At 38.7% G+C, this 576716-nt stretch overlaps 1 protein-coding gene and 2 long non-coding RNA genes across 4 annotated transcripts; 1 reads left to right on the top strand and 2 right to left on the bottom strand.

Annotated features, from left to right (window-relative positions):
- Positions 1 to 47511: 47511 nt before the first annotated feature.
- On the bottom strand, positions 47512 to 59328 carry LOC147994748 (uncharacterized). The gene is made up of 2 exons (XR_015685946.1): positions 59155 to 59328; positions 47512 to 48524 (listed from the first exon to the last, which is right to left on the bottom strand). It is a non-coding gene; the product is annotated as an uncharacterized LOC147994748 (long non-coding RNA).
- A 55227-nt stretch (positions 59329 to 114555) lies between these two features.
- On the bottom strand, positions 114556 to 427371 carry Nxph1 (neurexophilin 1). Of its 2 annotated transcripts, XM_087656137.1 has the most exons (4): positions 426999 to 427371; positions 426021 to 426184; positions 115859 to 116510; positions 115509 to 115749 (listed from the first exon to the last, which is right to left on the bottom strand). In XM_087656137.1, exons 2-4 carry the CDS (start codon positions 426072 to 426074, stop codon positions 115592 to 115594), a joined length of 864 nt encoding a protein of 287 aa, XP_087512263.1. In that variant the 5' UTR covers positions 426075 to 426184; positions 426999 to 427371; the 3' UTR covers positions 115509 to 115591. The 2 variants fall into 2 exon arrangements, with proteins under 2 accessions (NP_037126.1, XP_087512263.1); NM_012994.2 differs by having other exon boundaries at positions 114556 to 116510; positions 426999 to 427334.
- Positions 427372 to 566263: 138892 nt separating this feature from the next.
- On the top strand, positions 566264 to 568185 carry LOC147994747 (uncharacterized). The gene is made up of 3 exons (XR_015687201.1): positions 566264 to 566394; positions 567359 to 567460; positions 568006 to 568185. It is a non-coding gene; the product is annotated as an uncharacterized LOC147994747 (long non-coding RNA).
- Positions 568186 to 576716: the final 8531 nt, after the last annotated feature.

Below are 576716 nucleotides of genomic sequence, written 5' to 3'. Positions count from 1 at the left end.
CACACACACACAGAGAGACAGAGAGAGAGAGAGAGAGAGAGAGAGACGTATACATATAAACCCAAACAAATACATGCATGATTGAGAACAATAAACATTATGTTCTTGGAAAGTATTCCTAAGAAAAAATTCTATGGAATTACAAATGTGTCTGATACAAATATGCCCTCAGGTATTTATATTAAACATGACAGGTCAAGGTATTATACTTAGTATGGTGTCTGAGTAAGGTTTGCTCAGAACCAAAATAAAGACATTATAGAAACTTTATCTAGATATTACTAAACATCCAGAAATGAAATATTTTAAGAAATACAAGACTCCCTTATTTTATAATAGATAATCAGTAATATATTGACAGTGTTTCCAAACCTTAATTTGTAAAGGAAACCATAAGATCTCATTCTCAGAGCTTAGTTTACTCAATTAATTCTCCAATAAAAGATAGGATTAACTGAACACCAAAAATATTGAAAAGAATATGGGCATTAATTTATATAGCATAAGGCAATTCAAAGTTCCTAAGATATGTAAAAGAGTAAATTTTTTCTGAATCTCGGATAGTCTTCAAGTAAGATTTTGTGAAATGTTGATATAACTCATGAATCTATCCATATATTTAAATATCAACTGAAACGTAAAACTCTAATTCTATAAGAAAAATAAAATTTTAAATTTAATTTCAACAGTATATGATTTTTATATAGGAAAAGTAGGTGTTTATATCTGGCTAAATTAGCATTCTTACTCCTACATCAAAGATCTATTTCATATATGCTTCTTTAAAAGACTGAATTTATGCAAAAGTAATCTCTATAATTATATGGAATCACTATTCTTAGAATAACTTATCCCTGGAGTTGACTTAGCATGGAGTTAGTTTAGGAGTAAGAAAGTAATAAAATAATCTGAAGCCTGTCTACTGTTTTCTATAACTTACATATATCTGGAAGAGACTGGTAAATATTGGCTATTTCCTAAGTATGATTTTATTCAAAGTAATCCATCATAAAAACAAAGAGAAAAAAACAAAGAGATTATTTTACGATATGATTTTACTGGTTTGACAGTGAGACAAACATTATAAATCATTTACCCTGGGTGTAGGTCATTAAAAGAACAAAATCATTGAACTATTGTTGCTTGAGATAACACTACTTGAGATTAAAGGCTAGCTCATTCTTTCACTCTTGTCATTTTCAGAGAGCAATGCCATTTGAACAACAAAAACCCCTACACATATTCTGTAATGTTTTTCATGCTGGAAAAAAAACTAGCATAACCTTTGAATTGTTGTTCGCCATTCTTCTAGGTACAGAAGCCCTATACCAAAGGCTGTCTCCCTAGGAAAGGTAAACCAGCCTTTTCTGCTGCAACATTGTAGCTGATTTATTTCCTCATGAGTTTTAATCAAAGTTTCTCCCTAGTAGCTTCATTTTTAAAACCAAATTGCTTCTCAGTAATGGTTTGTTCTATAACACAAGCAATCAGTTAGTGTAACATCCATTGCTTGATGAAGAAAAGGATGCTAGTTAGAAAGTAAGGGCACAGGTCTTTGCTACACCTATTTGGCAGATAGGGCTGACCAGAACCATCCACTTCTGAAGCCTTTTGCTCATTTACCAATCGGCTAGCTGTGCAGCACAAAGGTGGGTTAAGAGAACAATACATAGAGTTAAGAGAACAATACATATTTGTCATGGAGGAGCCTGTTCAAAGAGTTGCTTGTTTCTCTGTTCTCCTGGAGAGCTGGGCAAACAGTACAAAGTAATAGAAGCAGGGCCAAGCTCTTGGCTAAGAATCTTGTGATCTGAAATTAGATATGTTATTACTATATAATCAAGATTATATTGGTGATAAATATTCAGTGAACTAAACTAAAGTTCAGCCACAGTCCTGAGGATGAAGAAATATGAAGCCAAGATGGATAAATACAAAACCAGTTGTTTCCTAAAGATTTAAATCTCTAACTCTAGAAAATCACTTAATTTGGTCAAGTCCTCCGTAATGTAACTTTATAATTCCTAATCGAATAGCCTATTAAATTCGATTCTTGAAAGAGGACCTGGATGCAGTCATGAAAGTTAAGAGTTCCTGAATGATACTTAGTTGGGATGCCCAGAACAACACAGCCCTCAACGAGATAAGTCTGAATCTTTAGCAAGACTGTTCATCAGCCACATATGTATTAAATCCATATGTGACAAGTTTTGTGTATGTGTGAAATTTTGTTATTCCCAGTGTTTCTGATAAAGTATTTGCACTTTAGCTGATGCATAAACTTGGAACTTAACATCTTCCTAAGATTAATAGCAATGTTCTTTGAGAACAAGAAGCTGTACATAGGTTTTATAGTCCCCTGATAGCCACATCTTGAGCCTGCCTCTGCTTTCATTTGCCTACTACCCCTACCCTAAGTCAGTATTTTTAAGTCAACAGTATCAAAGATTCTCAGTATTTTCTAATTGATCCTTTTCCAAGTCATCCAGAGCAACAAAGTCATTCTTAGCCACCTACAACAAAAACTGAAACACAATTGCCATCAACACAAAGAGCTGGCGATCAGATCGCAACATAGGCAAACATTATAAAAAACAGTTCTTTATAAAAGAAACATGAAGATTTAGGCCATGAAATTATCACCACCAACATAAAACTAGACAGTTGCTAAGATAGGTGTGCAGGATGTGAGATCTCTTATCAAGGTAGGAATGACAACTTAAACAACTTTAGGGTTTCAGAAACATATATATTAGGTTCTCCTTCTCAGAATTAAATGTTACTGTCATAGTTACATGTCAACTGAACAAAGCCACTGATGTCCTGCTATGAGATCAAATAATACTCCTGAGTGTGTCTGTGAAAGTACCTCCATGAGAGATTAGCATTCAAATGGATGGACTCAAGAAAGCAGATGGCCTTCCCTAGTGTGGGCGAGCATCTTGTAACTCTCTGAGGACCTGAATGAAAAAGATACAGAAGGAGGCTGGAGTGGCTTTCCCCCACCTGGCTGTGTTGGATAACATTCCCTCTCCCCCTGCATTTGGCATTCCTGTAATTGGGCTTTGAGACAAGGGAATCAATACCATCTGCTCTCCAACTCTCTGAGCTACACTCATGCACTACTATATTTTTTGAGTCTCAAGCTTTCTGGTTGTTTTATGTTGTTGTTTGGTTTTTGTTTGTGTTTTGCTTTGTTTTGTTTTGTTTTTGGCCTCGATAATGATGTAGACCAGCATCTTATGTGGTTTGGGTTGGACAGAACTTATTTAATACACCTTGTAAAAAGGGTTTCACTTAGTACCTATATTCTTAGGCAAAACGGCAACATCTATTCTGCCTACATCAGCAGGGTCATTGTCATCATCACACTCAGCCTTTCAATTAATAAAAAATGGACTCAATGCAGAGGAGAAATCACCCAATGTGCTCATTTGCTGCCATATTTTTTCTTTTAAATTATATTGGATTTTTGAAATCAGGACAATTGTTAAATTATCTCTCATGAAACTATTTCTTTTAACCTTTCACCTTCTACTAAGTTTTATCACATCTGAATGCACAGGTTCATAAATAACTGTCAATCCCAACATAATGAAGAACAGCACTTATAGACCCAAATTAAGCATACACAGAGAAGACGTGTGCAGTGAAATTTACCAAGTTTGCACTGGCATTTTAGGAAGAGGAGAAATTAGACTTTTTAAAGCACAGTGGTGGAAATTAATAAATGATATGAATGTAGCTCTGCCTCCTTACACTCAAACTGTCTTCCCAGTTATTTTAAGAAAACTGCTTTGTACCCTTTTGCCAGGCTCACTGGAGGTAGGCTAATGCTGCCCTGCTATTTCAATGCAGCATAGCAGATATTCGATCTCTTCTCACATGTGCAAACATCTACTTGAGCCACATGGGATTCATTTCTGTTTCCTCCACAAAGTGGTTCTGAATTTAGACAACAAGGAACACATAATAGTTCATGCTTGATCATCTTATTAATGGAGGGAAGAAAGGATACTATTAAATTATTTGAATTATGATATAGCATTCGTTAATATCAATGCAATATAGGACTGATTTATGAGGCACTTTAATAATTACAGTCAAATAAATAAAAACAACAGTAGGTGGTTTGTGCATTTTCTTTTGTACTGAGTTCAGAATAATCCTGTTGTGCAGGGCATAGCCCTAAGCACTCTTTGTGCATGTTCTTTGAAAACTTAGCTTCTTTCCAACTGAGGGTCTGGGAGCATGTTTTTCCAGTTATTTTTATTTCCTCAAGTTTTATCTATTAATCCCTTCTCCACTTTCAAAGAGCAAACTAAACAGCCCTTCTTTCACATTCTTTGTAGAGCTGTTAGTATTCTCCAGAGACGGAGGCAAAGCATATGTCTTCATAGAAAGGAAGTGCTTATTTAAAGAATTGGATCATAAGATTATGTAAGCCGTGAAGCCTGAAATTTGCAAGGCAAGTTTGCAGTATACAGAATCAGAAAGGAATTAATATTGTTGCTGTGAGTCCAAACACAGTCTGGGCTTAGGGGGTGTCCTTCCTGACTCACTGAGTTTAGTTATGGTTGCTGTTTGCTATCTTGTATATTAGGACATTTAGCTGGGTTAGCCTATGCATGGGAAACAATCTAGTTAATGTTTGTTTATTAAATGCAAACCTTGTAGAAATAAATACCTTTACTGTAACATGTAGACTAGTGTTTAGACAGAGAGATATGGTTTACTAAATATGATTAAGTATCACTGATTAACACTTTTCCAATCAGAAGGATGTCCAAGGCTGTATGCTGAATGATTTTATCCCTACTATCACTTTTGCTTTATATAATTTTAAGTCGACAATATATATTTATAATTTCTCATTAATGTCTTCTAGATTTTACCAAAAATCAAACTAAAAATGCTTACTTGTAGTTGAATCCTCGGAAACATTTATTAATTTGTTAAATAAATTTTTCTATCATCCCCTTATAGTAAAATACTTTAGAGATCATCATTTTTAAAAAGACAGTCACAGTTTGCTGCATCCAAATGCCGTGGGGAAGAGAGTGGACTACCCAGGAGTGCAGACATCCTGAGACCGCAGGACAGACTGCCACCTCTGCACACCTCTGCCCACATCCCTGGTCCAAGGAGAAACTGCACAGTGCCTCTGAACACAAGGATATAAAAACAGACAGCTGTCAATACCCACGGTTCTGGTCTGTGCCCACGACAGAACTGAACCAGCCAAACAGCTCCCTGCACCCAAATCCTGTGGAGGGGGGGAAGCTGGACCCTCAGAAGTGTGGATACTCCTGAGAAGTCAGAGGAGACTACCCTCTGTCCACAGTCCAGACCCAAGAGGGTATCACATAGTGCCAACTGTGCCTGCTGAGTGCAAGCACCTACAAGAAATCAGGGGCAGGACCCTTTGATTCCTGCACATGCCTAGAGCTGGAAGACAGTCTCCAGGAGTGCTGCCACACCTGAGAGCAGAGGTAAGACCCAATTTTCTGCTACCAAGTGACCTGCCAGGTGGATACAGGATACACAGAGGCAGAAGTCCTCTGGGTCATGGCACTTCCTGTTTCTGGCTATGCCCAGAAATGAACTGATATCATCCCACAGTTCCCTGCACACAAATACCGTGCGGAAGAGAGCTGACCACCAGGAATTCAGACATCCTGAGAATGCAAGAGAGACTGCCACCTCTGCACACCTCTGCCCACATCCCTGGTCCAAGGAGAAACTGCACAGTGCCTCTGAATACAGGGATAAAGGAATAGACAGCTGCTGGTACCCAGGGTACTAATCTGCATCCAGAACTGAACTGAACTGGCCAAACAGCTCCTTGCACCCAAATCCTGTGATGGTGGTGGGGGGAGCTGGACTCTCAGAAGTGTGGATACTCCTGAGAAGTCAGAGGAAACTACCCTCTGCCCACAGTCCAGACCCAAGAGAGAATCACGTAGTGCCAACTGTGCCCACTAGGTGGAAGGACCTAAAGGAGCAATCAAGGACAGGAAGGACCCTTTGACACCTGCCCATGCCTAGAGCTGGAAGACAGTCTCCAGGAGCTCCAATACACCTGAAATCAGAGGAGCTGATCTAAGGAAAGGCTGAAAGAAAACAGGAAAACAGTTTTAAAAGGGTGCTGACCCAGAGGCCTACAGCAGGGTCAAGTCACTCTCAGAAACAGCAAGACAAGCAAACACCAGAGACAACCCAATAGCTAGAGGCAAGCAAAGGAACCTAAGCTACAGAAACCAAGACTACTTGGCATCATCAGAGCCCAGTTCTCCCACCAAAGAAAATACTGGATATCCAAACACACCAGAAAAAGCAAGATTTAGATTTAAAATCACATTTTTTGATAATGATGGAGGACTTTAAGACAGACATAAAGAACTCCCTTAAAGAAATGCAGGAAAACACACGTAAACAAGTAGAAGCCCTTAGAGAGGAAACACAAAAATACCTGAAAGAATTACAGGAAAACACAAGCAAACGGGTGAACGAACTGAAAATGGAAATAGAAACAATAAAGAAAGCACAAAGGGAGACAACCCTGGACATAGAAAACCTAAGGAAGAGACAAGTAGCCGTAGATACAAGTAGCACCAACAGAATACACGAGATAGAAGAGAGAATCTCAGGGGCAGAAGATACCATAGAAAACAAAGACACAACAGTCAAAGATAATGTAAACTTCAAAAAGCTCCTAGCCCAAAACATACAGGAAATCCAGGACACAATGAGAAGATCAAACCTAAGGATAATAGTTATAGAAGAAAGTAAAGACTCACAACTTAAAGGTCCAGTAAATATCTTCAACAAAATTATAGAAGAAAACTTCCCTAACCTAAAGAAAGAGATGCCTCTAAATATACAAGAAGCCTACAGAACTCCAAATAGATTGGGTCAGAAGAGAAATTCCTTCCATCACATAATAGTTAAAACACCAAATGCACAAAACAAATAAAGAATATTAAAAGCAGTAAGGAAAAAAGGTCAAGTGACATATAAAGGAAGACCTATCAGAATTACACCAGACTTCTCACCAGAGACTATGAAAGGCAGAAGATACTGGAAAGATGTCATACAGACCCTAAGAGAACACAAATGCCAGTCCAAGTTACTGTATCCAGCAAAACTCTCTATTAACATAGATGGGAAATATTTTGTTCCAAGACAAAACAAAATTAACACAATATCTTTCTAGAAATTCATCCCCCAAATGATGATAGATGGAAAACTCCAACACAAGGAAAGAAACTACAGTGTACAGAAAGCAAGAATAAAATTTCCTTGCAAAACCAAAAGAGAAACAAACAAGCATAATTCCACCTCTAAGAGAGAAAATAACGGGAAGCGACAATCACTATTCCTTAATATCTCTCAATATCAATGGACACAATTCCCCAATAAAAAGACATAGACTAACAGACTGGATAATTAAAGAGGACCCAGCATTTTGCTGCATGCAGGAAACATACCTCAGAGACAAAGACAGACACCATCTCAGAGTAAATGGCTGGAAAAAACTTTCCAAGCAAATGGCCCAAAGAAACAAGCTGGAGTTGCCATTTAATATCAAATAAAATTGACTTTCAACAAAAAGTCATTACAAAAGATAAGGACATGTACTTGGAAGCTGAACAATGCTCAATTCAATGACAACTTGGTCAAGGAAGAAATAAAGAAATTAAAGATTTCATAGAATTTAATGAAAATTAAGATACAACATTCCCAGACTTGAGGCATTGAAATGCAATGAAAGCATTACTAAGAGGAAAACTCATAGCTCTGAGTGCCTGCAAAAAGAAACAGGAGAGAGCATATGTCTGCAGGTTGACAGCACACCTAAAAGCTCTAGAACAAAAAGAAATAAATATACCAAAAAGGAGTTGAAGGCAGGAAATAATCAAACTTGGAGCTGAAATCAACCAAGTAAAAACAAAAAGGACTATACAAAGAATCAACAAAAGCAGGAGCTGGTTCTTTGAGAAAATCAACAAGTTAGATAAACCCTTAGCCAGACTAACCAGAGGTCACAGAGAATGTATCCAAATTAACAAAATCAGAAATGAAAAGGGAGACATAACAACAGACTCTAAGAAATTCAAAAAATCATCAGATCCTACTACAAAAGCCTATGTAAACTTGAAAATTTGCAGGAAATGGACAATTTTCTAGACAGATACCAGGTACCAAAGTTAAACCAGGAACAAATAAACCATCTAAACAATGCTATAACTCCTAAAGAATTAGAAGCTTTTATTAAAAGTCTCCCAACCAAAAAGAACCCAGGTCCAGATGGGTTCAGTGCAGAATTCTATCAGACCTTACAGAAGACCTCATGCCAATACTATCCAAATGATTCCACAAAATTGAAACAGACAGAGCATTACCAAATTCCTTCTATGAAGACACGATTACTCTTATACGAAACCACACAAAGACCCAACAAAGAAAGAGAACTTCAGAGCAATTTCCCTTGTGGATATTGATGTAGAAATACTAAATAAAAGTCTTGCAAACTGAATCCAAGAACACATCAAAACGATCATCCATCATGATCAAGTAGGCTTCATCCTAGGGATGCAGGGATGGTTTAATATATGAAACTCCATCAATGTAATCCACTATAATGTATCCAATCAAAGGTAAGAACCACATGAACATTTTATTAGATGCTGAGAAAGCATTTGACAAAATTCAACACCCCTTCATGATAAAAGTGCTGGAAAGATCAGGAATTCAAGGCCCATATCTAAAAAAGTAAAAGCAATACACAGCAAACGAGTAGCAAACATCAAGCTAAATGGAGATAAATGTGAAGCAATCACAATAAAATCAGGGACTAGACAAGGCTGCCCACTGTCTCCCTACTTATTCGATATAGTACTCAAAGTCCTAGTTAGAACAATCAGACAGCAAAAGAAGGTCAAAGGAATACAAATTGGAAGGGAAGAAATCAAAATATCACTATTTGCAGATGATATTACAGTGTACATAAGTGACCCCAAAAGTTCTACCAGAGAACTATGTAACCTGATAGACAACTTCAGCAAATTGTTGCGGTATAAAATTAACTCAAACAAATCAGTAGTCTTCCTCTACTCAAAGGATAAACAGGCTGAGAAAGAAATTAGGGAAATAACACCCTTCACAATAGTCCCAAATAATATAAAATATCTTGGTGTGACTTTAATCAAGCAAGTGAAAGATCTGTATGACAAGAACTTCAAGTCTCTGAAGAAAGAAATTGAAGAAGATCTCAGAAAATGGAAAGATCTTCCATGCTCATGAATTGGTAGGATTAATATAGTAAAGCTGGCCATTTTGCCAAAAGCAATCTACAATTTCACTACAATCCCCATTAAAATGCCTACTCAATTTCTTTATAGAGATAGGAAGAACAATTTGCAAATTCATTTGGAATAACAAAAACCCAAAATAGGGAAAACTATAGTCAACAATAAAAGAACTTCTGGGGAATCGACATCCCTGACTTCAATCAGTATTACAGAGCAATAGTCAAAAGACTGGATGGTATTGGTACAGAGACAGGCAGATAGACCAGTGGAATAGAATTTAAGACCCAGAAATGAACCCACATACCTATAGTCACTTGATCTTTGACAAAGGAGCTAAAACCATCCAATGGAAGAAAGATAGCATTTTCAACAAATGGTGCTGGTTCAACTGGAGGTCAGCATGTAGAAGAATGCAGATCGATCCACTCTTACCACCTTGTACAAAGCTTAAATCCAAGTGGATCAAGGACCTCCACATCAAACCAGAAACACTCAAATTAATAGAAGAAAAAGTGGGAAGCATCTCGAACATATGGGCACTGGAGAAAATTTCCTGAACTAAACACCAATGGTTTTTGCTCTAAGATTAAGAATTGACAAATGGGATCTCACAAAGCTTCTGTAACGCAAAGGACACTGTTGTTAGGACAAAACAACAACCAACAGATTGGTAAAATATCTTTACCAATCCTACAACTGATAGAGGGCTCATATCTAAAATTTACAAAGAATTCAAGAAGTTAGACTGCAAGGAAACAAATAACCCTTTTAAAAAATGGGGTTCAGACCTAAAAAAAAGAATTCTCGGCTGAGGAATGCTGAATGGCTGAGAAGCACCTAAAGAAATGTTCAACATCTTTAGTCATAAGGGAAATGCAAATCACAACAACCCTGAGATTCCACCTCACAACAGTCAGAATGGCTAAGATTAAAAAACTCTGATGAAAGCAGATGGTGGCAAGGATGTGGGGCAAGAGGAACACTCCTCTATTGTTGGTGGGATTGCAGACCGGTACAACCATTCTGGAAATCAGTCTGGAGGTTCCTCAGAAAATTAGACATTGAAATACCTGAGGACCCAGCTATACCACTCTTGGGCATATACCCAAAAGATGCCCCAACATATAAAAAAGACACATGCACCACTATGTTCATTGCAGCCTTATTTATAATAGCCAGAAGCTGGAAAGAACCCAGATGCCCTTCAACAGAGGAATGGATACAGAAAATGTGGTACATCTACACAATGGAATACTACTCAGCTATCAAAAACAATGTCTTTATGAAATTCATAGGCAAATGGATGGAACTAGAAAATATTATCCTGAGTGAGGTAACCCAATTACAGAAAAACACACATGGTATGCACTCATTGATAAGTGGATATTGGCCCAAATGTTCGAATTACCCTTAATGCACAGAACATATGAAACTCAAGAAGGATGACCAAAATGCGAATGCTTCACTCCTTCTTTAAAAAGGAAAGAATAATACCCTTGGGAGGGGATAGGAAGGCAAAGTGTAGAGCAGAGACTGAAGGAACACCCATTCAGAGCCTGCCCCACATGTGGCACATACATATACAGCCACCAAACTAGATAAGATGGATGAAGCAAAGAAGTGCAGGCCAACAGGAACCGGATGTAGATCTCTCCTGAGAGACACAGCCAGAATACAGCAAATACATAGGCAAATGCCAGTAGCAAACCACTGAACTGAGAACGGGACCTCCATTGAAGGAATCAGAGAAAGTATTGAAAGAGCTGAAGGGGCTTGAAACCCCATATAAACAACAATGCCAACCAACCAGGGCTTCCAGGGACTAAGCCACTACCCAAAGATTACACACGGGCTGACTCTGGGCTCTGCATAGGTAGCAATGAATAGCCTAGTAAGGGCACCAGTAGAAGGGAAGTCCTTGGTCCTGCCAAGACAGAACCCCCAGTGAATGGTATTGTTGGGGGGAGGGCAGTTACGGGGGGGAAGTAGGGGGAGGGAAACACGCATATAGAATGGGAGGGGGAAGGGTCAAGGGGATGTTGGCCTGGGAACAGGGAAAGGGAATATCAATTGTAATGTAAATAAGAAATACCCAATTCAATAAAGATGGAGAAAAAGTTAACAATACATTGGGTTTGAGACTTTATATCTCTCCCAATGTATAATGAACAGAAGTGAATTTCTCAATAATAAATTTATTATTTTCCGCAAAAAAAAAGTACTACAAAGCTTCTGTAAGGCAAAAGACACTGTCATTAGGGCAAAACAGCAATCAACAGATTGGGAAAAGATCTTTACCAATCCTATACCTGATAGAGGGCTAATATTCAAAATATACAAAGAACTCAAGAAGTTAAAAGAGCCAAATATCCCTATTTAAAAATGGGGTTCAGAGCTAAAAAAACATTCTCAGCTGAGGATTATCCAATGGCCAAAAATCACCTAAACAAATGTTCAACATCCTTAGTCAGCAGGGAAATGCAAATCAAAATAACCCTGAGATTTCACCTCACACCAGTGAGAATGGCTAAGATAAAAAACTCAGGTGACAGCAGATGCTGGTGAGGATTTGGAGAAAGAGCAACACTCCTCCATTGTTGGTGGGATTGAAGACAGGTACAACCATTCTGGAAATCAGTCTGGAGTTTGTTCAGAAAATTGCATATTGCACTACCTGAGGACCCAGCTATCTCTTCCTAGGCATATACCCAAAAGATGCTCCAACATACAACAAAGACACATGCTCCACTATGTTCATAGCAGCCTTATTTCTATTAACCAGAAGCTGGAAAGAACCCAGATGCCCTTCAACAGAGGAATGAATTCAAAAAAATGTAGTACATCTACAGAATGGAGTACTACTCAGCTATCAAAAACAATGACTTTATGAAATTCATAGGCAAATTGAATGAACTTGAAAATATCATCCTGAGTGAGGTAACTCAGTCACAGCAAAACACACTTGGTATGCACTCATTGATAAGTGGATATTAGTCAAAATGCTCGAAATACACACAGACCAAAGGAAGCTCAAGAAGAAGGATGACCAACATACAGATGCTCCCACTCCTTCTTAAAAGGGAAAAATATTCATAGGAGGGGATATCAAAGCAAAGTTTACAGCAGCAACTAAATAATGGCCATTCAGAGTCTGCCCGACATGTGGCCCATATGTCCACAGCCACCAAAACTAGATAAGATTGATGAGGTTAAAAAATGCATGCTGAAAGTTACTGGATATAGATCTCTCCTGAGAGATATAGTTGTTTCCTGAGAGACTCTGCCAGAGCATGGCAAATACAGAGGCAAATGTTAGCAGCCAACCATTGAACTGATAACAGGGTCCCCATTGTAGGAATTAGAGGAAGGATTCTGAAGGAGCTGAAGGGTCTTGCAGTCCCATAAGCATAACAACACCAACCAAACAGAGCTCCCAGGTACTAATCCACCACCCAAAGAGTACACATGGACAGACCCATAGTGAGAATAGCCTTGTTGGGCATCAAAAAGAGGTGAAGCCTCTGGTCCTGCCAAGGCTCGATCCCTCAGTGTAGGAGAATGTCAGGGTAGAGAGGCGGGAAAAGGTGGGTGGTTAGTTGGGTGAAAGGGCATAATAGTTGAAATGCAAAAAAAATCCAATAAAAATATGAAGAAAATATCCAATATAAATTGTAACAAAGCCAAATAGGTAAGTAACGAGTTTAAATACACTCTGATAAGTGACTTGTGGGTTCTATGACAGAAAACATAGAAAAGGAATCTCATCTGCAGGTTTTAGGAGACCTTCTTGGAGAACTGGTAGCTGTTTGAGACACGAAAGGAGAGTAGAAGTTAACAAGCAAAGTTGCATGCCAAGGAAATAAAATATAGTTTACAGGTGAAAAAATACCTTTCATGTTCATGACATGACTATATAGTTCACATGACTATATAGAAAGTACATATTAGCCATAGATAGGGCTACAGAGCTACCTAAAATTAATACAAATAAAAAGAAACAGATTAAATAAAGTCACTAAATTCTATTAAATATCAACTAAGTGATAAGTTTATTTTACAAACTTTACTACCTATTCTTTAGTGGGATTCTTAAATATTACCAATGTTTTAGTGATAAAACAAAAATGGTTGCACTTTCACAAACCATCGCATGTTTGAAATCAAATTACACATATCAGAGATCATATCTTCATTACTGAAATTCCTTGTCATTGTCTAGGTTATCTTGTGTCTTCATTCTAATACTTTGTCACAGTCCCATCTATTATTTTATCAGGCCATACCTAGTTTAAGATTTCAAATGAGACAAAAGCTTCTCTATTTTGGTAATAATTTAACACTTTGCATTGATGACATTTTTTAAGCTGCTAAAGAACTGTGATGTCATTAACTAGCATTACTAAATTCATGGTAGATAATTCAAAGCATAGTGCCCAAAGGGATTTGAATCAACATGTGTGGTGTTGTTTCTAGGAATGAGGACCATAGTTAGTGACTCAAAGAGGTTAGGCAAGTTTTCTTCTACTGAGCTACATCCTTAGTCCTAGAGACACATTTATACACTTTCAACAATATTGTCCAAATGCAGCCTCCTCAGGGGCTGTTCCCATGCAAGGTTAGTATAGTGCCCTTCTGGTTAGTTAGAAGTCCTGCTGCAAAATTGTTAAAGTAATATTTTTGTGGTTTGTCTACATTATGCTTTTCATAGTCTAGAAATTTTGCATTCTCAATAATCATAGTTGTAAATAGTCATATAGTCAGTAAAACAGAACTTTAATCTTCCTCTAAATCATTCTCAGTGTATTCATTATAAAAGATGACATAAAAAATGCTTACATAAATATATAATTTTAGTTCTTAACAATATTCTTATTTTAAAAATCAAAAAATATTTACATATTTTATTTAAAATATCTGTTTAGTTTTTCAAGAAGTCGTTTAATTGACAAAGTAATTTATTTAAAAGTCCATATCAGACCTAGGGCTAGGTAATTAAGATACAAAGACTAAAGAAACATAATTGAATTCAAGGAAATCGGGTACACTAAATACATTAATTCATTTCTATCTATTTGTATTGCATAGCCCCTAGTAAAATCAGTTATTTCATGTTAGAAACAGTAAAAGCCTAATGTACTGACAAGGCTTAAAATTGAAAATGAAATGTTCATTTGAAAATCAATACAAGGATCTATAGAAACTCCGCATGTCCCTTTTGCTTATAAAAACCCAAAACTAATGCCTTAATGTAAAATTCAGACAAGAATGAGAAGAGAACATGTTAGTCTCATGAATATTGATAAAATAAATCCTCAACAATAATCCTAGTAATCAGGGTAGAATAAAACAAAATCAGTAATCACAGTAGCTGAAGTAATTCTCAATAGAGACGTAGTTTATGTTTGGAAAACTGTGCATTATAACTCCCCCAAACTGATGTTTACATTCCACACCAAAGTCTTGATTTGGGAGAAGACGATGAAATCTAATGTTACAAACAGGCTAAACCTATCGATATTTCTTTGCATTCTCTTAATAAGAAAGTTGCAAAAATAAAGCAATTAGATAGTAAAATCCAACATGAGACTGTTGAGATCATGCTGTAATGATAATATACAGGTCAAAGAAATACAAGAACATCAAGGGAGGGTTGGGGATTTAGCACAGTGGTAGAGTGCTTGCCTAGCAAGCACAAGGTCCTGGGTTCGGTCCCCAGCTCCGAAAAAAAGACAAAAAAAAAAAAAAAAAAAAAAACAAGAACATCAAGGACTCTTTTACTCAGACAAAAACATGTAACTATGTTCAAAGCTGAACTGTAGAATAGCAGAAAAGTGTGGCTCTCAATGAATGTGTTAAGTCAAATACAAACCCATATGATAGAAAAATAATGACACTAGGTTTCTACTGCACCTTACATAAAAACAAACTTCAGATATATCATCGTTCTTAACAGAAAATGTTTTTAAAAAAAAGTAAATAGATGTCGTGATAAACATCCTCATTAGTTTGGGATCATCCATGTACATTAAATTTAAAGGGTTGATTAAACTGGACCACACTAAAATTAAGACTATTTAGGCAAATTTCAATGTCAGGGTAAAGCAAACAGTGTGAGAAATGATAACTGTCATGCATTTAGAGGATTAAAAAAAAATCCAGAGTATGTAAAACTATGATATGTCAATATGAAAAAGACAGATGGTCCAGCAGTACATGGGAAGAGAATTGCAACAAGCAAATTGCTCCTACAGTCATTCCTCCCTGTTCCTCAAGATCTCCAAGTTCTACCTAATGTTTGTAGTGCTTGAACTAGACACCAGTCTATGAGTGTAAGAGGAGTATGAATATAAGAGGAATCTGTGAGTATAAGATTCATTAGGAATCTTGTATGGTTTTGTGTGTTTGCTTGCTTGCTTGTTTGTTTTAGCTTGCATGGGTATTTCTTTTTTTGTGTGTATATTTTGTGTGGGTTTCTTTGTATATGTGTTTGTGTGGGGGGATGTGCATATGTGTGCGTGGGGGATATACATGTGTGTTCAGGAGTGCACTTAATGTATGCATGTGTATGTGGAGTCCAGAAGACAATTTTTGGTGTCATTACTCAGTCACTGTTCTCTTGGTTTTTTTTTTCTTACATTTTATTATTTTTTTTATTAACTTGAGTATTTCTTATATACATTTTGAGTGTTATTCCCTTTCCCGGTATCCGGGCAAACATCCCCCTCCCCCCTCCCCTTCCTTATGGGTGTTTCCCCTCCCAAACCTCCCCCCATTGCCACCCTCCCCCCACCAGTTTACTTCACTGGGGTTTCAGTCTTAGCAGGACCCAGGGCTTCCCCTTCCACTGGTGCTCTTACTAGGATATTCATTGCTACCTATGAGGTCAGAGTCCAGGGTCAGTCCATGTATAGTCTTTAGGTAGTGGCTTAGTCCCTGGAAGCTCTGGTTGCTTGAATTGTTATACGTATGGGGTCTCGAGCCCCTTCAAGCTCTTCCACTTCTTTCTCTGATTCCTTCAACAGGGGTCCTATACTCAATTCAGTGGTTTGCTGCTGGCATTCGCCTCTGTATTTGCTGTGTTCTGGCTGTGTCTCTCAGGAGCGATCTACATCCGGCTCCTGACGGCCTGCACTTCTTGCTTCATCCATCTTGTCTAATTGGATGGCTGTATATGTATGGGCCACATGTGGGGCAGGCTCTGAATGGGTGTTCCTTGAGTCTCTGTTTTAATCTTTGCCTCTCTATTCCCTGCCAAGGGTATTCTTGTTCCCCCTTTAAAGAAGGAGTGAAGCATTCACATTTTGATCATCCGTCTTGAGTTTCATTTGTTCTAGGCATCTAGGGTAATTCAAGCATTTGGGCTAAAAGCCACTTATCAATGAGTGCATACCATGTATGTCTTTCTGTGATTGGGTTAGCTCACTCAGGATGATATTTTCCAGTTCCAACCATTTGCCTACGAATTTCATAAGGTCGTTGTTTTTGATAGCTGAGTAATATTCCATTGTGTAGATGGACCACATTTTCTGTATCCATTCCTCTGTTGAAGGGCATCTGGGTTCTTTCCAGCTTCTGGCTATTATAAATAAGGCTGCAATGAACATAGTGGAGCACATGTCTTTTTTTTATATGTTGGGGCATCTTTTGGGTATATGCCCAAGAGAGGTATACCTGGATCCTCAGGCAGTTCAATGTCCAATTTTCTGAGGATCCTCCAGACTGATTTCCAGAATGGTTGTACCAGTATGCAATCCCACCAACAATGGAGGAGTGTTCCTCTTTCTCCACATCCTCGCCAGCATCTTTTGTCCCCTGAGTTTTTGATCATAGCCATTCTCACTGGTGTGAGGTGAAATCTCAGGGTTGTTATGATTTGCATTTCCCTTATGACTAAAGATGTTGAACATTTCTTTAGGTGTTTCTCAGCCATTTGGCATTCCTCAGCTGTGAATTCTTTGTTTAGCTCTGAACCCCATTTTTAATAGGGGTATTTGTTTCCCTGCGGCCTAACTTCTTGAGTTCTTTGTATATTTTGGATATAAGGCCTCTATCTGTTGTAGGATTGGTAAAGATCTTTTCCCAATCTGTTGGTTGCCGTTTTGTCCTAACCACAGTGTCCTTTGCCTTACAGAAGCTTTGCAGTTTTATGAGATCCCATTTGTCGATTCTTGATCTTAGAGCATAAGCCATTGGTGTTTTGTTCAGGAAATTTTTTCCAGTGCCCCTGTGTTCCAGATGCTTCCCTAGTTTTTCTTCTATTAGTTTGAGTGTGTCTGGTTTGATGTGGAGGTCCTTGATCCACTTGGACTTAAGCTTTGTACAGGGTGATAAGCATGGATAGATCTGCATTCTTCTACATGTTGACCTCCAGTTGAACCAGCACCATTTGCTGAAAATGCTATCTTTTTTCCATTGGATGGTTTTGGCTCCTTTGTCAAAAATCAAGTGACCATAGGTGTGTGGGTTCATTTCTGGGTCTTCAATTCTATTTCATTGGTCTATCTGTCTGTCTCTGTACCAATACCATGCAGTTTTTAATCACTGTATATCCTTGTGCTTTAGATTAGAATGTTCTATAAATATCCGTTAAGTCCATTTGGCTCATGACTTCTCTTAGTCTGTCTACATCTCTGTTTAATTTCTGTTTCCATGATCTGTCCATTGATGAGAGTGGGGTGTTGAAATCTCCCACTATTATTGTGTGAGGTGCAATGTGTGTTTTGAGCTTTAGTAAGGTTTTTTTTACATATGTAGGTGCCCTTGTATTTGGGGCATAGATATTTAGGATTGAGAGTTCATCTTGGTGGATTTTTCCTTTGATGAATATGAAGTGTCCTTCCTTATCTTTTTTGATGACTTTTAGTTGAAATTGATTTTATTTGATATTAGAATGGCTACTCCAGCTTGCTTCTTCTGACCATTTGCTTGGAAAATTGTTTTCCAGCCTTTCACTCTGAGGTAATGTCTGTCTTTGTCTCTGAGGTGTGTTTCCTGTAGGCAGCAGAATGCAGGGTCCTCGTTGCATATCCAGTTTGTTAATCTATGTCTTTTTATTGGGGAGCTGAGGCCATTGATGTTGAGAGATATTAAGGAATAGTGATTATTGCTTCCTGTTATATTCATATTTGGATGTGAGGTTATGTTTGTGTGCTTTCATTCTCTTTGTTTTGTTGCCAAGACGATTAGTTTCTTGCTTCTTCTAGGGTATAGCTTGCCTCCTTATGTTGGGCTTTACCATTTATTATCCTTTGTAGTGCTGGATTTGTAGAAAGATATTGTGTAAATTTGGTTTTCTCATGGAATATCTTGGTTTCTCCATCTATGTTAATTGAGAGTTTTGCAGGATACAGTAACCTGGGCTGGCAATTGTGTTCTCTTAGGGTCTGTATGACATCAGTCCAGGATCTTCGGGCCTTCATAGTTTCTGGCGAGAAGTCTGGTGTGCTTCTGATAGGTCTGCCTTTTTATGTTACTTGACCTTTTTCCCTTACTGCATTTAATATTCTTTATTTTGTGCGTTTGGTGTTTTGACAATTATGTGACCGGAGGTGTTTCTTTTCTGGTCCAATCTATTTGGAGTTCTGTAGGCTTCTTGTATGCCTATGGGTATCTCTTTTTTTAGGTTAGGGAAGTTTTCTTCTATGATTTTGTTGAAGATATTTACTGGTCCTTTGAGCTGGGAGTCTTCACTCTCTTCTATACCTTTTATCCTTAGGTTTGATCTTCTCATTGAGTCCTGGATTTCCTGTATGTTTTGGGCCAGTAGCTTTTTCCGCTTTACATTATCTTTGACAGTTGAGTCAATGATTTCTACTCCTGAGATTCTCTCTTCCATCTCTTGTATACTGTTGGTGAAGCTTGTATCTACAGCTCCTTGACTCTTCTTTTGGTTTTCTATATCCAGGGTTGTTTCCATGTGTTCTTTCTTGATTGCTTCTATTTCCATTTTTAATTCCTTCAACTGTTTGATTGTGTTTTCCTGGAATTCTTTCAGGGATTTTTGTGACTCCTCTCTATGGGCTTCTACTTGTTTATTTATGATTTCCTGATATTCTTTCAGGGATTTTTATGTCTCCTCTCTATGGGCTTCTACTTGTTTATTTATGTTTTCCTGGAATTCTTTCAGACATTTTTGCAATTCCTCTCTGTAGGCTTCTACTTGTTTATTAATGTTTTCCTGTGTTTCTCTAAGGGAGTTCTTCACGTCTTTCTTGAAGTCCTCCAGCATCATGATCAAATATGATTTTAAAACTAGATCTTGCTTTTCTGGTGTGTTTGGACACTCCATGTTTGTTTTGGTGGGAGAATTGGGCTCCGATGATGCCATGTAGTCTTGGTTTCTGTTGCTTGGGTTCCTGCGCTTGCCTCTCGCCATCAGATTATCTCTAGTGTTACTTTGTTCTGCTATTTCTGACAGTGGCTAGACTGTCCTATAAGCCTGTGTGTCAGGAGTGCTGTAAACCTGTTTTACTGTTTTCTTTCAGCCAGTTATGGGGACAGAGTGTTCTGCTTTCGTGCGTGTAGTTTTTCCTCTGTACAGGTCTTCAGTTGTTCCTGTGGGCCTGTGTCTTGAGTTCACCAGGCAGGTCACTTGCAGCATACAAGTTGGTCTTACCTGTGGTCCCGAGGCCCAAGTTCGCTCGCCGGGTGCTGCCCACGGGCTCTTTGGAGCGGCAGCAACCAGGAAGACCTGTGCCGCCCCTTCTGGGAGCTTCAGTGCACCAGGGTTCCAGATGGCCTTTGGTGTTTTCCTCTGGCGTCTGAGATGTGTGTGCAGAGAGCAGTCTCTTCTGGTTTCCCAGGCTTGTCTGCCTCTCTGAAGGTTTAGCTCTCCCTCCCACGGGATTTGGGTGCAGAGAACTGTTTATTCGGTCTGTTTCCTTCAGGTTCCTGCGGTTTCTCAGGCAGGGGTCCTGCCGCTTCTGGGCCCTCTCCCACGGGAGCCCAGAGGCCTTATACAGTTTCCTCTTGGGCCAGGAATGTGGGCAGGGGTGGGCAGTGTTGGTGGTCTCTTCCGCTCTGCAGCCTCAGGAGTGCCCACCTGACCAAGTGGTGAGGTCTCTTTCCTACGGGGTCTGGGAGCAGAGAGCTGCTGTGGGCCGGGATCCGCGGGTGTGGGACTTCTGGTAAACACAGGACGTGCCCGGTCCTAGAGGAATTCTGCCTCTGTGTGTCCCGATTTCACCAGGCAGCTTTCTTGCAACAGACAAGTTGGTCTTACCTGTGGTCCCGAAGCTCAAGTTTGCTCGCGGGGTGCTGTCCACGGGCTCTCTGCAGCGGCAGCAACCAGGAAGACCTGTGCCGCCCCTTCCGGGAGCTTCAGTGCACCAGGGTTCCAGATGGCCTTTGGTGTTTTCCTCTGGCGTCCGAGATGTATGTACAGAGAGCAGTCTCTTCTGGTTTCCCAGGCTTGTCTGCCTCTCTGAAGGTTTAGCTCTCCCTCCAACGGGATTTGGGTGCAGAGAACTGTTTATCCAGTCTGTTTCCTTCAGGTTCCAGCGGTGTGTCAGGCAGGGGTCCTGCCGCTCCTGGGCCCTCCTCCACGGGAGCCCAGAGGCCTTATACAGTTTCCTCTTGTGCCAGGGTTGCATGGGTATTTCTAGTACCTCTGCACATGTCACAGTTGTGTAGCTTGGTCTTCCTGTGGTACTTCTGAGGCAGGAGTTGTCCCTGAATTTGGGACTTGTTCCTCTTACTGGGAGGCCTCATCTATCCTTAATAGCATAGGAAGTGCCTAGAATTAAAACAAATTGAGATGCTCTGGCTGGGTGATATCATGACAGGCCTGTCTTTTATGAAGAGAACTAAAGGAGTAGATGGGGGAAATATAAAGAGGGGCAGTGAAGAGGAGAGTCTCGCAGGATAGAAGGGAAAGAAAAACTACAGAGGGAATGTAAAATAAATAAATGAATGAATAAATAAATAATTTTTAAAGCAAATCGTTGTATCAAAAAGAATACTCAAGTGGCCAACTCATGTATGAACTGATTTTCAACCTCATCATTCTGGAAATGCAAATTAGCACCTTATGAAAGAGCACCACACACTTACAGATAATATTAAAATATAAAGACATGTGAATGGGACACTTTTCAACTACTGCCAGAATCTGGAATTCCTGGACACTGTGGTTGGAGTGAAATTCTAGATAGCCATTTTGGAATAATTCTTTGGCAGTTTCTACAAAATAATAATACATACATTTAAACCAGAAGTTCCAATCTTATATATATTCTCTTCATATGTATTTCTTTATACATAAGTGCACTTGTAGGAAAAGTACATAAACAAAAATTCATGTATGTATATAACATAGTTTGTTTATATCTAACCCTGTTACTTAATTCCCCATCCCTGTCATATCCTTAAAAATAATAATAGTCCCTCTGTTATTTTTCTTCCTTTCCCTTTTTCTTAACTGCACATGTAAATGAAACCATGTGACATTTTTCTGAGTCTGGTTTCTGTCTAAAAATGCTAATTGCCTGTCTTACCCATTTTCTTAAAAATATCATACTTTCATATTGGTTTTGGCTCTAATACACCTTCATGGTGAATGTATATCACATTTTGTTTTGTGCTACTTCATTTTGATTTTGGTAGGTGCTTCCATTTGTAAGCAAGTTCCTGTATGTAGTCCAGGCTCATCTTCAACACAAGATGATTATCCTACCTCATCCTTTCCAGTACTTGGGTTGCTGGTATGTGCTATTATGATTTACTTAGATCAAGATTTTAAAAACTCATAAGAGGCCATGTCTCCTGTCTCGAGAAATTAAAAGAAAGCTTGGACCAAGTACCATGTGGTAAGTGCATGCTAATGCAATGAACTACCTGAGCAAACATCATAGGAAGCAGGAATACGATTGAGAAGTTCCAGAATGTTCTCTCTTGAGGGAAATACTACTAGACACAAAGAGACTATAGTTAAAAGATGGATGAACCTCCAAAGGCATCTATTTGAGAAACATTGGGGGTATACTTAAATTTGTGTAACATAAGTCATAATTTTAATGAAAACCTTGGTAAAAAACCAGTGACATATAAACAAGCAGAGAAAAGCTACCAAAAATTAAATTATCAATTACATGTAAAAACAACATAAAAATACATCCTATAATACATTAATATTGAGACAGGGAACAAAACTTCTACACTCATAACAGTATTAAAGAATAAATTAGTATTCTCTAATTTAATTATTTTGAAAAATTCATGTGTGTGTGTGTGTGTGTGTGTGTGTGTGTGTGTGTGTGTATTCTTTGACTATATTCTCCCTCGTTTTCCTCCATCACCCCTTTCCCTTTAAGTGAACATCTTCTTCTTCCCCAAAAGTTCCACTTTCACTTTCATATTTTCTTTTGTGTATGTGCTAGCATGAGCATGGATAAGAGTTATATACTTAACAAAGTAAATATTGTACATTGGTTTAAATAACTAGAAAAATAGAAGAGTAGAAGCCAGGGTATCCTTAGCTTCAATATTAGAAAGTCAACTTAATTTAACATTAAACTTTGACAAGTAAGTAGTATGAAGAATTCATCCATTTCATGTTACAAGAGGAAAGGCTTTTGATTTCCTTTCTTACAAGTTTATTGACCCGTTCCTCTTACTTGTTCAGTCTGCTGTCTTTTAGAACCCATAACCATCAATCCTGGTATGGTACTCCCCACATTGAGCTAGGCCCTCCTACATCAAAATCAAGAAAATGCATCCCAGGAACAATCAAGTGGGAACATGTTTTTAAACTGAGGTTTGCTCTTCAACAATGACTTCAATGTGTTTCAAGTTGACATTAAATTAGCCAGAACATAATAATGTTTTTGTATTATTGAAACCTTGATCTCCACAGCAATTGAAATGTTATATGTGATAAATAATATTTAAAAGTAACATTTCATAGATATGCATGTATTTATTCAATAAGCTAGAAGATGACTGATCCATTGTCTAAAATGGTACATGTGCAATTTAGAGCAACTACCTCCAAATGTGTCAATGTCTTGTGTTTTGTGGTCCACACATAGCAAAGTAAACACAACACCTTTCCCCTTACATAAAATCATTAACTATTCATTTAAATGACTACTGAGTTTAGATATCCTGTTAATATAGAAGAGCTAGGATTTAGTCAGCATCAAAAAGCCGGTTTGAGGAAGAGTCCCTAACAAGTTCCCTCCCCACACTTTCAGTTCTTGTCCTATCTCCATTTTTCCTCCCTCCATTTATTCTACACATTGAATCCAAAGATATCACAACATCAATATCACAAGTATTTACAATTACAAACATTGGTTTCACTTCTTGCCCCCCCCCAACTCATAATGTCACCTGGAGATTTGACCGAAGTGAAAATTCGCAACCTAGTTGTTGACATTTGCAGATATTAGAATGATACAGATGCAGATTGCATTTATGTATTTCTGAAATAAGTACAGACTTACATTTCAATTTTAAATTCTCTCTATTTTCATTTTCTACATTTGTAATAACTGCCTTCTTCCTATTGTCATTGCCTAGTGAATTAGAGGACAAAATAGTAAATAAAGATGTCCTTTACAATTATTTGCAATTATTATATTTGTGAGATACTGCAGTTGCTGAGCTAAAGATAATATTTACTAAATTTATATAATACAGCAAAGTCAACTAACAACTTTTCCAGTTGTTTTGTTTTCATTGCAAATAGATATTTTTTATACAGTATAATTTGCTTGTGGCTTCCCCTTCCGCAATTGCTCCAAGATCCTGTCCACTTCCCCACCTACCCAAATCTACACCCTTTCTTTCTCTCCCTCATTAAAATACAAACAGAAATCTGAATAATAAAATAAAATGAAACGAACTAAAACCTAACCAGAATAGGACAAAACAAACCAGAGAGGGAGAAAGCAAGAGAGAGAGAGAGAGAGAAAGAGAGAGAGAGAGAGAGAGAAAGAGAGAGAGAGAGAGAGAGAGAGAACAAGAAATAAAGACCAATACTGAGGTACACACACAGAGAAATCCCATAAAAACAAAATCAGAATCTATGATATAAAAAAGAGATTGGTATGGTAAAAAAATGCCTAGACAACAACACATTATAAGACAGAAAAAAACCCTTCAAAACTATTATTGAGTTCCTTTTATGCTAACCAACTACTGCTAGACTTGGAATCTGTTCTTAAATGTGCTTTATATATCTAGTAAGACTCCATTTTGAGGAAAATAACTTTTCATTTGCTGTAAGTTATCAACAGAAATAGCTTCTGGGTTTGAGATGGGGGCTTATGTCTATTTCCCCTCTCATCACTGGTATCCATTTGACTTAAATCTGGAGGCCTTGTGCATGCTGCTAGCCTCTATGAGGTCATATGTGGGTCAGTTCTGTTGCTCATAGCATGCCTTATTCTTGGTGTCCATCCCCTGTGTCTCTTGTATTCTTCCTGCCTCCTCTTCTTCAAAGTATTCTGAGCCCTAAGGGGAGGGATTTGATAGACACATCCCATTTACGACTAAGAATTTCAAGATCTCTCATGCTCTGCACATTGTCTGGCTGTGGATCTCTGTATTTGTTCCCATCTACTTCTGAGGTACCTGTAGGGGCCTACTTTCCCTCTCTGCCTCTATTCTCTGGGTACTCCATAGACCTTTGCATGACCCAGCCTTCCCCCTCACCGCAACATTGGGGGTCACTCTCTACTTGGAAACCTGGTAGCCAAGCTAACCTGAGTAATCTTCACATTTCTTTTTTTCTGTCATTGCAAACACCCTAGACTCATGCTCAGCCCTTTAGCAGACCACCATGGTCCTGCTTTCCCCATCTGCCTCCATTCCCTGGGAATTCCACAGACTTCAGTGGGACCCGCACTTCACTAGTGTTCTACTGTTTAGAAAACTAACATTTAAATGTTTTGCTGCTGTAGACAAGACCTTAAAATATATTTTAAGGGATGTTTTTACAATGGTTTCCTTTTGAAGTCTAATGTTTCTATGCAAACTCTATTTATAAATATTTCAATTAAACATCAAAGTTGCAAACTTTGTGAAAAGACTGTATCTTTTGCTTCCTTGAACATGTGTTTAGCTGCTGTTTGGAAATAAGGAACACTTTGAAGTTGGAAAAGAGACAGCTATAGGAGCTTCCAAGTACCAATTAAAGATGTCACCATCGGCTCACCAGTCAAAGGACACTGAACAATACACTGGCTTCTGGAAAATCTGTAAAGTATAACAGTTAATTATTGATGTTCCTCAAATTATTGGACTTCATTTAAAAAAACGTGTGATTTTTCATTTGATTCAATGTTTTCAGGCTGCTACTTAGCTCCAGAGGTTTCCTAGTTTCTGCCTATAGGAATTCAAAGGCTTAACCGAGATAGTTGTATCAAGAGTCTGGAATACGAGCTAATCCAGGTCTGTTGTTTGTGCTGGATAAACCATGCCTACAGAAAGCACACTGAGAATGTGTGAAAGGAGAGCATAAGTTCACACTAATTCTCAGTCCACAAGCATGTGGGACAGTCATACAGAAGGACACAAATTATAAAGACTCACTTCCATGACAAGGAAAAACCTTTAGGGACATGGAACTATATAGTCCACACAGTGACAATTAGATCTCTTCCTTGTTCACTCAAGTTTTATCCATCTCCCTTTTTGCTAGATAGTGTGGATAGGTGGAAAATACTTTTCACCAGAGACAAGATTACTAGATCTTACCTTGGAGACTATGCATTTATTTTCTTAATTTTATCATAATAATGACATAAATGTACCACTTACTTAAGCCTCTAACGCATGTTTGAAAGACATATAATCAAAAGCAACAGGGGTCTTAAAAGAGGAAGTAGTCCATAATTTTTAGTCAACAGGAGAAGGCAAATGCTCAAGTGCCTTGCTCAAATGCATATATTTGAGTCACTGTTATTCCCAATTAAGTCCAAAATTTCTTACCTATCATTCCAAGATTTTCTAATTTTATAAAATATGTTTCTGTAACTTTCTATAAGTTGTCTGTCTCATTACCTTGTGAGCATAAACCAGGAGTGAAAGAGATCAGGTAAGAATAAGACAGCTGTATCTTGACAGGACACTAAAACACAGGAGGTAAAAGAAACTTTGATAAAATCTAAAAATTTCATTTATGTAACTACATCTGGGCCAAAGGACAGCCTTGACTTTGCAACTCTTAATAGTTTTCTCCAAGTAACAGAATTCCCATAATTAAAGAAAAATAAGTGCTTGATTTTCCACTTTCACTGTCTAGAGAAAGCATTGGCAAACTTCTCCTGTGAAGACTCAAAATATATAGTTTAGACTTCCCAAGCCATAGAGTTTTTGTTATAGCTATAAAAAAAATCATTGTACCCTGAAGACAACCATAGAGTTAAGTAAGATGCCCACACAGGTATGCCTGAGTTCATGAACATCTATTGTCATTTTATTTTAGCATTTTCAAGGGCACTCCTTAATAAGATCTCATCTCAGTTATTAAATAAATATGATGAAAAACATCTCCAAGTTACCTCTTTTGTTTATATAATGATCTATTTTGTCTCTGCTGTGGAGACGTCTTACTGTTTTGCAAGAACTGCTTAAGTAATTTAGGTAAATGATATTTTCTTGTGTGGTATGTCATAACTATTACTTATTTGTGTGAGGTTTTTTAAATTTGATTAACATGTTTTATTTTTGTTGAAGTAATTCCACACATTAAAATTGAAGATTCATGCTTAAAAATATTTAAAGTTTATATAATGTTCATTTCTCATAAAAGGGTGTTCTTTAGATGATTGTCAACTACTTAAAATGTAAAAATATCCATAGCTCTTGCAAGACCTATGCATGAGAACAAAGAGCCAATCTTAGTAGATTAACCCCTGCTCTAAATAAACATATCTGAAAACAAACCAGAATGAAATTGAAGTACAAATGAGCTTAGAAGAATAATCATCTATTTTATTTGACTTAAGTGTTACAATGTCCACGTAGACAAGTCTTTAATAAAACTGATAAATTCTGAGTGACACATTTCTTAAATTCATTTTGAGAAAAAAAATCTCCAATTGTTATGTGTCTCTAATAACGTTAGTGCACCTGACCTCTAAGCTTTCAATTACATTGAGAGTTAGAAGTTCCTCGGACACTGTCTTTGCTATTGAGCACATCAGGGGCACTTTCTACAGTCAGTAGTCCTGCCTAAATTGCACCTTATTAACCAATGAAAAGTGTAACAGAAAGTTTCAGTTCCTTCCAAATCTAAAAGAATGATCGGTGGCAAATGTGAAATGCCCTTACAAAGCCAAGCAAAGTAATTTGAAAAAAAACATGTAATGAGTTTCAGGTTCATGAAATGTGATATTGACAACAGCAGAAATAAATTGCTCCTATTTAACTGCCATCCAGCTCAGAAGAGATGAGCGTCAGCTATGCTCCAACAATGCAGTGGATGCCGGACCCTGAGAGACACACTCTATTAAGACCAAAGTGCTATTAAGGAGACAGACTTATACCGTAAAGTTGGAACCAGTGGAGAAGAGAAAGAATGCCTCAATCTATCCATCTCAGGGACTTGACAGCACTCGCTTTCTTATAAATCTGTCTAAGTAAAGTTATTAAGTGCCTGAGAAATGCACCATTGGCAGCCAACCTGGGACAACAAAGGAAAATGGATAGCCAATAGACAAGACAGACAAGTAAAAGGACCAGGAAAGATGCTTGCTCACAGATTCTGAGAGGTAATAAAACTGGAAATGGGATTTACACTGCATCTTTCCACACCAAGAAATAGCAAATTCTGAACAGAAACCAAATAGCTGCGTTATTTCCTGCTACTTCCCAAAAGTGATCTGGGTTCTACTGAAAAGGGTCTAGAATTCAGCAGTTACTATAAATGTGCTAACAAACTCCAAATAAATACAAGGAGATTAAAGAAAATTGACTTTTCATGAATTTCAAGACACAATTGAAACCAATTCAAAACAGTACATCCGTTAATTACCAAATCCTGAGACTTTGTTCAATTCTGTGGGAAAAAACTCACCTACATGATGAATACTTGGAAAAGTAATAACTTTTTATTACAGAATAAAGCAATTACTTGCCAATTTCACATCTGCTGTCACGTCATCTAAGCTGTACTGAAATGTAAGAGATTGCCTTTAACCTGTCACAATCTAGAGTTTCATGATTCTGCTATTGAACAGAGACAAAGCTTTTGGAAACTCTTGTTATCTTCTTTTTTAGTTAGTACAACTAGAGTCATTCCTTGTGCTACGGATATGTTTTCATTGCACTAAACTGCACATCTTGAATTCTATTTATTAATTCCCAATTCTTAAATGCATGTAGACATCATTTACAAAAGATCAGATCAGAAGCTCTGGTATTTCTTCTCACATAGCAACAGTAGGGTTCAAAATGGCTCTTCTTCTGTGATAGGAAATACAGCTCCCCATTTTTCAGCATCCTCACTGCTCTCTGCTGTCTCCAGATACTGAAGTGCTTTGTCAGCTGCCATTCATCATTCCACTTGGCCTGTCAGTTTTCTTAAAGGAGAGTTAAGAGGAAAATGAAAGATTTGTAGAGCCTGTGTTCCTATCAAATTTTAAAGGAAAATAAAACTCTACCAAGGGACCCACAGTTTTTAGATAAACTAAAACACAAAGGCTTCCTAAGATGTTGACCAACATTATTAATAAAACTTATATCTTGATTTCCTGAAATGAAGGAGAGAGAAATTGACAAACCATTGAAACTGCCATTCTATACAAATCTCCACCTATTTCATTCACACAATCAGTTCTTTTCTGTAATTAGTTTGATAAGACTGAAGAAAGAGGCTTTGATGAAGAAAACTCAATAGAGAAGAAATCATTGAAATGTTGTCTCTTTAACTCACAAACCTCAAATATACCTTATTTTGCAGCATTTTGTATAAATTGTTGATTTTTAAGTAATAGATAAACAACCCCACCACCCTTTGCTTCTGAGAGGGTGCCTCCAGATAAGCCCTCACCCTGGGACATTATATTTCTTCAGGATTTGGAGCACCCTCTCCCACTGAAGCCAGACAAGGCAGCACTCTCTTAAAAATGTGTCAGAGCAGATGCTGGCGAGGATGTGGAGAAAGAGGAACACTCCTCCATTGTTGGTGGGATTGCAGACTGGTAAAACCATTCTGGAAATCAGTCTGGAGGTTCCTCAGAAAATTGGACATTGAACTGCCTGAGGATCCAGCTATACCTCTCTTGGGCATATACCCAAAAGATGCCTCAACATATAAAAGAGACACGTGCTCCACTATGTTCATCGCAGCCTTATTTATAATAGCCAGAAAATGGAAAGAACCCAGATGCCCTTCAACAGAGGAATGGATACAGAAAATGTGGTACATCTACACAATGGAATATTACTCAGCTATCAAAAACAACGGCTTTATGAAATTCGTAGGCAAATGGTTGGAACTGGAAAATATCATCCTGAGTGAGCTAACCCAATCACAGAAAGACATACATGGTATGCACTCATTGATAAGTGGCTATTAGCCCAAATGCTTGAATTACCCTAGATCCCTAGAACAAACGAAACTCAAGACGGATGATCAAAATGTGAATGCTTCATTCCTTCTTTAAATGAGGAAAAAGAATACCCTTGGCAGGGAAGGGAGAGGCAAAGATTAAAACAGAGACTGAAGGAACACCCATTCAGAGCCTGCCCCACATGTGGCCCATACATATACAGCCACCCAATTAGACAAGATGGATGAAGCAAAGAAGTGCAGACCGACAGGAGCCGGATATAGATCGCTCCTGAGAGACACAGCCAGAATACAGCAAATATAGAGGCGAATGCCAGCAGCAAACCACTGAACTGAGAATAGGTCCCCTATTGAAGGAATCAGAGAAAGAACTGGAAGAGCTTGAAGGGACTCGAGACCCCAAAAGTACAACAATGCCAAGCAACCAGAGCTTCCACGGACTAAGCCACTACCTAAAGACTATACATGGACTGACCCTGGACTCTGACCCCATAGGTAGCAATGAATATCCTAGTAAGAGCACCAGTGGAAGGGGAAGCCCTGGGTCCTGCTAAGACTGAACCCCCAGTGAACTAGTCTATGGGGGGAGGGCGGCAATGGGGGGAGGGTTGGGAGGGGAACACCCATAAGGAAGGGGAGGGGGGAGGGGGATGTTTGCCCGGAAACCGGGAAAGGGAATAACACTCGAAATGTATATAAGAAATACTCAAGTTAATAAAAAAAAATGTTAAAAAAAAATGTGTCAGGGACCTTGGGTCAGACTGTGTATGCTCATTGGTTTGGCTCCCAGGGGTCCAGAATCCTCGATATGTTGGTCTTCCTACAGGTTCGCCATCCCCTCAGTTCCTTCAATCCTTCCATAGTGGTCCCCGACCTCAGTCCAATGCTTAATTGTGAATATCTGCATCTTTCTCAGTCAGATGCTGTTAGAGCCTCTCAGAAAGCAGCCATGCTAGGCTCCTGTCTACAAGCAAAGCATAGCATCAGTAATAGTTCAGGTATTGGTTTCAATCGATGAAATAGACCCATCAATGTTTAGCCATTCATTCAGTCCTTGTTCCTTTTTGTCCCTGCATTTCTTTTAGACAAGAGCAATTTTGGGTCGAAAATTTTGTAGGTGGATTGGCTTCTGCGTCCCTCCATTGAGGACCCTGTCTGACTACAGGATTCTTAAATATGAGGAAGCCTAGGCTAAAATGACTTCCAGATTAAGGTCTTAGAAAAGTAAACAGCAAGGAGGAACTGTTTTGCATAAATGCAACAAAGTCACATTTCTAAAATAAATCAAGCTCATGAGTAGTTGTCAGGTTAGTTTCAGCACTGTCAATGCTCACTATATTTATATAGTTAATCTACTGCCAACTATATTTAGGAAACTTGACATATGATGATGTTTTATTTGTGTATTAAAAGCTCCCCAAGTGATTTTGTACATCATCTAGTTTTAGTAACTACTACCCCAATTTATATTATAGGGATTTTCATGAATGGGTTTATAGATGTACTCAGATTTATTTATTAGCATTCTCAGCAGATATTTAGATTTATTACCATTTTAAAAGAATTTTATTAAGCCTACCCTTCAACAGCACTAAGAAAGAGAATATTCCACCTACAGCTGAACAATTATTTGCAATTCATCTTTAAGCTATGTTTACAAGGAAGTTGCATTCTATAGAATGCTATTTTTATTTCTGGTAAACGCCTGAGTCTTTACCACAGTAAATTATTTCAATAATGATCCACAGCATACTAGCAGTAAAGATAGCTAAACATAACATGGAAATAAGTATCAAAACACTGAATGGTCTAAATGCCTAGGCATGGTATATACTTCTATCTTATATTAATCAATTAATTTTCAAGAAGACTGACATTATTTCCCATTTATAGAAATAAACAAAGAGAGATTTAAAAACTTAAATGACCCTGCTTATCAGTAGGAAAGGAGGAATTAAAGGTGGTGAGGTGATGAATGTGTCCAGAATATTTCATATTCATATCTTTGTCAAATGATAAAAGAAAAAGGGTACATAAAAATTAAAATCTGACAGGAGCCCGGTATAGCTGTCCCCTGAGAGGCTCTGCCAGAGCCAGACAGACCAATACAGATTCAGATGTACACAGCCAAACATCTGATTGAGCCAGGGTACCTCACCTGAGAAGTTAGGGCAAGGAGTGTAGGAGCTGAAGGGGTTTGCAATCCCATAGGAAGAACAACAATATCAACCAAGCAGAACCCCCCAAAGCTCCCAGGGACTAAACCACCAACCAAAGAGTACACGGGGAGGAACGGAACCCATGACTTCACCTGGATATGTAGCATAGGATTGCCTTATCTGGAATCACTGAGAGGGGCCCCTTGGTCGTGTGGAAACTTGATAATCCAGGGTTAAGGGAATGCTAAGGCACTGAGGCAGGAGTGGGTGGGAGGTTGTTGCAGTACCCTCATAGAGGCAGGGGGAGGGAGAGGGGATAGGGGCTTTGTGAAGGGGAAACTGGGAAGGGAGATAACATTTGAAATGTGAATAAACAAAATAGCCAATAAAAAATGAAATAAAATGTGCTATCATATGCCATGTAAAAAACTTAAAATCATCAACAGTCACCAAAAATAATGTATATATTAGGTGACAGAAAATGGATGGGAGTTCGTTCCTGGGAATCTCAGTCCTGTGCTCTCACTTCCTCTCCAGAGCATTTCTAATAAATGCACACATACGAAGCTCTACTCAGGAAAGGGGACTGAGGCTACTGCCTTAGTACACAACATTGGGACATTGGTGCTTATTAATTTTTATCACCTTCCTTCCCTCACTCACATCATTAGCCCTTTTTCCATGGTGCTTGATTGAATGGTTTCTGTAAGCTCTGGAACCAGACAGTAGCATGCAGTGTGCCATAGAACCTTCATCACTGTGTGAACAAAAATTAACTAAAGTTGAAAAAGTAGTCCATGAACACCTAGCAGAATAAAAGAACTAAATGTCTGGGCTGCTAGGTTGTTTTGCTTCCTCACATCCTCTCAGGAGTCATTGTATACCGTAACTTCTTCTACAACTTACACTCTCACATTTTATACTAGATCTATTGAAGCTAACCAGAAAAAAGCCTTGCTTATGTTCTGGTGGCCAATTTTAAATATGTCTTCCTGATGAGTCTCTGTATTTATCAATAGGCCATTTGATTGTTTCTGATCTCAATAGTCCGTTGGTGAGAGGAAAAATACTTTCATTTTTCCTTTACAATGGGAGAGTTTCAAGTGTTTCAAATTAAGGAGATGATGCTTAAGTTCCATATGGAGTTTTATCTATTAGTTTTCTATCTCACAAAATAGCTAGTAGGACTTTGGTCTACATATTATCTATCATGCAAACTCAAGAAATAATCAGATATAAAAATAGTCACAAGGAAACGTGAGTCATTACCTAGAATTCTCATCTCACTGAACACAAATTTTATATTAATGAAAAGAAAAATTAACAAATAGATTTAGATGACTTAAGTATCAAAAACTTAAGTATGCATTTGAGTGGGTAAGTGGAGAAGCTTGTAAAGGGAAAACTATTATCAGAATATACTGTATGAAAATATTTTTTTCAATGTTAAAAGCTATCACTTTGCAAGCACATCTCAAAAATAAAAACAATAGCCACTCTCACCATTGAAATTCTGGGAATATCTGATGCATGCATCCTGGTGACTCATTCATGACTTTTTACTTTTTGGTGAATTAAAAGATCAAGGTGAAGAAATAAGGAATGATTGAGAGTGATTTAAAACTATACTTGGAAATGTTCCTTGTACATCTGTAAGCACCCCAATACATGATAATATTTGTGCAAATAAACATACATTCTATAGTGTTATTTTATAATTTATTATAAAGTTCTTAAGCTATGTACACTTCTTGATACATAATTCTCTACTTAGGAGTTTCTTCTATGGAAATTTTAGGCTTCCATAAACATAAAACTCAAATATGTATGTTTGACCACAATACATGTGTTATTAAGAAATAGAAATAATGTTAAATAAAACATGATATATCCATAACATGACAACTATTTTGTATACTGTCCTAGTTACTTTCTGTTACTTCCACGTTTAAAAGCTGTTCTTTCTGTTGTCATATGGCTTGTAATCTGCAGCATGACACCCAATGAAAGTGCTGTGCTCTCAGAACAGTCCGAAATGAGGGCTTCTGATATCCACAAGTGTTTGCTTTATACCATCCAGGGTAACCTCAAGCCATACCCCTCCATATTTCCAGGTACCCTGTCAAAACCTCTAGGCAAATACTCTAAAATTAGTCTTACTTCTTTTCACTCAACTTGGGAAACTCATTGGGTTAGCTATGAGCTCAGACCAAACTATACAGTTCTTGTGTTCAGTGTTAGCTTGTGAACTATGCTGTTTCTGGGGGTTTAATTTAGTACTTGAGTTTAGCTGTTTTTGTTTCATTCGCTTCGGATTTGTTTTGTTTTGTAGAATCAGAATCTCCAAAATCTCCCTGTCATTAATACTTCCTTTTCAGCAGAACTCACTGGTATGGGTAGGTAAGATAGCTGAGTCAACCCTAAGTAGGGAGGAGCAGGTCCAGAGACATACTTGGGTCAGGAGCTTTACCACCACTAAACAGCTACCTTGCAGAATGGTGCTCAGGCTGCTTCTCAAGAGATAGCTAAATAATGTACCTTCTCTTACAGAAACTTATTTCTCCCTTATTGGTATTTGCTGCATTTCCCAAATGAACCTTGAGCACTCAAAACTTTTTCTCTGTATCCACTTCTGGCATTAACCTAAACTAACACAATTTTCTTCTTCACTTTAGCTCTGAGCACTTCATGCTCTTAGACTCAGAGCAAGCCTCTGAATTGAGGAAAACAAAGCAAATTCACTTTGTGACCACAAACCTTCAAAATCTCTAAATATTTCAGAACAGGCAGAGCCAAGACTTGGGAAATAGAACGCTCACACTTTATTGGGACAGCAAAGAAAACACAATCCTCTCTACTTAGTTTCCTGGATTTCTATACTCATACAGTGGACAAAGAAAAATAAATCATGCCCAATGTGAAAATTTTCATTTTATATGACTAGCTTTATATGGGAAAGGAAATGTACATGGCCTTTAGAAATATCATATTATATTACTTTAGATCCCATTTTATTTTTCACTACATTAAAAATTATATTCAGAGTATGGACAATCTTGAGACCTCAGGACAGATGGCCACTCCTGCCTACCTCTGCTCACTTCTGCCCACATCCCGGGCCCAAGAAGGAACTGCATAGTGCCTCTAGATACAGGAATATAGAAATAGTCAGTGGCAGGAACCAGAACTCATTTCTGCATGTGCTCAAAACTGAACTGAATTGGCAACAGAGCTCCCTACACCCAATTCCTGTGGGGGAGAACTGGACCCTTAGAAGTGTGGACACTCCTGAGAACTCAGAGGAGATGAATATTTTCTGCCAACACAGTGCCATCTGTGCCCTCTGGGCACAGGGACCTAGGAGCAGTCACAGGCAGGACACATTGGCTTTCCGACTACACCAAAAGTTAAAAGTCAGTCACCTGAGACCTACACACTTAAGAGCAGAGCTCTCTGTTCCCAGATCTGGCTGAGAGAAAACAGGTCTACAGGAGTGCTGACACACAGGCCTATAGGAGGGCTAAGCTACTTCCAGAGACACCAAGACAAGCTAACACTAGAGACAACCTGATGGCAAGAGGAAAGCGCAGGAACCTAAGCAACAGAAGCCAAGACTACTTGGCATCATCAGAGGCCAGTTATCCTACCAGGCAAATACTGTATATTCAAACACACTGGAAAAGCAAGATTTGAATTTAAAATCACATTTATGTGATGATGGAGGACTTTAGGAAGGACATAAATAACTCTCTTAAAGAAATACAGGGCAACACAAGTAAACAAATAGAAGCTCTCAAAGAGGAAACACAAAAATCCCTTAAAGAAACCTTTAAGAATTATAGGAAGACACAACCAAACAGGTGAAGGCAATGGGTAAAACCATCCAGGATTTAAAAATGGAAATAGAAACAATCCAGAAAGCACAAAAGGAGAGAACCCTGGAGATAGAAAATTTAGGGAAGAGATCAGGAGTCATAGATGCAAGCATCACCAACAGAATACAAAAGATAGAAGAGGGAATCTCAGAGACAAAAGATACCATAAAAAATATAGACAAAAAAATTAAAGATAATGCGAAAGGCAAAAAGTTCCTACACAAACATCCAGGAAATCCAGAACACAATGAGAAGATCAAACCTAAGGATAAAGGGCCAGTAAATATCTTCAACAATATTATAGAAGAAAACTTCCCTAACCTAAAGAAAGAAATATCCATAAACATAAAAGAAGCCTACAGAACTCCAAATAAATTGGACCAGAAAAGAAATTCCTCCAGTCACATAATAGTCAAAACATCAAATGCATAAAACAAAGAAAGAATTTTAAAAGCAATAAGGGAAAAAGGTCAAGTAAAATAAAGGCAGACATATCAGAATTAAACCAGACTTCTTACCAAAGACTATGAAAGCCAAAAGATCCTGGACAGATGTCATACAGACCCTAAGAGAACACAAATGCCAGTCCAAGTTACTGTATCCAGCAAAACTCTCAATTAATATTGTGGGAGAAACCAAAATATTCCATGACGAAATCAAATTTACACAATATCTTTCTACAAATCCAGCCCATCAAAGGATAATAAATGGCAAAGCCCAACACAAGGAGGTAAACTAGACTCTAGAAAATGCAAGAAAGTTATCTCCTTGCAACAAAACAAAAAGAAGGGAAGCACACAAACATAATTCCACCTCAACAACAACAGGAAGCAACAATCACTACATCTTAATATCTCTTAACATCAAATGACCCAATTCAACAATAAAAAGACATAGACTAACAGACTGGACATCTAAAGAGGACCCAGCATTTTGCTGCATACAGGAAACACGTCTTAGAGACAAAGACACACACTACCTCAGAGCAAAAGCCTGGAAAACAATTTTCCAAGCAAATGGTCCAAAGAAACAAGCAGGAGTAGCCATTCTAATATTGAATAAAATCAACATTCAACCATTATTTATCAAAAAAGAAAAGAATGGAAACTTCATATTTGTCAAAGGAAAAATCCACCAAGTTGAACCTAAATAACTATGAACCAAACACTAGAGCTCCTATATCATAAAAGCAACATTACCAAAGCTCAAAGCACACACTGCACCACATAAAATAATAGAAGGAGATTTCAGCACCTCACTCTCATCAATGGACAGATCAGGGAAGCAGAAATTAAACAGAGACATAGAGAAACTAACAGATGCCATGAATCAAAAGGACTTAACAGATATTTATAGAACATTTCATCTGAAAACAAAAGAATACCTTCTCAGCACTTCAGGGACCTTCTCCAAAATTGACTACATAATCTGTCACAAAACAGGCCTCAACAGATATAAGAATATTGAAATAATCCCATATATCTCGTCAAATCACCATGGACTGAGGCTGGCCTTCAATAACAAAAAAAAAAAAAAAAAACCAACAGAAAGTCCACATATACATGGAAGTTGATAACTTGGTCAAGGAAGAAATAAAGAAAGAAATTAAAGATTTTTTAAAATTTAATGAAAATGAAGACACAACATACTCAAACTTATGGGACACAATCAAAGCAAGGCTAAGAAGAAAACTCATATATCTGAGTACAGCCAAAAATAAAAAAACTACAAATATAAAAAGCAGGAGATAGCATACATTAATAGCTTAACCTAAGAGCTCTAGAACAAAAGGAAGCAAAAACACCCAAGAGGAGTATAACTCAGGAAATAATCAAACTCCGGGATGACATCAACCAAGTAGAAGGACTATACAAAGAATCAACAAAACCAGGAACTAGTTCTCTGAGAAAATCAACAAGATAGAGAAACCCTTAGCCAGACTAACCAGAGGCCACAGAGACAGTATACAAATTAACAAAATCAGAAATGAAAAGGGAGAAATAACAACAGAATCTGAGGAAATTCAAAAAATCATCAGATCCTACTACAAAAGCCTATATTCAACAAAACTGGAAAATCTTGAGGAAATGGATAATTCTCTAGAAAAATACCAGGTACCAAACTTAAATCAGTATCAAATAAATCATCTAAAAAAACCAAAACTCCTAATGAAATAGAAGCAGTTATTAAAAGTCCCCCAGCCAAAAATAGCCCAGGAAAAGATGGGTTTAGTGCAAAATTCAATCAGACCTTTATAGAAGACATCATAACTTCCAAACTATTCCACAAAATAAAAACAGACAAAGTACTACCGAATTCCTTCTATGAAGCAAAATTCCTTATACCGAAACCACACAAAATCCCAACAAAGAAAGACAACTTCAGACTAATTTCCCTTATGACACAAGAAGACTCAATAAAATTCTTGCAAACTGAATCCAAGAACACATCAAAATGATCATCCATCATGATCAAGTAGTGTTCATCCTAGGGATGCAGGGATGGTTTAATATATGGAAATCGATCAACATTATCCACTATATAAACAAACTCAAAGATAAGAACCACATGATCATTTCATTAGATACTGAGAAAACATTTGACAAAATTCAACACCCCTTCATGATAAAAGTCCTGGTAAGATCAGGAATTCAAAGCCCATACCTAAACATAGTAAAAGCCATATACAGCAAACCAGTAGCTAACATCAAACTAAATGGAGAGAAACTTGAAGCAATCCCACTAAACTCAGAGACGAGACAAGGCTGCCCACTCTCTCCCTACTTATTCAATATAGTACTCTAAGTCCTAGTCAGAGCAATCAGACAATGAAAGGAGGTCAAAGGGATACAAATTGGAAGGGAAGAAGTCAAAATATCACTATTTGCAAATGATATGATAGTAAACTTAAGTGACTCCAAAAGTTCTACCAGAGAACTACTTAACCTCATAAACAACTTCAACAAAATTAACTCAAACAAATAAGTAGCCTTCCTCTACTCAAAGGATAAACAAGCTGAGAAAGAAATTAGGGAAATGACACTATTCACAATAGTCCCAAATATAAAATATCTTGGTGTGACTTCAACAAAGCAAGTGAAAGATCTGTATGACAAGAATTTCAAGGGCTGGAGAGATGGCTCAGCAGTTAAGAGCACCCGACTGCTCTTCCAGAGGTCATGAGTTCAATTCCCAGCAACCACATGGTGGCTCACAACCATCTGTAAAGAGATCCGATGCCCTCTTCTGGTGTATCTGAAGACAGCTACAGTGTACTTATATATAATAAATAAATAAATAAATCTTTAAAAAAAAAAGAATTTCAAGCCTCTGAAGAAAGAAATTGAAGAAGATCTCAGATGAAACAATCTCCCATGCTCATGGACTGGCAGAGTTGATTTTGTAAAACTGACCATTTTGCCAAAAGCAATCTACAGATTCAATGCAATCCCCATCAAAATTCCTATGGAATTTTTCATAGACACAGAAAAATCAATTTGCAAATTCATTTGAAATAACTAAAAACCCAGAATAGCGTAAGCTATACTGAACAATAAAAGAACCTCTTTGGGAATCACCGTCCCTGACCTCAAGCAGTATTACAGAGCAATAGTCATAAAAACTCTAGGGTATTGGTATAGAGACAGGCAGATAGATCAGTGGAACAGAATTGAAGACTCAGAAATGAACCCACACAACTATGGTCACTTGATCTTTGACAAAGGAGCTAAAACCATCCAATGGAAGAAAGAAAGCATTTTCAACAAATGGTGCTGGTTCAACTGGAGGTCAGCATGTACAAAAATGCAAATTGATGCATTCTTATCTTCCTGTACACAGATTAAGTCCAAGTTGATCAAGGACCTCCATATCAAACCAGATACATTCAAACTAATAGAAAGAAAGAGTCTCGACACATGGGCACTGGGGAAAATTTCCTGGACAAAACACTGGCTTATGCTCTAAGATCAAGAATTGACAAATGGGACCTCATAAAATTGCAAAGCTTCTGTAAGAAAACTGTCATTAGGACAAAATAGCAATCAATCAATTGGGAAAAGATCTTTATCAATCCTACATCTGATAGAGGACTAATATCCAAAATATACAAAGAACTCAAAAAGTTTGACTCCAGAGAGCCAAATAACCCTTTTAAAAAATGGGGTACAGAGCTAAACAAAACATTCTCAGCTGAGGAATATCAAATGACTGAAAAGCACCTGAAGAAATGTTCAACATCCTTAGTCATCAGGGAAATGCAAATCAAAACAACCCTTAGATTCTACCTCACACCAGTCAGAATGGCTAAGATCAAAATTCAGGAGACAACAGATGCTGGGGAGGATGTGGAGAAAGAGGAATACTCCTCCATTGTCGGTGGGATTGCAGACTGGTACAACCATTCTGGAAATCAGTCTGGAGGTTCCTCAGAAAATTGGACATTCTACTACCTGAGGACCATGCTATACATTCCTAGGCATACATCCGAAAGATGCTCCAACATACAATAAAGATACATGCTCCACTATGTTCATAGCAGCTTTATTTATAATAACCAGAAGCTGGAAAGAACCCACGTGCCCTTCAACAGAGGAATGGGTTAAAAATATGTGGTACAACTACACAATGGAGTACTACTCAGCTATCAAAAACAATGACTTCACGAAATTAATAGGCAAATGGATTGAACTAGAAAATATCATCCTGAGTGAGGTAACCCAATCACAGAAAACCATACTTGGTATGCACTCATTGATAAGTAGATATTAACCCATAAACTTGAAATACACAATCCATAGACCACAGGAAGTTCAAGAAGAAGAATGACCAAAATGTGGATGCTCCTACTCCTTCTTAAAATGGGGAACAAAAATATTCATAGGAGAGGATATGGAGGCAAAGCTTACAGCAGAGACTGATGAAACAGACATTCAGAGCCTTCCACACCTGTGGCCCATATATATATATACAGCCTCCAAAACTAGATAAGATTGTTGAAGCTAAAAAGTGCATGCTGAAAGGGACAGGATATAGATCTCTCATAAGAGACACATCCAGAGTGTGTGAAAGACAGAGGTGAATGCTAGCAGCAAACCACTGAACTGAGAATAGGACCCACTTGGGGGTGATTAAAGGAAGGATCAAAAAAGCTGAAGAGGTTTGCAAACCCATAAGAACAGCAATGCCGGGCTGGAGAGATGGCTCAGCGGTTAAGAGCACTGACTGCTCTTCCAGAGGTCCTGAGTTCAATTCCCAGTAACCACATGGTGGCTCACAACCATCTGTAACAGGGATCCGATGCCCTCTTCTGGTGTGTCTGAAGACAGCTACAGTGTATTCATATACATAAAATAAACAAAAATCTTTTAAAAAAAAAGAAAAAAGTAGAATCTTAAAAAAAAAAAAAAAAGAACAGCAATGCCAAACAACCAGAGCTTCCAGGGACTAAACTAATACCAAAAGACTATACGTGGACTGACCCAGGGCTCCAATTGCATATGTAGCAGAGAATAGCCTTGTTGGACAACCAGTTGAAGGAGAAGCCCTTTGTCCTGCCATGGTTAGATCCCCAGTTCAGGGGAATATCGGGGGGCATAAAGGGGTTGATGGTATGAACAGCCATATGGGAGAGGGGCAAGGATTGGGGGCATATGGACAGCAAACCGGGAAAGGGAAATAACATTTGAAATGTAAATAAAACTATAAATCTAATAAAAAAAGAAAGAAAAAGGAAAGGAAGAAGTCAAAATATCACTGTTTGCAGATGATATGTTAGTATACTTAAGTGACCCCAAACATTCCATCAGAGAACTACTACACCTGATAAAGAACTTGAGCAAAGTGTCGGGGTGTAAAATTAACTCAAACAAATCAGAAACCTTTCTCTTCTCAAAGGATAAACAGGCTGAGAAAGAAATTAGGGAAATGACACCCTTCATAATAGTCCCAAAATATATAAAATATCTTGGTGTGACTCTAACCAAGCAAGTGAAAGATCTGTATGAAAAGAACATCAAGTCTCTGAAGAAAGAAACTGAAGATCTCAGAAGATGGAAACATTTCCCATGCTCATAATTAATATAGCAAAAAATGGTGATTTTGCCAAAAGCAATCTATAGATTCAATACAATCCCCATCAAAATTCCAATTCAATTATTCATATAGTTAGAAAGAGCAATATGCAAATTCATTTGGAATAACAAAAAATCAAGGAGAGTGAAAACTATCTTCGACAATAATAGAAGTTCTGGCAGAATCACCATCCCTCATGTCAAGCTGTATTATAGAGCAATAGTTATAAAAAAAATTCATGGTATTCATACAGTAACAGGCAGGTCGATCAATAGATTAGAATTGAAGACCCATAAATTAACCCACATACCTATGGTCACTTGATATTTGACAAAGGAGCTAAAACCATACAGTGGAAAAAAGATGCATTTTCAGCAAATGGTGCTGGTTCAACTGGAGGTCAGCATGTAGCGGAATATACATCGATCCATACTTATCTCCTTGTACAATGCTCAAGTGCAAGTGGATCAAGGACCTCCACATAAAACCAGATACTCTGAATCTAATAGAAGAGAAAGTGGGGAAGAACCTCAGAAACACCTGCACAGGGGAAAATTTCCTGAACAGAACACCGACGGCACATACTCTAAGATCGACAATTCACAATTGGAACCTCATAAAATGGCAAAACTTCTGAAAGGCAAAGAACAGTCAATGGACAAAATGGCAGCCAATAGAGTGAGAAAAGATCTTTACCAATCCTACACCTGATAGAGGGCTAATTTCTAATATGTACAAAGAACTAAAGAAGTTAGACGCCAGAGAACCAAATAAACCTATTAAAAATTGAGGTACAGGACTAAACAATGATTTCTTGACTGAAGAACATCAAATGGTTGAGAAGCACCTAAAGAAATGTTCAACATCCTTATTCATCATGGAAATGCAAATCAAACCAACCCTGAGATTACACCTCACAACAGTCTGAATGCTAAGATCAAAAACTCAGGTGGCTGCAAATGCTGCAAAGATGTGGAGATGAGGAACACACCTCCATTGCTAGTGGGATTGCAAACTTGTAAAACCACTCTGGAAGTCTGTCTGGCAGTGCCTCAGAAAATCGAACATATTACTACCTGAGGATCCAACATAAATATTCTTGGGCATGTACCCAAAAGATGTTCCAACATATAACAAAGACACGTGCTCCACTATGTTCATAGCAGCCTTATTTATAATCACCAGAAGCTGGAAAGAACCCACATTTCCTTAAACAGAGGAATGGATACAGAAAATGTGGTACATTTACACAATGGAGTACTACTCAGCAATTAAGAACAATGAGTTCATGAAATTATTAGGCAAATGGATTGAACTAGAAAATATCATACTGAGTGAGTAAGAACATGGATGGTATGCTCTCATTGATAAGTGGATATTAGCCCCAAAGTGTGGAATACCCAATATACAGTTCACAGACCATATGAATCTCAAGAAGGAAGACCAAAATGTGAATGCTTCAATCCTTCTTAGAAGGGGGAACAAAATATCATGGAAGGTAGAGAGTGGGAGGGACTTGGGTGGAAGATAGGAGGGGGACAGAGAAGGGGGGAGCAGGATTAGGTATAGGAGGAGATGGGATGATATACAGAGGGTTAGGATTTGAATAGAGGTGTGTAACAATGGAGGATGGAGAACTGGAGGTAGCCACCAGCAGGTTTCCTATGCTAGGTAAGCAAGAGGCTCCCTGGACTCAACAGGGATGAATTTAGCTGAAATGCCCAACTAAGTGGAGGGAGAACCTGTAGAGATCATATCCAGAGGGTAAGTGCTGGGGACAGCATACAATGACAGGGACCACCAGCAGTAGGCCGGGATAGAGACATCTCAGTAGCCCGCAGCAGCTCTTTGTAAAAACTGGTTGTTCCCATTTCTCCTAACCTTAGCCCTGGACAACAGCTGTATAAATTTCATTTGTGCATGACTGCCTTTCAGTTGGCCTTGGTGTACATAATTATTCTATTATATCTGAATTTCCTACTTCTTTCTCCTTCTGCTCTGGTGAATTCTGTGAAACCAGATGTTCCTTAATGTTATTAAGGCATAGGGGCACTGAACAGCACAGCCCTAATGGTCCAGGTTCAAACAATATAGTAACTGCACAATAGTAGTTCCAGATTAATGCTTGACTCACAAAGAAACTTTAAAGAAATTATTAGAAAATGAACTAGACCCAACATTGGGACCGTAAGAAAGGAAAAAGTTATTGAAGTTAGGAATTAAGTTTTATATAACATTTGAGAGTGGTTCCTGGATAAGGAAGTATAGAATATATAAAATTATATACTAGTAAACTAAGTCAAAATACTGGGACTCTTACGAGAGTCATTGTGTGCAAAGAACAGAAAGCTTGCGGAACCACTGAGTTAAGGGTTAACTTGATTCTTTCTGGCCACTGCCTGGCAGCTTTTCCCATGTCATTTATCACTAGAGCTTCACAGGACAATGCAAGTAGCTGACCTCGGAGCTTTGAGCTCTTTAGTATAATACATTAAAAGTTAAAGTTTAAATAATAATAAGTTTAAAATTATTATTATTTTGGTCACAGGCCTAGGAATAGGGGAAGCTTGAAATTTGGGGGAATAATTATAATTCTTAGTTCTTTGTGGGATGTAGTTATTCTTTTGGATTTGATTTGGCTTTTTTCTACCTATTTTTGGATTATCAATAAAAGACTGGGGCAAGGGAAAGGCCGGACAGAATGAAGAGAACACGTGAAGAGTGAATGTGAGAGCAAATGAGGGAGCGAGTGAGAGAGCATGGGAAGAGCATGGGAAGAGTGAGTGAAGAGAACATAGGAAGAGTGAAGGAGAGAGACTATGTGAAGAGAGAAGGAGAGAGAGAGTGTAAAGAGTGAATGAAGAGAGAATGTGAGGTGTGTATGAAGATTGTGTGTGTGAGTGAAAGAAGAGTGTATGTGGTGTGTGTGAAATATATGTGTGAGGTTTGTATGAAGAAAACTGCAATAAAAAAAGCAGAGTGTGCAAGAGAATGCAGAGTGTGTGCAGCCTCAAGCTGAGAGATAGAGAGAGAGAGAGAGAGAGAGAGAGAGAGAGAAACTTTAAGCCTTGAAATTGCCTGTCAGTTTGTACCAAAAGAGTAGTCTGTGTATATTTATTATGTGCCTTCGAGATATCCCTGCTTCCAGTTGAGAACTCCGATCCTGTGTCGAGGCTGGACCCCGGCAGTTACGCAAGTCTCCTGTTTGGGGAATGAGACCATCCACCCATCTCCAAATTCTTAACTCAGAATTGCTCCTATCTAAAAGAAATATGTGGACAAAGTGTGGAGTAGAGACTGAAGGAAAGGGCATCCAGAGACTGGGGATCAATTCCATATACAAACACCAAACCCAGACACCATTGAGAATGCCAAGAAATGCTTGCTGAAAGGAACCTGTTATAGCTGTCTCCTGAGAGATTCTGGCAGAGCCTGTCAAATACAGATATTAATGCTAGCAGTCAAACACTGGACTGGGCACAAGGACCCCAATGGAGAAGTTAGAGAGAAGAGTGAAAGAGCCGAAGGGGTTTGCAACCCCATAGAAGAACAACAATATCAATCAACCAGACACACCAGAGCTCTCAGGGACTAAACCACCAACCAAAGTGTATATATGGGGATGACCATTGCTCCAGCTGCATATGTAGCCTAGGATGGCATTGCCTGGCATCAATAGGAGGAGAAACCCTTGGTCCTATGAAGGTTTGCTATCCCCGGTGTATGGTAATTCCAGTGCAATGAAGTGGGAGTGGGTGGATGAGAGGGGGAGCACGCTCACAGAAGGAGGGGAAGAGGGCATGAGAAAGGGGGGATTTCTGGAGCAGAAATCATGGAAGGGGATAACATAGAAGAATTCAAAAAATTTGGGTTTATTAATTTCCACATTTTAAAAAATCAATATGGTGCATTATACAATGTTTTAATATTAGTATACATTGTAAAACACTGTAAAACTATTTTACTACCATTTAAGTTTCATGTTGAGGTTTATTTATTTATTTATTTTGGTAAGGAGACTCTTTTCTCACAAGGTACATCCTGATCACAGGTTCCCATCTTTCCACTCCTCCCAGCTTCCCAATCTCTACTCTTCTGTCCACTGTATCTACTCCCTGTGTCTCCTTTCAGAAAGGAATAGATAATAATACAAGATAAAAGCCCTCATACCAAGGCTGTACAAGGCAACCCAATAGGAGGAAAACAATGTCAAGAGCAGGCAGAAGGGTCAGAGACACACCCACTCCACTGTCAGGAGCCTCACAAAACCACCAAGATAGCAGCCATAACTTATGCAGTGAACCTTTTGCAGATCCCTGCAGGCCCTGTGCTTGCTACTTCAGTCTGTGAGCACACAGGTGCCCTGCTTAGTTGATTCATGGGACCATGCCCTTCTGGTGTCCTCCATCCCCTAGGACTCATACAAACATTTCTCCCTCTCTTCCATGGAGTTCTTCCAAGCTCTGGGGGAAGGAACCTGAGAAAAATTTTAAGTTCTACTGTCTGGGCTAAATTTATAGCCATGAAATATTAATATTTTATTTAGAGCCCCTACAATGGGTCTGTAGCTCCCATTTTTGTGGGTAACAGCGACTTCAGCCTTTTGGAACTTACAGGCTTCCTTCTCTGGATTTCAAGCTCATACATGTCACTCATTTTCTTAAGTCCTGTCCTAAGGAGTAAAAGAATGCTATTCACTCTGGTCCTCATGCATCGCAAATTCCCTTTTCTAGCCTCTGGCTCCTCTCTTAAATTTGTTTGTGCCTTTTATTTTTGGCTTGAATATAAATTGTTCCATTTGCAGTAAAACAAATTATCAATGTTCTCTGTATTTTATTTACTGAATTTAGATAATCTCTGTGTCTGGAATTTGTGTCATACCTTTATCAAATGTACTAAAAGTTGTTTCGATGGTGTAGGAAAGAATAATGTAACTATTTTCCTCAGGATTTTTATAACCAAGGACATACATGTATCAACCTTATTTATACTCCTTTGTGGTATATAATCAGGATTAACTCTTTCTCTGGAAAAGGGAAGCCTTAGTAATGAACCAACTTTCACATGGGTGTTGCTTCATATTCTTGTAATATACTCTTTCCAAGAGTTCAGCCTAGTGGCGGGCCAATTTCTAGTAGTCAGAATCAATTAAAAAACAAGTTTCAATAAAGGATGTCCAGTTTCTCACTTAATAACTGTTTAATTATAAAATGATAATGATCAGAACTCCTTGCCAAGACCTGGCTAATCACCTAGGGTAGCAGTTGAGTGAGCTCAGCCATTGAAAAGAGCATACTTAGGATAACTTCAGAAGAGGACTAGGGGAACATTTTTTAGAGTAGCCAAAATGTAAGATACTGGGGAGATACCTACGTGATTAACAGATAGTTCTGATCTTCCAGGACCAAACTTTGGTTCCTAAAATACATATCATATGACTCACATTTGCCTGCACAACTAGCACCTCTGACTTCTGTAGTCATATGCATGTACATGTATGTGCTCTTATACCTGCATAAAAATACACATAATTTAAAATAATAAAAGTTTTTAAAAGAATTAACAAAATGTAAATCAATGAAAAATATTTTTACTCTTATAAATACAAATTACATGAATGCTTCAATGGGCTAAAATCTGAGTGAGATTAATAAAAGTGTAACACATTACAAATTTGCACACAATTTTGTTTTTACTATAAGATGTTCCAAGCAGACAATGTATATAATGATATCATAAAGAGTCTAGCACATGACATGTAACTATCAAGTGATCCTGTGCACTGATATCTGAGTTGTGATGATAGTATGTGCATATTTAACCTTGATTCTGGGCTATGATGACTTAACTGAATATCAATTCAGTTCTTTTGGCCTCTATGATATAAGGAGTCAGGTTTGTATGATTTTTCTGGAATACATACATATATGTGAAAAAAATTTACAAATTCACAGAAAGTTTTGAAACACAGATCTTAAGCAAAACTCTAAGCTTGTGTGTGTGTGTGTGTGTGTGTGTGTGTGTGTGTGTGTGTGTGATGATTATAGGCTTTGTTTCTCATGATATGGGAAGATAGCATCTAAAATTAGAAAGGATACAATGAAAATGCTACCTTTTCCCGTTATATCAACTATAATTTGACTATTTGTTAAAGTTCCTTTTACATGCTCAACCTTGTTTGTATCAACATAGGTTTTCAAAGCCTATTACATTGTTCAAAATAAACCAAAAATATCTCATGTAGTACATAATTTAGGAAGATTGTTTTATGAGGAAGGTATGGTGGATTGAATATGCTTAGCTCAGGAAGTTGCACGTTCAGGATGTGTAGCCTTGTTGGAGTAGGTGGGGCCTTGGAGAAAGTGTGTCACTTTGTGGGTGGACCTTGAGACCCCCCTCCTAGCTGCCTAAAAGACAGTAGTGATTTGTTTGTCCCCAGAAAAAGATAATGAACAACTCTCAGTTCCTCCAGCACCGTGCCTTCCTGGATGCTGCCATGTTTCTCACCACGATGACAACCCCAATTACATGTCCATTATAAGATTGGTCTTGGTCATGTTGTCTCTTCACAGCAATAGAAACCCTAAGGAAGACAGAAGTAAAATAATAAAATGGGTGATTATTGATCAAATATATCATGAAAATTGATAAATTCTCTTATATAGCATTGCAAATATTCTAAACTCCAAGCCTAAACATGTAAATTGCCTTAAGTAATTATTACCTTAAATAATTATTGGATGCTTTGATATGAAATGCAACATTTTTTTCAAAGGTGGTCCATATCGAGATATTATTAAAACGAAGACAGTTTGTTATCAGTATCAATTTAAGTAATAGAAAATTCTATGAAAAGATAACTTACAATGTTGACATGAATCCATGTATCCAAAAACAAGTGAAATAAAGTGATTAATCTGTACCACTGAAAACAATTTTTACAGAACATTTAATTAAATAGAAAATTTTCACAAATATATTTAATGAGAGAAGTTTACAAAAATTGGCCTAGTTTGGTAGTTCTGCATCTGTGGGGCATTACACTTTTGGGAGTTGAGTGAACTTTTCACAGGGGTGGCATAACAGATATCTTGTACATCAGAAATTCACATTACTATTTGTAATAGAAGGAAAATTACAGTTATGAAGTAGCAACAAAAATAATTTTATGGTTTAGGGTCACCATAACATGAGGAACTGTATTAAAAGGCTACAACATAAGGAAAGTTGACAGCCACTAGCACCATGTTAACTTATATGCACATAAGCACAAAAAGTTATGTAAAAAAACATGGCAGGTTTTAAATAGTATGTCTTTGGGAGGAATTAAGAATACATACCTTCATTTTAATTTCTTTACAACATCTTAATAAATTGCATCATGAAATAAATGGCAGATACTAACAGCCAAACAAAACTCAAAATTTAGACAAAGTCTAAAACACTATTATGGGAGAATTAGAAGAATCCATAGTGCTTCCAGTCTCCATCTGTGCCCAGAGCTAAAGCTGTCTCACAGCCCTCCGAACATAAATCCTGCCTGGAGAGAGGTGGTCACCCAGGGGTGCTCTCAGTCCTAATCTTAGAGGTAAGATCCCACTTTCACTCTAATAACTGTCCAAAGAGAGACCCACCAAAAGCAGACAGGACACAGGAATGGCAGAACAGCAAGAGACAGGATTCTTCCTGTTTAAATCTGCATCCAGAACCAAAGCTGTCTATAGGATGATGTTGTACTGGTGAAGGCAGGTATTAGATAGAATGAGGCCTGTCATTGGACGAGAAGGAAGGATAGGTGGGAGAAAAGTTTTAGAGAAAGGAGGAGACTGGGGTAAGAGGGAGAAAAGCAGCCTGGAGAACATGGAGACAGATGTTAAGATTCATCTCTGTAACTTTACAGGTTGTTATGAATATTCTTAAGGGACGGGTGTGTACAGGGTTTTGTGTGTCTAAATGAGCAAATTATGTATTATCAATTGGATCAGAGGTTATTGTGTTGTGTGTCCTTTCATGTATCGATATAAGTTCAAGAGAGTATGTGGTGGCTGAAGACACTAGGCCACCACGGAATTAGGATGTATATTTCTGGTATGATGGCAACCTGCCTTGGGAAGTAGATGGGTAGAGAGGTTGTTGCCGGGCTTAGAGAGAAGCCATCAGCAGTGTGATATGGGATAGAACAAAACCGGTGAGAGGCTTTGCTGACTGAGATGAAGATATCTAGCAGATATCTTGGGGGCACTGCAGTCCCAGACCTAGTGCGGGGTAAAAGACAGCATCATTTTTTTATAATTTTATAGCAACAGCTTTTCCATAGCCCTCCATACTCAAATCTCACCTAGAGAGAGCTGATCTCCCAGAAGAGCTCTCATTCCTAAGACCAGAGGCTCACAGGCCCACAGAAGGGACAACCACCAGTCAGAGACAGCACGACCAGCTAACAGCAGCGATAATGAAATACTGAGAGGCAAGTTCAAGAACCTAAGCAACAAAAACCAAGGCTCCTTTGCATCATCACAAAATAGTTCTCTTACCAAAGCAAGTCCTACATACCCCAACATACCTGAAAAGCAAGATTTTGATTTAAAATCACATCTCATGATGGTGATAGAGAACTTTAAGAAGGACATAAATAACTCCTTCAAAGAAATGCAGGAGAGCACAGGTAAACAAATAGAAGCCCGCCAAAAGGAAACACACATAAACACACACACACACACATACACCATAAAGAGTTAAAGAATTACAGGAAAACACAACCAAACAGGTAAAGGAATTGAATAAAACCGTTCAGGATCTAAAAATAGAATAGAAACAATAAAGAAATCACAAAGGGTAACAAGCCTGGAGGTAGAAAACATAGGAAAAAGATTAGAAGACATAGATACAAGCCTCACAAAAAGAATAGAAGAGATCAAAGAGAGAATACCAGGGGCAGAAGATGCCATAGAAAACATTGACACAACAGAAAAAGAAAATGAAAATGCATAAAGCTCCTAACCCAAAACATACAGAAAATCCAGGACACAATGAGAAGATCAAATCCAAGAATAATAGTTATAGAAGAGAGTGACGACTCCCAACTTAAAGGACCAGGAAATATATTCAACAAAATTATAGAAGAAAACTTCCCTAGCCTAAAGAAAGAGATGCCCATAAACATAAAAGAAACCTACAGAACTCTAAATAGATTGGATCAGAAAAGAAATGCCTCCCATCACATAATAGTTAAAACACCAAATGCACAAAACAAAGAAAGAATATTAAAAGCAGTAAGCGAAAAAGGTCACATAACATATAAGGGCAGACCCATCAGATTTACACAGTATTTCTTAAAAGAGACTGTGAAAGCCTTGGGCAGAAAGCTCTTGGGCAGATGTCATACAGACCCTAAGAGAACACAAATGCCAGCCCAGGCTATTATATCCAGCAAAACTCTGAATTAACATAGAAACCAAGATATTCCATGACAAAACCAAATTTACACAATATCTTTCTGCAAATCCAGCCCTACAAAGGCTAATAGATGGAAAACTCCAACACAAGGAGGGAAACTACACCTTAGAAAAAGTAAGAAAGTAATCTCCTTGTAATGAAACCAAAAGAAGAGAGACACACAAACATAATTCCATCTCTCACAACAAAAATAACAAGAAACAACAAATACTATTCCTTAATGTCTCTTAACATCCATGGACACGGTTTCCCAATAAAAAAGGCATAGATTAATATACTAGATATGTTAAGAGGACACAGCATTTTCCTGCATACAGGAAATGCACTGCACTGACAAAGACACTACCTGAGAGTAAAAGGCTAGAAAGCAATTTTCCAAGCAAATGGTCCCAAGAAAAAAACTGGAGTAGCCATTCTCATATCAAATAAAATTGACTTTTTATTTAAGGGATATGCAAATCAAAATAACCGTGAGATTCCACCTCACACCAGTCAGATGGTTAAGACCAAAAACTCGGGTGATGGCAGGTGCTGGAAAGAGGAACACTCCCCCATTGTTGGTGGGATTGCAACCTCTGTGGAAATCAGTTTGGCAGTTCCTCAGAAACTTACACATTGCACTACCTGAGGACCCAGCTATATCATTCCTGGGCATATACCCAAAAGATGCTCCAATATACAACAAAGACACATGCTCCACTATGTTCATAGCAGCCTTATTTATAATAGCCAAAAGTTGGAAAAAACCCAGATGTCCTTCAACAGAAGAATGGACACAGAAATTGTGGTACATTTACATAGTGGACTACTACTCGGCTATTAAAAACAATGACTTCATCAAATTCTTAGACAAATGAATGGAACTAGAAAATAGCACCCAGTCACAAAAGAAAAAAAATCCAATAAAACACACACACACACACACACACACACACACACACACACACACACATGCACTCACTGATAAATGGATATTAGCCCAAAAGTTCAGAATATCCAAGACACAATTCACAGATCATATGAAGCTCAAGAAGCAGGAAGACTAAAATGTGGATACTTCAGTCCTTCTTAGAAAGAGGAACAAAATACTCACAAGAGGTAGAGCACGGGAGGGACTTGGAAGGAAAGAGGACTGGGAGGTGGGAAAGGGGTGCAGGATCAGGTATGGGAGGAGAGGGAATGATATACAGAGGATTACAAATTTGAATAGAGGTGTGTAACAATGGTGCATGGGGAACTGTGGGTAGTGACCCACATGTCCCACGTGCCAGGAAAGCAAGAGGGTCCCAGGACCCAACAGGGATGAGATTAGCTGAAATGTCCTACAAAGGAATGGAAGAACCTGTGAGACCATATCCAGAGGTTAGGCAAGGCCTCCATGCTTTTCAATATTTTAACCCAGAATTGCTCCTGTCTAAAGAAAATACAGAGACAAAGAGTGGAGCAGAGGCAGAAGGAAAGGTCAGTTAGAGACTGCCCCACCTGGGGATTTATTCCACATGCAGCCACAAAACCCAGCAAGAAGTGCTGACATGAGGCTGATTGAATATCCTGAGAGGCTTTGCCAGAGCCTGACAAATACAGAGGAGGATGCTTGCAGTTAACTATAGGTCTAAGCACTGGAGGAGTTAGAGAAAGGAGTGAAAGGGCTGAAGATGTTTGTAACCCCATAGAAAGAACATTAATATCAACAAACCAGACACCTCAGAGCTCCCAGGAACTAAACCACCAACCAACGAGTATACATGGAGAAACTCATGGTTCCAACTGCATATATAGCAGAAGATGGCATTGTCAGTCATCAATAGGAAGAGAAGCCATTGGTCCTGTGAAGGCTCATTTGCCTCAGAGTAGGGGAATGCCAGTGGTGCAGTGAGAGTTGGTGGGTGGGAAGGGCATCATCTTCATAGAAGCAAGGAAAGAGGGATAGAGAGGAGGGAACAGAAAAAGGGAATAACATTTGACATGTAAATACATAAAATATCCAACTGAAAAAAAGAGAGAAGTATGCATAGAAATGTCATGGAACAAATAAAGTCTTAATATTGCTAAATAATAGCTCGGATACAGAGCCAAGCAGCCAGAGAGCAGCTGTGCTACATCTTTCTATAACTGGTTCAGGGGTGACACCTGGAATTTTCTGGGGTTGTTGTTTCAGTATTGTTTTGCTGTTCTTATTGTTTATGATATTGTATGCTGCTGGTGCTCACTAAAAGGCAAGAAAAATGAGATACAGTTATGATGGCACTTTGTCTTTTACATTAAACATTCTTTAAATGTTCTTTGGGGTCTCTTTGTAAACATGAAATATAAAAATGATAAATTGATTTACGGTGGATGAATTTTAAAATATAGATCATTGTATAGTATTCTTAGATGAAAATTATGCAGATTTGACACTTTTGGCATGGGGAAGGTAAAGCTGAGAAATAGCCAGAACACATCCCAATAATGTAATTATTATAACTTTCCTGATGCAGATTTAGTAGGAAACTTGAAGTTTAGAAAGGAAAAAAGCAGACATGGGTTTTCAATATAATGGTTTATATAGACAATGATAAAAAAGAGGATATATTCAATTGTTTGGAGAGACATTTGGCAGGGAGAAAAATAAAAAAAAAATAAAATAAATTGGAGAAAATGAAACTCAATAAATATTTGCTTTCACATTCTGGGAGAGTAAAAAGCAAATGCCATTAGTGGTCAGAGATGTTTTATGTTCTTTATTAAACTTAATTGAAGCGTATAATGTAATTAGAAAATTGAAGGAGGGTGGGGTTACAGAAATTAAATATTCATTAAGAATCAGTTCCCATCAACCATTTGCTCATGTTTAGATCAACCAGATCTAATAATTTCTTGATAAATTCATCACTTTTCATTAGAAGAAAAATTGTAGTTGGTGAAAGGTAGTGGTTACAGTGTGTTACACAATTAATACAGTGTGAAATGAACTAAAACATGCTCTCAATAGATTTTTTCTGGGTAGAGTAGATATTAGATTTAGAATGCTTAAATATAAAGCTTTTTCTCAATTATTTATCATTTTCTTAAGCCAGCTAAAAATACTTATTTAAACATTATGTATCATATTCCAAAAGATGCTTTAGGCATGAGGAAGAAAATCTGATAGTTTGATATTTATTATCACTATTTTATTAATGTTATTATACCATATATTCATACTACATATAAATATGTGATACATATGAATATATAATATGTAAAGAAAGAATATTATCTGAGAGTTTCATAGTCTCATTTTGAAAGTTTCCTTGGTTTTAAACATGACATCTTAATATAAAAAGGAAAACAACAGTATGTACTCCTTTTGAAAACCATGATTGAGAGCTCAAACTCTAAACTCCATATTTCATCTCTGAATTTCAAATTTTTATTTTCTATTTTATTAAATTTTTATTTCATATAGCCAATATGAGTTCTCTTGAAAAATTAGGGAAATAAAACATAATGTAAGAAAGTAGAGAATAAATTATTCATTCATCTTCGATCAGGTGCCTAAACCTTTCATGAGACTTTTGATATTTATGTGGATCTTTTTTCTTTTTATTAGTTTTCTCTTTTTAATCAGTTCTTTGTGCTCATTTTAATCAGTTCTAAGAAATTACTTAGAATTTTCTGTGTGTACAACTGCCATAAAAATTTTACTTGATTTTTGTTTGTCCACTTACAAGTTTAAGCTCTACTCTTCATTCCTCCTGTCTTGTTCAGCATTTATATAAACTGCTCAAGTATCCTGGGGTCTCTCTTCCTGGGCAAGTACATTAGGATCACTCTCTACATGAGGAACAAGAGAAACAGCCTTACTCACCATGAAAATAACCTATTTTTCTTTTCTCTCCTTCTCCTCCTCCTCCTTCTCCTCTTCCTCCCTCTCTTTCTCCCTCTCCCTCTCCCCTTCCCTCTCCCTCTCCTCCTCCCCCTCCCCCCTCTTTCTCTCTGTGTGTCTGTGTGTGTCTGGGTCTGGGTCTATCTCTGTCTCTCTCCCTCCCTCTCTGTTTGTCTGTGTCTCTCTCCTTCTGTCTGTCTTTTCCTCTGTCTCTCTCAATCCCTCCCTCCATCTTTATCCCTGTTTTATTTTTAAGTACACTTATGTGTGTGAGGTGTATATACATTCATGAGTGAGTGTCTCTGCTGAGGAAAGGAAAAAGCCATCAGCTCTTTTGGAGCTGGACTTATAGGTCATAAGGCATAGGTACAAAGTATAAACTCTGTCCTCTGGTGTCGCGCCCAACCTTGACCAGCAAGGAAGACACAACCAGTGAAGATCTTCTTCAAGCAGTTTTACTCAGGAACCTTGATACAATCTTCTGACCCCGGGGAATCCCCGCACTTAAATAGCTAGTGCTGGCCAATCCTAGCAAGCTACGTGGGGATAGCAACTAGGTTGTATCTATGCAGAAGCGACAGGCCAAGCAGGAACAGCCAAATAAGGACTTGTTTTTCTCAAGGAGCAGAAGGTGGAAACTGGACTTGTTTTTCACAAGGAGCAGAAACCGGCGCCATCCCTGGGGTGCGGGACCTCGCAGCTCCCTACAGTTCCCCCTTTTTTTTATTGGCACCCAGACGACATTGGCATATACTGAGCGCGGCGACCCCCCTGTCTTAGGATCGTCCCTTCGTGTACCTGTCGTAGGATTACCTTGTCGTCCTCAAGGCTCCATGTCTTAGATGAGAAGGGAAGTTGCCTGTCACTGAGTAGGGTTACTCGATATGCTCAGGGACGATGAAATATGCCAGGGGAAACAGGGTCCAGTAGAGTAAGGGTGGCTATATATCCTATATGACTGTTAGCCACGCCTGGGGGGGACTGTCCTGCCTCAATGACTGCAAATGCCTGCACGACCATGGCCGCATACCGCCTCTGTACAAACCTCATCCTGCACAAACACCACAGGCTCACTAGGGAGACCAGCAGCAATAGTCCAGCTAGGGCTCCCATACCCGCCCACTCCCTCAGATGATTCATAGCAGCAACAATCCAAGATGACAATCCCATAGCCAGTCCAGCATCCGCACGGAGTTCACGGTCACAATGGCTACACGTAGTTGATCCATCAAGAAATCGGATTCTCCAGTCCAATTACCCAGAAGATAACTTAACAACTGTTTAGACAAATTAAAGGAGTGGGCTTAATGGTCATGACGTATCGGCATGGGTCTCAAGAACACCGATAGTATCCCCCACCGGGGCTCCGTTTGGACCAGCACTTGGGTCACACTGAGAAGTGTCAGCAACAGCAGGATCTTCATTCTTGTTTCACCTCCTGGTCAATCTTTCAGGAACCCACAACAGATCTTCCGGTCCTGAGGAAGCACACAAACAGACCCTCTTGCCCACGCCAACACAGGATCTGGCCCATGCCATAAGCTAGTGATCACATCTTTCCATTTCATATAACCTTTCAACGTGCCCGCCCGACATTGATGTTGGTCAGCAGCAGAAAGGTCATCATCATCCATTTGTAAATCTTGTAACACTCTTCAACTGTTTAAATTTTTTTTAATTACAAATATGTGCGAGTTAGAATCTTGAGCCTGTCTGTGATCAAACTGTAAACTGTAGCCAGTGTAACACTGGCAATCTTTAACCACAATCTTTAAGCTTCCCTTTAACACCAGAGCACAACCATAACTTTGGAAAACAAAACTCATCCTCCAACAAACCATCTGTTCTCCAAAATCCAGTCTCTCTAAAACACCAAGTCCATTCCTCATGCTTTAAAGTTTGACTGCCAATTCTTGCGTATGAATGGACGATGGTGTAGGCTCTAATTCCTCAACAAAGAGACATTGCCCTAAATTTTTATGTCTGGTTTCTAGGATAAGAATTATATTAAAATATTATTCCAATTTAGACCTGTTTCCTTGGGTTGGCTCATGCCATGTGTTGTCTAAAATTACTCTATCTATTATGAGGTTTAAGCCAACTTTATGTTACCAATGTTATAAACTTTTAACTATACCCAATAACTTAAAAGCCAATAACCTTTAACCAAGACATGTAGAGCATATTATACATTTAAAACCAATCAGAAACAAAAATGAAGTAGCTACACATCTCTTCAATATTTAAATCAATCACTATTTTTACTTTTTCTAGCTGTAGTTTTAAGAGAAACACCTTGTCACCTGTTGAGTCCAATAATCACAGTCAAAGATTTTTCTAAGAGAAAAATTCAGTACCATTACCATAGAAACTGTGAAGCTCCTGGTGCCTTTAGGATCCGCTAGTGTAAACATTTAGCCAGCCCCCTGGGGAATTTGCTCAGTGGACTTAGGCTTCTAGCTACAGATGCAGGCTCCAAAAGCCAATTGAAACTTTTTGTATATTTGTTCCTTTCTTGAAAGGAGTTAAAGCTACATCAATGGGTGAATCAACCAGCATTTAAAGTTTTAACCATTTTTTTCTTTTAAACATGAAACACAAAACATTCAAGCAAGGAGAAGCAAAACCCAGACATAAATTGACATACATGGACAGCTTGGTGCACCAAGGACAGACAATAGACATAGAGGAAAAGAACAAGATGGTGTTCAACCAAAGGGACCCAGACATCCTACCTAAAGAACCCAGAACCAGAAATAAGCACTTTTCCAATAGGAGCCAGCAAGGAGGCAAGACGTCTCTCACCTCCTTCTATTCCCAGGAGAGCTCCAAAAAGGCTTAAGCTCATTTTCTCCTTTTGCCAAAGCATCTGTGGAGAGTCCAGGAGGACTGTTTTTCTCAACCCCATTCTCTCTCTTGTCTAGGGTGTAAACTGTCTCTAGTCAGGTTCCAAAGACTAAAAGCATCTATGAGAATTGACTTTGCTTCTTTAGATTTTAACATAACTCTAAAAGGACACATATACATATACAAAAATTTTACCATTATTACCTTGTCCCCTTTTGACAAGGTTTACTCACCACTACCCCAAATCTTTATCTTTGCACATGCTTTCAATTTCTGCGATCCTTCTGAATTCTGCTTACTGGGGCCTACCTGGCCTATTTTTTCCAAATTTCTCAATCTCCCTTTCCAATCCAGAATATTCAAACAGCCACTAGCTATAAACCAAGGACTGACTTGTTCTATTAATTCCTGTAACTCATCCTCAGTATCCATCCCCTCCATCTCTCTGTCTGTATCTGATCTTTCCGTATCTGTTTCTTTCGTACCTCCTTGCTTTTCTGATCTTTCTTCCTGGAGCATTTCAAGGGTCACAAGTCCCTTTTCTAACACTTCCTGACAACACCTCTGATCCTCCAGGCAACTATGCACTAGATGCCAAACTGGGCGAACTCCTGGTTTTAAGGTTCCTTGGGACCATGCAAAGTCTAAGTCTTCGCCTAGCTTGTCCCAGCAAGCAACAGAATGATTACCCGAGACTGTGAACCAGGGTGCAAGGGCATTGCATTCACTCAGAAACCTCTCTATGGTGCTCCTTTTCATCTTCAACTTTCTTGATTCAGACAGCTCCTGAAGAGCCAGAAAAATTGGATGTGATTGTGAATTCCCCATGATATTGTGTAGCTCACCGTTACTGTACACAATCCTCACAGCAATAGGCAAAAATAATTCCCAAAAGAAAGAGGAGGTTTACAAGCAGCCACAAAATAAGGAGGATGAAAAGACCATCGACTACAAGGCTGTCTGTTTTTACTTTCGGTTCGCTACTATGCCAACTTTCTTGCTCACTACCCTGAAACTTTATACCCGCTAATTTCCCGCGGTCCTTATAGTCCCACCTTACCTTGAGAACTTTCCAGCGCTGCCCTGACTGTGAGAAGTTCTGATCTCCGGGTCCCCATACGGGCCACCACTTATCGCACCCAACCTCGACCAGCAAGACCAGCAAGGAAGACACGACCAGCGAAGATCTTCTTCAAGCAGTTTTACTCAGGAACCTTAATACAATCTTCCGACCCTGGGGAATCCCCGCACCACACTTAAATAGCTAGGGCTGGCCAATCCTAGCAAGCCATGTGGGGATAGCAGATAGGTTGTAGCTATGCGGAAGCGACCAGGCCAAGCAAGAACAGCCAAATAAGGACTTGTGTTTCTCAAGGAGCGGAAGGTGGAAATCAGACTTGTTTTTCACAAGGAGCGGAAACTGGTGCCATCCACGGGGCGCGGGACCTCACAGCTCCCTACACTCTGGGAAATCAGCTAGTTCTCTTAAGCACTGAGCCATCTCCACAGACCCTATTTCTTTTGTGTCTCATCATTTCTATCAGTTGAAAAGACTACTTCATACATGAAACCTGACTATGTGAGCAATAAGCTTTCAAACCCCATAATATATGTGTGTTGTCATTTGTCTTGACAGTCAACAAAACACCAAATTTTGAATGAATATCTCATCCTACATCTTGAAGTAAAGGCTACAATAAAACAGAAACAAATAAAACATTGTGCCTCTTGATAAAGATAATAATAAAAAATAATTTCAAAAAATATTCTTTTTGATCATAACCTTTGTATCTGGCTTTATGATACCAATGCAGTTAACAGAATATTAGGTGTTATGGTGTAATGAAGTATGTATACTGTTTGGTCTAAAAAAAAATACCCAATTTCCCAAACTACAATAGGCAATCCAATAAGCTAAACCTGGCCTATAGGACAATTTCTAATAGGTAAAAGTCAGCATTTTTCATGAACTTTTAACACTGGCTCCTATCTACCAAAAGAAATCACTACACTTATCTCTGACTAAAGGGACATATGGCTACATGTGGTGCTACTAGCATGTCAAAGTTCATGTTGGCCTCCAGGCTTTCTCAGTAACTGCATCACATTTCAGAATATCCATGCCAACATCCCAGCCCTTCTCACCTCCTCCTCTACCCTAAATCCCTCCAGCTCACAGCCTTCCCTCCGGTCTTCCATTCCTTTTCCTTATAGTCCTGATACTCTTAATATGCTCTCTCTCCCTGTTATCTCTATCTCCCCTCCTCATCTCTCCCTGTTATTTCTCTCTCCCTCCCTCGCCCCCCTCCCCGTGTGTGCATGTGCGTGTGTGTGTGTGTGTGTCTGTGTGTGTGTGTGTGTGTGTGTGCGCGCGCGCGTGCTCAGCCTTGCTCTGCTTCATTCTACTCCTGCTTCACTCACTATGCTTTCTCTAATCTCAAAACCCTGCTATTCTCCCATCCCTGGTAGATATTCCATTCTGCTGGACATGTTCAGTCTACTTCTTTCTCTCTATGTTCTTGACTTTCTCTCATGCCACTCTCCCTGCTTCCCATATTTTATCTTCCTCCCACTAAAACCTATCATGGAATAACCATGTCATCAGTTTACACAATTGACATCTTTGTCATGTGTCTCAATTTGGAAGAGAAAGAAGACATATTTAGCCTCTTAGCTGAAACTAACACAACTGTTAGGTTGATGATAAATTTATTCAGGGATCAGTATTTTATTAAGGTTGAGGGAAAAAGTATGTATTGCACAAGTATGAGGAACCATACTTGGATCTCCAGCACCCACACAGATGTCAAGCCCCAGTGGTGGTCTTCTGGTAATCACATTAGAGATAGTAAATTGAGGAGATGTAGGCATGAAGTATAATGACTAAATAGACTAACCAAATCAGCAGGCTTTGAATTCCTTTTGTACAATGGTCCCATGTACATGAAAATGGTGTTTGTGGTGGGTCACACTATTTGTGTATATTTGACACATGCTCAGAACATGTCCTCCTGGCAAATTTCATTGAAACATACACTTAATTGAGCCATCATCATACTTTCATATTATTTGCTGATATTTTGCCATCAACATGCTAATTCAGGGAAAGGGGGTTCAATTATAATCTTACTCTCCATATTTACATAATTAGAACATGGTATTTTAAGAGCTGTAATAGTATTTAAAGATATTTAGAGATTTACATCCTGAGTTTTAGTTGATATGAAACCTAAAACCTACCTGTTGAAGTATTTGCTTTGAGAGCAAAATGATGGCACCTTCTATTGATCCTATTGGGAGCATACATCTGAGGTAAAAATGATAGATTTTAATATCTAAAAAACAGCCATAAACGCTTATTTATACTGACTAGTTAATTGAAAAATGTTTCCTTAAATTATGAAATTTTGCATATGATATAATAAATTATAAGTGATTTAAGTGTATATAAATAAGTATTTCTCCATTATGAAGTCAAAATCTGTTTGCAATTGCAATGTCAAAGTTAACCTATGACACCTCTGTGATTCACCTCTCTGATATTGACACAGCTTACTTTTCTGTGCTCATTTCCTAATATCTCCTTCCCTCAAACTCCTGTCAGTACTGTGGTTGAGTCTATTGGTGTTGTGTCTTCATCAAGTGCTGTATCTTTCACCTTCTTGGACGGATGAATGAATGAATGAATGAATGAATAAATGAATGAATGAATATAGAAGTAAACCACATTTTGGAAATGACCTCTTATACTAAATACTAAAGCATCTCTTCAGTCCCAATAACTTGGAATTTTAAGAGTTACTTTAATATTGAAAACCATTCTCAAACCATATAGGAAACTTCCCCATTGCTAGCTAGCTTTAATGGTGCTAGGAGGTATTTTGAAGATCACTGGGGAAGAAAAAAAATCAATGCTAATATGCAGAGCTGGACTCTTCATGCTATTATAATGACCTATAAGGCAAGATATGTCTGCTGGTGAAATAGTGCCAAAGGTATTAAAGACATATATTTTCTGTCTGTTTATGAAGAAATTGCTTGTGGCTAAATGAAAAGTAATGAACATGTTTGTTTGGTAGAGAAAATTTTAAGACAACATAACATTGAATCTGTGAAACGGTTATTACTGATTACTCTTAAGAGGTTTACAATGAAAACAGTGCAAGTAGAACCAAACCAAAACAAAACAAAACAAACTGCACAGATTGGGGTGGGGAGAGCACTAGGGAGCTAGATGTTATAGCTAAGACCTGTGGTAACTGGAAGGCTGTAATTGTTAAGGAGATGTCTGCATTGAACTGTGAAGAAAAGAGAGGTACCTTAAGATCAAATTCTCACCTACCTAAGCTTCCAACTTTTAAAAATATCCTAAGGGGTTTACTGCTTCTCGAAAGCATAAGAAAATCTCTGCCAATGTGGCCCATCCCAAGCAGGGTGGCAATGCATTCCACAAAGTACTCAATGTGGAAGAATGAATGGTGCAAGAATGAAGGGGTCCTGGAGTCTCCATGGTTTCAGAGAACCATTGGAGCTAGGCAACTTGAGGAAGGGCAAGAGTCCCAGTTAGAAGGTTTTGACATGGTATCGAATGAAGCTATGGAAATTTAATGCAATGGAGACCCAGAAATGTTGAGGATTCCAAAGATGTGAAACATCTACCAAAGAAAGTGGCATATGAGGAATGGTACCAGTCCAAAAGAGAGATGTATGCATGAAGCAAACCTGGAAAGGTAGTGTCACCTAAATACTTTAAAATAAAAGCACTAGAGAGCAGACATAAATTTACAGGTTTTAAAATTCTCCCTGCTGGCTTTCAATTTTACTTTGGCCTCTTTTCTTGTTTTGCTCCCATTTCTTTCTATTAGGATGGGAATGATTATTTTGTATCATTGTATAATAGAAATATGAAATGTGTTGTTTTATTCTATAGAGAGTCACAGTCTCTTGTGTTTTAGGAGAGATTTTGGTTTTTGAGCAATGTTGAGACTGTTAAAACTATAGGGACTTTTGAGGTTACATTATGTAAGTTTTTCTTTATGATACAGCCACACACCTATGAAAGGCAATGGTAGAATGTGATTTGAATGAGAAATGTCACCAATAGGCTCATGTTGATGGCATTGTTTGAGCAGGTGGTAGACATGGAATCCACCTGGAGGATGGATGTTTCTGGGGTTAGGGTTTAATACTCTATAGCCATGCTTCATTTCCTATTCTCTTTTTTCTGGGAATTGTTGAAAAGTCTTAACTCCTGAATCCTGCTTTCATAATTTTTATCTCCATTGTCATAAGCTAGGCTTCTGGAACCACAGGCCAAAGTAAATTTTTCCCTTAAGTTACTATTGGTTACAGCATTTTAACACAGTAGCAGAAAGTAATGAATACATGTGATAACCAATTGGATCTGAAGCCTGCTCTGTATAAGGGAATTCAAACCTCATATTGTAAGCCTGGTTATTGTAAGCCTGGTTTAAAGCCAATAGATGGGGAAGTCATAGGTCCTTGGTCGTAGGATCTATTGCTGTTGATTTGGCCAATGAGCATTGCATCAAGCTGCCTTCTAAATATTTATGTTTATACCCTTAGACCCATGCTGCTATCAATGTTGGTCAGAGAAGCTTGTTTTTGAAATAGACTGTAGTCAATGGAGAGATGAATGACAGCTCAAATGTTCTGAGAATCAATGACTGTAGTTCTCAGCTCTAAGTGGGACATCTTTATCAACTCTTCTGCCAATACTAATCATGGAAGAGGAGGCAGAAATAATGTAAAGCCGAAAGATGAGAAGGGATGGTGAGAGATGCTGTCTTCTGGACGTCACTTGGCTATTGCACTCTTGAACCCATGGCAGCTACTGTTACCTGTTTAAAACCAGGACAAGATAAAACCAGAAAATTGCATCTCGGTTTTGTTTAATGTGACCATCATTTGTTTTAAGATCATCAGCTTTTGTTAAGACTATTTTAATTTAAAACTATTATTGAAGGGACTCTATTGAACTTCTCCTTCCCAAGACGATTCATGCATCATCCTAGATCTCTTCATCTAGCTTCTCTGGGTCTGTGGATTATAGCATAATTATCATTTACTTAACAGTTAATATCCACTTATAAGTGAGTATATATTATGTCTTCATTTCTTTATTGGGGTTGCCTTATTCAGGACAATTTGAGCTGAGGGAAGGACAGATGGATCGAGAGAGATTAATGGAATAGATGAGCATTTGCAGGTTAGTTGTATGAAAACCTAGTACAGTGAAAATATTTTAGAACCTATGAGGGTGACTGTATTGAGGTCTCCTAGAAATAGAGGATACAGAGCCTAAATTGGCCATCTTCTGTAATCAAACTTGGTTCCCCATGGTGGGAATAAGACACCAACTCAGCCGCAAAACCTTCCTGTCTGCAAGATGTACTGGGGCATTGGTGGACCAGACCTTGTGGGATTAGTCAACCAATGTCTTCTTTAACTTGAGGCCCAATCCAAGAGAAGGAACTCACGCTGCACACTGCCTAGATGTCCCATATCCTGAAGCTGCATTGCTCAAAGACATAGGCTACCAAACACAACTAACCAAAAAACATTTGAAGGTCCCCAAAGATCAGTGCCTTGCCCACTTGTTATTAGCGGAGCTTCTTCCAACAGTTAATAGAAGCGAATGCACAGACACACACGCAAACATTAGGTGGAGCTCAGGTTAACCTGAAATAAAACAGGGAGCTAAGATTGTAGGAGCCATATGAGTTGAGGACAACAGGAGAACATGTCCCACAGAATCAATTAAGAATTGCTCGTAGGGGCTCACAGATACTGAAGTCCTGACAATCAAGGACCCTGCATGGGTTTGCATCAGACCCTCTTCATTCGTGCTGTGGTTGTCTAGCTTGGAGTTTTTGTTGGACACGTAACAGTGGGAGTGTCTACGACTTTTTTGAATTCTCTTAGAACCCTCTTCCTTCAGCTAGGTTGCTTTGTCCAGCCTTGAAATGGGGAAATATGTCTAGTTTTATTGAATTTGTTTTGCCAAGTTCAGTAAATGCCCTAGGGGACCTGCTCTTTTCTTAAGCGAAAATAGAGATGCAGTGGATATGGAGAAAAGGGGATGTGGGAACATAGACTTGGAGGAGGAAAGGGAGAGAAGGCTGTATTTGGGGTATATTATATAAGAGAAGAATAAAGAAAACAAAAAATACAAAAAATAATAAATCTATCTCTCTCTCTCTCTGTGTGTGTGTGTGTGTGTGTGTGTGTGTGTGTGTGTGTGTGTGTGTTGGAATATATGGGTGGTACATAAAAGTCGACAGAACTATAAGGAGAAAATATATCTTTTAAGAGATGGTGGAATTCATGTGACATTAAAGCAGAAAAGAGGAATATTTTGATGGAGGAAGGAAGAAAGCAAGAACAGTATGAGAAAAGTGGTTTGGAGATGTAGAAGAGGAAGGTGAATAAGAGCAAGTTTAGTGACAGGTGTGTGAGGAGGCCATATGTTCATCACTGTACAGTACTTTAAAACTAACTTTGAAATGAGGTGAAGAGGAAAATATCATTATACCTTGATACCACTATTTATTCTTTATCAGTATTTTATTGCTTAGACAACTATTTTAGACAAAAAGATGAAATTTAATCCTTTGTTCATCTATATTTAAAATATTCATATATAAAAGCTGTACTCATGATCTAAATCCATTAATCAATGTTATACAACCATATAATACTATATATATATATATATCTCAATCCCATATAGTAGTGCAAATTTATGCAGAGTAGTGCATTATTTAGCATTTTATTATAACTCATATTTGTCCCACATATACCTATAATTTAATGAGCATATTCTACTTATTAATAAACATAAGTATTTGTAAATATAATCAATAAGATATGTTTGTATTTCCAATTAAACTTCTATATTACCTCTTTTATTTAATTCTATTTTTCTTGGATATTTAAGTATTAACATTTCACCTATATTACTTCTTTTAGGCTTGCCACCTGTCCTGGTTTACTAAATCCATCATTAAATTTTATCAGAATCCATTCTTTGTTAAAATTTTTTACATCTATGATCAGATGAGATGACTTAGTGGGAAAGATGCTTACTGTTCCAACATGAGAACCTAAGTTTGAGTCCCTGCCTCCTTGTTAAAAGCTCTGAATGGCAGGACACACCCGTATTCACAAATTGGAAGACAGAAAGAGGAGGATCACAGAGGCATTCCGTCATGCCAGTCAGCCCATTCAGCCTCAAAGGGAGATCATATCTCAAAAAATAATGTGCCCAGAAATAGAAGAAAACACCACACCTCTAACTTTATCCTGGATTTGCACCCATAGCAATTTTTAAAAAACCTCTTCATGTCAGGGAACACCTACACAAACACACACACAAATACAAACATAGAAACACACACACACACACACACATACACACACACATGCACATGTGCACATACACATGCATACACACAAACACACACATGTGCACACATACACAATCACACATACACATATATATATTTTAGTGATTTCTTATATTTTAGGGGTACTGTTTTTATTATCCTTTTAATTTCTTTTTATTTTTTATTGAATATTTTTCATTTACATTTCAAATGTTATTCTGTTTCCCAGTTTCAGGCCCATAAATCCCCTATCCCATCCTCCTCCCCTTCTTCTATGAAGATGTTCCCCTTCCCAAACCACCTCCCTTCTAAAGTCCCTCTTAAATTCACCTTAAATGGGGATTCCACTCTTGGCAGGACCAAGGGTTTCTCTTTCCATTGGTGTCTAATAAGGCCATCCTCTGCTACATATGCAGCTGGGGCCATGGATCTGTCCATGTGTAGTCACTGGGTAGTGGTTTAGTCCCTGGGAGCTCTGGTTGGTTGATATTGTTGTTCTTATGGAGTCAAAGCCACTTCAGCTCCTTCAGTCTTTCTCTAATTCCTCCACCTGGGAACCCTTTCTCAGTTGAATGGTTTGCTATAAGCATTCACATCTGTATTTGACATGATCTGGCTGAGCATCTCAGGAGACAGCTATATCAGGATCCTGTCAGCATGAATTTCTTGGCTCCATTAATATTATCTAGTTTGGGAAGCTGTACATAAATGGGCTGTATACCCATGTGGGGCAGAGTATGAATTGCCATTCTTTCAGTCTGTGCTCTAAACTTTGACTCCATATCCCCTCCTATGAATATTTTTGTTCCCCCTTTTAAGAAGGAGTGAAGCATCCACACTTTGGTGATTCTTCTTGAGTTTCATGTAGTCTGTGGTAATTCAAGCATTTGGGCTAATATCTACTTATCAATGAGTGCATACCATGTGTGTTTTTCTGTGATTGGATTACCTCACTCAGGATGATATTTTCCAGTTCCATCCATTTGCCTATGAATTTCATAAAGTCATTGTTTTTGATAGCTGAGTAATATTCCATTGTGTAGATGTACCACGTTTTCTGTATCCATCCCTCTGTTGGAGAGCATGTCGGGTCTTTCCACTTTTTGACAATTATTAATAAGGCTGCAATGAACATAGTGGAGCATGTATCCTTTTTTTATGTTTGAGCATCATTTGGGTTTGTGCCCAGGAGAGGTATTGCTGGGTCCTCAGGTAGAGCAATGCTGATTTTTCTGAAGAACCTCCAGACTGATTTCCAGAGTGGTTGTACAGTCTGCAATCCCACCAACAATGGAGGAGTGTTCCTCTTTCTCCACATCCTCGCTAGCATCTGCTGTCCCTGGAGTTTTTGCTCTTAACCATTCTGACTGGTATGAGGTGGAATCTCAGGGTTGTTTTGATTTACATTTCCCTTATGACTAAAGATGTTGAACATTTCTTTAGGTGTTTCTCAGCCATTCGGCATTCCTCAGCTGTGAATTCTTTGTTTAGCTCTGAATCCCGTTTTTAATAGGGTTATTTGGCTCTCAGTAGTCTAACTTCTTGCATAATTTGTATATTTTGGATATTAGTCCTCTATCAGATGTAGGACTAATAAAGATCTTTTCCCAACCTATTAGTTGCCCTTTTGTCCTAGTAACAATGCCCTTTGACTTACAGGAGCTTAGCAGTTTTATGAGATCCCATTTGTCAATTCTTGATCTTAGAGCATAAGCTGTTGGAATTTTGGTCAGGAAATTTTCCCCAATGCCCATGTGTTTGAAGCACTTCTGCAATTTTAGTTGAGTGTATCTGGTTTGATGTTGAGCTCCTTGATCCACTTGGACTTAAGCTTTGTACAGGTTGATAAGAATGGATCAATTTGCATTCATCTACATGCTGACTCGCAGTTGAACCAGAACCATTTGTTGAAAATGCTATCTTTTTTCAACTGGATGGTTTTAGCTTCTCTGACAAAGTGACCATAGGTCTGTGGGTTCATTTCTGGGTCTTCAGTTCTATTCCACTGATCTACCTGCCTGTCTCTGTACCAATACCATACAGTTTTTAATCACTATTGCTCTGTAATACTGCTTGAGGTCAGGGATGGTGATTTTCCCCCAGAAGTTCTTTTATCATTGAGGATAGTTTTCGCTATCCTGGGTTCTTTGGTACTCCAAATGAATCTGCACATTGTTCTTTCTATATTTATGAAGAATTGAGTTGGAATTTGTATATTGCTTTTAGCAAAATGGCCATTTTTGCTATATTAATATTGCCAATCCTTGAGCATAGGAGCTGTTTCCATCTTCTGAGATCTTCTTCAGTTTCTTTCTTCAGAGACTTGATGTTCTTATCATACAGATCTTTCACTTGCTTGGTTCAAATCACAGAGAGGTATTTTATGTTATTTGGGATTATTGTGAAGGGTATCATTTACCTAATTTCTTTCTCAGCCTGTTTATCCTTGAAGTAGAGGAAGGCTACTGATTTGCTTGAGTTAATTTTATACCCAGTCAGTTTGATGAAGTTATTTATCAGACTTAGTAGTTCTCCAGTGGAACTTTTTGGGTCACTTAAGTAACTATCGTATCTTCTGAAAATAGTGATATTTTGACTTCTTCCTTTCCAATTTGTATCCCTATGACCGCCTTTTGTCATCCGATTACTCTGGCTAAACTTTGATTACTATATTGAATAAGTAGAGAGAGACTGGGCAGACTTGTCTAGTCCTTGATTTTTGTGGGATTGCTTCAAGTTTCTTTCCATTTATTCTAGTGTTGGCTACTGGTTTTCGGTATATTGCTTTTATTCTGTTTAGGTATCGACCTTGTATTCCTGATCTTTCCAGGAGTTTTATCATGAAGGTGTGTTGAATTTTCTCAAACGCTTTCTTAGCATCTAAGGAAATGATCATGTGGTTTTTTTCTTTGAGTTTGTTTACATACTGGTTGACCTTGATGGATTTCCATATACTGAATCATCCCTGCATCTCTGAGATAAAGCCTACTTGATCATGATGGATGACTGTTTTGATGTGTTTTTGGATTCAGTTTGCTATAATTTTCTTGAGTGCATTTGCTTTGATATTCATAAGGGAAATTTGCCTGAAGTTCTCTTTTTTTGTTGAGTCTTTGTATGGTTTAGGTATAAGTGTAATTGTGGCCTCAAAGAAGGAATTCAGCAGTGCCAATCTTTTTCTATTTAGTGGAATAGTTTGGCCAGTATTGGTATGAGGTCTTCTATGAAGGTCTGATAGAATTCTGCACTAAAAAACCCATCTGGTCCTGGGCTATTTTTGGTTGGGAGATTTTAAATAACTGCTTCCATTTCTTTAGTAGTTATTAAAAGTTGTGTAGATGGTTTATTTGCCCCTGATTTAATTTTGGTACCTGGTATTAGTCTAGAAAATTGTCCATTTCCTCAAGATTTTCAAGTTTTGTTGAATACAGGATTTTGTAGTAGGATCTGATGATATTTTGAATTTCCTCAGATTCTGTGGTTATGTCTCCTTTTCATTTCTAAGTTTGTTAATTTGGATACTGTCTCTGTGCCCTCTGGTTAGTCTGGCTTAGGGTTTATCTATCTTGTTGATTTTCTCAAATAATAAGTTTGGTTGTTTCTTTGTATAGTCCTTTTTGTTTCTACTTGGTTGATGTCAGCCTTGAGTTTGATTATTTCCTGCCTTCTACTCCTCTTGAGTTTATTTGCTTCTTATTTTTTCTAGACCATTAAGGTGTGCTGTTAAGCTGCTAATGTATGCTCTCTACAGTTTTTTTGGAGGCACTCAGAGCTATGGATTTTCCTCTTTGTACTGTTTTCATTGTGTCCCATAAGTTTGGATGTTATGCCTTCATTTTCATTAAATTCTAAAAAGCCTTTAATTTCTTTCTTTATTTCCTCCTTGACCAAGTTATCACTGAGTAGAGCATTATTCAACTTCCATGTATATGGGCTTTCTGTTGTTATTGTTGTTAGTGAAGACCAGCCTTAATCCATGGTGATCTGATAGGATGCATGGGATTAGTTCAATTTCCTTGTATCTATTAAGGCCTGTTTTGTGACCAAGTATATGGTCAATTTTTGAGAAGGTACCATGAGTTGCTGAGAAGAAGGTTTCTTTTGTTTTAGCATAAATTGTCCTAAAAATATCTGTTAAATCCATTTGGTTCATAACTTCTGTTAGTCTCACTGTGTGTGTTAATTTTCTGTTTCCATGATCTGCCCATTGATCTGAGTTGGGTGTTGAAATCTCCTACTATTATTGTGTGAGGTACCTTGCAGGTTTGAGCTTTAGTAAGGTTTCTTTTATGAATGTAGGTGCCTTTGCATTTGGAACATAGATATTCAGGATTAAGAATTCATTTTGGTGAATTTTTCCTTTGATGAAAATGAAGTGTCCTTCCTTATCTTTTTTTGATAACTTTTGGTTGCACGTCAATTTTATTCAAGATTAGAATGGCTACTGAAGTTTATTTCTTTGGACCATTTGCTTGGAAAGTTTTTGTCAAGCCTTTTACTCTGAGGTCGCATCTGTCTTTGTTTCTGAGGTATGTTTCCATTATGCAGCAAAATGCTGGGTCTCTTCATCTATCTATTCTGTTAGTCTATGTCTTTTTATTGGGGAATTGAGTCCATTGACTTTAAGAGATATTAAGGAATAGTGATTGTTGTTTCCTCTTAGTTTCATTGTTAGAGGTGGAATTATGTGTTTGTGTCTTTCTTCTTTTGGTTTTGTTGCAAAGAGATTACTTTCTTGCCTTTTCTAGGGTGTAGTTTCCTTCCTTTTATTGGAGTTTTCCATCTATTATCCTTTGAAGAGCTGGATTTGTAGAAAGATATGGTGTAAATTTGATTTTATCATGGAATATCTTGGTTTCTCCATCTATGTAAATTGAGAGTTTTGCTGGATATAGTACCCTGGGCTGGCATTTGTGTTCTGTAGTATCTGTATGACATTTGCCCAGGATCTTCTGGATTTCATAGTCTCTGTTGAGAAGTCTGGTGTAATTCTTATAGGTTTGCCTTTATTTGTCACTTGACCTTTTCCCCTTACTACTTTTAATATTCTTTGTTTTGTGCATTTGGTCTTTGGACTATTATGTGACAGGAGGAATTTCTTTTCTGGTCCAATTTGTTTACAGTTCTATAGGCTTCTTGTATGTTTATGAGCATCTCTTTCTTTAGGTTAGGGAAGTTTTCTTCAATAATTTTGTTGAAAATATTTACTGGCCCTTTAGTTTGGGAGTCTTCACTCTCTTCTATACCTATTATCCTTAGGTTTGATCTTCCCATTGTGTCCTGGATCCTGGATGTTTTGGGTTAGGAGCTTTTTGCATTTTACATTTTTCTTCGATGGATGTGTACATGTTTTCTATGGTATCTTCTGGCCCTGAGATTCTCTCTTCTATCTTTTGTATTCTGTTAGTGATGCTTGCACTTGTGACTCCTGATCTCTTTCCTAGGTTTTCTATTTCCAGGATTGTCTCCCTTTGTGCTGTCTTTATTGTTTCTATTTCCATTTTTAAATCCTGGATCATTTTGTTCAAATCCTTAACATGTTTGGTTGTTTTCCTATAATTCTTTAAGGGGTTTTTGTGTTTCCTCTTTAAGGGCTTCTACTTGTTTACCTGTGTTGTCCTGTATTTCTTTAAGGGAGTTATTTATGTCCTTCTTAAAGCCCTCTATCACCATCATGAATGTGATTTTAAATCCAAATCTTGCTTTTCCAGTATGTTTGGATATCCAGTGTTTGCTTTGGTGGTAGAACTAGGGTCTAATGATGACTAGTCTTGGTTTCTGTTGCTTAGGTTCCTGTGCTTGCCTCTTGCCATCAAGTTGTCTCTGGTGGTAGTTTGTTTTACTGTCTCTGACAGTGGCTTGACCCTCTTGTAGACCTGTGAGTCAGCACTCCTGCAAACCTGTTTTCTTTTAACTGGATCTGAGAGCAGAGAGCTTCTCCTGGGTTTGTGTGACTTGAAACCTCCAGGTGGGTAGCTTGGAGCAGAAAGTTTGGTCTTACCTCTGCTGTCGGACACGTAGGTGCCCCTGGCACATGCAGAAACCTGAAAGGTCCTGCCCCTGACTGCTCCTAGGTCCCTGTGCCCAGAGGGCACAGAGGGCACTAGGCGGGCTCCTCTTGAGTCAGGAATGTGTCCAGAAGTGGAGGTCTCTCCTGAGCTCTCATTATTGTCCGAACTTCTAAGGGTCCAGCTCTCTTACCCAAGGCATTTGGGTGCAGAGAGCTGTGGGACTGGTTCAGTTCAGTTCCTGGCACAGGCAGAAACCAGCAGGTTCCTGCCGGTAACTGTTTCTATCTTCCTATATCCAGAGGCCACTAGACAGGTTCCTCTTGGGTGAGTAATGTGAGCGAAAATGGAGGTCTCCCCTGAGGTCTCAGGATTTTCCGCGCTTCTGAGTGTCCAGCTCTCTCCCCTCTCTTTAAAATTTTTAATTGATAGTATGGGGGTTTAGGTTTTGTTTTTTCTTTTAATTTTTTAATTTATATTATGGGGTTATTAATTTATCTGCTTATGAACAAAGTGAGAAACATCATTAAAACACTTCCACGGGAAGGAGGAGAGGGAGGACAGCCTGGATATAGTTATACATAGCATCTGATACAAGCCATGGATCTCCAAGTGTCTTTGTTGAGCATGTCCCCATCTAACACCAGATGGATGGGACTGGACAGCACAGCAGATGAAGGGGGCATTCCCTAGTGAAAAGCCTGTCCCCTCTCACACTGCCAGGTGTACAGAGGACAGATGAGATCAGAACATATTAATAGGATAAACAAAAAAAATTTAAGAATTTTCAAACTGAACAGGTGACAATGTAACTGAAGATAATTGAAAGTTAATTATTATCAGCCAGCAATTGGCAACCAGGTGTGCCAAGTAACCTAAAAGGCAAGTCAGGGAGGATTGTGAAGATATTTACTTTTGACCCAAATAAAATAAAAAATGTTTCCTGACAGAAAGTTCAGCATAGAAAAATTAAACTTGCCTGCACTGTGTTTTGGCCAGTCTGGGATCTAACCAGGATGCAGAGTATGGTAAAAGCAAAGTGATTATGGATTTTGTGTCATTGACAGTTTGTACTTTTCTAAGTTGGATTTTTCCAAGTAAGTAAAAGCAGAAATGCAGTAACCACAAAAGCCACATCTTTTGGCTGAAGGCCGTTCTGGGAGCATGCCGCCTCCACTCTTTAAGCAGCTCTGAGCACCAAATTCACAAGCATAAAGGAAAGGATACTTTTTGTCTAATGATGCATATTATATATTCCTGTAGTGGCATTTCCTTTACAAGCAAATATTTAAATAAACCATGCGATAAAGTCAAGGTCATAAAGTTAGTAAGCAGTTGACTTAACATAGAAACACAAAAATACCTTTTCTTTCGTGCAATTTTATTGTTGTTTGCTGCTTTTTGATAAAAATGTTTCATGCTTGAAAGAATAACAGGTTCCTTCTCTTTTTTTTTCCTCCTACAAATTTTTCCATGACTCTACTAATTCTAAGATTTAAAATTTTAACAAAGGCTTATTGTATTCAAGTTCATTTGTATAGGAAAGAAATGACAAGTGCTCTGTTCAATGAGTTACCATGGTAAATGCACTTATCTAGGAGAGAACGAGAGGATTACCAATAATCCTGATAGCCAGAGCCTCCCTTTGATTGCTTCTGCCCCAACTCTTCAGCAAGCTTTATCCTACCATTAGTAGAATTTTATACAAATAAAGGAGAGTTTGTGCATTTTCATGGTTTTTTTTATCTTAAAAACTAACTTATTTTTTGCTGATGGCAAGCAATTGACATTCATTCTGATTACTCTCACTTCCCAGACCCCTTATCTGTCTCTTATCAATCTTCTCCCCACAAATCCCTTTCTCACATCATTCCTCTCCCTCTCCTTCCTCCCCTTCTCTCTCTCTCTCTCTCTCTCTCTCTCTCTCTCTCTCTCTCTCTCTCTCTCTCTCTCTCTCTCTGAATTTAATCAAGGCCATCTCCTTGACTATGGTTATTATACATTTGAACGTGGTAGAATCATCAGTAGGTACACTATGAAAGGCACTTCTTTTTCTCTTGTATCCATCAGTAGTCTGTAGTTCACTAGGAGGACATAGCCATGTGCACCCCTCCTCACCCAGGACTGACTGTTACCAGATTATTTTGGTGAGGGTTTCATTTGTTACGATGAAACAGCATAACCAAGTGCAACTTGGGTTGGGAGAAGGTTTACTTTAGATTACATTCTACATCCCAATCCATCATCAAAGGAAGTCAAGGCAGGAACTAATGCAGGATTATGGAGGTGTGGGACTGAAATAGAAGCAGTGGGGGACACTGGTAACCAGTTTGCTCCTCATGGTTTGCTAAGTCTGCTTTCTTATATGATCAAGGACCATGCACCCATAACAATCATTAATCAAAACAATATCCTACAAGTGTGCCTAGAAGCTGATCTTATGAAGGTATTTTTTTTATTTTAGATTCCCTTTCCCAGATATATCTAGGTTTTTATCACATTGACAAAACCAACCAGAGCATGTGTCCAGTTTTGTAACTGAATCTGCTGTGAGTTCATGATTGCAATAACTGTGTTATATCCTAAAGACAGTTTTTCATCCTTTCTCCCTACCTTCAGCTCATTACATTCTTCTCTTCCTCTTCTGATATTCCCTAAGCATTCAAGATGGCAGTTCAAATGTCCTATTTAGTAAAAATCATTGAACCATCACTATTCTTAGCTCCGTATACAGCCACAAGTCTCTGAATTCAGTGGTATTCACTGCCAAGAAGTGTTTCCCTCATCAAATCTGACTGGTGTTTGTTTCCATGTGCCTAAGTGTAGAACAATGTATTAGAGAATGGGGAGCTTCTTACAGACCACATCACTGATGAAAAATGACTCTCCATCTCCCAGCATCCATTATTTGCCAATATCTCCTCCGGTAGGAATGGCATTTCCTGTTGGCTTGGTATTATACATACATAATTGTACATAAAATCACATCTCATATGAACTCATGTGGGTAATGGGCCTGTCACGTCTGGCAAATACTGCTTCATTACAGACATCTAATACCTGTTTCTTGTCATCTATTTGACCACTCTTCTCTTCTAAGGTGACCTCTAAGCCTTCAGGAAAAAGAGTGTGAAATAACTTCTCCACTGAGGTCTGCACACTTCGCCATCTCTTATTCTCTGTAGGGTAACTAGAGGTAGGTCTCTGTATCTGTCACTATCTTCTGCAAAAACAAGATTCTTTGTCGATGGTTGAGATGTTCATTAATCTCTAGGTATGAAAGAAAAAATGGGGTTAATTTATTGCTCTATTTATTTAGCATAAGATTAATAATCATTTCTCTAATATGACCTATGTCCTAGCCAGTGCTACCAGGCATGAGTTCTACCTTATGGAGTAGTCTTTAACTCCAATCAGATAGTGGTTGATGGCTCCAGTAACATTCATGCCACTATTGTACCAGTGAGCATACCTCGAGAGGCCTTTGTTGAGAGTTAAGGGCTCACAATTGAACAGGACTGTTGAATGAATATTTTCTCATCAGCTTCATTTCCAATGTTATGTTAAAGGCTGTTTGCTTATTTATTCAAGAAGAATCTTTGTAATATTGCAATGAAATGATATCAACAAAGAATATTTGCTAGTTTGTCAGTGCTTCATTTTTTTTTCTTTTCTCTTTTTTTTTTTTTTTTTTTTTTTTTGGAGCTGGGGACCGAACGCAGGGCCTTGCGCTAGTTCTTCATTTTCTAATTTTCTCCTCCTCCTCCTCCTCCTCTTCCTCCTCTCCTCCTCCTCCTCCTTCTTCTTCTTTTTCTTCTTCTTCTTTTTCTTCCTTCTCTCTCATTCTTATTTATGTTAATAGGTGTGTATTAGTTCGATCAATCTTTTTTAAGATCTATTTATTGGCTTTATTAGTTATTTACACTGTGTTTTTTTCTTACAAATTGTGATCTATCTTTTGTCATTTTATTCATTCTAGTTTGTCTAGTTACATTTTGATGTTCTTTGTCTGACTTACAGATATATATATATAGAGAGAGATGATATAGATAGATATCTTTAATCTTATTTCATATACATATATGAGGTTATAAACTTTTTCTCTAAGCATTGATTTGTTGCATTCTACATGTTCTAAAATGTTATTTTTTATTATTTTTTCTTCAAACATTTTATAATGTGTTTTATACCTTTAATCAATAAATATTAATTCTTAATTTCATATTTAATTTTATATTTTATTATTACTTTCAAATTTAATTCAACTGTCAAAGATCATTTTATATACTATTTCAATTCTGATATATTTGTTAAAGTTATTTGCAGGTATTATATAATCAATTTTCCAAATGTTCCATATTCATTAGAAAAGATGAGATCTTGAACTCTTTGGCATATGTATGTGTGTGTATCCTATAGCTGCAGATCACATGTTTCTACATGTGTTTATTGTATACATTTACAATTTATTATACCCTTCAAATCATTTGCTTATGTATTTCTGGTCTGCTTATGATATCAGAGCATTAACATATGTAATATGATAGTATATTTAGCTAAGTTTTCTGTTAGATCTCCATACTCCCTGTGTTGCTTCATATTCTTTGAGGCTGTGCTACTATATTTGATATATATCAAAGCACAATGGACTGTACATAAAATCATGTCTTCTTGGGCACTAATCTTTTTGCTGTAAATTACAACATTTTATCTCTAAAATATCTCAACCTTAAATGTTCTGTTTTATGATTTTTATGTATTCTTTTCTGCATTTTATTTTTAACTTTTCAATGGCTTTAAACTTGAGAAGAATAAAATTTATTTTAATCTTTCTGGTAATATTTTTCTTTTGAATATTCTATTTTTACTGCAGTAATTTATAATTTGAAATGTATTTTCATTATATTTTGGTCATTTAAAAACAATTTTACCTTTAAATATATTTTGATCATATTCTTTCCCTCACCCAAGTTAAAATTATATCTATATTTATATATTTACATGCATACATATATAATTGCATTACATTTTTATTTTCTAGTATTCACTTTACTTTATCCAAGTATCTAACCTCTCACATCATCCAACCAAATGGACTGATGTCAGAGGCCCCCGTGGTCCAATTAAGGAAAGGTGGAAGAAGCTGAGGAGGAGGGTGATCTCATAGGAAGACCACCATCTCAACTAACTTGGTTCCCTGAGATGTCTAAGACACTGAACCACCAATCATGCAGCAGACACTAGCTGGCACGAGGCCCCCCAACACATATATAGCAGAGGACTGCCTGGTCTGGCCTCAGTGAGAGAAGAGGGCCTAATTCTGGAGAGACCTGGGGCCCTAGGGTGTGGGGTGGCCTGGCCCTGGTGGGGTGAAGGGGAGCATCATCTCGGAGACAGCAGGAGGAGGAGTGGGATGAGAAACTGTGGGAGGGTAAACCAGGACTTGGGTAATTCCAGGACTGTAAATAGATAAAAGTAAATAATAAAAAAGAGTTATATAAGGAACTTCACAGATCTAAAGGGACAGAGGCAGCTGCATTCTGAGTCAGTTTGTCAGAAAGATACTAAGGAAGGAAATAAAGAGATTTAGGGAGTGGTGTTTGCAGGGCAAGGTCCTGTTCAGCTAAGTTTTCTTTTATATAAGCTTTACACTTACTTACAAAGGCAGGTAGATTCCTGAATTCAAGGTCAGCCTGGAATGAAGGTTGAGTGGGAAGATGGGTTTTAAAGACCAGGCAGAATGGCAAACTGAAATATCAAAGTGAAAATTTGGAACTTGATCCCAAGAAACATATCAAGGTTGCTAAACAATACCTAGAGTTGATCAAAGGTGAAAAGTCATGAAATTACAGAATTACAGAATTTACTGAAAACTATTATAATATTCTCTCTTGAACATGTTGTTACCTGAACATGGGTATAGATAAATTAGATTGTGGATTCTGCCACAGAAATGTGGCAAAAGGAAAGAGTAAAAAGAAAAAGTATAATGGCAAGGAACTATTAATGTGATAAACCTTTAATCTTAAATGAAACATGACAGTGATAAAGAAAAGAACCACCAAATACTGGAAAGTGATTGACATGTGAGACGAGCTGATCTCAAAACTCACATCAGGAAAGTTTCTGGATAAGAAAAAAGGGTAAAGGTGTCTTAGGGTAACTCCTGCCAAAAGCAACTTGGAGAGGAAAGGGTTAAATTTTAGCTTACAGTTCCACATCTTAGTTCATCACTGAAGGACCTGTGGTAGAAACTCAAGGAGAAACTGGAAAGTAGGAACTGAAGCAGAAGCCATGGAGAGATTAATGCTGCTTATTGACTCGCTACACTGTAGGTATTACGAGGACCCAGGCCATTGTAAATGGTGTCACCTCCAAGGTTGGTACTGGATAGCATAAAAAAGCAGGCTAAGAAAGGCATGAAGAGGAAGCAAGTTAGCAGCCTTCCTCTGGCTTGTGCTTCAGTTCTTCCCTCTGTATTTATGACCTACTTGAGTTCCTATTCTGACTTCCCTTGGTAATGGACTGTTACCTGAAAATGTGAGATGAAATAAACCTTTTTCTCCTATTTCTTTTTATCAGAGAGTTTTACCTTAGCAATAGAAGCCTAAGACAGGACTCAAAACTTTCAGATTTCTATTACAACTAGAAAGCTGAGTATTTTAAAGGATATACTCTAACTATGTATAGGTAGTTGAGGGGAAGAAAATAATCACAACCAAGTTCAATGAGATGAAAATTAAAGTAGTCTTCCATGATGATTACAGAATGTCCACCACTAAGGTCCTGCAGTTTGGAGGGCTTGAGATGTTCACCATTGTTCTGGTGCTCCCGGTGCTCCCCACACACTTCTGTGGAAGCACTAAGAGTTTAATACGCCATTATCATTCAGTTAGACATTAAATGGTACATTTTAAACTGGATTACTTTTATTTTTCTGCTTCCATCAAACCTAATGAGCCAGAAGGCATTGGGTCTGCAGATGGCTTCCAGTTTAGCATTTCTATGGGTTTTCTGAGGATGAGAATGAGTGGGTCTGTTTCTGGGGCCTTCTCTTGAGACTTTTTCCCTTTCTGTTTGTTTATTTTTGTTCAATTCTGATATGTTAGTTTTTGTTTTGTCTTATTTTGCTTTACGATTTGCTTTTATTTAATTATTATCCCATAAAGACCTGTTTGTTTCCTAATGAGAGATGAGAGAGGAGATGTGGGAAGGAACTGCAAGGAGCAGAGAGAGAGAAAAAAAACTGTATTAACAATATATTATGTGAGGGAAACTCTCTGTTCAATAGAAGTATAAATTATATATTTATGTATATAAATATATAATATACAAATATATAAATATATATTATATATATTTATTAATTATAAAAAGACTAATAGGCTAGGTGAGTGTGTTTATGGATGTACAGCAGAGTGTCTAAGAGAAGAAAGTGGAGAGGTGCTCTGTGGAAGCGATGTGGGGGCAGAAGGACACAACTTCCACCTCTGAAGAAACAGGTGGGCCATTTTCTTGAACTTGCTGCTGCTTTTCTTCCTTTTTTTCCGCCCTCAGAATCTAAGTCCCTACTCTTTAATTTGGATGCTAATGAGCAGTGAAATGACTAAACCATGGGCAGAAATAAGGGGAAGATAGACAACAGAGGTCTTAAGGGGAAGCTCATGAAGAAGATAATAAACCCTTGAGGAATCCAGCATCACCTGCACACTCTGACCTATCATATTCAGGGCAGAAAGACACACTCCTCTTTCTGAACCAGGGGTCTGCTGACAGGGACCTGAACTTCTCGCTGCTAGAGTGGTGCAAGCTGAATTAGTTCTATGAATCTCTCCTGGAAATTGCCTGGTACTTAGCCTCCCCTGACCTTCTGCTGGCTACGCAGACGTGGACATTTGTCTTCTTCTTATTGGTGCTGTTTATTCCTCGTTTCCACATCCTGTACTAGATTTCCTTGATTCCCTACTAATAAGAAGGTAAATGTCTCTAGAGGCATATCATGCAAATTTTAACCCACCCTGACTTTTCATGTAGCAAACACTTTTCATCCCAAAGTTTCTTCCTCTCCTGTGTTCTGTAAGCGAGGGTAAGGACTGGAAGGTAAAGGTGCAGTCTTTGAGGTGGGTGGTCAGGATTCTAACAGAGAGGAAGATCATGGGCTACCTATTCGATATCTTTGGCCTTAGCTGATATGCAGGCAAGAATGATCAGTGTTTATACTAAAGTCACCTCTCAGCACTGGACATAGCCAACTAGTTTTCAATGGATGAACATAATTAAGTTTGACATGTGACTGTATTTATGAGGCTCCCTTTCTTCAAAAAGAACCTTCCTCTTTAAAGAATTGATTTTTCTGGAGTCCTCCATCACTTCTCGCTCTCATATTTTTACTATAGGGTTCCCTGGCCTCTGAAGAGAGAGATTTGAAGAAGAATTCCCATTCAGAGCTGAGTGTTCCAAGGCCTCTAACTCATTCCACAATGTCTGGCTGTGGGTCTCTATATTCACTCCCATCTGCTGCAGAATAATGCTTATGTGAGGATGTATGGACAAGACATCACAGCAGAATGTCATTTTATTGCTATGTTTTTGGGGTTTTGTTTTGTTTTTTTTTGTAGAGTATTATTTTGAGGGTTAATCTGGTTTTCGATTGTTTGTCTTATTTTGCCTTTTTTAGAAGAATAGTATTTGGGTTTACCCTAGCCCCTCTGGGTATTTAATCTCAATGTTTTGATCAGCCAAGTAATATCAGGATTGGGTTCCATATTATGGAGTTAGACTTCAGTAAAATCAGATATTGCTTGGTTATTCCCACAAACATGTACCATCCTTTCCTTAGCATACCTTGAATCTGCGACCTCCTAAAATGAATTGGACAACATGCTGCTGTTTCTACTTTGTGAAATAACTTAAAGTGTATTGATGTTAACTCCTCTTTGAAAGTCTGGTAGAATCTGTGCTAAAGTCACTTAACACTGGGATTTTTTTTTTTTAATTTGAATGGTAGACTTTTAATGACAGCTTCTACTTCACTAGAGGTTACAGGTCTGTTCAAATTGCTTACCTGATCTTGATTTAACTTTAACAACTGGTATATATGGAGAAAATTATTCATTTACTTTTAGATTTCCATTCAGTAGGATACAGGCTTTTAATGTATATCCTGATGATTATCTGGATTTCCTTGATGTCTATTTTTATGCCCATATGTTTAACTATGTTAATTTGGATCTTCTCTATTCACCCATTAGTTAATTTGGATAAAAGTCTGTTGATATTCTCAATTTTATCAAAGAACTAACTCATAGCTTTCTTGATTCTTCACTTTGTTTCATTGCTACTTTTGTTGTTTGTTTCTTTCAATTTTATTTATTTCAAACCTGAGTTTGACTATTCCTTTTGGGTGTGATTTCTTCTTTTTGTTCTAGAGCTTTCAGGACTGCTGTTATATTACTGCTATGTAGTTTATCCAATGCTTTTATGTATTCACTTAATGAATTTCCTCTATCCACTTGCCTCTTAGAACCACCTTCTCCATATCCAATAAGTTTGGGTGTGTTATATATATTCATTTTTCATTCATTGCTACAATGTCTTTAAATTTCTTTTTTTTTAAGATTTTATTTTATTGTATGTGTACACTGTAGCTGCCTTCAGACACACCAGAAGAGGGCATCAGATCTCATTACAGATGGCTGTGAGCTACCATGTGGTTGCTGGGATTTGAACTCAGGACCTCAGGAAGAGCAGTCGGTGCTCTTAACCACTGAGCCATCTCTCCAGCCCCCGTCTTTAAATTTCTTAATTTTCCTCTTGACCCATTTGACTTTCAGTAGTGAGTTTTTCGGTTTCCATGCATTTGTAATCTTTCTCGTGCTTCTGTTCTTATTTATACCCTTAATCTGTGGTGGTCATTATGTGGTTAATTGGGAAAGAGCTCCATAAAATGCTAAGAAAGTATATTATTTTTGTATGGTCGAAATGTTTTATAAGTATTTGTAAGGTCCAATTGGTTTTTAATGTCTGTTTGTTCCAGAATTTCTCTGTTTCTTGTTCAGTCATCATCATCTGTCTATTGGATGAGAACGGGTTACTGATGTCTTCCTCTCTAAGTGTGGAAGAGTCAATATGTGATTTATTATGCTATAAGGATGTGTTACAAACTTGAGTGCCCTTGTGTTCGGCATTGATATTAAGGTTTTAGTATCCTCTTGGTAAAATTTTCCTTGGGTATGTAGTGTGGTGTTCTTCTCTGTCTCTTTTGATTAGTTTTGTCTTGAAGTCAATTTTGTCAGATATTCAAATGGCCATACCAGCTTGTTTTTAGGTTTTTTGCTTTGAGTAAATATCCTTTTACCCTAATGTGATGTCTATTCTTGATATTAAGATATGTTTCTTGAATATAGCAGATGATGGATCCTGCCTTCGGTTCCATTTTCTAAATATGTGTGTCTTTTATCAAGGAATCAAGACTATTAATATTGAGAGATATTATCCCTGAGCAGTGTTTATTTCTGTGATGTGGTTGTTGTTGTTGTTGCTGCTGCTGCTGCTGTTGTTCTGTAGGGTGAAGGTGAAGGTGACGGTGGTGGTGGTGGTGGTGGTGGTGGTGGTGGTAGTGGTGGTGGTGGTAATGGTTTGTATGTGTGTATCTATATGTGTGTTTTTTATTCCTTGTGTTTTACTCAGTGTATTTAACTTCTATAGTTTCAATTTTTCCTTCAAGTGCTTTATTTAGAGCTGGATTTTTAGGGAACTATTGCTTAAATTTACTTTTATCATAAAATGTCTTGTTTTCTCCATTTACTATGATTGAAAGTTTTGCTGTATTTAGAAGCTGGATGGTGTCTTTGGTCTCTTTGAGTTTGTAGAACATTTTTCCAAGCCCTTTTAGCTTTCAGAATCTCCATTGACAAGTCAGGTGCTATTCTGATAGGTGTCCCTTTATCTTTTTTCCTTGCAACTTATAATTTTCTTTCTTTGTTTTTCATTATTATGTACTGAGAAAAATTCTTTTTTTTGGTATAATCTATTTGGTTTATGTATCCATCTATTTGGTTTTCTGTATTCTTTTTGTACTTTGAGAGGAAGCTTCTTTAAGTTAGAAAAATTTTATTCTATGATTTTGTTGAAAAGGCTTTCAGTGTCTTTGATCTTGGTTTCTTCTTCTATTCCCGTTATTCCTAGAATTGGTCTTTCATAGTGCCCCACATTTTCTGCATGTGTTATGTCAGGAACTTTTAAATTTAACATTTTCTTTGACTAATATATCTATTTCTTCTGTTGTATCTTCAATGCTTGAGATTTCTCTTCCATCTCTTGTATTCTATTGTTGAGGCTTGTATCAGAATGTCCTGTTTGAGTTCCTAAACTTTTTCATTTCTAGATCTCCATCAGCTTGGGGTTTTCTAATTTCTTATATTTCAATTTTCAAACCATTTTATTTATTTTCTTCTACTGTTTGTATTTTCATCTATTTTTAAGGGATCTGTTCATTTCAATTTTAAGATTCTCTATGATATTCATAAGGGGTATTTTAAATTCTGTCTTGTGCTTCAGCTTTCTTGTAACACTCTCGGTGTACTAAATAAGTTGCTGAACTGTCCTGGGGACTTATTGTCCTGGCCTAAATTTTTTTTCATACTGGTGTCCAGGAATCAAAGTTTGGAAAGATGATACTTGTAGGTGATGATATCTGGTCTTGTCTTTGTCCAGTGGTTGTTTGTTCCTTGGTTCCTTTTGCCCTTTCTGCTTCTTAGAATAGTGTGGTGGCTTCGTTTTGCCTAGGAAGATATTATTCTGAGATCCTGATAGGTATGGCCATACAGGTTTGCAATAAAATGTTTTCCTAGGTATTCAGAGTTGACACTTAAAAAATTGATGGGCTAGAAGAGTAGCTTAGGCAGTCAGTAAGAGGGAGGAAAGCTGGGTATTCCATCAGCATCTTCATAGTCCCTGGCAATGAGGTTATAGCATGAAAGACCACAATTAGTCTGTTACAAAGCTGGAGATGAGGATGCAGAGTTGAATATGGAGGGGCAGAGGGAGAGTGAAGATCTGAAGCTAGCCTACATGCCTGGTCGGCCTTCTTGCTTCTCTGTCGGGCTTGACTGCAGGGTTCCCAGAGAAAGCATCTTAAAATCGGGAGCTGGGAAAACAGGATGAGTAGAGAGAAAATTTGAAGAAGAAATGCATGATGCATTAGAGATTAATACAGAGAAGAAGATGAAGTCACAGTAGGTTGTCTGCTACAGGGATGGGAATGAAAGTGGAGGATTAGATTTGGAGGACTGGAAGCAGAATTATAGTTCCATCCTTAGGCTGCCAGCTTCCCTCTCCAAAGTGAGCCTGTAAATTACCAAGGAATCCCTGATGGAGTTGAGGGCTTATACAAAGTAATTAACTGGGTGAGCAAAGGCTCTAGAGGAAGATCTGTGGGTTCCTTTGGAGATGGAGCCCAGGGAAGAGGTGAGGTATTCTGCTACAGAGCTGAGGATGAAACTGGGGGACTAGATTGGAGGAAGAAGAGAGAAATAAAGATCTCCAGTTGTCCTACCTGCCTCTCTTGACTGAATTACTAATGAAACTTTGTATGCAAACAGTATCAATAACTTGAAATCAAACTATCCCAAACTAGAATAGTGATAATACATATATTCAGTGAAAAATTAACATGTATGTACATGGAAGGTAGAATAAATTGTTTAAATGGGGAAGGCTCTGACAGCTCCATGAAACAGGCATTGAAGGAAAGTGACTGAGCATTCAGTTAGCAGGGTTTAATAGTCTCAGGATGCTATAGCTTTAAGGTGTTTAAAAAAATATTTGAATTACATTTTGCTTGTGTGTTTCTATGCCTTTCTTTGTATCTCTGCCTCTCTGTGTTTGTGTCTCACTTTTATGTCTCTCTGTGTTTCTATGTCTCTGTATTTCTGTGTTTGTGTCTCTCTGACTTGATCTCTGTCTCTTTGTCTCTCTCTCTCTCTCTGTCTCTCTCGGTCTCTGTCTCTCTGTCTGTCTGTCTCTCTCTCTCTCTCTGTGTGTGTGTGTATGTGTGTGTGTGTGTGTGTGTGTGTGTGTGCGCGCGCATGTGTGTGTGTGCGCACGCGTCTGTGTGTGTTTGTGTGTATGTTTGTGTGTGTGTGTGTGTGTGTGTGTACCCACACACATAATTTGTAGGTCATTTTTTTTCTTTTTTCCATTTGGATTCCAGGAATAAAACCCACTTCTTTAGACTTAACTATATTACACTGGATGACAAGAATTCAAGAATCTTTACCCACCAAATCATCTTGCCAGCCCAGGTTTTAATTTCATAATTAGAAGGGGGTTTTTCACTGGAAAAAATGAATTGTATTATATAATTAATAAATATCTTAAGATATCAAAACCGATATCTATCAAGGAAATGAAGTGACATGAACCTACAGGGAAGGACTCCAGAAAGATCAGTCATTTTTCATTATAACAAGAATAACCGCTTTTTTCTTTTTTGGAAAAGAAAGCAGGTTAAAACTGATTTTTGGCTCCAAATAGTGAATAATTTCAGAAAATAAAAAGAAATATTACTTTATTCTAATACCAGTGTTTTATATCCTTACATGCTAATTAACATACACTATACAACACCACCAAAGCAAGTCTCAACTAAGCTCCACAAGGTCCTTCAGCTTCTTGTCTTTTTCTTCTTTCTCTGTCACTCTCTGCCTCTCTACCCATCTCCCTTTCTTTTTCTCACCAAATTATGAATGCCATTTACTTAAATCATAATTTTATGCCTGATGGAAGTCAACTATGATATTGCTTAAATAAAACACCTCTGCTTCTCATTGCTGCATTATGCCTTAACCACATAGCAAGGCATATCAGGAACTTCTACCTAGTTCCCCAGCCTTATCACATTCCATTCATATATACATATATTAATCTAACTTGTCAGAAACAGCAAATACTCCGCCTATATCTTCTGCCTTCAGCTTACTCAGTCTATGGGACATGAATCAGCTCAGTTTTCCTACCTACTGCATTCACAATTGCTAATCCCTGACCACTCCATAAGTCTGAGTAAGTTTCATTGTTCATATCCTGGAATTTCTTTTTGACTGAGTAAACCTCATTCAGGAATGCTACTGTGGCTTTGCTGTCTATCTTCTTAAGGCCTGCCATGTTTCTAGTACACAAGAGAAGATTGCTGCTACATGTCAGTTTGTTAGCCATTATTTAATTTCTGTTTTGTATTCTTTAGTTAGTAGTAGTTATTAATGTTATTTATTATTATCTTTAAATTTGTTCAAATTTTATTTTGTTCATATCTGTTCCTCTCTCTCAAAAGTGCACAGAATAAAACATGGTATTGGTCAACTACCCTTGAGCCTGAGGCCCATCTTGTTGGAATGTAACTGATACACCAGTGCCATTCCATTGGAGAAAACTTCCCCCAGCAGCTGTCAATTGAAAATAGTTTCTTTGTTAAGACTGGCACTTCTAATTTCTATGCTGGGATTTTGGATCACTTAAATTTGTTCAGGTTTTATTTATGCTGCTATAACTCTCTGTGTGTCCATATGTGCATCAGTCCTATTATTTCTAAAAGACACTCTCTCCTTGGACATACACCCCTCTGTCTCTAACAGTCTTTCTTTCTTTCCTTCTCCACAGATTTCTTAGCTTGGAAGAGAGGGGCTTGCTATAAAAACTGAATTTTGGTTAGAGTGCTTCACAAAGTCTTGCACTCTTTGCACATTGTTCAGCTGTATGGGTCTGTGTATTACTACTATGTCAAAAAATATTTCAGAGGTAATGGATACAGAAAATGTGGTACATTTACACAATGGAGTACTACTCAACTGTTAAAAAAAGGACATCATGAATTCTTAGGTAAATGTATGGAACTAGAAAATATCATCCTGAGTGAGGTAACCCAGTCACAAAAGAACATAAATGTTATGCACTCACAGATAAGTGGATATTAGTCCAAAATCTTGGAATACCCAGGATACAATTCACAGACCATATGAAGCTCAAGGGGAAGACCATAATGTGGATGCATCAGCCCTTCTTAGAAGGGAGAACAAAATATTTATGGGAGGAAATACAGGGACAATGAATAGAGCAGAGACTGAAGAAAAGGCCACCTAGAGACTGCCCCACCTAGAGATCCATTCCATATGCAGCCATCAAACCCGGCCACTATTGCTGATGCCAAGAAGTACTTTCTGACAGGGACCTGGTATTGATGTCTCCTGAAAGGTTCTGCCAGAGCCTTACTGATACAGATTAAGATTCTTGCAGCTATAAACAGACTGGGCACAAGGACCCCAATGGAGTAGTGAAAGAAAGAACTGAAGGAGCTGAAGGGGTTTGCAAGCCCATAAGAAAAACAATAATATCAACCAACCTGATCCCCCAGAGCTCCCAGGGACTAAACCACCAACCAAAGAGTACACAAGGGGGTGCCCACTACACCAGTCACATATGTAGCAGAGGATGGCATTGTCTGGCATCAATAGGAGGAGAAGCCCTTGGTTTTTTGCAGACTCTTTTCTCTGGTGTAGGAAATGCCAGGGTGTTGAGGTGGGAGTGGGTGGGGGGAGGGCGAGCATCCTCATAGAAGAAGGTGGAAGGGAGACGGGAAGGGAGACCTGGAAAAGGGGATAACATTTGAAATGTAAATATATAAACTATCCAATAAAAAATTCTTGGATGTGGGTTGAGTGAGACATTAATCTATGGCTATAGCAATGTGTCATTAGGAGTAATTTCAGTACTATGTCCATTTAGCAGATTAATAGTAGTAGGTTTACCACTAGGTCCATTATCTATGTAGTTTCAAGCTTGGAATCTCATTCTCAGTGCTAGATCCATACTTACTGAATGGCCTTCATAGAGAATCACAAAGTATTGAAATATCAGTGTCATTTCTTCCACTATTGTATCATTCTAGTATGTCTATCTCCCAGGAAGGTCACTATTTATGTCACAGGGTTTGTAGCTGGGTGATGTTAATAAATACAATACTCTCTGTTTGATGTTATAAATAAGCGATGTCTTCTGTAACAGGGACTCACCCTCATGTTGTAAAGGGCAGCCAATAAATTTTGAAAAAGTGTGTGATATTTGGGAAGTTTGAAAAACCTCTTTGGCCAGTGTCTCAGCATGATGTGACCCATTTCCAGTACTGTATTTTGCATCCTGTGATAGAATATCTAATTTGGGCATTTCAATTATATGGTAACTACATTTAAATTCATATATATATATATACATATATATATATGGAAGCCTATAGATCCTACCAGAAGCTTGTAGATTTTCATATTGCTATTCTAAAGATATTTATTGAGCTTTATTCTGCTATGAAGAAGGATTATAATTTAGCTAAAAAACTGACTAGATTTTACTTTGAAGATGATTTCTTTTCATAAGATTATTTTATATAAATACAATATATTATTAATAGCAATTTCCTTGATATTCTACCAATTTACCTGAATTTTAGACAGCAAATTGTTTCCCTTCAGAAGAAAATATAGTTTTACTGTCGGTAATCGTTTAATACTAAAAGATACCAATCGCACCCATAACAACAACAAACTTTCTATTTATAAGCATAATAAATTTAATTAATAGCAAAAGAAAAAATACATTGTATGATTTTACTTTGCCGAAAGGTTGCAGTGACTGCTAGGGAGTTGTTGTTTGTTGTATTAACATAACCTGTAAAGTCTGAAACTCAAGCCACTGTAAAGTTTTCTTAACCTCAGGAAATGCTGCTGCTCAAATTTAATATGAAATCCTCTCCCAGGGAAAAAAGACTCCCAGCTGGGGAGACCCACCATTAGAAGCACAGCGTTAGAACTCTGTTCAAAATGGCCTTGCCATGAAACTCATTCCTGGATTTTAGCACCCATGAAATTAGAGGAATGAGCATACCTTGAAGTGGTTTTATTTTCTTTTAGCAAGCAGGACAGCACTTCCTTGCTTTGCTGCCTCTTGAAGGTTTCTGGATCTCCAAATGGCATTAAAAGCTAGAGAATGGAAAACAAAACCTACGAGCAATTGCCCAGCTAATGTTTGTCTGGAATGCAAAGTCGGGGAAAAGTAGAACATCTTCAAAGAATGTAATCAGCTTGAAATGAGTGGTAAAAATTCGATATGTACCAGTGCAAAATTGTGCAACAAATTGCCATCAGCCATGTGTGGCCTGGGGACATATTTGCTATTTTCATATCATTTTGACTTTCAGTGGGGACAAAAAAAAGTAATCGCAAAGACCTCAAAAATATTTTTTCTGGTTGTCACTACCTATAAAAAATGACTATATGTGCCATTCAGGAAAACTCAATTAATTTTCTTCAAAACTTTTTACTGAAATATTTAAACCACTTTAGAGAAACCCTTTAAAAGTGCATTTGTATGGTTATAATTGATGTTTCTAGAAACAAGAAAACATCATAAGAGATGACTTATCGTGATCAAACCCTTCAGAAACACTGAAACCAGACGGAGCCAAATCGATTCCTGGGACTTGTTCCACAGACTGGCAGTGTCAGGTTTGTTTTTGTTTAGTTGTTTCTGATGGTGCTAATGTTTGAACCCAGGGCCTTGCATGCACTAGGTTTTGAAGCAGTGAGCTGCACTGTCTGGCCACCAGTGGGGTTTTTATCTTAAAATAAGTGAGAGGCTACATTAAGCAAACATGCACTGTGAACATGCCTGAAGGAACTGTTTTTCAAACTCATGTGTTTACAGGAAATAACTATGCTACAAGACATTGCCAGTAAGGCCATATTTAAGTATTGATGAACAGGTATGAAAAACAAACTATTACCATGGCAGTTAGTTACAATTTATAAACGTGGGCTTTATCGTTTCTACTGTTTTTGTTTTGAGTCAGTTGTTTTAAAAGCACTCATGGGGATTCAAGGAGAGTCAAGCCCATGTTTGATGTGAAGAATGCCTAACCATACAGTTTCTTAGGAATGAATAAAATCAGTAACTTTAGGGGAAATTCCAAATTCCACTAGGTTTGTTGTAGTTAGAAATTTTACTGTGCGCTAGTTCATTATGGTTGATATAACAAAAATACTCTGGGTAGTTAATAAACAACAGAAATGTATTTCTCACTGTTAGCCTGGGAAATCCAAGGTCAAGGTGCAACAGGTTTGGTATTTCCATTTCTTTCTTACATGAGATTTTATTTCTGTCCTTTCAGGAGGAGGAGTGAGAAGACTCGGGGATTTTATTTTTACAGGAACATTAATTCATTAATGAGCATTTTGTACTTAAAACCAAATCACCTTTCAAAGGCCCATCTTCTATTAGCATCATCTTGGGAATAAGGGGATGAGTTTTGCAGAGGACACAAAGTGCTCTGTTTACCTCCGTAGCTCTTCTTTCCCACATCCACTTTCTCCATTTTTCAGAGACTAAAGCGGACTCTTTAAAGGTAGTTATTCCATCATTATCAGGACTACAAGAATTTGTAGGACTCTATCTTGGCACTACATCTATACAGCTCCAAGATTTGCTCCCTATTAGCAAGTAGTCATACTAGTTTGAGGATGTGCTATCATCGGTCAGACCTCATAAAAACACCTCTAATATGAAGTATACAGTTCATAGCACTCTGCAATAGAATTTCATGAACATTTAAGTGTAGAAACCTTGTCTGTTTGAATTTCAGTCAATGTAGCTGGTAATTTTCTCCAAAATTATGATGTAAAAGTAGATACAAGTCTCATGAGGACAGAACTTTACATGTGCTATTCTTGTTTTAACACTAGTACCTATAGTAAGACACACTATAAAGTACAACATTATCAACTGAATAACAAGAGCAAAATATAAATTCCCTTATTCCCTTATTTGCTGCAAGTAAGAGCAAACATGGTGAAGGCAGAAGAAACACTCTTTTTGATCTTATGGAATACAAAGCAGATCTTGAGTAATTCTCCAGGTTCATATAATAAATTCTGCCCTTTACATACATACATACATATGTAAATCATTGCCAGCTAGTATCACACAGCTGCTCGAAATATAAGTAAAAGTAATTTCTTTATTCACATATAAAGAAGCTCTTTCTTTTATCCTAGTCTCATTTGCCTTTATTTAGAAACAGTCACTTCTAAGCAGAAAAGACTTAAGTATAGCCAACATTTATTGAAGATTCAACTCAATAGGTGGGGTTAAAATTTCAACATGAATGTTTTAGCTCTTAACATTCCTTTGGCAATCCCACCATGAACAGACTGAGATTGGGCATACACATCATAGATTTCTGAACTACCCTCAGGTCACTCTTATTTTTAATTTACAACTTAAATCTAATGCATATATTTAGATTGAAGGATGAGAGTGATTTTCCCTTATCTGTCTATGAGATAGAAAAAAAAATTTTTAAAGTTCAACCAAGCTTATTTTCTTCCATATTTTTTAATTGTTGAATACTTTCTGACCCACTCTTCCATACACTATTTCCTATACCTCTATACATAAGGAAAATCCCAGGCTCTGAGGTAATGTTGAGGTTTGGGCTTCTGTGAGAGTAGGGTTTCTGAAAGGCAGACTCTTAAAAGGTGGGACTGATCAACAGATGGTCAGTATAAGAATGGAGTCATAGTCAAGTTTGCCATGAAATATGTGCAGGCATTCTTCAGTGTCCCATTTTTATAAGAATATTATTTACTAATGAGTCTTTTAAATACTATATTTTGTTTTTTATCTCACAAAGTAACGCTCAAAACAAAAATTTAGGAAAGGAAGAAAAATCATATCATTGGCTACCAACAAAAACAACTGTACAAAATATACCTCATTACTTTCTCACTTTTCTTTTTGAGGTTCCTTTAGGCAAAATTACTAACATCATTTAGGCAGATTCATTGATACATTCTGGTGTTTTTCCTATTTTTGTTTAATTACCACATCTAAAGTATTTTCAAAATGTTGTTCTTAATTTCTGCATGTTAGTCCTTCAAGTAAATATTCTGTGATTAACTTAATGGTTCTCTTAGTAGATATTTAAATTCTATTTAATACTTGACCATTTAAAATAGCACTTCACTGAGCACACTTGAACATAAAAACTGTATAGTATTTTAAGTAGTTTTCTTGAAATTCTTGGAATTTATCTTTAGAATAGAAATTAATTACTCCAAAATATGACCATTTTTAAGACTCATGGTATTTACCACAAATTTCTTCCCAAAATGTTACCATTTTCAAATTGTAATGTTTGAATTTTTACAGCATTGCTTTTGTATTCTTTGATCTGAGTTGAACATTTCTTTCTAGGAAGCTGCTGAATTTGAGAATAGCAGAGTTGACATGAAGCCTTTGAGTTTGGCACAAGGTCAGTGGAAGCTTCTGAATACCTTTTGGCCTCCTGTGTTTGACTGGAATGATCTGGTCTCTCAGCTACAGAGCAGATCTCTCTCAGGCTGTGTTTCTCTAGCTACCAACAAAAATGCTTTGAAGCGATAAGCTTTGAGACCCATGGTTACTGTACTGAGCTGGGACAGAGACTGGCTCTTCCTTTCTCTCACCTTCCTGAGGGGAAACTATATAATCCTTGTAAGCAAAATGAATACACAAAATAATGAAGAGGAAATCTTTCTTATATAATTTTATAAATTAAAATATATTGCATTACCTTCTTCCTGCCCTATGTTGTGAAATTCTTAACAATTTGCAATGCCATTAGTCTAGCAATTTATATATATATATTTATATATTTGTATATATACTTACAATATTTATATATTTATATATACATACAATATCATACTTACTATCTTGTCATCATCAAACCAAAATATACGTAACTATAATTAAACTAAAACCCTAAGATCCTGAGATTTTTCAGAGAGTGTGATAAGTCACTCTTATTCCACAAAGTATCCATTGATAGATCTCTGTTAATAAAGCATATTTCAGAGACTGAAGAGGATTTTCTGTGCTGAAGAGTGCTTACTGCTCTTGCAAGGCTCAGTCAACTATGTCCACAACTAGTTTTACTTCCATTTCAGGGATCTAATGGCCTTCTCTGGCTTCTCCAGGCATTTGTATGCATGGATGCAATACAAGGAGATTTATGTAGGTACACACACATATCCATCATAATAATACATAAATCTTCAAAGAAAAGAAAGAGTATGTTTTGAACAATGTGAGTAGGATACATTATACTCGATAGATCTGTTATCAGACATTCAGTATTTTCTTTAATTTTTTTTGATATCTTCATCTATGAAATCAAATAATTTGATTGTTTATGGATGCATTTGTGAGTACTCAGAATGAAATCTTGGATAGATTTCTGAGCTAGAATTTGAAGGCATCGCTTTTCTTGTTCTATTATAAAAGAAACAATAGATGGCAAATATATAAGATAAAATCTGTGATAATTTCACAATTCCAGGTAGTCTGCTATGATTTTGGGGGATATAAGTGAATTAGATCTCGAAATGAGCAGAACTTAAGACTACTTAGATTCTGATTAATATTTATATATTGCTTATGAAATGAATTTTAAACAGCAATTTATTCAGTTTTTTAAAAATTAGAACAAAAGCACACTTTTGTTCTGTCTTGAAATTTATTGATAGAAGGCAGAAGCAGTTTATGCTACATATATTCCACTTTAAAAATATTTATAAAATATTTATACACAAATAAAAATTGATTTAATAAATTTAAAGTATCCTGACTTTCTTAGATAAAATTATATAAGTTATTACTATATATGAATGTGTATACAATATATGTGTATACAATGTGAATACACATACAATTTTACCTATATAATCATATATAAATATGTACTTTTCAATAAGAAAGCAATCTTAGTTTCTATATACAGTTAGAGCAAAAATTTAGGTATAACCAACATATCTTCAAGGTATAGATCCCACAACCCTAATGAATGCTTATAACTACATATAGCAAAAGCCTTATACTTTGTTATACTATATTTCTTCTATTCTCTATATGCATTTTTATGATAAAATTACCTTATAATCTAGGCATGTAGTAGACTGACAAAAATGACATCAACAATAAACTGTAATAAAACATCTGTCCTTTTTATGCCTCTCTCCTTACTGTACTGTACTTTAAACAGCTCATGATATTGTAAAAATAATATTTAGATGAGCAATTTTCAACCAGTGGGTGGCAACTGCTTTTGAGGGTATGGCCCTTTCACAGGGGTCACAGAAGACCATTGAGAAATACATATATTTATTTTATGGTTAATAGCAATAGCAAATAAAGTTATGATTTTATGGTGGGAGTCCCCACAACAAGAAGAACTGCACTAAAAGGTCACTGCATTAGGAAGTTAGAGAACCAGTGGTCTTGAGAGGGAACCCATGACTGTTTTTTTGACATAGCCGAACTGCAAACATGATTTATTCTGTGCTTCTGTGATATTATTCAGAAAATAATAAAGGTTACTTGGGCTAAAGAGGGACACTGAAAGAGTTAATTTGATAATTAAGATGTCGCAAAGTGACAAATAGGCAGATAGGGATGATGTTCTGGTAAAGGATGATTTATATCCAGAGAAGAATGAAGCAGGGTGGTTCAGGGTTTTATCATGCTAAGCAGGACACCAAGCAATTGAAAAATTATAAATTATTTATATCAGAAATTTTCCATTTAATATTTTCAAACCACACTTTACAATGACCTTCTGAGTCTACAGAGAGTGAAACCAGAGATAGTCACGAGTAGGATTCTAGAGTATGTACCTTGAGAAATATCAAATGGTACAATTTGATTCAGTCACAGATTTACTGAATCTGTGTTAGATTCAGTGTGTAATCACTCGGTGTTAGAGTGAATTGTTCAGTGTTAGTAAAGTATAAGAAAACTATGCTATCAAGACAGGAAGCTACATGAATGAAAAGTATTCAGTAGTACATAACTGTAGGTCAAAAGAAATGGATTGCTTAGATGTAAAGAGAGAACCAAGTGATTTTCATATTCTTTAGGTTAAGCTAGAAAATCCAGCAGCTAAGAATATTTTCATACAGTTCTTTATAATGCTTGAATACTTTTAATTTGTACATTTATATTTTTCAAAAAAATCAATCTATGTTTTTTCTATAATGAAGATAGGTCATTTCCTCAGTCAATAATACCTACATTTCATTCTGAACCGAATAATTACTGTTTGATACCATCAAAACTAATAGTAATAGGTAATTTGCTTAGTCACTTCATAGAGAATTGCTATTGTAGTATTTATTTGCCATTTTTGAGGCCAATTTACAGATTTGGGGATACCAAAGGTTAGGGTAATGTTTGCTGAGTATAATATTGTGGATTTTAAAAACAAACAGCTGACATTATCTACAGATGTCACCTACAAGTGTTGATGCATACATTTACCATTACAAATATATACACATGTAGAAAAATGTGTCTACTGAGTTGGCCATTTAGAATTGGATAAGCACTTGGTGTTCTTCCCCCTAGGGGAGACTCCTTCTCCTGCCCTCAGCATTTCTGTATTAAACAGTGTAGAACTGAAGCCTCATGGGCTTCTTCAGTCTACTTTCTCATTCCAACTGTTGTCATCCTTGCTCAGCTAACATTTGGGTGGTCACATTGGTGAGACTTTAGGAGTTTAGCTTCTGAAGTTACTTGAAGACACAATCTCACAGAAACTCCCACATCTTTGTTTCTGTGCCATCTTCTTCAGTGTTCCATAAATTTAATATGTGGCACTGTTTTGTAGATGTATCCATTGGGACAGGACTCTTCGACTCTCCATTTTGATTGGTTGTAGTTTTCTATAATGGTCTCTAGCTGCTGCAAAGAGAAGTTTCCTTGATGACTTATCTCTGGGTAGAAAGGTAAATGTTTAGATTGTGTTTTGGGAGTATGCTGGTTGAGTAAAGTGGTGGTTTTAGGTTAATCCTGAAAATTTATATGAAACATGAAATATTTATACCTGTTGATCAGGTTATATTTAGTTTTATATACATATGTATGTACATTTGACAATAATTAAAATAAAAGAGTCTATGAATATGTAGGAGAAAAAATAGAGGTGTATGGGAGTGTTTCAAATAAGTAGGGACATGGGAATTTTAATTGTAAAATTATACAATTCTATTATAATCTCAAAAATAAATGAAACAAAAATTTCAAAGTTGATTACATATGTAAAAGTTGATACATACTTATATATTAAAGAATTAAAGTATAGATAGATGATAGATAGATAGATAGATAGATAGATAGATAGATAGATAGATAGATAGATAGATAGACAGATGGAGGGAGAAAGAGAAAGAAGAGAAAATTATCTCTTTCTAGTCATCTAGAATCTACCAGCTTATTACAAAATAACAATCCTGAAAACCCCAAGGTAGTATATAACTTACTATCCTTGTGGAAATCACTGCATTTCCAGTTTTGAAACTTTCAGGTGGGCAGAAAGATTGGGAATACCCCAGCCTCTTCTTTTCCTCACTATGTTTAAGTCAGCCAAATCTCATTGAGCCTTAGACAAACTTAGCCTCGACACCATCTTCTGGGAGCATCCTTATTTAAGGTTTAGCTGCAATCCCTTTAGAAAGTAATATTAAAATGAAGAACTTATCAGTAGCCAACAATCCATCATTATCTATTCAATTCTCTAACTGAAAATTCTGGGTTGTTCATCTGTTTGTTTGTGTACCATAGCAGCCTACTGCATGGCATGGCAATGATGGCTTCATTACACATTTCTAGTCTCACCTATAGTCTTAGGCATAAAAAGGTTTAGTGAGTCTCTTTAAGCATTACAGCACAAGATGTCACTAATATCCTTAACCTAAATTAATTCTCCTTATGGCACACAATTTAAAAAGTAATATATCAGTCGTAGGGCAAGATGATGGAAGACCAAACTTTCATATTAATGAACACACATCACTAGATATTTTTCAAGAACAGCAGATCACAGGCTACCTTTAAGAATTGAATTGGGGCAACACAGAGAGAAAGCCTAAACCTATATTTGTTGAGGTTTGGTCTGTTGGTATGTATTGTAATGCTAAGTAGTGACCCTGGTTACCTCAGAGAGGAGATTCTCACATATACCAAGTGATGTTATGTAATCTTGCCCTCTAAATTATCTGTGGTGAATTAAAATGCCGAAAGCCTGTAGCTGGACAGATGAGATACAAGCGGTGTTTCAGTTTCTGGACCTGAAGTCTGAGACGTAGACCACTAGGGGAAGAGGAAGAAGGTAGAGAAAGGAGAAGAAAAGAAGAAATTATGGGGTAAGGGATTGTGAGAACTGGCCTTGAGGGCTGGCCAGTCAGAGTGAAAGTGGGCCAGGTAGATTATGGTAAGTCATATCTTGAGGGGTTTTGCAGAGAAGTGCACATAGTATCATAGAGAGTAGATATATGCTCAGCTTTAGTGCTGATTAAGGCTTAGTATAAATATAAAAGTTTTGTGTCTTTTTTCTGGGAACTGAATGTTGAAAGGTAGGGTAAAAGCACCCCCCAATTGAGATTAAATATTTATCACAACATCTATCTTTCAAATATATCTAATCCCTCAGGATCTCAGTGGGAGTAGTAAAAAAGGATTAGTTTATACTGAAGGTTTATTTGTCTACATAAATACAGATAGTAAAGGAACACAGTCGTTTATAAATAACTGTCTCAAGAGCTTTCACAAGCCTATTGTTTGCATCTGTAGTCCTTTTAAAATGAGCAATATCATTGTCACTCCTTTTTAACATCCTATTCTACTTCTCAGCTTAACACAGAATCTCTACGGAAATAAGCATAATATTGTATTGGTGTTATTGCCTTTAACATTCTACTTGAATTCTCAGGTTAGAATACATTTCTTACAAAAAAATCAATAACACAGCATTCATCAAGTATAAAGCATCAAGTTGAGTTGTATTGTAAACTTTATGTTACTAAATCCTGACAATCTTTGGAGGTAAATGTTATTACATCTATTTTACAAATTTAGAACCTGAGACTCAACAGAAGCAAAGAGATCTTTGTCAGGTGCACCAAAACAGCTTATCCCATGTATAAATTTTGCCAATCTTTTTCCAAATCCAATCTCTCAAATGAACCAATCTGGTTCCCTGTCTGCCTTGCTTTAAATTCAAGACACCATTTTTCCGAGGTTAGGGACCAGCCTTCTCTACTAGTTGATATAAATAATTAGACGCTAATACAGTGGTCTGTATTTTGCCTTCATAAAAGTTTCAATAATGGGAAGTAAACCATGAAAAATAGAATCAAAATGTGCAGTAACACTTTCTTTTCCTCCTAGAGAACTTGGATCCAGAATGAGATGCTTCTTCCCTGCAAAAGAGCAGTAGCAGAGACATTGAATCCATAAATATGCCTTGGGATGACAGCTTGCTGGATTTAGTGAACATAAATCATCCCCAAAAGCCCTAAATATCATGCACTGCCATACAGTATTTTAGCAGAATTACAAAGTCACTTGCACAGTGGTGAAATTATCAACTTACTTTCCTCCTGGTTTTAAAAGAAATATATTTCAGGTCAGAGTCAGGTTGGTGTTTAGTTTGCTTGCAATCTCACATCGTAGTTTTAATAGTATATATTGTACACAGTCCCCAAAAGAGTATATGTAAGGTCGCCAGGCTGAGACACTTTAGGAAGGAGATGGAATGTTTATAATGTAGACTGTTGAAGAAGCAAACCACACAGTTGGTTGCATGCTTTGAAAGTAATCTTGAGACTTGGATCTCTTCCTCTCTCTTTTTGTTTCCCAACTTCGAGGAAGTGAACATGTTTGTTTCACCACATACTCCCTATCATGAAGTTCTACGACCACTCAAGAAAGTAAGAACCAATGTAAGCATGGACTGAAGCCAATGATTGTGAACCAAAAATAAACCATTTCTCCATTTAAGTTGTTACTCTCAGGTATTACACAGCAATAGATTGCTGACAGAATAGATTTCATATAAAGGCTGGTGAGAAATATATCAAGAAGTTCTTTATCTTGATGATAAGGTAGATGAAGTTTTCTAATACTTGTGTGATATTCTACTCATATGGATTTTTATAGAAAATTGAAAATTGGCATCTCATTTCTAATGCAAATAACTAGATTAAAATCAAGAACATAATTTGGTGCAAAATATAGGATAATTATAATGCTTTCTGCATGCCTATAAACTATCTTACCCCTCATTACAAAAACACATCTATTTTTCTGATAATATTGTAATAAGATTCTTCAGTTAATTTTAGATTTTGCTTGTCTTTTCACTTTTTTAATTGGTCGTAATTCTCCATCTGCATAGGTCTTACATCAATTGTAAGAAAAAATTAGGTCACTTAGGAATGTCTGGCAAAGCAGGGATCATGAATTTACTCCTCTATGACCTGAACCAGCGATGTAGCCAAATACTTCATTTCCTCATCTCTTTAATACTGTTTTTCCACCAATCCGAAAAGATAGATATAAGAAAGTAAAACGACATAATAATAGAATTTTTAAAATAAAAATCTGTATATTAAAAACATAATCCAAAGGAAATTGATTGTATAAAATAAGCTTTTCATAGATTTATGAAAAAGCAATAGATAACTTTTAAAAATTCTATAAAAATTACAATTCATATTCAAATGTTGAATAATTTCAGAAGCTCTACAGACATAAGAAAAATGCTTAGGGCATTATTAGGTCATTAAATCCCTCAGTTAGCTTTTATTTAATTAAAAGAAAAGTTTATTTTGGCTTATGGTTTCAGAAGAGTAAGAACCCATTATACTAGAGTGGCATGGCAGTTTACAAAGCTTAAGTCCAAGTGGATCAAGGACCTCCACATCAAACCAGACACACTCAAACTAATAGAAGAAAAACTAGGGAAGCATCTGGAACACATAGGCACTGGAAAAAATTTCCTGAACAAAACACCAATGGCTTATGCTCTAAGATCAAGAATCGACAAATGGGATCTCATAAAACTGCAAAGCTTCTGTAAGGCAAAGGACACTGTGGTTAGGACAAAACAGCAACCAACAGATTGGGAAAAGATCTTTACCAATCCTACAACAGATAGAGGCCTTATATCCAAAATATACAAAGAACTCAAGAAGTTAGACCGCAGGGAAACAAATAACCCTATTAAAAAATGGGGTTCAGAGCTAAACAAAGAATTCACACCTGAGGAATGCCGAATGGCTGAGAAACACCTAAAGAAATGTTCAACATCTTTAGCCATAAGGGAAATGCAAATCAAAACAACCCTGAGATTTCACCTCACACCAGTGAGAATGGCTAAGATCAAAAACTCAGGTGACAGCAGATGCTGGCGAGGATGCGGAGAAAGAGGAACACTCCTCCATTGTTGGTGGGATTACAGACTGGTACAACCATTTTGGAAATCAGTCTGGAGGTTCCTCAGAAAACTGGACATTGAACTGCCTGATGATCCAGCTATACCTCTCTTGGACATATACCCAAAAGATGCCCCAACATATAAAAAAGACACGTGCTCCACTATGTTCATCGCAGCCTTATTTATAATAGCCAGAAGCTGGAAAGAACCCAGATGCCCTTCAACAGAGGAATGGATACAGAAAATGTGGTACATCTACACAATGGAATATTACTCAGCTATCAAAAACAACGGCTTTATGAAATTCGTAGGCAAATGGTTGGAACTGGAAAATATCATCCTGAGTGAGCTAACCCAATCACAGAAAGACATACATGGTATGCACTCACTGATAAGTGGCTATTAGCCCAAATGCTTGAATTACCCTAGATGCCTAGAACAAATGAAACTCAAGACGGATGATCAAAATGTGAATGCTTCACTCCTTCTTTAAAAGGGGAACAAGAATACTCTTGGCAGGGAAGAGAGAGGCAAAGATTAAAACAGAGACTGAAGGAACACCCATTCAGAGCCTGCCCCACATGTGGCCCATACATATACAGCCACCCAATTAGACAAGATGGATGAAGCAAAGAAGTGCAGACCGACAGGAACCGGATGTAGATCGCTCCTGAGAGACACAGCCAGAATACAGCAAATACAGAGGCGAATGCCAGCAGCAAACCACTGAACTGAGAATAGGACCCCCGTTGAAGGAATCAGAGAAAGAACTGGAAGAGCTTGAAGGGGCTCGAGACCCCATTTGTACAACAATGCCAAGCAACCAGAGCTTCCAGTGACTAAGCCAATACCTAAAGACTATACATGGACTGACCCTGGACTCTGACCTCATAGATAGCAATTAATATCCTAGTAAGAGCACCAGTGAAAGGGGAAGCCCTGGGTCCTGCTAAGACTGAACCCCCAGTGAACTAGACTTTTGGGGGGAGGGCGGCAATGGGGGGAGGGTCGGGAGGGGAACACCCATAAGGAAGGGGAGGGGGGAGCGGGATGTTTGCCCGGAAACCGGGAAAGGGAATAAAAAAAAAAAAAAAAGAAGCTGAGAGATCACATCCTCAACCACAAACATGAAGCTGAGAGCAAACTGGAAGTAGTCTTAACATTAGATTTTGGTTTTTGGTTTTTGTTTTTTTAATGTAAGCATCCCATTGACTAGACAGGCAACTTTCGAAAATGGAATAGAGTATATTCAAGTCTCTAGAACAACTCAGACTGAGGGTATGGTCCAGTGGTAGAGTACTTTCCAAATATATACAAGACCCAACTTTTGGTCCAAAGTAGGTTATAGTTTGGGTTGACTTTTAAAACAATTAAATTTGATTGTTTGCTGTTTAAATATTTGTTGACTAAGAACTATTACCACAGAGGATGATAATATTTCAAAATAAAAAAAAACATGATTTGTCAAGAAGATATAATGTGCTACCTCCATGGGCACTGAATAATATATTATCAAAAACACATACAGCAAAAATGGAGACCTGCAGCTGGAGAGGTGTTTCAAACAATAAGAACATTCACTTTTATGAAAGGACCCTGGATTCAGTTCCTACAGACTACGGCAGCTAGTTTACATGTGGTGGACATGAACTAAGTATACACACAGACTCAAAAAATAAATGATAGAGAAATAAAGAATAGAGCAATAGAGAGACAAATAGATGAAATTACATCTACTTTCAATTGACGTAAATGAAAGAATAGATGAAAGTAATATTAATAGTTTCGAATTTTAATATACTTATTAATGGAAAAATCAGATATACACAAACTCTGAAAGGATATTGAATATCTAAATCTTTTACTACCAACCTGATACATTAAACAACCTTACAACAAAACCAGTAAAACCTTTCCTAGGTTTTTATGAATAAACCTTAATAGCATATATGCTTACCTACAAAATAACTCTCAATAAATCTAGAGATTACACTCATATAGGCTATTGCCTTGGGCAAAAGAGAAGATAAAATAAGTAGCCAAAAGATGTCTGAAAATTCTTAAATATTTGGAAATTAAACACCATTTATCTAACTATACCATGAGCAAAAGACAAGAATAGTTTGAAAACACATAGTAATACCAATAAAATCAGCATATATCAAAATGCATAGACACAGAGGTCAAAGTGACAGAAATATGTTGAAAAGTAGACCATGTACATATGTTCAACCACTGAATTTTACAAAGTTTTGATAATTTTACAGGGAGCACAGTTTTGTCAACAAAGATAGTGGAAGAAAGCTATTCTCCTTTGAAACCACTGTACCAACTTTTCCACAGAACACAAAAGCTAAATGTAAATATATCATATACCTAAATAAAAATAATCATACTAGAAAATTCTGAAATAAAATATATTGAGACAAGAATGTATTAAGATAACAATAATGAATCAACTAGCTAAATGACATGTTGAAATTCTTTTATCTTAAAACCTCATTAATAAAACTAGTCAATAAGCTAAGAGTGGACAAAATTGCTTATCTTATGAGGTTTAGTATCCACAGTATATACTTTAAAAATAATGAATATAAACTCTATGATTCAAACTCAAAATAAAAAAATATTTCAAGAGACTATTAAAAAATAATATATTTATCATTGTTAATAAGCATCTAAGACAGTACCCTGAATCACATATCATGAAGAAAATACAAAGTTAAACTACTAGCAGATAGTTTTACATATTATTTATAGTAAATAAGACTCACAATACCCAGTGTAAGAAGTCCACAAGAGAACTATAACTCTAAACCATCCATAGGAATGTAAAATGAATAAAACAATTTCATAAAATAGTTGCTCTAATTTGAAAATTGCACTCTTATGATCACAAAATCCATATATCTAGTCATAATCATTTACCCTAAAGGAATGAGACTCAACTTCACCCAGAATATACATTCACAAATATTCAATCAACTGTCTTCATAATAGCTAACATCCAAGTGATTCATGGAATATAAACTGAATGACTCTCAAAAACAGTATAGAATCTGGGAAGCTATTCAAAAAGAATGTACATTTCACCATGAAAACCTAGAAGGTTGATCTTCGTTGAAAGATGGCATATCAATTGTGGTGTTACACTGACCACGAAAAGACATAGGGGAATATTTTAGGGTGATGCAGATGTTCTGCGTTAAGGTTGCAATGCAGAGTACAGGTAAACACAAGTCCATTAAACTATACTTGTAAACTGATTACATGTTATTATGTAAGTTTTACCTCAGTAAATATGCCTTCTAAATATACTTCATTTACAAAGTATCATTTTGCAGTCATGACTGAGAATGAACATGCGATCAAATATAAATTTGTAGTTTTGGTTTGATATAGATTTCCTGAAAGCATTTTCCTATCTCAATATTAATGACTGTAGCTTACCATGGGGACAACTGTAAACAGAATTCAGTAGTGGAATCAAGAACTGAGCATGGGGGAAGCATAGCAAAGACGAGGAGAAAGACAGGGAGAAATGTCCACCCTGGAAGCTGAGTATGGGCCATGAGAGCCAATATAATGCATACAACTTGTCTGCTTATGAGCTCTGAATGAAGACAGCCTTAATTATCATAGAAAACATGAACCTAGGCAGAATGTTATTATCTTGTCCCTTCTACCCTGCTGTATAGGAAGCAAAGCACATTTTATTGGACAGAGACAACTTTCAGAAAAGCGATGGTTAAAAAAATGTGTACTGAGGTGATGAGGGGAGCAGTGATCTAACGGGGAGATCTGTTGGTGCATTTCTGGGAGGTCACACACAACATTTAGAACACATTGTTGGGGTTGGGGATTTAGCCCAGTGGTAGAGCGCTTGCCTAGCAAGCGCAAGTCCCTGGGTTCGGTCCCCAGCTCCGAAAAATAGAAAAGAAAAGAAAGAACACATTGCTATTTCATAAAGTGTTGGGCATTGGCATATATGAGTCAAGGAAAACATTGGCTCCTACATATGCCAATTCTACACATTTCAAGGTAAATATGTCTTTTGTAATTATAATTGAGGGAGCCAAAAGGGCTGAACCAAGCTTTTGAAATCTGCTTACACTGAAAAGTGTAAATGTATCAGGTTCTACCGTCACATTCAATATGCATTCACACATAGAAGAAAAATTATTCAGCACTCCTGAGTGTGGAACTAGGCTTCTTTCAGTGGTCTTTACCCACCACTTTCCCCAGATAACTCGTTGCCAGCAATGTATTTAGAAAGCTGTAATAGTTAAGATGCTTTGCCAATAAAACTATTATTCTGGAATGTAAGATCCTAAACTATTTTCACAAAGAACAAGGGTAGATAATATGAAATAAATCTCACATGTGAAATGAATCAGTTCTACCTAATTGTGTGCATTTTACAGATTATATAAGTCACCAAGAACCTACGCTGTAACTATTTGGGTAGCAAACATATTTACATTTTTAAATAAATAATAGATTCCATATGTTTAATCTGCAGCAGAATACTTTGGAATCAATTGTTGCACAACAGCATATTAATCTGGATTGAATGAATCACCCCCAAAGGCACAATGACATACACAATTCCATGAACAGAACATTTTTTCTAGTCACATTAATTATCATAACATTTGCATTTTACAGCTCCAAGCTTCTTTCCTGTGTTGTAACTTTCTAGTTGCACAATTCAGAGGAAACTGAGACGATCTCTCATGTCAGTGACTACAGATTTGGAAAAGGTTTGCCTGCAAGATTGGGTCATTCCTTATTGTTAAGTATATGGTAACATACACTTTAAAAAGTAGTCTTAAATTTTTAAAGTTTTTTCCAATAATTCAGGTAATAATACGATTTCCTTTACTCATTCAATTTCACTGTTATTAAAAGTGTTGCATTTAAAAACCCTTTTATATGTAATGGAAACTAAATTTTCTTTTCCAATAAGAAAGCTGTATGTACACTTTGGGAAATTTCATAGCATTAAATCCTGTTTTGAAATCATCACCCTATTTGTAGATAATATGAAAATGTATTAGATATCAGTTATAATTGGACAATATTAAAGATAGAGTATATGATAAAATTATATGATATGCATATATGAAAATGACATGATGAAACCTATTATTATATTTAATTATTAAACCTTAATAAGAAACAAAAAATCTTCAGAATTCACTGTCCACTCAGTTGCTCTTTCCAATTTACATAAAAATTTTGCTCTTGATTTCCCACAGTGAACTAACATAACATAAATCCTACCCAATATGACATAAAGTGTTCCTCAATTATTTTTGAAAAGTTACGATTCAGGAAATTCACTACACAAAATAACATAATGCACCAAAATGTTATAAATTCCCTAAGAAACTATATAGACTTTTCAAAATGTAAGTTCCTTTCCGTTTCAAGGATTCTGAAGAGATGGGCCAAAGGTACAAACTAACAGCAGTCAAGTAGTCCGTGAACATAAGTAACTGCCAGCTTATTCCAAAAGGTGCCTTAAAACTTCTGTTTGCTTAAAGATTTTATTTATTTTCATGTATGTGTATGTATGTTTGGCTTGCATAACGTGTGCATACCTTAGGCCCTAGTAGACCATAAAATGGCATTGAAACTCTTAGAAGTAGAGTTACTGATGATTGTGAGCAATGATTATGGAACATAGCTGATGTCCTCTGCAAGAACAGCTACTACTCTTAACTCCTGAGCCATCTCTGAGTTAAATGATGCATTTTAAAATAAATGTCTACCTCTATATATAATCCAAATCTAAACCATAACTTCACCATCAGTGGCTCCAGTTTCTTTCATGTCTCAACATCAACTAATGAATCCAGGGCTGTACCTTTGCAATATATACACAATTTACTGATTTCTTGCTGCCTACACTTCCACCACCTTTATCTGAATCTGACACAGCTCATCGCTTACCTGCATCATTACAGCAGTTTCCCACCTGGTCTTCCTGCACTCACACTTCCCTTTTATATAATTTAGTTCCACTATGTAATTTATCTGCTCAAAATCCTCTGGCCAGTCCTATTGCAGTCAAAACAGTGCTTCCTTTTAGCTTAGTTTATCTTTCTCTTCAGGCTTCTATCTTCTCTAGCCCCTCTAGCCTACAGTTACCTAGCCAAATCTACAGCAGCCATTTACAATGCTATGCTTGCCCATGCGCTGATGTATATTATCCCTAAGTGGCTAGCTCCTTCCTTCTAATGTCATTGTAGAAGTGGTTACTTACCAATGGTGAATATGAACAATAAACTAATAAACTTCCGTATCCTTCACAGTACTTACTACCACAGAGCATACAAAGTACTTATTTAGTGTCTTTTCCCATGATATTTTAAGATTCACAAAGTTGGGTGCAGTGTCTAGCTCTTTTTTTATGGCTGTATCTTTAGAATCTACACAGTGCAGAGTACATAAAAAGCATGCAATAAATATGTTCAATGGATAAATTTATACCCAGGGGTAAAGGTGAACTGTCAGACTCACTCTCCAGCCTCCATAATTCCCTGCTCATAGGCTCTGGACGAATTTCTGTTGAAGTTTACTGATATCTGAAACACAGAAACTGTGGGCCTGACATAGAAATGCAGTATTCAAATATATAAGGCAATTAAGGGACTATAGACTAGATTTGTGATGTAATACAAATGAAAGCATTACACTGATACCATTTAGAAAGACTGAATAATATTTGTATTTGAGTATATTACCTAAAGAAATGATCCATGAGATTTCCTTAAAAACTCTGTTCTTTTCTGTGTGTCAGTTTGTAAAATTTACTACATTATTTGGAAACTATAAAAATGTGACCAGAAAAATAAATGGGAGAATTGAGGTTTAAATTGCAAACATTATGTATCCTCTACTAACTCCTCCCTACTTCTGAAAGTATTATGTGATGGTTTGCATATGCTTGGCCCAGGGAGTGGTACTATTAGAAGGTGTGGCCTTATTGGAGGAAGTGTGTCATTATGGAGGTGGGCTTGGAGACCCTCCTCTTAGCTGCCTGGGGATGCTCAAACTGTCCCTGGCTTCCTTTGGGTAAAAAATGTAGAACTCAGCTCCTCCTGCACTATGCCTGCTGGATGCTGCCATGTTCCTGCCTTGATGATAATGGACTGAACCTCTGAACCTGTAAGGCAGCCCCAGTTAAATGTTGTCCTTTATAAAACTTACATTGGTCATGGTGTCTGTTCACAGCACTAAGACCCTAACTAAGATAGAAGTTGGTACCAGGCATTGGGGTATCGCTGTGATAGGCCTGACCATTCTTTTGTTTGGAAGAATACGGATTTTGGGATTTTGGATTTGGAAAGCAGTGGGATGCTTTAAATGGGACTTAATGGTCTATCTTAGTAGGAATGCAGAAGTCTTTGTTACTGAGAGTGATTTGAATTGGGCAGGGCAGGCCCAAGAGGTTTCAAAGGTGAAGAATTTCAGTATGTGCTGTAAAGACTGCTTTTGTGGTATTTTGGTGAAGAATGTGGCTACTTTTTGCCCTTGTCTGAAGAGTCAGCCTGAGGGAGGATAAGGTGGAAAGACTCAGATTAACTAAATTGACAAAGGAAGTCTCAGAAACGTCCATCATAGATTTTGTACTCTGGTTAAGTCTCACGAAGAACATTTTAATGAAAAAAGGGAAGTTGAAAAAGGAAAGATACAAAATATATGGTTTGAGTATTAAAGGGACACCTGGAAGTGAAAAGGAGTTGAATCCTGTGTTCAAGGATATTACATTAAATTAAGAAAGTAATAACCTTGGGGCAAGTTCCCATCCAGCTAAATTAGCTCCAGGCAACTTAGTACAAACCTTTAATCCCAGGATACAGGCATACAGGTCTCTAAATTCAAGGTCAATCTACAGAGTAAGAACCTGGATAGCCAAGTTTATGCAAACCATCACATATACCTTTAATGCAAAAGTATTATTGTGATTGTTATGTAAGCAAACATAAAATTGTGAAGTTATACTGGACATAAAGTAACAAAAAGGTCTTCGCATGTTAATAGGTGGCTATGTCCTTCAATAGACTTTATACCATGTTGAACCTGATTCATGTGTACTACTACTGCCACTTCTATAAAAGCACATACGCAAACTCCATTGAGTGATTGAAGTTATACCCACCACATATTAATTTCATACTATATAGTTAATTGTAGAAAAATCTAATATTCTCTAAGTTTACTCTGGAACCCAGCAAACACTAGTAGTACCTCAGGCAACTTAGGTTTGTTGAGGGTGTCCTCATACTGTTCCAAAGGTTGCATAAGACTTCCCCAAGTCACATATAGTGCTCTAGTTTTATTTGGAAATGGTACTTGATTTTCATTCACCATTATCCTACTGTGCCATCTCCAAAGACCCACATTCTATCTGGTCAGCCACAGTCAACACTGTCGAACAGTTTTTGTATGCTTGCATCCCAATCTTGTGGATACATCAACCTCTCCACTCAACATGCTACCTTCATTCCCCGAGTCCTATATTCCCCCTATTAAAAGCCTTGCACATTTCAAAATGTTTACATATAAGCAAGGGTCTAATGTTCAAAGAACTCCCAAGAACTGTTCCCCAAACACATGCTATTATTAATCAGTACATTTCTAGCAAAACAAAACAACACAACTCCTGTGTGATGTAAATAAGAGGCACACATTTTGGATTGCATGGTGGGACTATTACTATTTATTCTTAACCTGACCAACTGACATGGTAGATGTGATGAGCAATGTGTGCCCTAGGGCTTCGAGACTTCTGTTTTAGTACAAAATTTTCAAGCTTTAAGGAAACAAGACGAGCTTCTCCTTGGGGTGGGGTGGAGGGACCTGGCGAACTATGAAAAAAAAAAAGAAAGAAAGGAAGGAAGGAAGGAAGGAAGGAAGGAAGGAAGGAAGGATGGAAGGAAGGAAGAAAAGAAAAGAAAGAATTTTAAACTCAACTAGTGAGGAGAGAAAGGGCGACAAAACAGGATAATAAGAGGTATGCTCAAAAGACATTACATGCATGTGTAAGGTGGTCACAAAATAAATCACAATGTATTTTAAAGGAATGAACTAGTATAGGAACCACCACAGTGTCCAAAATGCATACCAGTGAGTACCTAGGGGTATATGGTGTGGAGGAGTTGCCAGGGATGTAAAGAGGGCACAGGGAATTTGTGGGAGGAGGATAAATACATTTCTTCTCATTATACACTACAATGGTGGTATGGGTACACCCACAAATATGCAGTACTAGGTACTGTATGCTTCTGCAATTTATTGTATATCAAGTGTACATCAATAAGCACACCCATTATCTTATGGCTTATATCAAATGGAATATTGTACTTTTGGCAACATAAAGTATGCTACTCATAAGGTACATGACATTTTGCTGATAAGTTCTAGTTCCTTAACACTTGGAGAAAGTGAAGTGGATGAAGAAGTTCAGCTAATGATAGAGTTCTCAGACTACACTGGAAAAAAAAAGTAGTTTTAGTAAAAAGAAAATGGTAGAAAGTGATCTTTTTCACATCATGGTTCTTTTAATTAATTATTGTTTTGAACATTAGTAGGATATGTTCAAGTAAATTTAAAAATTTGAATGAGTAGACATTTACTTGGTTGTTACCAGGAAACATTAGTGAAACACGCAAAGCAGCCCCAAACCTGCTTTAATGTAGAAACTTCAGAACGCACAAAAATAAAGTTTTTGCTGTATTTGTTCGCATAATAAAATAGTGAAAGAAATAAAATTAAAACATAAGGTTAAACAATCTTTCCAAATTTACCCATGCACTCAACTTCGTGCAGAAAATACCCTTGTTTTATATGTGTGAAGTTACATCTGCGAGGAAACTCAATTCATAACCTAATACCATAAGAAGATTCTAACTGAACACATACAATAATTACTTGAGTCATTTTTAGAGAAAAATAGAGTTACAGTGTTGAATGTTTCCTAAGCACGCAGCAGCAGATAGTTCCCTGAAGTGAGACTCCAGCAGGAACCTGAAGTAACTCAGAATTACATTACCGCTCTCCATATTGCTGATCTGCAAGTCTCATATTTATCAAGCTCGAAGACATCTCTCTGTCTCCAATCCCAAAATGATTTAGCAAATAGTAGGTTGGGGAAATGACCTTGACTGCTACACTGGTGTACTGGCAATGACAATCAGACCTGACTTCTGCCTAAGCTGGGGCCAGGGTTGAAATATGTACAGTAACTTTGTCCGAGGAATCCTGAACATGAAATCACTGAACAGATTGTGATATGCATTCCCCTGAAACACTGTTATAAATGCAAAAAATAAGTACATAAAATAAACTTAACATGAAAATTAGGTTTCAGAAAGGTTAAAGATTAAATTTTAACAATGACGTGTGTGTGTGTGTGTGTGTGTGTGTGTGTGTGTGTGTGTGTGTGTGTGTAATATAGTTATTTAGAAGTTGCTGCATGCTACCAAAGTTCTTGCTGTATTTCTTCAACAGTCACAACTGCAAGGATCAAGTCCAAACCCTAGGTTGGTTAGACCAGATGGTAGGAGACTAAGGATGCTAGAGCTGTTATGTGAGGCCCTAACCCAGAATTTTTAATAATAAAACAGTGCCAGCCAGGTGGGAATAGAAAAGGCTGTGGGGGCTGAGGTGGTGGTAGTCACACCTTTAATCCCAGCACCGGAAGGCAGGTTCAGGTGGATCTATTAATTCAAGTCTAACCTGAGCTATAGAGCAAATAAGTCCAGGACACCAGAGCTACACAAAGAAGAATGGATGTGACTGTCTAATCCAGGTTAAAACCTAGAATAGATCTAGACCTCTGCAGCCACCAAGGAAAAGCAACTCAGCTCACACTCCTAGTAGGTTCACCACCTCCCTGTAACTCACCAATGGATGTGATGGGTGTCCCTGAAAGGCAGAAATACAAGCACTGAAGTTCATTTGGTCCAAGTTAAGACGTCTTTTCAGATGCATGGCACTCATTTTAGAATGTTTCTCTCGACATTGCTCAGAGAAAAATCAAAGCTAGAATTCTTTATTTGTAAGACTTACATATTTCCACCCTAGTAGAAAGGAGCATAATTATATATTTTACTTTATTTTTTATTGGGTATCAAATTTGGAGAGCAAATCCTAAATCTTTCAGTGTTTCATGGCAATCATTCTCTGATACACGTGTGTCTGAAACCTCTTCAAAATGCTGACCCAGTCATCAGGTTTTAAGGATCCTGCTCAGGCTACACAGATGAATTCATGTTTTTGACACTTATAAACTAAGTAAATAGTGATCATGTTTAGGCAAATCAACTTCCTTTTTTTTAAATCTTCAAAGGTGTCTACTGACTTCTATTTGACTTGAATAAAAATAAAACTAAATAAAATAAATAGGCAGTTAATAAAGTGACTGCAGCTGATGTGTCAGCTAAGTCTTTGGAAGCATATAAACATCCATTTGCGTTTGTTTCTGGCTAAAATTTGGCATGCGCAGTTGGTGGGGAAGATGCACACTGTTCTTCCAAGGGGCTGTTTATATTGGCTAAGCAGCTTTTCCATGCAAAGCAGTGGGAAAACAGAAAGATAACAGTTTCGCAGGCTTCTCGGGATTTGTTTAAATCTATTGGGTTAGAAAATATGGCTTACAATCCCTTGTTGAAGTGAAGATACAGCAACACTTTTATATTTAACAGGCTTCTCCAGTCCTTGCAGAATAGCACTAGCGTCTGCATTATTACTACTATGTCCCCTTCTGCTCAAACACAAAAGCTCCACTGATGGCCATGGAACCAAAAGCTAAAACTATATTATGTCGACTTTTTAATTTTTGATCACAAATGGATAAACTGAGAATACTGTTTTTCTTCATAGAAGCAAGAAACTATAATAATATCTTTTTCTTAATTTCATATCTGTTGATTTTTTTTAAGGAAACTACATGATTGACAACCCTTGCTTCTTTCAAATGCACTGTATTCCTGGAAGTTCTCTTCTGTATCTTCTCAAAAGTGTAAGACAATTTTTAAATATCTGAGATGCGTTCCTTTATCACTACATAAAGTTCATTTTTTCAGAGGACCATTACATTTTTAGACATAATTAAAACTTAGTTGACTAGTTCACTGAAGTGTCAAGTTGCTCTAATAGAATTTTAGTATGCGTATCTGAAGTCTCCACACTGATGATCTTCCTCTACCTAGTTCCTGGCAACCAAATCAAGAGTACATTGGATACAGATAAATTGCTAAACTTCTGTGGCACCATGAGTTCTTGGTATAATACATGGTCAGTGTTGAAAATGTTGTCGTTTGGAAAGATATTTAAAGGCCCAAAATGAGTCTAAAGGTTTAGATTTTTGAGTTATTGAAATCAAAATTTGCCTATGTGCTTTCATTTTGTTTCTCTAAAGAAATCTCTAGAATGGCAGATAAATGAATCACTCTGTCAGGAATATTCTTTATGTTTGTATAGATATATGACCAGTATTTTGTTGGGTGACAGCATGGCAGAACAGAAGAGAAAGGTAGAGACTGAAGCAGGTTTTTATCTCATTTTGAATTATGGATTGGAAAAAAAAAAGACACTTCAGACCACATAAATGAGAGCCACAGTTCAATCAACAAATAACTCTAAAGTAAACAAATGCTTTCTCCCTTTATATCTTTTGTTTGCTGAGAAACAAGTCTGAAGTGGTCATGATTTATAGGCACCAGAAAAGGCTTATTTGGGACTAGCATATCAAACAGCTGGAATGCATGAAGCTCTTACTGCCCGTGCTGCCACAGTTCTAAGTTTCACGGACAGTTCATGCACATACTGATACAAATGTCTACCTACGCAGGGCAGATGTTCTAAGGACAGGTAGCAGGGTAACCATTTGATTAACAAATGAAGACTTCTTCAGGAGAGTGCTGATTGAGCTCTCACTTTAGAACTGTGTAGCTTTGTTTCACTGCCATCTTCCTGTTGTTTTCCTCTGAGAAAGACACCCAGCTCCTAATTTGACTTTTAGGCTAGCTTTTGGGATGCTTTGTATTTCAACATCCAACCCTGTGCTTTAAAAAGGAGTGATCTTGTACATTTCTTCAGCTGTTTATTTTTCTAGGATTGTGTACAGCAACTGTAAAAATAAATCTTAGTGTCCGTATACATCGCTACAGCCGTAGTTTGGTCTCCTCTGGTATAAGGAATTTGAGACTTGGAGCTTTCCACTGCTGTCCCAATTTCTTCAGTAGAACAGTGTCATCACAACCACTCAGGCAAATTCACATCTTCAAGACAGCTCGGTTTTCTTTTATAGAGAAAACATGGCCTTTGCTTCAATGCTCCAATTAAATAAAGACTGTACAAGGGAGAAGGTCTACTCATTATAATTAACTTAGGCAACAACAATATTCTCCTTATGTTCGCTGATGATTTTTTTCTTTCCTTCTTGGTACACTTAAATAGCTAACATTACAGTAAACCAAAAATGCATGCAATGTTGTATGCCACAATTATTTCCCAAGCTAGAGACTGAGACTCTTAGGTTGTTTTGACTAGGCAGCTAATAGCAATTTAGATAATTCTGCTCAAATTCAAAGACATGTGATGCAAACCCATGGTTGTATTCCAGCACATTCTTCTTGTCAGAACCATTTAAATCACCATGTTACACACGTACGTATTGAAACTCAACTTTAACGGTTTTATTTTTATGTACATTTTTTCCAGAAATAAAATATCTAAATACAGACAGTGTAATGTTGTATATGTATAGCTTTCAACAATACTTGAGCTGAATAGATGCTTTGTATATTAAATTTGTCTTTTTTTAATGGAGTTCACAGCTACATTGATAAAATTGATTCCTTAGATCCTTTTTTCTTTTTAACCAATAACAAGCAGAGAGACAAGTACAATTTAATATTAATAAGCAGCTCAAATAACACTTGGTTAAACTATATACAGTACAAACCATTCATACAAATGAAGACTAGGATATTGAGTTTGTTACAATATGTGTAGTAAAGATAAGACAGACACTTATAACTTACATGGTGTCTGCCCGGCATTTTCCTTCTTATATAATGATCAGAACTTGTGTTAAGCAGCCTTAGTTGGTCTCAACATTGCAAAGGTCCGGTGATAGGCAAGAAAAGCTGTAATTCCCAGTGTCTGCCCACATGTAAATTCCAAATGTTTGCTCATCTTTACTCAGAACAAGCTCCTCCCTCCACAGAAAGAAAAGCCATCCTGTATCACCTTGAATGTGCCTACTGTATGCTGGGAAAAAGCTACTACACTGTGTTGTGTTCATAAAATAAAGAATACTGAGCTCTAAAGACACATTTTTTTCCATTTAACAAGCATATAACTCCTACAGTAGTATTCACCAGCACAGCTACTCCAAGCAGTAGGAATGCATGAGTGGGGACTATTGATTAGCATGGACTCAAGACCTTAAAAGAGATTTCCATAACGGCATGTTAGATACATCCTCTGTCTAGTTAATTCTTTGTGTTTGATCATAGTTTATCCTGAACCATCATGAGTCAAGACAATGAAAGCCCTCTCAAAGGGTACCATGATAGATGTGAGCTGAAATGTGCAGGAGTGGGTGCTCATGTGTCTCTACAGTGACAGCATGTCTTCAGATGAGACTCTGAGAGCTATGGTGATTTACAACTATGCTGAGAGATGAAGCTGACTGTGCAGAAATTACATCAATTGTTTTCCACTAGCATGTTCGCACCAGTCAACAAGAGCAGCAGTGTAGACACATTCCAGGCAACAGATGTGACCTTCTTCCTTAAGGTAACAGCCCTGTCCTATGACCTGTAATTCCTCAGGCTTCAGTCTCATGCCCTGTTCGTCTTCATCCGGAGGGGAAGTAAGGTGTGTCACTGTGGTAGTTGTAGTCAGGGCATACTTTCTGTACTAGTTTATAGTCTGTACTATAAAAGGAAATGTAAATACAGATCACCTTGAAGGGCTTAGAGCAGAGCCAGGACACGTGACTTTGGGTCTGCTCCTGGTAACAGGTTTTTGAAGGGTCGTAGTTGCAGAGTGTGTTCTTGGTGGCCTTGTCAACCTTCTCATATTCAATACGACAGTTGAAGGACTTGGAATCTTTGGCATCAATCACGGTTTGTTGTGCCAAATCGAATTCCACAATTTTTGTTGGGGGCACCAGGCTGACAGATACATTCCCTTGACCAGTGGAATTATGCCTGAAATACACACTAAACGTTCCATTGCCATGATCTACAATTTTCCCAGTTATCAACAGGTTTAGCTTCACTGTTTTGATGTTGGAATGAAAATCACCCCATCCGAACATTTTCTTAAACTTGCCGGTTTTAACAATGGGCCGTCTTTTGGCCCTGGGCCGAGGCTCCTGAAGATCTGTGGAGTTCCTCAACCAGTCCCAGAGGTCTTGCTCGGAATAAGGTTCTGGGGTGTCATAGCGCAGGTCCAAATCTGTGCCATTTTCTTTACCACGGAAAGTCTGTGAGAGGAGCCGACTGATAGACAAGTCTTTGCTGCTTTCTGTCCATATGTGTTTTAGTGTAGACTTGCTGTTTCCTGACTTCAGAAGTTCCGACTTTCCACCATTTGTTAGATTGGCACACGTGACCTGAGAAAAGAAGTTAAAAGGTGAGTGTTTATTTACATCTCCACATCTAAGAATAGGCAACGCATGCATTCCACACCTTGCTGGGAGGCTTATAATTAAATGATGACTTTTTGTTGTTGTTGTTATTGTTCTTAAAAGCACCTCCAGTATCCGGCCACTGTTTATTAAGTGGTATAAAATACCGCTTCTATTTTTATTCAACAGTGCAAAAGAGGTGGTGTGGGTGGCTGAAAACCATCAGGCCTGACCTGAAGATCCATATAAAACATTGACTAACAGAGAAAAAAGGCTGAGGAAGCCAAATTGAATTCAAATATAAACTAAATTAAAGTAAATAATCTCTCAGCATCAAAACCCATCTTTGAAGTAAATATTTATAATCATTATGTTATTTTTTTCTGCTCCAGAATCAAACTCTAAAACTATATACTCCTTATAAATGTGGTAGCTGATAACTTATCTACTTTTAAATGTTTGATTGCTTATTATACTAGAAACTGCAGTTTTACCAAGAGAATTTTAACTTGTCCACACACACACACACACACACACGCACACACACACACACAATCACACGTACTTATCATAAGCACCAGACACAACACATGTCATTGTTTTTATTTCAGGGTTTAAAATGGTGTTTAAGAAATGAGATGTAAGGTAATATTCACCACCAGGTAGACATTTGACAATCTGAAAAGCAACATAAAGCTGGGAGATCACTTCAAGTGAGGTTGTGAGAGTCACATTTGAAAGATGTTCTCCAAGATTCTATCTTGCCTCTGTGAAACAGTCCCTCAGAGGACCCAGGAGTTCAAAGTAACCAGTACCCTAATGGCCTCAAAGCAACAATTGCTCATTCTGACATGGGACACTGGGGACACACAATTTGTAAACACAACCCAGAACCCACAGGAAGCAATAGCCCATGAAGGCAAACCATTGGCCACATGGATTGACTCATTTGGCTGAGGTTGATGATGGAATGTCCACTAGGTACATCATAAAGCTAAGTTTCCCAATAAAGCCCCTCCCTTCTCAAACATGAGTCTGAGACTCCCCCTAAGTGAGGTGCATTAGGATCACATCAGCCTCTTAGAACTCTATTTTCACTTTCATCCAAAAAGTTCTGAGAGTAAAAGATCATTGATAAAAAGCTCTCCTAAATGAGGTAGGTGCATTAGGAATTAGAACTGTCTTCTAGACCATGCCCACTGGTACCTGTAGACTTATCCATGTTTGTCTCTTGACACAGATCTCTACCAAAAACATCCTTCATCAGATACTTATGATGGAAAAAAAGTCTACAACACCTCCTGGAGTCCATAAGCTTAGGAGCCAGGATTTGTTCCCCATTCTGTCACTTCCTTGCGAAAACATTATTGGTGTGGGACCATTCCCACAAATAGCACTCAAAGTTGTCTTATTTGGAAAACTGCTGAGCTTAAGAAATGCTGCACCAATTTCCATGTAAACTTATTGCATCTAAGATAAAATATGTTTTCTCCTGTGTTTATATGTCATGACTTCACCTTACAAAACCAAGGCTGAGACACTGGAGAAGCTAACACAAAAACTAAAATACAAACAAATAAACAACAAGCAAAAACCTTTCAAGTTTAGACTCCATATCCTATTGCATGTTCTTGACATCTCCAAGGGAAATCTATACAACCTATGCCAACCTGGACACACACAACAGATCAAAGTAGATTTTACAAGCAGACAGACAAATACAGAGAGTCATATTCTAGGAACAGGATGTGCTTATTATGGTTTGAATATGCTTGATCCAGGGAGTGGAGAAGATGTGGCCTTGTTGGAGTAGGTGTGTCACTGTGACTGTAGGCTTAAGACCCTCATGCTAGCTGCCTGGAAGTGAGTTTCCCACTAACAGCCTTCAGATGAAGATGTTGAACTCTCAGCTCTGCCTGCACCATGCCTGCCTGGATACTGCCATGCGCCCATCTTGATGATAATGGACTGAACCTCTGAACCTGTAAGCCAGCCCCAATTAAATGTTGTGCTTTATAAGAGTTGCCTTGGTCATGGTGTTTGTTCACAGCAGTAAAACCCTAACAAAGACAGTGTTGCAGAAAGAATAGACGGGTAACACAATGGACATGTTCACACTTAAAGGAAGTTAAGGCCAGGCTTTTGTTCACTGTCACTGTCATTCTTCAGACATTTAGTTTATCACCTTTCATACAAATCAAGTCACTAGTATCATCAGAGATGGCCTACATAGAGCATCTTAAAATAATGCAGGAAATAAGGAGAAGGGTATCTTTGCTACCAATTTTCTTTTAGAAGAAACACTAAGTATTCTTTCTTCTGTCCATTCTGTTCTGCCTTTACATTGATTTTTTTTCTATTCTCCTTCTACTAAAACTGTGTCCTATGTTTTCTCCTCATATTTCAAGAATGGATCATATCCAAGAAACATCCATGACTATAACAGCAAAATTCTAACATAGACTGAATACTGTGACCTAAAATAGAATGGGAAATATTATTTAATGGAAGGGAATTAGACATAGGAGTCTGTATAGAATAAGTATAAAATTAATTTGCCAGCTATCTCTTTGCTTAATTATGTCAATCTGTTATGGGCTAATATTAGTATCTCATATAAAAAGAAAACCATGATAGTTTCAGAGTTAACATTATCCATCACAATAACAAAATAATAGAAGCAGCTAAATTTATTTTTATAATTCCCTACATGAAATGCACTTCAAAGTATTCCATTTTAGGATGAGGTAATATACACAAATTCTGAGCACTTGCCAGCAGGTGTCCTGGATTCAGTACCCAGCAGTGGAAGAAAAGAGGTAAATAAAGGCAGAAAAAAACTTTAAAATGGTATGGCATCTATTTTAAACTATAATATATGTAATTGGTAAGACTAGTACTGATCCTTTAGTTTTAGAATGTTTCTTATGAGTATTTGCCTTTAATATTTCTTTAACACCTATTTTGTGGTAAAACATTCAAATGTATACTCGCCTAACTATACAAGTATCATCTTCCTACAATCCTCATATTTATACTTTAGAATAAATGGCATAAAACATATGCTTTTCTCTGATTCTTTTCCTCAGTGTTAGATGTGTCCCCATTGTTTGGCTAGCAAAGATAAATTCAAGCATTCACAGAGTGGCTTTCAGGCACTTTATCTCAGAATCAACAAAGGACTGTAATGTGATATTTCTCCCGTGCACTTGTTAACAAAGCTGTAGTGAAATTGTCCCAAGACAGAAGAGGAAAAAAAAAACACTTACAGTGCAATTTATCAACAACAGGTAGGAAATAAAAGGGGAAAATTGTGTAGAGGTGGGGCACATGATTTAAAGAAGAACCACTGTATCCAGGATATGCTATGATTCTAAGGAATGAACAAACCTCTGATTTTTTGGCAGAATACCTATTGTTCAGCTCTAAATTATAATCTCCACAACCATAGGGATTGTATGTTTGGACTTCTGAGTAGACTATCTGAATCCCACACTTGGCTCTGATCCTTGACAACTGGGTTATGTGTGAATCTTATATAGAAATCATGTTTTTCCAATCTAGAAACTAGAAGAGACTGCCCATACCTCTCACAGGGATGGTGCAAGGATTACATAGAACACCTCCTTCAAAGCACCAAAGAAAGTCGCAGGCATGTGCTGAGTATTCACCGTCAGTGTCAATATTCATAATCATCACAATTTCCCATGTGACTTGTGGTCATGAACACCTATGGGTAACGGGGTAGTATTTGCAAGTAGCCAAACTTTTTAAGAAAATCTGTCTTTAGCAGAACTGTAAATGCAAACAATTTTTTAAAAAAATCATACTAAGAGTGAGAGACAATGGGCGAGATGCATGCCCAAAGCTTCATGTAAGAAAGAATGAAATAAATACTAGAATCCTGCTCGGCAGAATCATAACTCTAGGCAGCAAACGGTGTTAAATACTCCCAAATTGGTTCAAAGGGCATCCCTAATGGGAAACATGTTAACCAAAATAAAGCGTAAAATATATCTTAGCAAACCTGAGAGGATATATTGGATCTAAAAATTAAATGTGCTGAAATGTTTTTAAAAAAGGAGGTGCACATTGTTTTCAAGTGCTGAGGTTACAATCTGAGAAACATGGCTGGTTAAATAAGCAATAAAAATCCAGGTAACAAAGGATGAGGATGAGTTCATCTATTAAATAGCTCAAGCACCAAAAGCAGTCAATGTCTCTGCCTTAGGTAGTCAGATGCAAAGCCTTGAGCAGTGCAATCAAGAAAATCCGGAGTGTGTGCCTGGTATTGGTACAGAGACAGACAGATAGACCAATGGAATAGAATTGAAGACCCAGAAATGAACCCACACACCTATGGTCACTTGATTTTTGACAAAGGAGTCAAAACCATCCAATGGAAAAAAGATAGCATTTTCAGCAAATGGTGCTGGTTCAACTGGAGGTCAATATGTAGAAGAATGCAGATCGATCCATGCTTATCACCCTGTACAAAGCTTAAGTCCAGGTGGATCAAGGACCTCCACATCAAACCAGACACACTCAAACTAATAGAAGAAAAACTAGGGAAGCATCTGGAACACATGGGCACTGGAAAAAATTTCCTGAACAAAACACCAATGGCTTATGCTCTAAGATCAAGAATCGACAAATGGGATCTCATAAAACTGCAAAGCTTCTGTAAGGCAAAGGACACTGTGGTTAGGACAAAACGGCAACCAACAGATTGGGAAAAGATCTTTACCAATCCTACAACAGATAGAGGCCTTATATCCAAAATATACAAAGAACTTAAGAAGTTAGACCGCAGGGAGACAAATAACCCTATTAAAAATGGGGTTCAGAGCTAAACAAACAATTCACAGCTGAGGAATGCCGAATGGCTGAGAAACACCTAAAGAAATGTTCAACATCTTTAGTCATAAGGGAAATGCAAATCAAAACAACCCTGAGATTTCACCTCACACCAGTGAGAATGGCTAAGATCAAAAACTCAGGTGACAGCAAATGCTGGCGAGAATTGAGAATAGGACCCCCATTGAAGGAATCAGAGAAAGAACTGGAAGAGCTTGAAGGGGCTCGAGACCCCATATGTACAACAATGCCAAGCAACCAGAGCTTCCAGGGACTAAGCCACTACCTAAAGACTATACATGGACTGACCCTGGACTCTGACCTCATAGGTAGCAATGAATATCCTAGTAAGAGCACCAGTGGAAGGGGAAGCCCTGGGTCCTGCTAAGACTGAACCCCCAGTGAACTAGACTGTTGGGGGGAGGGCAGCAATGGGGAGAGGATTGGGAGGGGAACACCCATAAGGAAGGGGAGGGGGGAGGGGGATGTTTGCCCAGAAACCGGGAAAGGGAATAACACTAGAAATGTATATAAGAAATACTCAAGTTAATAAAAAAAAAAATAAGTGGAAAAAAAAAAAGAAAATCCGGAGTGTGGCTTCCAAATCAAAACATCTTCCAGTGGTAACTGTCAGCTACAACTTTATGTACTACACGCTCTTGCTTTTCCTCCCCCTTAGTTGAAGAGAATAGGACAATATCTATGGGAGAATATCAGTAATGAGATACCAAATGAAAAAAGCCTTAACAATAGGTCTCTTCATGTCTTCAATAATAACTACTGTGATTTCTTTTGTTTTATGAATTGAATAGCTATGGAATGAGACTCTGTTAATAAGATTTTCAATAGAGAAAAGCAAAGATAGGTGGTGTATGCTTGGTTCTTGATCACGAGGATTTTACAGACGAATCTGTGGTGCCACCAGTGGCATGTGTAATGTTCGGAAAGTTGCGAAGTTTAAAAGCAGCATAGATATAACACAGTAGATGATCCCAAGATCTAGATTGCATTGTCTTGATATGTACATAGTAGGTAATGAGCTAGAGGAATTCTCCCAAACATGTGGAACACAATGTGGAAAAATAACAAAGTCCAGAAGGAATCATGACAATGACGACATGGAAAATAGTTGCCTACCACGCCATCGTGACTTCGTTTCCTGTGGTAAGTATCTCCTCTCTCTTCTATCCCCGAACTCTCCAGCAACTGCCATCTATTCCCTTCCTGAGTTCAAACTTTTATGTTCCACTCACAATGAAATCAAGCCAAGTAAGATCCCCATAAAAACCAGAAATGAATGTGTAAGGTGCTACATGTAGTCATTCCATGATGCATGTGCATATGTGCATGCGTGTAGATGTATCAATACGCCTACACTATACTGTGGCACACCACAGGAGATTCAGTTTTTAATTTGTCTACAGGAAGGAATTGAGGACGAGAGAGAAGACAGAAGGATAAATTCTGTCTCTGGGCTCCAGGAACTTTGTCAGATACATGGGTAGAACATACAGGAGACCACCTCCAAATTCTGAATGTTCAACTATTAAATTTAATTTTCATCTTAGGTAATAGAGAATTACTGAGATTGGATTTTGCTTTGTTTTTAGGTAGGTGATCCTAGCTCTAGAAAAGTCGTCCACTAGGCATCAAAGGCAGACTGGTAGAGGAAGATCTTGAGAGTCGAGAGGCTAGTTAAATGGTTAAGTTGTAAGACATGCTGCGAAAATCAGTGCTAAGTAATGAAAGAAAAAAGAGGATGTGAAATATGTATTTAATCAATATTTCACAGATAGAAATAAATCAATTTCGTTAATTGTTTTTTAATATTTTTTGTTTTGAGAAAGAGTCTTACTACATAGCTCAAGCTGCTCTTGAACTCGTGATCAGGATCCTGTTTCTACATGTGTAGTGTTGAAATTACTGTGCGCCACTAAGTCTGATTGAATTTGATGATGTACTGACTAAAGGGAAACACAAAAAGGCTAAAAATTAATGAATTTTCTTCTACTATAATTCTTGCCATCCAATTGGAATGTGAAGGTATAACAACTTGTCATGTTACAAAAATCAAAGTACTCTGAATTTTTTTTAAATATAGAAAAAGTTGAAAGGTTTGCTGATTATTCTCTTCCGAATGATAATGATGTCCAGAAGGTATGTTTACCTGTGTGCCGTCCATTTAGATGTTTTCAAATGTGTGCATTTTTAAGATGATGCATCTTGACAACATAAGCATGAAGCACAGAGACAGAGTGTGCTCCTAAAATGAAACATTTATATCTGAGGCAGGAGCTTTGAATGGAAATACAGAGGAAACAATGACCAATGCAGGTGAAGTGTGTTCATCGAAGTCTTGCTCTGCCTTGACGGGTCCATTTTTATATGTTGTATGGCCAAACGTTCAAAATTTTCTCATCATTGATTTTATATCGTGCCAAAGTGATATTGAAGACTCACTGAAAAACAATACTGTTATGAAATATACCATCCTTCAACTTCCCTCCCACCTGAACTACATTTCTGGCCTTCTGAAAAAGAGATGCCCACAAACACTCACTTTTCCATGCTTATAAAAATGCAATGAGATGCCTCTTAATTTCCACCAATGCCATCACTGTGCTGTTGATCTATTACTACTGGATATACATATAAGTAATCCTACATCTACCTTGGAATTTTATTATTTACTGTATCAAGTGCATGAATGCTTGAATCCAAAAAGGAAAAAACTGAGACAGCTTGAAACTTAAGCAATATTTCTGATGAGCGAGAAACTAATCACCAAATAAACTGCTTTATGATGGCAAATTCACTTTGTCATTTTATGATTAATGTGCTCAATATCTGCTTCAGAACATCAGGTGACTCTAGTTAAATGAACACTTTATCTAGCATCTTATACATAGTGCTGCATTTTATTTAAGTGATATGCACACATACACAAAAACTAGAGTATACAAATGGGGTTTTAAAGTTTATAAGATAAAAACAACTACTTAGTTATCCCATAAGGTAAAATAATTTTTTAAACATCATGACATCCCAGTTCCTTCTCTGACATGAAAATTTAAATTGTCTGCGTGTATAGGCTGTGTGAGTTTTACAGAAAAAGTTTAAGATAAATTACAAGTTTACCTATGCCTAAAAGTGTTTTCATTGCCACTGACTCACCCTTGATATACATTCTTTTCTTTTCTTTTTTTTTTGTCACTTGCCCTAAGTTTTATTTTTTTTCTCCACCTTTATTAAATTGGATATTTCTTATTTACATTTTAATTGTTATTCCCTTTCCTGGTTTCCGGGCCAACATCCCCTTAACCCCACCCCCTCCCCTTCTATATGGGTGTTTCCCTCCCTATTCTCCCCCCATTACCGCCCTCCCACCACAATCCTGCTCACTGGGGATTCAGTCTTGGCAGGACCAAGGGCTTCCCTTCCACTGGTGCTCTTACTAGGATATGCATTGCTACCTATGAGGTCAGAGTCCAGGGTCAGTCCATGTATAGTCATGGGTAGTGGCTTAGTCCCTAGAAGCTCTGGTTGGTTGGCATTGTTGTTCATATGGGGTCTCAAACCCCTTCAAGCTCTTTCAGTGCTTTCTCTGATTCCTTCAACAGGGGTTCTGTTCTTAGTTAAGTGGTTTGCCACTGGCATTCACCATATTCTGGTTGTGTCTCTCAGGAGAGATCTACATCCGGTTCCTGTCAGCCTGCACTTCTTTGCTTCATCCATCTTATCTAGTTTGGTGGCTGTATAAGTATGGGCCACATGTGGGGCAGGCTCTGAATGGGTGTTCCTTCAGCCTCTGTTCTAAACTTTGCCTCCCTATTCCCTCCCAAGGCTATTCTTGTTCCCCTTTTAAAGAAGGAGTGAAGCCTTCGCATTTTGGTCATCCTTTCTTAACTTGGTTGTTTAACTTCATTTTGATCTATTCATAAATTGAAGACATTTATCTTAGTCATTTTTAACTCTCACAAGCTGGGTTACATTAGCAAGGCTTTTGTTAACCTTTTTACAACTACTTTATCAAAAAAAAAAAAGATGGATATCCTTATAGAACATACTTTCTCCATTGCACTCATGTCTTCTAGAGGTGAGGATGCTTGTGACACAAAAACCACTCACTCATTGCACGGTTTATGTTCATACATGTGTAGTTGCTATAATAAAAGATCATTTTCAGTTACATGATCAAGATATGGGGGACACATAGCCCTCGAAGACCTTCTTTTATAACTTCAGGTGCTCCATTGTTAATATCTAGAACACCTGCATTATGCCTGATAAACTAGTGGAAATTGATTAGTGTCATAATGCATTAAAATATATCTTTTTCTCTGTGTCAAAACTCGCAATGCAATATTACCTCACACTTGTTAAGGTACTTCACAGGAAGATTGTGAAAGAAAATAATTGTTAGTCAGTTTGTGAAGGAAAATAACCATCATGGAAAGTAGAGATTTGTTTAAAGACAACAAATAAAACTACAATTTAATCCAGCAATCACATTTGTTAGTATGCATTTATTTAAAAGACATGAGGTGAGTATCTCAAAGAGAGATCTGAATTCTCATGTTCAACCCATTACTGATACTTAACACACAGCTGCATATTTATTTATGACTGAGAAGATAAAAAACACAGAAAGAACACACATACACACACGTGACAAAAGTACACACAGAAGACATTGTATGAAGTAAAACAATGCACACAATACAATCACAACATAACCTCACTTGTAAGCTTACCGTGCAGAAGCCCCAAAGTCGACAAAAAAAGAAAAAAAAAAGAATTGAATGGTAGTTACCAGAGGATAGGATCAGAAAATGAGAGGCCATTGGTCAACAGGTCCCAAGTTATAAAATTCTAATAAACATCAAAGTGATTAATGTTTATAAAAATGCAAATTTTAAACAAAGAGAATACTGTTTAGTGTTCTCACCAAAAGGGTTTGACTATGTGAGGTCGTGCTGTATTAAATTACTCACAGTGATCTCTTTATAATGCAAGCATCTGATCTAACATCCTATTTTATACCTTGAGTGTAGACAATTTTTGTCATTCTGATCAATTATCTTTCAATAAAACTTGTCAATTATCCTTCGATAAAACTAAAATCAAATACTTGTTAAAACTAAAAGTGAAACAAGCAAAAGTTTGAGGAAGAAAAATAACAGAAGTTGTGAATTTCCTGGAGTCTGCAGCAGGCTCCAGTAGTAAACTTGTCCTACTGGCAGCAGAACTACCACTGGAGTGGAGAGAGTTTCCTTTAACCCTGTAAGTGCTGGGAGGCTGTGTGGCAAAGGAATCAAGAAAGCGGATGTGCTGACCAATCTTTATTGGGATTGATAGAGGCCTAAGTCATTAGGAAAGCATACTCCCTACGTTTGTCTGTGTGGACACTTCCAGAGTAAAGCAGAAGAAAGGGATGCCCGGACACCAGCCAGCAAAGGCTTATTTTACTCTCTCTGCTTCCTGGAGGCGGCGCTCAGCTTCCTCAGTCACTTCTATTACTGATGCTGTTATGTTCTTACAGACAGAAGCCGAGTAAGGCTGCCCTCCAAGAGGCCCAACCAGCAGCTAAAAGAGTTAGAGGTGGATACTTACACCCAACCAATGGACTGAAGCCCAGGATCCCTGCGGTCAAATTAGGGAAAAGTTGGAATAAGCTGAGGACGAGGGTAACCCCATAGGAATAACAGCGGTCTCAACTAACCTGGACTCTTGAGATCTCTCAGACGCTGAGCCACCAACTAGGCAGCATACACCAGCTGATACGAGGCCTTCACATATACAGCAGAGGACTACCTGGTGTGGCCTCAGTGAGAGAAGAAGCACCTAACCCTCAAGAAACTTGAGGCCCCAGGGAGTCCCAGGGAGTGTGGAGATCTGGGTGGAGTGGGGATAAAGGGGTGGAGACATCCTCTTGGAGACTGGGGAGGAGGTATGGGTTGAGGAACAGCCAAAGGGCAGACTGGGGCGGGGGGGGGGGGGGGATAGCAACTGGACTATTAAAAAAGACTAAAGAATAATAATAATTAAGAAAAGAATAGCCATCCTCACCAGAGAATCAACAGATCGGCCAGATGTGAGCTGACAACTCTTAGACTATGAATTAAAAACCAACAAACAAAACTAAACATACAAACAAAACCTTTTTTTCCCTCACTTTTGTAACAGAGACAGAAAACTGACTAATACAATAGACTTTGAATGAAGTATCATAGCTTAAATATGAATTCTTACATTTCATTATTAATATTATTTTAGGGGTGCTTTTTTCCAGTCACCAAATGCAAAGGACACTTCTAGTACCCACTGAGTTCTTATAAAGAACAAAAGATTTACATGACAAATTTATAGGATCAAGTGCAAGCGTATATATATATTCGGGGTTATATTTGTCTCATTACAAAAACTTGTAAAAACTGGATAATTCTGGTAAAAACCAAAACAATATTTCCTATGTAACAAACACAAATACATAATCTATATATCAAATGAATAAACCCAGGGCCCTACACAGCAGGAATACATGCGAGAGCAACTGTACTGTTCGGTTATTAGAGCCTGGAGAAAATGAGAAAGTTTCAAACTGCACACTGCTACACTTGTCCTATCCTTTGAATAAGGATACTATGTCTGCTTAGACAGTCTAAACAAACTGAAATGGATATTTGCATAGTTTGAACAATTCTCAGAGAAAGAGCAATTGGGTAAAGGGAGACCTTTCTGATAATGTTACAGTGTAAGCAGAACAAAAGACTAACTTGTCCACCAGTATATTCAATGTTGTCTTCAAGCCATTCATTCTCATCAGTCCAAAATTTTCTCAATGACTGCGAAACCCATCACATTCATCCTGTGGAATGTCACTCACTTCTAACACACTACACCACTGTCCCATGTGTTTCTGCACTTCTTTAATTCTGTTTTTTACCAAAAATCGTAAGAATTATCTTTAAAATGTTCTGAGTGGTTTAACGAGGGCATGATTTATGGACATCAGTGAAATGTTGCTGTGAAGTTGGCCTTTTCATCCTTTGAAAATGTTACCTTTTCCATCACACTTATTGTATACACATACACACAAATTTTTACATATACTCATTAATATTGATGAGAAATTGATAATATTCATCTACATGACCTGATTAGCTATTCTTTTGAAATATAATTACAGATTATTCAGGTTTGTATTGCCTATGTTCCATTCTTGTTATTATATGTATGAAAATTCAGTGACAAAAAACCTCAGAAAGATATGGTTAACTTCTTCTATAACTTCATTGTGGACTATGTACAGAGCGTCTTATGTGAGGCATCCTTGGTACATAGTTATAACGATGAACAAACTGCTCTAAGTTTGGTATAATGGAGGTGTATTTCTTCATTGATTCAAAGTTGCTACTCATCATGCTTCATTATTCATAAAATGGTTAGAATGTGCCAGGAAATCTAGGTTCCCCTGACAGAGGAGAAAAGTACTCTGTGTATGGATAATTTCTTTCTATCTGAATCAGAGGTCAGAATGACTGACTACATGGCAAGACCTGCTGTGTAGATGCAAACAGATAAGTTTACAGATGCTTAAAGTAAAGCAAGACACAAGTATGTTTACCACAGACCACAGCAGGAAGTACTAATTCACAGTCTAGTAGCATCTGTACATATTATGATACTCGTATGTTCATGGGCCGGAAATGTTTTCTCCAGCATATCCAGAGATGGTTGAATCGTAAGCCTAGCAAGAGGTAATTATGTCATAGAGACTCTACACTCGGAAGCAAGAAATATACTTCTTAAAGAGAGTAAGCAAGCTCTCACAGACTGGCTTAATTATGGGAGTACATACTGAAATGAAACGAACCACTTCAGGTCAGCTGCCTACCCTATTATCATTCATGCACTTCTGCCATTTAATTCTGTCCACCCTGACCCAGAATGAAATCCTCATAAAGGGACCCAAGTTTGGACTTTTTAAGCTCCTTAATCATAAGTCAAATTAAACCTCTTTCCCTTATAAAACATAGTCTCAGGTATTTTGCTATAGCAACACAAAACAGACCAAGTTGGATTCAACCCTTTTTAATGTGTACATGCACATGTCCAGGTGTATATGAGGACACATCTCTGTAAAATATATCAGTTATATTTCACTCTTTTATGGCTAATGGTTGGTACTACTTACCAGAAAATGAGTTGTAATGAAATGAATACATGCCAAGCATTTGACCTTTTCTACATGGTACATGAGAACATACTAAGTAGAAATAATCACTCGATTTATCAAAGATGGCTTGGAATCCATGAGCAAATAGTGATATTGATAATGTATATAATATGCCTGTGGAATACCCTGTGATGTTGAGAGATTGATTTGAAAATCTTTCCTTAAACAAAGGAAGAAGACCTGCAAACAAATTGACTGATACCAGATGCAAAGGAATTGCCAGACCTGTGGTGTTAAAATCCTGTATTACCTCAGAAGAAGTCATTCATGGTCTCGTTCTTATCACATTCTAATGTACATACACTGCTGAGAGCATTCTTGGGGCATAGCGAGCAAATCAGCCAATCCAGAAAAACAAAATGGAGAAAATATCCTGGGAGTGAAGACCCTCCAAATCCTGTAAACATTTCAGGAGCCCAGGGTTTCCCTGAAGCTGGAGAAAGCCAAGATGTGCCATTTGCATTTTCCAAGAAAAATAAAGCTCAACAGAAAGATGCTTTCTCCTTATCCTCTCCTTGTAACAAGAGCTGGAAATCTGTGGTTTGCATTGTGTCAAACTTTTGATATTACATAAATGAATATCTTTGGATCATGTTTCATTAGAGAAAGAGTGATTTTTTTTTACAAAGTCTATTCACCCAACAGGAACAGAGCCCAATTAACTATTAAACATATTTCTCAGAAGACATGTGTATGAGAACAGTCACACATCTATGACTACACGTGTGCTACACACATGACTACATATGCATGTATGAACACATACAACCTGTTTCTCTGGAAAACTCTGAGATATATTTCTAAAAAAGAGTCTTAGCAATATTCATATATAAGTACTATAACCATGGCCTGATCCTCCAAAAATAGCCTCTGAAACAGGAATACATATGAATCTGATCTCACTCTTTTCCATTAGTCTGAGCTAGACTCAACTTGTTCAGCTCCTCTCTCGCTTGCATCTTGCTGATACCATGCCATTTGAGGTAACATAATTAAGGACCAGTTGGTAAAGAGGATGATATTTATGAAGAGATATCCTAAACAAACAAAAAGATAATGTCTATATTTCAAATCTTGCTTTAAGGAAAACTAATCAGAAAGCAAAAGAACTGATGTTTATAGTAAAACAAAAGAACAGAAAGTAGCACTTTATTTAAGAGGAACTTGAATATAACATTTGCACTAAGTCAAAGTGTATTTCAAGAATATATGAAAGGGTGAAACAGATCATCAACCGAATGGCATGAGCAGAAGAACCCAGTGACAGTGAAAACTGTAGGAGAGGCTGAAACAAAGAGATCAGATAAATATTAGTTTGTGGTAAGAGCGCAACAAATCTCTAGCCATATCTTTAATGCACCCTAAAAAAGGAGGAATACGAAAGACAAGATGTCGGGGTTGGGGATTTAGCTCAGTGGTAGAGCGCTTGCCTAGCAAACGCAAGGCCCTGGGTTCAGTCCCCAACTCCGAAAAAAAAAAAGAAAAGAGAAAAAAAAAAGAAAGACAAGATGTCAAGAGACATTCCTCCTCTTTATGACCCCCACTTAGCTTCCTCATTCTGTAGGTCATTAAGTTCCCTCTCTTTAACGAGCTGGATAAAGGTCCACTAGAGGGAGCAGCTGGGACACGTGACAACTGTCTCTGTTTATGGTGCTGGAAGTCAGACAATTGAGTCACCAATGGTCAGAGTTGATGGAACAAAAATATACCAGGAATCGTTATTCTTACTACTGGATAATACCATCTCAGAAAGCTTCATCTTCCATGAGCTGCAGAAAACAGTAAGCAAATGTGTTGCTCAAAGAATTAGTAGAAGCCATAAGTCACCTGAAAAAGCCATTGTGAGTTTGTATAGCTTCTAAAGCATTGTTTAAGGACAAAATATTTCTGTTTGTTTATATACTGTGAAGTCCTATAGGTCAATCGAACATATATCAACATTTAACACCATCTTCATCTCATGGTTCTGGTCATATCAGTCATTTTTCATATGCTCTATTTCTTCAGGGCTTATGCAATGGTCCTGTGGCTTGAAGAAATTTTACATTCTCTAGATCAACTTAGGCCTCTAAATGAATCCAAAGGTCCTCCCATAACATTTTATACTATCCCTTTGTACATATAATACATATATGAAGGAGAAAATATACATACACATATACATATATACATAATACATGCATACACAAATAATACATATATATATATATATATATATACTTTCTATAGACTATCATCATCATTTGAGAGTCATCCCATGGGTTTTTAATGTTTTTCTATTATACACTATTGAATCCACATACCAAACAGATACTCTACAAATATTCACTAGATGAACAAATGTATGTTTGGGCAAAATGCCTATTCACATACAACCATACCACTCTGCAGATGATATTTTCCCATAAGCAAATAACAAGTTCACTTTCTGGGTTAGATAGATACATATGTGATGCAGTCTTTCATGTAAGTTTTATCCAATTTTATAAACATGTAAAGTGATGCGATGGAAAGGTTAACCAAAACAACCAGTCAAAATTGTTATTTTAAAATTTGTGAATAAGTAAATTTTTAATTTTTTTACTGTTTGAGATATAATTACAGTATTTATTTCTTCCCTTCCCCATTAGCCCTCTTATATATGTCTCCTTTCTCTCAATTTCATATCATCTTTTTTCTCCAGCTGTTTCCTCTCTCCCTCTCATACACAAACCCATTCCTAAATGCATAATCATATTTTACTTTATGTAGAGAGATGAGTAAAAAAAAAGTGAACATGCCTCAACCAACACAAAACAGCACTGTGAAAACTGTGTGAGGAAAAAAAAAAAACAGTGTAACAATCTGTTGGCCAACAAAAAAATTTGGCACCATGCTCTGTGTTTTCATCTTGGAATTTCTAGAAATTTGATCCAAAAAATGGTAATTAAAGAAATGCAAATAAGAGTCAAACAGAACAGATTCCTTCAACATGAGTCTGTAACACTTCCTGGAGGTATTTTGTTTCTCAAATGGACGTTTCTACGAGGAAATAATAATTTCCTTAAAGCAGGCAGTCAGGCACATGTTAGTTTATTTTCTTACACAAATGCTCATTTGCTTGGGAAATGCAATCAGACTTTGAAATGTGAAGGAAAAAAATTAAATTATGAGTATGTTTCCAAATGCTTTAAATGATGCTCTAAAGTACCCATTAGCAGCGTGGATTAAAATCACATTAAAATGTGAGTTGTGAAGGCTTCTTTGACTTTATTCTATAAGCACAACAAATTGTAAATAAAAGAAGTTTGGTTGTGGTGTTTTTGCTCTTTAGCCACATAGTGAAAAGTCTGTAAGTGTTAGAATAACAAAATATTTGAATCTTAAAAAGACTTTTGAAAGTATTTTATAACTTGAAAAGCTAATCATAATAGTTTTGAGCTTGTATGAGATACCACAATGATTTAGGACAGATCAATTTGTGGTAATGTTCTCTTAGCCTCCACCCCATTATTCATGATGCAGAGGCCCCCTTATTGAAAGTCAGAGTTTATAGTCTCCTTCAGAATTTAAATCAGCATGTCACATTAAGATAAGAAACTGGCTCCTGTTCAAGGAGTCTCTTGATCTTGTGGAAGAAGAGAATGTTAGAAATTCAGAATCATTAGTCAACTGTGATACAATAGGATGATAACTTAAGGATTTGCAACATCACAAGGTTCTCTAGGCTTGGTTATGAAAACGTGAGCATTCTCAGACCTAGGTCTAAACTCTAAACTGTGACCTTTGACCACTATGAGAAAAAGAAATCAAACAAGGTCTTTAATTAAATAAAAGATAAAACAGAGCAATTATTCTTCACAATGTGATAGGAAGGCTATCCCTATCAATATCTCTTGTGCAAATACTATGTCCATTTTCAGAACATTTATTTTTGAATAGAGAAAGTCAAAATAAAAAGCATGTTGTGTTTTTTCTTCCTCTCCACCAAAACATAAATTTTAAAAATCTACTAAGGATGTTGAATTGTTCAAAAAGCACTTCCATTAAATTGTTTTAATATCAAAATTTTCTGTAACTCGTCACTCCATGTGTGGATGAAAGACTTTGTTTTTAATTATAATTACAGGTGTGAGCATTTTGCCTCTCTCTCTCTCTCTCTCTCTCTCTCTCTCTCTCTCTCTCTCTCTCTGTATGTGTGTGTGTGTGTGTGTGTGTGTGTGTGTGTTTGTGTATGTGTCTTTGGGGGGTGTGGGTGGCAGAGTGTGTGGGTGGGTGGGTATGGGTGGGTAGGTGTGGGTGTTTGTATGTGTCTGTGTATTATATGTGCTTCTTGCTGACGAGATCAGGCAATGGCATCAGACAAGTCATGTCTGTAGCTACATGGTTTTGAGCCATCACATGGGTTCTGGAAATCAAGCCACAGTCTTCAAGATGAACAACAAATGTTCTCACCAATTGGTCCATCTTTTTAGCCACAGAGGTCCAACAGACTTCCCCAAGTATCACAGGCTATTAATAGTCAATGCTATTAGTTACCCTCCAAATAATAAGACACTATGGATAAAGACACTACATACTCAGGCCATTATCAGTTTCCACCAGTGGAGAAAAGTAAACACCAGTCAGTCTCACCCAGCTATCATCCCTGTAAGGTACATTATTAATGCACTGATAAATATATCCATTATGCCATTATGCAATAGTGGCACAAATATTATAGGAGCAACCAATCATATTTTGATTGGATTTAAGGCTCACCCCATCATATAGAGTTCATATCTGACACCATTAATGAGGCAAGAACTTGAGACTAGATAAATAGCACATGGGCCCTGAAAGTCTATTGCAATTATTCTGCTAAATGAACATGGCAATAAAATAATCTCCAATGACATATTGCAACACTCGCATTAAGTTCTCCTGGATAAAATATCAATAATGATAGAACATTGTACATCTTCCTTTCTGCTAAAAGCCTCAAATTCACTGATTCTCATCAAGAAGTAAATCCAGAAGTTTCATGAGTTGAGATATATTATAAAGATCATGTGTGAATCAGCAGTAGGGCTGACAAAATATGTGTAATGTTGAGTGACATGCCTCAAATATACTACTACTCTGTTTTTAGAAAAATTACGCATGTCATGATATCTTATAAAGTTATAATGGAGTAAGATGACCGTGCTTTTTTCTCATGTTGAAATCTTGTTTTACTTTGCTAGACAGGAAATGGATTTTTATATGAAGCCATCTTTCTCTATGTAAATTTAGTTCTTTAAAGAGACAGAAAGTAATTTGTCTTCACTGAAATCTTTGTATTAAATAGTATTTGTGTCTAAGTGCTTGTAATGTTTTATTTTAATATAATTTTTCAGCTACAAGTAATTTCACATACCCTTTATGTGAATTAATCAATTACACTTACTCACATAATATGTTGTTGGCCTTCTATTCTCTTACATGTATTCAGATATTCATGTATGTGTTTATTTTTGAGCCATTTCAAGAGTAAATCAAACACATCAGGTTCATTTATCCCTATATATGTCTTGAAGGGATTCTTAAAGAAAAAAAATGCATGTTCATATGTAACCACATCGTACTTAGCAAAATCAAGACACTTAACTTTAGTACATTGTTGTGATTTAATACAAACACAGTGAAAAAATGACATCTGCCAGACTAGTGACCATCCTTTGGTGATTATCATGATTTAGGTTTCAATAAGGGTCATGCAGTTTCTGTCTCTGCATACCATGGTACTTTGGGTGCCTTTTGTCTGTTCTTTTTCCTTACAATTGTTAGGCAATTTTGAAAATGCTCCTCAGTTTGGGTTGCACCAATGTGCATTGACAGTCACTTTAAATAAAACAATATAAAAAGTCTAGAACTTTAGATTATCAACAATGCTATCAAGGAAAATGTATCCCTTGATCTGAGATGTTAGGAAACAATGTTGTCAGTAAGTATAGAAAGAATAATTTTGTACTGTGTTAAATCATAGACTTGCAAGTCATTTAGAATACTTAATATAATTTTACAGGCAATTAATCTACATTATATACAATTGTTTTAGTATTAGTGATAATAAACTCATTAAAACTTGTCATTTTGTGGTTCTCTTCTCTTCTCGTTTTAGTTAAATGAGGCTAATGCTTAAAATTTTTTACTTGCTGGATTCATTGAACTGATCTACCAATCCGATGCTGATACTAGATTCATGCATCACTTAATGACAGATAGTCTGATGATAAGGTGTTTTCCTCATTGAGCAAATATAATGCAAGCCTATATAAAGTCTACTGTCTTGATATATATGGTTTCAGACTTGAACTGACTTCAGTGATCAATGAATGAAGAAAAGAGACACATAGTCAAATATCTGGTAAACCATGTGCTCTTTTGGAGATAAATCAACAGCCTGGAAGCCCAAAGTATTTATTATATATCCCTGAGTGAGGAGATGGGTTTAGAGTACACAGATGACTGAGGAGGGAGAAAAAGAGGAGGAAAAGATGGAGGGGGGAAGGAAGATGTGGAAGTAGGTTAGTTAGCTTGGTAGGAGCTCCCTGTTTCAGGTTGCAATAATTGATGAGGAAAAGGCTGTGGCTAATTTTATCATGCACTGATTTTATCTAACTGAAGCTCAATGTTTACAACATTTATACTAGGACCAGAAGTCTTTGCTATTCTTTTGAGCCTAACATAGGGAAGGTCTTGTCATTCTCATGAGCCTGAGGAATCAGGGTCCCTGGCATGATTATTCCCATGTCAACAAAACTCAGGACTCCATCCACCATCTACTATTCTTTAGTGCTTCAACATGGACTTTTGAATTTGGCAATGGTAAGATTTATGAGGATGCTACAAAAATAACATGGGAGATTCTTTTAGGCCAAACATTTTCATAAGTAGAAGTAATGTACTCTAAATAACAACTAAATCATAGTCCAAGTGTTATAGTTAATCTTGACTGTTAACTTAATTGGATTTCAACTAACAAGGAGGTGTGCCTCTGGGTAGCTCTATGAAGGAATTTCTTGGAAGGATTAAGTGAATGAAGAAGACCTTCCTTCAGATCAGGCAGCTTGTTCAAACGGTGGCCCAGAAATAAATGTCTAAGGAAACCAAGAGTTGCTTTTGCCTGCCCTCAACCATCTGTGGTTATTAGCACATCCACCCTGTTACTGCCTCCACATTGTTGTCAATGAAATCCAGACTGTTTACACATGAAGACCAGGCACTCTTCAGGAATTCTTTAAGCCTTCCGCACCAGATTGAGGATGCTAACACTAGCCAGGCTTGTCACCTATGGCAGATACCAGATTCTCAGTCTCTACAATATATACATAAGCAGCATTGGACAGTACAGCCTACACTGTGTAAGACACTCCAATAAACCTCTTTTGTAATTCATACTCATTCTATCCATTCCATTCCTCAGGAGAAGTCTGGATAATAGAAGTACATGGTTAACCAGTAAAATAACCAGTCGCTCAGGAAAAATTCAAGTAACACATATCATATGCAGCTGCATATACTACGCTTTTTCTGTGTCCAAGGTTAAACTCAGGGAAGCAGTGAATAATAACAAAGAGAAGAAAAGAGACCTAGAGCCTAAGACGCAACTCAATTTTTGACCTGGTCCTTCTAAGCTAAAATCAGAAGATATCTCTGCTACCAGAAAAATCAAGAAAACTAAGAAGGAAGTAAAGGAGAAGTTTAATGTACTTCTCTTGATGCTACCATTTAACAAGTATGTGCATGAAGTGATTCCCTCATAAATGGACATGTTCATAAAATCTACATTTCACCAAGGAAAGATGTCATCATCCTTTCACGGAAATGGAATTCTGAGTTTAAGCATGATCTTAACCACGATCCCCAAAGGCACTAACAAGTAAAGTACATCATTCCTGTCACCCCAGGTTCTCACACTTATAGACAACTACCTAGCCAGCAAGGACTACACAATCAGATGACAAAGAATTCCAATGTCATGACCACTGAGACCGAGATCATTTCATTCTAAATAAAAACATCAACACCCTCACAGCAGCAGGACCTGAAGAATTAAGGATAATGAGTATTAACTGATAGAAGGTAATGATTTAACTTTCATTTTTTAAGATGGCCAAAGGGCCACACCTCTTGCCTGGGCAGCCTGACACAGCTGGCCCTGGTAGCATGGGTGCATGAGAACTAGCCTTGGTGACATGTACATGGGAAAGTTGGCAGGCTAACCAACTCACCTACCACCCAGTCCTAGATCCAAGGCTTTGAACTGGCTCACCCCAATATGTACCTCAACTATGAGATGCTGGATCACATAAATGGACCAGTCCTGCAGAACGAAAACTGCAGGACCTCAATGACTCAGGGCCACAACAGGATATCAGAAAGGAGTCTCAGAGAGGAACCAGTACTGATGATGTAGTCGAAGCCAGAGGTCTCAAAGGAGACCAGTGACTTACTGCAGTGAACATTGTAACCAAAGCTGTTTGGACAAAAGGATTTACTATAGGAAACACGATGAAACACCACAGCTTTCACAGCAAGGTGTTTTGTTCTTGTTGTTTCTTTGTTTGCTTTTTACTTTTTATTTTCTTTAGTGGGAGAAGCTACAAAGGAGGAATGTAGATATGGGTAGACTTGGCAATGGGTGAAATAGGGTCCATGATATGAAATTCACTAAGAGTCAATACAAGTTACTTTTTCAAAGGTGGCCATATGGCTGTATATAGATAATTCTCTATGTTAAAGTTTAAGATCCATACTTCAAATTCGGTTAGCAAATATTGACCATTATCAGATAGTCTGGCACCATTGTTGAATGCTGACCTTGGTTCCAGACTGCAGCCTTGCATTTCAGCCCTGAAAACAGATGCTCTTGTCCATGGTAATTGCTTAAAGTGAGTCCCCAAGTCATTCTGGTAGGCCAAAATGCAGTTATCTTTTTTAAGTGGTTATCTTCCAAAAAACTTATTAATAACCCTAGTTTTAGAATGTTAAGTTATAACAATTATAACCACCCATAAAGAATTGTGGCTGTTTATCCTTTTTGAATAACTCCAGAATAAAAAACACCACTTGATATCCCTAAGAAATTGTACTAGCAGAGTCATGGCATGTTTGATCTATGCCTTACAGACCTTCCCATTAGTGTTTCAGAGAAATCTGTACCTTCTATTATGGTAACACCTTTGTTGGCCTGCAGCCATCACCAGCTTGGAGGAATGGAACCTTGAAGCTATAACTCTGTAACTAGGCCAAATAGGCCATGACCTGTCAGGGTATAAGCGGTCATTGTCTCCTATTAAATCTGAAATCCACACTTTGCCTATTCTAAAACCAGTATCCAGTTACCCTATATGGTAGAGCTGCCAAATGAATAATTAGAGTTTTAAGAGACTATAAAGTATACCAAAATGGTTTTCACTGTGCCAAAAACAAAGGCAATTTGGATTTTATTTCCTCTCCTCCCATGTTTTTATCCTCATTCTTTGGCACTCAGACCAAAAATATTTCAACAACAAATAAATATACTTCTCTTATACAATAAACAGTAGAAACCAAGACTGGGTGGAGATGATGTGGGAGACAACACCCTCTATACTGTGAAGGCAGGCTGTTGCCTAAATGACTTGGTAGAAAGTTGTATATGGTTGGTACCTAATATTGCTTTGATTGGTGAATGTGATTACAAAAAGACTTTTATAGAATCCAAAATTGACTGAATGAACACTTTAATGTCAAAGCTCAAAAGAGAGATTCTTTTCTATTTAGAGATTTAAGTGCCCTCCCCCCCCCAACAGCTAGTGTTCCCTGGAGATGTCTAAGTGGCTCAACTCACAAAGCTTTAATGGAAGAGACACAAGTGGCTTTAGAAAGATCTGGGAAGGGATTGAAACGTAGCTGTATAAAATATCCTATTAACTCTTGCCCCCCGTTTTACATTTTGAGAAAGATTTTTAACTAAACTCTCAAAGCTCAATACCTATGATGTCATTAAACATTTTTCACTTCAGTGAATTGTAACTCAGGGACATTTGCAACTACTCTTTTCAGCAGGGGATTAAACTTTCCGGGAATAAATTAAATTGGGTTAAAATGTCTAACACAGTTTTCAGGTGAGTGCTTTATTCGAGTAGCACAGAGACATGTTAACTTTGAAATGAAACTCTAGTTAGGTAAACAACGTTTGTCAAGAACCAATTGCTCAGGTGCTATGCTGCTCTAAGCCTCCTTTATTAATACTGGGCTGTGATCTTCAATGCAGGTGCAGGAAAGAATTTTAAATGCAATTAAAACTGAGCTGGAAGGCCACACAACTATATTTTAATCAGAAGCTGACTTCAAGTCTGCTTTACATATAATATGTGCAAAGAAAGATATTTTTTTCACATTCAGCGTGGCAGTGTAAATACTCAATTTTGAAAGACAGCAAATTTATTTCAAGGAGAGAAGGAAAGCAAAGGCTGTGTCTCACCATGAGGGATGCTACGAGCACTTGAAGACAGCTATTCTCAGGAATATATGAATACATTATTACATATTCATAGTTAGGATTTTAATACCTTGGCCTATCAAGTCAAAATTAAAATATAGAGGTGCAGACCTGTGAATTTGAACATATGCATTCAATTTCCACATGTGTGTGCAAACAGATGTGTAAACGTAAACATATGATCCACTTTTGAAATTTCATGGCCTAATATTTATTAGAAAAATTATAACCCGTGACTGTCAAAGTCATTTTAAATTAAACATGGAAGCCAGAACCACAAGAAGTTTGTCATTGTTTCATTACTAAACCTTATTCACAGAGGGTAGCAAAACAAGTTCATTACACTCTGTGAACCAGGAAGAAGCAAGCGTTCCCCAGGAGTAACATCAAGGAACATTGCAGTGGGTGATAGCTTGGGCAAACACTTTCATAGTTCTTTTGGCTCAGAAAATAAGAACCTTTCAGTGTGGACATTTTTGTTAAAAATATAATTAATTATGCAACATCAAGTGGTCAACCCTCAAAGGATATGCATGCAAGCAACAGTAAATAGAGTCACCAGGTTGTATTTATAACACTTATGTGTAAGATACATATGCTTCATTATATATTTTTGAAACAATAATAGTTAACAAAACAGAAACCATGAACTTAAGACAGATCAAGGAAAGGATATAAGAGGACTAGAGGGGGAGGAAGGAGAAGGAAAAGGATATAATTACGTTTTAATTTAAAAATTGCAGATAAAAAATAAAAGTTTAAAAAGGAGGCTTTGATAGAAGTCCCTAGCTAGTGTTCAAAATTCTCATTAAACTAATGATTGAGTTTTAGGAGCCTCATCAAAAGTTGGTGAGATAGCTCAGCAGGTAAAGGTCCTTGCTTTCAAGCCTGGTGACCTGAGTTCCGTCTCCTGGCCCCATGTGGGAGACAGAAAACCAGCTTCTGCAAGTTGTCCTCTGACTTTCACAATAGTAAACAGAAACGTAATACAAACTTGAAAGAGTCAAATGTATAAACTATGAAAAATACATATATTTTCATCTACATCATAGGAACAGTTTATAATTCATGTATGATCAGTTAGCTTTTCTGCGTCAGTGTGAGAGCTATCATAAGGTGGAGACTGCACATAATAAAATCTCCACTTTTTAAGCCCTGATACATATACAACGGAAAACTAACAAAAACTATTACCTTTAATAACTTTTTTTCCTAAAATAAGGTCTAGGAAATGGAATTAGTATGACCAGAAACAACCTTCATTCAAGAAAAAGATACAGCACTTCCTAGCCCCATGTTCACACATCCCTGCCAACCTACAGAGCAGAGAAGGGCAGATAAAGCACCAGGGCCATTTGAGAAAGAAGAAATGGCTGCATTTGAAATTCCAAATTTCATTAAAGATTACTTTGCATGTTCATTCTTAAGACACAGTTCAAAATGGTTAACCGATCAAGGGAGGATCCTAAAGCATCCAATGGTAGCCTGGAACCTTCTGCGTAGGGGCTGAAGCATAGCGGGAAAGGAAAGGATCCTCGAGTAAGACCCAGAGTCAAAGGCCCAACAGAGGCAAGAGATGGATATAAAAGTGACTCGGGAGAGTCACTGACACAGAAGTCCAGTGCTTTCACAGTGGTGCACACCACCTGAGCATCCATTACATACTATTTATTATTATTCGCCATTCATCAGCTAAGAACACAGACCTACAAACGTGTTTATTTGATCCCTAAACCCAGGAAGTTCAAGAACAACAGGGCTATGAAAAATATAGAAATACAAGCTTTATATTGATGAATTTCAAAAATCACTCATATCGTGAAAAACTACAAAATCAAGTCACACACACACACACACACACACACACACACACACACACCAATGTTTTAAATAAGCTTAGCTTACAGGTCTTTGCTGGGCAGAATTTGCAGCTATCTTTGGACATTTGAAGCCTATTGATTCTTAATTACACAAGTCTGCATGATTAAAGGTATATCCGTAGTTATTTTATAAATAAAATTAAGAGTATGATGAGGGGGTGTGTGTAATGTGGGAAACACCCTGAGGAGGAATTTTAATATGTGAGACTTAGCTGATACCTATACTACTTTATGTCTTTAATTTTTTGTTTGTTTTATTGTTGTTTCCTTAACTTTTGTTTCATTTTGTTTTATTACTTTGGCCATCTCTATGGTTTAGGGTTTTTACCATTAGAGTTAAAAGTACTGTATCAAAATCCCTCCTCTCTCTCTCTCTCTCTCTCTCTCTCTCTCTCTCTCTCTCTCTCTTTCTCTCTCTCTCTCTTGTCTTTGCCATCCATGGTCTCTGTCCACAGCACCATCATGCCAGTGGCAATATATAAAGGCTCTCTGGTTTCATATTCAGCACTAACCTTTCTCATCAGGATTTTAAGCACTAGTGCGACTCCAATTTACAAAGCCTCTCCCTTCATTGCTCAGCTCACTGCGAAAGCACACCTGCAGCCTTATGCATTATAAATATGAGACTATCACTTCCCTTGCTCAGTGAGCCTTCAGCTGAATACTCTTAGTGAACCGCTGTTTCCTTTACACAACTCTAGTTGTCCCTAAATCATAACTCACTATAATCGTCAAAATTTACTTTATTTGGGGTTAAAAAAATAAGCATGTTTGGTCTATTTATAACAGATTACAGTAGCCCCAAAAGGAATCTGGCTTAAAATTATGGAGTCAGGAGTTCAGATGTGGGCTCTGATTTGAGTGTTGCTACATAAGTGAAATAGCTAATTTCTCAAAGTCTGACTCCCTGACTGCAAAATCAAGGATGTTAGGGATGTTTCCCATAGAGTCTACTGGAGAAGTAAATGAGATAATGTCTGAAAATCTGGCACAGAGCAATCATTTGACTGGGTGGCTTTATTAGTTTGGAGCTTTTATTAGGATGCCACTTAATATGATTTTCTTTTTTCTCTTATACTGTTGCAGTCTAGACATGGTGGGGGGGGAGCCTGGCTTTGTGCTTCTTTCTGTCTTTCTAAGGCATATTCTATGAAGAAAGAATCCTTTTCAATGGATATTCCACCAATATTGACTGCCTTTTTGAAGGAGTTTGAGCTGCCTGTTCATTTGTCAGGGAAGTTGATTTACTTCACTGTTGTACACCATCAGAAAAACGCAGAAAAATTAAATGTAAGAATCTGATAGTTGCTGACATCAAGATTTATTATCTAGGTGAAGTATTTAACATATATTAAATTCAATAACACAGACCTGTAAAATATCATGTTTCTTGTTTAAAAAAAATAAGAAGTAATCTGATCATAAAATTAAGCACATTGAATCCAACTTGTTTTAGAGATGCCTAGTGAATCATGTCATCATGGTCTGTCTGTTTTGGCCGCAGACTATCTTCCACACTGCAACCACAAAATTATCCCCAAAGTTTACTTTCCACAATAGCCACATAAGTTCTATGGGATATGATCAATCACAGCACCCAATATCTTCTAGCACAAGCCTCTCCTTAACGAACACTAGCTCCTCTCTCTCTCATCAAACATAACCTCAGTTCTTCTCAGACCATCCTAAGTTCCATTATGAATTTAAGTCACTGTATATTTTACAGCAAGCTTATTTCCCACTGTATACACATACACAAACACACACACACACACTCACACACGCGCGCGCGTGCACGCACACACACATATCACATTGGGCTCTTTTCCAACAAAACAAACATTCTTCTCAGTCTCTGCACCTGTCTTAGTTCAATTACCAAGTGTGCCATACACCTTTGTTGACACCCTTATTCTAAAAATACACAACCTTATACTGTTACAGTATGAATTAACTGTATTTATAGATATACCCTATGTTCCAAGTCAGGCCATAAGCTTATAACGGGGAAAGTGTCAACTTTTATTCAAGATTTTATGGCCCATAGAGAAGAATACAGTCATCCTCTCATGAGAAAACTCTATTATCTTTCTTATATTATTGGTAAACATATCTGAATCACTGCTGCAGTTGCCATGCAATACTGTCTGAATGATTGCAAAGTAGAAACAGGAAAAGACAAAGAGAACCAAATACAAAAAGATCTTACAGGCCACTGGAGTCCATGAAAAGATATGTCAATAACATATTTTCCTAAAAGTATTGAGTATCTAGGACACTCATTATTTGGAAATGACCCATCTTTTCATTTTCTTTTTACTAGAAAAAATCGTCCTAGGAAATGACTTGAAAGTTACTCTGCTTTACATGAAATTGCTAAAGCTAGAAGTACTTGTTAGAAACATGAACTACTTCTCTTGAAATATGGTATTTTGCATTATCATAAAACCACAACATTTGACATGATTTTGTTCAATGAAATACATAGGCAAACCTGGGATGATTTATGTGTTTGGCAGTTGGTTACACTTGGCCTTCAATGCTATTTGATTAACAGGTTTCTCCTTGAACTTGTTTTGCTGAAAAGAAACTAAAGGATTAGTTCAGCAATCCTAGGAAAATGTGGTTCTTTATAATGTGAATTTTAGAAGTCAGAGAAATTTGCCTCACACCTAAGCACACTGCTGTCCCCCCTCGTCCTCAGAAGGGAACTTGATTAGAAGGCGAAAATCCACCTCAAGATTTCCAGATAGGCAAGGAAGCCCATTGTTCCCAGCAGCCTGCAGCCATTTTAGCAGCAGGCATTTGAGCATTTAATGAAAATCAGGTTGAACAGTGTGGTATCAGGGAGCTGCCCAGCCTATCTGTCTGCCAGAAAAAAAAACTGTTCAACTTGCTGCAGCCCTCCTGTTCTAATCAAAAGCTCAAACACCCCCATAACGTCTCAAAATTATTCCTCAAGCCAAGGCTGGTGCTGAAGGAAAAGGTTTTAAAACTATCAATATGGCTACTGCTAATTATACAGTTCTACTCATAGGGCAAAGGAGATTCTTTTCTGACCCCTGCAGTGATTAATTTATGCCCCGAAGCATAAGATTTGATTACCCCTCTCTTAGCATGTGTAACTTGTGAGCCTTATTACTGGTCATAAAATTATTCAGCCACCATAGTTGGTTCAATGGCCTCCTGAGGCAGTCCGTTCAGCTATTTGGCTTCCTGCTGGTAGAGATATACAGCCTGACATTGGCTCAGGATTTACCTGCTACTGGTTCCATCAGTACATATTTGATGTGAATAATCTCTAAGTGCTTCCTTTTAAAAGAACTAGGCAAATTGTCTATAAAGGACCAATAATCAGCAGAATACTCATTTTAAAAAAAACGATATATTTTAATTGAAGCGAATGTTCCAATTAATCAGAAAGCTTCTGCATTTGTGCATTCTTGTTTAAAATCCTTATAAAACACATGAGTGCATGTTTTTGGCTCAGTAAGTACAGTATTGTGTGCTGAGGATACTTAATGCTTCCCTGATATCTATAACTCCCAAACTGCCTCATGATCTCTATCCTGAAAATGTGTTGTGGTGCTACAGAAAAGTGGGTAGAAAAGAGCAGGAGCAACCAAGGCCTTTGATGCTCAGATCTTTCTGAAAACCCTGGAAATATTTAGCCTGTGCAATTTGCTTTTGTTCCTTTATTCTTTGCCTAGTCATACAGAAGATATAAGACCCCAAAACACCTTAGGGTAATTAAAACTTATTAAGAACCAGGGCAAAGGAAGCATATGGAGATTTGCAAACACAATAAAGGATGAAAGGGAAACATTTAGAAACCCCCAGCAGACAGTGCTTGAAAGTATGTGTCTTTGAGGTGGCCAGAGGAGGGGGAGAGGATATGACACAAAGTCTAGTCTTGAAAAGATTAAAACTGAGAACATGAAATTTATCTTTGGAGAAATACAGTTTTATTCCTATGTGTGCTATTGTGATATTTTTGTAACTATTTTATTACAAATCTCACCAACAGACACTGCTAGGGCATGATACCCACAACTTTTCACAATGTATGTGGAGATCATCTATGGAGGAATAGTTAAAGAAGGGTTCTGGCTGGAATATAGTTGATAAACCTAGCGACACTCCATTGGAGAAAACTGATTACCCCTTCCTGGCAGATAGCAATTGTAAATGTCCTATTGGTTAGGGTTGAGAAACTATGTGCACTGCCCTTCTCTTTGCTTGAATTTTGCCTGGTTTGACCTTACCCAGGTCTTGTGCTGTTGTTTTATTCATTTTAACACACACACACACACACACACACACACACACACACACACACACACACACAGAGAGAGAGAGAGAGAGAGAGAGAGAGAGAGAGAGAGAGAGAGAGAGAGAGATGAACCCATAAAGTTGGGAGAGTCTAGGAGAAGATGAGGGAGGGAAAAGAATGTGATCAATATAAGTAAAAAAAATAATGAAAAAAGTTGAGTTTTGATTCCAAAGATCTCTGGATACAGCTTGTAATTCTGAATTTTTCACAGCTCAGATAATATGAGAGATGTTAGTGAATAACATTTGGAGCAGTCAGCAAGACATGGATACTAGTGAGAATGATCCTAGCTAGAAATCCACTAATAATAAATTTCATCAGTTTCTTAAAACATTCTTCATATCATACTACTGACACTCATCAATTCTATAATTATGGTTCTCCAGGAGTCTTTCTAAGGTAGGAATAGGAAGACATTTATTTGGGCATGCATTTTTCCTAATGTCTGCTTTGTCTTGAACTTAAAATTTAAAACACTTAAATCAAAAAAAGGCTAACAACACATCTCCCTTCATGTAAGTCAGATGAATTAATTAAAAGACATCAATTTTTACATCTGATCTTTTTTCTGATAAGAAAAGAATTAAGAGTACTTTATAGTCTGCAATTTGGTTCTTTGTCACTATAGTGATTCTAAATGTAGGACAAAGCCTTTATAATAGGATATTATAAATATTTTCAGTTTCATATTAATCTAATTTAAAATTTGCATATTCATGTATATGAGTGTATATTAAATTATTTAAAGATTTATGTTTTCTATCCCAGCAAAGTTTCAGGCATTGATCATTTTCAACAGAAAAGAGGAAAGCTTTTATCTACACTATTTAAGCAATTATTCTAAACTATGTGAAAATGAAGACTAAGGAAAAGAAATTTTTATAGTTAATTGTTTCTATAATAACAATTTCTTTTTGTGAAGTCATGAAACAGTGAATTACAAAGTTAAAAGAGGCTTCCTTTTACAAAGTAGAAACAAAGCTAGGGGAGATTAAAGGACACCCTCAAGGTCACACTAATTTTGACTAGTATACTCACAGTCACATCCCCTATGCCACATTTTGCTCAATCTCTATTGAATTTGAACTGCAGATTTCAGAATCATTTCCATTTGCTATAAGAGACAGAACCTGCTTCACTAACTAACCAAGTACATATGGAGAACAAATGACATAATTGTCACTGCCTATTATGTATCACTATGCATATATGTGACATATATGCAGAATGCAATCATAGACAGCATTAGTAGTTCCTCCTAGGACACATGTGAAATATATTCATGGACAATAATTTACAATGCATCCAGAATACTCTGAGTAGAGTTATGTAACATGTACATATGAAATCGTATCAGAAACTAAAGGAAGTAAAGTTTATGATGGGTCTTTAGAATTAGACCTGTTTTGGTGAGAAATAACAGAAAAACTTGTCTTCGAGAATCTAGAAAAAACACACATACATTCCTCGTGACTATAAGAGTACAGAGCAGGAGAAAAGTGGAGAGTTTGGAAGAGAAAAATCAAAGATACATTTTGACTTCCACCTTAACCACAAGATTGAAAATAATATAGTCAGGTGTCATTACAACATACTAAACATCTTCATAGATACTAATATGTAGTATTATATAGTCAACCATTCTCAGGTAAGTTTCTTTCTTTCTCTTCAACCAAGTACAAGTATGGTGCCATAGTCACAGAAGACATTTGTGGCTATCAAATTAGTCATTCAGGACAGTCAGTAATTAATTCAGTATTGATAAGAAAATGTTCACATTTAGAGCAATGGAGATAAACTTTATTTCTACTTCCATATACACTGTGCACATGGGCCCACTGGGTAGAATAATGATGGCTGCATGAAAAAAGGAAAAGCCTGACAATAAGAGGATAAGGTTAACTGGCTTACATGACTGTTCTGAGCTGTTCTCCTGAAGATTATCTTCAGTAATACACATATGAAACCAAAATGGCTTTACACACTGACATAATGTGTAAATTCTTAATGATTAGGTATACATCAAAAACAGGTTTTCATGCTCAGTACACACAATACCTAATAAGAAATTCAAGGAGTGCTGGGAATGAATGAAGTCAGCACACACACACACACACACACACACACACACACACACACACACACACACACACACGAATAAAAGAAATTACCCCCGCCATGAGAACTTAGACATTTGAAAGTAGAGAGGTTATATAAGAGAATGGATAGTAATAGTCTCACACATGTATTCTGATGTCTTAAAACTGCTTCAACCTAATTGAAATTTCTCCCATTAATGATTGACTGCTATTGAACACACCCAAAACAGATACTCAGTTTAGGAGGGCAGCTAACAGTTCACGTTAACTTGATGGCCTATTGTTGGGGTATTCTAACTTCTTCAAGGACTGATAGCTTTCCAGGGACCATTTCACAAAAAGTTAAAGATTATCGATTGGCAGAAATTGACCTAGTTTTGCTCTATGCCCTAGAGGTCTTAACTGTGATTCTTTTCCTTTAGGAATTTGTCAGAAGTTACACAAGTTTATTTATTTCCAGATATATCAAATATTATTGGACCCTCTGGATCATTAGTCACAAATAGAACAATGGTTTTCACTACTATCTGACTAGCCCTTTGTTCTCATAAGAAGCCTTTTGAGTTACTCAGTAAAAACAGGGAGAAGCAAACTCAAGAACTCAAGAATGGTATGTGATGTTTCCCCAATGCAAATGAGTATTAGGTCACCATGGTCTTTGAAAATATTGACGGAAGAAATTCTAATAAAAAGTATAAAAGTTCATTCGCAGATTCTACCATGGAATTCTAATTTTAATTTTTTATTTAAATAAAACCATTTTTCTGATCAATTGCTGTGCATCAGGTCCAAGGGGCTTGATTAATCTGCCTCAGCAGAGAAGACACATCTGGAACGACAGCTGCAATTGGAATCAATGCCTGATTGCATTTAAGATAATCCACAGCAGTTCTGTAAGAAACATCCATCTTCTTCAAAATCCGAGAGAGTTAAATGAGAACATAACAGAAATCACTACACTTGCATATTTCAAGTTTTGATGACTCCGTTGCTCTGCAGTTTGTCTGGGGCTGCCGTCACTGTCATTATCCTGGCAGGGATGAAAAGTTCTAAGACTTTTCTAATCTCGTGCTGTGATAGGTCTCTCCATATTAGTTGGGGGTCACTATAAAAAAAACCCAGCCATTGACCTATAGCCATCTTCTAACTGTATGGAAAGATAGCAAAAGTAATCACATTGTGGAGCATCTTTTGGGTATATGCCCAGGAGTGATACAGCTAATAATATGTCCAATTTTCTGAGGAACCTCCAGCCTGATGTCCAGAGTGGTTGTACCAGCTTGCAACCCCGCCCAACAATGGAGGAATGTTCCTCTTTCTCCAGATCCTTGCCAACATCTCTTGACACCTGAGTATTTGATCTTAGCCATTCTGACTGGGGTGAGGTGGAATCTCAGGGTTTTGATTTGCATTTCCCTAATGACTAAGGATGTTGAACATTTCTTTAGGTGTTTCTCAGCCATTCGATAATCCTCAGTTGAGAATTATTTGCTTAGCTCTGTAGCCCATTTTTTAAATAGGGCTATCTGACTCTCTGGAGTCTAACTTCTTGAGTTTGTTGTATATATTGGATATTAGAACTCTATTGGATGTAGAATTGGTAAAGGCCGTTTCCTAATCTGTTGGCTGCCGTTTTGTCCTATTGACAGTCTTCTTTGCCTTATAAAAGCTTTGCAACTTTATGAAGTCCCATTTGTCAATTCTTGATCTTAAAGTATAAGCCATTGGTGTTTGGTTCAGGAAATTTTCCCCAGTGACAATGTGTTCAAGGCTCATCCCCACTTTTTCTTCTATTAGTTTGAGTGTATCTAGTTTTATGTGGAAGTCCTTGACCCACTTGGACTTGAGCTTTGTACAGGGCAATAAAAATGGATTGATTTGCATTCTTCTACATGCTGACCTCCAGTTGAACCAACACCGTTTGTTGAAAATGCTATATTTTTTCCACTGTATGGTCTTAGCTCCTTTGTCAAAGATCAAGTGACCATATGTGTGTGGGTTCATTTCTGGGTCTTCAATTCTGTTCCATTGGTCTATCTGTCTGTCTCTGTACCAATACCATGCAGTTTTTATCACTATTGCTCTGTAATACTGCTTGAGGTCAGGGATGGTGATTCCCCCAGAAGTTCTTTTATTGTTGAGGATAGTTTTCACTATCTTAGGTTTTTTGTTATTCCAAATGAATTTGAAAATTGCTTTCTAATTCAAAGACACATGCTCCACTATGTTCATAACAACCTTATTTATAATAGCCAGAAGCTGTAAAGAATCCAGATGTCCGTCAACAGAGGAATGGATATAGAAAATGTGATATGTTTACACAATGGAGTACTACTCAGCTATTAAAAAGAATGTGTTCATGGAATTAATAGACAAATGAATGGAACTAGAAAATATCATCCTTAGTGAGGTAACTCAATCACAAAAAAACACACATGGTATGCACTCAATGATAAGTGGATATTAGCCCAAAAGCTCGGATTAACCAATGATGCAATCCAGAGACCACATGAAGCTCAAGAAGAAGAACGGCCGAAGTGCAGGTGCTTCTGTCCTTCTTAGAAGGGGAAACAAAAATATTAATAAGAGGAAATACGGAGACAAACTTTGGAGCAGAGACTGAAGGAAAGCCATCCAGAGACTGCCCAACCTAGGGATCCAGTCCATACACATACAGTCACCAAACCCAAACAATATTGCTGATGCCAAGAAGTGTATTCTGATAAGAACTGGATATAGCTGTCTCCTGAGTTGCTCTGCCAGAGCATGACAAATACAGAGGTGAATGCTCACAGCCAACCAGTGAACTGAGAATGGGGTCCCTATTGAAGGAGTTAGAGAAAGGATTGAAGGAGCTGAAAGGGTTTGCAACCCTATAAGAACAACAATAACAACCAACCAGAGCTCCCAGGTACTAAACCACCATCCAAAGAGTACACATGGACAGACCCATGGCTCCAGCTGCATATGTAGTAGAGGATGGTCTTGTTGGGCACCAATGGGAGGAGAAGCCCTTGGTCCTGCCAAGTCTCCACCTCCCAGTGTACGGAAACGTTAGGATAGAGAGGTGGGAAGGAGTGGGTGGATGGGTGGGGGAACACCCTCATAGAAGAAGGAGGAGGGGATAGATTAGGGGATTTATGGACAGGAAATGGGGAAAGAGGATAACATTTGAAATGTAAATAAAAATATCCAATAAAAAAATCACATTATGGATCAATTGACCTAGTATGAACATAAACTTTTCTCCAAACCACATACGCACATTCAGGTTTGAGATCTTAGCCAGTGCTTGTATAAATATGTGAGCTTCTTCAAAAGCTGTGTGTCCTAAGTTCATTTCATCCTTGTCTTGGCCTTAGTTACTTGAAATCCATATCCCCATATTGCCTAGTAATTGTGATATTATTTTGGGTTCTCAAAAATTGAAATAAATTTACAGTTTTGGTTGGTTGGTTGGTTGTCCAGTAACACCTACATATACTTGACAGTTTCATCCTCAAAGTATATAATTTTCCAATGCAGCATTTTCTGATCCCTTTGAGGAAGCAGAATGGTTACCTACCTAGTGGCTGCAGACTAATTTGTGGGATGTGGGAAAGAAGAGTAAGTAAGTACTAAGGTAGTGTCAGAGTTCACCTTGTGAAGACTTGACCTTCAATTTTGTAAGTTCAAATAATATTCCATGAATGATATATTCCTCCATTAGATGCAGGTTTTTATCTTTTTTAATGAATAAAACAATACATTATAAAGAAAATCCATATTTTAGGTTGCTATGAAAACCACAGAAACTATATACCAAAAAGTCTATACAGCTAATAAATTCTGAGTTCCTATTTGCCACTACTACTTTATACTGATGCTCTGTCCTTTGAACTCTACCTGTTAGACACTGACATTAAGTCTTTTCTATTCCAAAACTGTAATATTACCCATATCCAGAGAGGCTATCTCAATGCAAAATCTCTAATCACCACTGGTCCATAGAAAATAACATCTGAGTGACTCTTGAAGACAACGTATCTTTCCTATTCTAGCCTAAAAGACTATCTTGGGGGCTTGTAGGGTGTGCTATGGCTGTGGCTGTGGTAGCACTGAGGGAAAGAATTGATTGTGCTGGTCACAAAAATTCAATTTACCTCAGTATCTGCCTACACATGCTTTGGAATTTTTCCCCCAATATAATAGCTCAGCAGTACTAGAAATTGAACGTCTGTAGATGCAGATCATGATTCGGTGAAGAGTTTTGTTAACGAACTAGCTTTCTGAATCACTTCCAGCTGCGCAAGCTGCAACACCAAGTCCCAACTTCCATATCAACGAGTTCAGCTTTATTCAGTCATAAGTTGCTCTTTCGCCTAAAATTCCCAGAAATTTAAATACAAATAACAACAATCACTGTAATTCCACAGTATAACACATCATTTTGAGTCATGTTTCAGACTTGTCTATAGTATTTTGATATCTGATTGTAGTTATGGGTCTATAAACAATAAATGGTGTTTGAATGAACCTTGGGAAGAATTCCATTTCTTTGAAGAGCAAATATCCCAAGTAACTAAAGACACATTAAGCAAGCTGTGCATAATACAATTTTTCTTTGCTATTTAGGGCTGCTATGAAAGCTGTTCTCAAATAATGATTTGGAACACAGGCTTTAAAATCATGAGTTTGTTCTTACTTTTTCTTTTATTGAAAATACATTTTTCTATACAATATATCCTGATTGCAGTTTCCCCTCTCTCTATTCTTCATTGTCCCTCCTCACTTTCCCTCCCATCTGGATCCACCTGCATTCCATCTCACATTAGAAAGCAAACAGGCTTCTAAAGGATAAGAATAAAATAAAACAAAAACTAATGCAAATGAGTAGAAGAAAACAAACAAAAAGAAAAGATAAATAACCCAAGAAAAGAACAGGAAACAGATATAGACACATAAACTTACTCCTTTGCATACTCAGAAATTCTATAAAAATATAAAACTGAAAGTCATATAATATATAAGCAAAGGAATGGTAGGGTAAAAAAAGTAAGCAAGTAAATTTTATAAATATACATATATGCAATAAATATAAGAAAAAAGTTTTTTTTAACTGACACCGTATTATACAAGGAATCTCTAAATGTGCTATTGAGTTCGTTTTGTACTGGCCATACATTGCTGAGTATGCAACTTTAAGACTAGCTTGTTTCCCCAGTGAGGCTTCTTTGGAGAAAACTAAATTTTCAATTGCATTTGGTTATCAATTCGAGGTAGCTTTCAGTTTTCTGGTGAAAGCACAGATTCTTTCTCTTTCAGCTCTAAGGTCTCACCTGATGCAAACTCATGGCCTATGTATGTTGCCCATATCTCTGTGAGTTTACTGTGCATCAATCCTGTTGATTTAGAGAGCCATGTTTCCTGGTGTCTATCTGACACTGCCTAGGTGGCAAAGAACCTGAGACTAGGTAGCCCAGCGACCTCAGGAAAAACAGAATACTACTGCTCTAGTAATACTCTGCAGCAGTAAAACGATGGCATTTCCTGATGGCATTTTGCATTAAATATAGATTGGTGCTTTATTCAGCCATCATCAGAGTAGTTTCTACCTGCAGTGGAGAGGAACACAGAGAATCATAGCAAACATTAGGCATGCAGTGAGAAACCTTGAAACAGTCCTAACCAGAATGCTTCAATCGATCCTCTCCTCAGGGCTTAGGGAACCCCGTACAAGTGGAGACAGGAATTTGTCCATTATTAAAACATTCAAAATTGTCTTTTCACCTGATATGTGAAAATGCAGAAATTATACATATTTACAGGGCATCAGGTTTTAGTGTATATATATATATATATATATATATATATATATATATATATATATCCATTTAGTAACACTTATTTTATTTACACTAACAATACCCAGTACCATTTCATTTTAGTAATGGAGTGGTGGCTAATACAAATATTTTCACAAATATCCTCTCCAACAATGCAGTTTGAGTTTAAATCAGGTTAAATACATCCATATACTTTAGCAATCATTATCTCTTTATGATGAAATTTTCAAAATAATTTCTTCTGACTTTTTCAAGTATATGGTACCTATTATTATCAATAGCCACCCCAGCATGCACTAGCAAATTGAAAAAGAGAAAATATGAACTTCTTAAGGCCTATCAAACTATAATTGGTACTGTGCATGCATGGTCTCTTCTCTGTATCTTCTGTTGCTCTTACTTTGAACCTCTTGCAGCCAACAATTCTACTTTCCCACCCAAAGAGTTTGCTGTAATCGTCACTACACTAACAGCCCAGATCCAACACCCATTTAATCACTCCAATATTCTGCTTCAGCAAACACTTCATTTAAATCCACCAGAGGCAATGATTTAATTATGTGCCACTACGTACTACAAGCAAAGGGGTCAGCACCACTTGCAAGAAAATACCTAAACAAACCAATCTCACAGTTTTAACCAAAACCAGAGTCTATTTCCTAGGGACACTCATAGTACTAGCCATAATGTTACGTGGAGTTTTGCAAGGAAAACTAAAACGAAATCTAGTGTTTCAACCAAGAGTATATAACGCGGAGAATTGTTTTCACAGATGTTAAAAATCTAAAGGAGAATGCATACTACAGAGCATAGCAAAGATAACAATCGTGAAAGGAATACGGGAGACACATAGAAGGGAGCTTTGGTGCTACATGGGTGCTAGAAGCTCAAAGGGGTGGGAGTCAGAACTCTGGAGACAACTCTGAGAAGTTATGATGAAACTGTTTGGTGAAACCTGGAGGTTCAAGTCAATTTACATTGCTAATAATATGTTGACAGTAACAAGCACATGGTTGTTAAGTCTATTCTCTCCTACTTAAATCCCTAACCCTTTTCAGGTGCCCCCTACTGGAGGACTCTAGCATGAGGTTTGCTTAAAAAGAATTAGACTCTGGTGTCTTATCTCCATGGAAGGATAGCTATAGAGTCAAATGATAATAGCTTGATAACCAGGACACATGCTGTAAGAACAAGATAGAAAAAAAAGTTGCAGAAAAATATTATACAGGCTTAGGAACTTGGTTTTAGTCTAAACTATATGTCTAACAAGTGTAAGAATTTTAGCAGGCAATTTCATATTTCTGAACATTAGTTTCACATGAAAAATTCCCCTAGCAATACTATGCCTGCCTTCTTCACAAGAGGCATAATGGCGGTCAAGTCTTTTGAATAAGTATAGACTGCTAGAGTGTCCCTCACTGTTATTGTCTGTACTAAAGGAAGACAGGAAAATAATAGATGAATGAAATTCAGATAATCTTAAAAATCTCCTTTTAGACGGTTTTATATTCATTTTTATCCAGGCAGTCTAAGGCATTTGCAAGGCAGTTACCTGCAATCCACACCTAGCTTCCTGCAGAGTTGCAAACAAGCAATATGTCCATACTAGGAGAGTGGCAGTGTAGGGCTGGGATACCAGGGTACCTAGCTAATTCCTGTGTGGACAGAAGCATGCATTGTCAAAACACAACCATGTAATGGTTGCACATGAGCCTCAACAGGTACAATAGTCTTTTGAGAGGTCCCAAAAGCCCCAAAGAAAATACAATTATTATCTATAAGGATGATCAATGCTTTAATTATGAGAGTGAACAATATAAAGCACATAACAAGACTGGAATGCAGATAGGTTTTTAACTTTTGAAAAGGAAATAGTTAAAAGATAAACTTGTACATTTTAGATAATAAACTTTCCATTTAAGAACCCCAAAACAAACAAGAGAGAAAGAGAGTGAGAGACAGAGACAATGAGAGAGAGAGAGAGAGAGAGAGAGAGAGAGAGAGAGAGAGAGAGAGAGAGAGAGAGGAGAGAGACTACCAGTACTTAGCTCTCAGAGTCTGGCTCATTCTAAATTGGGAAGGATTATAGACCTCATCTTTATTTTCAGAACTTTAGCTCTAGTGAATTAAACTGAAGGACATCTTTCAAAGTAAATGAGTACTTGTTCAGCCAACAAATACTTACTATCTAATTTGTGACAGTATCTACATTCTGAGACTTACGAAAATGAGAAATGGATCTAATATCTACATAGATGATAACAACTGGAGTGGGTGCATAAAATGCAGTGGGCAAGGAATTATTCCTATTCCCAAGTTCTAGGAAATGATTCTCAAAAGTGACCTTTAAGACAAGCCTAACAATCCAAAATCAAGCTTGCTATTTAGAAAGTAATGAAAGGGCCATAAAGATAAGACAGCTGCATGGCTAAGGCAGACTCATGAAAGACAGCAAGATACTAGGGAACAATCGGTAGCACTGTGCCCACAGACTTTAAGATGCAAGGAGGGAAGCAGAGACAGTACAGACAGGAGGCTGAAGCTGGAGAAGGAACCAGGCCCAGTGAATAAAGGGATTTGTTCAAATGCTGCAATCTTGCACTTGGTTCTGTGGTTTACATGATATTAGCAGCATGCTTAATAAGAGAGAGGAAGTCTCTAGGTTATTAATGTTCTCATGATAGCACTGATGATGATAGGTAAAGACAAAATAAACTATAAAAACAGAAGTTGAAAGAAGGATTGAAAAGGATCTCATCAGGATGACCTAAGAGTCTGAAAAAATGTTTAAAGGAGGGGTCCATCTTATCACTTCAATGGGCAACACTAACTAATTAAATGTGGGTGCATTCCAAGGAAGTGTTATTTATTTAGAGTGAAATATTTACTTCAATTGATTTTCACAGGGCAGAAAAATAGCTTTTTCTCTCAACCATTTACAATTGCAACAGCTATTCTCATGCCCCAGGATAATGCAAAACTAGACAATCAGCTGAACCAGGCCCATACCCTACTTGGCCCATGATTAAAGTAGAGAAAACAGAGGAAAGGGCAAACTGAGTACTGTTTATGTGTAGGATATTGTGGCTATGGAGCTCAGTGAAGAGACTTCTCAAGTGCTGTGCAAGCATTGTTCTTGACCGTAAAGAATCAAAAGCATGAGAAGAGACAAATCCAATAGGGATGGGATCGACCATATTGTACTCTAATGCTGCTTTGGGCGTACTTTTTAATTGAAGGTAAAACAACATTTGAGGTTTTATATTATCAGACCCAGGTACTTGTCGTCTCAGCAGGCAGTTAAAAGGCCAAAGAGGGAGAGCATCTGTGACAGAACATACGAAAGTAATGAACGATGATGGAGTATAAGAATGCTCAAGAAGCAAGTAACATTTCATCCTTTATGGGCAATGGGCATAAATGGAGCCCGACTTAATTTTAGAGAAGGAATTTCACTTGTCATCCGTCAAGCACTAATGCAAAAGAGAAGTGGGACCAATAGAAAGAAACTTTCTTCACAAAAACATGGAGTCACAACCAACCACATCATACTTCACTTTAAGGAACGTGAAGAACACTCCATCTGTTCCAAGTGGAATGAGCTTACGGTTTAATATGGTGCATAAAGGATGGCAGCCTCTCAGGTGCCTCTGTGGAAAGCTTTCAGACATGTGTAGCCTGCCTTTTGCAGACAGTGTAATGGAAAGTAAATTTATCTTCACGTTTCCCCATTTGCTTGGCTGAGGTGCGGTATCTCTGGTCCACACTGTTTTTTTTTTTTTAACAGATGAAATATTTCCTAAACCAAGTAATTTGATTCTGTGCAGATAGTAACCACAGGCAGTGTAATTAATTTCTTTTATATCTTCAACAAAGTAAGTGAGTAGCTCTTCTCTTTCTAACCATAAGACAAAGCTAGACACAAATCATCATGAGAGGCAAGGTGCAATATGAAGATTAGTGAAATGCTAAAAATCAATCTTTAATACCATGTCCATTTCCAATGCGGAGTGGCCCGAACAGACGGAGACAGATTATGTTAACTTGTAATTTTTCCATCATCAGAACGCTGTCAAAAATTTTGATATAGCACAGAGCATGTTGATATATTTATTCTCTGGTAACGATTTTTCTTAAATGTTGCAAAGTTTTTCAGTGTCGAAATTAAAATGCTTCGGTGAGAGTGCCTGGAACTATGGCTCACAAAACTGTCAAATCCCTTCAAAATTACATTTTTTGTGAGAATTACTGCCAAGTTAATTCTTCTCAGCTATTCTTCTGCAGAATAATAATATTGTTGGTACCTGATAAGATAAAACACTGACACTAAAGAGAACATTTCTCTGTGTGAATGTCTACAAAGAAGAAGGCAGACATAAAACCAGTTTCCCTTATGAACAACTGCTAGTTTTAAGATCTGAAACTAAATTCTATAGGTTTTCTGCTTGTAACACCCATGAATCAAGTATGATGAGACAGACCAGTGATATGAAGAGATAATTCAAAATACATATAAACATGCTTCCAAGTTGAACTAAAAATCATGACAGAAGATGGTCTTTTATTATGCCTCCCAATAGTTGGGTTGAAATGAAAACAAAAGGATGCAATTATGATGTTTTTTTTTTAAATTTCATGTCATTTTAAAATTAGCAAAACCACTCTTCCCTCCAAACTTACTTTTCTAATAACATGACTCAGTTGATAAGTTTATTTCATTACTAGGGGATGCACAACTTAAAATTGAAGCATTTAGTTCAAGAATATTATCAGGGTATTATACTACAATGAGCAAACTTCTGAAAAGCAATCTGTGTCGGCATGACTGAAATAGGCAATGAACGTGGTCTTTGGAGTTATTTGATTAAAACACAGTACCTGTAACAGATGAGCTGTGTGTCTTGGTAAAGTTCATCTAAGACACTGATAATTTAGTTTTTTTCTGAATGAATCAGTCAAATACAGCAATTCAGAAACCAAAGATGGTCTACACCACCAATACCTAGAAGCAGTTTTCAACTTAGCAGACTAATATTCACTCATGTAGAAAAATATATTTTTGCTCAGAAATAAAGTGCATAGTTATAACTTACACAAACTACAAAATCTACATGCAGTGCCCCCACAAGTTGAATTTAGTATGCAGATACAGATAAGGTATGCTGAGTCCAGAGTCTCAGTCTTATAGAGAATGCCATCAATAAGATGCCGTGAATCAACTAGCTAAACACCACTCATGTCATTGCTGTCAATGGCTTGACTTTTCCCAAACAATAAACAAAGATTAGTAGTATGGCTCTGAACAAGATGGTTACAAAGTTCCTTAAATATGCATAATAATTACTTTTTAGAAAATGTAGTATATGGTAAAATTATGGAAATATGAATATATGATACATATTTGTAAATATGCTTCTGCTGGCATGAATCTCCAGTGAAAAGAATGAATATTGAGTGCAAGTTTTTTATTATTTAAAAGTCACCTACACACTGTAAAGATAACTGGCATTTCTTACTGTAGTAGCCTTATAATGTGTTCCTCATCTCCACCTCTGGCTATCACACCTCCTCCAAATCAATTATTCATGTAATAGCCAGAGAAATGCTTTGAAAGCATTGCTAACCATGTCGTGTTACTTAGGTAAGCCACCAATGATTTATTATCCTATTTGGAAAATAATCCATCTTTACATGACATTTAGACCTTGAATGAGCCTATTGTAACCACCTTTACCATCTAGTACCCACCATGACTCTCGCTCCCTTACTGGTCCTAAAATCCCCAAACCCTATATCAACTGAATGTTTTATGTGTACAGTTCCTACATAAACTAGGCTTGCCTAAATCCTCTTCCTGTGTCATGATTTCAAATCAAATTCCTTCATTATCTCCCAAACTACACTCGCTCATTCACTTCTTAAATGATTCCCCTATAGTTTATTCAACAGGATGTATCCGGCTAGTGGCATGGGCTGAAATCTCTGATAATCCTCTTCTTTGCAAAGCACCTTGGCCATATGATGCATCAGGGAGCTGTGCAGACTATCTCACTCTCAGTCAGCCTTATGTGTTATCCCTCTCATACCATTTCACACATCCTCGACTCCATACTGCCTCTGCTTGTATCTGTTTTCCACACTGGGTGACATTTTTAAAAGAAATGTCATATTGTGTGGCTTTCAATTTCTCCATTACTATCATTCACTTTTATACCTTGATCCAAATTCTTAGCCTCATCTCTGCAAGAACGTCCACTATCTAGTTCCTTGACCTCGCTGGTTACTTTTATTATGCTCATCCTCTACACAAATGACTTTCTTTCTTGTAAAGAAAGTCAGGCTCAGTCCCTCTGAAGACTTCCGCTCTCTCCTAGATTTGAGTGTCTGCCAGATATCAACATATTCATGTAACTGACTTCATTGAATCAGACGTTATTCTTAAAATGTCATGACCCCTGAAAAATGTTTCCCATTCAATTGAGTCTGATGAAGCCTCACCCGAATTCTTATTAAATTATAAATTCTTTTTAAATCATACTAGTTTTGCATCACAGAATTGATTGTTCGGTGGCATTTTTTTTGTTCACTTTAATCTTTATTAAGTTCCTTCCCCTGAAAATAAGAATCTTATTCAAATTAACCACTAGGATGTAACCTCTTACCTGTATAGTCATCCCTCAGTGTATCAGTTGAGTGAATAAATGAATGAGAGGCTCAGTATTTTAGTGGGGTCCTGGATATGCTCTTTAGCATCATGATTTCCAAACTTATGGGAATAACCCTAAAGATGAGCAGTAATTAGCAAAACTATGCACCAACATACAGATGAAGCCATAAGAAAATGCGATATATTTTACTAATACATTTTCACACAATGGCATTTAGGCCAATATATTTATATAATTGATAAGAATAAAATATAAATTAGACTATATAACTTATATATGATCTTATGAAATAAATCATACTTTCTGCAAAATTTCAAATATTTAGCAACTGCTTGAAATAAAATTTATTCAAAATCTTCAGATATATGGCACAATCATCTTTAGTTTTAGGTATAATTACATTGAAAGAAGAAAAAACTAAAGAAAAGGAGTTGTTTCATGAATATGTCCTGGGTGATGGATTGGGAAACAGCAGCAGTTTAACTGCTCCATTAGAAACGTCACCAGAAATGATAAGCAAGTCCTCACGTGGGAGTAATTGAGTCGTGGGACTTTGTTCTTTATTAGAAAGCTTTAAATGTTATTTCCTGCCACTGGTAGTCAGGTTTAAATGTGGTATAAAATACTTAGTATATTAAGATCAAACTGAAAGTCCAGGACCAAGTGGCAGCCAGATTCCTTAAGAAGAAAGGTCAAGGAGCTATCAAAGATGCTCAACAATGGAAGAGGTAAAGAGGCATGTAACTAGTGTGCACTTGAGTCTTAAGATGACGATGCTGTCAGTAAGGGAATGTGGAGATAGTCAGCAAATATTTAGGTCAAGAGGAAGTTATGACTAATGTTACATAGTCTGGAAGTAAAGCATGATACAAATGCCAGACAGAGTACACTTCAAAGAGTATCTCCCAGCAAGCTCTCAATTATAGCTATTATATCCATAACATAGTGCAACTTTCTTCACAGAGACTAAAACTATCTTATTCTAATTTCAGATTTAACATAGAAGAAAGTTTTATTCAGTATTACCAAAGAATATTTAATTTTTCCAAAAGAAATGTTTTAATAAAAGTGGATTTCCTACTTCTGTCAGAAATCGAAAATTTTGTCCAGTGCATTTAAATGTCTAAACTCTCTAATACTTGGTTTTAAAGTAATAATGCATTCAGAGATTTTCTTTCCTAGGCAGTCTGAATTATCACTGGAACTCCAAATCCTGCCCTGAAGTATTCATTTTAAACTTAATTTCGCACTTATTTTCCTCAACTTTTTTCAATGTGTTACACTTCTGGGAAGTTGGTGAGCTACCTGAAGGGAAGTTATTTCATGTAACCTTGTAATCATATTACAGAATGGGAGATTGAAAAATAGGAATGAGAAACTTTGTAGGTGATTGTCATTTATTCATTAATTGCTTGCTAGAATTTAAGAAGGAATAAAATATCCAGCGTATTTAAAGCATGTCACTCCATCCCCATTTGACACACTATTGGGGCAATGTACAAACTAAAGCGCTTTGGAGACATTTCTTCTATTAAATGGAAAAGACAAGAAATTAAACCATCATCTCCAAGTTCCAGAACAATGTGTTCAAACTTTCTGATGGGACTTAGAAAGCTAACCTCCACTCCAAAAAATCAGTGATGCTATGACAGGCTTTGGAGATAGCAAAGGAAAATTCATTCCTTCCAATGACACATGCAGGAAATTGAATCACAGAGATCACTTTGAATCTGCACTGAGAAGGTTAAATCACTGGAGCAATGAAAACATCCCAATGCCAAGGGATTTTTATTACATACAGTTTGAGAAAATGGCCCACACAAATGTGCCTGTTCAATCACCATTGTTCCAGTAGTGACAGGCCATCAAAACTGTCCCCATCATTTAGGGGAGGGTAGTGATCTTTTTTACACATTTGGCAAATGTGAAACTTCTTTTTAAACCAGAAAGTCATTTTTACAAATGTAACTCTTGAATCGTCCCTTACAGAGCCTTAAACCTTCAAAGATATTTTCAGTCGGTTCTTGGATAGTCGCATGAATAATATGTACTTTAGGTAAGTTGGTCATGTAACATGTCTAAAGTTGAACTTTTCATGGAAATATTAAAACACATTATTAACAAATACATTGTACCAAAGGGGTAAAATTATTTATTGGATCTTAAGAGAAACATATTTCAAAACAGGTATACAATTACTTAAGAAAGCATGTGGAAATATAAGATAAATATTGTGGGGAGAAGTTTATCCACAAATGGAAAAGAACAATAATTAAGAAGCAAGAAATTGAGATAATAAATGATGATTACTGATTATCTTATTTAGGTTAAGCAAAACTCCAACAATAAGATATCGAGTGATGTCAAAGTATTAGATAGCCATCTTGGAGTATATGCATAGTTACATTTTAGAGCTAGGAAATAAAGTTTGGAGTAACTAAGCCTCCTGTAAGAGACAGATCACAAATGATGGAAATTTAATAAGAGTACTGCTCATTCCATTTTTCCCAAGATCATATAGTTTAGACATTGTATTTCCTCTTGGTATGTGAGAATGTAAAAATAAGGGGCTGTTCTCTGTTCCAGTTACAATGTTTAATATGCAATACAAGCTCAAACTCTGATCTGCTTGACTCTAAAGTCTATGTTCTTTCTCCCAAATATGGACTGAATTTTGTTTGTAGAATAAGATTTTCTTACTTATTTACATTTGCTTATATTTTCAGTGGAAAATTCCTCCCTCTGTGCTTTGACTCTGGCTAAGCTCCATGCCTACTCTCTATTTTCTCCTCCCTGCATCTCGATTTTCTTTGTCTTTCCCTTAGAGAGCCTCCTAAGTGTTTAATCAAGATGTTAGACTAGGGCTTGTCAGAAGTCATAGCTGTACCTATAAGGGGCTTCTGTAACTCACCTCCTTGTACCTAGTACAGGTTGTGTTTTGTCTACGGCTGATTTGTTCAAACCCCCTTTTCCATGTCAAAAGTATTCAGTGTGGGTCATGTTCTCCTCTGCAGCAACAACACTCCTTTCTCCTACATATGTACCTCTTTTACTTTCAGTTCTGTAGTAACCCTTACCTTTTCCTGAAACGACCAAAAATCTATAAATCGTGTTGGGTCCACAAAAGATAAAATGAACTGAGCTAACACCAAGCCTTCAGGCACATGATCAGAGTGGGAGGAAACAGTGGGAAACCTGTTCCACAGTATTCCGTGAGAAAATTCAGGTATCACCATTTTAGATGAGATAGTCTAAGAAAATTAACCAGAAAAAAGATAGTAACCAAACCAGGTATAAATCTCTCTTTGGACCTTATTTGGGATATCATATAGTCTTCTGATTCTACTTACCTAATATTATAATCATATAGTATTTTTTTATTTTCTGCATTGTGTGTGAGCATACGCACATGCACATGCATGTTCCTGGGAGTGCATGTATAAACATGTATAAACACATGGGTGTGAGGTTAGAGACTGCCATTTTGACAAAATGATCCAGGGATCTGGCCAGAACGATCTAGGGATCCTCCAGGTTCCCTCTACTCTCAACAAAGGCATTATATGTTTTCCAATACGTTTTTTATTTATAATTTGTTCTTTGTAATTTTTTTGATATTATAAGTACATCATGTTCCCTCCACTAGTGGTTTTTAGTCTTTCAGTCTTGTCTGATTATGGTTAATTCTCCTTTTAGGTGCCAGAGTGATTTTGAAAATATTTTTACCAGGTCATTTCATTTCACTGTCTCAACAAAATGTACCCCAATTATATCCCAGAGTACCTAGAATAAAATCTGGTTTTCCTGTAAGGTTTGTGAAGCCTATCACTCTTTATATGCCCTTCCTACTATCTAGTACTTCTTCCTTATGTAGTCCCACCTCGTTAGGTAATCACATGGCTCCTGGTCCCTGGCGTTTTGTGCTATATCCTCCTGCTGACTAAAAAGAAATCTCTCCGGACCATTGTCTAGCCAGCATCTCTTGCCACTCAAACTTCCATTGGAAGCCATCCAAATAAGCATCCATAACTTCCAATGCTTTATCTGAGCTCTAGGTATTCAAAGCCAGGGCCTCATTCATTTGCAGTTGTGCTTAACACACAGAGCCATCTACCTAGTCATATAAAAGTACTTCCCATAATCAGACAAGCCTATGTGTAACATGCTTGGCAACGTTACATAACATAAATTCCTCAATTTCTTTTTGTGGACATAACCTCAGAAAAGAAAGAACTCCCTGGAAGGTTATAAAGAAATTTTCCCAAGGGATTGTACTTTATCTTCCAGGGAGCTTTGAAAACACATCAGATCTGAGTGAGCCATAAGTCACTTCAACCAATCAGAGTCAAATAGACTTTCCCAATTGTTGGCCAAAAGGAAATCTTTATGTGAAAGAACGAAAGAATTCTTCAAGGAGTCTCTACTTAAATCTGGATGTCAGAAGAACCAGTGTAAGAGCCTATCAACAAACTGACCCATTAAAACCAGACAAAGGAAATGTTTTGAAGAAAGTAAATAACTTCGAAAAGCAAAGTGTCTGTTACCGAAGTTGGTATGTCTGTAACAAGAAAGGCAGCACAAATGCCCATGTGAAAGTACTTGTCCATATTAGCAACCAAAAACAACAAGATTATTTATCTCTCAACTGTAATGGTTAAAAGTACTAACCAACACACCTATACGTGTAAACTTACAAGTGTTAAATCACAATTTTCACAATTAAGAGTTTCCTGTGCGATGCAGCCCTTCACATTTGATTATATCTCCATTGCTTAATTTAAGTGGTTATTTCTGTCTTTGAGTTCATATGTGCCTCTCAAGATATTACACAATGTTCAATGATTTCGTTGTATCTGTATCCATTGATTTTCTCTGTACTGTTCAGTGTGTATCTAATGGCCTGTAAATGACTACCCCTGCCTCCCCCCCAAAAAAATTCAGGTATCTTGCAAAGCAGAGCAGTCAGCCAGTGTGTGAATTAATTAGTTATGAGATGTAAATAAGGCTCAAAGACCATGTCTACAGGGATATAGGCAGCTTACCGTATTCCTTCAAACAAAGTCTGTGCACCCCACTTACTCACTCACGATACTCCTTTCCTCTTCTGCTCCTAGGGTCCACAAGAGGTTTCTAAGCAGAGGAGACTACTAACCTAAATAACCAGGATGTAGGTTCAAAGGAAGACTTAAACTCGTCTCATGCCTCTGGCAGATTTTATCAAGGGATTCAATCATAATTACCAAGTTTAGTAAGCCTGCCACAGATGGATGAGTCCAGATTGCTTCATTAAGATAATCCAATTTTTCTTTCTCAAAATGCCCATATTACTCTGTCACAACAGGAAAGAACTTGAAAGGGTGATAGAGAAGGGGAAGTACATTCCACTCACTCAGCCTTATCCTTGTCTACTAAGGGGAAACTGAGTTCAGGTTTTCCTGTCATCCTTTTGTTCTGTGGCTCAAGTCTTTTTATAATCGGGAATAATTATCTTCCTTTTCAATCTCAAAAAAGATCGAAATTTAGACATTCATATAAAGCACCTATCACTTTGTTCACGGTAGATTCATAAGCAGAAAGGTAAATGAATACATTTATTTTGTTTTCCCTTCACTTCGCTCTGTTTCTCCAAAGCTGACCTATGTGAATTCTTTTACTAGCTTCCCATCTAAGTGAATGTTGTCAATCAGAAACTGGGCCAGTTTCAGTAATGTTGAGCCAGATTATTTATGTGCTGTTCTGCTGCGTATCTGGCTAAGGTCTATTTGCACCCCTCTATTCCAAAAGTGAGGTTTCAACAGCTCTCTAATATGCCCCAGCATAAGTTCTGGCTTGTAAAGTCAACACATTCCCATGTTATTTTAGAGAAAGGTATATAAATGGTTCTCCACTGTTACTTGCCCAGGATGTTCATATTACCTTGTAAATTTCTTTAATCATGCCTACATTTTTAATAAAATAATTTCACCCCCAATTGCATACAACATGTGTATCTCTTGCTGAGAAGCTGGGTGATAGAATGTGTTCTCCTTTTTTTTCTTTCAATTTATCCTTAGTGAATGTAGAAGGCCTACCTAATTTGCTTATGAAAAAGTTTAAGCTCAAGGAAGAACGAGATTCAATTTTAGGTGCCCCTGACTCTGAAAACTTCATGCTGTCATTCTGTATCAAGTTAGTCAACTTATCAACTGCTTCCAATATTAGAAAATGAAGGAAAGAAACTGTTCTTGTAAATTTTTCAATCACAAGAGCACATGAATAGAGAGATGGATATCGTGCTGTCCAGGAGTAATTGGAGTGGGAGTAAGATGGTAGGTATTATATATGTGTGTAAACCAACTAAAAAACAAAAGGGAAATATTTCAATTGCATATGCATATATTTTCATTTAGAAATACTTTTGTATACGCTATTGGAAATCATCTTAAACTATATATTCCTATTGTGGCTTCTGCTTCATTCCCTCTCAGATCCTTTTCATTTCCCCATCTATTCAACTCCATGCCTCCCCTCTTGAACAAGTAAGTTCCTATGTATTGAGCACTGAACTAGTTAGAAAAATCAGTAGATGTAAACAAAATAAACTGCACATAAAACAAAGGTACCTGGAGAGCCTAACAGGTGTCAACTTTAAAATGTAATCATATAGGATATTAGAGCATCATTAGACTAGCCCTAAAGGCCATAAGCCATTGCTTTGACAATTATCAAGTGCTTTCTGGTAAATTGAAATCTGGATCATTTGCTATGTCTGTAATCTCTAGGTAGGATTCTGAATAAAGCTGAGGTGATAGGTTAGATAAGAACAAAATACATAGGGTTGGGTATTTAGCTCAGTGGTAGAGCACTTGCCTAACAAGCGCAAGGCCCTGGGTTCAGTCCCCAGCTCTGAAAAAAAGAAGAAAAAAAAGAACAAAATACATTATTTATTTTCCTTTCTAGCTACATGCTTCCTCTTTATGAGTGCTGTACTGGCTGTTTTGTGTGTCAACTTGACACAAGATGGTGTTGTCACAGAGAAAGTAGCCTCCCTTGAGGAAATGCCTTCATGAGATTCAACTGTAAGACATTTTCTCAATTAGTGAACAAGGTGTGAGGGCCCCCTGCGAGTCGGACCATCCCTGGGCTGGTAGTCTTGGTTCTATAAGAAAGCAAGCTGAGCAAGCCAGGAGAAGCAAGCCAGTAAGTAATATCCATCCATGGACTCTGCATCAGCTCCTGCTTCCTGACCTGCTTGAGTCCCAGTCCTGACTTCCTTTGGTGATAAACAGCAACTTGGAAGTGTAAGCTGAATAAATCCTTTCCTCCCCAATCTACTTCTTGGTTAGTTTGTGCAGGAATAGAAACCCTGACCCGGCCCGCAGCAGCTCTCTGCTCCCAGACACCTTGGAAAAGAGACCCGAGCGCCTGGTCAGGTGGGCATTCCTGAGGCTGCAGAGTGTAAGAGACCACCAACACTACCCACCCCTGCCCACATCCCTGGCCCAAGAGGAAACTGTATAAGGCCTCTGGGCTCCCGTGGGGGAGGGCCCAGGAGCGGCAGGACCCCTGCCTGAGACACCACCTGAACCTGAAGGAAACAGACCGGATAAACAGTTCTCTGCACCCAAATCCCAGGGGAGGGAGAGCTAAACCCTCAGAGAGGCAGACACACCTGGGAAACCAGAAGAGACTGCACTCTGCATACACATCTCGGACCCCAGAGGAAAACACCAAACGGCATCTGGAACCCTGGTGCACTGAAGCTCCTGGAAACGGCGGCACAGATCTTCCTGGTTGCTGCTGCTGCTGCGGAGAGCTCTTGGGCAGCACCCCGCGAGCAAACTGGAGCCTCAGGACCACAGGTAAGACCAACTTTTCTGCTGCAAGTGACCTGTCTGGTGAACTCAAGACACAGGCCCACAGGAACAGTTGAAGACATGTAGAGAGGGAAAACTACACGCCCGAAAGCAGAACACTCTGTCGCCATAACAGGCTGAAAGAAAACAGGAAAACAGGTCTACAGCACTCCTGACACACAGGCTTATAGGGCAGTCTAGCCACTGTCAGAAATAGCAGAACAAAGTAACACTAGAGATAATCTGATGGCGAGAGGCAAGCACAAGAACCCAAGCAACAGAAACCAAGACTACATGGCATCATCGGAGCCCAATTCTCCCACCAAAACAAACATAGAATATCCAAACACACCAGAAAAGCAAGATCTAGTTTCAAAATCATATTTGATAATGATGCTGGAGAAGCAATCAAGAAAGAACACATGGAAACAACCCTGGATATAGAAAATCAAAAGAAGAGACAAGGAGCTGTAGATACAAGCTTCACCAACAGAATACAGAAGATGGAAGAGAGAATCTCAGGAGCAGAAGATTCCATAGAAATCATTGACTCAACTGTCAAAGATAATGTAAAGTGGAAAAAGCTACTGGTCCAAAACATACAGGAAATCCAGGACTCAATGAGAAGATCAAACCTAAGGATAATAGGTATAGAAGAGAGTGAAGACTCCCAGCTCAAAGGACCAGTAAATATCTTCAACAAAATCATAGAAGAAAACTTCCCTAACCTAAAAAAAGAGATACCCATAGGCATACAAGAAGCCTACAGAACTCCAAATAGATTGGACCAGAAAAGAAACACCTCCCGTCACATAATAGTCAAAACACCAAACGAACAAAATAAAGAAAGAATATTAAAAGAAGTAAGGGAAAAAGGTCAAATAACATATAAAGGCAGACCTATCGGAATCACACCAGACTTTTTGCCAGAAACTATGAAGGCCAGAAGATCCTGGACAGATGTCATACAGACCCTAAAAGAACACAAATGCCAGCCCAGTTTACTGTATCCAGCAAAACTCTCAATTAACATAGATGGAGAAACCAAGATATTCCATGACAAAAACAAATTTACACAATATCTTCCTACAAATCCAGCACTACAAAGGATAATAAATGGTAAGGCCAACATAAGGAGGCAAGCTATACCCTAGAAGAATCAAGAAACTAATCGTCTTGGCAACAAAACAAAGAGAAGAAAAGCACACAAACATAACCTCACATCCAAATATGAATATAACAGGAAGCAATAATCACTATTCCTTAATATCTCTCAACATCAATGGCCTCAACTCCCCAATAAAGAGACATAGATTAACAAAATGGATACGCAACGAGGACCCTGCATTCTGCTGCCTACAGGAAACACACCTCAGAGACAAAGACAGACACTACCTCAGAGTGAAAGGCTGGAAAACAACTTTCCAAGCAAATGGTCAGAAGAAGCAAGCTGGAGTTGCCATTCTAATATCAGATAAAATCAATTTTCAACTAAAAGTCATCAAAAAAGATAAGGAAGGACACTTCATATTCATCAAAGGAAAAATCCACCAAGATGAACTCTCAATCCTAAATATCTATGCCCCAAATACAAGGGCACCTACATACGTAAAAGAAACCTTACTAAAGCTCAAAACACACATTGCACCTCATATAATAATAGTGGGAGATTTCAAAACCCCACTCTCATCAATGGACAGATCATGGAAACAGAAATTAAACAGAGACGTAGACAGACTAAGAGAAGTCATGAGCCAAATGGACTTAACGGATATTTATAGAACATTCTATCCTAAAGCAAAAGGATATACCTTCTTCTCAGCTCCTCATGGTACTTTCTCCAAAATTGACCATATAATTGGTCAAAAAACGGTCCTCAACAGGTACAGAAAGATAGAAATAATCCCATGTGTGCTATCGGACCACCATGGCCTAAAACTGGTCTTCAAAAACAATAAAGGAAGAATGCCCACATATACGTGGAAATTGAACAATGCTCTACTCAATGATAACCTGGTCAAGGAAGAAATAAAGAAAGAAATTAAAGACTTTTTAGAATTTAATGAAAATGAAGGTACAACATACCCAAACTTATGGGACACAATGAAAGCTGTGCTAAGAGGAAAATTCATAGCGCTGAGTGCCTGCAGAAAGAAACAGGAAAGAGCATATGTCAGCAGCTTGACAGCACACCTAAAAGCTCTAGAACAAAAAGAAGCAAATACACCCAGGAGGAGTAGAAGGCAGGAAATAATCAAACTCAGAGCTGAAATCAACCAAGTAGAAACAAAAAGGACCATAGAAAGAATCAACAGAACCAAAAGTTGGTTCTTTGAGAAAATCAACAAGATAGATAAACCCTTAGCCAGACTAACGAGAGGACACAGAGAGTGCGTCCAAATTAACAAAATCAGAAATGAAAAGGGAGACATAACAACAGATTCAGAGGAAATTCAAAAAATCATCAGATCTTACTATAAAAGCCTATATTCAACAAAACTTGAAAATCTGCAGGAAATGGACAATTTCCTAGACAGATACCAGTTACCGAAGTTAAATCAGGAACAGATAAACCAGTTAAACAACCCCATAACTCCTAAGGAAATAGAAGCAGTCATTAAAGGTCTTCCAACCAAAAAGAGCCCAGGTCCAGACGGCTTTAGTGCAGAATTCTATCAGACCTTCATAGAAGACCTCATACCAATATTATCCAAAATATTCCACAAAATTGAAACAGATGGAGCACTACCGAATTCCTTCTATGAAGCCACAATTACTCTTAGACCTAAACCACACAAGACCCAACAAAGGAAGAGAACTTCAGACCAATTTCCCTTATAAATATCGACGCAAAAATACTCAATAAAATTCTGGCAAACAGAATCCAAGAGCACATCAAAACAATCATCCACCATGATCAAGTAGGCTTCATCCCAGGCATGCAGGGATGGTTTAACATACGGAAAACCATTGACGTGATCCATTATATAAACAAACTGAAAGAACAAAACCACATGACCATTTCATTAGATGCTGAGAAAGCATTTGACAAAATTCAACACCCCTTCATGATAAAAGTCCTGGAAAGAATAGGAATTCAAGGCCCATACCCGAACATAGTAAAAGCCATATACAGCAAACCAGTTGCTAACATTAAACTAAATGGAGAGAAACTTGAAGCAATCCCACTAAAATCAGGGACTAGACAAGGCTGCCCACTCTCTCCCTACTTATTCAATATAGTTCTTGAAGTTCTAGCCAGAGCAATCAGACAACAAAAGTAGGTCAAGGGGATACAGATCGGAAAAGAAGAAGTCAAAATATCACTATTTGCAGATGATATGATAGTATATTTAAGTGATCCCAAAAGTTCCACCAGAGAACTACTAAAGCTGATAAACAACTTCAGCAAAGTGGCTGGGTATAAAATTAACTCAAATAAATCAGTAGCCTTCCTCTACACAAAAGAGAAACAAGCCGAGAAAGAAATTAGGGAAACGACACCCTTCATAATAGACCCAAATAATATAAAGTACCTCAGTGTGACTTTAACCAAGCAAGTAAAAGATCTGTACAATAAGAACTTCAAGACACTGAAGAAAGAAATTGAAGAAGACCTTAGAAGATGGAAAGATCTCCCATGCTCATGGATTGGCAGGATCAATATAGTAAAAATGGCCATTTACCAAAAGCGATCTACAGATTCAATGCAATCCCCATCAAAATACCAATCCAATTCTTCAAAGAGTTAGACAGAACAATTTGCAAATTCATCTGGAATAACAAAAAACCCAGGATAGCTAAAACTATCCTCAACAATAAAAGGACTTCAGGGGGAATCACTATCCCTGAACTCAAGCAGTATTACAGAGCTATAGTGATAAAAACTGCATGGTATTGGTACAGAGACAGACAGATAGACAAATGGAATAGAATTGAAGACCCAGAAATGAACCCACACACCTATGGTCACTTGATTTTTGACAAAGGAGCCAAAACCATCCAATGGAAAAAAGATAGCATTTTCAGCAAATGGTGCTGGTTCAACTGGAGGTCAACATGTAGAAGAATGCAGATCGATCCATGCTTATCACCCTGTACAAAGCTTAAGTCCAAGTGGATCAAGGACCTCCATATCAAACCAGACACACTCAAACTAATAGAAGAAAAACTAGGGAAGCATCTGGAACACATGGGCACTGGAAAAAATTTCCTGAACAAAACACCAATGGCTTATGCTCTAAGATCAAGAATCGACAAATGGGATCTCATAAAACTGCAAAGCTTCCGTAAGGCAAAGGACACTGTGGTTAGGACAAAACGGCAACCAACAGATTGGGAAAAGATCTTTCCCAATCCTACAACAGATAGAGGCCTTATATCCAAAATATACAAAGAACTCAAGAAGTTAGACCGCACGGAGACAAATAACCCTATTACAAAATGGGGTTCAGAGCTAAACAAACAATTCACAGCTGAGGAATGCTGAATGGCTGAGAAACACCTAAAGAAATGTTCAACATCTTTAGTCATAAGGGAAATGCAAATCAAAACAACCCTGAGATTTCACCTCACACCAGTGCGAATGGCTAAGATCAAAAACTCAGGTGACAGCAGATGCTGGCGAGGATGCGGAGAAAGAGGAAGACTCCTCCATTGTTGGTGGGATTGCAGACTGGTAAAACCATTCTGGAAATCAGTCTGGAGGTTCCTCAGAAAATTGGACATTGAACTGCCTGAGGATCCAGCTATACCTCTCTTGGGCATATACCCAAAAGATGCCCCAACATATAAAAAAGACACGTGCTCCACTATGTTCATTGCAGCCTTATTTATAATAGCCAGAAGCTGGAAACAACCCATATGCCCTTCAACAGAGGAATGGATACAGAAAATGTGGTACATCTACACAATGGAATATTACTCAGCTATCAAAAACAACGGCTTTATGAAATTCGTAGGCAAATGGTTGGAACTGGAAAATATCATTCTGATTGAGCTAACCCAATCACAGAAAGACATACATGGTATGCATTCATTGATAAGTGGCTATTAGCCCAAATGCTTGAATTACCCTAGATGCCTAGAACAAATGAAACTCAAGACGGATGATCAAAATGTGAATGTTTCACGCCTTCTTTAAAAGTGGAACAAGAATACCCTTGGCAGGTAAAAGAGAGGCAAAGATTAAAACAGAGACTGAAGTAACACCCATTCAGAGCCTGCCCCACATGTGGCCCATATATATACAGCCACCCAATTAGACAAGATGGATGAAGCAAAGAAGTGTAGACCAACAGGAGCTGGGTGTAGATCGCTCCTGAGAGACACAGCCAGAATACAGCGAATACAGAGGCGAATGCCAGCAGCAAACCACTGAACTGAGAATAGAACCCCCGTTGAAGGAATCAGAGAAAGAACTGGAAGAGCTTGAAGGGGCTTGAGACCCCATATGTACAACAATGCCAAGCAACCAGAGCTTCCAGGGACTAAGCCACTACCTAAAGACTATACATGGACTGACCCTGGACTCTGACCACATAGGTAGCAATGAACATCTTAGTAAGAGCACCAGTGGAAGGGGAAGCCCTGGGTCCTGCTAAGACCGAACCCCCAGTGAACTAGACTGTTGGGGGGAGGGCAGCAATGGGGGGAGGGTTGGGAGGGGAATACCTATAAGGAAGGGGAGGGGGGAGGGGGATTTTTGCCCAGAAACCGGGAAAGGGCATAACACTCGAAATGTATATAAGAAATACTCAAGTTAATAAAAAAAAAAAGAAACCCTGACTAAGACAAGTGCCAAAGACATTATAGAAGATAAATTTATTTTTCTAATTTGAGTAGATGGTGTCACAGATCAATGACTAGTACCCTTTGCTTGTAAAATTAACAAACTCCAAGTGTAAGAAATCTACATCTTTTGTCTAAGATGAGTAGAACATGCAAAATAATGCAGAGGCATCATTAAAATATTGCATTCAGTGGGAAGGTGAAAAACACATTGACCAATAATGATTTTAATGTGAAATATTCACCACAAACTCATATGTTTGAGTTCTTGGTCCTTAGATGCTGTAGGTGTTTGGGAGGTTGTGGATCCTGGATGGCATAGTGCAGGTCTCTGGGGATGAACTTCTTCAGGTAGAGTTTAGGCCTGCTTTCCATCTATATCTCTCTGTTGGATGATAGTGTTACCAAGTGTGAAGAAGCAGGTGCATGGTCCTGCTGCTGTGCCTTCATAGTGAAATGAAATGCAAGAGCCCAACGCAAGTCAATCTGATCAATTGCCTGGCCAAGCATTTTGTCACAATGACAAGAAAGTCAATTAATACACTAAGATCCAAACTATACAACATTAATTATGGGCATGAACAGACTTAAGGAGTTAATTCTACAGACATATGTACAAAGAAACGCACATATGATACAACATATAATGCATATACCCCATGACTTACATTAACGTTGCATCATTTTTTTACATTTTTCTTGCCTACATTGAGAAATAAGATTCCAGAGTAATGGCTCAGTCAGTCTGTTCTGCATTTTGAAGATGCTTTCATTTAGAAGGGTCATCTAGAGTGAATAAAGGCTCCTCTAGGACAACAGGAAAGCACATGTTGTAGATACACTCATAATGTCTAACATTACAGAATTGCCAGTATCAGTCTCAAACACGGACTCTATATTTCATGACACTAAAAGTCTAGATTCATGCTCTCTCATTTATTTTATGTCAAGTTAAATTACTTAAAATACTTGAAAACTTGCAATACTTACCATACTTACACATAATTACATATTTAAAATAATTAAAATAAAAAGCAACAGAACCTGATAGTTTTGTCTTGGAACCCATAAACTACTACAATCCCATTTAAATATGTGATATCTGATCTTAAAACTGTTTAGCAAATAGAAAACCTTTTCCAAACATATAAAGAGAGAAACAATTGTATAAGTAACAAAGACGGCAGCTTGTACTGATATCATGCCATTTGACAGTATCATGCACTGGGCACTTAGATAACACACATGTGTCATCTCTGTTCACTCTAGAGTCTCATCAGGTTAATACTGGACCTTCACTAATAGAAAACGAGTGAACTGTGTAGTTGCATGTTGGGGTTTGTGATGGGTTGTATTTCTTGGGCTATGTTGGCCCAAGGAGTGGTACTATTCAGAGGTGTGACCTTGTTGGTGTAGATGTGTCGCTGTGGGTGTAGGTTTTAATACCCTCGACCTAGCTACCTTCAGATAAAAATGTGAAACGCTCAGCTCCTTCTGCACCATGCCTGCCTGGATGCTGCCATGTTCCTGCCTTGATGATAATGGACTGAAGCTCTGAACCTGTAAGCCAGCCCCAATTAAATGCTGTCCTTAAAAGAGTCGCCTTGGTTATGGTCTCTGTCTACAGCAATATAACTCTAACTAAGGTAGGGTTGGTCTTGTGCACTGTGTATTTAGATGCTGTGTTCTGTACCCAACTTCAAATTGCAGTATGGACACGGGCATTGTATTGATCAATGTGCTATAAAGAATGTTCCCCGATGATCTCTGATTGCTAAAAAAAGGATAGAGCCTGTAACTGGGCAGGGGTGAGAGGAAGACAAAACTTAGGGTCAAGTGAAAGGATCCCAGGTAGAGACCACTAGGAGGGGGAAGCTGCAAAGGAAGGAAAACAAGGAGATTTCCAGGCAGTAGGATGAACCATGAGGATGAACCAGGAGCATGTGGCCAAGAAAAGGTAGCTCTGAGGACACCCATGGAACAGAACAAGATGCACTTGGCAATTAACAGGGAATTTATCTGGTTATTAAGGCATATATCTGGGTTAGAATGGTTTAAAATCTGCCTAGTTCATGCTTGCAGCTAGTTAATAAAAATACCAGGCTCGTTTGCCTTTTATTTGGGAGTTGTACGGAATAAAGCGGGCATGGAAATGTCATACAGATATCTGAGAGCAAAAGTGGGCACAGCAAACCCTCCATGAAATTACTACTACAGTTGATACTTTCCTGAGTTTCTCTTTGCTCCTCAATGGCAATACCATTACTTAAACCCATTTGTTTCTGATTCTGGACCCAAGTACTCTGAGAGACAGAAGGCTCCAAAGACTCAGACCGAACAAAAACCAAAAATAAAAACTGAAAGCTGCTTCAGTAAGAAAAGAAAAGGTAAAACATGTTTCGAATTAGTATTATCCTACATGAACCTCTGAGCGTTCACACTTCACAAACTAAGTGTCAACTGAGAGCATCAAGAAACAATTCACCTAAACTTAATTACACTCTTAAGATTTGATTAAATCTGAATGGTTTTCTCTGCATTTAGTATCCTCATCCTTTCCTGACTTCCTTCTTGCCACACAAATGCCTCACTACTTCCGTTGGTTTTCCCACGCAAAGTGATCTTCCAAAAAGCAAACCCAGCCTTACGATTTGCCCTTCTGCCATAGTTTACCTGCATATAGCTTGAGGTTCTAAGCACAGTCATTCCATGTACTAAGGCTGTGGGTTATCATTTACACATAACATGATTTTTTATAACACGGAGCTTGTTCTGAGCCTGGAGCCTTTGAGTAGCACTTTCCAAACTACATCATATTAATAACAATTTACTTTATTGCCAAAACAATTTACCTATATTGCCAAAAAGTAAAACTTCCTGCCTTTCTTTTCTTTGAAATAACTTATAGACGATGGAATTATCCTAATCTAAACATAATAATGTGTAAATCAGAATATAGTGCAGATTTCTTAGGCAGAAATCCTATCTGATGTTAATGGCAATAGTTTCAGTTTGTCATAAACTGAGCTTGTCTGGGGAAAAACAAAACAAGAAATGAGTTGCAAATTCATTGTGGACACGTTCTTTTTAAATGTTACTATAGTCCTTTTAGCAGACCTGCTACTAAGAGCTGGTGAAATTATACCACTTGTCTCTTTGGCTTTAGCGTATTTGTGGAGTTAACCTCCCTTGTTATTTCCCCTTGCTTATCAGAGCGGGAATATAATTCTGATATGAGCAATTACATAAGAAACTATAGTTTATCTGTGTACAGGTGACCTTCTATCCAGCCAGACTGCTCTACTCTTCCCCCAAGACAGTCAGGCACGCTATTATTTCTTCAAAGGTCATATTCAAGTGGAACAAATACACCTGATATTTTCAACATTATTTGCATGTAATTTGCTTATGCCCAAACAGGCTGATTTTGAGGAGTACAAATCTAATTTAAATTTTCCTGAACTACCACAGTGAAATGATAACTGTGCCTTCTGAATTTTGACAGCAGTACAGAATTTTCATTAGATGTTAGAAGAAAACATCAAACACTTGAGGAATGGAACGTATTCTAAATGCAAAGCAGAAGCAGGAACCTTGTAGATATAAAACACCAGGCACATTGCTCAAGTTAAGGTCATACGTAGCAAGGAGCTTCAGAAATACCCCATCGAACACTTAATTTAAAGTGGCTTTTTTGTTCCTGGGGTAGGAGGGGGTAAAGGTTATGTTATTTATTTTAATGTGCTAGAATATCTCTCTCTACAACATATACCCAATTAGAACATAATTCCCTTAGTTTGGAGCATTGAAAGCAATTTTAAAAAGCAGATAGCATAAATAAGGGACAATTTGCAGCTATCAGTTCTTAAAGCCTAGTGTGAATGAATTTGAAGCAGCATCGCTCAAGAGCAGATGCTTGTGGGAGCTGTCAGAAGCTGTCCCTGGGAGAGGAGACAATGGATGGGCAAAGAACAGAAGAGAAGGCTGAGGACCCAGAATGAAGGTCCCCAGCTTCCAGTGCTGCCTGTCTAGCTCAAGATACACTTGGCAGACTTCCACCTTTCAAAACTCTACTTTCTGGACTGGTTGTACTGGGGGGGAGAGGAGAGCAGAACCATTGTTTTTTGATGAAAGATAATGGTTATATCAAATACAAGTTATGAAAGATCTGCATCAATTGTAGAAAAAATTAATCAATTGAAAAATAGTAAACAAGGGCTGCCACTGGAACTTATGGTTATACCTGACAAACCAAGTTCAGCCCCAGGACCTTTGCATTATAAGGAGAGAACTGACTCCCTCAAATTGTCTCTGACTTTTATGTGCAGAGTGTGAAATCCATGTACACACATAGACTAAACACACGTGCACACACACAAACACATTAATAAATAAAGATTTTAAACAATAAAATGATGGGAAAAATGACTGACAGGAATATGGTGAAAATAGCAGGAGCAATGGCTTGCAACTTCATTGTCCTTATGAAAAATGTTGGTTTCAGAATATATTTCACATTACAGTAAAACCTACTCAAACACACTGAACCTTTCATTGCACTTGCTGTTCTCTACTGATGTTGGGTTGCTAAGGAAGAAGTCAAGAAGCCTTGGATGCCCAAATTTTTCTCCATATAAGGAGGTTTGTATTTTCTATTAATCACTAGACTCTCCTTCCAACATTTGTGCCATCTCAAACCACCCTATAATGAAGAAACTAAGAATTAATAAAATCAATCAGATGTTAGCCTGGAAGGAAAGTCAAAATAGTAGGAAGACAAAAATGTAACCTTTCTTATCAACTATGACATATCAAAGACCAAGTTTCAAGGCCAGTATAGCAGTCACCTCTCTCCTGAAAATGAACCCTAGTATGACTACTACTTCTAACATTACTGATGTAACCTAAGTTCTTTCTGCAACAGATATTTCTATTTGATAGGAAAACTCATTTAAATCACTTGCTCAGGCCGCTGGTTGGAGGATGGGGCCACCCACCCTTCTCAAAATTTTAAACCAGAATTGCTCCTGTCTAAAGGAAATACAGGGACAAAGAGTGGAGCAGAGATGAAAGGAAAGGCCATCAAGAGACTGCCCCACTTGGGGAACCATCCCATATGCAGCCATCAAATCCAGACACTTGCTGATGCCAAGAAGTGCTTGCTGATGGGAGCCTGATATGGATGTCTCCTGAGAGGCTCTGCTAAAGCCTTACTGATACAGATGAGGATGGTTGCAGCTAACCATCGTTCTGAGCATGGGGAATCCAATGGAGGAGTTAGAGAAAGGCCTGAAGGAGGCTCTGCTAAAGCCTTACTGATACAGATGAGGATGGTTGCAGCTAACCATCGTTCTGAGCATAGGGAATCCAATGGAGGAGTTAGAGAAAGGACTGAAGGAGCTGAAGGGGTTTGCAACCCCATAAGAAGAACAACAATATCAACCAACCAGACACCCCAGAGCTCTCAGGGACCAAACCACTAATCAAAGAATACACATGGAGGGACCCTTGACTCCAGCCACATATGTAACAGAGGATGGCATTGTCTGGCAGCAATAGGAAAAGAAGCCCGTGGTCTTGTGAAGGCTCTTTTCCCCAGTGTAGGGGAATGCCAGGATGTTGAGGTGAAAGTGGGTGGGTGTGAGAGGGAGAATCCACATAGAAGAATGGGTAGGGGAGATGGGAGAGGAGGTAACCTGGAAAGTGGATAACGGGAAAGTGAGTAACATTTGAAATGTAAATACTTAAAATATCCAATAAAAATATCTAAAAAATTAAAAAGAAAAGAACACAAGTAATAGCAAATACCTGTCAGGCAGAAATAGAAAGTTAACAAACTTAGAAGGCCAGGTTTGCAGAAAACTTCTTCATGACAAATCAAACCATGAAGCCTTGATAGTGTCACTACACCATTTCTCACTGAACCCACTTACTGCTCCTTTCCCCGTGCCCTATGCTTCTCTCAAAACACACTCTAGCCCTTCAATTCTCTATGCTTTCCAAATCCTACCTGCATATAGACACAAGTCAGATTCCTCCTCTAGTACATAAATCTAACTCACACATAGATAAGCTCCCCCATTACTCATTACTTTATAACCTACTGTTTCTACCGTGTTGGTACAGTATATTTCTCATCACACATAAGCACAAAAACACATACACACACACACACGCACACACACACACACACACACACACACACACACACAAACAAACACACGTTTGTTTGTAAAAAAAAGTTCTTGGGAAATGACTCAATTCATAAATGCTTGCCACACAAGCATGAGGAAAAGAATCTAAACCCATAGAACACATGTAAAGAGACAGATATCATAATGTACATCTCAAATCCCATTGTGCAGACAAAGACTGTGGGAACCTGATGCTTGCTAGCCAACTATTTTAGTCTGATTGACTACCATCAGGTTTAGCAAAATACCTCAAAAATAAAGGAAGTGTGGTCTGGAAAAATGGCTCAGTGGTTAAGAGCACTTGTTGCCCTTGCAAAGTACCCAGGTTTAATTCTCAGTATCCATAGAGTAGCTTACAACTGGCTGTAACTCCAACTCAAGGGGAGCTGATGCTCTCTTCTGGATCCACATGGGCACCAGGCTCATACATGGAACATGGGCATAAATGTAGGCCAAACACCTATACATACACAATATAACAACAGCAGCTACAATAACGATAATCATAATCATCATACTAATAACAGTACATTCTTAATAAATTGCAGACGGAGAGATGGCTCAGTGATTAGGAGCACTTGTTGCCTTGCAAGGACGGGTGTGATTTTAAGCACCTATGTCGTAGCTGACAATTGTTTGTAACTCTGGCTCCATGAGATTCAACCCACTCTTCACATCTCTGTGATCATCACACACACATACATATTATTTAAAACACAGTGAATCTTTTAAAATTTTTAAAATAAGGTAGACAACAGTTCACAAAGACAATCAATGCTGACTTCTGGTCTCCACAGGATGTTCACAAACACACACACACACACACACACACACACCACAAACACAAACGCACACATGCCCCTATACATAAAGAGATACAGATATCTACAAACTTAAACACATTCATGAACACAAAACATGTGTTAAATGTCTAAATAAATATTATGAAGAAATGAAGGGGAAAGACATTGAGCTAGAGACTGCAGTTGACAGTGTCTTTACAACTAAGAGATCTAGAGCATGCGAGGTGACTCAGTGGGTGAAAATACTGGCTCAACAAGCCTACTGAGCCAAATCCAGACCTCTGGAAACCATATGAAAAGCCAAATGTCATCATATGCATCTGTATCTCCAGAGCTAAGATAAGAGGTAGCCACAGGAGAATTGCCTATAGGTCAGTGGCAGGAACAGAGCAAACTGTTTTGAAACGAGGTGAGTGTCATCTCCTAACACTTGCACACACAGAGAGACACAAAGAGGGGAGGAGGCAGAGCCATAGAGAGAAGAAAGAGACCAAGAAACAAAGAGGGAAAAGAGGGAAACAGAAAGAGGGAGAAAAATATAAAGACGATGAATTCATATTGATTAATTATCTTGTAAGTTTAACGTCTTGTGGAACGACATAAACTGTAATACATACATACATACATACATACATACATACACACACACACACACACAAACACATACACACACACACACACACACACACACACACACACACACATGCCCTTACTGTAGCATTGTAGCAGTGTGATGAACTGGCCCATGCTTACACGTTCTGAATCATCATGACAAATAACATATAATGTTAGTCACATATCCATGGAGATATGGGCTCTCCTTTTCAAGAACATGAAAGAGAACATGCAATGTACTCAGCTAGTAATAAGTTAAGTACGGCCCAGAACCCAGATTGTGAGAGCAGAACGTAAGGACCCTGTTTGCTCACACAAGCTGTCTAATGAAAAATAAAATATGTTCTCTCTGCTCTCTGAAGAGATTCCACATTACATTTTAATGACTTGAACTACAAAAAGGTTAACAATGTGTTCATTCTTTTAAACAGAGTGTTTTGTGTTACATTTTAGAAAAAGCATCAATCCTTTTTAATAAAATGCTAAAATGATTTCTTTTGACTGATGGTCAATAATTCCATTTATGCATGTCCAAACTAGTCAGTGGGTATTCTCTTCCAGTAAGCATTAGAGGCATGACATAGTATTTTAGCTTAGTGCCTGTATGTTGATTGCCCCCTCTTATTTAAATGACCTTCATATGAACCCAAAAGAAATGTGATAGAAATGGAGATGTTAAAAGCGTTTTAGAACTGTATTAAACTTTAAAGTATGGTTTTTGCTCATCATATTCATCACTACATTTCAGAGTAATGTAGCCCCGAACCAGATGTGAACCAGAGTGATATAGGGTTGTACATCAGATGTACAAATTAAAATGACCTCTCACCATGGGGGATCTGATCAGAGTTTCTAAAGCATCTTATATTTCAATGTTAACTAGTACAAATGGCAAGCAATTTTTAAAGACTTGTAGGTGTGCTACCTCCCCATGCAGATCCACTCAGATTTTGGTCCTGGTGAGATAACTACTCTGGGTAGAAGCCCTTAACATCTAGTGCCTAATTTCTTCTGAAGATCTCCCAGGGTTTTGTTATTGTGGTAGGGGTGGTTGTTATTATTATTATTGTTGTTTGTTTGTTTTTCATATCTCAGCATTTAGCCTTGTGCTTGAACATTGACTTCTGTGTTCTGTCCCCATGAGACCAACCCTGTAAAGTCATCCTCACTCCATGTTCTGCCCATGAGTAGCCTTTTCAGTGAGACAAACATGCTGAGGATGACCCACCACTCCTTCGCCATGACATCTTCACAGGCCTGCCCACCTGTCACTTCTCTTCTTCCTACCTTGCTGTCATAGTTCCTGAAGTTGATAGCTAAAATGACTCCTGTCTTTCAGTCTCAACTTTCAGGTTTCTAAAACAGAAACAATGTCTTTGCCATTTTCTTCAATGAACATTACACCTATGAGCTGGATAAGTTTCAACAAAGGGATGTGGAAGCTAAACTGGCCTATGTTTCCAAAGTGTCTATGATGACCCATGATCCACCTGATGTGACATGGGTGTTTCTCAAAGCAAGCAACTTCCATGCAGCAACAGTCATAAGCATCTTAATTCATAATACTTAAGAGATCGTTGGCCAATATATCTTATGAAACCAAAGTCCTTGTGCAGACTTGTTAAGCTGAAGAAATTCCTCCCTTTTATCAATGTCCTCCATGAAGCCTCTTCAAAGTCACATGACATTACTTTCAAGTTAAGGACATGTCTACTATTGCAGCAGAGGTCAGGATATTGGCCTTATGCTAATTAATGAGGGTTCTTAGCTTAGAGGAGTTTTATTAAATTTTGTATTTCAATACATGCTTATACACATGATCCCTTTGGTCTTGAGAAATTAAAGAAAACTACATTACTGGTAAGATTGTCCTGCAAGATCAAATAACCTTCAGAAAAAGGAACATAGATCAAATCCATGTGATATGAATTTGGGACTTCTGTATGTCACATTGTAAGAAAGTACTTATGTGTATTATGATAGAAAGATCTCAAATCTAAAAATAAAAGAATTGGATAGTTATAATAGTATGTAATATTATTACTATTATTCTATCTCTGAATATATATATAAATAATTAGATAGATAGATAGATAGATAGATAAGATAGATAGATAGATAGATAAGATAGATAGATAGATAGATAGATAGATAGATAGATAGATAGATAGATAGATAGATAGATAGATAATTTGTACATGGCTAGATAACCATCTAGTATACCAGAATAGGTTTTTCTTTTACCTGTATGAGGAGCACACTACACTTGGCCCCTAGTCAGCCTGTGATGCTGAACAATGAAGTGTACCTGTGTGAGCCTGTTTTCATATGTGTGAAATGAGAGACATTCTCCTAAGGGTGACCTAGTTGAAGCATTTGAGTCTCTGTAAGCCTCAGATCATGACGATCCTTTGCCAGTGACAACAGTCTGTTAATAGAAATTTCCCCATGGGTTGCGTGAGAGCTGGTTTAGCACTTTTGAGCTAGGAGATGCTGATGGCAGGTATTTTCAGCTGAAGCTATCTCATTAGTGATGCCAGCTCCCTGATCTGACTTCATATGAATAACTCCTATGGTGACCCTTGTATTTTATGTATTCTTTCCTTTGATCATCTTGATTCTATGGTTTCCTCAGTTACTCCTAAATCCCATCACAAAACACTTAACTTATTCAGACAACCTACACTTGCTGCCCATTTAAACACATTTCGAGATTGTTTTTAAATGCATATGTATTTCTTCTACATGTACCATCTGTGTACCACATTCATGCAGGCTCCTATCTCCTAGGTAGACCAGAAGAGGCTACTAGATCCCCGGGCACAGAAGTTACAGTTATCTACCATGTAGGTGCTAAGAATTCAATCCTGATCCTCTGATGCTCTTAATCACTGAGAAATCTCTCCAGACCCTATCTTACATGAATTTGAAGCACAGATTCTATGTCTTTTTAACTTCTGCTACAGGCAATCATTCTAGATACATTATGTTATGTGAGCAGGTTTTTCCTGCCACTTGAAAGAAAATAACTTTTTTTTCCTCCTCCTTAAAACCAGGACACAAAGTAATTCCTTAATTTGCTTCTATACATCTCTACATATCGAATGTTTCACAGGTGCTAGAGAACTGATGAACATACATTTTCCCTCTTTTGTACAATTTTCAGGATAGGCAACCTTCCAGGACTGAATGAAAAGGTTCCCAATGATGAGAGTTAATCATACCATGAACAAATGTCATTCTGTCTCTACAAAGTCGTTGGACTAGGTACCTAGTGGTTGAGTTATGAAACCTATTATAAACTCACTTCCAGCATTGTCATCTATAGTGCTAAGAAACTTGGTTGATCAAGTGTTGTAGTGAGTACTTGAAATAGAAACATATTCTTCCCCCATCCAACAAGTTATCTTGAAAATAATTCTCATCTCCCTCATCCTTAAAGATATCTTCTCTATAAGTTGCTATTTACATCATACCCACATAAAATAAGATGCTGGTATTTTCTGATGTTAAGAATTACCTTTTAACCTATTATAATCTATAAACATCTTGCATTAATTCTTTGAGTAACTATTTGGAGTATAATAATAACCATTTTAATGATAATGAGTTGAAGATATTTTACTGATTTCTTGTATAAGCTTTAAATAAACTTTAATTATTTTATAGTTTTAAATCCTAACTCTAGAAGGGAAGAAAAAGAAAACTATCCTGTAGGTCAATCAAAGTGGCTAGCACCCGTAATCTGAAACAGGTTTAAGATCAGAAGTTCAAAGTCATCCTTGACTAGGTAATTAATTCAAGGCTAGCCTGAGCTACATAAAATGCTCTCTCAAAACAAAAAAGAGATGTGTGGGGACAGACAGGAGATAGGGCCAGAGGGCTAGGAGAATGAATGGCAATCTGCAGGTGGCATGACTGGGGCAGGGGAGGGGCTGGGGGGAATCTCTAGGTAGGCGAGATAGTCCTAACCAGGATTCAATGTGTGTGATCTTTGCTGAGATGCATAGCAGTGGGGATATGGAACTTGAAGAGGCCACTTCCTGTACCCAGGTTGGACCCCAGTGGAGGGATAGGGACATGAACCCACCCCAAAAAATTTCAACCCAAAATTTGTCCTGTCTAAGAGAAATGCAATGACAAAGAGAAGAGACAGAGGGAATGGCCAACCAACAACAAGTCCAACTTGAGACCCATCCCAAGGACAAGCACCAATCCCTGACACTATTAATGATAATTAATGATACACTGTTAGGTTTACAGTCAGGAGCCTAGCATGGCTCTCCTCTGAGAGGCTCCACATAGCAGCTAACTGAAACAGATACAGATACCCAAACACTGGGCAGAGCTTGGGAACTCTTATGGAAGAGTTGGAGGAAGGATTAAAAGCCCTGAAAGGGATAGGAACTCCACAGGAAGACCAACAGTGTCAACTATCCTGGACCTTTGCATGTTCTCAGAGACTGAGCCACCAACCAAGAGCATACCTGGACTGTACTGAGGACCCTGGTAGCATAGCAGAGAGGAAGATCAGTCTACAGGTAGGCTCCCCTACAAATAGAGCAGAACGGCTGCCCCTAAAGCTGTTGCCTGTCTGTGATCTGTTCCACAACTGGGCTGCCTTGTCTGGCCTCAGTGAGAGAGGATGGGCCTAACCCAGCAGAGACTTGATGCACCAGGGTGGGTGGATTACCCAGAAGAGACCCACCCTCTCCGAGGAAAGGGAAAGGAAGATTGAGAGAGGGAGTCTGTGAGGGGGTACTGGGGTTGGGGGAATCGATTCAGGATGTAAAATGAGTAAATACAAAGAGAAGAAAAAAATAAAAAGAGATAATTCTGTTATAGCTGTTTTTGTTTTGTTTTGTTTTCTTTGCAGGCTGTTAATTAAATGTGTCAGAATTCAGAAAGGGTTCCTTTCTCTAGAACGCAAAGACAGAGAATGTTTATCTCTTCTTCTGTTTATTGTCTTGGAATGGGTTCCATCTGGCCCAGAGCTTTTATAAGGCTACACATTCCAATACCTAAAGTATCTGATTTTATACAACCTTCACTCCTCCTTTGATATCTGAAGGATATCATGACTGCTTCTGGAAATGTGAAATTCTCTAGCTTTTCTTGGCAACGTCTTAGCAAATAAATCATCTAAAGCCAACTGTTTGCATTATGACACTAATGCTTCCCTTATGTCATTGCTTCAATGTACTTCTTAAAACCTCTCCATTAAAATGTAATAACCTCTATAATGCCTAATTCCTAATAATAATACTGTGTAGCAAATAAGTTACCTCCCTACCAACCCAACCTTATCTTCTGTGTATATGTCTCTCTGTCTCTGTCACTGTCTCTGTTTACCTCTCTTCCTCTTCTTTCTCACCTTCAAAAGGAATCACGGAAACACAGAAATGAAAGGCAAAACAAAAATAACTAACAAAGATACATAAATAATGAGTTAGATAAATAATGAGTTTTGAAATATAAACAAATGTATAAAGCTGTATGTTTCAGCCAATCCATTTTTCTAGCCAGAATGCCCTAGAACATAAAGTGTCAGCTGTAGATTATTATTTTGCCTAATTAAGTAATTAATTACTGTGTTTAAAACCACTAGCAACTACCCAGAGGAAGCAAAGTTCTATATAAAAATTAAATACTCAATTGACATCTTAAGTCACTAGACACCACTTCATTTCTAGTAATATAATGCATATATTGAAAATATGCTTACATTTCTATACATTTTCCTGTGTACAGACTTTAATAGGCTATAGATAATTTATACATTTTATACATATATGTATTTTTCCAGCAATGCATAAAGAAAAGGATGTTTTCCCCAAAAGGTCTTTTCTATCTATTTTTTCTAGCTAAAATAAAAGTCACAGATATATTTCTCTAGGGATGATATGAGGCTCTCCGGTGCAGTATGCAAGTGAGTTAGTTCCCTGCTGTTCACATTAGTTCACAGGGTCACCTAGGCCGGACACAGCTTCAGAATTCTGTTTCCCTCTGGTACTTTGAACAAAATGTAAGTCTGTGTTAAGCACACTGTTTCAACACACGTAATAGATGCTTAGAATCACATAGCTCTAGAAAGGGGGACACTGTCACCTGTTTGGTTGTTCAGCCTATAACGCGGCTAAGCAGCATCTTCCTTTACGTGTTCAAAAGTAACATAATCGGACATCTTAATAACAGCTCATTCTCAGCACTGAGTATGATCATATTGTTTAGAAGAAATATTTGATACAATATCCACAATTCTTAAACCTGTCCCAAGAGCTGTGTTTATACAGCCAAAAAATAGAACATGCATGATAATTAAATAGAGGCAAAGCCCAGGCTGGAAGGCAATGTTTGGGGAGAAATAGTAAGTGCTTATCTTATTATTCAATGCCTAATTGAATTCGAGGTTGGAAATCTTTCAAATGTTTTAATGGGCTGAATCTAGTAGCAATGACATGAAATTTATATTTATGTGACTTGAGGCAGTAAGATTGCAAGTTCAAAACCAATCTATAAAATTAGTAAGATACTGTCTCAAAAATAATTCTTAAAGGGGGCTGAGAGTAGAAATCAGTGGGCAAGCATTTGCTGAGCATATGTGAAGACTGAGAGTCAATTCCAGATGTTATGGGTGGGGCAGACACAAAGAAACAGATATAGAGGACAAAAGGAAGAGAGAAGGAAGGAGCGAAGGAAAGGGGGAGGGAGAGATGGAGAACAAAAAGAAAGAAGGAAGGGAGGGAGGAAGAAAAGAGAAGAAAAAGAAGAAAGAGAAGAAAGAAGGGACTTTTAGAAGACTCAAAAGCAAATTTTGTTTAGCAAACAAGGCTTCCCTATCTTCATTTACATTATCTCCTAAGAAAAACATTGTTATATTCAACCTCTTTGGCCCAGGTGTTCCATATATTAAACGCACTGCAGATATAGCCATCTCTAACTCTGTTCTAGATACTTCCCTAGCATCTGGTGCTCATTGCTTTGTGTAAGCTATTTCCTTTATCTCTAAGTGATGAATTTCTATAATGTCGGTCCCTGGCACATCTTCCATCATACATTGATATGTCAATTGGTGATTGTCATGTCCAATGACAAATCATAAACTTCATCAGGAACTGAAGGAGTTATGATTAATAAGGTGTTTCTAGAACACTGTCTTCCAGTTCTTATCTCTAAATAAGAAGATGAACATCACTGATATTTACTGAAGAAATATTATGTGACAAAATGTATGTGTTTTATCTTAAGCATTTTAGACAGATATTCTCAGTCTCATTTTAGGTATTAAAATACTAGGGTCTGAGAAAGTAAGTTACTTATGGAACATCATAAGAACTATCTGGAAAAGCTGACAGTTCAATCTCTCTGACTCCAGAGTGCTCCTATACTTTCTCCTAAACACAAGACCAGGAAGACTTAGCCTAACCATCCTTTGTTCTATTTTAGAAAATAACAATACACATTCAGTCCAAAAAAAAAAACTGGTAGGACAAAGTCACAGCAACACTGTCACTAAATTGGTTTAGAAAAAAATTAATTTTTCAACTGTACCTGCCTTCACCAGTAGGTGCTAGACTACAAGAACACCCCCCTTGAAATCTGTCTCTGTTTCTAGGTCAACTGTTCCTGATGAGCCTTCATATCTCATCTGAGTGATGTATAGATTCTCGTTAGCTGCATCCCTTCTGTGATAGGCCTCCAGAGAGCATGATTTATGCTTTGGTGCATGCTGCTGGCTGTCAGCTTGATTCACCCCAACTTGACAAGAGCCTGCTTCATTAGCACTGGTTCCATCCAGGCCTTCTGCCATCGGGTTTGTACTGTCCCACGTTTTCTACTCATTGGTATCTCCCACTTTTGTCTCTGTTCTGTCAGTGTCTGGAACTTGCATTCGCTCACAGGTAGACTGTTTCCTTTCTGCCTCTGACTACCAGCCAGTCTCTATCTGAATGCATGAATATGTCTCTGAACACAGTAATTTCAAAAAGAAAACAAAAAATATGACAAAGTCTACTGAGAGATAAAACTCATTGAAGATCATAATACAATTACATTTCCCTTTTCTTCCTTCAAACTCTACCATATTCTGTCTTGCTCACTTTCAAATTCATGACATCTTTACATATTAATTGTTATTATATGCACTTAAATCAGGAAGACACAAGGTCTAAGTAATTCACTTTTCTGGTGTTTGGGGTTATTCGATGCTTAAAATTCATGAATTCTGACAAAATTGCCAAATAGTTGTTTCTTTGTGGCACTATGGCATTGTACACCACTTTGCTACTAATGGTGGTAAAAACAGATCCTAATACAGATTGAAAGCCAGGCAAGAACTGTTTCAGTTTTTATTAATTTGGTTCAGTTACCTTTTGTCCATATATACAAATAAACATGAACTATACTGAACAATATTATCAAACTTCTATATGAAAGCATCAAGCACAAGCAGATAGGTAGTGAGTTCAAAGTGAGATAACTACTTATTAACTGAAGAATAGTAATAGAGCCTAGAGCCTATCACACTCATAACCAAGGTTCACATCCTTCACCCTCATGCACTCAATCTTCCCAACTTGGGAACCAGCGCATGCTCACAAACAAATTAATTTGCCTTTTAAACTATTATTTCTCTGTTGGGGACTCTAATTTACAAATACTAGCAGTGGCACCATTCTGTAACTATATCTGCAAATTTAATGTTGTTCTCAGTATTTATTATAGTTAACAGTAAATATCTCAATTAGAACCATCTACATGAGAGTGTGTTTATTTTTCTTCTAGATCTCCCAAATATCTTTAGTTTTTCTTTATAAGATTTTTCCTTTTCAGAAAGCAAATTTTCATTCTTTTGCTAAACTTACAGTAATTTCATATAAATTGGGGAGTTTTTCTTGATAAAGAACAGAGTATGTGTCCACAACTGTGCTGTTTCCTAGTTGTCATTTTTATGTCATTTTGTAAAAGCAGGATGTGTTTCAGTGTTTTCAGATGAGTATGTCTACTATGATTAAGGCAGAATACTATAAGATTCAAACACTCATCTGTCTACCTGCGCCTAACTTTAACAGCACAGAGAAGAACAGAGGATAAGGTTCTGAAAAGTAGGTAAAGAAGCAAGAGAAGGGGCAGTGGAAGAAATGTTGGAAGAAGGGAAATCTTTATAGTCAGAAAGAAGACTGGACATTGATGGTGACCCTCATTCATTTGTAGTTCATGTCAGTATGAATTGAAACCACTGGCAGAAACTCCCTGAAACAGTGCCCATCCCTAATTTCATCCTCACATTTCATTTCTTCAAAACAGATTCCTTTCCTCCCAGGGTCTTGATTAATTCACTTTGGCTACAGAAAGTTTCCCAAGGAAATAGGGAAGCAATCACACAGAACCATTCCAGATTTATCGTTCAAGTTCTTTTCCTAAAGAGGAAATAGAGTGCTTCCGTTTTATTTAGCATACTTTTGAACATATTTTTTCAGAAATGATGAAAGAATTAGTATTTGCATAATAACTTCAATGGAACCAGTGTCAAGCTCATTTTTTCTGATCATCAGTGTTTTCCTGAACCAACCTTACCTAAGCCATTAAAACTATTCAAAACAAGACCTAAAATGACCTCGGCACCATGATGGCATCACCCACCCACTGAAGAAAGGGCTTCATTAAGACAACTCCAGGGGTATAAATAGCCAATCCGTTTTTAAAGCCCTTAATGGGAGGTAATTATACGACCTTCTGCATGAGCTCATTTCAGGACTCTAAAATGCTTTTCACACTGAAACTCAGGGAAAACATCAGGATTTTCCTTTTTTCTAGAAAATATTTTAAAGGAAGAATATCTTCGGTACCAAACCTCTTAGTACTAATCAAACAAGTTGTTTTTAGAGTGTTCAAAGCTTTCATGACTAAAAGCAACTAGGTGCTTAATAGGATAACATTGTTAGTCAAATGCAAAATTCTTGAAATGCTAAATTTTATATAATGACTACCCTGACCTTTCTCTCCTCTACAAAGAAATAAGAAATATTCATGTCAGCATCACCAACATGAACATATATGTCCCTTATTTGCTTAACACATGATGTAGAAACAGTGTTATCATTATGTGTAATTAGTAAAGTGTTCAAATTTATTTAATCAAATGGCATGAATGTTCTTTTGGCCAGAGAACATGTTAAGGGCAATGCTTTAGGAGACTTATTGGTGATTAAGAGATCTTATTGGTGATTCAGAGAGATGGAAACATCTTAGCTAAATCAGACTATCACGTGTGCACACGTGGTGCACGCACGTGCGCGTGTGCGCGCGCGCACACACACACACACACACACACACACACACACACACCCCTATTGATTAGGAAGCCAGCCTGTGTTCCAAATAAGATAATAAATATAGACTAATCTAAAGAAATGGAAAGGAAGATTCCCCAAGAGAGTATGTAATAATAATAATATTATTATTAATAATAATAGTAATAATAATAGTAATAATAATAATAGTAATAATAATAATCCAGAAATTTGTGGATAAACAGAGATACATGATCTGACTGTTAAAAATAGAGGACAGAAGGAAGGAAGAAGGGAAAGAAGGAAGGAAGGAAGGAAGAAAAGAGAGAGAGAGAGAGAGAGAGAGAGAGAGAGAGAGAGAGAGAGAGAGAGCAACCCATTCAGGTACTTTAGATGTTTAAAAGTTGAGGTGTTTAATGTTTATGTAGTCAAGTGTGATATGTCAGGCTTGGTTTTATCACTAACTTCTATGTCAATGGGTATTCAGTTTTACATAAAAGAGGACATGGGGAGGCTGGACCAAAGGTAATAATGTTAATGGCAGTTAAAATTTATTTAAACAATGGAAAATACATTTCAATGAGATCAAATAAAAGGGATGGGGGCATTTCTGGATATGTTGGCACAAAAAATGGAAGTATACTGCAGGTGTTTCCCTTTGGCTAAGAGATTGAGACAGTAGTTGGCATCACTAAAGGGAATCTGGGGTCACAAATCATGAGTTTATAGTGGTTAAATTTGGTTCTATGTGAATTTGGATAAGGCTAGTTTCATTATTTATTTCTTCATTCATTTGTTTTACAAAATATAGCAAGATAAAACAAAAACTGTCACATTGATGATGAACAAGACAAACCAACAAAATGAAAAGATCCTAAGAGAAGACACAAGAACCAGATGAAGCAGAGAACCCCTTGTTTGCACATTCAGGAATCCCATAAAAATGCTGAACTGGAAGCTATAGTACAAATGCAGAAGATCTGGTGTAGATGGGTGTAGGCCCTGTGCTTACTGCCTCAATCTCTGTGCCTTCATATGTGCCTGGCTCATGTTGATTTAGAGGACTTTAATAACCTGGTGCCTTCATCCCCTTTGTCTCCTACACTCTTCCCACCTCCTCTACCATGGGGTTCCCTGAGCTCTGAGGGGAAGAATTTGATGAAGATACACATTTAGAGGTGAATGTTCCAAGGTCTCTAACTGTATAAAGTCTGGCTTTGGTTTTCTATATTTGTTTCTATCCTCTACTGGATTTATCTCCTCTGCTGATAGCTGAACAAGGCACTGACCTATGAGTAAAACAATTTCCTCACAATTTACTTTTTAAGACATTTTTTTCTTTTATTAGAGCAGTATTATTTGGTTTTATCCTACATTCCTAAGTTTATCTAGCCTCAGGTTCTTGATCATCCAAGTAGTGTCAGAAATGGATTTGAGCAGATCTTCCTGTAAAAAAAAAAGAAAGAAAGAAAGAGAAAGAAAGAGAGAGAGAGAAAGAAAGAAAGAAAGAAAGAAAGAAGGAAAGAGGGAGGGAGAGAGAGAAAGAGAGAGAGAGAGAAAGAGAGAAGAAGAAGAAGAAGAAGAAGAAGAAGAAGAAGAAGAAGAAGAAGAAGAAGAAGAAGAAGAAGAAGAAGAAGAAGAAGAAGAAGAAGAAATGGGGGAATGCTACAATAGGCAACAACTTGACATCACCATCTTCAATGACTTATGTAGATGTTGTCTTCAACAGTGGGGCCTACTTCCAATTTATGGAGTTACAACCTATCATCTTTCCAACAGCTAGGATTGTTTGGGGTTCCTATGGGCCCATTTGACAAACAAAAACAAAAAAACAAAAAAAAAAAAAAACAAAAAAAACAACAAAAAAAAAACCCAAAAATAAAACTCTCCTCTTTCAGGTATTACCCAATTCCCATCGACAAGAGATGACCAGATCAGACACTGTTTCCCCCATTGTTTGGCGATTTAATATAGACTGACTTCACATATGTATGTAATTTAGGAAATCTACTGAGTTAGATTTCTGTATTAACCCCCATATGCCCTGTAACTTTAGCTGTCTCTTCCTGTATACCTTCAATAGCCCCCTTTAACCTCTCCCTTCCCATTTGATCCTCTCATTCCAGCCCTCACTACCCATTCGTAACTATCTATATCATTTTCCTTTCCTAATAAAGTCTATCTGTTCCTTTAGTCTTTATACCTACCCTCTGTGGTACTGTGGATAATGGCTTGGTTATCATTTACTTCAGAATATCCACATATAAGTTAATCTATACCACATTTGTCTTTCTGATTCTGTAATACCTGACTTGAAATATTTTCTTCTAGTACCATCAATTTGTCTGTAAATTTTATAATGTAATTTTTAACAGCGGAGTAACACTTTATTTATGTAAATGTACCACATTTCCTTTATCCATTCTTTTGTTAAGGGAAATCTAAGTTATTTGCAATTCCTTGCCACTATAAATAGAGCAGCAATGAAGCTGGTTGAGCAATTGCCTTTATGATAGGATAAAGCATCTTTTGAGTATACACTCAAGAATGATATAGCTGGATCTTGATGGGAATCAATTCCCATCTTCTTGAAGAATCACCACACTGATTTCCATAGTGGCTGTATGAGTTTTCACTCCCACTTGCAATGAATGTATAAGTGTTTCTCATAATCCATATCCTTAAAGGAAGACATATCATTTCTTTTGTTCATCTTAGACATTCTAACAGGTGTAAGATGAAATTCCAAAGTAGTTTTGAATCATATTTTACTGAGGGCTAATGATACTAAACATTTTTAGGTGTTTCTCGGCCATTTGCGCTTCCTCGATTAAGAATTCTCTGTTTAGATTTGTGTCTCAACTTTTAATTGTATGATCTATTTGCTTGACATACAGTTTCATGACTTCTTTATATATTTTGCATATTATTCCTCTATCAAATGTGGGGTTGGTAACTCTTTTCCTGCTTTGTAGGCTACCACATTTATCCAAATTATGGTGTCCTTTTCCATGCAGAAATTTCTTAATTTCATGATATCCCATTTATGAACTGTTGATCTTAGTATCTGTGTTACCTCTGTCCTCCTTTCCATAAATCCCATTATCAGACCCACAAAGGAGAACTCGAATGGAGTCTTGAGAAGATAATTTCTAAGTACCAGGTTCACCAATCCACTGACTTATGAAGAACAGTCTGCATGAACATTCTAGCAAGCCCACCTGTGGCTCAAATCCAATGGCCTGATTGGAATACCTTGATATATGGGATAGGGAAGGCATTTCTAAATAAAGACATTCTATAGATACTGTAATAATTATTTGTACTTTCAAAACTATAAACATAAAGGAAAAATAAGAAACAACAACAAAAAAAGAAATAGAACATGATAACAAATTCTCAGAAGCTGAAGCTGATCTCAAAGGAGCAGAGGTACACAAACTACTTGACAATTCAAAACAATTTTAAGAAACCACAGAACTTCAAAAATATACAGAAGTTGTTTAAAATAATTATAAAATATTGATCAACAAAATTAGGAGTTTGAAACTATAGATTTACTTAAAAGATGAATTATAAAAAATAATGAATGAATTGAAATTCTATAAGAATTAATATTAAAGTTGATCAAAAAGAAGGAAGAATTAATGAAACCAAAGAAGAATTACTGAATATGTATAATATAGACTGAAGAATAAAAGGTGAAAGGTCAAATAAACCTCAAAAGAGGTATGGTATATAGACAAAAGACAGTAGGACTTCAAGACAGAAAATAAAGAAATGAAGGATACAGAGCTTATTTAAAGAACTAATAGTGAAGTCTATGGGTGTAATTCATTGGCAAAACATGAGCTTCCACTAAGCATGGAGGATACTCAGTGTTCAATACAAAGAGTAATTACTTCCTTACAAGAAAAAGAAATAACAGTAAACTTTCTAAATATTGGTATACTTCCACCTAGGAGCAATTCAAAAGAAGGATATATTTGAGCTCATAGTTCCTTAGGCATTGGTCCATGCTTTATTAGCCCTGCTGTCATGTGCCTGTGGCGAGAAGAGGACCATGGTAAAACAAGTGAAGTGGACCAGAATGCTACAACTCATGTTGGACCAAGAATAAAGTGAGAAAGAATGAGAAGGGCAATTCAGCACAAAAGATTTTGAGATTTTTATTGTGGGAACAAGGTTATTAGTTTTTAAAAACATTTTAAAATGTTAAATTATTAAATATTAAATTAATGTTAAAAGCATTAGACTACATTTTAGGTAAGATTCATCATAACCATAGAGAAAAAGAAAAAGAAACCCTGTAGAGCACTGGTTCTTATCTTGCAGTTAGCAGCCCTTTGAGAACTTAGAATCTCTGTCATAGTATTCACCTAAACTACCAGAAAATGTAGATGTTTACATTAATACCCATAATTGTAATAAAATTACATTATGAAGTGGAAACAAAAGTAATTTTGTGTTTGGGAGTCAACACAACAATAAAGAACCCCATTCAAGGGTCCCGCAGGATTAGGAAGGTTGAGAACCACTGCTCTAGAAGCTAAACAAAGCAAAAGGAATCAAGTCTCACTAGAGAAAAAGATCTAATCACATTAGAACACATCCAGAGAAGAATAAAAAAAAACAGATTTACTAAGAACCCAGGAAACATTAACAAACTAGCCATCCTAATCTCTTACCTATTAGCAATTACCTTGAAAATAAGTTGATTAAATTATCCAATTGCAAGACTTAGAGTGCTTCAATGGATTTCAATAAAGAAGATCCAACTATATATTGCCTTTAAGAGACTCAATTAACTTTTATAGACATTCATAGGCTAGCAGTGAATGGAAGGAGTTGGAAAAAAAATAATCTGGGCAAATGAAAATTAAAAGGGAGTAACTCTATTTATATGTATAATGATCAAATAAACAGGAAGTCAAAAGGGTCTGAAAAATGAAGACAACTCTTACATAGTGATAAAGAGTTCATTCAGCAAGCGGCTATGACAATAGTGTAGACATCTACATGCAATACCACAGCACCTACATTCAATAATAAAGAAATTATTAGTGTAAAATAAGATAGTGATGGGCTATGGTATGATAGGAGTAGAGACTTCAGTCAGTATGACAATTTCTAGAATCATCAAATGATCCATACAGAAAATATAAGATATATAAGAAAACAAGTATCAGGCTTAAGCTGCAATTTATATCAATGAAACCATCATACAAAGAGAGCCTTCAACCAGCTGTAATAGAATACACCTTCTTGTGAAAGGTTCAAGTAGAATTTAAGCTACAAAGTGAATCTTAAACTTAAAAAGGATTCAGCCGCATTGAATATTTTTCTGAGCGTGCAGTATGAGAACAGACATCAACAAAAGGACAAATGATGGTAAGTTTATAAATATTGGAAACTAAACAAGATACTTATAAATAACCAGTATAAAAATTTAGAAGTGCAATTAAAATTATCTTGATCCAAATGAAAATGGATACTAAACTTTGCTCAAGTTTACAAAATAGTTTTATGAAAAATCTGAAATTGAAAATAAATCTTAGCTCAGTGCGAGCAGAGCGGGCTACGATGAAACAGATTAGAGACAAAAGGAGCAGATTGTGAAAACCAAGTGTTGATATTGACAAACTTAAATAAAATGTTGAAACAGAGTACTGAATTAAAATCAGAAACGAAACAATGGCATTACTAGTAATGCACTATTTTTACAAAGGACCCTAAGATACTACAATTTAAAGATTTTAAATTGCGCAATGCATAAATACTGGACACATAAAACCCTTCATGATTGAAGCACAAATAAATGGGAAAGGTCTGAATGGATGACGTGAAAGATTAGGTTGCTCCTATATGGACCAACCAAGGATATGGAGGCTTCACAGTTGAATTCTGACATCCTTTGCCAGGGTTAGGAGGGAGACTTTCAAATTAAGGAGGAGAAAAAAATCCAAATATATTTTATGAAACTAGAAACTATGGAACAATACCTTTGAGGGAGGTGGAAGTAAAAATAATACAAAAGAAAGTAGCAAATCATTTTATTAAATTTATTATATTTTATTATATTAAATGATTCTGTATTACCATCAAATGGAATTTATCTCAGAGATGCAATAATGACTCAAGCTGTACAAACCTGTAAATTTGTGTTAAAAAACAAAAGACAAAAACTCTGTTCATTTCAGTAGAAAATAAATTAAAAAATCATTAATATCCTCAATGCTAAACATTCACAGAAAATATATGCCAAAAGAATATACAACACACAAAGACATATATGACAAGCCCATAACTAACATCATCCTAGAGATAAAACAGGGAAAGCTTTATCTAAGACTTTATAGTATACTATTCCCATATCCCTTCCATGAGTCACTGCAAGTCTTGGCTGAACAATAAGTAAGAGAAAGTAAGAGAAAGAACTTCTGAATAAGAATGAAAAAGAAGTGAAATTGAAGTAAGTTCAAGAACTGGCCTTATTCAAATACATTCAGTGCTACTCAAAGTAATATGCCCATTCAGTTCAGTCCTAGTCTATGACATTCTTCACAGAAATGAAAAAAAAAATAATTCTTTTTATTCTTTTTATCAAACATTTTCATATATTATATTCTGATCCATCCAACTCCATCTCTCTCTGTTTCTCTGTCTCTATTTGTCTGTCTGTCTATCTGTCTATCTGTCTATCTATCTATCTATCCATCTATCTACCCATCTACCTATCTTTCTAACTCACAAACAAGAAGGCAAACAGCAAGAAAACCAAAATGAATTGGTGATTTTTAGTTTCTTAACTAATGACTGTGACGGCCTTGGTTCTTGATTGGACTTTGCTCGTTTATATGACTGGCAGGTAATTGACATCATGCAGATTAGTTAGATGCACATACACTGTGGTGGGAATCAAACTTGAAAGCTAAGACAAGGAGATGGGACATTTTCTCTTAAGGCAGTGGTTCTCAATCTCCTAATGCTGGGGCCCTTTAATACCTCACATAGTGGTAATGTCCCTCAACCATACAACTATTTTCATTGCTATTTTATAACTTTAATTTTGCTACAGTTGAGAATCATAATATTAGCATTGTGTTTTACAATGATCTTAGTCAACTCCTATGAAAGGGACAGTCAACTGCCTATGAGGCTGTGACACAAAAGTTGAGAACCACTGTCTTTGTGTGTGTGTGTGTGTGTGTGTGTGTGTGTGTGTGTGTGTGTTTTATTCATAAGCCATATCAACATGCATGAAATTACTATTCAAAGAGGGCGAGAACAGGCATTGGACACTTAGGAAGCTATTTCAAGATCTAGGAAACTCCCTGAAAAGTCTTATTTTATTTGCTTAATGTATTATATTCATTTCATGGCTTTAAGCTAATTATTTGCTCCTTGTTGTGTTTGTGTAAGTGTATGTGCCCTGGAGTTTTCTTGATGTTCAGATGTGTAGTTCCATGTGCCATCCATCCTTGGTGGGGCATTATTTAGAAATATAAGAGATGATTGTTTTAGTGCAATCAAGAACTGAGGCTTGTCACCAGTTAGGAAACTAAAAATTGATGATAATTTTATATTGAAAGAACTTTTGCCTCAACCTGGATACTTCTATATATTTTGAATACTTAGAATAAATTGAACCAAGGCCATCAATTATAATTTCACTCACTTTTTCCCCTATTTTGCATTGCCTTTTTAAAATACCTTATTTATTTATTAATTATTGCTTGAAGCAATTGTTACATCCAATTAAATTAAATACTCATAATTCTAGATATGATGAGACAGACTGTTGTTCAAGATGTATAGATAAGAGGTGAGAACTTTAATATTGACCTCACTGGGGAGGAAGTTACTTGGTCTGTAGCTCAATATCAACCGATCTTCTCCATCAAATTTGTTGTATGTGCCACAACCTTAGAGTGACTCAGAGTTTCAAATATTTGAAGGAATAAGCAATAGACAAAAATCTCAGAGGTTTGAAAATGAAGCTACCTCAACTTTCTATTTCTTCTGTGACTGCTTATTATCCCTGCATGACTTTCAGAGGATGCAATCATGTGCCTGCCCCTCTTTATGCCAGTGAACATTTCTCAATCAATAGAGATTACCAAGGAAAAGATCATTCCATCCCAGGATATGTATAATGGGAGTCAGCCACGTTTATTATTAAATGTGCGAACCAAATATAAATTAAGTCCTTTGTTTTTTTCAAGTAATGTCTCCATTTCTCATTATAAAATTAACTACTTTTACTCTGAAAAGTTTAGATAAGCACAAGACAATTTAGGAAAGCTAAAAGTTAAATGTTTAATCTTCCATGCTAACCTTCAAATTGGTGTCTATTATGCATTTAATATATAGTATAATATATTATAATAAATATATATTTAAATTTATATATTTAAATATATAATTTTAAATATATAATTTGTCCACTTCTAAACGTACTACTTGAAGAATAATGTGAACCATTCACTTTGTATAGGGCTGGAACAATCAAACATAAATATTGTACAATCATTCTGATGTTGAAAATAAATCCCTCGGTTGTTTTTGTTCCCATGAATGGCTTCATAGCTGTCCAATTGAATTCAAATTTACATTTCATTTTCTTCAGATAACCACACACACACACACACACAGACACACACACACACACACACACACACACACACAAATGACATGCATTTTACATTCAAGTCTTACAGAATCATAAAATCTCAGTGCATTAAGCACTGCCATTTTTAAGATGAGTAGCCATTTTAAAGTAAGTAAATATGGGAAAGTCTGTCTCTGATTTCTTCGCAGTAGTTGTGCTAATTGCAAACACTCCATAGTGATACCTAGTGTGTCTGCTCTGTGGTTTCATACACAGGTTTACATTCAAGCAGATTTTGAATTCCACTACTACCTTTGACTAATTCTAAATTGCTCAGTCTGTTAGCTGAATTTCTACAGCTCACTTTATCTGCAAAATTGTAACAGTAATAACAAAAGGGTAGGATAATTTTCTTGATTTTTAAAAATGGGATAATGGATATAAAACATTTTCACAGTGTGAGTATATAGATTCTTAATATATGTTTTGCAATTATCTTATTAGCAAATTAAGTAAACAAGTTCATATGGAAGAACAAAGAATGTTAGCTAAAGTAATTTTATGCAGGATTATTTTATTCCTATGTTTCCCAAATGTCCCATGCATACCCTGTGTCATCATTTCTGTACTCATTGTACAATGCCTCAAAAGTATATCTACATAATCCCTGATGCACCCTGCCACCCACCATATGTTAGTTGAGAGCTGACTTGACTGTGCTGCCGTCTCCAGCTGTATTGCAACAATAAATGCTGGGCTGACAAGATAACTCATTATATTTCTGAGGTTGCATTCATGCATTCCTTTTAACGGCTATCTCCTTCTGGTAGCACATAATGGGCAATCAAAAATAATCCTGTGGGCTGTAGTCATTTAAAGTTTTCAAAATAAAATGTTTCTTGGGCCTAGTAAACCTGTTTAAAGTATTTTGTCTCCACTTAGTTCTGATCAGGTAAACTCTCTTTTCAACTATACTAATTAGTTTTTAATACTTCTGTTGTTCTCCTAAAGCCCTCCAAGGGAGCAAACTCTACACGTGCAAGGAAGTACCTGCAATTTACCTGCGACTCATGGAACAACTCAATTTGCTGGTGTAGCAAACTTCTAATTTCATAACTTAACCAAAGGGAATTTTTTTTCTTCTGTCAGGTCCCGTTATTAGTCTCCTGCAAGTCATAGCACATGAGTATTAAGAATATAAAACATACAAATACATATACATATTATAAGAATTATAAAACACACAAGCACACATACATATATGTGTATGTATGCATGTGTGTTTTATAATTTAAGGTAAATATAAAATATTACCCTCAAGTCTTTATTAACAAGTTTCATGTTACTTATCTTTGCATACCTCCTTCTCATTCTATATTGACTTCCTTCCTTCTTCTCAGATCAGCATACCCTTCCTGTCATTCTACTTTCTACTTCATATTACCTGTATCACCTATTCACCTCCCTAGATACACACACAAACACACACACACACAGAGAGAGAGAGAGACAGAGACAGAGACAGAGACAGAGACAGAGAGACAGAGAGACAGAGAGAGACAGAGGCAGAGACAGAGAGTCCTTACTAATACTTTCCTTGCTTCTGTGGAGACCCTATGCTGTAAGCTCACATCTGAGAATTTACATGCACTATCTCTATTTCTAAGCCGGTGTTACCTATAATCTTTTCTAGGAATAGTAAGCTGGGTTACAAGGTAGATTTATTTTTAGTTATTTGAAGATTCTCCAAATTGATTTTCAGAGTGGCTGTTCAACAAAAATAAATGAGAGATCCTCTTTCTTTACAACCTTTCCAGGATGTAGTACATGCGTGCATACATATGTGTGTGTGTGTGTGTGTGTGTGTGTGTGTGTGTTTGTGTATGACACTAAACTACTCAGGTTGACAATGTTCCACACAAGAACCATAGACTTAAAAAAATCTAATTTCAGCCAAGAGAAACCTTTCTTTTTAATGGTTGATCATGATAGGTCAAGTGACCCCCAAAACAATATAGTTCACACGTGTATTTCTTTAGTTGTCCCTCATGGCTTGATGATGGGCCCCTATTGTTGAAGGCACTGCACAGGTAGGACACAGAAATCCAATGATTTGAGTTGGATCTGACATGAAAGCTTCTTTTCTGTAATCTAACATGCATGGATCCAAAAGGTGCTGTGTAAGCTGCTAAAAGAAGAAGGTGATTGAACAGGCCTACCCAGCTGCAACACCTATGGACCATGGCGAGGACCACATGACAAGATGCACATAAAGGTGCAGCAAGTGGCACTCAAATGTCAGTGGCAAGCAGCAGCTGTCTAACTGTAATTAAGATCCACCCAATATAAGGGAAAGCATGTCCAGTACTAGAAATCTTGACAGTGTATAAAGATTAGTAAGGTCAAGGGACCTTTGAAAAGACTCTATTACACTCACTTTGTTGGATCAACATAATTCCTTAGGATATTCTAAATCGTATCTTTATACCCACATGTTTACCATCCCTAGTCAAACAAGCTTATCTTTATAGCAAATTGAGACCATACTGAACCCCATACCTGGACAGAATATAGACATCAACAGCTCAGGAGAAGCCCAGGTGCATTAAATACATCTATCCCACAACCCCTATATCTATGACTCAGCGAAGACAATGGAAGAGGAACCCAAGAATTAAGAACCAGAATTCCAGGAATCCTTCTGTAAAACAGTCTTTCCTAGAAATGACTGCATAACAAGTCCAAAATAATCATAATATCCATTCACATGTTTACATAAAAGAGTTGTATTCTCACATGGTTCTACCCCTAGGTAAAGAGTTACAGAAAACTAATGAATCCTAGAAAACATAAAAATTACTCTTTCCCAAGGGTGAACCCCCTTATTTACTGTCCGGTGTGGACTGGTTGGTCCTGAAAGCACATATAACACAAAAATCAAAATGTACTCAGTAAGTGATATGTGCATGTGATTATCATTGCTATATATTTAATAGTGATAAAAATTTTAAATATTATCATGAGGCAGGGTTCCAGGATAGTTAGCTGGGAAGGGCTAGAGAGACGAAAGGGAGGAAGGAAAATAACACGGTTGTATTCAGTTAAAGACATGTAATAATAAAGAGTATGAATCCAACAGTTCCTGCTACAATTCACTGTGGCTTTCTGGATGATTCAAACCAGCCTAGTTTCTTCCAAGATACTCTCCTGCAATCTGAACTCTTCTCCATCACGCTGGTTTTATATTATTAATCTGTATTAGTGTGTTTTTACACTGGTGATCTAAACTATTTCTAAGAGAGCATAGACACATGGGAACACATAGAAAATACATGTAGAAAATATTGTGTAATGTAATGGAAATTTAGTGAGGGCAACAGATAGTTATTAATAAACAGGAAAGTGCGACTAAGACCTTTAATGACTTTAAATCTCATTTGATTTTATAAAGTAAAATTAAGTGACAAATTTATATAAAAGGATTTGCTTTAAAATATTTGAATGTAGCCATGATTAATTTATATCTCTTTTCAGCAAATCTGTGAGTTTATTGACATGACTTATGAAGGTAATCTATTATGTCTTAGATCTGTTTGTCACTAGATATCAGCTTATCTCGGTGTCTCATAGTATGTATCAGATATGTTTAACTGTAGTTACAATATGTTCTAAAATAATAAATCAATTTAAACTCAAGAAAGTCTTTCTTAAATACTATTGTGTAGTTAATGAAAAGTCATTCTCTAATTAAATAAAGTGCACTTGATATCAATTAGGCACTGTGGGAAAGACTGAAATAAAAGAATGAATAAAACATAGCAGTAGAAACTCATTCAGACCTATGTAAATGCCTATCATATAGGCATTACAACTGATTTTCTGCACATATGGTCATGTCTACTAGAAATAACTGCATTTACACAGTCATCAAATACTAGTTTTAAACACCACAAGTAGAAAGCGTAAAATTAACTTTGAATTATTGCATTTCACTTAATTTGTTTTTTACACTATTCTCATTACTGTTATTCAAACAAAGGAACTTTTGCAATTTGTGATCACAGAGATATCCTTTATCAGCCTTGCTACTTCAGTACAGATTATCATTGATCCTCCTCTGTCAATTTTCATTTCAGTGGGCATGACTTCATCTCGATGTCCCACCCATTTTTCCCTTAATGTATCTTTTATACTTCCACAACCTTACAATCTTATTAATAGTTTTCTTTCTATTTTTGACTTTGGATTTCTGTTTAATTTCAAGATTATAAATGAATTATTTTATTGTTTCATAAACTAATTGTTTTATCACGAGGACACTATGGGTGCAATAAGTAAAACAGCTTTTGCCCTTAAATAGCTAAGCCTCTATATTTTGAAGCAGCTGGGAAAGCAAAGCATAGTGAACAGTTGTTGAATCAAAAACAAGCCATGATGGGAAAGCAAACCTTACCCTACCACACGTGACTGGAATCTAGAACTAGATCTGTGGGCAACAGAGAAAGCAGTGATGAGCAATAGGAGGAAGCATGGATTGGTTCGAGCAGTAGCTCCGTTGCTTAGTTAATTTGATAACCTACTAATATCTGAGTCTCTTTCCTCATTTTCAGTGGGATGATGATGCCTCACTCGTAGAGCAACTGAAGTACAATGAAATAAGTTAATGTTTATTCAATGTCCAGCATATGTCAATATTCAAATGAACATATTTAATAGAGATTACCAAAATATTCTAAAGAGATCACTGAAGACCTGCTTTTGCCATTGTAACACAAACATAATAAATACATATTACTAATTATTAGTCAACCCTATTTCTTCTATTATCAGAAGTAAACTGAAAGAGTCTGCCTTGCCTACATTTCTGCATGGACATTCACTTAATATAAAAAAAAACCTGTGGTGTGAATCTAAACTAAAGAAAATGGTATACATCATTTAAGTCAAGATTATTCATTCCATTTGTCTTAGTTTGTGGCAGCAAATTGCTAATCACCAGAGACACTGAATAAAGGAACCTGATAACTTTACATCATTGAAAACATCCATGAAGAAAAACACCTGCAAAACAAAACATTGTTTAGAATCTAGCGTGCAAACAATGTCTGCAATCCTCATAGGATCTAGAAATGATATCATAGAAACAAAGATATGAAAGGAACAAAAAATACACATTTGCAGGGCTTGGAGAGATGGCTAGCTGTGGTTGATGTCTATATGCAGGTGAGGGCAGGCACAAGATAAGGCAAGGCCTGTGATTGGTCAGTGAAAAAGAGAGGTGGGCACACAGTTATTAAGAGAGGAGAGATAGGAGAAGAAGAGAGAAGAACCAAGATAAAGGAGGAGAGGGACAACCCAAATCTATGTGGGTTTAAATAACCACAGGTAGCTATGAATATCTATAAGAAATGAATCATTACAGGAAAATTTGTCTCATCTGGGTGGGCAGTTGATATCAATATCAATTGGCTCTGAGTTTATTGTGTGGACGTTTGGTGGGGTGAGAATTCACTGATATAACTCTGATTGATAAATTATAAGCATCTAGAGATTTGATTTTATGGAGTTACTGGGAATTGTGAGTATAACCACAGAGGGCGAATGGCTGAATGGGGCTGGCATGACAGCCCCCCATCAAGGGTATAGACATTTCAGGATCCCTGAGCCAGAGAGACTGCCGAGATGACCCCGCTGGTGCCGTGTGGCCTAATGGTGCTGGCGCTAGTGTGAGTGGGCGCTCTTTTTATTTACTATTTACTGCTACAGTTGACTGCTTAAGAGCACATGGTACTCTTGTGCAAAACCTAAAGTCAGCTCCTAATGGCCACCTGTACCACAAAGCACAGGACATCTAAAACACTCTTCTGAGGCATCTACACTTACAGGCCCACATAGAAACACACATGCATACACATGATTAAAAACAAAAACGAATCTCTTTTAAAATTTCACATGCAATGTGGTGAAACCCTGCAAGGAGAAAACCCTGTAAGCAGAGTAAGAGTGAGCAAGAATTTTCTCTGAATAACTTGTCTCTGAGCTTCTTTTTAGCTACTTGCTCTCTCTGCTCAGGGGTAGTTCAATAAAAAGATGGTGATATATGAAAAAAGTCCCCCTCATTATCACAGTTCAGGTAGCACTACTCTCTTCCTATGTTTAGAAATATTTCATATTCTTGTGAAAGAAGACATAGTGAGGAATCTTGACATCCCGAAAAGCTGAATCTATGTAATTCTATGATAACTATCTGAATAGTAATGGTTCCTTAACCTATACTTGTAAACAGCTGCCTTTGCATTCATTTCTTGGATTGCTTGGTCCTCTCATCCTTCTAACACACACACACACACACACACACACACACACACACACACACACTCATGCACACACAAAATCATCCCAAACATCCAGGAAGGAGATGTGGTGGTTTGAATATGCTTAACCCAGGGAGTGGCGCTACACTATTAGGAGGTATACATCCTTGATGGAGGCATGTATGTCACTGAGGGAATGGGCAATGAATAAGACCCTCCTCCTAGCTGCCTAGAGGACAGTTTTCTCCTGGTGGCCTTTACAACAAGATGTAGAAATTTCAGCTTCTTCTCTAGCACTATGTCTGCCTGGACACTGCCAGGCTTCCTGCCTTGATGATACTGAACCGAACCTCTTAACCTGTAAGCCAACCCCAAAACTGTTGCCTTGGTCATGGTGTTTCTTTACAGCAATGGGAACCTTAACTAAGACAGAAGGTATACTTAGAAGTACCACATAGCAATGCTAAAATAATTATTATATTCCAGTCTTTTTACAAAGTAAATCAGTGTTTAATTTCTTATTACTTCTCTTACTTTTGAGATTATAATACAATTACATCATTTCCCCTTCCTGTTCTGCCCTCCAAACTCTCTCGTATGCTTTTTTTGTTCTCTTTCATGTTCATGGCTTTTGCATTACTTTTGTTATATGTAATATATGATATATATACATATATATATATATATCCCTATATACCACTTGTAATGTGACTTGTATGTAAGTTTTCAGGGCTGACCATTGGCTAGTCAATTTAGGAGTTCTTCTCTAGGAAAGACTATTTCTCTTAAACTCTGATGAGATTTTTATCTTAATCCTAAAACTTAGATATTTTACAAAACCAATGCATCAGGTTTATAAAAGTATTCTTCTTGAAATATATCAAAAATCACATGCACATATTCTAAACAAAATAAGTACAGTCGTTAGGAAGAAATGAAACTGTGACCAAATGTGGAATACAGAACATGTTGGAAGAGAAAAATGGAATGGGACCAAACTTGTAGAAACAATAGAGGAGAAATAGAGGCCCAAAGTAGGCCTGAGAAATAGTTACTTCCAAGGTGAAGACCTTTTCTCCCACAGGAGCTTCAGAGAAACCCAAGCTCAGAGTCAGCAAATTCAAAGGGCAAACATTCATGGGTACAATTAATTAAAAGACCATCAGTCAGAAAGCAAGCACAGTGCCAGGATTGGCCTTCCTGCCTCTAATAGAAGAAGAATGCAGTTGCAAGAACTGGCATCTGCTGCCCAGGGTAACACCTTCAGAATTATTTGCAAGAAAGGAGAATCTTAGCTGAGAGCGTTCTTAGACTAAGTATCCAGGTCAGAATTTAAAACATAGGAAACTTCCACAGTGTTGAGTGATAAAATAAATCAATGCCATGTAAGTTGGTATGACCCAAGTTTGGAACACACCAAACTTATCTCAGTGAGGAATTGCATGATATTTTTGGTGCAAAAAAAATGTGTAGTTATGGTAAAGGATAATTAGTGATATATTCACAGAAGGATAAGCAGAAAAAACAAAACAATTCAAATGAGGAGGGAGAAGAATATACACAAGAGAGAACAAAATGACAAAGCTGTGTCAGTCAAGCTCAGGTGCTGACATAATCAAAGTAATGCACCTGAAGAAATGAATTAAGCAAAGGGAGCAGCTACGGTGGGGAAGGAGTGGGCGGCAAGGGGCTGACATAAGAGAACAATCAGTCAGTCAGTGTAGGAGGCAAATATCACAGTGATGGCTAACTATAAAGAACAGAAATGGGAAGAAAGGAAGGATACAGTAAGTGGTATTTAGAGACACACATGCATAGCAAAGACCTTGCTGCAGATACTGCACACCCTTTCCAGTGTGTGAGGGAATTTGATGGTTCTGTTCTTCTGGTAGACTAGTAAAAGTTTAAAATGTGTTCTCTGGGGGGTAAAATGCACAGATTGTTGGCATATGTGCCGAGATACCCACATAAACTTGCTGTAACCCATCAACGTTGAGGTCCAAGGATGAAGCTTTTATTTAATTTGATGATTAAACTTATCCATATATATTACTTTGAGAAAAATTTTAGTAGTATACTAGCTTAAAGTTTTAAGACAACAAGAAAGAGCTTTCTTGTAAAACAAATAAAATCATAAAACACCCAGGAATAGGTAAAATTAAACAGGTTAAAGTCAGCAAAAAGACTGTGACAAATATTGTCTGAAGATATTTTCTAAGACAAGGAAGAGACTTTCTCACACAACAGACTGTGTAGAATCAAAGTGCTGAGTTTCAGTCTAATCTAAATTGTATTCTACTAGAATATTATCAGATAATTATAAATTTTATCTGAAAGACTAAGAATTACAAGATAATCATTTTAAAAACTTAGTAAGCATTTTATTATATGATAAAATATATCATAAGACTATGTTTACTTAAGTATTACATTAATAATTAATAATTGTACTAATTCAAAAAGAGTGGTTATTAGTAATAACACAATATATACATGTAAGGCAAAAATAAGCAAATAAATCCATGGAGGAAAGCAAAATAATTTTACAATAGCACATATATTTAATATCTAATAAATATGATCTTTAGATTAATGATAAGAAGAAATGAACTTGTCAAAAATGAAGTGAGTGGGTTGTCTATGTATTTTAATGATGGTCACTTGGCCAGCATGCAAAAGACCTTAGCAACACACACACACACACACACACACACACACACACACACACACACACACTGATAAAAACCTAAATGTTCTACTAGCAAGAAGAGTAGTATATATAGACTTCTGTTTCATGGATTAGAAAATCACCTTAAACTCTGAAGATAAATAGTGAAGCGTTTTTCAACCTTAGAAGCATCTAAAATGCAGATTTCTATATAAATTTTAAGTTCAGAGGTCTCCCTAAATTAAGCATAAAACTTCAGCGTCTTAAAGGGAAAGATTTCAACGACATAAAATAAAGACTAATCATTTCTATGAAGCAAAAGATGACACAAAAATTAAAAGGCAATGAACAAACTAGGAAGAAGAACTTGCAATGTACAGCGAGCTAAAATCTGCATAGCAATTCCTCAGAGCAATTGGGAAAATGTAAATAGTATGGCAGAAGAGTAGTTGAAGGACATAGTCAAGCAGCTCACAGAATCTAGGTGAATAGCCAACCGTGTGATTTACAGAGATTCAATCTCATTAATAACTCAGAAAGGATCAATTAAAAAGAAAACCAGTTAGCTACTACATTAGCAAAGTTACCACATGTATTAAAGGCCCTTATATTTTTGCACTGAAGGTAGCAATGTGTATTCGGACAACCTTTCACAGCAGGGTTCAGCAATAGCTTCATAATCTGATGCTCATGGATTCTGGTGAACAGTGTCTGAGTCAGAGTGTGAAAACCTGTTTGACTACATAGAGGTGTAAATAGCCAGGGAATTTTCTTATCTCCAATCATCTACATAGACACAGACTATTTTTGAAAATTAAAACAGTTCTAGTCCTGTCTGAGCTTTGATAATATGTTATTTGGAGGGTCAGAATTCTCAAGATAATGATTATATCAATTAATCATTAAACACTTCATCTTTAGCTTATGTGAATTTTCATAATTATGTGATGGCTGTTATGCCCTTGTAGAACAGATGGAAAAGAATTTTAATGCCAGTCACTCACTGCTTGCTTTATAACACAAGTTATGTTATGCTAAGCAGTGAGAGACTGTGTCATAGATGCTTTGTGTCAGCATAGATGTATTTGTGATGCTAATATTAAATTCTCAGTTTGGAGATGAAGATGTAAATGGTTAGAGAGATTGAGGAATTTGTCAAAGGTCACACAGCTAGTTAGTTACAGGGTAATTGAAGCTCAGATCTCGCTGTCTCAAAAGCTTCTAAACACTATGCTGTGCCTATAAAATGCAAGCAAAAGATGCATTGCAATGGGTAAAGAATACCTTGATTTGTGAACTATACTACAGAGAGTTAATTAACACATCAGAAATATTTGTGGAAAAATTACATAAAGCAATCATTCACCAAATTAGCAGACACAGCCCTCACAAAATAAAGTTTTTTTTAAGTGTCCTCTCTCTACTTTCTAATAAAATATATATTTGTTACCTTGCCAAACACATAAGATCTTATGAAAAATATGATATAGCAGATCTCAAGATAAGAAATCCATTCATTTTCCCAATTCTTCAATAAATGTCCCATGTATATTACGAATTCTTCATATAAAGAAATTAGATTAAATTCATATGATAAATCCCATAATTCCTTACTTAACTAGGATTTTTGAGAGGATGCACCATCCTCGGTCTCTACATGAGCCAACTGGCCATAACAAGCTGAAGCCCCCACAGATTGGTGATCCCTCTGTTTGCCTCTAACCTACCTAAGACAATGAGCTTGCCAATGCCAAATTGGAATCCTTGCTCTTGGACATGGTTGCCGAGGTGTTTGTTCGCTTTTATTAGTCCATCCTCCATGTTGGCTCTTCTCCCAGACTGGCTGCTTTGTTTTCCTAGCCCGCAATTGTTTGGACCATCTGCTTCAGTAGATCATCATTGTCCTCTTTAGGTTCTCCACTGAGAGTTTCTACAAGTTGGAGATTTTCTTTATAAAGCATGGCCACCTGCATCACATCCATTTTTATATCAAATTCTCCAATTTTCTATAGCTGACTTCTGTATTTTGAAGAACTGTCTGTTACAATCTGATAGCCTCTCCTGGGACTTTTAAAACCTATGCATTTTTTAAATAAATTTCTTTGATGTGTTGCAGCTATGCCATCAGAAATACCACTAATACATTACCAAACTTCATAAATACCCATGACTGTTTTAGCAGCAAACTGGACCAAGTTCAGCAGTGTTTATAAGGTTCTGATCTGATGCTGCCAATTGACAAAGATCAGAGTATATCAAATCTAAGTTATTTCTACACCTGAAATAATTCTAAACTCAATATTTAGACCCAAAGCACCTGCAGGTACACCTGCAATAGAGGCTAATCAGAGAGAGACTGGTCTCCCTAGCAACACAATAAGAGTAGAGTCAGCAACAGCCACCAGGGTAAGGGGAAAGAAGCATAAGCAATATGGCTTCAAAGAATAGAGCTGAACCATAGGCAAAAACCAAGCACGTTCTAGCCCACATCTGCGGTCAGTGGCATGGGAACAGAAAACAGGATGTTCAGTAAGAACTGCTATACAATGTATGTTGTGGTCACAAAAACCAGAGCACTGTACCTACTTCTGAGATCCTGTAGGCCAGTTATCAAAGCCAGCCTGTTGGAAAACCTTCTGTCATTGTTCATATTTTAACATCTCGGTGATTAAAGGGATCCATTAGCCTTAACTTCCAATGAACTCACTCGACTTAAACCATAGTAGCCTTAAATAGAAAATGACTGATGTGCAGCAGAAAGGCAGGAAGATCAAGAAAATGAGAGACCTGTAGAAGCCAGTGCTGAGCATCTTCGGTAGAAACATAAGGGAGGCTAGTATGCCATCTCTTGCCTCTCTACACCCCTGGCAGATATCAGCAGTCAACCACAACATGCTTTCCCACTGATCTCGGATGCGGTCTCATCATTTCCCTCCACTCACCCTCCATCCACATTCACTGATTGATTAGAATCGGCATTCCATTGGAATTGAAATCAATCTGCTATCCTTGAGTTGCCCTTCCTCGTTTCAGTCCTTTGCTGTTAACTTCTCATGGAATTTTTTTAAAGGAATATCATTATCTTCTGTGGACAGATGGCTGTAGATCCCATACCTATTAATATTGGAAGAGGGTGACTTGCAAATATCAGAGGCACTATGGAAATTCTGCTGACTGATGAACACTTTTATGGGCCAAAAAGTATTTTTTTTACGGATCTTATCTAGAAGGCCGTTCTTCAGATAAATTTCTTTAAATATTCCCAAAGTGTCCTGAGTTAAACTTTTGTTTAAAAGGGATACAGAGACAAACACAAGGCGCTTTCACTTACATTCGCTCAAAATCCCAGAGGGCAGTTGCCAGAGTTTGGCTATTATGTGGAATAGTCTCCTGAGTCTGTGAGCTCAAACACAATTCTTTTCAGAGTGGAAATGAAGCTGGGCACAATTAGGCAGAAAACGATATCTTTTAAGGAAAAAGAAGCTGTATGCAGGCTGCATTCCAACTTCAGTTAAAAACTAAAAAGGAAAAAAAGCTTTCCACTTGGACAGAGAAAGTGACCTTCAGTAGGTCTAGCAAAAAAGTCATGCTTGGAAGCATCGTATCCCCTGGATTTTTCTTTCTCTCAAGGAGTGGTACTTTTCTATATGTAAGAAGTGAAATCAATATACATTTTAAAGTCTTACAAGTGCACTGAAGCAATTGACCAATTTTTTAAGCATGAATATTCTAAATTTGGCCAAACCAATCTTCTCATAGGTAAAAACTTACCAAATGTTCCCAAATGTCAAAGATTTCTATTTTGATTTTTTTACATTTTATTTTGAAATACTTCAGATACATTTTGTCACAGTTTTGCCCTAGTTTAATCTGATGGGCAATACAATGATTCTTCATCTACATTTTCCCTGTTGTTTAATTTTTCAGTTGACCATGGCGTTACCTTTAAAGTTTAACAGTGGTCTCACTAGTGAGGGAAATCTCATAAAAACCTGGAAAATTACCAAAGCTACTGGATGTATTTAAAATATGACACAGAGAGAGAAATAGAGAGAGAGGGAGAGAAAGAGAAAGGGAGAGAGAGAGAGAGAGAGAGAGAGAGAGAGAGAGACTCACTTGAAAGAAACTCTTAAGATTTTTTTTTAAGTTCAATAGCTAGCCAACCAAATTGAATGAAATTGAATGTGATGTAAGATTTTAGGCCAAAAAGCAATGAAGAGTCCTGTGTGTTAGTTCTTAAGGAGTTGTACTTCCAGCCTGCTGATACTGTCATTCCCATAACCTCTGAAGAAATACACACCACAAACTGGCTGTGAAGTCACCTCTACCTTAGTGACACAGCATGTTTTTCCTATCTACAACTCTTATTCAGCAGTTACAGCTCCACTTGAGAAATTGCACCCTGTTTGACTGTTTCAGATAGATAAGACCTCTAGCCTGTTTTGAACAAGAATAGTTAATGTCTTTCTAATTCTCAAGATTATAACTATAGCCTCAAAAATTCCATTTCTAATGATATGATAATCGTGAGGAGCAAAACATTTCTATTCTTAGTGCAAACTTACACAGAAACTGTCATTTAGTACTTCAAAATTACCTAGCAAAAGAGTTCTCCACAGTTAGAACTAGTAAAATTATCAGAGATTGGGTCCAAAAAGTCAGTCTTTGTCTGCATGATTTCCTATTAAAGAAGCAGACTGGCAAAGTGCTGTCATTTGCTGCATGTTTTCCACCTTCAAGCAAACACACGACAAAGTAAGGGTGTTCTTTTTGGAAATTAATGCTCTGGGAAATCTCTATAGTGCAAAGAACTGTGTGAGGAAAGTTCACTCCAAAGGATATTATTCCTATGACCTTGTAATTTAATGCAGATATAGCTAGATCATGAGACTGCAATAAACACAAAACAAAGCCATACTAATTTCTTCCCCATTCAAGACATGAGAAAAGAAACTGAAGAGCCCATGCGATAGAATTAAACTTACCATCAGACCCACCCTTAGACCGTTACACTTTCCATGCGGTGAAGTAGAGGTTCCAGCATTGAGACATCCTTAGCTACAAATGATTTGGAGTAAAGTTCTGCTAATGACTTCTAAATTGCCCAAACACTTCCCATGTAAACTAGAAAAGTATAAATTTAATACAAGTGATAAAATGCTTTCTTAAGCAAACCTTGAGGTTTCATTTATTGGAAAAGGGGAGATAAATGGAAGCATCTTGCTATACATGTGCATTCTTCCCAGCTCACACAGGATCAGCTAGATAAGCTGTATATCGGGAATCACATAGCCTTCTTTCAACCTGGGTATTCAGTTGGCTGGTGGTTCTTTGCAAATGAATGACTGCTACTAATTAACCAGTTGGATAACTTATGATGTGTTTTGAAAGTTAGGAATGTGGTGAAGTTTAGTACATCACTAGAACTTGCTAAAGCCAGCATGTACTGTCTGCTAGGAGCTTGTCCTGAAGTGCTGGGACACAGTATGAATGAACTTTGGCATTGCAACAGTTTTAAGAATGAAAGTTCCCTATCTGACCCTCAATGAGGATAGCTTGATTTGTCAGAAAGTTTTTACCTACTGTTATCTTTATTTTTGAACATTATGGCCATTTGGAAGGCAATATTATTAATGATTTTTATGTGAATTGTTTGCGTGTATGTAAAAGTGCATAGCTGTAGCATTAATTATTTTCTTAAAATTCCAACTGGTTTTCTGCATACTAGACAAATTCATTCACCTCAGCTTGAAAATTTTTTCTGCACTTCTACAGCAAAAGTGATATATAATATAGACAGAGACATGAAAATAAAAGTTTGCCCTGAAATACATTCATGATGCTTTCTTTTCACTTTTTTGTCCTTTTTTTCTTTAGTTTAATTTCTTTTTTACTTATTCATTTTACATCCTACTGACTGCCTCCTCCTGGTTACCCTCTCTCACAACACTCCCCCCATATTTCTCCCCTTCTCCTCTGAGCAAGTGGCACCCCTCCTGGGTATTCCCCTACCCTGGCACTTTAAGTCTCTTTGGGCTTCTTCTCCCACTGAGGACAGACAAAAAAGCCAAGCTAGAAGAACACATTCCGCATACTGGCAACAGCTTTTGGGATAGCCCCTGTTCCAGTTGTTCAGGACCCTCATGAAAACCAAGCTACACATCACCTCCTGTAGCCAGGCAGGTACTCCAGTGAAGCAATAGAAACATCAACCCACCCACAAAATGTCAACCCAAAATTTATTCTGTATACAAGAAATGTAGGCACAGAAGATAGAGCAGAATGGCCAACCAATAACTGGCCCAACATGAGACCCATCCCATGGACAAGCACCAAGCCCTGACACTATTAATGATATTCTGCTATGCTCGCAGACAGGAGCATGTTGTCCTTCTTTGTCACAGTCTTCATCTAGGTAAACTGTGACTCAATAAAGAAAAAATGTTATATGAAAGTTTTTCTAGTATACTAGACAACTTCTAGGAGAGTTGAACGTTCTATTTTATGGTTTCAATTCTATGTCATGAAAGTCCTTCCCATAAGAATAGAGATGAAGCAAAATGACAGTGTGTGACTTTTACAGAAAAAATCTTGACACCACCGTCATCTCTTGAGAAGGGCCCTTTCTAGAGTAGAAATGATCCAATTACCTTGGGTAAATTGAAATCAGAGATTCGCTGCTTCAGATTCTATCCAACAGGCCTGATGTGGAAGTAGGGAAGATTAGCCACTAGACACAGAGAAAAGAAATAGTAAAAACAAGAGCTAACATGACAGGTGAGCCACTTACTATTCAAAGCTTGAATAGTCAAAGGGAAACTACTAGACAAATCCCAGGAAAGTGCAGAATTATATACATAGGCACAGCGATGAGAGAAGAGAATTGACAGCATGAACACAGACATGGAAATGGAGTACTTGGTTTTTTAACATACAAAATCCTTGAAGTTATCAGCAATCAATAACTGCTTGGGGAAATAGAGACAATTTTCTTTAATGTTGGGCCCTCTGGTGGGTTGACGATGATCCAGTGAAAAGCTAAACATCCAAGAGTAATATATGGCCAAACTAATTGTGCTTGATGGGTTTTTGTTTTGTTTGTTTTCTTTTGTTTTAAGAACAGAAAGTTGAATGGGATGACAAGAAGGCGTATGTGTGGGAACCATAGAAGGAAAGGCACTATGATCAAAATACATACTACGAAATCCCCCAAAACTAATGAAAATGAGGAAATAAATTATTAATTCAAACAGACATTCTGTCCCCTGTAAAATGAAAAGTTACCAAGAATGCTTACGGTTGAATTTGATTATGTACTTATACAGGTGCAAAATCCCATGCTAAGCTGTCTATATTTGTGCTTTCATTGCTTCTTACATGCATATCTTGTCCTTTTCAAGGGGATACTTTGCATCTAGAATAGCATCTAGTAATGGGCCCCAAATCCATAAGTGTTTTAAGAATAATGAGGATTTATAAATCACAGTTTGTGGTGGTTTGAACAAGAATGTGTCCCCATAGGCTCACATGTTTGCATGCTTAGTTCCCAGTTGATGAACTATTTGAGAATATTTGAATGTGTGACCTTGTTGAAATAGGTGTGCCCTGATTGGAGGAGGTATGCTTTTGGGGTGTCCTTTGAGGTTATAAAAACCTATGCTAGGCCCAGTCTCTGTCTCTGACTCTATGTCTCTGTCTCCTCCATCTGTCTCATTCTATCTCTGCCTCTCTCTGTCTCTGTCTCCTCCCTCTCTGTGTCTCTGTGTCTCTGTGTCTCTGTGTCTCTCTCTCTCTCTCTCTCTCTCTCTCTCTCTCTCTCTCTCTCTCTCTCTCTCTCTCTCTCTCTCAATATAAATCTCTTAGCTATGGCACTATGCTTGCCTGTTTCCCACCATGTTCCCTTCTATGATGATAGTGGGTTAACCCTCTAAAACTGTAAGCAAGTCCCAGTTAAATGTTTTCTCTTTTAAGAGTTGCCTTGGTCATGGTATATCTTTACAGAAATAGAGCAGTAAATAAGACCGGAACATTTCATACACAGAGTCATTTTTATAATATTTTTCTAAAATTATGAGTTGAGTTAAATTCAACCCAGGACTAGAAGAAAAGTTAATTGGAAAATTAAACTGTTTTATAAATCCTCATTATTTTCAAAGCACTTACTGGTGGCTTTTGTGCTCAGTACTGGATGTTATTCCAGATGCAAAGTATACCCTCAAGGGGAAAAAAGAAAGAAATATGTGAAAAGGCAATAAAAGTACAAATACAGGCAATTTGGCACGGCATTTGCCAAAAAATATTTTCCAAGGGTAGAAATGCATAACAGAATCCATTCTTTAACATCTCTTGATAAGCAAAAGACCCATGTGTATAATGTCACCTGAGACCGAATCTATTATTATAATATTATGTCAGTGTGATGCCACCGAACCCCCTTCAGTCAGCCTCACAACATAAATTGTGCTAGAAAAGTTAATGATGTATTTTTCCTAAACCCTCAGGTAAAAGGCAGGACAGGAAAATGTTCACTAACCTACCCATCTGGGTTTCCCTACCACTGTAAACGAAGTGATGAAGGAATATATAAATTTACAGCCATAATGTAAGATATCCAGGGCGAGATATCTAATTCCACAGAAGCAAAGGGTTGTAGAATCTAAATTATCTACAGTGACTGTCTAGGCTGATAAATGCGGCAGATAATTTCTGGCCTCTGTAGTTCACTTTGTCAGTGTAGCTATGACTGTGTTTGGAGAGTCCCACATAAGGCTCGAAATTGACTCATTTGTAATATACGGCAGATGGCTCTTCCCATTTGTTACTGGGTGTTGCTCTATACCCTCCCATAACTCCAGCCTTTGGACAGCGATCGGAACATGTTTCACCAAGTAGCCTCCACTTTATAGATAACACTTTGTACTTACTGCCTACCGATATAAAGAGCAATTTCAGCAATTCTGAAGAATTATCCACATACAACGTGTAGTATCATTTTAACACACCAAACCCGAAATGAGCTCACATTATTTTTAACTAGGTATGACAACCTAGCCTAAGATTTTCAAAGAAACGATACTTCCCCCCCCCCCCAGTTGCACGTAGATTGTTATAAGCTTCCTTTAGGAAGTATTTATCATGGTTCATACAAAGTCGATTTCCATAGCAATTACAAGTTGGCTATAATTTATGAAAGTTGGTTTCAGTTATAAATAAACTTTTTAGAGCTGAGTTAGCCTATGTTTGCTGTCCCTACAGCACTAATTTTAAAACGCTTAACTAAATCCCGAAAACTTTTATGAATGGATAAAAGGAATCCTCAAGAAAAAAAGCCCTGCATAATGTTTGTGTTTATCCACTGGATCCTCACAAATATAGGATTTAAATTAATTCTGTTGTGAAAAATAGAGACAATGATGTGAACGAATAATTTTAAAGCCACTTTGCATCAATGCTTCTAAGACAAGATCTGAAGAACGTTTTATCCATTCTTCATTTCTTTCACTGTTCCCCCAAACAAGAGAGGATGCACAAAGCTCTTAGAACAGTTGACTGAACCATCTTAAATTTTGCCAAGAATTATAATGCCTTGACCAATCTCATTAGCCTAATGGTAGTAAGACATGCGAGGCTTTGGTCTCCTTAGCCCCCTAAGGGGTCTGGCTCCAAGGGAAAATGCAGCCTTCATAAAACAACCTCAGCTGATAAGAACTGCACCACTGTCTGCCCAGACCTTGCTGAAATCTCTGCTGAGTGTGAGCGCTCTACCTGGTTCTTCATTTATCATTTGCATTCCTATTCTCTCAAGTATGTCAGGCTTTTACAGAGCCCTCAAACATATAGCTGATTTATCCTGATGGAATCTTTGCATCTGTTTTTTGACATATAAATAGAATCCTTTCCTGGACCATTTCTTTCTTTCTCTCTCCCTTTCTTTCTTTCTTTCTTTCTTTCTTTCTTTCTTTCTTTTTTAATCTTTATTAACTTGAGTATTTCTTATTTACATTTTGATTGTTATTCCCCTTCCTGGTTTCTGGGCCAACATCCCCCTAATCCCTCCCAGTCCCCTTCTATATGGGCTTCCCCTCCTCATCCTCCCCCCACTACCACCCAACAATCACGTTCACTAGGTGTTCAGTCTTGGCAGGACCAAGGGCTTCCCCTTCCACTGGTGCTCTTACTAGGATATTCATTGCTACCTATGAGGTCAGAGTCCAGGGTCAGTCCATGTATAGTCTTTGGGTAGTGGCTTAGTCCCTGGAAGCTCTGGTTGGATGGCATTGTTCTTCATATGGTGTCTCGAGCCCCTTCAAGCTCTTCCAGTCCTTTCTCTGATTCCTTCAATGGGGGTCCTGATCTCAGTTCAGTGGTTTGCTGCTGGCATTTGCCTATGTATTTGCTGTATTCTGGCTGTGTCTCTCAGGAGCGATCTACATCCGGTTCCTGTAGGCCTGCACTTCTTAGCTTCGTCCATCTTATCTAGTTTGGTGGCTGTATTTGTATGGTCCTGGCCCATTTCTTTGTATGTATACAAAAGTTTTTCATTCAATAAGAAGGAAAGGATGTCTAGCTTAACTATCCATTTATTAATACTATCAACAGAAACTGGATTTCCCCCTTGAGGGTCTTATTTTAAAGAAAGGATCTGTTGTGGGATTTGGGTTTTCATAACTCTTCTTCCATTCTTAAGGAAGACTCCACAAATGTTCCCACGCTCCCCACCTGGTTTGGCTACTTAAGTTCTAATGTTTGAGCTGAAATCTTGTCTGCCAACAGTTGCCATCAAACAGACTAACACATTAGTGATATTTTTATATGTGCTTTCATCTCCTTTTACCACAAAAAAAAAAAAAAAACCAAACCTTCTGCAGAAATATTAGCAAGTTACAGAGCCATCACAAGCTTTGCTTTACCTTTCCTTGGCTTTGATTCAGGAGAGAAACTGTAGCTGCTCTGTTTAAAAATAAGACTGACTTCTGAGATCCCAAATGTTCCTCGTCATCAGGATCTCTCATTCCGACTGGCAATTATTCTCATATGCACCCGAGATAAGCTCTCCAGTCTAGACGCTGCTTCTTCATTGTCCTTTGCTTTTGCAAAAGTACTTTAGAGCCATGCAGGAGCTTTCATCCACAGACCTCAAAGTGGTTCCTTCCCTCTAATATGCCTTTATATCCTCTAGAGAACCAAAAAGGCTTTTTTTAAAAAAAATATTGTAACTCTAGCCTTCTTTCATAGGTGAAATCTGGCCTGGTTGCTAAGAAGCATGGATTTGAATACACTCTGTAGCAGCGTCTACCTTCTGCTTTTAAAATGGTTATTCTTTTTAATCCATTGAAGTGCATTTGACTATCATTTTTAAAAATCTCCTTTAAAAGTCAAAATGCAACTCTCGGGAAACCAATGAATCTCATTGCCACGGTATGGTAGGTCTCCTGCTTCCAGATCTATAATCATTTCTTCAGTGTCAGTAATAAAATGCTTCAGTAACCTCTCCCAGCCCCTTGGCAATCTGCCTAATAGTGTCGGGCCACTCTCCCCTGAAATCCTATGACTCAAAGAGCCAAGAGTGATGGTGCTGCTACCATAGCAACTTGGAGCAATGAAGGCCTGGAAGTCTCAACCGTCTTACATGAGATATTAGCTTAAGAATATATGTTACAGAATTGAGGTTTAATTCATTACAAACGTCCCAATGAGCCTATTTTCTCTTCCTATATTCTCCCCCTAACCCCCGTGTGTGGGGGATGTGGGGGTGTGTGTGTGTGCGGGGGTGTGTCCAGGTGTTTGTGTGTCTGTGTGTGATTTTTATTTTTGAGGTAGGTAACTAGTGATTCTTTACATACCTAATGTAACAAGTGAATGTTGTTCAAGATCACATGAGTCTCAGTTACCTTAATAATTTAATTACCTGGGTCACATGAAATTCTGCAAAGTTGTATTCATCTGCTCATATCAGCCAGTTCACTTTGACTCACACATATTGTTAACCTATTGTGTGCCAAGCACTCAAAGAACCTTGAGATCACTGTCTACTAAGGATTACATGTAAATAGAAAAATAATGAATAATTAAGGATGTGACATAAAGTCAGAGATATTCATAATGTATAAATAGGATGGACACAAAGTTACTCTGCCCTTTTGAGAGACGTGGTCAGGGAAGATAATTTGGGCCTGGTCATATAAGTAGAAGTTTAGTAGGGTGTAATGGGGAAAGGGCCTTGAGAATCAAAAAATGTAATAAGGTTTGGACAAGATAATGAAGAAGATATCACATCTACATAATGTCTGCATTGCTATTATTAAAATATCAAATCTAAACAGGAGGAGTACTGGAAGAAACTACCAGGAACTACACTACAGAGGGCCATATACACCACTGGAGTTTCCCAGTTAGTTAAAGAATACTTGGATTTCATATTACCTAATGTTGCAACCTTATATATATTAGCACCAAGAACGGGGCACATGTGCTAAGGAAGCCTATCACTATTAGTGCCTGGAACCAGTCATTTAAAGGAAAAGAATGGAAACTCAGGTGTTTAGTATAGTCATGAAGCTTGAACAGCACCCTGGTATTTACCTTGCTTTTCCAAAAGCAGGCCTGGAGAAAAGGTAGCATTATGAGGTGCCAAGAACAGGATGGGGTTGGGTTAAACAGCTAACATATAACAATGATTATAGGCTAGTAAAATGCCAAAATTAATGTTCATTTGTCTTTTTATTTTGTATTTTTGTGGTTTCATTACAATTAGATGATTTTATTTAATAAGAACAATTTAAAAGACAAATGTTACAAAAATTAGTATCTGGACCAGAGAGATAGATCAGCAGTTGAGATCTCGTACTACTCTTACAGAGAACCCAGGTTTGATTCCCAGCACCCACGTGGAGGTCAACAACCATCTGTTTCTCTAGTTTCAGTGGATCTAATACTCTCTTCTGGCCTCTGTAGGCCCCAGTAAAGCACATGGTCCACACACACATACACAGGCAAACATTCATATGTATAAGAGGAAAATAAATGCATGCTTTAAAAGCCCATAATTTTAACAGTGTTATTGCTCACAGTGGAGACAAATACCCAAAGACACACAGCCCCTGATACCCATCAGCCATATTATGTCAAATCTCAAGAAATTCAGTGTAGATACCAGGACTCCCCTGACCCTCTTTGTAGGACTGGCTTTCCTCTTCAGATTTAGTGTAACCTTTCTTTCTTTGCTAGTGAAGTCTCCATGTTCAAGGGGAAGGATGTCCTCTAGCACGGATTCAAAGAAGAATGAATCATTTCAAAAGAGGGAACTAACAGCACCTTGAATTTCCTGTAGCCCTAAATGAACCAAGAGAGAACAACAAAGTGCTTCTTTCATAGATTAGATAACTGATTTGCAGACCAAAAGAAGATTATGTAACTAATTGAAGGTCACAGAGGAAATCAGTCACCTTGAGATCAGAGGCCAAGCCTCTGACTCATTGTTTTAAACCCTCATTATGTCATTAACTTAAAGGAATGCTGTGGGTTAATCTACAAATGCACTTTTACAAAATCCTTTCCAAAACTCTTAGATTGACATTGTTCTAGAATAGTGAGTGATGCCTGTATCACAAAGAGGATTTGAGGCTTTTGTCTGTTTTGTGATAACAAAGATCTGAAGACTTTGTTAAGAAACTTGGTGAGGATCCAGTCTGTGTTCAAGCCTCTGGCAAATGTTCTGAGAAAATGGGAACCATAGAGTTAAGGGGAATGGGAGGATTCCTAATTGAACACCCCCTCTTTAGATCTGTAATCAAGTAGTTCAGAATCATAACCCTGTTCCACACACTTCCTCTAGCCATCAACAGCTTTGCTAGGACTTGGCCAGGGAAAGTATTTGTCATTCCAGGTTAGTCAGAATAATGCCAACTGTAAATTTTCTACATATTTAGATCTAAAAAGGTATGGAGATGTTTATAATAGAGGAAATATATAAAGTCGGAACTGGTTTTCCATAACTTCTTATTAGAAATAGTTAAAAATGTATTGCAATTTATTGTGGTAGTTTTTCAGTTTTGAAAATAAAAAAAATAGAAAATGGATATAAAAATACAGCATCATTTTGTTCCTCAGCAAAAGTATACTTTACTTTTGTCAAAATAATGTATATTTGCATGGAGTGATAGCATAGTAATTTAACTATAAATCAGTGAGATTCAAGAACAGAAAAGAAAATATTTCTGCATCTACATATGGCATATTAGTGGTCAAAACAATTTGTACACAAAACCATCCACCTTGTATAGTAACACAGGATGACATCATAGCTAAAATCAGTATAGTCCCTGCACACTAATATGCCTCTGAATGACATAAAATCCAGTGGAGTGGATGTTGGGAGAATGTTGTTAAGTGTGAATTTTTTAAAGGAGCTCTGTCAAAGTTGTATTGGAGAAAACCTTTCCTGGTTACTTTTCACCAGTCTGTTCTGGCATTCTTCTAGGAATATCACAATCACCTGGGTCAATGATAGCATGCTGTGACCAAGTCAATATTGTTGTCACTGGAGTCATAGATACAGCTTTTGACCAACATGGCATAATTTTTCATTTCAGATTGCCTCAAAACTGGGCAGTTGTTGGCAAGAATAACCAACTTGCTTTGACTTGTCTAATTGTCTTCAGAGTCTGTTTGCATCCCAGAACATACTTTCCACTTTTCATAACAAATTAGAACCTGGAGTTGAGTTAATGGACTGGAGAGACTTTTTCCTCTTCTTTGGGGCCACCATTTTCCTTCCTTAGGCATGGTACAACCCTCACCCAAGATGAGCATGATCAAGTAGTAAGAGAAAGCTAAGCCTTTTGAATCTCAGATGGCCTTTTATGACAATGAAGCCATGACTTGATTTTGTCTCTCCTCTTCCTTACCTCAGCTTTCTTTCTTCTGGTGTGATGGCATGCCTCCTCTATAGGTCGCCATGACAGCTGTTTGGAACAGACCTCTAGTTTAAGTTTAAAAACTACTCTTTTAACTAATTCCCAAGGCCTTTTATCTATACCACACTTGTCTGTCTCTTTTTACCTTAATGATCTCCACTCAGATTTAAAATGTTAACAATCTTCCTGACATGTGTCCTATGTTCACTGTTTTATTGCATGATACAACTCCTGTATTCCCTTCTGATTCGGTCTGCCTGCATTGCTGACACTAAAGTTTTCTTCTCATCACCTTGAGGCACTTTTACCGGTCATTCTGTTTTCCTTTTGTATACTGATTTCCCACATCACTGTGAATTCAACCAGCAACCTATGTAGCTGACCACTACCAAAGTGGTACCTCTAGCCCAGATCCACTGAGAGCCTTCCTCCAGCTAATTCTCTCCTGAACAGCACTTCTGCACCAGAGCAGACACTTCTGAAATGGAATACATTTCTTCCCAACCTTCTTTCCCTAAAGACTTTCTGTCTCTGTTCAGAATGTGTCCATATCATATCTGCAAAGCCCCATGTCAAGAAGTCATCTTAAGAAACCCCTCTGATGCTTTGGGTTAACAACTCACCCAATGCTGCCAATTATTCCAGCAACATCTGCTCCTTCACCACTCACACTGCTTCTGCTGTAGGCTCCAATGCCTGACCTATTTCTTCCCATTCCCCCTAGCTCAGTTATTATGATAAAAGTCTTCAGCACAGAGAGAAATTGGAAGAATAGCACAGTACTCTGCTAAATATCTATACAGACTATATTCAATGCCTATTAACGTCATGCCAGATTTGGTTTTTGTACACGGATCAGGTTACAGGTATAAAAATTGATATAGAAATGATTATAGGGGCTGGAGAGATGGCTCAGTGGTTAAGAGCACTGACTGCTCTTCCAGAGGTCCTGAGTTCAAATCCCAGCAACCACATGGTGGCTCACAACCATCTATAATGGGATCCAATGCCCTCTTCTGGTGTGTCTGAATACAGCTACATCTATATAACAAATAAATAAATCTTAAAAAAAAAGAAATGATTATAATCATGATTGTTCATATAAACATCAACATAGTGTTATAGTTGGATCTCAAATACCTGTCAAGGGCCTATGTATTATAGACCTGGTCCCCAGTTTGGTATTACTAAAAAATGGTTCAACCTCTGAGTAGAGAGGCTTATAAAATGTACCTTACATCATTGGAATGTATCCTGAAAGGGTTAATAGAACCCCCCAGTTTCTTTGTTTCTTTTTATGCAAATATAAATAAGTACACACAAACACACACACACACACACACACACACACACACACACACATGTCCAACAATGGAATTTGTCTTCCATTTATACCAAATAAAATAAAATAGTTAAAAATAATAAAACTTTGCTAATAGTATCTAAAAACTAGCCACAAGTCAAATATCCTCACTGATGCTCAAGATGGATTCATAGCTAGTTCTTTAAACTATGGTGCAATTACATCTGCTTGTTTGACTGCTTTTGTTTCTTCTCCTTCCTCTTTGTCGTGCTTTGTCTTGGAGAATGTCAGATATTTTGAATACATCTGATTGTTTCCTTAAAAGTTTGTTAATCATGTTTCTGTTTCCCTTATAACTTATGGGAGTCTGACCAGTTCTAATTTCTCTCCAGTTTGTGTTGTATATTCCTCCTAATCCTGACTGTGATATGCTACAGTCTTATTTCTGTCCCCTCAAGGTTTAATTCCTCTCCTAAACTCTCCCTGCTGTCCCATTCTACTTATTAATCTCCACCACAACTACTTCTCCATCATGAAAATCCAGGTTTCTTGATTTTATACTTAAGACCTCATCAAACCAGCTCTGACCCACTTTTTGGTTTTATTTCTAACTGACCCTGGTTTAAATCTTAGTTTTAGAGAAACTGCTCCCTGGAGTGAGCCTCAGTTCCTCACCTCCCTCCTTCTACTCTCTCTGGTTTCAGAACACACTCACAGCCCAGTCTAACCTCCAGACCTCTATGCAAACATTTGTTAGGAAGTTTCTCAGTAACATTGCAGTGTCTGCAGTCATTTTCTTCCTTGAAATTCACAGTACTTAGTGCTCATACCTTATCATTCCTTTGATAATTGGTCATATTCCCAAAGCAGCCATTTTCTATTTTCTCATAGACAATTTAGGACTTGTACAACTTTTCAAGTTCTATTGACCACTGTGTCTTTAACTATATTTTACATTCTATTATAGCAAGCCTTATTTTAAACTCTCTTTTTACATTCTACTTTGGCAAGGTTCGTGGCCAGGCTATTTGTTATATGATAAAAAAAATCATTCAATAGGAGTTGTTTTATTCCTTTTTTCTCAGAACAGTAATATTTGGTTTTACACTATGTTCTTGAGATGTCTTGTCTTTGGTTTTCCAAGCAGTATTGGGAACAGGTTCCATAACAATAAAATAAGTTGTAATGACACTCTGCTAAACTCGTAGATCACTGCCTTGATTAGAGAAGCTTTCTCATGCTGCATTTGAGCAGAAACACAGAGACCCACAGACAGATATTATACAAATCCTTCCCCTCAGGTTTCAGGGAACCAGGGAAGAGGAGGTGGAAAGAGCGTGAGAGCCAGAGAAGATGGAGGACACTGACCAAACAGGCCCTTTAAATCAGCAGGATTGAACACACTCATTTGGATTCACAAACTGAGGCAGCATGCAAAGGGCCTGGGTGGTTCTACCCAGGTCTTCATAACATATCTTATGGCTTTCAGTTTAGTGTTTTTATAGGGGACATTGTAACTCTGATTCTTGTGTCTCCACTTGTGTGTTTTTTCTTGTCTTTTCTTTGTCTTGTCCAAGTCCAATGCAATGTGATGATTTTCATTTTATCTTATTATACTTGATCTTGTTATATTTTATTACTACTCCTTAGAAACCTGGGTTATTTGAAGAGACAAGATAGTAGTGGATCTCAATGGAAAAAGATGTGGGGAGGAACTGGGAGGACTAGAGGGAGGGGAAACTGCAATCAAGCTATATAATATAAGAAAAACAAATCTACTTTCAATAAAAAAGAAAAAACATAATTCAGTAAGTATTCATCCAACTAATCAGTATAATAGGTAACATATAACTAAATAATTGTAAAGCTCAAAGTTTGAGAGGAACTTAATTCGTTTTGAATCATGATAATATGTAAAACTTACTCTAGATGTTCATAATAACTAACAATAACCATTTTTTTTCTGTATGCTTTGGCTACTTGTGGAAGAAAGTAGTGGGCAGAAGCAAGATGAGACTGAATGGCCTAAATGCAAATCCCAGTTCATCTCACACCAACTGTGTGCCTCTAGACGACCATTTACATGCTTTATTTTTTATTGGATTTTTAAAATCTACATTTCAAATGTTATCCCCTTTCCCTGTTTCCTGGCCATAAACCCCCTATTCCATCTCCCTCCCCCTGCTTCTAAGAGGGTGTTCCCCCACCCATCCACCCACACCTTCCTGCCACCCTGTCCTGACATTCCCTTACACTGGGGTGTCCAGCCTTGGCAGGACCAAGGGCTTCTCCTCCCATTGGTGCCCAACAAGGCCATCCTCTGCTACATATGCAGCTGAAGCCATGGGTCTGTCCATGTGTACTCTTTAGGTAGTGGTTTAGTTCCTGGGAACTCTGGTGGTTGGTGTTGTTCTTATGTAGTTGCAAACCCCTTCAACTCCTCAATCCTTTCTCTAACTCATCCAATAGGAACCCCATTCTCTGTTCAATGGTTGGCTGTGAGCCTCTGCCTTTGTATTTGTCATGTTCTAGCACACCCTCATTATCTATAAAAAGGGAATAATATAGGAATGTGATAACATGTGCATTGGCACAGAGGATAATTTCCTGAACAGATCAGCAATGGCTCAGGCTCTAAGATCAACAATTGACAAATGGGACCTCATGAAACTGAAAAGCTTCTATAAGGCAATGGACATAGTCAATAGGATAAAATGGCAACCTATTTATTGGGAAAAGATCTTCACTAACCCTATATCCAATAGAGGGCTAATATCCAAAATATAGAAAGAACTCAAGAAGCTAGACTCCAGAAAACCAAATAACCAAATTAAAAAATGGGGTACAGAGCTAAACAGAGAATTTCAATTTAGGAATCTTGAATGGCTGAGAAGCACTTAAAGAAATGTTCAACATCCTTAGTCATCAGGAAAATTTAAATCAAATCTCAGAACCCTGAGATTCCACTTTACATCAATCAGAATGGCTAAGATCAAAAACTCAAGTGACAGCATATGCTGTTGAGGATATGGAGAAAGAACACACCTTCATTACTGCTGGGACTGCAAACTGTACAATCACTCTGGAAATCAATCTGGTAATTCCTCAGAATATTGGAAGTAGTTCTACCTGAAGACCCAGCTATACCACTGCTGGCCATATACCCAAAAGACATTCCAACATATCACAAAGACCTGGGCCCTACTATGCTCATAACTGCCTTATTTGTGATAGCCAGAAGCTAAAAAACAACCTAGATGCCCCCTCAACCTAAGAATGGATACAGTAAATGTGGTTCATTTACACAGTGGAATACTACTCAGCTATTAAAAACAACGACATCATGAATTTTGCAGGCAAATAGATGAAAATAGAAAATATCATCCTGAGTGAAGTAACCCAGACCCAAAAACACGTATATGGTATGTATTCACTGATAACTGAATATTAGCCAAAAAAAGTTCGGGATACCCATGATAATACTCACAGACCATATGAAGGTTAGCAAGAGAGAAGGCCGAGGTGTGGATACTTCAATCCCACTTAGAAGGGGGAACAAAATAATCACAGGGAGCAGAGGAAGGGATTGTCCTGGGTGTGAAGGGAATGGGGGTAAAGGAGGGGCGTGATCAGGTGGGCGTGACTAGTGGGTCAGGAGAATGAATAGAAATATGCAGCTAGTCAGGGGTCAGGGGATGGGGAGAACCTCTAGAGAGACCAGACACTAGGGATGTGAGAGACTCCCAGGACCAAATAGTGGTGATTTTAGCCAAAATGAGCAGCAGTGGGGAGATGGAACCTAAAGAGGTCATCTCTACTAGATAAACATGGCCCCCATTTGATGCGGTCACCGGCCCATCTTCAAAATTTTTGACCCAAAATTGTTCCTGTCTAAAGGAAATGCAGGGACAAAAACTGGAGCTGAGACTAAAAGAAAAGCTATCCAGAGACCTGTTCAACTTGGGATCCATCCCATACACAGGCACCAAACCAGAACACTATTACTGATGTCATTTGTGCTTGCAGACAGGAGACTAGTATTGCTGTCCTCTGGGAGGCTCTAGTAGAGGGGACCACTATGGAAGAGCTAGTGGAAGGACTAAAGGATATGGAGTGGATTAGAACCCCATAGGAGGAACAAGAGTATCAACTAACTGGACCCCTCAGAGATCCCAGAGACTTAACCACCAATCAAAGAGTATACATATACTGGTTCATTCATATCTGGTTCTTCTTATCTGGTCTCAGTAGGAAAGGATGAGCTTAATCCTGAAGAAACCTGATGCCCCAGGGAAAGGGGATGCTAGCAGGGTGAGATGGGAGTGGGTGGGTGGGGAGCACTCTCTCAGAAGCAAAGGGGAGAGGGGAGAGGATGAAAAACTGGGTGGGGGGCGACAAGGAAGAAGGACAATTGAGATGTAAATAAAATAATTAATAAAAAAGTAAAAAACAAATGTGATAATGATAATGCAGGGGAGGTGGCAAAATATTAAGAATAAGGCTTCCTCTAACTTAAGACAACCCATGGCTTGCCTCGAGAAGGAAGAACAAATCTCATGTTAAAAAGACACTCTTCAACTACTTGAAATCAAGTCATCTGAAGAATCTGTAGGTAGTAACTTTGAATGTTAAACTCTATTAACTCTGAATATTTGCCAAAGCTGCAAAGGCTCACTGAAGTGGGAAAAGAACTATAAACCTGGCATTGCTAAGAGACTATTCTATTCATCTGAGAGAGAAGAGGAACTTTTGCTGGCACAGAACCCGCATGAATTTCCAAGGCAGACTAGCCTCAGCCGGATCTGATGGACTCAGCCACTTACAAGATGGGTAAATCTGCACACTTAGTATTAGATGTAGAAAGTCACAATGACTCCCGAAAGGTACTTCAGTGTTGCTGAGATAGATGATTGCCTGACATATTCTACCAAATGAATGTCCCGTATGTAGTCAAAACCAAAGAATGTTACTGTTATGTGATCGTTTCTCAATACAGAGCCTAAGAGCCTGTTCCAAGGATCTTCAGAAGAGGCAGAAATTCCCAAAGCTATTTCTTCCTCACTCTTCTCTTTTGCTGCAACTCTTCCTGTTAAGTCACTAACATCCTAAAGAACATTCTTCTTCACTCCAAGTCCTGGAATGTGCGCCTGCATAGACCTCTTCCTCATCACATACACATACAGTAACAATTATACTCAGTTCTACCTCGTCCCTGGAGACCGTCATTTATCTCTCAATCCATGTTGGTTTTACTGTCCCTTCACATCTCCCAATGACAATATATCACATGTGAGTGTGTGTATGTATGTGTATGTATATGTATATATGTATGTGTATGTGTATTTTTTAAAATGAGAGAGAGAGAGAATAAAACTTAATATTCATTCCTCAGTAAAATATCTTTTCTACAAACTACATTCTTAACCTTTCAGGATAAAAATGTCTTGGGTCCCAAACTCTCCCAGTTTCACAATGAAAATTATTTGTTGAAATCATGACAAAAATATCTTTCAAAACACATAGATTGTGTGAAACATAATTTTTATTAAAGCCAGAAGAGAACATATCAAATATGAACATTCATTTCTAAGCCTTTCTTATGTCCATTCAGCATCTAAAGTGACAAATCAGAATTTTTAAGTTCTTATAGGATGGTTTTGTTGCTATTTAACTAGAAGTACATTAGAATTCTTTATGCTATATATGATAACATCTAATCCAATCATGTTAAAAGGTGATTTTGGATTCATGTTATCATATATACTTTTAAGATTTATTTCATTTTCATTATGTGTTTATATAAGTTTATTTGTATGTACTTGTGTACATAAATGCTGTACCACAGAGTCCAAAAGAGGGCACCAGGTCATCTAGAGGATGAGTAACAGATGGTTGTTATCAAGCAAGTTGGGTGAGGAACTGAATATGGGTCTTCTGCAAAAATAGTATGTGATCTTAACCACTAAGTCATCTTTCTGGTGATAAGTTCGAATAGTTTGAAAGTACGGAAGTAATCTCAGCATTTTTGTTCAGGGGGTAAATGTGAGGGGCACTCTACTGTCACCAGTTTTACTATAGTCTTCAGGATTAAACTTGATGAAGTATACAATTTGTAGACATCATTTGGAATTCCTTGTACTCTGTTTAAACTGAATGATAAAAGAAAATCCCTAGAGGACTTCCTCATGCATGGTTAATACCATCATCTACATTGGCTTCATAGTTCAGCGTCCTCATAGAGACTGAAGAGGTTGCTCAAGAATAAATGCAGCTAACACTACGGAAGCACACAGGAAGAAAAGGGTAGACTAAAATATGCATATATCTTAAATTTTAAATTATTGATCCCATTCCTTTGCGGAGCACCTGAAAGACCACAAAGCATTCTTTGCTCAAGCAAACATAAACCAAAAAGGAATTAGGATTAACCAAAATTCAGTAAAGGTTTGTAATGGACAAACATTATTATTAGCCTTATTCCCTAAGCAGAAACAAATGTTAATAAAATAGGATGACAGAAGGTGACAGGCTAAGCTGGGCAAGAAGACAAATAAGAGAGTACTGACTAAACAGATTGCCTAATGCCTGCCCATAAATGACGCTTCAAAATGCCCACTGCCTGAGACTATGCAGTAGGTACATGGTAAGGGTAAAAAAAACTCACCAAAGGTATCAAAAGGCACAAAAGTCAAATGACACATCTTTTGTACATTCTGAACTTTTTCTGCTTAAAAATAATAAGGCTGGTACATCTACACAATGGAATATTACTCAGCTATCAAAAACAACGAGTTTATGAAATTCGTAGGCAAATGGTTGGAACTGGAAAATATCATCCTGAGTGAGCTAACCCAATCACAGAAAGACATACATGGTATGCACTCATTGATAAGTGGCTATTAGCCCAAATGCTTGAATTACCCTAGATCCCTAGAACAAACGAAACTCAAGACGGATGATCAAAATGTGAATGCTTCACTCCTTCTTTAAATGAGGAAAAAGAATACCCTTGGCAGGGAAGGGAGAGGCAAAGATTAAAACAGAGACTGAAGGTACACCCATTCAGAGCCTGCCCCACATGTGGCCCATACATATACAGCCACCCAATTAGACAAGATGGATGAAGCAAAGAAGTGCAGACCGACAGGAGCCGGATGTAGATCGCTCCTGAGAGACACAGCCAGAATACAGCAAATATAGAGGCGAATGCCAGCAGCAAACCACTGAACTGAGAATAGGTCCCCTATTGAAGGAATCAGAGAAAGAACTGGAAGAGCTTGAAGGGGCTCGAGACCCCAAAAGTACAACAATGCCAAGCAACCAGAGCTTCCAGGGACTAAGCCACTACCTAAAGACTATACATGGACTTACCCTGGACTCTGACCCCATAGGTAGCAATGAATATCCTAGTAAGAGCACCAGTGGAAGGGGAAGCCCTGGGTCCTGCTAAGACTGAACCCCCAGTGAACTAGTCTATGGGGGGAGGGCGGCAATGGGGGGAGGGTTGGGAGGGGAACACCCATAAGGAAGGGGAGGGGGGAGGGGGATGTTTGCCCGGAAACCGGGAAAGGGAATAACACTCGAAATGTATATAAGAAATACTCAAGTTAATAAAAAAAAAAGAAAGAAAAAAAAATAATAAGGCATAGCTTGGCGTGGTGACACATGCCTTTAATTATAGCATTTGGCAGAAGATCGATCTCTGCAAGTTGGGGGCAAATGTGGTGTACATAGCAAATTCCAGCACATCCAGGGCTATGTAGAAAGACCCTGTCTCCAGAGGGAGGGAAGGGAGGGAGGGAGGGAGAGAGGGAGGGGGGAGGGAGGGAGGGAAGGAAGGGAGGGAGGGAGGTGGAGGGAGGGAGGGAGGGAGAGGGAGGGAGGGAGGGAGGAAGAGAGAGAGAGAGAGAGAGAGAGAGAGAGAGAGAGATACAGAAAGAGACACACAGAGAGAGATGAAAAGATTTTAGGTTAGTGATATTCTTCTACAATATTCTTATATAAACTCTTCTGTAGCAAAAGAGAAAGAACTGCAATCCAATACCTTTTAAGGAGGAGCATACAAGTCTGCATTGCTTGAATCTGAATAATGTGTTTAGCATAAATGCTAGCAAATAAGAGAGAAAAGAATACACATTCTTTAGTTCTTATGCAGATTAAAAATATAAATGTATCAGACTGGGTATCTTCTGTACTCTCAATCAAGAGACCCTCTGGATAAAAGAATGCAGCAGCGATGATCACACTTCTGGGTGAGACAAGACATTTGCTGAAGGGTAAATCCTGATCCCTTGTTTTCAGCATCTCGTTTTGCATGAGAAATTTAAGCCTCATGAATGGCTAAGTGCCTGAAGGTTTTTTCACAAACACAATACAACTAATTTGCCTTCTTCCTGTCAACATGAGCCTTTAAAGGATGAAGGGAAAATGTGATGAATGGGATTGGGGTTCTTGTATATGAAGCTAATAAGATAATTATTGATAATCACTTTCATATAGCCACTCATTAGTTGATCATCCACTATTCTATTGGGTGGTGGTAATACTCTCCAAAGGGAGGATTCTGTGGCTAGTTTGATAAATTCTCTTCTTAGAATCAGTGTTGCCCATATCAGATGCATGCAGTCTAGTGACTCTGGCACTAATTAATTGAGTGCAAATATCAAACCAAGTGTGCTTTCTCACCTCTATACCACTGTCATGAAATACATGACCAGATACTCACACTTCAATTATTAAATACAAACATGACTAGCTATTTCTACCCTTTCCACTGGTTTTATCTCCACAAAAAAGATGGTAAAATACAGGATAAAGAAAAGCACCGATGACTACATAGAGGCAGGATAACTCCATAGTGAATAAAAACCCTTATCCATTCAGCTGTGGATAGCCAAAGCAAAAAGTGATTATACCAACCTTTTTTTAACTTCCATACTGCTTTTTTTTTTTCGGAGCTGGGGACTGAACTCAGGGCCTTGCGCTTCCTAGGCAAGCGCTCTACCACTGAGCTAAATCCCCAACCCCTCCATACTGCTTTAATAACAAGTGCTGGGTTTTTAACACTAAGCAATTTATAAGGTCGGCTCTAAAATGATAGTGTCTCAAATTCTGTACTGCCGATATAGGGGCCGGATAATTCTTTATGTAGAAGGAAGTGCTGTGTGCTATAGAACAGCTACAGACTTCCTGGCCTATCTTTTGACACACTGTTGTTGTTGTTGTTGTCGTTGTTGTTGTTGTTGTTGTTGTTGTTGTTGTTGTTGCTGCTGCTGTTGTTGTTGTTGTTGTTGTTGTTGTTGTTGTTGTTGTTGAAGAAGCGGTGCATGCAATGACAAGAAAGTGCAGTTCAAATGGCAGGTTTATGGAGTAGGTTCCTCTTTCTTCTGCATTTATTTCAAGCAGTAAGTGCCTTCATTATTGAGTACATCTCAATGCCCATGACTTTATTTTAACTACCTAACATATCTGTCCTTATTTCCTCTTACTCCATCAACAAACCTTCTTGAAGCCAGAATAAGTAAGGTTTCTATCTTCTCCATTTAAAGTATAATATTTTCCATTAGATTGTAGAGGGCATCTTTAGCAAAGGTGTGGTCCAGTATTTACCTCACCTTTTGAGCCTCAGCCACTCTGAAGTATTAAGTTCCCTGTGTTGAACAACAGCCATGTTGGTCTGCATCTGGCATGCTTTTTTCCACCTGGTTTGCAGCCCCTGCAAGCACTGCCTTGTGTGATCTTGTTACCTTGTCTTATCCATCTCAGGGGCCTTCCAGGAAGTTCTCTGAGAGCTGCAAGTAAGAAAGAATCCCCTGGTCCCATGAAGTTTTTTAACAAGTTGAGCGGAAATGAACAAAGGGGTGATTTTATAAACAACTAAATTTGTAAAAATGTGGGGCTGTGATAACTTCCCAGTAAGGATAATGAGGTGCTGATGGAGACAGAGTTGATGTTCTCTGCAAGGTCATCAAGGAACAGCTTACAGATAAGCCAACAGGCTATCTGGAAAAGACTGTTTTGTGCTAAGAACAGCAAGATCGAAGGCTCTAACATGAGTTTATCTGTGCGGTCCATAAGCATGAGAGGACAATGGTAGGAAAAGAGTACAAAAAAATGAGGTCAGAAATGTGGCTCTAAGCAACCACATAAAGCTCAATAAGATGAAGTAGGAGACTAGAAGATTTACCCTGAAGTAAGAATTTATTACAAGGGATTTAAGTGGAAGTCTAATGAAATCTGACTTTCATTTTAATGAATCACACTGACTATAATTTGAAGAAGACTCTATGACCACTTGGTGAAAGTCGACGACTAAGTAGGATTTCACTGTTTTGTCTATTTACCCCTTATAACTTTTAAAGATGTGTTTAATTTCCATTAGAAATTCAGATATTGCAACTTGTGTTATTTATTGAACATTTGGTATTCTTGCAACTCCACATTTATTTGTATCATTATCTCATAAATACTTGTCTCCTTTGGTGACCCATGAGCCCCTTCAGGGAGGGCTGTAATAGAGTTTTCCTTCTCTAATGCCAAGTGAGCCCAGAACACCACTGGTCTTCAATAAATACTACAGATTGGAGAAAAAAACAGGAACAATGGAGAAAGGATATAAGAGAAAGAGGGAAAATATTGACACATTATTATTTATAGATGTGTACTTGTTTTAACTATTCAAAAATTCCAACACTCTTGATCAAGTAGAGTCAACATTTTTAAAGTATATAGGAAAGATCATGTCCTCCCTTCCATGGAAGTTTGGTCACCAAGACATAGCAATAAGAGAGCCTACTATGCCCCAATTACTAAACATCTCATTGAATCCTATACAAAACCTTAAGTGATTTCTCTCATTGCATTTGTTAGAGGAGTAAATGAATTTAGAGGGGCTAGGTATACAGCCAATAAACAATGGAACTGAGGAGTTCGATTCATGTTTAGTCACCATGCATGCACACTGCCTGCTAAAGGGATGACCAAAGACAATTTTATCCAAGATTTATCTCCTGAAATCCATCTTAAAACACATTATCCTCGTGTTGAACAAATAGCTGTGCTTATCACAGATGTATTTCTGGGCAGATCTAATGAGCAAATTTTACCCTCATAGAAACAATTCTAATCAGTGCCATAGAATCTCATTTGAATTTGTAGTAAGGCACAACATGCAAAATGTAAGAAAAGATGAGAATTAAAAAAAAAAAATAAGGAAGAAACTGGGCACACCTAAAAACGAAACTTACAATGTCTGCTGTAGCATTACAATACAAGGCAGAATCTTTCATCTCAAACACCATATAAAAGGCCTTAGTTGGCAAAATACATTAGTAGGGAATACAATTTAGTATCACTTTAAGGCATAAAATAATTCTTATTTCAGTATGTTCAATAAGAACAATAACCATCACAAAATGAATCTCTCTTTTTGATAAATCTTTAGAGGGAGACAGAAGAAAAGTCAATTTAACGCTATACTTTGGAATTTTTTCATCACAGTAGGATAATGAAACATGGACTTCTAAAATATTTACGACAACTTTCATTACTTAAATCTTTCCAGTGATTTTCATTTTCCCCAAAAGGATCTTTTCATTTTCTGTAAAAGAAATAATCATCTCTCTAAGAATGGCCTTGGTATCAATGTTTGTAGACACGAAGACATACAAACATATTACATATATATGTTTTGCCTCCTCTCAGAATCAGACAGCAGAAATGTAAGCTAGCTCAATTTTTAAGGAGAAAATTAGAATGCTCATATAAAAGTTTCATTATTTTCATATTTTGACATTAATATTCTGTTAGGTATTTGTCTTATGATAAATATTCAAGTACCATTCAGAATAAGATTTTTATAAAGGTATAGTCTATCTAATAAAGGATGAGTAAATTAACTCCAGCACTGAGATCCTGTAATCTTATATTAACACTATAAACAACAAGACTATGTAAATGGCATATTAATGATCAAAAACAGGTAAACTTTAAGATAGTTAATGGTGTATTTTAACTTCTGTAAAAACTCACATATCACTGATAAAAGTCAATATGAAAGAAAAGTTATCAAAAAATTATTTCAATGTGGAAAGTAGGGATATAGGCAATGTTTTGAATTATATATATATTTTTTTATTTCTATATTTTTTTATTAACTTGAGTATTTCTTATATACATTTCAAGTGTTATTCCCTTTCCCGGTATCCGGGCAAACATCCCCCTCCCCCCTCCCCTTCCTTATGGGTGTTCCCCTCCCAACCCTCCCCCCATTGCCGCCCTCCCCCCACCAGTCTAGTTCACTGGGGGTTCAGTCTTAGCAGGACCCAGGGCTTCCCCTTCCACTGGTGCTCTTACTAGGATATGCATTGCTACCTATGAAGTCAGAGTCCAGGGTCAGTCCATGTATAGTCTTTGGGTAGGGGCTTAGTCCCTGGAAGCTCTGGTTGCTTGACATTGTTGTACATATGGAGTCTCGAGCCCCTTCAAGCTCTTCCAGTTCTTTCTCTGATTCCTTCAATAGGGGACCTATTCTCAGTTCAATGGTTTGCTGCTGGCATTCGCCTCTGTATTTGCTGTATTCTGGCTGTGTCTCTTAGGAGCGATCTACATCCGGCTCCTGTCGGTCTGCACTTCTTTGCTTCATCCATCTTGTCTAATTGGGTGGCTATATATGTATGGGCCACATGTGGGGCAGACTCTGAATGGGTGTTCCTTCAGTCTCTGTTTTAATCTTTGCCTCTCTCTTCTCTGCCAAGGGTATTCTTGTTCCCCTTTTAAAGAAGGAGTGAAGCATTCACATTTTGATCATCCGTCTTGAATTATATATATTTTTATGTGAGTTTAAAATACATTCATGTAATGTCTATATGTTTGATTTTTTTTACTTTCTAATGCAGAAATAGCCAAGATATGTTTCTTTTCAGATAGAAATTACCAGTTACTTTTATTTGCATGTGCATGTGTGTCTGAAGGCACACATATACATAGCACTGTTACAGGAGAACATATTCATATAATTATGCATTAAGAATGACCCCCATACCTTGTACTCCCCTTTGTCACCACTTGCTCCTTCCACTTCTACTCTTTTTTCCATTCACTTCTGTTTTTATGCCATATGTACACACGTGACTTTATGAACTTATATGAAATCTAGGAGACTCTTATGAGAGAAAATACATGATAGTTGTCTTCCTGAAACCAGTCTAATTCAGTTAATACAACAATCTTCTTTGACCTGACTAAATGTCTTCAATGTTACTTTTAAAAATAAAGTTCCTACGGTTAATTACCATCTATTGTTATGAAACATAAAAAATACATAAAACAAAATAAAAAGTTTAAAGTTATCAAGTGAATAGAATAAAATCTACCTCACAGCTTCTTGTATACGAACCACAGGTAAATAAATAATGGTCGCCTGTTCCTTTCCACATTAACCAGTCATTTTACCTAATCTGCATTTCCTTAGCCTTTAGGTTTAAGAACATTAAGAGGCTATATCAAGTATCATACCACAATAAAAACACCCACTGTGTTCCCACTCAGCTTGTTAAGAAATCAAAGAGAGAAATTAGGTTAGTTTGGCATGATTTGTTTTTGATGAACCCATGTTGCCTTCTAATTATCACATTATTTTCCTCCAGATGTTTGCAAATTGAGTGAGTGTAGATTCTCTTTGTTGAAATGCACTATGAAAGCCCTGGACAATAGCCTGTGTTTGAAAGCCCTTTAAAAAAATACCTGGCTTGGCTAGCATTAAAAATATTTTAAATGGAGCTTATCTGGATGAAAGAAAATTTTCACATGCCTTAAAATTTAGTGATAATTACTAAAAGGAGACAACTAATAGAGTTAATGGCTGAAGAAAAAAGCGAATTCCTAGACAAACACGAAGATGCATAACAAAGACTCAAGCATAGTCACAGGAATGGGGACCCAGACATGGCAGGACACTAAGCAATGCATCCATCATCTTTCCACAATTTATTAAGATAAAAATCACAATGAGTTTTTATTCTTAGACAACCTCTTGCTTAAGGAGATTCACAGTAGCACATCTGCTGCCTGCTAATTGAGACCTAACTTCAGGTAAGATAAACGAAGAAATGAGGCTGGATTTTTTTTCCAATACTTTTATCTCCTATCAGCAGTGGCAGTGAGTGGACAAAGCATTCGCCAGGATTGTTGACCTCCGTGTGTGTCTCTCTCCTTATCTACAAAGCAAGGTTAATGATGTCCAAGGAAAGGATTTAATGAATGAACAGAGCATCCTGGAAACACAGAGGGCTAGTCCAATGGCACTTTGAATTTTTGTTGCTTGTTTGTTTGTTTGTTTGTTTGTTTGGGTTGGTTTGCATTTCGTTTTTTTTTTAAGTCAGAATCTTCTAAAACCTCTTTTCATCATAACAGGAGTTGATTCCAAAGTTACTATGTGTTGCAGAATTTGGGAGTCTCCTAACTTCAGAATATAAACGCTTGTTCAATTAGTTCTTGACAAAAGCAGCGCAAATAAATCATTCCTTTGACGCTCTCCTGAGAGCCTTAGAATGTTCATAAAATTCCATCGACATCAAGCTTCTCCTCAGTCTTACTAGAACTTGATCTCCTATCTATAGATATATTTCTGAGAAGAATAAAGAAAAAAAAACCAAGATTTACTGAAACTGCCTTTATTGTATCCAAATCCCTGAGATTTTTTTTATGATTTTTTTCCTGTGTGATTCCTTTTAATAATAAATACTGGAATTGTCTGTTCCTATAGATGTATGTAGGTAGGAAAGTAATTAAGTAAATGTCAGTATAAGCATTCTATAAAACAATATGAAGTTTTAATAAAAGCATGAAATTAATTTACAATCAGTGATAAAAGATTTTATAATGTAAAAGTGAGAGAATAGTGAACTAAAACTCATGCACATTATATTCTATATGACTTCCTGGAACTTACCCATACATACTTAAAACATACAGACTGTTGGTATTTAGGAAGGAAATGGAGCAGAAAAGTTTATAAAGGAAATTGCCTCTATATTGCTGTTGTAGTTGTTTTATACTTACAAATTACTTTTAAAGTAACATTATACTTGAAAGTGAGTATCTGAAACTTCCTTCCCTCTTTTCCATTTTTCTTAAGTTCAACTCTCCGTTCTGGCAGCACTTCAAGCCCAAGGATGGCCAGTGCCACTGTGAACTCCAGTGCACCTCAGGAAAATTTAAAATCACAACATTTCAACAAGTGAATTCATGAAAACATTTTCCTTTATTTGGGTTTCTTAACCTAATTGCTGTCCATGGAAATCCACAATCCCATCAATTCTCTATCTCCTTTGCTCTAACAAGATTCTTAGATTCTCTTATGCCTTTTTTTTCCAGTTTTGGTGTCTGGCAGGTAATCTATAGAATGGCTTTCGTCCCATAAAGCCCTTTTTACTTACAGAGAAACTTTCTGAAGACACAGTGATTTCATCTAAAGAAGAAGGGTCACTGAGATCCCAAGAACCATCTAGAACAATGAGGTTTGAGCTTAAAACAATCTTTAATCTTCATAGAGATTAAATATCATTCATTCATATCTGCCTTCCCTTCGATATAAACAAATGAGCTACACTACATTCTCCTTCTAACTTGTCACTTTTGATGCATTCCTGTACACTGAAGATAGGCGTATTATTCACGATATGGAAATGTAAATTTAAAGCAATTCAACCTCATGCCCTGGAGAGTGCTTGGATTTCTCATAGGAAAGTCACAATTAGGTTCACAGCAAGGCTTCCCAGATCTCCTAAGAAAGTTCGTGTTCACCACTTCTCTTAATTAAAATCTTTCTTGGTGAAATTACAACCAATGTTGTCTCAAAAAAGATAATAAAGAAAAGTTATTTATGTTAGCAACTTTCCATTTCATTTAAAATAGAGTGTTATGAAACCTTCGCAGCTCTCACTGTACCAAGCAAATAAGTCAAAAATCAAGGTACATAACTCTTACCATGTCCAATAGCAATACCTCTAAATCAAACAAGTATATCTTAATAATGGAATACCTTCCTCGCCAAGGGATTTGAAAGTCTAAATGGTAATAATAATCATCCTCAGTGATTTCAACAGCAAAATGAATGCTATTCCATACCACAGCATAAAATAAAGGAGGAATTTCTCTTTTAGAATGGCAAAAATAGGAAAACCATAGTCTATTGCATTGCATTTAATAGAAGACAGATCCCACAACCTGGAAAGTATGCTTTAAATTTTTAATGTGTTAAGGATTTCATCTTCAGAATAGCAGTCATTACCCAGTTACCCATCTCCACCACAGGATCCTTCACATAGCCACTCGGATTAACCGAAGAGTTGAACCAGGTCTTGGAGCTGACTAAAGCTTGTATCTCTGTCCTTTCTTCTGTTGCCAATCTCTGATCAGGTTTAATTGCCCTTGATATTTCTCATGGACAGAGTGCTCTGTAAAGTGATCACATATATTTCTTGATATATTTTCAGAGTTAAAGGTTATAGAATTTCTAAAACAAAACCTTTGGTTTTGGTGGGTTGGTTCCGTATCCTGAGCTCCTAAGACTGTTTGAAGATTGCTAGGCTGGTTATTGAACATCTTATTATTGTAAAATAATAAGAAAGACAGACAAATGTCCAAGGACATACAACATTGCCCACGTTTCTGTATGTGAGTCTCATTCTGAAGCTCTACTTACTTGTAAAAGTGACTTTGAAACGTCAAAACTCCACAGTGTAACTATTAATATGTTTCGTTTTAGATTAGCATCTAAATTAAAATTACTTACAATCACGACTCATTGGGTAGCGAAAGCAAAATCTTTTGTGCTTTGATATTTATTTTATCCGAGTATTTTAACAGAGCATTTCCTTTACAAAATATTTTCATAGGCTTTTGTTTGCTTATTTATTTTTGCTACTCAGTGCTTTCCAAGCATGTATGCGTATTTTTCACGTGTGTTTTTGGCGCCCTGAGAGGTCAGAAGACTGTGTCTTGGCCCCTAAAGTTAGAGTTACAGAAGGTTATGAGCCACTCTCTGGGTGCTAGGAACTACACCCAGGGCCTGTGCAAGAGCAGCGACAAACCCAGTCTTGGCATTCGTGTTTTACAGCTGCTTCTTGTGCTTCTTTTTGTTGGCAACCAAGCAGCATTCTCCCTATATCTGTTTGTACACATTCTCATAAAATAACACTAATGATCTTTGACAAAGGAACACCCTGTTTCAATATAATCTCATCTTAATTTAACTCTCAAAAAAAGAAAAAAAAAAAACTCTTCCAAATCAGATCACCTTTATGGGCACCAGAAGAATACTATGTAAGTAACAGTGTGAAAACCATCATAATTGGATTCCTAGGATATTCTGTTTGTTTTTTTTTAAGAAATATAATTCTGAGTTTGGAAAGAAAGAAAGTAAAGTTATTTTCCAGACTGAACTGAGTTCACTTCTCAGGCAGTGAGCTCTTACAATGCAGAAGTCTGTTTCATTAATAACCAAGGGCAAAATGTGGTCTGTAGTAATTATACTGATAACATGATCAACTAATGAAGTTCATTAGTCTAGTTGATGGAAACAGGGATTTATTGACTTTTTTATTTGTCACTGGTAAATGAGCACTGTATAAAGTGGCACTTCTCGGGCAAAGTATGAAGGCCAAATGTGTTCTCCCTGCATCTCATCAGTCTTAATTAAATTGTGCTTTTAACTAATTTAAGCTGAAATCATCCAGAGCATATAAAATTTAAACACCTATTTAAGCAATAATCCATATAAATACTATATTAATTGTAGATAGGCCACTCGTTGTTACTAAATTTAAAAGGTTCTAATGTAATTTCCTACTACTCAGGTTCAAAGTTCATTGAGTTAACTCTGATAGCTTTACTGTGTATTCAAACTTCTTAGTTCCAAGCCAAGCCAGATATTTATATATATATATATATATATATATGTGTGTGTGTGTGTGTGTGTGTGTGTGTGTGTGTGTGTGTGTGTGTGTGCGTGTATGTGTGTTTATAAATGTATATATTTCTATTATGAAATTTATTAAGGCTAAATTATATGAATAATGAAATTAACAGATTTTAAAAGAAAAGCAGAAGAAATAATATAGTCAGTAAACCTAGCATTCTACTTATTAAAATAGAAAAAATACATTTGAAGAAAAGGAATGAACATGTACAACGTCCCAGGAAATTGCACATTCTTATAATTTGACATGCCATGCCATTGACTATTCACTCTTTTGTGGCTATCATGGTGTCATCAACATCGTTTCTTGATTTCCACACATTATTCCATACCTAATCACTAGCCTAAAAGAAGTGCATTTAGATTTGAACCAAGGACCTGTGTACAAATCTCAAATGTACAATATAGCCAAGCTAATTCATTTAAGAAGCTTTTAAAGGGCAGAGGGTAGCATTGCTGTATCCTGACCCACTAAACACACAGGTCCGATCACCATGGCTCTGCTGCCAGAGCCTGGTGGGAATTTTATGCTGTATTTGCTCCAGACTGCTTTCTTGATCCCCATTATGTTGTTAGCTCAGCAGAGGAAAGAGATGGTTTAAAAAATGTCACAGTGGGAAGTGCTTTAATATTGAGTGGTAAATCCCCAGAGGTAAATGCAAAATACATCCACACGTTAGCTGTGCCTTCCAAGCTGATTCAAGATTGTTAAAATAAGTGACTTGGGCTTCTTTGCTTTGGTTGAAGTTGTTTGTGGTATGAGGTTGCTTGCCTGGGGAAAAGGGAGTGTTTACCAGGAACCATCAGGTTTTTATATGCTTAGGTATTATATAAGGTGCCACAAAATAAAAATTCCTCCCTTTCATCTTGCATCCACCCTTCTTACACTTACTAGAGCAACAACAACTATACATACGTGTGTATGTGTGTGTGAGTGTGTGTTATTAAATTATTCATCAACTCAAAAGGAAAATTTGTCTATTATACCATGTTTAATAGTGTCATTGGAGGTCATTGTTACCCACCCACTTCCCCCTGCTTGCAATCACCAAGAACTATTTTTACATATTATACACAGGACAAATTATGAATATTCAAATGTGATCTAATTAATTCTCTAGAATGACAGATTCTGTCTTTCAGGAGAAAAACATCAGCCTCCTTTCTTTTTTTATTTTTTTTCTTAACTGTATTGAAAAAAATAACAAAGATATTCCAAACACAGCCTCTGGAAATTAAAAGCAAGAATTGTGCTTCAACAGAACTACAAATAGTAATATTAAGGTCTTTGGAAAGATCTACACATCCCTCTGGTGTCTTTTGAAGCTTTCTTTTTCTGATGCTATTTGATTTTTCACTGCCCCCACTCTTAGAGATTTAACTTATCTATTTTCAGAAGTGCTTAGGTTTCAAGATCCATTGCGATTCTTTTGTAGGCAAAATCGGTTTTTGATCTCTAATGTTGAACATCTGCAAACGACATTTATATGCAGGGTAATGACACCCAATCATAAAGGATGTAGAATAATCTGTCTATGTTACAACAGATGTCAATTTTTGTTGCTTGTTATTACAAGAGGAAGTGGCACTCCTCTCTGTGACAAGCAATGTTGCTTCTAATCCCTAGCAATAAGTGTACCTAGAATATGTACAGAAATGGCATTCAGCCTGGATATCCATCACCGTTCTGATTGTTTGAAATGCATCTGGACCCTTTGAGTATATTTACTATGATTACTCAGTTCAAGCCTTTTCACACTATTGTGTGTGTCACCAAATGGCAGTAATGACAGTAACTGCATCCATTATTATAGGTTTTAGGACGCTGCCATCTGTTGAGTATTAGCCTTTGCCATTGCCCAACTGGCATTGCAGTGATCCAAAATTACACAGAAGGCACCCCACATTAATGCATTTTTATATCACCTTTCCTTCCCTCTCAACAAAGAGTAGTCCCTCCTTAAGCTGTCCTATTAGGAATGTACTGGTTAACAATAAATCCCAGTGAAGTGATTTGATGTCATTTCAAAACTTAACATCAAAAGCTTCAGAAGAGCATGTGCAGAGCACAGCTCAGTAATCAGTCGCTGTATGTAAGGCTGTGATAGCTAACCAATGATCTACGTGGGCAAACGTGACAAGTCTCTCTCTATTTCTATAAACTGTGTGGAAGTACTCTGTGAATCCTGTCTATGAAGTCAACGGGATCATTTATGTAAAGTAATACGCTTCCAATACTTAGGATGTCAATGTGTTTTCAATCACAAACCAAAGACTGACGTTTGTCTATGCTAGAGCCAGCAGGGGTTTATAACCATACCAAAGCCCATATATATCACCTTTTTGCGAAAGTATCCAATGTAAATGAAAAATTGCAGATCAGGCATAAATTTTATATGCTCATGTATTAGATACTCTAAAATGCAGTGAGAAGACCTACCTATAAAGGAGAAGATTTCAGTGAATTTTCTCTTTTCAAAATTTTTCAATTGAAAAAAGATTGTATGATTCAATTTTAACAAAAAACCTGCTGAGGGCAAAACTATCAGTAGTGTAATAAAAAATTAAAAAATAAAATAGTAACAAATGCAGGAAAGAAAAACCAGAGAGAAAAGGCACGTACTACTCATTTATTTGGTCTGTGTTCTAATCACACCACCTGTTCGTATCCTTCCAAAACATACAGTTCAGTGTTAACCATTGGTCCTCAAGAAATATTACAGAAAATAACCCGATGTTAAAGAACCAGAAAATATTAGAAATGGCCATGAAGCATTTTAAAACAGACATTTAATTTTTTTATCGAGCCAGAGAGATGTTTCAATGATTAAGAGATGTTCTTCTCCTGCAGATGACCCAGATTAAGTTCCTAGCCCCACATAGTGGTTTACAAATATCCATAACTTCACATTCAGAGTATCTGATACATCTCTGGCCTCTTTAACCACCAGGAAAAATGTATACATAAAATAAATAAAACTCCTTAAGAGGTGTTTATGGCAAGTGAATGTGGGTCACTTCTTACTACATAAAATTTAGTACTACATAGAATTTAACAATCAGAGGACTCTGATCTGGAAAATTCCAGCAACAATGAAGGCAACAGCGAGTCATGTCATTAAGAGAAGGTAATTGTGCAGTCAAAGGAAAACCTTTGAACCATTTTAAGACACACAAGAATTGACTTCAAGGGCCAACGAGATGGCCTGAAGACCTGAATTCCAGCTCACGAACACACATTATAGAGAGAACTGACCTGATATCTACATACATGCCAGCCATGTTACACACAAGTGGACACACACACACACACACACACACACACACACACACACACCAAATGTCCAAAAAATAATGGATTTTATTAAAAATTTACTTTTTATATATAGAATTGAAGACCTTATTATTTTCAATTATTTCATAAGGAATTAAATGAAGAAGGCATAGTATCTAAACCACGGCCACAAAATAATAGCCAGCTACTTCACTTAAAATTTTTCAAGAAATAAAAGAAAATCTGAAGAAGAGAGGATCCCAGAAAGGACAAAAATATATGTCTTTTAATATAACTTAGAATGCAAACAAAACCATTTTTAAGCAAATGTAGAAATGGAAAGAGGATTCTAATCATAATAGGTAAAAGCTGAAAGGAACAATATATATGAATGTAAAAAAGCTAAACAAATGATAATGATGACCAATAAAACTCCAAAATAATAAAGGCAGACTCGAGTGGGCTTCCTAATGGGTGGTACTTTGCCTGGAATTTATCAGATGACATCATTATTGATTCAAGCTTAAGGATGACGCAGCTCATTGAACAACAACACAAAATAGTAAGAACAATGATGTTTCTAGGTGTTATACCAGATATTGAGGTCATTATTAATATTCAACAGTACACACTGCAGCCTAGAATAATACTTATTTACTATATTTCTATCCGACATGATTTATACTCCTGAGCACATTGCAAAGCAATAAGTTTTCTTCCTTTGAAAATGCTCCCCAAAATTGAGACATTATAGTCCTTGGGTATTTGACGCATGCGTGTTTCTTTAAAATCAGAAGAAGCCCATTCAATTCAACCACAATTTCATAGGCACTACCACATTGGAAGCACTATGTAAGAAATGAAAGAACACACAGAGTAAATGCTACCTATCTACCTTTCAATTAGATCCCCAACCAATAAGTACATGGTGTTAGAGCTATGGTACTGAATGCTCTTGTTACCCAGATTGTAGGGTAAAAGGAAACAACAAAAAGATATTAAAAGTTCTGAGAATTAAAGTCCCTCCACTCTTCAAATCTAATAGACAGAGTCTGTTTGCAAACACATGTAAGCAAAGCCCAGCAAATGAATGTTCCCAGTAGAACTGAGCTATAGTACCAAAGGAAGCAAGGATTTGCTTCTAACCGAGGATATTCTAAAGGAAAGAGTCTTACCAGGATAAAGAATGATTAACCAGAGAAGAACACAAAATAACCAGGTGTCCAAATTTGAGAAAGGAATGGGTGAGAAGGCTTAAAGGGAAACTCCGAAAAACAAAAGAACTCTTAAAACTCAAATGAGGGATATGAATTTATTCTACAGGCCAAAGTAAGTCAGACAATAAGTTAATAATAAATCAATAAGATTTTTGAGTTGAGTGAAATGTTCATGAATGTACAGGAAAAGAGATGAAACACATGTGTGCATCTTTTATATTTTAAACACAAAGAGGAATAACTAAAAGAATATTCACTGGCATAGTAACAAAATGAAGTTTTATAACTGGCAATTTCTCTTCTCTAAAGATATTATGAAAATGAAGTTAATTGGTATTCACATTTCTAAGCTATTCTGTCACATTCACTATTCTATTATATTGTTTTCACCAGTAAATATATTACTTCTCATTGTTGTAACCTAAATGTGAGGGATTACAGACAAAAAAAGTCTAAAGCCATATAGGTACTTAACTTTCAGTATTGATTAAGACAAAATGTGACCATTGCCCTTTGGTCAGGACACTTACTGTTATTGATTAAAAGCCAAATATTTCCAGCAGCCAGCAAATGATGATGGCACTTTCCCAAATAACCTGCAGTCTCTCCTAGAATAGCACTGTGAGCGTGCATTACAGGAAGGGGGATCAGTTGTATCTGGGAAGTCAAGGTGTTTCCCATCACAGAATAGGGCAGTGTGAAGTAAGCAGGAGAGACAAATTCCATGACTTGATGTACTACAAGGTGAGCTTATGTCCCTGATAAGGGTTCTGTCCCTGTTCTCGATAAAAGCAATAAAGACATAACATTGATGAGAAAAAGGACCAGACACTGACCTTTGTGGAACAGTAGCACCTGCTTATCTTGTGAAGAAGTTGAGAATCCAACCAGGATTTATATGAAGCAACAGCAGTACTAAAGAACGGAACTATTGGGAAATTACTGCAGACACCAACTTGGAAGCATTGTTTGACCCAGTATGTTTCCCTTGGTGCAGCATCAGTGATCACCTCTTAATCTTAGTTACCCTGTAACTTAACACTGCAGCCTAGGAAGGATCATCCACTTAAAAAATACATTTTGAATGTTTTAAATTTTTAATATTTAAAAAGATTTATTCATATTTTTTCATCTGTATGAGTGTTTTGTCTGTAGGTATGTATACGCATCACATGTGTGCATGGTGCTCATGGAGGTCAAAGAAAACCCCAGCTCCCCTGTATCTAGAGTTACAGATAGTTGTAAGCCTTCACGTGGTTGCTAGGAACTGAACGTTTCTTTTACAAAAGCCACAAGTGCTCTTCCTATCTGGGTACCCTAGCCCTTGAAATGGGTTTTTTAAAACACCTTCAGAGAGTATGATATGACAGTAACGAATTTCATGAGTTTCAGTAAGGAAGACAATGATCCTAGCAGGGAAATAGACATGTATATACACTCTATAAAAAGGAGTATTTGCCTGTGTAGGGTATACTAAAGATGAAGTAGTCTGCTTAAATATGCCTCTCAGACCAAAGTTCCAATATGTATAGTAGAGGAGAGAGAAAGTTCAAAGGCAAGTAGATTAAAGTTTAGGAATACAACTCATCGGTCATACCACATAACCCACAAACTTCCTCAGAATGGCTGTGTCTATTCTATTCAATCTATGCTAGGCACACAAGCAGTTGATGCTGGTCCTGGACACACAGCTCTCAAGGTAGATCTACCTGAAGATTGGCATCTCACAATTGTGCTGCTTGGAAGCCTGTCCAGCTAATGGTATCTGTACAAAATCTAAAGCCACTAACCAAGTCTCAAAAGATCAGAGAGAAGGGCCAACGCTGTAAGGAGCCAAGTAGGTCAAGCACTGAATGAGCTGAAGCATTTGTTAGGAGGAAATAAACTGAGTCTTAAAAACCCACGGAACTGGATTCCAGGTTTCTAAATTGTTTTGTTGTTGTTTTTTTTAAGTGGTTTCTCTCAGTCACTGGCAAGGATTCTCTGGGATCTATTACAAGAGCCAAGAGGGAAAAGAGTAAAATAAAATCAAGCAGAGTCATCCACGCAAACATATCTCTTGCAGGAAAAAAAAACCTTTTGAATCATTATTAGTGAATTAGTGATTGAATCCTCTTTGTTGTTTGAAAACCATATCAATATCATATGAGTTCATATCGAATATGCACAAAATGCATTAGAAAGGTGATTTTAGATATTAGACAACACTTCTTATGGCTAACCACCTCAACTAGAATTCTTTGGGGTATTTCTCAGTCCTTCCAACCCATGTCCTTTCATTCCTTAGGATTCACTTACAAATTTACCCTATTCTGTGTCTGCTTAATTATTACATAGCTAAAAGATACATGAATACTCCCTAAAGCTGAATTTTTCTACTTGGTAATTAAAACTAATTTTATCTTCCTCTTTTACAAACAATCTCATCAAATGGCAATAATAAAAGAACAACTAAATTTAAATATGTCATCTTAAATAAGCCTCTATCATTCTAGCCACGGCACTTGAAGAGGAAGCCTGTTCTTCATACCTGAATATAGTGCAGATGCAAGTGATTGAACTTGGTGTAGGAGAGATGTAGGCAGTAAAGGCAGCAAGATAACAAAGTATTCCCAAGTCAAAGTACAGGAAGGCATGAATCAGCAAATACATCACATATTAAGAACTTCTGCCTCATTCTGACAATGGAAGCCTATTGTACTTATTAATCTGGAAGGCTGGGGTGGAAGTTGTGAATCACAATGTTCACTATGATAACAATATGGAGGTTGAGATTTTTTTTAAGTATAGCATTGGAAGGAACTCAGAAGGTCAAGAAAGAGAAGGAGTCTGATGGCCTCAAGGAAATACTAAGGTGATGAAATCACACAGTTTGCATTCTCCTGGTATCTCTTAATCTAAATGTCCAGCCAATGCCATGCTAACTATAAAGATCCTCCCCAACCTCGGTTCATCCCAGATATCTCCCACTCCACTGAGGTCATCTGCTTAGACCTGTCCTCTGTATATTCTCATACACACTTCTGCTTGTTTCTCTTCTTTAGCTCACTTCATCCTGCCTTGTCTTGGAGTTCTTGCCTATGTGCCTAATGTCTGCATCTAATATAAATTTCCTTCAAGAGTTCCCTGGCTGGTTCATTCAGTTATATTGCTTCTCCCAAGAACAACTAGTATATGACCTTTCAGAGAACATGATAGTCCATGAGAGTAAATGAAGAAATTCACATATCTCAGAGGCACTTGGCTGCGTTTGCACAGCGAAAAGCAAAACTAAATTCCATAGCCAACAGCAGGCGTAAATGATGAGGAGCAAACGAGTTAGCCTAAAACAAAACCCACATTGGGCTGTGAGGAAAATAATTAGATGAAACATTTATAGGTAAGAACCAATATGTGATGTTTATAGAAATATTTCTTTGTGCATCTTCCTGTAAATCACAGTGGCAACAGAGATCCAGGGATATTTTATTGGCAAAGTGCAAACAAGTAAACACTGACATTGTGAAGATTCTTGTGATTAACTATTTTTTTCTCGAACTACTTGCCCTCCATTCCAACACTAAAATAGAAAAGAAAACTCACCCTAATGATTTCCTGCAGAGATATAACCAAAACACAAGTGCTTGTGATTCCGGAAATTTAGTTAATAGGGATGAGGAAGAGATGTCAAGGATAACAGCTTCTTTTCAATTGCTACTCCTCCACTATAAAGGGAACAATGTTCATTTCTACCAATATTAACCAAGGAGACGATAGCACACCAAGCTATTCATTACTGACTTATTGAGTACTTTGAATTTCATAATTGGGAAGAGACGAAACACAAAATAAAAGTCATCTAGAGACAGTGGTTTCCTAAGAATTCCTCTGCATTAATACCATTCTGCCTAAATCCCTTTGAGGAGAGATGCTTAGATGCTGAGAGAAAATAATTGAACAATTTCGTGCTGACATTAAACAGCAGCTCATAATTGACCTCAATATGAATAGCAATAAAGATGGAGAGAATGGCATATGCTCTATATAGACAGTGTGGGCAGGATCCAAATCCAAATGCCTTTGACTCCATCACAGGAGAACGACATGAGAACGCTGCCTCCCAATCATGCAAAGACGTTTGCTTCCTGTAGCAGAGCTCGATGCTTTCATACCACCTTGGCTAACTGACTGCATGGAAACAATAGGACTGCTTTCCCCAGCAAAACACTCAGACCTGCATTGATCCACGAATTGACAGATGTGGTAGTACCACTTACTTCCTAACAGGGTTTTTCAATTGGCCGTATCAGAGCGAAGTGTGCAATTCTCTGTATAATCAGTACTTACTGCCGCTAAGAATGACCGTTCCTCAGAGTAGTAAGTTACATTACCAAATCACTGATATGTGTCCCTCTTCCTACCTGGTACCATCTATCAGACATGAGAGTCTGAGTAGAGCCTGAAACGTTCACTTAATATTCAAAGTTTTTAAGACAATTCTGAGGACTAAGTGCACAAATAAAAATTGCCTGTTTGGTTTTAAACACTGACTCCTCTGAGTGGCTATCCTCACAAAATAGGTTATTTAGAGGCAGTATTTAAAATAACTACATATTTGAATAAGCATTTAAGTAAATATAAGAATGAAATGCATACCAAATATTAATAATAAATTATAAGCAATCATGCAATAATTTTATAACCTCACTCAATTTAGTATCTTCCTCAAGCCTATTCACTGCACCTTCACTTTCAGATGCAGGTGCTTTTCTGCTTACTTCCTTTTCCTTGACACATACCAAGCTCTTCTTACAGTCCAGCACTGACCACCTAGTTGGTCTCCCTTCCACCATGTGTACCCAATGGATATCTGTCCATTAAAGCAATCTAGCTTAGTATAAGGCTGTCCCTTCAATGGCTAAAGCTACTGACTTTGAAAAGAAGATCTGTGTCTCTTGATCAGTGACAGTCTCTCCATTCTCATCTCTTGGACATCCTACTCGCATTTATCTACTCAAATCTATTAGCAAGGAATTCCTGGTTGCTGAAGAAACTCTGAAGAAGTGCCGGTTGTCTGGACCTACTCTGCTCTTTCCTGAACCATAATTATACAACCCAATTCTCCTTACCTTAGTGGCTTCTCTTTCTCTCCAATAAATGTCTTATTTGAGCTTATTGCCATAGAAAATCTGGAAATTTTTCTTTTCTAGAGTGCCATTCTCTATTGACCACAGTTCTTTGGTTACATTTATTCTACTATATTAAGACCATGCCTCACCAACATCTCATACTAGAAGATAAGTTCTCCAAGGATATCTGTCCAAGGGCAGCTTTGATGAGGAAAGGGAAGCTGAGGCAAGAGCATAGAGTCAGTGATTGATCAGTAAGCAAACTTTTCTCTGAGGAAGAAATGCTTTCTTATCAGGGGCCAGCACTCCCTGTGACTGGTGAGAAACTCTCTGAACTCTTTAAACTCTTTAGGGTATAGAGAGAACAAACAAAGAAAACAGAGGAAACCTCCCCCCCCCCTCTCTCTCTCTCTCTCTCTCTCTCTCTCTCTCTCACACACACACACACACACACACACACACACACACACACACACACACACTTGGTGGATAGAGAAAACTCCAATGAGTTAGCTTCAGCAACTGTACTTTATCTCTTATCTTTTACAGACCACCTAACACAGAGTTCTTTATGTAAAAGTAAGATTACCTCATAGTCATCAGTTAAATATTCACTAAAAACAGTCACCACAAATTTATATCCTTCAAAAACAGTTTAAAATCATTACACAAAATGAAATTACAACAGGATTGTTGATTATGTATTCTTCTTTTGAAACTCATAGTTAAGTAAACATTCTCCATTTGTATTTTCTCCACGAGTTTATTATAACCCCAAAGTAATAATTCTTTTGTCATTGATTAACAAAGTTGAGCAAGCCAGTCTATAGTAGCAAGTTATCTCCTGTGCTTAGCTGACAATTTGTATTTAGCAAGAAACAGATCGTCATATAGCTTATGTCTTATTGTTGAAGTCTTGTTCTGCTAAAATGGCTAATCATCTATTGCATATTTTTATACACCAAACAAAATTATTTTCAATTCATAAACCTGTCCTATTATGGAGCACACTGAAACCCATAGGTACATCCCTAGATAACAAAATCCAGGAACTCAGACCCAACCTAGAATGAATATTTTCTTTAATCATTAACTTGTCCCACGTTTATTTTTCTTTTCCAAGTGTTCTGTGCTTATAATGCAACAAAGCTCACTGTCCATCTTTTCTCACCCATAACACCCTCACTATTTCTACAAGGGAGGGGGCACATTCTGCTCTTTATTCTAATGCTATTATAACTTTTTCACAGAACAACTTAAACCATCTCCCTAAACTTTGCATTAACTATCCTGACTTCCTAAAACTATTGAAATCAAGTAGGTTATTCTGTAAAACCAATATTATTTTATCAAAGTTCTTCTTCATATTGATCTACAGAAAAATTGTCCAATATAGTATGCTCTCTCGCAAGAGGCAACCACATCAGATTATAGGCAGTGAGGATTTCCCCATGCCCATTAATGCCATATTAGATATAGGAGTAACATAGCAATGGCAATCTGTGAAGGCACAGTAGCAGCCAGAAGCAATCCAGAGACGAGTTCCCTGGGATTGCGCCTTTCTGAACTATAGCCATCACAGCTGTGCTACACAGTAGACATCTCTAGGAAGCTCACATGCCCACTGCAGTTCCTCCTGCATGGCACCCAACAATTATCTGCTAAAGTCGTGGTGAACATGGGCTTTAATATGAAAAGAAACAACTGATAGTATAATGATACCATCTATCAATGAAAGAATATTTTGTTGGCTATTCAGCCAACAAAAGATTGATATCAAACATATATTAAAAAGTCAAGGGGTTGGGGATTTAGCTCAGTGGTAGGGCGCTTGCCTAGGAAGCACAAGGCCCTGGGTTCGGTCCCCAGCTCCGAAAAAAAGAAGAAGAAAAAAAAAGTCAAATGTGATCAAAATACATTGCATACATGAAATAATTTCTAAAGAATATTATAAAGTATTATATCATAAAATTAAATAAAAGCAAATAACAAAAGAACAAAAAAGTCAGCCAAAGAGTAAATGAACTGAATACATTTTAACTAAGGAGATCTAATAGCTAATAAGCACATGACAAGGTGTTCAGCATCCTTAGTTTCCAGGAAAAGGCAAATCAAGACTACATTCTGATTCACCTCATTCCAATCACAGTGACTATCAGCAAATAGGTAACTTTGATTAGTTTGGGTTGTATAGGGGAGTTGACATCTTTTTGGTAGAAATAGACAGTAGCCAGACACTAGTGGGGAAGAGACTCGAATACATGGGCACTGGGGAAAATTTCCTAAACAGAACACCAAAGGCTTATGCTCTAAGTTCAAGAATCAACAAATGGGAACTCATAAAATTGCAAAGCTTCTGTAAGACAAAGGAAACTGTCATTAGGACAAAATGGCAACCAACAGATTGGGAAAAGGTCTACCAATTCTACATCTGATAGAGGGCTAATATCCAATATATACAAAGAACTCAAGAAGAGTCAAATAACCCTGTTTAAAAAATGGGGTAGGGAGCTAAACAAAGAATTCTCAGCTGAGGAATACTAAATGGTTGAGAAGTACCTAAAGAAATGTTGAACATCCTTAGTCATCAAGGAAATGCAAATCAAAACAACCCTAAGATTCCACCTCACACCAGTCAGAATGGCTAAGATAAAAAACTCAGGTGAAAACAGTTGCTGGCAAGGATGTAGAGAAAGAGGAACTCTCCTCCATTGTTGGTGGGATTGTAAATTGGTACAACCAATCTGGAAATCAGTCTGGGGGTTCCTCAGAAAATTGGACATTCCACTACCTGAGGACCCATCTATACCACTCCTGGGCATATACCCAAAAGATGTTCCAATACATAACAAGGACACATGCTCCACTATGTTCACAGCAGTCTTATTTATAATAGCCAGAAGCTGGAAAGAACCCAGATGCCCTTCAACAGAGGAATTGATACAGAAAATGTGGTACATTTACACAATGGAGTACTACTCAGGTATTAAAAACGATGACTTCATGAAAATCATAGGCAAATGGAGAGTGGGGTAATCCAATCACAAAAAAATACACATGGTATGCATTTATTGATAAGTGGATATTAGCTCAAAAGCTCAAATAACCTTAGATACAATCCACAGACCACACAAAGCTCAAGAAAAAAGACAACCAAAGTGCAGATACTTCAGTTCTTCTTATAAGGGGGAACAAAAATATTCATAGGAAGAGATATGAAGACAAAGTTTGGAGCAGAGACAGAAGCAATGGCCATTCAGAGTCTATCCCACCTGGGCATCCAACCCATATACACACAGCTACCAAACCCAGACAATATTGCTGATGCCAAGAAGTTCATTTTGACAGGAGCCTGATATAACTGTCTCCTGAGAGATTCTGCCATAGCATGACAAATACAGAGGCAAATGCTAGTAGCAAACCATTGAACTGAGAATGGAGTCCCCATTGGAGGAGTTAGAGAAAGGATTGAAGGAACTGAAGGGGCTTATAACCCTATAAGAACAATACCAACCAACCAGAGCTCCCAGGGACTAAATCACTACCCAACAAGTAAACATGGATAGACCTATAGCTCCTGCTACATATGTTGGGCACCAATGGGAGAAGAAGCCCTTGGTCCTGCCAAAGCTGGGTCCTCCATTGTAGGGGAATATCAGGACAGTGAGGTGAAAAGTAGTGGGTGGTTGGGGAGGGGAACACCCTCATAGAAAAAGAGAAAGGAGGTAGGATAGGGGGTTTATTGACAGTAAACCAGGAAAGAGAATAACATTTGAAGTGTAAACAGAAAAATATCCAATAAAACAATCATTACTAAGATTCCTCAAAAAGGTAAGATTAGAATGACCATATGATCCTTTCTGGGTACATATCCAAAGAAATCAAAGCAAGTTTACAAACAAAAGCTACACTCCCGAGTTGACCTAGGTGTCCATTAGTTGGTAAATGGATAAAAAAAGGTGACATGTATATACAATGAAGTTTTATTTGACCATGAACAAGAATAATAGTATGTAATTTGTGAGAAGAGCAATGGTGCAGGATATCTTCTATTAGCTGATACAAGCCAGCCTCAGAAAGACAAATATCAAACGCTTTCATTCACATACAGAATTTATAGGTTCAAAACTGTGACAATAAAACCCGAACTATTAGGAATATACAAAGAGATGCGTTAGAAGTGAGAAAGACAGACTAGTGGAGAGGATGAATATCATCAAATTATGTTATATATGTGCACAAAAAAGACATCATTGAATTTTTGTATAATTAATGTTTGTTTTTAAAGTAAAGTAGGGAAAATTCAGAGTTCTCTGAATTTCAATCCTAACACCACCCCTTATAAGCTGTGTGAAACTAGGCAAGTTGCCCAACCTCTGTAGGCGACAGTGTACTCAACTGTTAACAAGGACTGTGGCAATATACACTGAAATGAGGATTACGAAATGCGGTCTTTTGTAAAGTTGTAACCCAGTAATGTTCAGATGATACTACTTTCCAGATTGAAAAGTCAGTGAGATCTATCATTAATCTCTAGTGGATATCTGGTAAAATCTCAGATGCGGTGTTGTGCTGGAGGATATAGGCTGACTTAATAAAAGAAGTAACAGGCGAGTTTATCCCAGCTAAAACACTTCAGCAGTTTTGATGCTAGGAGTTTTTGGACCATTTAACAGAAAACATTCTTCCAAGCACTCTAATACCTAAACATTTCCATTACTTCCTTCGAGGAATGCTTCTGTGTCTCTTTTCAAAGTTTGATTCTCAAAAAACGTTCAACCTTTTCAGAGTTTTATTTCTCTGCTATTGTGCTTCTAATAGAACTTCCTGGGTAAGCCAGAATGAGCTAATGAGCTTACTCACACAGTGCGAATGAACTTCCCAATCCTGACTTCCATGCTTACATCAGAAAAACACAATCTAAAGAGACATCGGCCTTATTTAATTTTATATCCATATTAAAAAAGAATGACATGATATACCTAGAAAAATATATAATGCATAAGTGAATACATGAGCCATTTGTCTTCTCAGTTACATACACACCAGATTTACATATTTAGGTTTAATTGCCAATGCGTATCGGGGACACATTAAATTTATAAATCAACTCATCTATTAAACTTAAAAAATTATAAAACTTGTATTTGTCGGTCTTCAGAACTGTTAAGAACCGAGAACAGAGAATAGAATTGAGCTGCAAATGGGCTCAGGAGCCATTCAAAGTGCTGAAGAGGGAGGAGCCTTGTTCTCTGATCTTTGGAGTAGAACATCAAACCTCAAAAGTTCAAAAGGAAGATTGTCCCTACCCCAAATGACAAGATAACATGAACTGAAATAAACTCTACATATGATAATGCAAATGGAATTTGACGTTCATGACCTGTAGTATCACGGCATGAGAAACAGAATTTTATCACAGGCTTCCCAAGCATCTGACTATTGGAGTGAATGGATACTATTCCCACACTTAATAATTCATATATACAATATATCTCTGTAATACCAATTAAATTATGAACTCTTTATCTTCATGTACTTTGTACATTTTTAAACAATGTTACTACATCATTTCTAGACTATTGTCATTTTTCACCTTTCCAAATTGTAGTATATTTTTGCTTTAAAATATACATTTTGTCTTAGTGTTCTATTGCTGCAAAAAATCACCATGACCCAAACAACTATTGAAAAGGAAAGAAGAGAGACAGTGGGAGAGAGAGAAAGAGAGAGAGAGAGAGAGAGAGAGAGAGAGAGAGAGAGATCGTTTAACTGTGGTCATGCTGGCAGATTCACAGATCAATGATCAATCCATTATCACCATAACAGAGTTGGTGGCACACAGGCAGACATGGAGCTGGAGAAAAGAGCTGAGAGTTCTACATACTGATTCATAGGTACAGAGAGACTGAGACACTGGGCCTGGCTTTGAAACCTCAAAGCTTATGCTTAGTGAAACACTTCCTCCAACAAGGCCTTACATACCTCTTAATCCTTTTCAAATAACACCCCTTCCTCATGACTAAATATTCAAAACATAAGCTAATGAGGTTGATTCTTTTCAAACCACCTTATTCCACTCCCTGGTCCCCTTAAGCTTGAAGCCACATCTTAAGGCAAAATCTGTTCAGTTTAACTTCAAAGGCCCTCATATTCTATCATAGTCCCACCAATGTTTAAAAATCTAAAGTACTCCTTAGACTCATGGCAATTTCTTAACTGTAAGCTTCTGAAGATCAAAATCGAAAAGGGTCACGTATTTCCTACATAGAATGCCACAGAATACACATCGCCATTCAAAAGGGAGGAAAGGGAGCATAGTGAACAAACTCTACACCAAAGCAAGGCTGACAGTCAGCAGGGCAAACACCAAATTCTACATCTCTGTGTTTGATGTCAAAGTGCTCTTCAGAACTCCAGCTCCTTCCAACTTTGTTGCCTGGAACACATTTCTCTCTCCTCAGCAGACTCCTCACTTGATCTTCAGCTCTCGTTGGAAAAGACTTTATGATCTTGGCATTTCCAACATATTGTTATCTCCAACACTCACAAAATGGCCTCTCCATGTCTCCATGCAGGGTGACCCCAGACACATTCCTGGCTGCAGCAGCTTTTCTCTCCTAACCACAGAGGGAGGTCTCACAACCCTTGTATTCTTAACTCTGAAGCCAGAACCACACATGGTTGAAGCTGCCAAATTCTGCAGCCTGGTGGTAGAACTTGGCCTCCGCATTCATTTACAGCATCTTTCTTTAGTTGATGGTTTCTTTAACTGTTTAAGATTTAATTCCTTTTGGCAAGGTGGAGGCTTGGAAGAGTGGGGTCTTATCTGGAGGACACTACTCCCTTTGTTCCATTTGGCATCAGGCCAACCTTTTATCTTCTTTAGCAATGGATCATATTACATTACATCTCCTGGTGCTCCTTTTCTTCTCAAACTGTATATATTGTATTTCTTTCTGTCCAGCTTGCTCCTTTTCATTATAGATCTGCATAAGACTAGTCACTAATAACCACATGTCACAGTCAGTAGTAGCCTGTCTTAAAATCTTCTCTGCCAACACCATTTATTGCAAACTCTATATTTAGCTTCAGGCAACTTTTTTGGACAAGGACAGAAAGCAACTACATTCTTCACCAAAATATTCTCTAGGTCATTTACTAATATTCTGCCCCCCTGAAATTTCTTGTGTTTGGTTCCCCACAATTCTATTTACTCTACACTCCTACTAGAGTGATCCACTAAATGCTACACAAGGCATGCAACTGATATTCTAGTCCACAGTCCCCAAAATCTTCCATATTCCTTCAAAAAAAAAAAAGGCAACGCCATATTTTTGGTACCAACTTTTGTACTGGTCAGTGTTTTTATACCTGTGAAGAGCCATCATGACCAAGGCAACCTAAGAAAACATTTAATTATGAGCTTAATAATTTCCCAGGTTAGAGCACTATCATCATGGTGGAGACATGATGGCATGCAGCAAGAAATGGTGCTGAAGTAGCTGAGAGTTGCACATACTGACCCATAACCATAGAAAGAGAGAGTGAGACACTGGGTCTGATGTGGGCTTTTGAAACCTCAAAGCCCAGCCCAAATGACATACTTCCTCCATGAAGTCCACACCTATTAATCCTTTTCAAATAGTGGCACTTTCTGATGATTAAGTGTGATAACTGAACTCTCATTCATCTCTTGCCCTCTTGCTCTTCCCCTCTTCTCCCTTTGTCCCTATCTTCCCATTCCCTTCTCCCCTTCTCTCTACATGCTCCTGGCCTGCCTCTACACCTCTCCTCCTCCTCCTCCTCATCCTCCTCCTCCTCTTCCTCCTCCTCCTCTTCCTCCTCCTCCTCTTCCTCCTCCTCCTCTTCCTCTCTCTCTCCCACCTCTCTCCTCTCTCTCTCTCTCTCTCTCTCTCTCTCTCTCTCTCTCTCTCTCTGCCCTTACTACCCTCTTAACTCCCTCCCCATGCCCTGAATAAACTCTATTCTATACTAAAAAAATAAGTATGGTTAGTATTATTATGTAAACTATGTCAACTATTATTTTTCTATTCACTTTTGAAGTACTAAAATTTAACTTTTCTTTTCAAATAAATACTTATTATGTATATATTTCATATATTCTTATATTATACCCACTTAAAGTGAAATAATCTTGATTCTTAAATCCAGCTGTCTGTGTTAATGGCGCTTCATCCATATACCATGAAACTTTAATGCTGTTGGTATCTTTTATGGCAGGGTCTTAGTCTATAGACCGGATTAGCCCAGAACTCACTGTGCAGGTTGACATCAAACTTCTGATGATTCTTGTTTCCACCCCCATCCCATGGATCACAGGCATGTGCCAAAGTGTCTATCTAAAATATGTACTGTCACTTTTAAAATATATAGCTAAAAGTGTGTCTTTAAACATGTCTCTATGGCACTGTAATTAAAAATCAGATAACCCACCACAGTGACCTTGAGATTCTGCTCACCATTGCAGAATCTGGGCCTTCATTTTTGCCACCTACAGAGACCTTAGTCAGATCCTAGAGCTCTTGCATCTCCTCTAGGTTTGCATATCTTTCAATTTTTCTGTCTCTGGCATTAATAATTAATGAAAATACATAGTCAACCTGCAGCCAATATAGGAAGTTTATCCTAGAGGAAGATAAAATACTGAAAAGGCTGACCTTCCACAAAAGAATAATCTATTTAAATTTCAAAGTGCCAAATGGATGAAGCATGATTTTCTCTGAAGAAAGCAGGGTTTCATTAGGGACAATCTTTCTTCACTGAACCAGGGTAACGTTAAGTCGACTTCAGAGGAAAAAATAACTTGCCATTTTCTCTTGAGAAAATTCCATATAAGCCACACTACGCCTCCGTGTGGCTAATGTGCATTAGTAGTTAGGAACACACAGACTTCTGGGCAAGCAAATGCTAACTCCCTTTCCAAGTTGCTCATCATTTTCATCATCAATGAACTTCCTCAGGTCGGAAATAAGCACAACTTCAAAATGGCCCTTTTGATTTCCTGGAGAGGGTCAAAGTCAAAACACTTCATCTTCCTGAAAATTCTAGAGTGAAAGAGATTTATTCCCAAAGCCCCGTAGTGTGTGTACATGTCTCTAAATCTGTTTCCTCTCAAGTTTATATTCATCATTCATTCACAATGATTAGGAATAGGCTTGTATAACAGGATCCTTTCAAGAAAGATGGCTGTTAGACATCCTGAAGAAGCCCAGCCTTCAAAGGAGATTTAAAAAAATACCTGCATTAATGGTGTTCAATTTCTTTTTTCTCCTTTAAAGAATTATATATATATAATCTGCCTTAAACTTACCTTTCCTAAACCTTGAAATTATGGTTTAGGTACTCCAATTATGAAAATCATTTGACATAACAAATAAGGTGTACACTGCTTAAATGGCCAAACAGTACATGTTTAACACATCCCTGGGACATCGTGGTCACATCTGAACTTTAATTTTAAGGTAATGAGAGAAGGAAAGTGAAAGAGAGCAAGGGACAGCATGACAATAAGATAAAGTTCTCTATCTACATAATCTAAAATGACTATAAATATTGTTGCCCATTTTATCATTCACTTTTTAAAACAGAGTTTTAACAGGTCTTACATCTATGTTTAATTGACTCCACAGGCACAATTTCAAAATAAGAAATTAAAGAATCCCCCATGGCTTAGAAGACTAGAGGGCAATTCATTCCACAAAAGAAGGAAAATCAATTTTTGTGTTTTCCTAGATTTGCATGTGAAAACGGGTAATATGACACTAATTCTACAAATGTGACACAAAAGTTGCACCTTGAATTTTAATCATTTTTCTAATCAGTCCTCAGGGCTCCATTTGAGATGGCTGAATTCAGTTTGCAATATAAATATGATTTCTATGTGTGACGAAAAACTCCGAGTCACTTTCAGACCTTCTGAAGGGCATTCGGGTCAGATTGGTGCCTTCCCTGTGCCCACTGGGGGTTCAGTGGGAAAGAAGAAAAGGAGTGGAAACAGTGTTGTCCCCAAAGAAGCAGGCATCCTAGTAAGCAATCAAGCTTTGTACATAAATCAAATAAGACTTGTTCTGGGGAGACTGACCTCACTTGCCTCAAAATATAAGGCAGGGGAAGATTGAAGAAACCATCTAACTTCAACTTCTGGCCTCAAGAGGCACACAGAGTCAACTGTAAAACATTTATTACAGGCATTATAACCTTCCAGAAAATTGTGCCAAGACCTCAGTTTTACCCAATTAAAAGAAATTATGTGACTACAATGGCAAGTATGTGGCAAGTAAGAGTCAATAAACGGTGCCATTGTTCTGTAAGAAGATATACTTTGAATCAAATGTACAACTTTGAAGTTTAGCATGCCTATAAAATGGAAGACTTACTAGGATAGGACATTAGGGACCTTGATAAAATCAAACTACTGGTGTGGTCTTATCTAGATCCAGCTTTATGCAGCCTATCATGCATAAAGGTTGGAGAACTGACCACAAAAGTAACTGTCTATTCTGTGACATTGGTGTAGATGGTGACATAGCTGGTCTCATCTGCTAATGGTATTCTTTACACTACTTCAGTCACGTCTCTTTCTCCAACCCATTAAGTCTTTGCTTAAATATCACCTTCTTAACCATTCAACCTAGGACCACTTGTAATAATATATTTAGGAAGCAATTGCTTTTTTTCCTTTTTTAATTGGTTATTTTATTTACTTACATTTTTTGGTTTCCCCTCTGGAAACCCCCTATCTCATCCTCCCACCCCTTGCATCTATGAGACTACTACCCACCCTCTCCTGCCTCCCCACCCTGGCATTTCCCAACACTGGGGCATCCAGCCTTCACAAGACCAAGGGCCTCTCCTCTCATTGATGTCCCCCAAGGCCATCCTCTGCTGCATATGCAACTGGGGCCATGGGTCCTTCCATGTGTACTCTTTAGTTGATGGTTTACTCCCTCAGACCTCTGGGGGATCTGGTTGGTTGAAATTGTTCTTCCTGTAGGTTACAAACCTCTTCAGCTCCTTCAGTCTTTTCTCTAACTCCTCCATTGGGGACCACATACTCAGTCCAATGGTCGGCTGTGAGCATCCACCTCTGTATTTGTCAGACTCTGGTAGAGCTTCTCAGGGGACAGCTATATTGAGCTTTTGTCAGCATGCACTTCCTGGCATTAGCAATAATGTTTGGGTTTGGTGTCTGTATACAGGACGGATCCCCACGTAGGGCAGTCTTTAGATGGCCTTTCCTTCAGTCTCTGCTCCACACTTTGTCTCTGCATTTCCTCCTTTAAGTATTTACTCAAAGCACTTACTTCTTATGATCTAACTGTCCCTTCAGAATCTGAACTTTAAGAAATGTCCATTAATTAGGATTTGGAAAGGTAACAATGGGTTGTACAGAGTGAATGTCTGTAACCAAGGTAACAAGAAAAGAACACCAGCCAGCATATCCCAAAACAAAAGCAAAAGCAACTATTAAAAGAAAACTTCAGCTCTCTCCTTTCAACCCACTGTCATAACATGTAACGCTCACTTCTTTGAAACAAGCTTTTGAGTCACCTATAACAAACTGTCTACTGTGTTCAAGACATGACTCTAGGAATGGGGCAAATAGTGGTCAGTAAATCCTGTGTAAATTGGGAGATAACAGTCTAGAAGTTCACGAAACATGCAATTTTAACACAAGGCAACTCTGAAAATGTTAAAAGATTATAAGGTCTCTAAGTTCGTATAGAGGTTTACAAGATTAAAGAATAATGGTCAGCTCAGAAAGGTGTGAAAAGTCTTGGAAGAGACAAGATTTAATCTGAATCCTAAATCATGATAAATCTTCAAAAGGTGCCAGAAGCAGAACATTTCAGCCCAGACCAACAAAAGTAATGGCAGGAAACTATATAACAGCTCGGTGAACAGCAACCTTATGCAGCTGTGATGCTGAAGAGTGACTGAAATTGTGGAATCAAATTAGATAGAAGTCGTGGCCCTATGTCCCATTGCCAATTGTTCCAGCTCTTTATCAATGACTTTCTTTGACTCAGTGACAACATAGCTGACATAAATAACTTAAAGAATGAATGGTATGTGTTTACCTCATAAATACAGATACTTCAATCCAGGATTGCTTGGCCCCATTTACCTTACAACCTGCTTCTTCTAACTAGGACCCTCCACAGTTTTCAGAACCTCCACCAAAGTGACCTACACATGAGCCCAAGGGAGACAGTGCAGATCCGAACTATAACATTCCCTAAACCTCAACCTTCTCATCAGCAAAATGGAATAAAAAGATATTGACTACGTCACCTGTCTCCTGTGGAGATCAAACATAGTAAAGCATGGAGCAAGTGTTTGCTCCTGATGCCTTGGCTGCCTTTCCTTCATAACTACGGAGGTGAGAAATGGTGCTCTATTTTCTTCCTTCTAGTCCCCTTGTGTTATTTTGAACAAAGCTATTCCCTGGTAGTAAATGAAACATTTCTAAGGCTGCATGCATGCTTTAAAGCTTCTGGGTGCCATTGTGTACACAGAAGCTGTATCTAATTGAATAGTAGCCTAATAGCCTCAGAAAGCTGCTGCAATTAAAAAGAAAAAAAACTGTTGATTTAAAAATAGCAGCCTTTAGAGGAGTGGAGGAATGAGCTCCTGTGTGTTGCCCTGACATTCCTCTCGATGCTATATTTAAAAGAGCAAAATTAAACTAAATGAATGTCCAAATCTAAATTGCTCTCCAGTTCAACAAAATTGGAGTCAATGGCTGTGAAAAGGTCCCCACCCTCAGGAAGAATCATTGATGAGGCCAAAACAGACCTAAGTTAAAATAAATACACAAACACACAAAATCAAATAATTAATGTGTCCAACTGGGAGAGTGTGGATTTCATTTCTTTCAGAATTATTTTTAAGGAAGAAACTGAATTTATTATTTCCTTTTCAGGATCTTAGAGTTCTTCAATATTGGGTAAAGCAAATACTGCCTCTCACTAAAGAAACTTGAAGGTGAGGGGTCGGATTTTGCCACTAAAACACTAACATAATTTCCTTCATGAAATGAGACACAATCTAAAAGCCGGTCCATCCAACTCTTTTACATGGCTTAAATGTAATGTAGCCTTCTCTAGAAACAGAAGCTACAGCCCATAGCATCTGACTACCTGGAGCCTTTGCCTAGTGTTCACCTGAGAAACAGATTTTTTTCATGGGGCAAATGGAGCCTGAGGCTGTTCCGTGAGTCACTGCTGCTATGGAATCCTTCCCTGCTAGCAGGAAGTTCTGTAGGACAGTGTTAGGAGTCTGACTGTGGGAGAGCAATACAAGGAGGTGAATGCTTGAGACATGCCTTAGTGTCTGTGTCAATAGAAAGGCTTGTCTACAAATATCAGATTCATGTCAAGATCTAGGTGACTACCTGAGAAGTCTGTGAAGCTATGAAAAGAAGACACCGGACATGAGCCTAGCCTTTAGGTCCACAACCACTTGGAACTGACTGGGGTGGCTCTCGGCGCTGTCCTATAGAACTTTCTGCTATCAGGGAAGACTTCCATTCCTGAAGTGAGTCACGGAGCAGCCTCATGCTCTTTTGACCTGGAGCCATTGTCTACACCAAGTGTGGCCCATGAGACTATGGAACTGGGCTCTTTTATTTTAATTAGTTATACTTATTTTTTATTTAAATTTTATACCATATTTTGGTCATATTCTTTCCTTCCCTCAATTTCTCCCAGATCCTCTGCGAGACTTCTACTTCGTGGAGTTTTCCTCTCAAAAAAATAGACAACCAAACAAAACAACAACAAATAAATAAAACAGGAAAATCAAAACAAACACAAAATGAGAAAAAATACCAAAATAAAACAAAACTCACACAACAAAACATGGAATACATTTTGGTAGACAACTAGTACTGGCCCAGGGTCTGCCCTGGAGCATGCTTCATATGCCGAGTGGCACTCCATGGGAGGAAACTGACTTTTCCCTTTCCCAGAAACTATCCAGTGTAAATAGTTTGTTGTTTAGAAATTTTGTGCCTGCTTCCCCTCTCCAGTCTGGGATTTTTCAGTTTTGATCTTGTGCAGGTCTTACTCATGTCCATGTGGCCTTTGTAAGTTCATATGTGTGCCAGCCCTATTGTTCTTCTTCCCTGGCTTTCACAATCTTCCTGTCTCTGCTTCCCTGTAGACTCCTGAGAATTGAGGTGAGGGATTTCATAAATATGGATTTCAAATTCCATTGGGTGAGTGTATCATAGCCTCTTGCATTCTGTACAGAGTCCAGGTGCTGGTCTCTGTGTTAATTACTATCTACTGCAAAAAGAAGCTTCTCTGATGGGGATTGAGCAGTGCCCTGATCTATCAGTACAGAAATATATCACTAGGCATCAATTTAATGTTATAGTCCATGTTTTTATTGGATATTTTATGTATTTACATTTCAAATGTTATCTCCTTCCCTGGTCACCACCTCTCCCATCACCCTTCTCCCTGCTTCCATGAAGATGTTCCCCCTCCCACCCACCCACTCCCACTTCAACACCCTGGCATTCCCCTACACTGGGGAAATGAGCCTTCACAGAACCAAGAGCTTACATTGCAAGAGCAGAATAATAGTAGCAAGTTTCCACGTAGGTGCCATGAATTATCTAACCTGAGGCTTTTGAGTACTTCAGCGTGCGATCTATAGAAACCTGTAGCAAGTAGTAACCCAACTGTCATCTAACAGATAACTGCTTGTTGTCCTTTTCCCAAGCTCACATGTCGATAAACTCAAAGCAGACACCATTGTTTATTGGAGACATATCTTCCGCTGACTTTGGAGAGCAGTCTCTTTTCTCTCCCTTTTGTTGGGACTGGACAGATCCTGGTACTAAATCTCTGCTGCGTATTGTACCAGCGTCTCTGGTCTTCTACCTGATGCCATCCACATAGTCTCCAGCTATTTTATAACAGTGGCTGATCAGTATAGTTACTTTCTTTCTCTAAATAGCAACTCTGCAGAATCCAATCTTATAACCACAGGAAATTACAGTTTCCAGAAATTTCCTTCTAAAACCTTACACCCTGTGGCTTAATATAATGCAAGTAGCCAGGCCTGCCAAACAAAGGTATTTCAGCTCCACTCTACACTCCTTGATTCTGCTTCTACCTTAGGTGTCAAGTTTCATTTTATACATTAAGTTTCGTCTCCTTTTATATGTTTCATTGGTAGTCTGCTTTTCAGAGCCCAGAGGACAGAAAAATATTTTAGAAGTTAAATTTTTATATTTCTAAAGGTCAGTCATCCAAGTGTGAAAGCAGCCAAACTTTATTCCACCAGAAAATGTATTTGGAACCTTTCTTTCTGCACTGATAACGACACATTGTTTTATTCCTAAATTACAAAATGGAAAACCTGAAGTTTGTTTGGTGTGAATGTCTATAGAATGCTAATAAGAAAAGGTTTTTTAGAGAAAGGAGGTAGAAGATAATATGAAAAGATTTCTTTAAAGAAAGAAGGCAATATGAACATCACATACAAAGTATACATCTTCCAACCTTATTTATACAATTATAAACAATGAACAGACAAAAAGCTACAATTTTCATGATTATATAGTTACATTTTAATTATTCATTCCTGTTTCTCCATACTCTAACACAAGTGTAATTTTACAAGTCCACCTGACACCAGTGAGAGGCAGGCAGCTGATATTGAGAAGTGGGTTCTCCATTGCCATCTCTGTTTTTTGTGACTTCAAAGTACATTAGGCATACAGCCCAAGCTACATAAACTTCTCATGAAATTTAACAGGCTAGAAGAGTTCAGAACATCTGGCCTAGGACCCTTGAGCAGGCAACTTGTCAAAGGTATACATCCCTTGCATGCAAAGGGGCCACCATGCAAAGATAACAGGGATTCAATTTATTCCCCTCTACTAGAACCTGTCCTTCCCTGCCGCTACCTTTAAAACATTCTGAAATTCTATCCTTTAGTTCAAGAACGTTTTGCCACTCAGATGTGAGAGCAATCTTCATAAAATATATTACACATATTTTAAAAATACTCTACCTCTGAAAAATGCAACATGTGAATAAGAATTAGAATTATATACACAAAGCCATACCAGAGCAAGCATTCTCAAACAAATGTCACAGATATATTAAAGTTGTGGGAACACTGTGCCTGGGAGATGACTAGGCAGTGAGGAGAAATGTCACTTTGAAATCTCTGGCATGTATGTTTGCAACCATATTTTCAAATTAGTCATTGCTAAAAATAATAAAGGATAGAATTTTCAACCACGAGCCTTTTGATCGTTTTATTGAGCTATTCCTAGTTATCAGTGAATGTGTATACATGTGTATGGACAAATACACACAATTACTTCAGAAGCTTAAATAAAATTAGTAATAGACTTTTACCAAAGGCTTGATTGAATTGTCTTTTAATTTTTATTCATATATTAATGAGTTAAAACTTGATATGTTTTATTCCCCACACATCAGATATATATCACTGCTCGGAAAGAATACAAACATGTAAAGAAAATATTTTGAAATCACTAATTTTATTTGAAAACAAATTTCATAATTCATTTTAATTATAGGATATACAGACATCTGCATATACATAAAATATAATATAATGTTTAAAATTTCTATTTAATGTATCTCCACTCAATATTCCATTAACATGCCATCCCTTTCACTAGACCATGGAACTATGGTTTCCTCGAGCTTACCTTCCATCTCTCCGTGTATTACCTCATCTTCACTACTAAGGAAAGCCCACTTCCTCTTTGTTATCTTTGTTCACCACCCCAGCACTTTGAGTTCTCATTTTCTCTGTGATCTTGAGTTCCCATTCATTTGCCCCAGAGAATATGTGGGATTTTGCTGGATAATTGTCAATGAATCAATCCTAAATTCCATATAATGCCTTCTTTCAGGTCCAGAAACAACATACTGTAAGATAGCCTCCATATACAGACTTCTCCACTTCCAGGTTTGCTCTACAATTTTGTACCACTTCCCCCAAAATCTATTTTTGAGTTAATATTTTCAGTTTCAGATTCCCTATATTTTTTGAATTAAACTATTTAGTCAGCGGTTTCTGTTATTATATAACCAACAAAGACATGCTATGCCTTTGGTAAAGTCATTCGTATTTTCTCCATCCCTATGGACTTTTACATAGAGTAAACTCCATGTAAAAATATCAATGCCTACCCAATATTGACTTCCCAAGGTATTATTCTCAGTATTACCACAAAAAAAATCTTAGGAAGAAATCATTTTCATAATTTTAGCCGAGAATCCACCTAGTCACTTGAAGAAGTAGTCATTTCCAAAACTCAATCAAACCCTCCTGATAAAAATGTAACTCCATCACAAATTGCAAATTGGCCTGAGAAGGAATCTGAAAAGATTGCCAAGGCTGGCATCCTGCCTCTCCTGCCCAGTCACTTAAGAGAGTAATATCAACTAATTGCAAATGTTCCAACATATGTGATGTACACATATCCTTTTATTTAATATACAAAAGGAGATCCTTGAAATATAAGCAGTCCAGCCAAAACATGCCATATTGCCAGACGGAAAGATGAATCTGACAATAAATTCGCAAACAGATTAAAATTCAGTGGAATGGGGATAATTACAGCAATAAGACAGCAAAATTGTATTGAACGCTTGGAATCTGCTAAGGTACTGTGATGTATAACCACATAAAGTGGGACAAGGTCTCCCTGTTCCTGAGATTCTTTTTAATAAGACTGACTGTTCCCTTGATAAGGTTAATGAAGATTTACCCAGGAGTGATCATATTAAGAGATACTGTGAAACAGACTCACTCTCTAAGCCCCAGGTCGCTATACCAAATTAATTGCTTGAAGCAGAAACCCTAAAACTCCACAGTCCCAAAACAGACAGTGTTCCCATTTGAACATCGCAGGTATGCTCACCTACGAGGAGATTAAATTATTTATATATTGGCACCAAAAAAGTATAAACAGGGATTCATCTGGCTATATTTTTAAAACACAAAGGAAAGGGGGTAAAAATACATAAACAGTTCAGATAACTGATTTTAACAGACATTGTAAAAAACAAAATACAAAATGATTTTTTCAAAAAGACCCTGATACCAGTCCCAAGAAAAGCTATGTGAAAATATTATATTGTATAGACCTATTTTCCAGCCTTTGAACCCTACTGACTTCCCAACAGAAAAAAAAAATCATCACAATGAGAAATGACCTGTTTTTAAAATACAGAAACCTCTTTCTACATTCAAGTGATACAGAAAGTCCTGATTCACTAAAAATTTCCTGGGCAGTCAGTCTGAGGGGATAAAATTGAGATAGTTACGTTATTATTTTATGATGAGATATAGTATTTTGAATAATAAGGCCACTGAAAGAAACAACAATTTGAGAACATCTGCCTTCCCACAAGAACACTGAAAACAACTAGACAGCAAAAGTAGACATAGTATCAATCTGTAAGGAAGCCTCTGTGCTAATTTCACAGATTCCATCTAGAATTGGGGCTTAGGCATCTGAAAGTTATGAATGCATATTGAACAACTTGGCATCCGTAAAACTAATCACATTCCCATGGAATTGCTCCTCTCTAGTAGCATTAAGTACTTTGCCTCATGATGGACACCTGCCTTTGTGTCCACCTCCCTACAAGTAGGTTTAGCTCACTGGATCTTCAGTTCTTGCAATCATTTGATTCATCTTTGATTCCAGGATGAGGACCAAACCAATGACTTGCATATACAAATATAAACATACTCTTCTTTTTTAAATAGGAAAAAATTATTCTAATGAAGGAAAGAGTTGTAAGGAAAGAAGAAAAAGTATCACAGATAGATAGATAGATGGATAGATAGATAGATAGATAGATAGATAGATGGATAGATAGATGGATAGATAGATATTTTAGAAATAAAGAGAGATAGAGATGGAGATGGAAATGGGAGATGGAGATATTCCTGCAACAAGCCCCTCTGGCTTGAATACAGACACGCCCCTAGCACAGACCTTTAATCCCTCTGGCTAGAATACAGACACACCCTTCATACACATCTTTAATTCCAAATAATGAAGGTAACTATAACTTGTAGAAGTAAGCACCCACATGTGAAAGTGATGTCTAATTGAGAAGCAGACAAAGTGATGAATCAGAGAAAGATTTGTCAGAAGGGATACACTCAACTCTCAAGAGAACAGAGAGAAAAGATAGGCTACTTAGAGCAGCACAGAAAGAGAGAAGAGGGTAGATGGAAGTTTCACAGGAACAGTTGTACAGAGACAAGAGGCAGAGAGAAAGTGCGAGCTTATTCAGCAGTAAGTCTCAGAGGCTGAAAACTCTCTGAGCCTAGAAAAGATTGTGCAGAGGCTAGAAGCTTCTAGGACTAGGCCTGGGTTTCATATATATGATAATTATATATGTTATTTATCACATATATGATACCTATGATATATATAATTAATGATATATAATAATGTCCTTAATTAGTATGTGCTATAAGTTAAAGAGCAATAAAGGAAGGGAAAACATGAAACCTCTTCCATACTTATCTACCTGAATACAATTTCATAAAGCTTAACGCTCCCTAGGCCAAAGTCTGAAGGTGCAACTTGAATGTAATGGCTGCCATTTGGAATTTGAGCATGATGCCTTTTGCCACCTAGGGGTTCGGCATTTATAAAGATGAAACTCTATTCAACACAACTAGAGGGCTGTGTGAATTGATAGTCTGATTTCATCTTAAAATATAATCTCCACAAATCAAGTGTTAATAAAACGAAATAAATAAGTAAAAAAATAAAAGAAGAAAACAAAGTAAGTCTGTCTTCACAAGCAAGATATTCAAAGTGAGCTCAATGGGAAGGCTGAGACGGGTTAGACATGTTACCAAATGCTCTAAAAGGAATGTAGCTCATCCTGACACCTCAGGAGTGTCAGTATCACCTATGCTTCCCCCCCACTCCCCAGAAGAAGGAAAAAAGTGGTCAATGCATGTCAGGCCGCGTGAGGAGAGCAGACTCACTTAGATGTCAGGGAAGTTCAGTCAAACGTCAATCAAGAGAGCACTAAGCTATCCAGAGATTTAGCTGGATCATTGCCAGTCACTACTATGACTGATATCTTTTTCTTCAGACATCGAAACATTGAAAAATAAAAGGAAAATATGTCTGGCTCCTGCCTCTTCAGCAGCTTTGCAATTTTTCTAGGATCAGCCTTTCTTCTCTTCTTAGCCTCCTAATCTCCAGGCAAAGTAATAGCTTCTCCCGGCCTAAGGAACACTGTCTCTGGTTACTAATTCAAGAATCATTGACTCTTTAATCTTTTGATGCCAGGAATAAGTCAGTAGATGTTAGTTAAGTATAAGACTCACTAGGAAACCTTGTTTCTCCGCTCTTTCCCTTCAACCGTTCTAGGTGGCACAGACAGTGCAAGTGTATGCTGCTAATAATAGAAGCCTGTGAAGCTCTCTTGGAGACTCTCTATGTAATCAGCATCATCTTTCACCCAGATTCAGTGTCCTAGTTAGTTCTGTCAACCTGAAATAGACGAGAATCACCTGAGAAGGGAGCCTCAGTAAAGGGACTGCTCAGATCAAATTGGCCAGCAGGCAAGTCTGTGGGTAAATGTCTTGATTGTTAATTGTTCTAGGAGGGTCCAGTCCACTCCCTGAGATACCATGCCCTGGGCAGGTGATCCTGGACTGTATGCAAAAGCTATTCAGGCATGAAATGAGTATGTAAACCAGCTAGCGAGCAATCTCCTCCATGGTTCCTGCCATTCTTCTTTGTCTGTGAAGTGAGCTACTTGATCAGATGTAATGTTTTGGGGAATAGAAAACACGTCTGCCTTCAGACTCCTACCTTGACTCTCTCAATGATAGAGTATAACCTGTAAGTTAAAATAAGCTTTTATTTTCCTATGTTACTTTATGTCATAGTGTTTTATCATGCAACAAGGATAAAATTAAAATACGCAGTGCTTAACAGACCTTACAGTTCCTATGTTCTTGGTCATGGAAGGTCTCCGACCCCATAAGTAGCCCATGTAGAATTTTAATCCAGCAATGTGGCTGTTCTGATCATACCCAAAGATCATCTAGGTCTATGTGATCTGGTTAGAATGAAGACACACCTTTACACACACCTTTAACTCCACTGGCTGGAATCCTTTAGTGCATACATTTAATACCAATGACATCCAACTAAGGGATATAAACAAAGTGACAAATCAGAGAAAGATTTGACAGAGACAGGATATACCCATCTCTCACAAAAAGCTATTTAAGAGCAGCTCAAGGAGAAAGGGTTCTGTTCGGTGCGCTGGGAATCAGTACAGTGAGTGCAAAGCAGTGGAGCCGAGTTCATTCCTGAGTTCCTGCAGCTCAGTGCAGGTCAGCTGAGGCCATTGAAGCCAGAGAATGAGACAGAGCATCAGAACAAATTGCCATTTAGTTTGAGGTCAAGCAGAGCAATTCAGTAAGAAGCTGAAAAAGGCCAGATTGAATAAGTCAGCTTGGAGAGTAGTAAGAGTCAAACCAGCCAGCCAGAGTACAGAAAGAACTAGAAAGGAAGAGTTTATTTGGCAGCAAGCCTCTGAGATGACAATTGAATCAGGTGAGTAAAAGTTCCATTTACAGCCCCTTCCCAGCAAAGAGATAGGGATGCAGCTTAAGCTGTGCTTCATAGCTAACAGTCACCTCCTCCCTCAAAAGTAGTTGTGGAAGAAGTTGGTGACTCCCAGATTCTGTTGCTCACTGAGCCTCTTGATAAATATATAGGCCATCTTTATGTAAAGACTTTAAATAGATTCTCCACAGGTATTGAACAGAGACATGCAAACCTGGCAAATGGCTCATTCCCTTTCATAAGGATCCTAATAGCCCCCAAGGGATTTTCAGGGCTGGGTAAAGCCTGACGCTTCTCCAAGCTTCCTTGATGGCACTGCTATCTGTTCTCTGCAACACTCGCAGAAGATGCTTATTGGAATCAGCTAGAACAGCCATGTGCGTCGAGAGAAATCTAACAGATAGAATATTTTGCTGTCTAAATTTTTTATTACAAAATTAATCCATGAGCAGCAAGTCAGTAACCAAGCTCCTGGCCTCTGAAGAGTTATCATTTCTGGTGAATCTTGTCCTTGCCTTCACTGAGTCTAAGCTTCTTTTCTCTCCGTGAGAGTGTATATTTTAGAGTTGTCTAACTGCCAGAAACACGGTGACACAGAAACATTAAGTTCTCTATAATGAAAGGTGTGAAGAGAAAAATCTGGGTTCAAGTTCTGGGTCCCTCACATTCCACTGAAGACTTCACTTTCAGATCTTCCCCCTAGCTCTGACAAGGTGCTGAAGAGCTGGCCTCTGCTTGCCTTCCAGCATTTTCCACAGTCACAGCATTTTCCTCCCACTCACCCTTATCCATTCATACCTGATTTTATTCAACTCTTCATACAGATTGTGTATTGCCCAAACTCAAAGCCTTTAATAAACTAGAGTAGCCTGGCACCCCATCACCTGTCACATTTTTTGCTGTAGATTGCTTCTTCAGTCGTGTAAACCTCAAGTGAACTATAATGTTTTCAGAGAAGCCATTTCTGACCCTCACATTAGTTTGCCTTCCTTGATTTTATATTTCATAGCAACCTGCACTTGAACTCTAGCAGTAAGAATGACTCTTGTGACCATTTCAGTGTTTATCCATTCTTCAGTGAAAATAGACTTCGTCCTCCTTTATCTCTATGACCCCAATAGTTAACTCACTGCAAGAAATGTGGTAGTCGCTCAATACATATTTATGAACTCCCTCCTGGCTCTGTCACCAGCAAATCACAGTTACATTACATGAAAGGAATTTGCAAACTGCAAAAATAAATTATAAATTGCTAGAAGAGTTACCTATGTCTGTTTGGATTACAAAAGGCATCACTGCAGCCATGTCTCTGTATGCCAAGATTGTGATTCAGCTTCATTATTGCTAGGCATCTAGCTATGATTGGGTAGAACCCTCTCGTACAGATGAGGATGTAATATGAAGGCATAGATCAACATCACAGCCTATGTTGGCATAGCAAGTTATTCTAAAACATAACTTAAAATGAAAAGAAATATTTATCTTTGGCTGTTGTGTAAGAAAGGAATGTTTATAGAAAAGTAATTTAAGCATGAATTACGTGGACATTTGTGTTTCAGAATCTCTTGTGAGTGTTCTATCAAACCCATGAAAAGACACCAAAGACTAAGGTTTGAGTGGGGATAGAAAAATCTACTTCCAAGGTGGCTCACCCATATGATCAACAAGAAGTCTCAGCTCCTGCCTACAGTAGGCTCACCATAGAGACAGTATGAGCTACTGAAATGTCTGTCTGTGTAATGGCTTAACAGGAACTGGTCAGAGCAAGTCACTCAGAGGTAACAAGGTAGAGAACACAGGGCTTTAAAATTGCAAAGTTTCTATAAGGCAAAGGACACTGTCATTAGGACAAAATGGCAACCAACAGATTGGGAAAGAGTCTTTACCAATCCTATATTTGACACAGGGCTAATATCTAATATATACAAAGAACTCAAGAAATTGGACACCAGAGAATCAAATAACCCTACCAAAAGATGGGGTACAGAGTTAAACAAAGAATTCTCAGCTGGGGGATATCAAATGGCTGAGAAGCACCTAAAGAAATGTTTAATATCCTTAGATATCAGGGAAATGCAAATCTAAACAACCCTGAGAATGGTAACCTCATACCAGTCAGAATGACTAATATCAAACACTCAGGTGACAGTAGGTGCTGGTGAGGATGTGGAGAAATAGGAACACTCCTCCATTGTTAGTGGGATTGCAAGCTGGTACAACCACTCTGGAAATCAGACTGGTAGTTCCTCAGAAAATTGGACATAGTGCTGCAGGAGGACCCAGTTATACCACTCCTGGGCATACACCCAAAAGATGTTCCAACATATAATAAGGACACATGCTCCACTATATTCATAGCAGCCTCATTTATATTTATACAGCAACCAGAAGCTGGAAAGAACCCAGATGCCCTTCAACAAAGGAATGGATATAGAAAATGTGGTCCATCTACACAATGGAGTACTACTCAGCTAACAAAAATAATTATTACATGAAATTCTTAAGCAAATGGATGAAACTAGAAAATATTATCCTGAGTGAGGTAACCTAGTCACAAAAAAACACACATGGTATATACTCATTGATAAGTGAACATTAGCCCAAAAGCTTGGAATCCTAAGGAAAAAATTCCTAGATCATATGAAGCTTAAGAAGAAGGAAAATCAAAATGTGGATGCTTCATTCCTTCTTAGAAGGGAGAACAAAATACTCGTGGGAGGAAATACAGAGACAAAGAGTGGAACAGGGACTGAAGGGAAGGTCATCTAGAGACTGCCCCACCTGGGGATCCATCCCATATGCAGCCACCAAACCCAGTCACTATTGCTGATGCCAAGAAGTGCTTGCTGACAGGAAGCAGATATGGGTGTCTCCTGATAGTCTTTTCTAGAGCCCTACTGATACGGGTGAGGTTGGTTGCAGTTAGCCATTGGACTAAACATGGGAGCCACAATGAATAAGTTAAAGAAAAGACTGGAGGAGATGAAGGGATTTGCATCCCCATAGGAAGAACAAAAATATCAACCAACCAGACCCCACCAGAGCTCCCAGGGACTAAACCACCAACCAATGAGTACACATGGAGGGACCCATGACTCCAGCCACATATGTGGCAGAGGATGGCACTGTCCAGCATCAATAAGAGGAAAAGCCCTTGGTCCTGTGAAGGCCCATTTCCCCAGTGTAGGGGAATGCCAGGGCATTGAGGTTGGAGTGGGTGGGTGGGAGTAGAAGCATCCTCATAGAAGGAGGGGGTAGGGGTATGGGAGAGGGGGAAAGGGGATAACATTTGAAATATAAATTCATAAAATATCCAAGAAAAACAAAATTATTAAAAAAAGAAAATAAGGGTTTTACATTGAAAAATAAGCACAAGGTCTTGGTAACTTGACAGTATTATCGCTGTCAGTTACATGTCTTGAAGCACTGCAGAAAGTACCCTCACAGGAATTCACACCAGGAAGACAAGAAAGACTGGGAGCCTTGAACCTTCAGACACAGTTTCTCTGCCCAAGCTCTCCTGCACAGTGTATACTCTAACACTAATAACCAGAGTTCCATGATTAGAACCACAGATCAACAAATGAGAGAATGGATTAATAAGTGGGAGCTATTGTTTCTGAAGCCAGTAAGAGAAAAACTAGAGAGATGCTAGATTAATGAACAAGACCACATATACAAATTCCACAGTCCCCTCGGCAAAAAAGGAGAGCTTAAATTTACCTATTTAAGGAAACATAGCTATTGGTAGCAGGAAACACTGTTTGTTCCTGAAGCCAATCAAAATTTTCCAAACCATTCTTCCTGATCCACGACAATAGCTGATAATTAAATATGTAAATGAGTAGTCTATGTCTTTTATGTAAGAAAATGATAATGATTAAACATTTAGATGCTGTCAAAAATCTACCTCTTTGCTTCATTCCTGTGATGGAAATTTATAATTTAGCTACCTTCTTAAATGTTACAAAAATACAATAAACAGAACAGGGGGTCTGAGCTTTCAGAACATCTGACTAATACAAGCCTTCTGCAATTACCATTTCAAAGTTCTAATAATAATATTATTTGCATTTTCTTTGACACTGCTTTTTTAGGAGAATTTCTAAATACCTGAGGAAATATTTGTAAATTTTGACTACCAAACAGCAAGGGCATTCAGAATAAAAAGAAGTATTGCATACCAAAATTGATTGTGTTAATATACAAACTTGTAAATTCACTCCAGAAACATTTTGGTTTTCTATTGAGTTTATGATCTAATGAGCCAAAAAATAAAAATAAAAATACAGCAGTATTTTTACAAATTACAAATCACAAATCCAGTGCTCCCTCTGCCTTATGTTCCTTAGTAACCTACCACTATTTGCTGGATCCTATCTCTCTGAATAATAGTCAGGGATGGACATGGTCTTGTATTGAACCAATATAAGACTTCTCCTCATAAAACTTCCCTTGCATTCTAAGTACAGTCTTCTTCCAGCCTCACAGTATAATCTTTTGCTACTGTGTCACTTTCTTCTGCAAGTGGCCCTAATGAAAATGTCCCCCACTGAATCCATTGCCACTTCAAGGAAGCCTTCCTTGTTCTTCAGTGGGAATTCATTTGTTCCATTAAATACATTATAATACTGTGTATTTCTGTGTAAGCCCTTATCACAGTTGCAAGTTTTATTCAGTGCAGGACAATTTAGCTTGGATGGTCTCCATATTGTACTCATTCTCTTTTAAGGATGTAGATGGTGACAACTATCTCTTTATTATATTCCTACTTCTTGACATGCAGTTGATATTCACCAAATATTGATGGACTGAATTTATGGGGATTTCAAATGCTTACCTGAAATATAACTTAGACTGTGGGTGACATTGGTGCACATTGGCAAAAGAAATTGCAAAAGCAAAAACACAACATTCCTCTTGATGAGATCTTATACATTTATCAACAGCTGGAATGAAAAGAAACAGTTTTTGGTAAACTTGAAAATACTTATCACTAGTTTACTTGGAAATATAACAGATAGTGAAGTCTTCCTGGTCAAGTTTGAAAAGTATGTACTGATGTCTGTTCTTTCATATGCAGGAGGCTCTCTAGCATCTTATAGAAGAAAGAGAAAGAAAGCAAGCAAAAGAAACTGTGTTTGAGGAAGAAAATGTAGAAGACATCATCCAGTATTCAAAGGACACTCTCCATAGATTAGTTATGGTTAGTTAACCTTTCCCCACTAAGAAACTATTCCCTTAAAAAGAAAACCAAGATGGTAGCACAATGCCATGTCTTTGGGTACAATTAAAGAAAATATGTCCAATCCATACTAAAAGCAGGAAAGTATAATTTAAAAATTATATATTAAGCTGTACCTAACCAGAAAAATCCAGTGGGAGACTAAAAATGTGTTTGTAGAACTACATTCTGTTGAAAAATTACCAGCAGACACTTAAGGAAAGACATTGCCTATAGGTAGAAGCAAGTTTTACATATTTCAACTCATTAAATGCATGTCTGTGCTTTCTATTCATTTTAACAAATTCTAAACATGAATTCCAAATTTGTATTAGGACAGTCATATATAAAACAAAAGAATTTTAATGAGTTTTCTACCCTAAATACCCAGAGGTACAAATTCACATTAAGGATTAATGACCTGTCAGCTTGGACTTAAAGGAAAGAAAAGACATTTTAGTTGCAGAAATTTAAAAATAAAAGAGTCCAAAGTGAGAAAATATCATTTTTCCTTTTATGTCATAAAAATGACCTGACCTGATTTATTTGCTTTAAATTGACCAAAAGAAAAAAACGTGTTAAGTGGTTTGCTTTATGAGCAAAAATTCATCCTAGGGAAAGTTTTAGGATAAAATTAGAAGGCCAAGTCAGAAATACTTCCACTCACTTAAACAGTACAGCCGTACTGTCAGAGTCAAATGGAATACAAGCAGAAGCTATTTACATTTTAGACTTAACACGATGTCAGCAATGGCTGTTGTAATGCTGAAGAAGTGCCTGGGACTCCTAGCCAAGCATGTCTGCTTGCAGGTGCCATAAAGACACTTGAATAGCTATTTCAGACCATCAATGCAATTTTATCCCTATTTTTTAACGTCTTATCTATTTCAAGTAAACGTTAATGCTTGGTTTTCTGATTCATTTACACTTGATGCCAGACAAGCTTTATTTGAGGTGCTGTGAATCTCCTTTCCCCCCTTTGAATCGGGAAGCAATGTTATGACAGCAGGCGACAGAATCCAAAGGCTGAAAAGATCAAGTTGAATTTGAAACTCAGAACCTTCAGCGTTTAAATAGATTTCAAATTTAGAAGCTTGCATTCTCTCAGTTCCAGAGTGTTCCAACACAGAGACACGAGGAAATACAATATACCTATAATTGCTCCATCGCCTTTCTCTCTATGGCTTATCCTACCTTCATTTTATGGCAGATGCTTGTATAGAAGAGGTAACATCTTCTAATGCTTCACTTTCAGCAATGGGCAGTGTCTACAACAAACAACATTGACCTGGCTGTATCCTGGTTTCCCTGAAAACATCTGTGTGGTGGCAGTAAATGAGACAATGAAATAAACCCAGCTTGGGTCAGAGGTCAGGGAAGACTGCTACAAATGACGTCTTCTCTACATGACAAGGCCCCACACTCATGAAATCACAGTAATCTGTGGTTGTCTATAAAAGACTAAGCCAATCAACATCCCAACACAGACAGGAGAGACTTACAATGCTTCTCTGCTAAGGAGCTGATAACTTGATGTCGGGGTTAATTTCTTTATAGATAATGGCCACTGGTAGGCTAGCCAAGTTCTGGTGGATAGAACCGTGCACCTATGTGCTTATGGGCAACACTGATTGGACTCCATATGTTATTTGATGATAATGATGATGATGATGATGATGATGATGATGATGATGATGATGATGATGATGATGATGAATAAGAAGGAGGAGGAGGAAAAGAAGAGGGAGAAGGAGAAGGAGAAGGAGAGAAGGAGGAGAAGAAGAAGAGGAAGAAGGAGGAGGAGGAGAGAAGAAGAAGGCTGAAGTTATGAAGAAGTAGCTGAGCTGAGGAGCTTTAGGAAGCAGGGGTAGAAAGTGGTGGAGATTGAGAAGTGGAAGTGGATAAGAGCAAAACATATTATACACAAAAATAAAAACAAATTTAAAAGCAGTTCTGTCTAGAATATATAAAAGAGAGGTGTGTATAGAACTTATTTGTTTCTCTATATTTTATATAAATATTGATATAAAGAAAGAGAGTCATGAAAAAAGGACACACTGTGTGCTGAGTTTAAAAGTGATATGTATCTGAAAAGTTTTTAAGTGGCATCTGTGCTCCTACAGCCTTGCTCAGAGAAAGGAACAATTTCAGAGTACATCATTAAACAAGAAAGTCCTAAGAACACGGTGAATCCTCAATAAATCTTTACGACACTCACAGCCCTATACCCACCAGAGCGCACATTTAAAGGTCTCCACAACATAGAGTTGCCCTGCTACTTTCTGTCTTCCAGGTGCTTAATGCAGTTACTGACAGAAGTGTATAAAAATCAATTTATGTTCAATAAAGTAAATGTCAATGGTATCTTTAAACATGATGACCCCGTGGAATAGTTTATTTCCAGACATTCAATTTTTGAGAGTTGATGACCTTAAATATTTATTTGGGCATGAGCAAAAAGTTCAGAAACATTTAATAACCTATAATTAACTGGGAAAAAAGTGTTAAAGTTATAACATTCTTCTGCTCAAAAGCTATCCATGGCTCTCCACTCTCTAGTATAGAAAGAGAAACTCACTTTAATAGTATGTTATTTAAGATCTGCCAATACTAAAGTACTCTCTTTTAGCTTGATTTTACCCATCCACCACTTATGATGTATGCCCCAGCACATCTTTGACTCCTTGATATTGACTATACTTTCCAGTCTCTGACTTTCAGTGATCACCTTTTACCATCTCAGTTTGTGAACCATTAAGTCTAAATTGGGATTATCTATTTAAAATACTGTTTGATGACATGTGCGCTAAGACTATTAATGTCATCTTATCCTCTTAGCCCAGGAATTCTACCTCACAGCTTCAGAAATAACCAGAATTACATAATTCCTTGACTATGCAATAATGCATCTTATAATGGATAAAAATAACCATATACCTAAAGCCAAAGTTAAAAGATTATTAAAAGGCACTATTCATCCATATAATACGTTATTGGTTACCTGTACTAGAATAGAGTTTTTAATTTAAAAAATGATATTCATTTAAACAAACATATTAGGGAGTGTATCAAAATTATCAATGTTTCTAGGTCTTCGTATCTGAGGTAAAGTTTCCTTGCTGCTTTCATTATCTCTATATTACACAACTTCTGCATATATGTCCTTAGTCATTAAAAATTCACTGAAGGCTTTTATCATATATTTTAAAAAGATCTTCGCATGCTGCCATCTGGGAAACCTCTCTATGACCCTTAATAGAATTAAGCCACAACTTTTCTATGGTCCCACATCATGCTTCCAGCTATTTTAAATTGCATTTTCTCATTGATGTAGTTGTTTAATTTGATTGCAAAAAAAATTTTAATATATATCCAGGCTGAAGAATTTCTAAAAACAGATCTAATTAAAGAAACATTTTCTATCTATAAATTAGATGCTACCTGTAATAGAATTTTATTTTCAACACCGCCTTCCTTGGTTGGAACGAGCACATCTGCTGAACGTTAGAGCCTCCGTTAGAAACCAATTGCCAAGCTCACCTTCCATTGGGTCTCTACATCTGCAGTCTGTTTGATAACTTATGCCTTAATTATAGGCTGTCTTCCCACACAGTGTTGTACTAAGATTATAGAACAAGATGATAAAATGTATGGAAGGCTTAAAAAGTAAATCAAGAATTTTATCACAAGCCCAGGAAGGAACATCATGCTATGATTTTCCCAGAGAGCTTGTTTGGTTTCTTTCTCCAAAATGGATATATAGATGCTTTTTAAATTGAGGTTATAAATTTTTGCTTGACACTTCATTAATTTCTCAGTTTTTTCCTTAAGCATTAATACTTGTGATATTTTACATAAGTAAATAGATTTACAATCTTCATTTGGGACACTGAAAAAAAGACTGCCATTTAAAATAAATAATAGACAGCTAAAGTTGATTTTCGGGAAAAATACTATGTATTTTTCTTATGTGTATATTTTCTGAATATTTGAGACAAATTTCAGCTTAAATTATTAGTATTCATCCGAGATTTAAATTTATCATGGTCTTCTCCACTCTTGTTTGTTAAATCGGGCAACTCTGGGCTGGAGAGTAATTGGTTGTCCAGCAATTCCACAATCTGGCTAGATAACCTTTCAAGCTCACCCCTGAGGAGCATTTCATTTCAACTCAGCAAGCAGTGATCTCAGATACCTAAATTCTCTGCATCTTTCCAAAGAAAGCTTTAAAAGAAAATAATCCACCAACGCCGATGCCAAGCCTCACCAGGATCCCTAACCTCTCCCAATTGCAGAGCCTGAATTCCTGCCAAGTCGGTCCAGCAGAATTACATACAAATTACCAAGCTCTGTTTGTGCCTTATGGTTTTATTTTCATGCCTTTCTACTTAACAGGAAAGTCAGAGATCTTTGACTTCCTGAACTCATTTTTCCCCCTAAGTATTTAATGCACGCTAGAAAAGCAATTCTAGCATGCCCTTGTTCTATTAGAGAAGGACAGCAGAGAAGGGTCATTCTGGGACTCTGCCTGGACATTAAGAGAATGACCAGATTTTCCCCTTAATAACGTGACTTCATATCGACGCACACATTTTTTAGTGGATCCCCTATGTAGCACAGGCTGCTTAAATATGCCATGCAATAAAGAGAATCGTTTTCCTTATCTTCAGTCCTCAAACCATTTCGTTCTATAATTCCCACCATGCTCTACCTAGGAAGGTTAATAAGGAAACGTTCCCCATGTACTCTCTGCCACCCTTCATCCCCACCCTGATCTTCCTCGTTTTATCTCTTTGAAGTTCGGAAACTCTCATCTCTCGATCAACGTTACATTGTATTTGCCTGTGCTTCCTTCAGACCAGTTTCTCACAGTTTTGTGTGCTTATGAATCTAACCTAGGCTTCTTGTTAACACGCATGTTCGGATTCTACGTGTAAAGTTTCGAGCGGGTTCCATAGAGACACTGAAGCTGCTGGATGAGGAACATCGCCCCCACCGCCGCCAACCTCTTGGTAGCAAAGTCCTATGCTATTTTTGTGGACACTCAAAAAATCATCCTTCCATTCCAGTTAATCATGGTATTATTGTTGTGCTTCTATGTTAAAACTCTTGATGATTCTCTTTGTCATGTTACCGAGTTACAAAGATAAAATAGTCTATCAGAATAACTCCGTCTACAGTCCCATCTTCCCTTCCTCAGTCCTAACTCCAAACTTTCTCGACTTCTCCTTTCAACTCAAGCTATTGTTCTCTCTAGGCCTTCATGCATTCTAGGGATCACTGCCAAAAGAACACACCCAGTCTTTCCCTAAACTGTGTTACAAAGATGTCATACATTCTCTGTGGAACTTACACTTCCCTAGCTCAGAACCAATCAGCTCATCTGTCCCTTTTATAATGAGTGTTTTTAGCCTGAGTTTGCAGGTACACTGTTTTCTACCATATGTGGAGTTTATTCCCTCTCCCTCACCCTCTTCTCCTCTCTTTCCCTCTCCCTCTCTCTCTCCCTCTCCATACTCAGCACTATTCTGTGCATTTTTTATATATGGATTTTATAACATCATACATGTTAAGTATCATTTATACCCTGAATTTAAGACAAAGCACAGAAAAGGTGCCATTTTTTTTTGGTTCTTTTTTTTGGAGCTGGGGACCGAACCCAGGGCCTTGCGCTTCCTAGGTAAGCGCTCTACCACTGAGCTAAATCCCCAGCCCCTGCCATTTTTTTTAATGTGTTGAATCTTAGTCTAGAATCTTAATTGGTTTTGTTCTTAACTATTTTAGCAAAACAAAACCTTACATTAGTGGTCCTCTGCATGCCTGCTATCTTGTAGCAATGTCTGATCTGTCCCTCCCAAATGTAGTAGAATGATCGTTAAATTGAAGAATTTTAGAAAGCTGAGTAAGAATGATGCCAAAAGGTCAAGACCAGCCAGAGCTACAGTGACAGCAAGACCTTTACTCAAAACTAAAATAAAATAAACAACAGCAAAACCAAACCACTCCACAGATGTTGGTGTGATCCACTAATCTGGGTTTTTTTACTGAAATTGTTTCAAAAGACACCAACTTCCATTGTCAAAGGTCAGTATGTTAAAAGTTTTTTTAAAAACAACTAGCATATTTTTCTAACAACATTTGTAGGATGGAATTTTTGTTTTTTATTAATCAGCCCCTGCCATCATATTTAGTAAATAAGCCAGGTATAAATGCAAATAAATATAACATTTCACTCAGTATTTAGACAGTTATAAGACTCCGGCCTTAAAACTTATTATTCAGGGGCTGGGGATTTAGCTCAGTGGTTAGAGCGCTTACCTAGGAAGCGCAAGGCCCTGGGTTCGGTCCCCAGCTCCGAAAAAAAAAAAAGAACCAAAAAAAAAAAACTTATTATTCACCTCAGGACCATAGAAAAGCTTTTCTTATGAAAACACAGTTGACATAGACCTCAAGTACCAGCAAAGTACTTGGCTGCCCAGAGTCTTTTGCCACTGATTCAGTAATCTTCATCATCCTATTAAAACGGAAAGTTTTTGCTAAGGACGTGAGCTTTTCTGTATTAGAGAGAGGATATCTGATGACCTGTTGCTTGACAAAAATTATCAAATTTAAAGATCTACACAAAGAAAATACAGCTCCAATTAAAAGGTCATAATGTTGTAAAAGCGAAATTTAAATAAGAAAAGTTTTCCCTGGTGTATTAGCAAAGCTTGCATTATCCAATACAGCCTTTTCTTTTCTAAATCTGCACGATAAGGTGCTGTGCAAGGCATTGTGAAAAACTTCATCATTTATAGCATTTGCATTGCACATCAGATAAAGAGATCCACAGCACTGGAAAAGAATGAAGTTAATGAAAGAACATTATTAGTTCTGTTTGCCTATTCCTTGGCAAAGGAAATTGGGGCCCAAAGAGAAACATACATGAAAACTTTAAATACAGAAAGCATTTGAGGAAATTAAATCCCACTACATTAGTTAAGAGCCAGTAAGAGGAGATGGGATTTCTAAACTCAGGACATATTAAGTTAGCATAACTTTTTCCTAGGTTATTCATGTTTCAAGGAGTCTTGTAATAAATGCTAATTTTAAAGCTATACATTTTACCCATCTTTGGAAGTAGCATAGGACATGCAGAAAAGCTTGGCTCTTTTCACCAGACATGGTCCTGATATTTTTTTTAATTTTTTGTTAGAAATATTTCTTTACTTACATTTCAAATGTTATTCCCCTTCCTGGTTTCCTGTCCATAAGCCCCCATTCCCTCCCCTCCCCCTCCCCCTCCCCACCCCTCCTCCTATCCCATGCAGCTATTCCCCCTATACATCCCCTATTGCACCCCCCACATATTCCCCTGCACTGGGGGTCCAACCTTGGAAGGACCAAGGGCTTCCCTTCCACTGGTGCCCCAATAAGGCTATTCTCTGCTACATATGCAGTTGGAGCCCTGGGTCAGTCCATGTATAGTCTTTGGGTAGTGGTTTAGTCCCTGGAAGCTCTGGTTGGTTGGCATTGTTGTTTTTATGGGGTTGCAAGCTCCTTCAACTCTTTCAATACTTCCTCTAATTCCCCCCAAGGGGGTCCTATTCTCAGTTCAGTGGTTTGTTGCTACCATTGACCTCTGTATTGGACATGCTCTGGATGTGTCTCTCAGGAGAGATCCATATCCGGCCCCTTACAGCATGCATTTTTTAGCTTCACCAATTTATCTAGTTTGGTGGCAATATATATATATATATGGACCACATGTGGGGCAGGCTCTGAATGTCCATTCCTTCAGTCACTGATCTAAACTTTGCTTCCATGTCCCCTCCTATGGATATTTTTTCCCATTTAAGAAGGAGTGGAACCATACACATTTTGGTCATCCTTCTTCTTGAGCTTCCTGTGGTCTGTGGATTGCATTAATTCGAGCTTCTTGGCTAATATCCACTTATCAATGAGTGCATACCAAGTGTGTTTTTCTGTGAACAAAGACACATGCTCCACTATGTTCATAACAGCCTTATTTATAATAGCCAGAAGCTGGAAAGAACCCAGATGCCCTTCAACAGAGGAATGGATTCAAAAAATGTGGTACATCTACACAATGGAATATTACTCAGCTATCAAAAACAATGACTTCATAAAATTCATAGGCAAATGGAATGAACCAGAAAATATCATCCTGATTTTTACCTCTACAGAGTCTATATTTAAATAAATTATTTTTGCTCTGGGTTCCCTCACTCAGGATGATGTTTCCTAATTCCATGCATTTGCCTGCAAATTTTATCATGTTCTTGTTTTAATGGTTAAATAACATTCCATTGTGTGAATAAGCCGCATTTTCTTTATCTGTTCTTTGGTTGAGGGACATCTGGGTTATTTCCAGATTCTGGATATTATGAAAAAAGCTACTGTGAGCATAGTTGAGCAACTGTCCTTATGGTATAGTTAACATCTTTTAGGTATATACTGAGTCTCGAGGTAGACTATATCTGCCAATAACTGGACCAGGGGCATACCCTGACTCTGTTGCCTGCCAGTGGATCCTATTCCCCTAGCTGGGCTGCCTTGTCTGGCCTCAGTGGGAGAGGATGTGCCTAGTCCTTCAGTGACTTAAGGTGCCAGGGTGGGCTGGTAAGGCTGGTACCTTCTCCTTCTCAGGGGAGAAAGAGATGGGGGATGGGGGAGAACCTGTGAAGGGAGACTGGGAGGGAGAGTGAGACTTTGATCGAGATGTAAAGTGAATAAATAAATTAATTAGTTAACAGGAAAATAAGTTATTTCCCATAATTATGGTGAGATTGGACTCGATTTGTACTGTATGATATAGGACCAATTACAGCTTTAAAATTTTGTTAAGTTCTGGGCAGGAAAAAAAAAGCACACACTTGAAATTATTCTAGTGAAATAAAGTCACAATAATACAAAAAAATGTGTTCTTTAACTAAATCTATGCATATATCAGTTTAAAATATCACACTCTGTTCTGTCACTGAAAATAAACTTCAAATAGATACAATCTGGCTCACCTCAGAGACACATGCAGATTTGAGTCTGGTGACGACTCAAGAGACAAGGAAAAGACTTCAAGAAGCCTTAATGTTGGTCACAATATTTCATAATTTCAAGTGCATTAGATTGTTTCATTCACTCGAAGTGTAACAGGAATAAAATGATCTAGTTTAGAATAAAACATTTTAAAGATGTGCCTGCTTAAACTATGTGATCCTATAGAAATAGTCGCCTTCCAAGCATAACATACCCAGGGCCATTGAGTCTGTAGTCCCTGCCCACATACTCTTCTACAGATAAAAGTACCCATTTGGTTCCTAGGCAGAAGATTTACCACAGGATCACTGTCATAAACCAAATAAATAATATCTAACAGAGCCAATCAGACTAGAAAGAACCCAATGTTTGTCATGTGAATCCTTATTTTCAGTTTCTCTGCGTCCATCTTTAGTCTTGAATGAGGAATGTATTTCTGCAGGTGAGGATGGAGGAAGGCAACAATTTGAGTTGAGGGACTATCTGCCAGACAAATAAAAGTTTGTATCACAGTGTGTTCCATGGACAGATTTCAAAAGATTCCTAGGGGAAAGTCATTCTGTCCTGGGTGGGGGGCGGTATACAGAAAGGTGAGGGAGGACTGTCACAACCCCTTAGCTTCGGAGAGTCAGGAAATGTGATGCCATGTTTCCTGGGAAACTAGAGTTAACAGGAGGAAGCAATCAGAGCTGGATTTCCTTGATGGTGGAGACGCTATCTGATATCAAAGCACAGAAATAACAAAGTTGGAAGCCACAAAGATGCTTCCATAGTCCCAAGGAAGGGAGTTAGCGGCGATAACGCTTCTGGGGGAAGACCAAACCAAAAGAGTTTTCCCCCCAACCACTACAATTCACTAACCCATGCCTTAGAAAGCCAGACCATTATAAAACTGCATACCCAAACTCTGGTAAGATGCAACGTCAGATTGTCCTATAGAACATGTAATTGAGGCTCTGAAGCATAGATGTGAAGCCAGAACTCTCTAAGCAAATGTAAGTAGCAAATGTGGATTCTAAGTTGTCATTCTTCATTTGGCTTATGTTCTTGGTAAATGTTTTTCGCCTTTACCAATGACAAAACCCCTTTGCATGGATGCTTAATAGAGGCACAGAGAAAGCACTTTCTTATGCCTTCCTGAGAAAGCCCCTTTGTGAGGACAAAAGTAGACACTCTAAGGTTAGCAAAAGCACACACGGTGTTTTTGAAGGGAACCAATCATGGTGACAGTGACCAGGAATCTATCTATCCTTGCCTTCTAGTTTTCTGATAATGACCCTGAAAATGACCAGCAAAGTCATGAGAAATGATTCAGTGATTCTCCTCTGTTTTGAAGTAGAAATTTCCTATTGGAGTTCTACTTGTACCTCTGACCCAATGTTTAATGGACTCTTGAGACCCTTACTGAGAAAACGCAGCCCAGCGAATGAGAGGAGACTTCATGAAATGGTTAGATATTGGCAGCTGAAGAGTCAAGAAAACACAGCACAATCTTATCCAATGCATCCTGCTCCTTCACTTGCTTCCAAAATAAATAAATGAGAATACATACAACTTACACACCCCTCTTAGGCATCCATAGCCAGCGACTAACAAGTTTTTTTTGTTGCTGCTTAAGAGAAATGGTCCACCCTTCACGCGGACAGAGTTCTGAAATAAAAGAAAAGCCTGCTGCCTTAATGAATTGCTGGTCAGTAACACATCCGGGTGGTACATACCATTTTCCCTCCTTGATTTTCCCTTCCCATCAGGAATATGGAGTAGACACTCAATCTTGTGGGAAAGCTACATACAGTGTTTACTGAGATGCCAGCCAGGATCCCTCAGTGCGAGCTATGCCTTCAGCAAGGTATTGCCAACTTTCCTTGCAGTCGGCTGTTCTGCAAGCTCAGCCAACAACTGACACAGCTCTTGGCAGCATTCAGAAAGAACTGTGAGCTGTGGCAAATACTGAGGAGAGAGCCAGCAAACCCACATCTTCTAAGCAGCCATTCTCAGGCACCGCACGAGTTCTATTTTTATTAACAGTACCACTTAGACTAGGCATGAAATTAATTTTATTGCTACACTGATTTAAAGTAGTTGTTTTTCAATTTTTTTTTTTTTTTGCAGTTTGGCTTGAATCTGTTTTGCGATGGGAAAAGAGGATGGCACTCAGACAATGAACAAAGGCAGACCGCATAGCCTCTGAGTGTTGTTGGGAAGTCTCGGGGTATGATTGTCCATGAAGTAAGCAGTTAAAACAATATGGTAGAAACCTATAATTTCAGTGGTCTGGAAGCAGTGAGAAGGATGGAATGTAGGTAACCTTAGTTCTATGCCACAGAACCAGGGATGACATTTTCTATGCCCTTTGCACATAATCTACCCTGTTCAGATTCCAACTGGCAGGGACCCCTTCTGGCCTTGGCAGACTGAAGAAGCATCACTTATTCATTTGGTTTGTAGCTGTTTGTTTTCCTCTTTTAATCTCAATGGCCCATCGATTTTTAACTAAGTTCTCCCCGGGGTTTATAGTTCAGGCAAGCCAGTTAACTAATATAAATAACTTTCCTGAAGAATTTCTGGGTACATTACTAGCTGAGAACGGCAGCCATTGCACATGCTGGGGAAAGAGATATGGAAAGTGAGAAAGTGAGTAGCCCTTCTCTTATCAAAAGAATCACTCCAAGACAATTGTATTTCTTCCGCAATCCTGCGTGTTTACACCATGTCTCATACTGCATGTTACTATTTTCTTATTGACCAGAGTCATAAAACTGCTTTCTAAATTCTTAGATGCTTCTTCACTTCTTATAAAAGTAGTAACAGTAATATATCTGCATTTTAAAAGTGGCTTTTTGCTTTACAGATATTATATATTCTTATTGTATACTCTAGGAGCTTAAAAGGGATGTAAACATCCAACCTTCTAGGGAGTAAAGATTGCCAAAGAGCTACAAAGATTCAGGTGCAATGACTGGATATAAATACATAAAAGAAGACTGATTTTTGTCTATTGGGGCACTTTCTCTTATACACAGTTACCACATGGCAGCCTTTCATTCTCCTAACTAAATAACATAGAAAACTGAGAAAGAATCCAGAGAACTAAAAGTTTAGAATGGGAGCTGACAGTTTTCTTTGCAATATTTGATAGAGATGTTTTTCTCACTTGCTATTCTTGGGCTGGACTAATCCTGTTATGGATAAGAAAGTCAGTGATCTATTCTTGCTTTCAAAGGGAGACTCAATTCAAATACAATCTATGCAAATAAATGTTATGAGGATTAAGAACTTTGTTAAGTATATAATGAATGCATATTAGTACATGTAATTCTCATGTATATAAATGTATATATACATATATACAGATGAAAACATGATATCACATATATTTCCACTGAATCATTTTCTAGGTTTCTTGATTTGGTAGAACTCTTCTTGCATGTATTTTTTTTTTCTTTTTGTAATGCTACACAATTTTTTTCTGTGTGAGCTTATATGGATGCTTACAAAATCTTACCATACCTTGCAATAGTCCTTTAATCAGTCTAAAGTTAAGGGATCTAGAAGAAATGTCAACTCCAAAACATTCAGTCGGGGAATCTGTGTCTGCCAGCAGGATCCCTGGTCCATGTGACACAACCAATTTAATAATCTCAGCTCATTTGTTTTTACCCTTAGGCTGAACATCTCTGAGTAGAGGGCCTGTCTTCAGGTGGCAGTGGAGTCAAGACCAAAACCAACCACTGTTCTAATTACTGCAAACATCCCAGGGGAGTGAGAGAAACTATGAGGAAGACAGTGAAGTGCATAGGTTTCCCTCATCTCCAAAAGGAAGAGTTTTAAGAAGAGGTAAGGAACTAAGGAACTCACACACACACACACACACACACACACACACACACACACACACATACACACACACACGCATGCGTGCATGCACACACACTCTATCTTACACACACAAACCAACAGGCAATTGCCTGCACAGATAGCTTAGCAGTTGTGACTTTTTCTCTGATCACCAACTAAATCTCCTTCCTAGAATCATTTTTCCCCATTTGGAGCATTAAAAAACACCAAAGCACAAGGAAGTATTCCATAACAAGGATCAGAGCCCACTTGAGTGTCCCTGTCTGTGCATCTGTGTATCCTACTGGGACAATACATAAGATTCCCATAGCTATAATTGGTGTTGCTGCCCTTTGGCGTAGCACTGAATGACTTGAAAAGAGGAAGGGATATTGTTGTACTTATGGTCATTAATATTTCAGTCCTGGGGGGTCCTGTTTCCTAAACACTAGGAGAAGGAACAGAGGTTAGTGAGGTAAAACACAGCCAAAATGTCATGCATGCTGCAGCTGAATGTGTTGTAAATAACACTTGCGGGGGAGGGAATGTTAAAACTATGTAAGGAGAACAGGTATTAAGTGTTAAAAAACCTTAGCAAATCCAGTGTTTGTCTACGTATGTAGAAGGTAAATGCCAAAGAAAAGGGGCCTGACCTAAGCCACTTCCTAACGGTGGCTTTACATCATTTAACAACAGCACACGAAAGGGTTAGGAAAGCTGATCTAGTAGACCAACCAGGGGCGTGCATGGAAGCTTCTCATCACAGCATCCTCTCCAGCTCCCCCTCTCCCTGACATTTCTGCTGGGTCTCATTGTCTCCCAAAAGGAGTTTCGCTTACACACTGCAAAAAGGGTAATGAATACTTATCTATAATCTACCATCTGAGGACGCACTCAAAGTTACATGGGTTTGCCTGAAATGGCTACTACTGAGACGGTAGGAACTGTGAGACCAAGAGTGCAAGTCACTGAGGTGTCACATCAGACTCAATGGCGGAGATGAGAGGAGCTCTCTTCCAGAACTGACTGTGTTGTTCAGAGAGTTGTTGCTGAGCCCCTGTCATTGCAGATGTCAGGAAACTTAAGATGGCTATTACAAGGAGAAAGCCGGTCTCAAGTGGTCTTTTGTTTCAGAAAATGAGAAAGCTGGGTCTAAAAATGAAAACATCACAACATGCAGTCCTTTGATAATGCTAAATTTCCAAATACTTCCTTTGGGGTGACCCAACAGCACCATATCAATACAAACAGGTGTTTGAAATCTTCAGAAGCATATTGGGTAAAAATGAATTCTGTTTTGTACCTAAAGCACCAAAATAACCTGAAAAGAGATCCACTTATTCGTAAGTTACTAACTCTTGGAACAGCGGAGGCAACACAGCTCTCTCATTGTCATTTTCGCATTGCTGCTCCACAACAGATATCTGTAGTCAATTCTGGCCATCTTTCATTTCAGCCTCATTGTGATCTCAGAAAAACAGGGTTCCCAGGAATCACTAGAAGTCTACAAATAAATCAAAGCTTGCAAACAAGTTGAGAACTGGCCCAGTAGGTCATATCTACTTCAAATAGTGGTTCCATGATGGCTCATTCCATGGACAATAGTATATTTTAATTTCTATGACTGAACTGCATGTCTCTTTAACAGTGTTTTTGAAGGGGAAATATGACTCGAAAATTATAGAACTGAATGAGCTAGTTGGTTCCATTAACTCAAAAAGAAGCTAGAAATTAGCTCCAGCCCAAGATTTCTAGCCACCTGGGTGCTTTAATAACATCTAAATGTACCTAGGGACTTAACTGTTTTAAGGAACTCAACTAAGAAAAATTTTTTAAAAATAGAATATAGTGTATGTCAGCAGAAGCTAACTGTGACAGCTGAAAAATTGTAGAATAAAGGGAATTCAAGAAAAGTTATATTTTTATTAAAATTGGGAATTCTAATAATAATAATCCATATTTTTGTCTGGCACATATGGATGTTTATAAAAGCACCTAAAACAAAGCCAGGGCTTTCTCACCTAAGCGAAGGTGGAAATTCATACCTCCGAAGCCACAAATGACAAACTAGAAGAAAGAAAACATATGCTTTCTAATCAAATATACCTTGTCTGGTTAAGGCTGGTATTCTAAAGGTAGATTGCAATATTAGGATATAACCTATTATCCAGTATTTTTATCTTTCCTTGTGGTTTGCCATATACCTTTAAAGTCAAACCAAAAACAACGCAAAGGTTAGCAGAATAATGAACAAAAGGGATGGCAGTCACCGGTCTACACAATAATTAAATGAGAAGTAAGGGGGGAAGCTCAGCGTTCTAGTCTAAAGTTTGGTCCATTGGTGACTTGGGCCTGTGAGATTTGACAATCCAGCTCAGGATAAAGTCACATTCGATGTTTAAAGGTAGATTTCTTCTAAGGGTCCATGATCGCCCTAACTATAGGATTTGTTAATCTTCTTTGTTTCCTCATCTATGGTGCAGGGGATCGAACTTGAACTTCATGAGTTCCAGTCTGCCATTCTGCTATCCACACATTCCTCAGCTAGCATGTGTCAATTTTTCACTGTTTATAGAACCAGGCATGAGTTTCCTTCCTTGCAACATTTCTTAATCCCAATAATAAGTGATTAGTAACCTTCACACAGTCCACAGTAATGCCACTATCCTACCCATTAGGTATATCTTGCCTACTAAGATATTGTATTATAGGTCCCCGAGTCCAATTCTGGGTAAGACCACTGACCCTTTTCTTCCAGCAGCCTGCCTAGCACCTCTCAACCCTTGTCTCAACCAAGCAAAGAGCCAAGCTATCAATTCAGGTCTAGCTTCACTTTTCTTTGGGGACATGCATCTAGAATTTTAAAGTGGGACTACTGATCTACTGATAACACAAGGGACCAAGAAAAGGATGTCTAAACCTTCTTTTGTTAAAAAGCATTCACAATAATAGTCAAAGCAACTGGTCCTCATGTATATCAGTTAGGTAAGGAAGTTTGAATAGTTGGTTTTACTCTTAACCCTTTATTAAAGTCCTTTCTTGGTTCCTAGCTTCTCTCATGTGTCAAGTCTTGAAGGATTTTCAATGATCACTTAAAGAATTACCAATTCGAACAACCACATCTTATAAAGACTTAACAATGATTACTGTCAAGAGCCCACACAGATAAGAGCTGAGAGAGTAGTTTGGTGCTAGAGCACTTGACTAGTACTTGGAAGGTCCCAGGTTCAATTCTAAGTACTTCAAAAATGAAATAAAAACTTCTCCAATTGAAATAAACAAATAATCAAATAAAAGATTCTGCTTCATAAAAGCTGATACTAAAGAAACCCATTAAAAACATAAATAATTACCTGAATTAAAGGTTTTTGTTTTTGTTTTTGTTTTTTGTTTCTGTTTTTTCTTTTTAATTATTCTATTTTTGTGACAGTACTGCGAAAATAAGGAAGGGCTTACAAACAAGAGGTCAAATGCATCCAATGCTGGGAATAAATTAGAAATAATGTTCAGAAAATGAAGAAGTTGACTGGATTGATTTCCTCAACCTAAATTTGAAGAGAGGTTTTGCAGAAGGAGGGGCCTAATCCACCATGAAATATTAAAAACTACACTGGGCACTGGGCATTGGACAGCGCATGGAACCCTGTGTAATGATTCAGTGTACGAATTTCATTGGGTTTTCTTCTGCCTTTAGAGGATCATAGTTACTTGAGAGCGAAATGTTTTTACTGCACCAGTTCTGTGCAACACTCAAAACACCATTAAAAGAAATAGCATTGGATAAGGACCTTTCTGCTCAGTACTCTGCTAAACACAGTATGTTATTTTGTCCTCAAAGCCCTTAAAGGTGATTGTCATTAGTTCTATTCTACAAGCCAGGGAAATCAGGTCCTGAGGGGAGGGGTCAGTAATTTACCCAAGATTATAAGAATTACAAAGGATTTTGACCTAATCCATCAGGCTCCAAATCGAGTGTGCCCCCAGGATACCATGCAACCTTCCTTGTGAAGGTTTTAAAGAAACATGTTAATTTATCTTGTAAGATATTTGAAACTAAGCCTGCTTTAGGAAGAGAGACTAACAATTTTTTATATTTCAGCAACTATAGTACATATCATTCTTATAGTCAGATAAAAGTCATGCAAATACACACACACATATATACATACATACACACACATGCAGACACACATATACACACATGCACACACACAAATTATGCTCTATAATAATCATATGCATTTCTAAACCCAGTTTTTACTCATGAACGAGGGACTTTTGGTCACTTTTGATGCCTCAAGAGGAGAAAGGAGAGTGAAAACAGCAGGGTCTGAAACACTAGCCGACTTGAGTCAGAGCACACCTTTGGCATGTGACTGTTACTAAGTGAACATCTGCGTCTCTCGCTTGCACCTCAGTCTCTCCCTCTGCAAATGGTCAGAAATCACTACTCAATTCATAAGTTGTGATAGTTGAATAAGAAATCATGTCAGCACTAAATAAAAGCTGACCACTAACATTTTTACTGAACAGAGTTCACTGACAATGGTTTTCTTTACCCATGCAAGGACTTTGCGACATTTCATTATGAATCAATGTGTAGTGATCTGTATCTTCCAAGTATGTTCAGAACACATGAGGTCTTTTGTAACATGGCACTGCCTCAAACATACACATAACTTGGGTGTGTTTCTGATGGGATGATATTAAGCTTGCTTGATACACAACCTCTAATTTCTTTTTAACTATGAGCTGCCTTTGACACACTGTTGTTCTGAGCTCAGACTAGAAGGACCAGGGTCACCGCTAACCCCACATGAAACAGGACTTAGCAGTTACATCCTGTAACTAACTCTGAACCATACTATGGTAATTTGCTATCCTGTAGAGAACCTTAGAACACCGTGCTAGGTGGCCAGTCTTCCTGCTTCTAAGTATGTCCTACTGGGTGATAAATAGACACAGCAGGTGCTCAGTACCTGTGCCCTTGCAGCCAAGGCCCATGCTGAATGGAGGATGTGGGGAAAGCCAGTGCAGTACACAAACACAGGACTACACTCAAGATGCTCCAGCAGAGCTGAGGAGAAAGACTACACTTTCTGTACCGATAACTAAACACGACTGTCAACCTTTAACCCCTGTGCAAATTACAGCATCTAAAACTGGGTCTTTTTGTTTCTGCATACAGATAAAAAGATGATCAGGGAACGCGATCCATAGCTAGGCTCGGTTTAGTTATAAAATGCTGTCCCAAGAGTTCTATTTAAACCAGATTTTTTAAAAGAGATCAAAAACACGGTGGAGACACACAGATCCCAAGCAGAATATGTTAGAAATGGAGAGGATGAAGGCTGGAAACTAGGAATGAACAAGTCAGAGACAAGATCTGTAAAGGAGACGGTCTAAACCCTAACGGAGGGTCCTTGCCAAGAACAAAGAAAGAAGGTTGGAGAGAGTGAAACACGGGGTCAGCAAATCTTGACTCCGAGCTTTTGACATCCTAGCGTGCTTCTGCCTTGGGAAGTTTTTCTTCTCTCATTTCAGACAAACGCCTTCTCTCCAGTCCTCAAAGACTCGCGGGCGGAACAAGGTGCTTTTGTTGCACAATGCTCAGTCCCTTCACAAGGCAGCCAGCTGCTGTGTGTTACTCAGCAGTCTGTGGCATTGCTTTTGTGGCCTTGGGGTTGCTTAAAGTCCAGTCCTATCTTCTGTCTGGTATCTTCTGTCAGAGGGTGTCTAAGTGGATTCCTTACGCATCCTTCAAAGAGTCACACTTCAAAATGGGGAAATACAAAGCAAAGAGGCCATCGCAGAAAGGCTGTTCTTCGTTGATTCACAAACACAGCCACTAATAGAGTGCCGCGCAGAGAAGAACCCCACAGAATGCTGGCCCAGCAGCTGTGTTTATTTTCCAAATGTCGGTGAAGCAAATTCATTCCCAGCCATTGGGACCACAGGTTGTTGATACCCACATAACTGAGTGGCAGGCAATCTTTACATCAAATGGCTTTGCTGGTGACGTACCCTTTATTAACATGAAACCAAAATGCAAGGGCCCTACCACACTGCCCGACAAGAACTAGCCTTCACGGTTGCCAAGCTGTAATGGAAGACGGAATCCAGATATGTCCTGATTCCAAAGGAACCTGAGGTTCTCATAAACCACATCGTGGCAATATACCATCAATCTGAATGAATGTGAGCTTCTTAACCCAGGGTGCTGAGGAGAACTGCCGCTCCTCAGTTCCTTGTAAACCCTAGAAACACTTCGGGAGCAAAGTATCCTCAGTTTCAAATCAAAAGAGAGCCCTGAAGGGCTGGCTCACCCTGACGGATGAGAGGTGATCTCATACCATATGGTCCACATCTCTTCCTCTCTGACGAGTGTAGTATCCCCGCCCCAGTTTACATCGCATCTGTCTCATTAGGCTGAAGAACTGCCCCTGGCTATTTTTGCACGTTTAGACGACTTCATTACATCCTAAACAACTGAAGTCGGACACTGAAGCAGTAACGAGCGTTCATACCTGCTCATTTTACTCTGTTTTTTTCTTGCATCGTTTTTAAGCATTCTGTGAATTGTGTGTCTTGTGGGGACTAATACTTTAGCTCTTAGCAAACACAACTCCCATCCTCACTACCTTATATGTCCCTTATACCTCTGTGACTTGAACCACACCCTCCTTGTTGATATCACGATTTTTGTCTCCTTGATACTACATTTTAATTTGCAATTGCGCTGTTAAAATTTTAACGAAATCTGCTCAGAAATAGGTGCTAAAAAGTTTTCTGAGCGCCACAGGAAAGCCCCAACTATATCAGAGTGATTCGTGACACTTTGAACCCCTAACAGATCTCATTTATATACAACCGACAGACTGTGGTCTTAGTCAGAGGAAATGATCAGGGTGATACTGAGTTATTAATAGCCTGTAAACAATCATTTTCAAAATACTTCATACATGACCACTAATAACTGAATCCTGAAAACATAGAAAACATACAAAGAAAGGAAGAAAGAAAAAGAAGAGAGGAGAAAAGATCTTCAAATTTGATTTGCTTAAAATATATCATAGTTTAATTTCCTTGGCAAAGGATAAACACACGGAGTTTTGAATGCAGGGAGAAAAATAATGACATTGAAGGAATTGGGCAATATACAATGAAGTAATCATGAAAGGTGAAAAATAAAAGGAACAGTTTCCTTTTCCATTCCTGTCCCCACACATGGAGGAGGAAACATGACAGCCTAGGCTATATTTTTAAATTGGAGAACTGATTGGCCACTTTAAAAAGAAAACAGTTTCAAAAATCATAACTCGACATGACACAAGGTTAATGCTGTTTAAAATGCAAGCCAGAGTGATAGTACCTACATTAAAATACCTGGTATTTTAGCCGTTTATGCACAAGGAACAGACATGTTTATCTTTCCCCTTGACATCTGATGGCTAGGCTAATGCCATTTAAAACTAGATGGAAGAAAATTATATTCTCCTAAGGAGTCAGCTGATTCTTTTCTTGAAAGCCAAGAGAAAAATAAAGATAGCCATTTTGATTCAAACAAAGTGCTACGCAGAAACCTGTGGGCACAAATCGCATCAGGCCTCTGTAATTTTTGCTTGCTATTGGTTATTGCTGGGATAATTGCATAGGAACACGATTTGTGTAATTGTCAGCAGTAGTACTCCTGGACCAAGGACCGAGGCCTCCTGCAGATTTCTAGAAATCATTACTTGCTAACAGTTTTGTACATTTTTTTTTCCCTTGCAGATCACTGGAGTTAAGCCAAGTAGAATTATTATTCTCCGACTTTGGAAGATTCGCATTAATGTCTGAAAGTATGAACAAAATTCGTAGTTAAGTAAGCATGTGTCCATTGTTTAAGGGGGAAAAGACACAAAAGCAAGGGGAAGGAAGGGTTCAAAGAAAATGTATCTCTTCAAAACCGTAGATATACGTGAACAAACTAAAAGTTATCATGATAAATGAGATTAAAACGCTTACTGCCAAACCTGAGTTTGATTCCTGGGACCAACAGGGTAGAAGGAGAGAACTGAACCTAATAAATTGTTCTTTGACCTCCATTCTGCTCTAATATGCATATCTCAATACACACATGCACACATGCACACACACACACACACGCATATGCACACGCACGCATACACACACACACACATACACGTGTGTGTAAAAAAAAATTTAGACAACAAATACAGGCACTTCTCACAGTTGTTATAACCAAAAGTATATTTCTAAAAGTAATATGTTAGTTTCTGAATGATGCAATTATATTTATTTTCCCTTTGAGTCATTTACATGGGGAACGTCTATTCTAGAAGCCATTATTTTAAATATCAGTTGGTCTTATTGTTGAAGTCAATAAAATATAAAGATGCTAGGCTCCCCAAGACGTTTAGGTAGGAATTCATAACATTGCCAGTGTATTTTATTAAATTCTTTTATTTTATTTTGAAGCTTTGGGAATAATAATATAGATGAGTCTACAACGGAGGATCCTTGAAATTCAGTGTAAAGTTGTAAAATCCTCGTGAAATGCCATTTAAAATTCACCTTAATTTTGTTTGGAGTCGGGGTTGTTGTTTAAGTCATTACCAAGATCCAGAGCCCTGTAATCCAACTTTAACACCCTTGCACTCTGTGATCTGTCAGCTCCCTCTGGAATCACTAATTGTCTCCTAGATATTTCTCTCCCCTGCAGCCATTGATGGCTGCCATCGGGAAGACACATTCTCTGGTGGTTTTAGCCAAGAACAGAATCTGTCAGAAGCTTGTACCTGACTCTGCTTTTGCTACTGACTCCAGAACACCGCAGGCAAATCTTATAAACCATCTATTAGCTGTTTCTCCCGTTTTAAAATGGAGTTGCATTTGATATCATATTCTATTTCACTGGAAGACAAAATAAGACATAAATATCACCAAATAAAATGTGCATTCTACAGTTTGTATCTTTATTGTTACAGTGCTTAGTTCATTCCTTTTGCCTAAGGAAACTGGAACAACACCAGGTACATTTTGAGAAACAGTGGTAGTTGAGTCATTATGAACACAGACACAATCTAGACTGTCTGGTTATAAACCTGGTCCTGTTTCTAACTAAATGTGATCTGGGATAAATCTTTCTATACTTCTATTTCTTCCCCTTCAAAAGCATTAAGTTCAACATATAACATATACTTAACTCACACCATTTCTTGAACAGAACAAATGTTAGCTAGTATTTGCAAACACTTTGCCTTCGTTTTATAGGATATAGATATGTTTACAAACTTGTTTTCTACTTCAAAAAGCAATGCTCATGGATCAGCAGAATTAATATGGTAAAAATGCCATCCTACCAAAGGCAATCTACAGATTTAATGCAATCCCCATCAAAATCTCAACACGATTCTTCAAAGACATAGAAAGAGTGATTCTCAAATTCATTTGGAAAGACGAAAGAACCCCGAATATCAAAACCAATTCTTTACAATAAAAGAACAACTCAGGGAATCACCACATCTGAACAGATACGTGCACCAACCAATGAACAGAAGCTGCTGACCCCTCTGGTTGAATTAGGGGGAGGGTTGGAGGAAGAGGAGGAGGGCAACCCTGTAGGAGGACCAGCAGTCTCAATTAACCTGGTCCCCTGAGATCTCTGAGACACTGGATCACCAACCAGGCAACACACACCAGCTGAGATGAGGCCCCCAACACATATACAGCAGATGACTACCAGGTCTGGGTTCAATCAAAGAAAATGCCCCTAACCCTCAAGAGACTGGAGGCCCCAGGAAGTTTAGAAGTATTGTGAGGTGGGTGGTGTGGGAACATCCTTGTGGAGACAGGCAGGGGTAGGAATGGGGCAGGAAGGAGGTATGGGATGTGGAAGAGTCTGAGGGTCGACCAGAAGGGGAAAAGAATCTGAAATGTAGAAAATAAATAAATAAAATAAAAAGACAAAACAAAACAAAAAGCCCATCTTAAATTGTAGTGGTGGGGGGCTGCGTATAAACAGTTCCATTTTCAACAAAGAAGGAAAAAACACTGTGTTGTTTATTCTTAGCAATAACTTACTCAGAGCAGGATCCTGCTTGTTATTTTATGTTTAGATTTGATTATTGACGGAAGCCTCATTAAACAGTGTTGGTATTCCGCATACCACTTAGGATAAAGCCTACATAAGTAAGGATTCACAGTGGTTTTTGCATGTGTTAATGTCTATTTGTGATGGGCAACTACAGTCCAATAGGAGCAGATTTAAAATAATTACATTTCATTGGGGCTCTTGTCAGCCACAAGTTAGCTCAGCACAATTTAATGGAAAAGCGCCTTGCCTCTTGCACTTAATGAGGCCACATTTGATAAGAGACTCTGGTGGGATCTGGAATCATAACAGTAATGAAATCCAAGGTTTAGGCTCTTGGTTCATTAGGCAACAAGCCTGACTCTTGAGTGCACTCATTCCCTAAGAGAAAGAAGCCAACTAGTTGCAATTTTTAAAACATGTTTTTAAATCTAGGGAATGAATAGACTTTAGTCTCTCAAGCAGTAAAGAGTTTCACAATAGCCGTGGCTCCAGGTTTTTGGGATTTCATGTGTGAGGATCGAAGTTGCTCTTCTTAGAGCACTGTGGGACTTTAACCATCATTTGCTGATGAGGAAACTGAAAGCAACACAGGTAATGAATGCACTTGCCGGCATGAAGAAGCTCATAAGAGCCAAAGACAAAATCAAGCACAGGGTTGGTAATTGCTTGATCGCTTCCCGGCCGTGGTGGTTAGGACGAGAATGCAATGATAACATGACAATACTAAGGGATTGGCCCTCACTGCAAAGGAAGCAGCCAAACTGTGAAGAGTCCAGGATATCAATTCCCAAAACAGTTCTTTCAGGTTGATGACACTACCTCAAGTCTCAGCCATGCCAAGGGCAGCAAAATGGGCCACACTAATACAGTCTCTAGAAAGTTAGAAAAAAAGCTGTTCTGAGCATAGTGTTTCTCTCCACTCCCCAGTGTTTGCACAACCACTTTGTGCACATCTGAGGAACTTACTATTTAAATAGGCCAGAGAGTTCTGATATCTGGTGGAAGAAGTAACTTGACAACAGTCGTCAAATTCTTTTTGATTTCCTTTAATACAGAAAGGGCCTGTTCAGTGTCTGTGCAGCTCCATAGACAGCCTTTTGAGGCAATGCCAGGCATAGACCGCAAGAAATGTGGATTTTGGCAGCCCTGGTCACAGAGAACACAGTGAGGACCATAAAGCTGAGTTTGTTTGCTTTTTTAAAAAATAGGTTATTGTTTGATATGTGACCTCAGAAAGGTCAATTTCAATTTTTTCATTCAAAATCTGGGAGATTTTTGGTAACCGTGCCTTTTCTTTAGATCATTCATTCATTTATGGTCTACACGCTTTTCTGCAGTTTCCATATGTGCATTTCTGAATGAGATAGGCAGGCAGACATGACTCTAAGAAAGCTTAACCTTCAGGGCTCCTGGCTTAGAAAGAAGGCTAGGCATGAGGCACAATGTATTCTCAGGTCATATTTTGTACAATCTGATAAAGAAACGACTTGAAGGACAATTAGACAAGACTATTTTGCCTTTCCTAGGTTTGAACAGCAATCTAGATATACACTGTGTTAGCAAAAATTATGTTAATTAGACTTTAAAAGCAAATAAAAGTTATTTCCCTGTATAACCACATCATCATTAAACACCTTAGCTTAGTCTCCAGGAATATTCTACTTTCTTGATATGCCAGGTCATCTATCGTGGCTACACAAAAAAATTGCCAGGCCAAGGTTACTTTGGATTATGAATTCCTTTGACTGTGGTAAGAGATTGTCATGTGAGCAAAAGAAATACACAGTTCAAAATGTATAGTCAGATGTCACTATCGCTGTCATTACCATGGCTGCTTGGTCATCATTGACAATTATTTTTGTCATTATTATTGAATCAGAAATGATGACAGCCTAAATCCTCATCAACAGAGTTTGCTTGACAACTTACTGAAAAAGAGATCATCATATGAAGACAAAGAAGGAAATTGTGGGTTAATTGGAGATTAATGAGCAGTATAGTGGGCAAGCAGAAGACAAACATTTTGACTCGCTTAGTCCAGGTTTCTATTTGGCTTCTGAGAATTCTGGATGAATATCAGAATCCCTTGGAATTATTTTACAACTGTATATTTGAATTTAAACAATAATATCAGGTGACTCTAAAACGGTTTATAATGGTACCACACTTAGATACTGAGATTTGCTGGTTTGCGGTTTTGGATTTGTTGGTGTTATTTTCCTTGCTTGCTTGCTTGCTTGCCTGCCTGCTTCTTAGATGGGGTCTTATTTGATAGCCTAGGCTAGCCTGAGGTCCCTGGCAGTCATCTTACTCATTCTCTAGGCTGTTGGGATTACAGGTGTAAACCACCATTTACTGACTAAGATTTTTAAAACAGGGACTGAGAAAGCTAATACAATTAATTCAGCTGAGGTGACCACAAATGCATGACAAGAGGCTTCAGAAACACCAAGGAAAGATGGCCCCATCTGGTTTCAATAATCACCTGAGGCAACCTGCTTTTCTTTGTGTTTACAACTTTCTCTGGTTTCTGTATGTTTCCAAAATTCAATTAACATATGTTAATGTGCTCAATTTTGTAAAGTAAAGAAAACTGAAGGACAGGAATATTTCTCTGAATATGCTTGGAAAGGCTAGCATGTCAATCTTCTTGCCACATACATGTCTAATTTTTACAGCAATGTGCAGAGTCCCGGAGAATGCACCAAACCTAAAGCAAGTATACAAGGTACCTAATTATTCATATTTTCATTAGCTAGAATCAAAATATGTCTAACCTGTTGTTACAATCTTTAGGGCAAATCAAAATTGCAGCAGCTGCTCTCCCTATCTACTAAACATATTTATCCCATATACAAAAGTAACTTCTTTGTTCCTCAACATAATTAAGCCCAGATACTGACTTCCTATGCCAGATTGTGGCCAAGAGCTAACTTGAAAAAGACTTTGATGTAATTGTGTTAAGGGTTGACAGTGCTCAGTCATAGATTGAGTGAGAAAAAAATTATATCAAAAAGGGATACATGTATTCTCCACTGGATGTTAATATGGTAATTGAAACCCAAATAGTTTATATTCACAATATGCATTTTAATTATGACAATCATTGATATAATAATCAAATGTTTCTTTTAAATATTAAACCACTGGTTGACCTCATAGAGCATAATATTCCTAAGGGGAATTCAGAATGTTTTTAAGTCATGGAGAAGAAAACCATCTGGAGGGTAATATTTCACTTTATTTTAATAAGAGCCATGGCATACCAAGTTCTCTAGGTCCTTTCAGTAAAATCTCGCATATAGGTTTCTGATGAAGTTCAAACTATTATTTGAAACTTACTTCTGTAAAAATTAATAATCTTGGCAGCATAAACAACAGCTTGTACTATAGACATGAAGTACAGATAAATACGAGATCAGGTACTTGCCTAACATTTTTATTAAGTGATTAACAATAGTGATGTCAAAATGACAATAATATTCCAGAGACAAAGCGGGTACGAGAACTCAAAGCTTCAACCATTTCCAGCCCCTGCTGCCCCATATGCTGCATATATTAGACAAGCTATTCTTTGTGGTAGAGGAAGAGCTCTTCAAAAAAAGTCCTCTTTATTTCAGAGGCATAATAGCATTAAAGAGATGTTTCCCATGCTGCTGTTGGATAACGAATTGCTCATCTATTAAACTCCTATGCTTATTTCCTACTCTATAAAAACAGGTGGCATTGTTTCATCACAGAAGCGAAGAGGAGCCTATAAGGTATCCATTGAGCAATGATTCTGCTGTGGTGAAGCTTCACTGAAGTGATCAAATGAACTTCTACATTCAAAGCAAAGGAATTAAAGGGGATACAGCTTTCCATTAAGAGGACATTGTACATATTTACATTTCTCTAAGGTAATGTCTGCATGGTTTTTCTTGACTTTTGAAAAATTCACAAGATTAATCGTTCATGTTGAGCAAACCTATACACAGCTTAATAAGTGCTGAAAACCACTCTTTATTTTTTTTATTTTTTTTATTAACTTGAGTATTTCTTATATACATTTCGAGTGTTATTCCCTCTCCCGGTATCCGGGCAAACATCCCTCTCCCCCCTCCCGTTCCTTATGGGTGTTCCCCTCCCGACCCTCCCCCCATTGCCGCCCTCCCCCCATAGTCTAGTTCACTGGGGGTTCAGTCTTAGCAGGACCCAGGGCTTCCCCTTCCACTGGTGCTCTTACTAGGATATGCATTGCTACCTATGAGGTCAGAGTCCAGGGTCAGTCCATGTATAGTCTTTAGGTAGTGGCTTAGTCCCTGGAAGCTCTGGTTGCTTAGCATTGTTGTACATATGGGGTCTCGAGCCCCTTCAAGATCTTCCAGTTCTTTCTCTGATTCCTTCAACGGGGGTCCTATTCTCAAAAACCACTCTTTATAACACAGCGTAATGCTTCACTTAGAGAAGCAACAAGCACTGTAGCACTGAGAAATAACATTTTTAAAGACTGCAATAAAATTCATATAAATAAGATAGCTATAAAAATCTAAATCCTGCCATCCTGTGCCTTAGTGCAGTCTACATTAGAGCATTACACTGCATCCCTAACTACACCACTCCTATGTTTATGGCTTATTACATGTGATGACTTCAGACCGTGTTTCATATGCGAAGCACCTTCTCACATACAAATCCTCATGAGTCTTTTCAGGAACCCAGAATCTGTGTCCTCTTGTGATAAAACAGAGATTTTCAACTAGTGGAAATACCGAAAGACATTTTAATTGCCACGGCTAGGATAGGTGGATGATCCTGGAAACCAGGGATTAGAGGCCAGAGATTCTGCTAAACTGTGTACAGCGCATAGGAGAACCTACACAATAAAAGACTTTGAACACCAATATATCAAAATAAATATATTTAGCAAATGTCTAAAGTAACTGTTTCTAGGAGTTCTTCACTGGAAGAGGTAATTTTAAGTCACAAATGCATGACAAATGCATGTTTCAATCCCCCTATTCAAGTGGCTGCCCATGAAATTTTCTTTGACGACAGAGACAGCCACGAAATTAAGTTGAAGAAACTGGAGACTTTGGTCTCTGTAGTTTAGCTTTCTTACCAATTAACTATGTGAACTAAGTAAGTCACTTAACTTCTCACAAGCTCTGTTGTTTATCAAAAACTGAGAGACCCAAGCTAAACAATTCTAGAGATCCTTTCCAGCTTTCCAGATCTATGGCTCAAATGAGAAGTTGAATAACAAGTGTAGACTTTTAAAATCAAATAACTGTTTATGCAACCACTTACATTCTTAAAACCTAACTAAAGAGTGCAGAGACGAAAAGTCTAAATGTCAATAAGCTGATCAGTATTTATTATGTTTCTATTAATAGCCACAAAATGTTCAACTGCACTGTCAATGAATTGATCAGCATCTGTTTTTGACTAAGCATGTGGGCCTATTGATGTAAAGAGAGATGAGATAGTGTGTATCCAAGTGCATTGAAATCTACTAACAAGATATGGCTTTTTTCTTTTTCCCATATCATTATATGAAAATTGTTGTGTCATAATTTCCTAAAGATCTGTAACCAAACACAAATTTCTGGGCCTTATTCTTAATAACTATGAAGTTTTGAGTTTTGCCCTTGCACTTGCATTAACGATCATTCCCAAATTAGTATTATATACTACAGTTTAAATTGCTAAACTTAAAAGTTCATGAATAACAGCCTGCTTCTTATATTGTGTCCTGATTGTATGTTAAATCCTGTGCAGTAAAGACCTAAACGTCCATAGTTGAAAAATTGGAGCTTGAATGAATGAGATTTGGAAAGCAAGATAAAACTGGGAAAGACATTCTGTGGTTTCATCGCAAACAAAGTCACAGCAGAACAGTAGTTGAGATACAACTGGGCATTAATGCAATCTCATAGCAGCATTAATGCAATCTCATAGCAGCATTTATGCAGATCTCATAGCAGCATTTATCCAGATCTCCTAACAGCATTTATGCAGAGTTTAGAATGGCGAAAACATCGGCTACCTATACATATAGTAAAACTCATTTGAAAAGTTTATCCAAAAGAATAGCCATTGTAGGGGGAAACATTAAGTCTAAAATACTTAAATCTTCTAGTGCTCTCAAGCTTGAGTTTAGAGAGCAGTGCTATGAAACAATTTTCTGGACCTCACATGACTGCTGCAAACAGTCCCCACCCCTAGCTGAGAAGCTATTGAGAGTTGATGGATTCCTAGAGAGGAAGAAATACTTTTCTTTGGGGGTGTAGCCACTGGAATGTTGCCATGCTTCACTAAATGGCCAATGCCGGGACTCGGTGGCTTATAAGATAATGGTTTGGCTTTTTTTCTTTAAATGAAGTTAGGAAGGAGATGTGTTTGCGACACGGACACAAACATCCACTGGGTTCATGTATGATTTTCTCTCTGTTTATTGGAAAATAGAATCTGCTCTCTTACAATATATCCCAACCACAGTTTTACCTCTCTCTGCCCCTGATAGCTCCACCCCACCACTTCCTGTCTCCCCCCAGATCACTCCCCTCTGTTTCCTCTTCAGAAAAGAACAGGACTCCAAGAGCTGAAAACCAAACAGGACAAAACAAGTTACAATAAGACAAGGCAAAAAGCCCTCCTAGCAAGGCTGGACAAGGAAACCCAACAGAAGGAAATGAGTCCCAAGAGAAAGCAAAAGAGTCAGAGACACACCCACTCCCACTGTTAGGAGCCTCACAAAACCACCAAGCTAACAGCCATAATATATAAGCAGAGGCCCTAGTGTAGACCCCTGCAGGCCCTGTGCTCAATTTTCGGTCTCTGTGAGCTCATGTGAGCCCTGCTTAATTGATTGGGCCATGCTCTCCTGTTTCCCTCCACACCTCTGCCTCCTACAGTCTTTCCTCCCTGTCTTCTATGGGGGGCAGGGGGTGGTCTATCTTGGATGGAAGGACCTGATGGAGACTTCTCATTTAGCCTCTCTACATAATGTCTAGCTGTGGTTCTCTGCGACTGCCCCCATCTGCAGCCACAGATGGCATTTCTGATGATGACTTGACAAAGCCCCCAAGAATAAATTGAAATATCATTTTAAAATATATGTCTGAATTAAACTTGTCTTGTTGTTTTTGAGATCGTATGTACAATGTAAAAATAGAATGAGGGCCAGCAAGATGCATGCGATGGATAATCTTCAATGCTAGGTATTTGAAATAAACTTCGTATTTTTTTAAAAATGCAAATAAATAAAAGCATCACCCACCAAAATTAACCAGACCCAAAGTCTATATAATCTATTGAATGAATATAGAGTGGGAATTGGCATTCAAAACAAAGCTGTGAAGCTTAAATTTTACACTTTAAGGATCATATATATTTATGCACTTATGCAAAACCAAAATCCTGGGAAGAGGGAACTTCATTTGCAAAATTGCCTCCAACAGGATGATCTCTGAGCTTATCTGTGAAGTGTTTTCTTGATGGCCAATTGATGTAGAAGGGTCCAGCCCACTGCAAATGGTGTCATTCCTGGATAGATAAGCCTGTACTACATGAGGATAGCAGAAAATAGTTGGGAACAGGCCAGTAAGCGATGTTCATCTATGATCTGTGCTCCAGTTCCTATATCCAGCTTCTTGTTATCCAGGCTATAATCTGTAAACTGAGATAAATATTTTCCTTCACAAGGCATTTCTGGTAATTTATCACAGCAACAGAAGAGAAACTAGAACAATGGTCACCAAAGCTGTCTCCCTCGAAGTCACATGGTGGAAGTATTCCTAAAAGTTGTCTTCTGCAAGTTGTCTTCTGTTTTGTCCTACACACACACACACACACACACACACACACAAATTCAAGAATATGCAAACATAATAAAAATTTTAAAGAATGAAAATAGGGAATAATTCTACAGGTCAGTCTCCTAATTAATTAGTCAAGAACATTTTTTTTCTTTGCTGAATGCATCTTATGTCCTAGTATCTATACTGTTTTTCCTGCATAAAATCATACATGAAATTATATTATTTTAGTAGTCATTTTTATATACTTCAACATGGTGATATTTCCTCCTGACATAGAAATAGATGGTTTCCTCCTCGATTCATAGGGTATTTTTACTTGAATTGTTACAAAGTAAATTTTAATTTATTTATGGAGGACTTCATTGATTTTAAATTTATTTTCATCATTAAAGGATAGTACAGGTAGCAGTGAGATGGCTTAACAGGTAAAATCATTAGCCATATAAGCCTGATACCTGAGTTTAAACACTGGAATCCAAGATGGCTCTTAACTGTTATTCTCTAATTTCCACGTGTTCCCTGCGATATATACACACAGCCATGCACGCACCACACACACACACACACACACACACACACACACACACACACGCATGCATGAATAATCAAATAAATAAATAATATGCAAAGAATATCAGCTTGACAGGATCTGGAATCTAGGGAAAAATTCTCTGGACACACCTATGGGGGATAATTTGGATAGTTTAATTCTAGCCTAAAGGACCACCCTAAAAGTGGTTCTTCAACTGCATAAAAAGAGCATTTGTGGCTTTATTTTACTTGACTCAGACACAATGTGACCAGTTGTTTCAATCCTCTACCGCCTTGTTCTCTAATGACTCTCAGCTCCAACCTCTCACTCAAAAAATTCACCAGGCGCCACATAATTCCCTTCCTTGTGTAGCAGCCTGGAAATTCTCTTGATGCAGTAAGCTTGGGAATTGGCAGGACTAAAATTGTTTCCCTACTCCCAAGGGTCATGTTCATTTTTTGTCTGCCATCCTATGTCTTCAAACTTGTGTGACATTTCATCAGTTTGTTGCTGTCTCATTTAGCCACTTTAATTCTACTTCTACCCAAAGAAGCAGTTCTAGTTTAAGTGGATTACTTTATAATATGAGTTTATTTGATGTGATGCCAGTACATAAGAGGTTCACACCTCATGTGGGATTAGCAGCTTCCATTACAATAATGAAAGGAATACATTAGTTTTACAATCTAGTTCTCAATAAAGTCTTAAAGAACCCACCTGAGGAATATTTCTCCATTCGTGTGTTACTTCCCTTGGATTTTGAAAAGACTAACTCCACTAGTACTAGAAAGGGATTATGAATATCCAAGCCAGAAGTAAATTACTTTCACATGTGATTTCTTAGACATGTCTATGACTACACAATGATAACTCTTATTTTCCCCCAAACTGATAACATACTGATTTTTAAGATTACAGAAACTACTAATGAATGTAAAATTAATATGTGACAGAATAATATCGTTGTTAAAAAGCATAAAATAGAAAACAAGCAAACCTATGAAAATAAATTTGTGGTTTAAAAACTCTAAAGTGAAGTATAAGTATTTTACATACTGCATATTCATTATTAGAAATAACATTGAAGTTATTAACAAAAGAAACATTTAAAATACATATATTAGTGTCATTTTTCAAGAATTACTAAAGGTTGGGAACACTCAGTTTCTGCATTCTATAAGCTAAAAGTATAGCAGTAGAATGTTTTCTTGGGCTATAATTACAACTGCTTTTAAATTTTTATAATTGATATTTTTATTGAAGGCATGTTTGGTGGTTTCACAAATGCAAGATTGTTGATGATTTACCCAGCACATGCTTTATTTACAGATAATAACATTTTCAAGTTTATATCTAAATGCCATAAAATTTCTATTGCCCAATTCTGCATTTTACAGTCAGACTTATACATACCTTGTGGAATTATAGTTCCATAACAAACATAAAAATCTAATAAGCATTCTGACAAAAAAAGTCTTCATACAGATGTTACTGGTACCCACATTTACCTCATTTAGGGAAGATAAAAAGATAAATATGTATACATGCTTACATTTTATGAACCCTATCATCTTTCTGTTTTCTTAACTGGAGTGACTGCTCTTTTAATTCAGTTTGTAAGTTCATAGAAGAGAAGCCAGGTGCCTCCACACAGCACCCCTCACTCGCAAGTCCTGATCTCCATTTCATCTTCTTTAACTCATCTGACTTTCCCTGTTCACTTTCATGTTTCCATACATGACACATACATCATATGCAAGCATTACTAGCATCAGGCCTAGTTAAGAGGTGCCATTTAGCTATGCACCTTCATCCTTATCATCTCGCTTTCTACCCGTGTATGGCTTTTTTTTTCAAAGAGTTAAGTTACAATTCTTAGTTACATGGGTGTCTCTTGTTTATATATTTGTCTGAAATATTGTTCACTGTTGAGATAAAGGATTTGTGCTATGATAACATTTATTTAATTCGTAATGTTTTCTTAGATTCACATGAGTTGTTCATAACTCTAAATATTTCCACATTTGCTTTTCAGAACCTCCAAACACATCGGGCAATTTATCGATTTTTAACTCTTCCACAGACTTCCCTTCAATAGCCTTTTCCTTTTTGTTCAAATCTACACGGATTAGTGGTTGAGCCTCAGCATTTCTGTCATCTCCGAACACTAAACTTGACAGTGTTTGCCAGGGAAAGAAATATTTGAATCAATACTTTTGCCTGCCCAGGCTGCTGGATTCAGACTGTCTTCTAGAAGTACATATGACTTCTGCGATGATCAAGTAACGCAAAGAACTTTTGTCACTGGAGAATGAGGGGAAACGATTTGGATAGATGGTCTTTATTGACTATTCATGCCACAAACACTGCCAAGCAGTTGGCATACATTACGTCTGCTCTATCAGTCTGCATCTTTGAAGCTGGAACAAATTATTATTATTATTATTATTATTATTATTATTATTATTATTATTATTATTATTATTCCTACCTACAAATGATGGCATAGAGATACAAAAATAATGAGTAATCTCCCCACTCTTGCACAGATAGAGATTAACCAAGGTAGATTCAATCCCAGAATGACTCCTACCCCTATGATATACACATCCCCACTTCATGCATTATCTACACATTGTAAGAAGAAGCATGGTTCACTTCCACTTCCTGGGAAGAAAATCATAATGCAAAAACAAAAAAATAAATGGATATGTTTCTGCTAATTGCAAAAACAAGTTAGTTTTGGCACTTTCTACTAGATTTTTTTTCATAATTTGACGTCCTGTAGTTCAAACTTCCATAAGAGAACTCTTAACCAACCACTCCCTAGTCTTTTCTTTCCACCTCAGTAAATGACACAACCATCAGCTAACTACTTGTGAAAATACTAGCAAGCATCCTTATCTTACTCTCAACCTATGTCTAATCCATTAAACAAATCCTTTGGATTGTATCTTAGAGATTCATCTCAAACTGTATTATATTTCTACCATATAATCTAAACCACTATATGTTCTTATGCAGGATACTATAATTTGCTACACAGTTCCTCTTCTTTCAAACTGTACCTGAGACCCTAAAATATTTTCTACCTCATAATCAGAATGTCACTTTTAAAAAAACTAGGGATGGTATTATGTTACTCCCTTTCTTAAATCTACTAAACATTCCAATAGCTTTTTTCCATATATTTAAACATGGCTTATTGACTATTTCCCTAAACAGGCACAATAAATTACAATTAACTTATTTAGTTAACTGGTAATTGACTAGGCAACCTACTAGCCGAAAAAGCCATCCACAACCACATTGGCCATAATATATTTCATCATGTTTTCATTAGAAAGTTAAACAACAGCAGAAAAGGTTATTGCTAACTTAGTCTTTGAAATATAATCGTTAAAACATAAATATCCAAAATAATTTTCATAACCCAGAATCTAGCTACTATCAACCATCATTTGTCCTTTAAATATATAATCATAAATGAATTTCAAATATTCTGTACTATTATGTTCATTAACACATATTAACACATGTGAGTCTAACCCCTGACTAGATGGTAAACTCTTCTTGTCTGTAAGCTTCATGTTTACAGGGATCTAAAAGAAACAAAATAGAAAGTCATATAAGCAGAACGAATTTAGCACTCTCCCAACAAGATTGAGAAGGTAGCCTGATACTGACACATAATCACCAAGGTGAGAACAACTGAGAAAGTAGGTGCAAGAAGTGTTTGGAAGAACAAACGAGACAATGCCTGTCTGGGCAAAGGACGGTTTAAATTGGGACCTAGAGATTAAAAAGAAATTAGCAAAGTTATTCTGGCAAAAAGAGTTGAGAGGTGCATGGGAACCATAAATAAGTTTCCAAAAGACATAGCAGACTGATGGATAAGAGATGAACATGATGTAGATGCCTTATCAAACATTGCTTCACTGTTTCATAGCCCACTATAGCCCACCATTGGAAATCCAAGCCTTTTACCACAGTGACAAACTGATTAAAATCATGACAATGTATCCATGGGGAAACCTTCCCTAGCTTCTTCTCAGAAAGGACACCAGAAAACGTTCTCTACTTCCTTCCAGTATATACCTCCATGTGCAGATTTACGTTGTCATTTTTTATTTCTTTCTTCATTCCCCCGGACTCTAAGTACTGAGGGTACTAGAGCAGACTCTTGAGTGATAAATGTGTTATTTTATTAATTTTGCAAGGGTTCCCTTTTATTTTGCTTTTTTTTCTTTTTCTAATGTGCATCCCAGCCAGACCCAGTGTCAGCACATGATGAGAGCCCAGATTACTCAGTGTCCGTCTCTCTTCTGCTAAAAGACAAGAGTAATCAGTAGCATAATGTCAAGAGCATAAATTAAATATTTTTGCAATAATCTTTTGCCAAATCGTAGGTGGACCATGAGATTATATTATGTAGTCCTTTATGTTATCTTTATTATTTTTACTGTTTGCTTTTTAAAAACAAAGCAACATAGCTCAAACACAGAACTCCTGCTATTTGTATAATTTGATCAAATAAACATCGATATTTTGTCAATATGCTATCCATATATTAATTTCATCTTTAAACTATTTCAAAATATCTAATTAAAAAGAAAAGTGCTTGCAAGACACAGGCCCACAGGAACAGCTGAAGACCCGTAGAGAGGAAAAACTACACGCCCAAAAGCAGAACATTCTGTCCCCATAACTGACTGAAAGAGAGGAAAACAGGTCTACAGCACTCCTGACACACAGGCTTATAGGACAGTCTAGCCACTGTCAGAAATAGCAGAACAAAGTAACACTAGAGATAATCTGATGGCGAGAGGCAAGCGCAGGAACCCAAGCAACAGAAACCAAGACTACATGGCATCATCGGAGCCCAATTCTCCCACCAAAACAAACATGGAATATCCAAACACACCAGAAAAGCAAGATCTAGTTTCAAAATCATATTTGATCATGATGCTGGAGGACTTCAAGAAAGACGTGAAGAACTCCCTTAGGGAAACACAGGAAAACATTAATAAACAAGTAGAAGCCTACAGAGAGGAATCGCAAAAATCCCTGAAAGAATCGCAAAATCCCTGAAAGAATTCCAGGAAAACACAATCAAACAGTTGAAGGAATTAAAAATGGAAATAGAAGCAATCAAGAAAGAACACATGGAAACAAACCGGGATATAGAAAACCAAAAGAAGAGACAAGGAACTGTAGATACAAGCTTCACCAACAGAATACAAGAGATGGAAGAGAGAATCTCAGGAGCAGAAGATTCCATAGAAATCATTGACTCAACTGTCAAAGATAATGTAAAGTGGAAAAAGCTACTGGTCCAAAACATACAGGAAATCCAGGACTCAATGAGAAGATCAAACCTAAGGATAATAGGTATAGAAGAGAGTGAAGACTCCCAGCTCAAAGGACCAGTAAATATCTTCAACAAAATCATAGAAGAAAACTTCCCTAACCTAAAAAAAGAGATACCCATAGGCATACAAGAAGCCTACAGAACTCCAAATAGATTGGACCAGAAATGAAACACCTCCCGTCACATAATAGTCAAAACACCAAACGCACAAAATAAAGAAAGAATATTAAAAGCAATAAGGGAAAAAGGTCAAGTAACATATAAAGGCAGACCTATCAGAATCACACCAGATTTCTCGCCAGAAACTATGAAGGCCAGAAGATCCTGGACTGATGTCATACAGACCCTAAGAGAACACAAATGCCAGCACAGGTTACTGTATCCTGCAAAACTCTCAATTAACATAGATGGAGAAACCAAGAAATTCCATGATAAAACCAAATTTACACAATATCTTTCTACAAATCCAGCACTACAAAGGATAATAAATGGTAAAGCCCAACATAAGGAGGCAACCTATACCCTAGAAGAAGCAAGAAACTAATCGTCTTGGCAACAAAACAAAGAGAATGAAAGCACACAAACATAACCTCACATCCAAATATGAATATAACGGGAAGCAATAACCACTATTCCTTAATATCTCTCAACATCAATGGCCTCAACTCCCCAATAAAAAGAAATAGATTAACAAACTGGATACGCAACGAGGACCCTGCATTCTGCTGCCTACAGGAAACACACCTCAGAGACAAAGACAGACACTACCTCAGAGTGAAAGGCTGGAAAACAAATTTCCAAGCAAATGGTCAGAAGAAGCAAGCTGGAGTGGCCATTCTAATATCAAATAAAATCAATTTTCAACTAAAAGTCATCAAAAAAGATAAGGAACGACACTTCATATTCATCAAAGGAAAAATCCACCAAGATGAACTCTCAATCCTAAATATCTATGCCCCAAATACAAGGGCACCTACATACGTAAAAGAAACCTTACTAAACCTCAAAACACACATTGCACCTCACACAATAATAGTGGGAGATTTCAACACCCCACTCTCATCAATGGACAGATCATGGAAACAGAAATTAAACAGAGATGTAGACAGACTAAGAGAAGTCATGAGCCAAATGGACCTAACGGATATTTATAGAACATTCTATCCTAAAGCAAAAGGATATACCTTCTTGTCAGCTCCTCATGGTACTTTCTCCAAAATTGACCATATAATTGGTCAAAAAAACGGGCCTCAACAGGTACAGAAAGATAGAAATAATCCCATGCATGCTATCGGACCACCATGGCCTAAAACTGGTCTTCAATAACAATAAGGGAAGAATGCCCACATATACGTGGAAATTGAACAATGCTCTACTCAATGATAACCTGGTCAAGGAAGAAATAAAGAAAGAAATTAAAGACTTTTTAGAATTTAATGAAAATGAAGGTACAACATACCCAAACTTATGGGACACAATGAAAGCTGTGCTAAGAGGAAAATTCATAGAGCTGAGTGCCTGCAGAAAGAAACAGGAAAGAGCATATGTCAGCAGCTTGACAGCACACCTAAAAGCTCTAGAACAAAAAGAAGCAAATACACCAAGGAGGAGTAGAAGGCAGGAAATAATCAAACTCAGAGCAGAATTCAACCAAGTAGAAACAAAAAGGACCATAGAAAGAATCAACAGAACCAAAAGTTGGTTTTTGAGAAAATCAACAAGATAGATAAACCCTTAGCCAGACTAACGAGAGGACACAGACAGTGTGTCCAAATTAACAAAATCAGAAATGAAAAGGGAGACATAACAACAGATTCAGAGGAAATTCAAAAAATCATCAGATCTTACTATAAAAACCTATATTCAACAAAACTTGAAAATCTTCAGGAAATGGACAATTTCCTAGACAGATACCAGGTACCGAAGTGAAATCAGGAACAGATAAACCAGTTAAACAACCCCATAACTCCTAAGGAAATAGAAGCAGTCATTAAAGGTCTCCCAACCAAAAAGAGCCCAGGTCCAGACGGGTTTAGTGCAGAATTCTATCAAACCTTCATAGAAGACCTCATACCAATATTATCCAAACTATTCCACAAAATTGAAACAGATGGATCACTACGGAATACCTTCTACGAAGCCACAATTACTCTTATACCTAAACCACACAAAGATACAACAAAGAATGAGAACTTCAGACCAATTTCCCTTATGAATATCGACGCAAAAATACTCAACAAAATTCTGGCAAACCGAATTCAAGAGCACATCAAAACAATCATCCACCATGACCAAGTAGGCTTCATCCCAGGCATGCAGGGATGGTTTAATATACGGAAAACCAACAACGTGATCCATTATATAAACAAACTGAAAGAACAAAACCACATGATCATTTCATTAGACGCTGAGAAAGCATTTGACAAAATTCAACACCCCTTCATGATAAAAGTCCTGGAAAGAATAGGAATTCAAGGCCCATACCTGAACATAGTAAAAGCCATATACAGCAAACCAGTTGCTAACATTAAACTAAATGGAGAGAAACTTGAAGCAATCCCACTAAAATCAGGGACTAGACAAGGCTGCCCACTCTCTCCCTACTTATTCAATATAGTTCTTGAAGTTCTAGCCAGAGCAATCAGACAACAAAAGGAGGTCAAGGGGATACAGATCGGAAAAGAAGAAGTCAAAATATCACTATTTGCAGATGATATGATAGTATATTTAAGTGATCCCAAAAGCTCCACCAGAGAACTACTAAAGCTGATAAACAACTTCAGCAAAGTGGCTGGGTATAAAATTAACTCAAATAAATCAGTTGCCTTCCTCTATACAAAAGAGAAACAAGCCGAGAAAGAAATTAGGGAAACGACACCCTTCATAATAGACCCAAATAATATAAAGTACCTCGGTGTGACTTTAACAAAGCAAGTAAAAGATCTATACAATAAGAACTTCAAGACACTGAAGAAGGAAATTGAAGAAGACCTCAGAAGATGGAAAGATCTCCCATGCTCATGGATTGGCAGGATTAATATAGTAAAAATGGCCATTTTACCAAAAGCAATCTACAGATTCAATGCAATCCCCATCAAAATACCAATCCAATTCTTCAAAGAGTTAGACAGAACAATTTGCAAATTCATCTGGAATAACAAAAAACCCAGGATAGCTAAAGCTATCCTCAACAATAAAAGGACTTCAGGGGGAATCACTATCCCTGAACTCAAGCAGTATTACAGAGCAATGGTGATAAAAACTGCATGGTATTGGTACAGAGACAGACAGATAGACCAATGGAATAGAATTGAAGACCCAGAAATGAACCAACACACCTATGGTCACTTGATTTTTGACAAAGGAGCCAAAACTATCAAATGGAAAAAAGATAGCATTTTCAGCAAATGGTGCTGGTTCAACTGGAGGTCAACATGTAGAAGAATGCAGATCGATCCATCCTTATCACCCTGTACAAAGCTTAAGTCCAAGTGGATCAAGGACCTCCACATCAAACCAGACACACTCAAACTAATAGAAGAAAAACTAGGGAAGCATCTGGAACACATGGGCACTGGAAAAACATTCCTAAACAAAACACCAATGGCTTACGCTCTAAGATCAAGAATCGACAAATGGGATCTTATAAAACTGCAAAGCTTCTGTAAGGCAAAGGACACTGTGGTTAGGACAAAACGGCAACCAACAGATTGGGAAAAGATCTTTACCAATCCTACAACAGATAGAGGCCTTATATCCAAAATATACAAAGAACTCAAGAAGTTAGACCGCAGAGAAACAAATAACCCTATTAAAAAATGGGGTTCAGAGCTAAACAAAGAATTCACAGCTGAGGAATGCCGAATGGCTGAGAAACACCTAAAGAAATGTTCAACATCTTTAGTCATAAGGGAAATGCAAATCAAAACAACCCTGAGATTTCACCTCACACCAGTCAGAATGGCTAAGATCAAAAACTCAGGGGACAACAGATGCTGGCGAGGATGTGGAGAAAGAGGAACACTCCTCCATTGTTGGTGGGATTGCAAACTGGTACAAACATTCTGGAAATCAGTCTGGAGGATCCTCAGAAAATTGGACATTGAACTGCCTGAGGATCCAGCTATACCTCTCTTGGGCATATACCCAAAAGATGCCCCAACATATAAAAAAGACACGTGCTCCACTATGTTCATTGCAGCCTTATTTATAATAGCCAGAAGCTGGAAAGAACCCAGATGCCCTTCAACAGAGGAATGGATACAGAAAACGTGGTACATCTACACAATGGAATATTACTCAGCTATCAAAAACAATGACTTTATGAAATTCGTAGGCAAATGGTTGGAACTGGAAAACATCATCCTGAGTGAGCTAACCCAATCACAGAAAGACATACATGGTATGCACTCATTGATAAGTGGCTATTAGCCCAAATGCTTGAATTACCCTAGATGCCTAGAACAAACGAAACTCAAGACGGATGATCAAAATGTGAATGCTTCACTCCTTTAAAAGGGGAACAAGAATACCCTTGGCAGGGAAGGGAGAGGCAAAGATTAAAACAGAGACTGAAGGAACACCCATTCAGAGCCTGCCCCACATGTGGCCCATACATATACAGCCACCCAATTAGACAAGATGGATGAAGCAAACAAGTGCAGACCGACAGGAGCCGGATGTAGATCGCTCCTGAGAGACACAGCCAGAATACAGCAAATACAGAGGCGAATGCCAGCAACAAACCACTGAACTGAGAATAGAACCCCCGTTGAAGGTATCAGAGAAAGAACTGGAAGAGCTTGAAGGGGCTCGAGACCCCAAAAGTAGAACAATGCCAAGCAACCAGAGCTTCCAGGGACTAAGCCACTACCTAAAGACTATACGTGGACTGACCCTGGACTCTGACCTCATAGGTAGCAATGAATATCCTAGTAAGAGCACCAGTGGAAGGGGAAGCCCTGGGTCCTGCTAAGACTGAACCCCCAGTGAACTAGTCTATGGGGGGAGGGCGGCAATGGGGGGAGGGTTGGGAGGGGAACACCCATAAGGAAGGGGAGGGGGGAGGGGGATGTTTGCCCGGATACCGGGAAAGGGAATAACACTCGAAATGTATATAAGAAATACTCAAGTTAATAAAAAAAATAATAAAATGTGAAAAATAAAAAAGAAAAGTGCTTGCGAACTATCCAGGCTTCAGGATGCTGTGTTTCTTTTCCTTTGGTATCCTCTAAGTATTAAATGTATTTACATTTATGTAATTAATTCCATAAGAGATCAACATTACAAACAACAATAGGAATATTAAATGTAAACAACAGAAGCCAGGTACTCGAATCTCCTCTACCTCTTTTGTATTATTTCTTTTCTTATTTTTTATATACACATTTGTGTCATAATGGTAAATGCTCGAGATACACAAAAGTATAAATAAACCCTATTTAGTAGGCCAATGACCTGTGTTGTATTGTTTATTCTGCAAATAATTTTGAATGAATGCTTAGCTTTTTCATCAAGAAAAGCTTAAAATGCTAAAAGGCTGCCTGGTATAATTCTGCATATAGAGTATATTTGAAAACATCTCAAATATTTGAGAAGATTATACTTTGCAAGGTATTATTATTACAAGATATTTCTGCTTTGGCTCACACAGATAAATAGGATTTTCTTCTCAAATTTCTCAGAAACTTACAATAACATCTCTTTCCATTTTAGACACTCCGCTTTTATATGGAAGATTATGAAATGCCTTAGTTCCAGAGCCCTCTATCCCATTAGCTACCAAGCAACTCAGTACAAAGTAGCTTAATGCATCCCTGTTCCTGGGAGGGGATTACTGGTGAGGCAGATTGTTCTACACAGTCTACAGTTTTTATACCCAATGGTTTCCAACCTGGTGGTAAATGGCCTCACTGTGCCACTTTACAGCAATCACTTTGTCAAAAATAAAATGTTTCCAGAGCTTCTTCTATGGCCCCAAAAGTTTTCATTATGTTTCCTTTTACAAGATGTTATTTTCATAATAATTATCTTTGAGGCACCAGTATTTGTTCAGAATTCAGAATGACCTCTGCATATACCCAGTAATAACTAAACAAATAAATAAGCAGTAGAGAAATTCCATTTATCAAGTGATAGCTTGATCTATAAAATAACACCCATATTGATCTTATGTATTTCCAATGACTTGATTGATGTTGTTTTCATGAAACTTAATAAGTGTTGGCATCATGCATCACAATGTGTTGTTAACATTTGGTCAAAATTAGAAATGAATTATCTCTGTGTTTGTTTATTCCAGGGATTAGTCCTCTGGATACTCCAGGTTAATTTTCAAGGTCAGTGAACTGAGGCATACTAACAGAGCTCACCGAGAGTTTTAAAACATACTCTCTCACCATTCCCTCCTTCTTCCTCTTGGCATCAAGATATTGATAGCTTTTAGCTTTTCTCTCTGTGTCTTGGAGGTGACCAGGATGTGTGCTTAGACGTGAACAGCAGGCTGAAGAAGCCAGCTTAGGGGATTAGCAACATGAGGGTCTACTTGCAATTAATTTGCTTTTTTAAGTGAAGAAATATTTTTCTACTATACAAGTAATAGAAGCTCCTGATAGTGCATTTTAAAGGCATTAAATCTAATGAAATAAATTAGGACAATGCCACTACCCACAGGTAGCCATAAACAAGAGGCAACTTGATTTGGTTTTCAGATATTTTCTTTATTATTCCTTTATGGATGCATGCAACTTGTAATCAACACCTATTCTAAACCATCCTATGCACTTAATGCTGATCTGGGCTGTGGAAGAGAAAGAATAATAGATTATCTGTACATATGTTCCCTGGGGTAGGCTCTTACTTTTGGATGCAGATGTTAACTGGTAAACTGCTGGATCTACAAACGAACAGTAGATTACCCAGAGAATGATGTCAGGGTAAGATTAAAAATTAGATATGGCGGTGTATGGCTGCAATCCCAGTACTTAGGAGATATACACAGAAAGATAAGAAGGAAGTTCAAGGCCAGCCTTAACTACATACTAAGTCTGAGGCCAAGATCAATGATGTGAGATCCTATCCCAATAAAATGAGAACAAAATGTTGAGCAGGTAGAAATCAGAAATATGTGAGGATAAAAATAATAGAATTGGTGGAAAGATTATATCATCTCAATAGATAGATAGATAGATAGATAGATAGATAGATAGATAGATAGATAGATAGATAGACAGATATTATAGATGGAGATAGATACATGTGATAAAGAGACCCATGATAGAGAAGTAGAGATAGATATGGATACTGATATAGAATTTGATGACGAAGATAAAGACATCATTTCAACCAATAGTTGAAAACCAATATTAGTGAATGGTTATGTGTATGGTACCTAAAATTACATAAACCTGGAGTCTTGACTTTATTTAACCACTTCACGACTATGTGACTGAAAACAGGTTACTTTATTTCTCTGTACAACCGTGTTCTTAGCTGTGTAAAATAAGTGTAAGGGAACAAACAAGATTTTAAAGAAGGAAATACCTAAGGGCTAGTCATAGTCATAGACTTACCTAGAAAACAGTTAAATGATAGCAGGAGGAGGACACTTTATCATCTTTTAAAAGGAACTACAAACCAAAAGATCCATCATCTAACCTAAAGTCATAGGGTTTGCTGAGCGATGGATCCCAATTCTCATCAAACACTGCAAGTTACTTTTTTTTTCAGTATGATCTTGACTACTTCCATTAGCATAGTCAAAATAGAACAGAGACCTGAGATTCCGCAAGTTAGTCAAATTCCCAGTGCATCTCTGACCATGATTCTTTGATGCTTTGTGACTTACGGGAGAAAGTCACTTTCTGTCATTTTCCCAGAGACAGCTAACCTCAACTCAAACTCAGACAGTTGTATCTGAAGCATTGCATGAAGTAGGACCCCAGAAAAATGCCAAAAGATAATCCTGTAGCAGATGAGAAAATTGCTCCAGCAATATTGTGTAAAGACACAATTCGGGGACAGGGCTGCAGCAAAAGGCTTGTCTCCTTTCCGGCCTGGAGGTGTCCGCTCGTGTGTGATTGATTTTTATCTTACACTTGATGGAGTGATACATAGATTTAATTATATTATGTGTTATCCCATCAATACTGCTTTAGCTATTTTACATTCAGCCTGGGTACCAGATTGAATTAAATGGTTTTTTTTTAAAGCCTATAAAGCAAGAAAATATCTTTCCCTGGTTGGTATTTTTTTAACGTGTTGGTTACTAGGAGTCTGTAAGCCAAAGCGGGTTGTAAAGTTCATTTACTAGTGAGTAAGCCAATTCGACTTTTATGGCTATTAATTTTTTATGGCACATAAGGCAGAATTACTGGTGTTGCTCCTCACTTAGACACCTCTACAGCTACTGGGAATAAAAGCAGCTGCGTTTGCCAAGCCATTGTACTGACCATATCCAAGAAGAAAAAAGCTTATATGCAAACTATCTTCAAGACTGGGTACATAAGAGGAGGCGCATGGGAAAAAATCCTGCCACTGTTTTACCACTGGGTGCTGTAAATCATAAGATTGAAGTCATGTTGACAGAAAAGGACTTAATCATATAAACGAAGGCATATTCACAGCAAAGGCATTCCCAAGAGCTATTAACTCACCTTCTTTTGGGCACCTACTATGTGCTGTGCATGGTTCTATCTGTGCGACGTTTATAACAGTGAGAGAAAGACAAAATCAGGCAAAGGAACTTGTTCATGGATTTCAGTGGGTGGAGCAAGACAGTAAGTAATTTTAGGCAAGAAGTGCTAAAATGTCAACAAGGACAAAATACAGCACAGACTTTGGTTTTAGGTAGGGCAGTCTGGGATGGCGTCCCAGATATTGGGGCAAGCTACCAATTACACCTTCCTCCTCATTTGGGTAGAACAAGTTAAGGTTTGAGGAGCTTCATCTTTGTGTGAAAGGTGCTGCTTCGCTCAACAGGTAGACTATAGCTTACCTTACAGGGCACAGCATTCAGGAGTTCTTTGTTGGCTGTTTCAGGTTTTGCAGGTACCATATTAGGGTTGGGAGAATCAGAGCTCATCTTTATGGTGCGTTTGGTAAGTGAAACACGGTGCACAGCACTTTACATAGCTTGATAGACTGCTGGGCAGAAGTCATCATCTCCATTTCATCAATAAGAAGTAACATCAAGTAGGTTACAAAATACCCAGGTTCCCGTCTCTGTTCACGGCCAGAGATAGGACAAAGACTATGTTTTGTGACACCTTATTTGAACTTTCAGGACACATATAATCTAAAGGAAATGCTTTATCTTTTGGAGGCCAAACTGATCCTCTTTTGTACCGGGATAAACATAGCTCTACCTCACTACTAGATGGATCTCAGAAAACAGTATAACTTAACCCCCTATGTTCAGACAAATAAATTAGTATTAGCCTCATGTATACATGATGCTCTCACCAACAGAGTTCAATCAACCTAAGAAACAGGCTGGTAACTTTATAGTACAAACCAGATGTCTGAATAGACGCTCCCTGTAATCAGAGACTGTCAGCAGGGCTGGAGAGGCCGGCAAGGCCCTGCATGGCACCATTTATGTTCACCTCTCCATGAGACCATCTGCTCTGTTGACTCGCCTCCTCCCTCATGCCCTCTGTGGCCTCATTCAGGCACATTCCCACCGTCGCTTACTGAAGCCCTATAGCAGTCCACTCCTGCTGCCTGACTTCGCACAGTAAGCCTCCTAGCACACCTGCTGCCTGCCAAAATGGTTATCCAATTATTACAAACTAGATCAAAATCTCAGCAGCCTGGTTCATGGGATATATTTTTTTCTCCAAAGGCAAGTTGTCCCAATGTAGCAAGATCTGTTCTTCAGTTCACAATCCTCCTGCATCAGCCTCTGAAACACTGGGATTAGAGTTTACACCACCATGTAAAGTCTTAGCAAAGGAGAGAGATTCAGGCTAGAATGGCCCTCTTTGCTCACAAATAAAACCTGAAGGCGAGTTTAACTTACAGCTAATGAATCTCAAAGTCAAACTAGAGTCCAGACTGTATGTTCTCTGTAAGTTCCCTTTATAATCCCTCATGTCGCTGTTAGATCTTAACATTTATTACAATCTGCAAGGAAAGGTGTTTGCCAACAGTCTGATGACCTGAGCTCAGGCTCACAGACCAACCTGACCTACCTGGAAGGAGAGAACTAAGTCCCACAAGATGTCTGCTGAAGGTACATACACACAGAAATAAAAAGGTTATACATCTTAATGGTGGAAAGTATCTCCAAGATACAGGATAATAGAAGTTAGACTAGAGTGAGTATTAGGGCTTAGCTTTTTGATTCAGAATCCTACAACAGCCATCTGGTCTACCCTTCTATGAGATAAAGTAGTCCTTGGCGTACTTTTCATGGTGTTCAGGTTTATCTGCCAGCAACTGAACATGAATGATGGGTCAAGAGGAATGACCTGGTTTCTGTCATTACAGGCTGTAGAAGGATGTGGCTAAAGTGTGACTCTGATCAGGATTATTTTCTATATATCATCAGATACATTTCAAAAAATAACAAGTGACGATTTCAAAGTGCTTGAAAATCAATTTGCCTTTGACATGATTAGCATAATTAGCATCATTTTCACTTTTAAAAAATGACAAAACTGTGACACAAAGTAAAGCAGATCACACTACTATCTAGTAGAGAAATAGGAAATAAATTAGACTCAAGCTATTCTCATCCTGGCATGCATTAATCTGAGCCTTTTTGGTCGGTAAAGGGGGAAAAGATTATAGTTTTAAAAATTACCAGATTTACTGAGCACTGACTGTCAAATGAGACATGCCTTTCTATTTTAACCCTCACAATACCCTTATGAGCTCAATGTTTGTGACTGGCTTCATTATACACAGGAGATTGGAGCACACTTCATATCACAGCATCCTCTTAGCCACCTTTGAGGATTAAAATGCTGCCATTCTTTACAGCACGATGGATGTTCAGCATCGGTTTCCATCCTAACTCTAAGGAGTCTCACTAACACCACCATTCTTTCTAAAATACAAGGCTACCCACGTCCTCCATTACTGTTGCATGTATACCATGCCGCCATCTTGGCTCTTACCATGGTTTCCACCAGCCCCTCTTCCTTCCTTCTGCTTCGGGCAAAATCTTGGCCTCCCAGTGTCTCCACCCATTACTACATTATCTTAACTTGGCAAAAGAGATCTTCCTTCACTTGGTGCTTGTAGGTCTTTCCTTTTTTGGAATATGACTTTCTTCATTAGCAAGCTAGCAGCAGTGCCTGAACCCTTTCTCATACAGAGCTTGCTGCTTATTTTTTTTTTGTCACAACTTTCCCCAACTTCTTATGCCAGGATGAACTTCTAATAGCTACAAATTAGAAATATTTATCGCATATGAAAGATCTTGTTTGCCAAGTTAAGATAATGTAGTGATGAGTAAAAGAATGATTTTTTAAAAAAAATCAATAGTGAAAAATTAAAAGTAACCAAACTCTGCCAGCAGCTAGTGAATTTTAAAGAAGATCTTGAACCTCAGGCAAGAGCTGGCACATGGATGTCAGTCTTGTAATAGCCTAAAGGAGAGCTCACTACATCATGCTGAAGATCTGAACCTCAGAATCATTGAGGCAATGAATGACCACAGTTTTAAACTAATGAGTTTGTTGTTTGTTGCCTCAGCAACAGAAAAATAACAAACTCTGTGCCATCAAACATTCCTCCGCTCTCTCGTTCTACCCGAAATGCAGATGTCTCAGCTTCAAGATGAAAGTTAAAATTTTAGGCAGTTAAGTCCAATTTTCCTGAGGTCTCTCTACACGATAGTTAAATAAAACCTTATGTAGTAAATCCTTGATGGTAAAAAGAAAACTGGTCCTTGAAAGACAAACTAAGGGAGAAAAGCCTGCCCCAGGAAGGAGCATATTTTTCATATGCAAATTAAGCACCTTCTGAGATAAAGAGTCTTAAAACAAAGAAAATTCAATATGCTCCAAGCTCTGCTCTTCATTTGTGTGGCTTCCTGTTAAAACAAACCCTGTGTCTGTACACATTGTTTACTTGTGCAATACAAGCTGTTAGAAAAACAAAAGCAATTCTGCAATCCCAAATCCTGTAAATCCCACCACAGCCTCCTGAAATACGTCCAGCTTGGAGCCCTAAATTGCACAGCACTCCTGCCTACTGGGTTCCCCATAGATCTGGAATAGGAAGACAGCCAGGGACTGTGGAGGACACCGTCTGCCACTGGAGCTGGACACTGCCAGGTGGCCACACTCTCTCTTCAGAGGAAAGGAAGGGGTCTTCATAAGAGTAGACTTTGCTACATTGCTTTTTCTATTGTCTGTTCCCAACAAAATGAAACTACTCCTGTACTCCAACAGCCCTCTCATCCTCGCAGCTGATTACCGTGCTCTGGAAACTGAGGCAAAGAAACATTCTTGTGAGTTCTGTCACCTGCAAGGCAAAGGCCAAAGCAGAAAAACTAAACTACAGAGGGAAGTCTCTTTCTTGTGAGAACATTCTCACCAAACCATCACTTAGAAAGATGGTCATTAATGTGGAGCCAAAGACAAGTGGATTAACTGTCAAGCCCACTGGGATGTTGATCCAGTTGCAGGCTTCACTTGTTAGCTCTTTTAAGTCATGGTAGCTAGGTTTCTTCAACAGGGGAAGTGTCAGCCAAACCATTTCCAGTTAGATCCTCAATGAATGAGCTATTTGAAGAATCTACCTCCATCAATCATTCAGTAAGCCTGTTTCTTCGCCTGGTCAGGGTATAGAAATCCACTCATTGAGTAAGTTATATAGAATTCTCACTCAAAAGCACAGATCTGTGGATAGAGTTATAAAACACGAAGTCCTGGTTGCAAGCACTGGGGCAGCTCCCCCTTCTGAGTGAGTGGACCTGCTATGTCCTCCACATACTGAAGCCACATTTACTGTCATCTTGTCCTAAGAAAGTTACTCCTAAATACAAGGGCAGATGATTGCAGTCGAGATACCAGTGACTGCTGAAGACCGCATGCTAAAGGTAACTCAGGACCGTCTGAGCTTCTCTAAGCTTCCTCCTAGTTCTTCTGCCTACGATTCAATCAGCACACATATTGGAGGCATGCTGGCCCAGAACACATCCGAAAAAAGCTAAACCTGTTATGGGTGAGGCAGCCCTTTCCTTGGGAAATTGAACCCAACTGAAATCCTTCCAGACTAGGAAGCTGCTCCTCAAATGGACTCGCCTTCTCCCAGGCAATAGAAGCTGTTTCTCTCTCCACTAATGAAAGAGGTGTGGTTCTTAGGTCTGATTTTGCTCGATTTCAATTAGTAGAAAATGTCTGTGTAGTCTCATTTGGAAAATTACTGTGGGGAAATTCCTGATGAGCTATCGCCACAGCCACTCAGAGCCGTATTAGAAAAAGAAGAGAATTAAAAGCTGAGATGGCTCACATCACCCAAGGAAAATAACTTTTTAAAAATATCTCCCTTACCTTTGCTGAACCACTGGCTTTGTCTTTAGAATATCGGTACCTTATTTATACAAAGAGTAGAAAGCCACGCTATGTTAAATCTGTGTGAGGGGAGAGCAATGGAGGGATGGGTTTAACTTGTCTGAAGCAGCTCCTTGCAGATGGAACTCTGCCAGTCCTTTTAAGTACGCTTCATTCGAGAGCTCAGCCTCTCCAGAAGTCCCAGACTGTAAGTGGATGGAGATATCCTGGGATTACCACACCCATGCTAAAAGGATTCATGGGCCTGTAATAGATTTTATAAATCCTTAACAGCTCCCAAACATTGCTTTCCCTCACATGCGGCATTCTGGCCCAAAGCTCATAGGTCTCCAAATACATAGGAACAAAGAAGCAAGATTCAGGGCCATGTGAGGAAAACTGACAAGGCTTTAAGACTAGATGCAGAAGATCAGTCTACACTTAGTTCAGGCACTCAGCTATTTGTCTAATCCTGGAATATCAGTTACCTGCCTAGTCTCTGTCATTTCTCTTCTTTTTTTTAACATTTTCTTTTTTTTTCCTTTTTTCTTTATTAACTTGAGTATTTCTTATTTACATTTCAATTGTTATTCCCTTTCCTGGTTTCTGGGTCAACATCCCCCTAACCCCTCCTCCTCTCCTTCTATATGGATGTTCCCCTCCCCATCCCCCCCCATTACCGCCCTCCCCCTAACAATCACGTTCACTGGGGGTTCAGTCTTAGCAGGACCCAGGGCTTCCCCTTCCACTGGTGCTCTTACTAGGCTATTCATTGCTACCTATGAGGTTGTCAGTCTGGAGGTTCCTCAGAAAATTGGACATTGAACTACCTGAGGACCCAGCTATACCTCTCTTGGGCATATACCCAAAAGATGCCCCAACATATAACAAAGACACGTGCTCCACTATGTTCATAGCAGCCTTATTTATAATAGCCAGAAGCTGGAAAGAACCCAGATGCCCTTCAATAGAGGAATGGATACAGAAAATGTGGTACATCTACACAATGGAATATTACTCAGCTATCAAAAAAATGACTATGAAATTCATAGGCAAATGGAGGGAACTGGAAAATATCATCCTGTGTGAGGTAACCTAATCACAGAAAAACACACATGGTCTCTATCATTTCCATAGTCATAGCGTCACTTGCTACAAGTCAGTCTACGAAAGAGCTGAGAAATTTTCAACTACAAGAAAATTAATTGACACTCCCTCAAGTATAGTGCATCCTTGGAATGTGACTTGGATTTTCCTCTCAAGACTTAAAATATATCGCATTATTATTATTTGCTGGAACAGACAGGTTTTTTGAAATGCTTGTATAAGTTGTATTTGGCTGTCATTGAAAGGCCATCATGATATTTATTAGACTCCCCAACAATCTTCATACAGTTCTGAGAGAAAACATTTTAGAACTTTCTAGCAAGGAAGGATGGTTAGGAGGATCCTGGCTTTAAGGTGCACGTGATGGCAGACATCCGAATAGCAAAGGGGTACAATAGTAGAGAGTTCCGGCTATGTCTGTTGTAGAATACTGTGTGTACGAGGAAGCAAAAGGCCTCTGCCACCGCTCTGGAGGATTGCAACTCAGAATGCACATTGAATCACATTTGGGGTAGTCAAAGGAAGTTTTAAGATCAAGTTTACCATTATTGATCATTAAATCCAGTTATATCACTTCAATTGCCTGTTGTCATCAATAATGAATAGAGTCACTGTTATGATTCATACGGCATAATTATTTTGTAAGTGAGGAAGCTCAAACACATGTTGATTCCCTAAATTATGCAACTAATACATGCTAGAATTGGAACTAAGGTCCAGATCCATCTCCTTCCAATAACAGTGTCTATGTGCATTGTAACAATTGCCTGAGGCTCTATGAACATGGAAACCTCTATGCTTAGAACTTGGAATAGTCACCCCTTCAACAAAGGGGGCCTAGATTCAAGGCAAAAAGCAGCAATGGATCTAGCTTTGGCATAGCAGAAGGCAGTAGGCTAAGCAAGCCAGAATTGAGGTAACAATTCAGACTTTTCATAGATAAATTAACTACCAGTAATCTAGGAAGAAATTAATCTCAATGACAATGGATTAAAATTAACAATCTCAAAATGAGGACTTGAATTTTGAGTCTCTCACCAGTACCCCATGTCCTTTAAAAAGAATGATGTTGCAGCTGATACAAATTCATAAGCACATCTCTCAAAGAATCGTCTGCTTTATAAAATCAATAATGCATACTCAATAAAATAATATTAACTACATAAAACAAATTAGATATTTCCCTGTGGGACTTTTAGCAATGTTGAGAATAATTAATTGTCATATCCAGTTATATGAACTGATTCATAGGCCCCTATACCATACAATGAAAGTGTTTGCTGTGAATCCTACATGGCCCTGAAGAGCTAATTCAGCAGGAGGCAGCAAATTATGGAGCTATCTTCATATAAAATTCACACTGATATCATGTACTCCACATGATGTCCTTCTGTTGCCCAAAGATCATTACTGTCATTGTTCCATTTTGCTCTCTTCCAAACCAATGTTGTTGCTCTCTTCCCAAATGCTAGTAATGGATTCCAGCTCTAAATTTTGAAACACACTATCCCCAAATAACAAAATCAAGTTATAGGTTTTCAGATAGCAGTACTTTAATGAGAAATATATGATCCTTCTCTCCACATGCTTCTTTCTTCTCTCAAGCTATCAATTTTCCTTCCTCAGTCTCCTATGTGCTGGGAAAACAGGGACAGGCTACCATACTGGCTTCATGCCTCTTGTGTGAGGCAGAAACTTAACTCTATGCTACCATGAAAGGCATGGTTCTTACTATCACTAACCTTCTCAAGGAATGTCTTTTCCTTCCCCTGATCTCTGCCCATCTAGCTCTTCCTTTTCCTAAAGAGCACTTCTAGACCCCTTGATCTTGTGTTCTATTGCACTCAGGAAACACATAGGCCTTATTCTGGTGACAATAATTTAATCATTCTTCCACCACTTCCACTTCATTCTTTCTTATATTTTTGGTTGTAAACCTAGCCTTTGGTGACTCTCCAGTCCACTTCATTCTTTCTTTCCACTCAATTCATGGGGGAAAGGCTACACTAGGCTGTAAAATTTAGCTTACTAAGTCTCAAATGTATGGTCGTTGAGAAATTCAGATCTCACATGAAATACAGTAAGAATCGTTAGGTTCCTATCTTTGGATTGCTCAGAGAGCTACTCCAACTCCACCTTAAAACATAATCATTGCAAATGGTGACGGTCAAGTGTTCCATACAGGAAAGAGAACTGGAACATTGCTTCTCTCAAGGTTTGTCTTTCCCTGGAAGCAGCAGACACCCTACCCACCTGCTAACAATTAACTACCCCACGTGGCCAGGGGCCTGGGAAGGACAACATTTTCAAATGTTCCAGGAAACAGAAAAACCAGACACAAGAGTTTCTATAGCCTCTCCCCACAGCCAACAATGTCTTCACATCCTGTCTGAGAAGATGAGAATGGGAAGTGGACTGAAATGAAAAGAACTTTTTCTTTCTTCCTTTTTCCTGACTCCCCAGGTTCTTTTTATTGCTTTCAAAAATTTAGGTAAATTTGATTTTGTGGTGCAAAACAAAATGCGAGTATATTTTTAGGTCTCTTTATTGTAGATTATCAATTTTGAGAATTTTTGTCAAGAACACGACTATAAATAGCAAAGGGAAAACAATTACCTTCCACTGTCATTGTTTTATTTTTGTTTATTTAAAGTGTTTCCTTTCATCTGTTTTGCTTTTTTTCTTTTTGTGTGCTTTTATTTATGTATTAAAATTTTTATACAATATATTTTTAGTCATAGTCTTTCCTCTCCCCTAAGTGCTGCCAGATCCTTCCCCTGTCCACCCATTTAACATCGTGTTCTTTCTCTCTCTTAAAAACACAAAAGCTAAAAGGCACAAAAAGGATCTGGAGTATGATTTCTGTTAGCCAAATTCTGCTGAGCAAGGGACCGCCCTGGAGTTGACTGTCCAGAGTTTTTAAGCACATCCAACACACCTATCACCAGGCTTGTACTGCAGTTCCCAGAACTGTGCCTCACATGCTCTAAACTAGAATAGCCTGTGGAAGGATTTGTGACAAAAAACACCCTATCTGACCAAGCTGGGCCTCTTCCGTATGCCTTGGCTGCATTGTGGGGCAGCAGGAAAGGTGTACTTCTAAGACAAGCAGATGTGCAAGAGAGGCAGAATGGCTTGTGTCTGGCTCACTCAACAACCTGTGAATAGCACAAACCTCCCTCTCTGCTCTTTGTTCACTGGGACAGAAAGGAACTGGCAGTGGTGGGGAAGGTCCTACTGAGGAGAAAATAAAGTGATAAAATCTGGCAGAAAAAAATGGGTTTGTAATACAAAACGACCTGATGCCATATTCCTCCTGAGCTGCCTCCCACAGGAAGGCTCCAAGCTAAAGCTGTTGTGTCCACTAACAGGTAAGGAAAGTGATGCCGGAAAAGGTCAAATTTCTCGTGTGGTCAGACAGCCCTGCAAGGAAGTGTAGGGCAAGCACCTGTAAGGTTGCCAGCTTAGAGTCTCTCCTATTAAATGAGATGATGTTCATTCGTCACTGACAGCTTTCAGGGGGAAATGGATCAATAAGTACATCCCTCTGGGTCACTTTCCTACTGTGTTGGATTTATATCTGCAAATGTTTAAAGAGCTCCCATTTACCTGGGGTTTTATGACTGTTATAATTGCCAGAGCTGAGAGAAAGCTGCCTTCCATCTGGCTTCTCCTCCTGCAGAGAGCCGTCCAAAAACCATGTCATCTCAATCACAGAACAGAAACTCTTTGAAGGAAAACAAATGCTGCTGCTTTTTTTCCCTTAAAAAAGAATTTGTTGAATTGCCTGGAAAAGTCAGACAGTGACTTGCAAAAATCCTTTCTTTTAGGTTGTCTCACTTCTGGCAGAGGAGGGCAGGTCACCATAATGGAATGTCTGAGGAGCTCATCCTGGTCAGCATTAAAGATTAGACGCTTATCCCAGTCTCTCCTAACATCATGGGTAAGGGATTTTTTTCTCCCCAGTGAGATCTCTCATTTCTAGAGAACTTCTCTCTGACCAGTGAAGACTATTGTTATTGTATGTCATCTCCACACAAGTCCTGCTGAGCACAAACATGAAGTAACTGGTCAACGTTGACACACTTGTTACAGCAGCTTCTCACTGTGCCCCTGAGGGTCTTCAGACATTATTAACCTGTACTTAATCCACCAGCAAGTACATGACCTACAATATATACATATGTACAAATATGCATACACGTGTTTACATATGTGAGTATATGTGTCAAGATCTACATGCATGTAGATATTATTTCATGGTAATAAGTAGTGAAAATAAATGATTTCTATTGTTTTTGCCCTCCGTACCACCCTTCAGACTATGACTGACTTTAGATAAAACACATGCATAAATAGAAAAAAGATAAAGGAAAAGGAGAAGAAAACATAAGAAAAGGAATCCTGACATCCAATTTATCAAGATGGGAATATTAACAATTTCATTTAAAATGATGCATGTTCTCATTCCAGATTATATATGGGAGGGGGGTCATATGTTTACCCATGCTGTGTGTTTGTGTATGTGTACATGTAAGACAGAGAGAGAAAGCATGTGTGTGTGTGTGTGTGTGTGTGTGTGTGTGTGTGTGTGTGTGTGTGTATTTCTTTCCTTTCTTGAGAATCCCTGAGTTTAGCTGTGTTTACGGTTTAGCTGTGTTTATTGCAGAAAAAAAAACAGCATTTTTAATGTTGAGAAAGGTTGTGGGAAATGTTACTAAATCAAGCAAGGCAAAGGCGTTCTGAAATTGAACAAATGAATACAGTGTGTTGCTTAATCAGCTCTTAGGAGCTCTGTATATTGGAAGCAGTTGCTTTAATTAATGGCTGGCATTCATTTCCTTCAACATTTCTAAAAGCATGGATATTGAGTAAATTTAAATTTACCAGTTAACAACTTCCTTTATGCTATTAATTTAAGAAAGTCTTTCTTTATAAAGCAAAGAAAAGAAAATTCTATCCGTCCCTGTAAAAGAAACTAAAACTCAGATAGGTGAGAAAAACTAATGAGATTAGTCTAAGCAGTGATAGAGAAAGGCAAATAGCAGACAGCAAAGACATAGTCTATACCTTTTATTTCCAATGCTGTCTATAAAAATGCTATTCACCACACCTTCTCCAAAAGCCCATACCAATGATATTACCTTCACTCTAGGATATAATAATAATAATAATAATAATAATAATAATAATAATAATAATAATGGCGATGATGACAATGATGAAGAACAGAGCTTGGGGAGACCTGGAAGAGGAAACACAAAGTCCTCCAACAGTTAGGCTGAAGCACAAACATGTGAGTGTCCGATAATATTCCATGTACCAGAAAGAGTCACTGGAACTGGAAAATAAATGCAGACTCCACACGTTTCAAAGTTTCTTCTACAAATACACCTTAGAAAATATGAGACACTGTAACTGTGTTGTTGACAATGAAGACTGGTATTCATGCTTCTCTTAATCAAAGATACATTTCTTCAATGTGGAATCTAGCAGTACATACCCAGCCTAGTAGGTGAGGATAATCATGTATTATATATGAAGGAAAAAGTGGTCTAGATCAATCTTTCAATTCCATATTTTGCTACAGTCTTTATTAATGTGTTAAAAATTCATCTTTACCCTTGGTCCTGCTAAGACTGAACCCCCAGTGACGTGAATGTTGGGGGGAGGGCGGCAATGGGGGGAGGGTGGGGAGGGGAACACCCATAAAGAAGGGGAGGGGGAGGGATTAGGGGGATGTTTGCCCGGAAACCGGGAAAGGGAATAACATTCAAAATGTAAATAAGAAATACTCAAGTTAATAAAAAAAATCAAAAAAAAGAAAAAATTCATCTTTAATCCAATAACATTTTACATACTTCTTATGCACAAACCATTGTATCCTAATTTAAATCATATCTAGCTTCTACCAAGTGTCACAGATGAAGCTCAGTTCGCAAGCACTGTCCTTGCTACCTCTATTTTATTGGCATATTTAATAAACTTCATACATGCAAAAAACCCTAAAAGCTACTTAAGAGCATTAAACATATAGAAATTTTTTTCTACTACATTTTGCTATCAAAACATAGATCACCTCTTCAGAAATGTCAGCTGTCATCTCTGTAGCCCTCTCCTCGGAGTGCATTTTATATTGTCTCAGAGAATGTCCAAGAACTGCACCATTTAAATGTCCCATGTACAATATAAGGAAATTAAATGCTGTTCCTGTCTTTTCCTTCTGTGAGCCCTACTCTATGACTCCTATATACAGAATCACAAACACAAACATGAGGGGAATTCTCTTTAGCAGAAACTCAATATTTCAATACCTTATGGTCTTATTAAAGAGAAACAATCGAAATATACCTCTGTGCAGCTGACGATTTCAAATTAAAGGTCAGTATCCAATAACACAGGTGAAGCGTAGAGCAGAAGAATGGTTTCAGACCCTCTTCTTGCTCACCAGTACAGAGGACAGGCTCCTCAGAATAAATGTCACATGTAGATCTCTATGTCTTAGTCACATTGACCTTTACAAATGTCATGTTTCTTTACTTCACAGATGGCTATTCTTCTATTTACGTTCCTTTATTCTGGCCCCTTAATTTTACTTATTCTTCAGTCTCTAATTTATAGGTAACCCTCCCTCCGAGCCCCTAAGTATAGGTGAGGTTCTTCTGTTGCCCACGGCACCCTGCTTTCCTCTGGACAGTACTGTCCTACTCTGGTGCAGCTCATTGACCTGCTATTATGCACACTAGTTTGTAAGGTCATTGAGAGAACATGACATCTTCCTTCTTCACCATTGGCTATTTGATGCCTCATTATGTCTGCATCTAGTCAGGATCAGTAAATATTTGTGACTTGTTGGAATTAATCATCCAGTTACCTCTGTATCATATAATAATTATGACTTATGGTTATTAAATGATTAATTGTATTGAATTTGACTTTAAAGGATAAAAATTAAATAACTTTTTATGCAGCCTGCCCTGGAATAGTGAAAGGAAATGTTTAGCCTTTTTTCTTTCAACTAACCTTCTAAACCCTAAATTTTGTAGGCTCTCCTTTTTGTAGTTATCCTTTTTTTTTTCAAAAAAGGTTAAAAAATTTCATTTGATTTGGGAGGAATGGCATGAGTTTTATTCGGTTGCTCTCTTTCCTGCTTCTTACTGAAGTTCTAACCAAAATACTTCTTCCTCTTGGCAACTGAGTAAGTGTACAACAAGGGCAAAAATGAATTGGTAAAGTAATTTCTCACTCAGGCAGAGGATGAGGGAAAGTGTTTTCCTCAAAGGCAAAAAATTATTCTTTATTGATCAACTTAGTAGGGATCTGTGAAAGAAGAAAACATCTCTGAGCCCTAGGTGATACCTGAAGAATCTCAGGTGATATTTCGTATAAAACAATTTTATTCGTAGTCAGCAAATATATTAGTGAGTAGGTGCTTGAGGCTCACTATTACTTCACAGTGGACAACTTAGCAAATGTTCTGGATCGGCTGGCTTCCTGATTCATAACTTGAGTGCCTTGAAGTTAAAGAGGGCAGCTAGCCATAGACAGCAGATGCATGGCACCTAATAAGTAAATATTGAATATGTGAAACATAAGAGATGTGGAAGGCATAGGGAAAAGTTAAAATGAGTAACCCGAGAGATAGAGGTTGGAAGAGGAGGCAAGGGGAAAGGGGAAAGAGAACTTTTGAGGACCATAAAGAGGGGCATATCTTTTAAAGGCCTTGGAGACTGGGAGAATTTGAGCACTAGCTGTGATGTCCACAGCCTAAACATAACTTGGACAACAGAAAATGGGGTTACATGAAAAAAAACAATAAATACAAAGGTATGGTGGCAGTAACACATATAACTAATACATAATTCTGTGAACCATCTCTGTAGAGAGAAAACATCACCTGTCAATAAAAGGCCAATGACCAATGAGCTGAGGCAGGAAATAGGAGTTGGGACACTGACAGAAAGAGAGATTTTTCTTGGAAATAGTAAAAGAGAAAAGAGAGACACCAGGAGAGCCTCAGGAGACCTAAGGGAGAAGGATATAAACCAGCAGATAGATGAATTCAGGGAAATCTCGGGAGAGACACTGGGGAGACCCAAAGAAAGAAGTGGGCTGGGACTGAAGATGTAATTAACCAAATGGAAGACATTGAATAGTTGAATGGGTTAAATAAGTTATGACCTCATTAGAGAATGAACCAAAACTTTTAGCCCAGGCATTTAATAATAAATTTTTAGTCTCAGAGTCATCCTGGAAGGCAGTGTTGGGAAAGGAAACTTGGAGTTTAACAAATTTTATTTACATATGGTGCCCCATACTGTGGGTCTTAGATATTCTCAAAATCTACTCTATTCCATTTTTCACTGGTTTTCACTGGTCTTCACCTCCTAGAAAGAATTATGCAAAAGAATTTCTGGTATTCTAGCTGATTCTGGCCACTTCCGATGACTTGTGACAAATTGGCAAAGCCTTGCTGTTTCTACTGGATCGTGCCATCACTACTAACTCATGTTTGGTATTTGCCCTTGAACTGGAATGCTGGTATCCAGACAAAGAGTGGAATCACCCCCAAGCAACTACTTCTAAACAGGCCCACAAAACCCTTTTCCTATTAACCTTCTTTTTCCCCTACCTCTGATCAGTGGGTTAGAAAGGAAGTTGGAGTGTTTAAGAAACCCAAATAAATTATATTATGAAAAGATCTAAGCCCACACACCTTCTGTAGCAAAAGTACCAAACATGTACTTAGAAGAGTAACAGGCTGGAGAAGGAAACAGGGAGGCTTTAGAGGGAAATGTGAGTACAGAGTAACAAGTAAGCCATGAATCATCCTAAGAGAAATGTGTGCTTTATTCAACTTGCCAAGCTCTGGTAGGCTAATGCGAAAATACCCACATTCCACAGTGAGTTTGCTGATGCCTTTAAAATGCTGGACTCTACAACTCTACCAACTGCTAAATGAGGAAGATGAGAATTCAGGAAATGAGTACTTCCGGATATTGATTGGGTCTCATTTTACTTTTGTTTATTTATATAGGAACCATTCCGAGTAGTCAAAGCTGACCATAGATTTACTTTAAGGTCCAACACGGTTATAATCTCAGGGTCCTCCTGCCTCAGACTACTGAGTATTGGAATTACAGGTGGACCTCACCATGCCTGATGTGGATCTGCTCTTGTCTACAGCTTCTTGGAACGCCCTGTTAAGAAAGTAATATGAATCTTGGCAGTTGAAGCATTATTGTACACTCAAAGGGGAAAGATAGTTGTAATAGATATGCAAGTCCTTCCTCTTTTGAAAGAGGAGGATCAGAGGTGAAAAAAGAAGTCTACAGTGAACCATGAGTTGCCACGCACTGGGTAGATGTTACATACTTTTAGAGATTTCTCTCAATTCCAAAAACTGGTAAAAATACTTTACAAACAAGATATGAATGATCTCCTTTAACCAACTGTTCAAGTATCCACCATTTAGCTGTGAAATGTAGCAACTCTCCAGGATTCTCATGGCAGGGGATAAAATATTACCATTTGGAACAGCACAGAGTGCCACAGGCCCCATGATCTATCACTCAATAAACAGTAATTGATGATGATGATGCAGAATCCCACAGGCCAGTGGGAGTTCTTCTGCACTGCTCCCTTATTTATCCCACCTCCCACCTGAACATACATCTGGCTAGAAATACAGATTTTTTCTTTACTCACTCATAACCAGCCCTCATGGGAAACATTTTTAGCCCAACTACATTAGAAATTGCTTTAAAGGGTCATTTTAGCTAGACAGTTTCTACAAACTGCCAAACATCTATTGACCTGTTTATTCATCTGTCTGTCAGTCTACTGGGTACATAAATACACTCAGGAATTCTCTCTCTCTCTCTCTCTCTCTCTCTCTCTCTCTCTCTCTCTCTCTCTCTCTCTCTCTCTGTCTCTCAGAACAAAAGAAATGCCATGCATGAAGCTGTTTCTCTATAGGAGAAATAAAAAATTATAAGAATTAAACTGACCAAAAAATGTTTGGAAAGTAAGACAATAAATAATTTTCTTTTACACCGTGTAACGTTTCTTCATTTCACTTGAGCCAGTGACTTAAAGCAGTGAAGATAAGTGTGATAGTAGCTGGTGGAGTCAGCTTGATAGCCACCTCTATCAAAGGCTAGCACACTTTCAGGGACTGTCATAAGCTACATTGCCTTGTCACTGTTTGAATAGGAGATAGATACAGGTCTCATAGCATCTACAAAACTGATCATCTAGACCACCAGAAAGACTCAATAACTACCTGTCTGAAGAACGCATCTGACAACATTCATGAGTCTACACTTATGAGCTAAGCAATGCTTGAGAAGTTAAGTTTTATCTACTATGCTCAGCTATGGCCAGGAAATAGAACCCTCTTATTTTTACTGTTTCTCAGTTCACTGGCTTGACAAAAGCCAAGATTGAACCCAAACTCTCTTACGTACTATGTGACCTTGAGGATGTTACTGAACTTCTCTGACTCATCCTTGGAAATGAGGGAAATATTTTTAATGTGAATATAATAACTTGCAGGTTTCTTGAATACTAAAATCCTAATAACTATGGTGAACAAAGAGATGCTCCACATCTTCAGTTACTAATATTACAAAGAGACTACTGAAATTCATCTGCTGACATTCTAACCCTCAGTCCAACACGGTACAAATGTATTTGCAAATGTAATTCCTAAGATGTCATTAAAATGAGCACAAATCTATTGGGACATATGTCCGGTTAGGAAGGGGAAATTTGAAGCCAGATGCATCTCACTGAAAAAAAGACAATGTGAAAAAAGAAACAATGGTGGCCATTAAGCACTTCTCATATCCTCATCCATGGGAAATTCCTAAACTCAATCAGGGAACAAGCAACACCAAGCTATGCCCCAGTGATCGTGAACCCAGTGATCGTGAACCCAGTGATTGTGAACCCAGTGATCGTGAACCAGGGAAACTTGTCCTTCTTCTTCCATGATATCATTTGCCTGCTTAGCTCTACTCAAAAACGTCCATATCCATTGTGCTCATTTCCACTCACTTTCTCGGTTCTTGTGGAGATTTAAGGTCAATAAAACATTGTCTTTTTATATAGCATGGGGTTATTTGCTAACAAAGTATGCCAGAAATTTTTAGCACTTAGCATTCATAGATTTAAAAACCCGTGATCTTGAGAGTACAGAGAGAAGGCTAAGTTGGTGCTATGAATTGAAACCTCACTCTCCTCCATAGGCCTATAGATTAAAGATGAGATTTCCAGGATGTCTTGATTGACAATAGTAGAGGTGATTTTATTGGGAGATTTGAGAGCATTGAAGATTTGTAGGCCCTTGAATACTGTGGGAAGCATTGTGTTCTTCTCGTTCCTTCCTCTATCTCTTCTTCCATTGTGTAATCAGTACTTCTATCATCATCAACTGTCAGGCCACAATCTGGTCTAAATTACAACGGAGATTAATTACCACAAACACAAACCACCCAAACTATAAGCCAAAATGAACCTTTTTTGGTTTGTACATCAGTGATTGCTTTGGATTTTATAACAGAACTCTGACTAATACATTCAATTTTCATCTAAGAAATCCTCCACATACACACAGAGAACTTATAACTTTTCATTTGGGGCAAAATACTTTACCAACATGTTGCCAGTAGCATAAAAATATACCTTGTATCTGTTACAGTGACTAGTGAAATAGTATTCACGTGTGTTATTAATTTATTTGGGCCTATTTAGATAACTCTATAGTGTCAAAACTGTATTTCTATTAAAATCACTTGATCTCATAATGAATGGCTACACTTTCATCCACTTCTATATTCTCATTGCTTGATGTGGTAAAGGCATTTAATAAATATCTATCAATTACCTGAGTCAACAATTGCTACAAAAACCAAAGAGAGTTACAGGAGAATAAAAAGTCAGTTTCACAACTCCTCTGTCCATCACAGTGATATGCTAAATTAAGATTATTGTATGGTTCTTTGAGTTTCCTAAAATTAAAGCAAGAAATTTCAATTTTCTCTTAGCTTCTCTTTAATGCTGTATTTGGAAGGATGCCATGACAATCCCTCCGGTTCTTTCCTGTCATCTCCTTTAGAAGAGCCAACTCATTTAGACACTCTGGGGGCTAGTTTGGCAGCTGTCGAGCTCAGGATTATGAATCTTGAGCCCTGGCAACTGCAGCTGTAGTGAGCCTCATCTCCAGTATCTGCCCTGGCTGGACTCCAAGGGCCAATGCTGCCACAACAGGGTCTCTCATTCCTGGACTGTCACAACCTCCTGGTGACTACTTTCCTTCAGCCAACCTTGATGCAAGGAAATATGCCTTGAATTCAGTCCTTCAGACTGTCACATTGAAGTTCTTACACTAGGACTGACACAGAGGGGTCTTCAAATCTTCTGTGTGAGAGTTGAAAGCTAAGCCTAACAGAGCCAGAGCAGAAACAACTATTATTACCTGTGTCATGTTGTTGCCAAAATGTAGCCCATGGCAACAACTTATCTGAGGTCAAGTGATGGGGTAAAGAAGGGAAACTACTCAGTAAATTATTTAGGAAAGTGTTTGGTCTGCCCTTTTTAACTCACACACACTACTAGTCTGTTCATCTCTACTGCTTACAAAGTGTAGGAGACATTTCAAGGTCTCTAGCTGAATGAATGATCAATCTGCACTGGGCATAATGGCCTCACACCTGAGAGAAGGGGCACAGTGCCAGATTACATTAAAGCCAAGGCCACTTGCAACAGAAATTTGAAATCGAAATTCAGAACAATACACATAAGGAGAACAGGTTCCATACTCAGGAAGAAATTAAAACTCTATTTAATAGTTCATTTCAACAGTTGTGACCTCTACAGAAGAGGAGAGAAACTCTCTAGCCATAAACTCAGGAAGTGTCACAAATATAGCAAAGCCAGAAATGTGGCAGGATTTCGCAAGCAAGGTATTGAAGATGCCCCAAATGGCTCACTATTGTTAAGGGTTACAATGGTTCTTCAATGCTATATCTAATGCAGTGTTGTTTCCTAATACTTCTTTATACTTGTACTTGAGGTAATACCTGTTGCCATAATTGATTAATCTGTTCTAATCAACTATGGCAGTGGTGGCAGCAGTGGTGGCAGCGTGAATTCCTTGCTACCTGCCCCAATGCTCTGTATTCCTAAATGACACACACACACACACACACACACACACACACACACACACCGAGAGAAACAGAGAGAGAGAGAGAGAGAGAGAGAGAGAGACAGAGAGAGAGAGAGAGAGAGAGAGAGAGAGAGAGAGACTTATATTTAATATGCCTTAATTTTCCAAATGACTGGACTGGACCACTCCCAAACTTCCATGTTGCTAATGCCTCCCGATATTCCTGAATTATTACTTACTATATTACATCTAAGTTTCGCTACCTTAGACCTGATAGGGGGAGGGGCACTGGCGCTGCTCTTCCCAGGCTCTTACATGATCACATGCTTTCTCTTGTGCAGCAGCTCTCAAGTCTGAATCTTAGTCCATTCCTGGCATGGGGATTCTCCTTGTTCCTCAGTCCACTTGCCCTCAAATCCTAAAGTCCTGCTTCTTTCACCCTGCCCAGCCATTAGCCACAAGCAACTTTATTTACCAATCAAAACCAACTAGGATCAGGGACCCTCGGTATCTTATATGCAGATGTGTGAATTCCCATGTAATTTTGGAAACCCAATTAATAAAAAACAGCAATAAGCCAAATCCAAAGCAATACCCTTTTTAGATTCTAGTGCAAGCCCAACCCCATTGCTTTGCTTAAAATGAGGTTTATTTGCAAAGTTACACGCAACTACTTCATCCCTTATTGATTTAAGGTCAAGGAAGCAAAGATCAAACTAGAATCAGGGTACTATAGGTATTTATATCCCAGAAACCTATGACAAAATAAATGGATTCTTCTGATGAAAGCCTTCAAAAATTAAAACATCAATGAATTGGAACCAATAATAGACTAAGAAAAACTATATATTCTTTCAATAAAAGAATTAACAAACACTTGAAATCTATCCCTTCAACTTGATCATGTAGAATAGATAGTAATAGTAGCCATAAATGAATGTACAAGTTTTTATATAATTGTAAAACTTATAAATCCTTGCAAATAAATTCATGTACACTTCCAGAAAGAGTAGTTTTCTCATGCCTCTACTTCTATATTTCTTATTTCATTAAAGTCAAAATGTACTTAATCACAAAAGTTCAAAAAGTTTAAAAACATTATCCTCTCCTTTATGTCTGTATTTCATTGAGAATCAACAAATCTCTCAAGTTTCTATTCTGCTGTTCATGAAATGAGATTAATGGTTTCTTTAAATGATGCTCCTTAAATGATCTATGAAATATTTGTATATCATGGAGTAGTGACAAATATTGGGAATTATTAATACAATTGCACTTATCAATGACTTATAAATAATCATTTTTGTATCCTAAACTGCCAGTGTTGAGCTTTTCTCACTTGCCTCCCTAGCATATTCCCATATCTTACCTGGGTTTTGTCCCTACTCATATTCCTGACCTATAAAGGCCTCTCCAGGCTGTATTGACCCTACTTCCATGACCATCACACAAGAGTAATCAGTACACAATCTTAAATCTGGGACTAGTTCAGAGACACTGAACCTAAAACAAGAAACATCTAACTGGGACTCTTCAGTATAGGATTTATATCTAAAGACTTTCACCAAGTCTCTTCTGGTGTGGTTCTTAATAGCTGTCATTAAGCAGATGCCTAATGAAGAAATAATCACTTCCACATGACTTCATGTCATGACTACATGACAAAATGTCACTACTCTGTTTCCTGTTTCTCCTTACATGGAGCACTGAGAAGGAGGCCCGATGGGGGTTTGCCTTTGCCAGATCACAAGATAGCTGCTCAACTACTACTGGTGAAGTCTTGGCAAAGAATGTGGAGAGAAATCAAGGTCATCATAAACAGCCATGGTCTCCTCACTCTCCCAGTTCCCTCACCCACTCTCTTCTTTCTCAAATAAAACACAAGTTTCTGCACTTGACAGACATTCCAAAGTCCCTTTAGAAGCACACACACGGCATGGGCAGAGAATACAATCAGAAAAAAGGAGCCATATGCAGCTCCAGATTCTCTAGGGTTGATTCACATTATAGTAAACCTTGGCAAACAGGGCTGTGAGACATTAGAGAGAGGACAAGAGAATATTGAGAGGAAGGCAAGATGTGAAAGGAAACGAAAGTAGAAGAAAAGGACAAGGATGTGGGGAGGAGAGACATACACTCTAGGAATAGTGGTACATACCTATAACCCCATCACTGAATCTAAGGAGGGAGCATTATGAGTTCAAGCTCAATCTGGGCTACTGTGTGAAATATACGTATGATGCTACTCTCTATGACAGAACACAAATAACTACTGCCTGTAAAACTGAATGTGCTGCTCCAAAGAAAAGGGGTTAATTCCAGAAACCTCCACTTGTTCATTGATGTGGACTTAAACTATTTGCATCACACACAATGTCTTTCAAAAATTAATTTCACCTATGCGATTGACAATACAAAATTAAAACAATAGATTTTTCAGTAACTGTGAAATAAACATTTTAATTATTAAATAATATATGTGAGTTTTACTATAGATCTCCAACACAAAAACAATAAACTTGGAAGTCACAAATTAATTCACAATTTCACCTTAAATAAAGATGTGCCATTGGGTTTACAGGCATCCCATTTGGAATTGTGCAGTATAATAATCATTAGATCTCTCTTTTTACCATGTATCTAGTTTTTCTGATGGCATACTAATCAATACCTACCAACACACACACACACACACACACACACACACACACACACACACTCTCTCTCTCTCTCTCTCTCTCTCTCTCTCACACACACACACACACACTCTCTCTCTCTCACACACACACACACACACACACACACACATACACACACGCACAAATGACTACAAATGGCCAACTCCCCAGATGAACACTTCTTTTAAAAGATGCTGTTCTCTTTCTTTTCTCTTTCTTTCACAAAGACCTGAGGAAGTCTTCATGTCCCTGAACCTTGCATTCCTTACTTACACATATCAAACCTTGGCCCTGTACAGAACCATAGACCAGATGAAAGAAACATCCAGCGAGGCCTCTAATCTTCTTTAATCCCCATCCTAAACACCAAGAGGGAGACATGCTGATAAAATACAAGCTCAAATATGTTAAGGGTGGGTTCTTTGACCAGGTTCATCATCAGCTAGTAGACTCGTGTGTGGTAGAGAACCATTTCCATTATCTCCTCAGGGTAACCAGAACGTGAGTCTTTATCAACAGTTCTTCATGTGACAAGCAATGCTCAAAGTGTTTCTTAGATGTTTCCCCCATTTAATTTCAGCAGTTGCCTTATGAGGGGGATCCTGATATAATTTCTGTCTTAAAAGTGAGATAAAAGCAAACCTGAAAGATGAGTGCTATGGATCCAAACACTAACCCCTCATGCCCTTGGCATTTTAAGTCTAGGCGGGTTTGAGGTTGTTCTTATAAACTCGGGTGTAAGTGTTCAAGTATTTATCCAATTGTAATTTTGTTTCACAGGTAAAGTGACAGCAAAATTGATAATGTAAAGACGCTTAGTCACAATTATGTGAGAATGGTTCTCCTATAAGGACCATCAGTCATGATTAAAGAGTAGTTTTCTGGGAAGTGTCTACTGCCGAAAGCAGAAACAGGGGAAGGGCAGCGGGTGACTGTCAATATGAGACCACATAAGGCAGCTTGGTAAAGCATGAGGATGCCTTTCAGGGGGCATTCTTGATTCCATCATTAATCAGCTTCTCCCCACTTCTTGTATTGACTGGCCGTCCACTTCAATAGAACACTCTGGCTAATCTCAGAGCTTTCCCACTCAGCCTTTAAATTAGCTACCACAAGGCAGGTAGCTAATCTATGCCAAACAAATCAGGAGGCAGGAGGCAGTGAGGAAACTGCTCATCCCCTTTCTGCTGTCCTGTGAGGATCAGGGAGGCTGACAAATGTTTGTGAGTTTGCAAACTGGACTAATTTACAAACCTGCTGTTGTCTTTCTAATGTAACATTCCCTAGAGGAGTGTTGAGGAATGATCTAGTAGCAGCTTTCAGATGCAATCAATAGCTGGAAGATTATACACCAAGAACACCTATTTAATACAGTAATATCCTGCTTTTGCACAATTTGAAGACCTACCGGAAGGATCCATGATGTAACTAATTTTGATGTTAAAGAAATTTAATGTGAATTAATATATGGCTTCCCAAGCCTTACTGTAAAAAGGCCACTATGAACCAGAACTAGAATTCTGTAGGTTATTACGGATTATTATGGGTCAGGGGATCCACCAGGATGACAGCTTTCAAAGTCCACTACCCTCATGGAAGCTGCCTGTTATCAAGCAGAAATTTCTGGGTTTTGTTTTGCATCTGTTTTGCTTATAGTAAATCCTCTATCACTTTCAAATTCTTGGTCTTTGAATCATGTTCCATAGTCTAGTAGATTAAGAACCATCTATAGAATTATGCAAATCGAAAGTCTAAGTTTACCCCCAATATAGTCCACTGCCAAATCCTGTCGTTTCTCACGTAAACTATTGTAGTAAATTCACACCTGGTCACCTGGCATCTTTTGCCTTCATCCCATTCTGCTTCTACATTTCCAGGATGGGTACTTGAATCTGTTCCTTGCGTGTGGATACACCCATCAAATACACACGTAAGCCTTTAGAACGTAGGCTCAAAGCATCATGGATGGAAGCAACACCAAGCCTGGCGTCTGCTGATTGGCATCCCTTTCTCTCTTAACCTTTACCTGCCAACTACATAGCCATACCAGTGCTTCTTCAGATCCCTCAAACATCCTAGGATAAAGTGGGCCCACTCTTTCCAAATGGTTGTATTTGCCACCATTCCCTTTTCTCCCCATTGATATCAAATGATCCTCATAGAATGACATATATTTCCTCACTCTCTCTTGCTTGGGGAAGTAGGTGGCACTGTCTACTGAGTTCTGCATATCCTCTGCTCTGAAACCATAAAGAGAGCATGCAAAGGTAGGTATCATAACTAAATAGCTGTATAAAGGCCAAAATTCATACCAAACATCTTTTTCTTCCCATTCAATCTTCCCAGGTGCCACTGAAAGGAAAAGGATCTTTATTTATAAATGCGGTGTGTAAAAGGATCATGTCCCCTGCTTTTGTAGTCTCATGCCAACAGGTGGGTGGAAGAATCGAAGCCCAAACAGGTCTTCTGACTTCCAGTCCTCGGCAGAAAACATTGCTGCCTTTCATACTAACAAAAAAAGAAACATATTGTACATTGCCACCTGATGGTGTAATAGACTTTTCGCAACCTAGCCAATGAAGAGGACTGAACTCACACTGAGGCCGTAATTTTTTTTGAAAGAATTATAATTTTGTATAAAGAATTATATTTTAGAAATATATTTTTCATTTTTTTTCTCTTTTTTTTTCGGAGCTGGGGACGAAATATATTTTTCAAAATTGTCATTACTACTTCCTCAGTGACATTATACAATGTAAGCCATAAAGCTCATCAAAAATACAAAATATTTTAACATTATCCTTAAAAATTAGCAGTTATTCTTTTTTATTTGGGGGAGGGGGATGTCCATTAAATGAACTCTTTAATGCTGTTTCTGCCACTTCACCCTCCCCCACAACTCCTCACATGTCTCCCATCTCCAAATTCATGATCTCTTCTTAAGTTGTTTTTTTTTTCTTTTCGTACAGAGGTAAAGGGATGGTTCAGTGGTTAAGAGCACCAGCAGTTCTTTAAAAGGACCTGTGTTCAATTTCTAGCACCTACATGGCAGCTCAAAACTGTCTGTAACTCCAGTTCCAGAGGATCTGACACCCACAGGCCAGCAAGCATTCAGGCAAAATTGCAGTGCACATAAAAATATAAATAAATCACTTAAAATTATTTTTGTACACACACATACATACATATGCACACACACACAAACACACACACACACACACACACACACACATAAACATAGATGTAGACATCACCCACTGAGTCCGTTTAGCATTGCGTGAACATGCATGTATCCATGGCTGAATTCTTGGGCTTGGGCAACCTGTGTAGGAGCTTGGCCCTTGGCCCTTCTAAAACCCCTTCTGATCCTCCCAGCAGCCACTGACGCCCTGTAACTCTTCATCTAGTGGTGAGAACAAGTGGAATTTCTCCTGTCTGTGCTGACAGGTCAGCTGTATTCCTGCTGTTAAGAAGGGTTTCCTAGACATGACAGGGAGAGAGCACACACAGACTCTAATCAGAGTTAAGGTTGCCTGAATCAGATGGACAATGATAACACAAAGTCTCCCTGTGTAGCTTTGGCTGCGCTAGAACTCACTTAGTAGACTAGGTTCACCTCACACTGACAGACGCCTGCCTTCCTCTATTTCCCAAGTGCCGAAATGAAGGCTATGTGACAGCATGCGCTCTCAGCTATTCTTAAAACCTGTCCTCAGACCATGTGAATCCAAACCATAACTGATGCTGTGAGAATTCAGATGCCAGGACTGAGGCAGTGGCTCAGTGGATAACAGCACTTATTCTTCAAGCGTGAGAATCTGAGTTCAAATCCCCAGCTTCCATGTAAAAATCTGAGCAGAGCTAATCCTACATCTTGACAGTAGGGAACAGACCAGACAGATTCTGACAGCTCAATGACCAATCAACCTAAGCAAAAAGGGAAGACCTTCTGATTCAGTTAATAACCCAGTCTTGAGGCAATAAGAAAGAGAGCCACTGAGAAAGACACTGTTTTCTGCTCTGGTCTCCACATGTGTTTACCAGACACAACATACATATACATGCACATGCACATACACACAATGTAGATGCCCAGGCCAATTTTGGGACCTAATGGATAAATGATTGGGATGAAGTTCCAAAACTCTACATTTTTTATTTGAAATGGATGCCTAGGATTCAGAGACACCTACATGCTTTTCAAAGTTAATTTTCCAGTAAACAATAAGTCATGTGATAATTGAGAGCAAACCAACCTTGAACATGTCACTAACAGCTATTGTCCATAAAACCTTAATGTAAGCTTACATCATCAGCCACATCACAAACTTAATAAACATAAGCTTTATAAAACTATGGATAAAATCTGATGGCTCTCCCTGATTTGCTAATATGAAAAAAGTGATTTTCAAATTATTTTCTTTGCGTTCTTTCTTCTGAGAACCTCTGAGTAATAACCCAAGAATCCACAGGCAGCCCAGTGACTCCTGGCTCATAGATGGCTGTTTTATGCACTGGGGTTACTCTGAGGTGAATTATAGATAAACATTAAGGAACTAGCACTAAAGAGGAGAGTAAGAAAAGCCTCTGAGGATCAAGAAGGTTGTTACTACTGAAAACTAGGCGAAGTCATTAGGAAAGTTTTAAAGGCCAAGCAATTACTGGAGGTCTGAACTAGGGTAGAAGTCGGAATCAGGCAGGTAAGGACACATCTAGAAAGAACCAACAACAGCAGCAGGTTTCGGACTTCACATTTACTTGATAGCAAGAAATGATGGTCTTTTTGGAGCAAAGCAAAGTCAGAATTACAACCTAAAATTTCATGAGGTGAAATTCAATTTGTCATAATCTATTGTGTGCCCCGTACTGCACGAGGAATTCCCCGTACCCTTCATCTTTCAAGGCACTTCTGTGTCAGAGCTCTTGGGCAGTATTTTAAGATGACAAGGTAAAATAGAATACAGTAGACTGAATTTAAACAGGTTTAAACAGGAGACATTTACTGCTCGCAGACCAGAGGGCTAGGAATTCCAAGGTCTAGTCGTCAGCAGATCTCATGTTGGTTAGAATCTGTGCCTTGGTTTCTTGGTCATCATCTCCCAGAGTCTCATGTAGCAGAGCACAGACCACTGTGTCAACTCCATTCATGGTGATGCAAACCTCTTCATTTCCTGCCTCCCAAATACTACAGCTCCTGTTGCTAACACATTGGGCTTTCAGCATGTGAAGCTTAGGGATGGAGGGGAACAAACGTTCTTTATACAGCACTGAGGGACTACGAAGTCTGGGCTTTCTTTGATATGCAATGCTTTCCATTGTTAATCTCCAGCCTATCACAAGCCCCAGTAATGACTAATACACAGAGAGCGTCTGCAGTTTCTAAGACTCTTCTACTCTGCATGTGTGAGCTCGTTCTCAGCCTTCTTCTGTAAATGTAGGAGAAAAAGAGTCTAAGTGAGTTTTGTAAGAACCATGAAGTATTTTTAGTGGCATTCAGGTTAAAGGAAATACAATGACAAATATATACATGGATGGATGGATGGATGGATGGATGGATGGATGGATGATGGATGAATGGATGGATAGATGGATGAATCATAATCTTATTCTATCTTCAAGGAAGCATACTAATAAGATGAAGGCTGGGTGAACATTACTGTCCTCCAAAAATAAATGTGTCATGAGAAAAATGTAGCACTCTAGTAGTTGAAAGATAAAGATTATTTGAAATTGGAAAGGCCCTGTGTTGGGAGAGGCACCTGGAATGGGTTATGTGCCTGGCAGAAAAAATTAGCAAACCTACTTCCCACATCCTGGCAATACCCTACACCCTGGCAGGCCCCAATCAGGACTTTCTTCAGAGGCACTGTGTTTCTAAGGCACAACATACCCTGTGGATAGTCTCCTAGCACACAAGGACATGGTTTTTACCTGTGAAACACCCTGGCATCTCTTCTGCTAAACAGCGGACCATGATATGCCCTTTCCAATGAAGTTTCAGGTCTTCAACATGAGTTAGAGGGACACATTTTCTAATTTATTTGCATTTTGGAAGCTGTGTCTCAACAATAGCTGTGCTCTTCCTATATGCATATTAATTTTTACGAACTATTCCTGCACTGTTTCAGTACATCGTTGCTATTATTAATTCTTAATACTGTATATTCCTCATTTAAGCTATTATTTAAGGTTGTGCTATGATTGAACCTTGTCTATTGTAGCAAGAGCAATACAATTCTACTTACTAGGTACAAAACAGTGTCAGGTATATAACAAGCATTTCTATAAACGTATGTTAATCTTCAGAAAGGTTAGAAAAAACAAACCAGAGAGAGAAATGACTATACTTTTTAGATCTACAGTAATATGAAAAATTCTTTATTCTGGTATCCCTAGAGGGAAAAATCTGCATTTTTTCTGAAATATTATTTACGTTTACCCATTAACTATATTCTCATACAGTAAAACTGGTTGCACATCATACCTGAAAAAGCCCACAATTTTTTAAATATTATTTTTAAATGAATATCCAGTAAAAGCTTGTGTGATTTTAATTCATGGCTAATCATAGCACAAGCTAAATGATCAATGAATCCTGAAGTCATAACTACCTCCTTATTCCCAAATCAGACATTCCTGCTTAAATGGCTGCCCCACAATAAGATTAAAATATATAAGTTGTTCCTTTCAGTACTCTTTGCTGTATATCTTTTAATCTGATGCTTATGATGTCTTACTGGCATTCCTAGGGACCTTCACTGTCCTTTCTGAGGAGTAGAGACTCAGGTTAAAGGCTGAGTGATTAACACATCCCCACAGTGATGCCTGATAATGAAGACTGATTAGTGATGACAGAACAGATCTGAGGTCTCCCAGCTCTTACTCAAAAGTTTTTGTCTGTCCCCCTATTCACTCCCCAATAGTAATGGAAAAAACTTCCCCCAAATAAAATGAACCTCGAACTAATTACCTTTCTCTTACTGCATAATATCTCAGAACAACTTTAAAATGAAGATCAATGCCTGGATATACAGACCATGAGCCTTCCTGATGCTATCACACTTCTCAGACAGGATCCCATTGTCTGTCACTGTTGTAGCTGCCCCATTTCTCCAATGTGGAGCCGTGATGACTCATTTCTGCTTACTGCACTGGATAAAACTGGGACAGTCACATAGCCCTCCATGTTCTCCATCTATTCATCTGTAAAATTTTTTCTGAAATATTATTAATATTATTCAATAATATATCAGAAATCAAAGAGATATTTTCTCCTCTAAAACTCTGATTCTAAATGGCTAAACCTCCCCTAGCCTTGACTCATTCACCCACCAAGTACAGTATTGTACTAAATGTTTTACTGAACCTACCAGTATCCACATCCTAACTTTGGAATGACTCCAGAGTTTTGACATCATCTTAAGGTTTTATTTTAGAAAGCAGCTCATTAAAATCACTAGTGAACTTTTCAAATTATATTCTACTCAGTAGGAACTTGGATTCCAAAGGTGTGGATTGACTAAAGAGTCTACATTTCTGAAAGGCCTGGATACCCAGGATACTTGGACAGGTGTGGGAAATGCTCTTGGGTATATTTGTTCTGTAGCTATGTCTTGTATGCATGACATAACTCCTAAAAGCTTTCAGGAACAGATTATTTTCCTCTTTATTACTCAATAACAAACTGCATTTTTTTTCAGTTTTGCATTTTGCACATGAAAAAGCCTAACTCCAGCTCAGTGGTAAGAAACTGATAGCCACATTATATTATAAAATTTAGAAGTGACAGATCCTTAGTGCTTGAAAGAGCCAGATGACAGAAACCATATCTGTGACAGCTGACAGACTTTTCAAAGCTCAGAAAGCAAAAGCCAGAAACATATGCTGAAGATCCCAGCTCATAAACGAGCACCACAGAAAGATTTAACAGCAAAGCATATACTGCCGCATGCCCAACTTTGCAAGATTTGAGCTTCACAGACCTCATCTACAGGTTACCATTGAATATTGTTTTATTTGACACAAGACTGAAGGTATGGGCTTATATTCAAATTCTGGCAAAACAATAAGCTAAGACCTGCTAAATTAATCTTTGGCTGTATGTCTGAAACAAGAAGGTCCACTGAAGAATAGATGATGAAATTATAGTAGTCTATTTAAAATTAGGAAAATAGAAGATTTGTATTTGCTATTAGATATATATATATATATATATATATATATATATATATATATATATATATATATGAAGCCACTGAATGCAACGGTCACAATGTTACTGCCATTCTATTTTAAAAATACGTTCCTTTCAAAGGCTGATATTCTAATAGCAGAAAAATACCCTCAGCAACCTAAGTAATACAGCAAATTTAGAATACCAAAAGATTGTGTTTAGAAAATAATAATAGCAAATGCATGTGACAAAATGTTAAAGATTTGAAAGAGTACACCTCACTTGATGGTCATAGTAACCAAAGTTGCCAAATTCTGAATCATATGGGGGCGTCTGTGCTCTTGCCAAGCCCCTCAAAATGGAATAAATCCTGACTGAGTGTCACCCAGTTACTGTTCTGATTCAAGCAAGGCTTCTGTGTGGATTGTAGAACATGGTAGCATCTGTGTGTGCCTGCTCACCCACATCCACCTATGTTGTTAGACTCCTAGCGTGAGTAGGTCAACAGTGAACTGAACTGCAACATCTATGGCCAAATCCAACACCCACTCGATACAGCTAGGAAATTCAATCCTCAGATTCCAAACTCAAGCAGCCTGACCCTCAAGCCTGTGTCCCTCTTTGTCACAATATCCTGCATAGCCCAAACAAAGTTCTAAAATTCCCTACCTAGAAGCGTTTCCATAAAGCAGGGAGTCATTTGTTTCCTGAGAAAGTACACAAAGAAAAGAAAAAATACTACTAACACACTGTTAGTAGATTAGCATGTGGAGCTTGCGTAGAAGGAATCAGGGCTGTCAATAGAAAGTGGGAGACTCGGGATGCAAGGGTGACCCTATGCAAACCCATACCAGACACCAAAGAAAGTCCTGATTATTGGTCCTCTTGATGTTCCAACACAAGCCTATGCTTCTCTGAGTGCATACAAGTATACAAAATTGCACACACTCACACACACACATGCACACACAGACACGTACATATATGCACATGTTCACATATACACACACATATACACCCATATATATACACAATCATACATACATACATATATATACTACATATATGCACATACATAGACACATGCATACCTTCACACATAAACACTCACACCCTCACACATACACATATACACACAAACACACACACTCACAAGCACATACACAGATATACAGATACATATACATACACACACATGCACACACACAAATTGAGAATGTTGGTGCCTGCATTACATTATAAAAACATTATTTGACTTCATGTACTTCATTATTTTTAGACAAAACTATAAAAGATATGGGGAAACTGTTTTGCCTGTGTTTTTTCCCTATGAGAGAAGCAGTGCTCCCCTTTAACTAGCATGGATGTGTAAGGAGTCTTTCTGTCTATACCTTCTCCCTTTCTAGTGAGGTCAGGTACACAGACTCATACGGGAAGGTGGGCAACTAATACATGAAGCAAAACTCCCAGAATAGTTCCAAGCCTGTTGGGCTTCCCTGTGCTCACTCCAGCATCTGTTCTGACTTTACCAGACTTCAGTACTCAGTGGAGGACTTGTGTGTATAACTTCACTTACTTCTGTGCTCATCATTGGACTTCTGGGTTTAGCAGCTTCAGAGAGAAACTTCAATAGTGAAATCCCGAAACCTAATAGTGAAATAGTCAAATTCAAGTCTCTGTGTTAATCTTCAGATCAACACTGGCTTTTGTGGACTGTCACAACACAGTTCAGAAAAATCATTGTTCATATTAAGACCCTTATTACCAAGGCCTCTGCTTCAGCACTTGATGAAAGCAATGTTGGAGAACTCGATGTTCACTGGTGAACCCTCTGACTGGATCATTCCTTCCAACTGGTTTCAGAGGGAAAAATTGTTATGCTCAAGAACTTGTGTCATTTGTGGTAGAAGGGGAAGAAACTTTAAAGCTCCTTCATTAAGACTTGTTGTTCCTATCTTATGCCACCACAAAAAACTTCTAGTTCCAAGAATAGGCTACATGCCGTTACATCATTGGACAAAGGCGAACCATAGACACCAGCAAACACCACAGGCAATTGACAAGGATATTGGTTGCTCCCACATCTCTGTTTCTGAAGACACAACCTACTTATAAAATAGAACATGGAACAGTCAAGCTGGTCCCCAATTATAAGCTTCCACCCTACTGACTAGCATTCATGTTGATGAAAAGTACTTTGAAGTTACCCATAAGAGTGACCTACCAGCAATATACACTGATACAATACTTGCATGAGAGTAACCACCACCTTATTGACTAGACTTAAGAACCTCTCTATGAGATGGGACCAGTACCTGACACTGCTGAAGTGAATAAGAATCTGAGACTGTGGCCCTAGGATAAACCTACTACCATTATTCTGATAAAGGAATATAGCAATAAAATGACTTCTAATGACATATTGTCATACCCAGACATGAGTGTATCTCTAACACTTCATCAGAGAAGGTTCTTCTTGCAGTAGATGAGAATTAACCAGAGACTCACAACTGGATAATCAGAGGACAGTGAGAGACTGGAGTACTCAGTCCTAAATGGGTTGTCTTCATCAAACTCCTCCCCTCAGGGTTCACAGATTTATGCAGAAGAGGCAAAACAATTGGAAGAACCAGAGCTAGTGGATAACTCCACAAAAACAGCATCATCCAGATACAGCAGGATTGATACACATATGAACTCACAGAAACTCTAACACCTCACAGAAGACCTGCCACAGCTTCAAACCAGGCAAGATCCCAACACGGAGGAGAAGTTGACACAAGGTTCCACCAGTAACCAAGAAAGCTGTTTTCAATTGAAACCTACATGCCTAGAAAGGGAAAATCAATTTTCTCCAGTGGAATGTCACTGGCTGTAGCTTTTTGTTTTGGCTGGTTGGTTGGTTTTGTGTTACTATTGTATTTTCTTGATTGTTTGCTTATTGTGATTTTATTTTCTTTTGTTTTAATTTTGACATTCTGCCATTTGACGAGAGAGAGAGAGAGAGAGAGAGAGAGAGAGAGAGAGAGAGAGAGAATATCAAATTTATTAGGTGAGAGGATCTGGGAAGAGACGGAGAACAGAGAAGGCTATGATAAAAATATATTGCATGAAAAGATCTTTAATAAAAAAGAAATACAATTAGAACAGATGGTATTTCTTGTTTAGTGTGGGAATCAAAGAAAACTCTGATACAACTCAGGGTTGCTGCCTGTCTAACAGAAGTAATCATTACCCAGTCAGCTCTGGTACTCATCTTATCTGTAATTGCCTCATATGAGGTTTATATTGTGCGACACTACCCAGCTCTCATATGAAGTTCATGTTCTGCAATATCTACCCAGCTCTAAGCTAGCCCTTATTTGTACATACCTTCCTTCACCTAATTTGCTTCCCTTTCATGTGTCCCAATTTTTATCTCTCCAAGTAAGTTTGGAGAAGAAGTTGGAGCAAGGACACATGAAATATATCATAGATCCTTGCTCATAATAGCTCCCCAAAATAGTGTTTTCACTGACAGCTTGCATGCTGGCACATTAACACACAATTATCAGTATCTATAAAAGCATAAATTCCCTGTGCTATTAATTGCCTGATAGAAGAGAAAAGATGTTCCAATAAGAACAAGCAGAATAAGATTCTATTTTCAAAATGAAAAGGACTTTCTAGAGCGGAAATTTCAAAATCAATGCATCTTTTCTTGAATCCCTTTTGGATTGTACTTGTTGTTTTTGTTAATTTCACATAAGATTGCTTATGCCTGTAGGAGAGACAGAATATTTTTGAAAGGAAGAGAGAGAAAACAGAGAGATTGATAAGCCAGAAAGTATTAAAACTACTCTAAACATCTTATCTCAACCAACATAAAATCCAACAACTCTAGGGTTTTCTTCTCCTCACTGAATTAAAGCATTCAGCCATTATGTGATCAATTTCCTGCTCTGATTTGGCCCTTTTGCTTGATACCTTATTGTCTAGTGATAGGAACTATTTGACACAGATGATAATGAAAGCAAAAAGATCACCAAACCCCAGGGATATCCCTTCAGAGTGCGAAACCATGTGAATACAGCAATTGCAATACTAATATCTTATGCATATTGAAAATTTTGTAGTTTAATATATTTTCACATGCACACTTCACACACACACACACACCACACACACACACACACACACACACACACACACACACTTATATGATATTAGCTGTAGTAAGAAACTAGCTTAAGTAATTTAGTGTTTCACTCCCCCTTTACTTTTGCTATGTGAAGCACTGTTATTAAACAGGTAAATTCAACCATGACAACATAAGTGTTCTTAAATTTGAGCACAATTACAACCACCTAGAGGGCTTAGGATTACTGGTTGCCACGACCTGGAGTTACTGACTCCTAGGCATTGGGGTGGGACCCAAAGGCTGCATTTTTCTGACTTAGTTCACAATGCTGCTATGCCCAGCCTGACAATCACACTTTATTAACACATTGGAAGTACTCACGATAGAATTCTCCTTTGTCTTCACTGATCCCAGGTGAAACCCTGAGTACATCCCAAAGCTCCTTGTGATTATCGGCATAAATTATAATGGCAATCTTAACTCACAAATTGGAAATGTATTAAAACACCAAAGAAAGAAATTGAGTGGCAGAATATGGAATGACTTTCCATATTTGTGGATCAGCATAGTTAATATGGTACAAATGCTAAATCAATGAAAGTGATCCACAGATTCAATGTAATCATGATGAAAAAATCTTGTGATAATTTTGACAGAAATAGAAAGAAATCCAGAAATTCATATGAAAATCCAATAGACCACCAAAAAGCCAGAGCAATCCAAAAAAAAAAAAAGAAAAGCAGAATCTAATCTTTAATTATACTCCAGCCATAGTTACAAAAATAGCATGGTATTGGCACAAAAATAGACATGCATACCGATGGAATAAGTAGAGGACGCAAGAGTGAGCCTAAGAAGCTGCTGCTGCCTCATCCTCAAAAATGGTGCTGGGAACATTTAATAGCAAAGTGGATAGCCACATGCATAAGACTGACACTGTAGCCCTTTCTCATACCCTTAAAGAAACCTAATCAAAATGATTCAAAGACATTCATTTAAGATCTAAAACCTATGAAATAATGAGAAATTTTGAAATATAGGCACAGACAATGACCTCCTAAATAAGATTCTAGTAGCTAAGAAAATGATGGCAGGAATTGATTGACGGGTGAGATTACATGAATTATAAACTCTCTGCACTGCAAAGGAAACTATTAGCAAGTGAAGAGACAGCCTTGTTGAATACAGACAGCTGTATACCTGACTGAGGGTTAGCATTCAAATTATGGACTGGGGATGTAGCTCATTTAGTAGAGTACACCAGATGCACACTAGGACTACTGCCTAATCCTAGCATATCTGTAGTCCCAGTTCTCTCAGAGTAGATGAAAGAAGGTCCGAAATTCCAAGGTTATGTTCAACGATATAAGAATTAAACTTAGGGGGTTGGGGATTTAGCTCAGTGGTAGAGCGCTTGCCTAGGAAGTGCAAGGCCCTGGGTTCAGTCCCCAGCTCCGAAAAAAAAGAACCAAAAAAAAAAAAAAAAAAAAAAAAAAAAAAAAAACTTAGGCTAAACCACATGAGATCCTTTCCCAAAAAGAGGTATTATGTTCAACACAACTCCAACACCAGGTCAATACAGAAAACAAAAAGTTTATTGTAATCGAGCTGCTAGTGGTTGAGCAGGGCCAGAAAACAGACTGAGGAGTTGAACTGCAACTCCAAGCCAAAACCTTATGTCAGGCTTTTAACCCTGAAAACCACAAACAGCTGTGTCAGCTACACTTTTCCACCAATCAGGATTTAAGAATAGGGGACTTTCCTAAGAACATTTCCCTATGGGGTACACTTACCCTATTCTCATTGGTCGATTTACTCAACTGTGACAAGATGACTGGCCTAGTATTCATGTCTCTCTTTGCCAAGCAGGATGTCAGTTATCGAGGGAGGTCTTGAGAACTTGGACTTTATTTGGCCTCCATTCAAAATGGAAGCTTTAATTCAAGATGGCTTCAGTTTGGTTCCTTCTTACAGAAGAATATTCAGAATACATAAAGAACACAAAAATTTAAACATAAAAACAAAGCAAAATTATCTAAACAATAACTGGAAAATTAATCAGAAAGTCCTCAAAAGAATGAAAAACGATCAAAACACCTTATCAAGTAGGTGTCCAGTCTTTTGGGGCATGGGAAAAATGTAAATGAAAACTGCATTGAAAGTCTATCTCACTCCAGTCAAAATGGCTGCTATCAAGAAAACTACAATTGATGGTGAAGATAGAGTTTTACAAAAAGACTTGCTCGTTGCTCATAAGAATGTAAATTCATGTGTTGCTGTAGAAATCAGAATGGAGTTTCCTTGGAAAAGTGAAATTAGAAGCACCAATATGATCCATCTATGTCACTTTTAGGCTTATATTCAAAGAAACTTCAGTCACAATGCAGAATATACCTACATATATTCTTATTTTACCTCTTTTCACATAGCTAAATCATAGAATCACTCTACATGTTCAATAAAATTAGTAAAAAGAATGTAGCCATCTGTGGTAACACATGTTGGTAGGATTTGCTGAAGGAGGCAGAGGTAAGAGGATCGTGAGATCAAGGCCAGCCTGATCTCAAGCTGTAGTAGCACATGCCTTTAATCCAGCCTGGTCTACAGAGCCAGTTCCAGGACAGCTAAGGCTACATAGAGAAGCTCTGCCTCAAGAAAAGAAATAAAGGGGGTGTGGGTGAGGAGACAGAGGGAGAGAAAGAGAGAGAGAGGGGGAGAGAGAGAGAAAGAGAGAGAGAGAGAACGTGGTGTGTGGTGTATGTGTGTGTGTGCACGCATGCGTGCACACACACACACACACACACACACACACACACACACACACACAATGAAGTTATATTCAGCCAGAAAGAAAAACAAGATTTTTCCAACTATTGAAAATTTAGTGGGACTGAAAATCATGCTACATAATATAAGCTAGAACCAGAAAGATAGATTTCTTTCACACAAGACATGAAAATGGAAGTTATCTTTTGGGGACGAGTGGGAGGAGCCACAAGAGAGAGGAAAGGGGGGTGAATATGATCAGAGTTCATATATCAAAATGACATATAATGAAACCCCACGGTATTTCACAGCTACTAACAGGATATTTAAATAAAATAATAAATCCCAGCTTATGGTATTGGTCAAAATTGAAAATGGCTTAGCACTAAAACTTCTACCTTTTCCTCCTCTAGCTAGAAGAGTTGGGTATGAAAGAGAAACCTGGCTAGCTTCGTGAATTCTCTACCTTATGCTCCAGCAACTCTTGTGGCTGGAGAGAGTAGATTGAGGGTGTTATGTAAGAAGAAGGAAGGTCCTGAAGCAACAGAGTGGTAATAGCCTTAAACCCTCAAGTTCTGGAAGATCCTGACCCTGACTCATTGGTGGTGATTTGGAGGTTATTTGAAGGATCTCGGTGCTGTAGTTCATCTCCTATACTGTAACACCAAAATAACTAGCCGCCACCTACTCTTTCCTCAAGCCCTTCAAAATTAGTGTTACCCATCTAAGTTGACCCCTCTGTCAGTTCATAAGGCCCTATTGGAAAGACCATCAGACAAACATAATAGCTTTCTCTTCTATAGTTTGTCAAACTTTGTACCAACAAATTCCAGAAGTACAGACCAATGTTATGGCAACCACCTCAATGCTCTCACCACCATCCTCTTCTCCATGACCATGCAACCCAACCCCTCTTGATCTGTTCCCAAGTTCAGAAAATACATTTCTTTTTCATGTGGCTTTATACAAATCTTCACAAAGTTTGAGGTGAATCACCATTTTTCAGATAAGAGATATAAACACAAACAAATAAGACAAGAGCATTCACTGAGAGTTAGCCTGGAGCCTACAAATTTTACCTCGTCTCTTTAGCACTAATGACCACATTCTCTTCAACACAAAATCTTACTCTGTATCCACCAAAGCCAGGCAGTGACATTGTTTGCATCTCATAGGTGCATTCATCCATAATAGAATATATGCTTAGATCAAGAGCAATTAATTCAGTGATTTAAGTTCAAGATATTTCTATAAACTTGATAAAATCAATTGTTTATGCATCCCAAAGATTAAGACTACTGACTGCTCAACAATATGGAAACCACAGCTAGTATTAGAAAACTAACTACTCAGGGCTAATGAAGTCATGGATCTTGGAGTAGAATCTATAACTCCCTCTTACTAAACCAGAATAATTGCTAATTATATTTTAAATATTTGTTCTTATACCCAGTGCTGGATAGTTTCGAGTCAACTTGACACAAGCTAAAGATATGTGAGAGGAGGGAACCTCAAATAAGAAAATGCCTCGATAATTTCAGGTTATAGGCAAGCATACAAGACACTTTCTTAATTAATGATTGATGGTGAAAGACCCAGCCCATTGTGTCACCCCTGAGCTTATCAGCCAGGGTTCTTTAAGAAAACAAGCTAAGCAAATCATAAAAAGCAAGCCAGTAAACAGCATTTTTCCATGGCCTCTGTAACAGGTATTGCCTCCTGGTTCCTCCCCTGCTTGAGTTCCCGTCCTGATTTCCTTCAGTGATGAGCAGTGATGTGGAAGTATAATCCATATAAATTTCCCAACCCCCAAAATATTACTAAATGCTTTTTGTTTGCTGAATCCAAAACTTTGATGGTGAGATGGAAAATATTCCTATTAATAGTGATTTTTCACAGCCATTCTCCTGAAATCTTTACTATGTACCTGAAAATATAGTTCACTGTCAGAGAGCTTGCCTTGCATTCCTGAGGCTTGAGGTTCAACTCCCAGCACCGAAAACTTACTTTAGTGATCAGAGAATCCAACAATTTGGAGCTAGAGAAATATCTCACTCAATGGAGTCCATGTTATAGAAGCATGAAGACCTGTTTGGATTCCCAAAATCCATGTTTAAAATGGGAGGCATGGACAGAAGCACACCAGTAGCTTCAGCAGTGCGAGGTGTGAGGCAAGGAAATTGTTAGAAAATAAAGATGACAGTTGTCGGCTCTCTGCTCCCAAACCCCGTGGGAGAGAGACCTCACCGCCTGATGAGGTGGGCACTCCTGGGGCTGCAGAGCGGAGGAGACCACCAACACTGCCCACCCCTGCCCACATCTCTGGCCCAAGAGGCAACTGTATAAGGCCTCTGGGTTCCCGTAGGGGAGGGCCCAGGAGCAGCAGGACCCCTGCGCCTGAGACACCGCAGGAACCTGAAGGAAACAGACCGGATAAACAGTTCTCTGCACCCAAATCCCGTGGGAGGGAGAGCTAAACCTTCAGAGAGGCAGACACGCCTGGGAAACCAGAAGAGACTGCACTCTGTGCACATCCAGACGCCAGAGGAAAACACCAAACGCCATCTGGAACCCTGGTGCACTGAAGCTCCCGGAAAGAGCGGCGCAGATCTTCCCAGTTGCTGCCGCCGCGGAGAGGACTTAGGCAGTACCCCACAAGCAAACTTGAGCCTTGGAACCACAGGTAGGACCAACTTTTCCCCTGCAAGAAACCTGCCTGGTGAACTCAAGACACAGGCCCACAGGAACAGCTGAAGACCTGTAGAGAGGAAAAACTACACGCCCGAAAGCAGAACACTCTGTCCCCATAACTGGCTGAAAGAAAACAGGAAAACAGGTCTACAGCACTCCTGACACACAGGCTTATAGGACAGTCTAGTCACGGTCAGAAATAGCAGAACAAAGTAACACTAGAGATAATCTGATGGCGGGAGGCAAGCGCAGGAACCCAAGCAACAAAAACCAAGAGTACATGGCATCATCGGAGCCCAATTCTCCCACCAAAGCAGACACGGAATATCCAAACACACCAGAAAAGCAAGATCTAGTTTCAAAATCATATTTGATCATGATGCTGGAGGACTTCAAGAAAGACATAAAGAACTCCCTTAGAGAACAAGTAGAAGCCTACAGAGAGGAATCGCAAAAATCCCTGAAAGAATTCCAGGAAAACACAATCAAACAGTTGAAGGAATTAAAAATGGAAATAGAAGCAATCAAGAAAGAACACATGGAAACAACCCTGGACATAGAAAATCAAAAGAAAAGACAAGGAGCTGTAGATACAAGCTTCACCAACAGAATACAAGAGATGGAAGAGAGAATCTCGGGAGCAGATGATTCCATAGAAATCATTGACTCAACTGTCAAAGATAATGTAAAGCAGAAAAAGCTACTGGTCCAAAACATACAGGAAATCCAGGACTCAATGAGAAGATCAAACCTAAGGATAATAGGTATAGAAGAGAGTGAAGACTCCCAGCTCAAAGGACCAGTAAATATCTTCAACAAAATCATAGAAGAAAACTTCCCTAACCTAAAAAAAGAGATACCCATAGGCATACAAGAAGCCTACAGAACTCCAAATAGATTGGACCAGAAAAGAAACACCTCCCGTCACATAACTGTCAAAACACCAAACGCACAAAATAAAGAAAGAATATTAAAAGCAGTAAGGGAAAAAGGTCAAGTAACATATAAAGGGAGACCTATCAGAATCACACCAGACTTTTTGCCAGAAACTATGAAGGCCAGAAGATCCTGGACAGATGTCATACAGACCCTAAGAGAACACAAATGCCAGCCCAGGTTACTGTATCCTGCAAAACTCTCAATTAACATAGATGGAGAAACCAAGATATTCCATGACAAAACCAAATTTACACAATATCTTTCTACAAATCCAGCACTACAAACAATAATAAAGGGTAAAGCCCAACATAAGGAGGCAAGCTATACCCTAGAAGAAGCAAGAAACTAATCGTCTTGGCAACAAAACAAAGAGAATGAAAGCACACAAACATAACCTCACATCCAAATATGAATATAACAGGAAGCAATAATCACTATTCCTTAATATCTCTCAACATCAATGGCCTCAACTCCGCAATAAAAAGACATAGATTAACAAACTGGATACGCAATGAGGACCCTGCATTCTGCTGCCTACAGGAAACACACCTCAGAGACAAAGACAGACACTACCTCAGAGTGAAAGGCTGGAAAACAACTTTCCAAGCAAATGGTCAGAAGAAGCAAGCTGGAGTAGCCATTCTAATATCAAATAAAATCAATTTTCAATTAAAAGTCATCAAAAAAGATAAGGAAGGACACTTCATATTCATCAAAGGAAAAATCCACCAAGATGAACTCTCAATCCTCATCTTCGATTGGTTTATATACAAGTGTGCAATTTCTAGGCTTGAAAGTAAAATGATGCTATCTGGTGCTGGATAGAGGAGCCTTATTTTTTTATTATGGCAGCTTGCTATTTTTGTAACATGGTGATTTGGTTGAACACAATAAAGTACAGTAGTAACTGATCTCCCCCTCTTCCTGGATGAGTGAGGAGATGATTAAATGTTGATGTCAGCATCCATGAGCATATTCAGATGAGCTTCTGCTTCTGTTGAAAAGGATGCTGTGTTTGATTGTGGTCCGAAGCTTTGAAGCACTACTTGGCATCTCCTTCCTTGGAGGTCTCACTGTTTAAACATAACAGATTTGATAGCTTGTTGGTAAGGTGAGGTCCAGCTTGTCTCCACTAGGTCATCTTCATGTGAATCCGGTGGTTATACGGTTTTGTTCTAGGGATATTTCATTTTTTTAATAACGGTTTTAGCTGACATTCATGGAGAGAATGAATCCTTAGAAGTGTGCCACTAGTGAAAGGAAATCCTGTCAAGAGTATGTTTCTTTACAAAGCTGTGTCACACCATCCTTTGGGCCCTCTGCTGGAAAAGTAGAATCAAGTCTCAAATAATGCCTTTTAAATTGTATCCTCTAGTATTATAGATGTAGGACAGTACTGTATCATACCTCTGTGGATGTAAAATAGCTTGTACCTGCTTTATGGTACGTAGTAGTGACCGTGCTTTATCAGAGCTGTTTTTAATGATGTTGCTCAGAATGTTTTCTTTCCAGATGATGATTGAGAAGCTAATTTAAAAAAAATGGTGCCAGGTACCACAAGAGTAACAGAACTGTGCTGTTTTCTCGGGTTTTGTTTTTTTACTTTTTTTTTTTAATGGAGTGTGCTGGATGTCTCTACAGTTTTGTTCAGATGACTGCAGAACCTGGAAAAGCTGTTGCTGCTGTTGATGCATAACACACTGCTATTATTGGTCTTTTTATATAAATATAAATATATATATATACAGATATATAATTTGAATTTTTTGAAACTTTACCTGTGCTGTCAACTTTCGAAAAAAGTATCCCCGTTTACTGTGTTGAGTTGGCACTGTACAGAAATTAACAGCCATATTGGTCTAGAAATGTTGAACTTAAGTTTTTTCCATGTGTACAGGGGTAACACACTGTATTAAATATGTAAGGTCTTATATACGTGGGTTTGATTACAAAAACTAATAAAGTATTCTCTAAATTAAAAAAAAAAAGATGACAGTTGTCTCCTTGTGAGCCTGCTGGTGGCTTGACTCTCAGTAAAAGCCTCCCATATTCTGAAACTATTAAGACATATATAAGATGCTTCCTAAAAGAGATATTGCTTTAAAACTCTACAGGCTTCCTAAGCTTCCCCTTACTTTACTTCTGGGTTCTCAATTTTACATGAGCAAAACAAACAAACAAACAAACAAAAGCAACAACAACAACAAAAAGGCCTGGACGAAATACACCATACTAGGGTCTTATTCAAAACAATACATTGCCATTGCTTTTCAGTCACCCCAAATTTTTGGAGAATTCTCTCAAGTTAGCAGATGAGAAAGAGAGAAGAGGATAACGGACTAGAGGTAAGGGAAGATCAGTTTTCATGTGCATAACTCTCTCATCTGAATAGAAGTGGTTTGTTTCTTTGAGTCTTTTTGTCTTCTAAGCTAAAAGATGGCCCTTGATTCCACTCGAACATTCTCCCGACTGTGTAATCTTTCTGATTGCATATATGTGGTCATTTACTATGCGGCTGACCTCCATGAGCTGAAAGTAGGCAATTAATTTTTTTCTAATCCCAAAAGTGGACTCTTACTCTAGGTCAAAGCAGAAAAATATATCGTGGCCATATAACAATGAAGTTTATACTGCTCTCCAGGCTTCTGTTCAAGGTAAATTAGCCCAAGCTGCCCCCCTGTTCAATGAGAACAAAATGTTCTGTCTTTACACAGTACAGATAAAAACTCTGGGAGTATATGAGGTTCTGGGAGCAGCCTTGAGCCATCAAAGCCATCAAAGTTACACCAGTAACTTACCTGCTTTCAATTTACTATTCCAGCAAAGTAAAATCTGGCTTGTACCTTTCCTCTAGCAATGTTGAAATCACCAAAGTTGTCATAAGGTTTAACTCACCATCAATTTGAAATGCACTTTCCTCCATGATACATGCAGAGTTTAGGGAGCTAGCTCTCCCAGGTTGCTAGCAATCAGCCTGTGTTGCCTGGCACAAGGGAGATGGAAGGTCCCATACTTTAACCCTGGTGATGACTAAGACAGTGTATATTCTAAGAGCTACAATCGCTTAATCACAATTCCACTCTGCCTAGCAAAAAACCAGTTGAAAGGATGCTAAACCGTCTATTACAAAGTAGCTCAAGATAAGATCTTGAGGGTGCTAAGGGACCCTGGATGAAGTGGGAAGGTTTATTCTTTGAAAATGAACTTCCCCAGCTCATTGACTCTGATAGATTACACTTTAGACTATTTTTAAAAAAAAAAAATACCTTTCCTTCTTTCTCCTTCTGTCTCTTTCACTTACAGGACTCTGGCTACAAGGGAAATAATCGATAAATAGAGTTTCCAGCCAAACGTAAGGGGATAAGCTAGTAAATGCTACGCTGTGGAGCATTAAGAAGGCTCATTGTGCAGTTTTAGAACCATTTCCATGTCATTAACTCTAACTGCTCCTTCCACCAATGGGACTGACTCTTAGGAGCATCATCAGCGTTATTTCCTTCCAGTCTCAGGCATGACAACAATGTTGCAACAGTGATGAGGATGCCACTGTTCCCCAGCTCAACGCATCAAAGTATATGGGATCATTTGTGTATCATTTAGTTCATGCCAGCTCAGAGGAGATAAGGATTAAGGAAGTCTCATTCCCAATCAAGTCCCAACAGCCTATCAAAACACATGGTTGCTAAACGTTTGTGAGAAAAGTGTGTAAAATGTTTCATTTTATCCTAGAAATCAATGGCTTCTAAACTAGATTACATGTCCCATTATATAGAAATAAAAACTGAGAGTTGACAAAGGCAGAATACCCAAGGCCAAGGTCACAGGGATAGCAAGTGACTTGATTCGATCCAAACTAAGACCCTCTAACTCAAATTTAGTAGCCACCCCCTGTCTCTGTTTGACATTCACACTATGGATAAAGCAAGTAACAAGACAGGCAGGGCAAAACACAGGAGTAAGTCCACTGCTGCAAAATAATATGAAGATGAAGAGAAAACTCTAAGATTCTGAGGTCATATCACAATAAAAATGCAGCAAGAAGTCAGGTTCAAGAGATTGGTCATTATTAATCAAATTATAGATCAGCCCCAGTAGCCACATATTTCCTTGCACTTGCACTCAAGAGACCCTTTTGTAAAACATTCACAGAAAAAGATCGATACCTCTCTGGAGGTAAATGGCATAAATTATGTCTCAACATACACACCACAGGAGTTTTACTGTGTGTTGTATACAGTAATTGCATTTTATAGATGGCCGTGGAAAGCTTCAGTCCTCATTGATTTTGATCATAAACTAAACGGCAACAAAAGGAAAAGAACATCACTTTAGATGAAGAAGTCAGCCAGCTGAAGCTGCAAAGGAAAAGGAAAGTTTGACGTGCTGAATCTGATCAATTCATGGTTCCCAGGAAATGAATGCAGATGCTTCAGGCCCTTCATTAGGGGACCCCTGTAGCACTGCACAGCTACCGTATTCATCCAACAGTAGGTGGTGGTACGGATCAGCAGGACAGAAGTGACAGGAAGACAACTTAAACCATAGCCCTTCCTGACTCTCCATAGTGTGCTCACCCTCTGAGTGACTTGTAAAACATGGCAACTGAATGTCTGTTCTTACTGACTGGAAGATATATTGTCAAAATCAGAGGCAGGTTGTGACGTAATCTGGGAATTATCAGTCTGTCACTAAAGTTCCTGAGTTCCAGTAGGGTATTTTTCAAGCACTACCCTGAAATGATTTCCTTCATTTCTTCACGCCCTTCACAACAAGCAGATCTGAGGGGATGTTAATGCAGCAGAACACCTCTTTATCCTCTCTCAAGGCCAGTTTTGCAATATGAGCAGAATGATTGGAAATGGAGTCCTGGAAACACTGAAACCATCTGTCAAGGACTCCTCGGCTAAGAAGATACACACTGTTTCACAGCCAGGGATGGAGATAAATTATGCCTGGCTGGAAATGTCCAAAGCAAGTGGGATTCCCTTTCAAACTTATTAGGACAAATTACAATTTTTTTATTATCCATTTCCCTGGTAAAATCACACATTCAGATCATGATCAGCTGTAAATTACATTGAGGGGGTAGAACTAAGATGCTAATATTAACAAAAATATTTTTTTTGCTAATAGCAAATGATAACCAGAGCATATGTCACTGTAAGCAACCACAAGTATCTGTCAAAATGTCTGTAGACCAATTTACATTCACAGACACAATCTTGTGGAAGGTTTCTGTGCATTTTGTAAAAATAACCCCGTTAATATTTAATCACAAACTCCAGAAGTACTTGGCTAATATCTATTCATGAAATGTACTGGGTAAAATATTATTGAGTAAAGTATTAAAGAACTGGAGGGTGGGGCAGCTATGATTAAATTATACAGCTTTGGATGTAAGTTTTAGGATACGTGGAACACTGTCTCATTCTTCCCTTAAATATTTATTGCCATTTTAAAACTATTGATATCTTATAGCAAAAACAACGGTGACTCTCATATTTTATAACACAGATTTTTATAGCAGTGAGCATTAGTAGTCAAAATGTTACTATATAGTGTTAGAATAGAATTAATCTTCACAAGAAGCAAAGGCATCCTCTGATTGTAACTGTGATGAATCATCCCATCACGTGTTCAGGGGTTCTGTCTCCAAAGTAATAAGTATATGAAATGCCTGAGTGTCTGCATCTGTAAGCATTACCACTCTCTTCATCCCCTCACTCTACTGTAAAACACTGAACTGTACATGAATTGAAAACTTAGCCCAGTACTGTCTATATTAATTACATTATCATGCATGCATTCTTTCAATTTCTCTTGTGGTTCTTTAAAATTATTATTTAGTCATAATGTCCCTTTAAGTAACATTTGGAAAGGCTTGTTTTAACAAGCAGAAGATATCAGAAAAAAAATATATAAAACGCAAACGTGCAGGTTAGGCATATGCCCCAAGGGAAGTGTTCCAAAGTACAGGACTAAGCTACTTTGAACCCTAGCTTTGGCTTTTCCAGTGGGGATAGCACAAACTAGGAATGGAAGCACCAAGATCTATGTTACAAGATGGCTTGGGGCTTAATTAAATCAGAGACCCAATTACCTATCAACAGGGTATTAGAAAAAGTGTTTAACTCAACCTAAAGATTGACATCCTGGAGCTACTAAGATGAGGTGAAATTGTCTAGACTGAACCATTAATAATTAGTTTCTGAACTGAGAGTCGTTCTGACTCTAAAGGTGAAGAGGAAATGTCTATCTAAAAGAACCGAGCATGTACTGAAGCAGGTCCTTTCACCAAGCCACAATTAACACTAAAATAAGCCATAAATCTAAGCAGTTTAGTTAACTGAAATACCAAGGCAGAAATCTTAGTTTCTAAGATTTCACCATTGTTTACAGAGAGGCCAGTAGGAGCTACAAATATATTAACTCCACACAGCTTAGGGAGCCATGAACAAATCAAATATCCAAATACAATAACAATACCAGCCCTCCACACTCAGGGCTGTTTACTCCTTTCTCTCCTTTCATTTTGGTAGTTCATTGTTTAATGCCCTGTATTAGGCCACTTGAGATTTCTGAAACTAGAACAAAAGCTGAGTGCAGTCATAAAAATTCAGACCCTTCAGAATAAGAAGGTCCTCTTCTCTGTGGGAAGGCCTCCTTCTTTCCAAAAAGTTCCAAGTGCTAAAGGACAGAGTGAGCATCCCACAAGCAGAGAGCCAAGGCCTCCTTAGCACATGGAGAGAGAAATATGGCTAATGCTTCAAACTCATCTCAGACAATGAATCTGTCAGCACAAGAAATGCTAAGAATCCTGACGCCATGCCCCATATTTTAGTATTGTGCATATTATAATTCCAAATATGAGAAACCAAGTAAAATGGGTCAGAAAGATTGGGGTCAAAGTATTAGAGCCAATATTAAGACTTTAGGATGATTTAATAACAAGTTATTGAGATGATTTAATAACAAGTTATTGAGATCCATTAGTTATCTACAGTGTGGAAGGACAATTGAAGAGCCTGTCATCTTTGGATAAATTATAATATCTTATTGAGCTCTTACTACCTTCCAAGAACTTTAACCTACAATTCATAGGGTAGCTAAGCTAACCCTCATAACAATTAAAAGACTCTTACTCTCTACTATGACCAATTTACAGATGAGAAAATCCACTCAATATGGTTTTAGCTCACATCCCACAACAGTAGGATGAGAAGGTAATTGTTCAACATCAGCTATACTTATGTGAAGAAAGCTTGAAATAGCCAAGTCCTTTATAAACCTTCAAAAAAACAAAATCAAATAAATGAATGAATAAATAAATAAAAGGCAAAGTAGAAAATAAAGATAATATGTAACAGAAAAAGACACAAATAAAATTCTCATAATACAGCCTATAAATGGCCGTAGTTTAAAGAACAAAAAACTAAGAGATCTGAGGCCTGAGTTTCAATCAGTTTTCTCTCATCAAGATAGATTTATTCCTTTAGGAGAATCATTTAGTCACTTTATTCTCCAGGGTTGATCAGTCAGTCCACAATTTAGTGTTTTAAATATTAAAAGGGTAAAAAAGTCACTACTTTTTGAAGACTGATGCCACAGCTAATGGATTATTTACAAGTCAATATGGGCCATCATACTCTGGTAGCAGAGAGTTGTAATATATGGAGAAGACAGACTAGCACATGAGTGTGGGGAAGGAAAAGAAATTTCTATTAGGCCTAGTAGCATCTTTGTGATTTTTGCATTCAGTGTTAACACTGATAAATATGAAAGAAGAACTGAGGGAAAGTCAGTGGTGAGAACAGAGTGTGTCCCACACCAATTTGTAATCTTCAAACAGAGGCTGGTGTGACAGGCACAGCTGGCAGATGAAAGCCCCCCAAGGCCCTGCATTATCCCCTTTTCATTTGTCTCTACATTGTGTCACACGCCTCTTGTCTAGCTAGCTTTGCATCAACTCATTACAACCTATAGTCATCTGAGAGGAGGAAGCCTAAATTGAGAAAATGTTTCCCTAAGTTTCAGCTATAGAACATTTGTAAAATTAGAAACTGATGAGAAATGGCCAAGCTCATTGTGGGTTATGCCATCCCTGAACTGGTGGTCCCGGATTCTATAAGAAGGAGATTGAGAAAATTATGATGAGAAAGCCATGATGAAGACTCCTTCTTGGCATCTGCATCAGCTCCTGCTTCAACAACATTCCTGTCCTGTTTCAGTTCCTGTCCTAACTTCCTGATGATGAACAGTGATAATTCAAATAAACTTCTTCCCCTCCAACTTGCTGTTTGATCATTGTTTTTCATCACAGTAATAGAAACCCTAGCTAAGATAGCCTCAAAATTACAAAATAAGAAACTTAATTTTTAAATGTTAAATAATGTAATTATATGAAAAGTACCACAAACTAAGGACATATCTGACCGTGAACTCTGAGCCCCTCTTGTTCCCTCACACCAACCATTCAGTGTATCTTTGTGTTGAATTTTAAAATTACATTCTCTTACCTTTCAATTCTGAATAGGGTTTCTTATTTCTAGATAAGCTAGTGAAGGGTTAAATTAAAAGATTTAAATGTCAAAGACTCTAAAAATATTCTTCAGTAACGCTGTGCTTGGAATCTTAATTGTCTCCAAGCACAGGATCATATTTGAAGAGTTTACTGGCTGGTTAGTTGGCACTATGTGGAAGGGTGGGGGTGGGGGTGCTGTCTGTGGCAGAACCTAGCTGGGGAAAATAGAATGCTGGATCACTGGAACAGACCTTCGAAGTGACCACCCTGCTCTTAGTTCTAGCTGCTCCCTCCTGGTTCACATGTTGTAAAGAGCTTCTATGACATGCTCCACCTGAATCCCACTCTGTCTTAAGAGCTATAGTAAACAGAAACTATGAATAAAAATAAATTTTTTAATATGTTTCTTAACAGCACTTTTCCTGGTAAGTGTAGTAGACTAGCACTGTGGCTGTTAAAGATATGTAGTACTGATTCATAAGGCGTACTCTTCTTCTGTAATTAGAGTATGGATATATGGAACTATGCACAAAGTTTATAAGATGATGACTAATCATGGAGAGCACACAATGTACTAGTAGATCATATATTTACTCCACAAATACATTATTAAGCCATTATGATGGTTACTCTGAGAAACTTGCAAATTATAATTGTAAACAAAATAAACATAAATGCTTGTTCTTGGGTGTATAATGGAAATCATGGAAAAACATGTTAAGTAAGTAATATTTAACTAAATGTAACACTTAGGCATAATAAGTTCTTAACATAATACTTAAAATGAGTAGGAAATAAAGTATTTGTAACATAAATAAGAGCTTCAGGATGGCTTAAGCAAAGACTATTTCAAACCTTGGAATGCAATAAAACATAGGAACCAACCAGAATAGGAATAATGAGATGTCCAGACAAAAAGAACATTGTGTTCAAAATCCTGACAACCGAAAGAAACCAATATGTCCCTGGAACTGAAGAGAGACAGATGATGTTAGGCCATGGTCTTCCTCAGCCCCAGGTTCCCAGAAATATGACTCAGACTCAAATTATGTTTACAAATACCTTGTCCATATAGCAAGGCTCTTCTCTGACTAGATATAACTTCCAATATTTCATTTATTCTAGCCTACATTCTGCCATGTGGTCAGTCACCTGTGTTCAGGAACCATGTGTCCCTCTTGTCATAACTTCCTGGCAAATCTCCTGGCTGGCTCTCTCCCAGCATCCTTCTCCTCCCAGATGTCCCACCTCCCATTTTCTGCTTAAATCAAAGGCCATAAGTTTTTTAATTTACAGATAATGCATCTATACAATACACGAGATACTCTCTCTACAAGAGATAGCAAAGAATATTGAAAATCAGCCTGGAATCACAGAGTATGGGTTGGGATAGGTAGGCAACTGCTATCCCAGCATATCATGCATGCACTTTACTTAGTCAACCAAGTAGGAATGTCTGTGCTGCCTTACCCTGACAGACATGAAAGCAAAGATTCTGAAATGCAATGACTCATCTAAACCATAGAGCTGGTCATTGGAAGAGCATAGCCTTCATGAAAGAAAGAATTTATCTTTTGAGAGAACAATGTTCCCTTCATAGTGATTCCCAGAGTGAGAGAATCGGCAAGGACAACAGATTTTTCCAGAAAAAGCAAACTGTTCCAAGTGAGTGTGAAGGGATAAGAAAGGCAGACCTTAGCCCTCCTCCCTCTACTACATTCCTTAAAGAGACTCACTTTCTGCTCTGAGCTATACTTGCCCTACATTGGGAATGGCACAGGGCCATTTGGCTGTGTGGGCTGCATGCTCTTGCCTTCAGAATGGCAATATTCATATGCAGTGAGAGAAGATCTCCAGCTTCCAAGATCAACTGTAACATAAGTAAAGACATTTGGGTATCTGATCTTCTTCCTAATATCTCTCTATTAGTCCAAACACAATCAAGAAAATGAGTAGGGTTTATAAGGATAACTCAGGTCCCTTTGTACATCTATATTTTAAAATCTGAGGGGTAACCCATTTTCTAGACATTTTATCCTAAAAAGTCAGGCTGGAAATGGAAAACCAAGCAGGATGAAGCTAAGCTTAGTAACCAAAGTCAATGTTAGACGAACAGATGACATTGAATCTGCCAACGTTTCTGGCAGCTGCCATTCTTGTCCTTGTGACATTGATTTGAGCTTCCCAACTGGTTAATGAGCTTATCAACCCTAGTTTCCTCTTCATTCTCACAGAGGGTCCTAATCAATACCTGACTCTAAAATGCTCTCATGGAGGGGAACAGTTCGCCTTTATTGCCTCCTGTGCTGTAGTTTTGCTATGTGACTTGATATATACTAGTTAGAATTTTTAAACAGGGCTATTTAACAGTGTATTTTAAATACACACCAAAATGATTCCATGTGAGATGTTATCTTGAGCTCACTCTTCCCCCATCAATAAAACACTGTCTGCCCTCTGTCTTCACTCACTTTCTGAAAGAACATGGAACCAAAAGAACAGAGGAATTCTTCCCTCTGTGCTTACACATGAATGTCTGAGATTTCCAGGACGGGTTAGGAAGAAAACTCTATTGGCAGTGTGTCTATCTTGAAATCTCCACTAACAGGGCACTCCAAAGGAGAAACGAACAGGTTTTCACTCACTTCAGGGCTGGTGTCTGAAGGAGTGCATCCTCATAAGAACTCACCTGTATGCTTGCCTTAGATAAGACACATACATATAAGTTGCACACAGGTAAGTCTTTGTGTCTAAAAACACCATGAGATGGGGAAGGCAAAAGTACCCTGGCACTGAAAGGTGAAAACGCACATGTATGGATTATACAATATTTTCCCTAGATGAGTAAAGAGAAACCATTGTGATGGGTGATCTTGATGATCAGCTGAAACAAGCTAATTCCTAAAATACTAGTGAAACACACCCGTGGGTGTGTCTTCGATGCCATTCCCAAAGGTTACTAGATCCTGATGGGTTTACCCTAATGTATGAATGAATCGCTCCTAAGTAAATGAGAATCTGGTAATGAGAAAAGGAGACCCATATTAGCCGGTGCTTGGGGCTACATCTCATTCTGGAACTTCTTGTATTCCCCTTTTCTTTGCTTCCTGACCTCACAAAAGTTAACAACCCCTATCACATACACAAGCATCATGATGGCACTCTAAATACAAGGTGCCAAGCAGCCATGGACTAAACCATCTGAAACCATTAGCTGTAATAAACCTTTGCTCTCAGAAGTAGTCACAACTGTGTAAAAGTAGATACTATACTACTATTATACAAAAAGAATTGAGAACATTAAAGATGTCCACAAATGGCCATTTTCCTATTACTATACCTAAAACATGATAGCTTGTTAGCGACTTTTTCGTCTGTCATTTTTAAAGAAATTCAGTTTTATGGCATTTATTCAACTGACTCCAGAATAAAATCCTGAAGCAACTTATCAGGTGGTTATATTTTGTGAAGTTAAAAAAAAAGATGACAAGGCCCTGGGTTCGGTCCCCAGCTCCAAAAAAAAAGAACCAAAAAAAAAAAAAAGATGACAAATTTTATGTCATTGATTAATATGACTTCTAAACATTTTATTTTGAATGTATTTTAAATGCATTTTCTTTAATTTTCATGAAGAAAGTTCTGTTGATTTGTAGAAAGAGAGAGAGAGAGGAAGGAAGGAAGGAAGGAAGGAAGGAAGGAAGGAAGGAAGGAAGGGAGGGAGGGAAGGAGGGAGGGAGAAAGAGAGAGAGAGAGAGAGAGAGAGAGAGAGAGAGAGAGAGAAAGAAAGAGAGAAAGAAAGAAAGAAAGAAAGAAAATCATAATATACTGAGAGCTGCCACCACTGGACCCTGAGTCCTATGTAAATGTTTCCATTGGCCTGTTGAATGGTGCTAATCTAAGAAATCTGCAGTACATATAGTAATCTGTTTATTTCAAATACAAAATTAAAAGTTCCAAGTGTGAAGCGATAGATAGCAGAAATGTATTTACTGCACTTCCAAGTGACCCGAGTTCATTACCAGCATGCAAATCAGGTGGCTTGAAACCACGTGTAACCCCAGCCCAAGGAAATGCAAGGCCTGTGGGCTCCTCAGGCACCTGTACTTATGTATACATACTCACAATCATGTACACACACACACACACACACACACCACAACACACATACATACTCACACATGCACATGCATGAAAACACACATGCATTCAGGCACAGTTTTAAGTAATAAAAATAAATACATTTTTTAAAAAAGTTCTTTGGGTTTTTATTTGTACCCACTTAACAAACTTAACAAAATCTTACAAGGTATGACCTAAGGTATAAATCTTCACCTGTGATTTGCTAGACTAGATTAAAAGCACCATGATTATACAGGACCCTTGACCCAGAGCTGCATCTCGGTGACTGTGACAACTGTAGTGCCAGCAACATGCCTGGTACACAGAGGGCAGTCAGCAATTTCTGCAGACCTGAATTACTGCAGCGAGAGCATATGGAGGATCAGAGGCTTAATGAAACAGATGGCTCCGTAGACAAGGCTGTAAGAGACACTTCAGACGTCCTCTCTAGACTAGTTCTTAAAAGAAAAAATAACAAGAATGTCGTTTATTCGAGCTGTAGGCTGTGTTTGCTTAGCCATGACCACAAATCCCCAGTTGTTTCCTTGAAATAATAAGAACATTGACCAAGACAATGAGAGATCAGGAGACTTTCCCTACTTAAAATTATAGACTGATATGTCTATGGTTTACATATGTGTGTGTGTGTGTGTGTGTATAAAATAATGTGTCTCTAAGAACATCAGGCCTCACGGTTTTTGAGTGAGTTTTAATGGACCCCAAGATACCACAGGAGTGTTTGGGGGACTCTAGCAGAAGAAGCCATTCTGGACACTCATTTCCATAGAACTTATATATTGATACTTATATAGACAAATTAAATGTTGGGATTTTGTAACATTTGTTTAGGAAATGCATGGTCTGCTATCAAAACAATTCTTAATTCTTTTTCTCCAATTCAACTTTCTAACTTTATATGTGTATATATATGCATATATACCATACATATATACATACACACATAATACATACACACACACATATATATATAATATATATATATAATATATATATATATATATCTTCACCTATGATTTGCTGAACTAGTTTAAAAGCACCATGATTATATGAGATTCTCAACCCAGGGCTCAGTGACTGTGGCAACTCTAGTACCAACATACCTAGTATTCGTGTGTGTGTGTATATGTGTGTGTGTATGTGTGTGTGTTTGTGTATGTTTGTGTGTGTGAGTGTGTGTATTTGTGTGTGTGTCTGTGTGTGTGTTTCTGTGTGTATGTGTGTTTGTGTCTGTGTGTATGTCTGTGTGTCTGTGTGTGTTTGTGTGTGTTTGTGTGTGTGTGAGTGTGTGTGTTTGTGTGTGTATGTGTGTTTGTGTCTGTGTGTGTGTCTGTGTGTCTGTGTGTGTTTGTGTGTGTTTGTGTGTGTGTGAGTGTGTGTGTATGTGTGTGTGTCTGTGTGTGTGTTTGTGTGTGTATGTGTGTTTGTGTTTGTGTCTATGTGTGTGTCTGTGTGTCTGTGTGTGTTTGTGTGTGTTTGTGTGTGTGAGTGTGTGTGTATGTGTGTGTACGTGTGTGTGTTTGTGTGTATGTGTGTTTTTGTGTGTGTCTGTGTGTGTGTGTGTGTGTGTGTGTGTACAGCTCCAACAACCTAAGATGTTTTCAGAAATTAGTGGCAGAACAAAGCAAAAGTCAAACAGACTCTTTCCTGTGCAGTAACTTTACCTTAAGACACCTCCAACCTAGCAACTCCTGTAACTCTAGGAAGTCAGAACACTGAAGAGTGTAAATAATACATTATGTTGCTCATAGCCTGTATGCGTGCCATGCAAGACAGTTGCAAAAGAATTCACACTGGCTTAGTCCTGCATATAAACAACGAATTCCGATATATTTAGAAACGATATCTGGCTGGATTTAAGTGTCCAGGGCACTGAACGGCTCCTATATCTATAGTTAACTAACTGTTAAGTGTCAGAAATAGGACAAAAACAGTTGTACCGCCCACTAACTCCATCCACTAAGTACAGAGGCAAGGCTCACTAACCAGGCTCCTGGGCCCCGTATTCTACTGTCTCTCTGAGGAGCAAGGGTAGTAAATAGGATTCAGCTCTTGAGCTCTCCCTGGATTAGCCATGTTAATAAATAATCTGAATCTGCATGTACCTTGAGTAGAAAGGAGTCAATTACAATAGCTTTGGACCAGGAAGGAGAAATGGAAGCATGCCTGAAGTCCTTATTATCCCCGACTTAAAATATCCAAAGTCCAGAAGAGAAAGAAGGTGAAACACAAAAAATTGAAATCCGAGCTGGAACGTGCTTTCCCTTTAAATCCCTAAATCTTCCAGCCAGGCTTGGGAAAACCAGTGGAGAAATCTAAGACCCTCCAAAGTCATGGAGACGCTAAATTCTTTCAGATACCTCCCTGGCCTCGAAGCTCCCTGCTAAAAACAGAAGAGGGCGGGCCTGGTTGGAGGAGAGTTGATTGTGCAGGAAATGGACTTCAGAAAGGAAAATGAAAACATCCTCATTTCACTGCGGCACCATAGGATGGCTGTGTTTGGGCGCTGCTGACAGGGGCCAGACTCCACATGCTCATTTGGGGAAGCCAGCGAAGCTCGCTCAAGGAAACACTCTGCCCTGCAATTTAGCCCCAGCTGTTCAAGCTGAGGCTGCTCTTTAAAGTGAAGCAAACTGGGGAAAACGCTGAAGTTCAGCAGTTTCACTCTGTTGGGCTCAAGCTTCTATGGAGTCCCAGCCCACGGATTCCGTTCCACGGGCCAGATGCTCAGGGCCTCTCGAGCCAGTCTTATGGAGAGCTCGGTCTAAAGGCAACAAGACTGTGCATCAGGTCCAAGCCAAAATGGAGCTAGCCAGAGAGGTCATCGGGTCTTCGTCAGCCTGTTCTGCCAGCATTGAGTCTGGTCTGTGAAGAGCTTTCAGGAAGATCCCAATGCTGACATCATCAGAATTTAATTTTAAAAACAGCTATTAAAGCAATGTAAACCACGTTTATGGTGACATTGTGGATGAGTGCTTAACTGGTTGGGTGAGGTTCTTTGGGTTTTTGGTTTGTTTGTTTGTTTGTTTGTTTGTTTGTTTGTTTTTCCCAGGTGTACAAATATATAGCCCACTCTGAACACTAACTTTGTCCTGGTGGCATTGCTAAGATACAAGCAAATCCAAGAATAACACAAACAAGCTCTCTATATGACTTCTGACCTTCATTTTGACGTCATACACCAAACTCAACTCCTAGGTCATAACATTTTTCCAGCCATGGAGAGATGTTTGTACGCAGGTAGTTTTTCCTTCTGGAGATGCTTCAATGCCCTTTCGATCTCCACAGCATCTCAGTAATGGTATATCTACACAGTTATTTCTGAAACACATTCGGTGGCTTTATGCAAATAATTGTCATTCTGCCCTTCCAAGTCACTCTGGGATTATTTATTATAGTGTTTATTCGACATGAGTTTTGCAAAATAAATTAAGAAGTTGACCGGTATAGCTATCATTAGACAGCTCCACTATTTTTTAAGATGTTGGCAAAAAAATAAAAAATAAAAAGACTCTGTCAATAAAATGCTGGCCATGCAAGCATGAATACCTGAACTTGTACCCTCAGATCCCACCTAAGGAAGCCAAGTGTTCTCCTATAATCCCAGCCCTGAGATGGGGACAGATAGCTGGAGATCCTTGAAGCTCACTAGCCCGTTAGCCTAGCCAAACTCAGGAGCTTCAGGTCCAACAAGAGAGCCTGTCTCAAAAGCTAAAACTGGAGACTGTCACCTGGAATCTCTACACACATGTACTGACATGCAGAAGTACCCTCACTCCTACACTAACAAATACACACACCATACACCCAATACCACCCAAAACCTTACTAAAACACGAGAGAGAAATCTGGGTGAGCATCCACCAAGCAGGCTCAACGGTTCATCAATCATTTCACAAAAGGGAAAATACAGCTTCTCCTCCCTCCCCAAACCCTGGGAATCCGAATGAAACCCTGCTACACTAGCCTCTTGTGTCCACTTTCTGTCAGTAATTGAAGTGTCTGGAAGATAAAAAGAGCCTCACCATGAGATGAAGACATAATTCCTTTAGAAACATCCATCTTGACAACAACTAAGTGTGTGGCCAGTGATTGCAAACACTTAGTGAATCGCTAAGCAATGAAAGATCTAATTTTCAAGACTGCTCAGAGGGGGTGGGGGGAGGGGAGGCTTGTCTTCCACAACATGCAAGTCCTGGTGACTCATTTTTCTTCTTACAATTCCCAGGTGACAATGTTCTCACAATGGAGGGCTAGATTAAATAAAGATTAACTCTAGTGTCTGGAAAGCACTGCTTTTGTGAACATTGTAAGCAGCTATTCAAGGAGTGCGAAGACATAAGTAAGCCACTTAGGACAATGGTTTAGTCTACTGGGCATTACTGCCCTGACACCGGGTGTTAGAAATTCTCACAAGGGACAACAAGCCTGTGTCACCTTATTTTTCCCTGGAGGCAAATAAAATGTAGAGAAATTCTGTACAGCAGAAGGAATGATGTCTGTTTTGAACAGTGGATATTCTCTGCCAAGTTGAGCACACATTCGGGTAAAGGTGTGCCTCCCCTGCTCAAGTGTCTTTTAACTTTAATAAGGTCTCAGATCACAGAGATGAGAAGAACCACAGAACTGGCTTGAGAGAAAAAATAAGATTCAAACTCCTGCGCCTTCATTGTTTTAAACCGTTAAAGTAACTAACACAAATACGAAAAACACAAACATATTCATAGCTTAGTGTGCGACTGTAAATTGAACAGCCTACAAGCTCTACCTAAACCAGATCTTTGCCATTGTCCTAGGAAATACTATCTACGTTTCTCACCCATATCTCAAATAACTTCTTTCTCCCAAATGGTTAGCTTTTCCAAGTTTTATAGTAATATCACATTTCACAGTTTTATCACATAAATGCATTCCTGGGCACCATAGATTAGTATTGTCTTTGTTTTTTAAGCCTGATTTTATTTCCTTTTCCCTTTTTTTTGTTATTTGAGACAGGTCCTTGCTATGTTGTGTGGGACAGCCTCGAATTTGTGACTTTCCTGCCTCCAGCTTCCCAAGTGCTAAGATTGTACATATGTACCCCAATACCCAACTTTTTAATCCACAAGGTTTTAACTCCTCCCACTTACAACGTATTTGGTTAAGGATCTCGGGCAGCTGATCTACAGATTTTTTTCATCATCCATAGGTTACAGACTGACATGGTACAATTGGGCTCATACTTTGCCCTCAGTATTAGCTACAGTCAAACCACTGGATCCAAAGGTGGGGTGAGTTCAAGTCTACCTCTTTGCAAAGATGCTAATTGGTGTCAGGCCTAGCATCTAAAATCACACAATATCTGAATATCTTTCTTTTCATGTTAGCAGTTGATGATGTACTTAAGATATCTAGATCTTGTAATTCATTAGAAGTTTATAAAATTATGAGGGTTCACTTTGTCGATTATTTTCTGTTCGTTAATTGAGCATTTTATACCATTTTTTAAACAAAGAATCTTCCTCTCAATTATTACCTGGTTTTCATGTTTTGTAATGCATAGTAGAGATATGGGATCAATATTTGATTCCTTTGCCTTTTCTACTTCCAAAGTAATGAAGTGATTCTCCAGAATTTAATGAAGGTAACCAGCTTTTGAAACACGGTCATCTCTTATTATCCATAGAAGGTTGTTGCAGGAACACCCTTTGGTACCAAAATCCATAAATAGACAAATTCTTTATATAAAATGTCATAGAATTTGCATATAACCTATACACAGGTTAATCCATTTCTAGGTTATTTATGATACAATACAAATGTTATGTAAATAAATGGTTGTTATAATAAATTGTTTAGAAAATAGCGACTTTTAAAACCCTTTATATGTGTCATAGAGACACAGTTTTTAAAATATTTTCAATCTAAAATTAGTCAAATCTATTGATACAAAAGCCTCAGAGGTATTGAGGGAAGACTGTAGAATTGGGAATGCATGCACTGGAACTAAATGTCTGAGTTGGGTTCCATTGCAGTTACAAAGTGTTTGAAGTTTAAATTGTACCAGTAGATTTCCTATTGAGGAAGTTCTTGAGTAAATATGACTGCTCATTATATTTTTAAAAGATACTTAATGTTTGTTCCTGAGGTTCTCACTTCACTCCTGTAGGTGCTTATGGTTTCCTGGGTAAGAGTTTCAACATATTCTGGATTCATTTTATATATTTCCTGCCCCCTGGTTTCTTTTAATGGAAACATTATTTCAACATTACTACAACCTGGGCTGTAGGTGTGTGTCCTTGGATGCTAGGTAGAGTATTGTTTGTAGGCTTCTCCCATAGGAAGAGATTAGACATGGGCATATATTATAAATATATAAATATATCACAAGTCCATTCAATTCTTCCCCTCTTAGAAATAGAACAGGTCTTTTATTCAATTCTTTAAATATAGTATCTGTGTCTTCTTTCTTCTTCACAAAAGTTCTAACGATAGATGACATATGAACAGAAAAAAAATTACAGTCAATTAATTTTCCTGCAAACTACATGCCCAACTGTGAACAATGTATTGGCATCTGTGCCATTGATAGAAATAATTTTGAGGCTGTATTGCAATATCCTTGCCTTAATTATACCCTCATGTTTATGCTTATTTTATATCTACATTTTAACATATATAAATATTTAATATATTGTTTCAAAGAGACTTTCTTCCTTTTAGCCCACATTAAGGTTTGTTCTCACCAAGCATCCTTACACACCTCTCTCATAAGACGTTTTCACCACATGAGCTTTACTTTCTAGTAGCTTTCCTCAGCAAAATCTGGGGACTGCACTCTATGGGCTAGGGTGTGTTGCGAATAATCTATGCTCCAGTAATTTCCTCTGGTTCCAAAAATCTTTCTGTCATATTTTCTTTCTTTGAATTCCTTAAATATATTGCTCCATTTTCTTCTGGCATAAAGAGTTCCCATAAAAAGTATGATAAAATCTAATTATTTTCTCTTATAAATCACTTCCTGTTTTATTAAGATATGCAAATGAGGGTCTTTCTTTTTTTTACACCAGGATTTACTGGATCATATCGTGGCATCAATTGTTCCTGATTGTCACTCTGGGCTACACATTTCAATATGTGTTTCAAGACTTTCTGGTTTTCTGTTTCCTTGGGAAGTTTTTGAATTTTTACTATTATGATTTTTTTTCTGCTCTCTTAGTCACTTCTTCATAAATTCCAATTATACATGTTCTGGGTCATTTTTTGTCAGAATTGCTCATTTGTGCATGCTGCGTAGCACATGTATGAGTCATAGGACAGCTTGCAGGAGTCAGTCCCTCCTTCCACCGAGTGGGTTCCAGGGACCAAACCCAGGTCACCAGGTTTGGTGTGGCAAGCGCCCTTAAGTGATGATGACCTTCCTGTCTCGTCAGCCCTGATGTCAGATTCTTTATTCAAACCTTTTCCACGTTTCACATATTTTGGTCTCCAAAGCTGTATTAATTCTGTATTTATTATAGCTATTCTTTTATTTCTGATTTTTTTCCTGCTGTTTTAACCTCATTTCTAAATAAATTTCATTTAAATATGGTGAATCTGTGCACAGAGTCGTTTTCCTTATATTTTCACATATTTGTACAATGGATTTCTATGTAATGAGCATTTCCTTATGATGGTCTTTTGAAGGGGCAAGGCAATGTCATACATTTGTAAACAGCTCTGCAAAGTAATTTCTAAATAGACAATCCAACTTCACCCTCAGAGAAATCCCCAACTACAATGCTCTCGGTCATCATGTATCCTCTTGTTTATAACACATGACTAGTCAATGTCAGCAATGACTAGTACATGTGCAGCAATGAGATTCTAATTATTAGGAAAGTTATGAGCAATTAATGAGACTAATGGTTAGTAAGATAGACATGACCCATGCCATGACATGAATATGGAATCAGGCAATTAGACAAAGAATTACAGTGAAGACCTCAATGGCGATCTACTTCTATGAGCCTCAACATTTTTCCTCTATAATGTAGATGAGAGACTGAAAGTGGTGACTAAGTAGAGGTCACAGCTCAATTCTGAAACCAGGTTTCCTCAAGGTAGTGCTTCAAAGTCTCCTCTATTTGACCCTGATACAGCCATTACCCTCCGCTATCCCTGAACCAGGAGGTAACTCCTATTAAGACTCATTGGTCTAGCTCAGGCACTAAAGCACCATTAAACCTAGAGTTATATTAAGGAGCCCATTAAAGACGTGATGAAAATTAAGCACATTTGCATGTTCCTATTTTGATTATTTGGTGTCATCTGCCTTATAGACAATAATTAGCTCTGATAGCAAAAGGCTAAGATGTCAGGAGAACTGCTGGTATCTCCTCTGGTATCCTCATGGCAAACAAACGCAAGCTCATTGGCTGGGATGGCTCAGCTTGGCCACCAAGAAAAACACCTAAGGAAGTAATCACCTGCCACAAATCATGGAGAAGCAAAACAGAGAGAGAGAGAGAGAGAGAGAGAGAGAGAGAGAGAGAGAGAGAGAGAGAGAGAGAGGCAGAGAGACAGAGAGAGACAGAGACAAAGAGAGACAAAGAGAGACACACAGAGAGAGAGGAGCCTACACCAGCCTCTTACATAGTAAGTCTCTTTCTTTTCTTTTCCTCCTTTCTCAGTTGTTTGTGAAAACTGTGGAAATTTGCTATCTCAATTCAGAAAGTGTAGAAATTATTGAGAGTTTTACCTTACAATTGTCTGCTCTACTTTAGAACCAAGAAAGAAGAGAGGAATAGTTCACCTGCCCCTAACAATATGTTTTGGAGTGCTGCTTACGTGGACCAACACTTAGCTACAAACCTCACATCTCACAGTAGTGCAACCATGCAGAGCTGAGGTGAGGACATTTGGGTTGAAGTCCTTGAACATTTTTTCTAATTCCAATAAATCTGGGTTAAAGACAAGGGCTGTGACCTGCTCTTATCAACTCGAGGAATAGTTCTGCTTTGTAAGATCTTTTTTTGTTTTTGTTGTTGCTATTTTATTTATTTACTTTCAAATGTTGTCCTCCTTCACAGTGCTCTCCACAACCCCCCATTCATCTTCCCTCCCCTTTTCCTCTAAGAGGGTGCTCCCCCACCCACCCAACCCCTCACCCACTCCGGCCTCACCACTCTAACACCCCACTACGCTGGGTCATCAAGCCTTCACAGAATCTAGGGCCTCCCCTCCATTGATGCCAGATAAGGCCATCCTCTGCTACATACGTAGGGGGAGCTGTGGACTGGCCCATGTATGCTCTTTGGTTAGTGGTTTAGTCCAAGGGAGCTCTGCAGAGAGGAGGAGGTAGATCTTAACCACAGAAAATTTATTAGGTTTTTTTTTTCCTAACAGAAACTGTTTTTATGTGGCATGCTCCATAGCTAATATGGGAAAGTAACTAATACATGTAGTGTTATGTGCATCAGATCTGAGGAAATTTAATGTAAAATATCACTAAAAAGGAACAAAAGAGCAGTATGATAATGATTCTTAAAACTTAAACATTATTTTTTGTGTTAATGAGTCAACCTCAAATATGAATATTGGGGGAGGGGGAATCAAAGTAATTGAAGGGAAACTAAGATTGCAGTTATGTTGGAAAGGGGGAAAATAAATTTGGTCTAAATTTTTAAAAAATCGAGTTACCAAGACAGAGGGTCAAAGGTCATGCCTTATTTTAGGAGCACTAAGATGCACTGAGAACTAAAACAATCAGGAAGGATAGGGGAAAATAAGGATGTGCCTGAGGGAAGAAGTCAGATTGCTAAGAGGAAAAAATGAGGATATATTCCCACAAATTTCCACATTCACTGACATTGCTATCACTGGCAGGGTAGTTGGGTACCTGGAAGAACATGTTTGGAAAGTTAACAAGAAATTAAGGAAAGGACATATGGACAGATTTCACAGAAGTGTGAGGATTGTGGAGATAGACAAAAGTGCTCACTAAAAGGTGTTGCCAAAGGTAGGCAGCACTGGAAGAGGGCTGTGAACTTCCTTAAAGCACATACTGAACAGGAGAAGAGATTAACTTTCTTCAGAATGAGAAATTCATAAATATTTTCAGATACAAAAAGGTGACTTTGGGGGTTGGGAATTTAGCTCAGTGGTAGAGCACTTGCCTAGCAAGCGCAAGGCCCTGGGTTTGGTCCTCAGCTCCGAAAAAAAAAAGTGACTTTGGACATACATACACACACACACACACACACACACACACACACACACACACACACAAAGAAACCTCCTACTGGAGAGCTTAGTCAAGTTACTTTCAAGAAATGATAACCCTGTCAATAAGTCACCACCCTACCACATGCTGATTGCCCCAACAGCCAATAAACAAAAGTAATGTTATGGGCAAAAATGAGGGGAAAGTCGGGACACTGAGGATATCAAGAAGAAATATAAGACCTGGATGTGGGCTATAATTAAAAAATAAAAATGCTAGAGATCAATGCCATAGAACACAAATGCTGGCAGAGTCCTCATTCCAAATGTGACTATGTTCTGCTTCGATCAGATGGTTTGGCAATCCTTATCAATTTACATATGCTAGTCCTTAGCAGCTGTATATGTGATACCAGATCTTCTTGATCCAATGGAAAAGGAAAGAATGAGAGTGAAGAGATAAAGGGACCAAAAAGTGGCAAAAGGGGGACCAAAAAAGTAGCATAGTGCAAAGAAACTCTCAACCAAAGAAGAAACACTTTGGTTTAACTGCCAGTCCATTGCACCTACCCACCATAGGAGACAGAGGGGAGAACTGTGAAGACATTTACTTCAAGGAATTCATAAGGACACCATGTGTGACAGTTGGTTTTCAGCCTAGCAAATTTCAATTCTTATTAAAAAAAATCTCCAATCCATGGGTTTCTTTAATCGTGTTTACAACCAAATTTGTACTTCAACCCCAACATCGAATCTTGAGGTATGTTTTGTTAAGTTTGTACCAGATCCTCATGGCACAGTTCTGTTGTTTGGCTATAGAAACTGAAACATTCCAGTTATAGGACAAGAATAAGGCAGAACAAAGTTCCCAAGACTTCTGGGGAGACCAGGCAGTAGGCTTTAACTGGAGCCTGTAGGAATGAAAGCACGGCAAGACTGGTAATCTGGCTTCTGTGAATCTCAGAGCGCGTACCCTAAACAAGATTTAAACAACTGGGGTTTAAAGATCATCAAGGTAAGAGGCTTATGAGGTAAATTTAGGCAAAGAGAATAGCACTGCAGGAAAACCATCCCTCATACTTCCCCCCCAAAACCAGCATGCCCTTTATGGCCCAGAATGGTCTCCCAAGGAGGGAGGATGCCAGAGGCAAAGATTGCCATCTGCCTCCCTGCCCTCATTACCGGTTCCATTCTCACACACCAGCTTGGCCATGTGTGTCCTGCTCAGCCCTCAAGATGAAACATTGCAGGAATGGACAGTGTGGCCAGAGTTTAATAATGCATTTATCCTGAAATCCAGGGGGAAAGGCGAGGGGGAAAATGGCTAGAAGGTAGATAATATACTAAAAGCAGAAAAGGAAGTTGGAAAAAAGAAAAGTGGGAAAAGGCAGGCTTAGATGAAGCAGACTAGAAGGAAAATGTAAATGACTAGAGCTAGTGTGGTGGTTTGGAAGAAAATGGCTCCCATGGGCTCGTATATTTGAATGTTTTGCCCTAGGTTGGTGGAAATGTTTAAGAAGGATTAGGAAGTGTGACCTTGTTGGAGGAGGTGTGTGACCAGGGGTGACCTTTGCCATTTCTAGTTAGCTAGGGCTCTCCCCTTGCTCTCAATGTATCTCTACGTTTCTGTCTCTGTCTGTCTCTGTCTGTCTGTCTATGTCTCTGTCTCTAGTTCTCTCTCTCTCTCTCTCTCTCTCTCTCTCTCTCTCTCTCTCTCTCTCTCTTTGTTTTTTCCTCTCATTTGTGGATCATATGTAAACTCCCATTCACTTCTCCACCTCCATGTCTGATTGCGTGTTGCCAAACTCTAAGCCATAATGACCCACGGGCTCCCCCATTGAACCTGTTAGAAAGCCTCTAAATTAAATCTATTTTTAATCTGTCCTTTGTTCAAAGAGCTTTGTCACTGTAATAGAAAAATAACTAAAACAGCCAGTTTAAGTAGATTAAGTAGAACTCTGTGAGCCACTATATAACTATGCAAATTGCATTTTCTAACACTTGTAATGATCTGGGGAAGCTGGGGACATCTTCACAGTATAATGGACAAGCCTAAAAGCTCATCGCCAAACAGTTTACAGTGTTCACACTATCTTTTGTAGTTGAGTTTAAACCTGCAGGAGTTTGTGTACTTTTATGTACATGAAGAAGAGAGGTAATTGTAAGACAAAGCCAAAAAGGCAATAAGATGTTCACTATGTTAGCATGAGTCCATTTTCCAAAGGGCTGTGGGAGAGTTTCTTCTTTTTCTTTTCTCTATATATGCCAATTGTCATGCCAGGAGAGAGAGAGAGAGAGAGAGAGAGAGAGAGAGAGAGAGAGAGAGAGAGAGAGAAAGAGAGAGAGAGAGAGTGTGTGTGTGTGTGTGTGTGTGTATTCAAGTATGCATGTGTATGTCCAGAAAGTTTTGCTTTAATGTGTCCTTTAGCACTCTACCCACAAAATAAAAACTTAATTGCTCGAGTTGGTTCTAAAGTTTAAAAACAGTAACACATGCAACAACTAGAAGACCATCTTTTTGTACTTGACTCTCATTTCCACCCAAATTCTCTCACAATCCCAGTCACAAGGATGAAAATAAATGTAGCAGAGCTTCAGACTTTGACAAAGCAATAGTGAAAATTCAAAGAATTTGGTGTCATTGCTAATTGGCTTTCCATCATTAGAAACCCAAATTTTTGATTCTGTGTAGTCACAGGGAGGGAGCCCATTAAAGATTGGTTCACGAGCTGTCCACTCATTGATGGTCCAGATATTCATCAAACTCCTTAGTAATTTAATGTAAGCGCCACATACCAGCGGCAGCTCCAGTGGAAAATAAAATCAGAGTAGCCTATAAAGAAGAAATGACGTCCTGCCCACAATGAAAATGTGTGTTCTTTAGGGTTGATTCATATAGATTTGTCATATTGGACCAATAAGTTAAATGGAAGATCTGTCATTACTAGAGGGTTTGGCAGCCTACTTGCTCCTAGGACAGTGCAGCATTGCAGTGTCCACTTCCAGTCACTGCTGGGGCCTCAAAATGACTTTAGGATGTGATAGCTGAGAAATGAGTTCACATATATGGAAATCACAGCCTAGGAATGCACACAGGATCAAATAGAACTAAAGTTAGGCAGAAGACATTAAGGTGTTTGGCCCAGATGCAGTAATGAGAACAATAAGAAGCAATCTGGATAAATCCATTAAGACAGTAATTATTTAAGTGGATTTTTATCTGAGTCTACGCACTCTCATCCCAGTTTCAGGCAGCAGGGGGTGTATAAGAGGACACGAGCCATGTCATCTGGCTATCATCCTGTCAAGAGTACAGACAAATAGTCACCATGAGAAAATCAGTAGCAGTAAGGAAAAGGCATTTGTGTACACTTATGATAGACAACACAGCCTGTGTGTAGTACACTGAAGCAACTAACTTAGAGGATGCGACACACTGCTGTCCGCGGTTTTCAAGTCTTGGTCGGGAGAGCTGCACGGCTGAAACATTTAAAGTTCTAAACACTTGATAGCAATCACTTCTTTACCCTGAAGGCTCAATCCACAGGTTGGTCCCTGAGACTCTGGTTATGGTCATTCTAAGAAAGAAGCAAAAGGATCATCAAATACACCACATCTAAACACCATGGCTGGAAAAGCAACTTTTAGCCTTGTCTTTCTCTAGAGCACATAACACTAACAGAAAGCAGTGTCCTCACATGCACAGGATATGCTCCAGTGAGGAAGGGAACTGGTTCTGTTTCCTGTTGTTGACACTTAAAAACTGGATCATGGGAGTAGTTGTGGCTTTATCAAAGTTTTCCAAGCCTTTGGGAAACTCACTGCTAAGTGAAATTCTTTCTTTTAGGAGGATGTTTGTTTGTTTGTTTGTTTGTTTGTTTGTTTGTTTGTGTTCCTTTCTTTGTTTGTTTGGGAGGATTTTGTTTTTTCATTTTGGGAAGGGTTACTTATCTGTTTCGTTTTGGTATCTTCTCCCCTGTCCCCAGACCATTCTGACAAAGTGCTACCCTACCCAAATTTCTCTTGGCCAGGCCCTTGGGCCTAAGCAGTAAGCATGGCTTCCAGATGAGGAACTTCTGATAGCACTAGAGGCAAGCCAGCAGGCAGCCCAGGGACAGAGTTTGGAACCACAAGGGCAGGCATAGCCTAAGGTCAGCTCTGATTCAGGGTGACTTTGAGCAAACAAGCCAACCCCACTGTAGTTCAGCCCTTCATTTGTAATATGCCAGTGATATTCTCTTTCTTACTGGGCAGTCAAGGAATCAAATAAAATCATGAATATTAAAGTACTTTGAAAAATGTTCACTCATAAAAATCACAGAATTTTAGAAGGACCTGAGGGACCACTTAGTGCAGTCCCTCATTATGGAGATGAGGAAACAGTCCCCAAGCACTTAAATGACTTGAACAAAGTCAAACAGATGCCGAGTTGTTGTGTGAGTCAAAGTACAATGGTCACAAATTAAGGAAGCTCCTATGTGCATGGAAAATGCCTTACTCGTTTTTCTTTCTTTCCACAAAAATAAAATTTACTTTCTACAGAAATGAGAAAAAGCCGGTCTGAAATATATATATGACATTGCCCTTACATGCTTAGACATGATAAAATGATGATTTTTTTTTGCTTTTATAGACATATTATAGGGGGTTAAGTAAGAAAGTAAGTAAATGACTAAGAATTACCCACAATGCACCTCTGAGAAAAAAATATTTATGTTACCATAATGCTAAACAAACATTTGTCTTCAGATATAGGCCACATACTGTTTACAGCCTCCTCTTGGAATAAAAAGAATTTAAAATGCCATTTTTTATAGTCTAACAAAGTAATATCTGTCACACATATTTATAATGAGAAATGTGAAAGATTAATAAGGCATTTACTTTCATGAAAAAAAGGAAAACTTGCAAAAATAAATTGATCTAGCCTCTAGAGAACAAAATACACACATGGACAATATATAGATAGATATAAATCAATTTATATAAATTTATATGTATGTGTGTACAAATATATATATATATATGGAGAGAGAGAGAGAATGAGAGAGAGAGGAGGTTCAAGCATGAAAGAATTGAAACATGGATTAGTTGTTTCTCTGTTGAGTTGAAGGCTGTGTACAAATTATCCTTCTTATTTCATGACAACTTAAGATTTTTCTGTACTAAAAACTAAAAATAAAATGAGTTCCTAAGAGAAATTGTCTCCTGTCCTATTCACCATGTATTCACATAGTCATTGAGTCCATAGTTGCTGCCCTGAACAACAAAATTGAGAGTTTGTGATGTTTAAATATTCATCCTTCTGCATTCTCTTTCCCTTCACCCACATTCTGAGGTAGAGTTCAGTTTCATGGGGACACATATTTTATGTTAATAATAGCCCTGTGACCCAGAATTTTCACTGCTTGTGAGTCTTTCCCCTCAACCTAAGGATCAATTCCACTTTAAATCCCTTTTTGTCTGTAGCTTAATCTCTTCCATGAAGAGTGTGATTCAAATGTGGCCACATACTACTACTTAGTCTCTTTAATTCTGAAAAGCTATAGTTAGAAATTTCATACAAATTATCCAGATTCAAGCCTACGGAAATAGCTCTAATTTTCAGATACAATCCCACTAGAAAACCCAACGCCTTCCCCTTTCACCTTCCCTCTACCCAGTCATGCAAAGGAAACCCGATAGGTCCTAAGTTATTCTCCTCTTCTTATCTGTACCCTAACCTCCAGAGAAATTTGTAAAACCTTGAACTGGAGAATTTTGTTAAGATCACATCCTCCTGTCCGGGCCAACCATCCTGCTATTTCCTCCCGTTTTTATAAGAAAGGTCAATTTTCATCAACCACGGGCAGAGCTGGTAGAGAAGAGCAGAGTTCACAATTGCCATCTCTGAAAGCATTTCACAAAAATAGCACCTTTTCAGCGAGGTTTTTACGATAATTGGTTGGCAGGACATTTGAAAGAACTTGACAAAGAGCCATTATAAAAATCTTTATGAAGATAAGGCTGCAGGATGCATGAACAGGACTCTGAAAAGTGGGTGCTTGCTTTGTGCCCCCCACTGTCTACAACGTCCTGTACAAATCTGAGAATTCCTCACGGGCCCAGCTAGGCACCGGGTCTCCCTTCCTCTACTCTGTGCCTGTATCTTTCTCTGCTCCGCACCTTTCTCTAAAACTGGCAGCTGACAATAAACTGCTTAAAATTCAAAACTAGTCAGGATTAAAGTAAAATATGAATTCCTAAGAATTATTGAAAAGAGCTAGAAAGCAACATGTTTTTCTTTGCGAGAAAATGATTTCTAAATTTGGGATTTCTGAATTCAATATATGGCAATGTGTCCATATAGCAAAATGTTTAACTGTTTAGCTTTCTCACTTTCTTAGGTTACCACCCAAGAACTGATGTCATTTATAGGTGTATTCAGCCATCATGGTGGATCTTGCCATGATCTATCTGGCACTGAAAGCACAGCAAGAATGACGACTACATCGTATATACCACGCGCCTGGAATACTGAGCCATGGTCAACCCTAGATACTTTAACTAAACTCAGCCCAAACATGGTCCTCAGTAAACTGACAACATGTCAGCCGCTTTCCCATGATATGAACTCCATAGACATAGCACAAAGCCACAATGTCTAAAACGCTGAACACTACAATAGAGGGAAAAGCCATGCAGTAGATTGAGAGAAAACCCAACTTGAATGACAGCCCCGCTGCCAAACCTATGTGTTTCCAATATACCAATAAGAGAAACTCAGGGTAACGTCATCCTTACTTGGCTGCTTGTCTGATGTTTGTCGGACATTTCATGTCCTAGCTAGGTCCTAGATTTGATTTTATACAATGTACTCTACTTCATATTCTGGAAGGTTTATAGTCAATCATATATTTATACCCTGATAAGTTTATCTAAATAATCTTGGTGGATACATATTAAAATGTGGTGTATAACATGGTCTTTTTTTTTCTGCTTAATTTAAATGGAGTATAGATAGATCACCATTACTCTCTCTTTATTTTTATGCAATTTATTTTACCGCTAAATGCTCAATAAACTTTATTAATTAACTGCATATGAATTACAGGCATCTCAGCAGAAAGTAATCAATAATACTGATAGTGTGAGATGCTCTGAAAAACTTGAAATTAGCCTCTATATAAACAGTAAATGTTTAGTAATAAATTTTCAAAGGAAAATAGGACAAACACCCAGTAACCCCTGTCTTCAATGAAAATGCCTATTTATTTTTGGCCAAACAGTTCCAAATTGAGAGTGTTTGCTATCTTTTTACTGATGACTAACATTAACCAACTGGTCCTCTTTATAATCTAATTCCTCTAAGCCTCCAGAAGGCTTTGACAAGACCCAAAGACAATGGAGTCAACAATCCAACCTTTGAATAAATAGGCTAAAATGTCTTCACAAAGGTTTATGCCAGCCTCTTACACTGCTTCTCTCCTCTCTCTCTCTCTCTCTCTCTCTCTCTCTCTCTCTCTCTCTGTCCCCCCCATATATCTATAAAATCTTTTGTCTTCAGCTCCAGTTTTGTAAAATTAACAACGTAAAGAGTTCAGATAGAAGAAAGACTATAGGAAGATTAGAGAAATTCAGGAAAATTAGTGTCCTAAGGGGAGCCATTATAGAAGCCTAAATTGAGAATATCTCAGAACAGACAGGAAGCGTCTGTAAATTATATGCCAACTATATGCAGATATGCATGATCTGGCCGTAGGGAAAGTTCTAGATGAGACCTCATCACCTGATGCATCTGAGGTTTCTCATTTCACGGTATTTAGCTACTACTATCCTTGCACAGACCTGTAAACTACAGTGGCCTTTCAAACCAGGTTTAGTTAAAGCCTGGAATACGTTAAATACCATTACCAGGAAAGTCCAAGAGAATCAATGTAGCCACAGACATTTATAGTGAAAAAAAAAATTCCCTCTAAGAGTCGTAGAATTCTTCAGGAGTCACACCCAATTAATAGTAAAGTTTTGAAATAAAATTCAGTCAGTCAACACTAAATATCAAGAAGTACACAGTGCTTGACATTTTTTCTCTCATTTGTATTAATCGTCATTGTATTAATCACCCTCAAAAGTTGAGGAAAGCTATACCTCGGTTAGGGACACAGATGTTAACAGTGCATAGAAAGATTAGGGCAGTGGTGCCAGGTCTGATAGTTAGCACTGAAGGCCATGCTCTCATCGGGTCTCATAAATCCAGACCTTCTGTCACTCTTCCACACCAGCTCCCACACCAGGAGCTAAGGGAAGCAAACCAAATAGAAAGTAGTAAATTCACTACGTATAGTGTCTTCTAAGCTGGCTTTATGACCAAGACTCTTTCCTACCTTTCTTCTTTATGGGAAATGTGGGTAACATTGGAAGAAATCAGATAAAAGGGTTGTCCCTACCTTGGCTGCCTTATCAATACATTAAAGAAACTAGGATTATGCAAATTCCTAGCCCACAATTTTTATCTAATTGTGAAGCTAAAGAAAAACAGAACATGAATAGATCAGGAGTCCAGCAAACGTTGCCAGTACCTTTATGCACTCAGTCACAGATGTCTACATTTTATTTTTCTGTTCATAAAATTCATAATTAAAATTGCAAAGAGCAGCCTAATCTGTCCCCTCTTTTTAGTACCTCCATACATCACTGCTTCTGCTGACCTAATAAAAAGAACTCATCTTCCCCATATCAATTGATATACCAAGCCACTGGTTAGTGAGTGTCCGTTTTGTATATGGATTAGGAATGTATTTAATATATCAACTCCATTAGCTGCTTAATGCCATTTTCAAGATTATAAAGCAAATTCAAAAGCCTATTCTGCCAACTTCCTGACAATGCCACAATACAGGTCTTGATTTCCTCCAACTCATTAATTCTTTTATGTTTTTAAAATACTTTTCAAAGCACTCAGGAAAGTCAGAGTCATGAAAGGCCAAGAGCTCAAAAATCCTCTTTCCACTACTTCAGGTTTTTCACACGTCATTTCATTACAAATGGCATGAGTGAACTGAAGCAACTCACAAAAAGCCTAGAATTCCCCCAAAACATGTTATGGTCAACCCATTGAAAATGCCCAGTGGATTCAAGACTTTAGAACGTGGGGGAGGGGAGCCTCTTCAGGCTCCGCCTCCAGTTTTCTAAATAGCTTCCTAAGAGTATGTCATGAAGCCAGCTATTGCTAAGTGAGGTCTGGGGAATAATTAGAATGAAGGCATTTTGACTTTTAAATATTCTACCGTCTTTAAGTGGTTTAAATAATTTCTCCACGTTAGAGCCACCAGGGAGAGCAGCATGTCAGCAGAATAGATGTTGTTGCTAACAGCCAACAGCTGGGAAGGGACTGTGACAATACCCCCTGCTTTGCAATACTATCCTGGTACCTTGTGCTGTACTGTCTCAGGCATCTAGCAGCAGAACAAGGGAAATGCGGGCTCATCTATCTGCTTGTCAAGAGCTCAGTAGGCATCCCCTGTATAAGCATCCCTTCTTGACCCAGGCTGAGTTGGATCATGACCTAATAGGAAGCCTTTCAGGGGTGAGAGGCTTCTTATGGTAATTAATCCTTCAGGAGAGACAATCCCCAATGTCACCTATATGTAAAGGAACAAGTGGAGAAGTCCACCATTCTATAGCAAAATTTCCAAAGGAAAGTTGTGTTGCCGCAAGGATGCACAGTCATCCTCTGGACAGTTTAATTGACTTTTACTCAGTGATTTCCATCAAATGAAGACTTCCTCCTGCAATGGAATGCTTTCTGATTTAGGGCAGCCTTTCCATGATGTATCCTTTGCTGTTGTCCTTTCTGTCATAAATGTCATTGTTCAGATTAAAAGCTCCACCATTCCCGCCTCCCTCAGTGCCAAGATCAGCATGTTGATATCCATGTGCTCTTCTCTTCAACCTGGACTGTCTTATGCTACCAGATTAGTTCATTAAAGTACACTCTGATCATTTACCCTCACTCTTCACACACACACACACACACACACACACACACATACACTAATCCAATGACTAGCTGTAAAGCCAACCTTAGCTCATATGAACCTCTGCCCAGACCAAGGCAAAATACATTTACTATATGACTTTTCAGAAGAATAAGCGGCTTCCAGGTTAGCTGACACGGGTAAGAAAAGAAAACCACGGGTATCCCATTTCTACTATATGCTTCTTACTCCATTAAACTCTCTGACAAGCAGAAAATTAAAGCTAAAGTCACTCAAAATAAAGCACACATGACAGAAAAATTAGTTACTATTTTTTCATAGCTGCAAGTGCCAATGATTAAAAAGTTGGAGAGGTTATAAGTACGGGAAAATACCTATGAGTCATTGGCACGGAGGCCCCGGAGGTCTCCAAAACAACAAAGACTATTGCCATTGTCCAGGTTACATAATTACATGGTAATAGCTTGTTGCTAAAGACAATACATATGTTGGTTGTAGGAAACAGATCTCTGACTAGGAAGCTCCATCCCTATGTATAGCTGACATGGTTCCAGAAGGTGATATGCAGAATCCTGGGGGCAAAAGAACACCAATGATCGTACTCAACATTGCATCCTATGTGCTATAATACAAACCTAACTTACCAGGCAAGGTGAGTCCTACTAGTACAGTGTAACTTGACTATTGTTTCAAATTGTATGTGAGGCCTGTTCAACAGGAGGAAATTTTATACCTGGTGCCTGTTCAACAGGAGGAAATTTTATACTTGGCACTGTAAACTTGGTCAAAATCCCATGGCTGGAAAGGTCATAGGCCTTAGGGCAGAACCTATGCTGTTATTTGGCTAAATGATTGTGTTGCCAAATTCCCTTCTAACTATTTTTGTTTATTCCCACTGACCCGAGAAGCCCTCAACCTTAAATCGGAGATATTTCTCTTTACAGTAAGCTGTAGCTAATGCAGTGATGCCCAGCTGATCAAAATGCTGAGAAGACATTGAGTGCTTAGCCCTAAATTGGACATATTTATCAATACCTCACCCCTGCCAAAGCTCATGCAGATGGAGACCAAAATATTCAGAGGAAGGGAAAATATTCTGTTAACTGCTATCTTCTAGACATGACATGGTTGTCAATCGTGTGTACTCATAGCAGTGAGTACCTGCACAAGATCTACACAAGAACAAACTAGTAAAAATTCCTACATAAAACAAGGATCTCCAGGCCCCAGGCTCCAAGAGGAAGAACAAACAACAAAAGTTAGAAGAGGTAAGTACAAGGAAGATATACAGGTGGAGTTGGAGAAGTTGGGAAGGAGAAATAGAGAGTGTATGTGTACATTATGAGAGTCTCAAATAAATTAAAAAATTACCTCATAGATTTGTGGTATAAATATAAGGTCAGATGAAATATTTAATATAAATGATACACGGTGCATGAATGTGTGTGTAGTACGGGAGTCTATAGGTTTTCTAAAGAGAGCAAAACAGAAAATTGAGGAGAACTGAGTGGTAATGCCTTCTGTTTCATATCCACGATAACATGGCCACACCCTTAACCTTCACTTCTCCTTTCCTTTCATTCATAATTTTTGTGCCACCCATTTCTTTAGATCCTTACAGTAGTTAATGTTACTCATTCTCAAGTACTTAAACAAAAGAAAGAAAAAAATGGCAAGTGGAAATGGGATCAATCTCCCATCCAGACTCTCTTTTTGGTAATGTCATGTGACAAGAAGATGAAAAATTGAAACCTGAATATATCAAAAACAAATGGGTGGTCTTCCCTCTCCTGATGTACTCTCCAGCCACCTTGATGTACTTTCTAGTGTTCTGAGCAAACTCTACCTACCACTTTGAGCAAATCTAGTACTCTACCATCAGTGTAAGTCAGCTGTTCTTAGTACCTTATCCATAACCATTCTAGACACAAGAGCTAAATAGAAAGAAAACTAAAGGTATAGAAATGTAATGAGTCAATACCTGTGTCAAGGGATGGTCCCCTCAAAGTCTTGAGAGATGGTTACTAATTCAAAGAAAAAGTAAAGAGCCTCGCCTATTCCTAAGTAATTCTACCAGTGGTGGGCAGCTAATAATTGGAAGGGCTAAGATGTAAACTAATTATGTCTGCTATAAGACTGGTTTTATTTTACTTTTTGTTTCCCTTCATTCCAGAAGACAAAAAGACTAGAGTGTAAGACCCGTTCAAAATAGTGTTGACTTATTTCTCCTAGCTTGCTAGTTATCTGGAAAGACCAGAATGAGATGTCTAAGAGTTGACATAAGATTTGAAATGGAGCTTCTTGTTGGCTCTAAACTTTCCTGTTGATCATATCCTATAACTAATAAGATAGATTTGAATTCAGGAAAATTCTAAACAAAATGTCATGCAAATGGGGCATCAATTATGTTCCCAAGGTTGAATACCTAAATTCGTATAGTGTTGGTGGATTTCTCTTGCATTATCTCTTAGTGAAATCTAGCACAAAACAATGAGTAGATAGACATGGAAAGATAAAAAAAGAGTGAGTACCTCTTTCTTCCTATTTCTCTAAAAGTGTGAGGTCATGGGGAGAATGCGTAAGAACAAGAGGTTCATAAAGAAGCTTGGATGTAGGAAAGGGAGCGAGAAAATCATTCAGTGTTTACTAAGATGCTTCCTTATATAAAGACACTTTTGTTTTTCTCATCTGAATACAGCTAACAGAAGGACTTGATGTGAATACAAGAAATGTCACATGCTGAACTGTGTGACAGAAAGTTACACACATATTCTCAGGTCATCTCTGCATAGCTCTGTCTGGTTAAGCACTTACCTTTAAAGCACTTCATAACTGCTCTCCTTCACAAGGGACAGCCAGTAGGTTTCATTCATGAATCCATTCATGCAACATGTGCCTATTACACATCTGGCCATCCATTATTTTCTGTAAGGCTTTAGCAAGCACACAGACTTCTTCATTGAAGCTGATACCTACTCCCTGCCTTTATTATGTCTGTTCCCATTTCATTTCTGTTTCTGCCTCTACAAACCTAATTTCCTTCTGTATACGAAAACCCCGGTAGTCAAGTTTAATAGACTGAAAGCAAAACGGAAGTTATTGACAGGAAAAATCGGTGCTTGCATTTGCGTTTATGTTTCTAGAAGAAAACGGCAGGACAGAGCACAATGACACATTTTTCCAAATTAAATTGAAAACGCAGTTCAACGTTTCAAAAACTCTGGCACTCAGAGTTGTTTTCTCTGTTGATGAAACTGTAATTATACTATTGGGCAATTTAATTAATTTTGTGTTTTATTACAGAAGTTCATAATTCTGCCTAAACAGTTAAATTAATGGAATATAAATCAGTTTGTCACGTCTCCAGGAAATTTTGTGAACGGTGTTTGCATTTAATTTATAAAATCTAGAAAAGCCTCCGTGTGGTAAAATTAATCACACTCCTTGACTATCTCTTCATCTAGAAGTGGGGTAAAAATGCATAATTGTATGTTCTCATTAACCACTTTGCCTGCAAAATACTAAATTCTTAGGTAAGTATTAATGTATTATTAGACCACAGAGACATCACGTAACGTTCATTATATTCTTTCATTTTTGAAAAAACTCAGAAAAATCATGAATGAAATAGTATATGAATCTATGATGTGATAGAGGGATTATTTTATGTTATTATATGTTTATAAAGACAATAGTCAACTGATAGATTCAGTTCTTTTAAAGGACTATGCCACTACCAAAATAAAAAAGAAGAAGAATACGCTATTTGTTTCTTCTTAATCTTACCCAAAAATTCCATTTCCAGTCTTTTCTTCATACAAAGTTATTCTTCTTAATAAAGATCATTTAGCCTGCTAAATTTGCCATTTTATTTATAAGTCCTTCCCAAATTATTATAACACACCTCTCTTCTTTCTTTCTCTATATATCTGTACTTGTCTGTCTTTTCTCCTGCCCACACCCCTCTCCTCTCTCTGTTTATCTCTCTCATCCCTTCACTAATTATGGGCTATTTTTTTCAACAATGCTATTAAATATGAAGCACATTAAACCATGCTATAGACTAGCTGATTTTAGATCCCTCCTGTATAGTTAGCTATATAATCATGATTTGATCATTATTTCAACATTCGTGGCATAACTTTCCTGAGGAAATTATGAGGGAACAACAGCGCCTGTGTTGTTCATGTCATAGCAGCTAAGCTCGAGTATTACATTGGAAAGGAGAAGACTGGATGCAGTCTCTTTAGACCTCAGTTGCCTTAGCAGCACTATCTTATTACTTTGTGAATCAGCAGATGTTCATAACGTTTAGGATACTCTGATTCTGGAGCTGGAAAGGTTGCTCAGCAGTCAAGAACATGTACTCCTCCTGATGATGACCTGACTTTGAATCCCAGCACCAAGATCAAGTGGCTCACATGCACTTGTAATTCTAGCTCCAGTGGATCTAAAACCCTCTTCTGGCCTCCACAGGCACTGCATTCATGGGCACAAAAACACACAGAAATATGCATATATGTATAATTAAAAATAAAATCGTAAAAGACATGCTACTTTGAAATAAACAAGTCCAAATAATGAAATAAGAAAAGGAGTTAAGCCAGGCAGTGGTGGTACACACCTTTAATCCCGGCACTAGGATGCAGAGGCCAATGGATCTCTGAATTCGGGGCCAGCCTAAACTATAGTGTGAATTCCAGGGCAAACAGAGCTATACAAAGAAACCATGCCTCTAAAACACAAAGAAGGATGAGAAGGATGAGAAGAAAAGGGAATTAAATGAAAACACTTTAGTGTGCTATTAAGAACTTCTCTAACAAGCTGACTTTAGCCATTTAACACGAAACAGGCAGTGAATCACAATCTTTGGCTTTTAAAGGAATCAGTCAGGATGTTGTCTTATTTTTATAGATCTGAAAAAAATTTTAATTAATTAATTGGCAACTAAAATGGCAGAAATGTCTGCCTTTGACAGGAACCTATACACAGAGGAAATGGAGAAAATAATATGTATCTAACTTTTGCCATCACCCTGAGGAGCAAGAATTGGATATTGAAATAGTCTTTGTGGCATTCACTGGGAGCTTTCTCTGAGGAGAATGCCTACCGTGGCTATGCACTTCTGAGCAATGAAGAGAACGCCAAGAGCTATGATACCAAATGGACCAATGAAATGGGCGTACCTGCCTTCTGAGGCTCCTTTCAAGTGTTTTGGGGGGAGAAAAAAAGAACTAGGCAACAATTAGGTCAATGAAAAGCATCATTCCAATGAGAAAAAAAATGATGTGTGACTAACTCTCAGTTTTCAACTGTGTTTAGAATATGGGCCTCCAGGCCAAACTGTTTCCTGCGCCATGACTTCTTCCTGCCTAACACCCCATCCATATACCAACTCTGATTTAGCTGATAGGTAACAGGCACACATTGATTCTGTGTGGGACTGTGGGTTGGTTATTTCTCTTGTTTTGTAAGAGGTTGTGAAGCTTTGTAAGAAACATAAATGACACAGAATGGAAAAGGAGAGACCCTTTGTTTCTAGCTTAGACACTGAAGCAAATGTGGTACCTCAGGGCTTACCTCCTAGCCCGATTTTTGACCCATTTATATCAGTTACATATTGTGGCACATCCCCAAGACCCCCAGGCTTGAAGTGGAAAAACAAGGATGGAATTCCTGTTTTATAGCTAGAGACTCTTAAACACCTCTTACAAGCCAATTTGAAAAATAAAGAAGCCACTGGTCATTCGGAACATAAAAGTCCACCTTGAACAAAAATATTCAATTGAGCTTTGTGGACATAAAAGGGTCTCTGATATGAAAACCATGTTTGGATGTGTCATTAGACTAAATTCTAATGTGAGAACTTGGTTAGAGAACTTAAGAGCTTGTCTAGAAAGCACTCTAGGGAGCAGGGTGCAAATAGAAAGTCAGAAACCCTTGGCAAAGGAGTCTCCTGAAATAAAAACCAAAATCAAAATGTTTCAATCAACCTCCATCCCACCAAATAAATAGGCATAAAAAGGCAGCATAACTTAAATTACATGACTCATACAATCAGAAATGTATTTCTTCCTGGATTTAAATTAAGATAGTTTTATAGATCTGCGAGTACAATTTTATGGCTAATAGAAAAATCAACTGCTTCCTCTAGTTTTGACAATCTAAAATCAAATAGACCAGAAAAAAAAGTTATGCTTCCAGTCCTGTCAGATTCCTCCACCACCATGATTCACTGGTCTCTGGTATGTCATGTCTGGCCCGGACAAGAAGCAGATGTCATTCCAATAAGACCTCTGTTTCCCTGAACCTGCAGCTCCATTCATCATTCTTGTCAGATGCTGTGCACACACAGCCACTTGGACTAGACTCAAGGACCCACAGCGTCTGTGAATTCTAAAGGGAAGGGAGGAGCATTTCACAGGATTCCTCAGGCTGTAGCAACCTGAGAATCAAGAAATACTGATGTGCAATTACAACATTCATCCAAAGATCGGCATGTCAATTGGCTGCTACCAGGATGATCCAGAATTCTTACTTCCTTTACAAGCATCTCGATTTGGAGAAAGTTAACTCTCACACTCTTGTAACAGGCAAGCAGTAAGACAGTATAAAACCCTGCAGCCCTTAACTTCTCTCACTAGCAGGTAGAAGTCAATGGACGTGAATGCTCTCTCCCTCACACGTAACCAGGTAAGCTATAACTATTATGTGCTGCCACTTCTCCACATGTAAAATCCCCTGTAAATGCTCGCATCACCTCCCTTCCATTGCAGAGCTAAGATTATCTTGAGGAAAATGTTCAACATGCAACATTCCAGAGACTTACTTGTCCCTTTTGTGTAAGGGTTGGCAAATAAATGATTGGCAAAGAAATGGGCCCCGAGACCTACGGAAAAGAAGCCCTGCCATCTCGTATTTGGTTTGACTAAGTGAAAAATCGCAGCATTGAACATTGTAACAGCCACTCAGTGTTTTATAGGCAGTAGTAGCTTCCAACAGCATCTGAAATTGAGCGTTGGCCCAATCCTTTTTGGAAGAAGTAACAAAATGTGGACACTGATAAGCAGCAGGCAATTTCCTCTCAACTTGAGCTCACAAATTGCTTGGAAATGTTAACACTACAATCTAGAACGGAGCTGTGTTCTTACCCTTTCCGGTAAGTGCCACTTTCTCTAGATGGCGATGACAACCCAGGCTGTGGAGATGCGCAGATGGTAGGCAGAAAGTGGGAGATCTGCACTCATTGTGAGCTGGAATAGCCTGGTGGGGAGATAAAGCTTCACCTTTTCCCTTCTGCTAATGCCCTAACAGCCTTAATCTCCATGAGAAGATGTGCTCGTTTTCTATTTCAATGACACCACAAAGGACAATAGAGCCAGAGATTACTCATCAGGACACAATGCACAGGACATAAGTTACCTTCATGCGTACAAGACTATGCCAACTGATTAAAGTCATAGGGCTACTATTTTAAGGTGGCTACAAATTGATCTTTGATTTAAGCCTATTTGTTTCTTATAGCACAGTCCTGCAAGCACTGTACTCGTTCCTTTTTTTGTTGCATTTAGTTCCAGGAGAATTGATTATATAGTTCATAGAATAATTTGTTGATTTATAGGAGTCTTATAGGAAATAATCAAACAAGATCCATTTCAAGGTTGCCTCTGACAATATAGCACAAATACCCAGTTTTGCAGCTCCATGAGTCATTCTAATAATGTATAACTGCCCACGTAATGAAGTCAGTAATACAGAGTGCTAAACTCATATATAGTTCTTTTTATATCTCCATTCCCTGTTTCTAAAGCACAGCTTACTAAGGGTGCTACATATAATACAGCAACTCCTAGGAAAAATGAGTGCAGCTATAGAAAGCACCAAGAATATGGAATGCCAAAAAGCTTAAATCTTGCCCATTTGAATGTGAGGTCTCGATGTTGGGCTCCAATAACCAATAAAGAGATATTAACAAAAACCTTTCTTACCTTTCCTACACCGCAGAAACTCCATTCTAGGGTCACCTTTCTCTTTTTAATGAGAACTTTGTACCACTAATACTTTTTAATACATCACAGGCATAGGAAGGAGAGATGGGTTTGAGGGTCAGAGAGAAGGCCCAACCATCAAACACATACCACTGAGGATCTTCATAATTTTTCTGGATATCTTTATGTCAACTTGACACAAGCTAGTTATCTGGGAGGAGAGAACCTTAGCTGAGAAACGCATCCAAAAGATACAGCTGTAGAGCATTCTCTTAATTAGTTATTGATCGGGGAGGGGCCCAGCTAGTGGTGCTCTGGCCTGGTAGTTCTGGGTTCTATAAGAAAGCTGAGCAAGCCATGAGGAGCCAGTCAGTAAGCAGCACCTCTTCATGGACTCTGCACCAGTTCCTGATTCCAGCTTTTAGCACTGCTTGAGTTCCTTACAGACTTGCTCCAATGATGGATTATGATCTGGAAGTGTAAGTAAAAGAAGCCTTTTCTTCCCTGAGTTGCTTTCGGTCATGGTGACTCATAACCCTGTAGTGACCCTAACTAAGACAATCTTTAACTGTGAGTGACCCCAGTTCTGTGATTGTGCTAGTCATTATAAGATAAGGCAGGAAATGAACAAAGAACTTGAAAAGGCTGTAAAGTTATGTAGAAAAGAAACCTGCTACCCAGTGCACAAGAGATTTTCTGCTTATGTTGTAGAGGTTACAAACCTCCTAAACTCTAAACACCTAAGACACAGAAAATTATCTATCAGGTCATCCATATCTTCCAAATGTCCAATGAACTATTCTTGTGTGTTCACTTGCTTGGTCGCATACTTTGATACAGGTTATCACTGTATTGCCCTGGCTGGCCCAGAACTTTCATGTAGACCAGGGGCTAGCCTCGAACTCACAGAACTCTGCCAGTCTCTGCCTTCAGAGTACCACCTTTTAAATGGAACACACTCTTCTAAATTTCTCTTTCAAAATTAATTTTAACAAATGTTTTAAAAGCATAATATCTGTGTGATGAAGCAGAAGAGTCATTCACTTTTGGAATTTGATGGCCCCAATACTTTAATGGTTCTCACAACAAATAAAATTCACACCATCCTGATAATCTTCATTTAACGGAACTTAATAAAGAAAATAATCTAAAACTTCTTAGAGTAAATAGTTCTTTATTAATCCTAATAAAACCCTACTTGCCCATATTTCACTTCACAAAAACAATCCTATCACAATATGTAATGGTTGGGATGCACAGTCATACTGGAAACCAAGGCCTTGATGTGTTTTCATAAAATATTTGCTAGCTATGAAATTGTTTGAGGTTTCCCCTTTTGCTACTGTTGCTTTGTTTTGTTTGTTTTCCACTTTTCTGCTAATTAAAATTTCAGAATGCTTTTCAGACGTTGACTCACTAAAAAGGTAGGAGTTCATGTCAACTGTTTAGCTCACTGAAAAGAGTAATGACGCTCTAATCATAGTTTCTAAATATAGAAAATGCAGTCCAAACACTGGGTCTGCCCCTCCCTTCCTCTCCCTCTGCTGTCTCTCCCCTGTTCTTTCCCTGGCATCTTCCAATTCAGTAGTAAAGCATCTTTGAAAAGAAATAAGATGCTTTCCACCTTTGAGTTTGTTTTAATTAAAAAAAATGCTGATGAGTGACATTAGACGTGTTCTTGCCAGAAGACTGCACAAATCAGATGCCTAGAGTGCAATTTCCAACAAGATTTTTCCAAAGAACAAAGTAGGGAACTCGTTCATTTTCTGAATATAAGGAGCAGTTACCTGTCCTGATGCTTCCTACCAAGAAAGGAGGATCCAGATAAATTTTTGAAATTGCATTTTAAAAAAAACAAGAGAACTTGTGAAGAGATTCCACCATCAATCCCCATAACCATGATATCCTGCCCCCAAATCTTCAGAATGTTTTATCATTAATCAAATGTCAGAAGAAATGTTGAAGAAATCAAGAGATAGCTACATGATGCCAACTACTGACTTATAGTGTGAACAAACAACTTATTAAGTCAGCACGACACACTCACATTCTTAGGGTTAAGGCCTTAAGGAGCCCTAACATGAAATATGTTAATATGTTAGAAAGAATAGAAATGACATATACCTATAATGCCAGTGTTCTAGAGATTGAGACAGGAGGATGCAGGCTGAAGGCTATCCTGGTCTACATAATGAGTTCTTAGCATAAGTAGTACTGTAAAACAAGATGCTATCTTTTAAAAAAAGATAAATTATGAAATTAAAGGAAACGGTGTCTTTGAAATATGTGATAGATATTGATAAAGTAAGAAGAGAAGTAACATTCAGTAGAGCTACAGGTACAGCTCTATACCTGGGACTTTATCAGTAATGACATGTTAACAAAAAGACTCTAACAAAATGCCATATGGCCTTGTCACCTGCAAAGCTGGGATTCAGAAAAGCAAGCTGTAATGCTGCACACCCAACAGTCTGAGGACAGGAAGACAAAATCTGGAGGAAATGAGCCTTCAACTCTACCTTGAGTTCTTCCAAGGCTAACATGAAGATTTTTTGACTTATTTGTAATCACACACACACACACACACACACACACACACACACACACTCATTTCTAAATAGCCTATTCTGAGCCACCACTTTACAAAGCAAAAATCTTTAGTGTTTCAGAGATTCTTTATAAAGGAAAGGTCATTATCAAAACAGTGTCCTGGTTAGAATGAGCAATTTTTTCTGTGTATATCTTTACTGGAGAAGTGCTGACAAAGGTCATTTTTTTGAGTCCTACGGTCACTCCCATAAACTATCATGTCCCCCAACATCAGAGAGTGGAGAATCACTCGGTCTTCTCATACTGTTTTTTTTTCCCATGGCTAACTGTAGTACTCAATTCTCACTTAAAATTTCATGAGATTTTTAAAGAAGGGAGGATGGGCTGTTGTCCATGAGGAATGCCATAGTGGTAGACCCTGAGCAGGTTCCTTAGGACCCTGAAGCCTAGTTCAAAAGGACACACATGAATGTGAATACAGAACATTCTTCATTGTAACACACATTTTTTAAAGTCTCAGTATCTACCTGTGTCAGTTACCCATTTGAACATTGCCTTATGTATAAGTTCATATCCTTTATCACACAAACCAGGACACTTTGGTCACTAAAGAATTGTCACGCATCTACTCAGAGTGAACCAATGCTCTCCACAGTAAAAGAATAATAGCCTAGAAGCTTTTGAAAAAGAATGATCTCAAAGCATTGTTCAATAAGCAAAATAATCTCTCAGAGACAGACAGAAAACTTTCTCATCTTCCCCAAATTAGCTGTGCAGCTCAAGGTCAGTAAGGGAAGGAAATTCCTCCTGATGCTGATAAAACCATCTGTGCTTCAGAAATGGCTGACAGGTGCCTCCAGAAGAAGCAATCAAATGTCATTAACAATCAAAATCATGACAATTAAATGCAAGGATGTATCAGGGTCTTATTATCCAAATTGCAAGGAGAAGAATTCAAACCCCTTCTTCCCTCAAAGAAAGCAGCAGTTAATTTACTTTCTAAGCCCATTGGCCGCTGCTAAGGATTCCAAACCTTATTTTCTGGAGAATAATACACAGGAAAGAAACGCAGATGATAATTGGAAAAGGAAAGAGCGCACACCACACACACACACACACACACACACACACACACACACACACACACACACATTGTCTCATTGCAGATTTCCATCCAGGCCATTTTAATGACTAAAGAAAAGTATTCTGGGAAGGTTTGGCATTTTTAAAAGTTCAGAGTTGAGAGCACACATTCTATAAATAAGTCTACAATGAAGTGCTAAAGCATTTATTTCTGATTTCTTATTTCACAAACTAGGAACTAGGCATGGAAATATAGGGCCATAAAATGCCTAAAAAGTAGATTACTAGAAACTAATAGAACATATTAGTATCCATTGAGCCAATGATGGCTCAAATGGCATTTTGAATTCTTGCAGAGAATATGAACATGACCTTCATGGATACCATTTACAGAAAGCAATTTTATTTACATTTTTAAATCCACATAAAGGTGAAAGATGATACTGCTACAAAATGGAACATTTACTGTTTTGCCCCAAGGCACAAGTAAGCTCTCCCAAGGTCAAATGTAACACAAGACTGAAATGAAACAGGCTCTTTCCCATCATCTCCTGCCAGAGGATTTCCACATTGGCCAGGAAAATCTTGAACCTACTTTTATTCTTAGTAAATAGAAAGAGTTCTAGATTCTATATAAACCTCATAATTCTATAAAACATTTTGTGGGAGTTTTACTACCTTCATTTAAAACCACACAGGCAGAATGTAACGAAAGTACCTATATTGAGATAAACCATCTGCGACTCCTCTTTACTATCACATATTTTAAAAGCTAAGCATATGTATTATTTTAAATCTCTTGGTTTGTCTCTGTTTACAGAAATTGATAGAAGGCTGTGGGTTTCCATCTCTGTGTGTGATAAGTCTGTTACCAGACAAAACCCTTTAAAATAAACATCTCAGGAAACCTAGAGGTGCTTTGTCAGACATGTGGTGTCTGCTCTCAAGAAAACCTCTCCTCTTTTCTCCCCATTTCTACCTGCTCAGACACAGTGAGCAATTCAAACGGGCAGGTGTGTAATTTGTTAAGACAGATACAGATGTTATGGATCCTTTTCAACTCCACCACAGACAACTGCGACCCAGTGTCTTTTGCCCTGATCTAACTCATTGCCTTACTCTTAGACTCAGTGATCACTTTTCATCTTGTTCAATAGATTCAGACTTTCTCAAAGTCTTATGCCTTTCATGCCCTCATCAGAAGCTAAAGACAATTATCAATGCCAATCTTACGTTGATAGACTATCCCCAGGAAATGAGAAGACTCCGCCTCTAATAGAACTACTGAACTACAGGACTAACACATACACCAGTTACTTGGGCAAGATTTTCCTGGAGGAAGCCCAAAGCAAATGTTTTTCTTTTATTTGAATTAGACTTCATGTTTCAGACCTACAATGGTATGAGTATACATATATGCACACATATATACAGAGATCAACACCCAAACAAACAGATATAATGTAATAGGGTAACTAGAAGCTTTGACTCAAATATAAGACCACCTGAGGTGAAATTTTGTTGTCTTTCACCAATTAGACCTTCAGTGTTTCATTTCTTTCCTCATCTATAAAATGATGAACTATGAAGATCACCAAGATGGGCATAAGAACATGATAATGATAGTAATAGTATCTACCTAGTACCATCTCATAACATTGTTAAGAAGCAGTGTAGCCTAGTGGTAGGGTACTTGCCTATCATGTACAAGGACCTGGTTCTGATTACATAGGAAAATGGAACATTTTATCTTATGGCTGTTATTTCTACAGCCTCCCACTCTCTTGTAAATCTAAGACACGCAATAAGTGTTTATATTAAAAATCTTTTTAAATCTCTTCTTGGGCACCCAGTCCAGTGCCTGTGAAGAATGAATGTGGTGACTAATAGAAGTTTGGGGCAGCATGTGATAAGGACAGTGAGGCCCTCAGACTATTAAACTAAGTTGTACACTCTTTATAGAGAGTTCACCAATGCCTTCCACTTATAACTTTCATGCAATCACCCAGGCATTCAACTAAAAAGAAATTCAAAGGTGAAACTCCACCTGACCATAGACACTTGAATCTTAAAACCCACTACACTTTTAGTTTTTATTGCAACTCTACACAAATTTTTAAAGAATTTCAAGCATTAAAAACTAAATTAAAAGCAAACATTGATCACAAATTAACTGCCCCAAAATTATATACCTCGCACCAACTCTCAATATTTGTCACTAACATTGAAACATCACAAGATTCTGTCTCTGGATTAAACAGACTATTCATTGACACTGGCTATGATCTGTTCTATTTCCACAACATCTGACCAATAGAAATGAAGTGTACTTTCTTCTCCTCCTTTTAGTCACAATGTATACTATCAACATTAAATAAATATGAGTTGCTGAGAAGCAATAGGTGACTTCCAGCAATCAACTACTAGAAAAGATAAACAAAGAATAAGGTAGCCATCAATTAATCCTGGTGTGTCATCACTCCAAGGACCCTACAGGGCCTACCTGGAAGGCTGTCCCAGAAATCTTTCTTTGTAAGGAGTAATATTTGTCTTTACTCATTCATCATCATTGCTGTACTCTACCCATCATGCCAAGCTCCTTATCTTTTAACTCACTGACTCCTCAACAATAACTATACTACACAAGAGGAGTTTATTAGTCACATAGTGCAAATACAGAAATTCAGGGAGGATCTGAAAAGTGAAAAGTGATTTGCCCAAGGTTATAGAATTCAAGAAACACACGGCTTTCTGAATGTTGCATCCTTTAAAAATTGCAACAAAGGGGGTGAAGAAGAGAAGAGATCATGGGATGGCCAAACGCAATCTTATTTTCTCCCTCTTGTAGGCGTCATCATACAATTGGAATGGGAGAAGTTACTCAGTTTCTCCTCACTGTGATTCCATCTCACCATGAGCTCCTTGTTGGTGGCCGTTCAGCAGCCACAAGGTATGGTGTCTTTTGAGGGAATATCACTCATCTTAAGAGCTGTGGATTCATCTTCACCCACACCAATTTTTATACCATTTCCTCTCTCTCTCTCTCTCTCTCTCTCTCTCTCTCTCTCTCTCTCTCTCTCTCTCTCACACACACACACACACACACACACACACACACACACACACACACACTGGTGATGCAGCAATCTCTCAAGCTTCATGAATGCTTCTGGTCTCACGTTATTCACGCTGATTCTAATTGTGAAGGATTTCAGTCAAGAATGCAGGGTGGGATTCAGTGTGTAAAGCTGAATCATTCCCTTCTTCTGCTTCCCCTTTGTGTTTCCTTTTTGTGTTCCTCCCTACGGAACAGTTTTTCAGGAGGTGCCAATACAAATTCGAGCATTCAGCTCAATGGATGCTAATGGAGGTTCTGCATTGCTTTGCTAGGGACTAGAAACTGTTCTGGCCTGTTGGGTAAGGCTCTCCTCAGCTCTGCCTTGCTAAACTGAAAGAGAATAAGGTCGAAAAGTCTAAATGAGGTGCTCACCCTTTGACTAAATATTTCTTGTGGAAAAAAAAAAGAGAAAACGTCAGCTGCAATTGCCTCTCACATCAAGACAGAAGAAATAAATGGTAGTCAGTACAACCTACGAATAACTTCTCTTCCTACGTAGTCGTTTGCATTTTTCTCTGCCTTTAATTCTGAAAAACGATAAATAATGCCACTGGGATACGAGAAGTGATCCACAAGTAGAGGATTTGACCCAGAGTGTTTCACAGTTTCAGTTACAGCTGCCCAAAAGTAAATTAAAATAGTGTGTGCCAATCAGCTTGAAAATTAAGTTTAGATTACTAACGACAGTTTCACTGAGATTTCTTAAACTGGAAGTGTAATGGGCTTCAGAGAATCCATGTCATACATTTTAGGGCTTCCCATCAAATCCCGGGCAGCATCAGCAGTCAGCCCACCTGTTGGTTAAGTCAGGATATTTTTGTCATTGATTTGGAAGACCTGGTGCAGTGAACAATTCTGCCAGGGACACAAAAGTGATTCTAGCTAACGAGGGAGTGGAATAGGGAAGGAAAGGGTTTGAAAATGTTCTCATGGCCTTGTCCACGCATGATTCTCAGTGACTCCTCCCCCAGTGAAAATGCAGAGTGAAGAACAAAAGAAGGTCACAGTGGGAGCTTATGGCATTTCATAAACGTCTACAAAGCAAATCATAGGATACTTGAGAAAATCTAGTTTTATATCTGTTTGAAGAAAAGAATGAGGATCTGAAAATTTTCCAAATATTGCCTGAATAGCAAAAGATTTCTTTTAAAAAGAGAACTGTATTTAGAAAGTCATTTTGTGAAGTGTGGTACATAAACAAAAATGTCTGTTCGGATGCTTATTAAAAAATACACACAAAAAATCAACAGGCACAATTTCCATAAATGTACTATTGATAATTTTAGACAAAATAATAAAATGCAGTTTGGGGTGGGTTTTTTTTCCCTCATATGTGACCTCATAGTGGCCTGTGGATTTCTTTCTAATCTGGTAAGACAATAGAGAGATCTGTCCTAAAATTTTTATTATGTCCTTAGATGTTACCTTGAAACCTTAACAATCGGTTTCAAAATGAGTCAAGTCCATAAAAGAAGGACAACCTTATGATTAGCACATCAGTGCACAAAAACGGACAATAAAATTTCCATCACATTGTCGAACTCACTCAAAACAATCAGATATTTCGCTGAACCGTTTACGACTATCGACTGCACAGCAAACTTGACTTTATAATCTTCCTCTTTTAAGCAGGTGCAATATTTTACAAGGGCTTCACAAGTAGGAGGTTGTGAATGTAAAGCAGTCCATTAATTTTATATAAGCTATTTTATATACCTGTGGGTCTCTAATAATACCCAGCTACAAGGTTACAAGGAGAGGAATTGTCTTCCAAAGTCCAATTGCAGTATACATAGTTACTAAGCCTGTGGTTTCTCTCAACCAACATTATTTTCATGCCGTAGATGAAACTACAGACAGGTATTAAAGAAAACATGCTGCAAAAACACAATCTGAAAATGTAAAGACAAGAACTTATGAGGGAAAAACATTTCCCCACACAGACTTTGTCAAAGAAATGGACATTAAAAAAAACCAAAACCTATCTATCTCTGGTATGTTCCATGTACATGTATGTGTTTACTCCATAAAGAAAAAATCTTCAAGACCAAGAAAATTTCTCTAAGCTTTCCTACTAAAACTTTTCTAACAATAACCTCTTGGGCAGGGAAATAGGCACCTCTGCTTTTTAGTCTGAGACTTTCAATTATATCAAAATTCAGCCAGTTTGCACTGTGAATCATCTCTCTGCTATCTTGGTGGGACCCTGTTAACATAGGTGTGAGTTTGTGCATTCTGATAGACTGGGGGTGTGATGAGAGGCAGTAGAATACAGGCCCCTGTGCCGCCTGGCTCACTCTTTCTGTTCAGCTGTCTACATCAGAGGGCACATCACTCCAGTACGTACAAACCTGGCCTTTTGTTCGTGTAAGTTAGTACATGCTAGTAAATGTCTTCCTCAAGTTAGTGGGACCTCTCTGTAAAGAGGCATGACTATGGGGTCTGGATTCACAGCAATGCTTCTCTAGTCTTGAATAAAAGTAAATTAAAAGGACATTTCTGCTAATATCAAAGCATGCTTATTACTTCAATATAAGCACTTCTTTAATTTTCCTTCTCAGCGTGCTACATGAACATAAATAAAAAGGCTCTCCACTGGATGTATGTCTCATATATCTCACAGAGTTTAATTATAAAGCCTCTAAAAATGAGGATGGCGAGAGGAAATGGTACCAGTAGATCATACAGTCCTGCTGTTGTATTGGCTAGCTGTCTCTAAGAGCAAGGAAATAAAAACACCCAGGTAGCCACGGACACCATGAATGGTTGTACTCCAAGGAAAACAAGGTTGAATGGAAGTGGTCAGATATTTTTAGTCTAATGCCTGGAAGTCCACACTTTGGGGGGGTTGTTAATTTTGTTGTTGTTGATGATGACAAAGATGATGATACTCTTGTTCTTTCTCTTGTTTTGGGTATAACAATTTTACTGTAACAAAAGAAGAGTTAGGTTTTCTTAAGCCCAACATGTGTTTTCTGTGCAATCATTGGGACCTTATATATGAAGACCAGGACTCACAAGCCAACAAGCTCACCTCAGTAAACCATAGAAACTAAAATGTTACAGGAAGCTGTCGTGTGCCAATAAAACTTTCATCCTGAAGCTACTCACAGGGACTGTGCTGAGGTAAGGCTGGAGAAGGAAAAAGAAACTGAGTGGGCAAGACCCTGGATAGTTCAGTGGGTGGGATAGGGTCCGTCCTAGTTGGGTCTTAGAGATTTATGGAAGACTGGCCCACAGGCAAAAGGACAGAATTTCACAGAGAGGATGCTGGTTGCAAATTGCCTACCCCAGAACCTTGGAGAATGCTCTGGAGACATTGTGTCAAAATCTTCCCTTTCTTTCATTTCTTTCTCTGGATCTCATCTTTCTGCAAGCTAACATCTCCTGCAGGTTGACGGAGCGCTGCCTACTTGATCTCTGCTCCATTAATACTGCAGGGATTTGAGGAATCGCGTGTCTTGAAAGGATCGACTCAGCCAAGCAAGAGAATCCGACAACTTCCAAGCCAACCTTAGCCTTTGACACAGACAACCCCTAGCGCCAGCACCCGGTACTATTCAGTTTATTTCTGGATCGTGTCAGCTATGTGGCCGCTGTTGAGCAGGGACTGCGCTGCGAACACTTTAAGTGACTGCAGTGTCAGCTTTAGAGTGCACAGAGAAGTCCGTGGGGAGTGTGGAAGTGTAAAAGGGGGGAGAGATGCTTGTATGGGATGCGAAGGGTTTTGTTTTGGGGAGGGGGAAGTCGGATTATTGTTGTTGTTTGTTAAATATAAAGGAACTCTCCCGCCGCATCCCGAGTCTAATGATGATAGATTCCACGCTGCATCAGGCCCCACGCCGGCGAACCTAACCACGGAAAATAATGAGGCTATATCCCCATTCGTCTGCATTAAAGGCGAGCCAGGCACTTTCGATAGCAAATATATCGATTCCCTTGCCCAGGCAGTGGTTTGTCCTGCTCCCCGTGAATAATTACTATCCTTTAGAAATTCATAATAATTAGGACTCTGCTGCGCCCCTCCCCCACTCTCTCCCACCTCAGAGCACAACATTTTAAAGGCGTATGATCCAGCAGGGCGTTTGAGTAGTCCTAGTCACTTCTCAGTGAGGGTGATGAGACTGATATATCTGTGACCAAGTGATTTTGTTCCTGTGAAAAAGAAGACAGTTTTCCTCTCCGTGCCTCAGTTTCCTCGTTTGTGACTTACACATTGCTTAAGAGTCTTCTAGCTGCACGTTACGTGATACATGTTTCTGATTGGGAGAAAAATAGACTTATTAAATAGAAAAAGTGAGAGAAAGGATTCTCGTGCCCCGCCCCGCCCCTAATAAACTGATAATCACGTGACGCCCCAAGTCTAGATGGAGTCCGAGGAGGAGGTTGTAAATCAGAGGTTCTGACCACAGAACACACACTGGGGGGCTAGCGACTAGAGCTTAGCGTTCCTAGATGATTGGCGGGGGATAGTGGGTTGTTAAAATCGCACCGGGGTGGTTAGGGAGGTCTGCAGACAGCGAGCATCCCAACTCTACTTTAAGAAGGACTGCGGGAAAGGCCCTGCGCCCCAGGCGGGGCGGAGCTTGAGGCGCTGGCCGTGGTGCTGAAGATTGCTCTCCGGGCCTCAGATAGGCGCCCGGCTGATTCGAGCCCCAGTCCTTTTCAGAGCTTCTGGATGGAGGATCGCTGCTGGCCAGCCTGCATCTCCAGGAGTACTGAAGGTCGGTGAAGGAGACCAAAAGTTTCCCAGAAGCACTGTTTTGGTGCGATGGCATGGGGTTCAAAGGCAAGAGCATTGCAACCTTCTTTTTATAAAACCTGCTGGGATTTCTCCTCATCACACAGGAGGCAAAAAGTAGACAGTGAAGTGCGTGAATGCGAAGGGTTTGGGCCGGCAACCTTCCCAGCCTGTACGTTGCAGCTTTGGGTCGCGGAGTGAGTTGCAGAGTCAAGAGGATGAAGACTACTACGTCGAAGAAAGTTTCTCCCATTCTTACAAAGATGACTGAAATGGTTTTCCAAATAAGTTAGGGGGAGGGGATCAAGGACTTGGCGTCTGGTGTGTGAGGTGAGAGGCTTCCCTCCGGCGGGACCAGTGTACTTGGCCTTGGTTCGAGCCCTTAGCAGCTGCTGGGCTTCTAGAAGGGCGCCCGGGTAATGTGGGTGAGGCCGGGCTGGTGGCAGGTTCTCAGGGACGCGTGTAGCCCCTCGGCAGCCAGTTTCTAAGGAAACACTTGGCTCTTCCAAGCAACAATTTGTCATATTGTGGGAGAAAGAAACAGTACAAGAAAAGCCTCCCGGTTCTCCATTCTCATGCAGATGAGGCGATGTGCTCCGCCTGGGCCTGTGAATCCCCACCCCCACTTCACTCCCATCCCATTTCCGGCTTGAGCCAGTAAAATACCCTCATTCATTTAAAGGAAGTGTGAGCTAAGAAAGCTTTTATGTAGCTCGGCTTGAGGGGCTCGTGCTGCCCTCTCGCTACTCCTGGGACCCCTCTCAGCTAGCAGTTTAATCGCCCGGCTCGCAACTCCTGAACTCAATGGATTTCCACCCTCCAGAAGAGATGGCGGGGGTGGGGGGATGGGGGGAGGGGTACTACGATAAAGGGCAACCCAATCCAACAAGGAATTATCTCTGTATATCCCGCAAATACACACACACACACACACACACACACACACACACACACACGCCAGCCCTCACCTCTGTAGTAAAGTATACTAGGAAAAGCTGTTTACAGAGTAGGTGATTAGGTTTGCAGCTGGCAGCAGAGAAGCAACGCGCTCATCAGAAGTTTAAACAACAGTCAGTACCGGGGAGGGCAGACGACAAAGTTGAAAAATAAACAAACATGTTCTTAGGCGCGTGCGAGGGGGACCAAGAAGCCGCCAACACATATCATCTCAATAAAAAGCCGCTCTTGGAAAGCTTGCATAGTAATTGAGACAGGCGCTCTTTTCTGATCTGGGTTGGCATTTCCTCATCTCAAACTGACAGAGCCAACTCAGGAAATTGCTGGTAATATTCATCTGGGGAGCACTTTCATTAAACGTAATTCATTCGACTTTCACAATAAATTGAGTGACATCCTTACAGCGGAACCTTTTTATCCTTGATTAAGTGCTTGCCAAGCTTTGGTTCCCCACTTTATTGTCACATTCCTTCAAGCAGAGTCGTCAACATGCCAATCTGCAGCAGAAAAATGAGCGCGGTGTGTTTACCAAGCTCCGGGAGGGGTTAGTGCTGACACAGTGAAAAAGAGCTGATCTCGAACTTAACTAGCGGATAAATCAAGACCGCAACTTCCAGCAAACTCGAGGCGGGCCCGGAAGAACGGTGACCCGGAGAAGGCAGCGGGAGGCTACTACGGGACCCGCCTTGCGACTCCGCTGCTCACAGAAGCCGCTGACCCGACGGCACCGGCTAGCAGTCTTGCTTGCCTCCCTTTAATTAAAATGGTGACAACTGTTAGGTCTTTAAAATGAGATCTGAAGCTCCAAGACGACAGAATTGTCCCGGGGGGGGGGGGGGGACTTTCTTGAACTGATTCAAAGCTAGACATTTTCTGGAGAGAGAGAGAAAGAGAGAGAGAGAGAGAGAGAGAGAGAGAGAGAGAGAGAGAGAGAGAGAGAGAGGCGCACTTTCTAGCCTGCTGTTGGAAAACCGGCAAACTTGCAGAGCTTGCACTGGCCTGCTCTGAGGGCAAAGAAGAATAAGACATGCATGTTACTGCTCCTTCCTCAGATTTTCCTTTGACTCTTAACGCCAACCATGCCGGACGACTTCACTGGCTGGCTGTTAGGATCTCCGGAACTCCAGCCTAAAGGCGGCAAACACTTCAGTACCCCAGACTGGGAGAACAGGAAGCAGGAATACATCTCTTTGCCAGTATGTGTCCCTTTCTCCTTTGATGCTCCCAACTCCATTCCCCACCCCTTATAAAATCAAAGAAACCCAGGACAGAGAATTGCTTATTTGAAAAAGCAATATCCATATGCTTTCATCACTCAAATGCCCTTTTGAAAATATTGTCGACGTCGGTTATTACCAGGACAATGCTGTCAATTTCTGTAGTCTGCAGAAAATCTTCCCTCGGATAGAAAAGTAGGACATTGGGCACCTATCTCAAAAAAAATCAACCAATTTCCCTTCCACCGGATATATTTTTCACCCAGACAACACTTTCATTAAAAGGAAAATAGCCGTCAACAATTTAAAGCCAAATAGAAATCAGCCTCACACAAAAGAAGTCACAAATTTAATAGCTTTCTGGGAAAATACCAGGAACAGAGTTGGTGAATTTCTGAATTTCTCTCTCCTTCCTGTTCCCAGTTCGGAAGGCAGGGTCTTGGAAGCTCACACTAGAAGGTCCAAGGCCATAATAATACTCCTGTAAGTGGGACAAAAGGGTGAACTACCCAATTGCTTCTCACACCTCTGAGAGCTGCTTTCCTGGCTGAGGTAGGGTTGAGCCTCTTGGGAAAGAACCTGGAAGTAGCAAGGCCCTCTCCCTGTCCTGAAGAGGCCTTGTCACCTTGGACCTGACAAGATCCCATTCTGGGCTGCTGAGGTACAGAATCCTCAGACTATCTGAGCTTGATCCTGTATCTGGATATGTGCTCTGGGGCACAAAAGGGAGGAAAATCAGCCTAAGGAGGAAATCTGATGCTGCCTCCAAAAACAAGCTTTAACAGAAAACACTGTTAGTTGTGACTGGGTAGCTATTTTTATCTACTATAAGAAATAACTTCAATTTGATTAAAGGTTTCAGTGAGCAACTAGCTTAATCTCTAAAGGACAGGAAGTACACACACCTAGTCTGAGTGCCTGCTCCCTGTTTTCCTTTGGCCTTCATATTCCCTAACTGTCATCTTCATGGTGAGTTAAATTCACCTAACATGTCACCTGCTAACAATTTCACAGTAGAGGTAGCTGCTAAACGCATTGTGTCCAAAGGTTTGCAAAAGATTTTTTTAACAATTGCCTATTTTGACTAAGAAAACAACCGAGTTACTAGCTATTGTAATTCCTAACAAAACTGATGGAATGTCTCCATTAAGGGAGTGCTATGAATGTACAAATGATTGCAGCAACAGTATCCATCCTTTGTCAGACTCTCTGGACTCTATTTCTGAGTAACTTTTCTTTGTGTGCTCAGGAGAACCCTAAGATCCATTTCACTCCTTGAGACATCACATTCTTTCCTGGGAGAACGTCTCTCCCTTTCCCCTGGTGTGGTCTTCAGCTCAATCCAGTTTATAACCCCTACTCCCCATTTTGTCTTAAACAAGAAACTATGTCCACTTTACATACCCAGTGCACAATTTAATTCAATTTAACTGCTATAGTCTGGTTACCTCATTATCTCACATTTAAAATATATTGGAATCAGTCCAGACAATAAAGACAGAAGAATAAAGACTGCAGGACTTTAAAAAGATAGGGAGTCAGACCATAGGTTTCCTCCTGCTGTTCGGAGGTTTAAATCTGAAACATACATTTAATAAACAGCAGTTTTCCTTATGTTTATTTATAAAGCATGGTCTCTGCCTCGATTGTTTATTTGTTTGTTTATTTATTTATTTATTTATTTATTTATTTTTATGGTTAAAGTTTGCCCAGTGGTGAAACTTGAGAATTCAAGATAGTAGTTTTCAGATGCTATACCTACAAACATGCGTGTTTTCAGGTTCCCATTGCAATACAAAAAAAAAGAAGAAAAAAATGAGCTTCTGGTATGAAACAAGGTATCTCTCAATAAACACATAGTAAATTAAAACCTTGCACTTAAGACAGACATTCAGAAACCTCTAGGCTAAAAAGCACACTTTGTGAGCATTTCCCCACATGCTGGTTGTGGCGGATGGAGCATTGGTATTGGCCTGCCAGACAGAGATTTGTCCCTCATAAGAATGCCTCTCAAAATGCAGAAACACTTAAATTCATGTTCTATAAGCAGTAATAAAAAATATTTCTTTATAGGAGATATCTAAACAAGACTTGCTCAACATGTGGGAATCACTCTTTAAGAAATGTGGCTGGAATCCCATACTCATAAAGGAAGGGAGTATTGGAAACATTTGCTAGGAAGCAAACCACAGCGTGTTCCAGTCATTTAACCGATGGTGTAATTCACAAAAGCAAAGAATTACTTATTAACTCCTCCCTGGCTCATGATGGCTCAAGGAAAATAAAATGAAATAGTGGGTTTGGATTAGTTTAGGGTTTTGTTTGTTTATTTGTTTGTTTACTTGCTTATGTTTCTCTTGCTCTGCCACCTTGCCTTCTTGGGGTTTAACTTGAAGCTACAGCAGCTAACCTGTATGCATCTGTCTGCAGCAAGATTTTGCAAAGGGCTGAAATGTCCTGGGGTGCAGCCACAAATGAATGCTCGGTTTTCTTGCTGTTTGTTGCTAGTGCTTAATGAAACTCACAAAAAGAAGCTGTGTGTGTGTGTGTGTGTGTGTGTGTGTGTGTGTGTGTGTGTGTTCATCTGTTCATTGCTACAGAGTTTTAATCAAGACTCCTACTTCTTCTTTCACCTAAAACCACCCTAACATTAAGTGCCCAATTCATCCTTTAGAACCCATTTTTATGTAAAAGTCAGCTTCCTCCTCCAGGAAAACAGCCCGGAATTTTCCTGGCGAATAGCTATGGGGTTGCAACCCCTGAAACACCGTCTTGGGTCACAGCCACCAGTCTTTTATTTTTGTGGTGTGTGTGGTTTCTAATCCCCGACACACAAAACAACTTTAGATTGGAGAGAAAAGAATGGACTTCTAAATCGCCTTCTCTTTTTTATTGTTCACATTTCGTATTGTTTTGAGTGAAATTGGAAAAATTGTCTCCTTTCTCTGTATTGCCAAAAGGCATTCAGGTAATGAAGTCTGTAACTAAACGGTAATTGAATCAGCATAATTTGCACACTGAATGGTTTTCAAATGCTCCCAGTTTACAATTAAAGGAGAATTAATGCGCTTGTTGTTGAGAATGCCGGCGCATTAGAATAAATCCAGCACTGTTGCTGTAATGAGTGGAAAACGGTTTAACTGCCAACAAACACATTTAAAATTTAACACAACGTATTGATTTCACTTCTTCTTTTGATAGATTATTTTCCAGACTATCGAAATACTCGCTCCAAGCAATAAACTGCACTATAGCTGAGAGCCCTGGCCTTGGGTGTGTGAGCACAGCCCAAGGACATAAGACAGTCCAGAGGTTCGAGTCATAAGGTGTGCGGGAGAAGAGGGGCACCGATCAAGGGAATCAAAGGTGTTACTCCCTGCGGCTTTTACTTTTCATTTTACACTCCCTCCCACCTTACCCAATTAAAAAAAAAAGAAAGAAAGAAAAGAAAAGAAAAACTGCTGTAGTATCTTCGATGGAACTTTCTCCCCTCCAACTACGGGTCTTCAATGTCAGTGGGCTTACGGGACAGAGGTGAGAGCGATAATGACAGAAGGCGGGCAATAGGAAGGACACCTTTTGCATTCGGTCTGCGTTCTAGAGGGGAAAGCAAGGACCCGCGACAGTCAGAAAAGCTGTCTTTTGGATTGGCTGCCCTGGCTTTCACCTGTTTACCCCCAAGGTGTCCTGTGGGCGAGGACATTGATGCGCAGCGCCCTCTGGCGTCTGCTTCTGCCACAGTCAGGCGATAAAGGTGCAAAGACTGGCAACACTGGGGATTCTTGAGATACAGCCGGAAGCCGGAACCGGGTAAATACACGAACTCACAGGCGCGCGCATATGTACCGGCTTCACGGAACTCTCAGTCCCGCGATCGCAGGCACCAGAGCTAAGGCCAAAACACACGGCTACTTGCAGGGAGAGCAGTACTGCTTCCAGGCTTGTGGATTCTGAAGCTCTTGGGAGTGAAAGACACTAAAACCACCCTGAGCCCCACGTATCCAACCGGTTTAGAAAACTCCAGCTGCTACTGCAGCGCCTGCGCTCCTCGCCCTCCACAGAATACCTTGAGTTCCCGGTGCACTCTGGCGGCCCGGGATTGCTGTGAGGATAGGAGCACTAGGCACAACTTCGCCTGCAGAACGCAAATGTCCCTGGCCCTCTGAGAAACCAGACGCGGAAAAAAAAATCTCTCTCCTAGGCTCGCGGTGATGCCCATAACTCCCAAGTCATACAGAGCGATTCTCCCTGCATCTGTTGTAAGGTTGTGTCAAGTCCAAACCTCCGAAAACTGTTTCTGGAGGAATCCGGACAGGGCAAGATTCTCTCCCTAGAGACAAAGACTGCCGTTCCCTAAAAAGAAACCCCTCACTGAAACTATGGTTCTGTTATTTAATGGCAACTAGACCTTGGAAGGGGAGGGAGGATTATGTTTGCAGGTGTTTCTCTGACCTAACTGCCCGGTCGTTTGTTATGTGTCTGGTGAATAAACTTACACCAGCTGCACCCCTGTATGTCTCAGGAAGTTACCTGCACTTTCTTCATATGCCACAAATCCAAACTGGGGGTGCTGGGGCAGTGGGGCAGTGGGTAGGTTCCTGTTCACCTCTTCTACCCCACCTCCACCCGCTTTCATTTGAACTAGGTGGGTGAAGAAGTGCTGCTAAGAGTTTCATGATTCCCAATACTTTTCTCCTCACCTTCCTCCCAAGCTATCCTCGCTTACTACCTCCTTGTTTCTGGACGAACAAGGTACCGGTACGCTAGTCGCTGTTAAGAATCACGGTCCAGAAGATGGGGGATAGAGCAAGAAAGGAGGATGAGAGCTTGAAAAACTCCCGCAGGAATCCAAACAACAGCTTCCCAAAGTTCTTTCACTGTCTGTGGGAACACTCAGCTCTCACTGAACTGGCGGCCTCGCCCTCCCGCCCTCACCCCCCTATCGTAGTTGCTTGGCCTCCAGGTTAGGGAAGGATCTCAAAGATGCCTGACGGATCGCGACTTACCAAGTAGACGGTGGGCTGCAGGAGAAGAAGAACGTACCAGCACGCAGCCTGCATCCTCCCTCCTCTCAAACTTCCTTGGCGGTGCCTTGGCTGAGTCTTTGTTCCTTCAAAAACATAGATCCACCTGACATCCACTTTACAGAGCAGGGAGCGCTCTCAGCAGCCTAGATACAAATGAAATTAGACATCCCATGACCACGCGGACAAGGCTGATGATCAAGCAGGGGAAAGGGGGTCTTGGTGTGGAGTGATGGAGTCAAAAAGCTGGGAAGGGGGGACGCGAAGATTGGAAAAGCGAGTCAATCCAGCTCCAGAAACGAGCGAGTGAGGTCCGCAGGCGGGAGGGCTTGAGCGGTGACCGGGGTTCCCAGAGCCCGGCGCGTCTCGGAAGCCAGTGCCCAAACGGCAGAGGCCGGAGGGGGGTTAGGCACACTGAGAGCAGCTCACAGGCTGGTTAGGAGGCCAACTGTCTCTGGCAGCCAGACCTGCCCTAGTGTTTGACAGGCGAGCGGCTGGGACTAAAGGCGGCGGCTGGTTCTTCGCCAGCCCTGGCAGGGTTCACACACGTACACAGCAGCAGAGATAGATAGCAAAAGCGAGAGAGCAAGAGACTGAGTAAGGGGGGCGCGGGCGGAGAAAGGGTAGGTAGAATTGACCCGGATTAGGTGCCGGGGAAATGGGGGGTGGGGAAGGGGGATGCAATTTGCATACAGGAAAGCGGGGCTCAGTTTACCCATTCGAACCTCCTGAAATACAGATAGACAAACACGACCACATCTACAGCACTACTTTTTTGAACTAAGGGGCGCAGCCAGTTGCTAACTTCTACAGTAGAAACCTGTCTGGGACTCTGAGGGTCACCTATCAGACCTGCCATATGCCCAAGTAGAGTTTCACCCCGCTGCCCCTTCCTGGTGATGACCACCACCCTGCCCCAAGGTGTCCCTGCCAAGAACAGTGGAGAAGACCGGTACATACCGCACAGGACTGGAGGCAAATGCAGCGAGCAGAGACCGCTCTGAACAGGCTCCATGGAGGAGCGACTATGGCCTGGAGTCTCCAGCGCCCGGGACGTGCCCTCCCTGGAGCTCCGTCTCCATGCTCGGGCGAGGACCGGTCCAGCTGCCTCGTCCAGCCTTGGCAGAGTCGTTGTCCCAGTGCCCCGGTCGCGATCAGGATTGATCCGCGGGAGCCTAGGCTTGGCACAGTTGGATTCCCGGTGCAGGAAACTTAAGAGGCAAGAGAAGGAGGGGCAGGTAGAGAAGACGACGGAGAAAGGAAGAAAGGGAGAGAGACGAATGCGCCGGGTTGCTGCACCCGACCGACCCGGACTGCCTGTGTTGGCACTGACACCAGCAGGCTAGGACTCCCGGATTTCCGCGGTTGACAGAGGATGGAGAATGACTTAAGGGGAGGAGACTGGGCAAGTCCTCCGGACTTGAACTTGAGCGATAAGACGCGGGCCTTTCGGAAGAAAATAAAAAAAGCCACACAACAGGCGCGATGAGACCCAGTTTCAGAAGAAGGGGTGTGGTGGCGAGAATTTGGAAGCTGCAAGCACTGGAAGCAGCTGCAGCTTTACCAGCAAAGCTGGAAAGCCCCAAAGCCTAAAGGATTTATGTCACGGGCGCTGTCCGAGGTCTTGCCCGACCGCCGGGGGACGCTCCGCAGAGCCCGGTTTCAACTCCCCGCTGCGAGTGAGCGGGTTTCTCCTCCGGCCTCGGCTGGTCGAGCCCGCAGCCCGGACACCAACAATTACATTGGCACGTGGGTGAACGATTCCTCAAAGACTAATTAATACCGCGTGTAAATAGATTCCACTCTCCGGCTCTCTGCGGGCCTCCTGGCCCTCAGGGAGAAATGACTCCTGCAGCATCTCTGGTGGCCAAAGCGCCCCCTGGGGGGAAGGGGGGTGGTTGGGAGGAGAGCGACTGCCAGGGGAGTGGCAAGAAGTGTAGCAGGGAGGTGCGCAGGGCAACAGTGGGTGCAAAGGAGAGCAGGGTGCTCCTTCTGGCTTCGGGAGGGGCGCTGCTGCCGAGAACTGTAAACCTGTGGCTGCGGTGGCCAGAGGCGGGGATGCTGCGGACTGCCAGCCATTCAGCGAGCGAGGCAGCAGAGAGGACTGTGCGACCTTGGACTCTGGACTCTTCTCAGAGAGCTGGGCAAAAGCAAGAAGGGGGAATATAATCTATGTTCTATCTCTCCCTCTCTCTTCTTTCTCTCTTCCTCTTCCCCTCCCTTGTTCTCTCCTCTAAGTCTTTTCTGTCCCCCAGAATCTTTTTTACTTATGTTTCAATTTTTCCACACCCATTATCCCCATATCTCCATGCTTCCCCAAGTTCCCACCATTTCCCCTCAAACCACAACTCTGGTTCTTCTCCTGTGGCCTCCACCCTCTCCCACACTCTAGCTTGGGATCAGCTCCATGAAGATTGAGACTGGGTCTTTCTTCAAACAGGCCCACATTCAGGCCACAGCGGCGAACATCAATAAAGGCCGATTTCTCACATGCTGGTTATTTCGCTCTCCATTAGTCAGAACCTGGTCTTGAGTGATAGATACACACTGCGGGACAATGTTTTGATAGTAATCTATAGGAATTGAGTCAACACTCACCTCAGGAGCCTGAGTTCATAGCATTAAAATACAATCGTGATTTTTAATGAGCTTTAGAGTTTCTTTCCCCACCCCACCCCCACCCCCAAGTGCAGCTCTTGGACACTCCAGGCTGTGTGGATTCTGTTCCAGTCTAGGTGACCAGACTCATTGTGCCTTTTAGACATGATAACCACTGGCTGAATTCCCCCTAATGAGCACAGGATATCCGACAAACAGAGCAAGGACAATCAAGCAGAAGTCCCATGCTCATGAGCTGAGGCAAGAGGATGCCCACTGAGAATCAGATCTCTCCAAAAGGCTGCAAATTAGATCCCACTGCAGGACTGCATTTCCTGTGCTTTGAGGCCTGTACTGTCTTCCCACTAGAACTGGCTCTTTAAAGAGAAAGCTCTCCCAGTTTCATAAGTTGTACCCTGCCACTGTAATCGCTCAGAATTCATTGAGGCAGAGTAAGAGTGAAGCATGCTTTCTAATAAAGACTGTGGAAAACACTCATTGAAAGAACTAAGCATGGATACATAGCATGATGCTAGTGTTGACTTGGATCTTTTCATTTATTAGAGTTTTTATGCCCCATAAAGCTGAAGGAAGAAAAGTTGAAGTATGGAGCCATCTATATCTGCTGCTGAGTGGTGAAGATATGGTGTTTTAACCAGTTTCACCCTCTAAGATCCATAAGACTATTCAAAACATAATGGCCGTTTGTACCCAAGTTTCCAGGTCCTCACAGGCTGGAGTAGAGAATAGGAGTGGATGCCCAAGCACAGTGCTCTCATGGGTGGACATTTCTCTGGCCTTTGGGAAACACAAATGAAGAAAGACAGCTTTTGAGGTATACCAAGCTCTTTTCTAAATGTGCTTTGAAAACATTCCACCTATTCATTCAGCTGTTTAATAAAGGCATATATATATATATATATATATTGCAAGACACACACACACACACACACACACACACACATATATATATATATATATATATATATATACACATATATATATCTTGTGGAATAGATCAGTGACCTTAAAATTTCTGCCTGAATGGGACTGATTATTTAAGAAAAGCACCATAGGAACCCAGCCATGAGAATCAGTCAGACATTTTATTCTATGACAGGCCAGGTGCCAAGGAGCTTTTCAGTGTTAATACCACGAGAATGTCTGTCCAGATATTTACACTTGCAGGATCCTACAAGCTACTTGACCTGGGATACAAAATAAGCACGTACCACTTTTTGTGTCCTCAGAGTAGTCATTTCCTTAATCAGAAAAATATCAGGAGCCCCTGAGTAACACGCAAGGGCCCATGATTGTTTCTAATAGGCCTTTTTGATTTTAATGACCTAATAATCATAGGGAGGGGCACAAACACGGCATCTTTGTTTGCATTCCTGAGGTTTGCTTTTAAAAAAACAAAGGCAAGAAAATTATTCTTAAACATTCTCCTGTTTCAACTATTTCAGCACCCCACAATGCACAGTGATAGAAATCTGCCCAAACGAAGAACAATGGTGTTAGATTCTTCAGACTCCAAACTATGCTAGGAGCCCTTGTTTTAAAAAATTCACCTTTTTCCTCTATATGAAGTAACCACTTCAGAACATAACCTTTTGCCCTCCAGTTCTACCTGGTCAAATGTATAAAGACTGGTGGTATTAAGCTCACTTCTATTTAAATAATGCATGTTTCAAATGAGCTCAAAGGGCTGCCCCCAAAAGAAAATGAAGATATTAAGTAATTTTCTGATAACTAAAACAAGAGGTTGAATTTATAACATATTTGAAAGACACTGTTAATTCTGTTAGACACAATTACCTTGGCTGGCATGGGTAGGAAATGCAAGGGTTGAAGCTGATTTATCTTGAGACTAAAGCGAAAAGAGAAATGGAATATAACTTCAAATTTGACGAAAATAAGTCCAAAAATGAACTTATGTTAAAACACATTGATTACCATATTTTACCCAAAATTCAAGTAAAACATAAAACTGTTGTTATGACGCATCCAGCTGTGATCTTGCTTAAGCTTCAGGCCAAATTATATGCATTTTCTGTACAGAGCACGGAGTGATACCTATTTTTTTTCTTGATGGCACCAAAAATGCAAAGCTGCAGACCTTTTCTACCCTGACTTCATTATAAGCTGATATTCTCATGTTATGCAGCCTTGGGCACGTGCCTAGAGAGCCCACTGGTCTCAGCACCCAACTCTATGTAATGAAGAAGTAAAGTTAGATAATAAATAAATTTTATTTTATTATATGTAATTAAACAAGGAGTCACAGCTAACTTTAGAAACTTAACGGCGTCCCAAAAGTGACTGCATCTCACATGATTTTCAAGGATGTCAGCAATTTAAAAGTACATTATTTTGTTCAACACTCCAATGAGTCTCCGGGTGTTTGTTGATTAAATCCGTTTTCTTTGCATTTCTTTCCTGCCTCATCCTCATAACCTTTTCTCTAGGTCAAGGGTTGACTCCATTGTATCAATCATATCACTTTCTCATAGAAATTGTTCTGCACATGCTTTTAATGTCATTGATTTATGAGAATCTACACTCAGACCGGCATCCTTATTATATTTATGAATATTTCTTACAAAAGAGGCAAAGCTATTTCTATTCCTTTTTCGGAATTCCTAAATGTCACCCGAGACAACTAGGAAAACTTCTGACCCCTCCACCTCCAAAAGGTGTTTTGCTAGGGTAAAGAAGGATCGATTGAGAAGTGGAATGTGTTGGGTTTGGTTTTGTGTTCTTTTGTTTTTTTTTTTTGTTTTTTTTTTTTTTGGGTTCTTACATTTTTCTTTTTTATTGGATTAATTAACAACTCAAATGTTACTGGATTTCCTTGTTTCCCGTCTGTCCATAAACCCCCTATCCCATTCCCCCACTTCTTCTGTGAGGGTATTCCCCTCCCCCGAACACCCACCCCTTCCCACCTCCTCACCCTGACATTCCCCTACACTGAGCCTTGAGAGAACCAAGAGCTTTGTTTTTTTTTTTCCAGCTTTGAGTATTTGTTATTTCAATGTAGTTGCATTTGGTTAATAACTGTGAGGCATGCGTGCTCTATCGCCATAACAAAAATGCTTTAATAACAAGATCACTGGACTAGAGAGGAAAAATAGCCATCAAGTTCTGAGATGAAAAAAAAATAAAGAAAATCAAAAGCTCAATGTAAAAGGCATTTTTCCTTTTAGAAGTAATTTATATGCTCAGTCTTCCTGTCCATATTTCATTTATTCTGCTAGGTGAGGACTCGGGTTCTCAAAGGTAGGTTGGTTTTAATTGTACTCACAAACTTTAACAAGAAAATGAATACAAAAAGAGAAATTAAAGACAGCCAGCCTTGAAAGGGAAGTTGGATGTACTCAATAGAAAGATTGAGGTCATACCCCCAAAATTATAATTACAATTTTTAAATATTGTAACTAAACATACCTTTGCATCATAATATAATTACAGGAATTTGTCATAATGGTCCCTCCAGAGATTAACTGACAGTTCCCTAAAGCAGAATCATTAAGACAAAGAACTCGACAGCCAATGTTCTGTGAACAAAGCAAAATACAGTATTTGCTTTCAGCTAGAAAGAACACTGGAACTCCCAACCATGTGGAGAGAGAAGAATCCGTGAGGATAATGACGCCCAGTCTTGTGATAACCAGAAGCAGGAAATGAATCTGAAAGTGTGTGTGTGTGTGTGTGTGTGTGTGTGTGTGTGTGTGTGTAATTTTCATCGTCTAACATTCCTAGATGTTTTGAAAGACTAATGTTGTTCCAACTTTTGCCCCAGTTGGACATTATAAAGCCAGCGTCTTAAACAAAACGATTTAGACAGGGAGCAAAGTCTACTTCACAGAAGTAAGACTGTTTTGCATTGTGAGATCTTGTTCAAATGGGGATTTCACAAGGAACTGACAAGCCTCCTAATTTCCTATTTGAACACCAAATAAATGAAAATGGCTATACTGAAATTTTACTATGTTTAACTTCAGAAATCATGTCATAAGAATCACATATTGTGCTTTTCTACTTTCAATTAGTAATAATGTACTTTTGGTAAAGTTCAAAGAAAATGAATTCACATCAAATTTTTGTGTTTAATGGATATATGGAATATAATGTCTAAAAAGCTGCATTTCTCAGAAGGATAATGGCTACCACAGAACAATACAGACATATACCAGGAACTATGCTCTTGGGTTCTATCCCACAATACCACTGGTAAGCTCTTGAACTTGAACCAAGAATTTAGTTTTGAAAGAAAACCTATAAGATCAGACAAGTGTAGTTTCTTCATTCTCTTCTTTTCTAATGAGGTTGACGCAGAGCAAACTGGGGGTCACTGGAATCATTACTATACCCGCCTTCAGCTTGAAACTGCCCTACCTAGTTTGATTTCAGCACCTCTATTTTGCAAGTTTTTCAACTAAGGGCAGCCATTCCTTTTTACACCCTCCGTTCACTGATCTTCACTCATTAGACTCTCCTCACTCCATCAGTAATTCTGCTTCTCCTTTTGCCCTGAGAAGACAACCATGTTTTTTAACACCTTCAGTTTTATGACTATTAATATCCAGTTACAACCAAGTTCCTAAGTCCAATTCTGATATTTTCCTCCAACCAAGTATTGGATTGTCTACATACCCACACAGATACCCTTAGTTATACTTAAAATTAACATGAGTATACCATATTTTACTACATAGACTGCATGATCCTATTTGTTGGTATTCTTTTGATTGCTGACACTAAGGGACATACCCAAGAGGCTTCTTCTGAGATGAGGCCCTTCTGTATAAGTCTAATCTCTGTCTCTCTGTCTCTGTGTCTCTGTGTTTCTGTCTCTGTGTTTCTCTCTCTCTCTCTCTCTCTCTCTCTCTCTCTCTCTCTCTCTCTCAGCTTAAGTATGTTTTCACTTGCTTCTCTAGGCAGCAGGAAGCCAGAACACACAGGGAGAGTAATTTCCCTCAACATGGGACCTGAAACACAAAAGCCCGTGAAACAGACCAGAAGTGACACCTGAACTGGGCCAGTCATACAAGGTGATCAAACAAGGTGATGTAGATGTAAAAACGAAATTTACCTTCTCAACTGTCAAGATTTAAGGTTGTTTTCTGCACTAACACAGCCAAAGTTGACTAGTTAGCAATACCAGTACTACCCTGGAAAGCTCAAACATCAGAGTCTCTTATTCATTAGTATCTTATGCTGTATTATTGTCATTCCCCATGCCATCCTCTGCCCTAAGACTGGATGACAAGGAAAATGGAGGGAGGAAATGTACATAAAGCCCTGTTCCTGTTAAAACCAACTCAACTCTAGACCTAGTTAACTATGCCCATGGGAAAACTGGGGACTGAGTGTTTTAGCCCTGGGTTTTTGAATTATGTATCTGGTGAAAAGGAAACTATGAAGTTTTTCTTCTATTATAATTAATTAATTAAACTCTTGATAGGGTAGATACCAGTGGATCCTGCTTCCTCATGTGTTCGGTCTCTTCAGCCCTAAGTTAGATTATATTTCTATTACTTCACTGACAGTACCCAAAGTAATGTATACCTTTTTTTCGAATCCCATGTCCTTTCTTCATTTTTACCATAAAATATGTGGTAAGTAACTCCATCAAAATGTTCTTCCCAGGTCTCTTCCCTAGCTCTTTAAACAGTTCCTTCTTCTCTCCTATGCCCAATTCTCTTACTAATCACTCCTAGCTCATATTTTTCTTCTTTCTGCCCCCTCTCCACCCAGCAGAGGACTTCCTCCATGACCTGTTGCTCTATACAGAGTATCAGATGAACTGGACAGAATTGCTAACACCTGGGGTGTGCCCACCCGTCTATTCACAGCTCCCCAGCTTTACCAGTGACATCCATAGTTTTTATGTGCTCACATAGTCTTTATACTTCAGTTTCCCATCCTTGGCTTTGTCTATATGTCATAGACTAGCACATTGCCTGGCCCAGGTTTCCTTCAGGATATCTCTTCCACTCACCCTCATCTTGGAGGTAGAGTTGTATGCAACATATGAGATTTTCATGACTTTGTAACTGGGAGGCCATCTTTCTACAGCTCAGGTTATGAGTCTCATTCTGAGCCCTGCAGAATGAACCCTGCATCTTCTTTACTATGTCTTCTTGTGTTTAGTATGAGGCCTAGTGCACAATGTATGTTCAGTGAATGTTTGCCTCCTGTGCGAATTGGTTCCTTTTCTTCAGATGATTTCTTATCATGTTTGTCCTTTTACTTCTTGACACATATACAAAACCTTTGTTTTCTTTCCTCCCTAAAATAGAACTATGTTGGGTATTTATCTGTTTTTTAAGAAATCTTTTTTCCCAAGAGAACTCTCACTCAGAACAGAGAGACTTAACGTCTTCTGAGAGTCTCATCTGGAGTGCTTAGCTCATATCTGCAAGCACTTGATACCCTCCTCCCATCCCATAAACAACCCTACGGCTGGAAAGCCTCCAGTGCACATTAAGCCAAAGTTCCCATGCCCTTGCTTGCTTTATTTCCACCTAGAAGATTTATGTGCATCATTTAGCTAACTTTTTACTAAGAAGGTGCTTATCTCCATAGGCTTTGGCCTTTACAAGGATGTATTTTAACACGTATCTAGGTGATCCTGACAAAGATTGTCCAAACAAACTTTGAGATTCATCTTCAAATATGGTAGATTTGAATTTTTAAAACTTCTTAGCCCCATATGAACAACAATGCCAACCAACCAGAGCTTCCAGGGACTAAGCCACTACCCAAAGACTATACATGGACTGACCCTGGGCTCCAACCTCATAGGTAGCAATGAATAGCCTAGTAAGAGCACCAGTGGAAGGGGAAGCCCTTGGTCCTGCCAAGGCTGAACCCCCAGTTAACATGATTGTTGGGGGGAGGGCGGTAATGGAGGGAGGATGGGGAGGGGAACACCCATATAGAAAGGAAGGAGAAGGGGTTAGGGGGATGTTGGCCCGGAAACCGGGAAAGGGAATAACAATCGAAATGTAAATAAATACTCAAGTTAATAAAGAAAAAAAACTTCTTATGGGGCTGGAGAGGTTGCTCAGTGGTTAAGGGGGCTGGAGAGATGGCTCAGTGGTTAAGAGCACTGTCTGCTCTTCCAGAGGTCCTGAGTTCAAATCCCAGCAACCATATGGTGGTTCACAACCATCTATAATGAGATCTGATGCATTATTCTGGTGTGTCTGAAGACAGCTACAGTGTACTTATATATAATAAATTAATTAATTAAAAAAACTTCTTAGAGTGGAAATCAGTGTTAGTCTAAGTAATATTTACCCCACATATCAAGACTGTGTATTTGACCAAAGCTTGTATAAAATACTCAATAAAAAAACAAAAGGAAACTAATAGCATAATTAATGTGGTTTAGTTACTTACAATGAACACATGTAACATCACATTGTATTTTATAAATCTACTAATTTTGTCATGGAAAATAAAGTGTTTTGAAAAGATGCAACAATGTAGTGTTTTCAAGAAGAGTTGCTTCAGCCTATTGCACTGTGGATGGCCCTACAATCATTTCCATCCTGAAATCCTCTCTTATGTTGTTCCCATTAACCAAACAAACCATGGGTTTTGGTACTGTAGACACAGCAGTGCGGAAGTAAACATGAGCCCCTGTCAAGCGGGTTAACAGACACTGACAATAAGCAGGGTAATGATTAAAGAACACAGCAAGGTACACGGGGCTACATTCTGTGGAGGAGACGAAGAAGAGGCAGGAGACAGCTACAGGAGTGAAAGCACAGAAGCAGTTTTAAGCGCAGTGGTTGGCGAGGGCCTCCTTATGAAGCTAAAATCAGAGGTGAAGTAGTAAGCCATCTAGAAATCTTGGGTAAAACTTTTCAAGTGGAAGGAAATGCAAGTGAGCAAAATTTAAGCAGTGATAGACTTCATGGATTAGAGGAGAATGGCATTTTGTCTAGGGAAGAGTAAGCCAGACAGAGGTGACTCAAAGAAGAAAACAGAAGTGACAGACGGAGTAGCAACTGGGAACATTGAAACAATTTATCTTGATAAGATGTTACAGTGTGCCTTAAGCTTGGTGGAGAAGTGACACATCCAAACTTACGTTTTAACACAGTTCTTGTAGATACTGTGTCCACATAAACCTGCTGCGCTGGGGAAAGTAATTCCAGTAACCAGGGGGCAAAGCAAGAGGATCTGAAATTCAAGGTCAGTCCGGCTGCATAAGCCAGACAGTCTACAAAGAAAAAATGGAAAAAAACAGTAACCCTAAAGGAAAGAACAGCAGCTCATAGGAGAGGCAGGCAGTCACTGAGGCCATCCAAGCACTAGGCTGTCGAGACTTGGTGGCCTGGAAAATGAAGCGAGGACAAAAGTAACTGATTCTGGATGTGTGTCAAAGAAGGTGGGTAACATAGTGTGAATGGTTGAAGATGGGATGTCAGGGACACTGTTGACGACTTGCCCCACATGCCCTTCTCTGCAGTAAAGAAGGCTGTGAAGAAGGCCTACAAAGTAAGGCAGGTAGTTGCCAGCTCAGCTTAGAGCTTGTTAAAGTTGAGATGCATATGAGATACTCAGTGAAGATGAACCCCGTGAGCCAAGAATTCAGGGGAAATTTTCAAGATAAAAATATCAATTTGGATAGTGTCAGCATATGCATGGTGTTTTTTTAAAAGGTGGAACTGTCCAACAGGTATAGATAAAGAAGAAAGGATTCCTGGAGTTCTTCGGTTATAAGATGTAGCAGAGAATGGGTTGACCAAGCAGATGGAGAATGGGCACTTAATGCTACAGGTGGAAACAAAGAAATAAATGAGTGACTGAATCAAATGCTTTGGTGAATCAAGTATGACTGGGCATCACCGGTGAAATACAGAAGTACTGGTAACCTTGGTAAGAGCATCTTTGTGAATAAAGATGGCCCTCTCAAGATGCTTTAGAAGATCGATCTAACTTCCTTCTCCCCAAGTCTCTACAACATAGAGGACCTGCTCATGTACTGATCTTACTTACTTTACCTTCTGTGAGACTAAATGCTCCCTTCTGACCATGTCTTCCTTTGGAAAGCTCTTGGTTGTAGCAGTAAATGGTACACAGTAAACTGCTCTGTGCTCCCGGAGGGTGCCTGCAGCTTGGTACCAGCCCGAGAGCTCTGAATTCATGAATGAAAGACACACACAGCGTTATTTTTAACATGACTTACTTACTAGCTCAATAGCTGGGCCACTCCTGAACCACCACGTGGCTAACACACACCCCTCCAATATTCCTGAGTTAATATTTGTTAAATTTGTATTTTATCTCTGCTACCCCAGACGCACCGGGTGAGTGACCCCGGGACTACTCTGACTCTTCTATGTCCGCAGGCTCATTCTGAAGTCTGATCTCTAAGCTTCCCCATCATGGTGATTCAGCTCCTTCTCTCCTCTGCATTTCTTGTCTGGGAACCCGAAAAGTCCCACCTCTTATTGACCCGTCAAAAAAAAAAAAAAAAACAACAACAACAGTTGGCAGGAACCTGCGGCAGAAGTGCGAATTCCCATATAAGCACAAATCAAACCCCCAAACACTTAGTGGAATCAGCAGCTCATCTCACAGATTCTGCAACCCGCTTAGGATTTCGTGTAAGTTCACACCCACTGTGGTCATTCAAATCACAGGATGGACTGAGCGTTGCTCTGTTGTCCTCCGTCCCTTTCCTCAGCTCTCCCTCCTAGACCTTGTAATTCAGTTTCCGTCCCTCAAATTGACCTGTAAAGGTGCCTGAAAACTGGTCTGTCCAAATTTTGACTTTTAGTGTTTCTGATAGGTCTACAAAGTAAGGCAGGTAGTTGCCAGCTCAGCTTAGAGCCTGTTAAAGTTGAGATGCATATGAGATACTCAATGAAGATGAACCCCGTGAGCCAAGAATTCAGGGGAAATTTTCAAGATAAAAATATCAATTTGGATAGTGTCAGCATATGCATGACTTTTCTGTCATTTTGAATGATAGTATTATCCCTATCTGGAGTGCCTTCTTTAATTAAAGGACCTTTTTTCTTTAATTGGAAAATAACCAATAAGAACTTAAATCACATTTTAATGCTATTTGTTTTTAAAACCATTCAGACTTTGTGTTTTACCATTTGCATGCCAGTAGCATAAGGTTTTTCTTACTCTATCTACTGCGGTAAATAACTGTTTTCATATACATTTTACTGTTTAAAATGTTGGACCAAGTAAAACAATTTGGAATTTCTGCTAAATCTGTCACCTAGACTTTCCAGAATCAATTAAAAGTAAAAATATTACTATGCTTGAAGACCCTTGATAATAAATGACATGGTAAATAAATAGGGAGATAGATGAGGGGTTTGAGTCCATATCTCACACATTTTCCTGTGCATTCCACTGAAAAACCGTGTGGGTGACATGAAATTTACAGGTTATGGAGTATTACTAGGGCATCTAAAAAAATAGTCTCACATTCATTCTGAGGCAATAAAGCCCTGACTTCCAACTCTAGCATCACCTCTTTTCTCCTTCTACTACAGTAGCTTCCTGTATAAAAAATATAGCACCACTAATTCAAAGTTGTTCTCCAAGTCTTTTCGTTTAGAATTGATGGATATTCTGTTTGCTTGTTTTTTAAATGAAAATTTAAAAATCAATTTAGGCTTCTCCTCCCCCAACCCCCTTTTTGGTACCAAATGAACTTGTATTCTCACTACTGGTTTCAATATTTTATTCTTACCTTTTATTTTTTTTTAAGATATCAGCACAGTAGACTTTACCTAAGTGTTTAAGAACTCTCTTTCCTATGATCTCTTATATCTGAAAAGCTTACCCAAATGACCACTGACTAAAACAGCAATGGCTTACAGGCTAGAAGTGTTCTCTGGGGAAACATTTCCTCTCTGGAGCACAACACGTGATCCTGATTATAGATTCCCAATCTTAAAAGTACAAAATTGAGGATAATTTATCAAGCAAGTACTTTCTTGAGACCATTTCAGCTCTGTCATGGATGTATTTTTGGACTCTATTTAATTTCTCAGTTTTAGAACCAACAGCAATCAAAGTGAGTCACTTACTCGAATATATCTAAAGATGACGGAACTCCTCCAGCTTAACAAGTAGGTTTTGTTTTGATTTGGAATTTTTTTTTCTCTGTTTGAAACAGAGTCTCAGCCTGTATCCTTGGCTAGCCTAGTACTTGATACCCCAGCATGGCTGACCTCAAATTCCCAGTGATCCTCCTGCCTCCACCTCCCTACTTTGAAGTTATGTGCCATCCTCCTTAGCACAAGTGGTTTTGCTTTATTATTAACCATTAACTCTGAAAAGAAGGAAGGAAGGAAGAAAGGAAGGAGGGAGGGAGGGAGGGAGGGAGGGAGGGAGGGAGGGGGAGAGAGAGAGGAAGGGAGGGAAGATGGGAAGGAGGAAGGAAGGTCTGTAACAACGTCTGAGGTTATAAATGAACTATATATATTCCACCAAGAGGCACCAACTAGCAAAGGTTTCCTTCACCATCCCAAGTGCCCAGACAAGCACTTCATCTTCTAGTTTTTTCCCTAAAATTACCTGTACTCAGGCTTAAAGTTGTATGGAATCCTCAGAAAAAAATGCACATAAAAACACAGCAGCCACTTTAAAACCATCTTTGACAAAGGAATATCAAGGTGAGATAATCTAATTTGAAGATAATTGCATGTTAATAAGCACTCTTCTCATTTTATCTAACACTAAATATTTCGTAGTTATTATCACAGCGAATTATGAGGCCGCAATGTGAGTGGTTTGGAATTTAGATTCCATAACTTAAGATAAAATGAATTAGATCAGCTTGGTTTAATTTGAGAGCATAATCTTGCTATTTATGATTAAGGAACTATTGTCTCTTTAGAGAGTATGTATTTCAAATCTCAGATTTACTATTCCTACCTCCTATTTTGAGTTTCAGAAGATGGAAGCTCCCAGATATGACAGAGGAGTTCGGCAAATAAGGCTGATTGAAAAGCTAAGCATGTGCTTTCTAAATCCATTTTTAAAGTATAGAAATGCAATGACAATTAGCCATGAGAACCGCCATCTCTCCTGCCCAACATTAATTAGATTCCAGGAAGTGGATGGCTTTCAATGAAAGTGGACAAAAATAGCTTCAATGAAATGATTAGGAAATGAATTCTCACACCCCAGAGTAAGGCTGAGACATGAAAAAGACTGGCCCATGCACCAGATGTTTTTCATTCTCTTTGACAACGTGAGCAAATGGAGGATAAAGGCACTGACTTCACCTTTCATCATGTGCTCTGCTCAGCTACATGATTTACAGTGATGGGGGAGGGGGGGAGAGAGAGAGAGAGAGAGAAAGAGAGAGAGAGAGAGAGAAGGAGGGAGGGGGAGAGAGAAGGAGGGAGGGAGGGAGAGAGAGAGAGAGAGGGAGAGAGAGAGAGAGAGAGAGAGAGAGAGAGAGAGACTTTAAAATAAGAAATAAGCACACATTCCTGGAGATTGTTTGCAGGACACTGATCACTATTTAGCTACACTATGACTGTGACCTTGAAGATGAAAAACTGAAAATGAGAACACGCAAACAAAGGGACATTGCTCAACCGGTGTCATCTGTCTTGAAAAGTTTTTGCCCCGTGAGCACTGTATAAACTCTATTTCGCTCATGGTAGAACTGTGTCCGAATTTCTAGTGAGAAAAGCAATAGTGAGGAGAAAAAGAAATCTGATCATATGCATCGTGCTTAATGTAAGATTTCATAGTCCTCCTGATTCTGACAATGAGGTAATTTGTGAAGGGCTCTAATTGTGGTCAATTATTATGGTCCTCTAGCGCCACCTAGTGTTTCCATACATTGCTTTAACCCAGCTCCCCCATTAAACCAAATTAACAATTTCTCACAAAGATAGTTGTATCTTTTGAACAAAAGGAAATAGAAACATGTCAAGGCTTGATTTTTGATATCTTGAAGTATTTTCCACTTTGTTATATTAACTGTTTAACTTCATGAAGTGTCAGTGTTCTTTTTGTTCAACAAAGTTTTTTTTGTGTGCATCCTTGATTCATTTCCATTGTTTAACACCTAATTGACACTGTTTTCCTGAAAACACAGCAGTGATCAAGGTTAGCTTGTTTGTGACAAATGATAGTCACTTCTTAATTCATTGATTTGAGCCTGTCAGGGTAGACCTTCTATATATCTAAATGCTTTAATAATGTGTAAAGTTTATTGTTTTAAATATGCCCCTGCTTAGTGTGATCTAAGTGACTACAGAAGCACAGTTGAGAGACAGGGCAGAGTAGCTCTGTGACAACCCCTATCCCCACCCCAACGTTCATTGAGCACCCCAAATATTAACAGCCTAACCAGAAAGCCAACAAAGAAAACTCATTAAAAATGTGATAAGGACACTGACGTGTAGCTCTCCACAACTGACAGCTCCTTCCTGGCAGGGGTGTGGGAAGAGAAGGACTCAGTTCTACTTAAGGGGCAGGCCACAAAGAATTGAACCTCCCTCCAGTGAATGTATAGACAAATCGAACTTGGATGGTTTTGTTCTTTCTTTCTTTTCTTGGGGGGGGGGGAGTGTTGTCACAGGAGCGGGGCAGAGGGTGAGTGAAATGGAAGGAATAGGAAGCATGATGGGGTGTATGATGTGAAATTCTCCCGCCAAAAGACAATAAAAGATAATATGTTGAAAATGCAAAAGAAAGCATTGCGCTGACTTTCCAGAAGCAGCAGAAGTCATGGAAACAGAAGTAACCATTGGGCACCCAGCCTTCCCTAACTGACAAAGCGAATTGAGTAAACAGTCACTGGCTTGTTCTCTACGATCGCATTCACCGGGAAGAGGTAAGGCGGGTAGAAGCCACGCTGTTGCCATCACACTGCTGAGTTATAGTGAAGTGCGTCTCAGACTAGAGTATGCCGGCACATAGGCGCGTTTCAAACAAATATCCTGGGGCAGACAAAAGTCAAATTTTGCATACTGTTGAATAAAATTCTAGGACTATTCCTTCCGGTTCTCAGAGAGGGCAGCTGCTACAGGGGCGCAGCATCAGGATGGTCATCCTAAACCAGTGGTTGAGCACAGCAGCATGTAGTGATGAGAATCTAAGGATGTGCTCACAGATAACCACGACAGATGTCTAACTTGTATTCATAATAATTATTGAAAGTAATATCATCACATGGAGGAATGGTATTGTTACAAAATGACTGTTTCTGCTTGTCTATGGTTGTTTGTGTCAGGACAACACACTACCTTAGGTATGGACACACAAAACAGTGAGGCTCGAATCCTGGAAAAGGGATAAGGTTCGCTGTGGCTTATTTACTTTTAAAGTTGTCTCAAAGTTATCCAACAACATGAAAGGCAACATCGCTACTAGATCAGAATGACTAGAATGGAGTCATATAAGGAGCAAGTTGTAAGACAGAGGAACAGCAGTTGGACAATACATATGATGCAAACATTCAGTCTACATATGACACAATAGATGACTTGTCTCATGGGGCTTGTAAGGAGCCTAAACATCTTCCCTCTTATTTGGGAAGGTATCCTCCTCCCTCCTTTCAGGGACCCAGTTTCTCCACTTGCAAGTAAATGTTGTCATTTTAAAGCCTCTCCGGAAGTGTTCTTAATGTGCAGTTCTAGAGTCAAGACTATGACCCCCTTGGAAATGTATGCAGAATGCTATCTGTCCTCTTCCTGTTCCGGAAAGCAGATACCGTATTCGAATCAGATGCACAGGAAGATACTGCTCTAACACTAAGGAGTTAAGTAGCACTTCAGAGGGGACATAAGTAACCCCTTCCAAGAGCTGTTTATTAATGTTACTGTTGTTGAGTATCATCAATCATCATCATCAATCAATCAGAACTATCCAAAACCGCCTGTCAGGACCCCAAGCAGTTTTTACAAGAAAGTGCCAACTTGTACAGTGGTAAGAATCAAATTTTGTGATCAGGATCTAGGTGAGCCTGTCTAGGAGTGGGCCCACTTTGAGTGACAGCCCTACTCTGCTCTGCACAGCATTTCTGATGGTGGTCTGAGCCACTGCTGCCTTCTGCCTCTGCCCTGGTAGTGGTCCACTGACTGATGGCCTTTCTCCTGCTTTAGTTCTTGTGTTGTCTGTTCTCAAAGCACACAGCCCGAGCAATCCTTATAGGAGCACCACCTTCTCTTTCCAAGACTCTACCCTTCTCCCAACTACGGTAAAGGTTAAGAAGGGAAGGGGTTACGAGACATGCTGCTGGTGCATCTCCCCTTTCTCTTTCCTGCTGGATCTCCCCATCCCTCAGGCCCACCTCATCTCCTGCACTGTAAGTGTGCTGTTGCTTCAAGCCAGGAATACCTCAATACTGGAGCCTAAGGATCAAATGCATGGGATTACTGTGTTCTCTCTCTCTCTCTCTCTCTCTCTCTCTCTCTCTCTCTCTCTCTCTCTCTCTCTCTCTCTCTCAATGTGATTCTTCTTGCTACCTATAGAATCCCTCTTTTCTCGTTTCCACTAGTTTGGAAAGGTCTTCCCTAATAACAAATTTGCAACATACTCTGCTGTTGAACACCATCCATTTCTTTCTCTTTCTTTGACTCATACACCTGGGTTCTAAAACTGGAATTTGAACCAAATTCAGTTATTTAGATCTACACATAACTTTCCAATAATATAAAAAGAAGGGGGATAATCACTTCAGAACATAGAGGTCAAAAGCAAATTTCTGAGTTGTCCTTACAAAACAATAACCACCATATTTATTATTTTAAATATATAAAAGAATGTATTTATAACCATAATATATCCAATCTGAAAGAGTTTTTTCTTAAATAACAAGTATATATTTATACATCCTTAAACACTTTTGTAAACATATTTCTGCATGTATGTGTGTGTATGTGTGTGTGTGTGAGTGTGTGTGTGGTATGTATATACTTGTAAGTGTGGTTTGTGCAGGGGTGTGCACATGTGTGTATTGTGTGAGCACACATACATATGTAGGCATGTGGAAGCCAGAAGCAGTCATCAGGTGTTCCTCTAATTGCTTTTCATCTGTGTTTTTTAGACACTGTGTCTCACTGAGCCTGAAGCTCATTGATTCAGTCAGAATAGCTGATCAATGAGCTCAGGACTCCACCTGTTTCTGCTCCCTCCACCACATGAACCCTGAGGATCTGAATCCAGGTCTTCAAGCTTGTGTAACAGGCAGCGTACCAACCGAGCCATCTCCCCAAGCCTGCGAATATGCTTTTTAATTGCTATTTAATATTTTGCTTTAACAGACCATCACTCAGAATGATGTTTTCTAGTTCTATCCATTTGCCTACAAATTTCATGAAGTCATTGTTTTCGATAGCTGAGTAGTACTCCATTGTGTAGATGTACTACATTTTCTGATGCCCTCTGTTGAAGGGCATCTGGGTTCTTTCCAGCTTCTGGCTGTTATAAATAAGGCTGCTATGAACATAGTGGGGCATGTGTTGTTGTTGTATATTGGAGCATCTTTTGGGTATGTGCCCAAGAGAGGTATAGCTGGGTTCTCAAGTAGTGCAATGTCTAATTTTCTGGGGAACCTCCAGACTGATTTTCAGAGTGGTTGTACCAGTTTGCAATCCCACCAACAATTCTACACTACCCCATGTCCCTTTCTCTTCCTCATGAAGTTTAGATCAGCTAGTCAATTTCCACAAAAAAATGTTCAGTGACATATATTGTGTTACTTTTATTTGCACATTTGTATTATATTCCTTCTTGTTTGTTTTCTTATTTTTAAAGTATTTAATTTTTTCTTTTGACATTATAGTATACTTACAACATTTCTTCCTAAACCAATGGAATAAAATTGAAATTTTGGCAATAAAAATGTGTGTGTGTGTGTGTGTGTGTGTGTGTGTGTGTGTGTGTGTGTGTTGATACTATAGTGTTCCTGTTAGTAAATATTTTAGAAGGATATAATTCTGCCTCTGATATTCGGTTTCCCTTGTTTACCTCCTCTTAATTGAAATTCCTGATTAGATCAGCTAAATAAATCACCTGCCACTTACACCTGTGGATGCTTGGCTCATGCCCTGCTCCTGGCTCCATGCTTTTGGGGAGGAAACTAAAAATCTATACATTAAACAAGAGTTATATGTAGATATTATGCACCTCATAGAGAGAGAACACAATTTCCCAGTACAGTGTGTGTGCATGTGTGTGTGTGTGTGTGTGTGTGTGTGTGTGTAAAATACAGATTGATTTCAAAGCACTGTTAAATTCATAAAATCTTTTATCATTATTTTTCAGACTATTCTAAAACCGTCATTGATATTTTAAAATAGAATTCTGGTAATGAAGATTTGAAGACTGGTTATCGTATGGCACATCTTAAAGGGTTAGAAACAATTTGGATAAGCTTCAGAGCATGGGTACAAATTTGGAAATGTTTGTCAAAGTGCGTGCTTGTAAACCCATAAGCCAAGATAATGGCTTTCAGATAATCTTTCTTTAGCTTTCGTTGAAAGTTGGATAAAAATAGAATTATCTTATCCCTTTCTGGAATGTTCAAGTACTGTCTTTTTTCAATGAGAGATGCTGCCAAGCCTAAGAAAGATCAGCAGTGACTTCCACCTTCAAGCTAAATTTCCGCTTCTGAGAAAAATCCACTGTCTGGGTTTGAGTGAATGCAGCTCCGGTCTAAATACTATCCCCTGCAACTCTGTAATGTCCATCCTCTGACACTGATCTCAGACATTCCCTGCAGGGTAGATAGGTTAGGGGCATGAGAAATCAGTGTAGGATCAAGAAAGACTGCAGAGAAACTGAACTGTTGGGATGGCTTTCTTAGATTCTTTGCTGCCACTTAAATACCCTCAAAGCCTGAATGAAAGTGCTAAAGCAGACCCAGGCAAGAAATAGAAGGTTGATTTTTATAAAGAGAAATGAAAGTGTTCTTACTCAATTCTTGTGTAAGACTATGAAACCTTACAGCTTGCTTTATAGGCAAGAGCAGCGGAGCAGGAAATTGCTAATGCAAAGTCTATGAAGAAGAAAAGAAACAGAAGGCTACCAAACAAAGGTTCAGAGATTCAATATCTGCCCAAAACCATTGCAAGGGAGACTAAAGGGTACAGAACATGCATTCGAGGAATGAAATGTCATCTAATTAATTATAGCCTCAAGCTTGAGTCATTTTAAGAAAGCTTATGAAGAAAGAATGTGGGATTAATTCACAGCATTTAGTAAGCAGGAGGAATTTTTTCTCACCATCTTTGATCTGCCATTGCATTCTTTACTGTTTAAAAATGGCAGGCATCAAACAGACAATAGTTTGTAGGCAATGGTTGTAATTTTTGATTTAATAGAGCTTTCCTTTCAACTGTTTAGAATATATTATATATGTCTATAAGTCTCTGCAGTGTTTACTTAACATTCCACATAAAGGTACATATAGATATCCTCAAACGAATTCATTTCTAACTCCTTCCACATGTGCTGTTTCTTTCTTATTGGTTATTTTATTTATTTATAGTTCAAATGTTATCCTCCTTCCCTGTTTCCCCTCCAAAGTCCCATCCCATCCCCCTCCCCCTTGCTTCTATGAGGGTGCTCTCCTACCCACTCCCACCTTGTCTCATCACCCCAGCATTCCCCTACACTGGGGCATTGAATCTCCACAGATCCAAGGGCCTCCCCTCCCACTGATTCCAGATAAGTCCATCCTCTGCTACATATGCAGCTAGAGCCATGGGTCTCTCCATGTGTACTCTTTGGTTGGTGGCTTAGTCCCTGGGAGCTCTGGGGAGGTCTGGGTGGTTGATTTTTGTTGTTCTTCCTACGGGGATGATAACCCCTTCAGTTCCTTTAGTCCTTGCCCTAATTCCTCTACTGGGGTCTCTATGCTCAGTCTAATGGTTGGCTGTGAACATCCGCATCTGTATTGGTCAGACTCTGGCAGATCCTCTCAGGGGACAGCTATACTAGGCTCCAAGGGGAGATAGAACCTGAAGAAACCATATCCAGTGGTTAGGCATGGCCCCTGGTTGAGGGATGAAGACACCCACCCATCTTAAAAATATTAGCACAGAATTTCTCCTGTCTAAAGGAAATGCAGGGACAAAGAGTGGAGCCGAGACTGAAGGAAAGGTCATCCAAATACTGTCACACCTAGGGATCCATCCCATCTGCAGACACCAAACCCAGACAGATACTACTGCTGATGCCATGTGCTGTTTCTTAAAAATTAATTTGCCTAAAGAGCACGCAGATCTTAGTTTCAGAATGCTGTATCCCAATGAAAGGAGCTATGACTCCTTAGAGAAATTGGTGGATCTATGGCTGGGACAGAGAAATAATATAGACTTGGAGCATCATATAGTGCCAGAAAATAAGGATAGAGAATAAAGAAAGAAGGAAAAGAGAGAAGAATGCAAAGAGCAGAGAAGGAGGGGGTGAGGGAAAAATTCTGATTATGTGATTGCTTGGATATGAAGAGAAATGAGTAAGATATAAAGCTACCCCTTAATAACACAGTAATATTTAGTATACAAGGTCCATCTTTTTATCAAAAGTTTAATGAAAAACAGTACCAGCAAACATATCCCAAGAGCCTTCTTAAAATACTTATTACATATGGGCTTCTTTTAACTCTCCCTATGGTAGCTGAGGCTTAATTCTTTTCCTACTGCTTGTAGGCTAGACTAAATGACTCTTCTATCAAATAAATCATGAAAAACACAATCAATACATTACAGTGAGAGACTATTTAAGTGATCAAGATTAATGTCAGCAGTAGTGAATCATGCTGATGTCATGCAACGTTGATGTGATGTAATGAGAACCTGTAATGTGACCTGTGTGGGACCTTCTTAAAAATCCATGGTCTGACAAGATGGCCGCATAGTGAAAGGTGCTTGCTGCCAACCCTGATGACCTGGGTTTGACACACAGTTCCCCCTCCACAGTAGAAGGAAAGAAATGACTTTAAATGTTGTAATCTGACCTCCACATGGATATCATAGCAATCATAACACCACATATGCATCCACAAACAATTAAATAAATAAATGTAATTTTTAAAAATGTGCAACTGCGTTCTAACTACAGGAAAACATCAGGGAGATTTAAATAGATGGATATGCTACAGAAAACCCAATAAGTGCTCTTTTCAAAGACATCAAGGCCATCAATGCCAAGAAAAGGCCAAGACTGTCACTGAAACACCTGAAATCAAAACATTAACATATCATGGTTTCCTAAAAGAGAAAGGAGTCTTTGATAAAAAAAATCTGTGGTGTGTACTATTAATTTCTTATTTTTCACAAAGTTTCCACAGTTGTGTGTGGTGTTTATGTGAGAAAAGCTAGCTGAAGCAAAAAAAAAAAAAACCTATCTTTCCTGTGAGTTTCAGAAAGATCACTCTCTGGTCTGTGAGAAGTCTTGGTGTCCCCTTCTGCTGGTACATTTTCAGCGTGGCCAAGGAAATCCTCAGAAGAGTCTGAATCTTGTATGATCAGAGGAAGCCAGGGTCATAGGTATGGATGAGCCTTCCTGCCTGTTGGCTCACAAGCACCAACCCTAAGCTGGTTGTCAAAGCCTTTTGGAAACTTCTGAAAGCCTGGATGTTTTCAGTTGTGGCAAGATGTGCAGAGGGAACTTTGTGCAATACTCTTTTGTAAACAGTTCAGTAGTTACATGCACCCACGCTGCTGTACAGACAATCTCCAAACTCTTTAATGTTGCAAAAGGAAAGTAAGGGAAATTCTATACCCATTAAAGACTTGTCCTGTCCCTGCTTTACTCTAGGCAAAACCACATACTTTCTATCTCTATGAATTGAGTATTCTAGGCACCTCACATAAAGAAAATAATACATTTATCCTTTTTGACTGGCTTATTTCTAAAGTCCTCAAGATTAGCTCACACTAGAGAATATGCCCTATAAGTGTGTACATACCGATATCTATTTGAGACCCTGTTCTCGGTTGTTTTTTTTTATTATTATACGAACACAAGTTAAATTACTAGCTTCTACTTTTAATTTTTGAGGAAAGGCTAGAATGTTTTCTATAGCTGCAGGATGATTTCTACAATACCATAGAAGGGCACAAAGGTGGCAATTTCACTCTTTCCAGCATGCTGGTTTTAATAGTAGCTGCCCTAATAATAATCCAATATACTAGATGTTTCTGTTAAACCCATGGCACATAAAAGTGGAAGTTTCCTCTTCTTGACCCAAACTCAAATTTCCTGTTTTATTCTGTTCTTTGATATAACTGGGGCATTCCCTCTATCTTATGTGACAGAATGAAGAACAAAAATGTTTGCTCCTTCTGCCTCAGAGGAAACATACAGCCACATTTACTCCTAAGGGAGAAATGGGTGATACGAAGTATGTGTGTGGAGGAAAGGAAGAACAGAAAGAAAAATGTGAAGGAATTGGGCATTCCTCTGGGGCTTAGCAGGTGTTATGGATAACCAGACATGAAATTCATGGCATGTGAAGTTCATATCTGCCTTGAGGTGAGTAGCCCTCTCATGGCTCTCCCTGGGGAAGTATAAAGAAATATATATTCAGTCCAGACAGAAATGGCACCAGACCAAAGAAAGTACTCCATCTCAGTTCAAGTTGGTGAACCAATGAGTTTATTGGTGCTGCGTGCAGGAGTTTTGGAGACTCTTAAGCAGCCATACCACAGAATCCCAACACTAGTGAATCGCTCGCCTAGTAGAACCTCAGAAAAGAGAGAGCCTAGTGAGGAGCCTGTAGAGGTCCCCGGAGACTCTCCTCAGTGTCATGACTCCCACGCTCTTCCAGGACAGAATTTTCAGGAGAATCATTATGAATACTCTGCCTCAAGGTGGTGATGACCGTACCTAGCCCAGTGGAAAACTCTATGCTAACTGTAACCAGTAGGAAAGATAAATGGAGCACAGAGAGAGGAATCTGCTCTTGGCATTTTAAAAATATTGCATGCATGCTGTAGCCTGTGATCTTATGCATAAGCATTGCCTCTGAGAGAATCTTCTGCCTCTGTGCATGAGCAACTTTTGCCTTTCCTTCAAGTCTTTCATCAAATATCATGTTATCATAAAACCTGTGCTTACTATCCTATTAACCTTATAGATAGTGAGCTAGGGAGATGGCCCAGTGATTAAAGTGACTGTTGCTCTACCATGAAGCCCAGAGTTTGGGTCCCTGGAATGAATATAAATGGCAGGTGGTAGCAACAGCCTGTCTGTAATTGCAGTCACAGAAGATCCTCAGAGTAAGCTGCCTAGCAAGGCCAGTCATATCACCTATCTGTGGGTTTAACCCTAAGAACGTGTCTCAATGTCTAAGGTGGAAGAACGACATGGGAAGATTTTCTACATCAACCTTGAGCTTCTGCAAACACATACACATGTGCATGTACTCCTATACATGTGTATGTCCAATATGCAAACAACTCATACATACCTGTGTGCATACTGCACATGCAGACAGATTAAAAATCAATGATACAATTTCAATCCTCATGAACCAATTGGGACTCTTTATTATCCTGTTTTAAACTCATTTTTATTTTTCGTATGGGCTTTATCACTTTCTAATAGACGAAAGGATTTGGATATCACATGGTGACCCACTGTTAATAATCTTTCTTCTTCACCTGGTATAAAAGCTTCCCAAGAATAGAACTCTTTGTGTTATATACGAATATATTCCAAACTCATAACACTAGTCGTAGTGCATAGTCAGTGATCAGTTACTTCTGGTTAATAAAAGAATGGGCTGAAAACATAGCCCAAGGACCCACCCAGCATCTTGCATGTGTGAGGCTCTGGATTTGATTCCCTGGAATGAATAAAAAGAAAGACAAAAGCAAAGGGGAGCACCAAGTGCATGTGTGTGCAAGAGAAAGCAGGGAGCACCCACCCAATTGTCTTTATAATGGACAGAAAGCAATAATCCAAAAGTCAAGGATGACTGTGTCTAGGCTCCGGTATGCCACCTACGATGTATGAACATGTAGTGAACAGCTACAAGCTCTGAAAAAAGTGAGTGGAGTTAGGTCTGTTTTATTAATATGATCTGAAATTCCTATATTGGTGTGGCCTAGGAAATTTCACATTCTGTGAAATACAGGAAATATGACATCTTCTGGTTGTCCCAAATTTACCCTGCTCCCCAAATCATTGGTGTATTTTCCAGGCTAAGGATTTAGCCTTTATCCTCTACTGAATGGGTTTCACTCATTATCTGTACTCTGTATCTGATGCAACCACCGGTGAAATGGTCAAAGCCAGGAAGTTAATGTTAATAAAATGTCATAAACTAACCTAGAAGGTGAGCAAATACCACCAGTGTCCCCCCTTTCATGTACACTCAGCATTCACTCATCTTGTCTCTTCAGTCTCTACTGGTATAGAACAATTTCCAAATCTTTGTCTTTTTATGGTCTTGACACTTTAGAGAGCCAATTATTCTTATAGACTGTCCAGGTTGGGTCTGATGTAAGTGACACTATGTCCTTGCTGTTTATGTGAATTTTTAGGAAGCTTGAGAAAAAAAAATTGAGAAAATAGTGGGGGAAATGCTTAGTTCTCTGAAAGATAAAAAGAAATGGTGATATTTTTACAAAAAATATTAAACTGTTCATAGCAAATGTCTTCAATCAGGTCAGTGGCCGTAGGGATACCATGAAGTGGGATCACTCAAACACTGCTAGAATGAAATAATATAGCACAAAACTTCAAAGGCAAATTTATAATATATGTCACATATCCTAAAGATTTTTTGAAGTCCTTTGACCTCAAAGCTTCACTTCTGAGAAACTATTCTAAAAAGAGTATCATTTAAAATTTGTAAAAAGGAAATGGCAAATATCTAGACATTTTTATAGTAAGCTGTTCATCCTTTTTTGCCTACTCAACATCTATGCATTCTTCTGATTTAAGGGCATTCCCAGGAGTTGAAGAAATGAGGGCCTCACCTTCCACAGGCAGGGGATGTAGGTCAGTGGCAGAACAATCTGTCTTGGATGTCTTGTTTCTGGGTTCATTCTGAGGATGATTTGAAAGAGAAGGAAGGAAGGGAGGGAGGGAGAGAGGGAGGGAGGGAGGGAGGGAGGTTGGTTTGGTGACCATGCAATGACTTATGACCTAAGTGCCACCAATTAGCTATATATATCTAGAACCTTGAAAACTGAGGATAAAACACAGGGATTTAGACTTTGTTAAAATTTAACAACTAATAATGATTATCATAAAAGTTAATGAATTATGACATTATTTCAACTTGATAGAATTTCACTGAGTATCCTGTCAAAAGCAGGGCATTAACCAGGAATATGAGGTTGAATTCAAAGTTCCTATTTATTGAAGGTAATTGGTATTATTAGCTAAATGTTTCTCTCTGGATTTCATATCATAAAAATTCTAATCCCAATGTGATGATATTTAGAGATGGAGGCTTTGATTAGATTCAGAAAGTCAGTAGGGTGGTGTCCTCATGATGAAGTTAGTTCCCTAATACAGAGAGCTAGCAAAGGGCTTACTTCCTCCACAGAAACCCAGAGAAGATGCAACCATATGCAAGCAAGTAGGAAAGTCCTTGCCCAGGAATGGAGACAGGCTTCCCTTCATCATAGGTTCCCCAGCCTACAGAGCTATGAGAAACAGATCCCCATGGTTCAAGTAGCTTAGTATATGGGATTTCATTATTGCAGTAAATGAAGCTGACAAATTAGAGAGGAACACCTAGAAACATCTAAACAGTGAGGAATGTTAACAGTCACAAAGGATGGTCCTCACTGTAGCTGGTGACCCTATAGTAATGAAATCATTGGAAGAAATCGTTAAGAGAAATCCGTTTCTCTTCATTCTCCCCTTCTTCCCACCACTGTCTTTCAGCTTAAGTGGGAGCCTACAAAGTGTTTTTGGTGATTCAGTTGCAAGGACAACGCTTGAGGAGAAAGCTTATACATCAAAACCATCTCTAGAGTTGGAGACATGGCTCAGTGGTTAAGAGCACTGGCTGTTCTTCCAGAGGTCCTGAGTTCAATTCCTAGCACCCACATGGTGACTCACAACCATCTGTAGTGAGACCTGATTCTCTTTTCTGGTGTGCAGCCATACATGCAGACAGAACACTATAGTTCATAAAAAAATAAGTAAATAAAAAATAAGTAAACAAATAAAAACATAAATCATTTTGTAAAACAAGGATTTCTAGCCTGTACAGTATCTTAAAAACTCAGGAACCATGTAGGAAAATAAACTCTGGAAATGCTGAAACAAGTGTACTCAGCACCGGAAGACAGAGGATTAAACTAATCCAAGCAACTATGCGTTAATTAATAAGTATTTGGATAGCTTTCTTAAAACCTAGACTTAAACATGGACAACACAAAAAGAAGTTCCTATGCCAAGCAGAAATGTAAAATATAGGAGAGCTTACAAAGGCCTTATTGTATAGCAATGAGAGAATTGGTGACTCATCTGCAGCTCACATGCCTTCTGTTCTCTTTGTATTTCACAGGGAACTGGTGCTTTCTTCACCCCAGCCTTGAGAAACGCACTAAGAAGAAGAGTGCCAACAAGAAGTAGAAAGTCCTTATGTGACTCTTCCCTTAGTTCAGGGCCTAGGATGTTAGCAGAAGATACTACAGAGATATGGGCTCTCAAGACCAGAAGTAACTATAACAAGAAACTATAACTGAACAAGAACTTCACTGATGTTCACCTGATATTTAAGAGCATCTAATAAATATCAACAAATTGTGAATCAGTTTATGGTCATTTTGGTAGTGCCCCAATGTTTACAGAGATTATTTCTCTATTTCTTTAGGTATACTATTATCAACCTTACAGCTGACAGACTCCCTCCTCTGGCTTTTTGCTTTGTGGAGCCAGTAGAATGTTTAGTCTCATTCTAATCAGACCGAAGAGTTCTTCAGCCACTTGCTAAAACCTAATTTTTATTTACCATAAGTAAAATTGTAGGTGACATAAAATATCTATATCTCTAACTATTTTGCTGCTGCTGTTCTTTCATTTCATTTTCAGAGACACTGTAGCCCCAACTTGTGTTGAAATTGTGATTCTCCTGCCAAAGCATCATGAAGTTCTGAGGTTATAAATATGTACAGCTACTCCAAGCTACACACATAAGTTTTTTTTTTCGGAGCTGGGGACCGAACCCAGGGCCTTGCACTTGCTAGGCAAGCGCTCTACCACTGAGCTAAATCCCCAACCCCGCTCATAAGTTTTAACAATGAGCAGAACTACCTGGTCATGAACAAGAAGGAAAAACACATTAATTTCAGAATGATATTAAGAGAAATGCTTGGGCTTAAATACAGGAAGAATGAATCAGTCAGATGCTTGGCCCACTCACAGATTCACCACAAATATAATAGCCACCATTTCATGTAGGAATGTTATATTTCATCTGAAGAGCAACTCTTTAAAAAAAATGAAAGAGTAAAATTAGCTCTCAAATTACATGGAAGGTTCCACTTCTAGGAGACTCAATGAGTATTCAAACTGCAAAAGTGACTTTTATTCTTATAAAATATCAGAATTAAGTTTTAGGTTATAAAAAGATTCAAATTCTGGCTTACAGTTTGTACAGGAGTAAAAGGAATAATTCTCTCTTGCTTGTGCCTGTCATGAATACGGCATTCCTGCCTTATCTTATTGTCCAGTAAATTCAGTATCATTGCCCAATCTTAATTGCAATTTAAAAAGCCATGACTACAAATATCCACAGTGACACTTGAGGAACCTCCACACTGGAGATAATTAAACAGAGTGGGTGCTGTCACAGTAAGAAGTGTCACCTAGAGACTCCCTCAGACAGTGAACCATCCTAGTTCATTCAGACAGTGAAGTATCCAAGTCTTCCTCCAATACATAGGTAGGCATTCCTTAGAACACAAGCCAAGTGAAATCAGGAGCTTCCATTTTCCTCACTGGTGTATTGTGAGGGTCTAGATTAGGTCCTGCCACTTGACATGTGCACTTGTAGAACAAATGAGTATACAATTCTATTTAACTGCTTGGGGACAGCTTGTGCAGAAGACATGTGAGACTCAAGGAATTTACATTAGCGATTGGATGTTAGTTCTATCAATTGTTATTCTCCTCAAAGGTGCTAATTTAGCTTTGCTGTTCATGAGGAAATTTAATTAGCATCAATTATATGATTTTTTTGGAATAGAAAGACATGTTTCCTTTTTTTAAGATCTTATTGAGTTCCACACCATGTACCCTGTCCCCTCATGTTCCCCTTTCACTCTTGAAACTTCCTCCCACAAAAAAAAGAAGAGAGAGAGAGAGAGAGAGAGAGAGAGAGAGAGAGAGAGATGCTTAGGGAATCCTGTCAAAGAGGGGGAAAAAGGATTGAAGGAGCCAGAGGGATCAAGGACACCACAAGAAAACCTACAGATCAACTGACCTGGGCCCACACAGGCTAATAGAGACTGAACTGCCAACCAAAATGTATGCATAGAACTGAACATACGTAACAGTTGTGCAGCTGAGTCTTCATATGGGACTCCTAAGGAGGCAGCAGGAGCTGTCTCTGATTATACCACCTGCCTATGGATCTCTTTCCCCTAACTGGGCTGCCTTGTCTAGCCTCAATAGTAAACTGGTTGATATCCATGGGAGGCCTCACCTTTACAGAGGAGAAGGGGAAGAGGAGTGGATGGAAGGAAGGTGAGGGGGTGTGGACTTGGAGGAGAGGAGAGAGGAAAAGCTGCAATCTGCATATAAAGGAAATAAATAACTTAATAGAAAAAGAAAAGGAAAAATAAGTATAGGAAAACATCTCATCTTGGAGGCTGTTATGCCACAGCGTGTCCCATAGTATGTTCCTCTGTCCACACATCTTCACTTGCAAATGTTCATTGCAATGAGTCATTGGTCTGGTTCAAGGTCTTTGCCTTCTGTGACACCATCAATATTGGATCCTCTCTGGGACTCCTCCCAGTTATCCTGTTGGTGTCCTTCATCCTGGAGATCACCTGGTTGGGGCTGGGGGTGGGGGAAAACCGTGTTTGCAAAATGAGTTATCGTATAATCCCGTAACATCAGACTGAAGACGGCTCATGGAATTTTATGTGTACAGATGTCAAAATATCTCTCCAAGATAAAAAGAAAATTACTCCTACCACGAAAAACAACAGAGTCTATTGAACCTGCGTGTGTCCTGTAGGCAACATTGAAGGGCAGTGTAAAGCAAGAACAGTGGCCAGAATCCTATGCTCACTCTGATCCTGACTACATTTTGTCTCGTCTGATTTCCCAGGATTCCCTTCATGTCAATACCTTTCTACTTAAGTTAACAAGCATTTACATGCAGGACCTCTTGTGTGTAGAGTCCTCAAAGTTAGAGCATAGAATAAAAAAGTTCAGTTACAAAAAAAAACCCACAATTGTAATCTAAATATGTAAATAATATGTGAAAGTGGCAAGATAGAAAATGCTATGTATGTATAAATTAGTGCAAGAAGTTTTAAAAGTGTATAGAAAACTCAGAGATACATCAGGCCATTGAGTGGTTTTCTCTGAAAATGCAAAACTAAAAGCTTTTTCCTTTCCTTCCAGTGTCTTCTTCCAATTTTCTATAATGAATACCTAATTCATTTATAATAGAAAATGCTTATCTTGCAGAAATCAGGTTAGCAGGAGATAATAAAATTTGAAAAGACTCCATATATTAGAAATTGTTAATGTTTTGTGTGCTAAGCTAGACTAAAATCCTCTCTAATAAAAAAATCTGTTAGAATAAATGAACCAATACGGAAACATTCCTTGGGTTCATTAAAAGTCACATGCAGCCTTTCTCTCTGTGGCTGCCTTTATTATTCTGCCTGCTCAGCTTATGGAAATCACTGAACAGCGCTGTGTAAAAGGGAGTATAAAAGCTACCTTCAAATGGAACCCTGGAATCTGGAGCCTGGCTATATAAGTTTTCTATTGATACTGTAACAAACAGTGCTCGGAATAATGTGAACTTATTATTTTACATGTCTAAAATCTAGAGATCTATAGCAGGGGCCGTCCATATATCTCAGAAGTAACATGCTTGCCTTACACTCACAAGACTCAAACACACACACACAAACACACACACAGAGCATCTGGGAACAAGATGGCAGTGCTATATTATCTTTTAGAGACCCGAGGGGAGAACTTTACTCTTTCAGCTTCTGGAGGTGCCTTGAATTCTTTGGTCCCTTCACACCACTCAGGTCCCCCTGACACTCTTACATCCCTCTTGTTAGGACTTATATGATAACGGTGTACCAATTCAGATAATCCAGTGTAAACTCTTGATCCTGGGATCTTACATTTACATCTGTGAAATCCCGCTTGCCATGTAAAACACATCATAGGTTTTAGAGATTAAGATGTCTTTCAGGGACATCCACTTGTGGACTTTAACAGTCTCAGCTCAAATTCAGGACTCATTGCACTGTGGAAGCAGGGAGGGTTAGGAGTTAGTCCTTTGGGGGCAGTTCCCCATGGAAGTCCTCTCTCTGGCCACTGCTCGAATTTCCTGGTATTCCTTCCAGCTATCACAGGGGAACTCGTGACCCTACATTTCAAAAACAGTTTTGTTGCAGATCTTGTTCTCTCGCCAATGCTTCCCTTGAAAATGTTCAGGAAGATTGGAAATTCTCAATATTGGGTGTGAGGGATCTCTACTCCTGGACTTCCATGTCCTCCCTAATATCTACCACACATGACAATATTTGACATTGATGTGGTTACCATTCACAATGAAAGATTTTATAGCTGCCTGTGAAAGAAGTGAAGGATGAGATGTGGGTCATTATGCAGCTGACAAGGCATCTTGTGGAAGGAAATAAGAGTAATAGTTGAGTTCTGTTTTGTTTTGGTTTTTAAAGATTTATTTATTTATTTATTTATTTATTTATTTATTTAATGTGAGTACACTGTAGCTGTCTTCAGACACACCAGAAGAAGGTATCAGATCTCATTACAGGTGGTTGTGAGCCACCATGTGGTTGCTGGGAATTGAACTCAGGACCTCTGGAAGACACAGTCGGTGCTATTAACCGCTGAGCCATCTCTCCAGCCCCTACAGCTGAGTTCTATTGGAGAGTTTACATTTTCCTAATATCAACATAGTTACAGCAACAAGAGAAAAAATGCCCTCCTTGCTATTTTTCATAATGTAGTGCCAATAAAATTAAGAAAGGCAGAATGTTTACATATAATTTATTTCATTTTTTCAGTAAGCTATTTTATTTTTCACAAATCACATTTGTTTAGCAATTTAAGATTACCAAATATTTCTTTATGGTACTTAGTGTGTACATAGTTTAATTAAATCAATTTAATAAAGTTCACTTCAGTAGTATATTCTCTCAATGTTTTTACTCAACCTTTGTTATGTCATTAATGTGCTCCCCCAATCATACACTGAGACTCATTTTCCAAGAGAGCTAGCAATGACCAATAAACACATGAAATGATTTTTAACATCTTTAACCTTCATGAAAATGCAAATCAAAACACCATCTCACTCTAATTGGAATGCCTACTACACACACACACACACACACACACACACACACACACACGCACGCACACACACACACACTGAGCTCTCAGAAGGATGGTTAAGGTTTTAGAGTTAAAAACTACAAAGTCCTACTGCCAAGAAAACTTAAAAGTTCTTCCCAACCGGAGATGAGTGTTCATCTCTGGGCATGAAGTGCACACATGTTGGTCCACTTCTATCCTGAAGGGATGATGGGTCTGTTTTTCTGTCTCTGATGTTCCCTGTGAATCCGAAGGCTGAACTGAGGGGGAGGCAGACTGAGTAGAAAATGCAAAGATCCAAAAAAACACTCCCTCGGATTCTCGTCTACCAGCCTTTCATGATCCTCTGGGAAAGGAAGCGTTGAACTCTAACACAGCGTTGGAGAACAGATAAAAGCAATCAGGAAATAAAGCAAATGCTGGAAGGTAAGGCTAAGAACTGCACACGCTGGAGCTGCACGAAGTCTGCAATCTGCGCTATGACTTACGACACAGTTGTAGAAAACAGTGTGGTCCAAACATAAATCCCCAGGTCATACAGCCTTACACGCTTTGCAAGGGGTTGTATAAAAGAAGACTGCAAAGGATGCCAAACATGAGGACATACATCCCAGCGCTCAGGAGGCAGAGGCTGGCCAATCTCTTTGAGCTTGGCACCACCCTGGTCTACACAGAGAGCTGCAGGCCAGCCAGGTCTCATAGTGAGGCCATGGTGAGGAGCATGGGAAACAGGACACAAGGGGTTGGCCTGAGAAATTATTTTTTGACGTGACTGTTAGAGTCACTCCACTTAATTATAAAATTCTACTCTGCGGGAAAGACAGATTTCACAGATTAGAAGTAGGTTAGCAGGTTAAAGAATGCAGACTGTCAGAAAGTGTTTAATGTCACACTGACTCTAAACACAATACTGATGAAAGGGATGGTAGAAGGAAGCTCATGTCATGAAAACTAATTAGGGACTTTATTTACATAACAGATTACCTACCTACTAAACGGCATGCCAAAGCAACTGTTATGGAGTGTGGATATTGTGTTTAAGTGCATTGTTCACAGAAAGATGAATCCAGGGATAAAAATACTACGCATGTCATGCACACACTGGAGGTGCATGACTCCTTTGCTGTAGAAGTATCGTGGCTGCGCTCAATTCGGTTCTGTTAGGGAAAGTGGTGTTCTATGGGGAAGAAATGATAGAAGCAGCATTCAAAGAGAACAGAGAGAAATTACAGCACAGGAGCATCCAGCATCCAAAGCAATAAGACAATATCTGAAATAAAACAGATTATTTTTCCTCTGTGCAAAACCTTGAAGGCAGCTCGCAAATGCTTCCTCCAAGTCCATTGTTTCTTTATCACTGTCTCACAGAGGTGTGTTGTTAGCAATTTAATTATGATCATATTTTTCCTCCCTATTCATCCGATTGATATTGCCCTGGGCCTTCAACTCATGGCCTGGAGCTGCTCAAGGTAAAATCCCATTGCACATTTATCATCATTCTTGCTTGAGGATATGGGGGTAGCAATACACAAAACAGAAGGGTGGTGGTCAGTCATGAAAAACAGAAATCCATTCAACGAAGCCTGGTTGAAAATTGCCTCATAAAGACATGATCTTCACTTGTGGCTGAGTTCTCCTAACCAGTCTTTCTCTGAGCTATGCATTCCCTGAGCACGACACTGAGGCTTTATCTAAAGCCAGACAGAGAAGACACATGTGAAGTAACAAGGAGCTGAAGCTGCACCAGACATAGAGGAAAAGGACAAAGCACTGGCATTGACTACACCCATCAATGTAAAACTACTCAAGAGATACAAGAGAAGGGCCGCTGTACAGGAAAGCATGACAGGCAGAGGCCAAGAGTAGGTGACGTCACCTACTCTGAGAGGTATCAAGTCACATCCAGAAGCAGTCATGAACTGGAAAACTGCTGATTTCCTGCATAGCCCCAACTCCCAAAGAGGAAGAGCATAGTATTCCCCGTGCCACAGAGGCAAGGTCAGTGGCTATCTAGCACATGCCCCTTGACACTTGAGAATTTAGGTATTCTGCGTCAATCTCAACACTCCCCCAGTAAACTGGAGAGATGGCTCTACTTGGTGATTAAAAAATTAAGTACTGTGCGAGAGGAGTTAGATTTGAATCCCAGCACCCACATGAAAGCTCACACCTGTAACTCCAGTCCCAGAGGATCTTGATGCCCTCTTCTGGCCTTCATGGACACTTCATGTAGGTGCTTCACATGCATATAGGCAAAACATCCACAAGCCTGAAAATAAATACATTTTTAAAACAAATACATGGGGTTGGGGATTTAGCTCAGTGGTAGAGCGCTTGCCTAGCAAGTGCAAGGCCCTGGGTTCAGTCCCCAGTTCCAAAAAAAAAGAGTAAAACAAATACACTGCCTGTTTATGACATTATCATATTCACAATATCTGAAATAAAATAGAGGAAAAATGCTCTGTGCAAAACCTTGAAGGCAGCTCCTAAATGTGTCTTCCAAGTCCATTGTTTCTTTATCACTGTCTCACAGAGGTGACAGCCATTTTGGGTAGTGCTGGGAACCTAACCCAGGGCTCTGTGAGTGTTAGTCAAAGGCTCTACCAACTCAGCCACACCCACAGCGTCCTGTAGGCAGGGTTTAAAGTCAACCAATTATGGTCAGATTTCCATTGAGATGAGCCTTGGTGTTAAAGACTAAGCTGTGTCCCAAGCTTCCTGCAGGCAGAGAGAAACTTAGGAACAGAGAACATTTGAGACTCTGATGGAAGGTCAGTAAACAACACATTTCCAAGGTACTGAGCAACAGCTTAAGGAAACTCATTAGGAGGAAAAGTGAAATGACTCGTGATGTGGTTTGAGGTTATCCCAACTTAAAAGTGTGAAAGACACAGCATCAGAGATCTGAGACCCTCCTTGAAGACAAGCATCTGAGAAACAGATCTGAGTAGATGTGCACAGTGCCCTTTAACACCAACATCAGTCAGGGTTTTAGGCCTGATGACCCTACGTCCCCAAGCCCCATCATAGAATCTGACATGTGTTTCCACTTGGCTAAGTCAGTCACTCTGCATCCACAAGGGGAATGCCCCATCACACAGGTCTTCTCCCCTTCTCTCTGTGCATCTATTCCTGACAGAGATGAAAGCCAGGATGACTGTAAACAGCCTGACAGCTCTTTTAAGACAAAGGGAAATGATTCTTAGCTGGCTAAAGAATTAAAAACAACTCATGCAGAAAGCGCAAACATTTCAGAGAACAAAATTAGGAAAACACATTATAAGACAAGCTATTAGTGTATATAAAATGTAGGCCGTGGTTTTAAATGCCTTTTACAAATTATTTTGGTTCTAATAGACTCACATTGTCCCATAGAGCTGGCCTATTACCTTCAATCCTTCCAAATACCACTATTGTAAAGACAGCCTTTTGTTGAGAACTTTGCATGCTGTATTAAGCATCGTCATCATAAAAACATCCGTGAGTTGATCCCCAACTTTTAGTTGTCTTTCCCAATACTATCTCCCTCCATCCTGATCCCTCTATTCCCATCCCCTCTACCCCCATTCCCTAGAAATGTCTATTCTATTTTCCCTTCCCAAGGAGATGCCTATATCCCTCCTCGAGCCTTCCTGGTTACATAGCTTCTCTGGGGCTGTGGATTGTAGCATGGTTATCCTTTACAGCTAATATCCACTTACGAGTGAGAAGGTACCATGCTTGTCTTTCTGGGTCCGGGTTACCTCACCCAGGATGACTTTTCCTAGTTCCATCCATTTTGTCTGCATGTTTCATGATGCTGTTGTTTTTAACAGCTGAGTGATAGCCAGAAACTTAGTTCAATGGAAACTCCCAGGAATCTAGGCGGGTGACCCTAGCTAAGACTCCTAGCAGTAGGGGATATGGAGCCTGAACTCTCCATCTCCTCTAAACAGGCAATGCTTCCAATGGAGGGATTGGGACACCAAGTCAGCCACATAACCTTTGACCTACATTTTGCCCTGCCCACAAGAGGTGCTGGGATAAAGGTGGCACAGAAATTGTGGGAGTGGCCAACCAATGACTGGTCCAGGCTGAGACTCATGCCGTGAGAGGAAGCTCACCCTTGACACTACCTGCAGGGCAAGGAACCAGAAGCCCAGAGACACATAGCTGCAGACCCAGAGCAACACATTAAGTGGTGCTCAGGCAATTCTTCAGAGAAGGGGGAGGATTGTAGGAGCCAGAGGGGTCAAGGACATGAGAAGAAAACCCATAGAATCAACTAACAGGCTCACAGGTACTGGCAGAGACCGAATAGGCCACCAGGGAGTGTGCATGGGACTGACCTAGGTCCTCTATATGTATGTTACACTCTATGGCTTGGTCATTATATGGGATTCCTAACAATAGGAGCAGGGGCTGTCTCTGACTCTTTTTGCCAGCTTTTGGAACCCTTTCTTCCTACTGAGTTGCCTTGTCTAACCTTAATATGAGAGGAGGGTCCTAGTCTTACTGTAACTTGATATGCCATGCTTGGTTGATAACTGTGGGACACCTGCCCTTCTCTGGATCAAAACTGGATGTGGGCACAGTGGGGAGGTAGTGGGGGAAATGGGAGAGAGTGTGAGAAAAATAGAGGGAAAGCAGTAGTTGGAGGAAGAAAGGGAGAGAGAGGGGGGGGGAAGGAAGGGGCAGGGAGGGAGGGGGAGAGGATCCTAGCACTTAGGAACTTAGTGCAGAATGATTGCTGTGAATTAGTGGCCAACTTTGGCTTTATAGTGAGATCACTAAACAACAAAAGCACAAACAGAAATACCTCAAGAGTGGATATAGATGGATTCCAATCTAATTAGCTTTAAAAATTGATAGTACTTCAGCACCAGGTGATGCTGTGTAATTTGTCAGTTTATTGTTTTCAGTCTTAGTTCAGAGCGTCCCATTCTGATGACTTATTGAGTCTTAACTGAGTGGGTAAACACTCACCGAGAAAAGGGACGGCGTTCCAACTTCTCAGGCCACTGTGGTAACATTAAGCTTCCCAGGTGTGACAGAAGTACCGCATTCTGTCTCCAGTATTTTATAGTGTTTATGGCAGAAGTTGCAAAGAAGCCACAGTAGTACCCAAGCTTGCATTTGGCTTTTCGTTTTCTCTTCTTTACTTTTTGTATGGTTTGGGGGGCAGCTAATCTTTCTTTACCCCACATGCCACTGTCAGGACACCGTTTTTTTATTAATATCAAGTGAAGAATTGCCTATCTCTCGACATCATTGAAGGGTAGAGGCAGGGAGATGAATAGCTATGTACTTTCCTTTTCTTCTAATCCTTAGTTGCTACTACACACTTGAACAGACCAACCCTCTGCCAGCACATGCTCACCTCTGCTGTCGTTTATTGGTAGGCAGGGCCATGTGGTGTGATCCTGATCTAACGGACATCTTTGTTGAAATGTTCCCTGATATTAAAATATAAGTTCTACTACCGAGTTCCATGATAACTTTCTCCCATTAGGCTCACCAGTAGCACTGGAAATAAACTCAGTTGGCTAAATCAACAGCCGGAGATTTGATAGACACTCAAGTGGTTCCCTGTAATTTAGCCTAATGATGTAGGGGTAGAACGTGCTATTTGAAGAAAAGGGGGAGACATCCGACAAAGAAGGAAAATATTGTGTGGGTAAAAATACAAGGAGGAAAAATAAAATCAAGGAAGAAAAGACAGCACAACCCACAGCTGCACTCCCTTGGTAAAACTCAAGGACCACCACAAAAGGACAAGGATTTGTCTTCTCATATATACATACAAGTAACATTATATAGACCACCAAGTTATACCCCATATATATATATATATATATATATATATATATATATGTGTGTGTGTGTGTGTGTGTGTGTGTGTGTTGTCATGTTAGAATAACTACAGATGATGAGAAAGAGGAAGGGAGAATGGGAGAATGGGAACTATTTCTAGGAGGTATGTCATACAATCACTTGGAACAAGAGCAAGGACATCCCCCACATTTCAGGAAAATCTATTAATAAAAGTCCTGCTGGTTTGAGTGCTCAAGCCCACCTACAAGTCATTAATATATCCTAATCTCATCATCTTCTAAGTCAACAGTTCTAGTGACATAAAAATCTTAGTTTCATTATTTCAGCTCATTGCCAATATTTAATAACGGGAGACATTTTGAGGGCACTAACAGGGTTACTTGTCAGGAACTCCTTTTACAGAAAGCTAAAAACAAGCCAAGAGTGACACTTGAAATTGATCATCCTTTTAGCCATTCTGTCAGACTTCCGAAAATTAATGAGTGGGCCGCAGGAGGGAAGTGGCTTACCAGAACATCGCACAAATCTGCTGATCTGGACTCGCTGGAATTCTGCTTACCTAATGCAAAGCTCTAAGCACTTCTGCACAGTGCTTACATTCTACCCGACTTTTCTCGGTTTCCTTCATATGACATTACTCCCTCCTCGGGCTAGTAGCAGCAAAATACGAAAGAAGGCAGAAGTCTCAGCCTCTCTGTTGATGGCACACAATGAGAGAGAGGCATTGCTCCTCTTTAAACTACAAAATCGCTGTGCTTACATAAAAGTCAAGATTGAGAATGCAGATACTACGTATTCAACAGTATCAGTTGGGAACAGTAAACAGAGAACTACTGGAGGCTAGAGATGCAGTAAGGAAATTACCTTGATAAAGAGATAGCTCCACGAGGAAGACCATCTGTGGCATAGGTAAGCTCTTGCTCTCTGTAGAATGAACTCTATCAATTTCCCAGCTAGTCATACTAGTATGTCTTCCCCCTGAATACTATAGTGTACCCAAAGGAAAAACATACAGAAACCCAAAACAAATAACACCATTACCATAGCGATTGTCATGTCAGCATAATTGAATAATAAAGTCGATGTGTGTGTCTGTGTGTGTGCGTGCATGTGTGTGCATGCATTTGTGTGTGTGTGTGTGTGTGTGTGTGTGTGTGTGTGGTGTGCATGTACGTGTGCATGTGTGTATGCCCCTATAAACCTTAGACCTAAATATGCTTCTTCAGCCCCAAGCTATCACAGGCTGCACAGCACCCCGTGGGCCTTTGAGGAAACTGCCCTGGCTTGCATGTATAGGCGTGTCTTCCTCTTTTCCATATCAGTTATAAGGGAGCTTAGGCTTATGCACAATTCCTCTTTCAGTGGCCAGGATTTAAAATTTTAAGAAACTCATAGACCAATAAATCACCTAAGCAGGGCTTACATAGGCTCACAGACTGAAGTGTCAAGCACAGGGTCTTCAGTGTAGATGTTAGATTTTGTTTTTGTAGGACTCCTAATAGTGGGAGTAGGTGTGTCTCTGACTCTTTTGCCCATGCTCGGGACTCTTTCTCCTATTGGGTTTCAAGGTCCAGCCTCTGTGTGAGGCTTTTGCCTTGTGATATTGTATCTGTTTAGTAGTTGTCTCTTGGGCGCCTTCCCTTTTTTGAAAGGAAATGGTGGGAGAGCTGGGAGGAGTGAAAAGAGGGGAGATCATGGCCAGTGTGTGTAGTATAAGAGAAGAGTGTGTTTTCTATTTTAACAAAAATTTAATCCTTCTCCTATGGTTCAGGGCTCTTTGTCAAAAGGGGAACAGAAAGATTATAAGGGCCGGGGGCAGTAAATGGCTTCAAGAAGAACAGTGTTTTCCAAACACAGCAGGGCTGTTATGTACAAGACCTGTGAGAGCTTAAGCCAGACAAAATGCCAGCATGGAGAGCGAGGGACAGGAAATCCCGCCCCCCCCCCCTTAGCTGAGGAGCTATTGACCTTCGGTAGCTACTGACAGAAGAAGAGCCTTGGAGGTACCTGGTAGGTAAATCACAGTCCAGGGCAGGTTCACATCTTAGAGTAGTTGGTACCTAAAAAAAGATTTATCTGTGCTTAACTAGTACTTTGAATTGAATAGATCCCAGGAATGTCCTGGGCTAATAATTACTAAGCAGTACTGCCTTCACTTATAATAGAATTATATTCTTTTAGATAGTCACAAACATTCAGAAGTCATCTGTTAAGCATCAACAGTATCGTGTCTACTGATGTTGTCCTTGCCTAGCTGGTGTTTGGCAATCATGTCAGTGAGGTTTTATGGTTGTAGCTTTTAATATTCCTTAGAGACACAAGGTCACAACAAACTTCCTGATCTTCTGCCTCTTACCATCCTTCTGTTCCTCTTTTGCAATGGTCTTTGATCCTTAGATGTGGGAGTTATATCGTGTGTGTGTCCATTTAGACGGAGCTTTATAACTGCATTTTGATTGGTTGTGGTTTTCCTTAATGATCTTCATCTGATGCAAAGAAACATTTCCTTGACATTGTAAGATGGACAAGGGAAAGTTCACGTGAGAAATCCACCCTACGCAAAGAACTACAGGCAACTGAAGAATGCTAAGAGCAAGATAAATAGTCTTCCCTAAGGAAGAGCACACCAACTGAATATCCAAAACCAAATGGTCATCCCTGAAAATATACATACAAGTATACATTGTACAAACTATACAGGTTGTATCTAGGAACACACATGAATATGTATATGTGTATATGTATATATGTATGTTAATATGTATATGATGTATATGTATATGATGTATATGTATGTTTATATGTATATGATGTATATGTATATGATGTATATGTATATGATGTATATGTATGTTTATATGTATATGATGTATATGTATATGATGTATATGTTTGTTTATATGTATATGATGTATATGTGTATGTGTGTATATGTGATATATATGTATATGATGTATATGTATGTTTATATGTATATGATGTATATGTGTATGTGTGTGTATATGATATATATGTATATGATGTATATGTATATGTTTATGATGTATATGTAATGTGTAATGTATATGTATGTAAAACAACAATGAAAAAGGGGAACATGAATTTGATAGAGAACAAATGTGGGAATAGTATATGGAACAGTTTAGAGGGAGAAAAGGGAAGGGCAGAAATTATGCCATTACACTATAAGCTCAAAGAAATAAAAGAATTTTTTTAAACACACAAAAATTAACTAAGAATATGCTTCCACTAACTCCACCAAAGATGGGAATTAGAGTGAGTCGCTGAACGAGGACTGGTCAGAAGAGATTAGACATGAGCCGTTTCCTGAGACATTTGGTTAGTTGTTAGTATTAGAAACTTCGAGAAGTGGAGAACTCGAAAGCAAGGATGCATTCCAAATGATGAAAAGATCATGTGCAAATCCGGGAGGAACGAGCAAGTTGGAAGCTACTAATGAAATGAATCTGTGCTGTTTTTTTTTTCTTAAAAAGATGCTTTGGCAATTCATTTTAATGGCTCTTGGTTCACGCTTCTATTCTAACGTTCTAAAATATTATTGCTATCTTTAAACCCAAACAGTGGTGTGAATACAAAAGGGGGACGTACTGTCGCCGTGCCTCTACCAGTATTCAGAGTGGATGGAAACGCAACATATTAAAAGACGTGCCCTCCACTTTCCCTAATTCTCTGCACTGGGTGGGAGCTGCAGCAGGTCTGAATGGGGAGGGCGAAGTGGCGACCGGCTTATGCATGCATGGCTGCCATCAGGATCAGATGCTTCATTTATGGACACAGCACACAAAAGAACAAATCCAAGCACTTACTATAGTGGCTAGTGATTACTGACTATTCATTAAAAAGGTATTTGGCTTTCCCCAATGTAACCTTCATGTTCTTTGTGAAGAAATAGCCCATCAGGCCATTTTCCTATAAATTATGCAGCTCCCTATTTATTCTTCTTCAAGAGTCTATGCCTTGATTTATATAAAAAACTGTTTAAAGGTTCCTACGGCCTAGGGATTGTAGCTAAAATACTGCAATCACACTAGTGAGAGAGGGAAAAAACTAAATTAAGCTCTGAAAGGGATGCTGCCCAAGTTAATACTTCCCTTGTGCCCCAGTGAAACTCCCTCTGACAAGCAGGGCTAAAAATGTGTTCCCGTAATTGCTTCTTTCCCCCAGCATTGCTGAGCAATTGCTTTGCAACTCTGCCCTCCCGGCACACATACATAGAGTTATCATGATGTGATCCCCAAATGACGCCTGGACCCAAAGAGCAATGTTTTATAAATCCCGCAGTCAAGAAGAATGGGAAAGATTAGCTGGAGAAGTAATTCTGTTTTCAGTGTAGCGGCATCACAGGCTTTCATCCAGAAAGAAGAGAAATGCACCCAGAATACAATCACAGCTTGTACTTGGCTTTATCTATCCTCTCTAGACAGAAGCCCACATAACCAAAGACGGCCCATCTGCATGCTTGGGCTTCTCGGCATCTGTTCCCATCAAAGGAGCAGCAGAACACATGAGATGTCTTACAGAGTCAGAAAAATGCGTTATATCTTCAGGTTATCTCTGAAGGTATCCATTCTGCCTGGCAGCAGACTGACAAGAGACAAGGTGAACTTCTAAACTCCCCTGAGTTCCATACCTTTAACAAAGAAAGGCACATATAACATCGCTTTTCTATTCCTTCTTCTTTTTAAATTGGATATTTTATCTATTGCTTCTTCAAATGACAATTATGCGTGAATAATTATGATTGGAGGGGAGTATGACGCCATGGCACATGTGTGGTGCTCAGAGACAACTTTGTCGAATTAGGCTTTGTATGGGAACCAGGGACTGTCTAGCTTCCATGGTACACACCTGTACCCACCAAGCCAGCTCGCCGGCCTCTGCATTTCTATGCCTTGAATTTGAACTCTGTATATACTTTTTACTGTATATACTTTTAAATCTAAGAAGGATTTTAAAGCTTTCTGTATAAACGTTGCTCCCTTTTGTCTTAAAAACCACCTTTCTTAACTGATCTTTGTAATGCTCAAATGTTTGGAAAAAAACTGCAAAGCTATTTGCATTGGCCAGATTGTAAATTTGCAGGGTCTGACCTCCAGATGTTATTACCACGTAATTAGTGCTTGTGTTTGAGCACTTCAGGATACCAACTCAAGTGTTTTGACCTGAAACTGGAGAGGCATGCACATGGCACCTGGATCTTTGGTGTACCTGTTTAACTACTTATGCCAGAAAAGATTACAGGACATATACTGACCCCACAAGATTAAGGTTTGCTGAGGGCTACTGACTCTGTTGGAAAAAGTGACCAAAGTCCCCACTAGAAATCACACCTTGCTAATATCTATAGAGGAATTGGGTAGCTCGTGCTTTGATCTGTTCTAACCTAACTTCCTTGTGAAAAGCTGATTGAGCACAACCTTTTCTCTGTTTTCTTTATTCTCTGTAGCTGTTGAGTCCTGCAAACAGCTAGGTACACATTATCGGAATATCCTACCAGGGGGAATTCTTCTTTACTTTCTAGGGCTGCTCAAATAATCTTAAACTCTAGAAAAGGGTGTTTGGAATGGGCAATAAAAGGTGGTAAAACCTTAGGAAATTACTTAAGAGAAAAGTACTAAAACCATAACCAAAAAAAATCACCTGAGTTTCCAACTTAATTATTCCTATTCCAAAGCCAAACCATATGCCAACAACTGAAATCTGGGATGAAAATTACGTGCCCATGTACTCTCAATGGAATCGATACCTTAGTTTGTGCCATATTTGCTCACAATGTAGACTTATTTTTCTTCTTAACCTTAAAGGAACTTAAACTATATCAGGTCTCTATGAACCCCTAACAGCCCAAGACATACTATCTTCCAAGTTATTCTTAGATTAAGAAAGAAAACTCCCTACTGTTACAAGGGCACGTACCAGCCTTTCCCCTTTGTGGAATACCTAACTCTATTCAATGATCCAACAATAAGATAACTATTCCTTGTGGCTCAGAAATATGGATGACGTTTCCAACTAATGTTCGTTTGCCTCCTGCTGCTGGCTCAGCTTGTCGCTCCTGCTTGACAGTGGGTAGAACCACTGCTTTTACTTATTCCATTACTTATGTAACAAAGGCTAAACCACCAAGGTCAATGTTGGCTATAATCCATCACGTTGCCAATATGTCTGCCATGATTGATGGGGCATTGCCCTGCAGGGTCTCTGACTTCTGTTACTGTCACAGTTTTGTCTCTCAGCCACACCAAGAATGGATCTCTGAGATATGGTAGTGTTTATCTCCCAATGACCCTGTGGGTTAAAAATGGGTGAGGAACTGGTCTACATTCACAGAGCAATGGAAAACCAGGACCGGCGGTTTTCATGGACCCAAAAAGTGTACTGAAGCAAGCATAAGCTGGGACCTGGACTTAGTCCTTTGCTTGAGCTTTAAGGTGAACTGTTATTTAAAAAAAAAGTAGCGGGGCTGGGGATTTAGCTCAGTGGTAGAGCGCTTACCTAGGAAGCGCAAGGCCCTGGGTTCGATCCCCAGCTCCGAAAAAAAGAACCAAAAAAAAAAAAAAAAAAAAAAAGTAGCCATGATAAATACATTTCAACCACTAAATCTTAGATGATGTAAACAAGCCCATTAAAATAACCTTAAATTTTTAGCAAAGTTAGCAATAAGTCAGGGAATTGTATAGCCTTTTGGGGAAGGGTACTAATCTTGCTGTTGTTGATAATAGACAATCTTGGAGACATGATTAAAATCCTAACCCGAGGTCAATAAACACAATACTCTTGATTTCAAGCTTTTCCTTGAGGCAAACCTGACAAGTCCAATACAGGCAGAAGCGCAGAAGTCGATTATGGGGGAAATGCACGTAGCCACGTGTCTACTTCCTTTTGGTCGTCTTCTTTTAATCAATAACACGCCGAGTCTCCAGATTCTATTGAATTAGGTTTACAAAAGCCTTTTGTTTTGTGTGTGTGTTTGTTTGTTTGTTGTTGTTCTCACGTGTCGCTAAGAAAAATCATTCATGGCATCATGGATCTGAACTAGGGGAGACTGCATGAATCAAAAAGGTTAAAAAAAGCCCAACAACATTCCCTCCCCAGGGAGGCAGCCAGCTGTCTCATTGATTCAGCTCTGCTCTTGGCTGATTTGGAGGCTACCCTGGCATCCGATCCGGAGAGTGCAGCATAATAAGGTAGGACAATGGAAACTGTTACCAGGGAGAAACAGAACATCTGGTCTGGAACAAAAGCAGAGTCCATTGCTAAGAAGCCGCCTGGACATCATCGTTCAAGCGTGAATATGCCTGGTCCTGTCACCTGAAAGGAGAGCTCTTTGGAGCCAACTAAGAGAAGAGAAAACAGAACAAGGAAAAGAAACCCCAAGGAAGAAATTATTTTCTCAGAGCTTTTGCCTAAATGTAGAATAGTTTCCAATCAGCCTTCTGGGAGTTTGATTTTTCAAAAACTGAAATTTTTAAACCAGCAGAGACGCACAGGTTTGTGTCTTTTCACTCTGCGGTGTGAGATTTGCTGGGGTTTTCTGTTTGTTTAGCTTTGTTTAGCTTCCTTTGCCGAACCACTGTTGTAAGAGCTAATGACTGGCATGCATCTTGTAGAACTATTTTAACTGCCAAGGACCTACTGATGCAGACAGCCACTCAGAGACCAATGAGAAGTGGCGTGAAGGATACATACCAGCCATGTGCATGCCAGGCCTTCTCTCAAGCTGAGCACCCACTCTGGCCCCAGGGGGGGCTTTCATGGTCCAGGTTGCTTTTTAAGCTTATAAGCTTACTGTTGTCTTGCTTGCTGTAAATACTGAGCAACACCTTCAGAAAAGGAGACTCTGACTTCCAATTGCCTTAAAATGCTGATTAAAAGGTGGTGGGGGAGACAGTGCTTTTTTCCCCATTGACAAAGGCCCTGTCAAAGTGAGAGCCATTCTACCCTACATAAGGTTTATGCATTTCATCCCTTTCCAGAGCCATCTGTCTGAATTTAATTCACTGATAATTTTATCAGTCTCCCCATGCTTTGCCTGAAACCTCTCCATTGCATTTTTTTTTATTCTCCACAGATGTTAACTCTTTGAATGACAGTCTCAATGCCTTTAGAATTTTGATGAAGACACACATTCTCTCTGAAGGATCCACCCCACAGGCAGCTCCTTCCCACTGCCCTGCTACACCCACATTTGTTCTTTGCAGCAAAAGTTGTGCTCGTTCCAGTCAAGCTGATCTACTTGCAAAACTATCGCCATAACTTTGCCGAGGAAGGTGCCTACACCATCCTAGGCACATGGAAGACCACTTCAGATGCCTTTTGAAATCAAGTTATTACAATATATTGTATAGGAATAGCACCTCTCTTCCAACCAAAGTAGCCCATGTAATACTATCCTTAAGAAAGGAAGGCCTTGTTGGGCACCAATGGGAGGAGAAGCCATTGGTCCTGCCAAGGCTGGACCCCACCCCCCCAGTGTAGGGGAATGTCAGGGTGGGGAGGTGGGAAGGGGGAGTGATTGAGGAGGGGGAACACCCTTATAGAAGAAGGGGAGGGGATAGTATAGGGGGCTTAAGAATGGGAAACCGGAAAAGGGAATAACATTTGAAATGTAAATAAAAAATATCCAATAAAAAAAAAGAAAGAAAGTGAAGGCCATCCAAAACCATTGATCCATTTAAAGACTATTTGAATAAACTATTTTCAAGACCATGGTTTTTGAATTGTTTTTATTTTTACTTTTCTCTTCTCTCCCCACTGTCACCATTCTTTATTGAGATGGGCACTTGCAATACATAGGCTCTATGGACGCTCCTACCTCAGCTTCCTGAATGGTTAGGATTATAGGCATGTACCACTGCATCGAGCTTAAACCTATTTTTTTTAGAATGTTTCTATTTCATTGGTATGGCAAATTCTCAAGAGGGAAAAAGAGAAGGAACAAAGACTGAATTTTGTCCTGTGGCTTTGCAGGTTTCAATAGTCAAGAGTCAGTGAGTATTGTAAGGTAGAGCATCATGGCAGAAGGGTGAGGCAAGCAGAAATGCTCACCCTATGGTAGCCTGGAAAGAAAGAGACAAGAATGAATAACATCACCTTTATAGGCACAGGACCAGAATCTACATCCTCCAGGTCCAAAGTAAAATGTCTTTGTATGGTTAATGTCACATCTTGCTTTAAAATTGTCACACTAAGCATTTCTAAATATCTATATTGACCAGGGTTTGGTTTGCAGCATGAAAGTAAGTAAGTAAATAAACAAATAAGTAAATAAATAAATTCACAAGCTACCCACATCCTTGTGATATAAGGGGGAAGATGAAACACAAAGTGATGGTTGGCAAAAAAAAGGTCCCACAAACATAAGCAAGAAGCCTGGTCTAGACTTCACAGAAGAAATCAATGGTTAGTGGGGCTAGGAAATGAAGGGAAAGATAGGAGGAGTAGAGATGAGAATGGGAATGTTTCCAGGTACAAGAAACTCCAGGATGGAATATTACTCAGCTATCAAAAACAATGACTTTATGAAATTCATAGGCAAATGGATGGAACTGGAAAATATCATCCTGAGTGAGGTAACCCAATCACAGAAAAACACACATGGTATGCACTCATTGATAAGTGGATATTAGCCCAAATGCTCGAATTACCCTAGATGCACAGAACACATGAAGCTCAAGATAGATGACCAAAATGCAAATGCTTCACTCCTTCTTTAAAAGGGGAACAAGAATACCCTTGGGAGGGAATAGGGAGGCAAAGTTTAGAACAGAGGCAGAAGGAACACCCATTCAGAGCCTGCCCCATATGTGGCCCACACATATACAGCCACCCAATTAGACAAGATGGATGAAGCAAAGAAGTGCAGGCCGACAGGAGCCGGATGGAGATCTCTCCTGAGAGACACAGCCAGAATACAGCAAATACATAGGCAAATGCCATCATTAAACCACTGAACTCTAAACGGGACCCCCATTGAAGGAATCAGAGAAAAGACTGAAAGAGCTTGAAGAGGCTTGAGACCCCATATGAACAACAATGCCAACCAACCAAAGCTTCCAGGGACTAAGTCACTACCCAAAGAGTATACATGGACTGACCCTGGACTCCAACCTGATAGGTAGCAATGAATAGCCTAGTAAGAGCACCAGTGGAAGGGGAAGCCCTTGGTCCTGCCAAGACTGAACCCCCAGTGAACGTGATTGTTAGGGGGAGGGTGGTAATGGGGGGAGGGGAGCACCCATAGAGAAGGGGAGGGGGAGGGGGAGGGGTTAGGGGGATGTTGGCCTGGAAACCGGGAAAGGGAATAACAATCGAAATGTAAATAAGAAATACCCAAGTTAATAAAGATGAAAAAAAGAAAGAAAAGGAACTCCAGGGCTAGAAACTTGTATGTGAGGACTGCAGCACATTCTGGGAATACAGCATGTACAATGTAGCTAGATCCTGGATGTGTGAAGGGAAGAAAGCAGAGGCACAGAGGTGCAAGAGAGTCATGATCTGGAGCCAGAAAGACACCACTGAGAAAGAATGAGGCACAATGTCAACTGCACTTGCAGACGATAATTGGAGTTACTTGTCCAGGAGACCAGAGAGATGTTAAGAAAAAAACAGGGGAAAATTAGAAATGTCATGATAAAGAAACAGAAGACCTGGGTTAGGGCACATGCTTTTGCAATGGACGTCGGTAAATTTGTTCAGACTTTCCAATCAACAGATGGAAGGGATGTGCTCCCGTTAAAGGACTCGGGTGCAGTGAAGGAAATAGACCAATCTGCTTTGTAGTTGCCTCCTCCTGATACAGACAGCACTTGGTCTTGTAGGTTTTGCTACTATTTTCCAGATGAACCTGATCCAGCCCTCTGGGGAAACGTCTTCCTCACACAGAATTGTTGCTTTCTTCATTTAGTACTGATACTGTTTTTTGGGCAATTTCAAACACCCTGGCATTGGGTTTGTGCCTGCAGAAGCACAGGTTTCACTGGGAAGCATCCTTCTAAGATTTGGGAAAGAAACAGTGGTCAGAAAAAGCAAGGGTTGACTCCATGGTATTCCAAACCCAAGGGGGTATGGCATGAGAGAACGATGGAAAAACAGAGCCCTTTAATTAAAAGAGTAGATGGCACTTTTAAAATAGAATACTTAACAGCGAAAATATACTGCTTAAAATCGGAGCTGATGATGACAACTATTATTACCAGTCCTGTGAACAGCAACATGATATACTAGCTAAAAGTGTAAATCTTCTCATGAAGATTTACTTGTGCGACTTGTGTTCATTTTTCCTGAGTTTGAAGATTGGTTGTTGCCATAAACCAGGCCGTCAGAGTAGGGGGAAAACTCCATGTAGAGCAAAGTTTATTAAAAACTTTCAAAGGAGGCACCTGGGAGAGAATTGATATGAAATGATAAAGGCTACTGTTTGCCAAAATGCATGCCCCTTTTCTGCTGGATAAACAGGTAGACTACATTCCCCAGACACCCTCTGGCTAGGTAGATTCCAACTGACTGAGGATATAAAATGATCGGAGATGATGCTGTTCCATTGACAGCCTTAAAATCTTTCAATGTGATCCTCCGTGCTTCTTATTTTGCTTTCTGATAAAGTGAAATGCCAAGGCATTCATTCCATAGCCCCCAGGACTGGTCAGGTCAGTGAAACAAAAACAAAAACAAAAACAGAAAAAAACAACGTAAGGCTGTTTGCCCAGGAACTTGCTGGACCATGCTGCACTTGAGAAGAACACATCCAAGAGTCATTATCTGGCCAGTCACTGAGACTTTAAAACTGTGTGTTGTCACAATTAGCCCACCCTGCCTGATCAAACTTTAGACTTTATAGTCAGACAGAATGAGGTCTGTGTCTCAGCTCTGTAACATAATAAACTTAGAACACAAGACAAGTTACTTCGTCTCTTGGAGCCCTGTGTTGCCTATAAGTGGGAGAGGGAAAATAGATCTGCTGTGATTATAAAATACAATATATATAATTTTGCACAGTGCCTGGCAATAGAAAGTCTATGATAGAAGGTAGCTATTAATATCTCACTAGAGAGGATATGGCTTGTATAGAATTATTAGCCAGCCTAGAAATAGCATTGGAAAGTGGAATGAGAAGCTAGCTTTGGGGAAAAAATATTCTTGTCAAGCATTTCCTGAAAAAGATAACAACAATTTTATCTTCATCTCTTAGGAATCTGTAGCTTCTAATTATAAAAATGTCTAGTTATGAAATAATTATGAAAAGCTAAACGGAAACCTAAGATTATGAGTTAAGATTCAGGCTGGAGAGATGGCTCAGCGGTTAAGAGCTCTGGCTGCTCTTCCAGAGTCTCTGAGTTCAATTCCCAGCAACCACATGGTGGCTCACAACCATCTCTGAGGGATTCTGTTGCCCTCTTCTGGTGTGCCTGAGGACAGCAACTGTGTACTCATATTCATTGAATGAATGAATGAATGAATGAATGAATGAATGAATGAATGAAGAGTTAAAATTCAAATTCCAGTTCTGGAATGTCTATCTTGGTCATGAATAAATGGCTGACATAGAACTTACTCTCCTATTAGCCATAAAACTAGACAAAATATATGCAGTAATTGTCAGGATAACAAACTTCCCAGTTTGTAGCAAGCTCTCTGATATTCGGCAGAAGAAAAACATGTGAGGTCACCTTTATTGTGACTCAATGTTGCTCCGTAAGACATATTCTGAATGGAAGTATTCTAACTGTAAGTCTCATTAGACAGAGGGCAGAGAGAGAATAATTTTCCAGGAAAGACACTGGAGACAGTACATATGCCAGAACTAGGGCATCCAGATACTATATGAACATGTTCCACAGGACCTTGGTAAAGCACCGGGCGGCATGTGAGCCGGTAAGACTCAGTGAGGATTCTTAAAGTAGCAGCAGGGAGTTGACTCCTCAGTTTCCTGATCTCTAATTAAATACATTAATATTGTTATCCTCATTAAAATGTGTCTTTGAGTGCCTTGAGAGAAAGAAGCAATATATTTATTAACTTTTATATCACTCTGGTAGAATACTCAATTCTCTTTAATAGCGACCACTTTTGAAAACTCTTTTAAGTCAAGCTTCAATAGATCTGCAAGGGACTGCAGCAAATAGAACAGTGAGTGTTTCTCATTTTCTCTCCCTTGCTTAGACGTGAGATGCATTTAGAGCAAAACCCTATCTAAAGAGAACATTCTGATAACTGAGTGTAGTCATTTGATGTCTAGACAGTATGCAACAGCACAGGTCCTACTTCTGTCTCCAAACCATGTAGCCTCCTTTTGTAAGCTCATGGACTGACCACCAGATGGCAGAAGATGTGTGGTCAATCACATGGACAAAGTCAGGCTAATTGGAAGAAGACAAGCATCCCAGGCCCCAGAGAAGAGAGTATTACTTGGTTGATCTCGTCTACAAGTGCGATTCAAGTAATTAGATAAGGGCTGTCTATGGCCCATGAGATGCTAACCCCTTACGATCTCTGTGCTTCTCAAAAGCCACAGTCCACAAGTCCATGGACAGGTTTGGTCCATCACAGTTCACATGTCACAGATCTCAGAAGCCCACAGCAGAACAAAACTAATGCAGACCTAAGCTCAACTGACTCAGATACAAGGGCAGTAATGAAGAATAACAGAAGTAAATCACAGAACAATGGATTATTAAAACCTATGAGTTTGAACACATAAATGTGCACATATAATTATGTATATCATATAATGTGAAAAGTAAGCAATATTTCTACAGGATAGAGCAATAACTGCCCTTTTCCAAAATAATTATAAATACAGATGTGATAATAGAATTCAAAAATTACTTCAACCATGGTAGTAATAATTGATAAAGATAAGGAAAGAAATAAACATTTAAATTATGGAGGAAGGTTGTAGGAGGATGGGACAGCCACACTCTCACCGTCTGGATTATTTACATGGCTTTAGCATAGTAGGAAAATCTGATAGACCTCATCCTGGCAAAAGTTCACATTGAACTCTACCAGGACGCCCAAACTGCCCTGCTGTGTCTCTCTTCATTAAATATGCATGGATGGATGGTGGTGTGTGCAACATTGACTCTCTAGTAATCCTGAAAGGAAGACAAAACAAAAATCATAAACCGAAGGATAAGCAAATGACTAGACAAACCCAATTTGAAAGATGGGGTTTCCAGAGTAAAAGAAACTCATCCACTATGAAAGAACATGAAAAACGCTGGCAAGTGGCCAGTTAATATGTGATGTATGATCTGTGAAAGTTCCTGGGTTTGTCAGTTCCCATCCCCACATCAGTGGGTGTGTGTGTGTGTGTACGATGTGTCTGGATATGTGTGATATGGGTGTAAATACATGTGCGTAAATGTAGGCAGCAATATAACATGTGTAGTGGTAGACCTCCACAGGTGTTAGCCTAAATGTACCTCCCACCTATTTGAAGGAAAGAGTCTTTGTTAATGTCACATATTTCAAAATGGCTGGTCCAGAAGCTTTGGAGGAGTCTCCTGTCTCAGTATTCTACCGGGGGACCGATGTATACTTCTAGGTCTGGCTTTACATGACTTCTCAGGATCCACAGTTAAGTCTCCAAGGCTTCTGAAACAGGGGCTTTCTCCGCTGAACCAGTTCTGAGGATTTTCTGTTCTCATGTCAACGGCTAAATGTTGACAGATGTCATTGTTGGGACAATTGTGAAATTTTTATTGAGGTTTTAGGTTATTTTTGGAGTTGTGTTAATGTGCTGGTTATGGTGTTGATGTTTGACTATGTTGAAGTCTGCTGATGCCTTAGAAACCAATTAAAAGTGTCAGAAAACTCTCCAGGTAATTCTCAAGCGGTTCAAACAAGAGGTAAGTTATATTTTATCCTTGTATGCACGAAGAGATAGTGCTTAGGATCTTTTCTGGGCTGTAAGCACCATAGCTTGTAGGTCTCTTAAGAGCAGTTCTTGGGCTGAATGATAAGAGAGAGGCCATGCAAGGGCAGAAGTGGTGAAATGGCAATAGTTGACACTAGGTGATGGGCTTATGGGTCTGCATTGTCCTTTTGTGGATACTCCTTTGTAGGAGGTTGAACTTTACTTGGGGTATTTTTCTACTTTTGGAGGGGAAATCTCACTAAATAATATCATTCCTGTCATAATATCATGGTGATCTATTATGCTGGGGCAACCTTATGTTGCCACAGGAAGGTTCTGTATCCACCAGTTACCAGAGCTGGGTAAAAGTTTATATATCTTCCTCTCTACTCCTCTGATTATGCGTATTTTGTGATAATCTCTGGGTTGCAGAAATAACTCAGGGAAGAGGGATGAAGCATGGGTAAGGCTTTATTCTCCTGAGTTGCCTTTTCAGTCTAAGCCGCAGAACTAACTACCAGTGCATTTGTGCCCCTGGGTGTGCTACGCTCTGGCTGCAGGCCCGTTTATAATTCCACATATGGACTTCGTAGGGCAGCAGCATGTGCGGTTGTTGGAATTTATCCTCCTCCTAGAGTGGAGTGGGTCATCACACCTGCACCTGAGAAAGGTCAGACTTCAGAGCTGCTCTCAGCACCCACGCCATTCTCCCACAGGTCAGCGGGATACTTTGATACTTTGATACTTTGCAGGGCTCAACGGAGTCTACTATGGAATTTTTTTTTAAGTGGGAGACTTATTATGGAGTCTGTGATCCATTTTCTAAAGAACACACTCTTAGAAAATGGGACATCTGGTGTCCTCTCATTCCCTGCATTTGCTAAGCTTCATCCTTAACCATGTTAAACCTGGAACACGCAGAAGGACTTGTCAGAAGTCAAAGGAAACAGTAGATCCTGACAGGGACCTGACAGGTGTCCACTCTCCTTGGATTCTCTTTCTGCTTCTGCTCTTGTCCATTACTATGCTATTTGTACACAAGACACCTGCAACTTTTCCTACTTTGTCAATCTTAATGGAGAGGTGGGGGGCAATAGGAACCTCAAATATTTCAGTGTTTGGAAAAGGTTGCTGATGTCTCTGTGCTTCTGTTGTTTACCTCTAAGATAGAGATAAATTCCTTACTAAGCTGCATGAGAATTAGATGAGAATGTGGAATCCCTGCTTCACCATGAAATCCTAAAGAGGCGAGACTCCAGGTTTACCTTGGTGTTCCTATAGCAGGACTTGAACTAGATCTTCAACTGACTATCATGTACAGATATAAATAATATATACCTTAACAAAATCAATCTCCTATTCCCATATACCTTGTCTAAGATACAACAGACAGACCAGTCCATTTTTTGTGTTTAATAGTACTGTTTCTTTTCATCTGAATGGAAAGGATTGTTAGATGCAGGGAGAGTTTAAGTATAGCTAGAAACTGGGTGTGCAGCACACTTGGCAGAATCATTCACAAAGCCCAAACTCAGACCCCAGCAACATGTGTGGTACATGACTGAAATTTCACTACCCAGGAAATAGAGACAGAAGCATCAAGAGTTCAATGTCATTTTCCAAAGTATAGAATATTTGAGACCTGCCTGAAGCTACATAAGACCTTCTCTCAAAAACAAAAATAAACAAAAACATATTGTTATATTCCAACTAAAAGGTTAAGGTGAACAGGTCAAGAATATTATCGTTCAAATATTTCATATGTTCAGGCAGTTATTAGGCTTTACTGGGGTTTCTGGAGGAAAGGGGACACAGTAGCCAGAAGATGCTGTGAAAGATTCTATGTGGTGCCTTGGAGGAGAAAAGACATCAGTTTTCCTACCTAGTTGTGAAGCTTACAGTTTACAATAACACCTACCAGACAATATATACCCACCTGCACAGTAGTGACACTATTATAAAAGCAAATAATTATTTTCTGATTAGACATCAGGCAATTACATATGGGTACAGTAAAATCAGATAAAGAGAAATAAAGAGCGATAGATAGAGGAAGAGGAAGGAAAAAGAAAGAGAAGGGGTGGGAAGGGAGGAAGGCGGGAGGAAGGGAGGGAGGGAGGGAGGGAGGGAGGGAGGGAGGGAAGAAAAAAGAAAGAAAGGAAGGAAGGAAGAAAGGAAGGAAGGAAGGAAGGAAGGAAGGAAGGAAGGAAGGAAGGAAGGGAAAAATGACTGGGATGTCTTAGGCCCTGAAGTCAGACCTGTCAATGTTGTTTACCAAGATCATCATGGCAAACTGCCTTCTAAATAGTTATGTTTACAGACAAATAATGAAATTACAATTCTAAGCCTCAATCAGAGATGTCTCTCTGCTCAATAAATGGCAGTGGATGCAGAGATCCACAGCTGATCAGGACTCCAAAAATAAGTTATAGTTGGGCACTCAACCCTAAAATGATATTTATACCTCTCAAACTGATTGTTGTAGAGGAGGGAGAACAAGAAGACAGGGAAAAGTTCTGGGCACAGCCAATATTATCATGACTACACAGTAATGGGTCCACACAAGACCAGATGCATTAATAGTTAATATGGATTGGAAACAGGCCCATGGAGCCCTACAACTCCCTGATGAAATATTGTCTACTAGTGGATTCTGGGAAAGGGGCAGTCATTGTCTTTAACTGAGTACCCACTGGGGTGCCAAGAGGCTCCAGTGGATAGCTCCAAATCCATGCTCACACAGACAAACTTAGTCAAACTCTGTGAGTCTCAAAATAAAAAAAAAGGAGAAGAAATGAATGTTTGAATGGGAATTATAGGGAAGAGGAGTGAATAGGGTGAAAGGGGGATTATAGAGGGTAAGAGAGTATAGTACTCAGAATGCACTTTAGACTTGTGTGGAATTGTCAAAGGACACATTTAATAACACATTTTAGAGCTACATTGCAGTATTCTAAACAGATGCTTAAGGTGAATTGAAGTGAAAAGTTGGGAAAGTCGGTTATGTTAAATGACAGTTTGCCGGGGCACACAGGTGAAAGGATTTTTCCTAAAGCAAACACGTGAATGAATGTTTTCCTGAAGCAGACACAGTGAAGGGATGTTTTGCTATAACAAACACGTGAAAGAACATGTGGTGAGGGAGTATAAATATGACCCCACAGACAGTGGGAGAGCACTGAGCATTGGTTCGCTTTGCTCTGCCTCACTACTCTCTGTTAACAACACACATGTACCAGTTTACCTTACCTAGCATTGTTGAGTTTTGCTTGTGGTTATGCAGCCATTGAGAGAAACTCACTCAAGAACTACTTATGAGGTTCCTGCTGCTTCTTGCTGCTTCTGTGGCCTTGGGTCGGTAGGTGAGCCTTGCAGTTTCTTCAGGATTGAACTACAGTGCTGGTTCATGTGTGGTGTCTGCCTGCCAAGAAGACTGGACTGTAGCTGCTGACTCATATTTGGTGTTTGCTATGTGACTGGACTGCTGACAAAGAAGATTGAGCTTTTCCCCAAAGAACTATTGCTAAGCAGGACTACTTCCACCATATCCTAATAATTTTTCTATTCTACTACCTCTGCTGGGTAGTGGGCAAGAGGAGAGGTTGAATATTTATTAAAATAAGTAAAAATATTATAATAAAAGTAAAATATTATAAAATAATAAAATACTATAAAATATTATAAAAGTAAAATAATAAAAATTTTATGCCTACAATGAATAGTGTTACTTAAGTAAAAGTGTTACTCAAACACTTTATGTATTCAGACATTGTTAGGCAAACTTCTTTCATGAAAAGCCAGATAATAAATATTTGGACCTTAAGAGTCATATTGGGGTTGGGGATTTAGCTCAGTGGTAGAGTGCTTGCCTAGCAAGCACAAGACCCTGGGTTCAGTCCCCAGCTCCGAAAAAAAGAAAAAAGAAAAAAAAGAGTCATATTGGCTTTGTCTTAACTATTTAATGTGATTATTGTCTAGTGAAAAATGTCCATAAATGGGCTACAAAATGGTTTATTGGGCAAGGGTACTTGGGGACAAATCTAATGGTCTGAGTACAATCTTCAAAACCCATATGATAAGAGATAACCAACTCCCTTCTAAGCTCCACAAGTTTGCTGTGGCATGAGTGTATACACACACATACACACAAACACACACACACACACACACACACATACACACACACACACACCATGTACATAGATACAAACATATGACAAATGTATAAAAGAAAAGAGCAATAGACAATACATAACTCATGCACATCGTGTTTCTATAAAACTTTACAGTCAACAAAAATTAAATTTCATAGACTTTACATATGGCTCAAAATATTCATTTTTAATTTTTGTTTCAAACTTACAAAATTACCAAAAAATATTCAGAATACATGAGTTCAATATGACATAAATTTAACCTAAGTGGAATTTAATTTCTGAAAGTTTACATTAAATGATATTGAAGTCAAAATCATGTTTAAAAAAAGATTGAGGGAGGATGGGGAGGGGAACACCTATAGAGAAGGGGAGGGGAAGGGGTTAGGGGGATGTTGGCTGGATAAGGGAATAGCAATCGAAATGTTAATAAGAAATACCCAAGTTAATAAAGATGGAGGAAAAAAAGATTGAGGAAAACATAAAGTACTTCTTTAAAAGGCTGTCCATCAGTAACATGTTTGTTTCTTCGTTGTTTTCTAATACCAACAGAACATTATAAATCCATCAGTAAACTCTAAAAATTATTTTTAGTGTGTGTGACTTAAGACCATTCAACTGGACATGCTTGAAATAGTCTTAAAGGCTTGAAGATACTATCTAAGAGCACATTCACTGTTATTTTTATAATGTAAAGCCCCCTCACCTGTACAGTATCAGAGGGGCCATACATGTTTGAGCAAGGGCTATGATTTTCCCCTTTCATAGATAATCACCTCATTTGAGTAGGCTATGTTCATACCAATGGAAGGCAGAACCCAGTAAGTTTCCTAGTGATGGGATCTAAAATATATAAAGAGCTTCTGTGAAGAAAAAGTTCATTAGATCATTGTTTACCTTTTCCTAATTGATTTACCCAAGCCTTCAGAGGCCTGTGCTTGAAATCCTGCCCAGGATTTTTCCATGGCTTCACAAGGGTCTGAAAGATGGAAACTCTTCATTTCTTATTGAGTTTCTTCTATAAGCCAAGGACTTCTCAGGTGTTGCTGGCAAAGCAAATAAGTCCACATTGTCATGGCATTATATTCTAGCGAGAGAAGACAGCAAACATGGAAGACAGATGTTTGAGAAAGATGGGTATGATGAACAGAGAGGGAGGTGTCTCTTAGAGAATATGACACTGAAGTTGAGACTCAGTTGTCATCAAGAGCAGGAAAGTGCATGTCAGAGAGAAGCACAAACACCTACAGAGGGAATGGGCTTTTCTACACAAAGAATAAGTACAACAGTAGCAGGCAACACCTCGAAAGCCCTGGTAAGAATTTTGGACTTTATCCCAGGCAGAAAGAAAAAAGGCTTAAGGAGGGGAAATCAGTTAAATTTAATGAAACTAAACATCCCCAAAGGAACTATTTTCATAGAGTTCCCTAAGCAGAGTCCAGATGGTGATATGGTCTGTGTGAGAAAACACTGAATGTGTGAAATAAGAGTCTTTGGAAAGCAAGCTTTGCTTTTGATGTCTGACTTAACTCTCTCACTGTAAGTAGGTGAAAGGATGTACACTTGACTTGCCCAAGGGTCTTATTGAGAAATAACAGGATATCCCAGAGGAGTCCCTGTGAGGATCCAGGTATAGCAGAAGCCAGAAGGCTCAAAGTGCACCAGTGACTCACTGCAAACAACATTTGCAAGTAAAGCTATGTGGGCAAAAGGCTATCTTGTGTGACACACTGCAGCTTCTATGGCAAGATTTGTTGTTGTTGTCTTTTGTTTCCTTTTTGTGGGAGGAGCTTGCACAGACAGAGGGTGGATATAGAGGGACAGGTAGTGGGGTGCATGATATGAAATTCTTAAAGAATCAACAAAAAGTGTTAAGAAAGAATGCAGTCTGTGTAATGCCCCTTACCAATGCACTTAATGAATACACAAACTTGTGATTGATTACCTCTGTTTTCTGCCCATAAGGGTCACCACTACTTGTTTTTCTTCAGAGAAATCTCTCCATTCTTGAATATGCATCAAATTGTTTATGTCACCCAAACAACCACTTTTAAGTGTTTTATTTAAATGAAAATATCATAGTTGTCTAGGGCAGAGGTATGGCTATGAGAAGATCAAGAACAATTGAGTTTAAAAGAGCTACAAAGATGGCTTGGTGGGTAAGAGTGTTTCCTACATAAGCATGAGACTCCAAGTTCAAATCCCCAGCTCTCACACAAAAATCCAGGTGTGAGCACAATAATCGCTGTTGGAGAGAGGCAGGGGGATTGCTGGGATTAGTTGACCACCAGGTTTAACAGAAACATTTTGTCTCAAGGGAATGAGTCAAAGGAAGATCGAGGAAGACACCTAACTTTTTCCTCTAACTACTGAACATGCATACATGGACATATATGCATGGGCACACAGACCTTCACTGACATGCAAACATATACACATACACAGAGAAAGAAAGACAAACACACACAGAGACAGACAGATGGATGGACAGACACACAGACACACAGAGACACAGAGGGCTAATATATTCTTAAACGAACCTGTAAACATTCAGCAGGTAGGCAAGGGAAAGAAGACTAAATTTTATTTCAGTGACTGCAGATATGGCTCAAAGTTCATGAGCACTCACTGTCCTTGGAGAGAATTCCGTCCCCAGTACCTTTTCTAAGGTTCTTACAGTTGCCCCTAACTCCAGCTCCAGGGAAATCAGCACCTCTAGGTTCCGCAGGCACTGGCACTTATGTTTACAGGCACACACACACACACACACACACACACACACACACTCACACACACACATACACTCACACATACACTCACACACTCACACACACTCACACACACACTCACACACACACACACGAAGTCTTTAAAATTTAATTTGAGCAATTAAGTAGACAAACTTTCCATTTTCTGGGAAGGTAAGAGTTGGGGGTGAACTAGATTTGAATGGAAACAGGTCAAGCATTCTATTTTGCTCATAAATTTGTCCCTTGGTACCCACAGGACATTGGTCCCAGCACTCCTGTAGCATTTTCCTTATCAGTCTGCATCTGCTCACCAATTGAAAACCAAGCTTGGGAGATAGGAATGGTACTGGGATGGACGTCAAGTTTAGCCATCAGCTAGCATGCTGATGAGATAGAGAGGGAGCCATTAGTCCCTGAGTGTCTTTGTCATCGAGGGATAGCATATGTGTTCATTTCCTCCGACCAATCATTGGACACGGCCTGAGGATAGTTCCTATAAATCTTCTTATAAGTTAAGTAACCGCTTACACATTCTTACATAGTCTGAAGGTCCCAGATATCCTAGCTTTGGTAAATATAAAGAAAGAGTATTTAGCAGCTAAGCTCTTAATCACTTAGGATTGGCTTTTCTTTAGAACTAAACATGGCAGAAAATTAAAGTGAAGTAGCTCTGGAAAAGACAACTCAGAAAGGAGTGCCCACTGTCCCACAGATGCCCAAGTCCCTTGCCTAAAATTGTGTTAATATTTGTATAAAGTCTATACATATAGTATCCTGTCTTAAATAAGCTTAAATAACATCAAATACAATGTTAGTAGCTATGAAAATAGTTCATAAACGGGAAAGATCTTCAGTGCACAATCTAAAATAATTTACCAGCAGCGCTCACAGAAAGGGGAGACCAACTATATTCAATATAATTTAAATGAACAAATTTAAATAAGTAAATATAAATTAAAAAATAAAGCACTGTTTTAGACTCTCGGAGCTGTTGTGACAAATGACTACAAGCCGTATAACTTCAAACAATGGAAGTTTGTTCTCTACAGTACGAGAGTCCAGCAGCTCACAACCAAAGTGTAGGCATGTGAGTGGATTCTAATAGGTTCATTCTAGCCCTTCATCTGCTGAAACCGGAGGGAAACTCATCAATTAAGAAAGGCAAAACTACAAAATGATTAAGAATAGAAAAGTTTCACATGCAAAAAATGAAGGTAGCCAAATCAGGTGTCCCTCAAATATGTGCCTCTCTTGCTGAGGTTCTGTTTGTTGTTAGTTTGGGTTTTTTAGCTGATAAATTTTAACAACTGTAGACATAAGAAAAGGTTGAAGCACAGAATAGAAGTTACCTTTCATATATATATATATGATAATATATAAATATATATGATAATATATAATATGTATATTTACTTATATATTTAATATTTGTATATGAGTTAAATCATTTTATTATATTAAGTTATTATATATTATTATGTTATTATATTAAGTTATTATATATCAAATAAATTAAATGATGCATATATTGTTAATATTTAATATAATGGCATATATTTAATACAAATATTCACTTATCAATTGTCTACTTCTCTATACAAAGACAAGAGACCAGGAAAAATCATAGGAGACATGCCCATAGAAGATTTCTAACAGCTCTGTGTACCAAAACTTGTGCTTTCTTACATACTTTTCCTAGTCAGTTTCTCATAACTTCCTTGGGCACAATCCTCTCCCCTACATTCTGTTTCAATTGGCATTAACTTTGAATTCTAAGGCACGCCAGAGATGTATTTCTACCCTTCATATACTCACAAAGTAGACAAACTTGAATACACTCCCAATTACCGGAGTCCCAACCAAGAACGTAAAGTAATTGTCAACCAAACATAAACTCAGCCTACTTGAGAATAAGGAAACCTAAATTTATTTGTGGCTGAGCAGGATTGTAGCTAGGAGAAACATAAATTCAATAAACCTTGAAAATAAAGTCCTGAATAGCTTTAAACTTCAAAGCAAGTTTAAAAATTAAACAATTTTTAAATCAACTGTTTTGATTAATGCTGGCAAAAGTTAAATTCCCTTGTAAGAATGAGATTGAGGCTGTCTCAAGCTCTGGGGGAGCTTGGAAGAAAGGATCCACTGTGTGAAAGGTCAGCAAAGGCTAATACTGGAAGTTTTAGGAATATATGCTTCCTTCAAGTCCCAAACTCAGCACGCTTCTGCATAAGAAGACCTGAAGCCTGTCTAAAACATCACCTTATTGGGCTGACTTCTTGTTATATCTCTTCCAACTTCCTTGACTAAAGCTGCTCCCATTTTTTGCTTTGTTTTTCCTTGACATAGTAAAGGGAAAATTATATTTTCCTCAATCAAAATAACTTAGACTTAATTCCTGATGCTTATTAGCTGAAAAATTTTAGAAATTTGACCTGTGAATGGGATCAACCATTGAGGTCAGACATGAGAGTCTAACACTAATGATGTGGGGGCCAGTGTGGTATTCCTCTACACCAAACAGTAGCCCAGTTATCTGCACGTCTGACTAAATCGCAGTTAAAGTAAGGGATTTCTCAAACCTGTTTGATAATTTAAATCAAATCTATTTTCTATAAAGAAGTTCTACAAACCAGTTTCAGAGTATGATTGAACAATTCACAGAACTTCAGGAAAGCATTACAGTACAGTCGTAGTTGAACAAAAGAGAGAAATAAGAATTAGCTAAGAGGAGAAGTATGAGAGGAACTTCCTGAAAGGGTGTCCAATGTAAACCTCTCTCTGACATCTCTCTATCAGGATGGAAAACAGCAGCCTTATTCAAATGTTCAGGGTCCACAGGTTTTTATTGAGGTTTCGTTATATAGATTCAATGTCCAAAGTCCTTCACCATGTGATTAAACTCAATCCATAGCCATTCTTACCTTCCTAAGAAACTGGGCTTCTATTGCTTGACCCCAAGCCCAAAGTCTCTCTTCACATGCTTGGTCTTTCTAGAGCATTCAGTCTTTATCTGGAACCTACATAGGGGCCATCCCACTCATAAACAGGATCCATCATGAATAGAAAAAAAATCACTCTCATCGATTGGAAATTCCAAGAACATTGATGACCAAGGAGAAAGAAAAGCTCAAATGGCAAGCCTGCCTTAAAGGTTTGTTGCAAAAGTTAAAAGACTTGGTAAATGGAAAGCAGTGGAAATATTGCCTCCCACTTTAGACATGGCAGGTTCTATTATTCACTAAACAAGAAATATTTCTACCCGTGCTTGATAGGTGCTGTTAAATTTCACATCTATTCGACATTTTCCTCAGTAAGAGAGACTCTTCCCTTGATTTCTCTAAATGGAATGAAGGCTATCAGAAATTCTGATAAAGGCTGGATACTTATTTTCTCAAGATATGTATACCAAACAAAAATACTGTTCTATGTAAGACCCAAAACTATTGATTGAGATAATCAAGCCTTCTGGTTACAATGAAACAAGTTTGCTTATCTGCTGCTGTACTAAAAACCTTCAACAAAAGCAACTTGGGGATATGGTGATTTGAATGACATGACGTATGCGCCAAAGTCCCTGGCATTTGAATATTAGCTGTACTGCTGGTGCTGTTTGGGGAGGCTTGGGAGACACAGCCTTGGTCATAATAGGATTTCTATTACTGTGACCAAAAGCAACTAGGGGAGAAAAGTGTTTATTTCATCTTACAATTCCATATCTCTGTTCATCACTGGGGGAAATCAGAAAAGGAACATAAATATGCCAAGAACCTTGAAGCAGAAGCTGATGCAGAGGCCATAAATGCGTGCTGCTTGCTGGCTTGCTCAACCTGTCATTTATCATACCCAGGACTATCAGCCAGGGATGGTACTACCCATTGTAAGCTGGGCCCTCCCACTCAGGCCAATCGATTGGGGGGCATTCGCTCAACAGTCCCTTTTCCAAAATGACACTAGCTTGTGCCAAGTTGACATACAATCAGTCAGCACAGCCGTTCTAGAGGAAGTATGTCACTGAGGGTGACTTTTGAGAATTCACTATTCCAGTTTTTTTTTCCTCCCTGATTCCCACTTTTGGCTCAAAATGTAAGCTCTCGGCTCCAGCGCCAGCCAGAAATTAGCCTGCAGCAACACTTTCCTGATGACATGTGATGGACTCTATCCCTCTGTAACCGTAAGTCCAAATAAACCCTTACCTCTATAAGTTGCCATGGTGATAGTGTTTTATCATAGCAATAGAAAAGTAGCTAATATACAAGAGGTAAGTGTCTATGTGAATTATACTTCCATGTCACCTGCTGTCATTCAGGGAAGACAGTGCAGGAACTCAGCAGGAATCTGGAGAACAGAACTGAAGCATAGAACATGGAGGAACCCAGCTTACTGACTTGTACCCAGACTAACAGCTACCTTTAAACACAACCCACGACCACTTGCCGGAGGGTAGCAAAGCCTATAGTGGGCTGCTCTGTCCTCCATCAATTACCAGTCAAGAAAATGCCCCACAGACATGCCCACAGGGCAGTTTGAGGGAAGCGAGTCCTCAGTGGTGCTTCTATCTTCCAAGATGGCTCTTGTTGGTGTCAAGTTTACAAAAACTAACATCACAATAACCAATGTATATTTGTTATTGTTATTACAAGTGCTATCTAGGTCTTGAGAACCAAAGCTATTGTCTTCCTTTAGTTTGGATTCTAGTAGAAAACTCAGATAATAAGCACATTTTAAATTAGAGTTTTTAATCATTTAGATTTATATAATAGATAGATAGATAGATAGATAGATAGATAGATAGATAGATAGATAGATAGATAGATGACAGACAGACAGATAGATGGAGAATGGAGAGAGAATGAATAGAGCAGCCAAAGTATCTTCCAAGGTGTAGCATTGATGCTGATTTTAGAATGTGGGACTTCTGTGTCTCTTGACCTATTCTTTGCTTTTTATATATACTGTTTCTGCTACCCTGATATCTGTACACCTAGCCCTTTTTCTTCATCCTGTTTCTATACTAAACCAGGTTGACTTGTTTACAGTTACCCACTTCTTATGAATATCAACATCAGTTCGAAATTTAATGATATCCAAAACCTAGTCAATTTTGAATCATTATCATGTCTAAAACAAGTAAAGTGCTAATATTAATGTTTTAGTAGGTTTTGTCAGAAATATGATTAGAAAGTTGTTTTGTGGGACAAATATAGGAACAAGCATGAGTGGTCATGTGTGTTTATAATCCTAGCCGTTGGAAGGCAGACTAGAGGACCATGACCATGGGGGTGGGAAACAGGGGCCAACTTCAGCAAGGTAGCCTCACAACCTTTTTCTCGTGAAAGCAACATATTTTGAGGTGGTGTTTTTTTGTCCTCCCTTAATTCTGAAACTTCAGATTTTAGTTATTACTAAATTCTTATCAGAGATAGTTTGATGTATGGCTTTCTTTATATTCCATTTAACTTTACATCATCTCTCTGTGGTGAATTCTCCTGGCTATAGAAGCCCCTTTTATAGATAATTGAGTCTGTGAGTGAAACCAAGACATTTGAAGGAAGTAGAGCTGATTCTCTTTCCAACATAATATAACCCTGGCCTCCTTCCTAGATCCAATAACATATGAGGCAAGTGACAGCCCTTGATTTCTATCAAAGACCCAAGACTATTCCCTGACAGTTGGGGGGCAGCTTTCCAAGCTGCCTCATCTACTCCACCATCTATTCAGGGCAAGCAGCCCTTGGATAATAAATGACGAGCTGCTGAAGCCACTAACAAAGACAGAATGGATTGATAACTTATCTTCTCTTCACTAAAATCCAGGAGAAATATTCATTAAGCCCTTTGTGAACAAAAGACACCTAGATCAAAGAAAGAAGGAAGGGGCAGGAAGCGGGAGACGAAGGGAACAAAGAGACAGAACCATCAGCAAAAAAGGGAGACGATTTTCTCAAGAAGTAGCACAAGGAGCACACAAACTCCTTAGCTAAAATCACAGACAGGGTCGTGTGCAGCTGTATTACAGGAAAGCAGAGCTGTGCATTACAGATCATTACGATCAGCACCGTGTGAGGGAAGAACCGACACACACAATCAAACCGGCTACTGAGGCATGGGACCACGGTGCAGCAGCAATCATCATAGAAAGCAGGACAGTGGCAGTGCCATTTTAAATCCGTCTGATAGACAAACTGTATCAGTTAAATTTTTCTCGGGGTGAATGAGTTTAAAACTCGCTATCTACGGAGCAGCCTGTCCCAAGAAGCCACTTTATTTATCCAGATGGAGATTGGAGACTATGGGTAAACATTACAGCTCCAGCCTCAACATGTTTTGTAGATAAAAAGCCAACACAATATTTGCTCTCTGTGCCTCTGCATAAGGTTTTTACCCAACGCAGAAGGGAAGGTTGGGGAGTCAAGAGAAAGTGGATACTTTAAAAGACAGGGCGCATGCAGCTGTGAAATGGCAGAGGTGTTTACTATGCAGACCACAGGATGTAGGAAGTCATTTTGTCATTTAATGTCCCTCTCTATGTTTTTAAACAGCTGGACAGTGTTCTAGCCTCTCCAAGCAGCCTTCTAGAAGAGTAAGATTTCTTGTGTATAAAGGTACCAGCTAGCCTAAACTCACAGCAAGGTAACTTCACAAAATGCAGGTCATAAAATACATATTTGTTTTACGGTTGGATTTTCACGTTTTCTCCTTCCTCCTACTTGGAACTCTAGTTAGTTTCAGCTTAATGAAGTGAAGTGTCTAAAATGGAGCTAAGGGACAAATGTTTTTGCGAAGGTATAATAAAAATAACTCTTAGGGGCTTAAAGGCTGCTGGAGAAAGTTAGAAATATTGTGTGCGGAGAAGATGGAAACCAGAATACAAAATGCAAGCATTCTATCTAAAATGTTCACCAGCGCTCCTCTCAGCAGTCTGCAGATATTTGTTTGCACTTACTGAAAGGAACAGCTGGATGTGAACAAAACAAAGGGCTCTGTCTTGAAAAATTCCCTAACTCTTCTTTCTAATGGAAGTGGAATTCTATTATCAGTCCAGAACATCTTCCTTACAGGGAATTTTCTATTTTACTTAGGAAGGGGAACATTGTGATTGTGACTATTCCCCAACACACACACACACACACACACACACACACACACACACGAAAAAGGTTTCATTGCACTTGCCGATTGGGGTAGAGGGTGTTGTATTTGCAATTTGTCATAAACTGCATCTTTGTTGAGGGTGCCAAAGGATCAGGGGTTCTGGGGGTCACAGTCACTGTGGGATCTTGTAGGATCCTCGTTATGTGGCTTTAACACTACCTCTTTCTCTCTGTCTGTTAAATGAGGAGTGGAAATTAGATAAACCACTTTCCTCACAATGCTCTCTCGTCTGAATCGTTTTTTGAGGGCTGTAGAATGGTATACCCTTCTTCACTTTTGGTTGGTTGGTTTGGTTTGGTTTTGGTTGTAGGCAAGCAATCTCAATCTAACTGAATAATTCCTTATATCTGCACTGTTGCCTTTAATCCTCTCAACAACCCTGTAACTTACGACTCTTTTGAAGGATTTTTAAGTAAAATAATAGTCAAGCCTAGAAAATCCAAATCGAATTACGATGACTTCACAGGTGCAAGAGTAAGATTGGTCTAGCATGCACAAGTCTACGGGATCACAAAGACACTTTAACTACTCCCTAGAATATAACAGGTCCCCTGGCTTCACTGTATACTTGCGACGGAGAGCTAGACAAAGTCAACTAACTTGCACAAGGTCATAAAACTCAAAAGTATCAGTTTCAAAATCTGATCCATGTTTGTTTCCATTCCAAGTGGCAAATTATCACCTTCAACCACAAAGCCTGCTTCCTGAAGCTCCAAGGCAAGCCGGAAGTGGGCATCTCCCTCTGATTCTCATTATTAAATTTAAAAAAGTATTCATTCAAATAAGTAGAGACATCTTAACTCAACAGGATAGATACATTTTCAGAAGGGCAAGAGAAAAATAACACCGAGAGAAACTAAAGATTCCATTATTGGGGCTTCAGTGTTACACAGCCCTTTGATACCAAAATGGTATCTAAATGTCCATTATTTCCAGTTCCTGGGAACCAGGGTTTGATTTTTTTCCTTTAAATGTCCTGAATCTACGATGCTTTGTGGGTCGTGGGGGTTGGGGTGGCTCCTTAGCTTGCAGTAGCTGCCTACAAAGCATGGAGCATACTTGCAATTAAAGAGGCCAGCTCAGTGTCCTGCAGAGGTCTCATCATTCAAAGCCCGGGTGGCTGAACATCTTTTGTCATGTGAATGGCTTGCTGCTTAAAACTTTAGCCCATCGTAAATAGTCATAGCCAAGCTGCAGTTGCCTTGCACAGGGCGAATGTACATATATTTTGTCCCATCAAAGATGACTTGAAGAGCTCGCCTCCAATTTGCTTGGAGAAAAATGGCCTTTAAACTGAGATTAAGAAGGGAGAAACTTCCAATAAAAGGGAATATTTTTCAAAAACTTGCAAGTGACTGCAAAGCCAGTTAACACAGAAAACCTTGTCACCTTAAGTATGCCATTTGTTACCACACATGCCGGAATACATCTATTCATCTTCTTTTAATTGCTTCGCTGTGCTAGAAGCACAAAGCCGCTCACTGATGCAGGGACTGTGAAAGAATATTTTGTCATGGAAACTTTGAAAACATTTCAAAGCAGGAGCTCTACTCTGGTGAAATGAAACCTTCTAGCTGTTTGTCGAGCATTGTGTTTGGCTGATAAGAGTTCAGAATGAGAAGGCCTTTTCTTTGAATGACTTTATATCTTCTTTTGCTTGATGTGGCTAGGCAAAAATTGCCTGCAATCTTCCAAGCAGAATTTAGAAAACTAGTAAATTCTTTTTTTTTTCTTTTTTCTTCTAAAAATAGAAAATATGTGAAAATAACTCTAAGTCAGCAGGGAAGTACACAGTTACTACTTTAAATGTATCTGATATCAATCTTGGAGTCATATGTCTGTGCAGAGTATGTTTATGCATATAATCTGTGAATGTGTCTGTGTATAGGTGTGTGTGTGTGTATGTGTGCATGCGTATGCATGTGTATGAGTGTGTGTGTGCATTCTTTTGTGTGTGTAGGTGTGTGTGTTTGTGTGGGTATCCATGTATATGAGTACGTGTGTGTATTCGTGTGTGTGTGTGCATTTTTGTGTGAGTGATGGTATATGTTTGTGTGTATGCATGTGTGGGTATTCACATATGTGTGGGCATGGGTGGGTGAGTGTGTGTGTGTGTGTGTGTGTGTGTGTGTGTGTGTGTGTAGGTAGGTAAGTAGGTAGGTATATAAGCATGTATATGCTGGTGGAGACTTGAAGTTGACATCAGGTGTCTTCCTCAATCACTTTCCCCCTTGTTTCTAGAGACTATCTCTCACTGAGCCCAGACTCACTGATTCTGCTAGTTTGTCTGGCCAGGAACCCACCCTCCACCTCTCCAGCACTATGGGGACAGGCAGTTGCTGGACCACTCGCTTCTGTTTTGTTTTACACAGATGCTGGGATGCAAATCTAGATTCTCATTCAAGCCCTTTACCAACTGTCTCATTTTTCCCATCCCCTCTTCGGGCAGTTTCGAGTTCACTGTTCCTCTTAAGAATTGTGTTAAAAAATGCTTCGAATTTAGACGATTGCACAAAAACAGCCCCAGTAGTGGTTACTAAAGTAGACTGACGCCCAGCTTAGACTGAAAGGTTTTCTCTGGGGAGATCAAACAAACCTCACTAACACATTCTGCCTATGGAGACTTTGCCCACCGTAGACCTCTGACTCCCCTCTATCAAGAGTTTTCTACTTTATCCAATCAAACAACGTCTTTGCCTTTCACCGGAGAGCACATTAGAAAACTTTCACCTCACATCTTCTTAGGGGACGTGATGTATTGCTGGATTCATAAATTACCATTCAAATAAACCCTTTAAGTGAAAAGTATCTAAATGTTTCCTTAAATGAGTAAACACTGGGCATGAATATATTTTAAGTTATTGTTTAAGCCACTGGTGTGCATAACCATCCGTGTGCTCTAACTGTGTTATTTCACCAATCTTTACATCAAGTAACTGTAGCATCAAGGTGTAGATTATCTCAACTTCACAATGGATGGATTTATGCCAGTTTCACAGCATAGGCAGCCTAATTGTTGACAAATAACAATGATCAGCCAGTGAGAGCCAGGCAGTTCACAGCATAAGACAGCAACTGTTCTGGATCCCGGGAAGACCATTAAGGAAGATATAGCCTGTGGCTATATTGAGTTTTCCTCTCTCCTCCCTCCTCTTTCACATGTGGTCTTTTCCCATTTTATTAAAGAAAAACAAGCTTCCCACTCCCCCCTACCATATATTGTGTCAGGGATAATTTGGGCTTTCATTATCATTGTTAAGACACATTTGTTTGTTGTGTAAATTAATACAGATCACTGCAGGATTTCCACTAGTATACACACGGTACACTGGCCCATACCATATCCTCGCCTACTTCAGACACTTCCTACTCCTGAGTATTCCCACTTCTATTCTCAAATCAGCTTCTGCATATGATAAAGGATGCATGACACTTGTCTTCCTGTGTCTGGATTGTTTTACTGAACATTATATCTACCAGGTCCATCCCTCCATAGCAAAATCTCATTGGCATTTGAGAACAATTATATTAACTGGTCAGATTTCTTACGGAAGTGTGCATACTTTGACAATATTTATTCTTTCAATCCATGAGCATGGTATCTTTCCACCTTTTACTATATTCTTCGATTTCTTTCTTCAATATTTTGTGATTTTTCTTTCCTGTAGTTTCCTTAAGGTTGTCCCTAAGGGGTTTTCTGTCTATTCTGACATGGGACCATTTCTTATGATTTCTTTCTCAGAAAAACTTACCCTGCTACTTCAATGTATTTTTTTCAGCTCTACTAATCATTTGATAGTTAATAGATTTCTCCATGTATAAAATCATAACATCTGTCAATAGGGATAGTTTGGATTCCTTCTTTCCTATTTGTATAAATTCTATTTCTTTTTCTTGCTTGGCTGATTTTGCTGAAATGTGTATCAGTGTATTAAATAAGAACAATGACAGCGAAGTCCTATCTTTATCCAAACTTTACAAAAAATGCCTTCTGATTTTCCAATTAGGTATGATGTTGGCAATGTCTTTGTCATATATAGCTTTTATTATTATGCTGAGGAATGGCTAGCCTGTACATACCTTGTTCAGAGCTAATATAATAAAGTGACAATTCATTAAATATTTCTTCCTCATCTTCCGCAATGACAATAAGATTTCCCTTCTGAATTCTATTAATATTCATATGATTGTTTGCTTATGTAGAAATATTTTGCATTCCTGAAATGAAACCAACTTGATTATAGAGTGAGGCGATTGTGATGTGCTGCAGAATTGAAAGCTGTAGTACTTTGTTGAGGTTTTTTATATCTGGCTTATCAGAAATATTGGTCTATATCTTTTTTTGTGTTTTGTTTTCTTTGTATATCCCTGTCCTGTTTTAGTAACATGGCAATGCTGGCCTTATAAAATTAACTTAGAAGAATTGTTGTCTTTGAACTTTATGAATTCTATGGATATTTTGAGAGACATTAGCACTAATTATTTTTTGTGTGTTTGTTTGTTTTGGTTTAGTTTGTTTTTCTTTCTCCTGGTTTGGTGAAATTCCCCCAATGAGTCTTTCTGTTCCTGGGCTATTCTTTGTTAGAGACTTTTTACTACTTATTTGATTGCATTATTTGCTCTTGTCTATTCTACATTTTTTAGATTCTCCTGGTTCAGTTTGGTTAGATCATATATGTTCAGAAATGTCTTCTCTTCTTTGAGGTTCTCCAATTTGTTAACATACAGTTTCCCAAATAAACTGGAATGTTTTCACATTTCTCTGATACTAGTCCTAATAGCTCCTTTTTTTATTCTCTCTCCCTCTCTCTTCTCTCTTCCTCCTTTGTCCTCTCTCCATCTCACTCTCTCTCTCTTTCCCTCCTTCCCTCCTTCCATCCTTCTCTTTCTCCTTCCCTCACTCCTTACTCCTTCTTGTCTAGCTGAAGATTTTCCAAAGACACCAAGGTATATAAAACACTTAACAAAAAAAGAAAAAGAAAAAAGAAAAAACCTTAACTATACATTCATCCTAAAAATCTGGATTTTACATTTTCACACTTTTCCAACATACTTCTCTTCTTTACCTTTACGTCTGTGGAGGAGAGACTCACCCTCCCCTAGTAGGAGAGACAGAACAGTGAGCACTAGAATATTTTCTTTCCTCTGCTTTGCTGGTGTCCCAGGTCTCTGGATGTTAAAATTTCCTTTTTTTCCCTACTGTTGAATCCAGTGGCCTCCTGTAACCTCGATGTGGGCGCAGCATTACATCTGCTCTTTGTGAGGAACAGGTGAGGGCTGGATTCCTCCATTCACCCATTATTTCTCCCCAAAAAGCAATCTATCCTCGAGTCATCCTAAATGTCATGTGGATTTGCTATTCTTCACAGAAACTAGAGGGAAAAAAACTAGGATCCTTAAAGATGAGCCCCAAAGGCCATTATGTAACTATCTTAGAAACAGGTTACCCTGAATAACGCCTGTTTTCCATTATGTTTGATTCATGAAAAAATGCTTTCATATCATTTCTTCTTGTTGTTAGTATCGTTGCCATATGGGAAGAGATCAGCTTTTTGATAATTTAGTTTCTAAACACTGTGATAATTTCTGTCCTTTGAGTGACCCTACCATTCACCTTTTCCTCAGTTGCAGAAGAGAGAGCAGGAAATGCAGCAAATCAAGTAACAAAGCAGTGGAAAGGTCATTGTGCCAGGAACTGCTATTATCTTTCTGACAAAATTATAACAAGCGTAGAAAATGGTACAAGTAGAATTTTTTTAATAACCTACAACTCAGAAATAAAAGATACTACCAATGGTGCAGATTTTAAAAATAACAGATGTGGTTGGTATTCAAAGAAATGCCATAATTCATGTGCAGAATTGATTTTCCTAGACTTTTTGCTGAGACTGTCAATAAATGAAATGACTGTTAAATCCAGCAACGGTTGGAGTAATAGGATGCATGTCAACTAAGAAAGTGAAAGATGTTTCATTGTTCACCAATATTTCAAATGCTTGCCTCAGCACAACTTAATACAACCCACTGTGCCCTAAACTCTCAGCTTAACACAGCCCATCATGCTCTGGAGTTCTGTAATTGTTCGGTAAAGCTTTATGCTATCTTTGGTAGATTTTTGTGATAGCATGTTAGAATATTCTCATATGTATACTTCTCCTTCCAAAGACTGATCTAACTGTACACACACTCATACACACATACATAAATATATATACACTCACACATACATACATATATACTCACACGTATAATACATGCACATATATACACATGTATACATATACATACATACATAGACATGCATAAACATACACACAAACACATAAGCACACTCAGATACATACACACATATACACAGAGATAGATATACATACATATATACATATACACAAATACATACATACACATATAGACACATACCTATAAACACACAGAGACACATAGATATATACTGACACACAGATATGCACATATATATACACACATACATATATATCCATACACATACACTGCCTTGGGGTAAGGTGACAATATTGAAGGTAATACATTTTATTTTCTGGCATGTGTTTATGAATTTAGACTTTGTAGGAAAATATTACTGTAGTGTGACAGGAGAGTGAAGAACCCTCTCTTCACTCTAGATGGGGACCTGAGAAGATGACTAAAGTATGGATACCACTAAAGCCAAACTCAATTAAGTCAGGCAGGCTTGGTGGGGTTATTTTCAGAGAAGCATAGAAGACTCAAAGACACCTGCATCACCAGAACCCTATTCCACCATGGGTAACAGGTCATGAAAGTTAGAAACCTGGACAATACACTAAACAATTTCTCAATCTATGGGTTGGAGACAATCTTTCTGGCAGCTCTTTGGGGTAGCTAGTAGTCTGTGCTTTAGGTGGCTCTGCTTCTTCCAGACAACTTGGCTCATCTGAAACTCTTCTTAAGCTCAGCATCTTTGAGCAGCTTTTACAGCTTATCTGTACTTAGGGAGGCAGGATGTAGTATATCTGGTCAGTTTTAGGGACTTCCTGTGCTTAAAGAGTTTCCCTGTAGGATAGAATATCTCATCTACCTTCAGAACATCCTGTTATTTCACCTCCTTTCTAGTATCATGTGTCTTAACAAGCTTGCCTCCAAAATGGACAGTTTGCTCAGATGAAATTGCTACACAGCAGTTCTTAAGTGAAAAGTTGCTTCATATATATATATAAATTGCCAGCTATCAAAAAACACAGATATCATGTTGCATTTATTGAGTGTTATACACCATGATGCATTCATGTTTATATATCACATATCACTGAAGAGCCATGACAAGCTTTTGAGTAGATAATTCTATTATTTTCATTTGAAACCAAGAAATCTAACTTAAAAGGTTAACTATATACATAATTAACTCATATATAATTGCCCAAGATCATTTTTCTATTCATTGTTTTATCCATCTACCAATACCTCTTCCCAATAAAAAACATAATATATTTCCATTTTGCAAATATATATATATATTTGACAAAAATATGCCATCATTTTTTAAAGCCCCATTTTTATGACCCAATGTTGTAACAAAGATAAAAATGACCTCATGTTATATTTATTCCCCACATACTATTATATCACTATAATGGGTATACACACATTTAGTAACCTCTGAGAGGTAATCAGCTAGGTGCAGTATATTCTTCTCTTGACCTCTGATAAGCTTCTGACATACTGACCAGGATTCTAATGGTTCTGGAAGAAATAGGAAAAATAGCTAAAGCAAAGAGCATGCCAAACTTCCATGCTCAATAATAATGCAAGGAGTTGCATATACGGACATAGCGCCTCTCTCTCTCTCTCTCTCTCTCTCTCTCTCTCTCTCTCTCTCTCTCTCTCTCTCTCTCTCCCCGTGTGTCTGTGCACGCACATACATGTACACATGTAGGCACATACATGTGATGCTCAAATGTCAATATTAGATATTTTTCTAAGTGGCTTACCACCTTATTATTTGTTTTTGAGACTCTCTCACTGAACTTGGATCTCACCAAGGCTAGACCAGCAAAGCTCAACCAAGCATCCTCCTGTTTCTTCTCCTCAGTACTGAGATTACAGGCCCATGATCCTTTACTAGCATTTTTATGTGGATGCTGGGGATTGAATTCCAGTCTTCATGCTTGTATGATTAAGCACTTTACCAACTGGATGGACTGGAACTCACTGTGCAGACAAATGTGTCCTTGAACTAACAGAGCTCTACCCACCTCTGGCTCTTGAGTGTGTATCATTTTTGTATTTCAATGTTTCACCTCCACCTCTTTGGACACAAATAAGGAATGTAAGAATACAAAAATGTGAGATCCCGTTGGGAGAGACCTGGATTCTCAGAAGTGCAGACAATCCTGAGAGCACGGGTGAGACCAATACTTCTGCTCACATTCCTGGCCCAAGAGGAACCTTCCTGGAGCCCTCTGGACACAGAAACCAAGGAGAAGTCTGGAACATGATCCTTCTGGTTTCTGTCTGTTCCTGGAATTGACTCTATGACACAGCTTTCAGAACCTAGATCCTGCTAGAAGAAAGCCAGTCTCCAGGAGTGCTAACATGAAGGCTTACAGGAAGGTCAAAGCACTGTCAGAGACAGCAAGACCAGTTAACACCAGAGATAAGCAGATGGTGAGAGGCAAGGGCAAGAACCTAAGCAACAGAAACCAAGGCCACTTGGCATCATTAGAACCCAGTTCCCCCACAATAGCAAGTTCTGGATACCCCAACACAGTGGAAAAGCAAGATTTTGATTTAAAAATCACAACTTATAATGATGTTAGAAAACTTTAAGAAGGACCTAAATAATTCCCTTAAAGAAATACAGGACAACAAAGGTAAACAGATAGAAGTCCTTAAAGAGGAAACACAAAAATCTCTTGAATAATTAGAGGAAAACAGCCAAACAGGTGAAGGAATTGAACAAAACCATCAAAAATCTAAAAATGGAAATAGAAACAATAAAAAAGCACAAAGGGAGACAACCCTAGAGGTAAAAGCATAGGAAACAGAAGATAAGGAGTCATAGACACAATCATCATCAACAGAATACAAGAGATAGAAGAGAGAAACTCAGGGGCAAAAGATACCATAGAAAACATCAACACAACCATAAAAGATAATGTAAAATGCAAAAAATCTCCTAAATCAAAACATCCAGGAAATCCAGGACACAATGAGAAGATCAAACCTAGAAGAGGGGTATAGAAGAGAGGGAAAAATCCCACACAAGGAAGGAAACTGCACCCTAGAAAAATCAAGAACATAATCTCCTTGCAATGAAACCAAAAGAAGAGAGACACACAAAGATAATTCCACTACTAACAACAAAAATAACAGGGAACAACAATCATTGCTCCCTAATAGCTCTCAACATCAATGGACTCAATTCCCTAATAAAAAGACATAGACAAACAGACTGGGTAATTAAAGGGGACACAACATTTTGCTGTATACAGGAAACACACCTCAGAGACAAAGACAGACACTACCTCAAAGTAATAGGCTGGAAAACAGCTTTGCAAGCAAATGGTCCCAAGAAACAAGCTGGAGGAGTCATTTTAATATCAAATAAAATTAACTTTCAACCAAAACTTATCAAAAAAAAAAAAGATAAGGAAGGACATTTCATAGTCATCAAAGGAAAATCCACCCAGATGAACTCCCAATCCTGAATATTTGTGCTCCAAATGCAAGGGTGCCTACATTCATAAAAGAAACCTTACTAAAGTTCAAAGCACACATTGCATCTCATACAATAATAGGGGGAGACATTAACACTCCACCTCATCAATGGACAGATCATGGAAACAGAAACTAAACAGAGACACAGAGAAACTAACAGAAGTTATGAGACAAATGAACTTAACAGATATCTATAGAATATTTCATCCTAAAACAAAAGAATATACTTTCTTTTCAGCACTTCATGGTATGTTCTTCAAAACTGACCATATGATTGGTTACAAAACAGGGCTCAATAGATACAAGAAGATTGAAATAATCCCATGCATCCTATCGGATCACCACGGAATAAGGTTGGTCTTTGCTAAAAACAAAAAATGGCAAAAGCCCACATACACATGAAAGCTGAACAACACTCTACTCAATGATAACTTGGTCAAGGAAGAAATAAAGAAATTAAAGACTTTTTAGAATTTAATGACAATGAAGGCACAACATACCCAAACTTATGGGACACAATCAAAGCAGTGCTAAGAGGAAAACTCATAGCTCTGAGTGCCTCCAAAAAGACACTGGAAAGAAAACACACTAGCAGCTTGACAGCACATCTAAAAGCACTAGAACAACAAGAAGAAAATACACACAAGAGGAGCAAATGAAGGAAATAATTAAATATATGGCTGAAATCAATCAAGCATTAACAAGAACTATACAAAGAACCAACAAAACCAGAAGCTGGTTCTTTGAGAAAATCAGCAAGATAGATTTTGCCATACTAACCTGAGGGCACAGAGAGAATATTCAAATTAACAAAATCAGAAATGAAAAAGGAGATATAATAACAGAAACTGATATTTTAAAAAATCATCAGATCTTACTACAAAAGCCTATACTCAACAAAACTGGAAAATCTGGATGAAATGGACAATTTTCTGATACCAGGTACCAAACTTAAATTGGGATCACTAAAGCATCAAAATAGTCCCATAACTCCTAAAGAAATAGGAGCAGTCATTAAAAATCTCTCAACCAAAAAATAGCCCAAGACCAGATGGGTTTAGTGCAGAATTCTATCAGACCTTCATAGAAGACCAGTACTGTCCAAACTATTCCAGAAAATAGAACAGAAGGAGCACTACCCAATTCCATCTATGAAGCCACAATTATCCTTATACCTAAACCACACAAATATCCAACAAAGAAAGAGAACTTCAGACCAATTTCCCATTTGAATATGGATGCAAAAGTACTGAATAAAATTCTCGCAAACAGAATCCAAGAACACATCAAAAGGATCATCCATCAAGATCAAGTAGGCTTCATCCCAGGGATGCAGGGATGGTTCAATATACAGAAATCCATCAATGTAGTCCACTATATAAACAAATTAAAAAAAAACCATGATCATCTCATTAGATGCTAAGAAACCATTTGATAAAATTCAACAACCCTTCATGTTAAAAGTCTTGGAAAGATCAGGAATTCAAGGCCCATACCTAAACATAGTAAAAGCAATATACAGCAAACCAGTAGCCAACATCAAACTAAATGTAGAGAAACTGGAAGCAATCCCACTAAAATCAGAGACTAGACAAGGCTGTCCACTCTCTACCTACCTATTCAATAGAATACTCAAAGTCCTAGCCAGAGCAGTTAGATAACAAAAGAAGATGAACAAGCTACGAATTGGAAAGGAAGAAGTCAAAATATCAATATTTGCAGATGATATGATAGTATACTTAAGTGACCCCAAAAAACCCACCAAAGAACTAACTCCTAAACCTGATAAACAACTTCAGCAAAGTGGCTGGATATAAAATTAACTCAAATAAATCAGTAGCCTTCTTCTACTCAAAGGATAAACAGGCTGAGAAAGAAATTAGGGAAATGACACCCTTCACAATAGTCACAAATAATCTAAGAAATACCTTAGTATGATCTAACCAAGCAAGTGAAAGAAAGATCTGTATGACAAGAACTTCAAGTCTCTGAAGAAAGAAATTGAAGATCTCAGAAGATGGAAAGATCTCCCACGCACGCTTATAAATTTGCAGGATTAATATTGTAAAAATGGCCATCTTGCCAAAAGCAATGTATAGATTCAATGCAATCCCCATGAAAAGGCCAACTCAATTCTTCATAGAGTTAGAAAGAGCAATTTGCAAGTTCATTTGAAATAACAAATAGTGAAAACTATCCTCAAAAATAAAAGAACTTCTGAAGGAATCACCATCCGTGACCTCAAGCTGTATTACAGAGCAATAGCGACAAAAACTGTATAGTACTGGTACAGAGACAAGCAGGTTGATCAGTGGAATAGAAATGAAGACGCAGAAATGAACCCACACATCTATGATCATTTGATCTTTGACAAAGGAGCTAAAACCATCCAGTGAAAAAAAGATAGCATTTTCAACAAAAACTGCTGGTTCATCTGGAGGTCAGCATGTAGAAGAATGCACCCTGTACAAAACTCAAGTCCAAGTGCATCAAGGACTTCCACATCAACCAGATACACCAAAACTAATAGAAAAAAGTACAGAAGAGACTCAAATACATGGGCACTGGAGAAAATTTCCAGAACAGAACACCAATGATTATGCTCTAAGACCAAGAATCGACAAATGGGACTTCATAAAGTTGCACAGCTTCTGTAAGGCAAAGGACACTGTCATTAGTACAACATGGCAACCAACAGATTGGGAAAAGATATTTACCTGTCCTACATCTGATAAAGGACTAATACCCAATATATACAAAGAACTCAAGAAGTTAGACTCCAGAGAATCAAATAACCCTATTAAAAAATGGGGTACTGAGCTAAACAAAGAATTGTCAACTGAGGAATATCGAATGACTGAGAAGCACCTAATGAAATGTTCAACATTCTTAGTCATCAGGGAAATGCAAATCAAAACAACCCTGAAATTCCACCTCACACCAGTCAGAATGACTAAGATCAAAAACTCTGGTGACAACAGATGCTGGCGAAGATGTACACAAAGAGGAACACTCCTCCATTGTTGGTGGGATTGCAAGCTGGTACAACCACTCTAGAAATTAGTCTGGAGGTTACTCAGAAAATTGTACATAGTACTACCTGAGGACTTAGCTATACCACTCCTTGGCATATACCTAAATGATGCTCCAACATAAAACAAGGACACGTGCTCCACTATGTTCATAGAAGCTTTATTTATAATAGCCAGATGCTGGAAAGAACCCAGATGTCCCTCAACAGATCAGAAAATGTGGTACATTTACACAATTGAGTACTACTCAGATATTAAAAACCATGACTTCATGAAATTCATAGGCAAATGAATGGAACTAGAAAATATCCTGGGGGGTTGGGGATTTAGCTCAGTGGTAGAGCGCTTGCCTAGCAAGCACAAGGCCCTGGGTTCGGTCCCCAGCTCTGAAAAAAAAAAGAAAAAAAGAAAAAGAAAATATCCTGAGTGAGGTAAGCCAATCACAAAAAAGACACATATGGTATGCACTCACTGATAAGTGGCTATTAACCCAAAAGCTTGAGTTAGCAAAGATAAAATCCACAGACCACATAAAGCTCACAAAGAAGGATGACCAAAGTGCAGATACTTCTTAGAAGGGGGAACAAGAATATACATAGGAGGAAATACAGAGACAAAGTTTGGAGCAGAGACTGAAGGAATCCTGAGACTGCTCCACCGAGGGATCAAGTCCACATACAAACAGCCACCAAACCCAGACAATATTGCTGATGCCAAGAAGTGCATGCTGACAGGAACCTGATACAGCTGTCTCCTCAGAGGATCTGCCAGAGCATAACAAATATAGAGGCGGACACTCACAGGCGGACACTCACAGCCAACCATTGAACTGACAATGGGGTCCCCATTGGAAGAGTTAAAGAAAGGATTGAAGGAGCTGAAGGGGTTTGCAACCCCATAAGAACAACAGTATCCTACTTGATCATGGTAGATGATTGTTTTGATGTGCTCTTGGATTCGGTTTGCCAGAATATTGTTGAGTATTTTTGCGTCGATATTCATAAGGGAAATTGGTCTGAAGTTCTCTTTCTTTGTTGGGTCTTTGTGTGGTTTAGGTATAAGAGTAATTGTGGCTTCGTAGAAGGAATTCTGTAGTGCTCCATCTGTTTCAATTCTGTGGAATAGTTTGGATAATATTGGTATGAGGTCTTCTATGAAGGTCTGATAGAATTCTGCATTAAACCCGTCTGGACCTGGGCTCTTTTGGTTGGGAGACCTTTAATGACTGCTTCTATTTCCTTAGGAGTTATGGGGTTGTTTAACTGGTTTATCTGTTCCTGATTTAACTTCGGTACCTGGTATCTGTCTAGGAAATTGTCCATTTCCTGCAGATTTTCAAGTTTTGTTGAATATAGGCTTTTATAGGAAGATCTGATGATTCTTTGAATTTCCTCTGAATCTGTAGTTATGTCTCCCTTTTCATTTCTGATTTTGTTAATTTGGACACACTCTCTGTGTCCTCTCGTTAGTCTGGCTAAGGGTTTATCTATCTTGTTGATTTTCTCAAAGAACCAACTTTTGGTTCTGTTGATTCTTTCTATGGTCCTTTTTGTTTCTACTTGGTTGATTTCAGCTCTGAGTTTGATTATTTCCTGCCTTCTACTCCTCCTGGGTGTATTTGCTTCTTTTTGTTCTAGAGCTTTTAGGTGTGCTGTCAAGCTGCTGACATATGCTCTTTCCTGTTTCTTTCTTCAGGCACTCAGCACTATGAGTTTTCCTCTTAGCACAGCTTTCATTGTGTCCCATAAGTTTGGGTATGTTGTACCTTCATTTTCATTAAATTCTAAAAAGTCTTTAATTTCTTTCTTTATTTCTTCCTTGACCAGGTTATCATTGAGTAGAGCATTGTTCAATTTCCACGTGTATGTGGGCATTCTTCTTCCCTTATTGTTATTGAAGACCAGGTTTAGGCTGTGGTGATCTGATAGCACGCATGGGATTATTTCTATCTTTTTGTACCTGTTGAGGCCCGTTTTTTGACCAATTATATGGTCAATTTTGGAGAAAGTATCATGAGGAGCTGAGAAGGTATATCCTTTTGCTTTAGGATAGAATGTTCTATAAATATCCGTTAAGTCCATTTGGCTCATGACTTCTCTTAGTCTGTCTACGTCTCTGTTTAATTTCTGTTCCATGATCTGTCCATTGATGAGAGTGGGGTGTTGAAATCTCCTACTATTATTGTGTGAGGTGCAATGTGTGTTTTGAGTTTTAGTAAGGTTTCTTTTATGTGTGTAGGTGCCCTTGTATTTGGGGCATAGATATTAAGGATTGAGAGTCCATCTTGGTGGATTTTTCCTTTGATGAATATGAAGTGTCCTTCCTTATCTTTTTTGATGACTTTTAGTTGAAAATTGATTTTATTTGATATGAGAATGGCTACTCCAGCTTGCTTCTTCCGACCATTTGCTTGGAGAGTTGTTCTCCAGCCTTTCACTCTGAGGTAGTGTCTGTCTTTGTCTCTGAGGTGTGTTTCCTGTAGGCAGCAGAATGCAGGGTCCTCGTTGCTTATCCAGTTTGTTAATCTATGTCTTTTTGTTTGTTTGTTTGTTTTTTCTTTAAAAATACATTTTAATGCAAGCATAGTTACAGGAATCTTGACTTCTTTAAGACTTACATTCCTGCTGGGCAGTGGTGACTCATGTCTTTCTTCCCAGCACTCTGGAAGCAGAGGCAGGCAGGTCTCCATGTTTGAGGCCAGCCTGGTCTACAGAGGGAGTTCCAGGATAGCCAGGGTTACACAGAGGAACACTGTCTCAACCAAAAAAAATTAGCAAAACAAAACAGAATACTCAGATTCTTAGTAAGAATCCTGAGAAACGCAACAGAAACTGTAAGCAATTATCTAAAAACATAACATCTTGTTTTCTAACCCATTTTTTCTGTAAATGTTGCTAAGAGCATAACTATATTTTAAAGAAAGCTGTATTGATTTAGTAAGAGAGAATGAGGTTTTAGTTTTCCACTTGTTTATTAAAATTCTCTCTTAGAAAAATAAATTTATATTCTAAAATATTTTCATGATTAAAAAATAGATTGGTAGAAAGAGTTTTTTTTTTTTTTTTTTTTTGTTGGCAAGACCTCTGTTTTCTTTTTTTTTTTTTTTTTAATTTTTTTTTTTTATTAACTTGAGTATTTCTTATATACATTTTGAGTGTTATTCCCTTTCCCGGTTTCCGGGCAAACATCCCCCTCCCCCCTCCCCTTCCTTATGGGTGTTCCCCTCCCAACCCTCCCCCCATTGCCGCCCTCCCCCCATAGACTAGTTCACTGTGGGTTCAGTCTTAGCAGGACCCAGGGCTTCCCCTTCCACTGGTGCTCTTACTAGGGTATTCATTGCTACCTATGGGGTCAGAGTCCAGGGTCAGTCCATGTATAGTCTTTAGGTAGTGGCTTAGTCCCTGGAAGCTCTGGTTGCTTGGCATTGTTGTACTTTTGGGGTCTCGAGCCCCTTCAAGCTCTACCAGTTCTTTCTCTGATTCCTTCAATAGGGGACCTATTCTCAGTTCAGTGGTTTGCTGCTGGCATTCGCCTCTATATTTGCTGTATTCTGGCTGTGTCTCTCAGGAGCGATCTACATCCGGCTCCTGTCGGTCTGCACTTCTTTGCTTCATCCATCTTGTCTAATTGGGTGGCTGTATATGTATGGGCCACATGTGGGGCAGGCTCTGAATGGGTGTTCCTTCAGTCTCTGTTTTAATCTTTGCCTCTCCCTTCCCTGCCAAGGGTATTCTTTTTCCTCATTTAAAGAAGGAGTGAAGCATTCACATTTTGATCATCCGTCTTGAGTTTCGTTTGTTCTAGGGATCTAGGGTAATTCAAGCATTTGGGCTAATAGCCACTTATCAATGAGTGCATACCATGTATGTCTTTCTGTGATTGGGTTAGCTCACTCAGGATGATATTTTCCAGTTCCAACCATTTGCCTACGAATTTCATAAACTCGTTGTTTTTGATAGCTGAGTAATATTCCATTGTGTAGATGTACCACATTTTCTGTATCCATTCCTCTGTTGAAGGGCATCTGGGTTCTTTCCAGCTTCTGGCTATTATAAATAAGGCTGCGATGAACATAGTGGAGCACGTGTCTCTTTTATATGTTGAGGCATCTTTTGGGTATATGCCCAAAAGAGGTATAGCTGGATCACCAGGCAGTTCAATGTCCAATTTTCTGAGGAACCTCCAGACTGATTTCCAGAATGGTTTTACCAGTCTGCAATCCCACCAACAATGGAGGAGTGTTCCTCTTTCTCCACATCCTCGCCAGCATCTGCTGTCACCTGAGTTTTTGATCTTAGCCAATCGCACTGGTGTGAGGTGAAATCTCAGGGTTGTTTTGATTTGCATTTCCCTTATGACTAAAGATGTTGAACATTTCTTTAGGTGTTTCTCAGCCATTCGGCATTCCTCAGCTGTGAATTCTTTGTTTAGCTCTGAACCCCATTTTTTAATAGGGTTATTTGTTTCCCTGCGGTCTAACTTCTTGAGTTCTTTGTATATTTTGGAAATAAGGCCTCTATCTGTTGTAGGATTGGTAAAGATCTTTTCCCAATCTGTTGGTTGCCGTTTTGTCCTAACCACAGTGTCCTTTGCCTTACAGAAGCTTTGCAGTTTTATGAGATCCCATTTGTCGATTCTTGATCTTAGAGCATAAGCCATTGGTGTTTTGTTCAGGAAATTTTTTCCAGTGCCCATGTGTTCCAGATGCTTCCCTAGTTTTTCTTCTATTAGTTTGAGTGTGTCTGGTTTGATGTGGAGGTCCTTGATCCACTTGGACTTAAGCTTTGTACAGGGTGATAAGGATGGATCGATCTGCATTCTTCTACATGTTGCCCTCCAGTTGAACCAGCACCATTTGCTGAAAATACTATCTTTTTTCCATTGGATGGTTTTGGCTCCTTTGTCAAAAATCAAGTGACCATAGGTGTGTGGGTTCATTTCTGGGTCTTCAATTCTATTCCATTGGTCTATCTGTCTGTCTCTGTACCAATACCATGCAGTTTTTATCACTATTGCTCTGTAATACTGCTTGAGTTCAGGGATAGTGATTCCCCCTGAAGTCCTTTTATTGTTGAGGATAGCTTTAGCTATCCTGGGTTTTTTGTTATTCCAGATGAATTTGCAAATTGTTCTGTCTAACTCTTTGAAGAATTGGATTGGTATTTTGACGGGGATTGCATTGAATCTGTAGATTGCTTTTGGTAAAATGGCCATTTTTACCATATTAATCCTGCCAATCCATGAGCATGGGAGATCTTTCCATCTTCTGAGGTCTTCTTCAATTTCTTTCCTCAGTGTCTTGAAGTTCTTATTATACAGATCTTTTACTTGCTTGGTTAAAGTCACACCGAGGTACTTTATATTATTTGGGTCTATTATGAAGGGTGTCGTTTCCCTAATTTCTTTCTCGGCTTGTTTCTCTTTTGTATAGAGGAAGGCAACTGATTTATTTGAGTTAATTTTATACCCAGCCACTTTGCTGAAGTTGTTTATCAGCTTTAGTAGTTCTCTGGTGGAACTTTTGGGATCACTTAAATATACTATCATGTCATCTGCAAATAGTGATATTTTGACCTCTTCTTTTCCGATCTGTATCCCTTTGATCTCCTTTTGTTGTCTGATTGCTCTGGCTAGAACTTCAAGAACTATATTGAATAAGTAGGGAGAGAGTGGGCAGCCTTGTCTAGTCCCTGATTTTAGTGGGATTGCTTCAAGTTTCTCTCCATTTAGTTTAATGTTAGCAACTGGTTTGCTGTATATGGCTTTTACTATGTTTAGGTATGGGCCTTGAATTCCTATTCTTTCCAGGACTTTTATCATGAAGGGGTGTTGAATTTTGTCAAATGCTTTCTCAGCATCTAATGAAATGATCATGTGGTTCTGTTCTTTCAGTTTGTTTATATAATGGATCACGTTGATGGTTTTCCGTATATTAAACCATCCCTGCATGCCTGGGATGAAGCCTACTTGATCATGGTGGATGATTGTTTTGATGTGCTCTTGAATTCGGTTTGCCAGAATTTTATTGAGTATTTTTGCGTCGATATTCATAAGGGAAATTGGTCTGAAGTTCTCTTTCTTTGTTGTGTCTTTGTGTGGTTTAGGTATAAGAGTAATTGTGGCTTCGTAGAAGGAATTCGGTAGGGCTCCATCTGTTTCAATTTTGTGGAATAGTTTGGATAATATTGGTATGAGGTCTTCTATGAAGGTTTGATAGAATTCTGCACTAAACCCGTCTGGACCTGGGCTCTTTTTGGTTGGGAGACCTTTAATGACTGCTTCTATTTCCTTAGGAGTTATGGGGTTGTTTAACTGGTTTATCTGTTCCTGATTTAACTTCGATACCTGGTATCTGTCTAGGAAATTGTCCATTTCCTGAAGATTTTCAAATTTTGTTGAATATAGGTTTTTATAGTAAGATCTGATGATTTTTTGAATTTCCTCCGAATCTGTAGTTATGTCTCCCTTTTCATTTCTGATTTTGTTAATTTGGACACACTCTCTGTGTCCTCTCGTTAGTCTGGCTAAGGGTTTATCTATCTTGTTGATTTTCTCAAAGAACCAACTTTTGGTTCTGTTGATTCTTTCTATGGTCCTTTTTGTTTCTACTTGGTTGATTTCAGCTCTGAGTTTGATTATTTCCTGCCTTCTACTCCTCCTGGGTGTATTTGCTTCTTTTTGTTCTAGAGCTTTTAGGTGTGCTGTCAAGCTGCTGACATATGCTCTTTCCTGTTTCTTTCTGCAGGCACTCAGCTCTATGAGTTTTCCTCTTAGCACAGCTTTCATTGTGTCCCATAAGTTTGAGTATGTTGTATCTTCATTTTCATTAAATTCTAAAAAGTTTTTAATTTCTTTCTTTATTTCTTCCTTGACCAGGTTATCATTGAGTAGAGCATTGTTCAATTTCCACGTATATGTGGGCATTCTTCCCTTATTGTTATTGAAGACCAGTTTTAGGCCGTGGTGGTCTGATAGCACGCATGGGATTATTTCTATCTTTCTGTACCTGTTGAGGCCCGTTTTTTGACCAATTATATGGTCAATTTTGGAGAAAGTACCATGAGGAGCTGAGAAGAAGGTATATCCTTTTGCTTTAGGATAGAATGTTCTATAAATATCCGTTAAGTCCATTTGGCTCATGACTTCTCTTAGCCTGTCTACATCACTGTTTAATTTCTGTTTCCATGATCTGTCCATTGATGAGAGTGGGGTGTTGAAATCTCCCACTATTATTGTGTGAGGTGCAATGTGTGTTTTGAGCTTTAGTAAGGTTTCTTTTACATATGTAGGTGCCCTTGTATTTGGGGCATAGATATTTAGGATTGAGAGTTCATCTTGGTTGATTTTTCCTTTGATGAATATGAAGTGTCCTTCCTTATCTTTTTTGATGACTTTTAGTTGGAAATTGATTTTATTTGATATTAGAATGGCTACTCCAGCTTGCTTCTTCTGACCATTTGCTTGGAAAGTTGTTTTCCAGCCTTTCACTCTGAGGTAGTGTCTGTCTTTGTCTCTGAGGTGTGTTTCCTGTAGGCAGCAGAATGCAGGGTCCTCGTTGCGTATCCAGTTTGTTAATCTATGTCTTTTTATTGGGGAGTTGAGGCCATTGATATTGAGAGATATTAAGGAATAGTGATTATTGCTTCCCGTTATATTCATATTTGATGTGAGGTTATGTTTGTGTGCTTTCATTCTCTTTGTTTTGTTGCCAAGACGATTAGTTTCTTGCTTCTTCTAGGGTATAGCTTGCCTCCTTATGTTGGGCTTTACCATTTATTATCCTTTGTAGTGCTGGATTTGTAGAAAGATATTGTGTAAATTTGGTTTTGTCATGGAATATCTTGGTTTCTCCATCAATGTTAATTGAGAGTTTTGCTGGATACAGTAATCTGGGCTGGCATTTGTGTTCTCTTAGGGTCTGTATAACATCAGTCCAGGATCTTCTGGCCTTCATAGTTTCTGGCGAGAAGTCTGGTGTGATTCTGATAGGTCTCCCTTTATATGTTACTTGACCTTTTTCCCTTACTGCTTTTAATATTCTTTCTTTATTTTGTGCGTTTGGTGTTTTGACAATTATGTGACGGGAGGTGTTTCTTTTCTGGTCCAATCTATTTGGAGTTCTGTAGGCTTCCTGTATGTCTATGGGTATCTCTTTTTTTAGGTTAGGGAAGTTTTCTTCTATGATTTTGTTGAAGATATTTACTGGTCCTTTGAGCTGGGAGTCTTCACTCTCTTCTATACCTATTATCCTTAGGTTTGATCTTCTCATTGAGTCCTGGATTTCCTGTATGTTTTGGACCAGTAGCTTTTTCCACTTTACATTATCTTTGACAGTTGAGTCAATGATTTCTATGGAATCTTCTGCTCCTGAGATTCTCTCTTCCATCTCTTGTATTCTGTTGGTGAAGCTTGTATCTACAGCTCCTTGTCTCTTCTTTTGGTTTTCTATATCCAGGGTTGTTTCCATGTGTTCTTTCTTGATTGTTTCTATTTCCATTTTTAATTCCTTCAACTGTTTGATTGTGTTTTCCTGGAATTCTTTCAGGGATTTTTGCGATTCCTCTCTGTAGGCTTTTACTTGTTTATTAATGTTTTCCTGTGCTTCCCTAAGTGTGTTCAGGTCTTTCCTGAAGTCCTCCAGCATCATGATCAAATATGATTTTGAAACTAGATCTTGCTTTTCTGGTGTGTTTGGATATTCCATGTTTGTTTTGGTGGGAGAATTGGGCTCCGATGATGGCATGTAGTCTTGGTTTCTGTTGCTTGGTTTCCTGCGCTTGCCTCTCGCCATCAGATTATCCCTAGTGTTACTTTGTTCTGCTATTTCTGACAGTGGCTAGACTGTCCTATAAGCCTGTGTGTCAGGAGTGCTGTATACCTGTTTTCCTCTCTTTCAGTCAGTTATGGGGACAGAGTGTTCTGCTTTCGGGCGTGTAGTTTTTCCTCTCTACAGGTCTTCAGCTGTTCCTGTGGGCCTGTGTCTTGAGTTCACCAGGCAGCTTTCTTGCAGCAGAAAATTTGGTCTTACCTGTGGTCCCGAGGCTCAGGTTTGCTCGTGGGGTGCTGTCCAGGGGCTCTCTGCAGCGGCAGCAACCAGGAAGACCTGTGCCGCCCCTTCCGGGAGCTTCAGTGCACCAGGGTTCCAGATGGTCTTTGGCTTTTTCCTCTGGCGTCCGAGATGTGTGTGCAGGGAGCAGTCTCTTCTGGTTTCCCAGGCCTGTCTGCCTCTCTGAAGGTTTAGCTCTCCCTCCCACGGGATTTGGGTGCAGAGAACTGTTTATCCGGTCTGTTTCCTTCAGGGTCCGGCGGTGTCTGTGAAGACCTCTGTTTTCTGAAAGACCTCCGGAGAGGACCTTTCCCTCAGGAGGAGTCCCAAGCGCCCAATGACTGAGCCGAGTCCACTCGGATGTAATCAGCAAGAGGGTTTATTGGAAAACACAGGTACCTGCGGGCACACAGTCTCTTCAGAGGACTTGTGCCTGGTAGAAAGAGTTTTGAAGTGATCTTTCTTCCTTTTTTTCCTTCCTTTTCCATTCCTTCCTTGGTTCCTTCTTCCTTTCTTTCCTTCCTTTATTTAAAATCAACTGAAGACTGGCTGTAGATCTTTGATTTTCTGGTAGAATTCTGCTGTGAATCCATCTGGGCCTGGCTTTCTTTCAGCTGTAAGACTTTTTATTACAATTTAAAATCCCCTAATTGCTTACAAGTCTCTTGAAGTCATTGGTCTCTTCTTAGTTTACCTTTAGTGATCTGCTGAATCTAGATTTCCCTCATAGAATTGCTTTCATTGTGTCTCAGAGGTAATTTGTATATCGTATGAGATATATTCATAGGTAGCTGATTTCTCCTTTCAAATACTCCCTTTCACTAATATGTCTGACTTGTATTTTTTTTTTTATTAACTTGAGTATTTCTTATATACATTTCAAGTGTTATTCCCTTTCCCGGTATCCGGGCAAACATCCCCCTCCCCCCCTCCCCTTCCTTATGGGTGTTCCCCTCCCAACCCTCCCCCCATTGCCGCCCTCCCCCCACCAGTCTAGTTCACTGGGGGTTCAGTCTTAGCAGGACTCAGGGCTTCCCCTTCCACTGGTGCTCTTACTAGGATATTCATTGCTACCTATGAGGTCAGAGTCCAGGGTCAGTCCATGTATAGTCTTTAGTTAGTGGCTTAGTCCCTGGAAGCTCTGGTTGCTTGGCATTGTTGTACTTTTGGGGTCTCGAGCCCCTTCAAGCTCTTCCAGTTCTTTCTCTGATTCCTTCAATGGGTCCTATTCTCAGTTCAGTGATTTGTTGCTGGCATTCGCCTCTGTATTTGCTGTATTCTGGCTGTGTTTCTCAGGAGAGATCTACATCCGGTTCCTGTCAGCCTGCCCTTCTTTGCCTCATCCATCTTGTCTAATTGGATGGCTGTATATGTATGGGCCACATGTGGGGCAGGCTCTGATTGGGTGTTCCTTCAGTCTCTGTTTTAATCTTTGCCTCTCTCTTCCCTGCCAAGGATATTCTTGTTCCCATTTTCAAGAAGGAGTGAAGCATTCACATTTTGATCATCCGTCTTGAGTTTCATTTGTTCTAGGGATCTAGGGTAATTCAAGCATTTGGGCTAATAGCCACTTATCAATGAGTGCATACCATGTATGTCTTTCTGTGATTGGGTTAGCTCACTCAGGATGATGTTTTACAGTTCCAACCATTTGCCTACGAATTTCATAAACTCGTTGTTTTTGATAGCTGAGTAATATTCCATTGTGTAGATGTACCACATTTTCTGTATCCATTCCTCTGTTGAAGGGCATCTGGGTCCTTTCCAGCTTCTGGCTATTATAAATAAGGCTGCAATGAACATAGTGGAGCACGTGTCTTTCTTATATGTTGGGGCATCTTTTGGGTATATGCCCAAGAGAGGTATAGCTGGATCCTCAGGCACTTCAATGTCCAATTTTCTGAGGATCCTCCAGACTGATTTCCAGAATGGTTGTACCAGTTTGCAATCCCACCAACAATGGAGGAGTGTTCATCTTTCTCCACATCCTCGCCAGCATCTGTTGTCCCCTGAGTTTTTGATCTTAGCCATTCTCACTGGTGTGAGGTGAAATCTCAGGGTTGTTTTGATTTGCATTTCCCTTATGACTAAAGATGTTGAACATTTCTTTAGGTGTTTCTCAGCCATTCAGCATTCCTCAGCTGTGAATTCTTTGTTTAGCTCTGAGCCCCATTTTTTAATAGGGTTATTTGTTTCCCTGCGGTCAAACTTCTTGAGTTCTTTGTATATATTGGATATAAGGCCTCTATCTGTTGTAGGATTGGTAAAGATCTTTTCTCAATCTGTTGGTTGCCGTTTTGTCCTAACCACAGTGTCCTTTGCCTTACAGAAGCTTTGCAGTTTTATGAGATCCCATTTGTCGATTCTTGATCTTAGAGCATAAGCCATTGGTGTTTTGTTCAGGAAATTTTTTCCAGTGCCCATGTGTTCCAGATGCTTCCCTAGTTTTTCTTCTATTAGTTTGAGTGTGTCTGCTTTGATGTGGAGGTCCTTGATCCACTTGGACTTAAGCTTTGTACAGGGTGATAAGCATGGATCGATCTGCATTCTTCTACATGTGGACCTCCAGTTGAACCAGCACCATTTGGTGAAAATGCTATCTTTTTTCCATTGGATGGTTTTGGCTCCTTGGTCAAAAATCAAGTGACCATAGGTGTGTGGGTTCATTTCTGGGTCTTCAATTCTATTCCATTGGTCTATCTGTCTGTCTCTGTACCAATACCATGCAGTTTTTATCACTATTGCTCTGTAATACTGCTTGAGTTCAGGGATAGTGATTCCCCCTGAAGTCCTTTTATTGTTGAGGATAGCTTTAGCTATCCTGGGTTTTTTGTTATTCCAGATGAATTTGCAAATTGTTTTGTCTAACTCTTTGAAGAATTGGATTGGTATTTTGATGGGGATTGCATTGAATCTGTAGATCGCTTTTGGTAAAATGTCCATTTTTACTATATTAATCCTGCCAATCCATGAGCATGGGAGATCTTTCCATCTTCTGAGGTCTTCTTCAATTTCCTTCTTCAGTGTCTTGAAGTTCTTATTGTACAGATCTTTTACTTGCTTTGTTAAAGTCACACCGAGGTACTTTATATTATTTGGGTCTATTATGAAGGGTGTCGTTTCCCTAATTTCTTTCTTGGCTTGTTTCTCTTTTGTATAGAGGAAGGCAACTGATTTATTTGAGTTAATTTTATACCCAGCCACTTTGCTGAAGTTGTTTATCAGCTTTAGTAGTTCTCTGGTGGAACTTTTGGGATCACTTAAATATATTATCATATCATCTGCAAATAGTGATATTTTGACCTCTTCTTTTCCGATCTGTATCCCCTTGACCTCCTTTTGTTGTCTGATTGCTCTGACTAGAACTTCAAGAACTATATTGAATAAGTAGGGAGAGAGTGGGCAGCCTTGTCTAGTCACTGATTTTAGTGGGATTGCTTCAAGTTTCTCTCCATTTAGTTTAATGTTAGCAACTGGTTTGCTGTATATGGCTTTTACTATGTTCAGGTATGGGCCTTGAATTCCTATTCTTTCCAGGACTTTTATCATGAAGGGGTGTTGAATTTTGTCAAATGCTTTCTCAGCGTCTAATGAAATGATCATGTGGTTTTGTTCTTTCAGTTTGTTTATATAATGGATCACGTTGATTGTTTTCCGTATATTAAACCATCCCTGCATGCCTGGGATGAAGCCTACTTGGTCATGGTGGATGATTGTTTTGATGTGCTCTTGGATTCGGTTTGCCAGAATATTGTTGAGTATTTTTGGGTCGATACTCATAAGGGAAATTGGTCTGAAGTTCTCTTTCTTTGTTGTGTCTTTGTGTGGTTTAGGTATAAGAGTAATTGTGGCTTCGTAGAAGGTATTTGGTAGTGATCCATCTGTTTCAATTTTGTGGAATAGTTTGGATAATATTGGTACTAGGTCTTCTATGAAGGTTTGATAGAATTCTGCAGTAAACCCGTCTGGACCTGGGCTCTTTTTGGTTGGGAGACCTTTAATGACTGCTTCTATTTCCTTAGGAGTTATGGGGTTGTTTAACTGGTTTATCTGTTCCTGATTTAACTTCGGTACCTGGTATCTGTCTAGGAAATTGTCCATTTCCTGAAGATTTTCAAGTTTTCTTGAATATAGGTTTTTTTTTGTTTTTTTTTTGTTTTTTTGTTTTTTTTTTTTTTTATTAACTTGAGTATTTCTTATATACATTTCGAGTGTTATTCCCTTTCCCGGTTTCCGGGCAAACATCCCCCTCCCCCCTCCCCTTCCTTATGGGTGTTCCCCTCCCAACCCTCCCCCCATTGCCGTCCTCCCCCCATAGATTAGTTCACTGGGGGTTCAGTCTTAGCAGGACCCAGGGCTTCCCCTTCCACTGGTGCTCTTACTAGGATATTCATTGCTACCTATGGGGTCAGAGTCCAGGGTCAGTCCATGTATAGTCTTTAGGTAGTGGCTTAGTCCCTGCAAGCTCTGGTTGCTTGGCATTGTTGTACTTTTGGGGTCTCGAGCCCCTTCAAGCTCTTCCAGTTCTTTCTCTGATTCCTTCAATAGGGGAACTATTCTCAGTTCAGTGGTTTGCTGCTGGCATTCGCCTCTATATTTGCTGTATTCTGGCTGTGTCTCTCAGGAGCGATCTACATCCGGCTCCTGTCGGTCTGCACTTCTTTGCTTCATCCATCTTGTCTAATTGGGTGGCTGTATATGTATGGGCCACATGTGGGGCAGGCTCTGAATGGGTGTTCCTTCAGTCTCTGTTTTAATCTTTGCCTCTCCCTTCCCTGCCAAGGGTATTCTTTTTCCTCATTTAAAGAAGGAGTGAAGCATTCACATTTTGATCATCCGTCTTGAGTTTCGTTTGTTCTAGGGATATAGGGTAATTCAAGCATTTGGGCTAATAGCCACTTATCAATGAGTGCATACCATGTATGTCTTTCTGTGATTGGGTTAGCTCACTCAGGATGATATTTTCCAGTTCCAACCATTTGCCTACGAATTTCATAAACTCGTTGTTTTTGATAGCTGAGTAATATTCCATTGTGTAGATGTACCACATTTTCTGTATCCATTCCTCTGTTGAAGGGCATCTGGGTTCTTTCCATTTTCTGGCTATTATAAATGAGGCTGCGATGAACATAGTGGAGCACGTGTCTCTTTTATATGTTGAGGCATCTTTTGGGTATATGCCCAAGAGAGGTATAGCTGGATCCTCATGCAGTTCAATGTCCAATTTTCTGAGGAACCTCCAGACTGATTTCCAGAATGGTTTTACCAGTCTGCAATCCCACCAACAATGGAGGAGTGTTCCTCTTTCTCCACATCCTCGCCAGCATCTGCTGTCACCTGAGTTTTTGATCTTAGCCATTCTCACTGGTGTGAGGTGAAATCTCAGGGTTGTTTTGATTTGCATTTCACTTATGACTAAAGATGTTGAACATTTCTTTAGGTGTTTCTCAGCCATTCGGCATTCCTCAGCTGTGAATTCTTTGTTTAGCTCTGAACCCCATTTTTTAATAGGGTTATTTGTTTCCCTGCGGTCTAACTTCTTGAGTTCTTTGTATATTTTGGATATAAGGCCTCTATCTGTTGTAGGATTGGTAAAGATCTTTTCCCAATCTGTTGGTTGCCGTTTTGTCCTAACCACAGTGTCCTTTGCCTTACAGAAGCTTTGCAGTTTTATGAGATCCCATTTGTCCATTGTTGATCTTAGAGCATAAGCCATTGGTTTTTTGTTCAGGAAATTTTTTCCAGTGCCCATGTGTTCCAGATGCTTCCCTAGTTTTTCTTCTATTAGTTTGAGTGTATGTGGTTTGATGTGGAGGTCCTTTATCCACTTGGACTTACGCTTTGTACAGGGTGATAAGAATAGATCAATCTGCATTCTTCTACCTGCTGACCTCCAGTTGAACCAGCACCATTTGGTGAAAATGCTATCTTTTTTCCATTGGATGGTTTTGGCTCCTTGGTCAAAAATCAAGTGACCATAGGTGTGTGGGTTCATTTCTGGGTCTTCAATTCTATTCCATTGGTCTATCTGTCTGTCTCTGTACCAATACCATGCAGTTTTTATCACTATTGCTCTGTAATACTGCTTGAGTTCAGGGATAGTGATTCCCCCTGAAGTTCTTTTATTGTTGAGGATAGCTTTAGCTATCCTGGGTTTTTTGTTATTCCAGATGAATTTGCAAATTGTTCTGTCTAACTCTTTGAAGAATTGGATTGGTATTTTGATGGGGATTGCATTGAATCTGTAGATTGCTTTTGGTAAAATGGCCATTTTTACTATATTAATCCTGCCAATCCATGAGCATGGGAGATCTTTCCATCTTCTGAGGTCTTCTTCAATTTCTTTCCTCAGTGTCTTGAAGTTCTTATTGTACAGATCTTTTACTTGCTTTGTTAAAGTCACACCGAGGTACTTTATATTATTTGGGTCTATTATGAAGGGTGTCGTTTCCCTAATTTCTTTCTCGGCTTGTTTCTCTTTTGTATAGAGGAAGGCAACTGATTTATTTGAGTTAATTTTATACCCAGCCACTTTGCTGAAGTTGTTTATCAGCTTTAGTAGTTCTCTGGTGGAACTTTTGGGATCACTTAAATATACTATCATGTCATCTGCAAATAGTGATATTTTGACCTCTTCTTTTCCGATCCGTATCCCTTTGATCTCCTTTTGTTGTCTGATTGCTCTGGCTAGAACTTCAAGAACTATATTGAATAAGTAGGGAGAGAGTGGGCAGCCTTGTCTAGTACCTGATTTTAGTGGGATTGCTTCAAGTTTCTCTCCATTTAGTTTAATGTTAGCAACTGGTTTGCTGTATATGGCTTTTACTATGTTTAGGTATGGGCCTTGAATTCCTATTCTTTCCAGGACTTTTATCATGAAGGGGTGTTGAATTTTGTCAAATGCTTTCTCAGCGTCTAATGAAATGATCATGTGGTTCTGTTCTTTCAGTTTGTTTATATAATGGATCACGTTGATGGTTTTCCGTATATTAAACCATCCCTGCATGCCCGGGATGAAGCCTACTTGATCATGGTGGATGATTGTTTTGATGTGCTCTTGAATTCGGTTTGCCAGAATTTTATTGAGTATTTTTGCGTCGATATTCATAAGGGAAATTGGTCTGAAGTTCTCTTTCTTTGTTGTGTCTTTGTGTGGTTTAGGTATAAGAGTAATTGTGGCTTCGTAGAAGGAATTCGGTAGGGCTCCATCTGTTTCAATTTTGTGGAATAGTTTGGATAATATTGGTATGAGGTCTTCTATGAAGGTTTGATAGAATTCTGCACTAAACCCGTCTGGACCTGGGCTCTTTTTGGTTGGGAGACCTTTAATGCCTGCTTCTATTTCCTTAGGAGTTATGGGGTTGTTTAACTGGTTTATCTGTTCCTGATTTAACCTCGATACCTGGTATCTGTCTAGGAAATTGTCCATTTCCTGAAGATTTTCAAATTTTGTTGAATATAGGTTTTTATAGTAAGATCTGATGATTTTTTGAATTTCCTCCGAATCTGTAGTTATGTCTCCCTTTTCATTTCTGATTTTGTTAATTTGGACGCACTCTCTGTGTCCTCTGGTTAGTCTGGCTAAGGGTTTATCTATCTTGTTGATTTTCTCAAAGAACCAACTTTTGGTTCTGTTGATACTTTCTATGGTCCTTTTTGTTTCTACTTGGTTGATTTCAACTCTGAGTTTGATTATTTCCTGCCTTCTACTCCTCCTGGGTGTATTTGCTTCTTTTTGTTCTAGAGCTTTTAGGTGTGCTGTCAAGCTGCTGACATAAGCTCTTTCCTGTTTCTTTCTGCAGGCACTCAGCGCTATGAGTTTTCCTCTTAGCACAGCTTTCATTGTGTCCCATAAGTTTGAGTATGTTGTATCTTCATTTTCATTAAATTCTAAAAAGTTTTTAATTTCTTTCTTTATTTCTTCCTTGACCAGGTTATCATTGAGTAGAGCATTGTTCAATTTCCACGGATATGTGGGCATTCTTCCCTTATTGTTATTGAAGACCAGTTTTAGGCCGTGGTGATCCGATAGCACGCATGGGATTATTTCTATCTTTCTGTACCTGTTGAGGCCCGTTTTTTGACCAATTATATGGTCAATTTTGGAGAAAGTACCATGAGGAGCTGAGAAGAAGGTATATCCTTTTGCTTTAGGATAGAATGTTCTATAAATATCCGTTAAGTCCATTTGGCTCATGACTTCTCTTAGTCTGTCTACATCACTGTTTAATTTCTGTTTCCATGATCTGTCCATTGATGAGAGTGGGGTGTTGAAATCTCCCACTATTATTGTGTGAGGTGCAATGTGTGTTTTGAGCTTTAGTAAGGTTTCTTTTACATATGTAGGTGCCCTTGTATTTGGGGCATAGATATTTAGGATTGAGAGTTCATCTTGGTTGATTTTTCCTTTGATGAATATGAAGTGTCCTTCCTTATCTTTTTTGATGACTTTTAGTTGGAAATTGATTTTATTTGATATGAGAATGGCTACTCCAGCTTGCTTCTTCTGACCATTTGCTTGGAAAGTTGTTTTCCAGCCTTTCACTCTGAGGTAGTGTCTGTCTTTGTCTCTGAGGTGTGTTTCCTGTAGGCAGCAGAATGCAGGGTCCTCGTTGCGTATCCAGTTTGTTAATCTATGTCTTTTTATTGGGGAGTTGAGGCCATTGATATTGAGAGATATTAAGGAATAGTGATTATTGCTTCCCATTATATTCATATTTGGATGTGAGGTTATGTTTGTGTGCTTTCATTCTCTTTGTTTTGTTGCCAAGACGATTAGTTTCTTGCTTCTTCTAGGGTATAGCTTGCCTCCTTATGTTGGGCTTTACCATTTATTATCCTTTGTAGTGCTGGATTTGTAGAAAGATATTGTGTAAATTTGGTTTTGTCATGGAATATCTTGGTTTCTCCATCTGTGTTAGTTGACAGTTTTTCTGGATACAGTAACCTGGGCTGGCATTTGTGTTCTCTTAGGGTCTGTATAACATCAGTCCAGGATCTTCTGGCCTTCATAGTTTCTGGCGAGAAGTCTGGTGTGATTCTGATAGGTCTCCCTTTATATGTTACTTGACCTTTGTCCCTTACTGCTTTTAATATTCTTTCTTTATTTTGTGCGTTCGGTGTTTTGACAATTATGTGACGGGAGGTGTTTCTTTTCTGGTCCAATCTGTTTGGAGTTCTGTAGGCTTCTTGTATGTCTATGGGTATCTCTTTTTTTAGGTTAGGGAAGTTTTCTTCTATGATTTTGTTGAAGATATTTACTGGTCCTTTGAGCTGGTAGTCTTCACTCTCTTCTATACCTATTATCCTTAGGTTTGATCTTCTCATTGAGTCCTGGATTTCCTGTATGTTTTGGACCAGTAGCTTTTTCCACTTTACATTATCTTTGACAGTTGAGTCAATGATTTCTATGGAATCTTCTGCTCCTGAGATTCTCTCTTCCCTCTCTTGTATTCTGTTGGTGAGGCTTGTATCTACAGCTCCTTGTCTCTTCTTTTGGTTTTCTATATCCAGGGTTGTTTCCATGTGTTCTTTCTTGATTGCTTCTATTTCCATTTTTAATTCCTTCAACTGTTTGATTGTGTTTTCCTGGAATTCTTTCAGGGATTTTTGCGATTCCTCTCTGTAGGCTTTTACTTGTTTATTAATGTTTTCCTGTGCTTCCCTAAGTGTGTTCAAGTCTTTCTTGAAGTCCTCCAGCATCATGATCAAATATGATTTTGAAACTAGATCTTGCTTTTCTGGTGTGTTTGGATATTCCATGTTTGTTTTGGTGGGAGAATTGGGCTCCGATGATGCCATGTAGTCTTGGTTTCTGTTGCTTGGGTTCCTGTGCTTGCCTCTCGCCATCAGATTATCTCTAGTGTTACTTTGTTCTGCTATTTCTGACAGTGGCTAGACTGTCCTATAAGCCTGTGTGTCAGGAGTGCTGTAGACCTGTTTTCCTCTATTTCAGTCAGTTCTGGGGACAGAGTGTTCTGCTTTCGGGCGTGTAGTTTTTCCTCTCTACAGGTCTTCAGCTGTTCCTGTGGGCCTGTGTCTTGAGTTCACCAGGCAGCTTTCTTGCAGCAGAAAAGTTGGTCCTACCTGTGGTCCCGAGGCCCAAGCTCGCTCGCGGGGTGCTGCCCACGGGCTCTCTGCAGCGGCAGCAACCAGGAAGATATGTGCCGCCCCTTCTGGGATCTTCAGTACACCAGCGTTCCAGATGGCCTTTGGTGTTTTCCTCTGGCGTCCGAGATGTGTATGCAGAGTGCAGTCTCTTCTGGTTTCCCAGGTGTGTCTGCCTCTCTGAGGGTTTAGCTCTCCCTCCCATGGGATTTGGGTGCAGAGAACTGTTTATCCGGTCTGTTTCCTTCAGGTTCCGGCGGTGTCTCAGGCAGGGGTCCTGCCGCTCCTGGGCCCTCCCCCATGGGAGCCCAGAGGCCTTATACAGTTTCCTCTTGGGCCAGGGATGTGGGCAGGGGTGGGCAGTGTTGGTGGTCTCTTCCGCTCTGCAGCCTTAGGAGTGCCCACCTGACCAGGCGGTGAGGTCTCTTTCCCACGGGGTCTGGGAGCAGAGAGCTGCTGCGGGCCGTGTATCTATGTCTTTTTATTGTGGAGTTGAGGCCATTGATGTTGAGAGATATTAAGGAATAGTGATTATTGCTTCCTGTTATATTCATATTTGGATATGAGGTCATGTTTGTGTGCTTTTCTTCTCTTTGTTTTGTTGCCAAGACAATTAGTTTCTTGCTTCTTCTAGGGTATAGCTTGCCTCCTTATGTTGGGCTTTATCATTTATTATCCTTTGTAGTGCTGGATTTGTAGAAAGATATTGTGTAAATTTGGTTTTGTCATGGAATATCTTGGTTTCTCCATCTACATTAATTGAGAGTTTTGCAGGATACAGTAACCTGGGCTGGCATTTGTGTTCCCTTAGGGTCTGTATGACATCTGTCCAGGATCTTCTGGCTTTCATAGACTCTGGTGAAAAGTCTGGTGTGATTCTGATAGGTCTGCCTTTATATGTTACTTGACCTTTTTCCCTTACTGCTTTTAATATTCTTTCTTTATTTTGTGCGTTTGGTGTTTTGACTATTATGTGACGGGAGGAGTTTCTTTTCTGGTCCAATCTATTTGGAGTTCTGTAGGCTTCTTGTATGCCTATGGGTATCTCTTTTTTTAGGTTAGGGAAGTTTTCTTCTATGATTTTGTTGAAGATATTTACTGGTCCTTTGAGCTGGGAGTCTTCACTCTCTTCTATACCTATTATCCTTAGGTTTGATCTTCTCATTGAGTCCTGGATTTCCTGTATGTTTTGGACCAGTAGCTTTTTCCGCTTTACATTATCTTTGACAGTTGAGTCGATGATTTCTATGGAATCTTCTGCTCCTGAGATTCTCTCTTCCATCTCTTGTATTCTGTTGGTAAAGCTCGTATCCACCGCTCCTTGTCTCTTCTTTTGGTTTTCTATATCCAGGGTTGTTTCCATGTGTTCTTTCTTGATTGCTTCTATTTCCATTTTTAATTCCTTCAACTGTTTGATTGTGTTTTCCTGGAATTCTTTCAGGGATTTTTACGATTTCTCTCTGTCGGCTTCTACTTGTTCTCTAAGGGAGTTCTTCACGTCTTTCTTGATGTCCTCCAGCATCATGATCAAATATGATTTTCATCCCAGGCATCCAGGGATGGTTTAATATACGGAAAACCATCAACGTGATCCATTATATAAACAAACTGAAAGAACAAAACCACATGATCATTAGATGCTGAGAAAGCATTTGACAAAATTCAACACCCCTTCATGATAAAAGTCCTGGAAAGAATAGGAATTCAAGGCCCATACCTAAACATAGTAAAAGCCATATACAGCAAACCAGTTGCTAACATTAAACTAAATGGAGAGAAACTTGAAGTAATCCCACTAAAAGCAGGGACTAGACAAGGCTGCCCACCCTCTCCCTACTTACTCAATATAGTTCTTGATGTTCTAGCCAGAGCAATCATACAACAAAAGGAGGTCAAGGGGATACAGATCGGAAAAGAAGAGGTCAAAATATCACTATTTGCAGATGATATGATAGTATATTTAAGTGATCCCAAAAGTTCCACCAGAGAACTACTAAAGCTGATAAACAACTTCAGCAAAGTGGCTGGGTATAAAATTAACTCAAATAAATCAGTAGCCTTCCTCTACACAAAAGAGAAACAAGTCGAGAAAGAAATTAGGGAAACGACACCCTTCATTATAGATCCAAATAATATAAAGTACCTCAGTGTGACTTTAACCAAGCAAGTAAAAGATCTGTACAATAAGAACTTCAAGACACTGAAGAAGGAAATTGAAGAAGACCTCAGAAGATGGAAAGATCTCCCATGCTCATGGATTGGCAGGATTAATATAGTAAAAATGGCCATTTTACCAAAAGCAATCTACAGATTCAATGCAATCCCCATCAAAATACCAATCCAATTCTTCAAAGAGTTAGACAAAACAATTTGCAAATTCATCTGGAATAACAAAAAACCCAGGATAGCTAAAGCTATCCTCAACAATAAAAGGACTTCAGGGGGAATCACTATCCCTGAACTCAAGCAGTATTACAGAGCAATAGTGATAAAAACTGCATGGTATTGGTACAGAGACAGACAGATAGACCAATGGAATAGAATTGAAGACCCAGAAATGAACCCACACACCTATGGTCACTTGATTTTTGACCAAGGAGCCAAAACCATCCAATGGAAAAAAGATAGCATTTTCACCAAATGGTGCTGGTTCAACTGGAGGTCAGCAGGTAGAAGAATGCAGATTGATCTATTCTTATCACCCTGTACAAAGCTTAAGTCCAAGTGGATAAAGGACCTCCACAAAACCACATACACTCAAACTAATAGAAGAAAAACTAGGGAAGCATCTGGAACACATGGGCACTGGAAAAAATTTCCTGAACAAAACACCAATGGCTTATGCTCTAAGATCAAGAATCGACAAATGGGATCTCATAAAACTGCAAAGCTTCTGTAAGGCAAAGGACACTGTGGTTACGATAAAATGGCAAACAACAGATTGGGAAAAAGATCTTTACCAATCCTACAACAGATAGAGGCCTTATATCCAAAATATACAAAGAACTCAGGAAGTTAGACCGCAGGGAGACAAATAACCCTATTAAAAAATGAGCTAAACAAAGAATTCACAGCTGAGGAATGCCGAATGGCTGAGAAACACCTAAAGAAATGTTCAACATCTTTAGTCATAAGGGAAATGCAAATCAAAACAACCCTGAGATTTCACCTCATACCAGTGAGAATGGCTAAGATCAAAAACTCAGGTGACAGCAGATGCTGGCAAGGATGTGGAGAAAGAGGAACACTCCTCCATTGTTGGTGGGATTGCAAACTGGTACAACCATTCTGGAAATCAGTCTGGAGGTTCCTCAGAAAATTGGACATTGAAGTGCCTGAGGATCCAGCTATACCTCTCTTGGGCATATACCCAAAAGATGCTCCAACATATAAAAATGACACGTGCTCCACTATGTTCATAGCAGCCTTATTTATAATAGCCAGAAGCTGGAAAGAACCCAGATGCCCTTCAACAGAGGAATGGATACAGAAAATGTGGTACATCTACACAATGGAATATTACTCAGCTATCAAAAACAACGAGTTTATGAAATTCGTAGGCAAATGGTTGGAACTGGAAAATATCATCCTGAGTGAGGTAACCCAATCACAGAAAAACACACATGGTATGCACTCATTGATAAGTGGCTATTAGCCCAAATATTTGAATTACTCTAGATGCCTAGAACAAATGAAACTCAAGACGGATGATCAAAATGTGAATGCTTCACTCCTTCTTTTAAAGGGGAACAATAATACCCTTGGGAGGGAATAGGGAGGCAAAGTTTAGAACAGAAGCTGAAGGAACACCCATTCAGAGCCTGCCCCACATGTAGCCCATACTTATACAGTCACCAAACTAGATAACATGGATGAAGCAAAGAAGTGCAAGCCGACAGGAGCTGGATGTAGATCGCTCCTGAGAGACACAGCCAGAATACAGCAAATACAGAGGCAAATGCCAGTAGCAAACCACTGAACTGAGAATGGGACCCCCGTTGAAGGAATCAGAGAAAGAACTCGAAGAGCTTGAAGGAGCTTGAGACCCCTTATGAACAACAATGCCAAGCAACCAGAGCTTCCAGGGACTAAGCCACTACCTAAGGACTATACATGGACTGACCCTGGACTCTGACCTCATAGGTAGCAGTAAATATTCTAGTAAGATCACCAGTGGAAGGGGAAGCCCTCTGTCCTGCTAAGACTAAACCCCCAGTGAACGTGATTGTTGGGGGGAGGGTGGCAATGGGGGGAGGATGGGGAGGGGAACACCCATAGAGAAGGGGAGGGGGAGGGATTAGGGGGAATGTTTGCCCGGAAACTGGGAAAGGGAATAACACTCGAAATGTAACTAAGAAACACTCAAGTTAATAAAAAAAAAAAAAAACAGTATCAACCAACCAGAGCTCCTAGAGACTAAACTATCGTCCGAAGAGTACACACAGACAGATCCATGGCTCCAGCTGCATATGTAGCAGAGGATGGCCTTGTTGGGCACCAATCAGAGGAGAAGCCCTTGGTCCTGCCAATTCTTGACCCCACAGTGTAAGGGAATGTCAGGGTGGGGAGGCAGAAATGGGTGGGTGGATGGGTAGGGGAACACCCTCACAGAAGAAGAGGAAGGGGGGATTTGATAAGGAGGTTATGGACTAGAAACCGGGAAAGGGTATAACATTTGAAATGTAAATAAATATCTCTATAAATACAAAACAAATATAAATTTAAAATATCCAATAAAAAATACAGAAATGTTGAGGTTTGGTTTGTTGCTATGTTTTGTAATGCTAAGTGCTGATCCCCAAGTTTTGGTTGCTGCAGAGACAAGAGACTCCACACATAAACACAAGTGATGCTATGTGATCTTGGCCTTAAGTTATTTCTGATTGGATAATAAAGATGCCTACAGCCTACAGCTGGGAAGTATTGAAATAGGCAGGGCTTGGTGTTCCAAGACTTGGGGTCAGAGGAGAAAAAGAGGAGCAAGAGAAGAAGGTGAAGAGAAGAGAAAGACCATGGGTTAGGAGTCAAGAAAGCATGTCAATGTGAGCTGGCCAATTGTAGTTAAGAGTATCCCAGATGAAACATGGTAAGTAATATCTCTGGGTTATGATAAAAACGTATATTGTCATAGCATATTACAATGCCCAGCTCTAGTACTAATTTAGACTTCTTGTAAATAATAAAAGTGATATGTTTATCCAGGAACTGAATGAGCAAAGGTAGGATAGAAGCCTGATTGAGATTAAATATTTTCTACAACACAGAAGGGCATCAGGTCCACATGTAAAAATATACAGGTCTCTATATAAATTCTGATGAAGCTTGCAGGATCGTTTAGCAAATTCTCAAATGACCAGAAAACCACCTGGGAGCTGCAGACCAAGATACTCTTGGGTAATAGGCCACTGAACAAGGAAGACAGAGTACTTTGAAAATTTTTGATTCTAATGATTTCACATATCCCTCTCAAGCTCCAATCCAGTCGTCCTATCTGAGAGCCCTTGAATAATGAAGCTTAAATTCTTTTAGACTCTTATCATAGCTTCTGTAGCCATCTTTCAATGTAGTTCTTGCCCATTCCGCTCCTATTATAATTTCTAGTGAAAGAACATATCAAAAAGTCATTCAATTTCATAGACTAAAGATATATCTATACTGACAAAGTAAAGTATAGGATAAAATTCATTACCTTGTAATGAGCATGAGCAGTCACTGTGAATAATCGAGGCAGAGGAACTTTTTCTCTCAGTGGTTGGTTATTTTGGGGCTGATTTATCCATGTAATTGCCAACGCTTTTCATTTTATTTTGCTCATGTCAACACAAGGAAGTTTCTGCAGTTGATTTTTGAAAGCTTCACTATTTCATGTCACGTTAGCAAGTGAGACACACATAGCAAATTCAGCACGGGGTTCTCGTGACAAATGACTTCTATGGTTTGCACGTGTCTCTTCAATGACAGCTGCTGAGAAGAAACATCACTTCCCAGCTGCACAACTTGACCCTTCTCTCCCTTGTGAATTAGGAGGAATTGAACATTTAGCTTTAAAGTGGCACTTCACACTCCCCTCATTGAGTATCGTGATTGTGCCCAGACAAAAAGAAAAAAAAATTCCATCATTGGCAACTGATGAGGGAAAAAATAGTCCTCTCATTGCAGAGATAATAAGCAGAATGCGCGCCCATCCTTGTTTCTTAATTCTCCTCATTGTATTTTATTAAATGATGCAGTTTGAAATTAAGGCTCTGGCAACCTTCATGCCTGCATCAACGAGCGAAACAGAAACACAGTTAAAAAGAGCAGTATAAGCCCCTTCCAAAGGCCATCTGCTTTCTTCCTGTTATGAAACTCTAAATCATCAGCAAAACTCTAAAGAAAATATTTATAGCGCAAATATAAGCCTGCATTCTGAAGCTGCTTGGAAGCAGGATTAGTGGAGCATTAGAAAACCTGGTTAGGTTTTGTTAATTAGTAACTAATCTGGAGCTGGGCATTGTGCTCATTCGATTTTTCAAACCTTCGTTCACTCGTTCTCTCAAAAAAATTTATTCAAGGCCCTGTGGGCCACAAATAGTAGTAAGGTATTCCTATTTCCACATAATCAAAGAAAAAAATGATTCTATCGTCTCTTTCTTTGCCAGTCTAGTTAGGCTCTTGAAGTACTACCATAAAGTCTATAACTAATTTAAATGTCTGTGCTTTGTGTCTACCAATGAGCAACTAGAGAAAAGCACATATTCATTCCCTATCTTATGCAAAAAAAATCTAAATATGATTGTGACTTAGGGAAGAATTTGTGTATCTTTTTGCTAGTTTTAACTGATAAATCTGATAAAAAAAATTCTTCTTCCCCACACAAACTTCTATAACTCCAGTTCCAGGGGATCCAGATGCCCTCTTTGGCCTCCAGCAGTACTGCATGTATATACATGCATAGGTAACATGCAGGCAAAACACCTATACATATAAAATTAAAAATAAAGGTCAAAAGAAATTTAAAATTTGCTAAGAACCCAATGTCTTCTTGAACTTCTATTCCATTTTCCCCACTCTGATCTAACAACCATGTAACCATAATGCACAGTGAGATGACAGAATCATGGAAATTAATTTTGTATAAACAAAGAAGAAAACTGAGTTAAGGCTAGCAAGAGTGTTGGGTGGGGATATTTGTTTACATAGAGAATTCCAGCCACTCCTAAAAATTTCATAACATACATATATATAAAGGAGTCAGGTGGCGGTGGCAGATACCTTTAGTTCCTGCACTAGGGAGCAGAGGCAGATTGATCTCAGAGTTTGAGGCCAGCCTAGTCAATAGAGTGGGTTCCAAGGACTACATAGAGAAATCCTGTCTAGGTGAGAGGGGTGTGTGTGTGTGTGTGTGTGTGTGTGTGTGTGTGTGTGTGTGTGTGTATGTGAAAGAGAGAATATTGTCATAAAGAAAGTCTAAAATATATGATAACTTAGCAATTAAATACAAACATCTAAATCCAATGTTAGAGATTAGAAATAAAACGACAGTTTATTTTAAAAATATTGGGAAAAATTAAAAATCCTGATAATCTAGAATGCTTAGAATCCATGTGGCTTAGAAGAGAAATATTTAAAAGTTATGCTGTCTGTGTTTGGAAAAGATTATAAAAAATACATAAACTCAAAAAAAAACCTCAAGTAATTTGCAAACTGAAATAAAAGAGATATGACTAGTTCTGCTACTAAGAAACTTCCCAGTTATAACAGTGACTAACGCTGAAGACTCCAAGCACTGAGACTTGATGTATCAGAGAGCTTTGTCACCAATCACATGCCCATGGGAGTGGGGAATTTAGGACAAAGATGAGATTGAGTATGTGAACTTTCCAAGCCTACAAGAGAGCCACATTAAAGTTTAGAAAGAAATACGTGGAAGAGAGCAAGCCATCAAAGCTCACTTTAGAACTACGATTAGAGGGAAGTTCTGGGTGTGCTTGGCGGCCCAGGAAATGTATTAAGAGTAGGTAGATCAGAAGACTACCATTTTCATGGGAACTTCTTGTTAAAGAAGCTATAAGCCTGGGTTTTAATATGATGGTCACTGACATTTGAAGACTTACAATATAACTTGTTGGGGGTGGTTATGATACTTTGATCAAGAATCTGCATGTGAACACGGAAGGTGGTGTTCTCCAATTGGTTCTTGATTGATCAATAAAGATGCTAGGTGCCAATGGCTGGGTGGAAGAGACAGGACATCTAGATTCCCACAGGCGGGCTTGGAGACACAGGAAGAGGTAAGAGATTCACCATGCTTTGAAGGGAGAGAAAGCCACCAGCCACGTGAGACATAGGGTGGAGTGGTCATTGGTTGCTTCCCCTAGTGGGCCTGGGGGAGAGGCAGGAGATTAGAAACACAACTAAGCTGAGGGCAGATTATGGCTGAGCAAGGAATAAAGAGAAGGGCACGAAGAAATGCCTGTCCCTTGAGCTAAAAAGCAAATCAGGAGTAGTAGAAACTACACTCTGCAATAACTATATTACTAAAGCAGGATATTGCTGAGAAAACTGCAGCATCAAAAGAGAACACAATACACATTATTGCCATGTGTCATTTGAGTTCCTTGAGAATGTGGCTCTGAAAGCAAGCTTGCCACTTTCCCTGGGTTCCAGAGCCAAATAAAATTGTTCCCAAGTGTCCTAAATCCAAGTTAAGGGCTGCTCCTACCTACGCTATGACAGGAAGGGAAGAGAACAGCAAAGGAGACCAAGAGTAACAATAATGTGTCCCTGAGAACAACTAGAAGACAAACCATTTACAATAGAGTCACAATTGGTTATCCAATGATATGGAAATGCCTGAGGTGAGGATGGAGAGACAGAAATTCAGCCATCAAAAGTTCGAGTATGGAAAGAAAATTCAATCAGGAACCCAGGCTGACATCCTCAACTTCTCCAGCTGATTGATGGGTATCTGTAAGTACAAAATCTAATTAGGTTACCATGTTTTCTTTCTCTCTCTCTCTCTCTCTCTCTCTCTCTCTCTCTCTCTCTCTCTCTCTCAACTGAAAGCTTTAAACTCCTGACTCGATCATGTTTTTCGATCTGCTGCTTTGCCTGTCTGCTAGTTGCTATTTATTCTTTTACTTTTTCCTGACATACACTTAATAAAGTCACTCATTCAAAACTAAAAGGAGAACTGTCATAGGGGATTCTATGTACCATACAGAGCAGAGGACATATTTTCCACCATCCACATTAATATGGCTGAAGAACATAATAGGAAAGAAAAGGACATCTTAGCAGGCATAGTTTGCTCCAGGAAAGTACAGTTGGTTCAAAACAAAAACAAAAAACAAAAAACAAAAAAAACAAACAAAAAAACTTGTTAGGCCTCAAAACTAAGCATTAATCAATAAGCATTGACCTTGAATCTTTATCATGTCTGCCGTATGATACTTCGATGCTGAGTGTCTCCAATCATCTTCTTTGCAAACAGTAATGTGCAACACGGCTTCCAGAGTACAGCGTGTGTCACCTTCCTATCAAGTGAACTGTGACAATAGTACAGCTCCCGTTCTTAATTTTTCCGCAGAAAGACTTCCCCCAGACTTGACTTCTTGAAGCAGGGGCTGCAGTACACATGAGTTTCTTCCTTGAGATTGGGCTGAGAGATCATATGGATTAAGAAGGAATCGGTTGAAATCTGGTGATTAGATAAGTCGAGGATGGCAGATATTAGAAGTACTAAGCTAATATGTGCACCTTTCTCTATAAATCCAAATCCCTTTGTACCTATGGGAGAAGAATCACTCAACAGAATCGAGCCAGTAAAAGATGGACATGATAGATGGTCTCCACATGTCCTGCTTTCGTGACCTAAAAGGCCAGATTCTACATGGAAGAGGAAAACCTTTTAATTATGAAAATTTCACCGAGATTCCAAAATCACAGCACAGCTGAGTAAAGGTTAACTTCATATATTTTTAAATGTAAATTTCATTTACGTTCTTCCCACAAAGTGCTTTAGTAAGGTCTATGATGAACTCACAGATTCTAGTATTCATGAATAGAAAACAATGGGTTTGGGAAGATCTCATCAATGTACACATTAAACTGGGATATCCCATCCTCATCCTAGGCTAAGGCTTGAATACTTTTGTCTTTACCTCATGTAACAATGTAGCAAACTTACATAAGTATATTTCCTGTTCACACAAAGGAATCTCTTGCAAAGAATTTATCCTTAGGAGGGAAAGGTATGTGCATGCCAAAAGTTCAGCCCATGGGAAACTAACCGTAGAACTAAAGAGCACCCAGAGGTGGTACGACTTACTTCACTTTTTGTCCTGACTGATTATATACACCCTGGAAAGACAAGGGTGTCAGTAAAACAGAATGTATTGAACTGAAATTCCTCTAGCTCTTCAATGACGGCTGTGACCTTCAGTGGGGAAACAGAGAGATTTTTGAGTGGACCAGATTGTGGTGTTGTTGCTTTCTGTCATATTCAGGGATATTTTCTTTGTATTGTTTTACTTTTTGTTTTAAATAATTGAGCATTGGTTACACTCTCCTAATTTCTCAGAAATTTGGGGTTGAGAGATCTCGCTACTCGTTGTCTACTATACCATGCCAACTTAAGAAAAAAGTAATAATAATCTGAAGTCCAAAGAAGTTAAGTAATTTGATTAATGGCTCATACACAAAGTAGTATAAATTATTTCTGATTTGGCTTAGAGCTATTTCCATACCATGTACCGTCCTTCCTTCCAAGAACACTTGCATGTCTGAGCCAATTTACTTTTGCTTTATATACTTTCATTTACTATATTTGCCTGGAAGCCATTATCATATACATCACCAAAAGTAGCCAACAAAGACCATTGTTTCTTGGGTATGGGTCCTTCACTGAGGCCCGCTCTACTCTGCTTCTACCTTATGTATTCTGTTTATGAATATAAAAGCCTTTCTGGCACTGAACTTTCATGGTCCAATTATTTCCCCTCCACATGGCTGTCATTCCCTATAGAACCAATTCCCAGCATTCACCCTGTTTGTGGAGAAAGTTTTACTACAAACAGCCGTTAGTAACTTCAACCTTCTACTCACCTCTTCTGTTTTGCAATGAATTGTCCACCTTAGAATCTACATTACATACCAAAAATACACTGTTGCAGTATGTATTTTTCTATTTCGAAGACACAAAACCATTGAAGGCACAAAACCATTTTAACTGACAAGGCCTTGGAGAAAGAGCTATGTTTGTGTCTACCTGGGAAAGAGAGAGAAAAGAGAGAGAAGATAAAACATTTTTTTGCAGCATAATCTTCATCCTGAGAAGCCATACCTTGAACATCAGGAGCCATCTTTAGAAGAAGAAGCATATGTTGAGGTGACTTGTTACTTGAGATCTCCACTTCCCACACAATAGGCTTAAGAATGGAACCCAAAGCTTTAGATCTTAGACTGCTTTCACAATTCATTGCTGTTTTTATGAACATCCCAGCACAGTTCACCTCATTAACCATTATAGAGACTTTAATTCTTGAGTTAATCTGGTGTTCATTCGGCAGAGTGAATATTAATATCTTTCTAATGTAATTTTTAATTAAATATAGCATCACCATTATTATACCCAAAAGATCTAAATAGAGTTTGAAAGAGAAGACAGACACTATCACAATCAAAATCAGCAACTTCTGTTCAAATGCCTTTCAAAAGGCTGATCACCTATGAAGTAATGAGAATAAATTGTGAGATAATGTAGGGCAGATCTAATTAAGATAACGAGCTATGATTATGGACATGATTTTTTTCAGGGTTAAAGCTCTTAGCAAGAGACAATCTATGGATATATTTTAACCATCCTCTCGGCTCTATTCGCCTATATTAGCTATGCTCCTTAAAACTGGAAAATATTCATCAAACGTAATGACCCTGAGACTGAGCAGCTACAGGATTTCAACTATTTTGCTCTCACTGATGCATTTAATAGTTTGACAGACTCCCCCTTTTTTTTGTAATTTTGTACATTCAATTAAAATAGCATCTTTTCAAATCACACCGGGCGAGGAGAAAGAGAGACATTAGGATCAACATTCTCTCAGTACCCTGAAAAGTATATTATGGAAGACATTTTGATTTAGCTAGAAAAGATCTGAATGGATATTTCTGGAATGAGCTAACTAATTAGCCTGGCTCCAAGAACAGTGGCAGGTGAGACACCCAGAGGAAAGGAGCAATTAGGCTTTGCAGGTATCCTGAGCTCTGTCTCTGCTCCCTCTCAAAAGTGGCAACTCAGAGCAAGAAAGGAAAAAAGAACAGGAAACCATGTCTCCTTACCTCACCACGGTTAAAAACTCAAAAAAAAAAAAAAGAAAAAAAAGAAAAGGTATTTTCTGAGAAGTGGAGAACTAAAAAGAGAGATCCTTAGAAGGGCCCACAGCTACAATATCTAGCAAAGATTCCGGGCTTCCCATTGAAAACTAAGTCACTCGCTAAATCTGTAAAGAGGAAGTTACCGTGGCCCAGGAGATGCTAACAGCTCTCCTCACATCCTGTGCCCACCCGTGCTGGTCCTCAAGGAGAAGCATTTTAGTCTGATCATTGAAGCTGCGTGGAAGGAGATCCGAGACTCGAGCCATCTGCACCCTACGTGATTTCCGGTCCCATCAGGAAGCATCGTACTGTGGGTCTGTCTGAGCCCCTGGGGCACACTCTGATAATTTCTAGCAGGGAACGTGTAGCTCTGACACTGTGCTTGGCTGCAGCTACAGAACAGTTAGGGCTCCATTAATTCTCCAGTCACCAGGACCTTTCTGATAGCTTTCAAGGCTGCATCCAGTAGCTGCCCACTGAAGTCAGAAGACCGTAAGAATCTTTGAAACCACAGGACAAAGCAAAAGGGCAACCGCAGGAAGACAGATTCAATGCCTTTGAAAGCACGTGAGCTGTTAGCTTCATTTTTTCCTGTATTTTTACTGAATTTATTCTGCCTTCTTTCTTTCTATTATATTGCTCACCTATCTCCCCCCACCTCCCCATCCTTAACCAATGTCTATGTGGTATCTTGGGAAAAAAAATATTGCTAATAACTCAAATTTGCATTTGCAGTGCTATCTGAAACACCCCGATCCCTCATTTCCTTCACTCAGAAAGCTGTCATCTTATGAAATGGATGTGAGCCATAGATGGGGCTGTGGAATTTAAGTTTCCTGAAAATGATAAGCCTCTATGTAGTCGCTAGGCTTGCCCTTCCACTGGGTGCTCCATGGTAGACAAGCTGGGAACGCAAAGCCACTGGTGGCAAATGTGTAACCAGTAATCACTTGGTATCCTCAGGAAGGACAGCTATTACCTTCACATTTTAGGGTTGTTTCAAATGCTGCTTCCAGGACTGGTGAGATCTGGGAAGAACTGGAGCATGGATACCCTGTCCTTCGAGACCTGGGCTTTATGTCCATCGAACATGCCTCGATATCATGACCCGTTCCTTTCTCTTTAGCACCCGTGTTCATCCTGGGCCTATCTGTTCTTTCCTCTCCTCCCTAGGAACTCAGTAAGAGAGTAAAAGGAGTATTGTGAATTTTAAGCAAAGCTTCCTTCCACCTTAGCTATTTTATATACCTGTCTGGTGACCGTGCTGCCAGACAGAAAACCTGGTAAGGTTAAACAATTTAAGGAGCCCTGGCAATTCTCATAGTTGAGAAAGTTAGGATTTAAATCTACTCCCGACCAGGTTCCTGTCCTGGAGCTTGTAACCATGACACCATACCAACTGGTCATTGACCATAGAGTCTAGATTTCTCTATTTAATGAGGTATCTAGATAGGCCCCAAGGGTTTAGCCAATAAGCTTTCCTTCCTGGGCAACCCCTCCCGCAAGAGGTATTTAACCTCTGATTCACCTTGGTTAACTTATATGCATTCTTTACGCCATGAATAAACAGTTTGGACATGCAAGCAAGGACTGTCTCCTTCACCAAGTACCACCTGAGGTGGGGGTTAGAAGAGCTTCTTCATACAGAGCCAGGCCTCAGTCTTCTGCAGAAGGTCCCTCCACAATCCTGACACTCACCCTGACCTAAGCTGGAATCCCTCACCCTCACTCCAGACTCAGCACAAGCCCTCTGCACTCCAGCTCTCAACTCTTCAAGGTTCCCAGAGTTATCTGGGTACCCAGGAGTTTGAGAACCATCACTCCATCCCAGGCCCTGCCGTTTCTCACTCAGAAAAACACAGGCTGGGACCTCTCTCTTAGGCCGTGCTTAGTCTTCCCCGAGCAGCGTGACAGAGTCCCATGAACCCAGCACCTCAACTGGGAGAAAGGAACATGACCTAGCACCTCTGTGTCCCCAACGCCAACAGCGTTCTGACAGCCCAGCAGTGAGGCAGAAACACAGGCTGCCTTTCATCCATTTTTCCCAGAGTGGTAAACCTCTTCCAGGTATCTGCATGTGCTCACAATACACACCACATGTACTCCCTGCCTGGTGAACACTTGCAGAAATTTAAGAATTTACCTGAAGAAACACCTCGGTTGGGGCCTTCCTTATTTCTTCCCATCTCCCATCTCTGCCCACCCCTTTTCTGTCCCACATGTACCTGTTTCTACAAATCTCTTCTGTAGTGTCCAAAACAATAGTGTGCACACAATCGTCTACGAACACACTTTACCTCCTAACTTGCCATGGCACCGTGAAGACAAGCATAATGCCTTGGCTTTGCATCCACAGAGCTGTGGAACATCACTGCTATCCACCATGGTAGACCCTCTTGCACCCTCCTTCCCCCCTATGACAACACACACCAATGCATCCTTTAGGCAAACTCAGGAAGTTTGGTGGTGAGAGAAATTCTGTTATGATTCCCTAATTTCATTTTGTCCAGCTCTACTTAAAGAAGCAAGAGATTGTTGGAAGGCAGTGTGGTAAGGGGGAAATACTAGTTAGTTGGTGTGTGTCTAAAATTAAGATTTATAATCCTAAGTAGTATCGAGACTCGCACATATCTTGGGGTGGTTGTTCAGTTCCATATGTTCCTTCCATGGCTGTTCTCGGCACTTAAAAATCCAACCCTTGTCTTCTTTCACCTTCCTTCTCAAACAACCAATTTAATCATGTGTTAAGAAAACAACCTTTTTCAATATAATGCAATGGCTGGAAACCTGGAACATCTGACTTCAATTAAAATGAATACTATGCCAACTGCCTCAAGCTATCCCAATATAGCACAACAGTAATACCTGTCATGTTTTGACAATTGCATGCTGTGTTATTCCAAAGAATCTATAATTTGATATTTTCACTACTATTTTGTGCCGTATTCACATTTCTTTGGTGCTTTGATCTCAAGGTTATATGTTAGGACTTCTGATATTCTCACATCTAAGGCCCTTCAATTGAAAACCTTGTCTCTCTTCCTTCTCTGGCATTTGTTCAGCCTTCTGCGCTGACAACTTTTATTTGGAAATATTTTGCAAGGAATAATAGCAAACAAAAAGCACATGCAGGATGTAGCCAATGTTTATTGAAATTGCAAACCAACAGCATAAAATAGCATATTTTATAGCATGGGATGAGAAAATATGTTATTTTTTAAGCTAAAAGAGATTGTATCTCTTTTACACGAGGCAGAAATATAAATGCATTGTTTCTCCCGCCTGTCTTATAGGTATTCACCGCCACATAAAACAGAGGAACTGTCTTGAGCAATAGAGTGTAGTATACAAAATCAATTTCACTTAAGGTTTTGCCCATTTAATTAAATTAACTTGTGAGTGGGTGTGGGAGAGGGGGGCCTTCTGACAAGCACAGGCTTTCTGTTTACCTCAGACTTGAGTGCTCCTTGCCATTATTTGACTTTTTTCCATAATAACTTTTACTAAAATTGTTCTTATAACCAAAATCAAGGTTTTTACTCTAAATATGAGGTATAACATATTGATAACTGCTTATTAGATATGCATTTCTGATATTTTAAATCAAGAACAGATTCTTCTCAAATGAATCCTAGCAGGAGGACCATTCTTAGCTTAGACTTCACTTAAAAACTAACTAAATGTATTATCCAGATAGTTTTGTTATGTGGGATTAGGACTGACCTAAAACCAACTGTTTATAATTTGATAACAGTTGTTCATTGAAATTGCCGTCCAAACTAGAGCCCACAATAGCAGAGCAAAGCACCACTTCATAAAAAATGCATCCTTAGTTCCTTTTCGATGTTTCTCTAATAAATGCTGAATGGTCAAAGCCCTACACTATTGGAAAGCAAATAAGATCTGCTCTGCAGCACCCAAGTGTCCCTGCATAAATGAAAAGAAACCATGTCTGGAACTAGGGACTCCCAAGAGACCCAACCATCACCCTATGAAAGTTTAAATTGATTGCCCATCCTTCAGCTCTGCAAGCAGTGAAAAATGGATTTTATATTTCATCTTTTTTTCTGTCGTAACTGTTTGAAGGAGTAACATAACGCTCCCCAATAGAATCAAAGTTTGGATGCTTTTGTTGCTGTTTTGGTTTAGATTTGGTTTGGTTTGATTTGGTTTTTAATGGTGAGAAAGCAGCGAGCAGGGAGAAGAGGAAACATTCAAGGACAGCTCAGCAAATCTAAGGGAAGTTTCTTACCACAGGTTTTACAGTGTTTTTGAATGTAATGCCACCAGAATTACAGATGAAAATCACATCCCAAAATTATACTAAACAACACCCTGATCTAAACAGGGTACAGAATAGAGGTATTTATGTTGGCTGAACCATAGATTTGACTTAGCAGGTCTTATAAAACAAAGAAATGAATTCCTAGTCCAGAACATAAAATATCTTCCAGACTGTGACAGTATCTATTTGTCTGAACCATCAACTTCGGCTCTAACCCATCACTGATGCCTATGTACTACTGCAGTATCAACTTAGACTCTTATCCATAAATGATATCTAAGCTCCACAGCAGTATCCACTCAGACCGTGATCCATAACTGACTTCTATGTACTACTGTAGTTTTATGTTTTGAAAATCACAGTGCTTGAGGGAAGAGATGGTAATAATAAATAAATTGTGTTTATTACAAAATGCAATAAATCTCATTTAGTGTAAATAAGAGTTTTCCTGCACACGCAGGAGTATTTTTTTGTTCTCATTGTCAGTACAAACAGTTCTAGAATTTAGACTCTTTCCAGAAGCATCACAAAGCCAGAACGCAATTAAAAACAATTATCATTCTGACAAGGCTTGCCAGATACTCTGAACCACAAGTCAAGTCTCTTCTCCCGATCAAACAGAAGGAAGAGTTTAATCCTGAGGCCTCCCATCTTTTTTTTCTCCCAAAGCTGCCTTGGGAATAGATCAGGGAGCTCTGATTCTGCACTAGCAGAAGACACAGTTGACAGGCATCTTTCTACTGAACACAAATTGAAAAATGTAGGATGAAATATCATTTTAGGTATTCCAAATGCCTTTTTAAAAGTATCAAAAGCTAACTAGAGCATGAGGGAGAGCCAGGCCAAAAGCTGATACAGAAAGATCTCTGGAGAAAGTGGGCTGGTTTTCCCTGCTGACCTGTTTTGTTTTAAGTTGGTCGTTTCTTTTGGTCTTTGAGATGAGGACTTAGTATCAGAAGTTGGACTCCAGCTTATAAAGCCAAAGATAGCCTTGAATGCCTGATCCTCCTGCCTCTACTTCTCAAGTACTGCAATTTCAGACATGTGCTAACCGGTTTTTATTGGAAGGGTTGGCTGAAGAGCTACACTGCAAAAATAGGAACACTGGAGAGCAAGGGAAACAAAAGCAGAGTCTCGGCTTGCCAAGGTTGATAACTTGGCTGTGACCATAGACGTCTCCGCCCTTAAAATATGGAGATACTTTGAAGAAGCAAAGCTTTGCTCTCTACTCACCAGTGCAATCCTATTCTTGGGGATGCTTTCTTTCTTATAATAAACTGTCCCTTTTCAAAAAATACTTCTTTCAAAAAGTGATAAAAATAACATTGCTGAAATAAAGACTTAAATACACCAAAGCATTTACCATAACAATTATTCCTAAACTCAGTTAAATTTTGTTTTCAATGTAATCTCAAATTTCTAGCAGTCTTCTTTTTCTTCTCTCTCTCTCTCTCTCTCTCTCTCTCTCTCCTCTCTCTCTCTCTCTCTCTCTCTCTCTCCTACCCCTTCCCTCTCTCTCCCTTCCTCCCTCCCGCCCTTCCTTCTTCCCTTCCTCCCTCCCTCCCTCCCTCCATCTCTTGAAGTGGAAACTTCTAGTTTCTTTAGAAAGTCAGTTATGTCAAATGATGGTTTGATGGGGTACACAGGTGAAAGGATGTTTTGATATAGCAAACACCTGAAAGGACCCATGATGAAGGAGTAAAATGTGACCCCACAGACAGTGGTAGAGGAGCACTGAACATTGTTTTGGTTTGCTCTTCCTCGTTATTCTTCACTAATATGCATGTATTGGTTCACCTTATATAGTGCTGTTGAACTCAACTTGTGGTAACACCGCCATTGAGAAAAATTGACCAAGAACCAGTCCTGCAGTTCCTCTAGCACCTTGCCTCTGGCTTCACCTCAGGCTGGTTAGTGAGCCTTGAAGTTTCTTCAGGATTGTACTATAGCTACTGGTTTGTGCCTGGTGTCTGCCTGCCTAGGACTGGTCTGCAGCTACTGAGTCATATTTTATGTTTGCTATGGGACTGAACTGCTGAGAAAGAAGATCAAACTCGCCTCCCCCCCCCACATACACACACAAAGAACTATTGCTGAACAGGTCTACTTCTCCTATATCCTAATATTTTTTCTCCTCTACTATCTATGCTGGATGGTGGGTTAGAGGAGTGGTTGAACCCTTATTAAAAGTAGGTTACAAAATATTTATGCCTACACTCTCCTCTCAATCTTACTCTTGTTCTCTCACCCTCTCAAAACAAAGTTAGACAATTTCCCCTATCGATTATCAAGACTTATTATAAAGTTTTAAAAGTTAAGCCAAAGTGTTACTGATATAACAATTGGCAGATAGACGGAAAGAAGAATAGAATTCAGAACACATGAACCTGTGCATACATGTATGGTAATTTGATTTATAACAAATATGGTAAAGGAAAGGTGAGCTGCATTTTTAAATGGTGCCAAGTCACTTGACTATTCATTTGGAAAGCAATGAAACTTGATCTTACTTCACAGTATACAAAAAAAAAAAAATCAACTGCAGATGGATAACAGTTCTAAAAGTCAGAGGTGGAAAATAACAAATCCCAGAGATAACATCAGGAAACAACTTGGTGACCTTGGTTGGCAAAGATTCATTCAACAGCACAAAACTACTAATCTTTAAGGAAAGACAGACACACTGAACTTCAATAAGTTTAAAGCTCTCTGTATATCAAAAGTCACCACATAACAACATGAAAGGACAAATCACATGGTAAGAGAACATGCTTGCAACACCAATAGCAGACAAGGATCCAGAAACTGGATCGTATTAAGAATGTTTGTGAATCAATACAAATGTGGCCTGGAAAGTAGACCAAAGCTAATTAAAAGCTGTAACAAAAAGTATTTTATCAGTATTAGTGAAAAGGGATAGTTTGTCTTACTCCAATATTTATATCTGTCACAAGATCCACAAGAAAAAGTATATTAGTGGAATACTGGAAGCTGTTTATATAAATAATAAGCAAGAATCTAAGTGATAATAATGTGTATAGAATGTAACTAAACTTTATTGCATTCATCTTTTTCAACTCTCAGCATCCTTATCTATGACAACTTTTCAACATTGTTTCTTGAACACAGATGCACTCCTTACAACCAAAGGAGTGCATGGAACACAGAGCAGAAGAGTAAGCTAAACCTGAGGTCTGTTTGAAAGAGGAGGTGATGATGTAACAAACTAAAGAGCCACAGAAATACCACTTCGTCCCCTTCTCGCATGTGTACTTACAAAACAATTTGTATTCCGACAAATATGGCCCACCATTAGAATTTGCCTCCTGTAACATTCTTTGACCAAGAACAATTGAGTCGAGAATGTTGATGAATGAATCTGTTTAACCATCTGTGGTGGTGTGAATAAAAAGGGCTCTGGTAGGCTCATACATTTCAATGCTTGTCACTAGGGAGTAATACTACTTGACAGGGATTAGGAAGTGTGGCCTTGTTGGAGTAGGTGTGGCTTTCTTGGTGGAAATATACCATTGGAGGTGGACTTTGAGGTTTCAAAGCTCAAACCAAGCTCAGTGTTCTCACTGTCTTCTGACAGTGAATCCAGATGTAGAATTCCCAACTACTTCTCCAGCACTATGCCTGCTGGTACACTGCCTTGTTTCATGATGATAATGGATTAAACTTCTGAAACTATAAGCAAGCCCTAATAAAATGCTTTCTTTTATGAGAGTTGCCATGGTCATGGTGTCTCTTCACAGCAATAGAACACTAACATTGTATCAAAATACCCCTTTACACAGAATATTTCTTGTTCTATTTACAGTAGAAAAAGCCACTCTATTATTATTATGCAATATTTTTGACGATTGGATATAAAACTTCAAGAATATTAGTAACACAGAATTTCTAATGGAACAGTCTGAAAAATAGACAAAATATTACCACAATGCACAACACAGATGAATCTTAAAAGATATTTTACTGAGAAAATGCCAGTTTTTAAATATACACTGTAGACTTCCACTCATATAAAATTTTTAAAAAATGTAAAATCTATCTGGGATATCAATAGTCAGACATATACATAAAATGGCATGTGTCATTCAGGAAAACCTAAAGCCTCAACTTGAGATATGAAAGAGTAGGAAATATGTGTCATTCATATTTTTGCGGGAATTGATTTTTCCCAAGGTAAAAGTCACCAATGTCTGTGAAATATTTATTTCTGAAATTCTAATAAAAAGTGCATTAATATAAGGAAATAATAATTATTGATTATCTAAGATTGATTATCAACATAATAATCGAATATCTAAGAATTAGCTCAACGAATTACAGCAAACATCAGAAGATTTGACATAGAGTTAGATGATGCCTGATTCAAATCCTGCCTCTATCTGCTTATAACTGTCTGACCTCAGTCTATTCAGCTTCTTTAAGCCCCAGTTCCCTAAGATAAAGAACAGAAATCATATTAACCATCTACTAGGTTATCATACATAGTAGTAGAATCAAATCTATGAAAGGATTTGGTGGGTAGAAGATTCTTTTCAATTGAGACAGAGATACATGGAGGCCGTGCTGGTCTTGAACCTTCTATGTGCTATGATTATAGACATGATCCACATGTCAATTTGATGAAGTGCTGTGGAATAAACTCGGGGCCTAGTGTGTGCTAAGCAAGCACTCTATTGACAGAGTCACATCCCTAGCCCTGCAGAATGTTCTTTCGATCCTCTGCATTTATTACAGACTGTGGTGGGCTCTGCCCTCAGCTAATAACTTTCATTTCTTCTTCCCAGACTAGACCAGAGACTTGTAAAGTGAAGCAAACCTTATAAGTATTGAATTTTCCCAAGGAAAAATTTTAAAAGATACTAGCTAATAGCAATCCTAAGAACACAAAAGCAAGGAGATTATGCATGTATGTGTGTGTATGTATGTATTATGTATGTATGTATGTATGGACATATGTATTGATTCAACACATGGTTTTCCTGTGTAGCATGTAGCAGCCCTGGCTATCTTGGAACTCACTTTACAGACCAGGTGAGCCTTGAACTCACAGATATCCACCTGCCTCTACCTTACGAGTGCTGAGTTTAAAGGGATATGTCACCATGCCCAGCAACAGTTTATTTTATATAAATAAAATATATTGATGTTTTCAGATGTATGTAAAGGCTCATTTAAAAGTACCCATCTGAAGCACATCACAATTGTTTTCATGTTTCTAAATACAATGGTGTACATTTCTATCTTTATTTGCATCGTCCAGTAATTAAATGTACAGTTTCAGGGAGATGCTTGCATTAGGTAAATTCCTGCAATTATGTTTATTAATGTAAATCCACCAACCTCGTTATTTTGTTTCAAGTCAGTATCTTTTTCACAAATTCAATTAAAAAAACGAAAAGAAAAAACTGTTAAATTCACCTGATCACATCTGAAAATTCTGCATTGATTAAAAGTCAACATGTACAAGTTTCTGATCTCCTTATATGATGCCCCAGATCTATCCTGGTACCAAAAGAATGAGCTAGCCATCTGTATTTTATGTTATATTATATTATATTATATTATTTTTTCTTAAACCTCCCACTCTAGTCTCGTTCTACCTTGCTTACTAGGTTACTGGTGTTGACCGGTACCACTGGAGACCCCCAAACTACTCTTCTTGCTTATAGAGTCTGATCACCAGATGACTACCCCATCTTCAAAGCACACCTCAATTGTACTGTCTCCACACCAGGAGAACTCCGCTCCCTTTACCATACCTTCTACTGACGGCCCTCTTTAGATGGCCCAACCACTTTTCAAACTATACACTCCCTTGAAGTACTCATATTAAGAAACCATCCTATCTTTCTATTGTGTAAATTCTTATAAATAAGCTAGAGTCCTTCCTCAGTCAGTTTCCTTAATAGTTTTGACTCAGTTTTGCCCCTGCATATTGAGTGAAAATGTCTACCTAGGGACACAAATTTTGACCTTAAACAGCTCACCAGTCCACACAAAGCCTACTGTAGGCTACAGGCAAATCACTTTCACATGACTCATCTATAGAAACTCAAAACATGCCCAGGGAGAGGCAAGAAAGCACACCTAACCCAGACAGAGATGTTTTAGTCTTGCCTGCGGGGACCTACACCTTACATTACTGCATACTGTTGGTCTTTTCATCTTTTCTTATCTGAGAGATGAAAAGAATACTCTTACCTACCCTGTTCCAAGCTCTAGGAGGGCAGTCCACATGGTCCTTCCTCATCAACAGGCTTTTTTGCCCACTAAGTTTTAGAATGTTCCAATATATTTGGAGTCAGCAGAGTTGAGCAAGGTCAGTGTATTCATGCCACCGCCTCCTCTGAGGGATAGGTTCTAACAGCCTATCAAAGGTCTCAGCAACACTTAGTACACAGCTCCATTGTGCTCAAGTCCTGGTAATTTCCTGGCCTCAGCTAAGACTTTGGAGTACTAACCGCATCTTATCATCTACTTTCTACCACCTGTGTCCGGTTAGTTCCCTCTACAATGCCCACATAGCAACAACATTCTTCAAATTGCTCAATATGAACCGGCTGTTTCCTGCCAGCCCTCTGGGTGATGCAAATGTTTTATTTATGATCTTATAATTTTAATATTTATGATATTGATGGTGTGCTTTCTTGTTTCCTTAAGCAAATGAGTGTCATATGATAACGTGTTCTTGTAATGATTCAGGGTCATCAGAAGGACTCTCAGAGATAACATAATTGTTTACCCGCTTATTCCATCTATTGTCCTTTTGTGCTTTATAGACATTGCTTCATCTAATCTTTCCTTTTACACTTGATACACACACACACACACACACACACACACACACACTGGGGCAGTAGGGCGGGGGTGGGGATGGGGAGTGGGTTAACAACTAAAACTGGGCAGTAGTCCATTGTATAAAATCAAGGAAGCAAAGCTGTCGAGTAATAAATAGAAATAATTCTATTTCTATGGTCTAGGGAGATTGCTCCATAGACAATGTGCTTGTAACACAAGTGTGAGAACCTGAGTTCAGATCTCCACTGTTCATGTGTGTGCATGCTTGCACGTGCACGTGCACTGAGTATATGAGGGCAGAGACAGGAAAATTTCAGGGTTAATTGGCCAGTCAGTCTAGACAATATACCAATGTTGGATGAGAAACCCTGTCTGAAAAACTGAAAAGAATAGAGGGAGACATACAACATAAATCTCTGGCCTCTGCATATTCATATATTTGCAAGTACATGTGTGCATACACAAGCACACACATACATATACCACACATGTTAACACATTCACACACAAGAAAGAGAACATGAAACCAAGAGTATCTCACTATCAAAAGTGTGTCCTAGATGAAAGGTCTACCCACTAGATGAAATGAAATCGTGCTCCTCGCCACCTCACTGTCTTGGAGGATTGGTGAGCTGGGCTGTAGATATATTGATTACTACAGTCAGTTCTTCTAGCTTCACAGTGATGATCAATGTATCTCCTCTAATTGATTTCCCTAATGCAAATCCAGACAGCTACTGCCCTCTATGTCCACATGCCTATAGCATCCAGCCTTGCTTGTAATCTACTATCGGTCAAGTTCATATGAAATATGTCCACAACAGAATTGCATGTGAAAATAAGACTTACAGTTTCCTAACTGAAGGCTGACAAGCTTTGGAACATAGAGCTGTTTCCTCAATCAGAAGCCATATTTTAGATAATAGTTGTCTTAGTGACTCATATCATTCCTGTGGCAGACTGACTGAACGATGTCTTCAGACATATGAATTTATTCTAACTCACAGTTTGAGGGAATATAGTCCACTATGGCAAGATAGGTACGGTAGAGTCAACAAGCACAGAGAACTGGAACCCAGTCCTCAGTGATCCACTTCCACCAGCAAAGCTCCACCTCCTAAAGGTTCCCTAATTTATGAAAAATAGCTCTTATCACCTGGGAACAAACGCATGCATGTGTAGGTGACATTTCACACTAAAACCATAACAGCATGGCACTACATTTTGATAAACAATATTGTACCTCCCTGCAAACCACGTAATGAAGATCACATAGACTCTCCAGTTGTCACTGTTCCAACTGAACCTATCATCAAGTTATCCCACGTATGGCAGCAGGAGCCTCTAGACAATTCCAGCTCTTAGCCATTCACTCAGTCCTAGCCACTTAATTCTTCATAACTGGCATCCTCGACATCCTAGAGCAAAGATCTAAATCTATCAATTTATGTATGTCTAGCTCTGTGTGTGTGTGTGTGTGTGTGTGTGTGTGTGTGTGTGTGTGTGTATTATACACATATACATTATTGAGGGGGGTGGTAAATGAGGTTATCCAGGTTACCCATTAGAAAGGACACTAGAAAGCTAAGTTGAACCATGCCCCTCTACCTCACCCAACCTAAACTCAAATAGTTGATCTCAATAGTCCCCAAGATGGGAAACAAAAAAGTGCAAAACAGAAGGACAGTAACCTTTGAAAGAGGGGAGGGAATGAATGCCAGACTAAGTCATTCATTCTTAGAATAAGGAGCTGAGTGAAGAACCTCCCCTTCACGCTAAGCATCATTACTAACTCTAAGGTAAAACCATATAGTTAGATAGATAGATAGATAGATAGATAGATAGATAGATAGATAGATAGATAGATAGATAGATGATAGATAGATAGATAGATATAGATATCTACATAAATAGATTATAGATAAATATATAGATAGAGATATAGTATATCTGACATTTTGCTGTTTGCTCTTAGCATTAATTTAAATGGTCTTCTGCTAGAAATGCCTCCAGAATCAGAATCAGGAGTGGCTTGCACTTCCAAAGCATTCTGGGTATTCATCAAGACTCAAAGTCCTATGCACAGGAACCAAAGCATAACCAAGGCAATTCCAGCACGGGCAGGGTGCATGAGATGAGGGTGAAATGAGAGGATCACTGGGTTGCCTTTTAATGACCCACATGAAGCTTGATGGAACGGCAGGAATCATCGGTAAAATACGATAAGGTGGGTCCAATATTCTGCTTGCCCTACTCTCTGACAGGACTGTCACCTCAACCCTTTGCACACTCCAGAAGAGATCTGGGACCTGATAATTAACACAACAAACAAAAATGAGCTGATTCCTAAACACAGCAACAGGAAGAACCAAGGTCCTGCAGAAGATACCAAGTGTGTGAGGACCATCCACAGGTTACTCAGGCTGGGACACTGGAAGAATCAAAACTGGACTAGAAGGATAGGACAGAGGACGTTGGAGGCCTGAGGCTTGTTTACCCTGGATGTTGCTATAAACTGCTGTAGGCTTCAGTGATGAAAAATGTTATCTAGCTTCCCTTTAGTAGGATCTCTCCGAATGATTTAGTAGAAATAAATCAAAAGCCAGACACTGAGGCAGGGGAATGGTCAAGAGGAAGCTTTACTTTTCCTAGATCTATTGGTGTCTTGGCCGGTTCAGAAGTATGGATTATGAGCATATTTTGAAAGTAAAACTATCGAGACCAACAGACTGGTTCCATATGAAATGTCCCTGTTTCTTCTATTGCTTTTTCATAGCACTTACTGCTTTCTGTTGTATATTTTTCAATATTTTAATTGCCACTCTCATAACTAAAAAGCCTCATAAAAGTAGAGATTTTTGAGCCCAATACCTTGCAGGCATTCAATAAGTGGTTGTCAGCTGGATTAATTTATCTGAAGTATTTAAATTATGTTTTTTTTAACCTTGTCGCACCCTCTTCCATCGGTAGGCACTATTTATTACAGGTTTGATCTCATCACTCTACCGTGAGTCACTTCAGCAAACTCACTTTAAATTGATCTACCCTGTTTAGAAAGTTCCAGATAAATTATCTACACAGCTTGGCTCCCCTGTTCTGCTAACTAGTATAAACAAACAGCTTCTGATGTGTAAGACATGGCATTAGGTCATAGCTGAGTCCTAATTGACTTGATTTAATTAGCGTGGGTAACAGGGATGCACATTTACAAGGGCCAACCATATAACATCAGTCTTGTGCTGATGTAATGTTGTATCTGGGTTTGGTTTTGAGTGTATGAGCCATGGATGAAGCTGCTCTGACAGAGCCATTCTGGTGCCAAGAACAAGATAATGAGGCCATTTCAGGCAAGTGACCTTAAAACAGCAACACTGGCACAAAACTGCCCAGTTCTATCTTTGGTCTTCTGTCACTTAATGAGATTTATTAGTTTTCTCTGAAAGTCACATGACGGAGATAGAGGATGAGATGGGTCAGAAATGGGCTGGAACGACATCTCCCTACAGAAGTGACTGGGAACCCATCTGTACAGTAGCCCTGCAGTTGGAGAACAGACTGCAGTGGCCATTCATGTGTACACCCAGTGTTCTCATGGGTTCCAGGCAGGGGAGGGGAGATCCCTGATGGCCTCTCTCCTGCGGCCACCCTTTTGATTCTCTATTCCCAAGAAAGCTGGAAATGGCCAGGTGGCTTGGGACCCTGAAATCTGTAAAAATACGTAACACAAATTTACTCTTCAGTTTATTAAACCATCGACTTTTATTTATTTGCAATTTATGAACTAGAGCAGCAGCAACTCTGGTTCTTCGAAGCAGTTCTTCTCTGGGCTGGAGAGGACTGGAGTCTCTAGTTAGTTATAAAAGGGCTGAAGACAACAGAAACCCTGACAAACGGACTGGAAATTATCTAGAATTAGGCTACTTCATGTTGCTCTCCTCAAGAGAGGAGTTCCTTACACTGGCTATAGTTTGTCTGCTTGGGGATTCATCTATGCTCTCTATTCCTTTCCCCTCCCCCCCTTTTCCTTCTTTACCTTCCTTTCCCTGACTTCTCAGACAGCTCACAGATAAGCTGACTATATTATATTTGACATCACAAGACTCATATATAATGCAGTTTGTATATACATGTGAAAAAAGAATCCTTGTATTTGTAGTCTATTGCTATATAATAAAATACAGCAGTCTACAAACACTTGCCAGTGGGTCACTCAGCTGGTCCTCTGTTAAAAAGAGTGCAATCAAGGTGATACGTGGTGGCTCTGTTCCTTTCTGGAGCTCAAAATCCTCTGCCAAATTCACTTGGTGGGTAGCATTTAGGGCCATGCGACCCTCTCCAAAGCATACTTTGGGAGTTTGCCATCTTAAGACAAGCAGAGCTGGGAGATGGTGACACGTGCCTTTAATAGCAGCACTCAAGAGGCAGAGGCAGGTGGTTCTCTGTGAGTTTGAGGCCAGCCTGGTCTACTTAGCAAGTTCTAGGATAGCCAGGACCACACAGAGTAACAGTGTCTTGAAATAAAAAGGGAAGTAAGGAAGGGAGGGAGGGAGGAAGGGAGGGAGGGAAAAAGGAAGAAAGGAACAATGCAAACAAACAAAAAGAAAGTGTAGAAAATGCCTCATCTCTGAAAAGGATCCAAGCACACATTTACCAGCTTTTACCTGATCGATGTCATGTAATATTATTGTACAGCATTGCCATAAGAATGTCATCCTATCACATATGGCGAATAAGGCACATGTTTGACCTACACTGAAGGAAGAGCTATTACCAAAACACACTGGACAAAAAGAAGAAGAAATGCACTGGAAGTTACTTCAGACTAAATACAGAACCACTTAAGATTTGCTTAAATTAACTGCATGCTTTGTCACAAGTATAAACTGTCTTTGTTTAAAATAAAATCCAGCCATTATAACAATGAAAAAAATGGAAACTCAAACTTTCCAGTAATTGACTAAGGATCAGAAATAGGGAACAGATTTTGTATTCGACAGGCTTGTCAAAATATCCTATTTTGTATTATACATTGTTCTAGGTAAAGCACTAACAAAGACCAGTTCCGCCACTCAACAGAGAACGTCTCAGCTCAGCATGTCACGTTATTCAAAGAAAAAATACTGACAAAAAAAAAAGAACTTGTCCAAACTCAGCTTGGAAGAATTAGAGACTCGTTTCAATGTAAAACCGAAGTGTATTTAGTGTGGGAGAGACATATGATAGAAGATGTTTACATTAGTCCGTTGATAACATAAAATGTCAAAACCCTTCTTGCATATCAAAAAAAGTTGGCATGCAACTTTTGGCATATTTTCCAAGGAGACACCTCTAATAAACACCTGGCTACACAGGCCAGCAGAGTGCATTTACAGAACTAACCCATGGCACAGTCTTTAAATTTTCTCTGGTGGTCTGTAATCTGGTATTTTAACCATAAAGTACTGTGAAGAGGGCTTTTCTGGTCATGACTTCTTTGGGCTATAATTCAGCTTGTGTGTGAATTCCTACTTCTTTACCTAGATTTGGATTTTTTTTTCCTCCTATAATTTTGTCAAACATGTTTCCTATTCCTTTAATGTGTATCTTGGATCCTTTTTCTAGCCCTTGTTTTCAGAGATTTGATTTCTTAATCATTTCCCAGGCTTCTTAAAAGTCGTAATCATGTTAGTTGATTTTTTTTGTTTGTTTCTTCTGATTCAAATCAATCTGTTTGATTGATGATAGTAATTCCTTCATTTTGCTTCCTATCCCTGATTCTTTCTTTGCTTGATCTAACCTGTTAATGATTCCTCCAATTTGGTTTTTATTTGATTTCTTGAGTTTTTATTTCTAGCATTTCCATTTGGTTTTATTTTTAAAAAATCTCAATTTCCTTGCTATTCTAATCCATGTTGCTATTTTTTATCCAGATCCTGAATTGACTTCCCTGTGCTTGTCTCTATTCCCTTTGAAGTTGTTTATCATTTTGACAAACATTTAAGTTATATGAGCATTCAGCCACTTCACTATCTTTGAATTTGATTATTGACGGTTGTATCTTTTGGGGGAGCCATGTTGCTTTCTCATATTTCTTGTGTCTCTATATTGTGATCTGCGATCTGTTGGGATAAATCTCTCTTCCAGTTTGATCTGAGGGTCTTTTTAGTGAGCAGCCTTTTCTTGGGGGCTCAATTCCCAGTAACATTAGGAAAGGAGAAGAGAACTCTTGTGGAAGAGTTCTTGCTTCTACTAGTCTTTTGAGGTCTAGCCCCAGCTAGACCTGAGGATGCAGACTGTTTCCTCATTTTTGAGCATAGCTTTGTCTCTGTCCTCTGTCTGTTTCTGTCTCTATCTATCTATCTATCTATCTATCTATCTATCTATCTATCATCTATCTATCTATCTACTTATCTATCTCTATCTATCTAGCAATCTTACTACCTATTTGTGATCTGACGCTCTTCTAGTTCTTCCTTTCCTTGAACCATAACCCATCCTTTGCTATTTTAACTCCTCTCTTTCACTGTGGTAAATGGAAGCGGCTTCTAATATACCATTTAATTACAAATGTCTTCATTCTTGAAAAACTGACCAAATGTGTTATGAATCAGAGCATACATCCCTGAAAGGATGCAATTCTTGAGAACACTCCCCAACTTATTCCCCCTGTTTTTTTTTAAATGTGTTCGTCTGTTTATTGTAGAAGAGTGTTTTGACTGCATACATGTCTTCACATCATGTGCATACCTAGTGCCCATGAAGTTCAGAAGACTGTACAGGGTCTTCAGCCTGGAGTTACAGACAGTTCTAAAGTTGCCATGTGTGTGCTGGGAATTGAACCCAGGTGCCCTGGAAGAACAGCCTGTGCTCTTAACCACTGGGCCACCTCTGCAGACTTTCCTTGTTCTTTTTTTAAAATTATTGACTATTCCAAAGAATTTAAATTGCGCCTATTACTGGGAACAGCTTTTTATAGAACACTTTAATGAATTTGGTAATGACTGAAAATGTCACACTTCAGTGTTCTTTAAATAACTCAGCAACCTGAAAACACAAACAATCCACACTCTGAAACCTGACACCACGAGATTATACTACAGCTTGTCCTATAATCAAGTAAATCTGAAATTACTTCAATCAAGCCCTTACTGTTAAAGAGATGGAATTACACTATAGATAGGATACATTTTCAGAAGGAATGAAATGCAGACAATTGTAATCCATACTGAACTGCACTTATAAGACCCTTGTGATTTCCACAACAGGTATTTCTGGAGTGCCCACTGGAGTTCAGGCAGTGCTCAGCACATGAGGATACAGCAGTAAGCCAATAAGAAATGCAAAAAGAGCATGTTTTAAGTTCTGACAACCAAAGTGAGGTCAGAATGACTGTATGGTAAGCCAAAAGAAGACCTTCAGATACTAGATTTTAAGAGGTAGTCATAGGCCAGCATAGCATAGGACCTTAACCATTAATGATAGGGGGTAGTCTGGGTTCTAAGTGTAATGAGAAGAGATTAAAGTTTGAGTTACTATATATAAACAGCTCATATATCTTCCTATGTAACTATGACTAGCTTTAAATGATTTGAACATACAACATCACTGAATTATCCCACAAAGTCTATGAGGGAGGTAACATTTCTTTTCTATTATAAAAAAAAGAAATCTGAGTCCAAAGAGATTTAGTAGTCTATCGTGACAATGTTTGTTTATATATACTGTAACCAGAGTTGCAATGTGGACAGACTAATTTATTTGATTTTTGAAAGTCACTTTGGACCCATTGCGAAGTAAAATCATAAACTAATATTCCATGCCAGAGATGAAGGTGGGTTAGGTCTGGGGGTGACAATGGCAGGAGAGAAGGGCTGGATTCCACATATATTGACAAGGTAGAGCCAAGAGGACAGTTAATGGACTGAAGAGGCATAGCACCTGGAAACAGACATGGGCAGAGTAACTGTGAGAGCTGACTAAGAAACGGGATCTGGGAAGTCATATAAACACTGAGGCACATGTTACATGTTTGCACAGGACTATTAAATGAGCAACAGGCAGACCAGTCTATGCAGATCCAGAATTTAGACAAATGGTCTATCTACATGTGCATATTTAATATTCATCAGCTTACAGATGTTTTTAAAGAAACAACACTGACTGAGATGACTGATAACATGATGAGATGATAATGAGAGATAAGAGGCAGACACCCAAGGAGCAAACAACGGGCATCTGATTTACCCCTAAGCTAGCAAGAGCCAAGTCTAGGAAAAGGAGCTAGCAAAAGAATGCTAAGAAAATAGTAGTAGAGCTGGAGAGTACTGACTACTATATAAATATTAGTAGTACTGACTGCTCTTCCAGAGGTCCTTAGTTCAAATCCCAGCAACTACATGGTGACTCACAACCATGAGAGCTGATGACCTCTTCTGGTGTGTCTGAAGACAGCTACCATGTACATATATATAATAAAAATAAATAATTTTTTAAAAGAAAGAAAATACTAGTAAAAAAATTATAAAGTATTGGGGCCCCCAAGTCCAAATGAAACTTCAAGAAGGATGTGGAAACTCACTGCCAAGGGCCTCAGAAAGGAGAGTTAGACTGTAGTCAATACTTGACATTTGGATTTGCCAAAATTAACATAACCAACAGCTTTCACAAGATTAGTCTAGATAAAACGTAGAGACAAAAATCCTGATCAGGGGCAGAATTCAGAAATATTAGGCGTTAAGGGAGTAGTGACAGAATGTCTGAAAATCTTGACATGAATTTCGGTGTGAAGGAAAGGAAAGAAATAGGCAAATCAGCATGAGGTCTTAGAAGCCAGGGAAATCCAGATAACATGTCTTTATGCTGGCTGAAATGATCCAGGAGAAAAGGAAAGTTAAGGACGCAGGATAGAATTGTGGTTTGATGTCTGTGGCCCACGTTACCACCAAAGGCCACACAGATGTCCATGCTTTATGTGTAGTTGACGGCCACATTCTTCTGTGTGACCTGCACTGCCACCTGAACCCATGTTGATGTCTGTGGTTCATGCTGACACTGAGGGCCTTGTCCTACAGCAGCCACCAGACATCCTGTGAAGGCTCATGATCCCTGCTCCTGCTGACTGTGAAGAGTGAGGAGGCTAATTTTGCTGTGACATCACTGACTGCAGTGGCACAGAGAGGAAGAGACATGGAAGGCTACTTTGACAACCCCTACTCTCACCCCAACCCTTTCCTCCGTCAAACAAGGAACAGCCTAGGCAAGAAGCCACAAAAGAGAACTCTTTAAAAAGTCTGTTAGGGATACTCAAGAGTATCTCTCCACAATTGATGACTTCTGGCTGGAGGTTTCAGGTGGGGAAGGGCTCAGTTATATTCAAGGTTCAGGCCACTGAGAGTTTAACCATGTTCCAGTGAGTACATAGATAACACAAACTGAACTTGTATTTTCTTCCTTCCTTTTTTCTTTCTTCCTTCCTTTCTTTCTTTCTATTTTTACTTTTAACTTTTGAGGGGGATAGAGGGAGGTCACAAAGCAGGGACAGAAATGGAATGTCTGGTTAGTGAATGTGATCAGGGTTCATGATGTGAAATTTACAGAAAATCAACAAAAATGTTATGTTGTAAAAAAGCAAAGAAAGGTATGTATAAGTTCTCAGGGTAATAAAGCAAAAAGTCTGCAAAATAAACAAAATTTTATAAGATCAGAGATTAGAAATCACAAATCAGAATTGTACATGAAGGTTGTTCAACTTGATGGCAAAAAAAAATTATTAGTATTTTCTAAATGAATCAAGACATTCTGTCATCAGCTAAGAGCACATAGAAAGGAAGAACCTGGAGTTGAAATTTTAGAGATCGGGCTGGAGAGATAGCTCAGAGGTTAAGAGCACCTGACCGCTCTTCCAGAGGTCCTGAGTTCAATTCCCAGCAACCACATGGTGGCTCACAACCATCTGTAAAGAGATCTGATGCCCTCTTCTGGTGTGTCTGAAGACAACTACAGTGTACTTATATATAATAAATAAATAAATCTTTTAAAAAAGAAAAGAAAAGAAAGTTTAGAGATTGAGAGCAACTTGTATGGTACAGATATACAGAAACGTGAGAAACTGGATAAATAACAAGGAAATCAAGTTGAATTTCATGTTTTATTCTTTCTAAGGAATTTCCAAGGAGAAAATAACTTCCCTTACTGGGCCTCAACAGAGTCCTAATATCTATCCTAGGTGGTCTCCAAAGCTGCTATAACAGAACTAACTGGGAGACATGTATTTGGCCATGTCTCTGAGGGTGTTTCCAAAGAGGTTTATCTGAGAAAGGAAGACACGTCCTAAGGTAGATAGAAAGATCTTATGTGCTACAACTAAACTGAAAAGTGTGTGTGTGAGAGAGAGAGAGAGAAAGAGAGAGAGAGAGAGAGAGAGAGAGAGAGAGAGAGAGAGAGAGAAGGAGGGAGGGAGGGAGGGAGGGAGAGAGAGAGAGAGAGAGAGAGAGAGAGAGAGAGAGAGAGAGAGAGAATCTGGTGAATGTCAGCTGAGATGTGAACAAGGGGATGTGTCATACCTCACTACCTTAGGACTACCCATCCCCCAATTCTTTTCATGATGGATCCTATTACCTCGAAAATGTGAAGTTGAGAGAAAGTTCTCCTCCTTCTCCAGTATTTGTTCATAGCCATGAAAAAGGGGGATGTAATACAGTGAAGTGCTCTGAAGAGTGGTGACATCAATAAAAATAAAGTTCCAATCAAGCTTTTTGAATTATGGACATCATAGGTCGGAATTGATGAGTGGACAATTAGGGGGCTATGTAAACTTACAGTCACGATTTCAGAGGTTGTAGAGCAGTTATGACAGAGTCTAGGATATGACCAAAAGAAAAAGAAGAAGAAATAGTTGAGAATGAAGAGATCAAGGGATCTGGGTCAGGGCACTGGAGGTGTGACTCATGCTTTGTTACCGGAGTAAATGAGAATAGAAATAGAAACAATGACAGACAGAGGAAACCCACTGCAAGTCCTAAATTGAAACAAACGAGCAAAAACTGAGCAGGGAGCAGTTCTTCAAGGACATAAATGCATGTGCTTCAGAGAAGCAATGCTTTTGAGAAAAAGATGAACTGGAGACAGCAGTTGGAACATGTAACCTTACCTTAGAGGTAGTCATAAAGCATTGTGCACTTCAGATGTCTTTGGGGACCTAAGATATATGAATTAGGGACATATTCAGGATGCATTCAGAAATGTTGGCCTGTGTTCCGGGAGACATCTCTGGAAGGTCTAGGGAGACATCTCTGGAAGGTCTAGAAAGTCAAATATCGAGGTCACTGACCCACACAGGGAGAGGTGCCAAACCTTATACAGACAAAAGTAGTGATGCTGAAGACCTGGGAGGCTGCTGAGGACGATCAACCAAGGTAGACGAGACATCATGTGAAAATCTCGAGCTCTGTTGGCTCTAAGCAAGGTGGATCCTCACTTCTGACTGGTACCTCCTTCCTCTGCCATGCCTGCAGAACACTCGGAAATCTGGAACCCTCCCTCTCACTCTTCTTCTTTATCTTATCATAGATTCTGAAGACTAATCAAGAAACCAACCACATGTACAACCGGAAAGTGGCCTTCACTGTGACATAACCCATGCTTCAAGCTTCCATATCTAATAAATAAATAAATAAATAAATAAATAAATAAATAAATAAATAAATAAACTCTCTTATTCTTCCGTGTAGTGGAGTTCTCCCCTAATTGATTGGATAATAAGGATGACAAGAAGCCAATCACTGGGCGAGGAGGAGGAGGCTCTTCCAGTCCCAAAGGAAAAGGGACCGCAGGAGTAGGGCACTTCCTTTTGGAAAGCACTGTTTGGTCTGGTGGCAGAATCTATCAGAATCCACCACCAGAAGATTTCTAGCATAAATAGTTGATGAGTTTAGGATGATAGATTCAGCACCCAGCAGTTGTATTATCTGTTGATTCTCAAGTAAGATTGTCTTCCATTTCGTAACCCCAGTGGAGTATGTGTTGGCAAGTGCACCCCCAGCTAGCCTTTGAAATTTGGGAGTACTGAGTGGTTTGTCAGCAGCTAGCCTGAGGGCATGGATGGCTGGCAACAGCGGTTCAGTGGCAAGAAGTGAGGTGAACCACAGCATGGGGATAGCCCTGGGGGCGGGGAGACCACCAAAGCTGGAGAGTAGCCTGCAGTAGTGTGAATTGATCTGGTATTATTGCATTCAACACTTCCACCTAAGTAATGGGTTCACTCACTCAATAGTGTAGCTGACTCAGAGTAAAAGACATGAGGATTCTATCCTACTGGCTATTCAATCCCCAGTGATGATTGTATCTAGTACCTAGCAGATACTCAGGAAATAATGAAAATATCAACATAATGTCAGTATGTTTTCTTCTACAAAGTAAAGAAAAAAATATGATTAAACATGTAACAGAAATCATGTGAACTACAGATGAAAAAAACGGGTTGTTCCACCCTCTCAGTAAAGAAGCCTACTGGGGTTTATAGTGGATAGGGGAAAATGTACTGGCCAAATTCAGATTCTCTTTAGGCATCTGAAAAGACACACAGCAAATTCATTATGGTGGTTGTCTTAGTTTGGGTTTCTACTGCTGTGAAGAGACACCGTGACCATGACAACTCTTATAAAGAAAAACATTTAATCAGGGCTGCTGTACAGGTCCAGAGGTTAGATTTATTATTGTCATGTGGGGGAGCATGAGCATGACCTTGTGCAGGCAGACATGGTGCTACAGAAGGAGCTGGGAGTTCTACACCTAGAACAGCAGGCAGCAGGAAAAGAGAGAGCTGCTAGACCCGATTTGAGCATTTGAAACCTCAAAACCCACCCCTACTAGAGCACACCTAGTTCAACAAGGCCTCACCTCCCAACGGTGTCACTCTCAATGAGCCGATGGAGGCCACACCCATTCAAACCACCACACTCACTAACTCCGTTGATTCCATATTGCCCATTAGTATCTGCTATGAGACTAGAGGCCTAGAGAACAAGGACCAATAGTGACTTATTAAAATATGGTAAGTCACCATACAGTTTAGAACAAACTATAAAGCCAATAAACCAAGTAGTAAGAGAAACTACATAAACAAGGAAACCGGGAAATGTCTGTCTGAGAAGGTGACATTTTTAGCTGATACCTGAGGAAGAACAGAACAACACAAAACCCACCCAAAAATAAAATAAAATTCTAACAGAGGAAACCAGTATGAGCGAAATCCTTGGATAGGATAACATTTTTAAAATCCTAGTGTAGATAGAACTGTATGGATGAGGTTAGAAAGACAAGCAAAGGTTGAAGGTCACAGAGTCAGGAGACTTCCTCGCTGTATTGTAGGAGGCTTTTAGAGGCTCTTCAGCCCACAGTCAATAAGCAGAACTTCTAAACAAACCATGTACTACGTGACAGGTGCTCAGAGGGTTGACTCACATGTTCTTGATTGGAGACCAACAGCCATTACTGTCCCTTCTGCCCTTCCTGTGTGTCTAAATTCATCTTCCTCTTCTACATAGAGGAAGGGGATTTAGGAACAATATTTTAGAAAGGCAGGTATACCAATCGGATTTACTTTGTGCCCACTATTTAAGAAAGAACCTACTGGTTATGCCAGCATGTCTGCTGACTTCAGTGTCTCTGACTCAGTGTAGAAATGAATAAATGTTAGCAAAGCTAACTGCTGCTCTAAATAGCAAAGGCTATAAATGATTCATGCAGAAAATGGTTAGTGTTCCCAGAGTAAATATTTCCCCACAGTCATTTATAAATAATTGAGACTTCTGTTTGAGCCACCTGTCTGCCTGTGTTCCTAAGGAAACTAAAGTGAATATAGAGCTGGTTGTGACTCCACTTCCTGCTTCAAACGCCACGGAGAATGGAGGAGAAGAGGTTTTCTGCACATTCTCCCTGACTGAACCTCTTTTGTCACAGACATTCCAGGAGCCGTAGACAGCGTTCAACAAAGAGTTGCTGAAGGAGTGGGACAGTGGGCATCTTACCTTCCAGAGGCATTGAGTGGGCTGTGAAAAGTTAATGCCACAGAGTATAAGCTGGGTTCAGGGTGTGTGTGTGTGTGTGTGTGTGTGTGTGTGTGTGTGTCCTCATGTGTCCCAGCATTCATGTGTGTGCATGTGGGCATACACATGACACAGAGTATATGCAGAGGTTAAAGGACAAACATGGGTGTAATTCCTTATCTTGTTAGAAGCAAGGCCTCCTTGCTTTATTTTTCTGCTGTACACGTCAGGTTGGCTGAAGTGACTTTCTGGGGACTCCCCTGTCTCCCATCCCATTTCCTCATAGGAGCACTGGGACTACTGATGTCTGTGCTGAGTCCAGTTCCTATATGGGTTTTGGGGATTTGCATGCAGTCAGGTGAGATGCATACCCTCAGAGCGAGATTGAGCCACTGTCCCAGACAAGAAACTGGATTTGGTCCCTTACTTTGGTCCTTATTAGACTCTTAGGAAAATTCTTGTACATACTAAAACCTGATTTTTTTCATCTATATGTCTCTCTCTCTCTCTCTCTCTCTCTCTCTCTCTCTCTCTCTCTCTCTCTCTCTGTGTGTGTGGGGGGGGGTGTGAAATACAATATATATTAGGGAAAAGCAGAAAATGACAAAAAAAAACCAATATTTTTAAATGACCTCAAAAATTCCTATGTGCAAAAAAGAGAAAAATAGAACATTATAAAAAAAGACTAGGAATGATGGAATTCTGAGTCAACAGTTTGGAGAAAGGCTAAGATGGGGGAGATAGTCCTGTGAGCTAAAGGGAGCATTCACATTCCACATGGAATAAGTTGTGGCCATTATAACGTGAGGTCAGACACTAAGCATTCCATAGAGCTGTGTTCACTCACACTCACGAACAAAAGCTACAAACGAGGTCTAAGGAAACCAGAGCTGGGATTCAAAGCAGGGGTGTGCACCGGCTATGGTAGAAGGAACTACAAAATCAGGATAAATGAAAGAAACAAAACCCCAAATTCGCCCCACTTCTCTTTACAAAACGAAGGCTCAAGCTGCAGGTGGTACGTGGCCAGCTGGCGAACTCCAAGCCAGGCCTGCAGCAACTCAAGCCTTTGTGTCTGAACCCCAATCTTGCATTCAATCCAGCTGCCCCGGTAAGGAGGCTGGCAGAGAATGGGACTTGGGTGAATGACAGAATAAAACCAATTAACTTACTTTAAAATTTAAATTGGCACAAATCCCAGCAACTGTGGGGCGGTGCGATCTGTTAGCAAGGAGTAGCTACAAAGACAAAACAATTCAGAGTTGTATTTATTGTGTTATTTATAGTGTGTGTGGCGGGGAGGGGGGGGGGGGTTCAAAGGACCATCCACGTTTTTTAATTCGTCTGTAAACAACAAAGACAGTAAGATTTCTAACTGGCCTTTGACACTTTACAGTATCACATGGGGAAAGACAGCCATTTTAAAACTGAAGTCAGTGCTACTGGGGAAGCCTGAAGGATGCTAATAGACATTGGTATATGTAGCCACCAGATGTCACTATTGGTTTAAACAAATATGCCTGATCTAGCTCCAGGCTATTTTATGTGATTTTTTTTTTAAATGTATCTTCAAATCCTAGCGTCATATCCCAAGCTAGACATGTCACGAAACAAGGACTTAATTACTTCCTGGTTGAAAAAAAATCAAAACTCTGTCTAGAGCTGCAAACACTTTCTAGCCCTCGTCTTGTTTCATGTTTTTGTTTTGTTTTTCCATGCTTTTCAATTAAACCAGCCCAATGACACCCTTGGGCTAGGGTGCGGTGGCTTCGAAGAGCCATATCAAAATAATGGCCCATGTCAAGCGTCAGTGTTCGCTCATTTGCCTTTTTAAAACTTCTGCTGGGTGCCCTGGCAAGAAGACCTTCACTTGCTCACCAAAGTCTACTTAAAACTAATTCTTTTCATATAGGTGGCATCCAAGCAGCAGTCCCTAAATGCAGTGTATGCTTGTGAAATTTCGGATGCATAGCTCATCGGATGAGCAGACCTGAGATTAGTGTTTACTTTCTCTATTATATAGAAAGGATGAGCTGCTGTACTCTCTTCCCTACCTTTCATTGCCCTTATAGGCCAGAAAGTTGCCCTCCATTCACACAAATTCATGATATCTCCAACAGAGCTCTTGCATCAGAGACCTCACTTAAGTATGCCTTCTCACCTTCAGGACTTCTACTCCCAGTCTCTGGGAGAAAATGCCCAATACCTTTCTATTCCCCCATAGTGGAAGTTGTTCACCACATAGAAACATCAGCATTGTGTCCTGCATTATGAAAAGCTCAAATCGACTGTGCATGATGGGTGTTGGGACCAAAACACCAAATACAAGAAGAAAGCAGAGAAGCACATGTACCTGGAACACAGAGAAAGAGACCTCCAAGGAGGCATTTGCTGCTGCCTAGTTTGGGTGAAATTGTGTGATTCCAGGACCATGACTTTTTTTTACTGTCACGTGCCATGAATATTCTTTTGCTTCTGTCTTATTTGACGGGAGAACGATGTTCGATATTCAAAATATCAAAGAGTTGTGAGTCAAGATGAAGCAAAGCACATCGCTGGTTTGCTTTCCTCCTAGGGGTCATGGTCAGAGTCTGAATACCAAGGACACCTACAAACAGGGCATTAAAGATCACTGAAGTCAGTGCTGTCGGCCGTCCAAGTTCCTGTGTGTGTTGTTGCTTTTTTTTTTCCCCTTTTCTTTTTTTTCCCGGAGCTGGGGACCGAACCCAGGGCCTCGTGCTCGCTAGGCAAGCTCTCTACCACTGAGCTAAATCCCCAACCCGTGTTGCTGCTTTTTAAATTAAGATGCTGCCACTGGGCCTCTCAGACATTCACATTTCTGGTCAATGAGTTGAGCAATTCAGAACTTATGAAATTATGTAGTGCCATTCCTTTGCAAATGAGGTGCCTATTACAGCCATTAACATAACCGTATCGACCTGATTTCATATTTTCAGTGGAGTGCGGAATAGAAATATAAAACTGACAAACAGGAGCCAGGTGAGGACATGGGGTTTTCAGGAGGGGTCATCAATCACAGCGCCTCAATAAGAAACATCCTAGATCGCCGTCATGATCTGCAGAGAGTAAGTGATGTACATTTCATGAATATTCTTTTTTTTTTCTTTAATAGAAAATCTTGCACATCTTACCCAGACTGAATCTTTTCCTGGTGGCTCCTTTGATCTCTTTTTAAAGAGGTGGTTTAAAGTGGGTCATTGATCATATAAACCCTGATAGGTTTCAACCACAGCCTTGGATCTTCATGCTCGAATCCTACCCCTGAGGTTTAGATTTAATTGGCCTGGGTATGCTGGAGTCATCAGACATTTAAAAGCATCCCAAGAGAGTCTAATGGGCAGGCAGAGATGAGAAACACTACTCTAAACTTCACACTGTAGGCTTGCATGTGTTAGTGTATTGTGGCTTTGCTAGTCTCAGTGTTACTGTAAATGGGTTTACTCCTCAGTGAAACTTGTACATTGTGGGGTGGGGGGAGCTAAAAACACCTCACAACCAAGCGAAAGAAAAAAATCACAACAAATAACTGTACTTGTATCGGTACAAGTTCTGATTTTACCTTAGAATTCTTGAGTTTCATGGCTAAAGTTCCAAAAGTGTTTTTTCATTATTTACAATTTTACCTTTTATTGAATATAGATTATTTTCATATAGTATATTCTGATCTTGATGTTCCCTCCCCCAACTACTCCCAGAGCCATTCAAATCTAAATTATTTACTCTCTCTTTCTCTCATTAGAAAACGAATAGACAACAACAAAAGTCAACAGAATGGGACAAACAAACAGGGGAAAAGGAAGCAAAGGAAGGGGAAAAGTACAAGAAACACATACAGTCACACAGTCTCACATACATAAATCCCATAAAAACACAAACTCAGAAACCATAATATATAAGCAAAAGACCTTATAAGGTATAAAAATGACCAGACAAAAAAATTAAATCTAAGTAAATCATTCTGTATCTAGAAGGCCTCATTTCCTTGGTGTTTCCCATCCCTACTAATTTCCTGCCTCCTCTTCTGTAAAGTTCCCAGAGCTCCAAGGGGAGGGATTGGACCTACAGTCTTCACCCTTGATCACTAGTGTTCACAGAACTGGAAGATATTCAGCACACTACCAGAGGACAAAGGTAAACACCAACCCTGATACCTTTGATGTACAGTGGTGACCTGTCTGCATGATATGCTGGTGCAGTAGTGGTATGAAAACTTTGGTACAAGTAACCAACCAATCTGATTTGGTTCAAGACCCAAGAGATGGAACCCATGCTTGTCACTTCACAGATGGTCAAGAACATAAGACTAGATTGACTATAAGCCAAATGCTACTGTTTTGCTAAAGGAACATAATGATCCAATGTCTCCTAATTATATTCTGCTATATTCATAGATTAATATCTTGCTAAGCCAACATCAGAAAAGTCTTTCCCTGCAGTAGATGAGAACTAATACAGAGACACACAGCTTGACAAGGTAGAGAATGAGAGATCTTGATACATTCAGTCCTACATGGCATGTCTCCATTTAGGAATTCTAGCAAACAGCCAAAGAATACCATTGAGGATGAGTGGGGATGGGAAATCCAATGGAAACAATTTGCTCTTGAATATACTTTCATTTATTTTGCATGATTTCTTAGAATCTGCTTTATGCTAGTAAATTGTACTTTTTACAGATTTCCCATGAGGTCTGGAGAGCATTCATGTTGACTGATGCAAAAACCTCAGACTCCAGCCTCCCCTCAGTTTCCTACTGTGTAATCTCCATCCAATGAATGAGGAATATATTTGAGATGTGTAGTGTAGAAGAGAGTTTAGTGCCGAATAACAATAAAGCATTCTGGAGAGTAAAGGTGGGCACAGCCTGAGGACCATCATTCCAAAAGTGTAAGTAAACTGTGTTGATTTTGAAAGATCTCTGGGACAGGTATCTTGAGGGGCATTTTCCTTCTCAGGTGATTTACAGGACCATTTGGATTAACTGTTAAGAAAGGGACAATCATATATCTTTGTTTTTTTTTTAACCAGGAAGTGTTCTGCTAGATTGTAATCTTATAATATTTCTGTAAATTCACAATGTCTGCCTCCACCCAATAGCAGAGATGCAACTTATAAGTGCCCATTCTTTGAGTAGAAATCAGTACACATTCCTGATTTTACAGGATTGACCATTACAAGAGAGGAGTCCATCTTCAATGACCTTCAAAGATGTTTGTTTCTAACAAGTTACCAAACATACATGACAACACATGTTAAGAAATATTAATTCAAGGGTTTATATCCAAAATATACAAAGAACTCACGCAGTTAGACTGCAGGGAGACAGATAACCCTATTAAAAATGGGATTCAGAGCTAAACAAAGAATTCACAGCTGAGGAATATCAAATGCCTGAGAAGCACCTAAAGAAATGTTCAACATCTTTAGTCATAAGAGAAATGCAAATCAAAACAACCCTGAGATTCCACCTCACACCAGTCAGAATGGCTAAGATCAAAAATTCCAGCGACAGCAGATGCTGGCAACGATGTGGAGAAAGAGGAACACTCCTCCATTGTTGGTGGGATTGCAGACTGGTACGACCATTCTGGAAATCAGTCTGGAGGTTCCTCAGAAAATTGGACATTGCACTACCTGAGGACCCAGCTATACCTCTCTTGGGCATATACCCAAAAGATGCTCCAACATATAATGAAGACACATACTCCACTATGTTCATAGCAGCCTTATTTATAATAGCCAGAAGCTGGAAAGAACCCAGATGCCCTTCAACAGAGGAATGGATACAGAAAACGTGGTACATCTACACAATGGAATATTACTCAGCTATCAAAAATAATGACTTTGTGAAATTCATAGGCAAATGGAGGGAACTGGAAAATATCCTGAGTGAGGTAACCCAAAAACACACATGGTATGTGTGGATATTAGCCCAAATGCTCGAATTACCCTAGATGTACAGAACACATGAAACTCAAGAAGGATGACCAAAATGTGAATGCTTCACTCCTTCTTTAAAAGGGGAACAAGAGGGGTTAGGGATTTAGCTCAGTGGTAGAGCGCTTGCCTAGGAAGCACAAGGCCCTGGGTTCGGTCCCCAGCTCCGAAAAAAAGAACCAAAAAAAAAGGGGGGGGGGACAAGAATACCCTTGGGAGGGGATAGGGAGGCAAAGTTTAGAACAGAAGCTCAAGGTACTCCCATTCAGAGCCTGCCCCACATGTGGCCCATACATATACAGTCACCAAACTAGATAAGATGGATGAAGCAAAGAAGTGGAGGCTGACAGGAACCGGATGTAGATCTCTCCTGAGAGACACAGCCAGAATACGGCAAATACAGAGGCGAATGCCAGCAGCAAACCACTGAACTGAGAATAGGACCCCTGTTAAGGAATCAGAGAAAGGACTGAAAGAGCTTGAAGGGACTTGAGACCCCATATGAACAACAATGCCAACCAACCAGAGCTTCCAGGGACTAAGCCACTACCTAAAGACTATACATGGACTAACCCTGGGATCCAACTGCGTAGGTAGCAATGAATAGCCTAGTAAAGTCACCAGTGGAAGGCGAAGCCCTTGGTCCTGCCAAGACTGAACCCCCAGTGAACGTGATTGTTGGGGGGAAGGCAGTAATGGGGGTAGGATGGGGAGGGGAATACCCAGATATAAGGGGAAGGAAAGGGGTTAGGGGGATGTTGGCCTGGAAACTGGGAAAGGAAAGAACATTTGAAATGTAAATAAGAAATACCCAATTTAATAAAGATGGAAATAAATGATTAAAAAAAAGATATATTAATTCAAAGGTCTGTCATTTGAGCCACTAACCAGTAGCACCTGGGAAGAATGTATTAGCCAAAGACTTCTCTATGCAGTTCCAATATACCACGTGATATTAGGCATTCCCTTCTGCATATATCACTAAAGTATCTTGAGATAGTTAGAACTTACTATGCTTTGAATCTAAACAATACTCCAAATGTTTGCTCCCCAGATGGTTGTACTATTGAAAGGTGGTTGATCATAAGGACACTAGCTTCACCAATTATTATTGACAAATCCTAATGAATGGGCTATTAGGAAATATATCCAATATGGATGAAGTGGGTCCTTAGTTGCCTTTGAAGGGCATGTGTAGCATATAGTTCCTACTACCCTGTAAGTTCAGACAGACTGCCCTACAAGCCCCTTGCTGGATCCATCCCACATCTGAGGATGAAACACACCACACACACACACACACACACACACACACACACACACACACACACACACACAAACTTACTTTTCATATGCTTTAGCTCAATGGCCGGGCTCTTCTAAGCCTTTCTCAGCCATCATGCCCTTCTTTTCACTCCCACCTCAACATCTCTAATCTGCCTTCAACTTTACTCGCTCAGTTATCTTTAGTCTTTGCTCAGCACCCTTTATCTGCCCTCAGCTTAGTTGCGTTTCTAATCTCCTGCCTGCTACCCCAGACCCAGTCAGGGAAGTGGCCAATGGCCACTTCACCCTAGGTCTCACATGACTGGTGGCTCTTTCTCCCTCCAAAGCATGGAGAATCTTTTCTTCTCTTCTACATCTGAGAGTCTGCCTATGGAATACTGAAAGTCCTGCCTCTTCTGCCCATCCATTGGCTGGTAGCGTCTTTATTGATCGATCAAGAACAAATTGGGGAACAGAACCTTTAGGGTTCACACCCAGATTCCAATCACACCATGAGAACCACCCCCTACAGGCATGACTGGTCCCTGCCTGGCCCGTGTCTCTCTTCGCCTACTTCCTGACTGCCATATGGTGAATAGCTTTACTCTACGGTGCCTTACCGCTTGATGGCTCTCCCGTGACATAAGCCTAAAAGTGATAGAACTATCTAGAACATACAGTTTTTAAATGTCCAGAATGCATTTTACACATGCATATGTTATGTTTTAACCAACGCTACCCTCGCCCGCTTCCCTCCCATTCAAATTCTTCCTTATTGGTAAAACACTTTTCCCTTACACTGAATCCCTTACACTGTTAGCAGAATGTATTTAAGTATAGGACCACTTACTTGGTAGCATTGGTAGCCGATCAGGAACTGCATCCCCCAAAATACGGACCTTTACTCCTCAGCAATCACCAGTTGAAAATATTTCCTCAGCTCGGGGTAGAACCAAAATCACCCCTCCCAACCATCCAACCATCCTCGTATCTAGAGGTTTTTATTTAATCTTTGTCACTTCTTTTTTTTTTCACCTGTAAAATAGGAGATGTATGATGCTTCATGATATTAGACTTGCTACACTTAGGTTATCATAATGTATGTTATATATAAGAGAACATCAAGTAATATTTAAAGAGGGCAAAACTCGGCAACATAAGCAATGTCAAAGAAAAGTTTAACTTCCAAACCCTCTGACACGACTCAAGAATATAAAAAGTTTGAGAAAGAGAGAAAGGCTACCCCTGAAGAAAGCACTGGGGCATGCCGATTGACTTGTTCATAGCCTCCCACCATCACACTTTGTCGACAAGGGTTCTCAGCCTCCCTAATGCTACAGCCCTTTAATACAGTTCCTCGTGTTGTAGTAACCCCCAAACATAGAATTATTTTCATGGTACTTCAGAACTGTAATTTTTGCTACTTTTATGAATTGTTATATAAATATCTGTGTTTTTCAATAGTCTTTTGGGTATAGTATAGTATAGTACAGAGGATTCTAACAGACTCTTAGGACACCCAGGCACTGCACTTTTGAGATCCTGGATCCCATAAAACCCAGGGAGCCAGAATGGTTGAATAACTGCTCTCAGGAAAGATAGACCTATCCTTTCAGAGTTTTCCAAAGGAAAACACATCATTGTGTTTCTTAGGGACCAGAGGAGGAAGCAGAGGGGAGAACAAGTATTAGTGTGGAACACAGGGGACAGATTGTGAGAGGGAAACCAGACTCCTAGACTTCAAATCAAGAATAGCAAGTGTCCATTTGGAACTGTAATAGCTCCTTTAGCCAACACTGAGAAACAGCAGGAAGGAGGTCCTCAGGGAAGGAAATGATGAAAACTCCCAAAACAACCCAAGCAGGAAGAAGATCTACTTTAAATAAAAGAATCCAAGAAGGGAAAATAGAGAAAGCTAATGAAGTCCCTTTACAGGGCCAGCTTTCAGGGAAAGGAGGCCCAGGCTGGGCCACATGAGGCTTCCATATTAAATTACAATCAGAACTTGCTTAGTGTCTTGGGCCTGCAACCTAATTAGTGAGTGGGTTCTTGTGCTCATGATCTTAATTAACAGTAGGATGGTCTATCATTACATAAGCTGTGAGCAGAAAAGCATAGTGTCTGGGGGAAATCTTTACCCAGTGTCATGAAATGATGCTTGTAAATGTTTTTGGTTTTTGTTTGTTTTTAGTGCTGGAAAATAAAAATAAAGGTGATTTGGCCATGCACCCAGAGTCCTGAGGTGAACCCACCAAAATATGTGCATGTGTGAATGCACGTGTTTGTATTTATAGCTGAACGTTCTGTGAATCCCCAGAACTAAGGAGTAATATCATGACTATTACATCTGCGTCACTTGAAGGCTAGTTCTTGACCCACAGACATGGACCTGATCTGAAAGCTTTGAGACAATGTCTTCTCAAGCCAGCTCCAGACTTGCTGATACCAGAACCTGCCTTTTAACAATGTCCCAGAGAGAGCCATTCTATGTGAAATTCGAAGAAGTGTTTTTTCCTGGGCTGTAACAGTCTCGACCTTCCTAAAAAAAAAAAAAAAAAAAAAAAAAATTGAGGGATCTGAGAACTGTGACTTTTCCTGTCCATTATAGCTGACACCATAAAGGGCACACAAAAAGACACATTATAGCACTTTGGTGTCACCATGCTCTTAGCCGGTTTCCTCTAGTCTCTCTTCTCTTCCTAGGCAACCAGTTAACTTTTAACCTGGCTTAATTATTATATGTTATCTCTTGCGCTAAACATGTGTGTCTGGTAAGGAAAGCAAACAGAAAACCTGGTCCCCAGCACCTGGTACTCCCAGGCCACCCAGTGGCTTATTTTTTCACTGTGGCCACTGGTTTTCCAAGTCACTGGATATCAAATGAAAGACAGCTTTGCAAATCATCGTAGCCTCAGGAAAATGTGCTTGGGTGGTTTCATCTGCAGACACGGAGACAGATCGCCTCCTTGAGCTCTTCCCTCTCTGACTAACTGGAAAGCCCCTGGCTCCAGATGTAAAGGCAAATTACCATCTAAACTTTAGTCAGTGGACACAGCATCAACATATAAACAGGTTTCATGTTGGAGAGCCAAATAAAACAGAACACAGCACCGTAAAGTCTCCCAAGGCCCACACCAAGTCTGAGAATCCTGAGCTCATGGTGTGTAGAAAATGCCAAATCAATTTTGAATAAATAAATCATAAATGCACCGGCAGAGTGAACTGCCCTGGAAAGCATGTCCTTGAATCACTTCGCTTCTTTAAGACACCATGTTTCCCTGGAGTCTTCATGTAATATTGCTTGTTCCCACCTTCTTGAACTTGATCTCATCTATCAGGTTGCAAATTCTATACTGAATTTTCACTAAAGCAATACTGAAATCTAGACAGGTCCAGTGTCTCAAGATCACTACCAATAAACTAATACAAATGCAGGCACTACCACATCAGTGCTGTACCAACCTGAGCAACTGCCTAATTCCTGGAACCCATATATTCTTCCCAGTAAAACAGAGTTACAGCATCTTCTCTATAGGGAATGATTTAACTAGACTAACATCTACGGAAGAGCATAGGCCTGTATTAAGTGCATGTTAAGTTCTCACCAGCTCCCTGTACATTTCCTCACCAACCTCAACACATTGGTCCCACTTCCCTGTCCTTACCAGATTCAAGAATGACTTGAAGCCTGTCAGGATAATTTTAAAGTATTTCAATATTCTTATTAAAGGATACATATGGGGTACCACATCATATTTCTCTATATGTGTACCTTGTAAAAATAGTCAAATCAGAATAAACCCATTTCTCTCCTTCGTTGTGCTATGACAATATATTCACAATGTTTTCTCCTAGTTTTTCCAAGACATACAGACTGGATCATCTGCAGTCTTACTAGGTGCAATGGCAGACTCGAACTTTCTCCCATCTAATTTAGTACATAACTGCCAGCTTTATCCCTTTCCCTTTGTAATCCTAAGCCTCTGGTAACCCCCATTTAACTTCCTAGCCTCCTTAAGATTAGTGACTTTAGATTGCATGTTTGAGTAAGTTCCCACAGTATAACTCCATGCCTGACTTATCATTTAGCATAATGTCCTCCACAACCAAGCATTACTTCAAGTAACGGTTTCATCTTTCCATGACTGGAGTGTTCCTTTGTGTTTATGCCTCACAGTTAATAGAGGACTCTTCTTCATTTCTCAGGTGTTCTGGTTATTTTGCGTGGGGCTGCAATTTAATTGGGAGCACAGACATTCCTTAGTCTTTCCACATACTCTCACTTCCTTTAACTTCGCACTCAGTGCTAGGATTGCAGGATCATGTGATGGCTGTATTCCCGCCCCTCTTTTTTTCTCTAAATTCCCATGTGCCCCTGATGAATGAACTCTGAAATGTGTTCTATTGGTTCATTCCTACACTTTCATACCAATACTGTGCTGTGGTGACCAATAGCTTAGTAGTGTATTTCGAAGTCAGGTGATCTAATTGGGCACTGCTTCAACTTTATTGTTGTTGTTGCTGTAGTTGTTCAAGATGGCCCTGACTAGTCGAGGTTGTTTCTTAGGGGAAAAAAATGATATTTTTCCAACCTCCATGAAGAATACCATTTTTATTTTGATAGAGAATGCCTAGAATCTGTGGATCACTTTGTGATATGTGGACAACCTAACAATACTAATTTGTCAACTCACGAGTAAGGAATATATTTGCATTGTTAATGTCACTTTCAGTATGTTTTGAAAATATTTTACAATTTTTATTTTATTGTCTTGATTTTTTATTAAGTTTTCATTTTGCAGCTATTATATAAGTGGGGTATTTTTCAGATAATTCCCAATGGGTATATAGAATTGTTGTTTATGTTTTAGGATCAATGTGTATTTAAACTTTGCTAAGTTCATTTGATAGTATTTGTAGTTTTGTAGTGGAATCTGGACTTTTCTGTGGTTAGGACCCTGTCATCTGTAAAAGCGACAGTCTGGCTTTACCCTTTCTCATTAGGATACTCTTTATTTCTCTTGCCTGATTGCTGTGGCTAAGATCTCTAACACTATGTGGAATGAACAGGGAAAGGTTAGCTCTTTGCTTGCCCCAGATCTGGTTCCTCATCCTCGTGATGTGAGCTGTGGGCTGGTTTCATATGGCTTTTATCACGCTATGATGCAGCAACTGAAATTGTCTAATCCTATAAGTTATTATGACAAGCAGAATATTTGGTGAGATTCCCTCTCTCTAATTCCAAAATCATTTATTAATTCGTTTATTCTCATTTAAAAATATGTATTGATTTCTAGGCATCAAGTATAATTCAAATACATCCAACTAAAAATAAGCCTCATTAAAAGAAAATTCCAGAGGTTTCCTTGGTACAAAGCTTACCTTATGTGAACAAAGCTCAAGGTTCAAATCCCAACACAGCATAAACCAGGCAGAGTGAAGGATACCTATAATCTAGCACTAAGGAGGGAGAAACAAGAGGATCCATAGTTCATGGTCATCCTTGACTATGCACTGAGCTGGAACCCAGCCTGGGGAACATGCGAATCTTCTAAAAGCAGGGACACACACACACACACACACACACACACACACACACACAAACACACAGAGCAAGAGACAGAAGTAAGGACAGAAACAGACAGAGCTAGAGACAGATTTATAAAAAGCGTGCTACTATAAAGTTGCTTGCAAATTTCTCTGTTCTATATCAAGATCCATCTGCAAAGAAGTTCATGTGCATATGTGCCAGCGGAAATGTCAATGACAAATATCTCTACAGTGATTATTACATATAAATGCTTATGTAGAGGTCTTTTACATAAAGCCATATTAAAGCTATGCTATTAAAAATTATATAAAATGTCAGGAATTATTTGCAAGCAATATTTTATCATTTTTTCACCTAGGGAGGAAAAGCTCAAATATTGAACAATCTGCGTCATAATGGAACAGCTGCCAGTGTTCTTCATCTCCATTTGATGGGGAAAGTCGTTGTTAGAGTGTGAAGTCTCCAGAACATTAAGCTGTAGCCGCCATGATTCTTCCTGGAACTAGCCATGAAGTATGGCAAAGCACAGTCTATTTAACCGTGCTCATTAATGGGTTGTTTGCATCAGTGTTCTTGTTTCATTTCCTGTTGCCATGATTTGAATCACTCTGACTATGGGCAATTCAAGGGAAC

Source organism: Rattus norvegicus, chromosome 4 (genome assembly GCF_021556685.1).
Source record: "Rattus norvegicus strain SHRSP/BbbUtx chromosome 4, alternate assembly SHRSP_T2T, whole genome shotgun sequence".
Taxonomy (NCBI): Eukaryota; Metazoa; Chordata; class Mammalia; order Rodentia; family Muridae; genus Rattus; species Rattus norvegicus.
The sequence above is the reverse complement of the archived record's forward strand: the minus strand, read 5'-3'. Positions and strand labels throughout refer to the sequence as shown.

Bases quoted from the DNA above. Each gene is read 5' to 3' on its own strand.
- Nxph1 (XM_087656137.1), bottom strand. From the start codon at position 426,074: ATGCAGGCTGCGTGCTGGTACGTTCTTCTTCTCCTGCAGCCCACCGTC. The intron at 116,511-426,020 runs GTAAGTCGCGAT...TTCTTTTCTCAG, and splicing joins TGCAGCCCACCGTCTACTTG to GTCACGTGTGCCAATCTAAC. The intron at 115,750-115,858 runs AGGTGATCTGTA...CCCCTCCGGATG, and splicing joins GCTCTGCTCTAAGCCCTTCA to AAGACGAACAGGGCATGAGA.